Below are 576,716 nucleotides of genomic sequence, written 5' to 3'. Positions count from 1 at the left end.
TCCCCTTCCTGTGATGTCAGAGACACAGCTTTCTGAGGTGACTTTAGGACAGAACCCTGGAGAGGTCTTCGTTCAATGAAGCCACGTTAAGAATCTGAAAGGATCTATTCAAGGGTTCCTGAATTGCTCCTCACGCCTGCAGCTGAGATTTATGCCTCTGATTTCAGCAGGACCCTGGGTGCCATTTGGTCTTTCTCAGCTCCATGATGTTGAACCTGAGAAGTCACATAGCCTGGCTGGCACTTTTCCAGACCACTTCCTCTGATGAGAAAAGAAAAACAAGGCTTTGTGACACAGAAGAATGCATGCTGCCTGTCCTGGATCTGCAGCCTAGGCAAAACAGTATCCAGGTTCTGCAAAGCCCAATAGGATGATGTGGAGATAACACCGTTGCTTATAGGAATGATCGATTTAAGGGACACAAATGACTGATGCCAGCATCTTTTGTTCTTGTCTCTGGATTAGCTCTATCACAGGTCAAACAGACTTAGAATAGAATTAGTAATCAGCATCATTGCTAATACTTACTGAAAGCACTTACCATACACCCTGCACTGTTTTAAGCTCTTTACATTGATTTATTTTATTCTTACAACTCTATAAAGCAGATACTAATGTCATTTCTGGTGAAAAAATTGGAGCATAAAGCTTTTAAATAGATTGCTCAAGGTCACGCAGTGTGACAGTTTACAGTAGCATGCAAATTTTTTGACACTCCTCTCTTCAAAAAGTGGAGTATAATTTTCCTTCTCCCTTGATTTGAACCAGACTTAGAGACTCAATTCTAATAAAAAGCGTATGGTGGAAGTGAGGGCATATGCTTCTTAGGCTAGGATGTAAGACACTACCCCTTCTACCTGGCATTCTCATGGATTTCTCACTTTCAAGGAAGCCAGGCATCATGTGGTGAAGACTCTCAGGCAGCCTGTGTGGAGGCCCACAAGGGGAGGACCAAAACCAGATCAACATGTCAGCCATGTGGATAAGCCACCCTGGCAGTGGCTCCCCTCCTGCCCCAGTCAAGCCTTCAGATGACAACAACCATGATAGCCCCTGAGGCAAAACTGCCCAACTATGCCACTTCTGAATCTCTGACTTAGAGAAACTGTGAAATAATATTGTTTTAAATAACTAAGTTTGAATAATTTGTTCTGTTTTCACAGATAACTAATACAGCTTCTAAGTGGCAAAGTCAAGATACCAATCCAGGGGGGTCTGAAGGCAGAGTCTACACTTTACTGCTATATCCTCTCCTGATACTAAGGAGATTATCAATAAGCTCACATTCTGGCAATACATGTTCAGTAAATGTTTTATCTAAGCTGCAGCAAATTCTGATGTGTTTTTAGACACTTAGAAATCAATAATGCACATGAGCTACATAGTCACTTCTTTCATTGGTTGTTATGAATTAATGCTGGTCAAGGCCTTTTGCCCTATGCTGCCTTTTCTAGGCTCTAGGCAGACACTACCTTTCCATTACACATTACTTCAGAGAAGCCTGTTACAATTATAATTAGTCAGATTATAGCATCCTTTAGGGTCCTTCCTGTCCTGAGAATACACCATAGTCACTTTACCCAAATTGGATATGTATTAAATCTATCTACCTCAAGTATTAACTATTTTTTATAAACTATTCCTTTTAGGCTGGGAGGAAAATATAAGTAACTCATCTCTTAGACAGGATAACTTCTGCACATAGTTATTTCCTATAATGTGTTGATTAGGACTGCTTAACTCTCAGAAGATTGACTCTTTGCTGCCACCTTGCTGATACCATGAATGTTAATGCCCATGGCACTGGGCTTTGCACAGAGTGGATATTCAGTAAATGGGTAGTTCTTGTTTCTCTCCCACATATGCAGTTAGGAGCACATTAGTCTTCCCAGAAACTGTTAGACTGCTGTCAGTAAGTAACCATTATTTGACATAACCCCACTGGCCGCAGCAAACATACATTCCCTACTACCCTTTTTTCAGTATCAAGGAAATGGAAATAACTACTCAGAGAGTTAGAAGGCACATGATGAGTAATTTCCTAGTCATTTAGAGTCAGACCAGATGGCCTTAAAGATACTCCAACCAAGAAGAGCTAACCTGACTCTGCGATTGCAACACTGGTGATCCCTCACCAGGAAAGATGCCAATCTCTCTGCTGCCCCTCCTGTGTGTTCTTCACATGGCAGCCTTATTTCTGTTCTTAAAATCCAAAGCAAAGTTCAAGTTTTCCACCAGGTAATACAAACCTGGCCGGTTTCTTCTCCTGGCCTACCTCATCTTCCAACAACTCTCACATTTTTCAACCTAATAACATTAAACTTTATGTAGTTTCCCAAGTAGCTATCCTCTCCAGCTCCATACCCCCTTCTAACCTAGTTAACTCTTATTCTTACAGGAATCAGGTTATGGGTCAACTCACCTGGGGTATCTCTCTCCCACGCCACCTGACCTCTGCCCTCGTTCCTTGCTCTTCACTGCTGGAGTGGACACCCCCCTCTGTGCTCCAGGATGACTCTGAAAATAGCCCCACACACTGAATATGCTGTGTTGACACTATCTATTTGAATGCTTATCTCCCCTACTACATTATAAGGCCCTGCCAACAGTGGCAGGGTCATATTTAACCTTGCCTTCTCAGTGTCTGGCAAAAAGAAGGTGCTTAATAAATTAGATAATGTATGCAAAGTAGTTAGCCTAACACTTGATGTAGCAAGTGTTGTTGTTAATTTGGTGATGGAACCAATTGTTACTTCTCACCTATCTACAAGCCAAAAAGCTGTTTTGGTTTCTTCCTGGTAACAACTAAAGAGAGAAAAGCTGAATGAACAAAAAAGAAAGAAATAGAAAAGACATGTAGAAATCAATTAAGCATCTAAAGACACTAAAAATAAGCAATTAAATAAACAAAATCAAATGAGACTAATGAGAAAACTAAACAAAAGCAAGGGGAATTTGACAAACTTTCCTAGCAGCTAGATAGTCCCCACTACGAAAGCAGCTTTGACAGAAGTGGTAAATTCCCTATAACCTGAGTCACTAAAGACCAGACCAGACAAACCGCTTGAAAGAATACAGCAGTAGACATCAGGGTACTGGCTGAATTAGTGGGCTTTTTTCATCTTCAATTTCTCTGATTCATTCATAAAATATTTATAAGAGGGCTGCAGAACATTTGTTACATCTTTTCCCATTTGTTCTCCTTCATTTTCCAAAGGAAAAGTGTACAGTATTAATATTTACTTAGTTAACGTTACCAGGCAAGGGGACTGTGCAAGATCAGAAGGGCTAATATCTAACAATAACAATGGAGAAGACAGAGACAGCTATTTTACTGGAAACTTTTTTGACAAAACCTGATTATTCTGATTAGGTCTATATTGGAAATAAAAAACTTAGGGCAGATTGCTTCTGGGTGTTTGTTGATTTATTCTTTGGATAAAATTGGTCAGAATAAACTTCCTTAAAATAACAACCACACATAGCACACAAGTTGTATCCTCTTGCTCCCCTTCTGCCTACTCCTCCTCCCTCCTCTGCCTCTTTTTTTTCACCTCAGAGTTCCTAGAAACAAAGCCAAACACTGGAAGGAAAGTGCTGATACTACTATTCTTTTGTAGTTGTTTTCTTTATCTTTTAAAATATAGTTACGTTTTTCCAGCTTTTTGCTGATCAGAATTTTGCCTAAAACAAAACTTTCAACCGGGTGCAGTGGCTCACAGCTGTAATCCCAGCACTTTGGGAGACCAAGGCGGGTGGATCACCTGAGGTGGGGAGTTCGAGACCAGACTGACCAACATGGAGAAACCCCATCTCTATTAAAAATATGAAATTAGCCAGGTGTGGTGGCACATGCCTGTAATCCCAGCTACTCGGGAGGCTGAGGTAGGAGAATCACTTGAACCTGGGAGGCAGAGGTCGCAGTGAGCCGAGATCGCACCATTGCACTCCAGCCTAGGCAACAAGAGCAAAACTCCGTCTCAAAAAAAAAAAAATATTTCAGATGTATCTCTGAAAGATTATTGTAGGATATTTCCAGCTTTTACTGTAGCTGGATTCCAGATGCTTTAATTTGTTTCGGTATTGTATTAAAATGTAAAACTACATGAAAAAGAACTACATTATTAGGGCTTTGTGAGCCACTCAAGCAAGGTCACAGGATGTGAGGGGTGAATGGGAGCAGGGAGCCTTCTGTACAACCCCCCTCAGTTTTAGTGATGAGGAAACCAAAACCCAGGATGTATAGTAAGGTCAAAGGCTAGTGAAAGTCAAAGTCAGGACTGGATCCCAGATGTCCTCGTTCTTCATCTAGAACTTTTCCCATTATACCAAGTGGGTAGAGTGTGTGGAGAAAACTGAGCTGTTGTATACTTTTTCTTTTTCTCAAATCTAATCCTAGAAACATAACTATAATGAAAATAAGAAGAGCTAACATCCAGTGAATGCTGATTTTGTGCCCTCCACTGTTCTACACTTTTTACCTGTCTTAACTTATTTGAGTCACAACATCATTAGCCTCATCTGACCAATGAGGAAACTGAGACAAAATAGGTTATGTTACTTTCCCAGAGTAACTTACCTTAGGTAACAGATGACAAACGAAATGGAACCTCCAGGCCAGGCCTGGCTCCCGAGCAGACACACCCACCCATGATGCCTGACGGCCTCCCAGCAAAAGCAGAACTTCCTCCAAGGCTGGGAGAGCAATGAGCAATGGAAATGCCCATTCCCCTGCCTGAGTGTTGATATTTCATTGTCATTTTTGTAGCTTTGCATTTTTATAGCCTCTTTTAATGTAACTATTAATAATAAATTTGCAATCTCTCGGAATTTTCTGAATACAATCACACTGATTTTGCAATGGTGTGAAAATATAAACTTTGAAATTTCTTTCCAGCCAGGCGCGGTGGCTCACACCTGTAATCCCAGCACTTTGGAAGGATGAGGTGGGCAGATCATGAGATCAGGATTTTGAGACCTGCCTGGCCAATATGGTGAAACCCTGTCTCTACTAAAAATACAAAAATTACCTGGGCATGGTGGCATGCACCTGTAATCCTAGCTACTCGGGAGGCTGAGGCAGAAGAATCGCTTGAACCCGGGAGGTGGAGGTTGCAGTGAGCTGAGATGGCACCACTGCACTCCAGCCTGCGTGACAGAGCGAGACTCTGTCTCAAAAAAAAAAAAGAAAAAAGAAATTTTTTTCCAACTTTGTGAACTTCCTAGATGTAGAAATATTTAAAATTCTGCTCCAAACCACTGATAAAAGTAAATTATAAACAAAAAGACTTACAAAAGAACCAGCATAAAAGTCTACAGAAGTGAAAAGAAATTTTTAAATATCCAACACCACCAAAGAGTTTTTGAGCATCAGTTGTAACAAATACTAAATATAGTTCTCAAATTTGTTTTTTAAAACAATGTTTAATAAATATCTTATATTCTTCTGTAAATACCAGAAACAACTGGCCTAACAATTAGGGGAAAAATGATTTTTCACTGGCAAAAAGAAGACTTCAAAATGTGTATTACCTTCATAAAGTTTTAAAATGATATGTGGTTTGGGAAAGAATAATGTGGAAGACTTTGAAAGTCAAGACTAAGGTTTCCTTTGGCAGCTATGAACTTGGAGCTTATTGATGAGCATCCTATAAATAGCATGCTCTCATTTGCCCTTTAAACATAGTCAGGGAAGCAGTCAGCCGGTCATTTCCTGCAATTTGACCATCCTGATCTGTGACTGTGGGGCAGTTTCGAAGCCTGTACAGTCAGCCCACACCACATACTCCTATGGATTTCTAACCAAACGTCTGCCAACCTTCACATTCCCTTGTATGATTAATTTCTAGGTTTATTTTGGTCAGTATTTAGACATGATTGGGTAAAAAAAAAAAAGCAAAAATGTCAATAGGTTTGTAATTTCCATTTCCATCTGGACCAATTAGAGTACACCATGATAGGTTTTACATGTGCTATCCAAAGCATTTCTTATTCTAAGGAATGCATTGACTTTTAAGCAATAAGTAGCTGATTATGAGGTGGATAGAACTTAAGTCATAAAAAATAATTAACCTATTTCCTCAAAACTACTAGCTTTAAAAGAATCCTGATTGGAGTCAGGCTGGAACAGAGTTTCTACATTCCAGTGATTATTCTCTCTAAATAGAGTAACTCCTAAGTGATAGTGGCCCAGCTCTTTTATTAAATGGGTGCCGCCAATCTAAAATCATTCACTCTTCAGTTCAGGGCTTTTGTTTTCCTCTTGTTCTAATTGAAGCAGAGGTAAAACATACGCAGCTTCTAATAATTGAGAATTATGGTGTCCCTGCCTGTTTGGCTGTTAGTGGAAAAATGTAAAAATGGCATAAATTATCTTTCTCTTTGTCAGGAGTCTCAGAAATAGACAATCTCCAGTGCTTAAGATCATGTAAAGATCTTTCCCCTCACACTACCAAGGAAGTTGATTTGGAAAGTGCCTATTGTGGCTTCCATTTAGGCCTAAGCCTCTTCCTAAGAAATAAGTGTTTGTAAATATCCCAAATGACCTGCACCCTTGGAAGTCATCTCCTCCCTCTGGCTGCCTTGAAGACAGACAGGCTATTTTTCCCCTTCCTGGCATTAGGATGGAGGGAAGGTGGAGAGGTAAGAGGAGTGGGGGTGGATAGAAATGGCTTTGATCTTGCTGTGCCACTGGGGCAAGTCCCTCCATCTCTAAAGCCCTTCCGATTCTCGACTAATAAACAGAGACCCAGGTCTACCTTGTCAGTTTGATGTTAGGAGGAGACATAAAATATACAAAGCTCCTGGCCCCAAATTGGTGATCCAAAATGGCAAATGTTCCGAAAGAAGATAGTCCCCAGAGACAGTGGCAGGACGGCAGGTCTTCACCAGCTAGCAACTGCTTTGCAACTAGAGCCTCTGGCTGGAACATTTGGAGGCTCTGTAAAAGCCTTCAGTTCCTCAATGGGGGCAGGAGAGCCCAAGGTAATTGGAAGAAGGATGTCTGTTTCCTAAAGAGACCATAAGGAAAATCAAGTACTTGGCTACCTGGACCATCCTTAAGAGGTCAAGAACTGAGTTCTCAGGCCAGCACAGTGAGTCTGAGAAGAGCCCCTAGGCCAGGAAACAGATGATACGTGATGTGACTCCATGGTGCCAGGGAACTTTAGGAAAGCCTATGTCAGGTGTTTATTGACAGCTCCTCTAACTTTAAAAGACCAGTTCAACTGATGTTCAGAGGCTGGCGTCCTATAAAGAACACAAAGATGAGAAAGATCCAAACCTCAACCCTCAAACAATAGAGAGCTGAAGAAATAAAGACTACAAGCTCCCTGAGGGCAGGAATCATGTCTGTTTGGCTTAAAATAGAATGCTTAGTGCTGAGCCAAATGCCTGACACATGATAGGACTCAAGAGATGTTTATTGAATAAAATATGCAAAGAATTATGATGTGAAGCAGGTACAATATATTCTGGAGGCTCAGAGGTAGGAGAGTCATCAGTGGGTCAGGAGAGGAAATCAGGAAAAGTTTGACAACTACTGTAAGAGGTTAAGCAAAACTAGAGCAAGGGAAGACATTTCAGGAAACAATGTGAGCAGAGATGAAACACAAGATGTGTTCAGAGAACACATATCTTCCGATACATGCTCTGGGTTCTAATCACACCAAGCTTGCTGTGAGGACCAGCACCAGAACTGGACCAGCAGGACAGGGCCTTGCTGGGGAAGACCTGGAAAGGAGGCCGAGGCCTTTGTACTTAATTTGGGAGGAAGTTTTTGAATGAGACAGCGGTAGTTTTATTTCTACTCTGTGCCAGGCTTCAGCCTTCTCACCCCTACCTTGCACCCTTGGAAGGTATGTATCTTGCTCAGTGCTTTTTCCCCCAGCACCAAGTATAGCGCCAGGAACCTGGCAAGCATTAGAAAAAGGTGTTGAATGGATAAATGAAAAAGTGAATCAGGCAGGGGGATGAGATGAGAAGGGCCTGTGGCCATTTTTAATAACCATAAGATCATATGTGCTTTTCAGTTACTTTATATGATTAAGCTTTCAAGTCATTACTTTCAGGGATGCTCAAAACAATTTGGTGAGGTGGGTAGACTATATATTTGTATTATCTTCCTCAGGCAAGTAAGAAAAGGCCAGTGGAGTTAAATGTACTTTGCCAAGGCAGCAGCCCAAATGAGAGATGGAACCAAGACTGTCCTCCTGCAGAGGACCATCCTTCTGTGCCAATGCACTTCCTTGACTCTGACTCCAGGGCCCAGTCACAAAGCTTACTGTGAAGACCAAGTGGCAGGACTGAGCAGCAGGGCCGGGTCTCCCTGGGGAGCCCTGGGCAGCGGGTGAGCCACCAGTTACCCCTCACTATAACTCCATCCAGGTGTCTCTGGGACACACACCTGGCTATTCTTGTCCAGTGTGGAGACGATGGACGAAGAAGTGCTTGGAAATCTTACAGGCGGGAAACAAGCCAGAAAGATGGTTGGATCTGTTACCTGCTGAGTGATACACAGAGGACAGGCCCTAAGTTGTTGGGAATTGGTGGCCCTGCCCATCAACCTTGTATGGAATGACCCTAAGCAGTGGCAGGCTTTCTTCCTGCTGATGTGGGAGGGGGTGGCAGTGCTCAGCAGTGCCACACGTGTCTGCATGGACCTGATCTGCAGCTACTTATATGACATGAGGAGCAGCTAATGAGGAGCAGCTAATGCTTGAGCCCCAGAGAATGTAGGATTTTCTTTAATGAAAGTGAACTAAAAAGACAATTAATGTTATCAAGTGAGGTCTTGTAGAAACAAGAAGAGAAGGCAATGAGGCGGTGGAAGTCCTTTTGAAAAAACCTCTTGGCAATAAAGAGTGCGGTAACTACACGCTTCAGCTGTTACTAAACTTTTCAGTAATTAAAACTTGATTGGGAGAAATGAAAGCCCGTGATCTTAGGCCTTTTTCATTTCAAATAAGCCTTTCACAATTAATTCTTGCACCATTCCTCTTTAAGCAAATTTGACAGTGAACTTTGTTCAGTATTCTGACTAATGGCTATAGCCACCTCTGGAGACACAAATGGATTTCTTTCTCTTTTTAATCAAATGGATTAAATTAAATAGCACTGAAAGGAAAAATGAATAAACACGATAAACACGTACTATGGAGCATAATACAGGGGGCAGGGTGAGGCAGTGGAAAAAAATACTGGATCCAGTGACAGAAGACCTGGGCTTCAGTCAAGCTTCTGTCATATAAGACAAATCACTTAATTGTCTCTTACTGTTGCTGCTTTATCTGTAAAAATTGAATGAGAAATAACATGTAACTTTGAGGACCTCAGTGAGGAGGCTAATGAGAGGCCATACATGAATGTGCTTTGTGAAAGCCCTGTGGAAATGTTGGCTGCTCTTAGCATCCCTGTTAGCTGTCTCTAAGGACACCTCTGTCAATGTGAGGGAGTCTTTGTGTGGCATGTGTTGTCTTCTGGAGTGCTGAGGTCAGTGGCATTCCACTGCAGCCCAAAAAGAAAACCCAACTAATATGTGTAAGACAATAGCAGTAGTCGTGGGTGTTAATTAGATAAATTACCAAACTGCCTACCACTTGCAATATGAACTGGAGAATATTTTTACTTCCCGATATTGATTTCTAATTTTCTTTGCAGGACAGATTTAAATTGTGTGTGGTACTATAAGGTAAAGAGTTCAACAGCATGACTGCTAGATGTTAGCTACTTGTTTTAGTTAGTTCAGGCTGCTTAACAAAATACCTTCGACTGGGTAATTTATAAACAGAAATGTATTGCTCACAGTTCTAGGAGCTGGGAAGTCCAAGATCAAAGGCATCAGCAGATTCAGAGTCTGGTGAGGGCTTGTTCTCTGCTTCAAAGATGGGACCTTCCACATGGTGGAAGAGGCAAACAAGCTCTCTCATGCCTATTTTATAAGGGCACAAAACCCTTTCATGAGGGATCCAGCCACGTGACCTAATCACCAACCGAAGGCCCCGCTCTCTTAATACCATTACCTTGGGGGTTAGGTTTCAACATATGAATTTCAGGGGAGACAGAAACTTTCAGACTATAGCAGTACTGTATTCGACTATTTCCCTCTACTCTTAACTTCAGTTTTAACATAAAATAATAATTTCTAATAATTGTTGGACACTATTGTGTATCTAGCTCTGTACTAGATTACCTGGCTTTGCACAGATTATTTTAGTTCTCACAATAAACCTATACCTTAATGCAATTTATAATTCCTACTTTGCAGATGAGAAAACAGGCTTAGAGAGAGCAAGTAATCTTTCCAAGGTCCCACGGCCAACAGCTGGAATTCATTTCTAAATGTACTCTTAATATCACATGGGACACAGAACATGGTAATCTGGAATACTGCAACTGCCTGGCTGGAGAAAGTATAAGTTGGTTCAACCACTCTGAAAAACAATTTGGCACTCTCTTATAATCTTGAACATTCTCATATTCTGTAACCTAGAAATTTCACTCCAAGGTAGGGAAATTCTCATGCATAACACTAGTATGTGTACATAGGAGTGTTATGGAAGCATTGTTCACAATGCTAAAGTAACAAAAGACTTTAGAAAAGCTCAGACATTCTGTTGACAGGAGGGTGACTAACTTGTCACAGTGGATTATACAGCAATGAAGATAAATGAACTACAACTCCACAGAGGTGCAGAGATGAATCTTAACATTATGTTAAGTGGGGAAAAAACATTACAGAAGGCTACCTACAGAATAATTTTACCTTAATATGCAAAACTAAAAAATAATGAATAGGGATACATACATATGTGATAAAACCTTAAAAAAATCAAGTGAAAGGTCAGGGCAAAATTCAAGCAAATGCTTCCCTCTGATGGTAGGCAGGGGGTGGGATACATATGCACAGGTAGATGCAAGAGTATTTGAAACATTCCAGTTATTAAGTTGAGTAGTGAAGTCTATAGGTGCCTGCATATTATATATATTATGATATAGAATAGTATCATATATTATTTTAAATGAAGCAGATATCACGTAATTACAACTTTCTTATTAAAAGTTACCACTGAGCCTTGACTGCAAAGGTAGTATGAAGATAAGTGTATTAGGAGTCTCTGCTTCTGACTCCCACCCCCAGGAACCTAGAGCCTAGATGACTAAAAAGAAAAAACATCAGATTAAGGGCATGGCTATGATTATCCAGGTTTGTTTTTCTGGCCCCTCCAAGCTAGAGGACTACCTGGGGCTCTGAGCCCTGGATAAACAATCCTGCTGGTACAGCAAAGCAGATGAGAAAGATCTAGGCCACCCACACAGCAATCAAGAGCTCCACTGGGTGGGCCAGGAAATTGCAATTGTCCCGCCCTGTGGCAGTGCTAAGCCACCTGTGGAGTGGCAGTAGGGGCCAGGAGGAGTGGCAGTGTTCCGGGTTCAGCTGCCCAGCTGGTCCCCAGGGACCAGCAAGTAAGTGCCAGTGAGATATCAACACCAGGGCACTCCAGCTGAGGCAATTTAAAAGAGTGCATAATTGCACATAATAGAGTTAAAATATAATTGCCTCATTAAAATGGGTTACTAAATCTCATTGTGTGTGAGTGTGAAAGAGATAGACATGTGTGTTAAACTGCAAGAAAGAGAAGTTACATAAATGAATGTGAGCGGCTAAGATCTGAGAGTGCCTGGCAGTGCCACCTAGATAGAAGAGACCCTGGTTCCTAATGGACAGCATGTGGAAACCCCCGGCTTGTGGCTGCTCTTGTGCAATGACAGCTCAGAGTTAGGACTGACTAAATGTAACCAAGTCTCATCTTTTGCCAGCAGGTCTCCATTTTTAAAATCAAAGCTCCAGTTTAGCAATGCTTTTCTATCCCTTTGCTGTCTCTAGCTCACCTTGGCATGGCTACCAGAGCGAGCTGTAAAATTGGGACTTTTCATGTCTAGTTGCCTTCATGGCAGATTCAGAGCTGGAGTTGAGGCTGTTGGCCTGAGTGACAGGAACATGACTGCAGGGGTGAAATACTTCCAAGCAGCCACACAAGTCTTTATCATCCTGTAAGGGAGCCCATAAAAGTAACATCTTCTGCTCCTTCCCTGAAAGTCTGTACACAATCAGGCTTTGGTTAGATTTAGTAAATGCTCCCACCACTAACACACACAGAGAGAACGCCCTTCTTTGCTAACATGTGGTACATAAACTACAATGTTTCCTGCCATTGCCACCTCCACTTCCACTCCGAAAATCATCAATGCCCCCAGTAAGAACTCCTGAAGGGGGAAAAATGTCACCTACTCACCTCCTTTAAAATATTTTCAAGAAAAAATCCGTAATTTCTGACAATAACCTAAAACTCTCATTATCCCAAGAGCCTCAAGTGGTCATGCTTCACTTTGTTCTCAATTTCCTAACATGAGTACAATCTGGCAATTAGCACAACTTAGTCCGGAAGGAGCAAAATTATTTTTTGTCTCAAAACCCTCACACATTAAAATGTCAAGACTAATGAGTTATTTTCTTTTCTGTTGTAGAAAGCAGATAAACGTTAACAATCTGGTGTCAGTAAGTGTCACTAAGAAGACCCAAAATATGCAGAGTGCTTATTGTAGGCACTTTTTAGGCAAGGAGATGAAGGAAACAAATAGAGAAGGAAGGGGGTAGAGTTCCATACCCCAGCCCTAACCTGTACACAAAACACTGATCATACCCCATCACCCTTTAAAACAAGAAATGTCAAGTCAACATTAGAGAGCTTAACTTCACCCTAACCAGCTTACGTGACTCATCTCTGCTGGTAAGCACCTGCCTTTAAATGCAGATTTTCACTTATATGCACAGATTTGTTTCTATGCATGATTAAATACTCTGTTGATTCTTCAGATAAGTTCAGAAGTGCAAAAAAGTAGGAGGATAAGCTTTTTAATTACAAGCAATTCAGCCTGGCAAATAGAACTCTCAACCTGTCCAAGTCCTGGACTTCCAAACCTTGCCAAGATCCCCATCTGCTTCTTCTGTGGGAGCTTGGGGAGGGGGTGCTGATTCAAGTTCCCACAGAAAGAATTAGAAAATCTTGGACCAAATGCTTAGTTCTAACAAATAAAGAGCCTCAGTTCTGGATAAAAGTCAAATTGTTAAGATATTCCACTGCTCTGGTTTTGGGATGGGGTTAGGAGGGAGTATGGGATGGGGTTAGGAGGGAGTATGGGATGGGGTAGGATGGGGAAATGACAGAACCAGATTTCAGCTCATCTTGATGAAATTTGGAGTTACAAAGGCTACTCTTGTTCCCCCAGGTTTTTTTGGGAATGGGCCAGGGGTGACTGGATGCCCAGAATCCTCTGAGTGGCTCTCCCTACTCCACCTCCATGCCCAGTTTCCTTGAGTGCCAGGATACTCCAGAAGCCTCTGAATGGAAGCCCCTGAAATGTTATGAAACAGAAATTGGCAACCCTTTCCTTTCAAGTTGCCAAGTGGGAGAAGTATTGGTAGGTGGTGGAGGAACAGGGAAGGTGAATGCAATGTGTTAGCTGGGAGTCATGACTCAACATGTAAGGTGTCCCCAGCTGTGTAGCCACTGCTCAACTGACAGGCAGATGGAGGGGCAGATGGGCGAGAAGGGTGGAGACAGAGGCAGTACTGGGGAGAGGGTCCAGAAGCCAGAAGTGGCTGGGTGGCAGCTGCTGAGTCTCAGCCAGGCTGGCACAGTTATCAGGAAGCCTGGAGTGCCACCCTCTGGTAAGTGAGCCAAGGGTTGGTTGCTAAATCCTGTAACAGAACCCTCCCTACAGGCACTTGGCATTTGAGCCTTAATGGTTTTGGCACTTGGCCTAATTGCTCAGAATATGTGCTCGGTTAGAGAGTAATTCCTTCATTACACTCAGTAAGTATCTGCACACAGCACAGAAGCTGTGATATTTTTATTCCAGTAATTCCTTTGCCGACCACCAAAATTCTATGAAACCTTAGGCTATTGGATATAAACCAAACTCAGAGTTTTACATTAAGTTTAGGCTCCAGATTATGAATAATTTTTAAAGCAGGATGTCTACCCAGTAAGAAAACTGCTTTATTTTGTTCAAGAAACCACCTAGAAGGAAAGTTGCAACATACAGTTAAAAAAAGGATTCACATTTTATCTTAAAACACCAAAAGCTGGAAATCAATCTGACATACTTGCTTAAACTTGTTAATGTGATTGAGTACCATAACACATTTTGGGATTAAGGTCATTTCAGTGAGTGAAATAAGATTATTTCTAGTATATGAGATATCTAGATCTCTCAGAGATTAAAGTCATATGCTAGTATTCAAAAATCAGCTAGAACCAACAGAATCCCACTCACCCAATCCAGGGTTTGGGAGAGAAGGATAAGTGAACAATATGAATAGGGCCTCAATATGCTGTGAGGATTTGCTTAATTTACCATGGGATCAAAGCAAATGGAACTGCCAGTAATTCATATATCCGTGATTGGCTTAATTGGTAAGTCTACAGTTAATTTTTATAAACTGTGGAATAGGAGACAGAAAGAGAGAGATATCAGAGGGCATGGCAGAAGGAAGTCTCTTAGCGACTCTTTTTTAAGGAACAAATTTGATTGCCTTATTTCCTTGCTAAAAACTTTAATAGCAAAAATGCAAATAACATACTTCTAAGTAACACATAGTTCAAAGAAGAAATCATAATAGATAGAATTTATATATCTAGAAATAGCGTAAAAACATATAAAGCAAAAACTGACAAAACTAAAAATACAGAAAAATCCACAATCATAGTTATTTAACAAGTATCTCTCAGTAGCTGATACACTATGCAGATTAAAAATCAGAAAGGCTATAGATGATTTAAACAAAGATTAACAAAATTTATCCTTTTACCATATGCAGAGCACTGCACCCAATACTACAGAAAACATTTCTAAATCTAGAAAGAACAATTTACTAAAACAAATCATATGTTGGACCATAAAGTACGTATGAATAAATATCAAAAGGTTGATACTAGGAATATATTTTCTGGTTATAGTGGAATTAAGCTTGAAATCAGTAATATAAAAATAACCAGAAAACATTCATATGTTTGAAAATATATTTCTAAGTAATCTATGAGTCAAACAATAAATCACAATGGAAATTAGCAAATACTTCTGAAGTAAAAGGTAATGAAAATATGACATATAAAAGCTTATGGATATAGCTAAACCTGTGCTTAGATGGAAACACAGATGAACACATTAAATATATTTAAATGAATACATTACAACAGAAAAAGGTCTGAAAATCAATAATATAAGCTTCCATTTCAAGAAAAGAAAAAGAGGAGAAAATAAAATACCAAGAAAGTAAAAGGAAGGAAAAATATAGAGCAAAAATAAATGAAATAGAAAACAAATATATAATAAAAAAAAAATCAACCAAGTAAAAAATAGGTTCTTTGAAAGGATAAATAAAATCCATAATTCTTCCAAGACTAACCAAGGAAAAAAAGAAAGAAAACACAAATTACCAATATTAGGTCTACAGACCTTAAAAAACTAAAACGATAGAACATTATGACAAAAACGGTTAGTTGAAATGGACATATACCTTGCAAAATAAAATTTACCAAAACTGACACAAGAAGAAATAGAACAACCAAACAGTTTTACATCTATTTAGAAAATGGGATTTTTAATTAAAAACCTTCCCACAAAGGCATCTCCAGGTTTAGTTGGCTCTACTTGAAACTCTTCTAAACATTTAAGAAAGAAGTAATAACAATCTTACATTCTTCCAGATAACAGAGAGAATATGTACCAATTTGCTTTATGAGGCCAGTATTATCCTGTTATCAAAACCTGACAAAGACCTTTAAACAAAGGAAAATTACAGGGCAATCTTTCTCATGAACAAAGATGTAAAAATCCTAAATGAAGTGTTATCATATAAAATAAAAAGATATATAAAAAGGATAGTACATTATGACCACTGGGTTTATTTCAGAAATGCAAGGCTGATGTTTGAAATTCTCCATATTAAGTAAGTAAAAGGGGGGAGGCACAGATATCAATTCTCCCCAAACTGATACTTAGAGTCAAAGTAATCCCAACCATATTCCCAACAGTTGTTGAAGAAATATAAGTGGATTCTCTATTATTTTTCTGTATTGATCTCTAAATAGATACAGAAAAAAATTTGATAAAATTCAATACTTATTTGTTATTTAAAATAATCATGACACACCAGGAACAGAAAGGAACTTTCTTAATTTGATAAAGCTTATCTACAAAATACCTATCTAACAATTGAAAGCTTCCTCTCCTTCCCCACATTTTGGAAAAAGACAAGGGTGACCGCAATTACCATTTCTATTCAACTTTGTAACATTGTAAATGGTTAAACATTATGTAGTGCCACATAGCAAGAAACGATAAAAAGGTAGAAAGAAAACTGTCACTAATTATATAGATTGTGTGCTTGCCAATTTAGAAAATACAAAATAATACACAAATAATGCTTACAATTAATAAGTAAATTTAGCAAGGTCGCTACTAAATATACAAAAACATACAAAACTAAATCCAGTGATTTATACAGAAAGGGAAAATAATATGATCAACTTAGGCTTATTTTGGGAATGCAAGAGTGATTTAATGCCAGGAAAATTATAAATATAATTCATCACATTAACAAATAAAGGAGAAAAGCCAAATGATCATCTCAATAGATTCTGAAAGTCACTTAAAATTCAACGTCCATTCATAATTAATAACAGCATGTGAGAATACAAAATAACTTCCTCTCTGATAAAGATTATCTGCTGAAAACTTAGAGCAAGTATAATTCTTTATGGTGAGATACTGAAATCTGAATTAAGAAAAGTAACCATTATCATTGCTATTAGTTAACATTCTGCTGGAGGTTCTAGCCAGCATAAAAGAAAAGAAAAAGAAATAAAGGGTACATAGGCTTCAAAGAAAAAAAAAAACAAAACTCTTATTTTGTCTCAAATAGATCTATATAGAGAAAACTCAAAGAAAAATCATGGAAAATAATATTATGAAGGTGCCTCGATCTATTATAATCAACATATAAAATCAATTCCACTTATTTTTTAATTGTACATATTTATGGGGTACAGTGTGATATTTTGATACATGTATCCATGTGTAATGATCTAACAGGGTAATCAGCATGTCCATCACCTCAAATGTTTATCATTTCTGTAAGACACATTCAAAATCTTCTAGCTATTTGAAAACATACAATAGATTGTTGTTAATTATAGTCACCCTACAGTGCTATAGAACACTAGAACTTATTTCTACTATTTAGCTGTACTTTTGTATCCATTAACCAACCTCTGACTATCCCCACTCCCATCTCCTTACATGTCCCTGCCTCTAATATCAATTATTCTACTTTCTACTTCTATGAGATCAATGTTTTTATCTTCCACCTGAGTGAGAACATGCAGTATTTATATTTCTGTGCCTGGCTTATTTCACTAAATATACAATGTCCTCCAAGTTATCCATGTTGGCACAAATGAGATAATTTTGTTATTTTTTATGGCTAAATAGTATTCCACTGCATATATATGCCACATTTTCTTTATCTACTCATCTGTTAAAGGACACAAGTTGATTCCATATCTTGGCTATTGTGAATAGTGCTGCAATAAACATCGGAGTAAAAATAAAATAACTCTTCAACATATCCATAATTCCCTTTAGATATATACCCAGTAGTGAGATTGCTGGATCATATGGTAGTTCTATTTTTAGTTTTTAGAGGAATCTCTATACTGTTTTCCATAGTGGCTGGACTAATTTACAACAGCATATGCATTCCCATTTCTGTGCATTCTTGTCAACATTTGTTATTTTTTCTCTTTTTGATAATAGCCAAAATGAGATAATATCTCATTGTGGTATTGGTTTACATTTCCCTGATGATTAGCGGTGTTCAGCATTTTTTTTTTCATATACCTGTTGGCCACTTGCGTCTGGTTTTCAGAGATGTTTATTTGGCTCTTTCGCCCATTTTTAAAATTGGATATTTTTGTTGTTGTTGCTCAGTTGTTTGAGGTCCTTGTATGTTCTAAATATTAATCCCTTGTCAGATGAATAGTTTGCAAATATCTTCTGAAGGTTGTCTCTTCACTCTATTGATTATTTCTTTTACTGTGCTGAATCTTTTTAGTTTGATATAATCCTATTTGTCCATTTTTGCTTTTGTTGCCTATGCTTTTGAGGTTTTCTCCATAAAATCTTCACCCAGGCCAGGGTACTGAAGTGTTTCCCATATGTTTTCTTCTAGTAGTTTCAAACTTTCAGGTCTTACATTTAAGTCTTTTATCCATTAGGGGTCTAGTTTCACTTTCTGCATATGAATATCAGTTTGCAACTGCTGTACATAGAAGTCAATTCCATTTCTATATACAGCAACAAATAAGTTTAACTTAAGAATAGATATCATTTACACTCTTAACAAGAACTATAAGTTTCTTAGGAATAAACACCAAAGTTTTCTTAGATCTATATGAAGAAAATTACAGTGTTTTTGAAGGACATTAAAACTACCCTAATAAGGAAATTTTGACATGCTGTGATTTGGATTAATCTTATAAAGATATCAATTCTTCTCAAATTGATACATAGAGTTGAAGTAATCCCAACCATATTCCCAATAGCTGTTGAAGAAATATAAGTGGATTCTCTATTATACTGACAAATTTACATTGCTATTTGTGGAACGGCAGAAAGCCAAGAATGGCTAAGGCACTCTAGATGAAAAAAAGAAAATGAAGCACTGTGCCATATATTGAGACTTTCTATAAAGTTATAATAATGACATACGTTGTTGGTGCAGGAATGAATAAACCTATAAAAAGAGTGCAGTAAAAATACATAAATTTATTCACATATGGGAATTTGATGTATGACAGAGATGGTACTAGCCTTCCCCCACCATTATCACACACAGAAAGAAGGAAGCAATACTAATTCTGCACCATTCCCCAAAGACCTGAAGTTACAAAGAGCAACACTAGAGCTAATGATTTACCACTTGCAGAGAGTCTTTTGGTAAATCATAGTAGTGTGTTTGCACATTTTTTGGTTAATGCAAGTTCTATTATGGTTTGTTATTATATGATTCATTATATTAACCTATTAATACTCAGTTCAGTGAAGAAATTATTTTCTTTTTTGTAAGATTTAGAATAAAGGCAGGGTACATTGAGATGTTCTTTCTGTTTTTGTGGTTTATTTTCTTTTTTAGCAGCACCTTTTTGGCTTTTTAATGCTTGGCTTGCTTATATCTTTGTCTGTAAAAGAATCTAATAGTTTAAAGCAAGAAAAATTCCTAGTCTGCAATTAAATACGTATGGCAACTATGTGGAATACTAGTCAAATCTTTGGTGTCCTTTCTAAGGTAAATTCATTTTTCTACCTCAGTTCAATCTTCATTATCATTTTACATTCCACTGGAGGCCCAGCTAGCACAACAATGGCCAGCTCTTGCCTGCATCCCGAAAATTAGACTTATATAAATGATACCCCCAGAAAGACTCAGGGCAATCTCAAAACAGGAGACCAACTTTTAATGCTGACTTGCATTCTTGCTTCTTGTCATTTTGCTTTTAGTAGGCCAAAGCTAATATTTCTCCAGTGGAATTTCAGATGTTGACATTGATGGAAACAAAGAACATATTTAAGTAAATTAATTTCCTGGTAGTAAAGTTATAAACTTTGAAATCCTAGACTGGCTTAAACTTTCACTGTTAAATTCACAATAATGTAACACTTTGCCAAAAGATGCTATATACCCTCAAAGCAAGCAAGTAAAACATATTAATACTTGTGGCCTTATCAACAATTTCCCCAATTCAGCTAATTTTTGTAAGCTTAGTATCATTTATTTTTACTTATTAAATTGTCAGTGCTAAGAAAGTTTTACTTTTAACATTCACTGGCATTAAGGGTAGTTGGATTTGATAGACTAATATGCTGTTATTAATCTGATTATTACTATTACATTCATTTCTCAGCTAGTTTATAGAAATTTCATATTTGGACCTGCAAAAATACATAATTATATTATCTATCTTCCAAAGCACATTCTCTCAGAGGTGAAGTAAGTATGCAAATTCAAGATGATAGGTAATTGTGCTTAATATAATTATAGCCCCAAAGTAACCATATGTAGGCCTATTTATTATTCTAAATAGCATATTTAACTAAATTAGGAAAGATTAACTGACCTGCAAGTATTCAATATTATTATATGACTCTGCATTTTACTTACATATTTATTTTAAAGTCCATAGTGTATAAAAAAACTGGTAAATATTCCAAGACTGGACAATTATATATCAGTACTATCACCAGGTTCAAGGAAAATATTCCTCAATTTTTGGTTTTCAAAAGAGGCCATCAGATCACAAAACCACAAAAGATCACAATTAAGACATGAGAACAGGCCTGTTTTAATTCCATTATATTTGCAATTTACTTTAAGAAAAAATTCATATAACATAAAATTTACCATTTTAAAAAGGGCACAATCCAGTGGCTTTTAGTATATTCAATGCTGTGCAATCATCATCACTGTGTAATTCCAGGACATTTCTATCACTCCAAAAAGTACCTGTTAGCTGTCTCTTCCTGATCAGTTCCTCTCCCTGTCCCCTGGAAACTGCTAATCTACTTATACGTCTCTGTGGATTTGCCTATTCTGGAGATTTCATTAAAATAGAATCAAATTATATATAGCCTTTTGTGCTTGGCTTCTAATTAGAATAATGTTTTCAAGATTCATCCATGTTGTAGCATGTTTCAGTAGTCCATTCCTTTTTATAAATGAATAATATTTCATTGTATGGATATACCACATTTTGTTTATCCATTCATTAGCTGATGGATATTTCAGTTGTTTCTAATTTTCAGTTATTATAAATGCTGCCATGAATATTCATGTAAAAGTCTTGGTAGACATAAATTTTCAATTATCTTGGGTAAAAGCCTAGGCATAGAATTGCTAGGTCATATCATAACTCTTTTGAGGAACTGTTTGTTAAACTGTTTTCCACATCAGCTGTACCACTTTATATCCCCACCAGCAACATATGGGAGTTCCAATTTCTCCACATCATACCAGCTTCTAAAATTACTAACATTATAGCCACCTTAGTATGTGCAAAGTAGAATCTCATTGTGATTCTGACTTGCATTTCCCTAATGACTAATGATGCTGATCATTTTTTCATGTTAGGGTTAGGGTTAGCTATCTGTGCATCTTCTTTACCTATTCAAATACTTGGCACACTTTAAAATTTAGTTGTCTTTTGTTTTGTTTTTCAAGGAAGAACTTGATGCCCCAAAATTATTATTTTGTAGAGATGGGGTCTTGCTATGTTTCTCAGGCTGCTCTTGAATTCCTGGCCTCCAGCAATCTTCTCACCTAGTGCTGGGATCACAGGCATGAGCCACCGCGTCCAGCTCATCTTTTTTTTTTTTTTTTTTTTGAGAAGGCATCTCGCTCTGTCGCCAGGCCGAAGTGCAGTGGCACAATCTCGACTCACCGAAACCTTCACCTCCCAGGTTCAAGTGATTCTCCTGCCTCAGCCTCCCGAGTAGCTGGGACTACAGGCATCCGCCACCATGCCTAGCTAATTTTTGTATTTTTAGTAGAGACGGGGTTTCACCATGTTGGACAGGATGGTCTCGATCTCTTGACTTCATGATCTGCCTGCCTCGGTCTCCCAAAGTGCTGGGATTACAGGCATGAGCCACTGTGCCAGCCCTCGGTTGTCTTTTTATTGTTGAATTGCAAGAGTTTATTTTGGATACACAGCCGATCCTTGAGCAATACGGGTTTGAACTGTGTGGGTCCACTTATACATGGATGTGAAACCACCAGTGAATTCACCAGGGAAGCAATTCACTGGGCTTTGTTCTTGTTGGGAGTTTTTTGATTACTGACTCCATCTTGTTGCCATAGGTCTATTCAGATTTTATATTTCTTCTTGAGTTGATTTTGGTACTTTGTGTTTTTCATTTGTCCACTTCCACTGGTTTGCATATAATTATTAATAGAATTCTGTTATCCTTATTTCTGTAAGTTCAGTAATGTCCCGTTTCATACTTTAGTAATTTGAGTCTTTTTTTTTTTATTGTTCAGTCAGCTAAAGATTAGTCAATGTTTCTATCCTTTCAGAGAATTAACTTTTGGTTTTATTAATCTTCTATATCATTTTTCTAGTCTCTATTTTCTTTGTCTCTGTTATAATCTTTATTATTTCCTTTTTTCTTGCATTAGGTTTAGTTTGCTCTTCTTTTATGTTTCTTAAGGTTATTGATTAGGTTAATTTATTTCTTTCTCTTTAAGGTAGGCTATAAATTTCTCTCAGAACTATTTTTGCTGCATTTCATAAGATTTGGTATGGTGTTTCATTACAAACTTTCATCTCAGAGTATTTTCTAGTTTCCTTTGTGATTTCTTCCTTGGTCCACTGGGTTAAGAGCATCTTGTTTAATTTCCACATTAGTATATTTTAAAAATTTCCTTTTGTTATTAATTTACAATGTCATTGTGGTTGAAAACATACTTTGTATAATTTCAATCTTTTAAAATTTATTGAGACTTGTATTGTGGCCTAACATATGGTCTATCTTGGAAAGTGTTCCCTGTGTATTTGAGAGGAATGTGTATTCTGTTGTTGTTGGGTGGATTGTTCCACTGATGTCTATGGGATTTAGGTGATTTAGAATAGTTACTGAGTGTTCGATTTCCTTGTTATTCTTTAAGTCTTTTGTTGATTTTTTTGTCTAGCGTCCTTTCACTTCAGCTCCAAGTACTCCGCTGAGCAATCACTTAGGGCAGGTTGGCCAACAATGAATTCTCAGTTTTTGTTCATCTGGGAATGTCTTAATTTCTCCTATGTTTTCACAGTTTTGCCAGATACAAATATGTTCCCCCGCCACTGCCGCCCCCCGCCCCGCCCAGAGCTCTTTGAATATACCAGCTAATGCCTTTTGGTTTCTACAGTTTCTGATGAGAAATTAGGATATTCATCTTATGGAGGATCACTTGTACATGATGAATTACCTCTCTCTTGGTGTTTTCAAGATTCCCTCTTAGCCTTTGGCTTATAACAGTTTGATTGTGATGTGTCCCAGTGTACATATTTTTAGTTCATCCGACTTGGAGCTCAGTGAACTTCTTGGATGTGTAATGTTTTACACCAAATTTCTAGTATCCTGACAATATTTCTTCAAATATTCTTTCAGACTCTTTCTCTTTTTCTCTGAGACTCCTATTGTCTGTGTATTGTTGATGGTGCTCCACAGGCCTCTGAGGCTATTTTCTTTCATTCATTTTTTTTTCTTCCTTTTCCTCAAACTGGAACATCTCAATTGACCCACCTTTAAGTTTTCTGAGTTTTTTCTCCTGCCTGCTCAAAATTGCTTTTATCCCCTATAATGTATTATTTATTCTGTGTACTAATTCTCATGTCCAAATAAGTTTTTCATAATTTTTATAAAGTGTAACTTTAAATTATAACTTTTAAAATTATAAATTTATTAAAAACTTCCTTTTTATAATTGTATCTCTTTATTATATTCTGTATTTGGTGAGACACTCTTCTCATACTTTAGTTCTTCAGACTTGGTTTCCTTAAATCCTTGAACATATTTAAAATAGTTAAAATCTTTGTCTAATAAGTTCAATATCTGGGCTATCTGTTGGAAATCAGATTAGATTCTCTTGCCCCACCCCGTTTGTTGTTGCTGCCTTTTATAGCTGTGATTATATTTTAGTGACTTTCATGAACTCATTCTGTAAAATCTATATTCTTTGTCCTGTGTGACCACTTATGTGTCCGATTCATTAGCTTAACTGTCAACTAATGATTAGATGAAGAGTTCCTTGAATGCCTAAACCAAAAAATTGCTCAGTCTTTGCTGAAGGACTCTGTGTGTCTGTTGGGACATGTCTTGGACACTCAGCTAGGAGGCTTCTAACTTTCCTTCTGCCTTCATTCCCTGCTTGCTCAGATCCTCAAGGTCAGGCAGAGGTGAGAGATTACGGTCTCTCTGTTCATTCGTGAACATGCACACAGTCCTAAACATGCACAGAGCCTTCTAGATTCCCAGAAATATGTAAGAGCTTTTCAAAGTCCTTATGAACATCTCATTCCCAACCTTTCTTCCAAAGCTTTCTGGTTAGTTTATTGTTTGCTCCAACTTTTACCCATTGCTTCATGTAGCAATGACAGGTAAATGTTTTCAATAAATTCCCCACCCCCACCCCAGTAGAGGGTGAGTTCCATAACAGGCAAGATAAAGGCCAGTTTTTTAAATAGGTTTTCCTGGGAGCTATCAGACAGATCAAATAAGGATAATCTGCAAATAAGGTCCATTCTGCTCTTTCCCATACCATGAATGTGGCGTGTTCTTTTCAACACTACTGCTGAACTAGGGAGCAAGGTATGGAAATGGCATAAGTTAAAGCACCAAAATGCTTGCTGTTATTACTAACATTTGGCTTTTTTTTCTCTTTTTTTAAGTAACTCAGGTTACTGTGATCTTTTGATTAGTTTCTCGAGTCCTGAAAAAGTTGACTTTGATCATTTTTTGAAGGCCAGTTTTATTGCTACCTTTATGAAGGGACAAAATTTTAAAATTCCTTAATCCACCATTTTTCCTCTCACCACACTATTACATAATTTTACATCTTAACCAAATAGTTAATAGAACCTAGTCATTATGATAATCTCAGACTGAACAATGTACAGTTGTGGTTTGAAACTTTGTTTTCTGTGCTCTCAACCTCTTATACCAAGGACATCCGGCTGAATTATAAAGGATGATATTAGTTCATTTTTTCTTCTTGCCAACATGCACAAGCACTCTACCAAATTTCATTATGTTTATTTACAATACATGTAACTATCATTGTGCAAGACAGGGAATTCCTCAACGGGAAACACATAATTTGGTTATATTTTTAAATGCTTATCACAAAGCCTACTACCTAGTAGGTACTTAAGAAATGCGTTTAATGATAAGACTAATGAAAAAAAATAGCTCTCATATATTGAGTTCTAACTTTAGCCCAGGCCCTATGCCAAGCAAATTTCTAAACTATTTTTTAAAATTGTAAAATATATGAACAGAAGTTTATGTAACATATATGAAAAATTTTAAAGAATATTTAAGAGTACTAACAACCTAGCATAAGAATAAAACATTATCAGTAAATGAAAAATTTTAAAGAATATTTAAGAGTACTAACAACCTAGCATAAGAATAAAACATTATCAGTAACTTCAACACATCCTGTGTTTCCCTCTCCATAATCTTAAATTGTATTAATCATTTCCTATATTTTCCTTACACCTTTACATGTATCCACATTCAATAAAATGAGTATTATATTATTCTCTTTCTCAACATTATGTACTTGAAAACCATTCATTTTCTCACTGCTGTACTCCATCATATGGATATATCTAAAGACATTTAAGCTAACATTATTCTGGATAGAAAAGGTTGAAGTAACAAATCCCTAAAGGAAGGATTAAAAAAAAAAAGTATCCAGGATCAAGCCCTAGAGTATGCCAACGTTTAGAAATCATATAGAGGCAAAAGAGCCAGGGAAGAAGGTCAAAAGGGGGTTGGGCTAATGAAATGGGAGGAAAATTAGGAGAAAGTGGTGCCACGGAAGACTGGAAAGGATAGAATTTCAAACAGAAATGTGTAGAATGATACTGAGAGTTCAACAAATAGAGATACAGAAGAATCTGCTAGATCTGACAACATATAGCACTGATGAAAAGCTTATCAGGTTAGTTTCGGTGTAGTAGTGAGAGACTGAAACTATATTGGGATACTTTAAAGACAGAATGAGAAATAAGGAAGTAGATGACAGCATGTCTAAACCAGGAAAGGAAGCAGAGAAATGGAGGTGTTAGGATCTGAGTATAGAGTTTTTAAAAATACTATGAACATTACAACATTATTTATGACATTGAGAATAATCCTACAGAGAGGCCAGTTGTTGCTGAAGCAAAATGAAGGGATAACCCAGAGACAGAAGGATCTAATAAGAAGATGAGAGATGTGAGCCAGAGCATAATGGAGGGAATATCCTGTCATAGAAAGAGAGATAACATCTCAAGTGCAAAACAAGGAAGGAGAGGAGATGGGTGTGATGTTTGAGAATAGGAAAATGAGGAAGAATAATCTAATAGTTTCTATTCTTGGTGAATTATGAAGGATATTAACTGAGAATGTGGGTGTAAAAGTCCTCTGGAAACATGGCAAGTTAAGAGTAGAATTACAAAGCAATATTGAATGTCTGTCTTAGTTCATTTAGACTGCTGTACCAAAATACCATAAACTAGCTGGCTTATAAAAACAACAGACATTTATTTCTCCCAGTTCTGGAGGCTGTGAAGCCCAAAATCAAGGCACCAAAAGATTTGGTGTCTAGTGAGGGCCCACTTCCTCATTGATGGCTGTCTTCTCACTGTAACGTCACATGGTAGAAGGGACAAGGATCTCTTGAGCCTCTTGAGTAAGGGTACTAATTTCATTAATGAGGACTTCATCCTGACAACCTAATCACCTCTCAAAGGACCCACCTCCTAATACCATCCTCTGAGGGGTGAGGATTTCAACATGAATTTGGGGAAACATAAACATTCCAACTACAGCAGTGCCCATTTGAACACTGTAATCATGAATTTCGAGTAAAGTCAATTAATCCATTTGTGTCATCTTTTTCCTCAGGTAATATCCACCTGCTCAAATGAAGGCACAGAGAAAGAAATGGAAAAGTTCAACCACATAAGGGTTTTGCCATTCAAACAACTTTCCTCTCTGAAAGAAGGGCAGACATGCCTTTTCCAGGTTATACTTATGCCAAATGAAAATAGTTCAAAATGCAAACTATGGAGTAATAGCAAATTTAGGTGTTATATTAATAGATTATTACTTACAATGTTTTATTTTGCCTTAGCTCTCAAGATCATATATACCACATTTTGCCTGTGAGTCTTTCACTGATTACCTCAGTTTTGCCCTATGTTGTATTTCCTTTTCCATTAGTGCATTTTCTAAAAACACATCAATAGGATATATATCTACAGGACAGCTGCAATAATTGCTGCTCTAGAAATATTTTAATATTTTATTTGAAAAAACCAGGTAAAAAGCACAATAAATTTTCCCTATAAAACAAAGGAATTCACTCATAGCAAGGTATCAATCTTCTTTCTCTGTAGAAATAAATTATATAAAATTTAAGCTCTTGATTTATACTTTATTTTCTGTCTTTATATGTAACACATACTAATCAAAGGGAAAAAACTAAAAATACAGATTTATACCCAAATGGATAACGATTATATAATCATTCTTACTCCAAAAAGAACTGTATTAGGTATAAACAATTATAAACTTCAGATAAATAGGTCATATTCTATAAATACTAATTTGTTATATACAACACATAACCTTCTACAAATACTAGTTTTATGTTATTACTTTTCAAAATATTTCAAACTAGTTATTTTTTTCCTTGTGCTTCAATTTTCTCATTTGTAATTTAGGGACTTACCCGTTTTTATAGATTTACTAGAAATTAAGTTTTTTTTTGCTGACAAGAATGTCAAATCAGGCACACTGGGATTTATTCCTTTAAAAATACAGTCATTTTTAATCTTCCTAATAGGTAATGGTCTAAAGTCAGAGTCCAGTTACAACATGGAGATAAGATACACTGCCAATTGGCAACTCCTCCTCTGGCAGTTTTTTTCTCCAATGTTTGAGTAGATCATTGTTTCTTTGGTTTGAACACCAGATAAAATGTGTAGTTGGTTGGATTTAGGACCCATATTGTATGACAAATACCCATCTTTAAACACCAGACTTAGACACAGCTCAGGCTATCTACATGCTTAGAGCTCATTGGAAAGGCTGAGCTCCACCTTGAGTTCCATCGAAGGCTCCCACAGAGTGGAATCCACCCTGTTTAAATCACTTTTCTCTCTCCTTTTTTTCTAATTATTGCTGAGTGTATACTTAAAATTGCATAAAAATGTACACAGTCAAATATATATAGTATGCTAAAGTAGAACAGAAAGGAGATTCACTGCCGTATACACCAGGAGCACATTCACTGTTATTTTTCTCTCTGCTAACAACTCTTTAAGGGCAGCTATTTTGGGGACAGAGACATAGGCTAGGTTCAGAAAAGCTACTAAGTATGCCTACTCATATTAAAAGAAAGCAAATGAATCTTTAGGTAAGGAGACATTTATTAGGTCATATCCTTATACTAATTATTAAATTTAGACAAATTTTTTATAAGCTGTTAATTTAGAACTAGTCTTGTAAAAAAAAATTCTTCAAACCTTTCATACTACTTTATGCTTCCTGAATACAGTGAAAACTGCAGAGCTGGAGAGATGGCTAGCAAAAAAATAGATCATCTCATTTAGAGTAGATACACAGCAATACTAGCTCAGGTCAACATGTTACTTACTTCCCTGTTACTGAGACCAAAAAAAAAAAAAATTATCGGGACTTACAATCTTATGATACAAAGAAAACTGTAACTATCAAATTATAAAGTAAAAATTCAAAGAATAAAAAATAACCTTCAGTGTTTTAGGGAGGTCATATTTTGCTAACACAATGAAATAAGATAATCAGGAAAGAAGCGTCTGCACTTGCTGCGGCGATCGGTGAAGAATGTTCTCTGGATCTTTGTATTCATTGATTGGATTCATCACGGCTGCATACACTTCACCATAGGCTCTGCAGACTAATTCTGTAGATTGTTTTACGATCTGCTCTCTATTGATAAGCAAACAAAATGTAAACACATCATTTGAAAAAAATATATTTACTAAGAATTGTAAGACAGCTTGACACTTCAATCAATACATTTCATTTTCATTATCATCACACATACACTATTTAAGAATCACTATATGGCTACACAGTTAATCCTGATTTTGGGATAAAATATAATTTTGTATTTATTATTTATTAAATCTTTCTCCATTACTATATAGGTTGCAGAGGGCATGGACTGTGTTTTGTTCCTTATATTGGACTGCTGTATATTTGTGCCTGATATACAGGACTGCTAAATAAGAAACAAAAACTGTGACCCAATGTCAATGTATTGATTTTGCAAAAGTGGTAACACATTAAAGAAAGATGCTTACAATTGTTCCAATTTATCAACACTTTTATCTCTCAGAAAACTTAAAGTAAACTGCTCTTTCACCTTATAGCTTTTACACTAACAACCACATCTCCTAGCTTTCTCTTCATCTCTCTATATCACCCCAAGCTAAAATGTGACACTTGCCTGCAGCAAATCACAGCTTTCTCACAAATATACATTTCTACAAAAGCACATAAAGAATGAGTCCTGCAAATGTTTACAAAATTATCCAGCTAGAAAAAACAGTATTGGTTCATTAAATGTGCAACAACTCTCTGCATAGTTCCATGACATTAACTTCCTGTCATCCCTAGCTACTCATACTATTCATGTATCACCATGAGAAGATGGTACTAACGGTACTCATGGTTCTCATGGTACTGGCCATGAGAACACTGGTACTAATTTTCTGATTTTTACAAAAACTAAAATAAAAATGTGTGTCTAAAGCTTTGCTTCCAAACCTCCTTTTCTTGTAGTTTCCTACTTCTGTTAATGGCATAACAATGTTGTATCACTTCAGCTCAGGTTCTAAAATGACCTCTTGCCTGGAGTACACACAAACTCCTATCTATCCTTCCCTCTTTCAGTCTCTTCAATATTCAATCCATCCTAGGCACTGTTGTTAGATCAATCTTGCTGAGGCATACTTTCTATCACATCTCTCTCTTACCTGGGGCTTTCAAAGAGCTTCAATGGCCTCTTTTGGTTTCAGAGAAGCCCAAATTCCTTCTACCATTCAAAAATTATCTAACACTTTCCCTATCACTATTCTAATTCCAGTGCAACCCTTGACTGTTCTCTGGGCTCTGGTTTGCTGATCTCAGTTCCTTTGCTCCTACTTCATTTTCCTAGAGTGCCTCTTTCACCACTTTTAAATGCTCTTAATGTTCAACAAAAATGTTCTCTCTTATCCATGAAGTCTTGTCTGATCTTTAGAGCTAGAAATAATTACTTCCTTTGTGGAATGTCCATTGCACTTTTTCTGTTCCTTTCATATAGCTTTTACCACTCCTAACTTACAATAAAGCTTCTACATTTTCTTGATGTTCAGATCCCAACAGCTTTGTATTAGGAAGGGGTTAGTTCTGCATCAAATGGATATGACTGCAATATAACCCAATTTCCAAAATGTACTTAAAAAATTGTTTAGGATTACAGAAATACATGTTGTTCATGTCTTACCTGTCCTACAAAATTTCAACTAACTTGACACTGTTTATGTTCACATGTCCCTTAAAACCCAGTATATTTTGAATATGATGGATGCTCAATAAATACGTGTTCACTGAATGCTTGATGGAGAAAAAGAACTTTTTCCTTATTTACAGAGTCCTATTCTGGGCTCTTGAGCCACCACTGTTTTCCATAAATGCTGAATCAGTGGCTATTTCAGGAAAACTGTTTCTTCACATAGTCAAGAGTACATGATTGTGACTAGCTAGATTAACGTAATAGTTATAGCAGTAATAGTAATACTGTGTTAAGTTGTCACACAGGTCAATGTCATGAAGTCATCATCAACAGAACACATTCTTTGTTTTTCTAGGAATTATGTTCTTTTTTGATAATAATGGATAGAATAATACATTTTTAAGACTATCTGTGGAAATATATGCATCTGTGGTCTAGAAAAGAAAATAGTTGGATGGAATAAGGAAAGAAGTCCACTTAAGATCTTGGAACATCTGTACACTGTTCTAATGGGGTCCAAACTCTTGATGAGTTGGAGTAACTTGACATTTTCCAAAAATTGCTAAAGCTTCCAAAATGACAGTGAGTAGAAGAAAGACATGCTGAGTAAATTTTCTGAGCAGAGTAGACTGGTGCTACTGGTTGTACTACCTTTCTGCTGAAAGGGAAGGGATGATGGTAGAAACTGGTTTAGAAAACTGCTTAACTAAATGAGGCTTGGGGATTTTTTTTTTTTTCTTTTTCGAGACAGTCTCACTTCTTTGTCACCCAGGCTGGAGTGCAGTGGCATGATCTTGGCTCACTGCAACTCCTGCCTTCCCGGTTCAAGTGATTCTCCTGCCTCAGCCTCCCGAGTAGCTGGGATTACAGGCATGCACCACCATGCCTGACTAATTTTTGTATTTTTAGTAGAGACGGGGTTTCATCATGTTGACCAGGCTGGTCTCAAAATCCTGACCTCAGGTGATCTGCCCACTGTGGCCTCCCAAAGTGCTGGGATTACAGGCATGAGCCACTGTGCCCAGCCTGGAGATATTTTTTGATCTATTGATTAGTGGTCTTTCCTGTAATTAAATTTGCTTGACAATGAATGTAACAAAATAATGCAAAAATTATTTTTCATTAAAAACTACTAGAAACTAGTATTTTAAAACTTTGTTAGATATAACATACATTTGATATCCACTTTTGCAACAAGTCAGATACTGGATTTTAGAAACAGTGTTCTTAGTTCTTTTCTAAGCGCAATAACATAGATTTCTGAGAAGTGTGTAAAGCATTCATTACTCATGTCTCATACTCAAGTCTATACTCAATCTCAATACAGCATATATTTGATCGTATATACGGAGTACACAAAAATAAGGCTATTCCTTCTCATAAAAAGTATAAAATAAGAATAATGTACAATTATAAATATTGAATATGATTTTTAAAAGTTCAGAGTAACTTGTAAATGTAGTATTTAACTTGTAAATGTAGTATTGTTGAAACTTCTAAAGTAGTGAAATTTAAATTTCATTTTCAAGTAACAGTGAAAAAATTTAAAATTTACTGAAATTTAGTTGTAACTTGACACATTTGTTTCTAAGCTATATAAATTAGCTCACGAATGTCTGTAACTAACAATACAGCTGAAAATCCACTGTAAGTCTGCAATAGATAAAATAAAGCAGTACCACATAAACACAGATAATTAAATAAAATCAAGCCAGTTAAAACTAAACGAGTGTTTAAAATTCATTTTAAATTTTGGTGTTAGATGGTATAGTATGTCTTCAATCTCCGCCTCAGCTTAAAAAGCCACTGAGATATGGAAGGGGTTAAAAAAAGAATATGCATATGGTGGAGAAGATGAAGAAAGCAAAGCCGGTGGATAAAAAGAAATCTTCATGTATTACATGAATGAAGGGGGAAGGAAAAAAAGCAAAGAATAAGGAACTGCTCCTCCTGGCCTGCTAACTGCCTGCTAAAGCCAACAGGATAGAAATAAAATGAAATAAAATAAAAAGAAAAGGGAGATTCTCTAAAGTGAGTCTGAGTCCAACTTAAATTATAAAGACCAAGAACTCTGGCTGACAGTGTGATTCCACATTTCTGAACAAATATGAGTTCATTTATCACTACCAAAGCAACAGGTTCCTACACTCACTTTTATTAAGTATTTTCTAATCAGTTCTATATGGTACAGTACAGATAAAATGGTATAGAGGAGTAAATTACTGTTAGAAGGCTTACATTCTAGTTGAAGCTCTGCCACTTATTGTTGCCTTGAACAAGTAATTTAACCTCTCTAAGACTGCTTTCTCCACTATAAACCAAATATTGAACTAGTTAATCTTTATAAGGTAATTTAAGCTTTTAAGCTATATTATTCCACTGAGAGTTAAGAGTATTTTAATGAGTTATTGTTTTAAAAAAACTACCTACATGAATAAATACATCACATATACATACACATACATTATTTTAGAGAACTAAGTTTCCCAAAATATGATTTATAAAAGCATATCAGTTATTTGTATATAAATGAATGTTTCTATAGTGCTAAAACCATTTTATTCTCTTGCCAGTTTACTATATTTTTATTTACAGTAATAATTACTATGTAAATTCATCCTTTATCTTAAAAAGTATATTAAGTATCTGTCTATCAATCAACTGATCTATCTGTCTATATTGTCTGCCTGGTCTTAGCCCAAATTATTCACTAATTACTAATATCACATATGAAATACACAGTCTCAAACAATAATGAATCATTATAGTAACAAGTAATCAATGTCCAAAATGTAAAAGTTTCAAGGATTCTATGACTAAATCCAAAATGACCAACAAATCATCTCAGTTCAGTCATATGCTTCTGAAAGTTGGGAATGTCCTTATCAACTAAACACCCTATGTACAGGCAGTGAAAACAGTGAATTTTTTTGTTGTTGTTGTTAGCAGTGCATGCTGAACACTGGTTCTAGCATGGGCATGCACTTAATTTTACTTACTTACTATTTTGATCAATCACAGCCTAGCCCATAGCTGACGGGAAGTACTTTCAGGACTGTTTCTGTCCTCTTGCTTTTCACAACACCAAAAGATATGCAAAAAGACCAGTTGAAAGGGGGAAGTAACTTTTTTTTTTTTTTAATGATACTTTAAGTTCTAGGGTACATGTGCACAACATGCCAGTTCGTTACATAGGTATACACGTGCCATGTTGGTTTGCTGCACCCCATTTACTCATCATTTACATTAGGTAGTTCTCCTAATGCTATCCCTCCCCTGCCCCCCACCCCATGACAGGCCCCAGGGTGTGATGTTCCCCGCCCTGTGTTCAAGTGTTCTCATTGTTCAGTTCCCACCTATGAGTGAGAACACGTGGTGTTTGGTTTTCTGTCCTTGGGACAGTGTGTTTAGAATGATGGTTTCCAGCTGTATCCATGTCCCTACAAAGGACATGAACTCATCCTTTTTTATGGCTGCATAGTATTCTATGGTGTATATGTGCCACATTTTCTTAATCCAGTCTATCATTGATGGACATTTGGGTTGGTTCCAAGTCTTTGCTATTGTGAATAGTGCCTCAATAAACATACGTGTGCATGTGTCTTTATAGTAGCGTGATTTATAATCCTTTGGGTATATACCCAGTAATGGATTCACTGGGTCAAAAAACTAGTTCTAGATCCTTGAGGATTTGCCACACTGTCTTCCACAATGGTTGAACTAGTTTACACTCCCACCAACAGTGTAAAAGCATTCCCATTTCTCCACATCCTCTCCAGCATCCGTTGTTTCCTGACTTTTTAATGATCACTATTCTAACTGGCGTGAGATGGTATCTCATTGTGGTTTTGATTTGCATTTCTCTGATGACCAGTGAGTGATGATGAGCATTTTTTCATGTGTCTGTTGGCTGCATAAATGTCTTCTTTTGAGAAGTATCTGTTCATATCCTTTGCCCACTTTTTGATGGTTTTTTTTTTCTTGTAAATTTGTTTAAGTTCTTTGTAGATTCTGGATATTAGCCCTTTGTCAGATGGATAGATTGCAAACATTTTTTCCCATTCTGTAGGTTGCCTGTTCACTCTGATGGTAGTTTCTTTTGCTGTGCAGAAGCTCTTTAGTTTAATTAGATCCCATTTTCCTACTTTGGCTTTTGTTGCCATTGCTTTTGGTGTTTTTGTCATGAAGTCCTTGCCCATGCCTATGCCCTGAATGGTATTGGCTAGGTTTTCTTCTAGGGTTTTTATGGTTTTACGTCTAACGTTTAAGTCTTTAATCCGTCTTGAATTAATTTTTGTATAAGGTGTAAGGAAGGGATCCAGGTTCAGCTTTCTACATTTGGCTAGCCAGTTTTCCCAGTACCATTTATTAAATAGGGAATCCTTACCCCTTGTCAGGTTTGTCAAAGATCAGATGGTTGTAGATGTGTGGTGTTATTTCTGAGGGCTCTGTTCTGTTCCATTGGTCTATATCTCTGTTTTGATACCAGTACCATGATATTTTGGTTACTGTAGCCTTGTAGTATAGTTTGAAGTCAGGTAGCGTGATGCCTCCAGCTTTGTTCTTTTGGCTTAGGATTGTCTTGGCAATGTGGGCTCTTTTTTGGTTCCATATGAACTTTAAAGTAGTTTTTTCCAATTCGAAAGTCATTGGTACCTTGATGGGGATGGCACTGAATCTCCAAATTATCTTGGGCAGTATGGCCATTTTCACAATATTGATTCTTCCTATCTATAAGCATGAAATGTTCTTCCATTTGTTTGTGTCCTCTTTTATTTTGTTGAGCAGTGGTTTGTAGTTCTCCTTGAAGAGGTCCTTCACATCCCTTGTAAGTTGGATTCCTAGGTTATTTTATTCTCTTTGTAGCAATTGTGAATGGGAGTTCACTCATGATTTGGCTCTCTGTTTGTCTGTTATTGGTGTATAGGAATGCTTGTGATTTTTGCACATTGATTTTGTATCCTGAGACTTTGCTGAAGTTGCTTGTCAGCGTAAGGAGATTTGGGGCTGAGACAATGGGGTTTTCTAAATATGCAATCATGTCATCTGCAAACAGGGATGATTTGACTTCCACTTTTCCTAATTAAATATCCTTTATTTCTCTCTCTTGCCTGATTGCCCTGGCCAGAACTTCCAACACTATGTTGAATAGGAGTGGTGAGAGAGGGCATCCCTGTCTTGTGCCAGTTTTCAAAGGGAATGCTTCCAGTTTTTGCCCATTCAGTATGATATTGGCTGTGGGTTTGTCATAAATAGCTCTTATTATTTTAAGATACATTCCATCAATACCTAGTTTATTGAGAGTTTTTAGCATGAAGGGCTGTGGAATTTTGTCGAAGGCCCTTTCTGCATTTATTGAGATAATCATGTGGTTTTTGTCATTGGTTCTGTTTATGTGATAGGTTATGTTTATTGATTTGCGTAGGTTGAACCAGCCTTGCATCCCAGGGATGAAGCCAACTTGATCTTGGTGGGTAAGTTTTTTGATGTGCTGCTGGATTCGGTTTGCCAGTATTTTATTGAGGATTTTTGCATCGATGTTCATCAGGGATATTGGTCTAAAATTCTCTTTTTTTGTTGTGTCTCTGCCAGGCTTTGGTATCAGGATGATGCTGGCCTCATAAAATGAGTTAGGGAGGATTCCCTCTTTTTCTATTGATTGGAAGTTTCAGAAAGGATGGTACCAGCTCCTCTTTGTACCTCTGGTAGAATTCACCTGTGAATCCATCTGGTCCTGGACTTTTTTTTGGTTGGTAACCTATTAATTATTGCCTCAATTTCAGAGCCTCTTATTGGTCTATTCAGAGATTCAACTTCTTCTTGGTTTAGTCTTGGGAGGGTGTATGTGTCAAGGAATTTATTCATTTCTTCTAGGTTTTCTAGATTATTTGCATAGAGGTGTTTCTAGTATTCTCTGATGGTAGTTTGTATTTCTGTGGGATCAGTGGTGATATTCCCTTTATCATTTTTTATTGCATCTATTTGATTCTTCTCTCTTTTCTTCTTTATTAGTCTTGCTAGCTGTCTATCAATTTTGTTGATCTTTTCAAAAAACCAGCTCCTGGATTCATTGATTTTTTTAAGGGTTTTTTGGGTCTCTATGTCCTTCAGTTCTGCTCTGATCTTAGTTATTTCTTGCCTTCTGCTAGCTTTTCAATTTGTTTGCTCTTGCTTCTCTAGTTCTTTTAATTGTGATGTTAGGGTGTCAATTTTAGATCTTTCCTGCTTTCTCTTGTGGGCATTTAGTGCTATAAATTTCCCTCACACACTGCTTTAAATGTGTCCCAGAGATTCTGGTATGTTGTGTCTTTGTTCTCATTAGTTTCAGAGAACATCTTTATTTCTGCCTTGATTTCGTTATGTACCCAGTAGTCATTCAGGAGCAGGTTGTTCAGTTTCCATGTAGTTGTGCAGTTTTGAGTGAGTTTCTTAATCCTGAGTTCTAGTTTGATTGCACTGTGGTCTGAGAGACAGTTTGTTGTGATTTCTGTTCTTTTATATTTGCTGAGGAGTGCTTTACTTCCAACTATGTGGTCAATTTTGGAATAAGTGCGATGTGGTGCTGAGAAGAATGTGTATTCTGTTGATTTGGGGTGGAGAGTTCTGTAGATGTCTATTAGGTCTGCTTGCTGCAGAGGTGAGTTCAAGTCCTGGATATCCTTGTTAACTTTCTGTCTCGTTGATCTGTCTAATGTTGACAGTGGGGTGTTAAAATCTCCCATTATTATTGTGTGGGAGTCTAAGTCTCTTTGTAGGTCTCTAAGGACTTGCTTTATGAATCTGGGTGCTCCTGTATTGGGTGCATATATATTTAGGATAGTTAGCTCTTCTTGTTGAATTGATCCCTTTACCATTATGTAATGGCCTTCTTTGTCTCTTTTGATCTTTGTTGGTTTAAAGTCTGTTTTATCAGAGACTAGGATTGCAACCCCTGCCTTTTTTTGTTTTCCATTTGCTTGGTAGATCTTCCTCCATCCCTTTATTTTGAGCCTATGTGTGTCTCTGCATGTGAGATGGGTCTCCTGAATACAGCACACTGATGTGTCTTGACTCTTTATCCAATTTGCCAGTCTGTGTCTTTTAATTGGGGCATTTAGCCCATTTACATTTAAGGTTAATATTGTTATGTGTGAATCTGATCCTGTCATTATGATGTTAGCTGGTTATTTTGCCCGTTAGTTGATGCCGTTTCTTCCCAGCATCAATGGCGTTTACAGTTCGGCATGTTTTTGCAGTGGCTGGTACCGGCTGTTCCTTTCCATGTTTAGTGCTTCCTTCAGGAGCTCTTATAAGGCAGGCCTGGTAGTAACAAAATCTCTCAGCATTTGCTTGTCTGTAAAGGATTTTATTTCTCCTTCACTTACGAAGCTTAGTTTGTCTGGATATGAAATTCTAGGTTGAAAATTCTTTTCTTTAAGAATGTTGAATATTGACCCCACTCTCTTCTGGCTTGTAGAGTTTCTGCTGACAGATATGCGGTTAGTCTGATGGGCTTCCCTTTGTGGGTAACCCAACCTTTCTCTCTGGCTGCTCTTAACATTTTTTCCTTCATTTCAACCTTGGTGAATCTGACAATTATATGTCTTGGGGTTGCTTTTCTCGAGGAGTATCTTGGTGGTGTTCTTTGCATTTCCTGAATTTGAATGTTGGCCTGCCTTGCTAGGTTGGGGAAGTTCTCCTGGATAACATCCTGAAGAGTGTTTTCCAACTTGGTTCCACTCTCCCTGTCACTTTCAGGTACACCAATCAAACGTAGATTTGGTCTTTTCACATAGTCCCATATTTCTTGGAGGCTTTGTTTGTTTCTTTTTACTCTTTTTTCTCTAAACTTCTCTTCTTGATTTCATTAATTTGATCTTCAATCACTGATACCCTTTCTTCCACTTGATCAAATCGACTATTGAAGCTTGTGCATGCGTCACATAGTTCTCGTGCCATGGTTTTCAGCTCCATCAGGTCATTTAAGGTCTTCTCTACACTGTTAATTCTAGTTAGACATTCATCTAATCTTTTTTCAAGGTTTTTAGCTTCCTTGCAATGGGTTTGAACATCCTCCTTTAGCTCAGAGAAGTTTGTTATTATCGACTTTCTGAAGCCTACTTCTGTCAGCTTGTCAAAGTCATTCTCTATCCAGCTTTGTTCCATTGCTGGCGAGGAGCTGTGATCCTTTGAAGAAGAGAATCTCTAGATATGTAACTAAATGGAGATATTATTCTCATTTTAAAATATGTTCAAAGAAATTTACTGTATTCTAAATAATTATTTAAAACTGAACTGAGATAAGAAATGAACTGCTTACTTCCAAAAATCAGTGAGCTTGTCATTAATCTGTACTTTAGGATTTTGGTTGCCATAACAACATGATACAACTTTCATTATTACCATAAACCCAGCATTTCCAGAAATAGACTATTTCAACATCAGATTCTGTGATCACTAAAATTGAGTTTTATTTTAGCACCGCAGTTAAGAGTGCAATCAAATGTGCCACAGGAGAAAAAAAGGCGTTAAGCCTATAAGCCCAAGAAGAAAAGACGATAATATCCTTATGAAAAACAGATTAGTTAAAATTTTGATTTTTCTTCATTACCATATAAATATAAGAAATGTCACAATGGGTCAAGACAATTTTTCATCCTAGGTCAGCTATGTGTCTATAAATGAAATTAAAGCATATTTTTTATGAGGCCAAGCTACATATTTCAGATAAGTGTCATCTATCATCATATATGCCAGACGTCTATAAGCATTCTTTAAAAATAATAAAATAATCTCAACACAGAAAGAGCTAATAAAATACAGTATAGTCTAGTGTTGAAGAGAATAGGGTCTAGAATCAGAAATGTTGGATTAAAATCATGGCTCTACTTCTTACAAATTTTTTGACCTTGATTCAATTACTTAATCTTTCTAAACAATATCCTCTTTTAAATTCATCGAAAGAATTGAACTAAGTAATCTATTAAAGGATCACTCTGAGTGTTCAGTTTAGGCTGCAGGGCTTGGGTGGATGGTGGTGGAGAGGGCAAGTGTGAAAATGGAAAAGTTCAGAGGTTAATGTGATAAACCAGGCACAGATGATGCCACCTTGGGCCAGAGTGCTAATTGTGGAGATGTTCAGAAGTATGAGTCCTCTCTCATATACTTCTTAGATAATTATTTAATGAAATGATTCCATGAGAATTTTGATTAAAGTTGGAGTTATTTACAGATTAACCTGTTACACTAGTAAATTTTTCAGTCTATGAACAGAGTATGCCTATTTAGTCAGATCTTTTAGAATTTTCAATAAATTTTTATAAGTTTCATTATATAATTTTCCACGTATATTATCAAATTTATTTCTAGGAAACAATCCTGTGACTATTATAATAAAGTCTTTTACTTTTCATTGTTATAATTAGATATTGCTGGTATACAGAAGAGGTACTAATTTTAGTATGTTAATTTTGAATCTGGCCAAGTAACAACTCTATTTTAGTTCTATTCGTTTGTTAATTGCTTGCCTTTTTTGTTTTTGGTACAGACATTTAAAATTAATAAGTTTTATTAATTCTTTTCAATATTTATGACTCAATTCATTACAATGGCTAGAAGCTCCAAGGTAAACAGATGTGACAGTAACTATGCATATCTTGTTTTGAACTTTAATGAAAAGGTTTCTAATGTTTCATCATTAAGTATTATGTTTGCTGTAGATTTTCAATATTCCAACATAGTGTCATGGTACTCTTCTCTAACTGGTTTATGTAGTAAATTCAAGTAAGATTTTTCTTTGTATGCTTTGGCTATAGTGTTTCCTCTCTTGATGCAACAGAATGTTTGATTTTTTTAAATGATTTTTTATATCTTTCAGGCTTTTTACCTAAGACCTACTTAAGCATGACTTTTATCAATATAAAACATTTCCCTTTGACCTTTTATTGACTTACACCCTGAATTCAATTTTGCCTGTTAATATTGCAACTCTTTCTTTCTTTGTATGCCACTTTGTTGTAAATGGTCTCTTGTAAAGGGCATATAGGTGAACTGTGGTTTGTTTTTTTTTTTAAATCTAAACTGACACTCTTGTATGTTAAAATAGGGTAACTTAAGTTATCCACATTCATTGTAAAAACTGATTTAGCTTGGAATTTATAAAGAAAAACTTGCTATGACTTTTCTAGTTCTTGCTATGAACTTTCTAGAACTAGAAATATCTAGTTTGAGTTCTTACGTTCATCTACTTAGGATTTCTTATTTCCTTTTTTGCTCATTCTTACATTAGTTTCATGAATGTTTTATCCGTACTTAAAAACAATGTGTATTTTCTATAGTTTGTGTGTAGTATTTTAAATATTTCTATTAGGTAAAGATTGGTAGTACTGTTCAACTATGAAGCATCATGTTAATTTCCTATTTTTTTGTATCAATTACTGAGAGGAGTATGTAGAAATATCTAACTGTATTTCTTGATATAGCTATTCCTCATCAATCCTGTAAGCTTATATTTCATGTTATTTGCAGCTCTGCTATTAAATGCACAGATATACTACTATATTTTCTTCATGTATTAATCCTATTATAAAATGTCACGTTTTATCTCTGGTATTATTATCTGTCTGTAGTCTAATTTTTCTTATAGTAATATAGCTACTCCAGCTTTAGGATTAGTGCTTGCATGGTATATCTTTTGTCATCCTTTTAAACTATCTCCACCTTTATATTTAAAATGGACTTTTTTATAGATAGCAGATAGTTGTACCATGCTTTTTCATCCAGTCTAACAATTTTGTCTTTTAGTTCAAATGTGTAGTACTTTCACATTTAGTACAGTTACTTATTAGGCTGCAATTAAGTCTATCTTCCTGCTACTTGTTTCATACTTGTCTCATTTGTTCTTTTACCCTCCTTTTTCACCTTCTTTTGATACAATTACTTTTTAAAAATTCTATTTGTTCTTATCTATTGGTATGCTAAATAACTTTATTTGTTTCAATGGTTGTGGGAAGGTTTACAATCTACCTCCAATCAATATTATATATTTCATGGATAACTTAATATCCTTACAATATTAAAACACCAAACTTCCACTTCCCTCCCACTGCATCTTTTGCACTTTTGTTGTCATATGTTTTATGTGTTTAAAATTCCACAATTAGAAGATGAGCAAATAGAAGCCTCCAGAGATCGTCCCCCAAGCAGGAATGCCAAATCTATCCACACAAAAAATCACCTTCCTAAGAACCAAAAATCAGGTGAGCAATCATAGTACTTGGTTTTAACATCATATTAAGGAAAGAGGCACTAAAGAGGATAAGAAAGATAGTCTTGAATTGCCTACACCATCCTTCCCCTAATCCCTGGCACTGGCAGCATGGCGCGGAGAGAGAATTTATGTGCTTGTGGAAGGGAGAAAAAAGAGTGATTGTGGAACGTAGCACTGGAATTTAGTGCTGCCCTGTCACAGCAGAAAGCAACACCAGGCAGAACTCAGCCAGCATCCACAGAGGGAGCATTTAGACCAGCACTAGTCAGAAGGGAAGCCTCCATCCCAGCGGTCAGAACCAGAGTTCTGGCAAGCCCCACCACCATGGGATAAGGTGCTCTGGGATCTGAAATAAACTGAAGGGCAAGTTTTGGGCCATAAGGGCTCTAATTCCTGGGCAAGCTTCTGTGCTGTGCTGGGCTTAGAGCCAGTGGACTTGGGGTGCACGTGATCTAGTGAGACACCAGCTAGGGCAGCCACGGGAGTACTTGCATCACTCCTCCCACAACCCCAGGTGATGCAGCTTGTAGCTCTGGGTAAGACTCCTTCCTTCTGCTTGAGACAGAAGCATGGGAAGGACTTTGTTTTGTATCTTGGATGCCAGCTCAGCCACCTCAGAACAGAACACCACATATAATAGATTCCTAAGGTTCCTGACTCCAGGTCCTGCATCCCAGACAACTTCTCTGGACCCACTCGGAGACAAGGGAAACTCACTGCCCTGAAGGGAAGGACACAAGCCTCACTGATTCATCACTTGCGGACTGCAGAGCCCTTGGACCTTGAGGGAACATAGGCAGTAGTCATGCAGTGATCCCTGTGGGCCTTGGGCAAGACCCAGTGCTATACTTGCTTTGGATCTCACCCAGCGCAGTACCAGTGGTGGTGCCACAAAGAGGCATGTATCACCACTCCCCCAGCTCCGAGGCAGCTCAGTACAGAGAGGGAGACTCTATTTGCTTGGGGGAAAGTAAGGGAAGAGAACAAGAGTCTACACCTGGTAATCCAGGAAGTTCTCCTGGATCTCACCCAAGACCACCAATGTAGTACCCTCATTGAGTCTGCAAGAGCCACAGGGCTTGAGGTGTTCCCTAATGTAGATATGGCTGCAGTGACCAAAGACTTAATTCACAAGTCCCCTTGAATACTTGGAAAGCCTTCATAAGAAGGACAGGTACAAGGCCCAGACTATGAAGACTATAACACCCACCTCTTCAATGCCCAGACACTGATGAACATCTAGAAGCATCAAGACCATCCAGGAAAACATGACTTCCCCAAACAAATTAAACAAGGCACCAGTGACCAACCCTAGAGTGACAGACATATGTGACCTTTCAGACAGAGAAATCAAAATAGTTGTGCCGAGGAAGTGCAAAGAAATTCAAGATAACACAAAGAAGAAATTCAGAATCTTGTTTTTTGTTTTTTTGAAATGGAGTTTTGCTCTTCTTGCCCAAGCTGGAGTACAATGGCATGATCTCAGCTCACCGTAACCTCCGCCTCCCAGGTTCAAGCGATTCTCCTGCCTCAGTCTCCTGAGTAGCTGGGATTACAGGCATGCACCACTACGCCTGGCTAATTTTGTATTTTTATAGAGACAGGGTTTCTCCATGTTGGTTAGGCTGGTCTTGAACTCCTGACCTCAGGTGATCCAAGTGTCTCGGCCTCCCAAAGTGTTGGGATTACAGGCGTGAGACACTGCGCCTGGCCAAAATTCAGAACCTTATCAGATAACTTTAACAAAGAGCTTGAAATAATCAAAAGGAATCAAGCAGAAAGTCCGAAGCTGAAAAATACAAGTGACATGCTAAAGAATGCATCAGAGTCTCTTAGCTGCAGAACTAATCAAACAGAAGAAAGAACTACTGAGCTTGAAGACAGGATATTTGAAAATACACAGTAAGAGGAGACAAAAGAAAAAGGAATAAAAAAAAAATGAAGCACACATACAAGATCTAGAAAATAGCCTCCAAGGAGCAAATCCAAGAGTTGTTGGCCTTAAAGAGGAGGCAGAGAGAGATTAGTGTAGAAAGTTTATTTGACAGGATAACAGAGAACTTTCCGAACCTAGAGAAAGATATCAATATTCAAGTAGAAGAAGGTTACAGACCACTAAGCAGATGTAATCCAAATAAGGCTACCTCAAGACCTTTAATAATCAAACTCCCAAAGGCCAAAGAAAAAGAACGTAAAAGCAGCAAGAGAAAAGAAACAACCTACAAAGGAGCTCCAATAATTCTGGCAGCAGACTTTTCAGTGGAAACCTTACAGGACAGGAGAGAGTGGCATGACACATTTAAAGTGCTGAAGGAAAAAAAAACTTTTATCCTAGAATACCATATCCAGTGAAAAGATCTTATAAACATGAAGGACAAATAAAGGCTTTCCCAGACCAAAAAAAAAAAAAAAAAAAAAGGACTTCATCAACACCACATCTGTCCTACAAGAAATGCTAAAGAGAGTTCTTCAATCTGAAAGAAAAGGACATTAATGAGCAATAAGAAATCATCTGAAGGAACTAAACACACTGGTAATACTAGGTATACAGAAAAACACAGAATGTTGTAAACTGTAACCATGGTGTGTAAACTACTCATATCTTGAGTAGACAGAATAAAAAGATGAACCTAGCAAAAATAACTACAGTAACATTTCAAGTGACAGACAATATAATAAGATATAAGTAGAAAAAACAAATATTAGAAAGCAGGGCAATGAAGTTAAAGGGTAAAGAGTTTTTATTAGTTTTCTCTTGGCTTGTTTGTTTACACAATCAATGTTAAGTTGTTGTCAGTTTAAAATAATGCAGCATAAGATATTATTTGGAAGCTTCATGGTAACCTCAAGTCAAAAAACATACAACAGATATACAAAAAATAAAAAGAAATTTAAAATATACCACCAGAGAAAATCACCTTCACTAAAAAAGAGACAAGAAGGAAGGAAAGAAGGAAGTGAAAATCACAGAACAACAAGAAAGCAAGTTTTTAAATGGCAGAGTAAGTCCTTATCAGTAATAACACAATGTAAATGGACTATGGTCTCCAATAAAAAGTCACAGAGTGGTTGAATGGATTAAAAAAACAAGACCCAAAGATCTGTTGCCTACAAAAAAAATACTTCATCTACAAAAGCAGACATAGACTGAAAAAAAGAGAGATAGAAAAAGATACTCCATGCCAGTGGAAACAAACAAAAAAATAGGAGTAGCTATACTTATTTATATCAGAAAAAATAGATTCGAAGGCAAACATAAAAAGAGACAAACAAGTTCAGTATATAATGATAAAGGGGTAAATTCAGCAAGAGGATATAACAATTGTAAATATATATGCACCCAACATTGGAGCACCCAGATATACAAAGCAAGCATTATTAGAGATAATGAGAGAGACAGACTCCAAAACAATAATAGCTGGAGGCTTCAACCCTCTACTTTGAGCACTGGACAGACTTCCCAGAGAGAAAATTAAAAAAGAAATATTGGACTTAATCTGCACTACAGACCAAATGCACCTAATCAATATTTGTAGAGTATTTCATCCAATGGCTGCAGAATAAACATTTTCTCTTCAGCACATAGATCATTCTCAAGGACAGACCATATGTTAGGACACAATAAAAGTCCATAAAATTTTTTTAAAAATGAAATTATATCAAGTATCTTCTCTGACCACAATGGAATAAAACTAAAAATCAATAACAATAATAATTTTGGAAAGTATACAAACACATGGAAATTTAACAATATGTTCCTGAATAACCAGTGGGCCAATGAAGAAATTAAGAAGGAAATTAAAAAATTTATTGAAACAACTGAAAATGGAAACAACATACCAAAACCAATGGGATACAGCAAAAGCAGTACTAAAAGGAAAGTTTGTAGCTGTAAGTGCCTACAAAAAAAAGTAGAAAAGCTTCAAATAAACAACCTAATGATACATTTTAAAGAACTAGAAAAGCAAGAAGAAACCAAACCCAAAATTAGTAGAATAAAATAAAGATCAGAGCAGAAATATATGAAATTGAAACAAAAGTACAAAAGAGTGATGAAACAAAAGGTGATTTTTTGAAAAGATAGACAAAATTGACAAACCTTTAGCTAGACTAAGAACCAGAAGATCCAAATAAATAAAATCAGAGATGAAAAAGGAGACATCACAGCCAATACCCCAGAAATTCAAAGGCTCATTATAGGCTACTATGAGCAACTATAAGCTTAGAAGAAATGAATAAATTCCTAGACACATGCAATCTGCCAAGACTGAACCATGAAGAAATTCAAAACCTGAAGAGACCAATAACAAGTAATGAGATCAAAGCCATAATAAAAAGTCTCTCAGCAAAGAAAAAGCCAGGAACTGATGGCTTCACTTCTGAATTTTACCAAATAATTAAGGAAGAACTAATGCTAATTCTACTCAAACTATTCCAAGAAATAGATGAGAAGGGAATACTTCCACGTTCATTCTATGAGGCCAGTATTTAACCCTGATATCAAAACCAAAGACAGATTAAGAAAAAAAAAAAAAAGTACAACAAAAATACAGGCCAATATCCCTGATGAGCAATGATGTAAAAATTCTCAAAATAATAGAGAAAAGCATAGAAAATGATTTTAAAGAATTCTTCCTTTTTGGCCGGGCACAGTGGCTCACACCTGTAATCCCAGCACTTTGGGAGGACGAGGTGGGCAGATCACAAGGTCAGGAGTTTGAGATCAGCCGGGCCAACATGGTGAAACCCCGTCTCTACTAAAACTACAAAAATTAGCCGGGCACATTGGCAGGTGTCCATATTCCCACCTACTCAGGAGGCCGAGGCAGAAGAGTTGCTTGAACCCAGGACGCAGAGGTTGCAGTGAGCCAAGATCGCGCCACTCCACTCCAGCCTGGGTGACACAGCAAGACTCCGTCTCCAAAAAAAAAAAAAAAAAAAAATTCTTTCTTTTTGTACCCATTTCTTACAGTGCATTATGCTGGGGATAAACCTTCTCTACTTTCGTTTATTTCAAAACATTTATTTCACTTTCAGTTTGAAAGACACTTTTTTTTTTGATCGATCATTTAAAGTTGACGTTTTTATACTTAGCTTTTCAAAGGTGATGATATTCTACTGTGTTCTGGTCTGCGCTGTTTCTGACAGGAAGTCAGTAATGCCACTGTTCCCTGCAAATGTCTTTAAAAATTTTTCTCTTTATCACTGGTTTTCAATAATTTGATTATGGTATACTTTGGCATTTAATTTCTTGGGTCTGAGGGTTCCTATTTGCCATAACATTTAGAAAAAATTCCCCTTTTATTCAAATTTTTCTGCTTCAATTACACTATGATATCTAATTATACAGGTTAGACTGCTTAGTATTATCTCACAATTCTCTAAGACTCCATCTATTTTCCAGCCTTTTAATTTTTTTTCTATCTGTGCTTCAGTTTCTATTGTCCTCTCTTCAAGTTAACTGATCTTTCCCTCTGGAGTGTTCAACTGGCCTATAAGACAATCCAGTGAATTTTTCATTTTATATACTGCATCTCTGAATTCTAAAATTCTAATTTTGTAAAATCCCCTATTCTCTCAGGGTCATGTTTTCCTTTACATTCTTGAACATATTTTTAACAGCTTTTTAAAACACCTTATCTGCTAATTCTGTAAACTTTACCATTTGTAAGTATGTTTTTACTGACTGATTTTTTCTCTAGGTTTGGCTCATATTTTCCTGCTTCCTCACTGCAATAGCATTTTATCACATGCTTAGCATTATAGATGTTACACTGTTGATTGTCTGTAACTGTCATCTTTAAGTATGTATGTTTTGTTCCGGAAGGCAGTTAATTTAATTACAGATCAAGTTGATAATTTAGAGGCTTGATTTTAAGCTTAATTAGTATGAATCTAAATTAGCTCTGATAGTTAATCTTAAGGGTTAACTTGACTGGATAAGGGATACCTAGTTAGTTGATAAAGCATAATTTCCGGGTGTGTCTGTGAGGGTGTTTCCACAGGAGATTGGCATGTAAGTTGGAAGACTGAGTGAAGAAGATTCACCGTCAATGGGGCGGGCTCCATCCAATCAGCTGAAGGCCTGAATGGAACAAAAAGGCAGAGGAACAGCAAATTGCTCTTTTTCTCTCCTGCAGCTAAGATACTCATTCTTTTCCTTCCTTTGACATAAGAATTCCAGGTTCTCCAGCCTTTGGAGATTAATCCTGCTTTTAAGGTTTGGACTTTCTGAGGTCTCTAAAGCATTCAGTTCACAGCTATCCAGTAGTTCTCTTCCTGGTAGTATTTTTTTTTAATTTTACCCCAAACTTGCTTTATTTTTGTCTATATGGATATTCCTGATAGTACAAGTGAATAAAAGAAGGTACTTAAAAGAAAAAAAAATGTTCAATTTCTCTCAAAAAAATTACTCCATTATAGGTACATGCTTTATTTCTAGCATATTATTTCTATAATGGAGGAAAAACCTTGAATAAAAGAGTTATCAAAACTTACCCATTTTCCCATATGCTCACTTTAGGAAGCATCTGCATTCTCTTTATTTCTTAAGTTATTATGGAAGTAACTGTGACTCAATAAGCAAAGATTCATTGAGAACATTTTATATATGCACAACTGTGGTTTCTGTAGTCCAAACTCTATTTTTGTATTGCTATAAGGTGAATATTGGAGATTTTGCATTGAAAATAGAACAAGAAGCTTCAAATTCACTCCAAAGGGAAGAATTCTTTAAAACCATTTTCTTTCTCTATTCTTTTCCCTATTTCCTATACCACCTTGTTTCCTAGCTACTTAAATGTATTCAATAGCTTATTCCAAGGCTGAAGTGCTAAATCAAAATCTCCTTTGAAAGTCAGTCAAACTAAGACAAGACAAGAAAAAGGGAGACACAGGTTATAGGTGTCCCAAAGGTATTGCAACTATGAAGATAAACAAAGTTCAGGAGAAGAGAACAGGAAAAAACCAAAAACAGATAGTAGGAGCGCAATTTAAAAATTTGCTTTAGGCCGGGAGTGCTATCAAGACTGTCACCCCAGCACTTTGGAAGGTCAAGGCAGGTGTATAATTTGAGGTCAGGAGTTCGAGACCAGCCTGGCCAACATGGTGAGGCCCCATCTCTACTAAAAATACAAAAATCAGCCAGGCGTGGTGGCATGCACCTGTAGTCCCAACTACTCAGGAAGCTAAGGCAGGAGAATCACTTGAATCCAGGAGATGGAGGCTGTAGTGAGCTGAGATCATGCCACTGCACTCCAGCCTGGGTGACAATGCCAGACTCTGTCTCAAAAAAATAAAAATAAGAAAATCTCCTTTAATGTTAAATCTTTTTTTTTTTTTTGAGATGGAGTCTTGCTCTGTTGCCCAGGCTGGAGTGCAGTGGTGCGACTGCGGCTCACTGCAACCTCCACCTCCCGGGTTCAAGCGATTCTCCTTCCTCAGCCTCCTAAGTAGCTGGGACTACAGGCACGCACCACCACACCAAGCTAATTTTTGTATTTTCAGTAGAGACAGGGTTTCACCATATTGGTAAGGCTGGTCTTGAACTCCTGACCTCATGATCTGCCTGCCTCGACCTCCCAAAGTGCTGGGATTACAGGCATTCAGTGAACCACCACGCCCGGCCTGACGTTAAATCTTAAATGTGTAAAATGCCCTATATTTTCAAAGCAATCCTGATTTGAAAATAAGTAGCTAAATTTATACCATAATTTCTGTTCATCTATACAAATATTGAAAATTATGTTGCAGATCACATTTAATTTTCCAATACTTTGCATATAACATTTAAAAATATTTCTGAATGAAAACAGAGGTAAATAGGTACTAAGAAATTTCAAATTCTTGTTTGTAGTATTAATACTTATATAAATAATATGCATATCTCAATTTTAAATGCCATTATAAATAGTAAGAATTCATAATAGGATGTTAGGCACATATCATAAAATAATTTTAAAAACTAAATTAAAAATTCACATTTAAAAAAAAGTATCAAAACTTGTTCATTTGTCTGATAATAAAATAACAAAGTTTACATTGTTACCGTTAGACAACAGGACAATAAAAGTAAAGGAGAAACTAAAATATTGTCTTCAATAATGGAAGACAAACATTTAATTTCAAAAATGATTTAAGCTTAGGAAATCTGACAAGTTTCTGAGGCAAAGGACTCAAATAGATCCATACACAATACTCAATCCCACTGCTGGTTCAACAGTTTTTTTAAACTATTACCAAGACTAAGAAAGAAAAATAAAATTTTAGAAGAGCCTAAGAATGTATAATTTTGAAATTTTGTGGAATGTTGCCAAACTGCTCTTTGAAAAGATTGTACTAATTTATACTCTCATTCAAAAAAGTGTGAAAATGCCCACTTTCTCAGACCTCTTCCATTAGTATGTAATAAATGTTTTATTGTCAGCAGTCTGATAGACAAAAGTTCTCGTTGTTTCAGTTTGCATTTTTTGATAATTACTATTTCCTCATATATTTACTTGCCATTTCCATTACTTCTGTGAGTTGTTCAAATATTCAGTGCCTGTTTTTCTACAATTTGTATGAATTTATAGGATCTTACTATATATTAAGGATAATGTATTAACAATAATTTATCTGTTACATATTTTGCAAACATTTTTCCATATTATTGTTTATATTTCAACTTAGTTTATATTATCTTTTTCTGTAAAAACCTTAAAATGTTACAGAGCCAAATCTGTCCATCTGTTTCCTTTACAGCAGCAGTTCCCAGTGTTTTTGGCAGCAGGGACTGGTTTTGTGGAAGACAATTTTTCCGTGGACAAGAAGTTGGGGGATGGTTTTGGGATGAAACTGTTCCATCTCATAAGGAGCACACAACCTAGATCCTTCCAGGCGCAGTTCACAGTAGGGTTCGTGCTCCCAACAGGCCACAGACCGGGGTCCCTGGCCCAGGATTGGGGACCCCTGCTTCACAGCATCTGAGCTACATGTCATCTTTTAAAGTACATTAAAATCTCTCTTCAATCATTATATTATGAAAAGAATAACAGTATATTTCACATGTAGTGACATGGCTAACAACATTCTAATATTACGTACTGAGACACAGTTAAGTTAAAAATAATTACAGGTATTCAGTTAAAAATTTAATAATTTAAGAAGCACATTGGCCGGGCGCAGTGGCTCACACCTGTAATCCCAGCACTTTGGGAGGCCGAGGCAGGTGGATCACAAGGTCAGGAGTTCAAGAACAGCCTGGCCAATATGGTGACACCCCATCTCTACTAAAAATACAAAAATTAGCCAGGTGTGGAGGTGGGCGCCTGTACTCCCAGTTACTCAGGAGGCTGAGGCAGGAGAATCGCTTGAACCTGGGAGGCAGAGATTGCACTAAGCCAAGATCACTGCACTCTAGCCTGGGAGAAAGAGCAAGACACCGTCTCAAAAAAAAAAAAAAGAAGTACCTACAAACAACCTGAGTCACAGCATAACAGTTTCTTTGGTAATCTCTTAAGTCTTTAGAATTCTGGTTATGTAAATAGTATAATATCTTTTAGAATAATACAATATAAAGGTCACAAAAAAAATTAAATTCATTTACTCTAGTCACTCACCTAAAATGGAACTTTCCTAACTCTGTGTCTGAGAAAAAAAAAAAAGTGGTCCATCGATTTCCAGCCAATTCTAATTGATACCAAATTCTGCATGGTGAGTTAAAAAGCTGCTTCTTTGCTCTATTTTCTGCTGTAGTTCTATACTCAAGAACAGAAAATAAGTATATCACCTCTATAACATTACATTCTTTTAGATATCTGAAATGTTTTGTTCAATAGTTCTTTCCTTACTGTACATTTCAATGTAAATATTTGTTCGCATGTTTAACTGACCTATTAGGTTATAAGCTCCGTGAAAACAGTGCAAATGTCTTTTAAGCCTTAACTCCTAGTGCCTGTTATGTAGAAAACACTTACTGCACTGCTGTTTGAATAGAAAGAAAAAAAAATGTGTAGATAATGTTGCCTAATTTCTTACCTATAGACAATTTTGCCAATATTTTTCTTAAAATCAAGAAAGATCATATAATCTCTCCGCTTCTTCTAATTGTTATAGTCTAATATTTTAATGTATGATTTGGTGTCCTGAATACATTCCTGATAAATGATATTGAGTAATTTTATATCTACAGAACACTACCTTAGATTCAAAAGAGTCTATAAATCAGTTCATCTGCATTGCATAATGAATATATTATTGATTTTCCATAACATATTCAACATTATTCTGACATGTTTGTTAACATAAGGGAATTTGGTATTACAGCTATATAGCTTCAATTATATTCAAAGTAATTTTAACAATCATGTACTAATTAGAGATTTTGGAGTGACATATAGACATGGAATAAGTACAGACATGTTCAGATCTCATCCTTTGGCATGCCAAGGCAGAAGAAAGGTTGAGAACTATAGATTTTCAATGGTAAATCATTTATTCTTGAAAATAAATTTTTTTCCAAAAAAATGTACTTGATATTTAAAAATATGTGAATCTTTACCAACTACTTGGGACCAAAAATACTTACTTCACTGTGGCACTTAGAAGAAAGTTCAGCTGTGGTATCAATAGGTTGTCTGGGGCTGACAGATAACGATCAAACTGAACCTAAATGAAACAGAGAAATACAAAATATAAAGTACATACATGTGCTAACAAACGTCTCAAATATAAACATCTCTTTTAAGAATTAAATACTTGAGAAAAATTCCATACTCTAAATAACTAGATTGTTGTGTTCAAATTGTGTATTTTCTAAACATTCTAACTAAAACTCCCTAAAACTGTCAAATCTGTAATATAGTCAATATTAGCAATACTTACTTTCAAAATCCTGAATCCAAACCATTCATTTTAGTCTTCCTCACAAAGCTTTTAAGTAATAATATTAACAAGAAGTCAAGTCATCAGGTTTCAGGTCTACCTGTTTCTTGATTTTACTATATTTGTTCATTTGTTCATTAATGCATTCATTAGTTCAACTAATACCTACCATTGAAAAGGTACTATATTAAGTAATGGAAGTATAAAAATGAGCAAAAAAAGGATAGTCCCTAGCTTCACAGAGCTTATGGCCTAGCAAGAGAGGTGTTAAACAGATAATAATATAAATAAATATATAATTACAAACTTTGTTAAATGCTATTAAGGAATAAAACAAGGTACTATAAAGCATAAATCAAGGACCTAGTCTGTGGATTTGGCAAAAGCATCTCTCAGGAAAGGACATTTGAAGTGAAACGTTAAAGATGAATATACATTAAGTAAGTGGATTGATGGGTGGGGAGGTTCAGGGAGAGGAGACAGCATGAAGACTTGAGGTGGGAAGGAAAACATATAAGTAGAGATCATGTAGGACTGGCATGCTTATTTAAGGATTTTAATTATTTCAAAAGCATTAGTAAACCATTGAATTTAAGTAAGGGAGAAATCTGATTTAAGTTTTAAGAAGCTAAATCTGGCCATAGGAAGACAGAATGGAAGATTGCAATAATAGATACAAAGACACCAGTTAGGTACCTTAGGTACCTACTGCAGCATTTTTAGACTATAGGGGCAATCAAGGTGAAAGACGTAAAGATATTTGAGGACCATCAGGACTTGGTTACTGATAGAATGAAGGGATGGACTCCCAGATTTTGGATATGTATAAATTAATTCACCATATTATCATAACACATAACTGTACTCTTCATTCATTTATTTGTGTAGTAGCTGCATCCCTTACTAGATCATATCTGTTTTCATCCCAATTCTTAGCATGATGCCTAGAAAATAGCAGAAACTCGGTTAATAACTATTTAAATGATAAATGGATAGAAGGTCTTACAATTTTCTGAGTTAATAATGCCTGGAAGAGGACTTAGGTTTAGGCTGGAATGCGCAGAGTTAGTTTTGGACATGCTGAATTGAAGTGCCTTAGAAACCCCCAAATGGAGACAACAAATGGTTGTATATAATCACGTATTAAATAGAAAACTCAAGCAAGATTTGTTTCTTTAGAGACATCGTATATTCATATTCACCTTAATTGCTCTGAAAATTAACACCAGGAACATGAAGAATTTTTAATGGCATTTCAAATATTTTATGAGTTGTATTACAGACTGGATATGTGTCAAGAGAGAAGGAGAAACAGAGGAAGGGAACATATATTTGGTACTAACTAATGTTACAGATCTAAGTGTGAGCATAGATCTTCATTTTTGGGGGGTAAATATCTTGAAGTGGAATTGTACTGGACAGTATGGTAAGTGTATATATAACTTTCTAAAAACATATCTTTTAATGAATCTAAAATTCATTTTCATCTATTTTTATTTAAACTTTTTAATATCGAATTTTTTTTGCATTTCTAATTTTTGCTACTATGTTTTTGTTTTATATATAGAAGTTATAACTGTTGCTTCTATATAGTGTCTTTTATCATGACATAATGTTTCTTATTTGTCTCATTTAGTCTTTTTAAATTCTACTTTATCTAATAATCATATAGATAGCTCTACCTTCTTCTTTGCATTTGTTAGGTATCTTATGAGCCTATCCTTTTGTTTTCAGTTAAACTGAGTTCTGGAAGATAATATATAGGAAAGCCTTGGCATCAAAAATTGTTGGAAAATTTAAAAACCTTCCTACAAGACTATCTATGAAAGTCAGGCCATTGTGGCAGTGAGTATACGTGAGTATTTTAAATACTTAGGATCACTAGTTTAGTACAGTAGTTAAACCCACAAGCTCTGTAGGCCAACTTCCTGGATTGAATGGGGTTGTCATGAGGATTAAAGAGTTAATACACGGAAAACACTTGCTATGCTAATGTTAATGGCTGTTGTTCTTCCATATTATTATTACTATTACTAGTAGTACTATCATAAAACTTCCAAAAGGGATCATTCCTATGAGGGATAGAGCTATATGACTTAAATATCATACAATGAATGGTTATGCATATGAACACTATGCATATGAGGAAAGTATATACATTTAAGACACAGAAACACACTACAAAAAGTAGTGATCATGCAAAAAGGAAGGTACAAGATCTTCACCTGAAAAGAAGGAAGGTAATAAAGTGGAAATTCAGTGAGTCTCAAACTAAAGAGTAACATACTGTTTTAAGAGTGGAATCTAATTTCGATTTTCACGTCAGGAACTTTAAACGAAGGATCAAGGTAGTAACAAGTTTATAATGATATACAGCCTAATTTCTTCATATCTGTCATTCCTGTTTCTCACTTAAATTAGGAACAAAACTCTAAAAATAAAGAGTAAACAGTAATCCTAAACAGTAATGATGAGACTATCAGAGCATAGTGGAACACTACTATGAATGTAAGACTTGGCCAGAACTGTTCAATTAAAGTAATACAGGCTCAGTCATTATTATTGGACCCAACGTTCATACAGCACATCAAGAGATAAAAAGTGTCACCCAGAATGAAATTATCACACAGCAAAAAATGAAGACTATCGATCCATAAGGAAATCTAAATTAAAATGTTTTATTATACACTTACCATTGCAGCCTTCAGTGTCACAGAATCTAGGTTGGGCATATTAGCTAAAGAGCCCTATTTTAAAAAAAAAAAAAAAGCAGATCCAAGATGTAAAAAAGGAGATATACATTTCATTTCACTTACTGAATATAGTTCATTAGTGCACTGCCCAAATTTGGAAAATCATTTAGCTTATTTCCAAAGAACTCAAGTGTAATTTCTTCAACCTCAATAAGATCAGGGACTATGATTTGTTGGAGGGAGCAAGAGGTGCTCAAGTTTATTAACAACAGAAATATCATGATACTTCAAGTTTACGCATACCCAAGAAAATGAAGGCAATGAAGCACTGGAAGATGCCAGTGACACATGGAGGCTTGAACAGTTTCACTTTGATACTTTTAGAAAGTACAGAAAGGCAGTAAAATTGGTTCCTACTGGTAGAAATTTGCTTACCACTTCAGCAAAGAAAGAATTGAAAAGTTGTGTTTTAAGAGCTTCATTTAAGAGTTTCTGGGCCATAACATAGTCTTCATGTTAATGCTGTTTGAATGAGTTCTTTGCTTTCTTAAGAAAGATGGCTTACATGGTTTTCTAAGGTTCCCACCACTCCTTTATTTCTACTAGGGTTCTATAATTTAACAAGATCATATGCTGGCCCCAGAAGTGACTACCTTCTCAAAGTAATGGGCAACAATTTGCTAAATTAAAAAGAAGATGACTGCTATTTATACAGTAATCTATGCATTCAATTAACTAATAGTGATATAGGAATCTGAAAAACTTACCAGTATGAATATTCTTTAGACATTTTATAATACTAATTTTTGTATATTTTCATTACTTTTAACAAAAACTATTTTTAATAAAAAGGATTGTTAATACTGTGGGGCACTCTACCATATTTTAGGAAGTCATCTAAGAACTATGCATGTATTATGTCTTAAGAACAACCCTATGACACAGATACTATTATTACCCCCAATCCACAGGTAAGGAAACAGATACAGAAAAATAAGTCACTTTCCCAGGAAAACACAGCTAATATGTGGTAGAGCCAAGAATCCAGAGTGCAGCTCTAGAAGCCATACTCTAAACTGGCATGTTCTTAGAATTAGGAAGGAACATCTATGCACTTACCTGTTCAGGTTTATGTTGCTGTACAGTGTTATAGATGTAACTCAAGCCTACCCTAGTTAAAACATAAGAGGCTTGCTCATTTATAAGTGTGTCCAAATGTGCTTCGATCTAAAATAAAACACAAAGAAAACATTTTAAAAGAAGAATGACACTGATGAGAGTAGATGCAGTGCCTTGCATTGGCACTGATGATGAGGCACAGGGATCACCTCTGTAACAAAGCCTCTTTCTTCCCCCAAACAGTAAGTCTTTCTATGAAAGGGGGAAAAAGTCTTACTTTAAAAATTATAAACAAGGAGGATTCTAGGACTATCCTCCAGTCACAAAATTTGGGTTGCTTCTCAGCCCTTTTAAAAGCTGGTAATAAACAAAACACAAACAAAAAACACTAGTAAACAACAACAGTATAAAATAAAATATTTAGGAAGAATTCCAAGATAAGGGCCTGATGTTCCTGACCTCCTGTCCTCCTCATGCTCCCAACTTTCTAGACTGACTTAACAAATCAAATATACCATCTGGAGAAGCCTAGAGGAAATCCCACTACAGCTCAGGTAGTAAATTCTCCTGAGGATAAGGCAGGTCTGTGACAAGTAGGGAAGAGCTGAGGGCCCAGTAGAAACTTGACTAAAGATTTCAGGTTCAGGAACTGCCTAAGAAGATGCAGCTAACAGATGTGAGTAGTATGGGCTCCCCAGCTTTGTGCTATTTTGGGGGATTCCAACTAATGCTAATGGAGATAAAAACCACAGAAGAGAACTACCTTGATGGGTTGAAACATTCCCTGGTGAGAAAAAATCTTGTTCTTTTTTTTTTTTTTTTGTGCCAGTACAATCCTGAGTCTAGAGGTCTTCCTTCTATTCCTCACCAGAATGTTCCCCCAGATTTTACCAGTTTCCTTGCTAATGACACAGTACACTGTCAACTATGGTATCTGTTACCATCTAAATGATTGCCATTTTCCAAGCAACTCCAATAGCTCTGCTCGTCCCCCTAAAAAACTTAGAACTGATTTAAAAGAGGTGAGGAAGCTAAAAGAAAGCCCTTGTGAATAATCAGAACAAGTATGGTTTCTTTCCTGAGGCAACACTACTGAAAGACATAAAGTACTTTCATTTTTTTTTTTTAAATAAATGCCCAAGGAAGTACAATTAGAGCCCTTACTTGCTGGATTTACTAGAAACCAAAGAAAAACAAAGTGCGCAAAGGTAAACACTCAATGAAGGTGAAAAAGAGTTACTGCGAAGCATCAAATCAGCGATCTGAAAGAAAAATGGAAGGAAAGTAATATAGAGCAAATATCAAAGAAATAGATTAAAGTGAAGAGATTTAAAAAGAAATTAGATGGCAGATCCGTGAGATAAAACCAACCAAGGACAGGGGCTTCAAAATATAAAAAGTAACACATAGAAAAGTGATGATTAAAGAAATAGAACTCTTTACTAAGCAAAAGAAAGGTTTGAATCTTTACATTGAAATGGTTCTCTGAAGTCCAAGATGCAAATAATTTTTAAAAAGAGACATACCAAAAATATCCTGGGAAAACATATAAACTCAAAGGAAAATCCCTGTAAGTTTCCAGATGAAGGGACTAGATTACTAAAAACAAGAGAATCTGACTAGCCTGGACTTCTTGCTTGAAACACTGGAAGAAGCTATATAAGAGTGGGAAAAAAATAATAGGTTATTGGTAGTAAAGGTCCTAAAATCAAGACTCCTTTACCCAACAAGGTAAATTGTTACTTTGGAGAAACGTGATAAACCACACCTTCACATATCCACACCTTTGTATTGTCCTCTATCACACTGAATCCAGGCTGTTCTATGTGGCCAGTCTTGGCTGACAGCACACTGACAAGCATAATGCAAGAACAGGCCAATAAGCACTTCCACACTGTGATTTGTCCACTTGGAATACCCACTCAAGAGACTGCCAGTGGGGTCTGAAAGGGCACTGGGAAAATTGCTACTGGAGTCTGGAGAAAGGGGAGCCTGAATTATCTGCTGACAGAACAATTACTGAAAATGCTGCCAGGACTAATAAAGATCTGGCTCAAGAGATCTCTGGAGAATGTTGAAACACATGTAAAAGTCCAGTTGACACATCCAATGGTGGCAAAAATAAGCAAGGACATAGATAACTTGAATAAACTAATAAGCTTAATTTAGCACATAGACCAAGAAGAATTTTTACCATGCATAAAATAGCTATGGAACACATAAGAAACATAGATAATTGGTGATAAAGCAAATTGATAAACACCTGACATATCTTAACATCTTAAGATTTAGATAAATGGCAGGGATTTGGGCTTGAATTAGTGACAAATACAGAAAAAAGTGACATTTCTTAAATAAAAATGTTATTAATTCCACAGAAAATGAAGAAGTTATCCAAGAAAGGTAAATTAACCATTCTTCATTACATGGCTCAGTCACCAATAATGTTTACATAGTAATAATAATTCAGCAAAACATTGATCTAACCAAAATTTATAATATAGCTACATTGGGAGGATGGGAAAACTCTTAAGTATGACCATATTCTTATCCAGGGGGGTTGGGGGAGTGGCAGTAGATAACTAAATTTTCATTGTTCATTTCATTTCACAATGTATTAGAACATTTCACAATATTCATTTCATTTCACATAAATGTATCTAATTTAATACATTAGATAAAAAACTAAAAAAAATCTATACGTGGCAATACATGTAAGTGTTTAGAATTACAAATATAAATAGCAAAAGAAGCAACTATAAAAACTGAAAGAAATTGTGCTTTTGAGGGAGAAATGAGAAAGAGATGTTGGGGGTGGAGAGGATGGTACACTGGTGGCTTTTCATAAGAAGTTCTGTAGAATTATTTGACTTTAAACCACAAATATGGAAAATTCTGATACATTTATTTTAAAAGAAAAAATTAAAAATTAGAAAATATGAATTTAGATATATCAAAACTCATTCCTATACCCACTGTCAAACTGTTGATATATGTGTGATAGCACAGAACATTCAGAGTTGTTTTTTTAAAAAACAGTATATTTACCAATAATCACTGCTTAAAATTGGAATCCAACTATCTACTAAATTTTACAACTGGCTTTGTTTTAGTCATCATATACTCTCTTAAGTGATAACCATTTGCTTTATAGGACTCAAGAACTCAAGTGATTGGTATAGCAATTTGTAATGTTTTGCCTAACACTGGTTTACACATAGATAAAAATATATCTGTCCTCTGTAACACATTTTGCATTAACTATGCAGCTTGAAAAATATAGCATATTATTCACAGTTCAGAAACTAAAATCCACATACAGACTAACTGTTCAAATTAATCAGAAAGCTTCAATCTACTATCACATATTATGGTATGAATCAAGTATTTTAAACATTACACATTCTGGTTCCTCTAAAGTTGAAAACTGAAATACTGAATTTGTGTGTGTGTGTGTGTGTGTGTGTGTGTGTTGTGTATGTGCGTGTGTTGTGTATGTGCATGTGTGTCCTTTCATCAGATGATATCAAGGGATCTATAGGAATTAGGTCATTAAAATTAGTTAAGCCAATAACTTAAAGCTATCACATAGAGAAAAAGATTCAATCATAGTCAATAGTCATTTTATAGAAAAATTTACCTGAAACTGTAGCATTTCCAGACGTCTGTCAGTGAATTCAAATAGAGCTAATGTTGTCTTCATCATATATAGTGAATTGACCATGAAAGTGGCCATGTCAGCTGTGCCTAAATTGCTGGCTGATACAGTACACATCTGTAGGAGAGGATCCAAGACACATGATAAAACCTACAAATGAAAAATAAAATGAATTCTTTATTTCTCAATCACTGATATGGTCTTGGGTTAATGATATTTAATGCCAAACTAATTGGAAGGAAGCCAATTTATAGAAGCACGTAGGAAAAGATTAAACATAAATCAATGCTTTTTAAGTTATGATAACTGGTTTAATATTTGATGGAAAATCAACAGTAAGAAAGAGACTGTCAAAGTATATGAATTACAAAATTCCAGAATTGAAACACAGTGTACAATAGAAGAGCAAAAAACAATCATTAAAAATGAATTTATAACATACCTGCACAAAATCAGCTTGACGAGCATCTAATGGTACAACTGAAGAATCGTGAGATGCTAAAACTTCACGCAGCAACATGAGTGTCTGATTTAGTGCAGAACTTGGTCCAAGATCAGGTGGTGGGAGTTCAACCTAAAACAAGAGATGATTTACCCACTCCTTATATTTTTTCCACTAAATTTTAATGTATAAATGTAAGTTCATAGTAAAAAAATGTAAAAGTTATAAAGCACAGACTCACACATTAGAAACCTATAATTTATCAATAGCTTACTTTGAACTATATTAACAGCACACAAAGTGAGAGAAAAGTTCTTTGTCAGATTATCTCAGAATATGTCACCTTGTACTCTAAAATTCAAAAAATTAATTTGAAAAGTTAGTGTTCAATTGAATTGTAGAATTACATTTTAATATGGATTTAAAATGGCCTACTGTTTTATTTTTTAGCCCAAATCATAAGAAAAAAGCAGTCTATAGACCAGCACTATCCCAACTATAATATAATTGAGAAACGTCACCTACTCTCAGGCCCAAATTTCAGAGATTTTAGTTCAATATGTATAGGTTAGGGGTTCAGGAATTGACAGTTCAACAAGCACCCCAGGAGTCTCTCAAGAAGGTAACCCATGGGTCCCACATTTTGAAAATCACTTCACAGAAACAGTATAACATTACCATTAATATCTTGGGCTCTAGAGTTAAACACATTAAGTTCAAATCTTGGATCTATCACTTACTAGTTGTGTAATCTTCAGCAAGTTACTTAAGTTTTCAGAGCTTCAGAGGGACTCTGTAAATATTAAATGAGATTGTTGCATGGCTGAGTAACATGCCTTGCACTTACTAAGTAGAAGGTATGCCAAGTTCACTATCCTTATTTGGTGGCACCATGATACATAAAAAGAAGTGCCTATGAATTTCTTTAAAAATATTTTCAGAATACTTACAATGTTAATAAAGTAACATTTTGTAAATTTTTTAAAAATAGCACTTAGAAGACAAAGTAAGAGACTACATCTTAGTGGCAGGTAGGCAGAAAGGTGTAAGAATTTTCAAATATCGGCATTTATTATAAGATTGTTTCATGTAGAAAGTTAATACATAAGTGACATCACCAGGAATAGCAAAGTAAGCATGTCCAAAAATACTCTCTCCTTCATAAAAACAAGAACAAAAAAATCATAAAACATGCAAACAAACAAGAAAATACAGTCCATGCACAGCATGCACAGAAAAACACCTCAACAGAAACATTCTCTGAAGTCCAGATGTTAGATTTACTAGACAAAGACTTTAAACAAGCTATTTTAGATATGTTCAAAGACTGAAGAAAATCATGTCTGAAGAACTAAAGTATGAAAACAATGTCTCACCAAATAGAGAATATCAATAAAGAGACAGGAATAATAAAATACAACCAAAGAGAAATTCTGGAGTCAAAAAGTACACAACTGAAATGAAAAATTAACTATAGGGTTTTGTTTTTGTTTTTGTTTTTTGTTTTTGACAGGGTCTTTCTCTGTCACTCAGGATAAAGTGCAGTGGTGCAATCACAGCTCACTGCATGCTCGAGTGATCATCCCACCTCAGTTTCCCAAGTATTAACAGCTAGGACTACAGGCACATGCCACCAAGCCTCGCTAATTTTCTTTTTTGTAGAGATGGTAGTCTTGCTATGTTGCCCAGGCTGGTCTCAAACTCCTGGGCTCAAGTGATCCTCCTGCCTTAGCCTCCCAAAATGCTATCATTACAGGTGTGAACTGCTGTGCTTGGCCTTATAGCAGATTTGAGCAGGTGGAATAAATAATCAGTGAACTTAAAGACAGGAACTTAAAGATTATTGAGTCTGAGAAATAGAAAGAAAAAGAATTTGAAAAAATGAACAGAACATCAGAGATAAGACACCATTTAACAGTATAAGTATAAAGGGGAAGCCCAGAAGGAAAGAACAAAGAAAAAAAGGCAGTGAAGAAACAATGACAGAAAGATTACCAATTTTGATTTTAAAAAACATTAATCAACATCCAAGAAGCTAAATGACCCCCAAGAAGGATAAACTCAAGAGACCTACAGTAACACACATCATAATCAAACTGTCAAAAGACAGATAATCCTGAAAGCAACTAAAAAGAAATAACTCACTATGAACAAGGATTTTTGACAAGATCAATAGCTGATTTCTTACCAGAAAACATGCAGGCCAGAAGTCTGCATATTGGATGACATATTCACAGGCTGAAATAAACTGTCAACCAAGTATTTCAAATTCAGCAAAACTATTCTTCAAGAATAAGGGGGAAATTAAGACACTCCAAATAAAGGCAAAAATTCTTCACTAGCATACCTGCCCTACAAGACATACTAAGGAAAACTGGACACTAGAAAGTAACTCGATCCACATAAAGAAATAGAGCACTGGTCAAGGCTCCAACAAAGATAACTATAAACAACAGTTTTAATGTATTTTTTGTTCATAACTCTAATTTAAAAGAAAACTGCATGAGGCAATAATTATAAGTCTATGTTGATGGGCATACAATGTAATAAGATTTAACTGTATTAATAACGGCATAAAGGAAGAGGAGAATGGAGCTATGTAGGAGCAAAGTTTTTGTATACTATTCAAAGTATGTTGTTATAAATTAAGATGCTAATTGTAATTCCCAGGGCACCACTCAGGAAATATAACTAACCCTATACCCACATACATATATGTTTAAATAAGGGAATTAAATTAGTAGACTAGAAAGTATCTACTCAGTGTAAAAGAAGTAACAGGGACACAGAGAAAAAAAAAATCATTTAAGACATACAGAAAACAAAAGGGCAAATTGCAGACATAAATCCTACTCTACCCTCAATTAAATTAAGTGTAAATGGATTAAACATGACAATCAAAAAGCAGAGACTAGCAGATTAATTTGAAAAACCACACCATGTACCAACTATATGCCAACTTCAAGAGACACACTTTTAAGACAAAAATAAATTAGATGTACAAGGATATAAAAAGATATACCTTGCACACAATAACTGAAAGAAAGCTAGATTAAATTAGCTACACTAATATACTAATATCAGACAAAACAGACTTTAAAACAAAATTACTAGAAATAAAAGATTCTGATAATGATAAAAGGGTCAATCCATCAAGAAAATAAAATAATTATAAACATATATGCACCCAACAAAAAAGCCCCAAAACACATAAAGCCAAAACTTACAAAATTGAAGGAAAATATTTCTTGGGTGAAGAGATACATATTTCAAGTTCCACAGTTTCTTCAGTTTTGTCTCCTTTTCTTTCATTAGATTCAAATAAATGTGAACTTTAAAAAACCTCCAGAATATGATCTTTTCTTCACAAAAGTATTCTATTTATCATTCCTACTTCAAATGATATCCAGACTGTTGTTAAACTGATTATAATAAAGTTAACTAATGTTATTTCCAAGAAGAGGGTTTTTAAAAATTTTTCATCTTTGTGCTCTTCTCCATGGTTTAAATTATGCATAAATATATGCATATCAGTTTTACAAAATTAATAGAGTGATCTCTGCCCCCTAAAAGAAACAACCAACTACCAAGCAGTTAATAACAGTCAATTCAGGGTGACAGGATGTAGATGAGTGTTATTTTCTTGTGTTTCCATTTGTTTTTAAAAATAAATATACATTTAATAGAAATCAACATACTCATAATTCCAAAAATTTAAATATAAAGCTATTCCATATATGTGCATGCATATACATAAGAAATATAAACTGAAGATACTCAAATTTTTTTCAGTGGAATCTTTAGCTTAGAACAAATCAGAAAGATCTGCTAGCATTCTAATAGCTATAATATAGAAATAGACAGCTATAGAAACCAGAGCAAACACGTTATGTGTCAGTTCCCAATACCTTTCATAAACAGAAAAAAAAATCTAATAAATCCTCCAGGGAAGCTAGATGAGGAGTACAGCTCTAGTAGAACTACAAACCTTGTATGATTAAGAACCTAAATGTTTAATGTGTAATTTTCTCTTCTAAGTTATAAACTATAATATATAGTGTGTGTGTGTGTGTGTGTGTGTGTGTGTGTGTGTACAGAGAGAGAGAGAGAGAGAGAAGAGTATATAGTGTCTTTTGGAAGCAATAAATCTTAAAAAAAATTTTTTTAAATTTTAATAGCTTTTGGTGTACAAGTGGTTTCTAGTTACATGGATGATTGTACTGTGGCGAAGTCTGAGATTTTAGTGCACCCATCATCCAAGTAGTGTATATCGTGCCCAATATGTAATTTTTCATCCCTCACTCCTCATCCTCTCCCCCTTCTGAGTCTCCATAGTACATTATATCACTCTGTGTGCCTTTGTGTACCCATAGCTTAGCTCCCACTTATAAGTAAGAACATACAGTTTTTGGTTTCCTATTCCTGAGTTGCTTCACTTAGAATAATGGCCTCCTGCTCCATTCAAGTTGTTGCAATTTCTTTATCGACTGATTAGTTGATGGGCACTTAGGCTGGTTCCATATCTTTACAACTGCAACCGTGCTGCAATAAACACATGTGTGCAAGTGTCTTTTTGATACAATGACTTCTATTCCTTTGGGTAGATACCCAGTAGTGGGATTGCTGGATTGAATGGTAGATCTTTTAGTTCTTTAAGAAATCTTCCTACTGTTTTCCATAGAGGTTGTACTAATTTACATTCCCACCAGCAGTATATAAGCATTCCCTTTCACCATATCCACATCAACATGTTTTTTTTTTTTTCACTTTTTAATAATGGCCATTCTTACAAGAGTAAGGTGGTGTCTCACTGTGGTTTTAATTTGCATTTCCTTGATTAGTGATGTTGAGCATTTTTCATATGTTTGTTAGCCATCTGTATATCTTCTTTTGAGAAATGGCTGTTCATCTCATTTGCCCACTTTTTGATGGGATTATTTGTTTTTTTCTTGCTGATTTGTTTGTGTTCCTTCTATTCTGGATATCAGTCCTTTTTCAGATACGTAGTTTGCAAATATTTTCTCTGTGGGTTGTGTGTTTCCTCTGATGGTTATTTCTTTGGCTATACAGAAGCATTTTAGTTTAATTAGGTCCCATTTATTTATTTTTATTTTTGTTGCACTTGGAAGCAATAAATCTTAAAAAAAAAACTTTCAAAAATTAACACAAGAGATTTTTAATTGCCAAACAAAACAGAAGACCAATGATGTAAAACTTACACACAGATGGGAGAAAGTTGAAAGGAAATTTTTTTCTCCCTTGAAATAAGGTCTTTAAGGAGTTTAAATTTAAGGCTAAAGTCACACTTTGCCACAGTTAGAGTTGATGGTAAATCATTGCAAGCGAGTGCTACTTGAACTCAAGTCATTCAACAAACTGCCATTCTATGAGGTGTTTTTACACACATCCATTAGATCGGCAACAAGGTAAGAACCACACTTCTAAAGCTAAGTGAAAATTATGGCAGTTTTTCAGATAAACAAACTTTGTGACTATAAAATCCTGTAGCAGAATAACAGAAAGAAAATCTAAGGAGGAGAAATAGCTCACTTTTGTCACTTTAGTTTCATTTTGTAAAATTCATTTCTAATGGTTAAACTTTGTAAGAGACAAGTCTATATTTCTTTTTCTTTTTTTTTTGAGACGGAGTCTCACTCTGTTGCCTAGGCTGGAGTGCAGTGGCATGATCTCGGCTCACTGCAAGCTCCACCTCCCAGGTTCATGCCATTCTCCTGCCTCGGCCTCTCGAGTAGCTGGGACTACAGGCGCCTGCCACCACGCCCGGCTAATTTTTTTGTATTTTTAGTAGAGACGGGGTTTCACCTTGTTAGCCAGGATGGTTTTGATCTCTTGACCTCGTGATCCACCCGCCTTGACCTCCCAAAGTGCTGGGATTACAGGCGTGAGCCACCGCACCTGGCCAAGTCTATATTTCTTTTGAAGTCCCTCCAATGCATTCTTGCACTTACTTTATACTAACCATAATCTCCCTTAGGGAAGAGACCCTCTTTACTATGTCTTTCATATCTCCATATAAGGCTGTGGAGGCCAAATACTAGAATTAAGTGGGCTTTTTAATTTAGAGAGCCTAAAACAAGTAGTAGCAACCATTAGAAACAAACAATTTATGAACTTCATGTAAAACAATAATCATAATACAGAAATTCCTATAAGCTTTAAGCTGTGTAGAAAATCCAAGTTTATTCACACTCCACTTCCTTGGAAACCAGTCAGCACCAGTAAGTGAGTGGCAGATGCATCCTCAGAATGATGTGACTGGGAGAAAGAGGTGTTAATATTATCACTGCTACTTATGCCAGGACTTGAGCTATTCATAGAAATCTTACATACTGACAGAAAGTTGAAGAAAATGTGAACTTTTGCCTTACAAATAAAGATTTCCCTCTTTCTTATTCTGTATGTTTGACTTTTCCCTCTATTTTTGTCATGATCTTAAACTCTCAAAAATCTTAAGTAGAGTTGTAACCTGACGTTGGCCACATGACACTTCGCTGAATATCTACAGCAGGCATGCAAGTACTTGCTCAGGCAGGTAAGCTTTGTTGCAAACACGGCCACATTACTTCCAAATACCTATATCATGGATATGTACCACTAACCTAAGTATGTTCACGTGAATGAATGGATACAAAATAACTGGTTATATTCAAAGCATACTCCCTTAGGGACAATAAGCAAACATCTTTGCTTGTTTTTAAATCCAAAGTACAAGGCTACTAAAATGACATGTGAGAACGTCTACTTCAAATAGATTAGACTCCTTATTTCAGGCACATATCTTCTTAACTGCTCTATCTTTCACAATGTTTTAAGCATAATGGATATCAATAAAAACTGTTGACTATGGTCACTTACATTCAATTTATGTTCCTGCAGAATAGTTACAACATAAAACATATACATATACCACTATATATTTAATCAATTGTTTTGAAATACCAAGGGACTAAACAGTAAGTCATTTCTTAATAAGCCTCTGGACAATAGACATGTTCCAACAGTACTATGAGGGAATATTTTGGCATTATAAATGCTATTTAATAGGGAAAATGAACCAAAATAATTCATCTAAAACTGGCTTCTACGTGGAAGAATGGGATCCATAAGTACAGTATTAAAGATGTTTCCAAAAAAAAGAATTAAGATTTTATTAAGCCCCAATAATATGTTAAATGAAAAATGCAAGATACACATCAGGGCTGGGCATGGTGACTCACGCCTGTAGTCTCAGCACTGGGAGGCCGAGGCGGGCAGATCGCCTGAGGTCAGGAGTTCGAGACCAACCTGGCCAATATGGCGAAACCCCGTCTCTACTAAAAATACAAAAATTAGCTGGGCATGGTGGCGCATACCTGTAATCGTAGCCACTCGGGAGGCTGAGGCTGGAGAATCGCTTGAACCCAGGAGGTGGAGGTTGTAGTGAGGTGAGATTGCACCACTGTATTCCAGCCTGGGCCACAGAGCGAGACTCGATCTCAAAAACAAAAACAAAGACAAAACTGTATGCACATCATGTGTACAGGTGTGTGTACACTCATATTTTTAAAAGACTGAAATATTAAAAATGCTGAATGTTACCTATAGTCATGTTTAAACTTTCTTTATATTTCTATCTTCAAAATGAGTATTTTGTAATGCGAAAAAATAATCTAAAAACTGTACCATGTACTTTACATGTGATCTTCATTTAATCCTAATGAGCCTAAGGTATATATCATTCCCATTTTACAGAAGATGAGTAAGACTGATGAGAAGGAGGAGGAAGGAATAATATCAAATTTTATATATGAGGAAACTAAAGTAGGGACAGATTAAATAACCTTCCAAAGGTCCCACTGTTCTTAGAAGGGGCAGAGCTTAGACTCTCACCCAAGCATTGACTCCAAAGGTCACGCTTATAACCACTACACCAAAGTGTTAATTTTGATTTTCATAGGTGATATTTTTACTTGAATTCTATAAAGTTAATTTTTTCAGAGAGGATGCTGTAGATCTTAGATTCTTCTGTAGGGAATCTATGATAAGGTGCTATTAACAGCTGTTTCTTAAGATCATGACCACATTGAAGTCTATGAGCACTAATGGCCCCAGTATCTTACAACCTATTTGAGGCCTTCTTCAAGTTTACATAAAGCATCCTTTCTTCCTAAATGTTTTGCTACATTGAAATTTTGCTAGCTAATTTTATATCCTTGTGACTCATATGCTTTAAACTTTTCAAACCGGTGATTCTTACATGTTACAGGTGGAGGAGGAAGGCAGACATCTTTAAGAATATCATTGAGTTTACCATTTGTTTCTCAAAAAAAAAAGATAAACATGGAAAATTACAGAAACAATTATAGATTAATAGAAGCCCACTCATGGGCTCCAATGTAATCTTAAACAAAAGTAAAATTAGATATACTGTTTTATAAGTTAATATTTTTTAAAAGACAGAAATTAGCATTATATGGTAAAGTTAAAATTTTTCTTTCATCAAAAACAAAAGCTAATGTCAAAAAAAAAAAAGAAAAGAAAGAACCAGCTAATGTCTTCACTGCCCTATTTAAAAAAGAAAAATCTTCTAAAGAACTTAGAGTTTGTATGAAATACAAAAGGGAGTAGGAACAATAGTTATCACTTTTTGTTTTACAAACATTAAATGGGGGTATTTAAGCATTAATGATATCCAGTTAATCAGATCAACAACTGAAAAGTATTTGTTGATTTTTTTCTTTTCTTCATTTCCCTCATTTAATTTACTGAATTATCTCTAAACCATTAAAATATATTCCAAATGCAAATGCTCCAAATCATCCTATGCTACTACTCTATAGTAGGCCACTTTTGCCAGGTTTACTTACTCTAAGAGTCTCCTAAGTGGTCTCCTTTCTTCCAAATTTGCTCCTCCATACCCACTTTCCATTCTCCATACAGCAGTCCCAATGATATTTTTTAAATGCTTTCAAAAATGAAGATGTGAGACCAAATCTTCAATGGCTTACTCTTGCACTCAAAAACAAACTGCCTTAAAGGTATGTGGAAACAGAATCAACGATCAAAATCAACTCTATACTAGAAATACATATGTGTAAAATAAAATTTAAAAAGAAAAATAAGTTTCAAAAGCATCAAAAAAACCACTCAATATCTGGGAATAAATCTAACAAAAGATGTGCAAGGCCTGAACACTATAAAAGGTTAGTGAGAGAAACTAAAGACCTAAGTAAATGGAGAGATATATGATATTCATAAATTGGAAATCTTGGTATCATTAAGATATTAATTTCTCCTCAACTGATCTATAGATTTAATCAAAGCCTCAGAAAGCTTTTTTATTTTAAAAATGCACAAGTTGATTCTAAATAAAATGAAATCAATGGAATAAATAAATAATCTAAAATAAATCAATGGAATACACAATTACCAAACAAATCCACATACATGGTCATGTAATTTATGACCATTTCCACTTCACTGCAGTGAGAATGGATGGCCTTTACAATAAATGGTGCTGGATCAAGTGTATATCCATATGAAAATATGCACAATAGCGAAGATACGGAATCAACCTAAGTGCCCATCAACAGATGACTGGATAAAGAAAATGTGGTGTGTGTGTACATATAACACATATATATTTGTGGACACACACATATATGTGTTACATATCACATATACACACACACCACACATATACACACACACATATATATACACATACATACACATACACTCACACCATGGAATACTATTCAGCCATGAAAAAGAATGAAATCATTTCTTTTGCAACAACATGAGTGGAACTTCAGGCCATAATCTTAGGTGAAATAAACAAAGTCAAATATTGCATGTTCTTATAAGTGGGAGCTAAATAATGTGTACACATGGACACAGAGTAGAATAATAGACACTGGAGACTCAGACAGGTTGGGAGGGTGGGAGGGGAATGGGGGATGAGAAATTACCTACTGGGTGCAATATACAGTACTCAGGTGATGATTACACTAAAAGCCCAGACTTCACCATTACATAATATATAAATGTAACATGACTGCATTAGTATCTCATAAATTTATAAAAATTAAAAATAAATAAAAGGAAAATGTTAAAAGGAACTATTATATATGGAACATCTACCAGGAAGTAGGCACAGGCTTAGCAATTAGGCAGACCTGGATATATATTCACCCTTAGTGACTATGCGACCTAGGGCAGGTTAATCTACGTTGACTGTGCCGTAATTCTTTGTTTTACATTTAGTAAAAACTCAATTACATAGTGACAACTTATTGAAAGTCATAATGATTGGAAAAGTTAGAATTTGAGTACAGCTCTATCAGACTCCAAAGCCCAGGATTTCTCCTTGAGCCATATATTGCCTTTCTAATGCGGAGCCCCATCAATTGCTCACCCGAGATAAGTATCCCCAACAAACTCAGACTGAATCTTTAATTTAAGAAAGGCTATACCTGCATCGCAGCACAAAAACCACCTGCAACTACACTACTGGTACTAAGACAACCAATTATTAAATATCAACTTAACTGGAAAAAAACATAAAAGTCTCAGGTAACCTAAGAAATACATATGTAGCTAAGGACAAAGATGACTGAGAAGATTAGCTTCTAAGGCTCTTCTAGTTTTTCAATCTATCAAACATCTGTTGAAGACCTACTATGAGAACATGGTATTAGGTATCGTTATATTTTACCAGACATTACAACACGGATCAAGGCCAAAGGCAAGAAAAATTGAAAGCAAGGAAAATAAAGTAATTTAAACAAGACACACACACACACCAATTAAACTTGACCCCTACCTTCATACCATACTCAAAAATTTGAGATGGATTGAAGGCCTAAATGTGGAAGCTAAAATAATCAAGCTTCTTAGAGAAAAATACAGAAGAATGTCCTCATGACCTTGAGATAGCCAAAGATTTCTTAAACAGGACACAAAAGGAACTAATCATGAAATAAAAGCTTGTTATACAAGACTGAATTAAAAATTGAGAATTTCTGTTAATCTAATACATGACTAAGAGAGTGAAAAGACAGTTCAAAAAGTGATAGAAAATATCTGTGATGCTTATTATTCCATAAAGGACTTGTATCCAAACACATGTTTGAAAACTCTTATAAGTCAATAAGAAAAAGGTAACAACCCAGTAAGGACTCTCTGCAACAGTCTTTAAAAGACATCTTCAAAAGAAAGTACATCCAGCAGCCAATAAACATGAAAAATTGTTCATCACCATTAATCTTGAGAAAAATGCAAACTACAAGCAAATGAAATACCACCACACACTTTCTACAATGCCTAAAATTAAAAAGACTAACAACATCACGTACTGGAGAGAATGTGGAACAACTGAAACTCCCACATTTCTGGTGAAGTGATCTAGGACAATTACTTTGGAAAAATACTTAGCAATATCTAGTAAAGCTAATCAATCTTATAATCCAGATATTCCATTTCTAGGCCTACATACAAGAGAAATAAAAACTTATGTCCACCAATACATGTATAAGACTATTAATAATAGCTTTAGTTACAATATCCAAGAACTAGAAACATCCCAAATGTCCATCAGTAACAGAATGAGTAAATTGTGGTGAATATATATAATGAAATTAATACACAACAATTAAAAAATGAACTACTGAACATGCAAAATATATGAATCTTACAGATATGTTAAGTCAGGGCCAAAAAAGTATACACTGTATGAATCTATTTACATGAAGTTAATAGCAGGCAAAACAAGAGACAGTAGTCAGACAGCAGTTTACACCAGGGTTAGATATTGACTGGGAAGGGGAAAGAGGATGCCTTCTGAGGGGCTAGAAATGTTTTATATCTTATCTAGGTGATAGCTAATGAGCATATGCAAATACAAACATTCAACTAACTGTATACTTTAGACTTGGGTACTATATCTGCAGTTAAAAATAAAGCTTGGCTGGGTGCAGTGGCTCATGCCTGTAATCCCAGCACTTTGGAAGGCTGAGGCGGGCGGATCACGAGGTCAAGAGATAGAGACCATCCTGGCCAACATGGTGAAACCCCGTCTCTACTAAAAATACAAAAATTAGCTGGGTGTGGTGGTGCATGCCTGTAGTCCCAGCTACTCAGGAGGCTGAGGCAGGAGAATCACTTGAACCCAGGAGGCAGAAGCTGCAGTGAGCAGAGAGATTGTGCATTACACTCCAGCCTGGTGACAGAGCGAGACTCTGTCTCAAAAAAAAAAAAAAAAGTGAGCTCATTTGTTCTTCTTCTTCTTTATATTATTGTACATACTAAACATCAAGTCATTATTATTAAATACTTATTTCAAAATTTGAATATTTTCTAAGTGACAAAGTTGAAGTATACAGAAAAATTTCACATTTAAAAGCATTTAAAGGCCGGGCATGGTGGCTCATGCCTGTAATATCAGCACTTTGGGAGGCTGAGGTGGGTGGATTGCTTGAGACCAGGAAATCAAGGCCAGTCTGGCCAACATGGTGAAACCCTGTCTCTACTAAAAATACAAAAATTAGTTGGAGATGGTGGCGGATGCCTGTAACCCCAGCTACTCGGGAGGCTGAGGCAGGAGAATCGCTTGAACCCAGGAGGAGGAGGTTGCAGTGAGCCGAGATCACACCACTGAACTCCAGCCTGGACGACAGAGACAGACTCTGACTCAATCAATTAATCAATCAATACATTTTTTAAAAAAAGCATTTAAGCTATTGAAAACTTCATATTCCATATATTAGAACCTCTCTTTTTTTAAATGTGTAGAGCTGTACACAAAAGTCCTCATTGTTCTTGTGACTATTTACTTTTTATCCCTTCTGTAGTTTAGGTGCTCTGACTTTTACTAGAGAAAAATAAAAAGGTTGCACCATAAAAATTCCAAAAGCTGTTCCTACAACTTCATCCCACTACCAACTTTAGTTTTATTCTTTCAGCTATCTTCCATTTAAGGTCCTATAATTTTCTGCTGTGTAGCTTCTTAGAAGGCCCTTCGCCCATTTGCTTTCAAAAAATAAAGACTAGCCAACCAAACACAAAGTCCTCATATTTTTAAACTAATTTCCTCATTCTCTCTCTCTATATATTTAAATATATATATATACACATATATAAAGGAGTATATATATAAAAGAAGTGTGTGTGTGTATACATATATATAAATATATACATTCCTTTTGCTCTAAATACATACATTCTAGTAATTGACAATATGTGGAATTTAAGTTTTTAAGTCAATAAAATTGTCCAAGATAAATTTAGGACTACAAACTAACATGTTTGAAATAATTTCAAATTACAACTTATTTTACACACTTTTATTTTTTTAAATATTAAAGCATTTCAGATAAAAAAAATTTGGTTTTTTGTTTGTTTTTCCTGGCAGAATCATCTGTAAGGAATAATGTAAAACTCAAACTATTCAACCAGAACAGCACCTCTCAAACTATAATGAGCACATGAACCTCCTGGGAATCTTATTAAAATGCATAATTCAATTCAGTAGGTCTGGAGCAGGACCTGAGATATCTGCATGTCTAGTAAGTTCCCATATAATGCCCAAGCTGCTAATCCACATACTATGCTATGAGTAGTAAAAAGAGATTCAAAGCAGTAACCATATCCTAGAATTTAAATGACAATTTATTTAAAGAATCATTTGGGGTTTGTTTTTTTTTTCTCCAGAGGACTGGGCAAATCAATCCTGACTACTATTAACTTGATATGGGTTTCATTTAAGACAGGCTATATCCTTGCAATTAGAACTGCACTATTACTATAGTGAGAAATAATTTTAGAAAATGTCAGTCTAGCCTAAATTGACACAACACTGTGTCTTTTGCAGTATAGATACATATTCTCTTTAAACTTCACTAGATTTGTAGTTATGAATATTTCAGGAGAGCTTGATAAGGAAGGGAGTATGCCTACTTGAATACTCAAGTGCTTCAAACTGCTTTGTTAGGGAAAAGGTACATCTTTCAATAAAATTATGTCCTTGAATTTCCTTTTTCTCATGCTAGATAAAGAATTAGCTCCCAAGTATGTCTTTTTAAAAGCACAAAAGCAATCATATTTTTAAAAATTCCTCTCTGGCTATACCTTTATTTTAAAAGCTATTCTTTCTAACAATTATACTATTCACTTAAAATTCTATTAACAAAAATTTCCACTTGGGTGCTTTGCTAATGAAGAACATTCTACAATAAATATTGTTTTCTTCATAAAGCTACAGTGTTTTTAGAGGAAGTGAAATCATTTACAAGAAGCAGAATAAGTAAAAGATATAACTAATATAAAATTATGGAACATTAAAATTTGATGAAAGGAAGATATTCTTGCAAAAAACCTGAAATGGTTGTAGATACAAGCAACATATGAGTTGTAAAGAGAATCATAATACAGTCGCAATCTAATGTAAAAATAACTCTAAATACGGCTCAGTTCATATCTGAGAAAAACATCCAGGGTTCAATTAGTAATAATGACAACAAAAACAACAACAATAATGATCAGAGCCCATTCACTGCTATAAACTCATATAAGCTGCAATATTGATTGGTAATTAATAAATTCAGATTACAATTACTTTCTTTCCTCATTTTCATCCCATTCTGTTCAAAGTTTTAATTGGAAGATGTCATCCTTCAGTTGCCTTTTACTATCCATTACAGATGACCCTTAAACAACACATGTTTAAACCACAAAGGTCCACATTTACATAGATTGTCTTCTCCCTCTGCTACTCTCTGAGACAGCAAGACCAGTCTCTCTTCTTCCTCCTCCTCAGCCTACTCAATGTGAAGACAATGAGGATAAAGACCTTTATGATGATTCACTTCCATTTAATGAATAGTAGATATATTTTCTCTCCCTTATGATTTTCTTAATAACATTTTCCTTTCACTAGCTTACTTTATTGTAAGAATACAGTATATAATACATACAACAAAAAATGTGTTGACTGCTTATGTTATTAGCAAGGCTTCCAGTCAATAGCTAATTAGCAGTTAGATTTTGAGAGTCGAAAGTCACACGCAGATTTTTTCAACTTCACAGGGGTCAGCATCATAACTCCCATGTTGTTCAGGAGTCAACTGTATGTTTTCCTGTTTTGTTGCAACTTTCATTTTAACTTTTACATGACTAATAAAATATATAGAAATTTACTATTAGGGGAATAAAATAAATGGATAACCACTTGGGAAAGAATAAGATACTAACTTCTCAGTCTGAACAATAATAAACTTCAGTAGATTAAAAATTTGTTGCAAAAGTGAAACCAAGACTAGGGCCAGGTGTGATGGCTCACACCTGTAATTCCTGCACTTTGGGAGGCTGAGGCAGGAGGATCACCTGAGGCCAGTAGTTTGAGACAAGCCTGGGCAACATAGTGAGACCATGTCTCTACAAAAAAAAAAAAAAAAAAATTTAAATTAGCTGGGCATGATGGCATGCACCTATAGTCCCAGCTACTTGGAAGGCTGAGGCAGAAGGATGGCTTGAGCTTCAAGGCTGCAGTGAGCTACGATCCTGGGCAACAACAGTAAGACCCTGTTGCTTAAAAAAATAAATAAAGTGAAAACATAGAAACACCTAAGAAAATACATCTAAATAAATGTATTAAACAATCTATCATTTCCCCACTAATAGATGCTAACTTTAATATATATTAAATTCTAAATGTTTTTTCTTGTGGGAATACTTTCAAGCATGGAATGCTCCCAAGGGAAAAAAACTATAAAAAAAGTTCTATTGAACTATAAAAAAATTAAAAGTTGATGTGTCAGAAAATACTACAGGCAAATTTTAAAGGCAAATGATAACGTGGAGAAAATGTCTGTAATATATATGATGGAGTTAATATTCTTAACGCATAAAGAATATCAGAAATGAACAAGACAACCCAATAGGAAAATGGCAAAGGACTTGAACAAGCAATTCACAAACAGCCAAAAACATATCTTAAAATGTTCATTCTCACTAGAATCACAGAAATCCAAATGAGAAAAACAACAAAATGTTGCTTTTGCTTGTCATGTTGGTAAAGATTTTTTTTTAATGTCCATTATCCAGTTTTAGCAAGAGTTGGCACTTTTTCAGTAGGAGGTAGTATGGTAGATTTGAGGAAATGGGTGAAAATAAGTGAGGTAAATGTGAGTGGCTGCCAAAGGACAATCAGTATTTGCTGGACCTCCTGGAGGGCTTTCCTGATGTTGGAGACAATTTTTAGTGATTCCTGTCTGTATGATGTAATTTTCTTTAGCAGAGCTCAGGAAAAATTGAAAAATTGAATTAACTCAAGGTGGTTTTGCAAAGTGAATGTGGTAAAATGGCAAGGGTGCAAGAGATTTAAAGCTAATGGCAAGATAGTGATGGAATATAGGCCAGCAGAAAATGAACTGAACCATTCATGTTACCAGTATTTATTGAGCACCTCATGAGCTGGTATATAAGAAAATTAATTACATTTGTATATTGATCTTTTCACCAACGACTTCACTGGAATTCATTTTCTGGTTGTATAGCTTTTTAGTTGATTCTCCTAGGTCTTCAAAATAGACTATCATAACATCCATAAATAATCTAATGTCTCCTCCTTTAAAATATTTACAATTCATTTCTTTATCTCATCTTTCTACCGTGGTTACTATTTAAAAGTATTGGCAAGCATTCTTGTTCTTCACTTAAATAGAAGAACCACTAGTGTGTCAATATTAATTATGATGTTGGCTGTTAGTTTTATCTCTCTTTATATGGTTAAGGAAGTATTCATCAATGACTTGTTTTAATATTAAGATTTTCCCCAACGTGATCAAATATGAGAATATAAAATTTATTTTATATACTCATTTAGTATATTTCCTAACACTGAAACATTCTTATATTCATGTAATAAACCATTCTTGGTTTTAATATATAAATGCTGAATTTTGAAGTTTTAAAACTTAAAAAGTGACTAATCTATGGTTTCCACTACTGACTATCTTTAAAAGGTTTTATGTTGGTGTTATACTACCTAAAACAAACTGGGAAGCTTTCCATATTTTTTCATGTTCTGGAGAATTATCTGTTCCTCCTAAGGATGAATGAAGTTCTCTATATAATCTGAACTAGGCTAGGCTAGGCTAGGCCTGGCAACACGTTCTTTAATAACTTTTCTTCCTTCCTTAGGTATATTCACACTTTCCACTTCCTTTTGACTCACATTTTACCAATTTATGTCACCTTAAAAAGCATTCATCTTATTCTGATTTTCAGATGATTAGCACAAAACTGCACATGGTACTCTCTACGTTTTAATTCTCATCTGTGGATTGTCTCTAATTTCTAAAAACTTCTAATTTTCTTTTTTTCTTGATTAGACTTGCTAGAAGTTTGTCAATTTTGTTTATCTTTTCAACAAATAATTCTGCTTTTGTTTTCTAATTTGTCACGGAAATTTAATTCCATCCTTTCCATATATCTTTATTTTATTGCTCTGTTTCAAATTTCTTAGTACAAACGCCTAATGCATCTATTTTCAGTCTTGAGGCCCATATGTTTTCTAATTGGTAAAGCTTTGGGTAATATGCTTACCCATGAACTTTTCTAAGTACTACAATCTGGCTCCTATCTCCACCACAGGACTAAAATTGCCCATTTAGGTCACCTATCACATATATATTGCCAAAGATAACAAGCCTCCTACTTGAACTCTTTAAAAGCATCTGTCATTATTAACCATGCCCTCCTTCTAGTAACTGTCTTCTCTTGGCTTTTCTGATAAAACCTTATCCTAATTTTTGTCCTGCCTCTCTGGCCATCCTCTCTCAGCATCATATTGTTGATGTTTTTCCTTCTCTTAAACGTCAGTGTTTCCCAAGACTGTGTCCTGGTAGCTCTACTCATAAAAAAGAATTATTCCTAGTGACTTCATCCAAACCCATGAATTCAACTATCTCTTATATGTAAAACTCTCTAAATCCAAATGTATCACTCCCTTTTAGATTAGACCAATTCCAGAGGGATCTCTCATAGGCACCTCAAACTCAACTTATCTAACTTAGATGATACCATCTTTATCTCCCAAATTGTACCCTCTTTCTGCATTCTAGATATTCGTGATTAGCCTAGGAATTATTCTAGATGACTCCCTCTCACTAACCCACATTCAGTCATCAAGTTTTGAAGATTTTACCTTTACCCTTCACGAATCTGTCCCCTCTTGCCTATTCCCAGAGTCTTTCCCTTAGATCATGTATGAATAAAAACAGTTTCAATACTCCTTTAATTTTCCTATTTCCAACCTAGCCTCCCCACTTATATATATAAAACACATCACTTTACAAGTGATATTTTTTAATAAATGAAAAAATTTTTTATAGGTAACTCATACTCATGTTCTAGCATATTCTATTTCTTTCTTCTATTTAAGATGACCTCTATGCACTCCTTTCCTCACCTATCTAAAGCCTACCTGTCCTTCAAAGTTCAACTCTATTACATCTCTCTATGGAAAGCTTCCTCTCTGTAAAGGAGTACAGATAGTTTGCTAAATATACTCCTCCTTTGCTGCTAGCATATACCCTAGGCACATGTCTTTCATAAATCATAGAATTCTATAATAACCAGACTTATTTGGTCATTTTCCACTAAAGGAAAAGCAACCTTAATGAGGCCAACAGATGTTGAGTGTTCATCCTTGTACTCTCAACAGCTAGCACATATTTGTTCATGTTTAATGTTTGTGTATCATGTATAAATTATTTTAGAAGAGTTCTGTCTAAATAAGAACTCATAATAACAAATATAACCAGAAATGATTGTTAGTAAACTGTTGATACAAACAAAAATACACAAGGCAAGAAAAATTAAGGTAGATATTCCAGCTCCACAAATTCATGTTGCTTTTCCAAATGAATCTGAGTCATGCATGTGGGTCAGGAAGTAGACTCCTATTAAGGCTTAGGAAAGTGAAGACTGAACTTAGGAAAGTGAAGATTGACCAGGTATTCTGGACTAAATTGCTACTGACTATTTTATACCATATTACAAAATCTGGGCCTAATATAGCTAGCCTATTAGATAGAGTAGTACAATTAAAAAGCCAGCATGGTGATTGTGACACATCCTTGAAAAACTCATGTTCTCAATAATGAAACAAAAATAAAGAAGGATTTGATCATTGTAAGTCTATTCCTTAAGGTCCTGCCAAAATACCCTGCTCAATTTAAGATATTAGATCTTACAGGACTCTTTGAGGATTTTGTTGTTTGTTTTTTTTGTGGGATGTTTTCCCTTGTTTGTTTTCATAAATAATTATATAACTCAGAGGAGCATACATTTCATAAGGACAAAACTGTAACATCAGGGGTAAAAATATAAGCTGTTTGGAAAAAATATTTTGTAAGAGTTCTGGTTTTCCAATCTGTATGTCATCTTAGCCCCCAGCTAAATACAGTAAGTTTGCTTTAATTATACAACTTCTGTGATAGAAAAAAATGGTAGTAAAATTGGAGCCTGAGATGCCATCTCCAATTATAACTCAATGTTATACTGTTTCAGGAACAAAGACTATCAACTTAGGTCCAGTAAGCCATCTCAAAATGAAAGTTGTTGGTGACAGGAAGAACTCAAAAGAACAAAGAATGTAATGGGAAAAGTTATCAATCAATACAAAAATCATTAAAACATCTTTAATGTGAAATATTCACATAATTTAATAATTACATTTTTCAAACATACCTTGTCCATTAATTTACTTGCATGAAGACTCAAGCTATTGAAGAATATTTTTTTGCTTAGCAAATGCATTTCTTCAATGGTAGTCAATAATGCAGTTGCACTATTTCCAACAATACCACTAAAAGCAAAGAATATTTCAGGTTGCAAAACAGAAACTGAAATAAAACAGTTCCTTAACTGAGTAGAATGCTTTAAAAGGATCTAGATTTAAATAAAAGTTTTTATGTAAAATATAACCTGTGAATTAAAAATACTCTAGTTTCATATTTTAAAAATCAGGATTTTTGTTTTTCTTTTGAGTTAGGTGATGAAAAAATAAAAACAAACTACTATGTTTTCAATATTTCACAATCTCTTTTAGCAAAACCGTGGGTCAGAACAGATATTTGTGATATACAAAACCCTATCTCTATTTTTCCTCTATTAGAGTAAATATATGTCTCAATTATCTAAGACAGTTAATTTTAATTTTAAGAAGAGCACTGAATCAACAGCTCTATTGATAAAATATTTAAATTGTATAAATACTGAGTTATTCTTTTAATTAAAACTGTTATACTATATCAACAACACACCTATAAATCAGTTTCTCAATTTTTATACAGCTGCCTACAGAGCAGTATATTTAGACTAATTGAAAAGTCTGATAGCATTTTGAAATGGCTAATTACATTAGTACATTCCATAATCCTCAATTTGCTATTGTATAAGGCTATTTCTTAGACCCATTCAAGGAGGTTTCCCATTTTTGCCAAGATCTAAGACAAGTATGTATATAAAACAATTCCCATTTTTTTCCTCCTAATTCACATACTAAAAGTGATTTTAACAACCTTCTAGGGGAAAAGTTTCATGTGGTTATGAAAATATGCTGTAATCCAGTAGGGAATTATAATTTCTAAAGGCATAACAACATCTTCCATGCCTAAAAAATTTTAGATTGTTAAAGATGAATATAATGGCATTAAATACTACTAAACAGTAAGCTAAAACACAGCAAATTTACTGATAAATCATATACCACATGTATTATAAAAGCAAATACTAATATTTGCAAATGTAATATTTCAGTACAATTCCGAAACCAAAATAAATTAGGTAAATTCTTACATAGTTCATGAAAACAATGTAAATTATTAGTAAAGTGCATATATATAGCAAACAGCAAAATACTAGCAAATTACTAAACCAGTAGCCATAATACTTATATTTTAAAGAAACAATAAGTATTTCAGTTAAAAATATTGTAAGCCAAATACTAAAATAAACTGGATAGAATTCCCACACATGCCTGCACATGCAATAAAAACAAGTATTTCTCCGAATAAAAGTGTACATCAAGCAACAGAGGAAGCAAATTAAATGAAAACAAATGGAAATAATTTAATGAAAAATTTGGAGAGAACTCAACATACATTTACATTCATTTTTTTTTAATTTGGAGTTATCAGCTGTACTTTGCAGTTATTCAGATCTAGAATTTACTGTTTATTGAACACTCATTATGTTCCAGTAACTGGTACAGATAATTGTAGATGTTTCTTCTGACATTTCATTCCATATTTCTATCCAACATGCTTATACTCCCATTACTTGATTTTTCAGTTTTAGGTATTATCTACAAATTCCCTGATGTAGAAGATGAGAGTTAAACTCTCTTATACAATTCTCCTCCTCCACCACAACACACCCAAACTTCACCTTCCCCAGGCTTCCTAATATAGCCAAGGGCACAGAGTTCTGGTAAATAACTATTCAATATTTACATCATTACACTCATGTAAATACTATTCAGAGCTGACCAAAGAATCAGGGATACCCAAAACAAGCCAGTGAACAGGCTAGTGAAGAAGATAAATCCCAGTGTGACAGCCAAGCAGCTTGCAGTAGGCCTAAAGGGCAACACATCTAGACTGGAGGGGAATGAGGGCTCCAAGAAGGGTATCAGACAGGGGCAGGAGAGAGGCGGATTACTTGTTGGACTACATGGTGAGACAATGCAATGTTGAGTTCTCTTAAATAGCTTGGATCCAAAATAGTGATAAGGGCATAGGAAAGTAAACAAGTACAAAAGCCAAGTGTTTATTAATTCCAGGGAGAAAAGTTTTACAGGAAAGGATATATAATCCAAGCATGCTCGAGTCCCTGTTTCCTGGATTCTATATCTTCCTTTTGTTAGGAGTTTTAATGTATGAGAGGTAAATTTTTTGAGATCTTGCATGCTTCCTGCTTCTTCCCCAACTTCACCGCTATTCCTTCCCAGTTTTCTTTGTCATTTCTCCTCTTCTTGACCTCAAAATATTGGAGTTTCCCAGGACTCAGTCCTTAGCAACCATTCTTTATCTATACTCATTTCTTAAGTGATCTTACCTACTCCCATGGCATCGTGTCATCTATTTTCTGAAAACTAAGACATTTTTAGCTTCAGCCCTGATTTCTCTCTGTATTATTTGATCACTCAAAATCTCCTGTATATTCACAGATACATCAAATCTGACAAGGCCAAAACTGAACGGAACTCTTCATTACCCACCACTCCCATCAACCAGTTCCTTTCCAGCATTACCCATCTCAGCAAACAATACCATTCACCCAGCTGTTCAAACCAAAAGCCAAAAATTCATCCTTGACTCCTCATACCTCACCTATCTAGTATGTATACATGTCCTATTGGCTGTGACATAAATTATCTCCAAAATCAACTACTGTTTACCATTTCTAAGACCATCACCCTAGTCTAAACATCATCATCTCTTCTCAGGAGCACAAACTGCTTTCTAAATATCTTCCTTATTTTCCCTTTTGTCTCACTACACTACATGATTCACAGAATATACAGAGTAACCTTATAACACAAATCTGCTCAGGTCACTCAAAACCCTCACATTTTCCCCAATCTTATCCACTCAGTATAAAATCGAAATATCCACTATCGCCTTCAAAATCCTGTGTGAGCTGGCCTCTCTCTACCTTTCTGATTTCATCTCCCCCTACTCCTTCCAATTCACTACACTCCAATTCCTGGTCTTCTTTCTAGTCCTCCAAAATGCAAGCTTTTCCTAGCTTCAGCACCAGAGTGTATTTTTGTCCTGGACACTCTTCTCCATGATCTTTTCATGCCCAACTCCTTCATATTATTCACATCCATATTCAAATATCACCTCTATCGAATGGCCTCAAAAACAGTCACACACACATGTATCTTCTCATGTATGATCACTGCCTATACTTTCTACTTCCTTTTTCCTGCTTTTTCTTCAGTACCCTTATCACTACCTAAAATTATTATTTTGTACTTGCTTGTCTCCCCTACTAGAATGTAAGTTTAAGCTCTGTTTTGTTAATTACTGTTTCCTTACCACCTAGAAGAATGACAAGTATACAGTCAACTGTTTAATTGACTAAATGAGGAAATGTGTGAACAAGTAGACAAAGTACATGCAAACAATCAATAAAAAAAATTTTAATTGTCATCTTCAGTATCATCTTCAAAGATAGAAAAATTATAATTCTCAGAGCCTAAAAAAACCTATTGTCATCTTCAGAATCTGAATTATTTTATTTCCAGCATTTTCTACATTAGAAACTAAGATATCAATATCTTTAAATAATAAATTTCATGTAGTCCCATCACAGACATTATTAAATAAACAATTTTAAAAATTATTTTACCAGCATCTTTTTATAACACAGCATTTGCTATGCCTAGCTTTCAGCTGCCCTTGTGTTTTCTAAGTATTTATCATTCTCTTATTACAGGATGCTATAATATTACAACTGAAACTAATTCATTGCTTTTGAATTATGGGAATGATGACAACAAGTTTATATCTAAAATATTAAGGGACTAATCCAAATCCTATCTCTGATCATTTTTGTAGACTATGACTTGTTAGTTTTGTTTGAAAATCTACTAGTAAGATGTGAAATCCATTCCCTAGCTGTTAAGTTCTGGGTGGCTACTCTCTGTCACTAAGGGGTAGGTGATAACCTTACCACAGCTTTTTGGTACTCTGTAAACTAGTGCTCCCTGAACCTTTCCTGGTAATGTTAGTTACATCCTTCTTAGATTTTTAACAGTTGGCCTACTATTCCTGATACTGGCATACTGCATAACAAATAACTTTTAAATAATTATTTAATGGAAAAATATAAAAACTATCAAAAATATGGCTTGGAAAGACATTGTTTTAACATAACTACATATATAACAGTCTTACAGTGACAGTTATAATAAAACTCAAGGGTATACCACCAAAACACGTAAGTAAAGCAAAAATGAATGCATATTTTGGAGTCAAAGATCACATTTTATATAAGACAAGTGGTTCCTAATCAGATAAAGTTGCTGTTATGTAGAGAAGATAAAGCTATGGCTCTATTTTATCACTTATAGTAAACTAAATGCTAAAGAATTTAGGTTATTTACATCCAGAATAGAACATTTCATTCACTATGCCCTATTGTGAGTATATGGTAGGTTATTTACATCCAGAATAGAACATTTCGTTCACTATGCTCTATTGTGAGTATAAGGTATAGTTGCTTTAGTTGCCTTGGATGTCTTTTACCAATGCAGGAAGACTCAATAAAGACTTACATTATAGACTTATATTGCTATATAAGGGGTGTGTGTGTGTGTGTGTGTGTGTGTGTGTGTGTGTGTGTAGTTAAGCTTGGAGAAAAAAGGAGAAAGGAAATAATAGACCTTAAGGCATAGCATGTATAATATGCATATAATGATTTACATGGTGTGGAAGTCCTACTAGTTACGCTTAGTCTATACTTAGTGTATAATTACTATACACAATATAAAAAAAAATCTTATACTGTGCTCTAACTGAAAGAAATATCACACTGGATTTAGCAAGCACATTTTGCCATTCTACTTACCTGATTGTATGGTGATAAAATTTGAGGAGATTAGAAATTTTATATAATAAAACTGCCCCAGGTTCAGCAACTATTACTTGCTCAATTCGAACCTATTAAAATATGTGAGAGGAAAGTAAACATTGCTTAAAAGTATAACTTTTCTTCATTAATAACATATGGTATGAATAGCATAACAAAGATAAAATTTTATTACTGCAGAGATCACAAAATGCCTCCTAATTTCTGAGTAGTAAGTCATAGAAGATGGTAAAGTAACAAACATTTTAACAGAGATATACTCTACAAAAAAACTGACCCATTATTTGCAGAATTTGGTTCAAGGCAGTTGTTACCAGGAATGTCAATACATTGAGATCATTTGAGATTTATCACCAGTATATAATGGAATTTGGTTCAATACGAAATTGCAAAGGCAACTGTTACATCCCTAAAACAGATTATCAATGAAAACATAATGCTTTATTGCTAAATATTCAAGAAAAAAATAAAATAAATTCCAGTCTATAAATTATTATATCAAGTTTGTCTATTAATCAAAGAATAGAAAACTAGGCAAATCTTGAATTAGCACCAACATATTTGCCAAATTATAAGACTACCAGGGAAAAATCAGATCTAGTTCAAGATTAACTTGATCTGCCTCAAGATTTAGGAAATATGAATCTTTTCTAATTAAATTCCATCCCTCACTGATCCTTCTTTTACATTCTCTCATTAATGAATACAATCTAAACTACACTGATAAACGTTTACTTAAATATTGTATCTGTCCTTAAGCTACTGCTTACATTCTATCTTCTTGCTTTCCTAACTAGTTTCTAATACAAATACAGTATAGACATTATGTCTTCTGCCTATTTTACATCTCTGTAGCATCTGGTAGAACAGTATACACACAACAGATGTTTAATATATGCTTTTAAAAATTGAACTTTCTCTGTATTTAGATTTTGGCATATGTCATAAAACAAATGTGATTTGCTAAAATGAGATTTTATATCTGCATACGAAAACCTCTTAGATTACAGAAATCAATTTACCTTTACATTAATATGTTTATGAAATTGATCTGTTGGTATAGGTGATAGACTATCTAATTAACACAATATCATGGATCATGAATGGCATTTGAACTTAAAAAATATATTTTTCCATGATTTATTTTTAAATCAAGGCCTTAACAGTGACTTAAATTATACATTACATCAATAAAAGTGATATTTTCTTAATTTTAATATAATTATTACAGCAAAATATAAAAAATGTTAGTTGTAGGCAAACAGCTCTTTACTAGCAGATTTTAAACAACATCTCAGCTATCCGGCCAGCTGCCTTCCAGAATTTTGAGGCATCAAGAAAATATTCTTAGTTCTGACTCCCTTAAGAAAGAGAGAAAAGAGGGGAGAGAAAGAAAGAAAGGAAAAGCAAAGAGGGAAAGGAGGGAGAAAGGAAGAAAAAACAAAAACAATTTCCAACTCTCTCCATGAATATAAAGGTTTTGAGGGAAAGTGGCAATAAAGAATACAACAGCTACAATACAAAATACAACAGAGAAAGGCTGGAAAATCAGGAGACTGACAAATAATACACCAAGAATGCTTTGTTTGCCACACAGAAATAAACACTCTGTCTTATGAGAGCTATATAAGAGGGTAACCATTTTCAGCAAAACCCAACAGTCACAGGAGAAACAACAAAGGACAAGAGAAACGAAAAGTAAAAAGTAAAAAAAGGTCAAAGAGACTTAAAGGAGTGGTGGTAGCAGCAACTGACTGGAAATTATCACTGTGATGACAGTGGAGGGAAAAATCATTAGCAGAGCTGGAAAGCAGCAACGGGAATAATGGCTCAGATATAAAGTATGTTGGAACAGACCCTGGCACATCATAAGCACTCAATAAATCCTAACTGCATTACGAGAAGCAGCATCAACCATAAAGGCAGATATTAAAAGTAGCAAAATGAGCTTCAGGCACCCTGACAGCAGAGAAGGTAGGGAAGAGCTGAAAGACAGAACAGTGGCTCTCCTCTCCAAGGCCAGAGAGAAAGCTAGAGCAAAAGCGAGAGCAAGAGAAAGAGAGTGGGTTTGTGTTCATGAAGAGGACACGGGAAGAAGGGAGGACTAAAAAAGATGATGACAAACCTACTTTACCTTAATATCACAGACAGCTGCTCAGGGTAGACATCTGTTCCTATGTATACCTCAATCTGAGGGTCCAATGACTATATTGTGTACAATATTCAGCTTTATTTTCCATGTCATTGATCTTTTACATATACCTGCTTTCATAGAACCCACCATAATCTAAGGTCTGTAGCATACACTACACTAAAGTTTTTATTAAAAGAGAAAATTCAAATGATAGCTGGTAATCTCTCAGCAATCTAAAACATTCACATAAAAGAAGGATTTTATACCCATGGGCTTGAAAAAAAAATTTAATATATTAGTTCTGGTCTTTCTAGCTACAGTTTTGGAATAAAGACATGTACAAAGTAATAAGGTTGATGCTGATGAGCCACGGTACCCCCTACACAACATATGCAATCTTAAACTTAGAGCACAGATTCTTTAAACTGGCAATAGGTTTACAGATCTTATCTTAATGCATACATTTACAAATATTTAATCTACTACCTATGATGTTTCACTTTACTAAGACGAAGATTAAACAAGGTAGAATAAATCAAATATATAGTTTCTCAAGGATTATCTCCCATTACCACTATAACCTTTTATGTTTCTAAAAATCAAAATCTCTTATTCTAAAAAAAATTCATATCTACAAAGAATAATGATGGACAGAAAAGTAGCCATAACATCCAATATCATATGTCATTAGAAAAAGTTTAGTTGCTTATCAATTAGGAAGAAGAAATTTTGTATGAGTGGGATTACAAGAGCAGATTGATCACTAGAAAAAATCAGAATTATAATTGCAAAAGAAAATAATTAAAGTTGAAATTTTTTTCCTCAACTAACAACTATCTCACTGAAAACATAAGATACTCAAATAAGGTCATACAGAAAAAAAATTCTTAAAATACTGTAACACTGTCTATCAGTATATAAGGAAGGGAAGGTATGAGAGTTGCTGGATTACATATCACTATCAAGCTAATTTGATATGTAACTATTGTGAACACCTGCTAAATATTCTCTGGATGCAATACATATTATCATCATATGGAAAGATTTGAAGTTTCTGCCATTTCAGAAAAGGAATTTTTCTTCATTTTACAACAAAAAGATGCTTGTCTGCTTACTAGTGTCTTCTTTACCTTTGGCAACTTACATTTAAATTTGCCAGCAGATCACAATAATGTCCTACAATTGCCATAAAGATCTTTCTGGGTATGTACATTAAAGGAAGATGAAGTGAGAATTTCTAAGTACATTTTAAAACAAAGGCAGACTTCAGTATATAAAGTCTTTATACAAGTGGCTGGTATTAGTTTAAACATTTTTAATATAATAATTCTTACTCAAACCAGGACAGGAAACTGAAAAGTCCATTATAATGCTTAGATTCTAAAATTACAGTATTTATAAAATTACTTTTTAAAAAGAAAAGGAAAAGCATACACCTACTATGTACCCACAAAAATCAGAAAAGTTGTAAAAAGAAACATAATTACATAAGCAAGGAAGGGGGGAAGGTAAGGCAGATAAAGTAAAATTTACTTATCAAAGTGACTAGGAGTTTAATTTAACTATATGAAGTTATAAAAAGGTATAAAAGCATAGCAAAATAAATTTCATTTTATTCCTCCTCTTCTTCTACCTTTCCAGTAACTGCCAGTATACAAAATAAACAACATTTATATAAGTTATATATGTCTACATCAAACTATGACAAGTAAATATTTCATTTGGGAGAAATAAGTAAAATAATTTCAAGATACTTTGCCATTTATTTACTGAATATACAGTTAGGTCCTATGAGATCAAGTTAGAGTAACAGTTAAATTTGTCAATATAATCAATTGTCACAAAGTGTGTCATCTGAGATTTCCTTGCCTGAAGCATATACCAAAAAAACAAAAACCTTAGAAATAAAATAAAATTAATTTTAAAGTTCATTTCTTGAAAAATTAATTATTAAACTTCTGGATTTCAATTTCTATGTATGAAATTAAAGTCAATCAAGGAAGTTGGTTTACAAGGAAAAGTAAACCAACATTGGCCAAGTATTCTCTAAATATTAATAAAGGAAAATAAAGGTATTTACCATCTGCTAAATACTTAGTATCATAAACTATGTACTTCATCTACACAGTCATCCTCACAACAACCCTGGATGATAGGTGTTTTAATATACAGGTCCCACCGGAGCATATTTCAGGTGCAGAAGAGTTAAGCGGATGCAATAAGTAAACACAATTAAGTGGCAATATGGGAATTCTAACTCAAATTTGATTCCAAATTCTGTTCCTTGCACTATAAACAGTATTGATGATAATACCAACACATATTATTTTATCCTTGGATTAATCATTATTTATTGCTACGACAAGCAAAAACTCTTCTATGCTTGAAGCAATCAAGTAAACAAAATATTCTTAGTAAATCTCTCTGTTAAGAGTTCATAGATTCGCTGTTTAAATTTAATAGATTTTTTTCTCAATTGAATAAGAAAAATTACTACAGGAAATATAATCTGTAAAAAATAGGTCAATATATGCAAACTACAAATATTTCCAATTTTCTTTCTCAGAGAGAAAACTGGCAATTATTATTTTAAAATGTTTCTTATTAGTCTACATTAGTGTGCTAATTTGAAAAAATTATAGATTGTATTTGAGCTGGTATCAGTTTCTTAAGTTTCTATAAATAAGGTAATAATTTAAGCAGGTACCATATAGCATATGTAAAAACAAAATATTTTACCTTTAGAGGCCTGCACACACCTTCAGTGATATGCCCAACAACTTCTTGAATATTTTCTTCAACACCTAAAATTAATTACTACATAATTAATATTTGTTTCCATATTATACCTTGCTTCATATAAGTTCAAAAAACTAACAAATAATATATAATACATATAATTAATGGCACTAATGACTTTTAAAATAACCATAACAATATTTTAGTAAGTTTGATATCTCTTGGGACATTACTAATTGTGTTAACATATTAATTGAGATAATACCTAATGTGTCTAGAAAGCCTTGTTAATTCATCTGACTTTGAGTTAATAAAATGAGTATTTCTTTGTGAAAAAGATTAAAGTTATAAGACAGAGGAAAAAAAGAGTGTGAAATGTATTAATTGAATGAAGTGATGCCAAGATGTATTAGCATTTGTTTTACAAACATCTTGTTCCAGGCAGCGCTGCTTAGCACATACACTGAGGGTATAAAGATGAAAAATATACCTTGAAATCTTATAGAAAACCTGGTATTTTCAAAACACCAACTATTTATCAAACTCTGTACTGGGTATTTGACATTTACTGCTTGTAATCACCTTCATTTTCACAGATGGAAAAACTGAGGCCCAGAAGATTGAAGTCATTCATGTAGAATAACCTACTTCAACTAACTACAATCTATTTACTTCCTTAATACTGCCTTATACTTTTCTAAAACATCTTTAAGGAAACACATTTATTTAAACTGGGTAAGGAGAATAATAACAGAAAGAGAACCTAACGATGCACACTTTGTGCCAATCTAACATATATGCTGAGTCTAATCTTGATACTGAAGAGTTAGAAGCTATAAAGTTAGTATTACCACCAATTTGTAACACTGACTCATCTTGCAGATAATGTGAACCACAGAGATGTGTGGCTGAGCTATGTAAAATAGTCAAGTGATACCAAGCCACAGTGTCTCTCTTAACTTCCTACCAAAAATAGAACATTTTAAAATCATACACTAAACCCTCAAACTCTAAAACAGGCCTCTTTAGGTAATCACAACTAAGAAGATTTGGAATTCTGTAAACAAGACATCAGCAACTCTCAACTACAGTTATTTTTCTTCCTTGACATCAAGACAAAAATTTTAAGTACATTTAGTACATATGGTGATGTAGTTTGGATGTTTGTCCCCTCTAAATTCAAGTTGAAATGTAATCCCCAATGTCGGAGATGGGGGCCTGTGGGAGATGTTCGGGCTATGGGAGTGCATCTCTCATGAATGGCTTGGTGTTGTCCTGACAATAGTCAGCATTGCTTAAAAGTGTGTGGCACCTCCCCATCTCTCTGTCTTGCTCCCTCAATCACCATGTGACATGCTGGCTCTTCCCCTTTTGCCTTCCACCATGAATCTATGCTTCCTGAGGCCTTCACCAGAAGCAGATGTTGGCATCATGCTTCCTCTACTGCCTGCAGAACCGTGAGTCAAATTAAACCTCTTTATAGGTTACCAATCTTCAGGTGTTCCTTTATAGCAATGCAGAAACATACTAACAGATAGGATAATTGTCTTAAAATTTTAAAACAGTGCCATGAGAATGAAAAAAGAGGCTGGGTAGCAGAAATGAAAGAATTAGTAGCTTAAAGACCTAAAACAAGTCACTCAGCCTGTTTACACACAGATAAAATTAAGATAATATCACCTTGTACCTTTAAAGTGTCATGCAGAGGATTTGAGAAAATGTATGCTAAATATTCCAGAAATTTCTTAAAAGTGCCACAGAGGAGTCTAGGTTTGATATGAAAGGTCACTAGGTTTCACTATAAAACTGAACAGTTGAGTGACAGGACAAAGGTGATGGAAGAGAAAGTCTATTAGCAGAATGAGGGAGAATCTAGAGAAGAGAAAGAGTAATCAGGATGCTTATTGTACCATCAAGGTGTTTATCTAAGTGAAGAAGATGGCAACAAGAACAGAAACAGAGATGCTTGTGTTATTTTCTATATTTAAGCATTAGCAATACAATCGGTGGACCCACCTTGTGTAGTTACATGCTTTAAGAGAGCTTCAAGGTGTTCCTTTTCAGAAGCAGTAGCTTGATGGAGCCAAGCCAACATATCTCCTACATACCTAATGAAAACTAAATGTTAATGAAGATTTCCTTTGGAAAAACATCAACTCCTCTTCTGCTGTCTGATTACTATACCTCAAAGGGTCATGAGAATGCATTTCAATTGGTCTAGGTGTACCTCCGGGGCCCCCTCTTGTGAGCGCATCAATAAATCCACGAACAACTGTACTTCTTCTGGCTGTTCCAAATTCATCTAAGGTATATCTAGAAGAAACAAGTTATATAAAAAATGGTTGGGGTTGTTTCTAGTGGCTGTATCAGACTATTCACGCAATTTCTGAGACAACCAAGTACTTAAAAAGCACTTAAAGCTCCTTTAGACATTCGGTCACGCAACATTGCTTTCAAACAAGAAAAAAATATTTAAGAGATAACTTCAGCTCATTGAAAATTCAATCAAAAAGTAAAAACTTTTACCCCTCCTAAGAAACAATGCTGGGATTTGGGACTAAAGCAGAGGCAGCAGTAATAAGGGATAAAGCAATGGACTTAGTAAAAGTAGGAAAATCAAGCCAAGGTGGGAAGACTTAACTTTTTAGGTTTCAGTATATTCACTATACTAGGTTTCGGTATATTTCAGTATACATATTTGCAGTCTAAAACATGATGCTCTACTGTTTTACATAAAGCCATAACAGTTCTCAAAAACTGATTATAATTAGAACTCTGCAATCCAAGGCTGGGTGCGGTGGTTCACACCTGCAATCCTAGCACTTTGGGAGGCCGAGGAAGGTGGTCACTGGAGCCCAGGAGTTTGAGACCAGCCTGAGCAAAATAATGAAACCCTTTCTCATTATTAAAAAAAAAAAATAGCCAGGCATGGTGGTGCATGCCTATAGACCCAGCTACTCAGAAGGCTGAGGTAGGGGGATCACTTGAGCCCGTGAGGTTCAGGCTGCAGTTAGCAGTGACTGCTCCACTATACTCCAGCCTGAGCCACAGAGCAAGACCCTGTCTCAGAAAAAATAAAAGAATTCTGCAATCCCAAAATTGACATTTTTCTCTTCTACATTAAAAAAGTCTTCTTTACACATACTATCACAATCTATCACCAAAATTTGCTCCAAAAATTGCTATCCATTTTTAAAAGCTTATCTTGACTCCAATATTAGACATAACAGACGTTCCTTAAATTTACTGACCAAACACATATACAAGCAAATACCTTTTTAAAAAACATGTATTAAGAAGTCACCTATTATAATTGAAAAGGCATGGAAAGGCTTTCTAAGGTGAAGGAACTGGTAGGGAAGGAAAGCTTTTAACTGGGGAATAGGACAATTTGGGATTCAATTTATAAAAATGGCCTGGAGCTCTCTGGAGTGCCCATTTCTTTGACTTGACTCAGCCTTGTTTTCCATTATCACCACCATTCCTGACATCCATCCCTCAATTGAAAGTTCTTTCCATTTTAAAAGTATAAAGAAAAACAAAATACATTTTAGCAGTCTTGATGTCAGCAGATTCTAGACTAACTTTTAAATCTCTAAACAGTATTCTACCATACTAAATTTTAAGAATTATGTCAATAACCTCTATATAAACAAAAATTACCAAAACTTCCCAAGATACCCAAAATAATTAATATCTTAGGCTACATAGCTTTCTTTCATATGCTGTTAATTGGATGAAAAATCCACATTTTGGTAAACATGTGAAAGACGGTTTATTTCCAAATCAAAGAGAAAGTCTGTAGAACTGGCAAATAGCTATAAATATTTAGGAATATGAACCTTTTTTGAGGACTGTTTACTATTAACTAGACTATGGTTCTTTGTGGGTTTGTTTTCCGTTAAAAAGAAATGGTTTTGAGATTCCCTGTGGTGACATACTAGTACAGAAAAGGGAAAGTGCAATATCCAGCTAAGTTTTGCTAAATTGCATAATTGCCTTGCATTTACTTTCTATTTTTTAAACAAATTAGAACCAAAATGCTCATTGCTATTTTTTCCCTCATGCTCTTAAATTATTAATCCATTTAGTGTGAAGAATGCCTTCTTTTAAATGATCACCTGATTCTCTGAAATAATGAACTTATGACTGCTTATCACAGCATAAAATTCACAAACGTTTAACTTTTTAAGTATATATAGCTAATCCTCATTCCCAAGACCCTACTAACTATATTAAAAATAAACAGCATAATTTGTTTCTAGGACTGTCCACTGGGACGACAGTTGTAACAGAATCCAGTGAATCTTAAAATCCAGTGTATTTTAAATAGGGGGTAAATTACCAAGCCTGGCAAACACTGGAATTTCATCTGTTCAATACTATAAAATATCAATAAACATTAATATTAATGTCAATCCTCCTATAGAACAAATATAATTTAAAGCAAAAACAGCATAAGCCACGTGAACCTTCAATATCTTTAGACATGAAACATCCTTTCCAGAGACAGAAGAAAAAGTCTTTGACCAAAATCAGACATTCTTCCAACAATAATCAAAAATCAAAATGGAGCTTTTTCAGAGTGAATGTTCAAATTATGTAAATATTCTCAAATACCTCAAGTTAAAATTAAAAGTCTCATTTTAAAAATTGTGTTTAGCTACAGTTAAAGAAATTCTGGTCAAAAAGCAAATTAAAAGAAGAAAAATTTTTATCAAAAAGTAAATTAAAAGATAATAGGAAAGAAGTGCCTCTTTGAAACACAACAAATACATAAAGAAGGAAGAAAAATCAGCATTGTATGTATTACTACATTTTAAAATAACTTATATTCTAAAGGCTTACCAAAGAAAATAAATTATCAAATTTTTTCATTTCATTTATAATTGTACATGATTTATTATTAAAAGTCAATAATGCATTAGCATTCCAGTTATATACCACATAAGAAACACTGAGTATGGCAACTTTCCCCACGGATTTCAATAATTGACATTTTTCTTGTATATAATACTTACATTATTTGAGACACAATAATGGACAGTGAAACTTTTATACATTACTTATTAAGTTCATATAGTGCCATCTGGTGGTTAACATGATACATTATTAAGTTTTCCCTAAATGTAAGGAAACTACCACTTTGAAAATAATTACTTAATGAAAGGCCAATTTTCTCTTTTTTAGCATTCATCTTGTTCTAATCATCTGGTCTTAAAAACTTACTTTCCTACTCAACTTCTAAATATGTCTTAAAATCTTCCAAATTGCCATTACTGCCCCCTGCTTCTTAGCATATGCCCTTCACAGATAAACCTTCTTTGCCTATTATAGTTCCATTCTTTATCTTTCAAGCTTTTTCCCAGATTGCCATGTAGCCCTCAAATACATCCCTCCTTAGTTGAAAACTTTCTAGTCATCTCCTCTCAAAATAAAAATAATATCTAAAATTTAATGATGTACCAAGCATTACACTAAGTGCCTTAAGTGAACAATCTAACTTAATCTTCACATCAACCCTGTAAAATAGGCACTATTATTATCCTCATTTTACAGCTAAGGAAACTGAAGCTTATAAAGGTACAAGGACTTCTCAAAGAAATTTGACTCAAGAACCCACCTTATAGCCATTTAATATTGCTCCTTTCCAAGTTTTGATAAAGAACTATAACTCAGTGAAAATTTATTTGCATGGCAGAAGTCAGCTGTTGAAAACAAACAAAGGTGCCCAAAACACAGAAAGGCTTTTTTTTTTAAAAATACATAAAAGATTAACCTTGTGAATAAATATTAATCTGTAGACAATGCAACAGCTGTTAAAATCAAACGCCAAATGTTGTAAGTGCTAAAAGACTCATAATTAGTGTCAATATGTTAAAGTGAAAAAGTTGGGAAAGAAATTTTAAAGCAGGAATAAACTGTTAAGCTGCTGATCAATGGTAAATATTAACTTATCTTATGTATATGCACAACATTCAGGGCTATTATGATCAGCTGTTGCTCCTAATTCAATAGCCAGTGCAAGCTTTTACAATTAATTTCCCAAAGGTGCATTATCTCTCAATGTATATCTTTGCATTACTGTTCCCTCAACCTGCAAACTGTTCTTCCTTTACTTCTAGGAAAATGCCTATTCAGCCTTCAGAACTCACTTTATACCTAATTCCTTAGGAAACTTTCACTGATGCTCATCTCTTTCCCCTACACCAGAATACTTGAGCCACACAGCATCTGGCACATGACTTCTAGACTATCAATTAGTGTATTCAATTAAAATGCATTTGTTTATCTCTGGTTCCATAAAATAAAGCAGTTTGAGGGCAGTGCTTTACTGACGTTATGTTTCTAGAATTTAAAATGGTGCTTAACACATAGTACTCAGTAAGTAACACTGGGGTGTTATTGTTTTACACAGCTGTTCAGCATTTGTGTTCTGTGACCTGATGATAGGATAAGTAGTGTTCCAATCAGAAAGTAATGGGGAGGTCCTCTAAAAATAGTATAAACAGATTCTGAAAGGGATGATTCAAAGCAGGATGCACTACCTTGGTAAGAGTCCCCTCGTTTCCTGTTTTCAGAATTATTAATATCATCAACCCCTACATCTACCTAAAGCTTATGCTAATACTACTCCAGGCATTAAAGAAAGTATTTACCTTTTATTTTATAAAAATTAAGAGAATAAAATTAAAATATAAAATAATAAAAAACATATCAACAAATACAAAATGCATTACATTCTTATCTAAAACATTACCACATAGCTCTTGTTTGGCATCAATTACAGGATCAAAGACCTGGGCCCTCTCCTCCTAAATCCTATTAACAGAACCTTGATATTAAATATTCTTTTTTTCATCTCTGCATAACCATATTTCTCAGTACTGATATGACTTCAGTCTCTGTAGTGAAGTATTCATACAGGAGTTTTAGTTACTTACAATTCTAAGGGAGTTAATGAGATGACAGGGGAAAAGTCACTGAACCTCTATATAAGTAAGAGGTAGTCTACATACAGAGACACTTTGGTTTCTCTTTCCATATTGTATTCTATAGTATGTAAAATTCAAATAAGCTGATACCCCATGAAACAAATTCAAGTTAAGGTGAACAGTATTGTTGTAAATTATTATAAATATTACTCAAACTATTATATACGCTTTTGATAATACTAAAATTTAAAGTAAGTTATCAAAAGAAAAGTAGGCTTTCATTTTTAATTAAGAAAAAGTCACCAACTTATATAAGACAGGTCTGTCCTGCAGGGCTTCCATTGCCTGTGTCAATACTGGAGATACATCACATGATTCTTGTGTCAATGTTCTGCATTCACCTGAAAAATAATTAACGTTATAACTTTTGTTAAATTCAGCTTAGATGTTTATTATGTCTGTTGCATTCCAGGAGTCTAAATTCTATGGCAAACACCCCATAAAAAAAATCCTCAGAAAAACCTAGAGAATACACCAATCAAAAATCAATTTATGCTGTCAACCAAACTAAAAAGTTAAGCTTAAGTAGTTATATAACTTTAAATGACCACATATGCTATCAGGTATGCCCCAAAGCTGTATTTTATTATTATAAAACACTATAGAGTCCTGAAGAAACCAACCAGTGAACAAGTATTTCCTAATAACTGCCATATACATGACAGTATTAGGGAGGCAGGGAGGAGTACTAAAAAGATATTATCAGTTCCTTCGCTGGGAAGCAATCTTTAAACAGTTTGCTAAAATTGTTAATGTGGTTAACTAATATATAGTGATATAATTTCAAAAGAGTTTGAATTTTAAACTCTTAAAAATTTCTACACCAACTTTTCTTTATTATTCTAATTTTATCTATAAAATGCTCACAAGTGCCTAGTACATTCAAAGAATTTAGAACTTCTCAGAAATTCCCAACCTTTGGTACACAAGGACTTCACACTAGCAGTATACTTTCTAGCATGCACTGACTGAAAACAAAATATGCATAGAGAATTGAAGACACCTTAAAATGACTTCATAGTCTCCACAAGACAGAGCCCACAGTAGGGAACCACTATGTAAGATGTTGCGGGAGCACAAAAAAATTTGAGTCAATGTCCATGCCTTTGAGGAAGTAGAAAACTAGTGAGATAAGACATACATGAAAAAAATACAATGAGATGCAATGAGAGAAAGGCAGACAACACTCCAGATGGAAGCAAACAATGTAAAGAAGGAGAGAGGTAGAAAAACAAACAGGTTTTAGAGATAAAGACTTAACCAACCAGATCAGAGAATTCCATTTGCGCAGCATAGTACAGGAGTAGCTGGTTAACCAAATTTAATTCCAACCCCTTCCAACAGTCAGTTGGTAACACCTATTAAAATATGTGCTCCTGTTCCATGCTTGCTTGTTTTAAATATCTTCTCTGGTTTTAACAGGCTATTTTGCAAAAAATCTATTGAAACATTTTCAAACATAACTAAAGCAAATAAAGCATTCCTGGTAGGCAAAATAATGGCCCTCCAAAGATGTCCGCATCCTAATCCCTGGAATCTGTGAATATGTTACCTTACATGGCAAAAGGGACTTTGTAAATGAAATTAAGGCAGTAGACCTTAAAATGGAGAGATTTTCTCAGATTACCCAAGTGGGTCCAAGGTAATCACACAGGCCTCACAATGGAAGTGGCTGGCAGAAAAGTTAGAGATATGAGATAGAAGATGAGGCAGGGTAGAATCAACATGAGAAAATGACCTGACATTGCTGGCTTGGAAGATGGAGGAAGGGGCCGCAAGTCAAAGAATGCAGGCGCCTCTAGAAACTGGGAAAAACCCTCAGTGACAGCCAGCAAGGAAACACAGACCTCAGTGCTGCAAACACAAGGAACTGAATTCTGCCAACTAACTGAATGAGCAAGGAAACATTATCCCTTAAAGCCTACAGAAACAAATGCAGGTCTACCAACATTTAGATTTTAGCATAGTGAGAACCACATCTGATTTCTGACCTACAGAAGTGTAAGGCAACAAATATGTGTTGTTTTAAGCCACTCAGTTTGTAATAATTTGTTACAGCAACAGCAGAAAATCAGTTTACCACTTACAACTTTACAGTTATGTAAACAACAAGAGATACCTAATCTGCTTTAAAATAATCTAGGGCAGAAACTGTCTTCATTGTTTTATTCTCACACTTAATCAAGCATACTGCTTGGCTGATAGCTGGTGCTCATGATACAAACACAAAAAACAGTGTGCTCAAATGTGAAGTTTGTTTTTCTTTTTTAAAATATTTTTGATTACTAAATCAAAATGCATCAAAGACCAAGTAAAAATTTAAAAACCAAATACAAATACTATTTTTATTTTTAAAAAATGTTTGATTACTAAAATCAAAATATATCAAATAAAGACCAAGTAAAATTTTAAAAAACAACTACAAATGTTCATGAATCTAGACAACATAAAAGAAATCACTTACTTTGAGCCCATCGGTAAAGTCTTTCATAAGCCGTTTCTTGAAGTAAGGCCATCTGTTCCATAATTTCTAAACTAAAAAAAAATTAATGATTATAATTTAAACTTTAGTCAACAGATACATCTAAGCACCTAATTATTTTGTTTGCATATTACATATTACAGCATATTAACTTTTTATCATTTTATGGGATGATTTTTCAATAATTTTCTACAATTAAATAAATGTCACATTTTAACCATCACTTATTTATCAACTGCTGTTTTAGCCTAAACCTGTCAGAGTATAACTTCACCATTCTCTAAAGATAAATAAAGATTAAACTTCTATTTCACAAAATGCTATATAGTTCACAAACAATCTAGAATATCTTTAAAATTTTGGAAACATAAGCAGCAATGCAATTAGTTCAGTGAGCAGTTACTCACCCTGCCGTTTGTTGATTTGTACGCAAGAGAACTTTGACATCATTATGAATCTGTTTTACTCTTCCCAGTGCCTTGAAAAAATCCTTTAAAATTAAGAATGTGACTTTATGTCCATGCTTCAGGCAAAATTACATTATTTAAAACTGAAAGGTCACTACCAAGGGCAAACAAACTCTTTCACCTATTTTAGGGAAGCCTTCCTATACTGATCTCAACTTTCTCTAAGTTTTCATAGACGGTGTAACTGGTATTTATTCACATTTTAAGACATATTAATATATTAATTCAGTTTCTACTATGTGCCAAATAGTGTTGACAGTTGCCAGGAAAGTAAAATTTATAAAGACAATAATCCCTGTCCTCAAGAAGTGTACGTAGTCTAGTGAGAAATGCAAAACTAAAAATTACTACATGAAAAAAACGTATTGTGTATTACACACCTTATTACTTAAGCCTGGCATTCTTATTGCTGAAGATGATGTTTTATGTATCTGTTGTATACTCATTATTGCTCCCTCATCCAAGAGTAGAATGCAAAGTTAAATATATAGGAGGTGACAGATGCCAAACTGTTGATTGATATTTAAATGTACTGGAGGCTTAGGTTTCAGAGTGCCACAAATAGTGTTCCACCCATGAAAAATAATGGATGTGTTATTTTTCTTTGATGAATAAAACTTAAAATAATAATAATAATAATAATAACCTTCATTTTCTAATTTCTACCAAGGGGAGAAAAAATGATATGTCAAATATTTCATATGTGCAAAGTTCCTCAAAACATGAGGGCAGTACATACTAATACATAATATCTCTATTAATTCTCTCACCTATTTACCTCTCTACACCCAAATGACTGGTTCCATTTTAGCCAAGCCAGTAAAAGTGATACCTACTCAGAGACACTCAGTGAGAACCCTTCCCCACCTCAAGAACCCTTCTTGCCCTCTGATCCCACAATGATGACGATAGGCTTAAGTTTACAGTTCTTCCCAGATAGAAGACCAAAAGATTCCTTTCTGGAAAAATTGAATGTCTTCAAGGAAAAAAAAAGAAATGAAACTTTTTCTTGTTATTTAACATTTTGAGAGGTTATATAATTCTGTCAGCCAGTTTGGAAAAAATGGAATAGCTTAAAAAATTAATTAGATGAAAAAACAAGTGATTTCTAACCCAAGGAAAGACACAAAGTTATAAAAGAGAGAAAATGCAATCACTGTAATGTCACTGTAATGAAAATGAAAAATGTGTGGGTAGGTACTATGGCTCAGACCTGTAGTCCCAGCACTTTGGGAGGCCGAGGTAGGCACATCGCTTGAGCTCAGGAGTTTAAGACCAGCCTGGGCAACACAGTGAGATCCTATCTCTACTAAAAATTAAAATTAAAAAATCAGCCAGGAGTGGTGGTGCATGCCTGGATACCCTAGCTTCCTGGGAGGCTGAGATGAGAGGATCACTTGAGCCTGGGAGGTTGAGGCTGCAGTGAGCTGTGTTCGTGCTACTGCACTCCAGCCAGGTTGACAGAGCGAGACCCTGTCTCAAAAAAAAAGGAAAAGAAAATAGAAAATGTGGTCTAACTGTACTATGATGTATGAAGGAGATAAAGAGAACATATGTGTGTACTATCTGTGTTGGGGGAGGAGACAGAGTGGGTAGAAGGCTAAATCCTCACATTTCACAATAGAGAATCAATAGAAAATAGTTAACATAGATAATCAAAGCATATTCTTTTTAACTATAGATCTAGAATATAGAATTTACAAAAGAAGCAATTAATAACATTGAAAATGGTTGACAAAAGACCTAGAGGTGAGGAAGAGTAAAATAGGTGACATAGATTTTCTTTTTATAACTTTGACTCTTTTTAAAAAGTACATGTATTACTTTGAAAAATATAATTAAAATACACATCTTAAATTTCCAAATATAAAAATATTCTCAGATGAAACTTTTTTTAATGGGAAAATAAAGCTTCAAAAAAGCAATTTCTCTCTAATATCTGTAACTACTAAACTTTAAATGATTATAACACAAAGCCAGGATACCTCAGTAATGGGTCCTTCTCTTGTACCTCGGAGAAGACTCATTTCATCAGAAGTCAGTTGGAACTTGGATAAGAAGGCATCTGCAACTTGAGCTCTTATCTCTAATTTTTGGCTGTAATTTTCAAAATAAGCAATAAAAATCAAGCATCTTACACAGTTGCATAGCTTTAAAACAAATTCTATCTCAGACATAATAAATTTTTAAAACAAAGGTATGAAAAGTTCTCAATATTTTCAAAAGTCTTGTTTCTGCCTCAAATATTAGAATTTTATCAGACATGTAGGTGATAAAATTAGCTAATATTGTTCTATTTCAGATACTTGCACACAATAAATGGAGTTGATCATTATGCAAAAGAACAAATAAGTCCATGCATGGTCCCTGCATTACAAATTTGCAGCCACTTACAAGTACTTAAATAGTTCACCTTGCAGTTTGCTAGATGCTTTTATAAGAGAGAAATATGTACCTGTTTTCAACCAATTTCTTTTCAGTCACTAAAACAATTCCTAAGCCTTTTAAGTTTTCACATGACGTACATATCAAAAATCAAATTTATTAGTTTATTTTATGTTATAGAAGAACTCCTTTATTAATTCTCCATAAATTGCTAGTCACTTATCCACTTTGGTCTTCCCCACTTTTTCTACAAAATATAGTAATAAAAACAACCTTTTAAATTATATGAGTGCAACCTATCTAAACTAGCTGACGGAAAAAGGCACACTCAAGGACCTATGGGACTGAGAAGAATCAATACCCACAGGCAAGTTAGGATCGCAAACTACTTGAACAGAAACTCAACATTCCTGGTTTCTGTATCTCAGAACTGAAAATATATAAATAAAGTTATAAAAGTATTTCACTAGCAATATTCAGAGAATAGTAATATTCCACAATTAAACAAAATTCAAATAAGAATGAACAAAGATAAACATAAACACTATTTGTATAGATGGTACAATGCATCTGCCATCTCTGTTTTATTTGCACCTTTGGGATGGAGGTTTTAAATTCAAAGTTGAATGCTAATGCTCCTACTGAATAAAGAAATTTACAAGCAAAAATCCTCCAGGTGGCAGCAAAGATCTGTTTATTTCAAATGATAAATCACCTAATTGAGTATACACAGATTTAAATGTCATGTTCTTAAACATCTTATTATTGATATCTAAAAGTTATCTTAATATTTATCTTATTTTTGCTTTGTTGCCTGTGCTTTTGAGGTCTTATTCAAAAAATTCTTGCCCAGTCCAATTTCATGAAACAATTCTCCTATTTTTTTTTCTGGTAGTTATACAACTTGGGGTCGTATAGTTTACTCTTTAATCCATTTAGCGTTTATTTTTATGTATGGTGAGAGATCATGGTTATCAGAGGTTGGGGAAGATAGTGGGGAGAAGGGGACAGGAAGAGATTGGTCAACGAGTACAAAGTTACAGTTAGGAAGAGTAAGTTCTACTGTTCTATTACAAACTAGGGTGACTACAGCAAATAACAATGCAGTGGTATTTCAAGATAGCGAAGAGTTTGAATATTGTCACCACAAAGAAATGATAAATGTTTAAAGTGATAGATATGGTAATTACCTTGAAACATTACATTGTACCCCATAAATATATATAATCATGATATGTCAATTATAAATTAAAAATGAATTTTTAAAAGCTTAAAGAGTTACCTTAACAGGTTTTGTTTTATATTTTTAAAAGTTCCAGTCATTATCATTAAGAATTTAAAGTAATTATAAAATTTCATCAAATTCCTTGAGACTATGCAAATTAACCATGTGAAATAAAATGTTTTTGGGAGCTTTTTTGGATCTATCTTTAGAATCAATTTATTAGGCACAAAGGAAAATTTGTCTCTTTAGTTTATAGTTTCATTTTGTTGTAACCAAAACAAATGCTACCCACCTTGATCATACCCCTTAATCATTACAATTCATTCCAAATAATGTGGATCTAAAAATCAATCATGAGATAAAGACTGAAACACAGGCTCTATATATAGCTACAAAAGAGATGGTGCAAAAATATTTTTATAATGGGCACAGTACTAAAACAAGAGTTTAATATATCAAGATGGTAACTTTAAAAGTAGTGACAATAAATTCTAATATATTTTTTATTATCATATTACTCTAGTTTTACCACATGTATTCTTTCCAGGTAAATTTTCACAACCATTCTGATAGGAAGTTATTGTTAGATGGTCCAGTGATTTGGTTTGGGAATATTCACTCATTCAAATAACATTATTGGAGACTTACAATGTATAAGGCCTATGCCAGAGACGAGTGTGATAAAAGGCACTTATGACACAGACCTTGTCCTTACTTTACATCAACATATGAAACTTTTAGAGGGCTTTCAATATCTAAGTAAAAAGTATAGGAATAAATATTAACATAACATATAAATTATAACTTCTAGTGTATTTAAGATTATGTTTGTGCAATCACTGTATATTATATAAATAAATAATATGTGAAATATACACTATGGAAAAATACGTAATAGATCAAACTGAGGTAGATCTATATGTACTAACAAAATGATCCATAAGGCATTTTATAGGTATAAAAAGTTGCGAGAAAGTATGTATAGGAATCCCCACTTATTTTTAAGAAGTAATTACAATGGTCCCCCCTTATCCTCGGGGGATATAGTCCAAGACCTTCCAGTGGATGCCTGAAACTGCTGACAGTACCAAATCCTACATGTACTGTTTTTCAATCTGATAACTGAGACGGCTACTAAGTGACTACTGAGTGGTGGTGTATATAGCATCACACATTAGAAAAAGGGATGACTGATGTCCCACCAAAGTGGGAGCCAACCACTGGAGATTTCATCATGCTACTCAAAATGGTACATAATTTAAAGCTTACAAATTGCTTATTTCTGAAATTTTCCATTTATTACTTTCAGACTGCAGTTGACCATAAGTAATGGAAACCACACAAAGCAAAACCATAGACAAGGTTGGGAATTACTGTATATAAACACATGTACATCAATTTTCAGTATGTCCAGTCATATACTGCCTAAGTATTTCAAATAAACGGACTACTTAATTTTCATGATTCCTTCAAATCAGCCCAGAACATGATTTATGAATCCTGTGGTACTTTTCTTTTTCTTGAAAACTTATCTCTGTCATATCTTAATTCTACCTCTAGGTTCACCTACACCAAATAATTTCGAAATAATTTTTTAAATGGACATAAGATATAAACCAAAACAAAAAAAGTAAAGAAATATAAATGGCAAAACAAAATGAGAAACATGTCGATTCATCACTATTCGATGATATGTAAATTAAATGGTGTGATACCGGGGCCTGTCGTGGGGTAGGGGGAGGGGGGAGGGATAGCATTTGGAGATATACCTAATGTAAATGACGAGTTAATGGGTGCAGCACACCAATATGGCACGTGTATACATATGTAACAAACCTGCACGTTGTACACATGTACCCTAGAACTTAAAGTATAATTTTAAAAAAATTAAAAATAAAAATAAAAAATAAAATGGTGTGATAATATTTTTCATCTACATTGGCAAAGTTTTTAAAGATGATATCTAATGCTGATAAGGGTTTAATAAAATAGACAGAATGGAAGTAGAAATTGTGATAATCTTTTTTGAGAAAAATTTAGGCATTATATTTCAGGACACTTCCAAAAATGATCCTCTTGATATAAAAAATCATAGGAAAATGAACATAAAATATTAAGCGAAAAAAGTAAAATATTAACAATACACACACATACTCACTCTGGAAGGAAATATACCAAAATATTAATTGTGGTTCTATCTGAGTGGTAGAGTTATATATGATTTTAGTTTTCCTTAAATTTTATACAATAGATTTATATTAACATTATGTCAAAAAAATTTAAGAAAGAAAAGGCAGTTTTTTACACTTAAAAGATTCCTTTTACCTAATTCATATGATGGAAAGATAAGTGAAATAACCTGTTTGACAGGATCTTAAAGAATCTGCTTATCAATTACAATCCTTAAGAAAAAGCATTTCTATAATTTTTTTTGGTTCTAAAATAGAAAAAAAGAAGAAACTTTTCATTTTAAGTTTTTATAAAGTATCAAACTGAAAGTTAAACGTTTTTGAAAGACTGGTTAAAACTCAATAGAGATAAAATCCTGTAATGAGGTTGTTTTCTTGTCAGCATTTCCAGTATCATGCCATGATTTTAAAACCTGATAAATTTCTAAATTTTTATCTTAGTATTTTAAAACAAATAGATAAAATAACTTCAATACAAAAATATATTGAAAAATAAAGCACATACAAATGACAAAAAAGATAAAGCGAGCTACATCAAAATTTAAAATGTGCTATAAATGATATCACGAATGTGAAGATAACCCAAAAAATGGGAGAAAATGGCTGCAAATAATGTATCTGTTAACAAACCTATATCCAGAACATATAAAGAACTTTTACAACCAATAAATAAAAACACAAATAACCTAAATTAAAAAATGGGTAAAGGACGTAAATAGACATTTCTCCAAAGAAAATATACAAATACCAATAAGCAAAAAAAAGATGCTTGACATCATTAGTCATTAGGAAAATGCAAATCTAAACCACAATGAGTAGTACTTCACACCCAGTAGCATGGCTATCATCAAAATGACAGATTAAAAACAAAGATGTACAGAAACTGGAATCCTCATATGCTGCTTTTGGAAATGTAATACTGTGCAGCTTCTTTGGAAAACAGTGTGGCAGTTCCTCAAACACTTAAAGAGTTATCATATATGATTCAGCAATTCTACCCCTAAATATATACCTAAGAGGAATAAAACATGCCCACACAAAAACTTGTAAACAAATATTTACAGCCAGCATTATTTGCAATAGTCAAATAGTGGAAATAACCCAAATGTCTATCAACAAGTGAGCGGGTGAACAAAATGTGGTGTTGCTATACAATGGAATACTATTCAGCCATAAAAAAGGTTAAAGTAACATGGATGAATCTTAAAAGTATTTATCTATGTGGAAAAAGCTAGTCAAACAGGGCCACATATTGTATGATCTTATTTGCATGAAAGATTCAGAATAGGCAAATTTAGAGAGGCAGAAAGTAGGTTAATGGTTCACTAAGGCTGGATAACTACTAATGGTCAGGAGTTTTCTTTCTGGGATGGTGAAAATGTTGTAATTCAGATCATAATGATGATTGTACAACTCTGAATATACTAAAACCAATAAACTATATACTTTAATTTTATGATATGTGAATATCTCAACAAAGATGTTTTTATAATAAACAAAAAAGGATCTACCTTTTGAATTACAATTACATGTATTATTATAACTGTACAAAATACAGCTTAAAAGGCATCTAATACATTCTTCCAGCTTGATACTTTCCACTCTTTAATAACATTTAGTTAAGTATATATGCACACTTGCTATTACTCTTATAAAGTAAGAGTCTCAAATATTAACAGGCAATGTCAGCTGTAACTATTTAAAATGTTAAAGTAACCATGTAGACATATTCAGTTGAAAAGTTTTCTGTGTAGAAAGGAGTGGGTACAAAGAGCATTAATACACTGCCTTTGCTATCCAGTTAAAATAGTCAAAGACCATAACGTCCAGCACTGTTGAGAAATCATAGGGCAGAAAATAAGTGCTAGAAGAATAATGTGTTGTGGGAGTACAAAGAAGGAACTAATTAATTTTTTTTCTGGTGACTGAGTAAAGGTTCCTGGCTGAACATGGAAAATATATAATAAAACTGTAAAGTACAAAGGTGAAATAAATTTCCTATAAGCTGAAGTATTTTTTAAAGTAAGCAAGACTTTCTTTGAAACATATATATGTACATACATATATACATTCTCAAGGAACATGTACATGCATGTGTGACACAAACATACACATACATGATAGCCTAAAATTCTTAAGTTTTGTAAAATATTTTGAAATATATGATGGGCATAAACAACAGGGAACCTCAAAGGACAAATGAGTTTTCAACAAATTAATTTTGGGAAATGGAATTCCAGGTAGAATGAATAAGAATATAGAAAAACTCTACCTGGTTGATAAATGTAGTTAAATCAGGAAATAAACAGCAATAGCCACTTTAAATGAAGCGTGCCCACAAAAAAAAAAGGAAGGAAAAAAAAAGCTCTTTTGTATTGGTGGGGAAAAAATGTTAGGCAAAAAAAAGCTCTTTTTCATTGGTGGGGAAAATTTGATCAGACAAAATTTTCATTTAAAAAAATCCATATCATCTCCAAACCCAACTTTTAAAATACTTAAACCAAAGATTATTTCTAAATTTTTCCTCATACTATTTCCCTTACAGCATGATCATAATCACAAGAAATGGATAAGCCATACTGTGCCTTACCCCCAAATTTTCATTTCCAGTCCAATATGTGTGACTGAAATAAAGTTGTTATAGCTTATCTCAGTCAGGCTCCTGCATGTCACTGGCAATATTTCCTTTTGGATAGCTGCTACTATGTACAAATGAGACAGGAAGAAAGAAGAAAGGAGATGTGATGCTCCCCTGTTTTCCCCTAACCTTTTATTAGGTAATGAAAGAAAATGTGCCACATACGCTTCTGTAATATACTTTTACATGCAATATAAAACCATTTATGCAAGATAAAGTTTTATATTTTTATGCTACCAATTTCAAAACCTGAGTTAAAGTAGTTTACAATGCAATAAAAATAAATTAAAACTATTAAAAACTAAAATAGTAAGAAATAAAGGGAAAGGCTGAGAAAGTAAATCATACATCTGAGGAAAGCTATTGCAATTAAGCACAAAATAGCTCTAAGCTTCCTAGATGACAGAGCAAAAATAGAAATAAGATGAGTGACATAGATTTCTTTGTCCAATAAAACGGGAGGACTAGGGAGGGGCAACAGTCTTTAATGTATGCCATGCAGTGTGTTCAGCAACTTACGTAAATAATTTAGTTATCTCAAAAACCCCATGACATAGATATTTTCCCCTTCCTTCTTTCAGACATAGAAACTTAGGTTAAGGGAGGTTAAGAAATAACTGTACAAAATCAAAAATCTAATAATCTCTTACCCAAGGTTTCGATTAAGATTCAGGTTTTTGTCTTAAGTCCTATATTCTTTCCATTTTAACATACTGAACTTAAAAAAATACACACACATAAACATTCTCCAGAGATTATTTTTCTGAGTCCAGAGAGAATTCTGGCCTTTATAAGAGATAATAAAAATATAATAGTGATTTTAGTGGTATTTAAAAAATACAAAGGTATGTTCATGTACATATAGTCTTTCCTGATTATCAGTGAAGCCCATCGTCTGACTACCAATGAACTATTAAGGGGAAATGCTAACCTGCAGTCCTGTGAATAAAATTCTACATTAAGCTTTATCTATTAGAGCATCTCAGCTGTCCTGACGACTGACTTCCTTCTCACTCAGTTGGAAAAATATTCATATCATTCATACATTTGTCTGAATAAAAGTATCGTATTATTCAAATAATCCCATATAGAAATAGATTTCTATTTCTAAAGCTAACTGCTTGTTTAACAAAGTTTCTTGTTAAAAAGATATTTTAAAATGAAAAAACAACTCCCTGCCAGCCCCCAGAGACCTGTTATCATAATTTCTGCCTTGCAATTTTCCTAAAATACATTCACACAAACGTTCACTTGGCACATCATATCTATAGCTCTTGGGATACCAGAATGTCATAAATTTTCACTTCCCAAAAGCATATCAGGCCAAAACACTTCCACAGGCTTACTAAAATAATAAACATAAACCTTGCTTAAATAGTTTTGAGAATACATGAACAGAAGCACAATGTTCTAATATTGTCTCCTATATACATTATTTAGAGCCCCATATTACAAGCTCCAATACAATGCTTATTTTTCAGTTTTATGTTCCTTTCCTAACATTATAGTTGCTTTCCATATTCATTTACTCAAAAATTATTTATTGAATCTGTGAAATAGCAGGCACTGCAAATACAAAAAGGAGAATAAGAAATTGTCATTTTTCTCAAGGAGCTCACAGTTTAGGAGAAACAGAGACAATCAAATCAACGATTAGTTGCAAACAACTGTAATACCTATTACACTAAAAATTAAAACAAAAAGATTTAACTGAGAACAGGAAAAGTTTAAAAAGGCTTTGCATACAGGATTATTGATCTGTTATCCTCTTAGTTTTAATCACAATTTTCAATTAAAGTAATGCTTGTTTTTGTGTTCAGCATTAACTTAGAGAAAAATTAATGTCAAGGTCTCTAACAGGGAATGTGTTTTTCTAGGAAACTTTTCTTTCAAAAGAACTGTTATAAAATGCAATCTAATTTTATGGTGAAGGCACAGGCTTAATTCTGATAAAGAAATTTAACACTGCCTTTCCTCACAGAGCTGGCTGCTTTGCAGAGTCAACCATCTCCCACATGGGCTTAGTCTGCAACTTTTCTCACGCTGTCCACCCACCAACAGGACACTATTTGTGGTGATGGAACTGTACTATATCGTGACTATGGTGGCGCATTCAGAAATCTACAAATGATAAAATGTATAAAAATAAATACACCAATGAGTAAAACTGCAAAATCTGAATAAGACAGGTAGATAGTATCAAGGTCATTATCCTAGTTGTGGTACCATACTATAGTTCTGTAAAATGTTACCTTTGGCAGAAACAAGGTAAAGGTTACCTTGGATCTCTGTATTGTTTCTTTCCTTTTCTTTTTTTTTTTTTTTTTTTTTGAGACGGAGTCTCGCTCTGTCGCCCAGGCTGGAGTGCAGTGGCGCGATCTCAGCTCACTGCAAGCTCTGCCTCCCTGGTTCATGCCATTCTCCTGCCTCAGCCTCCCGAGTAGCTGGGACTACAGGTGCCCGCCACCACGCCCGGCTAATTTTTTGTATTTTTAATAGAGATGGGGTTTCACCGCATTAGCCAGGATGGTCTCGATCTCCTGACCTCGTGATCCGCCCACCTCGGCCTCCCAAAGTGCTGGGATTACAGGTGTGAGCTACGGCGCCTGGCCTTGTTTCTTACAACTGCATGTGAATCTATAATTATCTCAAAATATACAGTTTAACATTTAAAAAGTTAAAATGTTTTTTCAAAGTTTACCAGTTAGGAGATGAGAGAATTAAGGTAGGGGAGAGGGACATTCCACAAAAAATTAAAAATATGAGTAATATTTTGTCTAAGGCCAGGTGTTTCAAATTATAGTCTCTGGACCACTGCATAAAAATACCTGGGATATTGTTAAAAGGGCCGAATCCTGAGCCCAAATCAAGATTTACTGAGTCATTAATCAAAAAAACACAGTTGCTTACTTTTTTCAGTCAGATTCTCTGAGGATGGAGGCCAAAACTTGCCATTTTATCAAGCTCCTTGGTGGCTCTTATGTTTACTGTGATAAGGTGTGGATACATGAATCGTAATGTAAAAGACCAGAAAGGAAAACTGAAATAAAAGATGGCTCCAATGACACCTAACATAAGACTAAATATTTCCAGTGATTTTTAAAAAAAAGCTTTGAAGAACTAATTGTTCAAATTGTAAGGGATAGAAAATTCTTGCTTATCGTTAAGTCAAAATTTGCCTAAATTTCTCCTTTAAAACTCAGTTCCAAACTCAGCAGCAATATATAATAAAATTTAGCCTTTTTTAAAACAGGAAAGATCATCAAATATTTGAAGACAGCCATCATGTCCCTCTTAGTCCTATACTTCTAAATAAACAATTCTGTTTTTTTCAACCCTACATCATTTTTGAGACCCTTTATCATCCTATTCACCTATTGCCCAGCCCCACTTTTTCTTAAAAGCTTGATTCTGTTGATACCTTACACTTAACATTCCATACTTTGTGTCATTCACAATTTTCCAAGTAAGTTGTCTATATGTACACTAAAGTCTTTGATTAAATGTTAAACACAAAAGGATTGGATTGAAGGTGCTCTGAAAAGTACTAGAAAACTGACTTATAGGTCAACATCAAGTAATTAACCACCAATGTGGGGGATATGATCATTTATCCAGCTATAAAATAGAGAATGACAATATCAACAAGATAAAAGGGAATTTAAGGCCAGACTTCCTAAATTTAATTTCTATCCAGGCAATTTGCAATTCTATAAATCTGAGGACAACATCAACTTGCTCTCATTTTGGCTTGTAGAAAACACACAATGGGTAAAAGTGGATTTTTAGTGAAAGAGAAGGTAGTTAGTAAACAAAAAGGGGATTAAATGCATGAAATTATGATTAAGCTTTTATAAAGCTTTGATACTTAGTTGTTTTTAAAGATTTTTCTCTGGCATGAGGAATAAAATCAAAAGACTATTTTATTTGGTATTCTACCTTTCAACTAGTCTTAAAATTGTGCAATATTTTTATATTTTCCTGCTGTCAAACTCTTTTTTCAAACAAAATCTTACATGGAATCCTAATATATTAAACAAGTAAAAGTGAAACTGCTCTCACTAAAATTAGGGTGAGAGAATCTGACCTCCAAAACTCCATTATCCTTCTACATCTTGCAAAGAAACCCTGAGGTTCAATGAACTATGGTTTGAAAGCCACAGGTCTAAGATAAGGTACATGTTCCAATATCCAATAATGTACTTCCTATACGTGTAAAGAAAATGTTTTCTTTGTTTTGTGCTATTAAAGATAGTATTTTTTAGATGATATTGGTACATATATTTTATTTTGCTAATTTTGTCACATTTTCTCAATGTTTTTATAAGACAGAAAAGTAAGTTACATTGGTTACCATTTTAACTGCAATGGATCATTCCAGTTGATCTCTGAGTCCTTTGTAGCCCTAAGACCCATGATATCCTTTTACACAAGTAACTTTACACCTCTGCACTCTTTATAATTTCCCATTCATCAATCTTAGTCTGAAGAGAATTGTGTTAAGAAGGATTAAGGGCTCAAAATAAAAGAATGTCGAGATCAGTGGATGTAAAACTAAGGAGTTGGGGGTCATGTACTTGCCATTTTTGGTCTAGGGCAGTGTTTTTCAAACTCTTGATTATGACCCATAATATTAAACCATTTAAAACCATTACCGAAACTGAAAGAAAGGCTTCACAAAATAATATTCACTCCAACTATTTTTACTTATTTATTTTTTAGAGACAGGATCTCCTTCTGTCACCCAGGCTGGAGTGCAGTGGCACTATCATAGCCCACTGCAACCTTGAACTCCTGGGCTCAAATGATCTTCCCACCTCAACCTCCAGAATAGCTGGGACTTCAGGTGTGCACCACCATGCCCAGCTACCCAAACTATTTTCTATTTTATTTTATTCTAATTTATTTTTTAAGGCTAGCTATGATCGATTTAAATAGTAGTAATGATTGATAAATCATAATTTACAACCCATTGATCTTGACCTGAACTACAAAAAAACACTAGTTGGATCAGAAGTCACAGACTTTTTCTGTAAAAATCTTGATAGTACATATTTTAGGCTTTGTAGGCCACATATGGTCTCTGTTGTAACCACACGACTCTACTGCAGTAGGGTAAAAGCAGCCATAGACAGTATGTAAACACAACCATAGCTGTGTTCCAATAAAGCTGCATTTACAAAAGCAGGTGTTGAGCTGGATTTGGCCTGTGGCCATAGTTTGATGACCTGTGGTCTATACTATAGTATACTGACCTACCCCAAAATCAGCAGTTAAAGTGGTAATATCTCCATATTACTGATGAAATACCTAGAATACTAAAAGGTTTAAGTGATGTACCAAACTACTGAGCAGGAGACAAGTATACTGCATCATAATATAATGCTTCTCCCCCTCTATACTACTCCACACATGAGAGATGCAGTTAATGAGTTTTAGCATAATTGCTATGAGTTTTAGCAATACTGAACACAACACATTACACAAATCCAGATTGTACTCACCTTTATTCACTCACTCACTCATTCATTCAATCAATCAACCAATAGTATACCTATTGTATAAACTACAAGGAGAATTTATACAATTAACTCTTAATTATACCAGAGAGGATATATCATAGCTTAAAAATAAAAGACAATGATTGTGAAAAAAAAGTAATAAAACTATTAAAAAGCTGAAAACATTTACATTTTAAAAAGCATCATTTCTGAACTCCACAGCAAACAATAACGATACATCATCACCTCTCTTCCAAAGAAGGAATAATCTCTCAACCTCAATGTCAAGTTTAATGCTCCTAAACTACTGTCTTTATGCTTAAGTTACTATTGGGTAATATAATAGTTTAGGACCTTATGAACCATGTTTTTTATTATTCTGCTTTAATTCTGATTTGGAGTTATATATAATTTTCTTTGACTCCAATCTCCAAATTATTGAAAAGGTGGTTGTATGAAGAAAAACTTACCTTTCAGATTGAAGCTTAGTGGTTTTTACTATTAAATCTTGAGTCTGTTCCTTTGCTGCCTAAAATTATAAACATATCTAATATAAGTAAATTCCAATTTTATTATATTTCAGAAAACAAATACTACCACTTACTGAAATTTAGACTTAAAACAAATGAGATCACTCTATGGAACTCAAAAGCACAATAAAATGAAATACGTAGATGTTTCAAGGCTCATCCACTGGAGGAACACACTCAGTTCTTAATATACACATAATGCTAAGGCTTACAAGAAAGAAAAAGGTATCCAGATACTGATGAAGGAACTTAATAGTTCATGATGCTTTTTAGTGCAACAGAAGCACTGGAAAAACAAGTTAAAAATGAAGAACATGACTTCAGGTATGGACATGTTGAACTGAGATACCATGCAACCTTTACATGGGGTTGTTAACTAAGTCACTGAAATGCTAGTGTGGAGCTCAGTAGAAATGTGTAAGATGGAGGTAAAAGTTTGAAAGTTGTAATATACAAACTACCTGCCATATAAGTTTTTGGTGAGGATCAGAGCTAGCCCCATCTAAAGGACACAAGGCTGTTCCTAATCAACTTTCATTCTAAGCAATTCTCCCTTCCCTAAGCCAGAGTTGAAAGGATCAAAAGTGAAAAGTCAATTAAAAAAGCATCTTATCCAAGATTAGAAAACATTCATGAAGTGGCTTTAAACAAAACACAATGAGATTCTCTCCCAAATATCTGAACTAGGGAATATTTACAAAAATAAGGCAATAAACAATAAGAAGAGAAGCAAGTAGTCATGAGGCACGTAGAGAAATAGGGTCTGTGCCTTGAAGAAATATTAAATGAGCCAGAAAGATGCATAAATTAAGTCATTAGTAAAGCGGAGAAAAACACATAAAATAGAAGGTGAGTCAGTCTGTTAAAGAGAAAATACCAGAGCAAACACCTGAAGACACTGGGTCATTTTCATGTTGGAATACCACAATAAAGAGTCAAGCTTCTGCTACTGCGGTTTCTTTCTAGAGCTGCCTTAGACCTAGACACCTCCAGTTCTGGGTTTTAGAGGCCTAATCCTCTACAAACTCAGTTTTCAGACTGTGAGGGAAATTCTCTGTCTTATTGCTTTCTAGGTATCCTGTCAATAACAGAGCCTGATTGCCACCTCAAATGAAGCTATTTTGAGTGTATGTTCCCAGGAAATAGATTTTTTAAGAAAACGATTTGAACCTAGATAATTTTGCATATCCCTTATCTTTTTTTTTTTTTTTTAAAGAGGCAGGGTCTCACTCTGTCACCCAGCCTGGAGTATGGTAGTGCAATCTTGAGTCACTGCAGCCTTGACCTCCTGGGCCCGAGCAATCCTCCCACCTAAGCCTCTAGAATAGCTGGGACTATAGGCATGTGCCACCATGCCTGGCTAACTTATTAAAAGTTTTTGGTAGAGATGGGGTCTTGCTATGTTGCCCAGGCTGGTCACAAAGGATCATTCTGCCTCAGCCTCCCAAAATGCTGAGATTACAGGTGTGAGCCACCACGCCCAGCCATTTCACTGACTTTTAAGGAATGGAGCTCAACATGATAGCTCCCAAAATATTCTTTTAGAATTATTAGACTGCCAATAAGTTCTTCAAATGCTCATACTTCTTAAACGCTAAAGTTCCATTTCCACCCTTGTACAGTCTTGCCTTGTGCAATTTTTAAAATATAGTATCCCCTCAAGTCAAAGATATGTTTACATTTAATATTTCTGAAAAAAAGAATGCTTCACAAAATCAACATCAAAAAACCTTTACTAGCTTTTTAGGCTAGTCGTTATTGAGGGTGCACCTTACAATCAACACCATTTATTAATCAATGAAATATGATAATTTAGCACAATGTTATATAATAAGAATTTGCAAATATTTTTTGCATATTTCCTGATTTTTTCATTTATAAACTATGGTAAGAATTCCAAAGTAATATTTAATAATATTAATGAAGATTAACCTCAATCTCCATTTATCTTAAATGTCAAAGATGATTATTTTTGAGTTAATAATAAACATATGCATCTAAATGCATGTTTATTATTTAAACATATGCAAGGAAAACCACAAAGGAATAAATATTAACATATATAAAATGACTGATTACATTTTTAAATGTTTTCTAATAATTTCTAAAAGGTACCATAGTCAAAGCATTTCAGAAAATATTAAATAATTAAATGAATCATTATAACAACATTCTATAAGAAAAAGGGAAAGTGAGGATACTCTAAGAAACACTTTTCTTTATGAATAACTTAAAAACATTAGAGTTGATATTATGAATGTATACTATTAGAATTCCAATAGCGCTATATCCAAATAAATTAGCTTTAAGCAAAATTTTAAGGAATAAACAAAACTTTCAAAATCATGGACCTCCTACTATTAGAAATGATATGTGGATCAAAAACAAATGTAAACAATAGGCAGTATCAAATATTTTTAAATATTCAATCAGAAAGCTATGAGGCAATCTTTTATATGTGATAAAAATGTTCTGTATCTTGATTATAGTTGTTGTTTCACAGGCATATAAAAATGTCAAGCCTATCAATTTGAACACTTTGAATGGATGCAGTTTATTACCATTCATAAATTATTCCTCAATAAAGTTGATCTGAATAAAGAAAGAAAATAGGCCCATGCCACTGTAGAAGAAAAAATAGGATGTGAGGTGGGTGCAAAGAAAATATAAAGGACTGGCCGGGCATGGTGGCTCATGTCTGTAATCCCAGCACTTTGGAAGGCCGAGGTAGGTGGATCACTTGAGGTCAGGAGTTCGAGACCACCCTGGACAACCTGGCGAAATCCTGTGTCTACTAAAAACACAAAAATCAGCCAGGCATGGTGTCAGGCACCTGTAATCCTAGCTACTTGGGAGGCTGAGGCAGAATTGTTTGAACTCAGAAGGTGGAAGTTGCTGTGAGCCGAGATCACGCCACTAAGGATACAGCGAGACTCTGTCTCAAAAAAAAAAAAAAAATACAAAGGACAAAACAGAAAGAGACACTTTGGTTGTAATTTAAAATATTTATAAACTGTTTGAAAAATAGCACAAATAAAAATACTATGATCTTTTTATATTTAAATCTCTCTATGATGAAAAGTATAAAAACATAATTAAGGATACAAATTAAAAAATAAGAGATACTATCACTAAAGATCAGAAACTGAGTAGTCTAATATAACAAAGCATAATGTTATTTAAAAAACACAAAAGTACAATATAGAAAACCTTATAAAGTATAATTTGAGAAAAGGCATTACGTCATGGAAGCTAAAAGAGGAGAAAAGGAAATAAAGTTAAAGAAAAAGAAGGGTCAAACAAAATGAACCACTGAGGAATAAAGTAAATATATGCCAAAAATGTGAAATGGCCATTAATAATTAGTATATATTATATAATTATTTAAATATTGTCAAATTAACAAATATCGAAATATTGGACTAAGAGACAATAAACATGCCAATAATATCTGATAGATTAGTAAGAATATCAAAATTTAGACAAGACCAGAAAAGATAAAATTTTAGAGAAACAAGAAATTAACTCGTCCTGCAAACTGACGATGCAAGTAGCCTGTGATTAATCTGTAGAATATGCATTAATGATTCTTCCTAGAATCACTGTTGATGTCAATCGTTCCAAGAGACACTTAGAGATATAAGTTCGCTGTTAAAATGTGAAGGCAGTAGACATAATCATGATTGGCCCTTAGGAGGAAACCGTTCTATGTACTATTCCAAAATTAGATGAATGAGGTTAATTAAGTCAAATGCTGATTCTGCTACCAAACTATAAGTTTAGGATTGCTTTCATTAAAAGACCTAAAAGTATACATATTTTCCCAGAATTTTTTAAGGTTATGCATAAATCAGAATTAAGCTAGGTCTTTATCAGGCACAACTTTAGTGTGAAATTATTCCTAAGGCTTCTTACTAAAAAAAATCATTACTCCTAGATTTCTAGAATATTACGGAATTGAAAGGTTTATCAAAATTCTACGTAGTTAGCTCTGTACTGGCTAGACCAAAATATAAATGCTCTAAAGTTAATTGAACAATATTAATAAATCATTATCCAAAGAAACACAAAGATAGCTACAATTTTTAAAAATAAGGATTATATTTATACCCAAATTTCCTACAGGGCATTATGGATTAGATATCTACACATTTTGTCAATAATAATTTTTGAAAGTTTATAGCAGGAACTATGCCAAAATCTAGCCATTATATAATACCTGTAGGCGACTTGTCATATCTTGACAACAGTTGCTCATTGCTTGAACATCTTCGCTTATGCTTTCAAGTTCCTGAAAAGAAGAAAAGTAACATCAAACATCATATATACAGCAAGAAGAAGATTCTCTTCTGTTAGCTAAATCCTTATTTTAGTTACATAATTTTTTATTTTTTTGGTCAAGGCATGATAAGAGATCCCATATTTAAAATTGGAAATGATTAAAAAGAATAACATCTAGTGTTAGAAAAAATGTAAAGAAAATAGTCCATTCCTTTTAGAGAATATGACCGCAGGAAAACAGCAAATGCTTTATAAAACTGAATATCCCTTTATTGCTAGTGTTATTCAATTGCAGTTACTCTTATTGATGTTCAAATAGTCTTATGTTTGGCCAGTAGAAGAATCCTCTTCACATTAGCTCCAAAGTCCTTTTGACATGTATCCAATAGTCTCAGATAGCATCTTTGCTTTCTGATACTGGTAAGATTGTTCCTTTTAGTAGGAAATGATGTTTAAAAGAGCCAGGCATGGTGGCAGGCACCTGTAGTCCCAGTTACTTGGGAGACTGAGGTGGGAGAATTGCGTGAGCCCAGGAGTTCGATGCTGTAGTGTACTATGATCATACCTGGGAACAGCCACTACACTCCAGCCCAGGCAACATAGCAAGAGTCCATCTCTAATGTAATTTTTTTTAAAAAAATCCTTTCCAAATTATTAGTCTTCAGTCAATAAAAACCTACCAAGGTGTCAAAAACAACCTATTTTTATTGAACACTCATTGAAACCATTTGCAACACTTCCATAACTCACATAGAAATATATTAGTATTACAATGTATTAAAACAGCTAATAAAATATTACATAATAAAGATATAATAACATAAATAAAATTTATTTTCACTCTGTGGTGAGTGGACTACACTCTCAAGTATGATGAATCATTATTAATACATTGAAGTTACTGATCTTAATCTGAAATTTTCATATTTTAGGATATAGTAAAAGTAACTCAATTCTAATTAATCTCCAGTAGAGAAGTTGTTATCCAAGAGAGGTTTATGCAATGAGGGGATATTTCTATTGGAAAGCCATTCAGGGAAATGTTAATTTTTTTGTTAAAAAAGCTAAAATTCCTAAGATAATCTTCTAGAACAATGTTAACTTTCTAAGAATTAATATTTGTGGAAGTCACAGATTCATAAATCACATTAATACAAATAAAGATCTAGATGCAGCAAGAGAAATTAGCTAAGCTTTCTATTTGGGCATAGTATACAAATAGCAAATATATCAACCTAATTCAAAAAAATACTTAGCACAGAGCCAGGCATAATAGTAAGTTCTCAATATATGCTAAATGAAAAGAGTTTACATACCTCCTTCACTTCCTTGAAAATGCTTACAAATTCTTCATTGATGGCTAAACTTTTACGTTCAATATCTCCACGTAAATTTCTTCGAGTCCGCAGACTATTTTCAACAAAAAAGGTTGAAAGTGCCTTGAGAGCTTCTAACATCTCCTATACAATTGGTAACAGAAGACAGTTACTGGAACTAATTTTTAAATGGTTTCAAATCTCAAGACAAAATGTAATGAAATCATTTTCAAATGATTTGTTTTCATTAACCAATCCAAAAAATATTGAATGACCTTCAAATTACTGAAGCATGCTTATTTCCAGAACACAATAAGGGTATACTTACTTGTGTATAGTGTTATATATACAAGATTATTCACTGCAGAATTGTTGGGAATTGCAAAGACTAGAAATAATATAAATGTCCATCTAAAAGGGATTGGTTAAATAAATTATGATATACCCATTTACAAAAAAAAATCTTTATGCACTTACGTAGTATAAGCTTTGAGATATGTTAAGTGAAACATCAAGGCATAGAAACAGTTGTAATACCAACAGTTAAAAACTTAAAAGGAATATATACATGCATACTTACTTGTGTATACCTAGTTGACACATATATAATGTGCACATTAACTATCTCTGGAATGATCTATTTAAGAATAAGTACTGGAATCCTCCAGGCTAGAAACTGAATAACTGGAAGTAGAACTTGGAGAAACTTAAAGGGGAAGGCCTCTCTGAGGTGACTTTGAACTGAGGCCTCAGTGTAGGCAACAGCCAGTCATGGGGACAAAGCCTTCTACAGACAGAGCAAACAATGAGTACAAAGACCCTAAAGTGGTAGAAGGAAGGCCACTATGACTGAAGTTACGAGAAATTATTACGATTTTAGGCAGGGGAGTAATGTAATACGATTTATATCTATAAAAGTTTATTCCAACTTTGTAAGGAAAATGAATGGTAAAGGGGTACAAGAAAGGAGGTAGGTAAGAGAAAAAACTAAAATAATCCAAGTATGGTTTGATAGTGGCTTAGACCAAGATGGCAGTAGTACAAATGAAAAAGAGATATTCCAAAACATGGCACGGTGGCTTACACCTGTAATCCCAGCAGTTTGGGAGGTCAAGTTGGGAGGATAGTTTGATGCCAGTTCAAGACCAGCCTGTATAACATAGTAAGACCCCTATCTCTACAAAAAAATCAAAAAATTAGCCAGGTATGGTGGCATGTGCCTGTAGACCCAGCTACCTGGGAGGCTGTGGCAGGAGGATCGCTTGAGCCAGCAAGATCAAGGCTACAGTAAGGCCATGTTCTCTCCATTGGACTCCAGCCTGGGCGACAGAGTGAGACTTGGTCTCAAAAAAAAAAAAAAGATATTCCAAAAATATTTTTCAAAGTAGAACCTATAAGATATGTTTGTGGATTTGACAGGAGATGTAAAAAAAAAAAAAAAGTGACAAGAATCCAAAATTATTCATATGCTTCTTGTTTGACTGGGTAAATGGTGATGTTCTTTAGTGACAGCGGAAGCAGTTTAGGGAAAAATCAAGAGTTCCGCCCATGTTAAGTTCTATGACGTCAATCAGTATCCAATTGGAGGTATAGTATAGACAACTAATTCTACAAATCTGGAGCTCAGTAGATGTCAGAAACAGAGTTATAAATTTGAGAGTAATCATGCTTTTTGCTACTTAAAACCATGAAAGTACAAGATTTTTCTTACAGAGAGAACATGAATGGAAGAGAGAGCAGAGAACCAAGCCCAGGACATCCCCATAGTACACTAAATTCTGCAGATATACATTTCTACACCTCCACTACTGTATATTCTAGTAGGCTTACCCTTTCATGTTTCTGTTTGTTATTTTGAAATAGTGGCTGGATTGACAAAAACAGTAAAACTATTTATATAAATTCAATTTAATATTTCAGAGGAAGCAAAAATATGTTTACAACTATAAATACTTACTGTACAGAAAAAAAAAACCCATGAAGTGAAGCAGTTTCTTTAGACTATAGCCTTGAAATGTCCTAAGGTCTGGTTCAAAGAAGTAATCAGTAATGTTGAACGAATGAAATCACAGACTCAGATGCAAATTACAGTTCCACCAGTTACTAGTTATATGACAACCTAGCTGCACTCTCTCCATGCTTTATTTTCCTCATGGTAAAAAGAAGGTTATGTGGCCGGGCGCAGTGGTTCACGCCTTGTAATCCCAGCACTTTGGGAGGCTGAGGCGGGCAGATCACCTGAGGTCAGGAGTTCAAGACCAGCCTGACCAACATGGAGAAACCCCATCTCTAATAAAAATACAAAATTAGCCAGGCGTGGTGGCACATGCCTGTAATCCCAGCTACTCGGGAGGCTGAGGCAGGAGAATCGCTTGAACCCGGGAGGCAGAGGTTGCAGTGAGCCGAGACTGCGCCCATTGCACTCCAGCTTGGGCAAAAAGAGCAAAACTCTGTCCAAAAAAGAAGGCCATGTTATCTATATCAGAGCAAGTAGCAGTCTTAAATGATATAATAAATATCAATATGAGACACATTAAACACTTCATAAATTTTATGATAAAATTAATATTTGTTAAGAAAGAGTAAGTGCCAGGGTCTTTGCAAAGGACTTTACCTGGAGTCTCTCACTGAGTCCTCAAATAACAACCATGAGAAACTTAGCAGTATTCCTAATTCCTAAACAGAAGCTGAGATTAGTGAAGGGACTTACTCAAATCATGATGCACACATTTAGTGGTTCTATCTAATAAGTGGTAGCCTCCAGAGCCCTAATTTCTTATTCATTACATTGCAATGTTTTTTTTTTACATATCGGAATCAAATTGTTATCGACAGCTTATTTTCAGTTACCTACATATTCACCTATAAAACTCTCTAACTTTGACATATGTTCTTCTTTATGTTACACTGTCATGACCAATTTACCTAGCGACTCACAGAGACAGAAGAGATGGCTGGGTATGTGAGGAGCTGTAAAGTCCAACTTAAGTTTCAGGAGGTACTTGTGAGAGCATGCTGTCAGTTTATCTTCTAAAGAAATACAGCCTGAGCCCACAAATCATAGCGCTTAGCTCAACAAAAACTAGTAGATATGAGTTCATTTCAGCCACGGGCAAAGGTAGTTCTTTCGCGCTGCAAATTATTGCAATTGTTGTCACTTGTCCGTGGAAATGCACCCTTATCCCTACCACTGCTCTCTTGGTCTCCCGACCCCCATTTGCGCTACCTTATCTTGGAATCTGCTCTTTTGCATCTGTTTCATATCCAGTCTTGTGCTCTCCTCCACTCTCCCAGCTCACACAGCCAAACGCCTCCAGGGGTGTTTGGAGGACACTTCTCGAGGCGCCACCGTTCACCAATCCCATCCAGAGAGCCTTGAAGGCACCTTTTCAGGTGGAGAGAACACCCAGGAAACCCCTTCGCTTTTCCGGAGGTTGCTGGGGCTCCCCCTTCTCACCGCCCCTGGCGCCCGCAGAGCAGCGGAGCCCGCAGGTCTGGGGTCACTCGCGGCCCCTCTGCTGCCGGGACGAGGGAGACCGCGGTGGGTCCCTGACAGACGCCGCCCCTGGCCCGGCTCAGCCCCGCAGGAACCTGTGACTCCGGCCCCGTCAGCCCCGGTTACCTTGTCGTTGTCCAGCCGCGTCTCCAGGATCTTATGCAGCTTGCGCGACAGCGGGTTGCTGGTCGTCGCCGAGGTCCCGCCTGCCCCATTGTTGAGGCCGTTAGCAGCCCCGGTCGCAGACACTGCGACCACTTCCCCGCTGCCCTCTGCCATAGCGCTGCGCGTCCCGCCCCCTGCTGCCACCTCAGCCAGGCAGGGACCACGGAGGCAGCGCGAGTATTGCGCATGTGCAAATCGGCCGCGCATGCGCATCGGCCCCGGAAGTCTTCGCCGGGTAACCCTGCTTGGGCTCCCAGAAGCGTGAGGGGTGGAGAAGATGTGGGGGGCGGGACAAGACCCGCAGGTAGAAGGAGAAAATGTATAGGATTAGAGAGGACTTCGGAATTATGGATCTGCGACCTTCAGAGCTAATTAGATGACAACCAAATGTAATATGTAAAATACACCAAGACTTGTGCCTGGCATATACATTCAATATAAGTTAACTGAAAGTTTAAATTACATTTGCCTTATCTGAATTCATTTTTTTGAAAATTATTTATTGAAGGCATAGTATGTGCCAGGTACTCTGGTAGGCATTGGAGAATCTACATTGTGTGTCTGAAACAGACAAAGCTGTTAATAGATGTTATTAGGTTATGATGAGTGCTCAGGGGATGAAGTAGTACAGTGAAAGAAAATGGAGGGAAAGGCCCACTTCACTCAGGGAGGTTTGGAGAGGAGTTGACACTTAAACTGAGATTTGAAGGAGAATCAGAATGTGAGGAGAAATCATTCCCAGGCAGAAGAAAGTGTGTAAGTGTACAGGCCTGAAAACAAGATGAACTTGGCCCTGACACAAATGGACCAGAGCCCATGTAGCTGTAAAGTAATGGATAAGAAAGTAACAAGTTGAGAAAACTTCCCGGGAAACTCTGGAAAACAAACATCATTGGCTTTTTTTCTTTCTTTTCTCAGTTTTTAAAATTTGGATCAAAATAAAATCGCTGGGCTTCTGTGAATTATTTGTCAGAAACACTATTTGGCTCTTGTCATAAATTTTCCTTGTTTCATATATGTCTATGTACATAGTTATATTGTATATCAGACTTAAGGGAAAATTACCTATTACACAGGTCACATAAAGAAAGCACTGACAAAACCACTCATCTCTACTCTAATGAAGAAGAGAAGGCCCAACTATCCAAAAGAAAAAAATATACAAAAAGCAGCAATATCTAGGTATGAATTCAACAAAAAATACAGAGAACCTAGATGAAGAAAACTTTAAAATGCTACTGGGAGAACATAAAACTTAAATCAATGAAAAAATATATTGTTCTCTTCAACAGGAAGACTCAATATTGTAAGATGTCTTTTCTCTTTCACAGATAAATTTAAGTTCAGTGTAACCAAAATTAAAATATCAAAGGTTTACCTAAGGTGTATATATCCAAATGAATTTGTATATATACAAAGCAATAATATAATGTAGAGCTTGCAAATATGTACAATTAAAAGGAATGACAATGATAACATGCCAAGTCAGGAGCGGTCATGAAAAACCACATATTGTATGACTTCTTTATGTGAAATCTCCCAAATAGGTAAATCAATAGAGATAGAAAGTAGATGAGTGGTTCTGGGAAGAGGAGTGTTGGGAAGAGGGAATGGGGAGTGTCAGTTCATGGTACAGGTTAATTTTTGGGGAGATGAAAATACTCTAAAGCTAAATTGTGGTGATGGTTGCACAACTCTGTAAATATACTAAAAAACACTGAACTGTACACTTTAAATGAATGAATTGAATGGCATGCAAGTTTCATCTCAAATCTGTTTTTTAGGCCAGGTATGGTGGCTCACACCTGTATTCCCAGCACTTTGGGAGGCTTAGGCAGGGGGATCTCGAGTTCAGGAGTTAAAGACCAGCCTGGGCAACATAGCGAGACCCTGTCTCTACAAAAAAAAAAAAAAAATACGAAAACTAGTCGAGTGTGGTGGCATGCCTGTGGTCCCAGCTACTTGGAAGGTTGAGGTGGGAGTATCACTTGAGCTCAAGCCTGCGGTAAGTCATAATCATGCCACTGCCCTCTACTCTAGCCTGGGTGGTGGAGCAAGGCCCTATCTTAAAATTGAAAAAAAAAAAAATAAAGCTGTTTATTTTAAAAAGTAAATTGGAGATAAATAGACAAAATTTTTAAGTAATAAAAAATACAAATTTATATTAATTTTTTAAAACTTTATTTAGATATAATTTACAGGCCATAAACTTCACATATTAAAAGTGTAAAATATGACAGCTTTTAGTTCATTTACAGAGTTGGCAAATATCACCATCATCTAATTTTAAGACATTTTCATTACTTTAAGAAGAAAACTGTACCCACTAGCACTCCCCATTTTCCCCTCTCTACCACCCTAGGAAACCACAAATCTGCTCTCTGTCTCTATAGATATGCCAGTTTGGACATTTCATATAAACAGAATTATACAATATGTAACATTTCATGCCTGACTTCTTTCACTTAGCATAATTTTTCAAGGTTCATCTATTTTGTAGCTTGTATCAGTGTTTCATTCCCTATTATTGCCAAATAATAATCCATTATATGGATCTCCCATATTTTATTCATTCGTCAGATGGCTATTTAGGTAGTTTCAAATTTTTGGCTTTTATGAAAAATGCCTCTGTGAATTTTCATGTGAGAGTTTTTGTGTGGATATATGTTTTCACTTTCCTTAGGAAGATACCTAGGAGTAGATTGTTCTTATGGTTAACTCTATGTTTAATGTTTTGAGAAACTGTCAAATAGTTTTCCAAAGTGACTGCCCCATTTTTCATTCCCACCAGCACTGTATGAGGGGCTTCAGTATTCTTCACATCCTGACTAACACTCATTATGGTCTGTCTTTTTTATCTTATCCATCCTACTCAGTGTGATGTGATACCTCATTGAGATTTGGCTTTCCATTTCCTAGTGACTAGTGATATTGAGTTGTAAGAATTCTTTATATATTCTGGATACTAGTCCTAACAATTTATTGGAAAATATTTTTTCCTACTTTTGCTTGTCTTTTCACTTTCTCAATGGCATCCTTTGAAGCACAATCAATCTTAATTTGATGAGATACAACTTATCAATTTCCTTTTTTATTATTTGTGCTTTTGGTGCCTTATTCAAGAAATTATTACCCAACCTAGATCACAAAAATTTATTCCTGTGTTTTCTTCTATTACATTGGCACAAAAGTAATTGCAGGTTTTGCCATTGAAAGTAATGGCAAAAATCGCAATTACTTTTGCACAGGCCTAATAAAATTTTATAGTTTCAGCACTTATATTAAAGCCTATCTTGTACCTTGAGCTAATTTTTGTGTATGGATGTTAGGTAGGGATCCAGTTTTATTGTCTTAAATGTGGATATTCAGTTGTCTCCCACACCATTTGCTAAAAGGACTATTCTTTCTCCCATGTGAGCTTTTCTATAGATTGAGAAAAAGCAGATGATAAAATCCAATATCCATTCATGATTAAAGAAACAAGTAAACTCTTAGCAATTTGAATAAAAGGGGATTTCCTTAATTGGATTGAGAGTATATACAAAAAAAAAAAACCCTATGACAAACATCACACCTAAGGAAATATTTAAAACTTTCTCCTTGACATCAAGAATAAGACAAAAACTATCCACTAACACTGCTATTCAATATTTCACTAGAAGCTCAAACCAGAATAATAAACTAAGAAAAAAGTCATAAAGATTAGAGAGAATTTTTAAAATTTACACTTTTTGATAGGTGATGCAATGTGTCCCTAGATAATCCAGAAGGATCTATAGAAAAAGTGTTAGAATTAAAATAATAACCTATTTCACATATTGTTTTCCAAAACTCCAAAAAGGACAGGATCTTGGAATTCAACTAGCTTGCAAAAGAAGTTGTGTGACTCTTTAGCACCTCATTGCAAAAATGTGTTTTTATGTTGGTCAGGACTTACTTCATCAATTACCGCTGCCTGTAAAGGTGATTAAAAATCCAAAATTAAAAAAGATATGGAGCCGGGTGTGGTGGCTCATGCCTGTAATCCCAGCTACTCAGGAGGCTGAGGCAGGAGAATCGCTTGAACCTGGGAGGCAGAGGTTGCAGTGAGCCAAGATTGCACCACTGCACTCCAGCCTGGATGGTAGAGCAAGACCCCTTCTTTAAAAAAAAAAGAAGAAGAAGAAGAAAAGAAAAAGATACAGAGGCTGGGCACAGTGGTTTATACCTGTAATCCCAGCACTTTGGGAGATAGAGGCAGGAGGATCACTTGAGCCCAGGAATACGAGACTAGCCTGGGCAACATCAAGAGACCCCACTTCTACAGAAAATTTTAAAAATTAGCCAGTTGTGGTGGTGCATGTTTGTATCCCAGCTACTTGGGAGGCTGAAGTGGGAGGATCACTTGATCTCAGAAGGTTGAGGCTGCAGTGAGCCGTGATTGCACCACTGCACTCCAGCCTGGGTAACAGAGTGAGAATCTGTCACCAAAAAAAAAGAAAAAAGAAAGAGAGGGAGGGCTGGAGGCGGGTGTGGAGAAAAGAAAAGAAAGCAGGAGAGAAAAGAAGAAGGAAAGAAAAGGAGAAGGAAAGAAAGAAAATATTTGGGCTGGGCATGGTGGCTCACACCTCTAATCCTAGTACTTTTGGAGGCTGAGGCAGGCAGATAGCTTGAGCCCAGGAGTTTGAGACCAGCCTAGGCAAGAGGGAGAAACCCTGTCACTTCAAAAATACAAAAATTTCGCCAAGCGTGGTATCGCACACACCTGTAGTCTCAGCTACTCAGGAGGTTGAGGTGGGAGGATTGCTTGAGCCTGGGAGGCGGAGGTTGCAGTGAGCCGAAATCAAGCCACTGCACACCAGCCTGGTCGACAGAGTGAGACCTTATGTTTTAAAAAAAAAAATTGATTCCAATGTTATTTAAATTATTCTAGGATTCAGGATTTCTTAACTTTGGCACCATTGACATTTGGGGCTGCATATTTTGTTGTTGTTGGGAACTATTCTGTTCACTGTAGGATGTTTAGCAGCATTACTGGCCTCTACCTACTAAATGCCAGTAGCATCCTCCCCAGTTGGAACGATCAAAATGTCTCCAGACATTGCCAATGTCCCTGAGGGGCAAAATTGTCCGGGGTTGACAACCACTGTTCCAAGCCGTAAGTATTTTAGTTATCTGATATTGCTTAACATATTTCCCCAAAACTAGTATATTTTGAGGTAAAACATTTTGATTTTCTTCCGTGTTATGCCAGAGTCAGATTATGTCATGATATACAGGGTTAAATCAAACCCATCTGATGAAAATTTATGGTTTCTAGGGCATGTCTCCCCAGAACCCTTAGACAGGAATTTGGGCAAGATAAAAATCAGAGCTTAGTCCTCAGTAGGTACAGATAACTGGGGAAATTGTGCAATAAAAGTTACATACTTTATTGAAGGACTAGTTTTGCCATCTTCCACACCAAGTTTTTGTCCATTTAGTAATCATAAAAAATACTGGCAAACATTGTTTGTGACTGTGACTGTTAATATCCTACCAGAACAAAAATATCATACACACACACACACACACACACTTTTATGGTGCACGAAATATTCAGCATTAGAGTCTCTTCTGAGAGATAATGTGGCAATTAACATTTTAATTAAAGCCAAAGCTTCTGGAAGATGCTTCCACCTACTTTTTTTTAATTTTTATTTTTTGAGACGAAGTCTTGTTCTGTAGCCCGGGCTGGAGTGCAGTGGTGCAATCTTGGCTCACTGCAACCTCTGCCTCCTGGGTTCAAGCAATTCTCCTGCCTCAGCCTCCCAAATAGCTGGGACTACATGCATACCACACCCGGCCCCTTATTTGTTATATCCTCTTATTCCAGTTTTGGAAACACACAGGTATGTTACTGGATTAGGGATGGTGAGAGTGAAAAATAGCATAGAAACTAGAGGTTGCTTAAAAATATGCAAAGATCCATGATGAAGAGGAGGTGGAACATAAGGCACAGAAATGCAAAGTCATCTCTCAGGCCAGCCTTTGTGCAGCACCACTCTTAGCTCCTGATGAGCCTCAGCCCCGGAAGCACATGGCCTGTCAGCAATCAGAACTGGCCTTTAAGAGGATCGCTGGAGATAAAAATGCTCAGAAATAATTGCTCAGTGCCACAAATTGAAACCAGCACTCAGGCAATAGTTTACCCAGCAAGGCAATTTACTTCTGCACAAGGGTGCTGCTCATGTCAATCAGGATTGCAAGAGCACAGGGAACAAGGGAAAGCAGGGGGGTTTTATTCTTAAGGCAATCCCTATCTCTGTGTCACTACCCCATGGGCTGGAGTGGGACCACACAATCTAAACTGACCCAATTGGCTACTTGTAAATATTTTTCTAAATATGGAAGGGAAGGGGGATGTGAGGTACAGTGGTGAAGCCTACGAGACATGCAGTTTCGGGGAAATAATGGGTACAGGTGACTAAGGGAACAGATGTAAGTTATTGATTAGAGCTGATGGGAAGTGGGTAGGCTGTTTACAGTAACTAGAGGCAAGGAGGCATGTAGAACAAGAAAGTTAGGTTTCAGAACAAAGAACAAGTAAGTTAGCAGGCTAAACTTTTGAAGAGCAACTCAGAGAAATTCATTGTATCCTGCAGTATTCTAAACTCTGACGCCTGTAGACACCTAAGGAACCTCACTTGGTATATGAAGGGGAGTTTACGTGCCTAACAACGAATCAAAAAAAAAAAAAAAAATTAGCCGGGCGTGGTGGCGGGCACCTGTAGTCCCAGCTACTTTCGAGGCTGAGGCAGGAGAATGGCGTGAACCCGGGAGGCGGAGCTTGCAGTGAGCCGAGATGGCGCCACTGCAGCTCCAGCCTGGGTGACAGAGTGAGACTCCGTCTCAAAAAAAAAAAAAGAGTCTAAATTAATTCTCCACTTTAATCAATACCTCAATACCTTTATCTTATGCTTACCCACCATGTTTGCCCAATTCTCTTCACCGATTTAATTTTCACCTGTAGAGTGAAAAGGAAAATTAACTAACCCAGAAATCAGCAAAACACAGCATAAGCTCTTAAAAAGTGACTTTTTTTTAAAAGACAGAGTTTCTCTCTGTTGACCAGGATGGAGAGCAGTGGCGTGATCTTGGCTCACTGCAAACTCTGCCTCCCAGGTGCAAGCAGTTCTCCTGCCTCAGCCTCCCGAATAGCTGGGATTACAGGCTCAAGCCACCACGCCAGGCTAATTTTTGTATTTTTAGAGAGACGAGGTTTTGCCATGTTGGCCAGTCTGGTCTTGAACTCCTGACCTCAAGTGATCTGACCACCTCGGCCTCCCAAAGTGCTGGGATTACAGGCCTGAGCCGCCGCACCCAGCCTGATTTTTTAATCTCTGGCACAGATCCACTGAGTCTCATTAGAGTGCAAAGGAGGAAGTTCAGGTTACAAAGGAGAAGGAGGAGGAGGGGGAAGAAAAAGGAAAAAAGAAAATAGTTTAAAAAGAAAAAAAAATGTTCCTTATGTAATATTTTACTGCTGACCAATTTTGAAAGTCTCTAATCTAATGTTTTTGAAGTGTGATCCCTAGAAGGGATATTTTAACAAGTCCTCCAGATGATTTTGACACACACTAAAGTTTGCGTTCTGCTTTGATATAGTGTATGTGGGTTTTTCAGTAAAGGAGTATCCAATTATGACAGACTCCTAAAAGAAGCTTTATCTCTACAATAACTTTGTTTACTCTGTCTCTCTCGGATTCTCACAAGCCTACACAGATTACACATTTATAAAAATAAATGAATAAAAAGCAGAATTTGCATTCTGGTAATTGCATGCATACCTCATCTATTTTCCTAGTTAATAGTAAGATACCTTGAAGTTTAAGAATGCATGTTATTCATCTATACACTCCACAGCAACAATCTGTATAATGGTTTAGGCATTTAATAAATACTTATTAATAGAAAAATTAAATTGTTCTCTTATAGGAAGCAGGTTTTGTGGTTGGAATGTGCAAAAGTATCCAGTTCAAGGTGGTGAATTTTAAATTACTTTTTAAAATTTGTGTAACATTTTCATCTAGTAATAAAAACATGACGTGTGTTAATATCTTAAACACGGAGGAAGTTAATGACTGCAATCAAGAAAAACAATTCAAGTTAAATATCCTACTAATTTCCAATCAACAGCATAATTTCCCCATACTAAGGAAAATCATATTCTTAGGTCAGTCCCAGGTTCTTAAAACATATTGAGTAAATCATGGTTAATGATGATAATATTGATATTAGGGCTCTTAGGTCGTTAGGTAAGAAATCATTGGAAAATTTTATGTCATTCCTGGCAAGTTAAATTTATGCTGATCAGCAAATTAGAAAATATTTGCTAATTAACCAACTAGAAAAAGTACGTATTACCGAAATATGATAAATTTTGAAAATGTTAAGAAAGACCATAAAATCAAACATAGACAGTTAAAAGTAATGTATTTCATGAGCACAGATTTATGCCTCAGTTAATCAATATTTTAATTAGATGTGGGTAGCTCAGTTGTTAAGCCACTTCTCTACAAACTGCAAATTAATATTAATGAGAAATTCAATGGCATTCAGCAGCAGCATTCTGTCACTTGTTAGAGTAATCATTAATTTTAATTTTAAATATTAATGAAATATGATTTTTTTGTCAGCTTTAGGCAATAATTTCAAACAAACAACAAGACCTGAGTCAGGAGAGACCCTATCATAGGCAATTTGAGAGCAAAGCTGTCAACAGTGACTGGTTAGCAAAATTGGAATCACTCTCTAGCAATTAGCAGATGATTGTGAATGATTACTTCCTTTATAATGAATAGCTGACCCCCAGGGTTATTTGGTTTGCAGTTTGTGACCAGTCTGTTTAAAGACCTGCCTGGTGGCAAAGATGGAGCGATTCATTCTGAACAAGTAATTCAATCTTAAGTCCAAGGAACAGAGCCATGAAAACCAGCCGGCACTTTGTACCAGGGGAGAGAAGAGCAGAAAGAAAAGCTTGGGAAAGCAGTGACAATAGGTGAGCCCCCCCACCAACCTTTATGACATCCCAGGATCTTGACATGAGAGGCCTGATAAACACTGGACAGCATGTTATTGAGCCTAGTCCTACTCTTTGGAGCTGATGGAGTGAAGACAGGATATTCTAATCATCCTGAAGTAGAGAAAACTTTTCACCTTTCTCAAGGGGCGGGGAGCAGCTCTTTAATCAAGATGAGAGGATTCCAAAGCCTAATTTACATGTCTCAGAACGTGACAAACAAAAAGTAGCCAGAATTGTCATCCTGGCAGTGCCCCTAAACCAGAGTGTCTCTCTTTCTGGGACCTCTGACCTAGAAAGCATATCAGGTGGATGGCAATATACAAGGAGAAATGCTGTTTTTCTCTTGCATAAGTCCAGGATGGCTCCTCAGAATGCTGTGTCTAAAAACTATTCTCTATTTTTTAGAGTAAAGGATAAGCATCGTTATTGCTGTTATTCGTAATAAAAAGCTTATGAGTCACCTGCCTCTGACAGGAATTGACATCAAAGTAAAAATTACTTAAATTACTTATAAAGTATGCGTCTACATATTTGCCATGTCTGACATAAAGTTATGATAATGAAATTGAAATTTTCTTTCAAAGTCATTGAATTAATGTATCTCATTTCTATTCAACTTTAGGAAGTCTTTTTTTTTTTTTTAGAGACGGAGTCTCGCTGTGTCTGTAGCCCAGGCTAGAGTGCAGTGGTGCAGTCTCGGCTCACTGGAACCTCCACCTCTTGGGTTCTAGCAATTCTCCTGCCTCAGCCTCCCGAGTAGCTGGGATTACAGGTGCATGCCGCCATGCCCAGCTAATTTTTTGTATTTTAGTAGAGACAGGGTTTCACCATGTTGCCCAGGCTGGTCTCAAACTCCTGAGCTCAGGCAATCCACCCGCCTTGGCCTCCCAAAGTGCTGGGATTACAGGTGTGAGCCACCACACCCGGCCTGGCAAAGTCTTTTTTGGTAATCTCTAATGATGCTAATATCGTCTTTTTCTTAAATAAAAAAAAAAATGACATTTTTGATGTATTATAATTTTACATGTTCAGTGACCTTTATTTCTGAAGAAATACATGTCAATTTACAGGGTAACTTTCTTAAAAATAAAAAGCAAAACTTAATTATTTGTTGAAATTATGATATCCTTCAAAAGGTAAGAAATCATTTAAATTAAGTATAATGAAAGAAAGTTAATTGCCAGTAACTTTTTATAAGCAATGACATTAGTTCTTCTCTCCTTCCTCTCCTTCCTCTCTTTCCTCTCCTTCCTCTCTCCTTCCTTCCTTCCTTCCTTCCTTCCTTCTTTCCTGTCTTTCTATGGAGTCTTGCTCTGTTGCCCAGGCTGGAGTGCAGTGGTGCGATCTCGGCTCTCTGCAACCTCTGCCTCCCGGGTTCAAGCGATTCTCCTACCTCAGCCTCCCGAGTAGCTGGGACTACAGGTACGTGCCACCATGCTGAGCTAATTTTTTTGTATTTTTAGTAGAGACGGGGTTTCACCATGTTAGCCATGATGGTCTCGATCTCCTGTCCTCATGATCCACCCACCTTGGCCTCCCAAAGTGTTGGGATTACAGGCGTGAGCCACTGTGCCCTGCCAACATTAATAATTTCATAATGAGGTTTTCCCTGTCAGAAAGAGAAGCATAAAATATAGACATTGCACAGAAAAATAAATACACATTATTGAGCCTAATATTTCCATTTGTTCCCAGTAGGGTGCAAACAATATACCCTGACAATCAAAGCATTAATTTTAATTCAAAGAAAGGACTATTTCCCAAAATGCCTCAGATAATATTTGATTTATCATTAGAAATAGAACTACTCTCTACTATTTTAAAATGCTGTGCTTGCAAAAGCTATGTATATGTTTATAACATTTTTTATTGTCCATACACTATATGGAACTTTGGTTATTCAATGAGTGTAAGAGCTACATTAAATGTATTTTTGGAATAGAACACTGTATAAATATTAAATTAGCAAGTATGGAAATATTAATATAAGCATATTTTATACATTTATATGTAAATGCTTGTTTATATGCATAAATGATATAAACAAGCATTGTTTATATCATGATATATATAAATGATTACATAAACATGAAGAAAAAAACCAGATTGTTCAAGGAATGAGAGAGATCATGTAGGGGAAGGTGAGATTCACAGAATAAAAGACTTCACTAAAACAAAAGCATGTGTTCTTATTTATGTAAAATTAAAAACGTGTGAGTATATTGAGTATAAAATTAGACATAAAAAATAGTTCCAAGAAAGCATATTTTGGGAAGATAGAGGAATAGGAAGGATCAGGAATAGGAAGGATCAGACAAACAATTGTACAGTGTTTGTCTGATGTAACTATTTTGGAACTCTGGAGTCTATTCAAGGCTTGCAAATTCCAGAGGAAGGCTTGGAAGGTAAATTGCAGTTAACTTTGGTAAATTTCAGCTCTTCCTTCAGTAGTGATACCCATCCTTCAACCCCAGGCCTGTGGCAGGCAGCTGTGAGGAGGAGTTTTGGAGCATCTTGTATGCACCCAGTGAGAGGCCAAGGTGGGCAATAAGGACTCTGTCCTCCAAATATCAGGGATTTGTGTTCTAATTGCAGATTGCTGTTTCTGATCATGGAAGTTCAGTATGGAGCGGGGATAGCCACTGTTGCATCCTCCCTTCATTTTTGCAAGCTTCACCCCCTCCAACTGAAGTGACTTCCAAGGGATTTAAAGGGCTGGTGCCCTTTAACCTCCCTCCTCTATTTTTCTCTCCCCCCCCCCCCCACTTTTGGATGTGAGACCTTAAAAACTAGAATATTCAAAGCAAAAAAGTTAGCACACATGCCCAGGAAAAGACGCAGGCTCAAAAAAGACCTGAGTAGACTTTACATCTCAGGCTGATCCTTGGCATAGAGACAGCCTACAGCAATCAAAAACAAAACAAAGCAAAAACAAAAACAACAAGCCCTGGGGAAGAAAGTAGAATATAATATTCAGGGTTGCCACATTATTAGATTCAAATGTCCAGTTTTCAACCGAAAAACTCAAAAATATACTGAGAAACAGAGAAGTATGACTTATCCAAAGGGAAAAAAACCCAGCAGAAACCGTCCCTGAAGAAGACAAGACGCCACATCTATCTTATCTTTAAAGCAACTATCTTAAAGATGGTCAGATAACTAAAAGATGGCATAAAGAAAGGAAATGGTGTATGAACAAAATGGAAATGTCAATAAAGGATGGAAACCTTAAAGGTAATTCAAAAAGAAATTTGAGAGCTGAAAAGTACAATGAATTAAATGAAAAGTTTATTAGAAGTATTCAAAGCTTATTAGAAGTAGGCAGAAAAAAATCAGTGAACATGAAGATGGGACTATTGAAATGGTCAAATCTGAGGAACACAAAGAAAAAATACTGAAGGAAAGTGAAAAGAGACTAAGAAATCTCTGTGGTACTATCAACAGTACCAGTGTGTGCATTATAGGAGTTTTAGAGAGAGTAAAAGAAAGATTATTTGAAAACAAATGGCAAAATACTTCCCAAATTTGATGAAAGATATGAATATAAACATCCAAGAAGCTTAATGGATTCCAGGTAGGATGAACTCAAAGAGACCCACACCAAGGCACATAATAAGACTATTGAAAGACAAAGAACAGCAAGAGAAAAGCAAGTCATCACATAAATGGGATCCTCAATAAGATTAACAGCAGATTTCTTTATCAGAAACTTTGGAGTCTAGAAGGTAGTGAACTGATACATTCAAAATGCTGAAAGAAAAAATAAATCTGTCAACCAAGAATTCTACATCTAGCAAAGCTATCCTTCAAAAGTGAGAAGGAAATTAAGACTTCCCTAGATAAACAAAAATTGAGGGAATTCACTACCACCTGACCAGCCCTGTAAGGGAGTCTTGCAGGTTAAAGTCATATGAAGAAATAAAAATCTCAGGAGAGATAAATACATGGGCAATTATAAAAGGTAGTATTAGTGTAACAACAGTTTGTACATCTACTTTTTGTTTTCTATGTGATCTAAGCGACTAATACATTTTAAAAAATTATTAGCCTAAATTGTAACTTTGTACAATTTTACAACATTGTAACTTTGGTTTGTAACTTCATATATTGTTTACTACACAATTCAAAAGACTAATGCATTAAGAAAACAATTATTTATTTATATTTTTGAGCATACCACATCCAAAGGTGTAATTTTGTGACATCAAAAAATAAAACAGATGGAGACAGAACTGTAATTGAGCAGTTTTTATATATTATTGAATTTAAATTGACATAAATTTAAATTATAGTGTTATAACCTCAGGATGTTAAATGTAACCCCCAGGGCAATCACAAAGAAAATAGTTATAGATATACTAAAAAGGAAATTAACAGGAAATTAAAATGCTTTACTACAAAAAATTAACTAAAAACAGGCAGTGAAATAGAGGACAAAAAGAGACAATGATGGGGGACAAAAAAAGCTATAAGGAATAAAGAAAACAAACAGTGGCCCAGTATGGGGCTCATGCCTGTAATCCTACCACTTTAGGAGGCAGAGGCAGGTGGATCGCTTGAGCCCGGGAGATTAAGATCAACCTGGTCAACATGACAAAACTCTATTTCTATAAAAAATACAAAAATTAGCCAGGCATGGTGGTGTACACCTGTAGTTCCAGCTACTTTGGAGGCTGAGGTAGGAGTATCATTTAAGCTTGGAAGGTCAAGGCTGCAGTAAGCCATGACAATGTCACTGAACTCCAGCCTCAGTGATAGAGTGAGACCCTGTCTCAAAAAAAAAAAAAAAAAAAAAGAAAAAGAAAAAAGAAAAAGGAAAAGAAAACAAATAGCAAAATTGTAGAGGTCATATTAGTAATTACTTTAAAAGTTAGTGAATTAAACTCACTGATCAAAAGACAGAGATTGGCAGAATGGATTTAAACACACACACACACACACACACACACACCACACAAAATGATCTAACTTTATGCTGTCTATAAGAGACTCCCTTTAGATCCAAAGGGGCAAATAAGTTAAAAGTGAAAGAGTGGAAAAAGATATTCCATGGATATAGAAACCCAAAGACAGCAAAGATGGCTATTCTAATATCAGATAAAATAGATTTAAAAAAAAGATTGCAAGATACAATGAAGGGCATTATATATTAATAAAAGTTTTAATACAATAAGAAGATATAATAATTATAAACCTTTACATGCCTCATAACAGACCATAAAAATATATAAAGCAAAAATTGATAGAATTGAAGGAAAAAATAGACATTTCTTTTTTCCTTTTTTATTTCTTTAGATTTTTAAATTTTTTTTTAATTTTTCATTATTATACTTTAAGTTCTATAACAATTATTGGAGACTTCAATATATCTCTGTTAATAATAAATAGAAGGCCGGGCATGGTGGCTCACACCTGTAATCCCAGCACCTTGGGAGGCCAAGATGGGTGGATCGCTTGAGGTCAGGAGTTGGCCTGACCAACATAGTGAAACCCCATCTCTACTAAAAGTGCAAAATGAGCCAGACATGGTGGTGCACACCTGTAATCCCAGCTACTCAGGAGGCTGAGGCAGGAGAATTGCTTGAAACAGGGAGGCAAAGGTTGCAGTGAGCCAAGATCACCCCATTGCACTCCATCCTGGGCAACAAAAGTGAAACTTCATCTCAAAAAGAATAATAATAAATAATAATAATGATGAATAGAACAATGAGATAGAAGATAAGTAAGAAAATGAGGACTTAACACAATAAAACAAGCAGATCTAACAGACATATGCAGGACAGTCTATTCAACAACAGAATACACATTCTTGTTAAGTGCACATGGGACATTTTAGACTATATGTTAAGCTACAACTTAAGTCTCACTAGGCTTTAAAACATGGATGTCATACAAAGTATCTTCTCTGACCAAAACAGAATGAACTTAGAAATCAGAATAGACAACAGAAGAAACATTAGGAAATTCACAAATTCATGCAAATTAAACAACACACTCTTAAAACATCAGTGTATCAGAGAAGAAATCACAGGGAAATTAGAAAATTCTAAGAGATAAATAAAAATGAAAGGACAATGTACCAAAAACCTATGGAACATAGTGAAAGCAGTAGTAAGGAGGAAATTCATAGCCATAAACATTTACATTTTAAAAAACAGGAAAGATCTCAAATCAATAACCTAATTTTACAATTTCAGAACTAGAAAAAGAACAAACAAAGCTCAAAGATAACAGAAGGAAGGAAATAATGAAACTAAGAGAGAAACACGAGAGAATAGAAAAACAATAGAGAAAAATCAATGAAACCAAAAGTTGCTTCTTTGAAACGATCAACAAAATTGACAAACCATTCGCTGTATTGACTAAGAAAAAAGGAGAGAAGATTCAAATAACTAAAATCAGAAAGTTTAAGATATTACTACTGACTCTGCAGAAGTAAAAAGGACTATAAGAGAGCACTCTGAAAATTGTATGCCAAGGAATTAAATAACTTAAAAGAAGTAGACAATAAGCAATCTGGAAAGAAAATTTAAAAAAAAACCTCCATTTACAATAGCATCAAAAAGAATAAAATACTTAGGAATTAACCAAGGAGGTGAAAGATGTGTATAACAAAAACTATAAAAAGTGCTGAAATACATTAGATGCTAATAAAGAAAAGGCACTATTCAATTATTGAAAGGCCTAATATTAAGATGTCAATATTACCCAAAGTGATCTACAGATTCAATGCAAATCCCAATACATTTTTGCAGAAATAGAAAAATACTTCCTAAAATTCATATGAAATCTCAAGGGATCACAAATAGCCAAAACAATCTTAAAGAACAAAGTCGAAGGACTCATACATCCTGATTTCAAAACTTGTTACCAAGCTACACTCATGGCCAGTTATGGTGGCTCATGGCTGTAATCTCGGCATTTTGGGAGGCTGAGGCAGGAGGATTGCTTGAAGCCAGGAGTTCAAGACCAACCTGAGAAACATAGCGAGAGCCCATCTCTATAATTAAAAAAAAAAAAAAAGCTACAGTTATAAGAACAGTGTAGTGCTGCCATAAAGATAGACATTTAAACCAATAGAAAGAAGGAACAAGCCTCCAAATAATGCTTACATATATGGTCAAATTATTTTTGACAAGAGTGCTAAGATCATTCAATGAGGAAAAGAAATCTTTTCAACAAATAGCGCTGGGAAAAGTAGATATCCACATCAAAAGAATGAAGTTGTACCCTTGCCTAACACTATATACAAAAATTAACTCAAAATGGGTCAAAGTCCTAAACATAAGAACGAAAACTATGAAACTCCTAAAAGAAAACAAGGCAAAAGCTTCATGATATTAGGTTTGGCAATAATTTCTTGGCTATGAAACCAAAGGCACTGGCAACCAAAGAAAAAAACGAGACCAACTGGGCTTCTGGAAAATGATAAACTTCCATTTACCAAAAGACAGTACCAACAAAATCAAAAGGTAACCTACTGAATGAGAGAATATATTTGCAAATCATTTATCTGTTAAGGGATTAACATATCCAGAATACATAAAGAACTTCTAAAACTCAACAACTAAAAAACTAATTATCCGATTTGTTAGGATTATGTGCCTTTTTGCCATTCATATGTCATATTTAAGACGATATATGAATGGCAAAAAGGCACATAAAAGATGTTTAATGTCACTAACCATTAGGGAATGCAAATCAAAACTACATTGAGATACCACTTCAGACCCATTAGGATGACTATTATTAAAAAAAGTACGCACACGCAAAACCTAAAAATAACAAATGTTGATGAGGAGGTAGAGAAATTGAAACCCTTGTGCATTTTTGGTAAAATTATATAGCTGCAGTGGAAAACAGTATGATATAGTTCCTTAAAAAATTAAAAATAGAATTACCATATGATCCAGCAATTTCACTTCTGGGCATGTACCCAAAAGAATTGAAAGCAGAATCTTGAAGAAATATTTGTACACCCATGTTCATAGCTTATTTATTTATTTATTTATTTATTTATTTATTTATTTACTGAGACAGAGTATAGCTCTATCGCCCAGGCTGGAGTGCAGTGGCACTGTGCCGGCTCACTGCAACCTCCATTTCCTGGGTTCAAGCAATTCTCCTGCCTCAGCCTCCCGAGTAGCCGGGATTACAGGCACCCACCACAATGCCCAGCTAATTTTTTTTGTATTAAATTTTTTTTTTTTGTATTTTTAGTAGAGCTGGGTGCGGTGGCTCACGCCTGTAATCCCAGCACTTTGGAAGGCTGAGGCAGGCGGTTCACGAAGTCAGGAGTTCAAGACCAGCCTGGCCAACATAGTGAAACCCGTCTCTACTAAAAATACGTAGCACCTTTATTAACAATAGCTAAAGCATGGAAGCAATCAAGTGTGCATGGACAGATGACTAGATATGCAAACTGTTGCATATACATACAGTGAGATTATTCAGCCTTAAAAATGAATGAAATTCTGACACATGCTACAACATAGATGAATTTTGAGGACATTATGCTAAGTGAATTAAATCAAGCAGAAAAAGGCAAATACTGTATGATTCCACTGATATGAGGTACCTAGAGGAGTAAAAATCATAGTAGGAAGTAGAATGGTGGTTTCCAGGGCTGGGAAGATGGCAGAGTGGGAAGTTATCGTTTAATAGGTATAGAGTTTCTGTTTTGCAAGATGAAGGGTTCCAGAGACTGATAGTGGAGGCAGATGTTGGTTTCCTCATAATCAGATTCAGTATGCATTGTTGTTAGGTATATCACTAAAGTTGATGCTGTGTTCTTATTGCATCTTATCAGGTGGTGCAGAATTTCAATTTGTCTGATTACTAATGATATTCACTTTGATAATTTGATTAAGATAGTGTCTGCCAGGATTCTTCACTGTAAACTTATACTTTTCTCATTTTATTTATTTATTTATTTATTTATTTATTTATTTATTTATTGGAGACAAAGTCTCACTCTTTCACTCAGGCTGGAGTGCTGCGGCATGATCTTGGCTCACTGCAACCTCCTCCTCCTAAGTTCAAGCGATTCTCCTGCCTCAGCTTCCTGGGTAGCTGGGATTACAGGTGCACACCACCATGCCCAGGTAATTTTTATACTTTTAGTGGAGACAGTATTTCACCATATTTGCCAGGCTGGTCTCAAACTCCTAACCTGAGATGATCCACCTGCCCCGGCCTCCCAAAGTGCTGGGATTACAGGTGTGAGCCACCTTACCCGGCCTTATTTCTATTTAAGAAGTGTTTCATGGGAAGGTAACTTGTAACTTGGTGATATCCCATTTCTCATCATGGTTTCTTGTTGTATTCGATGAGTCATAACCCATTGCTATATTTATTTCTTTTAATGCTCAAATTGGACTGGACTTCATCAGTAGGAGGCCATCCAAATTGGCTTCTGTGCATTTTTGCTATGTTTCCATCTTTTTTTTTTTTTTGCTTATTTGCTTGCATTCTGTCATAATAAGATAGCCTGGCCTCATCTCATACTTTCCCTTTAAACAGGCCATAAACTTTCCAGTTTGCCTCAATTCACATCACTCTCTATTGCTCCCCCAAATTTCTCCCTGTCTCCATGACTTTGACTACTCTAGGTACCTCATATAATAAGTGGAATCAAATACTGAGGTCAAATGTCAATTGCCATTTATCATCAAGCACCATTTTTCTCTCTCTCTCTCTCTCTCTCTGTGTGTGTGTGTGTGTGTGTGTGTGTGTGTGTGTTTGAGACAGGGTCTCACTCTCGCACCTAGGCTGGAGCACAGTGGTGCGATCATGGCTCCCTGCAGCCTCAACCTCCTATGCCTCAGCAATTCCCCCTACGTCAGCCTCCCAAGTAGCTGAGACCACAGGCATGCACCACCACACCTGGCAAATTTTTTACTTTTTGTGGAGATGGGGTCTCACTATGTTGCCTAGGCTGGTCTTGAAATCCGGAGCTCAAGCAATCCTCCTGCCTTGGCCCCGCCAAAGTGCTGGGATTACAGGCATGAGCCACCAAGCCTGGCTACCATTTCTCTTACAGTAGAAAAAAAAATCAGTTTTTATGAATCTTCCAAAAGTGGGAAAATAAATGATAGGGAAGGCCACTTGACTTTTCCTATACTTGTCCTCCTTTACCCATTCATGCTCCATATCTGGTCTCTGAAGGCATTGGAATTTGAGACTTTTAACTTAAGTAATTTAATAATTACTGCCCAACCACCTTGAGTCATTTTGGCTAGAAGAAATATTTGAGTGTTCAATTTGAATAGAAAAAGAGGTTCTAAGGAAAGGAGAGGTGGGACAGTCAGTCATTTTATATGTAGTAAAAATATAAATGTATAGTTCTAATATTTATGCCCCCTCCACCCCCAACATAAAAAACAAAGGAAACATTGAAAAGTGTTACTCAAATACAGAGGTTATAGAAGTATACTTTCAGTAGGCAGGGGAGAACCAAGAAAGAAGGACTTGCAAAGTAATTCTTGAACTGAGCCTTAAAGGATAAGGATTTTCCTTGGCAGAGAGAAATTTATTACTTCATGATGAAGTCTGGGAATAAATATTAGAACTTTGATTTTATTCTTTCCCACTTCAAAATTTTTCTAATAGCATTCATTACTGTTCTCTCAAAGTGATAGGCCAGGATAATATGGATCCAGTAAATCCAACAGTCTTATATTATAGAGTCAGTCATTCCTAGTAGAATCACTTCTATTAGAATTTTTTGAAAGCATCAAACCTTCTTTATATGTCTTGTTGGACATTTAGTTGTTTTCAATTTTGTTTTTACTAACAATTACGTATATCTTCTTTATATACGTTCATTTTTCTGAGGTCTATGTCTGGGAGTGGAGTTGCTAGGGGAAATAATACACCCATCTTCAAGTTTACTAGCTATTGTAAAAACTATTATGCAAAGTATGGCACCAATTTATTCTAACTAAACAATTAAGAATCCTCATTGTACCACACTATCTCCAATGATTGATATTGTCAGGCTTTCTCATTTTTGAGAGTTTCATAGTTATAAAATGGTATTTCTTTGATATTATAACTAGTACTTCCTTAATTACTAATGAAATACCCATCTTTTCATGTCTACTGGCATTTGGCTTTCTACTTCTGGGAACTGCTTATTCTTTTGCCCATGAGGTTTTGTTTTGTTTTCTTTTCTTTTTCTTTTAGTTTATTTGTACACATTATTTATGTATTCTGGATACAAATTCTTGTTGGTTATATATCTTTTCTCAGCCTGTGGCCCATATTTTTACCCTTTATGGTGAACAAAAAATGTTTATTTGAATTTAACGTAGTTTCTCTCTAGAAATATAAGCTCTTGGACAGAAGGGCTTTTGGTCTCTTTTGTTCAATGATGTATCCTAAGTGCCTAGGGCAGTGTGTGATAAGTGTCAGATGTTCAAAATATTTGTTGAATGAATGAATGGAAGGAAGATTACTCATCTTGTCTCTTACATGATGGCATTTTGATGGGAATTGTATTGAATTTGTAGATTGCTTTTGGCAGTATGGTCATTTTCACAATACTGATCCTACCCATCTATGAGCATAGGATGTGTTTCCATTTGTTTGTGCTATCTCTGATTTCTTTCATCAGCATTTTGCAGTTTTCATTGTAGAGATCTGTCACCTCCTTGGTTAGCTATATTCCTAAGTATTTCATTTTTTTGGCAGCTGTTGCAAAAGGGTTGAGTTCTTGATTTGATTCTCAGCTTGGTCATTGCTGGTGTGTAGCAGTGCTACTGATTTGTGTACATTGATTTTGCATCCTGAAACATTACTAAATTCATTTATCAGATCTAGGAACTTTTTGGAAGAGTCTTTAGGGTTTTCTAGGTATATGATGGTATCACCAGCCAACAGCGACAGTTTGACTTCCTCCTTACCAATTTGGATGTTCTGATTTATTTCTCTTGTCTGATTGCTCTGGCTAGGGCTTCCAGTACAATGTTGAATAGCAGTGGTGAAAGTGAGCATCCTTGTCTCGTTCCAGTTCTCAGAGGGAATGCTTTCAACTTTTCACCACTTAGTATAATGTTGGCTGTGGTTGTGTCATAGATCGCTTTTATTACCTTGAGGCAGGTCCCTTCTATGCTGATTTTGCTGATCACAAAATGATGCTGGCTTTTGTCCAGTGCTTTTTCCGCATCTATTGAGATGATCATAAGATTTTTGTTTTCAATTCTGTTTATGTGGTGTATCACATTTGTGGTCTTCCATGTGTCAAACCATCCCTGCATCCCTGGAATGACACCCACTTGATCATGGTGTATTATCTTTTTGATATGCTGTTGAATTCAGTTAACTAGTATTCTGTTGAGGATTTTTGCATCTGTGTTCATCAGGGATATTGGTCTGTAGTTTTCTTTTTTGGTTATGTCCCTTCCTGGTCTTGTTATTAGGGTGATATTGGCTTCATAGAATGATTTACAGATGATTCCCTCTTTCTCTATCTTTTGGAATAGTTTCAGTAAGGTTGGTACCAATTTTTTGAATGCCTGATAGAACTCATCTGTGAATCCAGATTTTTTTTTTGTCCACAATTTTTAAATTACTGTTTTAGTCTTGCTACTTATTATTGGTCTGTTCAGACTTTCTATTTCTTTCTGATTTAATCAAGGAGGGTTGTATATTTCCAGGAATTTATGCATCTCCTTTAGATTTTCTAGTTTGTGTAGATAAAGGTGTTTATAGTAACCTTGAATGATCTTTTGTTATTTCTGTGGTATCAGTTGTAATATCTCCCATTTTATTCCTAATTGAGCTCACTTGTATCTTGTCTCTTCTTTTCTTGGTTAATATCACTAATAGTCTATCTTTTTTTAATCTTTTCAAAGAACCAGCTTTTAATTTCATTTATTTATTTATTTATTTGCTGTTTCAATTTCATTTAGTTCTGCTCTGATCTTTGTTATCTCTTTGCTTCTGCTGGGTTTGGGTTTGGTTTGTTCTTGTTTCTCTAGTTCCTTGAGGTGTGGCCTTAGAGAGTCTATTTGTGCTCTTTCAGACTTTTTGATGTGGGCATTTAATGCTATGAGCTTTCCTCTTAGCACCACTTTTGCTGTATCCCAGAGGTTTTAATAAGCTATATCACTGTTATCATTCAGTTCAAATAAATTTTTAATTTCAATCTTGAATTCATTGTTGACCCAAAGATAATTCAGGAGCAGATTATTTAATTTCCATATATTTTATAGTTTTGAGGGTTCCTTTTGGAGTAAATTTCCAGTTTTTTTTCTACTGTGATCTGAGAGGGTAGTTGGTATAATTTTGATTTTTAAAAAATTTATTGAAAGTTGTTTTGTGGCCTCTCATACGGTCTATCTTGAAGAATATTCCATGTGCTGATGAAAATAATGTATATTCTGCAGTTGTTGGGTAGAATGTTCTGCATATGTCTGTTTAGTCCATTTGTTCTAGGGTACAGCTTAAGGCCATTGTTTCTTTGTTGTTGTTTCTTCATTGTTTCTTTCTGTCTTGATGACCTGTCTAGTGCTGTCAGTGGAGTACTGAAGTCTCCCACTATTATTATGTTGCTCTCTGTCTTGTTTCTTAGGTCTAGTAATAATTGTTTTATAAATTTGGAAACTCCAGTCTTAGGTGCGTATATATTTAGGATTGTGATACTTTTCTTTCAGACTCATCTTTTTATCACTATATAATGTCCCTCTTTGTCTATTTTAACTGTTGTTGCTTTAAGGTGTGTTTTGTCTGATATAAGAGTAGCTACTCCTGATCATTTTTGGTTTCCATGTGTATGAAATACCTTTTCTACCCCTTTACCTTATGTTTATGTGAGTCCTTATGCATTATGTGAGTCCTTATGCACTAGGTGAGTCTCTTGAAGACAACAGATACTTGGTTGGTGAAGTTTTATACATTCTGCCATTCTGTATCTTTAAGTGGGTAATTTAAGCCATTCACATTCAATGTTAGTATTAAGATGTGAGGCACTCCTTTATTCATTGTGTTAGTTTTTTTTTTAACTGTGTTATTGTTTTATAGGCCTTGTGAGACTTTTGCTTTAAAAAGGTTCTTCTATTTTGGTGTATTTTGAGGTTTTGTTTCAAGATTTAGAACTCCTTTTAGCATTTCTTGTAGTGCTGGCTTGGTAGTGGCGAATTCTCTTAGCATTTGTTTGTCTGAAAAAGACTTTATCTCTCCTTCATTTATTAACCTTAGTTTTGCTGGATACAAAATTTGTGATTGGCAATTATTTTGTTTGAGGACCCCAGTCCTTTCTGGCTTGTAGGGTTTCTGCTGAGAAATCTGCTGTTGACCTTACAGGTTTTCCTTTACAGGTTACCTGATGCTTTTGCCTCACAGTTCTTAAGATTCTTTGCTTAGTCTTGACTTTAGATAACCTGGTGACTATGTACTTAGGTGATGATCTTTTTGCAATGAATTTCCCAGGTGTTCTTTGTGCTTCTTGTATGTGGATGTCTAGATTTCTAGCAAGGCCAGGGAAGTTTTCTTCAGTTATTAACTCAAATAAGTTTTCCAAACTTTTGAATTTCTCTTCTTCAGGAATACCAATTATTCTTAGGTTTGGTTGCTTAAAATAATCCCAAATTTCTTGGAGGCTTTGTTCATTTTTTAAAATTCTTTTTTCTTTGTCTTTGTCTGATTCGGTTATTTTGAAAGTCTTGTCTTTGAGCTCTGAAATTTTTTCTTCTATTTGTTCTAGTCTATTGTTGACACTTTCCAGTGCAGTTTGTATTTCTCTAAGTAAGTGTGTGTTTCATTTCCAGAAGTTATGATTGTTCTTTCTTTATGATATCTACTTCTCTGAATAATTTTTCATCCATATCCTGTATTTTTAAAAAATTTCTTTAAGGCCGGGCGTCATGGCTCACACCTGTAATCCCAGCACTTTGGGAGGCCGAGGCGGGTAGATCACAAGGTCAGGAGTTCAAGACCAGACTGGCCAACATGGTGAAACCCCGGCTCTACTAAAAATACAAAAAATTAGCCGGGCATGGTGGCGGGTGCCTGTAATACCAGCTACTCTGCAGGCTGAGGCAGGAGAATCACTTGAACCCAGAAGGCAGAGGTTGTGGTGAGCCAAGATCATGCCATTGCACTCCAGCCTGGGCAACAAGAGTGAAACTCTGTCAAAAAAAAAAAAATTATTTAAGTTGTTTTTCACCTTTCTCTGGTATCTCCTTAAGTAGCTCAATAATCAACCTGCTGAATTATTCATCTGGCAATTCAGAGATTTCTTCTTGGTTTGGATTCATTGCTGGGAAGCTAGTGTGGTGTTCTGGGGGTGTTCTAGAACCGTGTTTTGTCATATTACCAGAATTACTTTTCTGAGTCCTTCCCATTTGGGTAGACTATTTCAGTGAAAAAATCTAGAACTCAAGCGCTTCTGTTCAGATTCTTTTGTCCTGCAGGGTGATCCCTTGATGTGGTGCACTACCCCTTCCCCTAGGGATGGGGCTTCCTGAGAGCCAGACTGCAGTGATTGTTATTGCTCTTTTGGGTCTAGCCACCCAATGGGCTCCAGGCTGGTCCTGGAGAATTTCTGCAAAAAGTCCTGTGATGTGATCCATCTTCAGATCTCCCAGCTATAGATACTAGCACCAGCACCTGCTTTGGTGGAGGTGGCAGGGGGGTGAAGTAGACTGTGTGAGAGTCCTTGGTTGTAGATACGTTTAATGTGCTGGCTTTCTTGAATGCTGATTATGCTAGCAGAGAAGTTGTCATGTGAAGAGACTCAGGACCTCTGGTTAGCCAGGATGTTGCAGGCAATGGAATTAGCTTCTCCTTCCTTGGAGCAAGGTTATTCTGTCGTGACTTGCTGTGATATCCTGAGTTGGTTGGTCTCCAGCCAGAAGGTGGTGCTTTAAAGAGCACCAGCTGCCATAGTAGAAGGGGGACGTAAGCTTGCCCTAAGTTGGCCAGGATAAGTATTTGGGTTTCTCAGGCAATGGGCAGGGCCATAAAGCTCCCAAGGGTTTATGTCTCTTGTGATTGCCTACCAGGGTGGGTAGAGAAATGCCATCAGGTGGGAACAGTGTTAGGCGGGTCTGAGCTCAGACTATTTTTGGGTGGGTCTTGCTGTGGCCACTGTGGGGGATGGGGGGGGGTGATTCTCAGGCCAATGGGGTTATGTTCTAGAGGGAATTATGGCTGCCTCTTTCACCAGGGAAGTGGGGGAAAGCTGGTAGTAATAGGCCTCACCCAGCTTCCACACAGTTGGTGATGCTGGTCTCACTTTGGGTGTGCCCTGCTAACAGCTCTGAGTTTATCTCCAGGAAGCCTGAGTGCAGGACTCAGACCTTGCCCCAGGCTATAAGCTTCTCTGCTGAAAAAGCAAGCATGGCTTTCAGGCTTTGCCCCTCACCCCTCCCCATCTCCCCACACTGTCGGCTATGTCTTCTGCTCTTCTTTCTGCAGCAGTTCCCATTTACTACCCAGATTCTGCTCAAGACTTTGTGCACAGCCGAAATTATTACAAAGTTCAGTTGGAAGTTTATTTTACCCTGTGACCTCCTCTCAAATTCTGCTGGCTGCCTTCCCTGAGGGCCCCCGTGAGATATAGTCAAGGATGGCTTCTCCGGGCTTGAGTTGGAGGCTGGGAGTTCCTACATGGCTCTTTCCACTACTGCTTCTGCTTTTATATTCATGCTAAATCTGTTTTGGCTCTAGGTAAGGTTAAATCCTTCTCCCACAATCTGGATTTTCAGGTTCCCCAGTGGGGATGTGTGTTTGGAGGCAGGTTTGCCCCTCCTCTCACACTTTGGGAACTCACAGCTTTTCACCTGTCTCATGGAATTTGCAGTGGCCTGCTACTTCTTTCAAAGGATCCGTGAATTGTTTTGGTTTCCCTGGTACTTTCCTGTGGTGGTTCTTGGAGCAAAAGTCCATGGCGTGAGTCTCCACATGTTCTGTCTTTCCAAATGGGAGCTGCACGTTAGCCCTGTCTCCGATCCTCCATCTTCCTCCTCTCTCTTCTTTATTAGAATTTAAAGATAAGAAACTTGTTGTGAGGAGTAGAAAACATTTTGAAGATGATGCCAAGTCCTGTGGGTGAGTTCTGGCTTTGCATTTAACTCCTTGTATGACTTTTAGCAGGATAAAACTTCTCTGAGTTTGTTTTTTCAACTCTAGATGGAAATAATCCCATCTGGCCTGCCTCACATGGCTGTTGTGGAAGTTTACATGAGAAAAAAAATATCTGAAAACACATTCTAATCTGTGCCATGTCCATCAATGTGAGGTGTAGGTGGGCATATTGGCTCATGCCTATAATCCAGCACTTTGGGAGGCTGAGGAGGGAGAATCTCTTCAGGCCAGAAGTTTGAGACCTGGGCAACATAGGGATGCCCAATCTCTATTTAAAAAAAAAAAAAAGTGAGGTGTTATCCACAAGAATGTCCAGCACAGAGAAAGACATAGAGCAAGTTCTTTATATATATATATATTTTTTTAATTGTATCTTGGAATACTTGGAAATTTACGGAAAATTTGCAAAGATAATACGAAGAGTTCCCATACACCCCTCACTCAGTTTTAGTTTCCCCTAATGTTATCATTGTTATACAATGGTAAATTTGTCCAAATGAAAAAAACCAACATTGATACAGAACTATTAACTAAATCCCATACTTTCACCAAACTGATATCCCAGTTTTTCTCCTAATGTCCTTTTTCAGCTCCAGGATCCCATGCAGAATACTGTGCTGCATTTAATCCTCAGGTCTCTGTAGTCTCCTCTGCTCTGCAACAGTTTCTAAGTCATTCCTTGATTTTCATGATTTTGAAAGTTTTGAGGAGTTCTGGTCAGGTATTTTGTAGGACAGCCCCCAATCCGGGTTGGTCTGTTGGAGTCATGGGATTTTGGAAGGAAAACCATGATGCTGAAGTGCCCTTTTTTCATATAATATCAGGTGTAGTTGGTGTCCATATGACATTACTGGCAATGCTCACCTGAGTCACTGGGTTAAGGTAGCACCTGCCAGCCTTCTCCACCGAAAAGTTACTATTTTTCCCTTTCCATACTCAAGTCTTTGTAAGTGAGTCATTCAGTCGAGTCTATCTTCAAGGGTTAGGGTGATAAATTCCACCTGTTTGGTAGAGTGGGAGACGGGGAAATATATACCTATATTATTTGGAATTCTTCTGTAAGGAAACAGCTGTTTTTTTTGTTTTGTTTTGTTTTTTTGAGATAGAGTTTCACTCTTGTGGCCCAGGCTGGAGTGCAATGGCACGATCTTGGCTCACTGCAAACTCCGCCTCCTGGATTCAAGCGATTCTCCTGCTTCAGCTTCCTGAGTAGCTGGGATTACAGGTGCCCACCACCACACCCAGCTAATTTTTGTATTTTTAGTAGAGACGGGGTTTCATCATGTTAGTCAGTCAGGTCTCGAACTCCTGACCTCAGGTGATCCACCCACCTTGGCCTCCCAAAGTGCTGGGATTACGGGCATGAGCCACCATGCCCGGCCAGGAAACAGTATATTTTAAACCATCGAATAACAGGAATAATATTGATTGATATGAGGTTCAGTTTTTATTCTCTGCTTACTTAACTTCTGGTAAGAAAGCTAAGATTAACCTTTCAGCCAATAGGTAGAGTGCAGGTGGGAGAATGAAGAGTCACTAAAGACCTAGAAAACGCACGAATTAGAGAATAAGCCTCTTTATGCCTGAGAGTTGACTGTCATTCCAGCTACCCCATTGCCAAAGAGCAGAGCTTCCTAATATGGGAAACCAAACTCCTGTGATAACAGCAGATGTCGCTATTGAGTAACAGCCGTGTAGCTTCTCCCTCACGGGGTCTTTGCCTAAATACTAAGCTCTTGCTGTAGACTGAAGAAGCAACATTCTATACCTATCATTTAAATTCTTCCCTGGAAGATATTTTAAAATTTAAATAAGAAACATAATATTTATTCAGTTTCTGCAAACTGATCAAAGTAAACACTGTGTGGGGGTTTCTATATCAATTCTAAAGTCTGATATAGACTATTTTAGTGGAAACATGGGTAAGTATTCCATTTAATTTATTGTTTTGTCAGTAGACTTTCTTAAACATTTGATACTCAGATGTATCTCTATTCTTGCAATGATAAATATGGACAACAATATGAAGAATTAGAAGGTCACAGATACTTTTGAGACAGTATGTTTTGTATTCTATCCACAAAACTCATTTTCAAAAATAATTGTTAGTTAGAATTGATATAAATCAGTTAGGGCTATTGATTGCATGTATGAGTTAATGTTATTTAAGAAGGATTTCAAGATTGTACTAATGAACCCAAAGTACTCTGTGGAACCCAAAGTGCTTTCACATCTTAAAGTTACTTAGTAGGACCATCTGGGCCTCAAATTGTTGAGTCCAGTATTTTCTTTGTCTCTGCTAAGGTGGCTACTAAACTGGATTGTCAAGATAGGCTCAGAAATAGGGAGGCAGAAAGAAAACAAAGTTAGAGTTGGACTTGATTAGAGCAAGAAAAATCTCACTTTTGGAGGCTTTTCTCTCAGAATTCTTTTTTATTTTTTATTTTTGAGACAGAGTCTTGCTCTTGTCGCCCAGGCTGGAGTGCAATCACGCGATCTCGGCTCACTGCAACCTCCACCTCCCAGGTTCAGGTGATTCTCCTGCCTCAGCCTCCCAAGTAGCTGGGATTACAGGTGCCTGCCACCATGCCAGGCTAATTTTGTTTGTATTTTTAGTAGAGATGGGGTTTCACCATGTTGGCCAGGCTGGTCCTGAACTCCTGACCTCAGGTGATCCATACACCTCGGCCTCCCAAAGTGCTGGGATTACAGATGTGAGCCACCGTGACCAGCCCTCTCTCAGATTTCTTGAGCTCAGAGTAAACATATATTTCTATCACTTCTCCATTGTTTGATTTTCATTAAAATGTATCAAAGTATCAGACATCATGTCCATTGAGAAGTCTTTATTGGCCACCATTTTGTTCAAGATAGTAAGCTGATCAATACATCAAAATTAGGGTACTGTTTGATGTTTTTATTTCTATGAAAAACTTGGTCAGAATTTGTCTTTTCTTTGAAAATAAGCTGTGGAAAACATAATAGATTGCATGTTGAATAATCATGTTTTTAAAAGAAGGTTCATGTTAGTTTCATATAACAATTTATCTTAAAAGGGTAAGTCAGACATTTATTGTAAGTTTGACTGTGTTGGATTATTTCTTGCTAACTGATCCTAGAATAATAAAAGAGAAAACTTATTATTGACACAATAATAGCCACCATTTATTGAGCAGTTGCTACATGTCAGGCATGGCTTTAAGTATTTTACATATATTATCTTATTTAGTCTTTACAATAACTCTATGGGCAGAGATTATTATCTCTACCTTGCCCATGAGCATATTGAGTTTTAGACACAGGCTAAGTGTATTAGTCCCTTTTCACACTGCTGATAAAGACATACCCGAGACTGGGCAATTTACAAAGAAAGAGGTTTAATTGGACTTATAGTTCCATGTAGCTGGGGAAGCCTCACAAACATGGCGGGAGACAAGGAGGAACAAGTCATGTCTTACATGAATGGCAGCAGGCAAAAAGAGAGCTTGTGCAGGTAAATTCTTGTTTTTAAAGCACCAGGTCTCATGAGACTCATTCACTATCATGAGAACAGCACAGGAAAGACCCACCCCCATAATTCAATCACCTCCCACCAGATTCTTCCTACAACGCGTGGGAATTGTGGGAGTTACAAATCAAGATGAGATTTGGGTGGGGACACAGCCAAACCATATCACTAAGTAACTTACCTGAGATAAGAAAACCAGGGAGTGGCAATGCCCAAATCTGCCTCCTCTAAACTACACCTGGCCTTCCTCTCACAGGAGGTATTTCTATGGCTAAATCAAATTCAGATCAATCCTGTCTTGGTAGCAGCAAATCATTATGCTATTTCTGATGCTTCTACTTAAGTTTATTACATGTCAACACTTGAAGAAAATCTGAAAAAAGCACGTAGACAAAAAAAATCTTTTCTTTTTAATATTAAACAGAAAAAAGCAATTGGAATTATGTTCATTGTACTATGTTATGTTTAGGGTCTTGACCTTAGCATGCTCCTGGCAAACCAATTGTCCCCTATAATTCATCTTAAAAGAGATTGTCAGACATTTACTGTAGATTTGAATGTATTGAACTGTTTTTAACTAAATAACTTCTAAGATGGCAGAATAGAAATTATGAAGAACCTGGGTAGGGAAATAAATGATTTAAAACTGATGGTTTGGATTAATTTAGTACATTTGGATGCCTGACATCAGATTGTTCTATCGTTCTCCAGCACTGATTAGTACTGATTAGTGTAATGGAATTATTATTATGGCTTTAAAAAAATTAAAGAGTATTATTTTATCTAAGTAGTATATGAATAAGAAATGGGAGAAAAGTTAATCAGTGGCACAATGGTGCGTTCATTCACCTATATCCCTGCTGTGGTTTGTTTAATCTTCAAAAAGTTTATCTCACGTAGCTAACATACTACAGCAAGAAATTTTCTGATACCAGCCTGACTGGCTATTGGTAATTACTTTATCAGTCTCATTCCACAAACTTTATGTAAATCATTGCTATAGGCTGAATGTTTGTAACCCTCACAACATTCAAACGTTGAGACCTAACTCCCAATGTGACAGTATTCAGAGGCAGGGCCTTTGGGAGGTGGTCAGGTCATGAGGACAGAGCCCTCATAATGGGATTAGTGCCCTTATAAAAGAGATCCCAGAGAGCTCCCTTGCTCCTTCTGCCATGTGAGGACACCACAAGAGAAGACAGCTGTCTATGAACCAGGAAGCTGGCCCTCACCAGACCCTGAATCTGCCAGTGTCTTGATCTTGGACTTTCCAGCCTTTAGGACTGTAAGAAATATATTTCTGTGTTTAGAAGGCACCTGATTTATGGTATTCTGTTATATTGTGTTAAGTATTCTGTTACATATATTCATGGTATTCTGTTATGGTATTCTGCCTTTAAAAGTAATGGCAAAAACTGCAATTACTTTTGCACCAACCTAACAGCAGCCCTAAGGAACTAAGACAACCATACAGCTTTGTTGGGAGCAGAGAACAGAAGGATGACCAGATTCCTCATTTTATACTGTTACTTGTCCAAAATCAAGCAACAATTTAACAGCTACACCAAACTCAGAAGTGGGTGTTCCTGACTTCTACCTTAGTGTTTAGATGTGGCATTGAGCTTCTTTTTGTGTCTCCCTCTTTTCTGTCTCTTTATATACAAAATTGCAAGTTAGGAGGCATCAATCAAACGCCGGATGTTTATTCTCGGTCTATTTAGCCAGACTCAAAGGCTTCTTTGAATCAAGGAAATCAGGCTTTTCCTCTCTTTGCTGCACCATAATTATTTGTTTTCTAAGTTATATCCAGGTTGAAATAAGACTTGCAATGTTTTCAGACCAAAAGCCGTGTAAGTAAAAACTTAAAACTGTGAAGTAAATACCTCTACATAATTTCTGATTGAGAATCATGACCATGAAAGAAATAATAGCCACATATACGAAAACAAAGGCAAAGGAAGAAATATAATTAAGCGACAGGGAGCTTATAGCAAAGATAGAACGTGGGCTTCTCCTGACTTAATGCCACTTTCAATATACCTATACTAAGCCAAGCCTGTGCCCATGTTAATGTGTTAAGAGTAGAGACATTTGAGATACTAATCAATTAACAGAAAAGTCAGACAAAATTAAGCTGAAATCTAACCTGTATCCCTACACCTAGAAGAGAAATTACTGAAGATTCAATCTCCTTTTTGCTGCATTTCTGCCACTGGGAGGCGCCTGGTATAAAGAAACAAGTACTTAACAGTCAGGAAAATTGCATTACAATCCAAGCACTGTCATTAATTCAAGCTCTACCAATTGCTAATATGAATAAAGGAACTGATTCATGTCATCTAAGGCAAATGATCATATGTAATGGTGAATAATTTTATTAGATAAAGACACTGTTGAGAGTAAATAGGTTATAATAGACGTGATATTTGAGTCGTAATTAGCATGTTGAAGATCCAGTCTCAGAATTTGAACTCAGGTTTCTGACTCCCCATGTAGTGTTCCTTCCGCTCCTGAAGGCAGTGCCTTCTGATTATGATGGTCAGAAGCCCGTTCTGAGTCTTCTTGGAAAAGGTAGATCTCTCTGAAGGCAGCTGAGCAGTGTATTTTTATATGCTTTTCTTTAGACCAGGAGTTATGTGGGATTCTTATTTTAACATTTTGGCTCAATGTATCTCTTTAAGGCAATATAGAATTCATGCTAAATAGATGAAAATGCGTTGTTCTTAAAGAGGTTTCCTTTCTAATAATATACTTTAAATAAGATTATTTTATGTTTTTAAAAAGCAGACTGACATTTGAGCTAGTTAATTTTTTAGAAAGGCACAAATCTAAATTCCCTTAGCAAGATAACTTTGTTCTTTAACTGGGGCAAGGGGTGGGGCTCAGAAAAACTCTTATAGTGCCTTTGGTCATGATCACCCCCAGAGGGTGAACAACAGGGAGACACAGGGTGAATGCTGAAATGCCAAACAATACAGAGAACAGAAGAAAGACTTACCTTTCCAAGCGCAGCCTAAGAGAGAGGTGCTAAGGGGCTCAGAAAAAGTTAGGGGTGCAGGAGAAGTCATTGAAGGAGGGAGAGGGACTGGCCTGGCTGTACAAATTGGCAGTAGGCAGAATTCCCTGAGGAGAGAGCAGCCTGTGAGAAATCCCCCATGGCAGGGGTTCTAGGATTAGGAGGCCCAGTATTCCATTTTGGGTGAATTGCTATGAAGAACCAAACTGCAATCCCCCTCCCTTGTCATCCTGTAAGCCTTTAGGAAAACCGCTACCTGGTATGGTCTTACTTGGGAGATAAAGAAGTCTGTTACCACTTGGGATTTACTAGGATAACTCTAGGATGAGACAGATGTGAGACCCACAGCTCAGAGAGAGGAGACCAGGGTTTCTCCAAGGAATCTGCAGAAGTGCAGGGGCTTCACCGGATAGGGGTGTGAGCTACTGCAGAGTGTTAAGTTGACCCAAAGTTAGGCCTTTGCGACATGTTAGGCTCAAAGTCAAGGTAGCATATGAAATTTTAGTCTTCTCTTTCCCTCTCCTTCTATTCTTCCTTCCCTCTCTCCATCTCTGTCTCCTTTCCCTCTCACTCCCTCCTCTCCAACTCTGCTGTCTAACTGCTGATATGGTTGATATTGTATGCTGCTCTTTACTCTTATTGTATCTTCTGCTTCTTGTCACCTCACCCTTGCTCTTTAGCTTTTTGTCACACAGACATAGATCTCTCAAAGGCAAAAGTAGCCAAATATAATAGCATCTCTTTTCATCCAGTCATTCACTCTAACTGGCAAATCAACCAAATACAGTGTTTAAGATGCAATCTTTGACAATTTAACTCAGTGCCAACTGCTAAAAATTAGTTCCCACTTTTTCTTCTTTTTTTAAAATTATTTTATTTTATTATCTTTTTTTAAGAGGAGTCTCACTCTATCACCTAGGTTGGAGTGCAGTGCAGTGGTGTGATCTTGGCTCACTGCAACCTCTGCCTTCTGGTTTCAAGCGATTCTTCTGCCTCAGCCTCCCGAGTAGCTGGGATTACAGGTGTGTACCACCATACCTGCCTAATTTTTTTTTTTTTTAGTACAGATGGAGTTTCACCATGTTGGCCAGGCTGGTCTTAGCTCCTGACCTCAAGTGATCCACCTGCCTCGCAGTTCCCTCTTTTCCACATGACTCCATAGTACAGCCCTGGTGTAGCTGGCATATTGGTCAATAAACAGTAATATTTCACTGATATTTAAATGAATGTGCTAACATTCACTTTGTGTTAGTTCATCTTGGGGTCTCTGAATGGGGCCAATAAATATTACTCCTCTTCCCCATCTGAAATCTGAGCTAACTGGAGGAAAAAAGTGGCAGATGGAGAACAAAATATCACGTTTCTTCCTGAAAATGGCTAACTTGGGGGCTATAGCTTAGTGAAGGGCAAACAGGTTTGCTAACTGAACCCCAGAGCTCAGCAGATTTGTCCACCTGTCCCAGTCTCAGCAGTGTGAACAAGGAAGGCCTTCTGGGTAGCACACGGGCCCTCCTGCCCCACGCGGGAGATTTGCCCACAAGAGAAGAGCAGAGCAAACCAGGCACGCATGCACCGGATGTTTCTCGCAGATTCTCTAATCGCCCCAGGGGCTCAGAGGAGGGGACAGAGCACAGGTGCATTGAGGGAAAATTCTTCCTGAGGAAAACCAGAGACCTGGGGAAGAGGCATTTTCCCTCTACCATTTTACCATGGCTACAATATGAAATTATTTACTTCACGAAAATTAAATATGAGGGACTTATATTTAATTATATATATTTAATTAATTAAATATAAGAGGGACTTGCTAAGTCCCTCTTAGTATTATAATACCAATTAAGTGTTTCCAATTTTGATTTTCTACTCTATGGATCATTTTATTATGTTAAAATGTATAAAAGTATATTCATTTGGTCCTTGCAATGCATCTTACTTTAAGATTTTAAAATACTGTGGAAATAAATCTTTGTGAATTTTCTTAGAAGTTAAAACTGATTGGTGGCAAATATTACACTTTTTTAATGTATATACCCATAATATTCATCTTTCTACATATTATGGAAAAATAAAAACACAAATCAAAAAGCATAGTCATAATGTTGAAAAAAACAGAGATGATTTTTGACCCTGGAAGAAAAAAAAAAACCTAAAAGCAGCAGAAGCATGACCCTGATACAGTATTAAACATAATTATGTACTGCTTTAAAATGCAAACTGGGTCACGTAGCAAAAGTATATATATTACGTATTATGGACATTTTCAATTTTGATGGTTTAATGTGAAGTATTTGCTATGTTAAATCTGATTTAACGCTTCACTTTTTTCTTATAAATAAGTTATTAATTTAATATTTGTATGCTACTTTAATTCATAAAATAATAATACATAGAAACTCTATGGCACTTCATAGTCCAAAGTAATTTGCAAACTTTAAATGAATAATGCAGACAGCAACCCTGGGAGCAGGTCACAGACGGTATCTACCTCATTTCCATGAAAGCTCCTGGGGAATTCAGTCACACAAATCACTATGTTTAGAAATTGTATGTAACTAGACAAATACAGTTTCTATGGGGTGGGGGGTGTCTTGAGTCTATCAAACACATGAAAGAAAGTTCATCGAAAATGAAATGGGCAACTCCGATTTAATAGGATGTTGAGATAGCTATGGTAAATATATGCATACAAATAGGAGAGTTAGCATTCTAAAAGCAATACACTATCTCACTCATAGACTACTGGAGATGGAGTCCAGGAAATCTGAGAGATCACTTGTCCCCTGAGATTTTTCCCCCATGTATATAATGGACTCAATGCAGTAAAATATCATAGCAATCAATGCCCCTTTAAATTAGTCTTGAGAAGGGATTTGTGAAGGGAAAGGGCAATTTAGAAATGAAGGGAAGTGTAATCCCAGCACTTTGGGGGGCTGAGGCGGGCAGATCACGAAGTCAGGAGATTGAGACCATTCAGGCTAACACAGTGAAACTCCGTCTCTACTAAAAATACAAAAAATTAGCCAGGCATGGTGGCGGGTGCCTGTAGTCCCAGCTACTCGGGAGGCTGATGCAGGAGAACGGTGTGAACCCCGGAGGCAGAACTTGCAGTGAGCCGAGATCGCGCCACTGCACTCCAGCCTGGGCGACAGAGTGAGACTCCTTCTCAAAAAAAGAAAAAAAAAAAAAAAGAAAAGAAAAGAAAAAAGGAATGAAGGGAGGAAGGAAATGGCAGAATGGAGGAACTTACCATGATCTCCAACTATGTTTTTTTAAACCTTGTTCACTGCATCTGTACTGAAAACTGTGATTGTAGGTTTTCAGCTGGTGGAGCATTTCTTGGGATATCTCGCAGCATGTGTCGAGGAACAAATCATGTATTTTTTTATTGACAAAGAAATGATGAGCTCCACATCCAGGAGAAGTTAAGGAAAAAATCTCTCCTCCCTGCCCCTACTTAAAGCCTCTCTTTTGTTATCTACTGGTTCTCATTTGGACCTCCCACCTGTCTGCATCTCTCTCTTGCTGGTTTGTATTTAAGAGGAACCTTTTCGTATCAGGCTATTTTATAATGCTGAGAATTTCTGTCTCTCTGAATTGCTCAAAGTTGAGACTTTAAGAATAAACATTTTATAAGCCATTTTCATAGCTGTTCCTGTTTCTATTGCCACACTTTAAGGAGGGTCCATCTTCTGCAATACACACTGTGGACAATGAATGTCTCCCCAGCCACTGTTTGCTTGAGAAATTCTCCCTCAACACTGTTACGTTCTTTCCTGGTTCTGTTTCATGTCCCCACACTCTGTGCCTTTGTTGTGGTGCTGGCCTCTTGAGTGTAACAGAAGAGTTGGTATGAATAGTGTAGCAGGTAATAACAGTGACTTAACCAGGTGAGGATTCTTGATCTTACCCCAAGAGAAGTCCAACAGCCTAGTGCAGATAGAGAAGAAGCGGACTCTTTTCACCACTTCACTCCATCATGGTTCGTGTGCTGGCTTTCCTCCTCATGCCTGTTGCTTCATGGCTGCACAATGAATGCCAGGCTGCAAAGTGCTATCACAACTGTTCTCTGGGCTGGAAGAAAGAAGAGGTGGAGGTGATGGTACCAGCACCCTTCAATGGCCAGAACTGTCACATGGTGTTTCTGGAATCTCTAACCAGGTTTTTCCTCTGCTTTCACACCAACACAATAACAGTCAACACAGAAGACTTCTGTGACCCCAAGGTATGGGATATTTCCCCACCAGCAAACAAGCAATCACCTCCGCAGCAGATACCAGCTGGGTGTCCTCCAGTTCTGTTCTGACAATATCTACCTGGAGATGGCATCAGATCCCATAGATTGAGGCCTCGGTCCCCAAGACTGCCCCTGTCACCCCACATCAGTCACAAGTCTGAGCCTTCAGAACTTCTGACAAACTGGCTTCAAGTTGGGGTTTGCATGACCCCTTCTTTGGGTTCAATTAATTTCCTGGAGCAGCTCACAGAACTCAGGGAAACACTTATGTTTACCAGTTTATTATAAAAGGATATTACAAAGGAAACAGATGAAGAGATGCACAGGGCGAGGTATGGGGAAAAGGGTGTGGAGCTTCCATGCCTTCCTGGGGCACACCATCCTCCAGGAACTTCCAGTTCTCTTGGTTTTGTTTTGTTTTGTTTTTGAGATGGAGTCTGGCTCTGTAGCCCAGACGGGAGTGCAGTGGTGCGATTTGGCTCACTGCAACCTCCGCCTCTTGGGTTCAAGCTATTCTCCTGCCTTAGCCTCCTGAGTAGCTGGGACTACAGGTGCACACCACCACGCCCAGCTAAGTTTTGTATTTTTAGTGGAGATGGGGTTTCACCATGTTGGCCAGCCTGGTCTTGAACTCCTGACCTCAGGTGATCTGCCCACCTTGGCCTCCCAAAGTGCTGAGATGACAGGTGTGAGCCACCGCGCCAGCCCTCTTGAGTTTTGTTTGTTTGTTTGTTTGTTTTTGAGACAGAGTTTCGCTCTTGTTGCCCAGGCTGGAGTGCAATGCTTGGTCTTGAACTCCTGACCTCAGGTGATCCACCTGCCTCGGCCTCCCAAAGTGCTGGGATTACAGGTGTGAGCCACCATGCCAAGCCTGCCCTCTTGGGTTTTTATGGAAGCTTCATGATGTCACCATTGCTTTCCTCAGGATATGGGGTGGGTCCCTCTCAGGGGAGGGTCCTAAGACCCACAGTCAGAAAGGAGGGGGAAAGATTAGAGTCCTGCCTTGGGGCAGGTGAAAGGAGAGCAGAAGCAGGTTAGAGAGGTTCTGTTTCTTGAGGTCTGCTCCTGAGGCCTAACATACCCAACACTGTAACAAAATACTGTAACAAGGGCTATGGGTGTTGGGAGCTAGGAACTGTAGACAAAAATTAATATATATCATAACACACACATCGCCCCTCAAATTTCAAGGGAGGCTAGTACGTGGAGATTTTAGCTTTCACTGCTTTCGTAGGAGATAACAATGTAAAAGAAGTGAGTTGGAAATGATATCAGCCAAACTGTAGTGTTTGCCACAATTGTGGACAGACTAAATCCCTTTCCAATCTCTCTCTGGTAGTCAGAAGTGATTGATTTCATTATGTTCTTGATATTTCATTATCATGCTCCTTCCCTAATTTCACATAGCATACCATTTGTTTAAAAATTAAATACCCACTCTGTAGGCTGCATTAGAACAAGGATAGTAATCACAATGATATTGATTTGTTCATTAAATCCCACAATTACTGTTTGATTATTGAGTATCTGTCTACATTGCCAAGCACTGAGATACAATGTTTACTGATGTATATTTCCTCTCATTGAAAATGTCTTATCTATACCATGCTTTATCAATTAGGAATGCTTTTAGCTACTAAAAGGAGAAAATTCAACTCATAGTGATTTAAACCATATTAAAAATCTATAATTTACTTTTTAAATAATTCAAATGGAGGTGAGAAGCTCTACAATGTTAGATCACTGGGAGTATGTCTCTGTGACCCCCCACCTGGTTACAAGAAGGCTGCTAGAGCTCTAAACACCTCATCCTTCAAGAATGTGCCCGAAGACAGTCATGATGGTGAGAGAACTATTCTCTCACGTCTCCTTATTTTATCAGAGAATACAATCTTCCCCAGAGGCCTCCTTAGCAAACTCATTGGCTACAGCAGGATCAAGTGGCCATTACTTGCTTTAAGGGATGCTAGAAGAGTATCTGGTGAGAAGGGAGAGGGGATTGTGAATTAATACTGGGTAGCCAACCAAGAGTGTTGTCATAAACACTTTATAGCTTTCCATATACTGTAGCATTCATGATCTCATCTTGTGACTCAATGAGACTACTATCCAAACATACTGGAAACCCAAACCTGGAATAGGTGTTATAAGTGGCATCTGCTATGTGGGAACTTCTGGCTGGGAAGTAATTTAATGGTCCTTTAAAGGTACAAATTTAATGCAAAGGGGCTTAAATAAATTATAATGCATTTTGCTTACAAAGTGTGCATGGAAGAACATAAGGAGTAATTCAGAAGATATTATAGTTTAGTAAGATAATTAGAAAGAGAAATCAAGATATGTGGATTATAGCCTCAGCTTTGGGTAAGACACTGGAAGAATTTTGAGCCTCTGTTTTGTCAGCTGTAAAATTACATACTTGAACAAGATTAGATGATCTCTAAATTCCTTCTCAAAGATAAGAGGACCCACATAACCATGATGCTGGAAGTTGTGAGCTTAAAAAAAATTAAAATAACCTATTCCAATCTCTTTTTAACAATGAGATAACTTAGGGCTTGGAAAGATCACCATTTGTCTGAATTCACTTATTTAAGTTAGAAATTTGAGTCCCAGTATTATACTTTCACAAATAATTGATATTGCATCCCGAAAGATTTTTAAAAATTTGGCCTCTTCTATCATTTTTTTTTCATTTTAGGCAGAATCTCTGTGATAGCATTTACTCTGCTTAAGAGAGTGCAAATAATGAGATTTTTTTTAAAGTCATTTTTTAGCTGTAAATTTTTGGGCAAATTACTTCTTATCCTTGCAGTAAAATAATAATTGTTCCTTCTTCATAATTTTTCTTTTCTTTTTTGAGGACCGGATAAGTAATCTATTAAGAGACCTTAATGTGCTAACACACAGCAAGGAGTCAATCTGTAGTAACCATGATTATCATTAATATGTCTCCAGCCAGCACTTGAGCTTAAGCTTTCTCAAACTTAAGAAAGTGTTTGAGAGCAATTTCCCCCGCAGGTTGTATGGAGGTGACTCTGATTCTCACTATTATTATTTTGTCTTTTATGATCATATCTTCCACCATCATATTATATAGGTATGAAGGCTCTGTGTAATAACTAAGGGTGTGGTACCTAACTGGAAGTCAGACCAATCATTCTTATGCTGTCACTGAAACCAGTAACTGGTGATTTGTAAGAGAAGAGTTAAAACAACTTAAACTCAACAACAACACCAAAAACAAAAACACTTAAATTGGGGATTCTGAATATGGAATTCATGGATGGGCTTTAAGGGAATGGGAAACCACCTGATATTTCATTCAGATGATTGACACTTTGGCCCAGGTAATTTTGGGGACTGTCCTGTGCACTGTATTTAGCAGAATCTCGGGTCTTTACCAACTAGATGCCAGTAATACTCCCCATTCATGGGTTATGATAATCAAAATTATCTTCAGACCTTGCCAAATATCCCTTTCCTTCTTCAGAATCGCTGTGGTAAAGCTTTATATGTCTGTGCATTTTTTTTTCTGGAAGCCTTATGAGTTTCATCGTATTTTTTAAAAGACCTGTGACCTCAAAAGGCTTGGAACCAATCACTTAAGGTCTTTCAAAATAATAATAAAAGAACACATATCTCCAGCTGTCGTTGTGGGAAAAATGTACACCATCACGGCTAATTAAAATGGTGCAGTCTGAAAATCTGCTATGAAATATATACCTACCAATTTATTACTTTCAACTCCTCTAAAAAGACACCTCACAAAAACTATATCTGCGAAACTGTCTACTTCAAAAACTGCTGTTCCCAGATGGCATACTTCTTAAAATACTGTCTTCAGCAAAGACTCCCACAGTCATCTACTGAATCTAGCTCTAAACTTCTAAAGGGGTTAGTGTTAATGACAAGTGGAAGAAGTCCTCAAGTCCAGAGGGGAACTAAAAATCAGTTGTTTCTCAGAAAAGAAATCAAACGATGGAATAAATTGCAAAATTGATCAGGAGGCAGGATGGAGGAGAAGGGAGGGAGGAAGTGAAGGGAAAGGGAGGGAGGGAGGGAGAGAGAGACAGAGAAACAGCAAGAGAGAGAGAGACCTTTGAAAGAGTGTATCTCTTGGGAGAGGCTCGCTAGAGGTCCGTCCCTGCCTTCTCCCTGGCTCGTCTGGAAAGGCAGCTGCCCCCATGCCATACATGAGCCTTGGGCTGTCTGCTGTGCTTTAATTCCCACGTCCACAACCGCCTCATTCACCGCCTTCCAAAGTGACCACTTCTCAAAAGACTCCTCAAATCTCAAAGGGGCCACTTTACCCACTCTTTAAGGCCTTCCTTCCCGTCTACGGCTTCTTTTAACGGCGGCAGGAAAACAGGAGCATAAACCCGAACAGTAAACCCAGAAAAGCCCCAACAGGCAAAATGTGTCATTTTCCGTGGCCCCTCGGGGTCACCCAGGAAGACAAGCAACTTTCTCCCATACTTCTCGGTCTGTCTGCCTTCCCCACTCAGCTTTGAATGAGACGCAGGGAGAGGGGGCGCGAGGGGGCTCGGGGCTAGGGGAGGAGCCGCGAAAGCTGCCCCCGGAGGTGGGCCTGGACCCGCGCGGACAGCGGGGCACCCCCCACTCCCTTCCCGGCGCTCCAGGAACGTCCCCGGTGCGTCCTGGGTCTGTCTGCGCGGAGTTCCCCGGGGCGCGAGGGGAGGGGACTGGAGAAAGAGGAGGGCCGGGCAGCGGAGGGGAGGAGGCGGTGCGTGCTTCGCCTGCCAAAGGGAGATCCGCTCCTCTGCGTGCGATCCCCGGCGCCCGCGCGCGCCCACAGCGCTCCGCCAGAGCCGCCGCCGCGGACTCGCAGGGAGTGGGGGTCTCCGCTGGTGCCAGCCCGCTTCTGGAGACCCTCCGCCTCCTGCCAACCCCTGCTCTTCCAGGTCGGGCCCCGGGGTTCTGCGGCTGTTAGGGACAGAGGCAAAGAAGGGCAGGACGGTCTGGTTTCCCGTGGATGTTCCCGCCCGAGAAAGACAGCAAGTTGTGTGTGCGCCCGGGACGCGGGAGGGAAGGTAGCCGCCGCCCGCCAGCCATGTAAGTAAATCACTCCGCTGCCCCGTGGGCGTGGGCTCCGCTGCTTTCTCCCGGGCTCCCTCTCTGCCCCGGAGCCGGAGTTGGGCTGCTCCCGGGCTCCGGACTTCCTGAGCTCGGCGGATCCGTCGGCTCTGCCTGCCAGCCGCGTCCGCTCTTGGCGTCTGCCTCCGGGGGGTGCTGCCTTCCCATCCTTATCCCCTCCCTTCGTCCAGAGCCGGCTGGAAAATGCCTCTTGCCCCCTTTTAGAATGGAGGGATCATTGTGTGTCTCCATGGGTGGAGTGGCTCGGTGAGGCAATGGCAGGGGGCTAAATATGGGCTTGTCTTGGCGAGGGCGCCTCACCGCAGTTGGAGATGAGGGCCGCCTGCCCGCAGGCCACCCCCTGCTGGTCTTCCCCAGCCTCGTGGCCCAGATAGATCAACTTCAGCCGCTGACTGCAGTTGACAAGATTAGAAAAAAAAGTAGTAGCCGACCTCCCGTTTGAGTGACATCCAGAACTGAAAATGGGCGGTGGTTAGAGAAAAAACGGGTAGGGGCGAGGTGAAGAAAGGCGGAAATTTGCTATGGACCCTGAAAGCTGGAGTTAGGGGTCCTGGGGGTGGAACTCTAGGGTGGATGGGCTCTGTGCTTCTGTATTCATTTCTTTATAGAAAGTGTGAGAAATGGTTAAGGAACTCTTTTTGAAAGGCTGGGGTGGAAGTAAATGCCCCTGGAACCATTTGGATGACTGGGGTTTGATGTAGAATACTGGGAAGTATGGATTGCTGTTCAGATTAGACAATCATTCGGGGGGGAAATGATTGCAATAAAACTGTTGGAATCAATGAATCAAAACTGCATACTCAAAATAAGTCATACACAGGCATTCTTTTACACTAGAAGATGTTAAGACTAAAGAAATTCTGAAATGCTGCTGAATGAGTACAAAGAGTGTCTGGTAATAGTTCTGTACTGTGTGTGCCTCCGCAGACCATAATGCTTGTTAAATTTATGGTACTCTGCAATTGTGAAAAATTATCCTAATTAGTTTGTTTGGCTCATGCAGAGAGTTAATGCACCCTTAAAGGGACACAGAAAAGTTGCAACAAACTATGAGCATGAACTTGCAAGCCAAAAAAAGGAAATCATGGCATGGTTCATTTTATTTTAATTGTTTATTGCCCAGTGAAAATGCTACATTACTTTTAATGTGAGTATATAATATATAGAATGAATTCATTGGCCTGTCAAATAAAAATCAGGCGTTTCTTTAAGTAAATAGCTGTCAGAGTTAATTTGGAAATATTTATAGAAGATAAAGACATGAAAAAGCTTTGAGCTGGTTTGACAAAAATCGAGTTATGGAGAAGTTCATAGAGAGAATTAGTTCTTCCCACTTTTAAAGTGTTGAGGCAAGTCTCAATGTTTATTAATTGAAAATTGTAGACTAGCTGAAACAGTGTTATCACTTCTTTTAATGCCTTTAATTTTTAATGTTTCCTGTTGTTTTACCAGGGACCATCATCTTTAGTGCAGAGGATGGAAAGTTGATCTTCAGTAAGACTGAAGATCCATTCGGCATTACGGAACTGTGGATTATCTGTGGGTCCCTGGTGATTTCACACCTTCATTCACTCCTGCAGTCCCTGAACACTTACTTGGGGTCCTCATTGCCCTATCTGGTGAAAGATGGCATCCAGCCTGACTTGTACTGGAGTAATCTGGGCTTTGCTGTCTTTTCTTTGTGCTGCCACCTCCTGCGTGGGGTTCTTTATGCCTTACTGGCTCTGGGGATCACAGCTGGGCAAGCCTGTGTCCTTCGGTACCTTCCGGAGGTGCTCATATCCTGTGCATGATGAGAGTCGGCAGATGATGGTGATGGTGGAGGAATGTGGGCGCTATGCCTCCTTCCAGGGCATCCCCAGCGCAGAATGGAGGATCTGCACCATAGTGACCGGCCTGGGTTGTGGCCTCCTCCTCCTGGTGGCGCTCACTGCCCTCATGGGTTGCTGTGTTTCCGACCTCATCTCCAGGACAGTGGGAAGAGTGGCTGGAGGAATTCAGTTTCTTGGGGGTAAGTGACTTGCTGAGCTTGAGTTGTTTACTGGAATCCCAAAGCAGTATTAAAAGTTATGTTTCAGTTGTCTACTGAGATTATTATAAATGACACCTGGAATGCATAAGAGAAATAGATTTGGAATGGCTTTGATGATAGGTTGCCAAAGTCAAGATTATTGTCAGAATTGCTTTACAACTTCAAGAGTTCTTAATTTCTGTACGTATACGTCACTGGCCTGCTAAGTGCCACCTATGTGAAACAGTAACATCTAGGTTGTTTGAGGTGTGGTAGGGGCGACAGTTTGGATTTTATAGCTTCTTGTTCTTTATGTTAAACAATAGACAATTAGATTATCTGTCTTCATGGAATCCTCGGGTCTTTAAAGGTAAAGATTTCACAGAAAAGTGGAAAAGGTTTTTGATTAAACATTGTTATCATGAACCTCTAATACACTTTGGTGGATGCAAAATTTACTCTTGCCCAATCTTAAACTCTATTTCTAAATAAATGTTAACTATTTTAAATGAGAGATCAGTTTTATATAACAACTATGAACTTAACTATTCTACAGAGATAGCTATCCACTTAATTACCTTGTTGGGTCTTAACTTTCCTGGGTGATCTTGCTGTGGAAAAAAAGAAAAGGGATATTTAGCAAATGATGTGTGCTTGTCCCAGATGGACTGGATAGTTTCACTAACGCCAGAAAAGGTTTGATTTTTACTTGGATTGCCTCCAGCAAGTATTGCTTCAATATCTTTGGTCATATGGTTTTAATTGTACTTTATGTATTTTCCACTGTGCTTTTCACCTCCATTCTTCAACCTGACTGGCTGAACTTGTCTGATTTACAGTCCACCCTGGTGAAATATGACAACCTCCATAGATAGTGCAGAGTGAAGGGAAATAGGAAGCCTGGAAAACTTATACAATGTATTTGGAACTTCATTACAAAGTAAAGGTCTGTTACTCCCTCATTTGGTGTTTTCTTACAGTCTTTTGTGAAGAATCCAGAAGAAGAAAAATGAACTAAAAATGAGTAGTTGTGAGATAGTCTCCCCATATTAGAGAACCCCAATGGATTATTTCAGAGTATTTAATATAAAACTTTCAAGTAACATTTTCAGTAAAGTTTAATTCTTCTGCTGAAAATGCAAGTGGCAAAGTTTTGTGTTTTGAAATGAGATAGAAAGTTTTGTTTTAAAGTGAGATAGAATTGTCCATTCTTTCCTTACTGATGTAACTTTGTTCTCATTTGGGTTTTTTCCCATTGGTTTTGCACCTTAGTCCCTCCCGGGAGGCAGTGTGGGGGACCTACCTGTCATCTCTTTACAGCTTCAATGTTTAACACTGACAAAAGTCTTGCATGTGATATGTATATTTACACAGGTATGTACTTAAAACTATTAGGAAACCTAAAGAAGTTGTCATTGAAAGTGGAAATGTAAATTCAGAGTTTGAAAACTTGCAAATTTCAAGAATAGAATTAATGCCAAGAGTATTTAAAACTTTTTTCTGTAAGAATAAACTTGGTCTGCTGTTTGTGTTTCACTTGGCTCAGGAAAAATGCTTAGGCAGTTTCATTTTCTCCTCTTATGGTAAATATTACTTTCCATTTTTCCTTCATTTTAGGGCGGGGCCTGCTATTATTTCTGGCAGAACAGGAAAATGCTTACAAAGAGAAATCAGTTTTTATTGATTATCTTTAAACGTGTAATGAAGGAAGGCAACAGGAAGTGAATCTGAGACCCATGAGATTTATGGTTCCTTCCCTAAGCTATGTATAGATTTTTTTTGAATTATATAGAGCTAAATGTTCTACTTTACAGAATACCCAAGGGGACAGACAATTGGGGAAATTATATGTATTTTTAAAGAACCATGTTTTTTTCTTTGTGAGTACTTTTCATGAACTCTGGCTTGGCAAGAGTTACTGACATTAAGCTAAGAGTATAATTTGTTAGTAGCAGCTGGCCGGGTGCGGTGGCTCACGCCTGTAATCCCAGAACTTTGGGAGGCCGAGGCAGGTGGATCACGAGGTCAGGAGATCGAGACCATCCTGGCTAACACGGTGAAACCCGGTCTCCACTAAAAAATACAAAAAAATTAGCCGGGCGTGGTGGCGGGCGCCTGTAGTCCCTGCTACTTAGGAGGCTGAGGCAGGAGAATGGCGTGAACCCAGGAGGTGGAGCTTGCAGTGAGCCGAGATGGGGCCACTACACTCCAGCCTGGGCGACAGAGCGAGACTCCGTCTCAAAATAAATAAATAAATAAAATAAATAAAGATAAATAAAATTTGTTAGTAGCAGCTGATATTCTCTCATTTCTCAAAAATATTTCTTATACTGGCAAAAATAATTCTGGATGTAAAATCTAAGAGGGTTTTACAGAATCTCACCTCTCGAGGGCACAACTAAACATACCCATTACCAAAGATAACAGTAAATTTAGAATTAAAAAATAACTTGAAATATGGAAAAAGTTTTAAAGAATCTGCTGTTTATCACTGTTACTTAATGGAGACCAGATGACCAAAAAAAAAAAAAAAGCTTCGAAAATAATTCCCTAGGTAGCTTGTTCATTTCATAATTGTTTGGGTTTTTATTCACAAAAACTTATGCAGTAAGTAATTTTATTTTAATAAATTTTTCCTATGATGAGTTGGGTTTCATAAAGACTCGGCAGAATGCCAAACCAGTGAGTTCTATGAATCTCATAGACTGCCATGCTTCAGAAATGTAATCAACATACAGGGAACTTTGCTATGAGGCAGATTCTCCTGCTAAAAATGATATGCCCAGGAGGGTTATGTTTAGCTAAAGTTAGGCTGCTCCAAAAACAACAGGAAGCAGGAGAATGGCAAAATACAGAGGCATCCTGCTTAACCCCGCCTGCTGTGTCTAGAGTTTGTACATATGGTATAACATCAGGCAGTAAAACCCCTGCAGTACTTTGGAACAAGTTAAAGGACAAAATGTCAAACTTAATTCTGAATCTTCTTGCTATGGTTGGTTAGAGGTTAAAATGTCAGCTGTCAACTGATAGAGCAATGTAAAATGGGGCTGCCATACATGGATATTTTCTACCTATAGTAGGAATACCTCAAGGAGTCAGTGACTATCACTTTTCCTGTGGTAATCTGTACAGAAACTTTAATTGCCACCATCTCCATTTCATATTATAAGGTATGTTTATGTCTAACTTTAAAGAACCAGTGTGGGTTGAGTTACCCTCAACTGAGTTTTTAAAAGTCATGTAGAAAGGCTGTGGGGGAATACAATGTAAAATAAAAATGTTAACATGTATATAGTGTGGTAAGGATGCTAGGAAAAAATAGAGGCTTTAATGTTTTTGATTGGTGAATATAAAATTGTGTGCTTTCAAATACCGTTTTAGTCATTAAGGACTTTAACAGAATTTTAAAAAATTAATATCAAACTTTTTGGTGCACGTATTAGTAAGATTTACATGCCCGGCAAATGATACACATAAGAACGTTGTAAAGACATATTAAGCATATTTGTAAGTTCTGTCAGGTGGTGCTTGCAAATGTCATAATCTGAATGTGTACATTTCATCTTAAGAAACTGCTGGTGCAGTAATGAGGAAGTACCAAAGAGAGTCCCATATTTATATTATTCCATGTTTAGTTTGATCGTTAGTCATATATACATATGAAATGCGTGTGGAATGCTAATCAGCAGTAAACCATTACCTTTCCTGCTTAGACACTGTTCTGTTCTAAGAAGCCGGAGATCATCTCAACTAATTGATAGTTAAGTGCTGCTGAAGACAGTAATGATGTCAGAATGTTTCTTTGAGCATCCCTTGCACTATGTTATGAAAGCGTCATTGCCTTTTCAGAGTCTCCTTACTGTAGAGTTCCACCTGGGCCTGTCTTTCATGCCTTGAGGGAGACTGCTTGGGACTCTCGTTCCCTTGCTTTACTGTAAACCTGACCTGTCATATGGTATGCCATGTTATGCTTTTCTTTATATCCAAGCTCTCTGCCAAGTGACAGCTGAGTAATAAGCTAAATAATGAGTGTTGGCATATTAATGGGCATAGTGGCTTTCTGTGACAGTGTCTTAACTGAAAACAGTTGCTCTAATTTAAAGAAATGTAGAGACTGCTTCTTAGGTCACTTGGGGAAGCAGGCAGGGCTCTTTTTTTTTTTAATTATGCCTTATAGATTACTATAATAACTACTCTTGTTTTATTTGGCTCACTCTAACCTATGATAGAAGGTCCAGGTGAGTTGTCTTGAGTTTTTAGCCAGCAGTTTTTAAACTCTAGTATGCATCAGAATCACCTGTAGGACCTTTTAAAACACGGATTGCAGAACTTCTGTCAGTAGATTTGGTGGAGTACCTGATAGTTTGCACGTCTAACATGTTTTCAGGTGATGCTGCTGCTGCTGGTTCAGAGACGACACCTTGAAAACCATGTTCTGAGTTAACCATTTCCTATTTAAGAAGATGAGACTTCTGGTAGTTGGCTTACTTTCAGAACTGAGTTAAAGTGTAGTTGTGTCATAATCTGCTATAAACCTCTCTAAAATTGAGCTATAAAGGGGGTCTGCCGCTGTAGTTTGGTATTGATTTAGCACATTCTTGTTCCATTTCTCTTAGTTCTTGTCACAACAAATTGTCTGCAGTTCTCTCTCAGTGCATATTATATATAGATACATATGTATATGTTATAATATATGAATTATATATAACATTTCCTTTTATTTATCATTTTTTATACCAGACACAAGATTTTGGATATGAAGTATTCAAAATAAGACCTTAATACAACTTCTGAAGTTTGCATGCAGTGGATTTTCAGTAAGAAATTGTTAATTGAAAGATACGAAGACCGTACTATAGATCACAGGGATGGTCCTGGACGTCCCTTGGCCAACTCTGTACAGTCATGTACATCTTGGAAACATAGAATGATTAGGCCAGAAGGGCACACTAGGAGCCAGTCCTTCTGAATTTCTCCTGCAAGGTAGAATGGCACTTAAATCAGCTTTGACTGATGAAAAGATCTCCTGGTCTTCAGCACCTTTGGGGAAGAAGATGAGAAACTCTTGCTCAGTGGTCATACTTTCTAGGGCCACAGACCATGCCTTTCATCACAACCACGAACACTGATAATATAAAGGAGCAAGCTTCAGATGGAGGCCTACATGGTGAAACAGTGGGAGTGGGGCTTTGCCAGCCAGGAAGGAATGAAAGGGAGATGCATGCTGGGCGCGGTGGCTCACACCTATAATCCCAGCACTTTGGGAGGCCAAGGCAGGCTGATCACCTGAGGCCAGGAGCTCGAGACCAGCCTGCCCAACATGACGAAACCCTGGCTCCACTAAAAATACAAAAATTAGTCAGATGTGGTGGCATGTGCCTGTAGTTCCAGCTAATCTGGAGGCTGAGGCATGAGAATCACTTGAACCCAGGAGGCCGAGGTTGCAGTGAGCCGAGATTGTGCCACTGCAGCCTGGGTGACAGAGCAAGGCTCTGTCTCAAAAAAAAAGGAAGAAAGGAAGATACACTGCAGGCGGCTGACAGTGAGCACCAGTGAGAGCATGCACTCTAAGCTCAGGATTTATTAAAAGCAAGGATGTTGAGGAATTAATAAATCTTTTATAATATAGAGAACACAAAATTTTATATGTTTGTATCTAATAATGTTTTTATTTTTATTTATTTATTTTATTATACTTTAAGTTTTAGGGTACATGTGCACAATGTGCAGGTTTGTTACATATGTATACATATGCCATGTTGGTGTGCTGCACCCATTAACTCGTCATTTAACATTAGGTGTATCTCCTAATGCTATCCCTCCTCCCTCCACCCACCCCACAATAGGCCCCGGTATGTGATGTTCCCCTTCCTGTGTCCATGTGTTCTCATTGTTCGATTCCCACCTATGAGTGAGAACATGCGGTGTTTGGTTTTTCGTCCTTGCGATAGTTTGCTGAGAATGATGGTTTCCAGCTTCATCCATGTCCCTACAAAGGACAGGAACTCATCATTTTTTATGGCTGCATAGTATTCCATGGTGTATATGTGCCACATTTTCTTAATCCAGTCTATCATTGTTGGACATTTGGGTTGGTTCCAAGTCTTTGCTATTGTGAATAGTGCTGTGATAAACATATGTGTGCATGTGTCTTTATAGCAGCATGTTTTATAATCCTTTGGGTATATACCCAGTAATGGGATGGCTGGGTCAAATGGTATTTCTAGTTCTAGATCCCTGAGGAATTGCCACACCGACGTCCACAATGGTTGAACTAGTTTACAGTCCCACCAACAGTGTAAAAGTGTTCCTATTTCTCCACATCCTCTCCAGCACCTGTTGTTTCCTGACTTTTTAATGATTGCCATTCTAACTGGTATGAGATGATATCTCATTGTGGTTTTGATTTGCATTTCTCTGATGGCCAGTGATGGTAACCATTTTTCCTTGTGTTTTTTGGCTGCATAAATGTCTTCTTTTGAGAAGTATCTGTTCATGTCCTTCGCCCACTTTTTGATGGGGTTGTTTGTTTTTTTCTTGTAAATTTGTTTGAGTTCATTGTAGATTCTGGATATTAGCCCTTTGTCAGATGAGTAGGTTGCGAAAATTTTCTCCCATTTTGTGGATTGCCTGTTCACTCTGATGGTAGTTTCTTTTGCTGTGCAGAAGCTCTTTAGTTTAATTAGATCCCATTTGTCAATTTTGGCTTTTGTTGCCATTGCTTTTGGTGTTTTAGACATGAAGTCCTTGCCCATGCCTATGTCCTGAATGGTAATGCCTAAGTTTTCTTCTAGGGTTTTTATGGTTTTAGGTCTAACGTTTAAGTCTGTAATCCATCTTGAATTGATTTTTGTATAAGGTGTAAGGAAGGGATCCAGTTTCAGCTTTTTACATATGGCTAGCCAGTTTTCCCAGCACCATTTATTAAATAGGGAATCCTTTCCCCATTGCTTGATTTTCTCAGGTTTGTCAAAGATCAGATAGTTGTAGATATGTGGCGTTATTTCTGAGGGCTCTGTTCTGTTCCATTGATCTATATCTCTGTTTTGGTACCAGTACCATGCTGTTTTGGTTACTGTAGCCTTGTAGTATAGTTTGAAGTCAGGTAGTGTGATGCCTCCAGCTTTGTTCTTTTGGCTTAGGATTGACTTGGCAATGTGGGCTCTTTTTTGGTTCCATATGAACTTTAAAGTAGTTTTTTCCAATTCTGTGAAGAAAGCCGTTGGTAGCTTGATGGGGATGGCATTGAATCTATAAATTACCTTGGGCAGTATGGCCATTTTCACGATATTGATTCTTCCTACCCATGAGCATGGAATGTTCTTCCATTTGTTGGTATCCTCTTTTATTTCATTGAGCAGTGGTTTGTAGTTCTCCTTGAAGAGGTCCTTCACGTCCCTTGTGAGTTGGATTCCTAGGTATTTTATTCTCTTTGAAGCAATTGTGAATGGGAGTTCACTCACGATTTGGCTCTCTGTCTGTTATTGGTGTATAAGAATGTGATTTTTGCACATTGATTTTGTATCTTGAGACTTTGCTGAAGTTGCCTATCAGCTTAAGGAGATTTTGGCCTGAGACGATGGGGTTTTCTAGATATACAATCATATCATCTGCAAACAGGGACAATTTGACTTCCTCTTTTCCTAATTGAATACCCTTTGTTTCCTTCTCCTGCCTGATTGCCCTGGCCAGAACTTCCAACACTATGTTGAATAGGAGTGTTAAGAGAGGGCATCCCTGTCTTGTGCCAGTTTTCAAAGGGAATGCTTCCAGTTTTTGCCCATTCAGTATGATATTGGCTGTGGGTTTGTCATAGATAGCTCTTATTATTTTGAGATACGTCCCATCAATACCTAATTTATTGAGAGTTTTTAGCATGAAGGGTTGTTGAATTTTGTCAAAGGCCTTTCCTGCATCTATGGAGATAATCATATGGTTTTTGTCTTTGGTTCTGTTTATATGCTGGATTACGTTTATTGATTTGCATATGTTGAACCAGCCTTGCATCCCAGGGATGAAGCCCACTTGATCATGGTGGATAAGCTTTTTGATGTGCTGCTGGATTCAGCTTGCCAGTATTTTGTTGAGGAATTTTGCATCTATGTTCATCAGGGATATTGGTCTAAAATTCTCTTTTTTTGTCATGTCTCTGCCAGGCTTTGGTATCAGGATGATGCTGGCCTCATAAAATGAGTTAGGGAGGATTCCCTCTTTTTCTATTGATTGGAGTAGTTTCAGAAGGAATGGTACCAGCTCCTCCTTGTACCTCTGGTAGAATTCGGCTGTGCATCCATCTGGTCCTGGACTTTTTTTGGTTGGTAAGCTATTAATTATTGCCTCAATTTCAGAGCCTGTTATTGGTCTATTTAGGGATTCAACTTCTTCCTGGTTTCATCTTGGGAGGGTGTATGTGTTGAGGAATTTATCCATTTCTTCTAGATTTTCTAGTTTATTTGCGTAGAGATGTTTATAGTATTCTCTGATGGTAGTTTGTATTTCTGTGGGATCGGTGGTGATATCTAATAATGTTTTTAAATGATGTTTCCAAATTGTCATGGTCACCAGTTTAGTTTTTTACATACTTTTTTTTCTAAAAAGCTTGTTTTCTAAGCCTTAATGTGAGAAAGATTTTTATTATTTTGATGCTTTCCTGTGAAGTTTCTAAGTTCTCCATATCAGGATTCAATGGAATATTCCTTTTTTTTTTTTGAGACGGAATTTTGCTCTTGTCGTCCAGGCTGGAGTGCAATGGTGTGATCTTGGCTCACTGCAACCTCTGCCTCCTAGGTTCAAGCGATTCTCCTGCCTTGGCCTTCTTAGTAGCTGGGATTACAGGTGCCTGCCATCATGCCTGGCTAATTTTTGTATTTTTAGTAGAGACGGTGTTTCACCTTGTTGGCCAGGCTGGTCTTGAACTCCTGACTTTAGGTAATCCACCCGCCTCAGTCTCCCAAAGTGCTGGGATGACAGGTGTCAGCTACTGCACCCAACCTCAATACAATATTCTTTTAGCTTTCTAGTAGGCTTAAAAATCACCAGAGAGCTTATTCCATGTAAACAGTCCAAGGCCTAGCCCCAGAGAGACTGCTGGGAAGGTCTGGGTGGGGCCCAGGGAGCACTTTGAACAAACTCCCCACGTGTTCTAGACACAGATGGTCCACAGACCATATTTGGAGAAATACAAACCAATTTTATTTGCCTACAACCTCATATTGTACTAGTATTGGCATGTAGACTTACACCACTGTTAAGCTGAGAGTGAATCATTGTTACCTCTGTAGTGGTCATTTTGGGGGTGGTGTGATTTCAGCTGCAGAACATCAGAACTGGTGTAGGAACAGATGCATTTATTGTTGGTTTTGCTTTTATATTGCTTGCTGACCTTAGGTGATGGTTAGCCTCGTATATACACTCATAAAAAAGAATGAAATATTTTCCATGCTATACTTAGATGAGGACCATATTTTGATGTATGACTCCAGCTACAAATTGCAAACCCCACCATCATTCCCAATGCTGTGTTTTTCCTCCTTCGTCCTGCAACAATGTGATGTTGCTGCTACATGTTCTGTTAGAGTGGGCTCAGATCTAGTTTCTTTTTTGCCAAATTTATCAGTTTTTCCCTGTTTTGAGTTACTATTTTTTACTTTTTAACTTTGTATTTTTGAAGTAAAAATAATAATCATAGTAAGTCTTAAATAGTGGGATATAGAGTTTTCCATTATACTTGGACTTATTAGCAGCTATGCAACACTTTTTCGCTAGAATTATTTATTTTTGACCTGGTTCAGTTCTCCATTTACTTTAGGCAGAGTAGAGTCTTTCTAAGAGAGTTGTTTGATTTTTAACTTACTTCCTTTCGTTTCACCAGCAAACACAGCCATAGCCAGTCAGTATGGATTAGTTAACCTCACTAACAGACTGGAATGCAAATTGTTGACCTATCTTGTGAAAACAAATTGTTAGTCACAAAGGAAACCAACTGAGGAATGTAAATTCATAAACATTTCCATAGAAAGAACTCAAAAACCACACTCAAGAGATCTTTACATCATTCTGTGTATCATATCATACTTACATATCAATGATACTTACGTGATTCTATGTAAATATCGTGAGATGCATACAATTTGCACTCCACACAAAGTCATCACTGTTACACACTCTGTATTTGAACTCTCCAGGTTGGCAAGGGTGTCTTATTGTGGGTGTTGGTTATAATCAGAAAGAATAAAAGCAGCAACTCAAAACTTTTATTCTTGGATGTCACAAGAATTGATCTTGTTGCTCCCTTGAAGCATCAGCCTTAAGTGAGTTCTGAGGAACATTAATTCCTGGGTGTACCAATAGGTGCTACCAGGAAAAAGAAAAACAAGTTTTAGGGACAAGTATGTTTGAGAAGCACTTGGTTTTGGAAAGTTAATAGATTCATTGCGGCAGAACTTCACAGAGCTTTTGGTGTGTTGATGCATATTGCCAATCTCCTAGATAAAATGGGGAGGAATATAGGATTCAATATTTTCCTAATTTATTTGGGTCCTGCACCCTGAAGGGACCCTTGATCTGTAGAACATATTCAGTTTTCATTTCACCTCAGTGAAGCAGGTGATTAATTTTTTTTTAACAGCTGAGAACACTGAATTTTAGAGCATGAAAACCAAAGTTATCCCATTAGTTACTGATTAGGCTATGAATACTATCACCATAATATTAAAAGTGTTGATTAAACTTCTACTTTATATTATATTTAGAAATCAGAATTTTTGTTCACCATGAATAAGTCTCAACATAAGGGAATATTCTTATTGTCTCTTTGGCCCTTAGTTTATGCTTCTGGTATGATATAAATATTTGTAATATGATATAGCAACTTTTTGCCAATATTCAAAAATTGTATTACATGTTAATATTAATATTGTAATGTGTAATAGAGAGGCCATTTGGGGAGAATGCCAAAATATCTGACCAAAGCAAGCATACTGTCTTTTAAAAATTATTTAACAGACGATCGTGTGCTGGCTAAATTTTCTAGTGTAGACACCCATTGTTGGAAGCCTTTGTAATAATCCTTTATTAAGGTTAATGATAATATTAATTCCAAAGGACATATTTCTTAAATAACAAAACCAAAGGCTTTGTGTCTGTCTTTAAAAATGAAGGATAATGTCCTACTTTATCAATCTGCATCAATAAAATGTAGAAACAAATGGAAATTTTAGCTATATCATAATAAAAAAAAGTCCAGGAATTTCTCAGAGATTTTTAAATGGTCATTTTTAGAGGTTCGTTGGGTTGGATACAACATTGCTCAGTTCTGGTCATTAATATTGGTTAAGTTATTATTGGGGATCTAGTTTTTAAAAAATTTTCTTTATCTGGGCTGGGTGCGGTGACTCACATCCGTAATTAATCCCAGCACTTTGGGAGGCCGAGGTGGGCAGATCGTGAGGTCAGGAGTTCGAGACCAGCCTGACCAACATGGTGAAACCCCATCTTTACTAAAAATACAAAAATTAGCCAGGTGTGGTGGCATGAGCCTGTAATCTCGGCTACTCAGGAGGCTGAGGCAGGAGAATCGCTTAAACCCGGGAGGCAGAGGCTGCAGTGAACCGAGGTGGCGCCACTGCACTCCAGCCTGGGCAAGATTCTATCTCAAAAAAAAAAAAAAAAAATTTATCTGGTAGATGTCATTCCAGTTAGTGATTTGCTGTTAGAATTCATGAAATTGAAATTGTAAGCTCCGGAGCTGACCTGCTTATCACTTCAGTAAATAATTACCCTCCGTGGGTCTCAGATTTTTAATAATCAAATAGCACCAGGTATCTTGATGTACAAAGCATGTATAAAAATATTGTTGGATAAAAAAGAAAGTTTCATTTTATGGTTCTCTGTTTTTCTTATCTCTTCAAATAGGGTAGGAACGATGACTTATATTTTTATTCTAACGCTGCAGTGACTAGAATAGTAAATGACACTTTATATATCCAATTAATACTTGATGTATTCTTTAGATTTAATTATTTATTAGCAACACTTGTATCTACAAGGTGTGACCTTATTCTTCTGTACCTCATGGGAATATTTCAAAGATAAAAGGAAGTAATGCTACCAATGTGAAGATATTTAAGCAATGTCCCCTGAGAACTGAGGTTCCTGCATAATGTTAGTTCTTTGGAAAAAGTATTTAGTCGTCATGCATGTTGAAACGATGGTGTGTCATACTACAGTTCCCTCTTCAAGCACATTTTAAAAGCTCTGAATAATTCTGCAATAAACAAACCAGCTTAAGTTTATTTAACACTTTGTTTCACAAACTTATTTGGGAATGGCAGGGCCCTATTTACTTGTAATATGCATTAACATCTCTTTGAATTAATGGTCAACAGAACAAACTTTGGGAAATACCAAGTTTAAGTATGTTGTAAATCCAGGAGACTGGTGGTTAAGGGCATTTACTTATCGAGTGCCCACTGTATGTCAAATAATGTGCTACGTGTTGGGATAAAAATTGGGTTCCTGCTTTTGCTGAGCTCACAGTCTTATAGAGGAAACCAACATGCAAGGTATAATTACAGTCCAAGGACTCATGATATGTAACACACACACTTCTGTGTTTTGCTCTGACGGTGATCAGCTGGTGAGGCTCACTTGGCAGCCACGTGAGGGGCTCAGCAGCCTCACACACTGTGTGCCACTCATTTTCCATCCCGCCCTTTCCCTGCTTGGCTGTAAATCACAAGGACTACGTTTCCTGGAAGACAGCATCTGGCACCTGGATATCCAGCCAGTGGGAGGCACTTTTAGAAGACAGAAGGAGACTGGGAGAATCCAGGTTATTTCTCCTTCTCTTGCTTTTCCTTGTGCAGTTTCGTGGGCATGGTTCTCTCCTCCTAGAAAGCCCTGCCCTTCATGGTCCCAGCTCTCATCAGAAAATCACAACCTGACCCTACCCTAGTCAGGAAGCCCAGTCCTCTCATCACTAGTATTGCCATCTTCTGTCAATATCACTCCTGTCTAATGGACAGCAATAGTTTTCTGTTGATGCTACTTTCTGGGTTGCCTCTTTAGCTCCTGTTTGGCCTTTTAGCTCTTCCGTCATCTGTAGAACCAATTTCTTGTACAAAATTCTCTGTGTTTGAAATATCTAGGATGGTTTCGGCTTCCCTGGATGGACCCTGGGTGAAACACAATACATAATTCAAATTCATACTGCTGCCAAGGCAGTATGGAGGATTGTGTCTTGCTATGAACTTATAGGATTTTTGGTGACTAGACCAAAATCACAGATGTTTAATCTAGGAATGTCCAGGGTCCACTGGAGTATGAACAAAATGTTGCAGGTGTGCAGGGCAGGAGTGACATTGTGACTGGGAAGGCGTCACAGCAGAGGTGCTAGTTGACCTGGGTCTGGTGAGCAGACAGCCTCCTCAGCCTTCAGACAGGGGAACATCAAGTCCTCAAAGCCAAGGAATTGTAAAGAGATCTGATGGGAGTTCAGGGAATGGTAATGGATTTACTACAAGGTATGAGGTGAGAGTGATGTGATAGGGACTAACGTGGAGAGGACAGATGGAGTCAGGTTATGAAGGCCCTGATTTATGTTCCGAGCTGAGGATTCTTTTTTTTTTCTGAGACGGAGTTTCACTCTTATTGCCCAGGCTGGAGTGAGGTGGTGCAATCTCGGCTCACTGCAACCTCTGCCACCTGGATTCAAGCAATTCTCCTGCTGCAGCCTCCTGAGTAGCTGGGATTACAGGTGCATGCCACCATGCCTAGCTAATTTTTGTATTTTTAGGAGAGACAGGGTTTCACTATGCTGGCCAGGCTGGTCTTGAACTCCTGACCTCAGGCGATCTACCCACCTCGGCCTCTCAAAGTGCTAGGATTACAGGCGTGAGCCACCATGCCTAGCCCCAAGCTGAGGATTATGTACTTAACTAAACTGAAGCTTTTGAGTGGCTATGGGTGCACCTGACTTAGGAACTATATAGTCTAGTAGCAGTGAGGAGCAGAGACTGGCTTGGGGAACACTAAAAGCAGGAAAGGCAGTTACAGGCCTGTTATAGCAATGTTGGCCAGCGATGGTGAGAATCTCAGTGAAGCTGTGGGAATAGAAAGAAAAGGATTTTGAAGAATTTTCTGAAGTAGAGTCAAGACCTGCTGTCACAATGAATATTTTTAGATGAATAGATGAATGAATGAATATCTCAGTAATTTTATATCTCTGTTTATGTAAGTAGCCAGGATTTTCTTTTTCTCTTTCTAGTTCCTCAAAAGTTAATGAAAAGGGGGAAAGAAAATACAATAAATTACAACTGTTTTGGCTTTCAGTGGGTTATTTTTTAAAGTAGTAAATATCGTCGTTACCATGGTATGTAGATGTGATTTATTATACAGCGTTACAATATGCATATCTCTGATTTTAGAATGATTTGCACATTGGTCTGCATGTAAGCATGTGTTACTAACTGTCCAGCACACCTGGGGGCTTAAAAGGGGAATACTGATGACAACTAAAGCAGCTGACAGTGTCACTGAACTTCACTGCTTCACACAAAAAGACACTCTTTTTTTTCTTTCTAAAAATGCAGGAAATGCTGTGTATGTGTATATATATACACACACAATAATTAGATGTAAGAGTGATTTTATACATCTCATTTTCATAAACAATTTGGCGTTTTCTTTTTTTCCCTCCATGTTTTAATGAATCTATTCTTATTTTATTAGTCTAGAGATCTGATGGGAGTTCAGGGAATGGAAACAGATTTACTACAAGGTATGGGGTGAGGGTGCCCCATATATTTTTTTGAGAAAAATCTAGTAGATTTTAATCATAGCTAAAGTTAAAATGTCCTAAATTTTATTAGGTTAAGCATCCTGCAATAACCATTAATGGCTTCCTTTTTGCCCAAGAAGGATGTCTCATAACACATGATACGTAATACTATGAAAAGAAAAACTTTTGACAAATTGAATTTAATAGCTTATTTGAGCAAAGAATGATTCTCTAATCAGGCAGCCCTCAGAACCAAAGGAGGCTAAGAGAGTCCCATTGGGCAAACAGGTGGGCAGGGAGCATTCATAGACAGAAACGGAAGTGAGGTACAGAAACAGCTTGATCAATAATTTGATATTTTAAATTATACTTATATTTTACTTATAAAGAAATAAATGAATGTTATTTATCAACCTGTTTACCATTGAAAATTGCTGTCAGTCACCTGTAGTGAATTGACCTTTTAGTCTGGAGACCTAATAGATTGCTTTCACAGCTTATGTTATTTGTGTTACAGCTATGTATTAGAGTAAAGCAAATAAACTAGCTATCCCTTGATTGTTGTCTATGAGTTAATGCTCATGGTATGTCCCAAAGCCAATTGCATTGAAGGCCGTGACACACAAAACGTACTCTTGTCAATCTAGTGTAATTTATAGTTCTCATATATTTGCCATATCACATTTTTGGGAAAAGCAATGTACCTGTAAGCTGTAAATGTTATGATTCTGTGATAAAATATAATCCTCATTTGATATTGTGCTCCTTAGCAAGACTCACTATGTATGAGGCATGGATTTCCTAGTTGTTTCTGTATATTCCCTCAAGCTCTGGAAGTTGTGTTAAAGCACATGCCTCTAATGCCATCTTATGATGAGATTATCCTGTTTGCCCTCTCAGTAATCTACTAATGCATCTTCCATATGGGTGTATTGGGGTGCTGTGGGGTGCAATTGGGCACACACATAAAGCAGTGGACTCCTTACAGGACTACGTCATTTCAACATGTGTGTGGCTAGAAAGTGGGAACCTAGGTACATGGTCAGAGTCACCATAGACTTCTCATTCTTGGCAAGATTTGGCTCCCCCTAACAATCCAAGCTCCCTGTGTTATTTCTTCTTCCTGGCTGTGTGTGCACAGTTGTCTTGGGTAAAAGTATGAGGTTTTCCATGTTCTCTTCATGTCCAGAAGGGAACTACAATGGAGTCATTATTTTCTGCAGTTTGGTATATGTTGGAATGTTGTTTTTGTTGTTTTGCCCTTCTTACTTGGGTTTGCATTACCCAATCTAAAGGGAAAATTATAATCCTAGACATTAAGGCTGTTCCTTTATAGACTCTATAGTCAGGTCTATGTAAGAATATTACTACCATAAAATTACTCCAAAAAAGAATATTAACTCTAGTCTTAAAGGAAGTTACCCTGGTACACACTAGATATAAAAACATAAAGAAAAAAATTAATGTTTTTTTTTTTTTTTTTTTGAGACTGAGTTTCACTCTTGTTGCCCAGGCTGGAGTGCAATGGCGCTCTCAGCTCACCGCAACCTCCGCCTCCCAGGTTCAAGTGATTCTCCTGCCTCAGCCTCCTGAGTAGCTGGGATTACAGGCATGTGCCACCACGCCCAGCTAATTTTTGTATTTTTAGTAGAGACGGGGTTTCTCCATGTTCATCAGGCCACCTCAGGTGATCTGCCTGCCTCGGCCTCCCAAAGTGCTGGGATTACAGGTGTGAGCCACCGTGCCTGGCCATTGGTTCTTTGTTTTTGTTCACTTATTCAACAAATGTATTTTAGGTGTCAGGCTCTGCTCTAGGCCTTGGAGATACAGTGCTGCTCAGAAAAGTCTGGATCTTGCCTACTAATAATCTAAATCTAGCAAGAGAGACAAACATTAATCAAATTCTCCCCAAAATGAAAGTAAAATTACAGACATGATGAACATTAGAAAGAGAAAATATGTCACAGGCAGGCATGACCTAGAAGGGTGCCAAGGAAGACATTCCTAAGGAAGTCAGGCTGGAGTCGAGGCCTGACACGGAGGAGGAGGGGAGGGAGCCTCTCAGAGAGGGAACAGCAGGGACAAGACGAGGCGCTTGGGTGTGAGGGAGCAAGTTGCCTTCTAGGCACACTAGACCTGAGGACACGAGGGAGGATGGGTCAGGTGAAGCTGGAGAGGGAGGCAGTGGCCAGAAGGACTTGCATTGAGGATTTGTTCAGGATATTGATGAGATTAAAAGCCAATGAAGAGGTGAAGAGGTATGAACCAGGAGTTGCTGTTTATTCCTATACTTGCTTGCATGAGAAATTTGTTCATTTAGGCAAACCGTGGGAGAGTTAACTTGAGGGTTTGTTGGCTGGAAGGCACCTGGATTCTTTCACTTATGCTAGTCCTTGTGAGGTAGAGGTAACCATTATTGTAATTTGGAAAGAGAAAATGTCATTCTGGAATTTCTCTACGTATTGTTTGAATGTGTAAGTTAACACTGGTGTCTAGGTATTTGATTGGGAGGTACAACTGTTAGAGTTTTGCACCCAGCCGTATGTGGTGGCTCACACCTGTAATCCTAGCACTTTGGAAGGCTGAGGCCAGTGAATTGCTTGAGCCCAGGAGTTCAAGACCAGCCTGGGCAACATGGCAAAACCCTGTTTCTACAAAAAATACATAAAAATTATCCGGACATGGTGGCATGTGCCTGTGGTCCCAGCTACTCAGGGGGCTGAGGTGGGAGGATCACTTGAGCCTGGGAGGCAGAGGTTGCAATGAGCTGAGATTGTGCACTGCACTCCAGCCTGGGTGACAGAGCAGGACCCTGTCTTAAAAAAAAAAAAAAAAAAAAAAGAATTTGGCATCCTGTACATTTTCTTCATAAAATATTGTATGCTTGTGATAACTTAATTTTTGCAATTAGGTGTATAATATCTTTCTTCTCTGATTGTAACTCCCCAAGGTCAGAGGTCTGTTTTAATCACCGCACTATTTCCAGAGCCTACCAAAGTGCCTGACAGAGAATGCAATAATAATTTGCTCTCCGCCTGAGACTTAATATAATATGGCCTCCTTGAAAAGCTGTTGTATATATACTTTTAACCCAGTTCAATTTTGCAGCTTTTGATCCAATTTCTACTTTGCAGAATAGCAGTTGCTAGGCCTTGTGTTGAATAATGACTTAAATATGACGATGTCTGTCTTCAGGAGGCTCAAAATCTGGTGTGTGGAATTGTACAGATGAATGATGCAGTTGCTAAGATGATTGCTGTTTGCTTGATATCCTTAAGATCCTGTAAGATACACATATTGGGTAAGCTATGGAACAAGGTCATCATCTGTCTGCCTTAGCCAAACTCAGCTGCAGACCCTGAATCCTTTCTCCTGAATTTTCAGCATTGCCATTAAAACCACACCCCCACAAAAGGGCCAGGCAAGGGTACATTCAGATCTCTTGAATATTTTGCTACTGATCAAATTCCTGCATTGTGAAATGCCTTCCCATTGGTTGGGGGTTAGCTGTGGTAGCCACATGATCATTACATTTCCATCCTCTCCCCTGATCCTGCTTTATAGGATTGGCAATGGCCTTACCCTCCAAATACCCCAGTTTCATAAAAGTCTCACAGGACTACAATTCACATGGTTGGGTCTTGTTACCCTCTTCTTAGCGATTTGCAGAATGAGACCCTGGACTCTGGGACATGTAAGACAGAAAGAGAGCGAGATGAAAGATGGGATGAGAAATGCAGTCGACGTGACTTGGCAACTGATTGTCATGTGAGATTATGCATCAGTAGCAGCTCTCTATTTTCAAGTCCATGTGCCTCGTAGAATGAGGCCGCTGCTTTTGGAGACTGATGTGTCTACAGGAGGCCTGATTTAGGAAGCAAGGGGATGAGTTGAGTTCTGGACAGCTTTTGGTTCAAGTTCTGCAGGGACTTTAAGGTGGAAGGCCAAATGGACAGTTGGAAACACTGGGCATAGAGCTCATGAGAAAGATCAGGGTAAAATACATAGATTTATAAAAACTGTTTTGAAAACCTTCACGTGAGTAGATACTACTTCATTTACTCTTAAAAACACATGGCTTTTGAATTTTGACATTTTCTTTTACATTTGACTGTACTGGTTGAAAGGCAAGCTTCTAGCTGTGTCTACTTTAATCATAATTTTGAGCCTCCCCTCAGATAGTGCCAGCTGCTTAACAGTTACTACGCCGGTGGACCAGGATGATGGAGAAGTTTGTACTTTATAGGAATAGGACTTTTTTTTGGTTTGTTTTTGGTCTGGAATAGATTGCAATAAAAATCAAAGTAGGAAAACAATTATGATGTTCATTAACAAAAGATATCTTGGGGGAAAGCAGAATCTAGAAGTGACCATGTAGTTAAAAAAAAAAAAAAAGAGAGAGATTGTGAAAGCTGAATATTTTAATTTCTTCTTCTTCTTCTTTTTTTTTTTTTTGTCTCATGCATAAAGATGGTATTCTATTTTGATCGCCTGGTGGAAGAAAGTCAGTTCATTTATCTCATCCACCCACTGGTGGCTATCCTGATTATAGCCTCCTGGTAGGAACCATTTAAAATTCAATTTGGCTGTCTGTGCCCTTGGTGCTCAGTAGGTTTCATTAAATTACACAGCGGTGAGCTCTTCTTCCCTGTGTGGCACCTTTTGATGTACATTTGACTTCAGTGTAATTTCAGACAATTGTACTTTGTGTGGAGTGGTTTTACCATAATAATCTTGCAGTCCAGATGAGGCAGATCTGGAACTCTGAATCTGATGGGATTCTACGATGGTGGAAAATATTGGACCAGGGAAGTATTTTCATTTCTCTATACTTTCCTTATTTAGCTTGTTAGGCTTGTAGGGTTTGGCAGATTGTTTCTGTAGCATTACTTACAGCATGGGATTAGAATAACATTTTCCCCCCATGTGGGATGCTTTAGGATTTTACATGCAGTCAGATTCCAGAAAAAACTGTTTCCTCGAGTCTGTAAGTAAAATGAAGTGTTAGTACTTTTTTCTTGTATTAGCAAGTCTTAAAGTACCACCTTTATTCGTGTGTTCACATTACTCTATGGCCATGTGTTGTCGTGCAAAGCAAATGAACAGAGGATCTGGACAGACAGGGTTAAATTCTGCTGTTCATCAGTTTCCTGGTTCTGGACAAGTTACAGACTCTTGGCCTCAGGTCCTTTGTTTACAGGATGTAATAGTAATATTAGGTCCTCATAGTAATATTAACTCTTTGAATTTTTGTGAAGTTTAAAAACATGTAAGTTACCTAATATCAGGCATGATAAAGTAGATTCCCAATAAATGGTCGCTATTACCAACAGTTGGTTACATAAATATTTATTGAATCCTGCTCTGTGCCAGGCAACATTCTAGATATTGGGGGTAACGTAATGAACAGAAGCAGACTAAGAAAGAACAGTAAAGAATTATAAAGAACTGTAAAGGAAGAACTACAAAGAAAGGACTTTGGTTCTATTTTCATCTACTTTTAGTTTTCTATTGCTTTCCCATTGCATTTCCTTAGCTAGCTGATTTTTGGACTTGTAATATTCTTATTAGTCGGTGACTTCTTATTCAGGACCTGGTAAATATACTGTGTTACTAGATATATTTGACCTCCACAGATCATAATTTGAGATGCCATGCAGATATCCTTATGCATGTTCTCAGTGTCTGGACAAGTTTTTTTTTTTAACACCTGTCACCACATAATGGGTTTTCTTACTTCTGATTGCATTTTAAATATCATCTGTCCCTTCTGTGAGACCCCATCTTTAATTCCCCATCTCTCTTCCCATATGCTTTCATGTGTTTATAGTCTGATTACTACCTGTTCATAAATTTGTATTTTTATCTCTTTTGCATAACCACTGAGACCAATTAAAAGTACAATTAGTTCTTTAGAGTTCTAAGTCAACTAATGCCAGCTGCTTTTAATATGGCACTTCGTAATATACAAGAAATGTTTGTATACATTTTCTCATTTAATCTTAAGATTCTGCTGCAGCTTTGTGCTTGAAACTGTGATAGGTACTATGGGAACAAAGAAGTAAATATACTACAGGGCTGTGACCCTGAGGAGTTTATAAATTCGTTGCTTTGGTCACTAGACTCTTCCTCAGAAAGATGCCATTGTTATTCTACCAACAGCAAGCTTCAGTATCATGTTATATTGCTAGATCGTTATTCTATCCTCACAAAATGAAACTTGCCAGTGATATTTGCAGGTGTATGTTGAAGTGATATTTTCTAAGATTAGGCTCAATTCAGGGGTTTCGGAGCTTTCATTTCTGATCCTCGGGGGAATTGAGCAAAATAAAAAGAAAATAATATCTTCGATGGTTGTATATAATTCTTTAAAAACTGTAACAAGTATATTATTAGAAAAAGATAAAAAGATTTTTGAAATTGATGTCAGAAATGGGACAGAGGAATGTGCTGTAAAACTGAATCATTCTGAAACTAGAAGCTGAATCTGATAGAATGACAAGAAATTTCATTGTCTTGAATTTACTATAAGAGAGTTACTTAATGTAGTATGTACCTCTATGTCATGGAAGCATGCTGTTACAAGAGTCATGGCCTGCTGGGTCATGACCTGCTGGGTGACCATTTAAAAAGCCTTCTGGCATTAAATATTGTTCTCGTTTAGTGTCCTGATGCACTATCACATTTGTTTCAAAATGGCTCAGAAGACTTGTGGTGGGTGGAGAGTATCTGCCCTTGGCCTGGGCTCCCTTCCTGCATGCCTGCCTCACTCCTATGCAGCCTCATGTTGCTGCCAGAGTAATCCTCTCGGGTGTGAGCATGGCCCTTTCATGCTCAAAATACCTTGGCTGCTCCCTGTAAGATGAAGACCTCCTACAGTGTTACCCCAGGCACTACTGGGCATATTACCATCCATTCACCCCGGTCTTGTTTATTCTACTTTAGCCACACTGAATCTTCTGATGTTTCTTGTGCACTAGTTACACGAGAGGTTACATAAGATTAGAATAACATTGTTGTGCCTTTGCTGAACACTGTTCCCTTCACCTTTCTCTCCTCTCTTCACAGACCCCAAACCTATTTGCCTTTTAAGGCCTGGTTTGAGTGTTGACTTATCCATGAAGTCTCCTCTGATTGCCCAGCTGGAGGGAATCCTCTCTTTCCTGAGCTCCTGGGAAACTTTATGAGCAATGTTTTTGGTGGGGATTTGGGAGAGCACCATCTACCACAGATGACTGTCAGCTCCCTGGCCCCCGACTGTGGCCTCTTAGCATAACCTGTACCTGTCACAATTTTTATATGCATTTTGAATGATGACTTGTTGAAACGTATTCTGGAAGCTTTTGAATTCAGGTGTTTACCTGAGCAAGATACTGATTTGGGGTTCATGACTTGCTTGTCCCGTGTCCTCTGTGTTGTGCTGTTAATTTCCTTCCTTCCTTTGGCTAAGTCACTTCTTGTGTCCATCACTCTCACACCTCATGGCACAATGCAGATTCTATGCAGTTTTCTGTCTTGGATGCCAATGACTGAATGCTTAAAATAAAATTCTGTTTAAATGTATATATCTCTGGTCAAGTTAATTTCAAAAGACGATTTTCTTATATCTGTTCCTACTTTAGTCGCACTCATACAGACAGCACAGAAATGCCCAACAGTTGAACATGTTACTGTGAGGTAGTCCGCGGCTGTTGCTTTATGCTGATTTAATCATTTCTGTCAGGGGTCTTTAGTAGGGTGCTTTTGTCCTATCACTCCATGATGATTGATTCACCCATTTACTTTAGACAACAACTAACTTGGTTGCTCTTTTCCTGAAAAGGAAAAGAGAAATTTCCAGTGATATGGGTTGAGACATGCTGCCCGTGTGTATTTTAAAGGTGGTGAATGCACTGAGAACACTTCTCTTCAATTCAGTCTTGGTTGATGGATAACGTGTCTTTTCTGGCAAGCTGCCAGGACATGCTTGTTTGTGTGCTACCAGACATTTCTATTTTAAAATATTATCAAATGTCAGCATTAATATTGAGTTGTTGGGGCTGGGCTCATGGGATTACAGGCTTATGCTTGTAATCCCAGCACTTTGGGTGGCTGAGGTGGGCAGATTGCTAGAGGTCAGGAGTTTGAGACCAGCCTGGCCAACATGGTGAAACTCCGTCTCTACTAAAAAAAAAAAGTACAAAAATTAGCTGGATATGGTGGCATGCACCTGTAGCTAGTCCCATCCTTGGGAGGCTGAAGCAGGAGAATCGCTTGAACCTGGGAGGCGGAGGTTGCAGCGAGCCAAGATAGCGCCACTACATTCTAGCGTGGGCGACAGAGTGAGACTCTGTCTTAAAAAAAAAAAAAAATTGAGTTGTTGGAAAGATACTCATAAGCCACCAATTAATGCAGATACTGTGTTTTTCATTAAGACCATCACACCAGACTGCCTCTCACAGATGATCCAAATACATCTAATGGGATAATAGCTCACTGGGGTGCTTAGAGCTTGATACTTAGAGACAAGTGGAGCTCTTGAGTGTGTGTGCACATTGAGTTTCATTCTTTTAACTTGTACTTGGAAGCACATATGCTCCTTTCTAAAATGCTAACCTTTCCAAATTTGAAAAACAGTTTCCTGAAATGCGTACACTTGGCCCTCAAGTACTTGCTACTTCAACTTTCCTTGGAGGAACACTGCTTTCTCACTTAGGGTGTAGCCTGTTGGAGAGAAGGCGGGGGTGCTCTGGAAGACTAGGAGGAGCAGCAAAATCAGGTATATTTGTTCAATTTAGGAATACTGTAACCTTCTTAACTGCCCAGTGAAATTTTTGTTAAAGTTTTAAAGGTCACATTAGCACTTAAGTATTTTTCTAAGTGTTATCATTTTTCACTGTTTTGTTTTTTCTTTTCATTTTTAACTCCATGAAGATCGTGAGTTTATCTGTCTTATTGGAGCGTTTTGCATCTTTAGCACACAGTAGGTCTCAACAGATTAGGACATTGGGTGAATGAATGAATAAACACATTCTGTTGGTAAGAAGGTAAGGGTAATAGAATAATAATGTTCATATATCTAATGCAGGACTGGTGATATAATTTGGGAGACTGAATACAAAATGAAAATGCAGGGCTCCTTGTTCAAAAATTATTAAGAGCCCAAGCAACGTAATGAGACATTGTCTCTAGAAAAAAAATTTGTTTAAATTAGCTGGGCATGATGGTGTATGCCTGTAGTCCTAGCTACTCAGGAGGCCGAGTTGTGAGGATCACTTGAACCTAGGAAGTCGAGGCTGCAGTGAGCCATGATCACCCACTGCACTCCAGCCTGGGCAATGGAGTGAGACCCTGTCTCAAAAAAAAATTATTAAGAATTTCAAGATGATGACAGCAGAACAAGTGTGACGCTCTGGAGCTGCACGGGTCGGAAATCATGAAGCCACTCTTTTGTAATGCAGAAAAAAGCCAGAGATTTGAATTCCCATTTTTTATTTTTGCTTGTGAAGTAAGCATACTTTATTCTTTGTTTTCCAGTTAATAGTATGAAAGCTGTGCTTCTTTGCTTCCTAGTGAAGTAGGGAGAACAGCTATTTAATACTAGTACCTGTCACACCACAAATTGGAACTAATGCTTAATTTACCATCTTTGATGTCAGCCTCCGCCAGTTTTCTTAGCACAAAATTTAAAGCAGTAAACTCTACCAACCTAAGCAATCTATTCTCATTCATGGCCCCAGTATTTTTACTGACTTTAACTGTGCTGTACTAGTAAATCATTTTGACCCAAATCTAGTCTGTATGAACTCGGTTAAAATGATTTTAAATTACAGCAGTGAAAAATGAGCTTATTTCCTCTACTTTTGGAGACATAGGAACAAGTCCCAAATGGAATTGCCAAAGAGCCACTGGTCCCAGGAAGAGGTAAGCGAAACCTTCACATATAAGAAATCCCCTGGGGTAGGTTTCGTTTACAAGTGAAATTGAATTGTAATAAAGCAGAAGGAAGAGATGCCTCCTTTAGGGCTCCTTGCAAGGTAGATAAACCTGAATAGAAAGTAAATGTTGGCCCCTCTGTGGTCTCCACACATTTGAAAGTAAACTGGTGATTTCTAATCAGACGTGTCAGCACAGATAATCCTTCAGCTGCTGAACGTCAATCTGAAGATCAGGAGCAGGCTAGAGTCTGCACCAGGGCTGTCCTGTGGTTAGAAGTGAGACATAAGGAGAAACCGTGCACACCTGGGCAGAAGCGAACCGGACCCCACAGCGGAAGGAGCTCCCCACTCCACAGCTGTCCCCATGTCCTTCCCACTTCAGAATTCTGAACTTTTTGACCGGCAAATTGCTACCCCAGTTCTTTGCTGCTTCTTTTCCTTTAGTTGACTGCCTGATTCACATTGTTATCACTTGTTACTAAAAGCTAGGGCTTTTAGAATTAAAATGAAGCTAAAAATAAATCTGGCCACTTGGACTTCTTAATTTTGAAACATAGAGGTGTCATAGTAAATTAGCAAGGAGTTGTGACTAAAATGATATCTTATGACTGTTTGTGGATTTTCATGATACTAGTTTTTATTTTTAACACTAATCTTTAATTTTAATATAGATAAAGAAATGCTAGTAGCCTGGAGGAAAATGTATTAAAAATCATTCCTTAACTGTGCGCTAAAGTCTGAAATACAAGTAAGGGTACAAATAGTTTCAGAAATGATTGTCCTGTGGGTATTAGCAGAATCACAAACCAGAATATAACACGTCATCTTTCAGTCTTTACATCTGTGCTCTGCTATTCCCAGGAAAGGTAGTATAGCTCTGGTTACCCGTGTATGTGGTCATCATTGTGTTTTCATTTGATGAGGTATCCTGTAACAAAGACAGAGAGGGACAGGCGGGGAATAGAATGGAAATTTCTTAGACCCACCTGTATTTTTTTTTTTTTTTCTTGAGATGGAGTTTACTCTGTCACGAGGCCGAAGTGCAGTAGCGCTATCTCGGCTCACTGCAACCTCTGCCTCCCAGATTCAAGTGATTCTCATGCCTCAGCCACCTGAGTAGCTGGGATTACAGGCGTGCACCACCACACCCAGCTAATTTTTGCATTTTTAGTAGAGACAGGGTTTCACCATGATGGCCAGACTGGTCTCCAACTCCTGACCTCGGGTAATCCACCCATCTCGGCCTCCCAAAGTGCTAAGATTATAGGCGTGAGCCACCACTCCTGGCCCCACCTGTTTTTTGATGAAGGAATCACACTGCCTCATTCTTGCTGGTACACTTGCCGGTACACTTGCCTTGCACATCCAGCCTCTTGTACATCCATATCAATTTGCAGAAATCTCAGTATGTCATCATCCAGCTAACTATGGATGTGAGACCTTGCTCTGCAGTGCAGCTAGGAGAACAAGATTTTAACACGCAAAAATCGTTGAATAATCAATTAATGAATAATCCAAATAATATGAAATATGACCTATTATTTACACACCATGGGTGGAACATGTTTATTTGTAATCTTTTTTTTTTTTTTTTTTGGAGATGGAGTCTTGCTCTGTCACCCAGGCTGGAGTGCAGTGGCACGATCTCAGCTCACTGCAAGCTCCGCCTCTTGGGGTTCACGCCATTCTCCTGCCTCAGCCTCCCAAGTAGCTGGGACTACAGGTGCCCACCACCACATCTGGCTAATTTTTTGTATTTTTAGTAGAGACGGGGTTTCACCATGTTAGCCAGGATGATCTTGATCTCCTGACCTTGTGATCCGCCCGCCTCGGCCTCCCAAAGTGCTGGGATTACAGGCGTGAGCCACCGCGCCCGGCCTTGTTTGTAATCTTTACTATATCTTTCTAAGATAGTGTGGGCCCTGTTTCACAGATGTGAAAGCCGAGGTTTAGAGAAGTCAGGAGTATGCAGCAGGCTACTGGCTGAGCTGGAATTCAAATATGGATCAGGTGCGTCGAAATCTGTTCCTTCCCATTATAATATGCCCCTTCCCTGTCTCGCACACAGATGAATTATAGTGAAGCTATATACTTTCTGTTGGGAGATACTTCATTTTTCTCTGGAATGATGAGAGAAGGTGCCTTGGACCCGTATGTAAACCTGGCGACATATGGTTTGCAAAAATGATAGAGGAAAAATATTTCAAAAATAATAAACAGAGGAAAAATATTTCAAGCTTCCTTTTTATATTTTATAATTATTTCCTATAAAGTTTCAAAATGATTAACTATTAGCCTACTCATAAATATTAATATTGGAAGGAATTTACTAGATGCAATATTATTTCTTTTTTTTCTTTAGTTATTTTTCCTAGATGCAAGATTATTTCCAGTCCCTTTTGTGTGGGGCAAAGTAGAATAAAGATAACACTGTAATTAAAAAACTTGTGATGTTAAACCCAAAGTATTTTGTAAAAAGTTATACCATGTAAAAGAAGGGCATTTAAAGTTCTAACCTTCAGGCTCAGAAAATTTTCTGTTTACAACTATGGCTGCTTTTCCTTAGATGGAGATATGCATTCATAAATTTTAATCTATTTTGATGATTATTGTTCTATTAAAATAGTTTTCTTTACTCTATATTTTCATTAAGATCTTCCAAGTATTTTTCTGGTCCCAGAACAAACTCCATGTGAACAGTTCTTTTTAAAAACATACATTAAAAAAAGATGCCTTCCTTTCGAAGGCTAAGATCTATTGATATATACTCATTTAAATTGTAAAATCTATTTCAGGAGTTAATTTGTTTCACCTAGTTTTTTTTGCTTAGTAGAAACAGGAGTATTTAGGCAGGAATGAATCTCTATTCCACATTTTCACCTATTTTGATAGGGGAAAATCTCTATCAAATGTGTTTTGTACCTAAAATACTGTTGTATGTGGAGTCCTATACCATACATTTTTACAAATCTTCAAAACACAATAGAAGTTACGGCATTGGCTAGGTTAAAAAACAGTATGCAGTACATTTAGTTTCAATCCTGGTTGTTTCTTCTTTATGTGGAAATAAGCTAGGAAATTTGCCATCATCAGATATTAGATTGCGTGTCTCACCTTTAACCTCAATAACATTATTCATTACTTTCCTATGAATTCTGATCCCCTTGCCCTCAGCCTTGTGACCCAAAGACCATGTGACTGGCTGACTTGGAGGAGAAGCTAATGGTCATTGACTGGTATTTCACAAATCCAGAATCCTTCCACTTAGGAGAAAGATGGCTTTTTCTACCAGTTTTTGATGGCTTGGGTATGCAAACTCAGAAGGTTAAGATCTGGCTATTTGTGCAACAGCTGAGTCTTAAAGTGGAAGGTGACGATTAAAGGAAATAGAGGACAGGAGAGGCAGGCAGCAAGAGTGGAGGAGACACAGAACCGCCAACACATTTTAGTTATGAGCAGAAGGAAGATAGGTGGCCAAGCCTACTTTGCGTAGAAAATTGGACTGTGGTGTGTTTTCCTTTTCAAAAGCTGTAACAATTAGGGATAAAGCTTTTACTTCTTAAAGAGAGGTTTTTGAGTAATAGGAGATGGATGTACTGTATAATACCCTTTATTGAGAATCGGACTGGAACCTCTGAATTATGGCTTTATACATATATTCATAGAAGATCTATGTCTGGGCCCTGCATTTGTGTACATGTATATGTTTCTGGAAAGAGGTCTCAGACTGATTCTCACTGGGGACTGTCACACACACACACACACACACACACACACACAGTTTAAAAAATATACTACCACGGCTCTGAGCCATAGATGACTAACTCTTTAGATTTTTCTATCTTAAATGCTTTATTTTATATTTGATTGTATACAATGTTAGGTGTCTTTATTTTTATGAAAGCTTACTACATTGCTATCTGATTGCTACTTCTGTAGGACACAAGTACAATTCTAGGAGATTCTTGTCCTGTGATATAGTATCCTTGGCCAGTTCATGTCCTTTGCCCCTGATTTAATTGTCACATTTATAACCTTGGACGTATTGATGCAGGATTTTTCTCAGCCACTTCACCAACTCACGGCAGGGGAGCCCCCTCTACTTGGCTCGTCACACTCAGCCCCTTGCAGGAGGCAGCACATGAGCGAGCGAGTGTAGGATCCGGCCAGCCACTCTGGGTGCTGACACAGGAGCAAGTTCCATGCGGGGCCGGTGGCCAGACCAGGCATGTCACCTTGAGGGGAATGTGGTGGCGCCCCTGTGAGGGTGCCCGTGACCCCAAAGCCCCAGAGAGGATGTTACAGTGCTCCTTAAATTCCACTGTCCATGGACAGTGGTATGTTAGCAGCTCAGTTGGCCTCTTGCCTTGTTGTGTGGGGTGGCTGCCCTCCGCTGTCAAGGGCAAAGGGCCGGCGTGACAGCCTTTCTGGATACCCGCAATCAGTGGGTCCCGAGCTCTTGTCCGGCATCCAGGAAGAATGAGGTCACACAGATAGTTGAAGGATGGTGAAGGTGGGTAGTTTTACTGAGTGATGAAAACAGTTCTTAGCTGGAGAGGGGACGAGAAGTACAGGTCATCTTCCCTGATGTCGGGCTGTCACCTCCCTGAAGTCAGGCCGTCTTCTCCTCTACTGACTAAGTCTGGGGTCTTTATAGGCAAAAGGTTAAAGCGAAGACACCACTGAAAGTTGGGTATGACGGTGTAGAAGACAAATTAGGAAAGGGTAGGGATATGTAAAATAGGTGAAGGGTGGGGATCAATTAGAGGAAAGCGCATCAAACAGGAAGACAAGTTCTCAATCTGGTCCGAGGATTTAACCTGTAGCTTGGCTTTCAGGCTTTAAACTGTCTTTGGCTTGGAGGTGGGGTTTCACCAGGGACCTGCCCTATCTGTCTAGGCATTTGGCTGCCTCCTATCGTTATCAATATGTGGTTGCAAACATTTATTGAAATAAAGCCTGATTTGTGGTTTGAGGCATCTTTCAGCATTTCCTAAAAAGAATAAGCTTGCCTAAAATCTGAACTACATGAAGTGGTTAGTTTATTGTTGTTTTTCACACTTTCAATCTAGTAGTGATTAGGTTAGTGGAAATTAAGGATTCTCGCTTACTGAATCTGACTGGATGGGGAGATAAAGAATGTTATCCATGGGTAAAAGAAATCACAGGGTTCTTCTTACTTTGAACATTCATCTTAAGAAATAGCCTCATTTGCTTTAGGCTTTTGCTTTAAATATTTAGGAGAAAAACACACACGTGGCATGCCCATGCACACACACACATTCACTCACACGCACTCACATGCACACACTGTTGCCCCATACTGACCGTTGATAGTGTTAATACTTAAAGTACAACTATTTTATATCTACCAGAGCTATAATCATGATTAAATCATTGTTGCTGCAAATGCTAATTGCATGGCAATCTTCTTACTTAGTTCTTTATCATTCTATATATCATTCTAATATATACATTATATATATTGTATTATATAAGATTATCATTTTATTTTATATTATTATTCTATTATATATTACTCTATTATTTTACTCCCACATCCTCTTTTCTTGCCATGTTTTTAATGAATCCTTCTGGATATTTAAAAATTACATAAATTAGCCAGGCGTGGTGGCTTATGCCTGTAATCTCAGCACTTTGGGACAGCAAGGCTGGAAGATGCTTGAGCCCAGGAGTTCGAGACCAACCTGGCCAACATAGTGAGACCCTGTCTCTACTAAAGATGTAAAGATTTTAAAATTTAAAGTGATGGCTCACTTCTATAGTCCTGGCTATTCAGGAGGCTGAGATGAGAGATTGCCTGAATCCAGGAGTTCCAGTTTACAGTGACTATGGTTGTGCCACTGAACTCCAGCCTGGGTGACAGAGCAAGACCCTGTTTCTAAAAATAAATAAATACAATAAAATAAATTTAAAAAGAGTAAAGAAAGGTTAAGCTTGAAAAGCTAACTTGGAGTCAGAACCTACCCATATGACTTTTCCTTAGGCCGTTGTTTCCCTTGTACGTAGATATTTCATAGACTCTCAGAATTTTGAAGTGAAAAGTATGTAAGAATTTCCTTTTCTTCCACCATTCTAAATCATTCCTTCTGGACAGTCAGAGTCACCATGTGCTTGAACAGGTGCTTAAAGACTCCAGAAGTTGTTTCATCCATTTTAAAACATTTCGAGTTGTTAGCATTTTCATAATTTTCCAAATGAGCTTGTGCCTCCTGCTCATTTCTGCTAGTTCTAGTTGGGCACTCTGTATATGTAAGAAAGTGAAGATATTAATTTATTAATAGCACCCTTTAGTGATAATTTTTCACTAGTTTGAATACACCTTACTGTCCTGTCATCCAAACTTGACTTTTCCATTTTGATCATAAAGAATATTAATTCATCAAATATCTTACAAAAATCAAGACACTTTATACCTGTAGTATTTTCTCGTCAAAACCAAAGTTGAGGTAAATTTAACACCGTTTATTCTTGGTGATATAGTGTTGCTTGCTGGTAATCTACTTTTTCTTGAGTAAGTTTTTTAGGACATCTGGTTAATAATGCCATTTGCAGTTTTTTCAGGTTCTCAACATAAAATTATTGACCTGTATTTCCAAAAACTAACATTTTCTCCTTTTGAAAATGAGACCAGTAGATTGATGGGTTCCAAGACCTGGCTATCTAGCCTATTTATGCTTGCTGAAGTCCTTGTCATCATTAATTGCTAATAGATCCCTTACATTTATGAACTCCAAAACCACTATGTTTCAACTATTCAAATAGGTTTGCAAAGACATTTGCGGATAAGCTCTGTATGGTTTAGAAACCAATAACAATTCTGATGTTTGCAGTTTATATCTGTCCATCAATCCCATCCATCCATCCATCCATCCGTCCATCCGTCCATCCATCCATCCATCCGTGTTTACTAAGCCTCTATTGTGTGCCAGAAACTGAGCTAAGGCCAAAGATACATTGATGAGCAGGGCTGACATGATCGCTGCCCTCATGGGTCTTATTCTGCTAGGATTTTCAATTTCCAAGCAGTAATGCAAACCAATATGGGAAATGGTTTTAAGCACCAATGAAAAGGGTTAACTGCTCAGGTTGGAGGATGGATGATTGAGGAGTGTGGGTGAAAATTCAGTAGAAATCCCTCTGTGTTTGTCGAATCCTGAACTCTAGGGTTGAGGTCACTGGATATGATCAACTCAAATTCTGGTCTGCTGCTGGAAAGCAAAGCAAGAGTCCATCTCTGGAGGTAGCACTGGCCTCCACCTAAACTGGACAGTGTGAACATCAGAGGATGTAGGGGTGAAAGGAGCCAGAGCCTGGAGCTTCTGAGATGGGCAGGAAGGAGTTTTTGAGTTATGCATCATGCAGAGAAAAAGTGAAATATAAATACATATAAAAAACAATTTCACAGTGCTTTCCAAGTTTAATTTCTAGAATGAAATATTCCGCTTACAGAATTGAGAGAAAGCTAATTGAGAAATATGACTTTTGGAAATGATTTTATTTGGGTTAGGTTTTTTTATTTATATAGGCAGATATATATGGTGTTTTGCTCTGTTTACATAGCTTTATACCTTTTTATATACTAAATTGAAATGGATAGGTAGAAGCAATATTTTCAGAACTGGTCATTGTCCTGAATAAAATGAGCCACTGTGTTCTCTCAGGCACCATGCAAGCTCACCCAATATTCATATACCACAAAAGGGTGTTTTTCCTGCTTAAGTTTATATTCTGTATCATATTCTGGTTTTTTTTTCTGGATATTTCCACTTCATATTGTTCTCTTTCAACATTTTGTAAGAAGTAGTATTTCCTATTGTCTGCTGTTACAAAGACTATGAAAATACATGCAACTCATTTAAAGAAACAGATGGATGTCTGGAAGTTTTCTCTACCTAACACTTTCACATATAAAATTTATGATGTTTGGTTTCTATGGTATTTAACATTGGCAAGAAAAAATAACTCCCAATGAAGTAACTAAGACCACTTGTTCTAGTTCTTCCTGTAGTGGAAAGGGATAGAGAAGAGTGATAGTAACAAAGTATTCTCATTACTCTAGAACAGAGATTGGCAAACATTTTTCTGTAAAGGGCCAGATGGTATATACTTTTGGCTTCGTGGGGCATAAGGTCTCTGTTAAAACTGCTCAACTCTGTCTTTGGGATGGGAAAGCAGCAATAGACACTTTGTAAATGAATGGGAATGGCTGTGTTCCGATAAAACTTTATTTACAAAAATAGGCTGTGGGCAGGATTTAGCCTGTGTTCTGTAGTTTGCCCATCCCTTGCTCTGTAAAAAGAGTAGGAAACTATGCCCCAGGGCCAAATCCAGCCTGAAGCCTGTTTTTGTTTGGCCACAGAGCTAGGAATGGTTTATGTGTTTTCAAAGAGTTGTCAAAGGAGGAGAGGGAAGAGGAGAGGAAGGAAAAGGTAGAAGAGGAGAGGAAGGAAAAGGTAGAAGAGGAGAGGAAGGGAGAGAAATAGGGAGAGGAAGAAGAAGAAAACCTTATGTGGCCCACAAAGCCTAAAAGTTGACCATTTGGACCTCTATGGAAAAAGTCTGTTAGATCTTGCTCTGAGAGATTGTTTACTTGTAACTTCCTTGATAATTTCAACGTATGGATTTGATTTTGTGCTCATTTTCTATTTTCCTATGCTTATAGTCTTCGTAATACGGAGCAAGTAAGTTTATTAGTCAGACAAAATACAGAATTTAAAATTTTGGTAATATATTGGCTATCAGAAAAAATACTGATTGCTTTCTATATCACTTTATTCTTTTGAAATTTGAGATTTTATAAGAAATTTTGAAAATGTATATTATTCTCTTGTCTTGAAAATGTCTTTAAGTGGGAATATAAGAAACAAGGATGTATTCCTGCTTAATTCTGTGCCTGAACTTTGGAGTCTTCTGATCTGTGTTTGGGACAGAGAATGCTCTATCTATGCTAAAACCTTTTCAATAATTGTAATGTTGTTTGATGTTAGCAAAAAACAAAACAAAAATGAAAAAAAAAAACCTGGCTAACATTTATTCAGTGCTTAACTATGTGAAAGGCACCATGCTAAATGCTTTTAACATTATTTTCTCACTATTCTGGGAGGCATGTGTGATTATAAACCTGGTTTTAAGGCTGAAGAGATCAAGACACAGAGAAATTAAGTATTATTATTTGTCCAGGATTAACAGCCAGATAGTGGTAGAAATGGGGTTTAACCTAGGTTTTAGACGAGTTCCCCCAAGTAGAGGTCACTTTCAATTTTCATACAATGCCCTTTAAAGCAAACTTTTTTTTTTTTTTTTTTTGTTTAGACAGGGTCTTGCTCTGTTGCCCAGGTTGGAATGCAGTGGTGCAATCTCAGCTCACTGCAGCCTGGACTTTCTGGGCTCAGGTGATCCTCTCACCTCAGCCTCCTGAGTACCTGGGACTACAGGTACACACCACCATGCCCAGCTAATTTTTTGTAGAGACCGCGTCTCCCTATGTTGCCTAGTCTCGTCTCAAACTCCTAGGCTCTAGTGATCCACGTGTCTCAGCCTCCCAAAGTGTTAGGATTACAGGTGAGAGCCACAGCGCCCAGCTGAACTCACCATTTATTACTTCGTCCATCTCAGTAAGCTTTCGTAAGTGATGCTACAATGGACAATGTATACTGAGTCATTCAGACATGGTTTCTGCTTTCCAAGGATTTATTAATATTCCAAAATGATGCTTGATGCCTAGCAAGTAGAAAAATCCAGTTGCCTTATTAGAACTTAACAAAAATGAATGAGTTAGAAAATTAGCAGTCATGTATTCCTCTGTTCTGTACAGCTAAATACAATTTCCAACTTCTTAACGAGGGGCTGAGAGTTCTGTATGAAGACTTCTACCTCCTTTTTCTGTTTTTTTTCCAACAGGATAAAATCATGTGTTTGACATGTTGAACTTGAGAGGCACATACGTGCCATAATAAGTATACACGGTTTTTCAAGTTCCTAAAAGTCCTTTCTTCATTTGTTTGAGTCTGTGTTTCAGATAGATCCTAGGGCATAATAATTTAAAAATCCAGTTAAACCATAAACAAAATGTCCTTACTGTTTTTCTGTTGATTTGGTCTCTTTTTATTTGGCAGCAAAGTTTCTTCCTGTTGCTATTTCTCATGTGACTCCCGTGAACTGGTGGGTCCTGGAATCCCCACGTACAGTGGGTTGGAACCCATTCTGCCTGGGAGCCCCAGTGTAGGTGGCTGAGGCAGTGAGTCAACAGCACTGGAATTTGCTTGCTTCAGAGTGATAATTCTCATGCAAATAGTTCTCAGTTTTTCAAAAGAAGGGCTTGTCAGCCTCATACTTTCAAAGTGACTCTGCCAGGAATTTACAGTTTTACGAGATTATACATAGAATGTTCTGTTATAATAATCAAATGTTCATTCAGAAATAACCCAATTAATGCAGACTGTACAACAGATCGCCACCATTTGCACCAAAATTCCACTCAAACTACAATTCCCTTCTCCACTGTTTCTTTGGTTCTTTCCTCCTCATTCAGCAGCTTGTTTTCTGCTGTCTGATAGTTATGCCAACATTCCGTCTTATTTTAACAACTACACAAATATAAAAACCACAGCACCAAAATTGAAGTTGGAGCTTCATTTTGTACTATTTAAGAACTGTATTGTCGTATGTAATTTGCAGTAAACTTGAACACAAAATGAAATTTAAAAAACCTTTCTTTTTGCCTGTAATGTTTAGAAATGATGTTCTCTTTGAACTGTACTGGATTTTTTTTTTAAGGGTACACTATCATTCTATGATGAAATATACTGTAATTCAACTGCTTTTTCTCTGTTTTATCTTTCTTGGCTTATTGTCCTCCTGGATATAAGATGATATAGATGGCAAGCTTATTTCAGTAGTTTGTTTTTTATTCTAAGCAAATGGTAGTTTTTAAACAACACTGGTCATTTTGATCTTTGGAGATCTGTCTTCCATTCTTAGAGCATTGGAATGTAGAAGAGATGTTTATGCCTTGGGATTGCCACTCATCCAGAGCCACTCCTCTGTGAGAATACAATCTTTGATTTGTTGCCCTTTATATTTACTTTACTTCTTATTGAACGATGCCCACTATACAATAGCAAGATATAATAAGGTATAGAGACAGAGTTTACAGATCCTTGCCCCATTAGCATTTTCAAATTTTGTCACATCAGAGTTAGTATACTGCTCCAATTTTCAGAAGAACATAGCTCATTGGCAGAAGGTGGAAGTAGTGTTCTTAACCCTTTTACATAAAAGGCTACTTAAATAAGCAAACTTATTCTTCCATCAGCTTTTCTATTTTCTTAAGTGCAAACTGACTTTATTTACCCATGGTTAGATGCTTTTGACTTACATATTTCCCAAAGGCAACCAAAATGGTATAATAGCGTAGTGCAATTTTATGGGAGTCTCTTTGGCACCACAGTAATTCTTTTTGATCTACAGTTCACCTCTGGGTATGGTGGCTACGGGTGGTGCATCGCAAGCAGAGTCAAAGGCCATTTTTAGTGCTCTTGGGTTTTGTACTGCATGGGCCATTTTTTGAAGTTTAGAAATATGAAGATGCACATATTTGTTGCTCTGGCCCAGTATTGATATCATAGGCCAGATGGGTTTGAGATAGAGAGCACATACATATTTAATGTTCATTTTTTTTCTTTATTGCCTCTAGTGGAAGGACTCCAAAGAGGTCACCTCATTTAATCTTGGCAATAGATTTTACCATTTTTTAAATCAAATACTCCCCATTAAGCACTCTATATTTATAATTGTGTGTTAGGTGCTATATTCAGAGTGTACTAAACAGACTTTATTCCTGGCCTTGACAATTTGTCTGCGGATTTGGCCAAATCTGTGCTGTATTTCTTTTGAACAAAAAATAAAATGCTCCAGAGGAAAACAGCTCCCACTCTCCTGGATTTAATGACTCTCGATGGTGGGAAGCCTTCCAGTGCAATGATAATAGCAGTCCATGTTTACTGAGTGTTCACCATGGGCTCAACATGATACGGGGAGGCTTACACCATTTTTATCACCTTTGGGGGATATACAACAAGTGTCTATTCTCTCACATAACCGCCCTAGGGGATAGTTTCTATTAGCCTCATTTTCAGGGGAAAAAGCCTAGGCTCTGAGAAGAAAAGGAACGTGCCATACCTCATTCTTAATTTTGTTTTCAATCCCCTGAGTTAGCTGGTACACTTTATGACCTGAAAGCATGAATAGAATCTGTTACCCTGGCAGGAATAATAAAACACAGAGACATGACAATGGATTAATAAAGATCTGATGAGGAGCAAAAACCTCCCAATCACCCTAAGAAATGCTGCTCCCAGGGAAGTAGAAATTATGTTCTGAGTCCCATATTTCCACTTTGCCTGCCTGTTTTATTCTTATTAGCCAAGAAGGCATTAAAATATGCAATGATTCTACTCTTGAGAATGCCTCTATACTGCTGACTTGTGAGCTTTTACCCTCTAAGAATATTTTCGCTCCCTTGTCTCATTATCTAACACCTATTTGATCTGTATAAGTCACTTATCAACCCACCAGACTCATGTATTCTAGTCACTTAGGAATATGCTTGCTTTTTTCCTGTGCACAAGATGTATCTCTGTATTTTGTTTCTGTCATCTGCAGATTTAGTGACTTGGGGCAGCATGGACTGTCACAGAGGGGTTTTCTTATTTGATCCATTCTTCTACTTTTCTGCTTTTATATAATCTATATAATTTAAAGTTATTGGAATTCCAGCTCCCTTTTATTTTTAGTTTAATCCTGGTTTTTATTTTTAATTTAATTAGCTCTATTTTTTTTAAAAAGAAATTTTTAATATTGTTGCTTTGCTGGATAATTCAGAGATGCTGTGTGTGTGTGTGTGTGTGTGTGTGTGTGTGTTTCTAGTATTGCCCCATGACCTTTATGACTCATTTAATGAGGAATTTAAACAAATTACTATTACTCCTACTGTATTCATTATCAACTAGCAGGCATCAGCTTTCTGCATAAAATTTTTTTTTTCTTTGAATACCCTCTATTTCTCCTCTGTGAGGAATTTATTCTCCCCTTGGTGCATGGGGACAGATTATGTTCATAATAGCCATTAATGATAATAGGAAGAGTGTGTAAATCTTTGAAGCATTGAAAACTGAATGGCGCTCTGGTGGGTCTTTTTCTGTGTCTTACCTTACTAGATTTTGTTTTGCAGCAGGTGCTATTGGTAGGGTAAAGTGCCGTTCCTCATGTTTTTCTCTTTATTCTATACACGTAGTGTGTGTATATATATATATATACACACACACACACACACTCAGAACATGGTTCTTCTCACACTGGAAGAGGATTACTCTTTATTTGTTGGTATCTCCATGAGGGCAGGAGCTGATTCTATTCATTTTCCTCTCCATGGTTAGTACTGCACACAATGCACCATTCATGCTGGGTAGATATTCCTACCTAGAGGAATGAAAGGGTACATTCACTTCCTGAACATGAAAGCAGAGTGGCTGCTAATCCTGCCTGGGGCAATATTCTTATGCTAAAATGCATATTGTAGGAGTTATTGCATAAATATTTGTTCTTATTTATAACGCATGGGAAATAGTATAGAGAAATGAAAAGAATACAGAACTTGAAATTAGAAGATTTGGCCCTCATCCTGCTAACTATTGACTATGTATGAGTTTTAGGAAATTTTTTTAAAAGTCTCTAGCTTCAGTTTTCTCATCTATTACATAGAGATAATAGTTTCTAACTCAGAGGATTGTTGTGAGAATCAAGTGAAAGCCCATATTCACTTTGATTCAACAAACATTTACAGAGTAGTCACTCAGTGTTAGGCCCTGGGGTAAGTTCTGAGAATAAATAAGATGCCACTCCTGGCCTGGTGCCATGGTTCACACCTGTAATCGCCAGCACTTTGGGAGGCCTAGGTGGGAGGATCACTTACGGCCAAGAGTTCAAGACCAGCCTGGGCATCATAGCAAGATCCTGTTTTTACCAAACAAACAAAGCAGACATGGCGGCTTGTGCCTATGATTCCAGCTACTTGGGAGGCTGAGGCAGGAGGATCACTTGAGCCCAGGAGTTTGAGGCTGCAAAATTGCACCACTGCACTCCAGCCTGGGTGACAGAACAAGACCCCATCTCTTAAAAATATTCAGAACTAACAAACCAAATGCCACTTCTGTCTTCCCAAAACTCAGACACTGAGAGAGTTTCTCGTCAAAGTCCAAAATGCATGTAAGTTGTGGGGATCTTATTAACAATGACGATTCTGATGCTGTAGGTTTGAAGACGACTCAAGATTCCCTGGAGACATCAATGCTGCTGGTCCATGGGCCACGGCTTGGATAGAAAAGGTTTAGGGAGAGGTTGACAAGTAATAATGCAGGGTGAGTGAGTACTGCTCTACTGGCATTCTAAAAGCAGAGTGAGACAGAGAGGGGTATGGGGAGTGGGAAGGAGGCAGTCAAAGCTTCCTAGAAATGAGTGACTTGGGCCCTGAATAGGTGAGTCAATGTACCAAGCAGAAAAGTAGGAAAGGCCTTTGGTCAGAGGGAGCACCATGGATGTGGACCCCGGCTGGCTCCTGCATAGAGTGAAGAATGCAGAGGAAGGTGATGGGACGATGGCCAGAGAGGAGGCTGGAAAGCTCACCAGGGGCTGGATGGTGAAGGGTCAGCCCTGTTTGCCATGGTAAGACCTAAGACTCCAGTCAGCAGGGAGTCTTGAGGTTTCGTAGAGGTCTGGTTATACTGGACATGACAAACTGCTTTGAAAATAGCCAATACTACATCATGTTAGAGAATTTGCATAACCCAGCAGGGCACGGTGGCTCACGCCTGTAATCCTAGCACTTTGGGAGGCCGAGGCAGGCGGATCATGAGGTCAGGAGATAGAGACCATCCTGGCTAACACGGTGAAACCATCTCCACTAAAAATACAAAAAGAAATTAGCTGGGCGTGGGGGCGGGCGCCTGTAGTTCCAGCTACACGGGAGGCTGAGGCAGGAGAATGGCGTGAACCCGGGAGGCGGGGCTTGCAGTGAGCCGAGATTGCGCCACTGCACTCCAGCCTGGGTGACAGAGGGAGACGCCGTCTCAAAAAAAAAAAAAAAAAAAAAAAAAAAAAAGAGAGTATTTGCATAACCCAAAGGAGATTGTGCTTGAACACTCCCAGGCAGTGAATAATCTGCAAAGGAGTAAGACTGTAGTTGAGAGGCAGGTTTTTAGACTTCCACAGGCTTGGGAGACAAACACAACAGAAATTGATTTCTGGTTCCCTGCTTTCTAGCTATATAACCTCAAGAAAATTAATTAACTTTCTGAATCTTAGTTTTCTCACCTGTAGAAAGGATGCAATAAATCCTGTCTCATCAAAGAATTGTGAAGAGGAAGTCATTCATTTAATTCATTGAAGCACTACATTTTGGCAAAGCATGCAGTTTGTTGATAACAGGAAGTATTTGTTAACTTATTATTAATGTTGATTTGGAGCTCCCATGAATTTTTGCCTAGGAAATGACCTGGTAGATCGGATAGTTACCATGTTAATAGATTGCCAAGTGCCTTTTCTCATGTGTGGGGTTCTGATGCCATCATCAGCTGGAAGCTCAGTTGGTCTTGTGGGTGGCATGCTGCACCAGTTGTCTGATTCAGCAATGCTGTGAGAGAATTGAGAGGGCGTTCATTCAGTAAAGGGTGGGAAGGATTTTCTTAAATGTTTAAAAATAAAAAAAGACAAATAAATGTTTTCTCTTTAGAGGAGGGAAAATGGGGGACTGCCGTAGTACTCCCCAAGGATTTAATTCAATAAAACACATTATTAATGATATAGTTGAGAAGATTTTCCTGACATAACCACATGTAGGTTAGGTGGCCTTCTCTGTGCTACAGCATGCAGTGGCCATTTGCAGCCTGGCACTCCTCACATTTAATATAATCAGTACTTTTCACCCGTTCTTCTAGATTTGAGCTTCTTGAGGCAGACAGTTGTCTTTTTGTCTTTGGTTTCCCACTGCCTGGAGCAGAGGCACATCGTTGGCTTTCGCTAAATGCTTTTATCTGCACACTTATTCTCTGAGCTATGTTATCCTTGGTAGAAAGGAATGGCACTGGAGGAAGTGGGGCTTACGGAGCTCCGTGTCATCACTCTGGGGATCTGCAGTGTCCTCGTTAATTAGTCAATTCTGACTCTGTGCCCTACTTTGGATATTATTTTTGAGATCGAAGTGTCCCTCTTTAACCCTGTCTGCCTCCGCATCATGCTTCCTGTTCATTAGGTCAGTCACATGAGAATAAACACTTTGTCTCCTCTGATCAACTCCCATCCTTTGACACTAGCCGCTGCCTCTGAATCCCAGCCTAAAGAATGGAGCCTGTGAGCCTCTCCCATGTCTGCCGAATGTGGCCTTTGGGTGAGGACATCTCTACCTGTCCCTGGAGGAGAGGCACTGAGTCCTCCCTTGGCCTCAAAACTGGTATCTTCCCTGACTCTTGGCGGTCAGTGAGACTTCCACCAGCTGTCTGCTGTTGTCTCCTTGGATGTTGCCTTTGGTCTGATAGACTGGGCTTATTTCAGTGCCTGCAACAGAACCTGTCTCTCAGCACCTCTCCATTGGGGAGGCTCTAGCCCCTCCTACTCTGCTTTGTTCATTTAAACTTGAATGGGCCAAGACCAAAGGCGTGATTTCATGAAATGAACAAGAATTTCATAGAATGGAATTTTCTAGCGATATTCATCGTTTCCAGTAAGGATTTTAAAAAGGTCAGCTTTGCTTAAATATATGCAAACAGAGTGGTATTTAAAGATTGGAAAGCATTATTTAAGAAAATGATAGATTTCCCTTCCTAAAATAGGGTATCCTGCCTGGTGCTGGGGAGAGAGTAGGCAGGTCAAGGGCTTCTCCTCTCTATAGCATTTCTGCTTCCCAAAGTCATTGTCAGATATCCCTGATTTTATTTTATACGCCAGCATACAACTTAAGCCAAAACTTGTGTCAGAACTGCTTTAATGAATATATTTGTTGTGGCCTTTTAAAAATGATGTCATCATCGTGTCATCTGGTAAGCAGAGGAAGTAAGTGACTTTGAAGCAAGTTCTATTGGTGAAAAAATATTTCATCATTATGAGAGAACATTGAATGATGAGAAATAAAGAAGCGCATTATGCAGTTGAGAGGTAACTTCCAATTATGTGTTGTCAAAATGTCCTATTGAACTTTGCTGGAGATGGTGGAGAAAGGGTAATTAACACCTAATATTTATTTAGTAACTGCTATATTATAGGCATTGCATGTATGTTATCTCATTCAATCTTTATAACCTTATCTGTTCCCTACCACGAGGCAGGAATTATTCCTATTTTTCATGTAATGAATTGGAGGTTAGGTGACCTGTCCAAGGCCCCACAGCTCATCTACAAAGTCTGTTACTATTCTACACTCTGTAAGACTAGTGTAATATTTTAATATTCACAGTAGTACCTTGATAAACTGAACGGTGTGGTAGTGTGTTGGTCTGCTCTTGCATTACATTAAGAAATGCCTAAGGCTGGGTAGTTTATGAAGAGAGGTTTAATTGGCTCATTGTTCTGCAGGCTGTACAGAAAGCATGGTGCCAGCATCTGCTCAGCTTCTGGTGAGGGCCTCAGGAAGCTTCCAATCATGGCAGAAGACAAAGGGGGAGCAGGTGTGTCATGGCCAGAGCAGGAATGAGAGAGCAAAGGCGGAGCTCCAAGACTCTTAAACAACCACATCTTGCATAAACTAACTGAGCAAGAACTCACTCATCATCAAGGGGTTGGTGCTAAGCCGTTCATGAGGGCTTCCAAGCACGCTGAGGAGCAACACCTGCTAGAGAGATTACTATGACTAAAAGGGTACCAAGTGTTACTATCCAACACCTCCCATGAGGCCTCATCTCCAACACTGGGGATCACATTCTCAACATGAGATATGCAGGGGTCAGATATCCAAACCATATCTTTCTGCATGTGGCCCCCACAAATCTCATGTCCTTCTCACGTTGTAAAACACAATCATCCTTTTTTAGTAGTAGATCTGCCACTGTATCTACTGCAGGTGGGACTAGAGGGTGGCAGCCCCCTTGCCACAGCTCCACTAGGAAGTGCCCTGGTGAGGACTGTGTACTGGGGTTCCAACCCCACATTTTCCCTCCACACTGCCCTAGTAGAGGCTGTGCAGCAGGCTTCTGCCTGGATGCTCAGGCTTTCCCATACATCCTCTGAAATCCATGTGGAAGCCACCAAGCCCCCTTCGCTCTTGCATTCCATAGGCCTACAGGCTTAACACCACATGGCAGCCACCAAGGCTGATGGCTCGCCCCCTCTAAAGTGGTGTCCTGAGCCAGAATGTGGGGAGCAGTATCCTAAGGCTGATCAGGGTGGTGGGGCCCTGGGCCTGCCCCCTGAAACTGCTTTCTCCTTCTAGGCTTCTGGGTTTGTGATGGGAGTGGCTGCCTCAAAGATTTCTGAAATGCTTTCTAGGCCTTTTTCTTGTTGTCTTGGATAGTAACAGTTGGCACCCTTTTAGTCATAGTAATCTCTCTAGCAGGTGGTTGCTCCTTAGTGTGCTTGGAATCCTTCTCGACCACAGGGCCAGGCTGCAAGTTTTCCAGACTTTTATGCTCTGCTCCTATTATTTATTTATTATTTATTTAGGGACAGGATCTTGCCCTGTCACTCAGGCTGGACTGCAGTGGTGTGATCATGGCTCACTGCAGCTTCAATCTTCTGGGCTCAAGAGATCCTCCAGCCTCAGCCTCTTGAGTAGCTGGGACTACAGGGATGTGCCACCATGGCTGGCTGATTTTTACTTTTTTGTAGAGATGGAGTGTCACTATGTTGCCAGGTCTGGTCCCAGACTCCTGGGTTCAAACAGTCTTCCCACCTCGGCTTCCCAAATTGGTGGGTTTATAGCATGAGCCACCATGTCCAGTCACTGCTTTCTCTTTAAATATAAATTCCAATTTGAAGTCGTTTCTTTGGTCCCGTTATCTGATTATAAGCTGTTAGAAGCCACTAGGCCACTTCTTGAATGTCTTACTGCTTAGAAATTTCTTCTGCCAGATACCCTAGGTCATCACTCTGAAGTTCAAACTTCCACACATCCCTAGGGCATAAACACAGTACAGCCAAGTTCTTCGCCAGGGTGTAACAGGGGTGACCATTACTCTAGTTCCCAATAACTTCCTTATTTCCATCTGAGATCTCAGTCTGGACTTCACTTTCCATATTTCTATCAGCGTTTTGGTCACAACCATTTAACCAGTCTCTAAGAAGTTCCAAACTTTCCCTCATCTTCCTGTCTTCTTCTTTGACCTCCAAACTCCTCCAACCTCTGGCCATTACCAAGTTCCAAAGCTGCTTTCACATTTTCAGCACCCCACTCCTTAGTACCAATTTTCTGTGTTAGTCTGTTCTTGTATGGCTGTAAAGAAATACCTGCAGCTGGATCATTAATAAAGACGTTTTATTGACTCACGGTTCTGCTGGCTGTACAGGAAATATGGCGCTGACATCTGCTCAGCTTCTGGTGTGGGCTTCAGGAAGCTCCTAATCTTGGTGGAAGGCAAAGGGGGAGCAGGTGTGTCACATGGCAAGGGTGGGAGTGAGAGAGTGAAGGGGGAGGTCCCAGACTCTTTTAAACAACCAGATCTCATGTGAACTAATTGAGTGAGAACTCACTTGCCACCAAGGGAATGGTGCTAAGCCATTCATGAGAGACCTGCCCCCATGATCCAGTACTTTCCACTAGGTCCCACCTGCAACATCTTCAACATGAGATTTGGAGGGGACAAATATCCAAACCATATCATGTATGGATGGAATGTCCTTATTAATTGAAATTTCTTGTTGAAGGCCATGAAAATATTTATCAGTTTTGTTAAAAATCTTTCAAAATTATGTTGGCTTCTTTTGCTATCTTTATAAATGTGTTATATGCTATGCATAATTTAATACTTAAATTTTTGTTACTAAATATCTTGCCTTCACTTATGTTTATTATTGTGAACACCAGTTTCAATAAACTGATGCTTAATAAGCTCACTAAAGTTTAGTGCTAAGTTAGCCTCAGCCATTCATTTTACAGATGAGGAAATAGTGACCCAGCGAAATTGAGAGACTTTGCTCAGAGTCACCGTGTTTGTTGTTAGAGGCACAGTGTGTGTGTGATTACAGAACTTTCATCTGAATGCTATAATATGCGCCTAAAAGAAAGGGCTATCGCATGAGTCCTGGTAGCACCTTATTTTCTTTCTTAATTTCACAGCAGAATGCAAAAAAAAAAAAAAAAAAAGAGCGGGGGGGGGGGGGAGAGCTCTGTTTTTCAAAGTTTTACTGTGTTCAGAAGCCACCTTTCACTTATTTAATTCTGCCCAGTATGTCAGACAGACAAGGATGAGAATACAAAGGGATTGGAGCACTTCTGGGTCCTGATTCTAATTGAATTGAATATAGTCATATTTGTCAGTTTCCGAGTAGGAGTGAAGTAGCTGATGCTGTATTGTAATATTGTTAGAATTTTGAAGGAGCCAAAAGCTTACTTGTCCTTGTTCGTAATCTTTTATTTTTGATAATGGAGCAAGAGTATTTATTTGCACCACATCTGGACTTTACTTCTGGCTAGAAAAGAAAATTTTTTCTGAAGAGTTCCCCCCACTTCTAAGACCCCAGATCCACAACACATTGCATTTAGCCTATCAAGCATTGTACTGTTGTATGAGGGATGCAAAGGTTCGTATGCCATGCTGTCAAAAATTTACAACCTTTAGTACTTGACTAAGTAGAGGTTAAACTTTAATGAAAACTTTACTATAACAATGGAGGCATATTCAAGGTGTTCAGGGAAAAGGACAGATCTACCCAAGGGCAGTAGATGGGGATGTGAATGGCTGGGGGGACACACGCCTATTGGAGAAGACGGTCAGAAAGTTGTCAGTAGTTGAATCAGCTTGTTGGAAGTTCAGTGGGTGGGGAGGAGGGGGAAGATGACAACATTTGAAAACACGGAGATGTGAAAAAGTGTGGTCTGTTTGGACAGTGATTCTGGTGTGATGTGACTGTAGAAGTATGCAGGGATGCAGGGGAAGCAACTAGAAGGAAAAATTGGGATCAGATAATGAAACATCTTGAATTCCATGCTCAACTGTTCAGAACATTCTGTAGGAAACTGGGGGTTATTAAAGTGTCTGACTTGCATTTATGGGATGATATGTCCTGACATGCATTTTAATAAAACAATGATTTTGATTTAGTAAGAAAATTATTCCTCTTTAGCGATTAAAGAGTATATTAAAGAGGCAAAAGAATGAGGAAAGGAGACCTTTTAGAAGACAAATGATGAAGACCTTTACTTGTGGTGTGGCAGAAAAAATGGAGACTAGTAGATAACTTTGAGATCTACATCTGTATAGAAGCTGCCAGATTAAGTGATTGATTATAGGAAGTACAGGAGAGGGAGAAGTCAAAGTAGATTGCTTAATCCAGAGTCATAGGACAAGTAATGGTGATATTGGTAGCTGAGAAAACACAAGGAGAGTTAAAAAGAAAGTTATAGAATGAAATCCAAGGAGCAACTTTGAAAGGTAGATGAGCCTTTCATAAGGTATAACAAGCCACCTCAAAATTTCATAGCTTAAAACGACAACCATATATTAATTAAGCTTGTGAGCTGATGGGTTGGTGGGGTGGTTCATCAGGTCTGGGCTGGCTTAGGTTAGTCTGACCTTTTTTTCACTGATTATCTGCCATCGGCAGGGAAATTGGCAGGTGGCTGGCTGGTTTAGGATGGCCTCAGCTGGAATGATGTTCCACTATCTGTTTCTATTCATCCAGCAGGCTAGGTAAAGTTTGTTTTCATGACAGTGGGTCAGGATTCCAACGTGCACCTGGCCTTTTGTTATTTATTTTATTATTTTTTGAGACAAGGTCTTGCTCTGTCACCCAGGCTGTAGCGCAGTGGCGCAATCGTGGCTCACTGCAGCCTCACACTCCTGGGCTCAAGTGCCACCTCAGCTTCCTGAGTAGCTGGGACTACAGGCACACACCACCATGCTGGCTAATTAAAAAAAATATTTTTTTTTGTAGAGATGAAGTCTCACTATGTTGCTCAGGCTGGTCTTGAACTCCTGAGCTCAAGGGATCCTCATATCTTGGCCTCCCCAAGTATTGTGATAAGAGGTGTGAGCCTGCATGCCTGGCCGTGCCTGAAGTTTTGAAATCCAGTCTCAAGACTGACATAGTATCACTTCCACTGCATTTTCTCTGGCCAAAGGAAGTTTCAAAGCCTGTCCAAATTCATGGGGTGAAGCTGCAAATTTACATTCCAGGGAGTTGGGTATAGGAAAGGTTGAAGAATGGGGTTTTTGCTGTAATTAGTCTACCACAGTGATTCATAATTATTAGATGATTATCAAAATAATTTCTAAATTGTATTCCATTAATTGTATTTCTGTGCTTTCCCATGAAGACTAAAATGAATGATTTTCTAATATTAGCTTAAATGTATTGACATATTTCAATTTTCTCATTTTGTGGGATATTATTCTGGTTGCTCTTTGCAGGGTTCCTGATGCTTTACATTTTTAAGTTTAACTTCATTTAAAAGCATTAATAAAGTTTTTTTCTCTTTTATTCAGAATTACCTCCAGAATAAGTATACAACAAATCCTGCAAGTAAGGTATCCCAAAGCATCATCCTCATTCTTGGTCACCACCTCCAAAAAGGCACCCATTAAATTAAAAAAACTGGCTAAATATGTAACTGTGCCTTCATTGTCTTTGGGTGGAGACCTTCACTTCAGAAGCTTCATGGGCTGTTCTTTCACTGTTGCCGGTGCATTGCAAGATGTTGCCCTTGGCAAGGTGTGCTTGGTCCCTACAGTTCTTCTCTATCATTCTTATTAATGATGTTTTGCTAGTCCCATGCAGAGCCTTTGAATATCATTCCAAGAAAGGACCACCCACAGTGAAAATATTACGCCTGTCCAGTGGTCTTGAATGTGTCCCTTATGAAGTGGAATCTTTATGTAAAATAGACACTTGGGAAGCAATTATTATTAATTACGGACCCTTTCATCACAGCCTTTGATCCCTTGCATGCACCAGTACTCACTCCTGCTGTTCATGACAGTGACAGTGTGTCACTGTCACTGTCCAACAATGGTTTTTGTGCCATTAAGAACAAAGAGACTTTTTGAAAAATAGTCAGTTTACCAATTGCTGTCACAATCGTAGTCTTTGAATATGGTTGTGTGTGTTCTTCTCAGTTAATAGATTCTCCTTATATTAATGCTGACCCCTGCCTCTGTTACAGGCTTCAAGGGTATGTGTTTAAACTGACCTGTTGATACAGGGGTTAGATTATCCATGTATGCAATTTATTTTGAACCTTGTGAATGAGATAATCACATACAATTTCTGATCCATGAAGGGAATGCTATCTGGCACAGAGGGTGCTGATTTGTTAGATTTTATGTTCTCATGATTATTTTCTGATGTTTGAAATAATTACCATTGTTTAATAAAAAAAGCATAGGCCAGCAGTATATAGCTAATTCACTCATAATTAAGGAAGTTAGCCAAGATATTCTGAGTCATTATTCAGTCGAAACTTTTAGATACAGAGGGCTATTAATATGTTAGTAACTGGAAACCTAAAAATATAAAAATATTACTTTTGTCCCTGTTTTAAGCACATTCTTTCAGATGTCAAAACGTGACTTTGAAGAACTGAGTGAGGGATAGGCAGGGGTGAAAAAGAAGATGCCAGAAATAAAAACTAATTTTTTCCTTAGAAAAAAATTAAGTATCTGAATAAGTGGAGATACTGTGTCCTTGCATGGAAGGCGTCAATATTGTTAAAATCAATTCTCCTCTAGTGCATTTATAGATTCAATGCATTCCCAATCAGACTTCAGCTGGACTTCTTGTAGATGTTGACAAGATGACTCAGAAACTTAAAAGGGAAGGCAGTGGAGCTAGGATAGTAAAAACAGTTTTGAAAAAGAAGGACAAAGTTGGAAAACCATACTACCTGATTTCAAAATTGCTGTGTTTTGCATGTGTTCTCCAAAAGTTCATGTGTTGGAAATTTAATCCCCAATGCAACAGTGTTGGGAGGTGGGGCCAAATAAAAGGTAATTGGGTCATGAGAGTAGAGACCTCAGGAATGGATTAATGCCATTACCACAGGAGTGGGTTAGTTAACTCAAGAGTGGGTTGTTATAAAGTGAGTCTGGCCCCTGGTGCTTTGCCCTGTCTCACTCACTTCTGCCACCCACCAGTCCCCCATGGGATGATGCTTATCAGATGCCAGCACCATGCTCTTGGACTTGCCAGCCTCCAGAGCCATGAGCTGAATAGGCACCTGTTCTCTATAAATTACCCACTCTGTGGCATTCTGCTAGAGCAACAGAAAATGGACTAAGACAAAGATTTATGGACTGTTGCATTAATCAGGGTCAGTTGCTATTAGCAAAAGAATAGACAAAGGATAGATCAATGGAACAGACTAGAAAGCACAGAACTAGCCCCATACATATAAAAGAGAGCAAATGACAACATGTGGGTAAAAGGTCAGTGAATCTGGGTAAATGTTATTTAGAAATTCTTTATACTATTCTGATTCTTGCAAACTTTCTGTATTTCACAATTTTTCTGATTTAAAAAAATACAACTTTCCTAGTAGAAAAACCTAACATACTCTTTAAAAGCATTCAAGACTGAAATAATTAAATTTTGGAATGTTTCTCTTTAATTAGGCACATGCTTTTTCAGAATGTAAAGCCCATTGTTAACTTAATAATAAGCATATGTAAACTGAATTTATCTTATTCATAAAGCCAAAATAAATGGATTCAGGTCTAGTTAATAGCTTTATAATTGTGACTGGAAATGTACATGTCTGCATTACCTCTTATGTTTATTCAAAACAATTTAAAAAGTGGAATGGAACTACTTTCATGGTAAAAAATGGAATGACATCATGTATTCAAAGGTATTATGATTGTGCACTAATACAGTATTGGTGGGGGAGGGTTGGTGAATAGTCTTATCACTCCAATATACAAATTAAAACCATAAAGCAAAACACAGTTTTTCCGATGGAAAATGTGTATATAGATATTTAAAAGTCAAGTTCATTGAGGTATTATTTACTTGCAGTAAATTTAATCCTGTTTAGTTAATAGTTGAGTTTTGACAAGCACGTACAAATGTGTAACCCCCACCACAACCAAGATATAACATGGATCCATCACTCCCAGACAGTTCCCTCAAGTTCTTTGTAGTCAACCCTCCCACTTGCCCTGACAATCAGTGACCTGTTTTCTGTGCCTATAGTTTTCCCTTTTCCAGAAAGCCATATAAATGGAATCATGCAATATGTAACTTTTTTATTAAAAGGAGCTTTCTTGAGATAAAATTTATGTATCATACAATTTCCCCTTTAAAATATATAATTCAATGGTTTTTGGTATATTCACAAAATCATGCAGTTTTTTTCACAATTTGAGAACATTTTCATCACTTCAGAAAGAAACTCAACACCCATTTATTGGCATTCTCATTTCCCCATTTTCTCCCAACCTCCCAGCCTCAGGAAGCCACTAATCTACTTTCTGTGTCTAATGTAGCCTTATGAGTCTGGCCTCTTTTACTCAGGATGATGCATTTGAGATTCATCCATGTTGTTGTGTATGACATTATTTTGTTTCCTTTTATTGCTGAGTAGTATACCATTGCATGGCTATATCACATTTTTGGTATCATATGTGTCAGTTGAAGGACATTTGTTCTATTTTCTTTTCAGTTTATAGTGATTATGAATAAAGCTACCATAAACATTTTGTTTGAAAGATTCGGGTGAACATAAGTTTTCATTTCTCCTGGGTAAATGACTAGGATTAAGACTGCTGGGTTATATGGTCTATGTATGCTGAACTTTATAACCCAAACTGTGTTCCAAAGTGGCTGTACCATTTTTTGTTTCTACCAGCAGTATATGAGAATTCTAGTTGCTTGATGTCCTTGCCAACATTTTGTATAGTCTGTCTTTTTAATTTTAGCTATTCTTATCTATGTATAATGGTATTTCATTATGGTTTTTGTGTTGTATCTAGGAAATCGTTATCTAACTCAGGGTCACAAAGATTTCTCGCATACTTTTTTCTAGAAGTTTAATTGCTTTAGATTTTACATATTGGTCTATTTTCTGTATATGCTAGAAGTCAAGGTTGTTTTTTGTCTGTTTTGTTTTGTTTGCATATGGATGTACAATTGTTCCAACATTATTTGTTGTAAAAACTGTCCTTTCACCATAGAACTGCCTTTGCACTTTCATTGAAAATCAGTTGAACATATATGTGATTTCAATTGGTATTTTCCTGATGGTCAGTGAACATTATTTCATATGCCTGTTTGCCATCCATCCATCTTCTTTGATGAAGCATCTCTTCAAAATCTTTTGATCATTTTGTAATAGGGTTGTTTTAATATGATTAAGTTCTGAGAGTTCCTTAAATATCCTGGATATGTTACTTGATAAGACATGCCTTTTGCAAATATTTTCTCAGTCTGTAACTTGTTTTTTCATCTTTTTCTGAACAGTGTCTTTCAAAGAGCAGAAGTTTTGATTTTGATCAAGTCTAAGTTATCAATATTTACCTTTGTGGATTATGCTTTTGATGCTTCCAGAGTGGCTCCTGCATTTCCATGATACAATCCCATCTTTTTATTCAAGTACTTCCTCATTTTCTAGAACAACAAGGTGTTCCAGGCCTCACTTTACACTTTCCCTGCCTTACCCTGGAATCAGCCATTTCTACGGACAAACCCCGGTTTCTTTTACTGAGGCATGGTATTAAGGAGGGAGAATTTTGAAAAACTTTTTCTATCTCTTTTCTGCCTTAACATGCACCATAGACTTATGAGTCATTCTGCATTATGATTTCGGACATGAGTTTGATTCTGAAGGTAGGTAATATGATTTTTTTTTAAAACCAAGAAATAATAAGGGAAAAAGCTCATCATCAGTAACTCTGAGTTGTTTGAAGACAGATCTCCATGTGTCCCATGCCTAGTCTACGGCAGCTGCTGACCATCGGGAGATATGTTGTTGCCCAAATAGTGAGACTACAACAGAAAAGGTTGTAGTCTTTTCTACATTTTACAGACATCCAGGTGGTTCTTTAATTTGAATTAGAATCTATTGTTTTTAAAAGATTTTCTTTCACCTTGCCAGAGTAACAACAACCATAAGGGGACACAGTCTCTGATTCCTAAATTTGCCCACTGGTTTGCCTTTGGGGAGGAATGTCTGCTTTGAATTCCCAATGCATATTCTATTATTAAATCTTTGGAAGGAGGTAATTTCCCAGGTAATGTTTTCATAATATTCTGTTTAACTTAGTTTTATTACATATATGTATTCTTTTGGAAGCAGTCCTTTATAATACTTTGTGAACATCTCCTAGTCTTTCTTATCTTGCCATGGTAATTATTTTGTCTTTGACGTAGAACAATGTGGTCCCACTGAGTTTTACGACCTTTAAATTTTGTTGATTTTCCAGGGAGTGGGATAAGGTACATAAATCCATCGTGTTCCTAAAAGAAAGTGACTGAAGTTTGCATCTAAGGTATAACATTACCTAGCATTCTTCACTTTGGGGCATTTCAGCTCCACTTAACTTACTGATTCTGATCATTTAAATACATAATATATATCAGAATAACACTTCATTCCTTACAATATTATGAAAATTATTATAAGGAAAATCATTCCTTACAATATGAAAAAAAGGAATAAATTTTTTAAAGAGCTTGGAAACATTAAGTATGGTCTTTGATTTGTAAAAAGTATATGATTTAAAATTGGCTGAGCCCTTCTGTCTGAGGTTTAGCAGCATGCAGCACAGAATCCTCAATTCTCAGGAGCTGGTCCAGATCAGATTTGCTGCAATATCTCACTGTTTTGCAAAATGTTCAGAATATAGTGTCTGCATTCTAATTTGGTTAATTTGAGAATAATAATCATGAATGTAAGACCAGTTCCTTGGAAAGACTCACTACACAGAAAATTACCTGGCTGCAGACCACAACCCTGATCTCAGCCAACAACATAGTAAATCTTGTTACTGGTGGATTAAAAGGTTCAGCACATTGATTTTGATTTCTTTCTGTGACAAAGCCCCTTGCTAGGTATTGGGGATACCAGATGAATGGAGCAGTGAGTGGGTGAAATAGACATAAGGAAGCAGGCAACCAGAGATGAGGCAATGTGTTGGAAACCACTGTATGGGCTGTAACTCTATCTTGGGAGAAAGGTAAAAAGGGCTTGGGATTTTTTTCCCCATAAAATAAATAAATAAATTAAAATTAAAACTAGTAAAATTTAGCCAGGGCACTGGAATGGGGAGAGTGGAATGCGGAAGGAAAGGAGCAGCAGGAGCTAAAGTTTGCAGGTGGGAAATAGAATTTGTGGAGGAAAATTCTGAGAGGCTTCATGCTGTTAGGGCAGAAAATTGGAGGCAGGGGGTGGTTATTAGCGAAACCAGCATACTAGGAAGAGGCAGAGGCAGAGTCTGAAAGGACTTATAAGCCATATTAAGGATCTTTAGTCTTCAAAGCAATGGGAATTTGCTGAAGGGTGCTAAGCAGGAGAGTGATAGTGTCAGATTTGCAATTTAGGTGCAGCACGGGATTTGAGAGTGACATGACTGGAAGCAGAGAAATTTGGTAGGAGTCCTTTGTGGCAGTCAAAAAGCAGTGGACAAAGACATGGAACAGAGAAATAGAGGTTGGGATGGAAAGAGGACAAAATAAAATAGACAATACTTGGTGGTTGATTGGCTGCCATAAGTGAGGAATAGAGATGGGGTGGAGTCAAGGGTGACCCTGATTGCTGGTTCTCGTGTCTGGGTCTCTGGCTGTATCTGAATGGGAAGGTACAGATTAGTGCAGTTGTAAAACCCAGCTGGAGGGTTGTAAAACCCAGATGGCTGGTTTATCCTAAAGTTTCTGATTCACTAGGTCAGGTGGACCCAAGAATTTGCATTTCTAACAAGATCTCAAGTGATGCAGATACCAAAACTTGAGAACAACTGGATTATTGGTTCTCAAATTAAAATGTCTATCGGAATCTGCTAGAGTGTTTATTTAAGAAAGTAGATTCTCATGCCCTAAAACTAATTGAGTTCCAATTTGTAGGCATTGCCCAGGAATCTACATTTTTATAAAGGATCAGAAGTGGTTTGTAATGCTGATGAGAACATAGTCCACATTTTAAGCAACATTTAGATTAAGGGTCGGTCTATGGCGTGAGTTAGGTGTGTATTACTAGCTAGGTCATCTGGCCCCAAATTTCTTATATCTAATCTCATCATGAGATTTCATAGTCTAATAGCTATTATTCATTGGGGGCTTACCATGGGTTAGGCATTCTCTAATCATTTTACAATATGCAGTTTTATTTAAAGCTTGCCAAACTTTACAAAAGAGATAGAGTTGGCCCTTCATATCCATAGGTTCCACATCTGTGGATTCAAACAATCTTGGATAGAAAATATTAGGGAAAAGAAAAACAATAAAATATAGCAATACAACAATACAAATAATACAGTTTTAATTTAATTAATTCATTTGTTTGTTTGCAGAGAAGCAGCCTCACTATGTTGATAGGGCAGATCTCAAACTCCTGGCCTCAAGTGATCTTCCTGTCTCAGCCTTCCAAAGTGTTGGGATTACAGGTGTGAGCCACCTTGCCCAGCCTAAAAATACTACAAATTTTTAAAATATAGTATAATAACTATTTAGGTAGCATTTACATTATATTAAATATTATAAGTAATCTAGATATGATTTAAAGTATACAAGAGGATGTATATAGGGTATATGCAAATACTATGCCATTTCATATCAAGGACTTCAACATCCCCAGATTTTGGTATCTACAAGGGTCCTGTAACCAATCCCCCATGGATGGGGAGGGATGACTGTACCACTATTATTATTTCCGTTGTCAAGGTGATGAAACTGAGAGAGGTTAGTAACTTGCCCAAGATCCCAGAGCTAGTAAGTGGGTTCTTATTTATCTGTGATTGCCTTCAGTGGCTTCAGAGCCACTTACTGTCTGTGTAGTGGACAGCGTTCAAGGGTGTAAAAGTGATGCATTTTAGGAATGGACACAATATGGTATGGCTGGAGGGAGGTGGTGAGGGAGCCAATACCAACTAGGATTCCTTCCCTCTGCACTTGTTCTGTTAGATTTCTGACCACTTACCCTTGGTCACTTTTTTTTTTTTTTTTTTTTTTGAGACGGAGTCTCGCTCTGTCGCCCAGGCTGGAGTGCAGTGGTGTGATCTCGGCTCACTGCAAGCTCTGCCTCCTGGGTTCACACCATTCTCCTGCCTCGGCCTCCCGAGTAGCTGGGACTACAGGTGCCTGCCCCCACGCCCGGCTAATTTCTTTTTGTATTTTTATTAGAGACAGGGGTTTCACCGTGTTAGCCAGGATGGTCTCGATCTCCTGACCTCGTGATCTGCCTGCCTCAACCTCCCAAAGTGCTGGGATTACAGGTGTGAGCCACTGTGCCCGGCCCCCTTGGTCACTTTTTATTCCTTTTTAGTAATCTTGGTTTGAAAATTAAGTTGGGTGTTTGCCTATTTGTAGTAAGTTTGGTGTTATTTATTAAATAACCCTTATATAATTAATTCAATGAACAATGCAAAATTAGCCATGAAAGAATACTTGAAACTTTTTGTACTGCAGCAGTTTTTGCCATCCGGTTCATTCCTTAGGACTTTTCCCATTGATAGTTCTATTTTAGTATGTCTACTTTTACCAGATTCTTGTAGGTTTCTTTGTCCTTCGCATGTGAATTATTAATCTTTCTTACTTTGTAAGGAAAGAATCATTCCCATTCAATGTAGTCTGAGAGGGTTTCTGTTCATTTAAGTGGCATTACTTTTGTTGGCAATGATTATCTCGTTGTCATCACCTACTGAGGAGAACAAGTGTACTCTCAGGATTGCCACTTGGAGCTCCTTGGGTTAAGGGAGAGCTTAGTGAAGAAAAGTGGTAGTTGTGTATCATTGGGAGGCTATCTTCTATTCATTAGCCTTTTGATTTTTGTTCCCCACTTTCAGATTTTCTCAGTTCATATCTGTTGCCTGCAAATAGCTGAAATAGCATTGTACGAGCTAGAAAGGTGTCAAATGAGCTAATTTCCTGCTCATGAATTCAGAGAAGTTTCTAGAACTGCAAAAAAATATATAACGGCAAAATCTACTAGCCAAAGCTGACTGCAAAATAAATTCTTCCTCAGTGAATGAGCCCAGACAATTTTCTTTCAAATTGTACTTGTTATCAATTTCCCCCTCTCTTTTTGCCAAAAGAGAGGTAATATCTTCATTCCATTCTTTAAGTTTTTAGACAAAATGAATATTATTTTCCTTCATTTTCTTCTGCTCTTCAATGATAATAGCTAAATAGTCTAGTTCCAATTGGAAATTATACCTTTCTTGCCCATTGAAATAAAAGTCTATGATAGTTTTCCAACTAGTCGAAATATAAAAGAAAGGACACAGCAGAATTGCTAAAGAAGCTGTAGGTAAACTGTTTTCATAATCACAAGACTTTTTAGGAATCTTTTTGGACATTTTCCAGATGTGTCTGAGACATGTCATCAAGATACTGCTTTGTCTGCTTTACGCAAATTGGCATTATGCAATTTTATAACTGAACAGGACCAGTTAACACCTTTATTTTAGGCTACAGTCGTAGATTCCTGAGACCTGAGGAGCTTGTGACTTGGCATAGTTATGTCATAGTAAAGCTGGGACTGAAATTCACATCTCTTGACTCCCAATCCAGCACCATTTGTACTTATAATTTCTTGTAGATACTCTTTTCTCTGGGCTGAGAAGAGGAGTTTGGTAAAAATTTTTGTCTGCGGGGGCCAGATCCATTAGTCTTATGCAGGGAAAATGAATGGCAGGTCAAAAGTAAGGACTATGATGAAGTAAAAGAAACTTCAGAAAGAGACTTCTCAGAAAACCCCAGGGAACGTCCTTCATGCACTAATAAATGACTGTTAATTGGGTGCTTATTATGTGCCAGCACCATGACAGATGGTGGGATAAAAAGTTGGAGAGTCACATGTGTTCCCTGCAAAAACCAAACACAAAGAATGTTGGTGGAAGGTTCTAGGTTTGAGAAAACAGATTCTGGACTAAGGTCTGCAAACTAGTGGGCAAGAACTGGCATGCTTTCCTTTGCTAGACAGTAAATTCCTCCAAAATAGGAAAGAGTGAATGGCTAAAGAAAATGTGATATATACATACAGTGGAATATTTTTCAGCCTTAAAAAGAAATAAAATTCTGATAAGTGCTTCAACATGGATGCACCTTGAAAACATTAAATGAAATAAACCAGACACTGAAGGACAAATATCATATGGTTTTATTTATATGGGGTCCCTAGAATAGGTAAATTCATAGAGACAGAAAGGAGAATGGTGGTTACCAGGGGCTGGAGGAAGAGGGGAACAAGGAGTTCATGTTTAACTGGTACAGAGTTTCCACTTGGGAAGATGAAAAAGTTCTAGAAATGGATAGTGGTGATGGTTGTACACCATCGTGGACATACTTAATGCCACTAAAATTTATACTTAAATGGTTTAAATGGTAAATTTTATGTTACGTATATTTTGCACATACACACAAAAACTTGGAGACACGTCCTGTTCATCATTATGACCCATGTGACTTAGCACATAACAGGCTCGACAAGTATTTGTTGAACTCTGAATTGAACCAAGTGCCAGAGGACAAGGAACTGAAGAGAAAGTTGATTAAATCATGTTGGGGGTTGCAGAGAATTGGGGATTTCAGCTTACTCAGGCAGGGTGGATTCCCACAATGGCAAAAAGATTCTCCCAGAGGTTTGGCATCCTGACAGTGGAGTGGCTTGTTAAACAGTCTTACAAAGTCGGGGTGGAGCCTTCTTAGATGATCTGGGCTTGTGGCAGGTGCAGAAGAGGCACAGTGGAGCGATGAGCCAAATGGGAAAGACATTCTGTGGTGTGTGTGTCTGTGTGTGCATCTGTGCTTATATTGTCATTGTCACTTGAATATTGCATTATCACTAAATGGTGAAGCTGGCATTGTGCTACCTGAAACAACAGTGAGCGTGTGGCCATGTTTCCAGTGTTTATTAGTTTGGGTAATTTCTGTCACTAGTTCATTCTTTCATTTCTTCCACAATTTTTTTCCACAGCTCAACACATTTTAACTATGCAAACACACACATAACTGTTATTCAGGTGAAGATACAGAATATTGTCAGCATCCCAGGAGTCTCCCTAATCCTTCCTTCTGTTCAGCCTCCCTCACATGCCTTTGGTAACCTGTCCCATGCATTTTTATTATTATTATTATTATTATTATTATTATTATTATTATGTTTTTGAGATAGTCTCTATCTGTCGCCAAGGCTGGAGTGCAGTGGCGTGATCTCGGCTCACTGCAAGCTCCGCCTCCCGGGTTCACGCCATTCTCCTGCCTCAGCCTCCCGAGTAGCTGGGGCTACAGGTGCCTGCCACCATGCCCGGCTAATTTTTTTGTATTTTTAGTAGAGACGGGGTTTCACTGTGTTAGCCAGGATGGTCTCGATCTCCTGATCTCGTGATCCACCCACCTCGGCCTCCCAAAGTGCTGGGATTACAGGCGTGAGCCACTGCACCCAGCCAACCTGTCCCATGCATTTTAAATGAGATTCTGCTACGTGTCAGGCAATGTTCTAGGCATTGGATCAGACACAAAAATAAATAAGGTGATCCCTGCTCTGTAGCAGATCATAGCTCAGAGATGGAATAGACACATAGACAAAGAATGGGCTAAATACTCCAACAGATGTGTGTTTAAGGTCAGTGAGAGTGAACAGAGACAATTCTCATGAGCTGGAGTAATTAGTAAAGTCTGTGCACTGGACTTTAGTTGGGTCCTGAAGGATAATAAGATTTACAGAAGCAGAGTTAGAGGATGAGGCCTGCAGGTAGGGAGTGAAGGCTAATGGCAAGAACAATCACGGCACCAGGTTATGGAGGGTACCTGCCTGCATCATCAATGACATAATGTCACACAGCTAGGGGAGGGCCTGTGGAGAGCTTTGAACACTAGGATGGGGCAGTATGTCTGCAGAATTGAGTTTTGCTTATTTTTTTGCCTGAATTTTTTCATAAAGAGCAAACATGGAAAAATGGACTTCATTGGTGTTCGAACTATGTCTTTAAAGCAACCCAAACCAAGCTCTTCTCCTTTGGGGTGTCCATGAGATCCATTTACTCAGTAGTGGCCCAGCTGGAGTGGAGAGATGGAGGATGTTTTCAGGAGCAATACTGGGCTTCCCAGAGGTGGCTTATGTTCCCATGCTGTGTACTCTGATGGTTATCATTAACAAAACACTGGCTACATTTCTGGAGAAATAAACCTTTACTAATCTTGTCAGGCTTACTTCTCTTGTATAGAAAGTATATGTCTAGTATAATTGTTTCTCGGTGACAGTGTACTTGTTAAGTATTAACTATTCTTGTTTCATTTTAAACTTCTCTTCAACACTGAAATGTACATTTTATAGTTTTCTCTCTGTTAACGTGTTCTAAATGTTTGAGAGAAAAAATGTTTCTAAATGCATTTGTTTTTGCTCTTTGGTAAACTGTTCTTTATCCAAGTTAATAAAGAAAGAGGTATTCCCAATTTAGCTAAACAGAGGTTTGGCAACTTAAAATACTTTGAAAGGAGTGTGTTTCTATTATTTTCTCACTAAAATAGTTGTTTCAACTCTTAGGGAAGTATTGTCCAATGGAAGCCTATTTTACAGAAGCATAAAACTATTTTATAATTATAATATTAATTGTTAGCCCCCCAAAACTTACACAGTGGGTTAAATACTTGTTATAGTAAGCAGATTACAGATATTCCTAATATTCCATCAGAAAATCCTTTCTGCTATGTTAGAGGAGAGATAAATTTCCCCTTCTCTTGTCAAATTAGCATACATTTCATGGCACAAACTACTGTAGAAATACAGTAGTATATCTAGTAATATACATATTATGCCCCGAGGTGGATAAGATTCTTAAAAGTAGGTAAAAATAAATAATGTTTCTGTAAACAACTTTCTAACAAGACTTAAAATTAGCAATTTTTTCTTATATCATTTCTGGTCAATTTAAATTAAGAATCCTAACTAATACATAAATAATTAGAAGACTCTAATATGGTATTTTTTCGTGAGTATCCTACTTTACTGCCTAGTTTGAACCATAAAGTATATTATCATGAAAATTGTGGCTCTTTATATAGCTTTATATTCTATTTCAACTGCTTTTATGACCTTGAAACTTGGCAGGAGTTTCACCCCTCCACCCTTACCTTCATTTCCAAAGAATTTATAGGCTATCTTAACACTGTGGGTTTTTAAAAAATCTGAATCATGATTTAGCTTTCTTTTTATTAATAGAGAATCTATATAACATGAATTTTCTCTCAGTTTTTACTTATCATCCGTGTGAAACTCTTTTAAGAACTAAGCCTCTTTGGGTTTCATGATATGCCATACTCTATAAAAGTGTATTACATGCAGTATTAATGGCAGAGCACAAAACTGAATTGATGAAAGCTTTCTATTATAGGTAAACTTTTAATAGGCAGTCTGAACCAAAGGGGCAACTTAATTAATCCTCTAAATATTTAATACTGACTTCTCTATTTCTAATGTCATCTTGAAGAGCAGTCTGGGTTTGTGGGAATCATTCTTAAAGGATTGCTCATTTATGAGCATCCAGACAGACAAACACACATTTTAATTGAATCTGCACCTGCTTGGTAAGAGATACTGACCTCACCTATGCCTTATGCTGATTAATTGAGTTCATTTTCCCCAGTGGCACCTGTGTTTATTCTCCCAGTCACGTGCATGTGCAGCATATTGTTCAGGAAAATACTGATTTGCTGAATAGCCAGTATCCAGAGGACTTGAAAGAATGAGCTGGGTTGCAGTGGTAAAATGAGGTGAAGGGCCCAATCGTCCACTTATCGTCAAAAGCTGTTCAAGTACTAATCAGCTCCAGGACCAGAGATCACTGGTGATTTGGTTCATTGGATGAAAGAGGCTTTGAAGAGTTCCATTTCCTGCTCATATGGTTATTTCATTTTATAAGCATGTTGCTTTTTTTTTTAAATAAAATCTGCAAGTCACATGATAGAGAAAAGACTAGCTGTGCAAGAAAACACTTGGCAGATAATATGAAACCATATGTTCCTGCTTTTCGAAATGCAAAAGAAAAAGAACTAAAAGGCTAAGGTAATGCCATGCTGTTAACTGGGGCCAAGGACTGTATTTGTCATAAGCCCAGCTTCTATTTTTTAATTGAAAGGGCCGATTAGGGGTGGGAAAACTATGGCCTGTGAGTCCCTCTGTGTTTATAAATAAAGCATTACAGAAACACAGCCATGCACATTCATTTCTGTATTGTCTATGGTTGCTTTCATGCCACAATGGTAAAGTTGAGTAATTGCAATGGAATCCATATGGCCCGCGAAGCCTAAAATATTTACTCTTACCCTAAAAATTTGCCATCTGGAGTAGATGAATAACTCCATGGTAGATGAATAAATCACATTTTATATTAAGATATTTTAGTGTAAATTGCAGGTATCCTTACATTTTACTTCTAATTTCTTTATTGAATATCTCAAAAATAATGTTGCTGTATAACCAAATTGAAATCGTTATACTTAATAAAGTAATAGTTTTTCCTTAATGAAATTTGATATCAAGTCATATAAAAATTTCAATTGCCTCCAAAATATTATTTACAACTGGTTTCTCCAAGTCAGGATCTAATTCAGGATTATTCCTTGCATTTGGTGTCTGTGTCACCAAAGTCTCCTTTAATCAAGATATGTACCTTTCATCATGACACTGACTCCTGAAAAGGCCATGCCATTTGTTCCATAGAATATGTCTGAAATATATTTGATTGCTTTTGAGTGGTATCATCTAGTATGTTGCTCTCTGACCCAGATTTACTTAAACTGGAAGTTAGATCTCAATTGAATTCAGGTTAAACATGGTTGGCAAGAAATCGTGCAAAGGGATCCTAAAATCTGCATCAGATCTGAAGATTTGTGTCACTATTAGTGACACTAAATTTGACCATTAGCTTAGTCAACAGACTATTTTAAAGATAAGAAAAATGGGCTGGGCATGGTGGCTCACGTCTGTAATCTCAGCACTTTGGGATGCCAAGGTGGGTAGATCACCTGAGGTCAGGAGTTCGAGACCAGCCTGCCCAACATGGTGAAACCCCGTCTCTACTAAAAATACAAAAATTAGCCAGCTGTGGTGGTGTGCACCTGTTGTCCCATCTACTTGGGGGCTGAGGCAGGAGAATCGCTTGAACCTGGGAGGCGGAGGTTGCAGTGAGCTGAGATCCCGCCACTGCACTCCAGCCTGGGCGACAGAGTAAGACTCCGTCTCAAAAAAAAAAAAAAAAGAAAGAAAGAAAGAAAGAAAAATGGCATTCAGGGTATGAGAAGTAAAGAGCTAGAAGTTGAACTGGCCACCTGACATTGATTTCTTGCTCCCTTTTTTGTTCCAGGGTGCCCTCTAGACTGTGTGGTAACCTGATCTTGACTCTCCATTGCTTTCTCAGTGGTTCTGTGCCTGAAGTATATTCTTACTCCATGAAATTTTGTAGCGGCTTAGCAGAATGGGGGTAGGCCTATTTTCCTGATAATTGTGATTTGTTTGGGTTCTGTGATTGTTGAGGGTTTTGTTTTTGTTGCATTTCTTTCCTTTTAAGTAGAGGAATATCAGCGAAAAGCAACAAAATGATTAAAGATGGTAAAGCTTGATAATGAGACATGAAAGAAATCTGAAGGACTTGTAATTATTGAGACTTAAATAGAAAACCCCACGCTGTAAGTTAACAAGTACATTTAGGTAATTATCACCATTAAAAAATTTGAATGCAGTTTTAAAGCCCTGAAATTTCCTAGTGTGGATGGTTGTAGTCTACTTCCCTGGCATGAAATATTCTGGACCTGTAAGGATAAATCTGCCAGAGGCAGACACATGCTGGGACCTGGGACCTTCTAAAATGGACTTTTGTTGTGTTAGTCTAAGTTTCCTCTTTTGCTTTATACCTATTATTTCCTTGGTCCATAAACTTGTGTTTTATACCCAGGGCTAGGTTTTGATGCGTGGTCCCTAAAGCCACGTGGACTTGTGTGGTGTGCATGCCAGGGACTGTGAACTTAGAGCTGCCAGTGGCCCAACCGGTTCCATTATTTTCAGGCAGGAATGTGTTTAAGGCCTTTGCAAGAGGAGGGCTAGAGTGAAAGGCAGGAAGACACTGCAAACAGAGAACCATGAATGAACTTTAAAAATTCCCACAAGGCTTGAAGGGTTGCCATCAGTAAGAAGACAGTTAATCAAAATGACAGGGGCAGAGGAACAGGCCCCATGGAGGGAACATTCTCAACAGCTTTGTAATACCTCAGGGAAATGTCTGAGCTTCTTTTGGATGTATGTATGTACATCCATACATGTATTATGTATGGATGTATTAGAATAGGTACAGAGAGGAGACAGCTAAGGGTCAGGAGTTGAAAAACAACAAATCATGCTTCATCGTTTTAGGAAAAATGACTGCTTAAAAGGAAACTACCTATTATTTGCCCTTGAGGTCTTAAGTAGATAAGAGGTAAATCAGAACTGGATTAATTACTGACTGATTCACTATTAAACTAGTTCAAGTAGAATTTTAACTGCATTGTGCTGGTTAGATGTGCAAGACATTTGGGTGAGGAGAGGGAAATACTGATGAAAGATAAAGGGGGAAGGATCGGAAAAGATAGGGAGAGCTGCTGGACTGGACAATAGTCTGAGACCTGTGGAAGGAGAGAAGGAAAGAAGAAAGTTGGGCAGGAAGAGCTCCAGACTTCAGTGTGGTTCTGAAAAGATCTCAGCCAGGCCACCGGGAGCCCCTGAGCAGGAGCTGCTCATTAGGAGAGCCATGAGTTGGGCAGGAAGGCTGAATCTAGTGACCTCACAGTGCTCAGTCATTGGCTGGGAGCACCTTGGAAGAGGCACGGCTTTGGTATGAGTGCAGAGAGCCTGGAGATGTAGCAACTGATGCCCACTCTGTTAACTGCTCCCCTCTCGAAGGGAGATCTGAGTGGTACAACTCCATGGCCATCAAAAGCAACTGGTATGACTCCTCCTCCTCTGCATTCTTGTTCCCCTACCTTCATAGCAATCACTTGATGTGTAATTAAATTGAACAAGAGTGTTCGAATGTCAAAGAGTGGTGCCTTGCAATGTACATTTCTTTAAAATTTTAGAACTTGCTCCATAGGAAAAATATTTTGATACTGAAAGCTTACTACTTGCTGCTTGTGAACTTGGAGCTGTGACCTGGCAAACAGATCTTTTACCAACTAGATAATGAAAACACTTTGAATGTATAAAGTGAATGGGGTGAGGTTAGTGTGTCTCATTTTTCCTTTCCTATGTAGTGTCAAATAGAAAGCTGAAGCAGGTAATCAAATAGGCTTCGTGAGTGGTTGATTACATTTATTCTGATCTCTCCTTGCTTGAGTTATTTATTTAGAATGCTAATGGTCTCTGCCAGACCCCATGCTCATTTATGTCCTGAGCTTGATTGTTTATTCACTATAATAACTAGGAACAGGTGATTATGACTCTCAAAAGGAGAGGTAAAATCACAGCAGAAGAATGATGGTTTTGTCTCTAACAAATCTTCAAGTTAATTTCTTATTTGCTTTAATTTAGCTATAAAATGTAATAGCACACATGTCTATGTAGGTCAACTTCAACCAGGTAAAAAATGATAGCTAGTAAAACAGAATGTGTACACTGTCCCTGAATTCATAGAACATCCTGGATCAGTGCCTGAAATTTCTGTTTGGTGATATATGATGACCTTGATTTCCTACAAAAATAGCCACTTTCTGTTCTTTTGAATTTTTATCTAAGTTTCTTCCACCAAAAAATGCATTTTAATTTTTTTTACAATGCCAGCCATTAATCTTTAAAATTGTTATACTTAATAATGTAATAGTTATTCCTTAATGAAATTTGGAATAAGATAAGTGATCATTGGGATCACCCAGCCACTCTGCTGTGTTGAGCTTGGAGCAAAAAGAGGAGACAGAGAAACAAGTTCTATAAAATGTTGTGTGTGATGATGTGGGTTATGTTAGTGTTATAGGTTGAATTGCCTCTCACAAAAACATGTTAAAGTCCTACCTCCAGGTACCTGTGAATTTGACCTTGTTTAGATGTAATCAAGTTAAGATAAAGTCATTAGGGTGGGCCCTTCTCCAATATATGATTGATGTCCTTATAAGAAGAAGGAAATTTGGACAGAGATACGCAGAGAAAATGCTGCATGAAAACAGAAGTAGAGATTGCAGTTATGCTGCTACAAATCAAGAAAGGCCCGGGGGTGTGAGAAGCTAGACAAGGAAAGGAAAGATCATCCTCTAGAGGCTTGGCTGAGAGCATGGCCCTGCCAACATCCTGATTTCAGACTTCTAGCCTCCAAAGCAGTGAGGGAACAAATTTTTGTTGTTTTAAAACACCCAGTTTATGGTACTTCGTTATGGAAGCCCTAGGAAAATAAAATGGGTAGTGAGAGGGTGATGGTTGCACAAGTGGCAATGAGAAGAAAATGCTTATAATTATTAATTTCAATTTATGTAAATTGGTAATGCATAGATATGGTCCACAATTATAAAGGCATAAAAGGGTATATAGTAAAAGCATCTCTGTTACTACATTTTCCCCCACCTCCCCAGGTCTCCACCACTCTTAGCCATTTTCTTGAGTATCACTCAAAAAGTGTGCAATGCATTTATAAGCATTTAATAATTTCCACCTTCCTTTCCCATCTCTCCTTAATAAGTAGCAATGTGCTATTTACACATTTTGGATCTTGACTTTTCACTTACAATATATTTTGAGATTTGGGAATATTAACACTTACACAGCTATTTTGTAATAGGGAAGATTTAAATTTGACCTATATATGAAGCCCAGTAATTGCCTTCTTCTAGTTTCCGTTGTTAGTGTACCACACAATCATACATGGGATGCTTAACACCACTGCATTTTGAAAACTGCCATTGCTAGGTACTATGCAAAATGGCTTACATATTTTATTTAATCTATCTTGGGTGAGGGCAGGAGGATGAACAAGAAAGCTTCAATTTCCTTTGCCTAAAGAACATAAAAAGAAATGTTTGCTATTGGAACACGATCAAGTTCCATTTGTGCTGTAGGCTCCTAAAAAACAAAAAAGTAAATTTATATATGTAGTTCCAAATACTGCCAAATTGCCTCAAGGTTAGTTTCATGTTAAAAAACTTATCTCTTGTTTTTTACTTGTCATCATTGAAAAACATCATTTCTTTGGCGTTATAGATCTAATTTTTCTTTCTACAGAACTTATGCCAGGAAAGCAGAGTCTGTTTTTGATATTTCTGAACATTCCTAACTAGGATGGCAACAACAAGAGTACATATGTATTTTATACTGAGGATGTGAGCCAATCACATGTACAACCCAATGTTCTACCCTAAAATTACTATGACTGTCACCCCCCACCCACCATTCAAATATGGGTTCTTCACTGGCAACTTGACAGCTGGGAATTAGAAATGTGTGGAATGTTGTGTATGGTGGCAAAGGAGTTGGTAAGTATCTGTAGCATTATTGTCTTGCTTCAGACATGGAAATATGGAAGACCACGTGTCTTCCAATCTGCCATAGAAATAGGGTAGATGAGTCCTTCTGAAAGCACACTAGAAGACCTCTGTTCTTGGCATGGACTCCAGTGGTGGGGAGGACTCCCTTCCATTTCACTTGGTTATATGTTTGCCAGAGATGTGGTAGCAGAGATGAGTGGTTTTCCATCAGTATCCAAGCTAGGGAGTTTATATCAGCCTCCTTTGCAGCTAAGTGTAGTAGCTAACCAAGTTCTGGTCAATGAGGTGTGGGTGAAAGCGATGTGGGGCACTTCCCGGCCATACTTTTAGAAGAAAGGTGTGAGTTCCTTTGCTGTTTCCTTTTCTCTATTCAGACATGCATGTGATGGTAGAAACAGGAGCTGCCATCTTGGATTCAAGAGGGAAGCCACATGTTGAAGATAGCTGAGCCATCCTACCACCCTGGAATATTCCTTGAGAGAGAAATAAACTATTGTCTCATTTAAGCCCCTGTATATTGGGGGTATTCTTTGTTTCAGCAGCTTAGATTGTGTCCTAACAAATATACCCACATACCCAGATATGGGTAAGGACTTGGGCCACCCACATGTTTTAACTATCTTCTGGAATCAAATATTGAAGATACAAATGGCTAGTTTTAGAGCAGTCTAGAGTCCAAGGTTGCAATGTATTCTCTTGTTTCCTTTACTTAAGTCTGTGCTTGAGAAATGCCTATGGCTTAAAATGGGACTGGTTAGTGTAAAGTTGGTGATAGCAGTATTTTCCAAAGTGCTTTTCAGAAAACATATATTAATGGGAATTCTTCCAAAAAAGGTGTGGGAGATGATTTGAAGACAGTATGTTTGAAAAATAACAGGTCATATAACTTTAACTAGTTTCTTCAGAGCCTCTAGTGGGAAATGAATACCCTAATCTTCCAGTGGGAGGATACAGCATGCAATGTGGTCCAATATAATTTGGCCATGAATCTCTTTCTTTGGAACACTTAGTAATGTTTTGTGGAATCCTAGTGTTCTTCTAAACAAAAGTTGGAATGACAGCATTATAGGGTTACAATTATATTGTATTTTACTAGTCTAGAAAACATTCTGTCTCTATTAAGGATGACTATATCTCATCCATTTTGATTGATTCAAACTTTAACTCATAGAAGACACCATGTTTACTTTATTTTAAAGGTCTAGAGGAATAAGGCATATTTGGTCCCATGGGATATATACATGGTACAAGTAAAAAGGACTGATATTTTCTTTATGAAAATAAAATGATATAAATTTGAATATATGAAATAACATTCTAATAGGGAACCATTTTTATCTGCTTTGAATTATTTGGACTATGGGTAGGATTTTACTGGAAAAAATAGTGATACAGCCACAAAAATAAGTCAAAAAATAAGTCAAAAAGTTGGTGTTTATCGAGGAGTGGTGGTGGTTGTGAGATGGAAAACATCAGTTGGGGCTGTTTTGTGGAGGGCTGTGAATGTCCACTCAATTTGGTAGGCACTTGGGAACCACTAAGAGTTTTTGAGCAGCAGTTAGGGCAGGAGTAGGATTAGTGTTGTTCTTTCAGAATGAGATTCTGACAGCAGGACAGCAAAGGGTTTAGGGTAGGTGAATGCTGGAGGGAAGCAGGATTATTAGGCAGGAGGTCACTAACACCCAGGGAGAGGAACAAAGGGAAGATGATTCAGGGGTAATTTCCAGACTTTCTGTTTTACATTCCTGCTGTTGGCATTATAGTTTGCATACAGCTGAAATGTGGCTTTTGGAAGCATAAACCAATAACAGAAAATGAAAAATTAGAAGCACATGAACTATACTTGAAAACACGAAAGCCAAACCTGTCTCGTGGCTGCTTTTGACACCCTGAAATGCTTTTCAGGGTGTTGGCATATATCACGTGACCTTTTCCCCATGACTCTCCTTTCTTCAGCTTACTTGTGGCAGAAGGGTTGAGTTATGCAATTATGTTCTGTAATATGATATTTATCCAGCAAAAGGTATTTACTCTTTAGTTGAATTGTCTATGCTCTTAATGTGGTGGTCACACTTCTGTCAGGAGATTTTTACAGCATCTGGCCACCCACATCTAGTGTTCAGGGGCTGATGGGAAGCTGCGGATCTTAGAAGGAATCTACCTGAAGTCTGAGGAGATTTTACAACCTAATGCTCAACCATTGGAATTCCCAGTTTAAATTTGGTACTTCTGTACCCTTTTATTTCCAAGTGTATAGGCTTTGGTGGCCCCAGAATAGTTTGGCTTGTATTGTATGGGATCTCATGAGACCCCCAAAGTACATTTTGTTAATTTAAAATAACCTCTTCCCTTTTATTTAAGCACACCCTAATTTTTTTATTGTCTTTAAAATTTTATGTGTCCAAAGGGTAACAAAATGTAAGCATGGCTATCTACACGGAGACAATGAGGCTCATTAATTCTCATCTGCATAAAAGCCATTTCCACCAGCACAGCTGATTTTTCTGTTACAATGACATGCAATATATTCAGAAAAGGATGTTTCCTAATAGTCATGTCACTAGGGTATGGTCTACATTCAGATTGCTTTTAATACTTACTCTTAAGTTCTGCCAAAAAACTTTTCTCATAGGAACGAATCATTGGAAAAAGCTGTAGTTTGTTTATTAGCTGTAATTCATGACCTTGGCATGAGTTAACTTGCAAATAATTACTCTGTGAAAAGTAGAGCTAGTTAAGTGTATATTGCTTGTATTAGTGTAGACACCTCATGAATGTCACCTTTGTTACAATTCTTAACCGAATATCTCCCCTATCTGTAGCAAGCTGGAGGTAGTGATCTCGGTGGAGTTTCTGCTTGATTCTGTAACCAGCATTGTAGCTTTGACAATGAACTTCTTCTGGGGAATTTTTTTTTGTCCATGATGTTATGTAGTTGGGAGTTTGGAATCTCATGGCTAATTTTAGGTCCTTTTCCATATGCTGCTTCCCCAGGTTCAGTCACGGATATGCAATATCATTCATTTGCCTTATCACAGGTGAAATAAGCAACCACAGCACAATGCAAAAGAAAAAAAGTGATAATGTAAAAGAAATTTTGTACAAAGTGTCAAGAAGGAAAAGGTATTATGAAAGACATAGTTTTATTCTGAGGTTCATCCAATGGTTATTTTATCCAATCCAAGTTTTTAGGACTTACGAGTTGTGCAGTTCCAGGGTGACACTATTCATTTAGAATATAAAGAGGCTGGTGCCCTTTGAATTTGTGCAGTGTGATGACACTAATCTTGTTTACCTGCATTGGAAACTATCCGGTAACAGAACGTCTCCTCATACCCAGTGGAATTAAGTTCAAGCCCTTAAGTAGAGGCAGATATGGTGCTCCAGTTTGCCCCCGCTCATACCTCCAGGCACCTCTCTTCCTACTCCCCTCCGCACTCTGTTTCAGTTCATGGAATGGGATCTGGGCATCTTGGATGTCCCCATGTCTTTACATATGCTACTCTTTTCTTTTTTTTTTTAATACTTTTTTTTTTTTTTTGAAACAAGGTCTCACTTTGTCGCCCAGGCTGGCTCGTCCCTGGGCTCCAGGGATCCTCTTTTTTAAGCCTCCTGAGTAGCTGGAATTACAGGTGTGCACCACTGCACCCAGCTAGTTACTCTCTTCTTTGGTAATCCTTTTCCCACTTTATGTTCACTCAAAGAACCCTACACATTCATCCAATATTCAGCAGTTATTTACTGAGTACCTACTATGCACAATGCATTGAACTAAGCACACAGTGACCATTTATAGTTTTGGATTGGATAAATTAATCATTGGATGAACTTCAGAATAAAATTTTCTCTTTCATAAAACCTTTTTCTTCTTGACACTTCGTGCAAAACTTCTTTTACATTATCACTTTTTTCTTTCGCATTGTATTGTTGTTGATTACTTTATCCGTGTGTTTCCTCCTTTTGGATTATAAATGCAAGTCCAAAACCTTTTTATTTGCTTCCCAACAAACAGCTCAGTAAATTGGAAACAGCAAAAGTGCAAGTAGAATAGACTTTGAAGCATCTCCTCCTACTAGTGGGCAAGTTAATTAATTTTTCTAAATCACAAATTCCATTTGTGTTTTGGAGGTAAGAACATCCAACAAAATCAGCCCAACAAAGTTTATTCTTTGCTCTTACTGTGTCTGTAGACTTTAAATGAGAACATATTTGTATATTCGCAGTACAGTGTCTTACACACTAAGTATGAACCTACTAAGATGTTCATCCATTAGTAGCCTTCTTTATATCCACTGCCTAGGACTTTGAACATAGTAGGAACTCATGAATATCTATTAAATAAATGCACACAAGATCTCTGTCATTAAATATATTTAGATAGAAATAAGGGAATTGGGCCAGGTGTGATGGCTCATGCCTGTAATCCCAGCACTTTGGGAGGCCAAGGTGGGTGGATCACCTGAGATCAGGAGTTCGAGACCAGCCTGGCCACCATGGAGAAACCCTGTCTCTATTAAAAATACAAAAATTAGCCAGGCATGGTGGCGGGTGCCTGTATTCCCAGCTACTCAGAAGACTGAAGCAGGAGAATCACTTGAACCTGGGAGGTGGAGGTTACAGTGAGCCAAGATCATGCCACTGCACTCCAGCCTGGGCAACAGAGTGGGACTCTGCCTCAAGAAGAAGGAAAAAAAAAAGAAATAAGGGAATTGGCATGAATTTTGTACATTATTTTTTGGCAGTGGCATCTCTGCACAGTGGGTCCTGGGAAACAGTAAACTTGCCCTCCAGCTGTCTTAAACAGAAGCTGACTTGCACTGCCTTAACCATCTTTCTGTCTTTTGACAAGATAGAGTAATTCTTCGAAAATCAAGCCATATACATTTTTTTCCTTCAAAAGTGTCTAAGCAACAAAATAAATAAATGTATTATTCATTCTGGGTTGTGTTAATTTTTCCTGCCAGAGGGGAAAATGAATTTACAGGGAATTCCTGGAAGAATATCTTGGGACCTAAAAATAAAAATCATGGTTTTATTTTAAGCTTGTCAACAGGGGTGACAAGTGCAAGAATTGTAGCCCAGATGTGCGGGAAGCAACTCATAAATTCTATTTGCCACTATGTTTTATCTTGCCTGCCACTTTCCCTAAAATGGAAATCATTTTTAGTATCATAGAGCGAGATGGGAAACGTGGAAGTTTATTTGTGAAAGTGGCAATATGGTGAGCAAGCATTCACAGGGACACTGGCCTATTTTAGCAGCTGGCCTCTGGGAGAGAGGGATGCCCTACAGCTTGGCACTGGAGCTCTTCGGGATGCTGCTGAGCTTGTCATTGCTGTTCCTCTTTGGGGTCTCCAGGCTGCTTTTAAATTCTCTAGGAGGTGACCATGGGACCTTATTAGATGAGCTTTAATTTCTCTTTCTAAGTTGGCTTGTGCAAATACAGATATCTAGTTTTTTTTCAGTCAGAGGGGAGAGGAAGGATAGAGTTGAGGAGTGGGCAGTAAGCATCCCCATTCAGAGGCAGATGCAGCCTGGTTTGGGGAGATGGTAGAGGACTAGAACATATTAGTGTGTATGGAGCTGGCCTGGGCGCTGAGATCCAGAGTGAGGAATGTGCCAGAGATTCCATCTGTTTGAGCTGGCATGAATCATAGTGTGAATCAGTAGATCTCTTTTCTTAGCAAAAACCAGCAAAAGCCCTTCTTGTGAGGGTAATATGAAGTGGAAAGAGATGAGATTCTATATTGATTTAGTACTAGTTCATGAGCTACCAAATCTAAAAACTAGGAGTCAGGTCAGATAAAATAGCATATTTCTAGCTTAAAGTTTTATGATCATGAATCTTATAGAAACATAGTTAACTTAGAAATTAAAGATTTAAGATTAAGTTAGAAATAGAAGTTGCTAGAAGTTCTCAAATGTATACTTCTGACAACTTGGTTAAATCCCTGGCATATGCAGAAAAGTTTCTGTGATTAAAAAATAACAGAAGTATGAGAGTTTTTCCTTGTCCAGCCAATTTTGTAGTCTATTTGGGAAGGTTAAAAACAACTGTAAAAGCTAAGTAACAAGGAAACAAAAAAATGATGAGTATATAACCAGAAGGAGCCCAGGTACTATAAAAGCTAAGTAACGAGGAAACAAAAAAATGATGAATATATAACCAGAAGGAACCCTCAATTTGATTCCCATATCAGGAAGTTCTTGGGTTCAGTGCAAGACTTGAAACCTGATGTGGTTTCATTAGATTGTAGAAAACACTTTTTTTTTTTTTTTCTGGACAACAGATGGAACCATGTTGTCGGTTGTTCAAAGATGGACAGAAGACAGAAATCTATCAACCTGAAGTCAGCTCCAACTGCAGCTATCTGTCTGTTCTCCTGAGGACTGTGCTAGTGGTCCACGGAGGTCACCTTGCTTATCACATGATATTTTCTTGACGTTGGTTGAAGCACATCACCTTAGGCGACACATGAGGGCCAAAGGCCTCTTTCTCAGGGATGTATGTGAAAGTGTGGTGGGTTGGGGACCAGCTAAGGAAAAAAAGACATGAAGGAGAATGCAAGCATCTTACAGTCATCATTCAGTAAGAAATCTTTATGATTGGACAAAAGAAAACATAAACGCCTTTTAACCTAGAATGCAAATTTCTAGTGATTTTTACTTTTTTAGTGTATCAGAAGTCACTAAGCAAGGTAAGTACCAGCACTTACAGAGACGGAGTCATAAAGGCTGCTCTCTAAAAGTAGAGGATGTGCAAAACCTGTAGTACCATTTAACAGATTTTTGACCTTGTTAATTATGTCATTTTGAAACTGGAATAAATATGTAATTCAAAGGTTGATTTTTCTGAACAAAAGTAAGTCAAGTCAAAGTTTTCTCAGAGTCTACTGTTTGATTCTTGAGGGTATTCAGAATTCAAGATTGATGTGCATTTCAACATTTCAGTTTCTGCCTAAGTGAAGCGTCACTTAAAGCCTTCGAAATTACAGATGTAAAATGAGGTTGCACGTGATGTCAGTAGCTATAATTCCTATTCTGGAGGTAGCTCGATGTGTCTGAAGGCTGAGTGAGCTGTGGCAGGATGAATGAATCTTTGACTTCGCGAGATGCTGTTCTAGTCTGTAACCTTGTCGTGTGGAATCAGCCCATCTGATGCTGAACACTAACTTGAAATGGCTGGCCGAATGCAGAGTAACACATCAGAGCACTAGACCGGTGGAAAGAACCTAGATTGCAAGTCCAGTGAATTATCTGCATCTTCATTTTGTTAGGCGTAGATTTACTTTTGTTATTGGTTGCAATTGCAATATTTTAAAATCATGATTATGCGTTAACTCCAACTATTTCTAAAACATTGGTATTTGTGTCATTTTTAGTGTAGCTTGATTTTTGTTTTCTTCTTTCTGGTACAAAAACAAGTTTCTCCCTCCAACCCCTGCCATGTATATCTGTATCATGTATATCTGTATCTACATTCCTGTCTACTATCAATACCTACTATTTACAAGGTAGTTCAGTTCATTTCAGATCAACTAGAATTTATTGAGTACCCTGTATGCTAATCCCTGTACCAGGGGCTTGGGATATAACAGTGAATAAGTTCCTGGGGCTTACATCAGTCAATATAGGGTTACTGTCTATTGAACAAGATTATTTTTGGGTTTCTGTCTATTTGGGGATATGATAATGCATGTATTTATTCCTAATCAGCACACAATAATATTATGAAACAATGTTAGTAGGAGGAAGGTGAGAGCCTTCATTTTAACTGGGAGGACTTGGTTCTGTCTAAGATGTTGCTTTTGTTATGGGTTAGTGCCTATTAGATAACATTCTGTTTCTGTGACTGATTATTTCTTTTTGACCTTCTGAGTTTTAGTTTGTCCACTGAGTTTTAGGTAAAAAAGAAAAAAAAAAAGGAAAAATTATCTGTAACCTCAAGACTTTTTATGAGGATTATGATTTTACTGTGTTTGATAATAAATGCCTTTTGCATGCACTGGTTTTCAGCATACAGTTATGAACATTTCCTAGTGGATGAGCTTAAAAAAGGGAAAAGCTCCTTGAATTCGTGATATGGCTTTTGGCCACATTTCTTTGGCTTGGCCATCCTTAGTATTTTTTTTTTATTGTCACTGTTCCTCAAGGTCAAAAATAAGATGCAAGGCTATGCAGGTCCTTAAGTGAATTTACTGGTCACCCTCCATTTCCAGTGGCCTCATGCTATTTACATTAACCCTTTAGCAGTTGATCTTAAATTAGTGAGTGACGTTACATTTATTACCACTCACATGAAGTCTTAAAATAATATTAAATGCAGAGAGATTTATTGCCAAGTTAGATAATACCTTTCCAGTAATACGATATTATCACAAAAGATATTTTTATGAAAATTAGTTATTTCATTATCTCTTCAGTATAAACTTTAAGTCAGAAGGAGAACTATGTCACAATGCTTTTCATTATTGAAGCCTGAGTGTTAAAAAAGACAATAGTCTTTCTCAGGCGGAGACCTCAGAAACAAAACCCGTGATTGGAGTCTGTAATGAAAATGACTCTTAAACGAATCTGAGAGTTAGGAATAGGACTCAGATCTTAAAAATGTAAAAAACAAAACAAAAAAGCAGACCCCTCCAAGGGCTGCATCGAGATTGGAAAGAAAGCAATTGGCAGCACCTCTTGCCACCTTCTGCCCGTGGACTGTGTGTGTCTTCTCTGGTTCCTTTGTATCGAACTCAAACGCCCTGAGCATTTATCATAGGTGGCCCTCAAATACATTTTTCTTTTTCTGCCAGACATGTTCTCTTCCATTTATGTCAGATGAGCTTATTTTCTTGCCATTTTTTCATCAGCAGCATGACAAAGTTGTCACTCCTGGCAGAAAATGGAATAATTCAGTAAGTTTTATTTCCTTTGCTGATTTTATATTCTCATCATCCCTATACCCCAGACTTGGTTAGAACCCTCAGTTATATGCAATTTTAGTGCAATTTTCTATTTCCTCATAACATTTAGCACAAAAGTAGTTAATTATTTCTGTACTTAGTTTTGTTAAAGTCCATCTCCCCTAGTGGCCTGTAAATTCTATAATAGCAGGAGGCCTATTTGTCTCATGTTCCCCTAAGTCCACTGCTACATAGTCGGTTTGGAGCAAAGCAATCAAGCATGGTTGATATTGGTGCCATTCTTTCAAAGTGCTTTCACTAAAAGAAGACAGGGGTTTTATAAATGACCGGATACCTCTTCCCTTTGCACAATATACCTCCTGCAGATCAAAAGATACCTGCAAAATATTATAGAGGGTTGAATCAAGACCTTGTTCCCTTCTCTTTCAGTGAGCCTTTGAGCCATACATTCATACCAGCTTCAAATAGATCTAGTTCCTGCAAGTTATGTGATAGAAATTGTAATTAATCTTGAAAGGTGTATAAATAAATGTGGTTTTTATGGACCCACTTAGAGACAGCTCCGTTTCCCTCATCCTTTTTTTTTTCCCTAGGCCTTACCTGTGAGTGAGTCACTTCTTTCCTAAAAACAAAAACAAAACCCCCAAAACCCTGCTGATTAAACCATGCTTACACTGAGTGTAATCCAGTCTATAGGAAATCAGTATAGACTGGCTTTTTCTCAAAATACATACTAAATTGATATTTGTTGAATGTTTACTTCTTGAGCGCAGTGGCATTCCTACGTCCCTTAGCCCCTTTCTTCCCTTTATCTAGGCTTCTATTTCATAATCTTTATCATCTGTGCTTTCTTTACCTCTTTAAAGTATGACCTATTTGTATTTTAACCATGCTGGCATTGGGCATTGCTTTTCATTATCTTTTATTTGTACTCTGCCATCTTTTCCTATTGCTCCATAATACAAATCTTCATTTTTTTTCTTTTTAATGTTAAGATAATGTTAACTTTCCTTTGAAGCTCACCAGCTTATTTATGGAATCTTTCTTTAGCTCTTAACGTCTATGCAATTAACCTCTTTTCCGTCTTTCTTGTCTTATTTATTCTAATACCAGCCTTGATTCTGGTATTTACTCACTTTTAAATCTTTTGTAAAATAAATGGGTATTGTATTGATATACCTAGTTAGAGAGCAGAGCAGTAGTGGTGGTAGGCAATGATAAAATAGTAAATTCTGTACCTAAGATTTCTCAGGCTGTTACATCTCATTGCAAAGTTCTCTGGAACTGCCAGTGAAGAGTCCAGTTGGATCATTCTTCTTATGACCTGGGTCTTCATATCTGTTGGGCTTAAGCCTACACTACCATTTTTTTTTTTTTTTTTTTGAGACGGAGTCTCGCTGTGATCTCGGCTCACTGCAGGCTCCGCCCCCCGGGTTCACGCCATTCTCCTGCCTCAGCCTCCCGAGTAGCTGGGACTACAGGCGCTCGTCCCCACACCCAGCTAATTTCTTTTTGTATTTTTAGTAGAGACGGGGTTTCACCGTGTTAGCCAGGATGGTCTCGATCTCCTGACCTCGTGATCCGCCCGCCTCGGCCTCCCAAAGTGCTAGGATTACAGGCGTGAGCCACTGCGCCTGGCCTGCACTAACTTTTTAGTAGTTGTGTCACATTGTCGGTGTTTACTGAGTTTTCAGAAATCTAACCCTCTATAATAGGGATAACAATGAGAGTTAACAGAGACCACATGCTTTCTGCATAAACCGGCACATTACATGTATCAGTCGTAAAGCATAATATTATATAAAGGATGAAATAAAGGCCCAAAGTGGTTATGTAAATTGTCTAAGGTCATACAATTAGGGAGAGTTGAGGCAAGTGGTTCTTTTTTTCCTACAAAGACTTTTGAGTAGTATTTCCCTCATCTTACATTTGAATATTGCTGATTTCAGATACCTACTCATATGGTATTCCAACTATGTTAGTTTCAACCCATTCTTTCAGGTTGATTTACCAGCTATGAATCCATCTAATCATGTGCTCATTCTGCTCATATTTCTACACTGTCCATATGAATTTAATGCAACTGAAATCAAGAGTGAGACACTATATTAGATCTTGTGCAGATGACAAGAAGAACAAAACACTTTTTTTGGTGTGGTTTCTTTTTGTGGTTGCCTGTCTGGGAGGAGGGAACAAACAAATATACAGATCATTATGTATAAACCATGATGAATTTTCTCTCCAATATATACAGACCAAGAGAAATTTGAACTGGGAAGAAATAGATCTTGTTTGGGGAAATAGGAAGGCTATATCTTAATGGCAGTGTGCAAGCTGAACCTTAAAAGGGATGTGGAAGGCTGTGCAGGCCATGAGATTGTCAGCTGCGTGCGTGGAGCGGGACTGGTGCAGGCTGTGTGTGTGGAACAGTAAGTTATTGGCTATCACCACAGCATGGATGCTTTGGAGAGTGCAGTACACAATAATATTGGAGAGTTGGGTTTAAAACTTGGACTTGGCCGTGCTAACAACAGTGTACTGGTTAGGAGCATGGACTCTGGAGCCAGACTACCCGAGTTTAAATCCTGCTGTGCCACTTACTAGCTGTGTAATCTTAGGTACCTTAGGTAATTTTCTAAAACCTGTGCCTCAGCTTATCTGTCTGCAAAATGAAGTTAAAATATCAACTGCCTCTTAAGATTTTTGTGAGGGTTTACTGGATTAATATTTGTTAAGCACTTGCACAGTGCCTGGCATATGGTAAGTGCCAAGTGCTTGTTAAGGAGAAGATAGATTTTTGTCTTTGGGAGAGGAAAGTGACGTGACAAAAGTTGGAAATCAAAGCAGTCATGGCAGTGGTAGTGCACATAGTGGATTAGTAAGAGGCTGTGTGTGTACTAGGGGTTTGGGGTGAGGCAAGGGTTGTAGTGAAAGCAATCAGGAAGCCAATGGAATGGGCAGGATGTAAAAGAGAGTAGTGACAGGGCCACTTTCATTCGGGATTCCATTAACTTTCACGTCACTAATTGGTTTTCCTTTTTGGCTGGTCACAAGCTCTCTTTTTGCTCCCTTCTGCCTTTTGAAAAAAGTAATCTGCAGAGCAAGCCAATAATAATCTGCAAAGCAAGCCAAAAAGTAATCTGCAAAGCAAGGATCTTTCAGATGCTGTGCAATAGGCATGGTAAGACATGTTGTTGAATATTTGGATAGATAATGACTCTTTATCATGACTACATTTTACTTCTGTAATCTGAGGAAAGCATATAATTCATTGCTTTCTCTGTAGGTGTGGTTAATAAACACACACACACACACATACACACAACGACAACAACAACAACAAACCCAACCCATTGGATATCTTATCAGCAGCCCTATTGCTATATAAAATTTTGTAACTGCTACTGACCAATCGATACAAACCTGATAATCAAGCCAGAAGTTCTCCAAATATGTTAGAGGAAATCTAATTCTAATCTTAAACCACTAATCTCCCTTTCAGCACATGAAATGTACATGTAATGCACATACAGCAAATGATAGGTTAACAGTAGAACTTGGCTATATATAATAATGGCTATTTCAGGACACTCTGAAGTTCTGCTTGCTAAGATTCAATTCAAGATGAAAGATCACATAGGTATTGTAACATGCAACCCTGGATAGCGAGGTAGTTTAAAAATAGGTAGTCTACTTCAAACTTGGAAGAAGTATTGATTGAAGCTGTGAGGAATGGCCTTTGTCTCCATTTCTGATTTGTCGGAATGATCTGTCTTAAAGGCTGCAGGTACCTTATGCTACCTCAGACCTATGAAGGTAGGACCTATGTTAAAAGAAAGGAAAATAATTGTTGTCCAAGTAGTCATAATTTTAGAATTATGTAGAATTTGACATGGACCTGTGTTTTCAGATCATGCCTGGTGCCAGCATTTCCAGTTGCCTTCTTCCCAGAACTGAGGCTGTCCATGACCTATCAGTAGTCCCTTCCCAGTCCTGTAGTCATTCTCAACCTTGGTTGCACAATGAAATCACCTTGGGCACTGGAAAAATACCAACGTCCAGACCCACACCCAGAGATTCTGATCTAATTAAATGGGGAGGGGATCCAGGCATCAGTGATTCTAATGTGCAGTCAGGGTTGAAAGTCTCTGCTCTAGAGACTGCTTATACCTCAGGCAGGAGAGATTTCAGGAGATTGAGGTGAATGCTCTTCAGCTCAGCGATGCCATCGCTGTTGTTGTCTGGCCGTGACATGGCTCCACTATTTGATAGCTCATTTCTCTACCAGCGTCAAAGACTCAAATCCCACCTTTGACCACAGTTCTGATAACAGGAGTCCTGCTTTCTTTTCCTGTGGCCAATTCCACAACTTGTTAATTTGCCCAGTTCATCACAGTCTGGAAGACTTGGACTCTTTTTTATTTTTTACATATGGGGATTGAAGCCTTGCTTGATGAATTGCTACTAGAATGTCCTGTGCTAACTGAAAGTTCCATACAGCACTCTTCCTGAATGCCTGCTTTCAGTATTCCTCCTCCTAGGACACACTCTTGTTTGGGTTGTTTGGGTTGGGTGTCCCTGATAGGAGGGCTGGTCAGAGCAATCACCGAGGGCCACATTCTCAGGGTAGCTTTGTGCTGGTTGACTTGACCTGCTGCGTTTCTGGCTGGGTCCCGTTCTGTTTTTCCCAGTGTTTGTTCCAGTGTAGAGGCTGGGTGTGGTTCTTGATACAGGCCCTTCATGTCTACATCTGCCCTAACTGTAGGTCACCAAATCTTATACAGCCTTTTACATGACAAAAGGTGTTGATTCAGATGAACCGATTCTGAAGACCAGGCTGCTGGGCACTGGGCTCCCAGATGGAGGGTGGATCAGAACCTTCTGAGGATCCTGAAACATCCCACTTCCTGCTGACATCACTAATGTACACGTCTAGGAAGCCTTTCTTGTGTGGACCAATCCTATGAATCCCTACATCTGGTGGCTCCAGTGGTTAGTGTGTGAACCAGGCGACTATATGTCTGCAAACAGTGGCTTGAATGTTAAAGATTTGCTTTGGGTAGATTTCACCTCATTGCTTTTTTTCCCCCTTTGTTAGTAATACCCAGAGTGTTTCATCTATTACCTCATTTGTCTTCTAGAAATCTGGGAATTAGGATTTGTAGGTGCCCACTCTTTTATTGATATGGAAGGAGAAAGCATGGGGCTTACCTAAAGGTCAGAGAGAGAGAGAAAGAATAGATTGTAACTTTTATTCTCGGCCTGGATTACATATTTCTTGTGTGTCATATTTAGCTTCACAATTTTAGCTGGCTTAAAAGAAAAAGAAAAAAATCTATTAGTGTTCAATGATTGAAGATTTTGTTTGTTGTTAAAACCAGGAAATTAGATCATTTCCCTGGTCTAATTGATCTGAAATAAATTGCAGACTGAGGGAGAGATGAAGAGGGAGACAAACTAATGCGTGTAACGTTTTTAACACTCAGTGATCTGGGACATTAATGCTGACCTGGTCAGCATCAGCATTATTTGAGGAAGATGTCCCTATGAGCTGCCTTGAAAAATTATGTTCAAAAGTCAAATTTAAGTCAAATAAGTGTATTTACTATGGAATTTCTACTGTAAGCAAATTCCTCAAGTGTATTTGTACAAGTTGTATCTCACTTACTTGGCTCTGATTTATTTTTATTTTTATTTTAATTTTTGGAGACAGAGTTTTGCTCTTGTCACCCAGGCTGGAGTGCAGTGGCCTGGTCTCGGCCCGTTGCAGCCTCTACTTCCCGAGTTCAAGCAGTTCTTCTGCCTCAGCCTCCCGAGTAGCTGGGATTACAGGCGCCCACCACCACGCCCTGCTAATTTTTGTATTTTTAGTAGAGACGAGGTTTTGCCATGTTGGCCAGGCTGGTCTCAAACTCCTGACCTCAAGTGATCTACCACCTCAACCTCCCAAAGTTCTGGAATTACAGGTATGAGCCACCATGCCCAGCCCTGGGCTCTGAGTTTTGAAGCAGCTACTTTGCTTAATATCTGGCTTATTAACTCATTCTCACTTTGACGTGTTCCATCGTGGACTGGATGCTACCCATTAATTGTCCAACTTCAGGGAACATCAGCAGACACGTGTTTGAGCCTCATCTCTGGAGTTTTTGATTGATTAAATCATGGCAGGGGGATGGGGGGGGATGGGAGTAGGGGCCTGAGGGTCTGCATTTTTCAGAAGCTTTCCAGGTGGTTCTAGTAGATGCAAAAGCTGAGAAATACTATTGTAGAAGGATACAAATACACAGGTGTGGCCTTTAGAGATGCTTCCAACCCTGAGTTTCCTTATAGGTTGATTCAGTGTGAAGTGTCAAAAAGTTTTGGAAAGATTTAGAAACTTACAAACATATGAAGTTAACAAAGAAAAAATATACATTATAGTAGAATTATTTACCAGTAAGAAGGATTTTCTACTGGGCTATTTCAAATAGAGTCTCTAGCACATTCTACATATAAGTTAATTAAAAAATATAAGGTGTTAAAAAATACAAGATTGACATACAGTTTTTTGAAACACATCTAACTGGGGAAAGTAGCCAGGATGTCTCAGACCTCTTATATTTTGCCAGAAAAGAAGTTGTTTGAGACCTAAAGTGTTGGTACTTTAATATTTTGGGATCTGGGAAAACGAACTCTAAGTTTGCGTTATTATTATTAATAGGGAGGTACCAGTACAGTTGAGTTAGACAAACATTTAATGGGAGATTTATTGGATGAAGTGAAATTATGGAGGTCTTTGAGGTCTTTGAGCGTTGCTATTCGAAAGTGTTTAAACTTTATTCTGAAAGCAGGGGAAGCCATCGAAGCAGGGGGTGACCTGATGAGATTTTCACCTGAGAAAGATCACCCAGCGGGAATGGATGAATTAGAGGAAGGGAAGGGCAGTGTGGAGATTGGAATCCCAGCCAGTAGCTTATTTCAGCAGTCTGAGCTAGAGAAGATGGCACAGGCCCACCCATAGCTGGGGGTGGGTGGAACAGAGAAGGTGGGAGTTGTGGAAATGATCTCCACATAATTTATCTTCTAAATCTGGACTACTGTGAGAGTAAAGGGAAGTACAATTAATAGTAACAGCAGGCTGGACATGTTGGCTCATGCCTATAATCCCAGTGCTATGGGAGGCTGAGGCAAAAGGATCCTTGAGCCCAGGAGTTCAAGACCAGCCTTGGCAACATAGAGAGACCCTATCTCAATTTTTAAAAAATTATAATAATAACCCCAGGACAAAAGGTGTACATGGAAACTGTCTCAGACAAACAGGGACATATAATGGTGCTAAATGTGGAGAGAACAAGGACAACTTCTAGGGATTTTTCAAGGAGTTGAGGAAAGCTGGACAGAAATTTGTATCTGGAGCTCAGGAAAAATGGGCTGAAGACATGTATTTGGGATCTTCAGTATAGACAATAGTGATAAAGGATGATGCCTGGATTAATTACATTCATTTAAGAATTGGGATAAGAAGGAGAGAGCCAAGGATCCTGTACCTATTTGTAAAACCAGAGCAAAAAAGTATTGTTCATCTGATCCTCTTGAAAATCATGAATGCTTAGAACGTGAACAGACAGGGTTTTTCCTTCTTTCTTTTCTCCCATACTATGAAAGTTCACTGGCTTAACGTGTGGTGTCTTCATTTATCCTCTTTGTACTTCATTATTTCTTTTCTTTCCAATCAGCAAATTGCATTTTAAATAGTCTTGGGTACTCAGGAATTAATTGTATAATTCAGAAGTTCTCATTACCCCTCTACGGTCCACAGTATTTTTCTTTCAAACCTTTAGAGATTTGGCAAGCCTTTCCCTTTAGTAGCATGGTGGGTTCCTTTAAAGCAACTTCTAGAAAAGGTATTATTTTTGGGTCATGTGGGGAGATCAGAATTTTTGTTTAACCTCTTCTTCTGAAACTATATAGCACATTCTGCTTCCAACGTGGAAGATTTAATCACCATCATGTGGCGTGCATTAAATTAATAGAATGCTACATGAGCTGATTTAAGAGGCTTTGTATAATAAGTTGATCAGCTGCATTGGTACGACTCCCTCCTCTGTTGGCACTTTGGATGTTTGCTTTGTGTTTTGACTATTGTCTTTGGGACTGTAAATTACTCAGGAAAGCTCATCAGAGTAAATTAAGTTCCACATCTAATTTTCATCAAGATTTTTATTTTATTCAGCTTTACTGTTTGGCTAATTGAGGCTTACAGAGGCCAAGTGCCTTGGCCAAGGTTATCGAGCATGTTAATATCTTAGCTCAGACGAGTTTTCTTTCAGTCCCTGTTGATTCCTGCATTATATATTCATCAGTCTGGTAATTAACATCCAGTCATCCTTGTTGCTCTCCTTATGAACTGGCTGTGTTTAAGGGTCCTCCACACCAGTGGGATTTATGGGAAGTCTGCATGTCCATGCATTATCTTTTATCTGAAGACGAGAAACATATAGAGATCAATTATGATAATCTCCTGCATGGCAGATGCAGCTCTCGAGGGATTTGTTACCCCATGACAGCAAAATCAAGCCAGGGGCTGCTCGGCTCACCACTCGGACGCTTGAGCGGAGTGGAATGATAAGTCATAGACTGGTATTTGAAGCTGGCATGGTAGAAGGCAGGATGGCTTGCAAATAAATTACTTCATTTCAGGGGCATGAAGCCTTTGCCAGGATAGAAATGTTTTGCATTCATTTCCTAGAGGCTACTGGAAGTGTGGCATAGCTGTTAGATTTTTGTTGCTTGAGGGCTTTGTCTGCCCAGATACAGAATGTGAAGCATACAGAAATCCAGCTAGGAGACTATTCCAGAAGGATCAGACAATAGGAACTCGTAATTAGCCTCCACAGTCCTGAGTCTTATAGGATATGCTAGAATGCAAAATACTTTGAAAAATTCCTGGGTTGAAATTTAATTTAAATATATCAAGTTGAGTACCATGAATAAAGAGAAGGGTATACTGTAATTATGTATAACTCTTGAGGTATGAATTCATCTAAAACTACATTCAAGCTATGTTTTTTTCTCCCTGGTGAAACTGTATTTCCATAGTAATTTTCTTTTTTAATGAAAACAAATAGTTTTTATTATTGGCCTCCTCTCTTAGTTAATAATGCTTTTTATTTTAAGCAATTCCTGTAATTTGTGTCTCTTTTCTTCTGTCTCTCATCATCACGCACACATCTGTATGGCAGGGAAGACAATGTTAATGTTAATATAAGGGCAATCAGCGAGGCAGTTAATCACCTACCCCAGCACAGATAGCTGGGAGCTGCTTTGCTGTCGGGCAGAGATAAATTAGAAAGGGAGAATGATGATTTAAAACAATGCCTTAGAATGATTATCAAACAAAGGCAAGCATTTAGCAAGCTGTTAAGCCGAAGAGAAATCCCCAGGAAGGAGAAAGGCGACAGCCTTTATCTAGCAATAAGGGCAAATGGTAAGAATAAAGTGTCAGCCCAGGCACACTTTATGTCAATTCAAGTGACTAAAGGCCAATTTGGTGCAGCGTGTTTGGATCATATGTTGTAAAATGCATGACCTTGTTTCCTGATGCTGATTTATAGCTTGATGTGCTTCAAGCTTTATTTTCTTTCATGAAAAAAATCCTCAACCCTTGATGGGAAAGTGGCAAACCTGAAGTAGCTGCAGAGGTCTGAAGGCGCATTGCTTCTTGAAGGCAGCGCAGCTCATCCCTGGCTTGGATTGCTTTGTGAGTGGAACTAACAGGCAGGGACAGTGTCTTGTCAGAAATACCATAAAGTGTAAAATAGAGTCAGGTTCTTTGCCAGGTGAAGTGGGCATAGCTGTTAGAGGTACAGCCACTCCACTTAAAGGGGATTCAGGTCTCATCAGGATCCAATGAACGCAGTTCAATAGCAGTGGCTCGGATGGTCCTCAAAGGAATGTGTAGGGCTGATTTGGGAGTTATTTATTGAATTGATCTATTCCTGAAAATGCCTAGAAAACTCACATGTTCATCTTACACATTCTTGGAGCTTGTTTTCCAATATGTGGCATTACATGGGGGATAGAGTCCCTGCCTTTAGCACTTCGCTATTTTTCTTCTGGGTTTTGGCTGGCTGGAATTAAAGTTTCTACGTCAATCATGTCCTTGGTTGGCTTCTTCCACTTTGAGAATATTAAACTCTTTCTTTTATATGTAAGTGCAGAAATGCATTCACGTTGAATTCAGTGTTTTGCTGCCCTTTCCCTGTGCCTGTTTTTGGAGCTCTGCTCAGATTGGGGATGTAACCTTGCCCGCCTCTCATCCCCTGGCACTCAGTTAACTTTGGCTGGGTAATAATGCACTGCCCAGGTGGAGTTTGGGGCTCACATTTCTTCAGTGAATTTTGTGTTCATGGGTAGCATGGTGTTCCTGCCTAGATTATTGTGGTGCTCATTCGTGACTGGATCAGAATGATAAGCTGCTTTTCAGAGCAGGTACAAACGCAGTGCCTAGGGACCTGTGTTGATGCCAGAGCACTTTTCCTTTATTGGTGTAAACAGTGAGTACACTAATCCCTCATCATCAAGAGAACAGACTTCCAGTCATTGTGCTGCTGAGCTCTGGATGTGGAGAGGGGTTGGGGCTTTCATTGTGTGCTTTTGGAAGAGACCCTTGGACTTAGAGTTTTGTCACTTGTGACCCCGCCCTTCTCTGCTTGTTAATTCATTCATAACCAGGGAAATAAGAAGGAATTGTAAAATGCTGAAGCTCTAAGAGACTTTAGTCCCTTCTGATTATTTAGTTTACATATGAAGGGAGTGAACCCAGTTACTTTAGTTTGGCCAGTTTAAATGATCAGTAGCTGGGACTAAACCAGAACATGGGTCTCGTGATCCTCAGTTAAAACCTTCTTTGACTCCATCACTCAGGTTCTCCCTGAGATGAGCACAGTGACCAGGAGCAGGGATTAGGAATAATTGTTGGGTTTCCAGAGTCAAGTTGCAGAGTGGGCTGAGGATGGGCTCATCAATTTTTTTGACTGGTTCTCAGAGTTAGAAGGGACTGAATTGTGTGTATTATTTATCTCATAAAATATCCAGTACGGTAGGGATCACACTATACACACTAATAAATAGAAAGACATTATGTGAACTAATGAGGGTCATATACATGTTGTAGGATCATAAAGGCCTGTGTTTGGATCTTGAAAAGATATATAACCTTGGACAATGAAACTTATCCTCTCTGAAGTGTAGCTTCCCAACTGTAAAAAGGAAATAATACCTACTTTATAGACTTATTGTGAGGAATAACTATGGTAACATATAAAAGCTCCTGATATAGTAACTGGAATATAGTAGGTACTCAATAAAATGCAGTTTACTTTTCTTATTTTGACATTTCTCCATGGCTTAGCTTAGTAAGCACCCTCTAGAACATGTAGACTTATTTCTTTACTCTCTGAACTTTCTATCTTTGTATAGTTTTAGCCTTCAAGATTTCCAGAGAATATTTTGGGAAAAAAATTCAAATAAAGGCCACTGGAAGGCATAGGATAGGAAAAGAAGCCAAAAGTAAGACTGAATGTAGAAGATAATACAAACTTGGGAGTATAAGAGATGAAGGCTGAGAAAACTTTATCCCGATGATTAGAACAAAATAATTGTTTTAGGTCAGAATCCCATGTAATTTTATAAGAAGGGTCATGCCCTTCTTATTCAGTTAAGCAGCTCTTTTAACTGTTTTAAAAGAACAACTAAAACAGTTCCTCTAACTAGTTATTTGATTTGCTCTAAAATGATCCCATGTAACTTAGGACAAAACCTCTCACAACAACTGTTTCCAGTTAGTAAAATTTTAAGGTTATTTGCTATTATTCAGAAAATGCCCATTTGATGCTTCCAAAGGACAGGAAATGGGAGTTGGGAAAAGGTACAGATACACAGCTAGCAAATGGAGAGGATGTTCTTCTCTAATAACACCCAGGACAGCGTGGTCATCAGTCATGACAGTGGCCAGTAGCAGAGGAATGAAAGGCAGACAGTGTCGCGCGTGCCTGGGCACGTCTTTCAAGCCTGCCATCTCACCTCTCCAACGGCCAGGAATGGGCCTTAGCACAAAACTGGCAGAGAGAGAGACTCTCTTAATAGATACTTATCTTGTCTTCTCCCAGATTCCAAGCATGCCAGGCCTGGTCAAGCTGTCCTACCTGCTTTTAGAATTGAAGAATTGTCTGAATACATCATGAATATTTTCCAAAACAACTACACAGAGGAACATTTTAAAAAGGGAACAGAACTGGCTAATCATTCTGTAACTGATGGAAGAGAAATTTGGTCTGATTTCTTTTTCTTTTTTTTTTCTTTCTTTTTTTTTTTTGAGACGGAGGCTCGCTCTGTTGCCCAGGTTGGAGTGCAGTGGTGCAATCTCGGCTCACTGCAAGCTCCGCCTCCCAGGTTCATGCCATTCTCCTGCCTCAGCCTCCCGAGTAGCTGGGACTACAGGGGCCCGCCACCATGCCCGGCTACTTTTTTGTATTTTTAGTAGAGGCGGGGTTTCACCGTGTTAGCCGGGATGGTCTCAATCACCTGACCTCGTGATCCGCCCGACTCCGCCTCCCAAAGTGCTGGGATTACAGGCGTGAGCCACTGCACCCGGCCTGGTCTGATTTCTTATATGTTTGACCTGTTTTGAAAATAAGGAAGGAAAGGCATTACTTGGTTTTTAGTCAAGAAAACGTTTCACGTAGAGCTGCAGAATGACGGTGAGATGAGAGAGAACAGGAAATCAGCCTTAAGCAGGAAGAAGAAGGTAAGGCTTGGGAAGCTGTTGAAACAGTAGGCACATGTTTAAGACTTGACATTATCTTTATACCTTAAAAGTCTTTAAATTAAAAATAAAGTATTAAAAACCCATTTTAACCATCCATCCCACTTCAGAACCAGAAAATTCTAGGTGTTAATAGGTCGTCTCATGGATACTTGTGAACTGCCTGTCAGAAAATGTTTCGAGGCATTTACTGGGATGGGTAAGAAATATAACTTTCAGAAGGTGTTGGAAAATCCTGAGTGAATGATGGGAAGCTACAATGGAGGGTGCCTGTGTGAGGATTATTATCAAGAGCATTTCTCAAGGATAGCTCTGTACTTGTTTTTGCTCCACAAAGCAGATACCTAAAAACAGGTGTAATCTTACTGTAGAGCACCAGGTACAGAAAAATACATAGCAGATGTCTTTTCAGGCTAATTCTTGATCGAGAGAAAAGTAGACTTTAAATTGGTGATTGATTCCAAAAAGAAAATTAGTGGCCTGGGGTTATTCATTTTTCATAAAGGAAAACTTCTGTAATTGTTGAATAGTATATTCTAGAATATTCTTTGTTCATAAAATCAAGCTAGTTGGCCTGGAATGCTTAATTTTTACCCCTGACTTTAGTTGAATCCTTTGTTTACTGCTGTTACGTATTCATCAGAGGTGGCGAATGTATCTCTTTTCTGTCTTTTTTTTTTTTTAAGAATTTAAATCAATTGACAGGGCTTAGGATCAATGCTGTGATTGATTACTGATGTCAGCCAAAATGGGAGGAAATATGTTATTTTTTATGCCTTCTAGTTCATCCTCATTTGCAATTTTTTAGCCAAAAATGACTGTATGTATAATATTGTATTACTTCAAGAAATAAACAAATTTGACAAAATGTTAAGATTTGAAAAATTGGAAAGTGGATACAGAAGTAGCCATTACATTAAATACCCATGACTTTTTTTTTGTCCATTTGAAATACTGCGTAAGAAAATATTTTGGCTGGGTGCGGTGGCTCACGCCTGTAATCTCAGCACTTTGGGAGGCTGAGGTGGACGGATCACCTGAGGTCAGGAGTTTGAGACCAGCCTGGCCAACATGGTGAAACTCCGTCTCTACCAAAAATACAAAAATTAGCTGGACGTGGTGGTGGGCACCTGTAATTTCACCTACTCGGGAGGCTGATGCAGGAGAATCGCTTGAACCTGGGAGGGGAGGTTGCAGTGAGCTGAGGTCGTGCCACTGTACTCCAGCCTGGGCAATAAGAGTGAAACTCCCTCTCAAAAGAAAAAAAAAATTTAGAGTAATGATTACAAATACCAGTAATTTAATTTCAGGTTTAAGTTGTATATTTCAAACTGTAGTTTTCCTCTTCAATTATTTTTTGTTTTATTTTGTTTTATATAACTTTTTCACTCAGGAAGCAAAGTTGTCCACTTCTGTAAATTTCTGTAATATTTCCATTTAGCTAATTCTGTGACTCCTGACTTTCTACCTGCTTCTCCATTGTGTGTGTGTGTTTTCTCTTTCTAGAAAGATGTGTTCTGATCTCTTGATTGACATAAGGTTTGTTGAAGAACTGAGGTTATAGATCCAATGATTTCAGACTTATGTAAAACACTATAGTTTCTCAGGCATCTGCTATCCCCACCCCACAATGCTAAAAGTAAAACACCTGCAGCAGCTGGAGAAAATTGGTTCTGGACTTTCAGTTTCTAATGACCTACCCCTGGGGAGAAACAAACAGCTCTCTTGGCAGTTACTACAGACATGGCCACCTCAGTTTGCCCCAGGGCAAAAGTTACACTGCTGGAAAAGTGTCAGGTGAAAACAGGTTTTATAATTAAGGACAAAACAATAAAGGAAACTTGATGAATCTTTCTTATAAACCAGTGCTGCTCAGAATATATAATTTGACAGATTTAACTCTACCTTCAGTGGGTGGTGCTGCAATCTTTAATTAGTTTTTACTCTCAGGTGAAGTGCTTTGATTGTATAGGACTCCAGAGCAATGCATATTTATCATTACGCCTCATTGTTACCATCTGCAGAGCAGTCAGTAGCCATCAGCAGATGGGCAATTGAGCGGGATTCAGTCTTCCTGCAGGATTCTCTTTGAGCACCGTGAGTTTCTGTCTTAGAGCCTATTTTATTTCTTGTAATCTGTAAATTGTTACTTTTATATCGTCTGGTTCATGCCAGTTGTAGTATTTTTATTTTATTTTTTTGAGACCAGGTGTCACTCTGTCACCCAGGCTGGAGTGCAGAGGCACAGTCATGGCTCACTGCAGCCTCACCCTTCCTCTCCGCCTCCCAAGTAGCTGGGACTACAGGCACATGCCACCCTGCCTGGCTAATTTTTTAAATTTTTGTACAGATGAGGTCTTGCTATATTGCTCAGGCTGGTCTCAAATTCCTGGACTCAAGGGATCCTCCCTCCTCAGCCTCCTACAGTGCTGGGATTACAGGCATGAGCCACCGTGCCTGGCCCCATCTTTATTTTAAAGCCCCTTCTTTATTGGTCATTTTGGCATTCCTAAAGAAAAAGCATTGATAATACTGGAATAGAAGAAAGCTTTAAAATAGTCCAAAAATTTTTTAAAAGAAATATAAAATAGCAAAATAAAAAAATCAAATTTAAAAATAGGCATATACAAAAAAAAACTTCAGCGCATACCTTAAACCAACTTCAGCACATACCTTAATCCAGAGTTAATCTGAACCATAGTATGTTCCTAAATCTCAAACCCCAACTATAAAACTTCTAGAAGAAAAGAGAAAAAGGAAATATTTATGACCTCGTGTTAGGCTAAGATTTCTTAGATATGACATTAAAGGTGTGATGGATAAAAGAAAAAAAAAATGAATGACTATTTGCAAATCACATACCCGATAAAGGATTTGTATCCAAATTATTTAAAAATATTCAAAACTTGATAATAAGAAAACAATGCAATTAAAAATGGGCAAAATGTTTGGACAAATATATGGAGGACAAATATATGGATGGCAAATACCCGCATGAGAAGATGTTCACCATCATTTCATGGATGGCAAATAACCACATAAAAAGATGTTCACCATCATTTGTCATTTAGGAAATGCAAATTAAAACCACCGTGAGATACCATTCAGTGCTTACTAGAATGACTAGTTAAAAAGACTAACCATACGAAGCATAAATGAGAATGTGGATCAACTGGGAGTTTCATACACTGCTGGTGGCAATGTAAAATGGTACAATCATTTTAGAAAACAATTTGGCAACTTCTTTAAAAAGTTAAATACATAAATACTGTATTACCCGAGCCAGTCTATTCGTAGGTATCTACTAAAGAGAAATGAGAGCATGTATTCATATAAAGAGTTGTGTATGAGTTTTCATAGTTGCTATATTTCTAGGAATGCTATTAGCCCCAAACTGGAAACAATGAAGATGTCCATCAGTAGGTGAACTGATAAACAATATTGGGATATATCCATACACTGGAATATTATTTACCAGTGAAAAGGAATGAATTTATAATACATGCAACAATGCAGATAAATCTCAAAATAATTATGCTGAGTGAAAGAAGCAAAACAAAAAGAGTATATACTGTATGATTCCATTAATATAAAATTCTTGAAAATTCAAACAGATCAATTGTGAAAGAAAGCAGATGGATGGTTTTCTAGGATGGGGAGTATAGAATGGAATCGGGGAGGAAGAAATTACAAAGTAATATGAGGAAATGTGATCAGGTAATAGATATACTTATTATCTTAATTGTGGGGATGGTTTTGCCATTGTATGTGCATCAAAATTTATCAATTGTGTACTTCAGGTATGTTAATGTAATTATATGTAAATTATGGCCTGGGGCAGTGGCTCATGCCTATAATCCCAGCACTTTGGGAGGCCCAGGCGGGTGGATCAACTGAGGTCAGGAGTTCAAGACCAGCCTGGCCAACATGGTGAAACCCCACCTTTACTAAAAATACAAAAATTAGCCAGGCGTGGTTGTGCACACCTGTAATCCCAGCTACTCGGGAGGCTGAGGCAGGAGAATCACTTGAACCTGGGAGGCGGAAATTGATTGCAGTGAGCCGAGATGGCGCCATTGCACTCTAGCCTGGGCAACAGAGCATGACTCTGCCTCAAAAAAAAAAGTAAATTACAACTTAATAACACTATTAAAAAGAAAAAGAGGGAAAAGAAAGGGGAGGGGAGAAAAAAAGGGAAGGAAGGAAAAGAGAAAGAAATGGGAGGGAGGGAGGGAAGGAAAGAAGGAAGGAAGGAAGGAAGGAAGGAAGGAAGGAAGGAAGGAAGGGAGGGAGGGGAGGGGAGGCAAGATAAAGCCTGGACTTGAAATCAGAGACAAATCTTGGATTTATCATTTACTTGCTGTGTACCTGTGGATAAATTGTATAGCCTCTCTGAACTCAGTTTTTCTTTTCTGTAAAATGAAGTTAATAATATCTACCACATACTCAGATACTGTAGGTAAAACTATTTTTCTATATGCAGATTGCTCAAAAAATATTTGGTATTATTATGAATATTACTGATGGTATTTGACAAGCAGATACAAACTGCAGCAATTTCAATATTTGGCATTATTATGAATATTACTGATGGTATTTGACAAGCAGATACAAACTGCAGCAATTTCAATATTTGGCATTATTATGAATATTACTGATGGTATTTGACAAGCAGATACAAACTGCAGCAATTTGGGGCATTTCCCACATACTTTGAGGAGAAATGCCTGCAGTCCTTTGAGATGGGAGGGGGTGTTAAAGTGGATGTGATGTAGAGAGAAGCAGCAAGAATGTTTATCTTTTTCTGCGAGAGGGAAAACAAAACCCCAAACTTGCTAGACCTCTGACGGCACAGGAAATGCACTGCAGCTTCCCTCCTGTCTGGGGTCTACAGGTCCTAGCATGCAATGGCCTGATTTCATGTGGGCCACAGAGCACTGCTTGTAAGGACGTGTAGCTTCTGTTGGCTACCCATGATGGAGAGGAACTGAAGCAGAAATGGGCAATAAATTCTTAATGCATTGCACACATTACGCGTCATGTTATTTTTAAACAAAAGGCATACCTTGCATTTTCCCAGCAAGCTAGAATGCATTTATGTTTACCAAAAGGTGGCCAACTATTGCTTGGATAGCCCGAACAGCTTTTATAAGCACAAACGTGTTTATACAAACTTGTTTAGAAACATGCATGCACTGTTCAAAAAAATTTGCAGTTTTTCTTTCCATTAAACATCTCCTTCTTGGCTAGCTCAGAGTGTGGAAGTAAACTCAAAGCACGAAGCCATTTAAAATAGAAATCAGAATTTAATAAGGGAATGTCATGTTTCATTTAAAAGCTTATCTTCACCTCCTTTTCTTGTGCTGTCAAGTGAAAGAAAAGCTAGCTTTATAATTACATAGCTGCCTCAGTTTTAGCTTATATGTGAGATCTCACATTATTTTTCCACACCTTCCCCCCCACCTCCCTATCCCACCTCCTTCCTTCTCTGCCACTCAACCCTTTCCCACTCTGACTTGCTTTCTTATGCTTCTTAAGGAGCTGACAGAATGATGGAGCTCTGTTGATTAAGCTGCTGAGTGGCGGTGGCCCTTATTAATTTAGGGGTGACAAGCAAAAAATGAAATAAAATAAAATAAATGACTTTAGTGTGAAATGTTTCTCACTGTGGATCATCATCCTAGCCTGGCTGGATAGAAAATTAGGTGATTTTGGTTTCCACTGCTCAGAAGAGCGTGAAATCCAATGGGACTCAACTTTGACAAATGTTTACTATCTTCTCTGAGGTCCTTTCTCACAGTTGGTCTTCGTATTCATCACTGAACACCATTAGGATCCTCACCCCTTGTTAAGAACTTGGCCAAGGAATTATCAGCGGGACCCTCAGGTGCTCTTTCACATACATTTTTATGGTAGCCTCTTCTTGTTTTCCTAATCACATCTATTAACCGCACTGTTGATCACAGAATATTACGTCCACAGAAGCCAGAGCTGAATATTGGAAATCATATTGTTCCCTAGAAACTGTTATTGTAAGGAAGTAATGTAAAAGATCATAGTGTAGTATAAAACCATATTATTATACTTGGGGCTGTTTTGTCTGTAAAAAGAGATAGTTCTTGCTTGATCACCTGCATGACAAGGTGATCAGTTTTGAATGCAGGCTTTATCTGAGTTGAGTGGTTAGAGGTTAAAAGGAGAGATGTTCCGCAGATCCTTTATAATAAATGATGAGGGCTTAGAAATTATTGATAGCTCCTCTGTGGCAGTAAGATAATGCATCCTTGTTTAGAGGATAATATTTTCATTTGTAATATAGACAAAATGTCATTTAGAAAATGTATAAAAGTGGATAATACCCTTCACTCTATCACTGGAAATCTGTAGTGGGTACAGACCTAATGAAGTTTCTCAGCTTTAGAAGGAACCAAGAGAGTCAGCTATGCTCTGTCTCACCTGTGAATCCCTCCACAGCACCCCCAAACCTTGTTTGACACATTCGGTGAGAAGGAACTTGCTACCTCACTGTTACTGGATAGTTATATCAGAAAATTCATCCTTCTTTTAGCCAAAATCAGCCTCTCAGGAATTGAACTAGTTGATTAAACTCTGCCTTCTGGAGCCTCTGAGGATAAAACAAATCTGTTTCTGCCAGGAAGCCCTTCATGTGTTTTTTTTTTTTTTAGACAGTTCTCGTATCTCCTCTGAAGTTCTCTTTTCCTCCACCAAGTAACATAATCCTCACTTCTTTCAGTAGTTTGTCACTCAACCTCCTCTGGGGTCTTGCGCAATTCCTTATGCATAGTAGGCCTTCAGTGAATGTTTGAGTTGACAGATTCCTGACATCAATTATGTTCTGAGTTCCACTGAGATTCTACTGACAACTGTCTTCTACTCCAATTCCGCTCTCTAGAATGTGGAAATAGCAGTGATTCTGAGGATGTTTTCATGCTGATAACATCTATACCCGATTGATGTTAAACCATCCTCTTGACCTCACGTTTCCTCCTGGAATGGTTGACTGGTCCTCCCTTCCTTTCTCTTTCTCGTTTGCATCAATTCCCAGAGAAGAATGTTTAAGAGAAAAAGGTGTGTTTGTGTAAATGAATCTAAAATGAAAGATCTAGGAAAGAAGCCTAAGCTTTGGGGGAACATACAAGTCCTTTCATCTTTCCTAGTTGATGGAAAAAACTAGAAATTGTAGTTGTAGTTAAATTAATTTTAATTCATTCATTTATGTAATGAGCCAGGTCATTTTTATTTATTTCAGGAAGGTCATGTACATTGAAAATGACATTATACAATTTCCTCTGAGGTTTTGGCAGCATATATGACAGCAGGCAAAGATGTAGGGGAATATGCATATTCCTGAGCATAAGTACTAGAATTAGAAGTGTGGGGTTCCTCCCCAGTTTCATGTGTGACAGCACTAACCTTCAGTACCTCAGAATGTGACTGTATTTGCAGATAGTCTTTAAAAAGTTAATTAAGTTAAAATGAAGTCATTAGAGAGGGCCTTAATCCAATGTAACTGGTGTCCTTAGTAGAAGAGGAGAGTAGGATACAGACAAGTACAGAGGGAAGGACCATCTAGGATGAGCAAGAAGGGGACCACCTGCAATGCCAGCCAAAGAGAGAGGCCTCTGGAGAAACCAAACCTGCCAGCATCTTGATCTTGGACTTCCAGCCTCCAGAACTATGGGAAAAGAATGTTTGTTGTTTAAGCCACCCAGTGTGTGACACTTCATATGTGAGCTCTAGTAAACTAATACAGCGAGGAAATCTTCTAATTTAAATTCTGAAATATGAAGTCGAATTAAGATTAAAGAAAAGATTTAAGATCCCATAAGATATAACTACAAATATTTGGTCATTAATGATAATGTTGGATCTACTAATCTTATTCATCTGGATTTATTAATCTGAAATAATACCAGTCCTTCCCATTTAACAGTTTTGAAAGGAAAATTTATAAAACATTGTGATTAAACTATATGCTTTAAAACATTATTCTGTGCTGCAGATATATTAATATAATTTAAAACATGTTAGTGATCCTTCTGGTGACTCACTGATGCCTTGCCTTACCACAGTCATATATTTATTATTTAGGTTGGTGCAAAAGCAATTTTTGCCATTAAAAGTGATGGCACTATCAAAGCTAACATTTTTGCCAATGGAATGATATACCAAAACTTCTAATTTTACCATGTTATCATCTTTCTTATTTATACATGGTCTGCCAGCATGTTTAATTGTTAGACTCTTCAAGAACTTTTGGAGGAAGCTTTTTGTATTTGACTTGTTAAAAGGCACATTCTGGGAAATTGATCTGGGCCCTAAATAGGCATTCAGCCAGTTATTGGCAAAATAAGTCTGCTTGTCAAACTGTGGGTGACCTACTAGTGAGTTGCAGCCAAGACTTAATAAAGTAAATTTGAATAGAATTGGATAGAGAATATCAGTGTACAGACATAGTAAGGTTACGTATTGTGTAAAATTTCTTTCAATTATATTCATTAATTCAACAAATATTGAGCACCTACTGCATACCAAGCACTGTTCTAGGTGCTTGGGATACATCCTTAGACCGACAAAGATCCTTGGCCTCATGGAGCTTTCTCTGTAGTGGGAAAGATAAATAATAATTAGCACAATAAGTAAATTGTGTGGTATGTTAGAAGCTGATTGTGCTATGGCAAAAAGAAACAAAGTGGCAGGAGGGGATTGGGAGTTATGGTAGTGTGTGGGGGGGATGGTTGCAATTTTAGATATGAATAAAATGGTCAGGTAGGCCTTATTGAGCTGCTGTTTGATCAGAGACAGGAGGCAAGAGAGTTGGCCATGTGGATATCTGGAAGAAAAGTGTTAGAGGCAGAGGGAACAGTCAGTGCAAAGGCACAAAGGTGGGGATTCCTAGAATGTCTGTAGAATGGCTGGGAGGCTAGTGCCTTTGTGAGGAATGAGTGAGGGAGCGATGTGTCCAGTGGTTGAGGGTGCCGGGTCAGGTAGCATTTATAAGTCACCGTAAGCATTCTGGCTGTTCTGAGTGCAGCTTGGAACCACCCAGAGTTCTGGGCATAGGACTCACATACGTATGGATTGTAATTGAAAATGCATTTATTGGCCAGGTATGGTGGCTTGTGGCTGTAATCCCAGCACTTTGGAAGGCCAAGGCGGGAGGACTGCTTGAACCCAGTAGTTTGAGTCTGCCATAAGCTATGATCGCACCACTGCCCTCAAACCTGGGTGACAGAGCCAGACCTTGTCTCTAAAATAAATAAATAAGATACAACAATAATAAATAAAAATTTAAAAAAGAAAATGTATTTATTACTCTGAAAAAGACTAGAAGAGACTATCATGTTAAGGAATCTGTAAAAGTCCTATTAAATGGAGTTTCTGTGTTTAGTATGTTGGGAGTTCCACAAATGGTCTTTTAACTTTTGATACTGGTTTACCAAACCTGAGGGAAAATAGAATCACATGGGGCTTTTTAAAGATCCTGTGTTCCAGCTTCACCCTCACCCTGGACTTACTAGCTCAAAACGTATGTGTGTGTGTGTTTTAGAGACAAGGTCTTGCTCTGACTGGAGTGCAGTGGCTTGATCATGGCTCACTGGAGCCTCAAGCTCCTGAGCTCAAGCGACCCACCCACCTCAGCCTCCTGAGTAGCTGGAACCACAGGCGCGCCACTATGCCTATTTTATTTTTTTCTTAATTTTTTGTAGAGACAGAGTCTCACCATGTTTCCCAGGCTGGTCTCGAACTCCTGGGCTCAAGCAATCCTGCCGCATTGGCCTCTCAAAGTGCTGCGATTACAGGTGTGAGCCATTGTGCCTGGCCAAAATGTGTATTTTTAATATGCTGCTGAGATGACTCTTGTATGATCAGGAGGAGTATTTGCAAATCACTGATTGTTTGAAAGATCTGAGTTCAGTTTCTGCCACTTCCTAGCAGTCAGGCATTGGCCAAGCTACTTAACCTCCAGCCTCAGACCCTTCCTGGCAAGGCCATTTTGAGGTGTTTGTGCACCACCTGTGACACACACAGCAAACACTGTAAATGGGAGCCATGTAGGGCCTGGGGATTTTCCCCAGTGTGGCACTTCAGAATCAGAACAAGTGATAAGGAATCCACAAGAGAGTGATTTACAAGAAAACAGAGTTCTGCCCATGAACAATTAGTTGTACTGCAGACCTCCTGGGCCCTTGGCTCACTGTCCTGCGAGAGTCATGTGGCCTGGTGAAATCTGTGAGCCCAGGTCCCCTTTGATCTGGCTAATTATAGTGAAGCATGGAAAAAATGTTAATTGCTTGACTCTTGGCTCCTCTTTTTCTTAGCCTCATGCTTCTCTGCCCTGGTTCGCTCTGGGCCAGCCTCTTGTCAAGCTTTTGAACACATGGTTGATGTCTCTTTAGAAACTCCATGACCACACTAAGAGCAGGGGTTCCAGCCTGCCCTTTCCATGGCGTAAATGGAGAGAAAACATTTCAACTCATGAATCTTGTTTCTCCATACCTCACCCACCCCCAACCCCTCTTTTTTGCGAAATGCCACAAATAACCATCCTCAACAGTGTCAATAAAGTTGAGAATCCCATAGATAGAGCCTGGGGGAAGCCTCAATATGTTTTGTAGGAAAATTGTAAATAATTGTTAGCGGGGAAGGTAATGGAGCAAGTTTAAGCCCATTGTCTAATTTCTTTTAAAGCACAGACTCTCTAAACATTGAATTTTAATTGAATTAGGGAGGCAGAAGGAAAAAATACATTCTATGATGTAAAAAAAAATTCTGGGCTGTTTAGAGAAAGATAATTTCAAACACTGTAGCGCAAAGTAATAGAATAAGATACGAGAAAGGATAGCGTGAGAGGCTGGCACTATACTGAATGGTGTATCCACATAGGAGGTATTGTGGCAGAGTTCAAAGAACCCTGGACTGGGAATCAGAAGGCCTGCTTACTAGTCCAGCTTTAGACACCGACTTCCTGTTGCTAACAGCAAATATAACAACACCGGGAATAACAGAACTGATCAGGCACCTATGATGTGGGCTTCTGAATCTAGACCTCAAAGGTGCCCACACTTTTCTCAACAACTAAGATAGAGGAAAGGATGAGACTCCAGGGCAGTGGTCCCCAAAGGAGAGCATCAACATCACTTGGGAATGTGTTAGAAATTCACATTGTCATGCCCCACCCCAGACTTACTGAAAAACAAATTGTGGAGGTAGAGCCCAGCAATCTGTGTTTTCCTAAGTTTTCCAGGTGATTCTCATGCTCACTCAAATCTGAAAATCACTGGTCTGAGAGACACAATCCAAATTTCTTGTCCAAGTTTAATTTATGTTTAATACTATGTGAAATACTGGGTTTGCTTTTGGTCAGAATACTTAATTTATTTTTGAAATTAAAAGAGGTGTCAAATTTTTATACTTATCAAGAGGCATAGTATACATTTTAAAAGGTTTGAGAACATTTAATATACAATTCATGGGCCTTTTCTTAAGAAATTTATAATTTAATTGAGGGAATGACATCCTTGTTAATCTATCAGCAGGTGCATAATAAGGAGTACAGGAAATGAGCTAGTGCCGATGGAAGTAGAAAGAAGAATTGAGATGGGGGCTGGGCACGGTGGCTTATGCCTGTAATGCCAGCACTTTGGGAGTCTGGGAGGTGGGAGGATCGCTTGAGCCCAGGAATTTGAGAGCAGCCTGGGCCACATAGAGACACCTCATCTCTACACAAAATAAAAAATTATCCAGGCATGGTGGCATGCACCTATAGTCCCAGACACAAAATAAAAAATTAGCCAGGCATGATGGCATGCACCTATAGTCCCAGCTACTTGGGAGGCTGAAGTGGAAGGATCTTGAGCCCAGGAGGTCGAGGCTGCAGTGAGCTGTGATTGCACCACCACTGCACTCCAGCCTGGGCAACAGAGCAAGACCCTGTCTCAAAATAAAACAAACAAACAAAAAAACAAACAAAAAACTCCAATAAAATTAAAAAAGCAAAATGCAAAGGGCTTCTACCTGGAAAGTGAGATGATGAAGGGTTTGAAGAAACATACCGAGGCAGGACCTTGGGGGTCAAGACAGAGAGAAACTGGCTTATCTGGAGGTAAAAAGGACCCAACTGGTAAGAGAGAGGAGTTTGAAAAAAAAAAAAAAGAGTAGACTCATTTGGATTTTGCAGGAAACTTTCTGGAATCCTGGACAAAATAGCACAACAGAAGGATTCTCAAGTAAGAGTGTCATGTCAACAATGTGTGTGATTGTGTCAGGCATGACCGTTTCAGCTGCGCGTGACAAAAACCCAATTCAAAGTAGTTGGATCAAAAAAGAACTTATTGGCTCAAGTTACTGAAGACCAAAGATAGCCTGGCTTTCAGCCTGCTGGATCCAGGGGCTCTGGCAAAGTCACGATTTATGGGTCTCTTCTTACCATCTCTGTGCCAGCTCCTTTCTCAGGGAGGTGCCTTTCTCCAGCACTAAGCTGACGGCTAGAAGCTCCAGGCCTACATCAAATTCTCAGAAACCCAGGTAGTGTCCTAGAATTGAGCCTCTGGTTTCAGACAGGCTAGACCAGGTTCACGTCTCTCCTGAAAGGGTGGTGTATAGGGCCATCTACACCTGGACCTCGTGGACTGAGAGTGGGCATGGGCTGGTTCCGTTTTAAATAGGAATGTGGTTATCTGAAAAGAGGCACTGAGGATGCCTGGGCCTCAGGTCTGTTCTCTCAAGGGATGGTGAAGGGAGGAGAGGACTGAGGAAGGAAGACCAGCAAGGAGGCTGCTGCCATGATCCAGGTACAAAGTAATGAAGGCCTGGCTTGGAGTCATTTCTGTAAAACCCAAGAGGACAGACTTTGACCATCACTGTAAACAAATAATCACTATGACTTCTAATAGGGTAATGAAAGAAAAACAGCTCATTGCCATGCCTTGAGTGTAGAAAAGAGATTGGTTGGTGCTCTTAATAGTCATCATGAGGTTAAGAAGTTTGGGGAAAAGGCAGGCCGGGTGCGTGGCACACGCCTGTAATCTTAGCACTTTGGGAGGCCTAGGCAGGTGGATCACCTGAGGTCAGGAGTTCAAGACCAGCCTGGTCAACATGGCAAAACCTCGTCTCCACAAAAATACAAAAAAATGTAGCCGGACGTGGTGGTGCGCTCCTGTAATCCCAGCTACCTGGGAGGCTGAGGGAGGAGAATCAGTTGAACCTGGGAAGTGGAGGTTGCAGTGAGCCGAGATCGCGTCACTGCACTCCAGCCTGGATGGCAAAGCAAGGCTTTGTCTCACAAAAGAAAAGAAAAAGAAGTTTGGGGAAAAGGCAAAGCCTCACAATATCACCATGGGAGGTTTTTGTAGTTGCTGGTGGGAGATCCAAGGTGCATAGTTCATCTCTGTGGACAGAGAGGTAGAACTATGGACTTCACTCCTTGCACCCTTTATCCTTGAATTGTTAGCACAGAGAGCTGGCAGTGCCTTTTTGTTACCTTTGTTAAATTAGATATTTGGGGGCTTGTTTATCTCTTCCTAATGTAGCTTTACGCTTTGAGAGCTGGGCTGTGTTTTGGACTTCCCAACCACAGCTACATACTTGAATTATTCAGACTTTCAGTCTCTACTGATCTTTTCTCCCTGATTTTAAACTTTGTATTAAATAAATCTCAACGAGAAAAAGGGGCCAATATGCCTTTTAGAATTAAAAAAGACCCTGATACCCCCTACTGTTCTATGTGTAGATAGAAAACGTGCAAATCATTTGAAGTACTTTAACAAATAGGATGTGATTAGCTTGTGTCAGCCAGGTTTAGCACAACCCTCTACAGAGTAGGTGCTTGGTAAATGCTCTTTACTTTAATGGAGAAGGTGACTAGGAAACGAAAAAGGTTTTCAGTTGATTCTGAGTTGGGTAAGTCCGGTCTTAGGGGAAAGTCACTTGTTCTCTGGAGGTTTAATTAGAAACTGGACCACTTACTTTTTGTGGAGTGGTTTGGGAGTAATCACCAGAAGCAGAGTAAAATATTTGGAAATTAAAGAGATACTAAAACGTTAAATGTGCCATATGGTAATAAAGTTTTAGAGCAAAGTGGAAATGTTCGATGGTTTTTAATCTCGTAACTGATAGGGACTCTAGGTGGGGTTAATTTATCATAGTTCGCTGCAGAGGCTTCAGTTGTAGCTAAGAAGAGCAAAGCTTTACAAGTGTGTACTAGCACTAAAATCAGTGTCTTCATTAGAGTATTAATCGTGTAGAAGTGGGAATTAAACTTGGCAACATGACAGAGAAGCTGACATCAGAGTTATTAAATTAAAAACATTGCTACTGAAATTAAATCAGATAATGCTATTACTGTCATCTCTGGCACTCTCAACAGTATAAAGAGAGAGGAGAAAATAAACCCTAAGTTAAACAGCTGTGTGCTCCTCCCCCCATCTTTGGAATTGCTGTCATAAACCCAGAAGATTAAATATGTAATCAAAGCAGAAAGGCTTATCAGTTATTGACTCCTGTACACATATTACCAGTTCATTAGCTCCAAATTAATTTTGCCCATATCTATACAAAATGAAGAGAGAAAAATCTTACTGCTAGAGAGGAATAAATTATGCTAGTAAATGTTAGCCAAGTGTTTTTAAAAATGCACACTTTGTTCTAAGGAGTGGCATCTTCTTCCAGGTGCCTTTTAGCATGAGGGTAGCACCAGAGATGACACAGAATTCCTACTGGGAATTTGGTAGTCCCTATAAATAGGAGCATTCTCTCTGCATTTCTCTCCCTTAATTATGGCAAAGTTATTAAATTTGAGCTCATGTATTGAGAATAAAATCAGCTCTTTCATGCCTCTCTCACCTTGACCTTTCCCTCATGGTATTCAAAGTCAATGCCAGTAAGTACAGTGCTTGTGGCTTTGTGATAGCCGATTTTTTACTCACTTTTTCTAAGCATTACCATAAAACCTGACATCATGCCTTCAGTCTGCCTGTTGTGGAGATTGTAATAAGTGGGGGTTGGCTTAAAGCCCATTAGTAGATTTTGAGTGTAGTTTACTTGCTCAAGATGATGAGCAAAGTGATCTATCATTGAATCCATACTCCTTACTGAAGGTAATAGTTCAATTTTGTTTTTCTAGCTCCACAATTTACAGCCAGCAGTTAGATCTGGGATAGGCTTCTGCATTTTTGATTGCAGAGTGTTATGATTTTAGTACAGAGGTTTCATGGAGCCACCTGCAGCCTGCACATCAGAGATGTGGCCAATACTGTGGTCATCTCTCCTAGTGACTGAGCTATACCCCTGGGTATCATGGAGAATGATGACAGCACTTCACTCCCAGTTGGTCATTGGAAATGCCTCTGGCACCTGCCACCCCTGGATCCCTGTGGTGGCCAGTAGAGCGAACATTCTCTAAAATGAGATGTAATTAGCCTTTTCACTAATAACAGATTTCCTGCCTTCCTGTGGTGAGTATTTTTGGTCTAGCCATTCATGAAGCTGCATGCTCTTTTATGTCTCTCTACTGATGAATTATCCAGCCTGTTTTCTCCAGAAAGGATGTTTTTCTTTGACACTCAGACATCTGGTCCTTTGCATTTGGGAAGTATAAATGTCATTGCATACCTGCATTTTTGAAGTAAGTGCTGGGTTTTGAAAGAGGCTTCTTTAGGGTCTTGTTACATCACATTTTATAAAACTGGTCTTATGGTCTCAAGGTGCTGTCGTCTGGATGTTTGTGCCCCTCTCCATTCATATATAGAAATCCTACTCTGAAGGTGATGATATTTGGAGATGGGGCCTTTAAGAGGTGATTAAGTCATGAGGGTTGAGCCCTTATGAATGGGATTAGTTCCCTTATAAAAGAGGCCTCCAAGAGCTGCCTTACCCCTTCCACCATGGGAGAACACAAAAAGAAGACAGGCTCTCACCACATACCAAATCCACCTTCATGTTGGACTTCCCAGCCTCTGGAATTGTGCTAAATAAATTTCTGTTGTTTATAAGTTACTCGGGGTATGGTATTTTGTCACAACAGCCCAGGCAAAGATGCAAGGGATCAAGTTGGCTGAGCTGTCTTTTTTCTTTCTTCTTCTCTAATCTCCCTTTTCCATAGAGTTACCATTGACAGAATACCTGCCATGTGCCAGACCCTTTATATCACTATTTTATTTTATCCATATTTCCCTTGACTCTAGACAAACTGAAGCTCAGAGAGGTAGAATGACTGCCTTGGTCACCTAGCTGGCTAGCAGTTGAGCCAGATTTAAGCCCAGGCCCTTGAATTCCTGAAGCCTGAAGTCTTTCTACAACACTGCTGGTCCCAACCCTGGCCATGCAGCAGGATAATCTGGTGAATTACCAAAAAAAAAAAAAAAACCGAAAGATTATTGAGTTACATCCCATCATATCCCCAGCTTCAAAGTTGGTATCTGGCACTTAGTAGGCATATTATACATATAGATTTACTACAACAGTTTCGAGAGATAATAATACAATCTAGGAATCTATAATGTTTCAGTTATTACATGATCATATACTTACAAAAAAAAAAAAAAAAGCCTAGTATGGTCGTTGAAAGGAAAGATATCCAGATGGAGCAACTGAGTTGCTCCATGCGGTATCACAACTTATCTTTTCACTGCTAGCCTCTAAAATGGGCATGATTTCTTTTGATGCCTATAACTGAAATATTGTGAGCACTCAACGAATGATTTGAGAACTACAACGTACAATACAAATGAAAGGTATTATCATAAAATGAATTATAAGAGAAATTCCATACATGATTGACTAGACTCACTGAATCCTATTAAATGAAATCAACCGGTCAGCATGAGAGAGGCTATAAATGGCAAATATAGCCTAATAAAGAGGTTCTGAAAGACCAGTACCCTGAAATCTGAATAGATTCATTAATTTGAGGCATATTTTCATGTTAATAAAATGTGTTACAAGGTCTCAAAGCAATACATAGCGAATGTACTTGGAAAATAGACTTTTCCCTGTTTGGTTCACATCTGTTTTCCTAAGCCTGGAAGTTGATCAAGTTTGCTTCTTTTCCACTTGCTACCTTCTACCTACAGATATGAATGTGGTGAGCACGGAGAAAGTGAGATGGGAGAGTGGGGTGCAGTCATTTCATGTTCTAACTCAAGGCCTGAGGACGGCGTATGCAGTGGTGGGGCAGTATAGGCAGCTCACAGTCACACAGTTAAATGACTTTCCTGCTGCCAGCTCATATGGTCGGTATAATAAGCAATCTGTTAATAAAAATGGAAAATTCTGAACTAATTAATTTGAAAAGGAATGCCCATAATCTCAGTCAGAGAAACATTTATTTTGGCACGGCACTATTCTATTCTCTTGTGACTATGTCAGTACGGTAAGTGTGGCACATTTGATTCCAATTAAATCTTAAATGACTATAGAGCTTAATTCCAGTTAAATACCCTAGTGAAGCTGTAGTTTTGTGAGCTGTAGCTATAGAAAGGGGCTTCTGTGAATTATTTTCCTTTTACTTTGACATGATTAGGATAATTTTGCACATTAGCTAGAAACTGTTTGCATAAAATAAGGATATAAACTCCAACCTGATTTTATAAATAACATTCAGAGCAGAGTTTATGAGCATGGTGGGCTGTATGGGAGTGAGCGGGGTGGCCAGGAGTCAGGCTGTGTACCTAGTCAGGCTGCCAAGGTGGAATCCCATCTCTGATGCTCCTTAAGTGAGGGACCTCAGACCACTTACCTTCTGTATCCTTCAATCTTCCCATTTATGAAATGGGGTTATTAACAAGTCCTTAATGATTATTTCCCTATCTACCACAGGGGAAATGAATGGTAAAAAATGCCACGAACTGCTTAGCACAGTGCCTTCCTTATGGGCAGCGCTAAGAGCTGTGACTAGCAATAGTCCTGCAAATGTAATGATGGCATTTGAGGCCAGTGTGCTTTCACAGTGCTTCCTGCCTTTTCACAGGGGTAATTGCTTCAGCACAATGGTCATGACTATAAATGAACACCACCTGCCCAGGACATTTGAATGGTATTATGGGGTACCCTTGGCAGATTCCCCTACATGAGGCCTGAGACTGACATGGAAATGTAATGTTTTTCTTTCTAGTGGGGAGCTGATGAGATTAACATTCTTTGACTATGGTCTGAGGTTTAAAGCTAGGTCACCTTGCACCTTCTAAGAAGAGGGATGAAAACATGTAGTGTGCAAACTTCTTGTGAAGTGTTTCTTTGCTTAGAAATCATGCTTGTTTGCTTTTCTATATAAAAATAGAGAGAAACTTGTCTCTTGATGTCCTAAACAATAAGAGAGAAGGTCTTAGATATCACCATGAGCCCTGATGTCTTTTCTGAGGACATTGATGATAGGGTCAGAGCACCCTGTGTTCTTAACCAGGACACTCTTGATTCACTAACAGAAAATTGCATCTATTATAGAGCATTTCATATGTGGGAAGGCTGGGGTAGAAGCAGATAAAATTACTTTACAGTTTTTTAGTCAAGGACAACCATTGCTAGTATTTTGCCATTCCCAGGCTTTTGTTCTCTGTCTCTATGCACAGGTTTTGGTTTTGTCTTAAAAAGTGGTGATTATCCTATCTGTGTAAGTTGGTTTTGTGTGTTTTTGTTTTATAAGTATTTCCTATCTCATTTCAATTTTTTCATAAACAACTTTTACAAGTGTTATAAAATTCACGTGACATAATTTATGATTCTTTTATTATTTGATGTTAAAGCCTTTTAGCAGTCTTACTGTATTACGAATAATGCTTTGGTGCCCATTGAGGATTCTTTTCTTTTTTTTCTTTTCTTTTCTTTTTCCCTATTTTTTTTTTTTAGTAGAGATGGGGTTTCATCATGTTGGCCAGGCTGGTCTCAAACTCCTGACTTCAGGTGATCTGCCCACCTTGTCCTCCCAAAGTGCTGGGATTATAGGTGTGAGCCACTGTGCCTGGCCTATTTTCTTATAATATGTTCCTAAAAGTGAGATCCTAGGTCAATGCTATAAGTATTTTAAGTTTCTTAATATAAATCACCAAATGGCATTCTAGAAGATTGGCATGAACCTAAATAACCAACAGCAGGAGTATGGTTATAGAAATTAGGGCATATTCACATGATGGAACATTATACAGCTATTAAAATTGTTTTAGAAGAATATTGAGGCCGGGCGCAGTGGCTCACACCTATAATCCCAGCACTTTGGGAGGCCGAGGTGGGAGGATCACCTGAGGTCGGGAATTCAAGACAAGCCTGACCAGCATAGAGAAACTCCGTCTCTACTAAAAATACAAAATTAGCTGGACGTGGTGGTGCATGCCTGTAATCCCAGCTACTCGGGAGGCTGAGGCAGGAGAATCACTTGAACCCAGGAGGCAGAGGTTGAGGTAAGCGGAGGTTGCAGTGAGCTGAGATCATGTCATTGCACTCCAGCCTGGGCGACAGGAGTGAAACTCCATCTCAAAATAAATAAATAAATAAAAATAAAAAAGAATATTGACATTGCTTATAATATAAAAATTTACCTTTTTTTGGAAAAAATATGTATATTATACACACAGGAAAAAAGGCATAAAGGAAACACAATAACAATGAATGTCTTTGATTTAAAAACTGTAGGTAATTTTTATTTGCTCTTTTATTTGAATACATTCCAAAGTCTCTACAAGAAATATGTATCCCTTTTATAATCAGAAAATTGATTTCTAAAAGCATTTAACTATAAATGTATGTTGATGTTAAGGTTCCAGCATTCATATAAATTCTTTTGGCTATTTTAATGCTCTTGAACAAAAATAACATTACCTATTTTACTAAGAAAGTGAATGCTAATCATTCAGCCTGTTTAGTTCATATGCTCTAGAGTTTTTATTTTGGGGTCACTCAGGGAATGACATTATGGAGACAGCCCACAATTGCTATCTTCACCTACAAACAGATTTCCCTAAATCAGTAATTCTTTAATGGTGAGTTCTAGACTTCATATTCACAATGTACTCATTCAGTAACTCATTCATTTAGTCATTCACAGTATTGAGTACTTATAGCGCTTGGCACTGTACTAGAGATAAGGAGATAGAAAGATGAATGAAAACTGTTCCCATCTGCCAGAAGGTCACAGCTTAATGTATTTTAAGAGGCCCTTGGCTCATGCCAAACATTTTGAGAAACTATCAAAAGTAATGTAAATTTCTGCCATCTCTTGTTTAAACATCTTTAATGTCATTTTGCCTGATTTTCTTGACTTCTTACCTGTACATATTTTTTACTTGAGAACTGTATGTCCAATATAGTAGTAACTAACCACATGTAGCTATTTAAATTAAAATTAATCAAAGTTAAATAAAATTAAAAATTTACTTTCTCTGTTGAACTAGCCATACTTCAAGTGCTTAGTAGCTGCATGTGGCTGGTGGCTCACATTGCAGAAATTTGTACTGGACAGCCCTGCTTTAGGAGAGATTATCTCCTTTCCCCTTGTCCCCGCTCCATGTCCTTACCGAGTCCTTCCGAGGATTTAATTGTGGCTTCCCAAGTGAACTCCAGGTATTTCCCTTGAATTTAATCTTGCACATCCTCATCAGAAAGATAATCTTGAAAGAACCATCGTGAATTTATGGCTTTCTAATTAAAAACTGTTGGTTTATCTCTTGGCTTCCAAATAAAATGTAAACTCTTGAGGCAGGCCTTCAGAGCCCTCTAAAACCTATTTTCCACTCTCTTTCAGGCCTTCTCTCTCTGCTGCTTCAGATAGTTGCAACCATTCCCCATCTTTGAAGCTCCCTCCGCTCTTTCTTGCCTCTGAGTTATCCCTTACGCGAACCCAGCTGTCAGAAATGCTATTTTCCCTCATGGCCCAGACTAGGAATTACTTCACATGTCACTTCTGCCATGAGTCCTTCTTTGATCCCCAATCATAAGTTACCCCTTCCTCCTCCTTGTAAATGGCTCCAAATTTGTAAACCTTATGTGGCATCATTGCTTCACATTTTGCCTTGTACTTCTTGCAAATACGTATCTCGTTTTCTATACTATAAAGTCTTGGAGTAGTGTATATGTGCCATGGTAGACTCACAAATCTTTGTTGTCTAAACTTAGAGGCACTTTGCAGTCACTATCTTTATTTTAATTACACCATTTGAGTGCATTAAATAGCAGAGTGACCCTCATTGCAGTGGAGTTTGAGTTGGTCATCTATTGCAGAGAGCTAATGTTTTGCCCACATGCTTGAAATAATCGGAAGTACTTGGATTTAATACTGCTCATTTCTATAGGACTTCCAGGAAAATCAGGGTTCATTAAATGGGAAGAGAGTGACATTAAGAATAGAAAAATCCCAAAGCCAAATAAGTAGCAATGAGTAAAGAGAAACTGTGTCCTTAGCAGCTGTCCCCTCCAGCTTTACTTTTCAAATTAAATGAATAATTAAAGCTTCCTTTAGACTTTGCGATGTTATTGTTCTAATTGTGGTGTTACCAGTTCACATGTCATAGTGGCAATTCTGTGGCAGATGCTTAGCAGTACAGCTGATTACATGGCCACAGATGTAGCATTAGTAGCTACTGACTTACTGTAGCCCTATCTTTTTCCTAAAGACTCCAGCAAACCTGCATTCATTGCATCCAGCATGATTTTTTCCAGAGTGGAGATGGAGTTAACACAGAGACTGCTGCACCTGAGAGCGAGCCTACCGGTGGCTAAACCAGGACTGTTCTCTTTTGGGTGTCCTCTAAGGCTGATTTATCCGTGCACCCACTTAGAGACCATGATTTTTATCTACCCTGCTTTGTTCCCCTATCAGGCTTTTAGAGACTTATCTCCCTGTTGGTTTGCACTTGTATTGTGGCTCTATTGTCTCTAAGAGAGAGATTCCTGCATAAGAAATTCCTACAATTCCTGCATGTTTTGGAATTCTTGTGTTTCGGAATTCCGTGTTTTAGAATCGAAGCAATTCCTGCGTGTTTTGCACTCAGTGAAGAGGAAGAAGAGAAGCAGAAGTTCTGTATAGGATCTTCTTAATTCTGTGACTTTTCCTGTTTTTTTGTTTGTTTGTTTGTTTGTTTAAATCTGTTATTACTTGTTGTCTCCAGGTTTCCAACTGTAGGCAAAAGAATAGCAGTTTGGATTTGATTTGAATTGGTGCTTGCTTTTAATTTCGTCTGTTACCTTTTCTTGTTTATGGGGACTGTTAGTTTTGTGGATCTTTAAATAGAGGTCTAAACTTTACTCCAGCTCTTTAGAAATTGTGTAGTAAATCCAGAAGTTGTATAGTAAATTCAAATTCCAAAAGCCAGGCCAGGCACGGTGACTCACATCTGTAATCCCAGCACTTTGGGAGGCTGAGGCGGGTGGATCACTTGTGCTCAGGAGTTCAAGACCGGGCTGGGCAACATGGTGAAACCTCGTCTCTACTAAAAATACAAAAATTAGCCGGGCATGGTGGTGCGCGCCTGTAGTCCCAGCTATTTGGAAGGCTGAGGTGAGGATCCCTTGAGCCTGGGAGGTGGAAGTTGCAGTGAGCCGAGATCACGCCCCTGCACTCCAGCCTGGGTAACAGAGCGAGACCCTGTCCCCCGCTCCCCTCCAAAAAAAGCTACAGCATACTTCTCCATTCCTTTGATATACCTTTAACACAAACATGTGTATGAAAAGCCATGGAATCATATTATTTTCTATATATTTTAAGATTAAGAAGGAGCTGAGAGATGATCAAGACTAACCGTTTTGATGAAGCATTGGTGTAGACAACTGATAGACCTTGTCCTAGGAACCACTCCTGATCAGGAACAGTGCTGGGACTGGAACCTGGGCCCCCTGACTTCCAGGTTCGTGCTCCAGCAAAGAGATTCTTTCACTCTAGAGAAAGAAGAAAGTATCAGCTGTGCAAAACAATTCCTCAAGGTTCCTAGACCTCCCAGTACGGTCAGTATTTAGGTTCTCATACCATTGTTCAGTGACTTGCACACCAGTTTTGATGTGGACATCAAACACAACTACTTAATGAGATGCCACAAAACTGTGTGTGTCAAAGAACATGTCAGGACTGAACATTTTGCTGGTAGATCTTATGTAAAAGAGGAGAGATGGGAGTCCTTAAATGATATTGTTCAGATCATTCGTGAGGTGGAGTAAAACAGGAAAGCCAACAGATGAAGGAAAGGAACCACATAAAGCAGACGGTTTTCTATTGGGGCATTTATGTCCACACCCTCTGAGTTCATGATGAAGGAGATAGAATCTAAAGCTGTATCTGCAAAGTCCCATGTGTTGAATCCAAGAGGTGGTTATTGATGTATTGATAACGATTGATTTTTGAAGTCTTATGCTATCTATGATAAATATCTAAAGATGTTTTAAATCTAATTAGCACCATTCATTGGGTGACCATAGAACTGAAGAGCGATGTACTTTGCTTCATGTTTTCAGGAAGGGGAGTCCTGAGCCTGGCCACTAGGCGCTGGTTATAAAATACATTATAATGATTAATAATTATGTATTACATGATCCAATTAAACACAATTATAGCTTCATTTGGTAGTAAGAATTTCTTCACGTGGTGAGGAGAGTGTGTCTAATCAGAACAGTCTGCCTTAGAAGTTGCATTTTTGATAGGAGAGAAGGATGTGATTCAGTGGAGAGTAAGGGAGGAGGCCCTTGTAAAGGACAGGAATGGAAAAGGAACAGACTGCTGGGGTAAAAGGGAGAGTCACCTCACTTCACAAGCTATCCGTCACCTGTTCTCAGAGCTCACATTTAAACTGTCAAGGCCTGACCTTTTACTTAGATACTTTTATAATTCTTACTAAACTAGATGTCTTAGTCCATTTGGATTGCTATAACAAAAATATCTTAAACTGGGTGGCTTATAAACAACAAACATTTACTTCTGACAGTTCTGGAGGCTGGGAAGTCCCAGATCAAGGTGCCAGCAGGTTCTGTGTCTAGTGAAGGTTAGTTCCTTGTAGATGGTGCCTTCTCACTGTGCCCTAACATGCGGGTAATATGCTCCCTGGAGCCTCTTTTATAAGGGCATTAATCCCGTTCATGAAGGTGGGGCCCTTATGACCTAATCATCTCCCAAAGGCCCCACTTCTTAATACCATCTTGTTGGGTGTTAGGTTTCAACATAAAAATTTTGGGGGAACATCAACATTCAGACCATAGCACTGGATGCAATTTTTAAAATTAACTTTCTTGTTCCTCCCTGGGGTAAATAGCAAAAGCAATTAGAGAACCACCATGCCTGGCTAATTTTATATTTTTAGTAGAGATAGGGTTTCTCCATGTTGGTCAGGCTGGTCTGAAACTCCGGACCTCAGGTGCTCCACCCACCTCGGCCTCCCAAAGTGCTGGGATTACAAGCGTGAGCCACCGCACCCGGCCTAGAGAACATATTTCTTTTAATGTCACCTAAAGTCTTGTCCACAAAATAACCTGAATGCACTGTATCGTGCAAAGTCTCTGACGTAATCCTATGGACCATATATAGTACATTAATGTGGGAATTTGCTAACTGTTGTCAAATACTTTTAGAGCATAAAACCACTTTCAAAGCTCAGTATGATTAATTCATAAGAACACTTCAGTGAGGTATATAGATGCTGAGCCTTATTATTTTTGTTGTCATTGTCTTTCTTATTTCACAGTTGGCCACACTAAAATGCAGGAAGGTTAACTGCTTTAGCCAAGGTCACTTAGGAATCCCTTGATGTGGCTAGAGCAGGACAGGAGAGCTGTAGGCTGAAGCACAATCCTTTATCTATTAAAAAGGGAGAGTTTGCTATTTTGTCTACTAAAAATCAAGCCAAAAAGGCACTATAAAATTTTGGGAATTGAAGAATCTCTTTTTTATCTCTATTTGTTTCTTGAATAATATTGGCGGGGTATATAATATTGCCCAAATTGACTGATAGTGCATTTATAATTTTTAATAATTTTTGGAAGAAATTCTTTCTAGAGTAGCTGATTTTGTCTGTTGGATGGTTTCCAAAAGATTTTTAAGATTATATGTGTAGTTTGTGAGAAACAGCTCACATTTCATTTATCAGTGAGTCAAATACATCTTTCTTTGGATAGAAAGGGTAAATTTACATTTCTTTGAGTTCAGTTTTGACCCTCGTGCAAGCTGTGGCTGCCTCAGAAGATAGCAGCATTTGTGCTGAAGTCTCTGTTGTGTGCTGATTAAGTACCATTGAATGGATTAACAGGGATATGCAAACGATTTTTAGTAATTTTTCATAAGCAAAGACACAATTTCAATCCTTTCTTTAGAGCTACTCACTTGTTCTAAATTATTGAGGCAGAGTAATCCAGCAAGGAGCTACACTGTTTTTCTTTTGACTTTAGATATCCTGATAGGTTAGCATTTTCCTTTATTCTAAAAAGAGGCTCAAAGTGACCCCTGCTTTTCAAGCTGGTGGGATTGAACTTCCCTTTGTAATGACAGGTTGCAATGCCTCTTCTACTGGTAAATCTGTCTTTAGAGTGGAAGAAGACACCCTGACCATCGTCATCATATTGGCGGTAATAGTAACCACTTGGGGTGATACAGTTTACACCCCTGTGTCTGCTCCCATTGGTGACCTATAAGTAACCACTATTTGCCTCAAATATTTCAGGTTTGTGGGGCTCCCTGGGATAGGTGTGTATGTATACCACCCATTTGTAAGTGCTAAGACAGGGTTGCAATACATTTTTTTAAATACCGTGTTAGCTGACCCAGCCTATACTGTTGGTAGCAAAAACATTACTATCTCTCCACACAGTAACTGCCTTGCTGCAGCTAGCCCTTCTGTGGAAATAAAAAAATGACATGAAAACAAACAAAAATCTCCTGATACAATGGAGACTCACTAAGTACTCCACTGGAAATCAGTGATGTAGAAATATGGAAATTCCAGGTTTTGTCCCACTAGAAATTCCACTTCCACTCTCCAGTGGATGCTTACAGTCTTACTAAGAAAGAGAGTGAGACCTGCAAATGGTTCTATCAGATGTTGGCAAAACTGTGTGGAGTGGGTTTGGGGTCAGCCAGTCTTAGGTTCGACCCTTACTGGCCCAGCAGACTTTGTGGCCCTGAGCAGGTTATTTACCCTTGAGCCTTGGATTCCTTCTCAGTAAAATGCGAATGATAATACTTATCTTGGAGGTTGCTGAAAGGATTGGAAACCTTGTTTGCAAGGTGCTTTGGATAGTCTAGAACTTAGTAAAAGATCAGTTAATACCCATTACTATTGTTATTACTAACAATAATAATGGCACAAGTCAGTGTGTGGTAAGTGCAAAATTGTTGGTACAAGTATAAATGTTATAGGAGGTCAAAGCAAATTAAATTTCTTTCACTACAATTTCTAGATTTGAAAAATTGGGCTCATTCATCCTTTCCTTTAGTTCCACCCTGATTTCTTTTGTTCCCTGAAAATGTACTTATTTTCATAGCTGCCTTCATATTGGCTGGCTCTTGATTATTCATAGTGGTGGAAGCCAAGAAGCACATAAATAATTGAAATTCCAAGGTAGAACGCTGGGAAACCTTATTTTACTCTGTTTTCGTCTCTAGTCTTGCATTTACCAGAATTCTATCAGGGCTCTAGTAAGCAACAAACTGAACTGTCCTTTATCTTCCTTCTATTTCTTTCCCATTGACCCATAGGGTTGCTAATGACTTGTGAAATGACTTAAAGATGGCTATCAGATAGGAGAAGAAGAGATTTCTCTTGAATCATGTATGAATTACATAATTAATTGTACAATACTTTCAAAATGGCTGAACCCATTTCTCTGAATCTGAGATACAAGTAGAAAGTATTACAATGCCTCTAAGGCATTGTTTTGTTGGAAAATAGTGATGTTGATAATCCAGGCTATGAGATACAGCCCAAAACATTTCTCCTTGTCTTTTGTATGCAGCATGATTTTTCCCGCTGATTTATCTCTCTTTATAGTTTGCTTAATCTGGTACTAAATGTAGTATTTCCTGAGTGGTCACTGACTCATGAGGGCAAAGTGAGCCTGAAATTTATAAAGCATTAGTAGAGACCTTTATAGAATTGAAACTAGACCATAGAAAATCCACAGGATAAATGAGAATTTTCTATAGATGAAAACTGCCCCATTCAGGCATTTGTTTTCATCACTGTAAATAAAAAAAAAGTTTCTTCTGGCTAGTCAAGGAAGGGGGGAAAAGTCCATCAGTCCTTCTGAAGATTAGGAAGATGGTAGGCAGTCACCTACACAAATCTCTGGGGAACTCATCTGCCACACACAGGTTCACACCTCCTCATTTTGCACACATTTCTCACCTCCTCCTCATTCATCCCCCTCCCCAAGTGAGAATCACTGCATATAACAAAAGATATTTCTCAGAGTGGTTTATTACAAATGTAGATGAGGTGAAAGCTTAAACCACCAAGTATTTAAAATTCTCACAACTGACTACAGCCTCCTGCGTAGATGCTTGGTCCTTCCTGAGGGATTTCTCATTAATGGAAAGGATTTCAAAAGAGAAAATAAATTATTCCTGTACATAAAGGAGGGTAGATAAAAAGAAAGGGAGGGGAGCAAAGGAAAGAGAGAGGGAAGGGCTGTCAATTTTCCATCAGTGGATGATTTTTCCCAGGAGAATTCACACTGTTTACAAATCAGGATCATGTTTATTGAAAAAAAGAGTTTCTCTGTTCAGCCAGGGTTTCCTCTCATTAAATTTTCTAACAACAGCAGCAAACTAAAGAGACCTCAAGCGTGACTCCAAAGTTGAGTCAAGCATGACGTCTATCCACTGGAGCAGTGGATAGATGGTGGTGCCTACTCTGATGACTGCTAAGAGAGGAACACATTTTAGGGTGAAAGATCATGGGTATGGGGAATCAAAAGTTCATTCCGGCCACATTTTGTTGGATATGAAGTGCTTTTGTAGGCAGTTGGCTCTGTGAATCTGAAACCGGGTGGAGAAGATAGGATTGGGGAAAAACTTGGAAATGATTGTCACGTGAATGGCACTGAAAGCACAGATCTGGATGGAATCACATAGGAAGTGTAAATAGAGAGTATTTGAGAAGAGCCAATACTTATGTAGATGAGGTGAATTGTCCTCTTCCAACAGAATCTTTTTAAATTAAGAAAAATAACTTATTCAACTAAGAAGAAAAGTAATACTTGTAATCCTGATCAGTAATATCCTTCTCCTTATGGAATGCCAGGTTTTAAACCTTAAACATCTGTCTGGTCTCTTATACATGTTAAAAGCAATATGAGCTCAGTGAGACCAGGCCATTCCCTCCCCATGGAAGGAAGAGGGTGGCAGATAATCACAAGCAAGTGCTGGCTGAATATTTTAGCCTCTTCCTGTTGCTCAGTCAATAAGCTATTTACATTCATGGCCCCATCTTCTTCCTGTCTGCATTGATTTTGGTGCTTCTGTAAACTCCTAAATTGCATCCACTTGGCTTCTGAAACCAATGAAGAAAACTGCCTTAGTATTTCATCAAAAAATGAAAGGAAAAGGAATCTATAGCAAAACACTGTGTGTTTCATGGTATCATTAGAATGCCCTTTGCCTGAGGCAGAATTGGATGAAAAAGAGCAGGAAATGGTTTTGTAAAAAAAAAAAAAAAAAAAAAAAAAAAAAAAAAAAAAAAATTGTAATGAGGAAGACAGGAGTTTGGAATATTCTAGGCCAATTGTTTTTGTATATATGACATTTTTATGTTAGACTTGAGATAGGGGGCAAAGAAAACTTCCATTTTCTGGTTAAGCTCCAAAGTTACAATATTAGTACAGTTTCTCAAGTCCTTGCTCCAAGCACAAGCCTTAGAAAGAAATAGCAAAGGAGGGTACACATTTTGACAGCTAGAAAGCTGGAACAGGGCAGAGACTGTGCCACAAAAAATTTTCCTCTTTTTAATGTAAGTTCAAATAAATCACTTGTATAACATTACTAGTTTTAAAATGTCCACATGTGTTTCCAGTGTGGTTTTAAGTTTCATTCAAAAAGTAGTGTTTTTAAAACTATGATTATAATATATATTCACTGTAGAATTTCCCAAAGTGGGAAATACAAAAAAAGTATTGCAACAGTAAAATAAAATTTACCAACAGCATCTGAGATCACTGTTAAAACTGGGAAGATAAAAGATGAAAGCTCCTTTATCCATCCTTTGCAATGTCTTCCATTTTACCTGCATCTGTACTGTGTACTCTGCCTTACCTTGTGCTACAACAGTGAAGGGCAGCCCCTCCACTTGAGTCCTGTATCTAATTCCTTTTCTTTTAATCATCTTTTGTATCACCCACCTTTAATGAAACTCTACCTTCCCTTCCAACTATTCTTGCTTTGGTAGCTTTCATACAGTTGAGTTTTCTTATTTGCTGTCTGTGCTTCCCTCTTACTCTCTTCCTCCAATGGTATTCCTTCTCATCATTCTCCTAAAACTGCCATTGTTGAAGTTACCTATGACCTCAGTTTTGCCAAATCCAGTAGTTAATTCTCTGTCCACTTTACTATATCTCTCTGCAGCGTTTGACACGATTGATTATTTCTCCTTCCTCAACAATCTTTCTGTTCATCTTCTATGACATTATGCCAGTCAGTTTCTTGATAAATCACAAGCTATTCTTATCTTCCTGTGCTTGACCTATTAATTTGGGTAAGACTGTTCTTCTTAATTTTTTTTTTTTTTTTAAAGATAGGGTCTTGCTCTATAGCCCAGGCTGGAGTACAGTGGCACGCTCTTGGCTCACCGCAACCTCCACCCCTAGGTTCAAATGATTCTCCTGCCTCAGCCTCCTGAGTAGTGGGGATTACAGGCATGTGCCACCATGCCAGGCCAGTTTTTGTATTTTCAGTAGAGATGAGGTTTCGCCATGTTGGCCAGGCTGGTCTCAAACTCCTGACCTCAAATGATCTGCCCGTCTCAGCCTCCCAAAGTGCTGGGATTACAGGCATGAGCCACTGTGCCCGGTGGCTATTTATACTTTTTATATGATTCCATCCAGTGCTTTAAATGACATCCATATGACAATAATTCGCAACTTTTACACCAATCCTATCCTCTTTACCCAGCAGCTTCAGATTCATATAGCCAGTTGCCTACTAAGCACTTTACATCCAACAAAACATGGCCGGAATGAACTTTTGATTCCCCATATCCATGTTCTTTCACCCTATAATCTGTTCCCTCTTAGCAGTCATCAGAGCAGGCACCATCAACTCTCTACTGCTCCAACTCTCAACGTTCAATCCATGCTTGATGTCTCTTCTTCCCTCAAACTTCACTTCTACTCCATCAGCAAGTACTCAGATGATATCACACTCCTGTTGAAAATCTTGCAATGAATTTTTATTAAGTAAAATAAAATGTCAACCCATTACCCTGGCCTTGCATGATCGGATCCTTGCCAGTTCCTGCGGATGCCTCCTGAATCAGTCTCCCGCCCCCTTCCTTTTTGTGTTACAGTCCCAACGAGCTCATTGAATCTAGGAGGTCTCTGTCTTTGTCTTTGCTGTTATTTAAAGTCCTTTATGTCCTTACATCTTCATGTGCTGGGCTTCCTGTGTTATTTAGGCTCCATCCCAGATATCTTTGCTCAAAGAAGCAATCCCTGATTGTACAGTGTCAAGAAGCCCCACCTCACAATGACTTTCCATTACGTATGCCTATCGTATTTTCTTCACAGCACTTAGTAGCATCTGAAAAGGTCTTGCTTCTTTAATTATTTGATCATTATATCTTATTAATTTAGAGTGTAACCTCCAGGAAAGTGGCAACCTTGTCTGTTTTAATTACCACACTGTACTCAGGGAATACAGGTGCTTCGTATGGGTTGAGTGATTACTAAATAAACAGTTTGAAGTATTTTCCTCTAATCCTTGTTTACTGTGAACTAAGTCATTGTATTTCAGTCATATATAGTATTTTATTGCCTGATGTTTTTTCAATTACCATCACAAAATTAAACATTTTCCTGTGTTGTTAAGGCATTTTAAGCAATATTTTTTATTATAAAACTAATACAAGTTAATTGGGCAAACTTTAAAAATACAGGGAGAAAAATAAGGGGGAAAACCAATCCGTGATATTCATTAATAATTTGCCAAAAATCCATCATCTGTAGACTTATAAATATATAACACATTAAGTTTGCATGCTAATGAATATAATTTTAGTAACTTGTGTTTTGTTCTTATGAATATGTCATAATTCACTTAGTATCTTATGATCATTTAGTTAACTCCAGTTTTTCAATATTAAATACTGATGTAGTATGTACCATTTTTTGACCTTAAAATGATTTCAAATTCTATAGATCAAAGATTTGTTCTTTCAATACTGTTAGTAAAAGACAAGCCTGCAGTCACTGTTGTGTCTGTGCCATGGTAAAAATTATGGTATAATAATGTCATAGTTGCCTGATTCTGCCTTGACTTACTACCTCCTTTTCTACACGAGTTTTTCTTGAGTAAAAAAGGGTGGCCTCTTAGACCAAGGAGTCCCCATGAGAGGGAGGGACATGAGCAGCCCACACAAAGATGTTACCATTATGGCATTTTCTCTAAGACCTATTCACAAGCTATGAATCAAGACACATGCTTTTGGGGTAACAGTAAATGGCCTGTATCTCAGGGGGTTCTGCCTTGGTATCTCCTTCATACAATATCAGAAGAGACCTTTTATCTTGGGACAACAGTAAACAAATGACAGGGCCAGTTGAGGAGGAATTTAGTAATAGATGCTCTCTATGAACTATACATATTTGTATTAATATATTCGTATATAGATGCTTCTGTATCAAGATGCTAGTATAAAATTCAAATTCAACTATCTTGTTTTGAGTAATAAGTGCTTTCATTTAAATATACATTAACACTTTTATCCAGGAGGTTAACAGTACCTCCCTCATAGTCCAGGTCTAGGTTCAGATTGTTTACTTCTTGTTCTTTTCTAACACCTTTGTTTTTCTCAGACAAGACCTTCTTCAAACTGGCACATGGAAGAATCCGTGCCAAAATATTAATGGGGGTTATTCATGCTTGTGGTGTTATGGGTGGTATGTTTTCATATATTTTTCTACATTTTCTAGTTTGTTGAATTGTTTGCAGATTTTCCAACAATATGGAAAAATGCCAATTTTATAATGTGGATCGAAAAAAGAAGTCGCGCTATGAAATAGTATGTAAACATGCTCAGACTCAGGTTACTGGTTTCTTGGCTGTTCGGGAGTACACCTGGCCCTGGCACTTGTAAGTAGGAATATGGTCATGTCAGTTGTTGGAGACTGTCAATGTTGATCTGCCTTTAAACTATGTTTTCTGACTCAGCTACACAGAGTTTAGCTAATAGTTTGCTATTAGTATGCAGACTATATAAAAATGCTTGTGTGTTTATATGTCTAGCTCCCTTTCTAGTCCGTGAGTTCTTTCAACTGTTATTTTACTCATTATTATATTTCCAGCATTTAGCACAATGTCTGGCAACCACAAAGACTCAAAAAATGTTTATAGTGCTGATTTCCAAAAGAAAAATCTGGTAAGTATCTATTTAGCTATGATTTCTCTGACATTACTGTTGATGCTTTTCTATTCCCTATTCCTATTTTGTTCTTCTCTTTATTCCTGTCTCTGTGTTTTTGTTTCACATTGTTATCACTCAGTAGCTTTGCGGTGATCCCAAGACCACTCTGGAAAGAACTGCAGGGCCTGCTTACATCATGGTGATGGAGCTCCTCTGTAGAAGGGGTTCAGAGACTGCCTCTGTGAATTTAGAAAAAGTGCTTCTCAGCCAACTTCTGCCTAGAGTTTTCCCAGTACTCAAAAGGTGTTTTTGGAATTGTTATTTCCTGTTACTTACTCTAAAAAGGCATTTGTGCCATCTTGCTGTTACTCTGTTCATGAACATTATAGGTGGGATCCTCTCAAAACCTAGTGTATTAGTCAGAGTGCTCCAAAGAAAGAGAATTGTATATATACAGATAGACAGATAGATAGATAGATAGAGATCAACCTATGTCTGTCTATCTGTCTATCTATCTATCTATCTATCTATCTATCTATCTATCTATATCTATCTATCTCCCATTGGTTCTTCATTATATATAATAAAGAAATCTCATTATATATATATATGTATATATTATATATAGAGACATGTAGATATATTATGGATAAAGAGATTCATTATAAGGAGTTGGCTCATGTGATTATGGAGGCTGAGAAGTCCTGTGATCTGCTCTCTGCAAGCTGGACACCCAGGAAAGCTGATGGTGTAATTTCAGTCCAATTCCTAAGGCCTGAGAACCAAGGGAGTTGATCATGTAAATCCCAGGCAGTTACAGGAAAAGGCCAATATTCCAGCTCATGCAAATAGACCAAAAGCAAGAGGGGTGAATTACTTATTTCTCTGCCTTTTTGCTCTATCCAGGTGCTTATGGATTGGATGATGCCCATCCACCCTGGGAAGGGCCATCTACTTTATTTTACTGAGTTCACTGATTCAAATGCTAATCTCATCCAGAAACAGCCCCATAGATACACCCAGAAATAATGTTTTATCTGCGCACTTCCTGGGGCAGTCAAGTTGACACAAAAAATTAGCCATCACACCTAGATAATGGAGCTAGATTTAAGAGAGACACTATATCCATACAAAGTACATTTAATGTGCTATCAATATGCAAACTATGTAGGAATGCTTGTGTGCTCATATGTCTAGCTTCCTTTCTAGTTTGTGAGTTCTTTCAACTGTTATTTTACTCATTATTATATTTCCAGTATTTAGCACAGTGCCTGGCAACCCACAGAGACTCAAAACATGTTTATAGTGCTGGTTTCCAAAAGGAAAATCTGAAAATATCTATTTAGATATCACTTATCATAGCTTCCATTAATCTCTAGGTGGAATGTGTTAACTCCTTGAAGGCAGGGATCCTCACTTCTTAGAAAATTCTCTGCCCCCTCCTCTCTAGAACAGTGCTGCACACAGTAAGTGCTCAGTAAACACTATTCAAGCTTTAGCTTGATTTTGTAAATGAGAGGACTGTCTTGATTTTGGAACATTTTCTTGATTTAATTCTTCTCAAAACTGGACATTGGTTTCCAGATGGATGCTGTTAAATTAGCAGTAACTTGGCTTGTAACCTTCTAATTGTATCACATTCTTTTTGGATAAGTTTAACCATGATTGTCATTTGTGGAAACTGATATACAGATATTTCATACTCAGTAACACCATCATTATTTATTAGCTATCTGTTGACTCTATGATATGCTTCTAGATGCTTGACATAAACCATAAGAAGAGCTAAAACTAGAACCAAAAATTTATGTGGTATTTTATTCTCCCAAAAGTTACATTCTCTTCTCACTTGACTAGGGGGTAGATACAGGTTATTCACTGGCAAACAAAAGACATCATGTTTTATCTCCTTATGTAGGGAGAAGATACAGGTTATTCACTGGCAAACAAAACGCATTATGTTTTATCGAAGGATGAACTCTCGCATGCTCTAAAAGTGCCCCTTGGTTAACACATAGAACTCTCTTCTCCTTGACATTATCTAAAGGCAGGCACCCAGGGGATTCAGTAACAGGGTCACGTTGCTCTTTACAGATATTCCTGGGACAAAGAATATGTTTGCAGATCAAGTTCTACTGAAAAAAGATTTTAGTGCTTAGCATGATATTCTATAATTCTTGTGGTAGAGATGCAAATAGAATTCTAAAAATACTTGTGAATAAGTCCCTGCTCCCAAGAAACTTACACAGAGATTCAGAAGTGCATAAAGTGCTATCAGCCAAATAGGGTAGCTCTGACTGTATTTGCAGCAGTGGTTTGGGGAAAGGAGAGAACCCGACAAAGATGGAATAGTTAGAAAAGGCTTCAGAGTCACGAAGGAGGAGTCTGGGCATGAAGAGCATCATCAGCTCAGAAACAGAGGTTGCAGCAGAGGGACCTGGGGGAGGTAAAGTCACTAGAGATGGGGGAGGGTTGGATCTGTGGCACAGGGAGAAGACCAGGTTCAGAAATCACAGAATGAGTGCTAGGGAGTGAAGGACAGTGAGTTTGAATTTATAAAATGTCAAAACCTCTGTTTTACTACCCATCTTCAATCTGTTACTATTTGCAAATATTGTCAACAGCTGATCAAACATTCGCTCTATGTAATCACACAAAGACCATGCAGAACATCCCCACTTTGCACTGGAGCAATGGGCCTCCCATTTAATGAGGCCCCAAAAACCCACATATTTTGTTAAACTGGGACACTGTTTTTAAGCTTGTGAGTCTGTTTGCCATCATCTCGAAGGGAGGAGGCTCCTCACAGGTTTTAGATTATTGAGTACATACATTCTTAAATAGTATTGCTGGTGTCCCTTGGTAAATATGGTTTACAGATTCTTCAGACCTGCAATATTTTCTTTTTACCAGACTTATGTTCCAGAGATGTTGTAGTCAATATAAATTATATTAGAAGCTTGAGGAAATGCATTAAGAATGCACTTTGCCCTTAATTCAGTTTTTATTAACATTTTTACTTACCTTCAGCAGAATCTCTTTAGGCTCAGCTACCTTCCCAAATTGTTACTAGATCTTTACTAAAAGAATTTATGCCAAGGACCAAATAATTCTTTGGCACATGTTATATTATTTTAGGTGCCAGCCTTTATTCAAATAGTATCTGTGTAATTTAATTTAGAGTTTAGTTTTCCTTTTAGAGTTCAAATTTTTATTTTAAATTTAATTAACATGTGCTGAAATAAAAATAGATGTTTTCAGGCTGGGCGCGGTTGCTCATGCCTGTAATCCCAGCGCTTTGGGAGGCCAAGGCAGGAGGATCGCTTGAGCCCAGGAGTTTAAGACCAACCTGGGTAACATAGCGAGACACAGTCTCTATTAAAAATAAGTAATACAAATTAAAATTAAACAAATAGATGTTTTCATACAAACTAAAAGAAAAACGGGATATGTGTTTCCTTGGGTTAAGTACAATATTAATCATGTGTTTTTATAGAAATAGTAAATACTCAGTTTATGGAAAAGGTAATTAATTCTTTTAGTTCGCCTGAAATAACAAAAAAATTACTGCTAATATATAGTCAGGACACAGATATATGCACATTCTCATTACCTACATTATTTTTTATTCCCTTCATTGTGGAGCTCTTTCCTTGGGTTGGCTGATCTTCTTGGGGATAGGGAGACACTCCGCCCTTCACTGCCAGCCACAGTGCTACACATCATTGCCTGTGCTTTCTCTACGGTGGGGAGGGATAGAGAGTAGTGATCCTTAGACTTTTTACTGGAACCGATAACTGATGTTTCTTTGGGTGTGCTGTGATCACGGCATCCTGTTACTGCTATTTCTCATGTACACTGGCATCTCCCAGCAGCAGTCTCTCCTGGGCCGCAGAGCTGTGATGACAAAACTGTCATGGTGCTAATGAGAATGTGGGTGCTGTCTGGGAAGCCCCCTTGTGTGTGGCTATGGGTGGTGTCTGCAGTATTTATGGGCCACCTGGCATCGTCTGTTACGAGATGTGCTGCTACCACAGCATCCTTGCAATTTTGGTGGGCATGTTAAATCATTGTATTCTGACATTAGTGCCTGCATTAAAAACAACAACAAAAAGGTGTTTTTTATTTCTTCATGGCTTCCTTCCTTCCAAAAAAAAAAAAAAGATGGAGCAGTTAACCAAATGGAAAGAATTTGTTACCTCAATTTTTTGTTACTAACATTGAAAGTTATTAAGCACATCTGATCTTATTTCTCATTTGTTTTAAATAGTTAAACTGATTAGGATCATGTACAAGCATCTACACATGATAAGCAAGGCCTTCATGATCAGACATCTGCCTGCATGTCTAAGATTGTCACCCTCCAGTTTCTCGATCCTTCTGTGCCTGTGCCCTCTGCCCTACTCCGGTCTCACAGATGGTTCTTCTGCCTGATGTGCCCCTCCCAGCCCCACTACTCAGCTCTGTCTGTCGGCTGTGTGGTTCTCTGAGGGTGGTCCTGGGACCACTTGAATCAAGATCAGATGGAAGCTTATTCAAAACACAGGCTTCTGGGTCACATCTGAGATACGCTGCTTATAATTCTCTGGGAAAGCAGTATTGGACTCTGTGTTTAACAAGTTCAACCTAAAATGTGAAAACCACTGATCTACCAAACAAAATCCTTCTTTGAAGAATCAGTTCCACCACTGTCCACCTAGAAGGCCCTCCCCTACTCCCCATGGGCTGTTAGGGTCTCTCCTCTCTCCTCCCCTTCCTGTTCTTCCAGCCTCGTGTGTTGTGTGAGATGCATCGCTGTCTGTGGTACTTGCCTGCCCCCACCATGGGTCCGTGAGCTCCCTGTGGCCTGGGACATCATCTGACAGCTCCACTTGTCCAGTACTTATCTCAAGGCCTTATTAAAAAAAAAGCAGGGTTTAATAAATGTTTATAATTTGTTCATTGCCAATTCAGAATTAGTGTGTCATGGCATTACATTAACCTAAGAGTATTTTTAAATTAAAGTCATAATGACTTCATAGTTTGACTCTACAAGGGTAAGAAAAAAAGGTGAGGAAACATTTTCTTCTTTTGAAAAAGAGATCCTGTTTAAACAGTTGAAGGGAAAAACAATATCATAATTTTTAAATTATGAACTAAAAGCTAAATATGAATAAAAGTAACTTGTTACCAATTTGTCATGCCAGGTTACTTCTCATGTGAAAAGTGAACATTGACTCAGATCAAAGAAAATGGAAAAATAAAAACAAGTGAAATTCTCTTCGTGAAACTGAAAAATAATTTGTGTTGTTATTTTAAACAAACCCATAAAATAGGAAAGCTGTATTATTACAACAAGTAGACAATTTGTTCCTTTTCTTTCCAAAGTGATATTGCTTAAACATTTTTTATTACATTTTCACAGACCAGAAGCTACAGAATATTTAATACAGGGTCATAAAAAAGGCATACCCATAAAATATGTTAGCAGAGGCGTTGTGTCAGAATTCTTTTGGTGTTGCAATTGCAATTTTATTTAGGAAGATAAACCACCCAGCATTGGCCTCGAATCAATGACCGTATTGAATAGTTACCCTTTCCCCAAACTCTGTCCTAACACATTGAGGACATTTTATGTAATTGGAAATTTACTGGATGGTCATCTATTTCTGGGAGCTTTTTCCTCCTCATTTCTCTTTTTGTTTCTCTAGAGGAGCAGAAGAAGAAATAAATTAGACTTAATGTGTCCTGTAGTCATACAAGAAGAATCCAAAGGAGATTCTGAAGTAGCATTGATGGTTTTATTCAGTCTTAAAGTTGCTCTTTGCCAGCACTTCAAGTGACACATCTAATTATAAATTTGTCTCTGTGAGACCCTGTCATTGGTAACGCAATTGGCCAAGGGTTATTTGTGGCAGATTCAAATAAAGTGACTCAGGTAGGACTTCTGTAGAAACTGAGGGGGACTGTTGTCAATGTATCCGAAAGAAAGAAGATCTGAGTGTGCTCAATTATGTAAAACCTTATAATCTAACAGAATAAGTAAAATTGGACACATTTATATTGGAAGAAATTAAACTAAGTCTGAATAGCACTGTGGAGGAAAAAAAAATGCCACATCCTTCACCTGAACTACCGTTGGCTTTCAGTCTTTCACTCTGGAGTCCCTAAGGTACCCAGTGATTCCCTGCAAATTTTATAAAATATATCTCAGCATGGCATATTGGACTAGTAAACACAAAATGTATTTGTGTTTGTGTGTGTGTGTGTGTGTGTGTGTGATCTAGTATCTTCTGTCCTTATTCTGGAATAAATGGGCATTTCTCTGGAGAACTTTGGTTCTTAAAGCACACCTGTTCAAAGGAGTCAAGTGAGGCGGCATCAAAAGGTGGCTGGTGTAGATAGAGAGGACCTGGCCATCTTTAGAACTCTCACTTAAAAGGAGGCCTCCGTGGAAACCTGTTTCCCACTCTGCATCTCCACCCTCCAACCCCAGCTTGCATAGCTATCACCTGGTGGTTTGAGGGTTCTGTGAGTGCTCCATTATCCGGAGACACATGCCCCACCTTTGCTTCAGCTGCCTGGTTTACTCTGTAATTGCCACTCACAGTGCAAAATTATTGAAGGGCTCATACATTCAAGGGATTTCAGCTGCAGTTTTGGAAAGGACTATACTAGTGAAGGCCTGTTGTTAATAAAGAAGGGGGCCGGGCGCGGTGGCTCACGCCTGTAATCCCAGCAATTTGGGAGGCCAAGGCGGGTGGACCACCTGAGGTCAGGAGTTCGAGACTAGCCTGGCCAACCTGGTGAAACTCCATATCTCTAATAAAAATACAAAAGTTAGCTGGGCGTGGTGTTGGGTGTCTGTAATCCCAGCTACTCCGGAGGCTGGGGCAGGAAAATCACTTGAACCCAGGAGGCGGAGGTTCCAGTGAGCCGAGATTGCATCATTGCACTCCAGCCTGGGCGACAGAGTGAGACTCCATCACACACACACAAAAATTAATTAAAATGATAAAATAAAGAGGGGAAGAAACCTTTCAAATACATTAAGAGGGAAAGTCCCTGCTCTCACAGCTGAACCCGGGCATATTCCCCAGGAAATAAAACAAATAGAAGCTGTATGTTGTTCATCAGACTTCAGAGCACAAGTCCTGTAACAATGAAGACACCAAGAGAATGAGAAAGGACGCAGATTCACTTCTGTGGACCTCACTTGGTGGACTCATTATAGTTGTCTTCCTTGAAAACATCCAAGGAGAAGAGCCTTTAAGAGAGTGAATGGAAGTGCGACTTGTAAGAGTGCTAGTAAGTGAGAAGGGGAAGGCATCTCGGATTGGATGGAAAGGAATCAGTGATTTTTACTTGTTACTGTCTGAGTCCTTTCTCCTGTGCAATGGCCGGGTAGTATATATTTGGGAAATGATATGCACACTCAGCCACAAGGAGAAGGCATGTTTCTAAACTACTACGTCTAGGACCAGAGAGATGAGATGGAAAAAAATGAATGGAGCGCTAGAGGAGGTGAAAGTCTCAGGTTCTGGTCTCTGCTCTGTCACAGTTTCCTGTGTAATTTTGGGAATACCTGTCTGGAGTATTTATTTCCTGTGATAACAGATAGAAAAGAATAAATGCATTCCATGTGTCCTATCCACACCATCTTCTGGAGACAGGATGAGAATCATTTGGTGATTAGTTGTTGAAAAAAATGTTAGGGTGAGTTCCTTTTTCATGAAAAGTAACTTTGGATTTTTCTAGGATAACAATAAATGGGAATGATTATCATGTTTACATGAGGTTAAAGCTTTTTCCTACAAGAATAAATTCAAATGCCATAAAAATGAATTCTAGTGCCTTGGTTAATTTCTCTACAAGGTTGAACATCCTGGTCTCTAATGATACACACGGTACATGTGGTACAATACACGTGTAAGTACCAATGGATAACATAAAGCCAGTTACAATTCAACTTAGCAACACAGCTATATGTATTCTTGGTAAATCAGTATGTAGGGGTTCAGAAATGAGACTGGGAGACAGAGAGGTATGCAGAGATTCCTTGAGGGATTGGGACCTAATGGCAACCACTTTTACAGAATGTCCTGGTTGGGCTGTGTGTGATTAAAGAAGCTGCCTGCCACAGCAAAGGGATCACCCTCTTGTTTCTGCTCTCACTTGGCCTCCGCTTATCATGGTACCTAAAACACTCTAGGAAATTGATTGATTAATATCTTCCAGGAGAAAATACTGAAGGTCTGAAATAAAGCAATGGCAGTGAGGATGGAAAGGAGGGGACAGACTTCAGTGATGTGCTCAGGGTGGAAAGGTGGAAATGATAGAAATTCATGCCTCCTTTGTCTGATGTAGCTTTCTCTCCTCCTCTGGCCAACATTCCTGCATCCTTCAGTCTTTCTATATTCAGTGCAGGCATCTTCTCTTCCAACAAACCTTCCTCGGTCTGCTGGGATGCTGCATTAGCTAGCATCCAGCTTCTATTTCTACCATAACTGCATGATGGTTGTTGATTTTCTTGGCTGTCTCCCTGGCTGGTCTCTAAATCCTTTCAGACAAAACCTGTCTTCCTCAACTATGTAGTTCATGGTTTTCCTCAACTATGTAGTTCATGGTGCCTAGAAGAGAGATTTGTTCACTGTGGATGTCCACTGAATATTGATTGAGCAAATGCCTGTATATCTGAAGTGGAGAGAGGGAGAAGGAGGTAACCACGGTGATGATGGGCCGCTAATGGAAATGTTTAGTATTCTCCATAACATTAGATAAATTGAAAAGCATTATCTAAAACTTGAGTTACTATTAAACTTGTTTTGAAATCAGTGGGTTTTTTTTCACTCAAATTCTTTTAAAAGTTAACTTCCAAATTCAGAAATTTGTTGGACCAAGAATCAGGCTTTTTTCTGTAGTTTTACATGTTTGTCTATGTTATTAACTATTTATTATAAATAACTAATCCATATAGTATGGAAGATTAATTTATGGGAGTACTCATTCCTTTGCTTAGTAAGTTAGAAGCAGTGTGCATAGATGAAATGCAATACATTACATCCCAAAATAAAATAATTTAAGTGATATAAAAGAAATCATCTTGACTTCTTAAATTTTTTTGTCTGTGTTTATAATTTAAAAAGTTCTCTTTTTAATTTAGCTCTTAGTAGCCAGTGTTTAATTACCGTATAAAAACTGGCATATAATAATGATTAGAAAGTTGATAATGTGAAAAAAAAATGAACCAAGAATGAATTGCTAAATGTTATTAAAATAAAACTGAAGCTAATTTTGCTCTAAATTTGGTGAGAGCTTTCTTAACAAATTAAACATATTAGATTTGGGGGTTTTTGCACTTCTTTGAATATATCCAGCACAAAATATTATATTTGATAGAGAAGAAATATTGAAGAAGAGTTCCTCTTGACCATTTAGTTTAGCAAAGGTTTTACCAAAGGAATTTTCCATTTTAGCTAGCCTATTTTGACTTTCTGTGGCTTATATATATATATATATTTTTTTTTAAGTGAGTGGAGAAATGAAATGGTTAGCTGGATTATTCAAGCCTCAAATGCTGTTTCACTCTAAGTTCTGCAGATACATATTGCTTCTTGCAGTACTTTCCTGATGTTCCTTCACATCTTCGTCTTTTCCGAGATGTAAGTAATTACTGGTAATTTCAGCCCTCTAGTGCTTTGCCTGTGTCTCTAGTGTAGTAGCGATGCCATCTCAGTGTGATTGTACCTGTCTGCCTCTGGGACTACAACTGGTTGTAATAGCCTTGTAGAAAGAGACAACATATTGCATTTTCATTTTTTGTTTCCCTAGTGCCTTGTACCCAGCAGATGTTCAGCAAATGCTTTGAGAAATTACTCTAATTATCCTTTGATTTTATGTTTCACATTGTTGAGAAGCTCTATGTAGCTTACTTGGTCAATCAAAACCCACAAACATCTACTACAAGTTTATTCCATGATCCTATCTGGCCTTCTAAAGACAGAGCTTACTGTATGCTCTTGATGACCTTTTTTTCTGATTTATTTTCAGTCCTGAGCACTAACCCATTTGTTTTCCCTCAAGGTGAGCAAGGAAACAGGGCTGTCATAGGGAGGATTTGGGGGTCATGCCCAGGTGTGGGCAGCCTGATGTAAAGCATCCTGGGAGCTGCCTATATTCCACAGTGGATGTGAGTGTAATGCCATGAAGAAAGATATCAGCCACCTTGAAGGAGGAAAGGAACCAGGGCTATTTGAACTACACTGGTAAAGAGGGAAAGTGCGTGGTGGTGGGCGATTTGCCGATGGCAGAGGAGAGGGCGGAGATAGAGCTATGAACTGAATGGCCACAAGAATCCCAATCTCAGAAGCATTTTGAACACGAAGTTGCTGGCAGCACACAGTGCCTGCGTTGCAGGGTTACCCGTGTGCAAGAGAGGTGGGGAGGAAAGGAAAATAACCTACTGGGAGGCCAGGAGATAAAAGTAGAGTGACTTGAAGTACTTTCAGGGCAGCTCTACTGGCAAGAGAGTTAAGAAGTGTCTTGCTTTGGTGACTGGTGGATTTTATAGTTTGGTGACTATTGGATTTTATAGTTAAAATCCTTGTGAATAGGATTATTTTTTCTCCTAAAACAGTTACTGCTATCCTAGGCCTTATACAGTTAGGCTAGCCTGAGGCATACTAACTTAGTTAAAATATTTCTAGCATTAGAAACAATGCTTTGGGGTTTACTTGATACAGTGTTGCAATTCAAACCTGATACAGGTTTTTTTTTTTCTTACATTTGGCATCTTCCAGCTGTATAAGTGGTGAAATGAGGATGCTGACCATAACCTTAATTCCCCTAGGAAATCAAGATTGAGTTTTCGATACATTAAAAACAGTCCAAGACTTGGCTTCTTCTGAGAATTGTAATCATATGCAGAGAAGTCATAAGTGGTTGTTAATGAGAATGTAAAAGGGTGATATTAGATATTTTTGATCAGAAAGGTGTATTCAGACCATTTCCTGGGGATACGAATAATCCTGATGGATTTCAGAGTGCAAATCATGCCATTACTTTTAGGACATGGCCAAGGATGAAGAGATACATCATGGAAGCATTATGCCACTGACAGAAATGTTAAGATATTTCATGGCTCTTGGCCCAGTTCAAAAAATCAGCCAGCATTTTTTTTTTTCAGGAACTGCTCAATACCAAATTGTTCTCCAGCTGATTGGAGCACCAAGGATATCAAAGCACACAGTTCCTGCTGCCCATACCCAGCTTACTCTTTGGGATCAAATGATTAAAGCCAGGAAAAATGCATGATTACTCCAAAACAGCTATAAAGGAAACTGTTTAATGTTCATTTTCTATTATAGAAAAATGAGAGGATAAGTAAGAATAAAGAAGTAATGAATTTTCAGAAAGGAATTAGGAGAAAAAGATTAAAGGAATGTCAAATACATAGGCTTGCACAGATCACAATGGGTTTACATTATGTAAAATAAATGTGAAGACTTGAGTTTATGTAGATTGGTGAAAAAGATAGCAGTGGAGTGGTACCATTGAGAAAGACTTTATTGGCATTGAATGGAAGGAATGTGGAACCAAGAGGAACAAGTATATTAATTTGACAGGCATAGGGGCAAAAGAGGAAGGCTTCCCCTCTGTTTTTTGAAGCTTCCCTGAAAATGATCTTACAATGGGCAGATTAATAGAAAAGCCACACAAACTTATTCAATGTGCACAGGGGAAAAATCACGGGAAAGTGATCACTCAATAACCCAATGGGGTCCAGATGCTTATTTACCCTTCTTCATAGGGAAAGGTGAGATGGGGAGAATATGGCAATTTCAAGAGCAGTAAATAATTTTTAGGGGGAGCGAATGAGCCAAATGTCCAGACAATGATTAGTAAATAATTCTTTTTGTGCATTAAACAGACAATACTTTGGGACAAAGTTCACCAGGGCCCTAGGTGTGGTGTTTAATTTTTAGTCTCTTTCTCTATGATATTAATTTAATCTTCTCTGATTAATGAAATTTTAGGGAGGGGATCAAAGCTAATTGCATTTCTCATTGGTGGATCTAGTTTCCAGGTAGATAAGGGAACTTCAGAGAACAGCTTCATCCAGTGCTTTTGGAGAGAAAGAATCAGCGACAGGAGCAGGGTTGGTTAAAGAGACCTTGAGGCTGCTTCTTTAATTCAGCATGTCAGAGTGCCATATTTCAGGGTATTGTTTGCTGAGCCCCAACACAGGCAAGAGGATTCCTTAACCCTGTGGACTTGCAGACACCTTTCAAAAATTATGAAAGATGAATGTTGAAAATAGTTGGGAGGAGATTGATTCATTCATTCACTCATTCAGCAAATGTGTATGAAATGCTTTCCATATGTCAGGCATGGTACCAAAAACACAAATAAGACGTGGCACCCAGACTCAGGAGACTTAGGATTTAGAAGAAAGATGGGAATCATAGGTGAATAAGGGCAGTTAAGGGGAACAGATGAATAAGGGCAGTTAAGGGGAACAGTAAGATGGGGACACAAAGGAGATGGAAAAGAATAAACTGAGGTTCTCTCTGTGAATTGGAATCATACTTGCTGTAGCTCCTTGTCTAATTTTATCAGAACTTGTCTGTTTTTCTATTCGCGTGGCACACCCATGTGTTTTATCACTTCGTCACTAAGCAACAACGATCAATGTATACAAAATAATGTAAGACTTTATAGAACAAAGCAAATAGATGAATAATGATGGTGTAGAATTTCTATGTTTAGCTCTTATATATTTGACATATACTTACCTGAAGTTACTTAGAAAAACCTACATCAGAAAAACAAATGTAATTTATTCTGCAGTGTCATTTTATGGTAAATGCTTAGGAAATCTGGTTAGAAAAGTGTTTGCCGATGAAGTACAAAGTCTTCTATATTAATATATCCTCATTTATTCCTTGTTGTATATGGGGATGAGAATGAAGAGCAAGGGCTTTAATTTCTTTTGTAAATGCTATAAAATGAGAAGATATTTCAAATTACCTAGAGTCACATAATTTGTCATTGGCTGATTAATAGTTCAGACCTGGCCATCTGATTCTAAAGCCAGGGCCCCAAACTACTAATTGGATCTTTCTAGTCTGTGACCTTTGTAAAGTCAAGACCTGTGTAGTAGCCATACTCTTAAGGTGCTTCAAATCTTCTATATAACATGACAAAGTTTCAATACAGAGACATATTCATCCCTGATTTTCTCACAACATGCAGCAGTCTTTGCATTGCCCAGGGCATAATCAATATTTTTCAACTTGAATTCATGCTGATGTCAAGTGGAGGTGAATCTAAATTGGGAGATATTCCTCTTCCCCTCTTGGCTCATTGTGCCTTAGTGTTCCATTTTTCTCTACCTGGGAGTATCTAGAATTATGTGGCAATATTGAGAGAACCTTAGAAAAATCAATCAAACAAACAAACTCAGATCCAAACATTTAGGCTGAACGTTTTTAAGATTTACTAAATCATGTCCCCAAATCTCTTCTCCTAGTGAAAGATAGCTGAAGAATAGACCGAAGTGGCTGTTCTCCCATGAAGAGGAACTCACTCTACTCCAAAGGCTGGCATTCAAGAAGGGAGTGATTTTCCAAGAGCGCAGGGCTCCAGGGAAGACCATGAACGTTCTACCCAGTAGTGCCACACTTAGGATCCCAGTCACAGTATGGTGGCGGAAGCCGCCACCCATCCTCTCTAGTTCAGTCTTCTGAGTGGTGCAAGGAAATCCTCCAGACATACACCTTGCTAGGTCATTGCTAGCTGCTGCTAGACTCTTTTGCAGTGAAAGGAACTCTCTCTCACCATGCAGCTGCCTCCTTTCGTTTTCTTCATGTTCATTCAAAGCCAGGATCCTTATAATGTGCTACCTCTGTTCTGCGAGGCCACCCTGAAATTCTACCCCTGTAAACCATGTGGAATGGACTTGAGACTTCTTTTTCTACAGATGAACATTTCAAATATTTTCAGACAAGATGATTAAGTCATTTTCCAGTTTGCCTTTTCCAGACAAGCAGCCCTACTTATATGACATGCTCAACTCTGAACGCTTCCCCTTGGAATTGGGTGCCCGGCACTGCGGGTGGCAGTTTGGTGGGATATGATCTGAAGACGGTGGGAGTCTAATTTTTAAACCTAAAATTGCATTAATTGAATAGTCATAATTTGAAATGTCTGAATATATTGGAAAAGTAGTTCCTAAATTAGGAGAATGAGTTATTTGGAGGTCACAGAGACAGGCAAGAGCCTAGAATTTTTTAGCTGTAACTCATATTCTGTCCAGGAGTCACCTTGCTGAATGTCTTGTTAATGATAGGTTGGCATGCCGCTAGCAGTCTCAGTCACTCTAGAAATTAGTATTGGTAAAGCCATTTTAACATTTCAAAAGAAAAGTGATTACAGAATATTATTATTTTAAGACTACAATCGATAAGCTGGTGGGCATTTTCTCTTTGTGGTTTCTGATTTCTCTGAAATCCCATGAGAATAAAGAATCTCTCAGGTGATCAAATCTTCAATTTTTTCTTTATTGCCATAGCAACTAAGTCTGTTTTTACTGCTCAAGTTAGTTAATCAATTGTGGTCTCTGATTTATGCTGTTTGACAGCTGCCATCCCTGAAGATTACTGGCTCTTTGTTCTTCTTTGGCTAATAAGTGCCCCTATTAGAAGACAGTACTCCCAGATATAATATACACTGAATTATCTGAAGGACTTCTTCAGTATGTGAGTCTGAGATTTCATTGCAGTATAATTAACCTGAATAACAGTTAAGGCCATATTTTCCCCCATTGTATGTTATTGATTAAGAAGTGAAACAAGTACACAATTCCCAGTTCTCTGGAATAGGTCATATACTTTATTTCTATAGTAACCAAATATTCAAAATGCAAGTCAAGACATTAGGTCAGACAAAAAAAAAAAAAAAAGACTGTGCTTTTTCCCCCAATAGTTAAATTTATCTACATTGAGTCTTTCAAATGTTATAAAAATAAAAGTATATTTAGCTACACTGTTAGTTAATAGACTTCATGGAATAGAATAAAAGAAGTGCGGATTTGAGCTTCTCTACATTTTTTGTAGTGGACTGGTATTAAAATATGTTTTTTACATGTGTTCTCTCATGGAGAGTTAACTACTGTGGTTCATTCCAAATTCCATCTTAATTGTCTTTAGTAACTATTCATTTTATGGGTTTATCTTCAGTTTCATTTGATTTCCTTCTCTGTTTAGCTGTTTTCACTTTGTTGGTCTAGGTCAAATATGAAATGATTATCCTTTGCTGTTTTATATAGGATCTATTTCCATCAACACCTCAATTTATTGGTTTGCATCAAAATTATCATTGGAAAGATTTAATTGGCCCCCAAATATCACTTCTAGTATTATATAATCCACCCATCCTCATGGAGTTTCTATGCTGTACTGAAGACTTTTTTAACTCATCACTCTTTTGAGTCCTAATTCATGGACTGTTTAATTGCTGAGCTTATGAAAAAGAAATGTAAGTCACAGACCTACTTGAAAACTCACCTTTTTGAGCACCTCCTTAGTTTACAATGCCCTCTGTGCCTTGCATATTTTACTTATGTAGAATGTATGAGTTATGGCTCCAAATTTCAATTCTGGCATAGCCTTGTCAACAGCAACACGAGGGCTACCTCTGTATAATAAGGGCCTTCATTTCTAATCAGCATCAATATGTTAGGTTTGCTCAATTTGCATATCTAGAAACCTGTAGTGAGGTGGGCAGGAATAGCAGACTGTCTGCAGTGTGTCATATTTGCAGTCTACAAATCAGGGCTTGTTAACTTGCGTGCAACCAATTATAGCATGAGTGTGCTGCAACATAATCCTCAGTAAATCAATTACTGCAAGAGAATTCCCCACTATAAAGAATGAAAACAATGAGATTTCATACCTCCCTGCCCTTTTCTCTCCTAACTTGCCTAATTGAAAGTCTGTGGCTGAAATATTCAGACTTTTCTCATCCAACTGTAGAGCCTCTACACCTACAGTGGGACTCATGGACTTTCGGAGGCACCTACCTGGAGATTAAGGTACTATGACCTTCACCCCTACCTCACATAAATCTTTGTATGCAAGATATGCATTAATAGGAAAGTTTGAATAGATCATTTTATATTGGATATTCTTTTGTTATGCTGAATAGTTTTATAATCAATATTATTCTTCTAAGACTACCACTGATCAGTTTTTAATAATTATATAAAAACTAGTAGAATAAACACAATAAGATTCACTATAGATTTTGGCTGTACCTTTCTCCACCTCCGTTTTCACAATGTATAAATTAACAATGAACAAAATGGTTTCCTGATTGGGGAGAAGTTGTAGGGTTGATGGTAGGGGAAATTGAGTCATACAGGGTTGAAATAATTTGACCAGACTCATACCAAACATATAAATGAAGGGAGGGCCATGAGCATTTGCTAGTTGATTCTGTACTCTTGCCATGGCCCGGAATCTTTCCAACTGTCTTTCAATCTGGGCTGGCAATAGCGATGAAGCCCATTTCCTGTCTCTGCCAGAGATCGCCTTATGGGTGAGGTAGAGGAAGACTACAGCCATGCGGTTCCCTCAGGATGCTGGTTTTTCTTAGGGAGCTACTTTTCTTTCCTGAACATGTTCATGGCACCCTTTTTGGAGAACTGGAGAGCATGAGTTTGTATGATTACAGCCTGGTTTGACTAAGCCTTTTCCTTGAAGTTAACCATGCCAGCACCCCCAGCCCCATCCTGAAGAATGAATCCAAGCTTCTCAGGGGCAATTTTCACCTTGTTCCCACAAAACTTAAATTCGTGAGGCTTTTTGAGGGTCACAATAACATAGGAAAGCACATCACTGGAACTTGGAATCACGCAGACTTGAATTTGATTCTTGCCTCTGCCATCTACTGCTTTGGACTTGCCTGGCTTTGTTTTCTTATCTGTAAAACAGAGACAGGAATGTCCACTGCCCACTTCACAGAGTGAGAGGGTAATGAATAGCACATAGCCTGGTCTGTGGCGTTTATTTGTTGCTTAATACAGGTTTGTGTACTTTCCTTAAAAGCCCTTGAATGATATATAACTTTATAGGGATAGGATTACAGAGTTTGGACATATTTGTAGAAGGAAATGACTTTAAACATCTTGACAATTATGTGAGTGAGAGATTATTTGCAGTTTGCTAACATTTCCTAAAGCTGTGGTGTGTGAGATACAGTAACACACACATTTTTTTTTAAAAGCAACCAAAGCAAAGGAATTTTAACTAACTGTAGTCTATCAAGGCAGCATGGTTTTGAAGGAGCAAGGCGTGGCTGTAACAATTATTGTGGTGACATTTTGATAAATAAATCCTTAGGGGGGAGTGTTTCTGAGGGTTGAGCTGCCTCTTCTTCTAAAGGTGGTGTTAGCAGTGTCATCTCCAGCCTTTCTGAAGAGAGACCTAATAAGAGAAAGGGAGTTAGTTGCCAAGTGTCTGCTCTGTCCATAAAGAGTTAGAAAATTTGTAGTTCAGTGAGAGGAGACTGGAACCTGTCGGAGGCAGGAGACCCAGTATAGTCAGCCCCACCTCTGCTAAGCACTGCCCCAAGATGAGAGCTGACTTTGAAACATTCCCAGGTGACAGACTCAGCCACAGGGCATTTTTTTTTTTTAAGTGAATCCTAGTCTACTCTTCTGTCTCTGTTGTGAGAGATTTCTAACCCTAAAGAATTCAGGAATTTAAAAAAATAGTGATAGTTGATGACATGGCAAATGCCTGAAGTAGGCTCATATTTACAGAAGAAGAAATTCCAATGGGATGTACCAATGTATGCTGGGCTGAGACTGTTTAATGCAAATACTTCAGCAGCAGGTTTCTGGGTAGATTTTTATTTTGACTTTCCCAGCTGTCCCTTCACCTTCACCCTTTTTGGTTCCCTTCCCCAGATATAACTAGTTAAAGGTCATGTTTTTTTTTCCTTTTGGGCATAGACTAGCCTTAGCATCTCTGAATATAAATCATCTTTGATAATGTCTCAGCTGTCAGGAGAAACTTGCTTAAGGGGTGATGATTTGTGATGATGTTAAAGTTCTCCGGTTTGTCTGTGGACTGTGGAACTAGATTCCTCCCCTACCTGCCCTTGTGAATGTAGCGGTAAACATTATACAGATAGTGCTTATACATTGCTGGTGGGAATGGAAATTAGTTCAGCCACTGTGGAAAGCAGTTTGGAGATTTCTCAAAGAGCTTGAAAGAGAATTACCATTTGACCCAGCAATCCCATTACTGCGTATATACCCAAAGGAATATAAATCATTCTACTAAAAAGACACATGCACACGTGTGTTCATCACAGTACTATTCGCAATAGCAAAGACATGGAATCAACCTAAATGCCCATCAGTGGTACCCTAGATAAAGAAAGTGTGGTACATATACACCATGGACTCCTATGCAGCCATAAAAATGACAAGATCATGTTCTCTGCAGCAACATGGATGGACCTGGAGGCCATCATCCTAAGCGAATTAATGCAAGAACAGAAAAACCAAATACTGCATGTTCTCCCCTCTAAATGAGAGCTAAACATTGAGTAAACATGGACACAAAGAGGGGAACAATAGACACTTAGGTCTACTTGAGGGTGGAGGGTAGTAGGAGGGTGAGGATTGAAAAACTACCTATCAGGTATTATTCTTATCACCGGGGTCACAAAATAATCTGTATACCAAACTCCCATGACACGTAATTTACCCATGTGACAAACCTGCACATGCACCCCCTGAACCTAAAATAAAAGTTGGAAAGGAAAAAAAGAAAAAATCATGCACAGATGAAAGGATGTGTTGTTTTAAAGCACTGGCAGAAACACAGAGCAAGTCTTTTCTCCCTATTAGTATTTTCAAAGAGCAAATGAAATGTCTGCTCCAAGGGAGCTAGTTAACTCCTACATAGAGCATCTGTTAGGAGTTCAAGTCATTAAGGAGCATGACTCTCAAAATAGCCGACACTGTTTGCATTTGTTTTGTCATCAAATACTGTGTATTAAGTATGCACACATGTTCTGGGTTCTGTACCAAGTAACTTGAAAGAACCCACTATTTCTCTTTAAGAAATCATAATTCAGAATCGCTGAGAAAGGGATGCTGTGAATCCTGGGCCAGCTGCTTGTTTGGGTTGTTTTCTGTTCTCTTATAAGCTTAGACCAATGCCCAGGTTGTGTCAAAAGCACCTTTAATATTTCCACCATAATTAACCATTTCCACCATGGTTCTTGTTGTGTCGCCTCTTGAGACTAAGGAAAGGATTGGAGTTCTTATTGAGTAATTTGATCAGAGCTCTTTTCATTATCTTACTTTAGGTAATAAACCATTGTGTTTTTGAACCTTAACTTGTATTAAGGTGGATGTGAGCTTTGCTCTTTCTTGAGCCTGTCATGTTTTATGGGTTGTATCAAGTAAACTACTAAGCATGGTATGGTGTGAGCTTTTTGGTTGAAACACTTGCTAATTTGCAGAATCAATTAGTCATAGCATGAGAAGAGAAATTTCTATAGATATTCAAGGCATTAATTAAATTTTGTAAGGTAAGTTAAGAAGGGGAGGGATTAAGATACAAAGACATATATCTTTTTTTTAAAGAAAAGATCCTCTTACTCCACATTCTTTGTAATAATTGTGGAAATCTAGAAGAGTTGTAAGGTATGCTAATATGTGAACACCAGTTAGGATATTTTCAAACCTATTTTTAGTGATTTCTTACACATCAAAATCCCTGCTAAAATGAGGCACATTTTTCTGAAGTTGTTTATGTTTCAGGTTGCTGGAGTTTTTGTTGTTGCCACAAATGATTATCCCTAAGTTCACATGATCATGTTTATAGCTTCAACTTTGCGGGACCCTCAGGCTGTCTTGTCAGGCTGAGTTTTAAAATTCCAAACTGAATTGCGAAGACATGACATTAGGGAATGGGGAGATAAATAAGAGTGTATAACCAAGAAAAATGTCATATCCCAAAGGTTTAAATTCCCATAGGAAAGAAAGTCTTGCTTTCAAGGACTAATATTGGAGGATAGAATGGTCAATAGTTGTTTCTCCTTAATGTTAAAGTATTGAAAATTACTGACGAGTCAGCTACCTTCCAGCCAGCCCAGATCCTGAGCAGGTGGAACCGCTTGTGGCTTTGTGTCCCTGGCAGCTGGCACAATGATCAGCCTTGAGCATGTTCTCAGGTTTGTTGGAAGGGAGAAAAAGAAGGGAAGGAGAGAGAAAGGAAAAACCATGAAATAGAATTAAGGAAAGGAAGGAAAACAGGAAAGAGTAAGGAAGAAAGAAAAGGGAGTGAAATAAATGGAACTGGAAAACTGGTTTGTTAACACACATACACAATACACATGAGCACACACACACATACACACACACACACATTAAGGAACTTGTCCAGCTGTTACTGACAGACCTGGAACCAGAACACAGGCAGGTCTTTATAATCTATCTCCCTCTTGTCCCTGTGCTTCATAGTGGGAAGTCATTTCATGGGCATTTTGAAAGCCTTGAAGAGAATTATTAAAATGTATAAATTAAAAGTCCTTGGAAGGGAAACCATGCCTTAAATTGAGGTATTTACATTTAAGAGAGCCAAGTAAGATTTTAAAAGGCCCCAGGAAGGATACAGTTCATAGAAGGAAAAAAAGTGTGTTGAAAACATCTGGAAAGTAATTCTTCAAGTTATTTCTTCGGTATTTCCTTACAATATTTTAATTTTACAACAAAATGATATTGGCACTCTCATGTCTCATGTTCCCATCCAAATATGGGCTTCCTAACCCTCTTTTTCTTTTCTTTCCTCATTTGTAGTTACTTTTTCTCTGTCCACCCATTGTACCTGGTGTCTGACTTGGACTCTGCTTGCCTTTTTTTTTTTTTTTTTTTTTTTTAGGCAGGGTATTGCTGTATTGCCCAGGCTGGAGTGCAGTGGCACAATCACGGCTCACTGCAGCCTCTCATGGCCTCAGGTGATCTTCCCATCTCAGCCTCCTGAGTAGCTGCAACTACACATGCAGGCCACCATGACTGGTTCATTTTTTTGTATTTTTTGTAGAGAAGGAGTTTTGCCATGTAGCCCAGGCTGGTCTCAAACTTCTGACCTCAAGTGATCCACCCACCTCAGCCTCCCAAAGTGCTGGGATTACAGGCATGAGCCACTGCGCCCGGCTTGCTTGCTTTCATTGACCTCAACATTCTTTCTCACATCTCTTGTTTTCCTAGGTGTGTATCCATTTGTATTGCTCAGTTCTTCCCCTGTTTTTCCCATAACCTCTTTTCTTAGCCTGTACTTTTCTACTATTTTGCTTTGTTTTGTTTTGTTTTTTGGTCAGCTGTTCTTTCTCCTGGTTGGCATTCCTCCCTCATTTTCCTCTTTAGCTCTCTTTCTTCCATTCTTTTCCCCTCCCATCCTTTTCTCTCGCCTTCTTCAAGGTTTACTAATGGCAAACTGTCATTGGAAATCTGTTACAGGATGAAACTATTTCTCCATTATGTAATTGAATGTACCCAGAATCAGCTGTTATTACTGTCTTACAGGTAATAACACTTTTCCCAAAAATATAATAAAAGCTCCTGGAGGATATTCATAGTGGTGAAAGGTCGTTTCTTTGGGCTGGACTTGACATTTTAGGATCTGGATTTCTGATCACTCTTTTCTCAAAATCTTAATTTCACTGTGTTACTCTGTGGCCATTTTCTATGTTCTTTTCTATATGAACAGGCAGTGGATAAATAGGAACATTTATGTAATTTTTACTTTTATTTATTATTAAGGTATTATTTTATACAATACAATTCACCTATTTTAAGGGTGTGGCCTGAGGAATTTTGGCTATTCGATTGTTTAGCCACTACCACTATCAAGATATACAACAGTTTCCTCATCTTAAAAAGTCACCAAGTCACCTTCTCCCTTTACCACATACCTGATTTTTGTCATTGTGGTTTTGCCTTTGTGCAAACAGGAGTAGATTGCAGAGTCATATGGTAAATGTACCTTTAATATTATAAGAAACTGCTATACTGCTTTCCCAAGTACCTGTACGATTTTGCATTTTTACCAGCAATGTATGAGAGATCTACTTGCTCCACATCCTTTCCAGCACTTGGTATTGTGAACCTTTCCAACTGTAGCCAATCTAGTAGGTGTGTAGTGATATCTCATTGTGATTTCAATTCACATTTCCCTAATAACTAGTGATGTTGAACTTCTTTTCATGTACTTATTGCCCATTTGTATACCTTCTTTTGTGCAGTGTCTGTTCAAATCTTTTGCTCATTTTTAGATTGTCTTCTTGAATTATAAGAGTTCTTCATATATTGTAGATACAAGCTATTTGTTGGACATATGTATTGCAAAGATTTTCTCCTAGTATGTTGCTTGTATTTTTGTTTACTTAACTGTGTTTTTTCAAATATAAGATTTTTCATTTTGATAAATCCATTTTATCATTCTTTTATAATTTGTGCTTAAGAAATCTTTGTCTAATTTGGCCAAGTGCTGTGGCTCACGTCTGTAATCCCAGCAGTTTTGGAGGCCGAGGCTGGCAGATCACTTGAGGTCAAGAGTTCAAGACCAGCCTGGCCAGCATAGTGAAACCCCACCTCTACTAAAAATACAAAAAAAATTAGCTGGGCGTGGTGGCTCATGCCTGTAGTCCCAGCTACCTGGGAGGCTGAGGCAGGAGAATGGCTTGAACCCGGGAGGCGGAGGTTGCAGTGAGCCGAGATCACGCCATTGCACTCCAGCCTGGGCTACAGAACAAGACTCTGTCTCAAAAAAAAAAAAAAAGAAATCTTTGTCTAATTCAATATCACAAATGTTTTTTCCTGTGTTTTCTTCTAACATTTTAGCTCTTATGTTGAGATTCATAATTCATTTAAACTTAATTTTTGAATGCAGTCTGAGGTTCTTTTGTATTTTTCCATGCAGATATCTAGCTGATCCATCACCATTTGTGGAAAAGTCTATCTCTTCTCTCATTAAATTTCCTTGGCATCTTTGTCAAAAATCTATTAGTATGGTGGATTACATTAATTGCCTTGCATTACTGGGATAAACCCCACTTTGTCATAATATATTGTCCTAATTATATATTGTTGTATTCAATATATTAATATTTTGTGAAGAATTGTTTTTGGTTTAATTTCCTTCAAGCCAGGAAATACATTGATCTCTTGACTTTTCGCAATTTATCAAAAGTGAAAATCTGTATTTCTGCTATCTAATATCAGCCTTTTACAGATTTGGGAGTAAAGTGCTATCTAATATCAGCCTTTTACAGATTTGGGAGTAAAGTCAAATCCTTGAATAGTTATTTTCTAAACAATCCTCTGAAATTTGGAAGAGCATATACATTTATCTCCAAAAGAGTCAATTTTCTGCCACTCTGCAGATTATCCCCAGGAAGATGTGGCCCAGATTGGTTAATAGGCACTTTTAAGAAACTGACACTTGTCTAGATGTGAGTCCAAATAAGTTAGCAATGGCTTTTGCCCTCAGGAAGATTGTGTCCTTCTCTTGCTTGCTACTGGATTGTTTCTATTTCCTTGTTAACCACTCTGAGCAACACATTCCAGGTCTTATCACTTACTTCCAGCCTCTGGCAGTCAAGTCAATACATTTGTGTCCTGTTTTGATGACAATGATATGGATTTCAAGTAAATGTATGTGTTTCCGTATTCATAACATGGTTCATCTGAAATTTAATCAGATTTCTGATTTTTTTTATTTGTTTCTTATGTGTTTTGTTCAGGTAAACAACATAGGCTGTGTGACTTTAATGTGGTTAGAAAAAACAAGTTCCTTTCTCTGCTGTCTCACATGGTAATCTTATTTGCCTCTGATGACTGGAGCAGATGAAGCAATCGCTTCGCAGCGTCTGATAAATACATTACATTAACTGTGAGAAGCAACAAGAGACTCAAAAGCCTTGTTCCCAAGTGAAATAAAATCAGGTTATTGTCCTCATAAGACATTTCTCTTCCTTAGGCTTCTGAGCAGGAGTCATTGGTGCTGTACTAAGCATGTCTGCTCTCTCTAGAACTAATGAAACTCTTGGCAGTTTAGAATAAAGGTCATTATTTTTGACAAAATGGAAGATGGGATTTGGTATTCAAATGATTTAGGTATTTTTATGCTAAAAATATTGATGGTATGTGGAAATAAAACCACACCTTTTCTCCTTTGATGGGAGCAGTGTGTATCTTTATATTCCGTTATTTCAGAGCATGCTGTGAAATTTCAACTTTTTCACTCCCTGTGTTCTTCCATGACTAACCCAGTTTTCAGGTCAGGATGAGGGGTTGCCGCTGGCCCGGCTGTAGCTGCTTTAGGGGGAGTGTTCTGCATGCTCTGGGCGCCCAGAACATTTTGTTAAATGATTTAAACATGAAACAGCTGAAACCACTTGACTTGGTTTTTTTCGAGGGAGTTGGAGGCTTCTAAACAACAAAACTTTATTTCTCACAATTCTGGAGATTGGGAAGCCCATGACCCATGTACAAGCAGATTTAGTGTCTGGTGAGGGCCCATTTTCTGATTGAAAGACAGCTTCTTCTCCCTGTACCCTCACAGGGTGGAAGGGCACTTGACTTTTATTGACAGAATCTCCAAAGTGGAAATAATAAAAGTAAAAAAGTGAAGGACACTCTATAATCTACAATAATATAGTAACATTTATTTTTCCAGATGCGTTTAAAATGTCAGCAATTATATGCATTGTGACCTATTGGATGAAAATATTGTATCTCCACTCCTTAAATGTATCAGTAAGAAGACAAAAATGATGAATATGTATAATAATAGATTCATTCTATCCACAAAAGGCAGCTCTTTAAAGCACTAATGATAATTCAGTGGTGCTAAAATAGAATTACCAAAAGACCTAAGTACCAAAACCAAACCCAGCTCTTACCCAGGCATCCTTTGATTACAACTCTTAAGGAAACATTAGAGAGAAGAAATTGGAGTGTCACCAACTCAGAAGATTAAATGGTGTTGGATTGTATTTTAAAGTATTAACTACAGGTTTTGATCATCTTAGTTTCATTTTTCTGGATTATTAACCTGTCCTATAGAAATAGAATACTTTATAATGAGACAAATTAGAAGATTATACCGGTAGTTTGAGATCTAATATTCCTTAAATTCTCCATTTTTCTTGAGAATCAGAAATCAGCTCTTGATTATCCCCAAGTATGAAGGGAAACTGGGTTGGAACATCCAAAACAATCAATAATTCTGAAATCAATTGCATTTGCCTAGGGGATGCAATAAAAGAACTCAATCGAAGTGTATCTTAGGAAGTCCATGTATACACTCAAAACCCCTGAGCCTGACCTTGACTTTGGCCTTATCCCATTGCTCTCAGGTGGCCGATGGGCTAGAACTGCATTGAAGAGAAAGTTAGATTCTTCTTTTCCTTAACCATATCACACACGACTTGCTTGTTGAATTCTTTCTCCAGTCATGATACACATTGCAGTAATTTGTCTGTCTTGTTCAACTCACACCCATGCTGTTGAGTTAAAGAACAAATGAATGGACTACCTGCCCAGGGAAGGCAAGGGACTCACTTCATATCAGGTAGTTAGTCATGAGATAGAAGTAGAAACACTCCCTTACCAATAGCGTGGCCTGATTTTCACTTAGCTGCTGCTTCTATCAGTCTGGATTCCTTAGCTGGGGTACTAATACTTGCCTTGCCAATGTTGAATATTTTAATGAAATTTAAATGAGATAATCAATATAAGTTTTTACAAATCTCAACATTATAAAAACATGACACAAAGTATTTTATTTGCTTTTTGAGATCAAGGGTTCTCTATTTTTAGGCAAAAGGTACTGCATGAGTTAAATGCCCATCATGATATACTTCAAGGCTACTCACAATAGAAATACTGCATAAGCCTAACATTGATATAGCTTCATTCATCCTCTTAATTTGCCTGATGCTACCTTTCATTTTATTTTTTGCTCTAATGTAAATTCAATGAAATGTTGCTTATTTTATTTGAATAAACTAGGCTTATTTTCAGCCGTAACTGCCATGCCATCACTTAAATGTAGTTTTTCAAGTAAAGCCAGTGAAAATGTATTCTATTAGGTGCAAGAATGACCTCAACTCTCAGGCTAAGGCCAAAAAAAGAACGGCCTTCTGTGTTCTTCTGTCTGGTATATGCAGGTGAGTGAAGTCAGCAGGCTTCTCTCTATCTCAAGTGTTCATAAAAAGCTTTTGAAAGGTCAGGATTCCAGGGAGGCCTCTTTGTTCCTGGCATCTCAGTTTATTCCAGGCTGCCTCTGGCAAAAGTAACAATCTCTATCACTATCTCTGGGGGAAGGAAACTGAGACAGATGGACAAAACCAGAGGATGGTACAGAACTATAGAGAACAGAGCCAGCTAAGCAAGAGGAGAGCATTATAAAGGGAAAAGGACTAGGATGCCCTATTTTTAAATGGAGTGGCTGTCCCAATAATACTATCAATGGATATGTCTGTTTTTCACATCTAAATTTATGCATTGGCCATTATTCTTGCGGCTCTTCCTTTAGCTTGAATTACAGTCTTCAGCATCTTAATTGTGGTGTTTGAATGAGGCAGCAGAAGAGGAATGTGTGTGAGACACCCGGTGTCTGGGTATCATCATAATGAGTCTAGCAGAGCCCTGCACAAAGTCCTCCTGTCACCCCACACTCCATGTGAGACAGCACTGGGATCTGTGAAGAAAGGGAGGAGCATCTCCCTACTGCTCCACTTTACATTTTTAAGGCATTATCGTAACATAGGCAATTGTGGTTTTCCATTTGCTTTCACCAAAATGTATGACCCCCTCCTCCCTTTCTCTTCTCTAAGTTGAAGTCTGTATTTCTGAATTTGGTGATTTGTATCAAAACCTGGGCTAACTGGCTTAGTATGTAAGAGTTTCTCTTTGAAGGGCAAACATTTCAAATATGGAGTCCTCCTAGTACTCCATAATCTGGACCGGCTGAAGATTGTTTTTCAGTGCAATGTGCTGTGTTGATTTTCTTTTTCTGTGAAGCCTTGTCTGGATTAAACCTGTGTCCTGTGGATTGCTTCACTTCCCTCCGCAGCCCAGTGGGGAGTGGGACCAGCTGGTGTAATTCTGTTGACCTCATTTAAACTCTCTGTTGTATCCTTTTTTTTTTTTAACCTTGATGTAGCTGTACATAACAAATTGTCCATAGAAAGTTTTTGTTCCTTTAAAGTGTAAGGTTCCTCTTGGGCCTTGATGAAGATCATATTCATTCAGTTCATGGCCCTGGTCCAAAAATAGTTTTTAAGCTCATCTTATGCACGTGCATGCGCGCACACACACACACACATATTTCCTGTAGTTTTACACTTCTGCTTTCTATAGTTTTATTACTATGCTTAGATAGGATTTTTCTCACAATATTTAACAGGAATTACTTGAATATATACTAGAATCTTTAGATCTTTAGGAATATTAGTAAAGGGTGTAACTTGATAATGCTTTAAAAAAGACCAGGAAAGAGAATCTATTTGGCTCAACCTACTTTATGAGACTTATTAAAAAGAAAATATTAACAGTAGAGACATATGCTGATAGGACATGTAAGGAATTAAACTATCATTATAAGACCCTGCTTTGTTATAAACAGCTTTTATGTACTTTCTAAACATACTACTTTAATCTTCTGAATAACATACATTTGAGTTCAAAACAAGCTCATTTAATAGCCAACAATAGTGCGAGTTTGATTTAGTGGCTTTTTGTGAAACAGTTTTCTTTCTTTGGCTAGGTTATGTAATAGGTTGGCTACAGGCCAACTGTTTCTCTGCAAGGTTAACGATGATTATAAACCCTGATCTTCTGAAATCACAAAGCATATTCCCAGCTTGGAAATAAATTTACTTATAATAAAATCATACTGCCAATTGATGTTTTTCCTTTACCCATTGTTAATCACCCAATATCTTAGTTGGTGCAGAATAAAACAAAAGTTCAGATTTTCTTGTTTTTACCAGAAATATGAACAAACTTAATAGTATCTTCCATTGACTCTGTAAACTATTTTTAATCACACATCTCCCCCTTTCTAAATAAATAAACAAACAAAATGGATCTCATGACTGGGAGAAAAACCTGACAAGTTTCCATTTTAGCTTCAGTGCACATTTCCTGGGCAATCATAAGCCAGCAACTGGTGTTTACAATCCAGCTATCTTCCGGAGAGTAGAAATAAAATATTACCTAGTATTATTGTGAGTTAGAATAAAACTCTTCGTGGTAAATTTGTGGTAATTGAGGGTCCTAATATGTGAACTCTTAAATATCAGGTTTGTTTTATTATTTTGACTTCTATTGTGACATTAATCACATTTTTCTTTTCAGTTCAGGGTCCCTACTGCTCAGTTACTGTATGTTTATAGTCTAATTTAATTTTATAATTCAGCTAAGTAAAATACTGTATGGGAAAATTATACATATCACAAAATGGCCCATAATAACATTAGCTGGAGCCATATGAAATGACTGATATTTGACTGTTTTTGACCTACAGAAACGGAATTCACTTGGTTCAGACCTACCAAAACCCCACTATTTAGTGGTTCAAATCGAGAAGCCACCCACTTAGTACACCTGGGTGTACTAGCAGCACCTACTGAGTGTAGGCAAAATCAGCTTGAAGTTCTTAGAATCTAAGCATGGATAGATAGAGAGAGACACAGATATCTCTTTATATAGCCCTATCTAGCTAGATATCTCACACCCACACATCCACATACACATACATATTGTTTTAAGCCTTTTAAATGGATAGCTTTCTAAAATGAATTAGTACTTTCATAACTCATTAAACTGACTAAACCAAACAAAATAGGAACTTTCTGAATGAATCAGACATCAGAATGAACATCAACTCTTCTACTATGAATGCAGTACCATGATGCCAGCAGGACCTATTGAGTTATATTGGTTCTCACTGCAGTATCCCCAGACTATTGTGCTTTTTAAGCTTTTGTCAGTTTTGACAGATTTTCTATTTTGTCTACTATTGTATCTCTGCTCTCATAGAACCTATAACAAGTACTAACCCCATTTATTTATGGCTTCTAACATTCTTTAGAAATTTAGACTCTTTAGAGATTTAGAAAACAGGTTGCCAAATTTGTAATATTTTTAGGTAAAGCATAAAAGCAAATAATCTGTAAAATTGATGGTGTATGAGTTTCTCCTCCAAGACAGAGCAAAGAGTTTGATGGCTTGACTTTTGTGACTTGGCTAATTGATTCTCAGTTGTGTTCCAAATATATGAGATTGTCAGATGAGTATTTGTGGATAAAGCAGATGTTATAAGAAGAAGCCAGGGAAGGTAAGCCTGATGCAGAGCTGTGAAAATTAGCAAACTATTCAATCTTAGTTTGAAATTCCTTTTTTTTTTTTTTGCTACTTTCAGAATCATTGAACTCTTAACCATTGACCTTGGATGGACTTGGCAACTGAGTCACAGATATTGTGACTTTAAATCTTTAGGTTAATAGCACTCAGTTTTCAGTGTGGGCTCCAGTGGTATCCACAATAATGAAATCTTAATTACTTAGATGATTTGGCTCAATCTGTATATCTTTTGTTCTGTCCTGAAAACAAGTTCCATCATATAAATTAAAGGTAAGGCAGTCTGTTTCATCAGTTTAGGCTTATTTTAAATCCCAGACTTTAAACTGAATGTTAACTATTTCACAGTTACAATATTTTTCAAATGGCAAAATTGTAAATCTACTTCTGTAAATAATATTGTGGGAAAATCATAACAATTGCAATGTTGGAAAATACTTTTCCTATCAATACTACTTTTTCATATTTTCTTATTTCATATCCATTCACACCCTTGACCAGGACAAATGAGGACATTTTTTATTATAACACTAACCTTTTATAACCGTATAAGTAAATATTACTTTATTAATTTGTCAGATTTAGAATCAGGTGTTAATTCTTTGGTTTGCCATTTAAGTACATTTTACACATATGTGTTTAGTGCATATTTCAAGTAACTGTGGTGAAATGTAGTGAGGAATATCACTGGTCATTCAGAACAGAGGGTCAGTTTACAGTTGATGTGGACGTCTGTATCTGTGAGTGCTGGAGGCCCATGCAGCCGAGATGCAGTGGAAAAGCTTCCCTGGCTTGTGAGGCCAGTAGCACCTCCCTTGCCCTATTAAAGCTGCAGACTAGCAATAAGTTTCCATTTGTGCATTGACATGGTTGAGGCAGTTTTAGAAGGTCTGACAGCATTGGGATTAGCTCCCCAGATCAGATGACTTCTAATGCATCTGCTCACATTGTTTTGCCAGCTTTCAGTTGGCCAGTTTCCCCAATAAGTTCCTTTCATTGCAAATCTAATCCCCTTTACAAAGTAGAATATTACTCTTAGTTTTGTCCTGAAATAAGCACATTAAGTAATTCATTATAGCCTTCCAGTAAATGGTTCCTGTTATAGGCATTTTAAATATTTCCAAATGATCTGGTTGGATTAACATCAGTCAATTAAAAGTGTATTTCACCTGTCTGAATTTAGAGTTCTCTCATGAATGATGGTTTGGACTACCAAAAGTTCTGTTAAAAAGAATTGTAGGCATGTGATTTCTGTTAATGAGGCTTTTCCATATTTAAATCTAGAACTACCACCAGACCTGATCATAGCAATTTTGTACGTTAAGTTGTACATTGTTTACAGAAAATGAAAGTAGAGATACAAAAATGATGAATTTCTCTTGTGCCTAAAGTCTGCTCTTTTCATAATTATATAATTTAGCCAATGTGCTAGATTCTTTAGATAACCTTGTTCCCGCCTCTTTAAAGAATCCTTCTCTATTTTGCAAACTTCCCCACTTTCCTACCTGATGAATAAATGTGCAGTACAGACAAAGCTCCTGCATAGAAGCAGGTTGTGTTCCATAATGTATTTGTTGGGACCTCAGAATATTATATTATGATATGTAGGATCTGAGGCCAATAGACAAGAGCATATTTAACACAAAATGTACCCTGAATAACAGTGCTATCAAACTGAGTCATCTTGGAGAACATTATTTCCATGAAAAGTGAGGCTTCCAAAAATTTAAATGCAAGCAACAAATCTGCTCTCACTGAAACTCTGTAGCTTTGAGATCTGTGCCTTCCCACCACCCCTGAGAACTGGGAGGAGACTCCCACAGTTCTGAATGTGTGATTGATTTGGCCTGGTGCCTGGCTACAATGAAGGAGATTAGGATTTGGGAAGAGGGTAGCGCAAATATTCAGGGTCAAGGAATTAGAATGAAGATGGGAGGACTATGTGAAGGGTCTGGATGAGGAAAGAGGAATGGAAGAACATCCCCAGATGAATTCCCTCCTTTTTCCTTATAGTTTCTCCTTATCCTTCCTGTTTCTCACTTTCCAGACTTTTCAAAATTATCAGTAATTTATGAAGGGTGGAGAAGAGCAATGGCCCAAATACTATACTAGGTCGGGGATGGATCTCCGTCTTCTTGCATCCTTCCCTTTTCCTCTCTTGCTGTGTGAGAACTCAACCCTTGAGTGACCTTGGTGCCACTGAGAAGTGGATGGGTAAGGCTGCACCCTCGGTGCAGAATATACTCCATGTGTTGTTGAAGAGGCCTGAAGTCCAGTAGCAACAAAAGGGAATTCCTCTTTCAGGCTCTCTGGGCTTGCAGATCTTATCAGCTAGATATGTGGTATTACTGCTTTTCATTTAGGACACACAGTATCTTTCATGGAGTACTCTCCAACTCAAGAATTCCAGGTCTGATCTTACCTATGGGGTGGATTTTAATGAATCTGATGAAAAATTGGCAGTTCAACCAGGATCCTCTTAAAGACTTGATTCCTAAATTAGATATATCAATTTAAAAAAATATCGTGAAGTATAGGCATTATGAACAGCAAGAGAAAGCTTAAAAAAGATTATAAAAATTTCCCTTATAATTTCATCTATTTGGGGATACTCAAGAGAGTCTGCACTGTACTAAATGGGCACACTCAAATTCAGTGCATATTGATCCTTTTGTGGTTCATAAGCGTGATGATTGGGTTTCACAGTAATGTGTGAGATGTGCCTTCTTCAGCCTTATTAGGATGTTGGCACATTACCCATCTGATATGAAAAAAAATCAGTACATATTTAACTCTGTGTTCCTATACAAGGCCAACTTAGATGTGTGGTTTGAAAGGATTTGGGCTCTAATTTGTTCATTTAATAGTCTGTGGCTAATTAACTGGGTTGGTTAGAATTCAGCTCTAGAGAGCTTAAGGTCGAGGGCTCAATCTCCCTGTGGACCAGTTTATCTTTTCTGTTTCTTGGTCATTGATTACACTCCTTATTCGTATTCAGGTGACTTACAAAGTTGTGTTATTGATTATGAGGGATTGGATATGGACAAATTAAAGCAAAACCTTTACCAGAGCAAATTTATTGCATATAGTTAACAGGTCAAAATGGCATGCCACTTAGTATCGTGAAGTTTGCTATTGGACGGGACCTAAATGAAAATACCGGCTTTGCCACTTAACTAGAGTACTTTGGGCAATATGGTTTACTTTCCTAAATCTGAGTTTCTCTAGCTACAGAATGAAGATGGTATCAGCCTCATAGGGAAGCTATGAGGATCACCGAGATCCTCAGATACAACGTTGATTGTGGTATGCAGTTGGGACATGATCTTTGTTTATCCTGGCCCAGTTCTCTCAGGGTATACTGTCCCATGCTGAATGTCCTAGGGCCTCTGCTTACTCTGTGCTCTGCAGATGGTATCTGTTTAACTTCTGCACCCCCCATAGTTCATCAATAGCTGTCTCCAGCTGTACATCGGGAGAGCTTGAGAGCTTGCCTATGAGGACAGTTTGTTCAATGATTCCTCTTATTTCATAGCACCTTTCAACTAAATGGTTCTGAGTGGTAGGAGTTACAGTGCACAGGAGAGGATGGGAGTCTCATAGATACATACACAAAAGATAAGTAGGCCTACTCTGTTGGAGGAGATTACATAGATGGGCTTCAGGCTGTATCTGAATCTTCATATTTCTTCCACTTTATCAGGGCCTTCCAGTGAGTTATCATCCCAAAGTCATTTTCAAGTTTGTGCTCCTAACTACCCTGATCATTTCCTCATTTGTAAATTTGTTCATCTCCCAGGAGAGAGTTGAAAGTAATAGGTATCATAAAGAAGACTTGGCATACAAATTATAAATAAGATCAATAAAAATATGATGGAATGATGCTTTTTAATTCTCCTTCTAAGATTATTAGCTCTTTTTTGTGGAGCGAAAAATGCAAATGTGATGCTAATTATGAAGATCCATCTGTTATACTTAAAGTACCACAGGAAAAAAAGCCTAAATTTAAAGCTCTTCTGTAGTACTTTGCAACCTTTGAAGACTCATTTTGGAGAGGCTGTTTCCATTTCAAACAAACTTTGATGTCCTCTAAGGTAGGATGTCTACTTGAAAGACTCTGAGTTGCTATTTGAAGAGACCAGTTTATTCTGATGTACCACTGTTTTTTGTTTGTTTTATTCGGCTGTACCAAATATGTAGTTAATGGACAACTGAATAATTATTTGGAAAGAATTGTTAAATAAATTATGAAAAGCAAACATTAGATAACCACCAACCTGAGTACTTACTCAGCTCAGAATTTGTTTCTTTTAATACCCTTCCTGGGCAGGGATTCCAGAGTACTTTACTAAATGTCTATTGAAATCTGCTCTATACTAAGGCTGAGCATTCTCCTGGTAATTTGGGTCAGGTCCAGTTTAGGAGCTGGGTGAGAAATTCATCTGACCTTTCTCATCCTGTGTTTTTTAATTTGTAAAACTGGAAAAGTTATTTTCAGTAAATCTCCACAAAGTCCTGAGTTAAAGAACCTAGTATTGTTAAAGCCCCAAATTCATGTTCTTTCCATTGTGTGATGTGATGTCATATGGCATAGAGATAGAGATTTATAAGTTATCAAGGTAAAGGGACTGAGTCCATTTCATGCTGCTATAATAGAGTACCACAGAATGGGTAATTTATAAACAATAGAAGTTTACTGGGCTGTTCTGGAGGTTGGGAAGTTCAAGATCAAGGGGACGTATCTGGTGAGGACCTTATTGCTGCATCATAATAAGGCTGAAAGCATCACATGGTGACAATGTGCACAAGAGATAGCAAGAGAGGACTGAATTCACTTCTGCGATAATGACAAACTCACTCCTGAGATAATGACATTAACCCAATTAATAAGGGCAGCCCTGCCCCTGTGGCTTTGCTGGGCTCAGTCCACCCAGCAGCTCTCACAAGTTAAAGTCTTGTGCCTGCAGTTTTTCCAGGCTGGAGTTGCACACTGGTGACCCTGTGGTTCATGGTCTCAGGGGCCACACCATTCCCATGTCTCCACTAGGCATTGCTCTAGCAGGGACTGTCTCCAGTGGCTCCACCCCTGTGACAAGTCTTTGCCTGGGCCCCCGACTGTCTGTAACATCCTTTGAAACCTAGATGGAGGCTGCCATGGTCCCACAACTCTTGCATTCTGTGGGCCTTCGGAATTAGCACCATATGGATGTTATCAAGATTTATAGCTTGTACCCTGTGGAGTGGCAGGTGAAGCCACACCTCAGCTCACTTGAACCATGGCCAGAGCAGCTGAGGGGTGCTGTACCAGAATTCCAGGAGTGGAGTCCCAAGGCAGTGTAGGGCAGCGAATGTTGAGGTCTTGTAGGTGCCTCTCTGGAAACCTTGCCCTTGAAGTTCTAGCTTGCCTTGGAGATCTCTGAAATGCCTTCAGGGTCATTGTCCTATAGTCTTGATGAGTAGAACCTGGCTTCCTTCTATCCATATGAATCTCTTTAGCAAACGTCTCTTGGCCACACCCTTAGTATTCTCTGCTGAACAAACTTTTTTATTCTTTACATGGTCAGGCTGATATTTTTCCAAATATTTCCATTCTGCTTTCCTTTTAATTATAAATTCCATTTTTATATCATTTATCTCTTCCTTCATTTTATTGTAAGTATCTAAAAGAAGCTATGCACAGCTTAAACACTTTACTGCTTAGATATTTCTTCTGCCAGATATCGTAGTTCCTCACTCTTGAGTCCCCCGTTCCACAAAGTTCTAGGACATGGACATAATTCCATGAAGTTCTTTACAACTGTAAAACTAGGATAAAGGATGGCCTTTATTCCACTTTCCAATGCTCCTTGACTTATGATGTGATTACATCTTGATAAACCTATTGTATGTTGAAAATACAATAAGTCAAAATCCATTTAACACATCAAACCTACTGAACATCATAGCTTAGGATAGCCTACCATAAACATGCTCAGAATGTTCACATTAGCCTATAGACAAAAGCCTATTGTATAATCTAGTATGGAATATCTCATGTAACTTATTGAATGCTATATTGAAAGTGAAAAACAGGATGGTTGTATGGGTACTGAAAGAACTGTTTCTATTGAATGCATATTACTTTCACACCATCATAAAGTAAAAACATTGTTTAAGTTGGGGACCATCTATATCTTGCTTCTCATGTCTGTCTGATACCATATTGGAATGGCCCTTACACTCCATATTTCTACCAACATTCTGACCATGACCAGTTAAGTAATCCCTAGGAAGATTTAGGTTCTCCTACAGCTCTTGTCTTCTTCTGACCCCTCACCAGAATTGCCCTTACCACTCCATTCACAGCAATCCAGGCTTTTACTAGCCTGCTGCTCCAAATTTTTCCAACCTCTATGCATTACCCAATTCTAAAGCTGCTTCCACTTTTCAGGTATTTGTTACAGTAACAACCCCATTCTCTGTACCATTTTTCTGCCTTAGTCTGTTTTGTGCTGCTATAACACAACACCAGAGATTTTGGAGTTCATAAAGAAATGAAATGTATTCTGCTCATGGTCTGGAGGCTAAGAATTCCAAGACTGAGAGACTGCATCTTGTGAGGGTCTTCTTGCTGTGTCATACCATGACAGAAAGCAGGAGGGCAAAAGAGTGCATATGAGAGACAGAGGAAGAAAAGGGGACAGAACTCATCTTTTTCTCATGAACCAACTCCTGCAATAACTAACCAATGCCCATGTTAATTAGCTCACTCCCATAGTAACATCGTTAATGCATTTATGAGAGTAGAACTCTTGTAACCTAATCACTTTTTAAAGGTCCCACTTCTAGACACCATGCCTTGGGGATTCAGTTTGCAACACATGAACTTTGGAGGATGCATTGAAGCCACAACAGCAGGGACTAATGGAAGACACTAGATATTTTCAACTCTCTGAAAAAGGAGAGAATAAGAGAGAGAGAGAGAGAGAGAGAGAGACAACAAGCTTCAGTTAGCTCAGGAACTGAGCCATGAGGGTCAGCTCTGATTGAGGACAGTAGTATTTGAAATGAGTCCCTGAGTTGTTCTCACCATAAAAGCGAGGGATGGAGTTTTAAGAAGGAGATTGTTCTCAATACTGCCAAATGATGCAGAGAAATCCAAAAGAGGGAGAACAAAGACAAGGCAAAAATTCACAGTGCAAGAAAGAAAAAAAATAGAATTACAGAGCCCACAGAACCTCTGAGATTTTGGTTCATACAATACACATACCAGAAAACTAAGATCAAGAAAGATAGACACTTAGAGCTACATAGCTAATCAGCAGTCGTTCCCAGATTGGTTCTGTCTCCAGATTCCCAGCCTATGCCTTCTTCTTTCATGCCTTCCCTTCCCTTTGTAGCTAGTCAGTGCCCATCAGACCCTTTAGCACTTTCCAAAGTTTTGATTATAGTGATATTTTAAATGTGAACATGAATCTCACCAGAAAGTTTCTCCATACATGGAAACTTATTTGGGGCAATGTAAGTATTAAACATATTTTTCTTAAGGTTTGCTCAAGAGCTTCTTATACTGAAAAACTTACACATCATCTCTTAATAGCTAAAAATATATACCCTGATAAGAAATAAAGGGAATTTGTGATATGACATTTATAACAATTTAACAGAATACTTATTGACATATTCAGATTTTTCAATTACCTAATTTTTTTTTTAAACTCAGTTCTTTCCCATGATCATAGAAGACTATTTGATATGTAGAGACACCTAAAGAAGTTTTAGCCAGCTGGGGGTGGTGGCTTATGCCTGTAATCCCAGCACTATGGGAGGCTGAGGCAGGCAGATCACTTGAGGTCGGGAGTTTGAGACCAGCCTGGCTAACGTGGTGAAACCCTGTCTCTACTAAATATACAAAATTAGCCAGGCATGGTGGTGCATGCCTGTAATCCCAGCTACTTGGGAGGCTGAGGCAGGAGAATCGCTTGAACCCGGGAGGCGGAGGTTGCAATGAGCCGAGGCAGCACCATTGCACTCCAGTCCAGGCGACAAGAGTGAAACTCTGTCTCAAAAAAAAAAAAAAAAAAAAAAAAAGTTTTAACCCAGGTGCAGTGCAGTGGCTTACAGCTTTAATCCCAGCTCTTTGGGAAGCTGAGTCAGGCAGATTGCTTGAGCCCAGGAGTTCAAGACCAGCTGAGACACATGCTGAAATCCTATCTCTACAAAAAATTACAGTAATTAGCTGGGCATGGTGGCATGTGCCTGTAGTCCTAGCTACTTGGGAGGCTGAGGTGGGAGGATCACTTGAGCCCAGGAGGTCAAGGCTGCAGGGGGCCATAATCATGCCTCTGCATGCCAGCCTGGGTGACAAAGTGAGACCCTGTCTCAAAATAATAATAATAATAAAGTATTTTTTTTCAGAAATTCTGAATTTAATTGATGACAAAATTGAAGCAATATATCAGGAAGGCGGTAGACTTTTTCCTCCATTTTCCTCCATGGTGGTCCTACAAATTGCTGCCCCAGCCATATTTTAAATCCCTATGGCTAGGGTAGTTTAGGTGTTTTGTTAGGTATTTTTGACTTCCTCATCAACTAATAGCCTAATAAACAATGCATTTAACAAGGCAGGGGCCAGGTGCAGTGGCTCACACCTATAATACCAACACTTTGGGAGGGAGAGGCAGGAGGATAGTTTGACCCAGGAGATTAAGATCAACCTGAGCAACATAGAGAGAGCCTTTCTCCAAAAAAAAAAAAAAAAAAATTAGTTGGCATGGTGGCACATGCCTGTGGTCCCAGCTACTTGGGAGGCTTGTATTAGTCCATTTTCATGCTGCTGATAAAGACATACCTGAGACTGGTATTTTACAAAAGAAAGAGGTTTATTGGACTTACAGTTTCACATGGCTGGGGAGGCCTCACAATCATGGCAGAAGGTAAAAGGCACATCTAACATGGCGGTAGACAAGAAAAGAGAGTTTGTGCAAAGAAACTCCCATTTTTAAAACCATCAGACCTCGTGAGACTCATTCACTATCATGAGAACAGCACAGGGCAGGAAAGATCCACCCCCGTAATTCAATCATCTCCCACCAGGTTCCTCCCACGACACGTGGGAATTGTGGGAGTTACAATTCAAGATGAGATTAGGGTGGGGGACACAGCCAAACCATATCACGGCTGAAGCAGGAGAATTGCTTGAGCCCAGGAGGTCGAGGCTGCAGTGAGCCATGAGTGCACCACTGCTCTTCAGCCTGAGTGACAGAGCAAGACCCTGTCTCAAAAATGACAGCAATAACAACAAAAACAAGGCACATATTAAGCTCCAAGAAAGGGCCTATCTGTGTAACTGGAGATTATAAAGTCAAAGAAAGGGCCTATGTATTTGCTCTCTGTTTTCTATTTGTTTGAGTTGCATTTTTAAAAATTTTATATAAAGACTTGTGTCTCACTTTGTTGCCCAGGTGGGTCTTGAACTCTCAGCCTCAAGCAGTCCTCCCATCTTGGCCTCCCAGAGGGCTTAAATTACTGGCATAAGCTACCACACCTGACCTGCTCACTGTTTTTTAAACAGAGTGTAGACCACACCAAAGCTCTGGGCTCTGAGCCAACCCAGAGTAAAACTATGGAGTTGACTAAATTTATCTTTAAATTTATACCCACCACCTTCACCTAGTCCTTATAATTAACTCTTCCTTAGGAGATGTGATGTATCATTGCACAATCTCTCCAGATAACTCTCTAAAATATCTTCTGCTCATCTGAGCTACAGTTATGTGATCTCTCTCTCTTTGCCCTTTTAAACCATGATGAGACTTCTTCCTCTAATACATACTTCACCATTCAGGCTCTGTGTATTAACTGATTAAACTTAAAAACAGTTACTTAATGAAGTTGCACTAGAGAAGACAGTAGCCACTGTTACTGTATTAGTTCATTTTCACACTGCTATAAAGAAACACCTAAGACTGGGTAATTTATAAAGAAAAGAGGTTTAGTTGACTCACAGTTCTACAGGCTGTAGAGGAAGCATAGCAGCTTCTGCTTCTGCAGAGGCCTCAGGGAGCTTTTAATCATGGTGGAAAGCAAAGGGGGAGTGAGGGAGGCACTTCACATGCCAGAGAAGGAGGAAGAGAGGGAGTGTGCAGGTGCTACAGACTTTTAAAAAACCAGATCTCATGAGAACTCACTCACTATCATGAGAACAGCACCAACGGGGATGGTGTTAAACCATTCATGAGAAACTGCCCCCATGATCCAATCACCTCCCACCAGGCCCCATCTCCAATATTGGGATTTATAATTTGGCATGATATTTGGGCAGGGACAAAGATCCAAACCATATTATTATATCTCAGACCCCTCCAAATCTTATATCCCCCTCACATTGCAAAATACAATCATGCCTTCCCAAAAGTCCCCCAAAGTCTCAACTCATTCCAGCATTAACTCAAAAATCCAAAGTCTAAAGTCTCATCTGAGACAAGGCTAGTCCGTTCCAACTATTAGCCTGTAAAATCAAAACAAGTTAGTTACTCCCTAGATACAATGAGGATATAGGCATTGGGTAAATACTCCTATTCTAAAAAGGAGAAATTGGTCAAAAGAAGGGGGATAAAGGCAAGTCCAGGACCCAGCAGGGCAATCATTACATCTTAAAGCTCCAAAATAATCTCCTTTGACTGCATGTCTCACATCCAGGGCACACTGGTGCAATGGGTGGGCTCCCAAAGCCTTGGGCCATTCCACCCCTGAGGCTTTGCAGGGTTCAGCCCCCTTGGCTGCTCTCAAGGTTTGCCATTGAGTCCTTGTGGCTTTTCCAGGCACATGGTGCAAGCTGTTGATGGATCTAACATTCTGGGGTCTGGAGGATGGTGGCCCTCTTTTCACAGCTCCACTAGGCAGTGCCCCAGTGGGGACTCTGTGTGGGGGCTCCGACCCCATATTTTGCCTCTGCTCTGCCCTAGTAGAGGTTCTCCATGAGGGCTCCATCCCTGCAGCAGGCTTCTACCTGAACATTTAGGCTTTTCTGTACATCCTCTGAAATCTAGGTAGAGGCCCCCAAACCTCAACTCTTGTACTTTGCATACCTGCAGGTTTAATACCATATGGAAGTTGCCAAGGCTTAAGGCTTTCACCCTCAGAAACTGTGGCCTAAGCTTTACCTGGGCCCCTTTGAACCACAGGTGGAGCTGAAACGGCCGGGATGCAGCAAGCAGGGTTCTGAGTCTGCAGAGGGCAGTGAGGCCCTGGGCCTAGCCCAACAAACCATTCTTCCCTCCTTGGCCTCTGGGCCTGTGATAGGAGGGGCTTCCTTGAAGGTCTCTGAAATGCCTTCAAGGCCTTTATCTCATTGTCTTGGATATTAGCACTTGGCTCCTCTTTACTTATGCAAATTTCTACAGCCTGGTTGAATTCCTCCCCTGAAAATGGGCCTTTCTTTTCTACCATATGGCCAAGACGCAAAGTTTCCAAACTTTTATGCTCTGTTTCCCTTTTAAATATAAGTTCCAGTTTCAGTTCATTTATTTACTTATATGACCATAGGTGGTTAGAAGCAACCAGGTCACATCTTGAATGCTTTGCTGCTTAGAAATTTCTTCCACTGGATACCCTAAATCATCAGTCTCAAGTTCAAAATTCCACAGATCCTTAGAGCAGGGGCACAATGCAGCCAGGCTATGCTAAAGCATAGCAAAAGTGACCTTTACTCCAGTTTCCAATAAGTTCCTGTCCTGATTTCCATCTGAGACCTCCTCAGCCTGGACTTCACTGTCTATATCACTATCAGAATTTTGGTCACAACAATTTAATAAGTCTCTAGGAAATTCCAAACCTTGTTGCATCTTTCTGTCTCCTTTTGGATCTCCCAAATGGTTCTAGCCTCTACCTGTTTCCCAGTTCCACATTTTTAGGTATCTTTATAGCAATGTCCCTCTTCTTGGTACAAATTTTTATATTATTTAATCCTTTTTTTTTTGAGACGGAATCTCGCTCTGTCACCCAGGCTGGAGTGCAGTGGCACGATCCCAGCTCACTGCAAGCTCTGCCTCCTAGGTTCACGCCATTCTCCTGCCTTGGCCTCCCAAGTAGCTGGGACTACAGGCACCCGCCACCACGCCCAGCTAATTTTTTGTATTTTTAGTAGAGATGGGGTTTCACAGTGTTAGCCAGGATGGTTTGATCTCCTGACCTCGTGATCCGCCCTCCTCGGCCTCCCAGAGTGCTGGTATTACAGGCGTGAGCCACGGCGCCTGGCCTATTTAATTCTTGCACTGCTATAAAGAAATACCTGAGACTCAATAATTTATTAAGAAAAAATATTTCATTGGTTCGTGGTTCTTCAGGTTGTGCAGAAAGCATAGAGGTTTCTGCTTCTAGGAAGTCCTCAGGGAGTTTTTAATCCTGGTGAAGGCAAATGGGGAGAAAGGCATTTCCCATAGCCAGAGCAAGAGGAAAAGAGGGAGTGGGGAGGTGCTATATACTTTTAAACAACCAGATCTCATGAGAACTCACTCACTATCACAAGTACAGCACCAAGGGCGATGGTGTTAAACCATTTATAAGAAACTGCCTCCATGATGCAATCACCTTCCACCAGGCCCCAACACCAACATTGGAGATTACAATTTGACATGATATTTGGGCAGGGAGTCAGATCCAAACCATATTCATTACCCATTATAAGGATGTATAAGGAAAGCAGGATTAAATGGAGAGGTAAAATCTAGAATTACACTAATAGCAACAATACTAATAATATGATTATAAAAGCACAGCAGCTTACATGTTTTGAGCACTTACCATCTACCAGAATATGTCAGCCTTTGTATATTATAATAAGTCTGTAAAATTTCTCACCTTTTGAATGAGGAGAGGTCTAGGCAGGTTATAAAATATATCTGGGGATTTAGAGCTGTGGATTTCATCACAGGTCTGTTGAGTTCCAGTGGCTTAACTACTGTGCGATCAAGTGGTTGAGTGGACCCAACGTGTAGGTCACTCTTATGATCCACATACACCTCCCATTGTTGGGGCCATAGCTGTATTTAACAGCTATTGTTAGGCACACACTGGGATGTTGAAAAGCCACACTAACTCAGGAAACACAGTGATCAACGTGATATTGATGTGTAACCTGCAACAGGTGTGACCACACAAACCATAACATTGCTGTGCTTTATAATACATAATTTTAGAGAACAATGATTTAATATTTGTTGATAACCTGCAGATGAGGGGAAAAGTTGTTTTATAAGGTAGTATAGTTTATAAGTATTGGTAGGAACTAGAAGGTTAAAAACTCTTGACAGGGGACAGAGGCTATGGAGAAGAAATATGTATCTCAAGAATTGCCATCAGAGCAGGAAGAAAGGAAGGGATTGAATAAATATGAATAGGGCAATGAAAAAGGAAGAGATGTTTCTCTAGACTAAAGCTGCTGTCATGTATGATATAATTCAGTTATTCATTTGTTTGTTAATTTGTTACTTTTTATTTAAGCAAGCTATGCTCATTTAAAAAATTTTAACAGGACATCAAAAATAAAAATTATATTACTCATAATTTCACAACTTTACTGATATAGTTGACATTGAAGTACATCTTTCTTCAGCTATTTTTCTCTGCATGTTATGTTTTATTTTGGGATCTTTCTGCATGTACTCCTCTAGAATATTCAGTGGCTACACAAAATTTTCTTATATTACTGGTTTTCAAATGATTTGGCCTCAGGACCCCTTTCTTTACATGCTTAACAATTGTTGAGGACTCCAAAGGATTCTGGTTTATACTATTGATATTTACCTTAGTAAAAATTAAAACTGAGAAAAGCTTAACATATTTATATATTGATTAATTTAAAAATAATATTAAACCTAATACATGTTAATATAAATAAATGTATCTTCCAGAACAAAAGAATAGTTAAGAGTGACATTGTTTTCCAGTTTTTTGTGAACATCACTTCTTTAGTGACTGGTTTAATAGAAAATAGTTAATAAGTTCTCATATGTATGCATACGACCTGTTTCAATAGGTTGTTTTGATTGAAAATATGAAGAAAATATGGGTTCATACAAATATGTAGTTATTAAAGTGGTATTTTAATAGCATTTTGAGATAATTTTGAATATTATTCTTTGATGTCACACCAAAACTTGACAGGTAATTGTTTCTAAAGTTTGGTGGAAATGTGGAATCCATGAGTTCTTCGTATTTCGCTGTCTATGTATGTAGTATATACATATGTATGTATTAAATCCACCATCCTGTCTTGCATTTTCAATGGAGAATTTACTCACGCATAATTCTGTAACACTGTACATTAGTCATTTGGAAAATAACATTCTGAATTATGTAGAACTTCTAAATGTTGATACATTTTACTTTAAAACATATAAAATATGATATTTATTAATACCACTAATGACCTCATCTAAAGGTCTTTAAGTATTGAGAAGCTGCCAAGCATACTGTGACAGAAACAAATCTTCCAAAATTCTTATATTTGCTTGAAAGCTCAAATTTTACCATTGGCAACAATGGCAACTGTCAATGTGGGTTCACTTTCCTCTTGGATAAAACGTTAGCCCAATGCTCAAGTCTGGACAACAATACTTTGTCATTTGTTGTTTCAAGTGAAATATTTTCATTAAAAAAAAGGTTAATTTGGCTTGAAACCCAAAAACTCATTACACAAGTGCTGTATCTCAAGATAGCCATCATCTTTCTATGTGCATATTTCTCATTTTGTCACAGAATATGAAAAAGATATGTGCATATGTGCTGAGGTTGATTTACTTCTTTATCAAGGATATTCTTAAGTAACATTGGCGTTTTTTGATTGCAAGTGTGGAGGTGAAGTCTACATGGCCAGGAGTAGTACAGTTTGGTGCTGCAACCTTGACTCATGCTAAAGTCCAGGCAATTTAACCCACCATTTCATTTGGGCCACCAGTGAGGATGTCAGCTTGGTGAAAATGGGTAGTAACATTGCAATGTTACTATGAAAGCAAGTTTAAAAACAATTTAACTTGGCACCAAAATGATTGACATATTTATAACAATTTGACTACTATATAATATGCAAAGGAAAAAATGAAATTAGAATCACTCATGTTGCAAATGCTTGATAGAGAAACAGCATCAGAGCAGAAAACATGGATTCTGGAGTTAGAATTCTGCTGCCTTCTTTGCATGCTTATTAGCTGTATGACTTTGGACAAGTCATTTAATTTCCCATTCTTCATCTGTAAAATGTCAATAATATATTTTCTTACAAAGATGTTGTAAAGGCAAAACAAGACTATGTGGAAAGTGCCTGATACAGTACCCAACATGTAGTAGGTCTTCCTTAACTAGAAGCTATTATATTTTTATTAATGAGAAAAGATCTCCCCAAATCAAGGGCTGGGGCCAAGAGGTCTCTTATCTAGACCCATGCTGCCTCTGAGCATGCAAATCAAAGAATCCATTGGTAGATGTGGTTGCAGGAGGTGGGAAGAAAACTAGGAATCCAAAAGCCTGATACAAGAGTCTGTAAGAGTCATCAAAACAGAAAGAGGGTCACAGATAACAGGCTCTTTGCTATCCTCTCCCAGAGAGCCAGGGAAACAGGAGCAGGAAATCGATGGGTTGAAGGGAGTAGAGGAAATAAATTTCATCCCGAAGGAGGCTCCTGGTGACTGCTGGATTGTTCAAACTTCCTGGCTGAGAGAGCTGGTTTACAGGGCCAGGGTGGGATGGATAGGAATTCTTATACTTTTAGGCTGAATAAGAATTTTCTTGCCAACATGACAGCTTTGAGCAGCAATCAAGGGCTTCAAATTTCCACAACATCTGAGGTCACTCAATTTATACTTAACTTGCCAGTTTTATTATTATTTCCAGCGTCATATTGGATTCTTGGTAATAATTGTTTATCACTGAATATCAGATTGACACTAATTCTTTCTCTGGGGTCTTCTGTACAGATCACTGACTTTGAACAGATGTACATGTCCAGATGTCTGCAACCTTGTCAGGAGTTTCCTCTGGCTTAATCGGTGCTTTTTGATATTTATTAAGCACTCCTCAACATGATGGATCATCAAAGGATTATGTGTATTACATGCTCTTTACTTTATATAAAGTGTATTAAAGATAGAATTGCACATGTGCATCTCTCATATAAGTTATAAAGCTCTCGATCCCTGAAAAATGCCAGTCGCTTCCAGTACTTAGCTTTGTTAGAATTTCTTTTGTTTTATTTTCTAGTTGATTGGTTGACTTGTTCGCTAGAGTTAAATATACATCATGGTGAAAGTTAGGTGCTATTTAGAAAAAAAAGCATTACTCACCAAATTAGTTGTTTCTTAACAACTCACTGATAGATATTTAATTATCAGAGCCTTATAACAATTTAGAGGTAGGAGAGCTTAGCTGGCCAGCTTAGTTCTCCTACCTCTATAAATTGGCATAAGGCTCCAATCTGTTGATTTTAGCATCAGAAGGCAAGATCTAGTGACTGGATAGCTTGAATGGATTTTTGCATATGTATTTCTTAGCCTCATAGGAGGATAACTTGAAAATAATTTATTTTCTGTTTTGGTATTTGTTTTCATATTAACAAGGTATGTATTCTATACTTCAGCCATAAAATTGGGGTATAACAAAAATGTTTAGTCATCAGTTCAGTGATAGATTGATTGACTGATTAATTAATTGATTCAATGACCATGTATTGGCTACTTATTATGTGGCAGGCAGTGTTCTAGGTCCTACAGAAACAGCAATAAATAAAACTGATAAAAATATCTGAATTTGTGGGGCTTAAATTTTGGGAGTGGAGTGGGAGGAGGGAGAAACAATTTTTTTTAAGTAAATCATAAAGCACATTGAAAGATACTAAGTGCAAAGGAAGGAAAAACTTATACAGCCAGGAAAGGAAACAAGAACTGCCTGGGATGGAGGTGGGTTGCAGTTTGAATGGGGCAGTTGAGGAAGACCTAATCGAGAGTGAGATTTGAACAAAGATGACATAGGAGAGGGGGTGGACCCTGCAGAGGAAGGGAGAGAGGTTGAACCCTGCAGAGGAGGGGAGCATTTCAGGCCAAGGGATGAGCCCATGCAGAGGCATTGAGGGGAGACAGCAGGGAAGGTAGCATGTGTAGAATGTGAGGTCAGAGACAGGAGTGAAGAGGGAGGGAATGGACAGAGGGGAAAGCCATTGTAAAGTCTGAGCACAGTGTAAAGTGATCTGCCTTATGTTTTAATAGAATCACTCTTGCCACTGGGTTAAAAAGACTGTATTGGGTGTGTCTTAAATTATTTGTGCTGTTATAACAAAATACCACAGACTGGTAATTTTGAAATAAAAGAAACTCATTTCCTCACAGTTGGAGGCTGGGAAGTCCAAAATCAAGGCACTGGCAGGTTAGGTGTCTGGTACGGACTCATTCATCTAGATGTCCTCACGTGGGGCAAGGGACAGAAGGGTAAAAGGGACCCAAGCTGGGTTCCTTCCAGCCCTTTTATAAGGCACTAATCTATTCATGAAGGTGGAGCCCCCTTAATTTAATCATTTCTCAAAAGGCCCCACGTCTTAATACCACCACAATGGAGATTCAGTTTCAACAGCTGAATTTTGGGGCACACATTCAGACCATAGCAGGGGGTAGGGACAGACACAAGGAAAAAAAATGGGAGGGATTGCAGTTAAGCCAGGTGAGAGATAAGGGTGACTTGGGCTGGAGTGATAGCTGGGTGGTGAGAAATGGTTAAGTATTTTTAAAATAGAACGAACAGGTTTGCTGACAATTTTGATGTGGAATATGAGAGGAAGCCCCCCCCCCCAAATTCTACAGGGCTTTTGGCTTATGTAATAAACAATGAGAGTTTGGAGTTTTCATCAACTTAGATGGAGAAAACAGTGTGTGGGTAGTTTTTTAAGTGAGGGAGTGGTATTGATCAAGTATTGAGTTTCAGATATGTTAAGTTTGAGATTTCCATTAGACATCAAAGTAATAAGAAAAGTTGGAAGGTTGAGAAGAGCAATGGATATTTCAGTCTTGGGATTCAGACAAAAGGTATGTGCTGGAAGTAGGAGTTTGTAGGTGTTGTGTTCAGAATTGGTTCCTTCCAGTGGGTTCTTGGTCTTGCTGACTTCAAGAATGAAGCCGTGGACCCTGGCGGTGAGTGTTACAGTTCTTAAAGATGGTGTGTCCGGAGTTTGTTCCTTCAGATGTTCAGATGTGTCTGGAGTTTCTTCCTTCTGGTAGGTTTGTAGTCTCGCTTACTTCAGGAATGAAGCCGCTGACCTTCACAGTGAGTGTTACAGTTCTTAAAGATGGTGTGCCTGGAGTTTGTTCCTTCAGATGTTCAGGTGTGTCCAGAGTTTCTTCCTTCTGGTGGGTTCGTGGTCTTGCTGACTTCAGGAGTGAAGCAGCAGACCTTCCCAGTGAGTGTTATAGCTCTTAAAGGTGGCGCGTCTGGAGTTGTTTTTTCCTCCCAGTGGGTTCGTGGTCTCTCTGACTTCAGGAGTGAAGCTGCAGACCTTTGCAGTGGGTATTACAGCTCATAAAGGTAGTGCGGACCCAAAGAGTGAGCAGCAGCAAGATTTATTGTGAAGAGTGAAAGAACAAAGCTTGAACAGCGTGGAAGGGGACCTGAGCAGGTTGCCGCTGCTGGCTTGGATAACCAGTTTTTCTTCCCTTATTTGATCCTGCGCATGTCCTGCTGATTGGTCCATTTTACAGAGTGCTGATTGGTCCGTTTTTACAGAGTGCTGATTGGTGCATTTAGAAACCTTTAGCTAGACACAGAGTGCTGATTGGTGCATTTTTACAGAGTGCAGATTGATGTGTTTACAAACCTTTAGCTAGACGCAGAGCGCTGATTGGTGCATTTTTACAGAGTGCTGATTGGTGCGGTTGCAAAACTTTAGCTAGACAGAAAAGTTCTCCAAGTCCCCACTCAACCCAGGAAGTCTAGCTGGCTTCATCTCTCAATGTCAGCATGTAAATGATGTCTCAGATCAGTTTTCCCAGGAAGCAGATACTGAGATGAAGATTTGCACTCAGACATGTATTGGCAAGGACTTTTGAGATTAATAACTGTGAGGAGTAAAGGAAGTAGGAATGGACAGAGGGAAAAGTTGGGCTGCAATAAGATCAGAAGTAAGTCCTTCCACCAATCTCATGGAGAGCTCTAGAGTTGGAAAAACCTCACAGAATTGTCATAATTTATACCCCCTACATCAGTCAGTTACTTGATGCCCAAGCTTGTGACCTTGAGTGAGTCAACTTTTTTCAGCTGATGGCAGTTGCTTGGTGAAGATGGGGAATAAGTTTTGAGAAATCAACCATTAACATTCTCAGCAGTGGGGGTAATGAGTGGTTCAGTCCTAAAGGGCAGGCATTTGAGTGGTACACCCAGCATACACTGCAGTAGTATTTAAATCCACAAGAAGGATGAGATCACTAAAGAAATGAGTGTGCTTAGACAAGATGCCCAAGGGCTGAGCCCTGAGCCCTACGGCATTATTAAGTTATGAAGTTGAAGTAATAAGATGGAGAAAGCAAAGATCTCAGAGAAGGAGTAGTTAGTGTTGCTGATTGATTGCAAGGAGGGTATGGTGCCCTACAAGCCAGGGAAAGAAATATGCTTTAAGGAGACAGTGATCACCTATGTCAAATGTTGCAGGGAGATCAAGTTTAATGAAAATTGAGAATTTACCTTTGGGTTTAGCCAGATAGAGGAAGTCAGTGGCCTTGACAAAGACTTGTTTCAATAGAATAGTAGGAATGAAAACCAGACTGAAACAGGTTCAAAGTAGAATGGGAGAAGAGGATTTGGAGACTATGAGTGTATATAATTCTTTTTAGAGTTTTTTTCATAAAGAGGATTAGAAAAAATAGTAGCAATAATCACATTAAATATAAATGGTCAATATATTGATATTGAAAAATCAATATCAGTAATCACATTAAATAGAAATACAGGCAAAGATTGTCAGATTGTATAAAAATGTAAGACCTAACTATATGTTGCCTATAAGAAATGCACTTTAAATTTAAAGGCACAAATAGGGTAAAAATAGAAGGATGGAAAAAGATATACTATGCTAACACTAATCAAGAGAAGGCTGGAGTGGCTATATTAATAGCAGACAAAATAGATTGTTATCAGGAAGATTTTGTAAAGATAGATGGGTCAGTTCATCAGGATACCTTATAATCCTGAATATGTACCTATTTATAGAGCTTCAAAATACATGAGACAAGAATTAATAAAACTGCAAGGAAAAATAGAGAAATCCACAATTATAGTCAGAGATTTTGATATTCCTCTCTTGAGAATTGATAGAATAATAGAAAAAAAACCAGTAAGGATATGGACGACTTGAACAACACTGTCAACTTGATCTAATTGACATTTGCACAGTAATCTCCCAAACAACAGCAGAATACACATTTTTACAAGTGCAAGAGGAATATATATGATAAAACAAGTCTCAGTAAATTTTAGAAGATTCAAGTCATGTTGTTTGATCACAATGGAATTAACTTAGAAGTAAGTATTATAAAGATATCTGAAAAGTACTGCATTATTTGGAAATGAAATAAGACATTTCTAAATAGTCCGTAAGTCAAAGAAGTCAAAAGGGAAATTAGAAAGTATTTTGAATGGAATGAAAATAAAGAGAAATGCATCAAAATTTGTGAGATGCTGCTAGAGCAATATTTAGAGGGAAATTCAGTCTAAAAGAGTATTGCTCCATTAGAATAGAAGTGTCTCAAATCAACTTGCACTTTAAAAACAAGAAAGAGAAATTCAAAGTAAAGGAAATAAATGTCACAATAGAAATCAATGAAATAGAAACAGGAAAAACAATAGACAAAATTGATGAAACCAAAAGCTTGTGTGTTGAGAAGATTGATAAAAATAATAAAGCTCTATCCAGGTTGATGAAGAAAAAGAAGAGTAGAAAAGATACAAATTATAAATATCAGGAATGAGGAAGGTGATATCACTAAAGATGCTATAGATTACAATGATAATATGGGAAGATTATAAATCACTGCATACCAATACATTTGACAACTTAGATGATGTGGAAAATTCCTTGAAAAACACAAACAACAAAAGGAAACAGAAAATATCAGTAATTCTATATCTATTTTAAAAATCAATTTGTAGTAAAATACCTTCTCTATAAGAAGCTTCATGTCCAGTTGACTTTCCTGATGAATTCTATGAAACTTTTAAGAAAAAGTAATATTAATTCTACAAATCTCTTGCAGAAAATTGAATAGGAGAGAATACTTCTCAATTCACTTTATAAGGCCAGCATTATGTATAAGGCCAGACAAAGACATTCAAGAAATGAAGCTGTATTAGTTCATTCTCATACTGCTAGAAAGAAATACCTGAGACTGGGTAATTTATAAAGAAAAGAGCTTTAATTGGCTTATAGTTCCAATGAGCCAAGTAAACAGTTCCGAAGAGGCTGGACAGGAAGCACAATCCTAGCATCTGCTTTGCTTCTGAGGAGGCCTCAGGAAACTTACAATCATGGCTCAAGGTGAAGCGGGGAGCCAGCACTTCACATGGCTGGAGTAGGAGGAAGAGAGAGCGGGAAGGTGCTACACATTTTTAAACAACCAGTTCTCTTGATAACTCTATCAAATTAACTAAGATGACGGTGCTAACCATTCATGAAGGACCCACCCCTGTGATCCAGTCATCTTCCACCAGGCCCTACCTCCAACACTGGGGATTACAATTCAACACGAGATTTGGGTGGGGACATAGATCTGAAGCATATCCGAAGCCTACAAATCAGTATCACTCATGAACCCCAGTGCCAAATTTTGTTACACTTTTTAGCAAATCATATCCAATAATGTGTAAAAAAATTTTTTTACATGTTGATGATGAGGTGGAATGTATCCCAGTAATGCAGGGCTCATTTAACATTGAAAAAAATCAATTTAAATGACAATGTTTTTAGAAGTTTAAAAATTAAATCATCTGGTCATTTCAATAGATGCAATAAGAACATTTTACAAAATCCAACAGCTATAACTGATAAAACCTCTTAGCAAACTAGGAATAGATGGGAACTTCCACAGCTCAATAAAGGACACATATGAAAAACCTATAGTTAACATGATTTTTATGGTGAAAGACTGAATGTTTTCTCCAATGATCAGGAACAAGGCCAGATGTCCTCTCTATCTTTCATTAAACATTGAACTGGAGATTGTAATCACTGGAATAAAGCAAGGAAAAGAAAGAAGACAAACCCAGATTAGAAAGGCAAACTATTTTTATTCTCAGATGCCATGTTCGTCCGCATAGAAAACAAGAGGGACTCCTTCAGAGAAGCTTCTTGAACTAATAGATGAATTTAGCAAACTTCAGGATACAAAATCACTTCAAATAAAAAGTATTTCTATTTTAATATATTATCAACAAGCACATATAGGGTAAGCTTTTTTTTACAAAGATGCAAAGGCAATTAAGGCAATTCAGTGGAGAAAGAAAATTTTTGAAACAAATAAAGCTAGAACAATTGGATGTTTAAATGCAACAAAATGAAATTTGATCCATATCTCACAGCATATACAAAAATTAACCCAAAATTGGTCAATATCTAAATGTAAAACCTAAAATGATAAAAAATGTATAAGCAAACATGGGAGAAAATCTTTGTGACCTTCAGTTGGTCAAGTATTTCTTAGATACGATACCAAATGCTCAATCAATAAAAGAACAAATGGATAAACTGGAGATAATAAAATTAAAACATTATCTTCGCTAAAATATTTCTAAGGGTAAGCAAACTATTTTATATACGTACAATAGAATATTATTCAGCCATAAAAAAGATTGAAGTTTTAATATGTGGTGCACTGTGGGTGAACCTTGAAAATATTCTAAGTGAAATAAGCCAGAAGCAAAAGGTTAAATACTGTATAATTTCACATACCTGAAATATTTAGAATAGGCAAATTTATAGAAAATAAAGTAAATTAGGCCAGGCGCGATGGCTCACACCTTTAATCCCCGCACTTTGGAAGGCCGAGGTGGGTGGATCACCTGAGGTCGGGAGTTCGAGACCAGCCTGACCAACATGAAGAAACCCCACCTCTACTAAAAGTACAAAATTAGCCAAGAGTGGTGGCGCATGCCTGTAATCCCTGCTACTCGGGAGGCTGAGGCAGGAGAATCGCTTGAACCCAGGAGGTGGAGGTTGTAGTGAGCCGAGATGGTGCCATTGCACTCCAGCCTGGGCAACAAGAGTGAAACTCCATCTCAAAAAAAAAAAAGAAAAAGAAAAAAAGAAAAGAAAGTAAGTTAGAGCTTACCAGGAGCTGGAGGGAATGGAGAATAGGGAGTTATTGCTTGATGGTTACAGAATTTCTGTTTGAGGTGATGAAAAAGTTTTGGAAATAGTGGTAATGGTCACGTAATATTGCACATCTATTTAATGCCCTTCACTTGTACACATAAAAATAGTGAAAATAGCAAATTTTATGATATATATTTTTTACCACCATCTTAAAAAAGACTATTAACAGAATGAAAAGACAGTGGGCCATGGTGGCTTGAACCTAGAATCCCAGCTACTCTGAACACTAAGGCTGAAGGGTCACTTGAGGGCAGGAGTTTGAGACCAGCCTGGGCAACATGGTGAAACCATGTCTCATATTTTTTTTAAAAAGGAGAATGAAAAGACAGGTTACAGATGAGGAGAAAATATTAGCATATTGTATGTTGATAAAGGACTTGTGTCAGAATATATAAAGAACGCTCAAAACTTCATAATAAAATAATCCATTAGCAAAAATGGGAAAAAGATTTGGACACTTCATCAAAAACAATATATGGACAGCAGATAAGCATATAAGATGCTCCATGTCATTAGATATTAGGGAAATGCAAATCAAAAACCACAATACACTACCACTTCACACGTATTAGAATTGCTAAAATTAGAAAGGAAAACCATACAAAATATGGGCAAGGATGAACTGGAGTTCTCATAAACTGCTAATGCAGTTTGGCAGTGACTTCACAAGTTAAACACTTACTATATGGCTCAACCATTCCACTCCTAGGTATTATCCCATAAGAAAAGGAAATATATGTCCATATATACATAGACTTGTATACAAATGTTTATAGCAGCTTTGTTTGCAATAGTCAAGCACTGGAAAGAACACAGACATTATCAACAGGTGAATGGATAAGCAAATTGTGATATACCCATGCAATGGACTGTTACAATAAAGATGAATGAAGTATTGATATATGCTCAATTAGGGTGACTCTCAAAATCATTGTGCTGAGTGAAAGAAGCCAGATGAAGAGTACATATGTATTATTTCATTTATATTCTCTAAACTCTAGAGAATACAAACTAACCTGTTATGACTGAAAGCAATCCATAGTTGCCTGTGGATTGGAGGGAGAAGTGCTGGCAGGAGTGGAAGGGAGGGTTACAAATGGGAACCTTTGGGGAGTGATAGATATGTTCATTATCTTCATTGTGGCCATGGCTTCCTGGGTATACATATGCCTAACCTTATCAGATTGTACCTTTCAAATACGTGGCATTTATTATATGTTGCTTGTACCTAATGAAAATGTCTAAAACAATTTAAGAGTACAAAATAAAACTGTAACTTTACTACTCAAATAATGCTACGATTCTTTGCCCTATTACTTTTAAGACTTCTGGGGAATAGTCTAGAAATGTGCAGTGCCCTCTCTCTAATTTTCACATTAATATATTACAGAAATGAGATATGATAGCCACAGAGATTCCAGATCTCTGAAATTATACCAGTACATTTTCCTCATTTTGAAAAATTGCAGTACCATTTTTTTCACTTTGTAACAATCCCCGTAATATTAAATTGGATGTTATCTTACTACCTGTTTATGTGACTGTGGACTGGCACATAAACAGGTGATAAATTTTTCTGTAGCTCCACTTTGCAATTTCCTTTACTTGGGTGCCCTTCTACTTCACATTCACACAATAGGGATGTTTCCTTCACAGCCCACATTATCATCCATACAAGGCTGAGCTCCTGGCGCAGTTGCTGACAGCTTTATTCAATAGCCTATTCATACCTACCTGGTGTTTCTCATTTTTCACAGTTTTCATTTATTTAAGCTTTCTTACAACTTTATTCCTTTATTGTGTGATTCCTTTATTCCTTTATTGTGTGATTCCTTTATTCCTTTATTGTGTGATTCAGACCGTAAGATGGAAATCTACTTCTAATTTTCATTGACTTTCCAGATCTAAGGTCAAATTATTTTAAAACCTTTTTTATTATTCACTTTCACAGTATTTGGGTTACACTTTCATTTTAATGCATGAGCTACTTTAGGAAAAACGATAATTTTCTATAACTATTTTGTATGTGCTCTTTAAAAATATATAATATGTGTTGTGTATCATATATAATATAAATAATACATATGCTGGCTCATAGGAGTTCAATACAGAGATTTTACCTTCTTCCTTCCCCTTGCCTTTACTGTAGCTCCTGCCACTCCCATCCCTCACCTGCTGTACCATTGCAGTCTCTCAATTGGTTTTCCTGGGTCGAATTTCTCCTACTTCTAATCCAATTCTAACCAGAGTGAGCATGTTAAAATATAAGCATGTCACAGTACTGCAGAGGATCCTTCCCCAATTCCATGTTGCTTTGATAAAAACATCCAGACAACTCCACATGACTTATGTGAGGTCCAGTGTGCCCTGGCACTACTTTATCTCACTTGCTCTGTTTCCTTTCTCATGCTTGACTCTTTCTACATTGAAATTCTTTCAGGTCTTTGTCACAGATATTGATTCCTATGCCTGGGATCACTTTTCCTCACCTCACATGATTCTCATGTATCCTTTGTGTGTCAGCTTTTGCATTATGTTCCCTGAGAAAAATTAGCCAGCCATGGTGGTAGGTGCCTGTAATTCCAGCTACTCAGGAAGGTGAGGCAGGAGAATCGCATGAACCCAAGAGATGGAGGTTGCAGTGAGCCAAGATTGTACCACTGTGTTCCAGCCTGGGCAACAAGAGTGACACTTCATCTCAAAAAATAAAAAAAAAAGAAGCCTTTCTTTCCTCAAGCTGAGTGTGATGCTTTGCCTTTGTGCATTGCGAAACATCCTGTGTTCCTCCTGTCAGATCCTTTAGATTTATTGCATTATGTAGTTGAAAAATATATGCTTCAAATACTCCTGAAGCAAGATTTAACTAAAGCCATTTGGCACATAGAAGTGTTGTTGATATTCTAACCAAGTAAATCTTTGTGTAATGTCTTAGATAATCTGAGTACTACAAGAGATTTGTTGAGAATTATACACAAGTAGCATCCTTTCTTTGATTCTTGGTGATGTGGTTTGGCTGTGTCCCCACCCAAATCTCATCTTGAATTGTAGTTCCCTGTAATCCCCACATGTCATGGGAGGCACCTGGTTGGAGCTATTATAATTTAAACATGGGTCTGTTACCCTCATGCTGTTCTCGTGATAGTGAGTGAGTTCTCATGAGATCTGATGGTTTTTTAAGGGGCTTTTTTCCCTTTTGCTCTGCACTTTTCCTTGCTGCTACCATGTGAAGAAGGACGTGTTTGCTTCCCCTTCCGCCATGATTGTAAGTTTCCTGAGGCCTCCCCAGTCCCATGGAACTGTGAGTTAATTAAACCTCTTACCTTTATATATTATCCAGTCTTAGGTATGTCTTTATTAGCAGCATGAGAATGGACTAATACACTTGTCTTCCTTACAAGCCACACAAATGAGGCTCCTAACCCAAAATAAACTGCTGAAGGAAAGGAGTTGTCATGAGAACTTTCCAGATAAAAGAGTGTATTTTTATAAGGAATTTGTAGCTGTTGCCCATTGTGTTTTCTTCTTCTTCTTCTTCTTTTTTTTTTTTTTTGAGATGGAGTTTCGCTCTTGTTGCCCAGGATGGAATGCAATGGCACCATCTCAGCTCACTGCAACTGCCGCCTCCTAGGTTCAAGCAATTCTCCTGTCTTAGCCTCCTGAGTAGCTGAGATTACAGGCATGTGCCACCATGCCTGGCTAATTTTTTGTATTTTTAGTAGAGATGGGGTTTCTCCATGTTGGTCAGGCTGATCTCAAACTCCTGACATCAGATGATCCGCCAAAGTGCCGGGATTACAGGCGTGAGCCACTGCTCCTGGCCTGTGTTTTCTTCTTGACGTTAACTGCACCAGCATAATTATTTTAGAATTCATTATACCTAACATTAGAACATACCATATAGTCTGCTGCCACTTACATAGAAGATTATGATAGCAGCACAGCTTCTCTCATAACTTGTCATTTCCTGGTACTTGCTCCCAGGTTATTGACCTGTGATTAACAAATAAGGCTAGAACAATTGGATGTTTAAATGCAATACAATGAAATAACAAAATCTGCTAAAAAGGGCATGAGATATGATCATCTCCTGAAGACTTAATCATTAGGAATAATAGTAATGGTAGCAACAATAAAAACCCCAAACCAATTGTTTATGATTGCCTCATTCTTTGTGTTACTGGGCTAGCCAAGTATTAAGACAACTAGTCTACCTGACCATTCTCTATGAGTGTACAGATTCCTCACATTGGTTTTGTAGGTGTGCATTTCTCCAGGTAAAGGAACAGAATTCAAATACGTCATATAAAAAGATTTTTTCATATGGCCAACCTTCAAATTATTAATGTGACAGTCTGAAACCATTTTTCAACCTTTTTGCATCCTCTCCCCAATATCCTTTTATTGGACTGCTTTGGGGAAGTAGAAACAGATGACAGCTGTGAATTTCCAAAATAGTCCCCATTAATTTCTCCACTGTTTACCAGTGGGAATGAACTTGGAACCTTGAACTTGTCCACCCGTTAATGTGGGATCTTGCCATTTGAATATTCAATTGGAAATAATGATAATTTTTATCATGAAACATCTGATTTCATACCTTGTAAACCAAAAAGTGGAACAGTAGACTGTCATCCACCCAGTGAAATCTCCTAAATGACAATGAGAATTTTTTTAAATTTTTTTATTATTTCAATATGCAGGATCAGTCATAATGCTGGAATCTATTTCATCACAGTATGTGTGTGTTTGGTGTGTTATGAACCTAAGACTTCAAGTTGTAGAATTCAACATTTAGTAATATCTCTGAGAAATTTTTCAATTATTAGTTATATTTTATGAAAAGTTTAAAGCAAACATTTTTATCATTGAAGAATTTTAAACCAATAAGCAAATATGATACCTGAGCATCACTTTGGTGAATTTTGGAGTTTTACTTTCAATCTTTTGCCTTTTCTCCATGATGGGAAGGCTTTCTTTTAGGGGATATAACAGGAGAGTAAACAGGCATTCACACTTGTGATTTAGTTTTTTTTTTTGTTGTTATCTGATAGACAGATATTGGATATTGCTACCACTAGGAATAAGAATGCCCTACTGGCAAAACAGAAATGATAAAGCACAACTCCTTTTCAATTCTGTTACCAAACTATTTCCTAGTTTTGAGGGGGGAAAAAACACAGATTCAGAACCTAAAGATATGATATTGCTGTCTATAAGAACGGAACTATATGAAGGAAGTGCTTTCCAGGACACGTAACTTCAGGACTTCTGGTACAAATTGAGAAACTTCTGGGCAAATACAATCTATAGAACTTATAACAGTTTTTATCTTGCTACTGTTGTTGTTTGCGGCAGCATACGATGAGGGTCTTCTTTTCCTGTCTCTCACCAAATTCATATCCCTCAAGTATCTCTTACAAGGAAGGAAAGTGAAAATACAATTATTTACACTTTTCAAATCGCCTCTTGAAAGTTTTCTAACTTTTGACCAAGTTCACCTCCTTCTTCCCTACTGAAAGTCTTGAGATATTAATTTCCCTACTCAAATGTCACAAACCCCACTTCCTTTAGTATCTACAAATCAGTTCTGGAAGGGAGTCTTGGGTTATACTCATGTATTTTTAAAATCTTGTCATTTTGATACATTAAGGAAACCGGTGTGGTTGTTCCCAGTTTCTGGCTGGTAAGCACTCTCCTGTTTGCTTCTTTTAGAACAGTTCTTTTAAGTGCTTGTCTTACTATTTCTCCCCCATGATGCTGGCAACATTCATTGCTACTTACAGAAAGAAGACACAAAGGATGAATGATCCATTAACCAAACCTACCTAAAGAGGTTCAAATTGAGGTATGGATTACATTTTGATGGGCAAAGGCGTACTCTGTAAATTGAGGATTATATAGTAACCCAGACCTTAATCTTCAGACACTCCAAAGTCTTTGGAAAATAAGCCTTATTTCTGAAAGTGTGATGTGCCTCAATTAGGAAAAGAGCTGTGGGAGAAGAGTGAATACAGACTCCAGATAGCCTGATTTGAAGGAGGCTTGCCTGTTAGCGTAAAGGCCAGGGGCAGCTAAGCAGGTGCAAACACAGCTGGTGATCCAGACCTTCTAGGAACACACAGGCTGTTAGGCTGTGCATTTTCTATAAAAGTGCTTTGTGCTTTGTTCACTTTATTGAAAATCATTATTCTCGACATTTTTACTTCTGTAAAAGAAATATGTATCTTATTAAGAGTTATAAAAAGTACTTGGATTTTTAAATATATTTCTAAAAAAAATTTAGTCAATCATAACCTATATTGGTGAGGTTTACCTTAGGGAAAGACTCTCAGGAAAAGATAGAAAAATAACTTATGAACTCTTTGCAAGCAGGAGAATATGATTGTTAAAAATCTATATGGGCCTAATATTTGTACAACTCGAAATGATTAAATTTTTTTAAAAAATTTCTTCACCTGTCCTTCATTTCTGAAATGATTAAAACCTTTAAAAAAATAAGATTTAGAAAGAATCATGAACTTAAACTACTTTGCTCAATTAGGAATATTACAACTTTAGTAAAAGCTAAAACATTTTGATTCATTTCAGAAGACTAATTCAACTCTTATTTCACATATAATGAATGAGACATTTATTGGTTTTAAAGCTTTTCACTTTTTGTTTCCTTACTTATCCAGAGAAGAGGATGGGAATACCAAATATGTTTTGAAACCATTTCATCCAAAGCTGGCTGGAAATGTTTCTCTTTTTCTTTGTTCAATGATAGGTAAAACACTTTAACTTTAGATCACTGTGATCACACTAGTGACATCACCTTAAACTTAGGGACTAGGGAGAGATGAAGGAATTGTAGTTGTATTTCACAAGAAGTCCAGAGTAGAGAAACAACTCATTATTTGCCATTTTTTTCACATCTAAAAGTGTTCTCTTTCATAAGCAAGATTGGGGTCAGGACAAAAGGGAGTGCAGCCTGTTCTGGGTTTTGTTGAAGCTGTCTCCAAAAGCTAAGTAGATGGACTGGTACAGCCCACATTTGAAATGTAGACTGATTCACCTACTTACTAATTGGGAAGCTAAATCCATGCCCTAACCATTTCTTAAAAAATAAATATTATAAAATAAAATAAGGAAAACATTACTGAAACATTTAAGGAAGGTGAATCTGTGGAATCCGTATTCTGATCATTGGGCAGCAATATTTGTGTATCACTAAACATTACACCCATTTCCCACCTTTATCTCCCAGGCAGCTCAGGATGAATGGGATTCTTTACATGCTGTAAAGTCGGCAAGCCTGTTTGGTCACAGCAGAAATTTTATGTTAATGCCAAAGATTACTAGAGTAGAAGATAGGAAAGGCAAAGCTGTTTAATTTCGTCAAAGATAAGACAATATTGTGAGGTTTCTGTGACTGAATCAGATATTGTATTTTATAAATGAAGAAAATGCACAACCGCTATTGGGAGCTTCAAGGAATTCTGCTTTAATGAGGGACCTTGCCGATCTTTATCATTTAAAGTGGATGATAATCTTTAGGGGCTGCACACATTCAAGCTTTTACTTCCCCCAGACGCTACTTGCATTGTTAGGAGATTTCTGGATAAAATGTACATAAGTCTGTTAAAAATAAGGGAGTAAGAGAAAAGTTAGACATGGCCAATTCCTTTTACTCAGATTTTAGTTATATGGCATTCTGGAAAAAAAAAAAAAAAGACCAAAAAAACTTTACCCTTTAAAAAAAAATCTTATTTTAGGAATCAGAGCATACTTCTAGGCAATCATTTTATTTTGAATCTATTATATTCCATTTGTTCTTTAAGTTCATTGAATATTTAAAAATCCCTGCAGCATTTTTTTCAAATCCCATGTAAAGAATTAGCAGCTAATTTGGCATACTACAGTATTCATAAGATAAAATATATAAGTAAGATTGACCATGGTCAAAAAGGACTTACTTGTTTATTTCATGCATTCATTTATTTTACCAGGACAGGGTGGGAGTGGGATGGTGGAGTGGGAAGAGTAGATGTGGGGTTTGTTTGGTTTTGTTTTAATTTGGGCTTATCTTAGAAGATGTGAAATGCCTTCTTTTGATGCAGATCTGTCTGTGGATTGGGTGCTAGGACACAAGACTAACCCTCTTTCTCTCCCCACATAATGCTCTAAATCTTGCAACAATACTGACTCAATGACTTCAAATCCCATGCTCCTTTCTTCCTTTCTTTCGCTTTCTAAACATGTTTGTGTTATGAATCATACTCAGACACAGGGCCCATTTGATGGCTGGGGCTGGGTCTCCTTGTCACCACCCCAGTCAATTGGAATGCAGCCCACAAAGTCGCCCCTGCCCCGGCCCAGGAGCTCCGCCTGGCTGGGTGAGTTCATTGATGTGCTGAATATCACAAAGACTTAATTCTGTGCTGAAAGGTTAAAAAGAAGTGGGGAGGGGAAAGAAGAGAGGAATAAAGATGAGGTCCGTGGAGAATGGTTAATTCAGCTAATGAATTTTTGCAGAATGGCTAACAAGGAAGAATTTTCCTTAAGGAAAATTGGTCCTTGATGTGACTCCTTCCCTCCGTCTCTTTTCCCTTTTGAGCGGGTGGAAAGTTAGAGGAGCTGTTAGTTAAATGACAGAGGGAAATAGAAAGATATATTTTCAAAAGGCAAAACAAAAACTACCACTTTGGCTTCCAATTCATGCTTTGAGGAATGTCAGCTTCTCACAGAGTTGCTCTGGCCGCCCCTGCCCCATTTAATATTATGCAGCTGGTGTGACCTAATTTAGCCTCTGGGGCACCCAAGTCAGAGCAGTTGAGGGCTTCACACAGATTCTTCTGCAACACGTCTGTTAACCAACAGTGCCTTTGGGAAAAAGCTTGGATAGTTAGTCTTTTCGGTAGAGTCCAGTCCTGTCCTGTTTCAAGAGGGATATGAATAAGGCAGGATGATTCCAAAGAAGAGAAAAGACACTGGACACTGGTAAGAAGTGTAATAAAAGCAACTTGGCCTATCCCACCTTTGTTTCTTCCTGGAGTTAAGAGGAGTCTCCCTACACCTTCGGGCTCTTCTAAACTTGGAATAACCTAAATGTATCGGCAGGCTAGAAGAAATCTGCAGATGACATTTTAAAACAAAAACATGTTCACGTTTAAGAAGAAAACCCTTATGTGATTGTACAAGACGTATTCATTATTCAAGTACCTGTGACAAATGTTCATATGCCTATGATAGACAAGAAGATAAAAATAGGTGCTGGGACTAGCAGAACTCAGGTTTTAACAACTTTAGGAGGAAAATTTGATTTGCATGCCATTTACAAATTATTTCTACCACCTCTGACGTCAGAGTTATAAATGTTTAAAAAACTGCACAATGACTTTATAACTTTCCTGTATTTGATTTATGTTCACACAAACTGTAAAAGAGAGAAAGCTAGCACTTTCTCTTTTCTCTTGCAATTACATACTGCATTCACACATTAAGTACATGAAACTGATACCACTGTTCTCCAGCTGCAGACTTTTGACTTTATTGCCCAAATATTCAGAGGTTGTATGGAAAAGGAGCTCAAGGTAGGGGAAGGGAAAAGGCATTTTATTCTCTACCTTTTTGTCCTTTAAACTGTATGATCAAAAGTATCATTGTGTGGCACCACAGTTGGGGAGAACATAGAGTAAATGAACTGGAGAATGAATTGGCCTAATATAATGGAGTTTCATGCCTCCTCTTTTTTTTTAACATATTAAGGTTCATTCATTCAACAAACATGTGCTAAGCATCTGTAATATGTCTGGCATTGTTCTCAACCCTTGGGATACATTAATGAACAAAACAGATAAACATATCAGCCCTCCTTGGGTTTATATTCTAGGGCTTGATCATTGAGTCAATAGAACCTGATTCAAATTGTTCAGATTATTTTTCCCCACATAGTCTTACTACTCTTACTCTCATCAAAGACGTCAGTTCATATTAATTTTCTTTACCATTTCTGTTGCAATTTACATTTGCTCAGTACTCTAACTTCAGTTGTTACCCAAGGAGACTGCATAATCTCATTTCTTGGACATTTCTTCATTTCACATCCATTCTATCTGTCATTATACACTTGCTATGGACAGAGAAATAGGGGTGATGTCTGAAGGGCCTTTCTAGTCCTGATTCTGCAAATATCTAAGCATCAAATGTCTACTCAAGGTAGGTAAGTATTATTTTCTTTCTTTCTTCGTAATGTATTGAACAAAGTTCAAGGAGGCAAACTGGCTGCAAATGAGAAAGGCTTGAAAAGTGTCAAGGTTTAGACTTCTCACTTTGAATTCAGCACTGAGACTATGAAGCTTTGCTGCTTGTTGTATTTATTCTCCCATTCATTTATGCATTCATTAATCCTTCATCCAGTACACCTTCGGTTACTGCAAAACTATGAGCCAGACATTGCCCCAGCTGCCAAGGGGAGCAAAGATATGCCAGAAAGCCACTGCCCCCTGGAGTTCAGTCTGGTGGGGCACCGGGATGCTTCTTTGCAAGCACAGTTCTTAATTTCAAGTCATGAAGGACTTAAGTGTTTCTTCAGCTTGCTTTTGTTTTTTGTTTTTTTTTTTCAGTATTTTTATGGCAAGCTGTCTTTGCCAGCAGAGGAATACACTATTAACATGTTGAATACAGACCTGAGTTCTTCCACATGTGCGTATGCACACACATGCATGTGCATACACATGCACAAAAATTTGTTTTTCCTCAACTTTGCTGAACTACTTTTCCTTCAGTTATCGGCTGAGGCAATATAGTAATATGCAAGCTTTTCAGAAATCCAACGGGATTCATGCCCAGCTGAGTTATTTCACTCTGCGTTCTGTGTCAGTTCCTGGAAATTAACAATAGAGCATTTCACTTTGGTCTTTGATCCCACCAGCTCAGTCATGGTATTTTTCCAGATGTTTCCGTCTTGGGTTGCTATCACAAAAAAGCACAACACAAGTTAAACTAGGACAAGTTGGCCTGTCCTGGGGTCTGAGGAATGTGTTTTCCACCAAATAAACTAGTCATGTGCCACAGAAGGGTTAGAAAGGGAAACTCAGACTTTATAATCAGAGTGATCCTTTTCATTGTGTGTTTAAGAAAAAGTACCATGCCCACCCCCAGTAATTTGACTCAAGACCCTGTAGCTTCTCAAAGACATTGATTTGGCCTGGTTCTAGTAAAAATGATTTATGTTTTGAAATAAGTTACCATGCTATTTTCTCTCAGGTTAATTTATGCTAGCCTGTGTAATACTCTTAGGGGTCTAAATGCCAACAGGCATAGGAAAAAACCTCAGTTGCCAGCAATTATATCATTTAGGTGGTTGGGCAGAGATAAGACAAATAATTGGTGTTATCATGCCTTCTATCCAAGTTTTGTAAGCAAGAATTTCATAGCATGTTTTAACACAAATGGCAAAAAAAAATAAGCCCACAGCAGCTTGAAGCATTATATGTGAAATTTACTAAACTAGAAATAAGAAGAAGTAGTGAAAACAGTACCCCAAGAAAGTCCCAGAAGACTGATAACACCAAATGCAGGGGCCCTTGCTCTACCTCAACTCCAGCCCAAATCCACCATGAAGACTCCCTCAGTTGTCCTGAAACACATGCTCTGAAGCATAATGTGGTATTATAAAATAAATTTCCTGAAAAATGACAAGATAAGCTTCTAATGAACTGTGGCTAAAATCTGATACTGGAAAGAGGAAGATGGAAGATGGAATTAGAAAGATGTTGTGTGAGTGTTGACACATATTCTCACAGCTAATGCTTATTTTATTAAGCATTTCTCATTTGGTTTGTGCTACTGCTAACTCATAACATTATTCACTGAGCTTGATTTCCAAATAGGTAATATCTTTCTAAATGCTTTTATACCCTGTGATCTAGCAATTTCACCCCTCCATATAGTCCATACAAAAATGTATAGATATGTGAATGAAACAGCATATGAGAATGTTCCCAGAATTATTTTTTGGAGCAATCAAACACTGGAAATTGTCCAAATGCCTATGAACAGTAGAGTGGATAAATTGTGGTATATTCACATAATGAAATGCTATGCAGCAATGAAAATAAACCAATTCTAATTATACTCATCACTATGGATGATTCTCGTAAACATAAATTTGAGTCAAAGAAGCCATAGCAAAAGAGTCCGTAATTTATGATTCCATTTATTTAAGTACAAAGAGAGGCAAAACCAATCTATTTTGTCAGGTGGTAGGATAACCCTTGGGAAGGGGTGGTGATTAAAAAGGAACAGAAGGAAGGCTACTAGGGTGCTGGTCGATTCTTTTTAATTTTTGTAAAGGTTACATGGTGTATTCAGCTTATGAAAATTCCTTGAGCTCTGACCTTATATGTACACTTGTCAATATGCATGTTAGAGTTTAATACACTTGTGCAAATGCAAACATATGTTCACTTATTAAAGACAGCAACACAACAGAAAAATTCATTTAAAACATACTTACTTAAAGAAAAAAAAAAAAAACTAGTCGGTTGTGATGACACATGCCTGGAGTCCCAGATACACAGGAGGTTGAGGCAGGAGGATCTATTGAGCAGAGAAGTTGAGGCCAGCCTGGGCAACATAGTGAGACCCACCCCCCTACCCCCAATTCCTAAAAAAAAAAAAAAAAAAAAAAAATCCTGAGTAGTTTTGGGTTTGACATTTAAATAAGAACATAATTTACGAATATTTGAATCTTATTTTCCTACTTTAAAGAGTAGGATAGTTTCCTGAGTGCATATCAATGTGGATACATTTCATAGTTATTATTTGACCACAGGCTCTGAAGAATTGGCATAAAATATTGCATAATACAAGTATGTTAAATTGGATTAAAATGAATAACAAATGCTATTTTTCCTTCGTTAAATATTCCAGATTTCTTTGATTAGATATCATCTCTCCCTCTTTTGAAAGTCCACAATATGTTATATTTCACTTAGTGATGCATATATTGTACTACTTTGTATTATGTCTAATTTTATAAACTCCTTGGGGTAGAGTTAGGGCTCGTTCATCTTTGAATCTACTGTGATATCTGCAGAAGGCAGGCGTAATATAGTGAAGATGTTAAGAGAGTGCCTACTGGTGCTAGACGTGGGTTCAGGTTCCTTTGCTGCCATTTACAATTTTTTTCTTTTTTTTTTTTTTTTTTGAGACGGGAGTATTGCTCTGTTGACCAGGCTGGAGTACAATGGTGCAATCTCGGCTCACTGCAACCTCCGCCTCCAGGGTTCGAGCAGTTCTCTGCCTCAGCCTCCCGAGTAGCTGGGATTACAGGAGCCCGCCACCACACCTGGCTAATTTTTTAATTTTTAGTAGGGACAGGGTTTCACCATCTTGGCCAGGCTGGTCTTGAATTCCTGACCTCGTGATCCACCCGCCTTGGCCTCCCAAAGTGCTGGGATTACAGGCGTGAGCCACTGCACCTGGCCTACAATTTGTATAAATTTGGGGAAGTAGTCTCTCTGTACTTCAGTTTCTTCTTTATAAAATGGGAACAATTGTGGCATCTGCCTCTTAATGTTGTGAAATTAATCAATCACCAGAAAGCTCTGAGGACAGTTCCCAAAACATAGTTAGTGCTCAAGAATTGCTAGCTGCTATTTTTAGGCATGGTAGTATAATTAAGATTCCTGCTGTGATTCCTGAATGAGAAAAAGAAAAGAAAAAAATTAGAAAGACTTAGAAGTAGTGGTCAGTCAAAAGTCATATGTAAAAATCTAAAATTGCTTGGTAAAATTTCTGTCTGCTAATTCCCCAATACAATTTTTTTCTCAAATGTTCTTCAAATAAAGTGCACTGATCATTTATAGTTGAATATTTTCAAAGTGTTCTAAATCAGTCTGGTCATAAACAATTACTAGATTATTTCTTGTAAATATCGATAGTCTTCTGATTCAGTTAGGTAGGTGGGACCATGGTAACAAATAGACCTAAAAATGTATAACGGTTGAAACACGGTAAAAGTTAATTTCTAGCTCACATTACAGCCCAAGTAGATATTACCAGTCAGCTTCCATATGATGATTCAAGAACCCAGGTTCTATTGATAGGTATACCATCCCCTAAGTCTCTTCTAATACTTATGTCCCACAGAAGTGAAAGAGAGTATGGGAAGCTGTATCCATCTACTTCTTAAAAGCCATGATGAGAAACAGCACACATCACTTACTCCCATATTCCTTGGCTAGATTTCACTTAATGGCCACATCCCACTGAAGAGAAACTGGGAAATACAGTTTAAGTATGTGCCTCAGAAGGAGAAATTGAATTTTGTAAATAGCTGGCAGTGCTTGTCATTATTTAGAGGTAGGCAAGGGCTATAGTTCTACTTCCCGACAATTCCATTGCAAATAGAGAAGCATACTCATAACATTCCCACACAGATATGTCATAGCAATCAGGCCCCAGTAATCATAGTGCCTTTTCTGAAGCTCATGAAAGTCCCAGGTCTCTGTCCCTGTAGGTGCTTCAATCACAGCTGATATGAAAGGGTCCTCGTGAGATAAATACAACACTATTATAAGGGCAGGACTTGGTTAAGCTTAGAGAAGGAATAAGGCAACCAAAGTCCTGTGAATCATGCTTGGATATACCACTATTTTGGAATCAAGTTCAGCAACCATTTCAAAAAGCACCTCACTTCCAAAAAGTGGCTCACCTCCTTAGCTCCCTGGATTATTCTAGTGTTACACATAAAAGGGAAGAATGTCTTTAGATTCCATCCAAATCCACATATATTGAGCACCAATAATTTTACTAACAAAAACCCCCACCTCTTATACCCGTTTTGCCAATTAGAAAAACTTCTCAGGTTGGTGTGGACATAAAAATAAGGAAAGCAGATCTGTAGCAGCCACCCTGGAGTGTGGCCTTTTGATGACATATTAGCAACTACAGTTGATGTGCATATTCGTACATAGAGCAACTCACTGCCCCCAGGAATAAACAGGTTATTCACGCATACATATCATACTACCCATGCAGACATATGTTTATTATAGGCAGCAAAATATTATAAAAGGTAAATTTAGCCTTTTATTTAAATATCCCTCTGACAGAGATCGTCACTAAGGAAGGCTCCCCTATAATAAACCGCTTATTTATAATACAATGGTTTAACATGTAATAATTGCTTGAAATATGGAATGTTGTCCGTAAGCCAAGCAGTTGTGTGATCAGGAAGTTGTGGATTTCTCTTTTTCCCTGCAAAGATTGATAGGGGACAATGACTTCTTGATTCAATAACCTTCGGAAAAGGAAGTAGTGAAATGTTAACATTCTTCAAAGACTTGACTTTTGAAAAGCATCCTGAAGCCACTGTGGGCTGATTGATCATCTCAGTGGGGGTGTCCTCTGGGAGGTTTTGTACAAAATACTCCTAGACTGTGCAATAAGGAGCTGCATTTCTCCAGAACATGAGAAATATCTGTTGTGAATGTTATTCATACATTTTTTTTGGATACTCAAAAATTCCTGTTTTTCGTGACTGTCTTTTGTTGGTTTTGTCATTGTTGGGATGGGGAGAAAGAGGATCTGTTTCTCTGAAATGATATTTGAAGTATGTGTTTAGATCCTAGATGGAGAGTTCACTTCTAAGTTGTGTAATAACATTGTTTTCAAGTTTAGTGGTGGTGTTCCATGGGGATACTGGAGACCACCCTACTTGTGCTTGGGGGCTGCTATCTTCATTCATTGTGGTTTTCACCATGGCAATGGGAATAGAATTTTCAGCTCTCTGAGCTCTTCTGCATTCTTAAGTAAGCTTGCATAATACTGCTGAGGACAAAGCAGTTGCCTGCTGAAAGCCAAATGAATGCATAAATTTGGCCTCAAGATTTTTGAACTGTTGTGAAAGAGTTTTTGTGTCTTAGGTTTCTTTTTTTCTTTCAAATCACCACTAGCAAATTTTTTCTTCAGATGATATCTTTGTTATCCAAAATCTGATGTATAATGAAGGTAGGTAGACAATTTTAACACATGATTTACAAATGAGTTTCAGAGGCTAGGTAAGTCTTTTAAGAGTTTTTATATTAAGTGAAAGCTCCCCTTTTAAACATTTGTCTGGGATTTTGTGCTGGGCATGATCCAACAAAAGATCATTGCTTCTGTAACAAAAATGATAAACTCTGTAGAACTTGGCTTAGAGATCTTGCCATATTGTTGAATAGCATTGAATGCTATTGAATTATTCTTTTTCTAGATGACTGAGCTAAAAGGAAGCTATTGTTACAGAACAATTTATTTTGGAATTGTTTCTTTTCCTTTTCTTTCTTCCTTTCCTTTCCTGTCTCACATTATATCTTCCCTAACCAAATGACATTTGTAATTACTGTTACCTGAAGACATTCCGGTAAGTTTTACCCAAATAATTCAATGGTTACTTTAGGAAACATAAAAAGTAAGTGCATATATTGAACTGTCATGTCAAATTTGTGTACTGTGGAAGGCAGGCATTTGAATCAATAAGTACAGCTTGGCCCAGAGACATATAAGTCCCTGAAACCCTTCAGGGATGAGAACACTTTGACAACAAAGAATGCCTTATCAGTGGTGGTCATGCATAGTATCTCAGTACATTTCAAATGTTTTTTTTGTTTTTTTGTTTTTTTTGTTTTTGAGATGGAGTCTCACTCTGTTGCCCAGGCTGGAGTGCAGTGGTGCAATCCCAGCTCACTGCAACCTCTACCTCCCAGGTTCAAGCGATTCTCCTGCCTCAGCCTCCTGAGTAGCTGGGATTACAGGCATGCGTCACCACGCCCAGCTAATCTTTGTATTTTTAGTAGAGACGGGGTTTCACCATGTTGGCCAGGGTAGTCTAGAACTCCTGACCTCAAGTGATCTGCCCACTTCAGCCTCCCAAAGTGCTGGGATTACAGATGTGAGCCACCACGTCTGGCAGTACATTTCAATTTGAGCTAGATCTGATGACTCAGGGAATGTCTTGAAGGAAAAATTCATTTAGAAATATGAAACAAAAGGCATTTGGCGCGTAGATTTAGGTGATGTCAAAGTTACCTGCTTAACGCTACAAATTCCTCATATCTTAAAGTGCACTAAGCTGCTTTCCCACTATCGTGCACAAATGGACCACTACTTTGATTATTGTGATGGCTCTTTACAAAACATTCAGGTGGCTTTGGGTTGGAAAAAGCCAAAAAAGGAGTTTTTACTTTCTTAGATGACCAATATAGTCAGTTAAAGAATAATAATAACAACACAAACCTCTCATTCCTTCTATTACTATTAAAAATTTTGTTCTAAATTACATTTCTGGTCATGCTGCTGGAAGCTCCAAACTGGATCTGCTTTATGTTTTGGATGTTGACAGGCAGAGTGTCATTGTGACAGAGGGCATCGGCTGTTTTTCATGGTCCGCTTATATTTGAACCTGACTTTTATTTTCAATGGCTCAAGCCATAGCAGTTCAAAGATAAGGAATAAGTGTTTGTTTTTTGTTTGATACAAAATATAGGAAAGCACTATAATGAAAATAGAATCGGCCCAAATTGTGGGAGAGTGCATTATTTATTAAGTCATTTTAGTTTCCTGTAATAAAAACTGGGAAGTCTCTGGATATTTATAATTGTCTATATGTAAGCAGTAATCCTGGAAGATCTGTGTAAGGATCAAATGAATTGCACTTAATTAAAGTGATTATACCAGGAACTTTCTAACATTGTTTTCAATTTGAGGATGAAAAGATATCTTCATTACTATGGAATAATTCCCTGGCCTTCTTGTCTGATAATCTGGGGAAAGACTTCTGCCTGCATTAGGGCAGTTAAGTTTAGTCTACAAGTTAGCCAAGATATTTCCATAAATCAAATAGCAATTTCAATTTATGTCTGACTTATTAATAAATTTACATTAAACTCAGCTATTTCTTAGCAAAATTGAGTAACTTATTCAATAGTTTTTGACACTTTGGGGAATGCATATATGTTGTATTTACTTATTTTATTTCCACTGTATTTCAAAAGGGATTTGAGATAGCTGAGTATAAACATCCTGCTTTAGACCATGTCAGGTACAAAGATGAGTAAGTAGTCTCTGGCATCCGTTTGGGTTACGCTGTTATGCAGAAGGAAAGGGAAGCGTTGAACACTGTGTCCCAGACAGCGTCTGCCACCTTCCATTCATTCTCAGAAGGAAAACTCCCCTGTTTCTTTCCAAGATAATCCACTAGTTTATCTGACTCTAAAATTGTTTTTTATATATTTATTGATGGCTAATTAAATGAGTCAACTTTTATAACGTGGTTCTTGAAGAAAAAAGTTGACAGGTCATAAATTCATTGTTAAAAATTATGTGCAAAGGTATATGTTCTGTGTACTTGTATATGAATGGCTCAGTTAGTATTAAAGTGGAATACCCTTTTAAAAAATATTTATTAGGTAGTAGAGCATCACTTTCATAGTTCATTACATTTAACTCCTATTTATGGCTCAGATATTTTTTCCATTACAGGCAGATATCTTCTAAAGCATTTCTAAGTCATTTTCCTTAGCAAATAGCAAGTTTTGATGACATGACCTAATTCTTCCAGTTTTCAATTTCTAAGATGTTTGGCCCATGTCCCATTTGGCACTTACCTGGGAAGGATCAAGAATAGTTAGTGAAGATGTTTGTGGCTAAAAGTCTGGAAAATGGAAAACTTACTTGCTGCAGACAAATGCCTTAGCCTGCATCAAGGTGAACTTCAAACTGCAGTATGGCCAGAAGGTGGGGGTACTCAGAAGGGCTTGGTCTGGAAGAATCAGACTCTGCCCTGGGAGTTCTTTCTCAGGCAGAGTATCTGTAAAAGGATTGGAGAGATTAGGAAAATCATTAATTACTTGGTCAGTACAGAATTTTTTTTAAATGGGGAGGGAACCCTTGGAATCCAATGGAGAAATTAATTATCTATGAAACTCAAATAAATTCAAATTCATACAACTGAAGCAGTGAAGGATATTAGCTCAAAGCTTCATGTGGGTTGCAAAATTCTGCCAATAGAGGAAAATTAAACAAAGATACGGCTTTAATCTAGCCATGTGTGCTGCAAGACCAGGCATGGTCTGTAGACCCATGTTGGTTTAATGACTGCCAAACAGGGTTTCTTTGGTGTGTTGATGATGGTGGTGAGAAAAATTACCTTGGATCTCTTGCAATCTCAGAACTTACCTCTAGGCTAACACCTGCAGTTGATACTCAACCACTCCCAGTGGTTGAACATTTGTTTGTCAGCATGACCACAAAATTGTTTCAGGTGATTCAGTAGTTTCTGTAAGACTTAAAATTAAATGTACAGTGTTTAAGAAAATCACCCCATAATATTAAATGCTTTTGTATTAATAAATCTGGATGTATATGGCATTTTAATGTGTGAGTATTTTCACTGAACACTGTGATTGCATTAAAATGGATAATTGACTATTTTATTCAGAGTTGGGTTTTTAAGTTGAAATTTTAATAAGTTTTATCAAAAATATTGAACAACTTGAGATAACTTAGGATCCACCGTGTTTGTACTTTAATTTGTTATATTTACAAGAACTACTTATGTATGTGGTAGTATTTGTTTTTACTCAAACAATTGAGGCAATTAAGGAAATTGAAAAGAAACTTTATAAATGTAAGTTTAAAATTTTAAGGAATTTGATTAAATACATGAGACCAGACATTGATCAAAGATTCCCTAAAAGCAATTGTTAATATTTCCTAAATTTCAAAAGAGAATTTTAAAATATTTTAAGTTGGATTTAGAAACTTTGAGAATATTTATTTTGAAAAAAATAAATTCTAGGTAATCTTACCTGTGCACAAAAAGCCATACATTGATACTATCCTGACACAATTCTTCCTCAAATGGTGTATTGTATTACATAACAATGTAAATTGTTATGTAAAACACATCTAACACATTATTACGGTCAAGCCCCTATTGGAAAAGAGTTATCAGCCACTTTCTGTGGCACAGGACTGAGCTGGACCAGGGAGCGAAACTGTACTGTGAATCCTTATTCATTTTCTCTTTCATCCCGAACTCTGGTGAGCTCAGCTACAATACAGAATAATAAATTAATGTCAGTCACACCCATGAGGACTCTTTTAATGTTACCCATCGCAAAAATACCTTGGACAAATTCCATCCTTTGCTTTAATAGGATGAGTCCTGTGGTTAACTCAGATTTCATTTGGAAAAAGAGCTGTCTCTGCCCTCGAGGAACTCGGACTAATCTTGTGTGTCCTTCATTAGTACTTTTACCACATGCCTGTTTTCACCCTGGAGCTCCCTAGAATTTATGCGTACTCTGTCTCTGATGTGGCCTGTGAACACTACCTTAATTTGCAGCACCTGCTTTTGTTATTAGGCAAAAGTGCCTGAGAGCTTCTTTTGGTCTGTTTGTTTGTATGACAGCTTTTTGAAATTAGCAAGAACGTTTCTTGTCCCCTGCCCCCAGTCTGGGTTTCTGCTCAGAAGTTGTCTGTTCATGCTGGATGTAGGAATGGTAGTTTGTGGAGACAGCCCAGAAGATGTTTATATCGTCAAGGATTTGGGTGGAAGATAAAAATGGGAAGAGAGTAAATATTTTAGAGCACATAAACCAATCTGTTTCTTTTAGCACAGCTCTTTGATTCATCAGGCTAATCATTTAAATATTATCCCAAATGCTTGATCAAAATTAAGTAAAGATGACAGTTTTCAAAATGGAGCTCTTTCTTTCACATTTTATGAGTGAATCTGGTTTTCTGACTCAGATAAACAAAAGGCTGCTGACTTATGCGAATGTTTCATATAGCTCAGGAAGACTTGCTGGGTAATGAAATTCAAGGCTGAGACAGAAGGCAGAGTTGGGATGGATAGATAGCCTGTACTACGTGATTTATAAATTAGACCGTCCATGCTCAGTTTCACTCATTTAAGTCAAGGAGGACAGATGTCCACATATGTGTATTACTCTTTATCACCTCACACTCAATTTTATTGGTCTTTGTTTTTGTATATTCTGCATTATCCAGCTCTCTTATGTTACATATGCATTAATTAGGCTTGTAAAGAGATTACAAGTTTTTTCTCTGTCACTCCACAGTACCTGTTAGAAAACTGATCACACAGTACTCAAATATTTGGTTAGTTGGCTAGTTTTAATTTGGGGGATTAAGTATCTGTGAAAAGGTAAACATTGAATTTATTGACCATTCATTTTGCACAAATACATATTGTCCTGTCCCAGGTACTGTACCAGATGCTTAGATGCTGTGATGATAAAACAGTCTAGGTCTTGGCTCTCATAGGGTACACCATCTAGGAGGCATAGGGAGGATCAGAACAAAGATGGCATAGCTAAGGATAAAATAAGAAAAAGTACAGAAAGCCATGAGATGGAGCTCGTAAATGGCAGAGAAACCTAAATTAGCTGGAGTGATTGTTGAAGTCTTTGCTGGAAAAGTAACATTGAAACCAGTGGTTCCCAAACTTTGGTGCACAATGAAATCATCTAGGGAATCTTTAAAAACATTGCTTTTTAAAACTGAAGCTCCCACCTCCAGTTGTTATTATTTAATTTGTATAGGCTGTGGCCTGGGCATTGGGATTTTTGAAAGCTGTCTGGGTGATTCTAATATGTAGCAGAGTTTGAGAGCCAGTGATTTAGGCCGAGACCTGAAGAGTGAATCAGAATTGACCAGGTGAAGAATGTTGAGGGAATATAGTGTTCTTGAGTTGGAAGGACTGTACACCCAAAGGACTGAAAGAAGGCTTGCTTGTTGGATCAGGGTGAAAAATGGGGCTGTTGACTACTGACTAAACTAGTTTGGTCATAAACAACACTTAGATTGATTTTATTAGTTAGCAACTAAGAAGTTTAAAGTATTATAGGTGAGAGAAAGCCACTCCCTTATCACCTGGCTACTAGGTTATAAAACATGTAAATTTCAAACAAAATTCCATCACGTGCTTATTTAATAAGCAGCCATTAGCAAAGCAGGCACAAAGCAGTTCACACACTGTGTTCCTTGAGCTCCACAAAGTCTCAGCTCTCTATACGTCCAGGTAAGTTGACCTTGCCTTGTACAAAGGTTTACTTGAGGCAAAAACAACAGCATTTATCAGGCATGATTCCAGGCCTTCTACTTGGCCTCATAAATCAGAAATTCTCCTAAACCAATGCTGGGCACATATCCAACTAGGTATCAAGCCACAGACACCATTTTTCTAAGAGGTACAGGATTCAAGCCTAAGGGATACACGATAACAGGCCTGGCTGGATTCTTACATGTTTATACAATGGTGGGGGTATGTCCAACATATTTCTACCCATGCACATACTTTGAATATCTTAAACATCACCTAATGAAATTTCATTATTACATCTATCATGCTAATTAGTGAACCACTACTTTCACCAATAAAAATCTAATGTTGATGTTTATTGGCTATTGGCAAAGTTTCTGCTCTTGATTGATATAGAGATAATAAAAGGGCTTGTAGTCGCTGCCTCTGGAGTGTGGCTCTTACTGATTGAATGTTACTTTGCCACCCTAGTCTTGCCTCCTTTATAGCACGTTGCCTTGATGACTCCTGAACATGAAAGTGTAAACCAACTGGTATATGCACAATATCACATTGATTATACTGGAGTAATTTAAAGTAGATTACAGACTGTAACAGAAGAGTAATGGCCATCTCAGAGCCTGGAAAGATTGGAAAGGAGGCAATGATAAAATTCTTCTTGGGTGAGAAAGCTGACACTAATTAACTTTCTTTCTTGCCTATTTATAGAACACAAGAGCCTATAGAGAGCAAGGAAATAAGGAGGAAATGGAGAGCTGCTTGGATGTTCCCTTTTATAAACAGGCAAATTGTCTAGCTCTGTGAATGACTTGAATTGCCACTTGACAAAAGCATTGCTTCTCCCATACCTCACACAATGTATTGATCCCTGTTTTTCCCTATTTCCCAATAGATGGGGGTCTAAATATTAATCAGAAAACTTCTGATACAAATATTAAATTATCTTGTTATCTCCCTGGGTCACTGTGTGTCCCGTTGAGGGAATTCCTTCGAGGACCCTTTGGTGCTTTTTCAGTAATTAGGTTCCATCTTTGATCAAGAGAAAATCAAAGTGAGGACTTGAGTACTGTGGGAGTCACAGCCCTAACCTCTAGCAGACTGTGAGAGCTACTTTCCCACAGCCAGTTCAAAAGACAAGGCAGGGATTTTAAAATCTGTGTTTGATTTCTTTTTGATACTGCTAGATTACATAGATTAAGCTGCTGGCTACGCCTTTATGCCATTCTCAATAGCAGAGATATTTATGAAGCCTTCTCCATTTCCAGCTACTCTTCTGCTTTTGTTGCCAGAGGATTCGTTTGCCTTCATAGCAGATCATTTTTAGGGTTGCTTTTCATGAGTCTGCATTTTCTATGCTCTTTTATGTTACAGATGGAGCCTGTGATCCTGGTCTGTATTTGTGTTGTCAATAGAAATATAGTTTGGACTACATATGCCATTTTAAATTTTCTTGGAGCTATATTTCTATATTTAAAAAAGCAAAAAGGGCCAGGCACAGTGGCTCATGCCTATAATCCTACCACTGTGGGAGGCCAGGACTGGAGGATCACTTCAGGCCAGGAGTTCAAGACCAGCTTGACCCACATAGCAAGATCCCTATCTCCACAAAAAAATTGCAAAAATACTAGCCAGGCATAGTGGTGCGTGCCTATAGTCCCAGCTACTCGGTAGGCTGAGGTGGGAGGATTGCTTGGGCCCAGGAGTTCAAGGTTACAGTGAGCCATGATTGTGCCACTGCACTCCAGCCTGGGTGACAGCAAGACCACAACTCAAAAAATAATAATAATAAAATATTAATTAATTAATTTTTAAAAAGCAAAAGAAACATGAAATTAACTTACATTTTATAGAAATCAATATATCAAAAATATTGTTATTCTAACCTGTAATCAGTTCAAAAATATTATGAGGTATTTTACATTCTTTTTTTCATATGGAGTCTTTGTAATTGGTGTGTGTTTTCTACTTTTCCAACACATTTCAAGTTGGACTAGCCACATTTCTGTTGCTCAATATCCACATGTGGTTAGTGGTTACCATATCGGACAGTATACATCTGTCTAAAAGTACTAAGAAACCTGTTATCTAAATAACCCATTGTTCATTTTGTAAAGCACATGCCTGGATCATTCCCTATCTTCCTAGTGGTTGTCGTGACCAAGGCACCTATTGTTGAGATGACAGGGTTAAGGGCATTACTGGAGAGCAGCTAATTGGCTTTTTGAAATTCAAATATGTAAAAGTCTTGAGTCTCATGCCCTAGCCATTTTGGTTAATTGTTCACAGTGATATAAAAATGATAGAAGTAGACTAATTGCTTATGGTAGTGGAGTATTGGCAAGTTAGGAAAGGTGTGAGAATGATTAAGCGGTAGAACTCATGGTACTTTTGTGAAACCTGAATTTTAACAACTCAGAAGGAAAACACTGAGCATATGTATCTCCAAAAAGCTCATAAATACTCATGCTGCTTATCTTTCTGCTTCAGTGCCAGCCTAGTAATGACTACTGGAAAGAACAGACACAAATGGAGGATGCCTCCCTCTCCACACCTTATTGAATCTGACAGCATGAGACAGTGAGGTCATCATTTCCCACTGTTGACTCCAAGTCTCCTTCATCTGTATCATCATGAAACTGATGAATTTCCCCTCTTAAGTGGAAACAGTGAACTCTCAGTTTTAAAGGAGAGAGACAGAGAGGGAGGAACAAACTGTACTTGTTTTCTTCCTGCCTAGCCTCTACTTTCATTGTTATGTAACAGGTTCATGCAAATGACTTTGGTGTCTGTGTGCACATTTCTAAAAATTAAAAAAGACGTTGTAAAATCACCACCCAAAGCCACGTGAAAGGATTTCAGGGGTTATGTAATTGTTGAACTTAGACTACTCAATGTGTCTACTATGAATATTTGTAGTTATGCTCAACATAGTCATGAGACTGGAATTTAATGTCACATAAGCTCTATAAAGGAATAGTTCAAATCACTTTTCTATATGTTAATTATAGGATGGCTTGCTCTATGGTTTCAATTATAATTTTCTATAATACTTCTTTGTTTATTTCTTTGGTGATTAAGCTTGAAAATAGTTGAAACTGGTACTTAGTAGTGAAAAGGAATGATAAAGGTTTAGAATAAACATAGTAGTTGATGCTAACAGGCATTTTGGTGCTGGGAAGATATATAAGAGTATTACTAATATTTGCCATTCTTACAGTAGTCTGAAATATCTGAAAACCATTCTGTCTAACACAGCTCTGTCCAGTGGAACTGTCTGCAAATGATGAAAATGTCTCCCATCTGTGTTGACTAGTATGGAAGCCACCAGCCACATGTGGCTATTGAACATGGAAAATGGGGCTTGTATGGCTGTGAAACCAAACACCTGATTATTTTCTAGAGACTTAGATTTTGATTGAACTCACGTCAATGTTTTTTCCAAGTTAGTATCAACAGCAAATACCAATTTGAAGTGAAGGTATGCTGAGGTGCACATTATTGCCACCCTTCATTTTAAATTTGGCTATTAATAATTTTCACCTTACTTAGGCCTGCTTTCTTGGATCAAATTTGGTTGTATGAATTTTCTTTTCTTTTTTGTTTTTGTTTTGAGACAGAGTTTCGCTCTTGTTGCCCAGGCTGGAGTGCAATGGTGCAATCTTGGCTCACCGCAATCTCCACCTCCTGGGTTCGAGCAATTCTCCTGCCTCAGCCTCCTGAGTAGCTGGGATAACAGGCATGTGCCACCAGGTCTGGCTAACTTTGTGTTTTTAGTAGAGACGGGGTTTCTCCATATTGGTCAGGCTGGCCTCGAACTCCCAACCTCAGGTGATCCACCTGCCTCGGTCTCCCAAAGTGCTGGGATTACAGGCGTGAGCCACTGCACCTGGCCTGGTTTTATGAATTTTCTTATTTAACCCTGGCAGTCGGAGTTTTCTGATCTTGGATCCCCTTCAGCTCCTTTCAGGTGCCGATGATGCCAGAATTTATCTTACCGCAAATGTAAGAGGCAATATTAGTCATAACATTTTGGCTTCTCAGTGAATTTCTTTGCTTTCCACAGCGTGATCTTTATAGGACGCTATCTTTTCAAGTCCCATGCTTCTCCCTCTTCCACTAAAAAGAGTTCATAATTCTTGTCCTGATTTGCCAATTCTGCTATCCTAAATTTCCAATTAAGATACACCTACATAAGTGTTGTCATAGGAGTTTAGAAAGAGCTTGTTCAACTCTTGCTTCCAAGTTTGTCTCTTTCCTACTTATCATTTTCCTCCTCTAATAAATGCTAATTAAAATACTTTTCTTGCTGGTTTAGAGCCTTCTGTTTTAATATTCTTCTGTGTAAAGAGGCTAAATTTAGTTTTCCCTGAATTCTTCAGACCATTTTAAACAGAAATGAATATGTAAAACCACTTTAGACTGTGGTGTCTGTGTTTTCTCAACAAGATAGCTGTAAGTACTATAGAAATATGGTTATATATTTTAATAGAAGCCAGCAGAATAAACCAGATTGACCCTATGCTCTTTTGGCTTACAAACATGTATGTTGAAACTTTGAGAGCCCCTTTTATGGTGTCTGGATAACCATAGGATTTTTAAAACTTGAATTCCTGCACTAATCAGTGGCACTAGGAAGGCACTAGGAAAGACTTGGAGTTGTAGGGTAGGTTGGCCACACTTGTGTCGAATGATTATAAAACATACTCTGCTGTTCTAGAGAAGCAAACCCTGACTTTCTGGCACCAGGGACCTGTTTTGTGGAGACAATTTTTCCATGGACAGGAGGGTGTAGTGAGGATGGTTTGGGGATGAAATTGTTCCATCTCAGATCATTAGGCATTAGATTCTCATAAGGAGTGCACAACATAGATCCTTTGCATGCACAGTTCACAATAGGGTTTGTGCTTCTATGAGAATCTAATGCCACTGGTGATCTGACAGGACGCGGAGCTCAGGCAGTAATGCTCACTTGCCCACCGCTCCCCACCTGCTCTGCGGCCCTGTTCCTAACAGGCCAGGGACTGGTAGCGGTCTGTGGCCCAGGGGATGGGGACCCCTGTTTTAGAGGCTGGTGGCACTTGGTTAAATCCAATAAATTTACAATATCCAAGAAGGCAAACTAGTGCCAACAAAGCTTCCAAGGCTGGTAAAATGTATCACTTCTGCAGAGTCACCTCAAGTTTGGGCTAGTGAAGACTGAAGCAGCTTACCATTGCTCTGCCCTTTGCAGAAAGGCTTTACCCGTTAGGGAGTTGAGAAATACAGGTTTCTGGAAATGCATCTTTCTTACTATTTGGTAAATTAAAGGAAGATCCTCTCAAGTCAGGTCCAGAGAACTCAATGCCAGAATGTTTAATAACTTTGTTCTTCAAAGAGCTCAAAGAAATTTACTGTTCTTTCTTAAATCTTCATATAACATTCAGGAAGTTCCTTAGGAGATTTTACAATTTTTTAAAATTTTGTTTCATTGAGCTTATTCAGAAACTCAGTGGGAAAACAGGCAAAGAGAAGCAGCCCTGGTTGAAATGGAGTTTGCCTCCGAAGTCCTTCCTTCTTCTCTTTCCTTGATGATGTTGTCTCCATGTGTCCCAGCCGTGCAGTCCTCGGAGGAGGGCCCACGGAACACACCCTGAAGACTGGCCAAAAGCGTCACTAAAGATGTGTGTGGTGAACAAAAGTTTGGCTGAGATGCTGCCTCCACCCTAAAACACTATTTATGTCATTCTAATGCTGTTCAGCAGAGTTACTGCTTCTGTCTCTCTCTACACAAATGCACACAAACACACACACACACACACAAAGTCTGACTTTCCTAGATCTCAAAATAATTCATTAGTTACGGCTCTAAATAAATGGTAATTTCAGAATAGATTGGGCCTTTCTGAGTAACCCCCCCTTTCCAACAAAAGGAAGACAACGGAAATTATTTTCTTTCCGTGGCTCCCGGAACAAGTTTCTTTCCAAGGAGCTTCTTTCCAAAGCTCCCAGAAATAGAGTTTATATGGAAATACAAACATTGGCTTCAGAATAACAGTCTGTGCATTTGGAGAGGAGAAACTCCACAATTCTAAAAACAAAAAGTGGAGAACAAGTGGCCAAACCCTGAGATGCCAGAGGAAAGAGGGATATATGACCTTACTTTACCTTCGTCACGGATGACTTACAAGAATTAATTAAGTAAAAGTCGGTAAATTTCTTCAAGCTCTTTGGAGAAAGAAGCTATTTAAATATAAATTATGATCATGCAGCTTGCATCTCACATGTCAGGCATGCATGGTTAACTATGTCTGACGTGTAAGTTATGCTTCCTCCAGGTTATAGCAGTGAGGATCCCGGATCGACCTCCCTTTTTTGACACAGTGGTAAGACAGAGATTGATGGTGTTATGTGTGGCATCTGAGTCTAGGGCATCTGAGCCGTGATGTTGTGCTTGGAGAAACCGGAGCCTCTATCTATGTCTCTTCTTGGGGCCATTTTCTTAAGACATTTGAGGATGGGGTGGGAAACAGAAGTTAGTAAACTAAGAAAATTTACTTTTTTTTTCAATTTACTTTATTAACTTATTGCCTAAGAGGGTAAAACAAATTAAATGAGAGAAGAATATATTTTTAACTAGATGTTTTAGTTTCCTGGGGCTGGTATAAGGAAGGACCACCAACCATGAGGCTTAAAACAACGGAAATCTATTCTCTCTCAGTTCTGAGGCTACAAGTCTGAAATAAAGGTGTTGGCAGGGCCATGCTCCCTCTGAAGGTTCTAGAGAAGTTTCTCCTTGCCTCTTCCTAGCTTCTGGTTCCCCTAGGCATTCCTTGACTTACAGCAGCGCGACTCCAAACTCTGCCCCTGTGTGTGTGTATGTATGTGTGTGTGTGTCTTCACCTGCCTGTCTTCCTGTCTTCTTTTTTTCTTTTTGAGACAGTGTCTCATTCTGTCACCCAGGTTAAAGTGCAGTGGCATGATCACAGTTTACTGCAGCGTTGACTTATCTGGCTCAAGTGATCCTCCCACCACCTCAGCCTCCCAAGTAGCTGGGACCACAGGCGCACACCACCACACTGGCTAATTTTTGTATTTTTTTGTAGAGATGGTGTCTTGCCATGTTGCCCAGGCCGGTCTTGAACTCCTGGGCTCAAGCAATCCTCCTGCCTTGGCTTCCTAAAGTGCTGGGATTACAGGCATGAGCCACTACACCCAGCCTGGCTGTCTTCTTGTAAGGACACCAGTCACATTAGAGTAGGGACCTACCCTACTCCAATATGATCTCAGCTTACCTAATTACATCTGCAACAACCTTATTTCCAAATAAGTTCACATTCTGAGGTACTGGGGGTTAGGACCTCAACATACCTCTTTATTTGAAGATAGGGGGATGCAGTTTAGCCAATAACACCAGGTTAAGATAGTTTTCAAAATTATGGAGGAGCTGAACCTTGCCCTTATATAAAATATCAGGTGCAACCCCATCAGAAAGCAGGTAGAGCAGCCCCGTCCTGGTGGGGGCAGCAGTGGAGGGCAACACCTCTGCTCTGCATCCCCCCCAGCTCACCTCACCCCATCCCACCTGGGCACATGTTCTTTAGATACCACAGAGACACCCCCACACCCTGCAGAACTTCAAGGGTCACAGCAGAAAAAGCTGCAAAACTAGATGTTCCATTGGTTTCCTTTCTCAAGTAAAACCCTATGCCTTTGTAGCAGGCAGCTTTAAGGCGTGCAAATTGTGAAAATAGTCTGTTTATAAGGCTTGTTGGAAAGCAACTGCATTTCCTTTGTTGGTTTTAACGTAAAGGAAATAGAATCTATACTGAAAGCAAACTTCCTCCAGTGTCACCTTTGCATTGCCACCAGCAGCCATTCAGAGTTGGGTGAAAAGCCTACCACAGACTGAGGGCTGATTTTTCCCTTCTAAATGTTAACGTCCATGGAGGATGGTAGCATACAGCTCACCTTCTAGAATGTGACTTCCTCCTTCCATAAAGACTGGGAAAGTGGGAAATTCATTCTTGTAAAGACTGAAACAGAGGGAGTCATAGCCAGTCCTACCTGCTGAGCAGCACAGGGTCCACCCACAAAACCAATGACTCCACAGCAGAAACCCTGACTGAGGTCCACGGCACCTCCCGCCTGGAGTGATGGAACTCTTGGGAATAGTTTGCCCAGGCTCCGGGGAGGAATGCAGACTTCCTTATCAGTCTTTGGGAGGCCGTGATCTCCCTGGCAAGGAGAAAGAATTATATTTTTTAGATAACTAGATCCTGGAAGAGGAGGCTCTGGGAAAGAGTACACAAAGCAGCCCAAAGGGAAAAGTCCTAACGATAACTCCACAAAAAGCGGCTTTAAATGGTCTCAGCTGATCCATATTTTTAGAAAATTGTTTTTACTCAGCCTGCCTGACTGTAATACTATTGCCAGAAACAGCAATGAAAGGGAGATAAACATGATGTTGTGATCTTTCTTTTTATGCCTCCCTCAAAGCCCTGGGTAGTATAAATTGTGCTTGACAACCTTTGATTAGCAGCTGCTCATTCTGCTGAGAAAAGGAGGCATTTATCTGAGACCCTATTCTCCCTTCATAAATACGCTAGGAATTTGCAGCTGATGATAGTTTCCCTGGAGGAAGCTGGTCTGATCCACCTCTTTCACACCTCTGGACACTTCTGTTTGGAGCCCCGTGGGAAGGAGCAGTGGGGAGTCCATGGGGCCAATTGGGGAAGCCGGTGTCTCATGCTTAGGGTAGCGCTGGGTGACCTCAGAACCTTTTTGAATGTGATATAGTCTGTGCCAGGCAGATCAAGTACTTTCTTCTTTTCTGTGTGACAGCGTGGTGCTGCAGAAAATGCTTTGGACCGAGCAACAAAAGATTTCATTCCATTTCTGATTCTTTTACTAACTGTGACTTTGAGCATGCCACCTAATCTCTTTGAGCTGCAGCCTAGATTCATTCTTCTAAAACTGAGCTATCCGTGTACTTAAAGGGAAATGGCTCCAGATATGTGAAGCCACGAGATAAACCCAAAATATCTTCTAAGAGCATCAATTTTACTCCATCATTTTGAGGAAAGCATTTTTATATGAGAAACAAGGCTACCCATGGAGTAGAATGGAGAACTTCACAATAATTTTTCAGTAGGTACAAGGAAAACCTGTTTCAGAGAAGTACTGACTTAAGGTATGAGTTCACTACTCTTTGATTTTAGGAATATTTTCATGGCAAAGTTTGAGAAGCACTAGATTAGATCATCTTGAGGCTGCCTTTCAACTATTACATTTGAGGATTCAACCACAAACCTCTGTTATGGGCTGAGGTTTGAACTTGCCCCCCACAAGTTCAAATGTTGAAGCCCTACTCCCCAGTACCTCAGAATGTGACTATGCAGAAATAGGCCTTGAAGAAGTGATTAAGTTAAAATGAGGCCATTAAGGTGGATCTGATTGGTGTCTTTATCGCAAGAGGAAATTTGGGGCTCGGTGCAGTGGTTCACACCTGTAATCCCAACAATTTAGGAGGCTCCGGCAGGAGGATTGCTTGAGGCCAGGAGTTTGAGACCAGCCTGGGCAACTTAGCAAGACCCCATCTCTACAACACATAAAAAACTAGCTGGGTGTGGTGGCGTATGCCTGTAGTCCCAGCTATATGGGAGGCGAGGCCAGAGGATTGCTTTAGCCCAAGTAGTTCAAGGCTGCAGTGAGCTAGGATCAGGCCACTATACTCCAGCCTGGATGACACAGGGAGACTCCATCTCTATGAAAGAAAAAAAGAAAGGAAATTTGGACTTACAAAGAGACATTAGGGATGTCTGCTTAGAGAGGAAAGACCGTGTGAGGATACCGTGAGAAATGGCTATTTGCAAGCCAAGAAGAGAGGCCTCACAAGAAACCAAACTGCCCACACCTTGATCTAGGCCTTGTAAGTCTCTAGAATGAGAATAAATAAATATATGAATGAATACATGAATGAATGAATGTTTGAGCCACCCAGTCTGTGGTGTTTTGCGATTGCAGTCTTAGCAAACATTACAGGTTCCTTTTGGCTACTACGTAAAGGCCAACTTCCTTGGCCCAGAATTAATGACCTTCTGTGAGCATCATTGACCCCATCCTCACCATTTAGCCACCACTGTCCTCTACTCCCTGAATTCTAACTTGCTCTGTTTTCATTTTGTGCCTCCCCATCTCCCGGCCTGTTCTCTTCACCTGAGATGACCACGTCTACTTCTCAGAATGCACTCATCCCCTAACAGCCTCCTTCCCCTCAGGTCCAGCCTAAAATGAACTGACTTATCTGGTATCTGTTGGTTTTGCTGCTAACATGACACAAGTATAGCCTTGTCTTTGGGTTGTTTCTGCATTATTCTTCCTCTCAGATGCCAGAGTAAAAAGACCACTTCTTCCGTGTTTTGAATGTTTCCACAGTAAGAAGTCCCATGCTTGACACAGAGTCAAAGCCCACCAGCTCAGTGCATGAAACAGACATTAATCAGTACTGTTTTCTCTGCCAAATATATTTTAAAATATACAGTCATTCCTTATTGTCCTTGGGGGATTGGTTCCAGGACCTTTCTTAGATACCAAAATCTGCAGATGTTCAAGTCCCTCATGTAAAATGGCACCGTATTTGCATATAACCTATGCACATTTCCTGTATACATTAAATCACCTCCAGATTACTTGTAATACCTAATATAATATAAATGCAATGTAAGTAGTTGTTATAGTATATTGTTTAGGGAATAATAACAAGGAAAAGAAGTTTGCGTGTTCAGTGTGAACGTAAATTTTTTCAAAATATTTTTGATCCACAGCTGGTTGAATCCATGGATTCAGAACTCATGGATACAGAGGGCCGATTGTATCTTATAAATATATTTTACACATATATCTTTATTATATATTATATATAACTACATAAAAAATACCTTAAAATATATCTTGTGCTTTGATTCCTGGGTATACAACTGGTATTCAGGTTTTTGTTTGTGGAAAATTCATATTGAGATAATTAAAACATCAGGCTGAAAATGAGTATTCCTGATTCTACCTTCTGCTAGTTCTGTAATGTGAAATGCAGCATTTACTCTTTTGTTTTGTTTTGTTTTGTTTTGAGACGGAGTTTAGCTCTTGTTGCCCAGGCTGGAGTGCAGTGGGGCAATCTTGGCTCACTGCAACCTCTGCCTCCCAGGTTCAAGCGATTCTCCTGCCTTAGCCTCCCAAGTAGCTGGGATTACAGGTGCCTGCCACCATACCCTGCTAATTTTGTATTTTTAGTAGAGACAGGGTTTCACCATGTTGGCCAGGCTGGTCTCGAACTCCTGACCTCAGGTGATCCACCTGCCTTGGCCTTCCAAAGTGCTGGGATTGCAGGCATGAGCCACCGCGCCCGGACACTTTTACCGATTTTGGAGTCTTTTTTTATTTTTATTTTACTGTGCTGGTTATGATAATCTATTTGAAAAGATATGAGTCATTGTGACCGCTTGTGGTAGTATTTTAAATACTTCTTCCTTTGTAAAATACTTTATAACCATATTTCAAGGTACGTTTTTATATCTTTTAATATTAAAAAACACTAAAGACAGATGTGATTTAAATTGAGTCAAAGTGGAAAAAAAGTATTGAACTTACTGGAAACAGAATTCTCAAGTACTTTCAAAACTTGTTTGGGACTGATCAGTACATCACAGATGGAAAAGTAAAAAGTTGCAGTTATCCTTGACATTTCAAGAGAGAAAGAAAACAGAAAGGAAAATCATGATAGCTGTCTTGAAAGAAATTGCTTCCATACTGCTGTCTGTCAGCTATTCCAGATGGCTTTACTGTTTTTTTCAGTGGAAGTGATGGTATTTTAAAAAGACCTGAGGAAAATGGATGAGGTTCTTCTTTCCTGATGTCCCAGAAAAAGGATGAAGGGGAAAATATTTTTAAAGAATTGTTTCTTTTAAGTGAGTTGGCCACCTGTACCACCGTATTGATGGTGCATATCAGCAATCTTATGATACGTTCATATTCTCTAAATTTTTAGTGATGAAAAAGTTGCTATATGAGCATAAATAGTGAAAACAATATATATCCTAAGCTGAAAAGTTAGTAGAAGTTAGTAGAAATCTGTTATAAATGGCTTATATATTCTATTAAAAATGAATGATTATATATAAGGTTTGATACACACATATGTATGTGTATGTCTGTATGTTTTATACACACATACACACACACACATAAATCCTTGTAATCCTTACAACAGCTCTATGATATGGATTTTATTCCTTCTTTACTGATGAGGAAACATACTCAAGAGAAAGGCAAGAAAGTTGCCCATGATCACAACGCCAAAGGGGAACATAGCCACACTTTTAAGGCCACCCTTTTCATTACCATACAACATGGCAGTAGTGTTTGTGAAATTCACAGGGTGTTTGGTTTGCTGTGGCATCAAAATCAGTAGTAAAGACCTGGATTCAAGTCTGTCCTCTAGTGTGTCAAGACAAAAATCTACGCAGTTTCATGCTTTAATTTTCTTGTTTGCAAGCTAGGGATAAGTAGTATCTGCCATCAGAGTATCTAGGACTTAAAGAAATGTGCTATATCAAGGCATGATATGCTTATTTTCATTAGTACTTAGGCTTTTCAATTGATACTTTCTGCATTACTGTTTTTGGATTGGATTCTTATTTATTTATTTATTTATTTAGTTTTGAGACAGAGTCTCACTCTGTCTCCCAGGCTGGAGCGCAGTGGCGCGATCTCGGCTCACTGCAACCTCCACCTTCCTGGTTCAAGCAATTCCCCTGCCTCAGCCCTCCCAGAAGCTGGGATTACAGGTGCACACCACCACGCCTGGCTAATTTTTTTTGTATTTTTAGTATAGATGGGGTTTCACCATGTTGGCCAGACTGGTCTCGAACGCCTGAGCTCAAGCAATCCGCCCGTCTTGGCCTCCCAAAGTGCTGGGATTACAGGCGTGAGCCTCTGCACCCGGCCTTGGATTGGATTTTTAAAAAGTTTTTCTTTGTATGGATTTAGGAGTACACGTATAGTTGTGTTCCATGGATATATGGCGTAGTGGGGAAGTCTGGTAGCCATCCCCTAAATAGTGCACATTGTACCTGACAGGTAGTATTTCGTCTCTCACCTGCTTCCCACTCTTTATTACATTGTAAAAGCTTGTTTCCTTTGTTTTTTCTTTTTTAGTTTTAGAGACAGAGTCTCATTCTCTCTCCCAGTCTGGAGTGCAATGGTGCAGTCATAGCTCACTGCAGGCTTGAACCCCTGTGCTTAAGCAATCCTCCTGCCTCAGCCGCCTTAGTAGTTGGGACTACAGGCATGTACCACCACGCGTGGCTAATTTTTTTTTCTTTTTTAAGAGAAGGAGTCTTGCTGTGTTGCCCAGGCTGGTACTTTTCTTATTTATCTGTATAAGAGGCTTCAGTTAGCTCACTGTGGCAGGGCAGACTACACAGAGTCTATATAAATTTGTAGAAAGTCCTTCTTTCACTATCCAGTTCAACAAATGTAGATTTTACTACTTTTTAAAAATATGTCTGACATCCTACTTTACTGTTGGTGTGGGGCTCCTGATTTACTTTAAGACCCTTAGAAATATGTAAGAAGAGGAATTATTTCTTACCCAAACTTTTTTTTAAAAAGTTAAGTAGAAATGAATGAAGGTAGTTGGGAGTCTGTTGGTGCTTGTGCTCTTGATGTGTTGGTTAAGGGCACTCATGGGGAGAGAGGTTTAACTCTTCCTCCTAAATATTGTTATGTTAGAACTGAAACAATTTCTGCAATAGAACTTATACAGGAGAGAAGCTGAAGTAGAAGCCCCAGGGAACTCATCACTGCTTTGGAAGATTTCTCTACCTGAGCTCTGCACTGTCTTGGGTAATTTTATGATATTAGTATATCAAAACTAAGGAGGGAGATAATTTCCCTCAAATAGTTTGCTTTCTCTGCATGTGCTTCTCCTGAGTGATCTCCTATAGCACATCTTCTGTCATCATATGCAAACATAACATGCCACTGTCTGCCACACACCAGGCAATTGGTGTGCGTTGCTCTGATGGTCACACCATCCCCAAGAGGTGCAGGTGGCTTTGTTCACACTGGCCCTGAGAGAAAGGCTGTTTCAAAACAAGGACCTGCCTAGGCCACCACTCACCAGTGCAGAGCCTGGCTCCACACCAATCACTCTCTGGCTCCAAAGCTTATGGCCCTTCCTCTATAGCAGGCTCCTAATTCAGGACCCCATTTAAGTTAAAACTTGGCCATGCCCCTTCTTTATACGTTTTGGCCTTAGGTAATGATTAAAAAATAATGAATTACTATTTCTCCCAGCCATATGAGAAGGTACATTCGCTGGGACCCTTCTCAACCCACAAGCTCACTCTTCCTTTCTTCCAAGGGAATTTGGTTACTCACACCCCACTAGTTCCCCACCCAGTCAGCCCCTCCCCTGAGGTCATGGGATCCAGTGTAGAAGCTGTGTATTAATTAGCATGACAAACAATGTAGTTCCTCATATGATCTGCACAGATTCGGGCAACTTGGTTCCATCGTTGTCTCCATTCAGACAGGATGCAACCCCCAAATCTGCTCCAGTTTTTGCAGGAGATAGTGTATTGCAGGAGTCTCTTCTCCAGCTAACTCTGTATATGCACGGCTTGGCTTTCAATCCCATCACAAATGTCCCTCATATCAGCTCACCCAGAATCCCTGAGAGGCTTGCGCAATGAGTGCAATCGGTAGAAAAGACATGATTTCCGACGGCCAGTGTAAATCGCTCTACAAGCCTGCCGGGAAGGAAACCGTGAGTTAGGGCTCTAACAGGAATCAAAGATCTGTACAGATGTCAGGGGAAGGCTTGGAGGTGGCCGGGGATGGCATTCTACTTCATGATGCCAAGGTGTGTTGCCTGTGAGACTTCAAACACACAGTGTCATCTGCCCTGCAATTCCAGTGGAAGTTTTGCAAATCTCTCCCACAACGCTGTGTATCCTAATGTAATGATGGTCTACTTTGTTTTCATAAAGTCACTGTTACAGAAATAAAAATAAATGTTCAAGGTGTTACCTCCCCCTCCTCATAATTTTCCTCCATTTTACAGATAAGGAAAACTGAGTCCTAAAGAAGTGAAATGGTAGAATTAAGATGCCCTTAACTACTGGGGTTAGAAAGGTGTTGCTTTCAATCAGATGTAATTTCCCAGAAAACTGTCACATAGAAATTGCAAAATCTTCCCCAAATTTTCATTGTTTGAAACAACTTTATTTTTTTTCTCCCAATGATTGCCTAGGACCCCAGGAAGATAAAAAGTGACAAGTCACTCATGACTGAAGTTAGCTTGTGAATTTTTGCTCTGAGCTAAGGAACAAGTATTTTGGTGCATAACACATTGTACATGTCTTTTGTGTTTTCCGTCACATGAATTAAAAAAGAAGAATGAGAATCAAGGCACCATTTTGAAAAACATTTTAAGGAAACCCGAAGTATACTCTCTTCTGAAGGATGTTTTCAGCCAAGAAATAGCCTTATTATAATTTGTTAAAATATTTTTGATAGGTTGTCAAATTATCATATTTCTGTTTTATATTTTAGTGTTTGAATAAGATAAGCTTTCCTTGGCTAAGCTTCTGATAATAACCCATTTCTCATCTTTATACCTCCATGTGCTCTCTTTGGACAGAAGCTTTTTGTGTGCCAGCGCTCACAACTGGGGTTCTCACTCACCGGCCCCCAGGAAAGGGATTTGCAGGGTTTCCAAGAGCCCATCCCTTGTCGTTAGTCACAGGCAGCAGTGGGAGACTTCCCTGTGGCTAAAGCAGTGTCAGTCTTAGACCAATGGTGACTGGAAATCTGGCTTGATCTTCTACCCCATTCCTCCTTCCCATTTACACACAGGGTTCAGTGCGCGTGTGGCTATGGAAAGTAAGCCCAGAGGTGGGACAGTGAACACTTGGGGATTTGGGAGGCATTGGAGAAGAGGGGTCAGGAGCACTGGCTCAGGGCTTAACCTGGATGTTTGTCCCTGGATCTACCACTTGAGGAGATTTATGAGCATAGGCCTGTTTGTGCAAGCTTCGGTTTCCTTCACCTATTAAACAGGGGCAATGATATATTCTTTTTTTTTTTTTTTTTGCGAGACAGTCTCTCACTCTGTCACCCAAGCTGGAGTGCAGTGGTGTGATCTCAGCTCACTGCAACCTCCGCCTCCCGGTTCAAGCGATTCTCCTGCCTCAGCCTCCTTAGTAGCTGAGATTACAGGTGTGCACCACCATGCCCAGCTAATTTTTGTATTTTTAGTAGAGATGGAGTTTCACCATATTGTCCAGGCTGGTTTTGAACTCCTGACCTGGTGATCCACGCACTTCAGCCTCCCAAAGTGCTGGGATTACAGGCGTGAGCCACTGTGCCCGGCTGATATATTCTATGAGTCGATATCTGGACTTCAAAAACATGTGTGTACAAAAATACATTTTTCTGAGGATTTTAAAGTACTAAATAAATAATATTACTATATTTAATATTTAACAAATATTGTGAATGAGTGAGCTGGATGCAAGTAAACATAGAGTGTCTGGCCTTCCAGGACATGTAATACTTACAAATAGCTGCAATGTATGGTCAGCCTCAAGTAAAGGGTAGAGAGTGCATCAAAATAGCAGCTCACAGGAGAGGCAAAACCTATAGCTTGCTGCTGGGATGACCAGGGAAGGCAATGTGTTGAGGCTTCGTAGACCTTAAGTGGTAGTATTTTCTGAGCATTAAGGTAAGCAGTGAGTGTCTCAGTCAAAGAGAAGCGATTTGACTTTCAGAGATGAAAAAGCCCAAAATATATTCAAAGAACCAGTAATAGGTGCAGTAAGTCAGGGATCCCCAGTCAGAAATGCCTTTGAGTCTGGCCAGGGCACGCAGGCAGTTAACAGGATGACCAGGACCTGGCTCCAGCCAGCTACTTGCAGGCTCTGTGTTGACGTACGTTTCAATTATTCAAGAGATACAAGAAATCTGGACTTAGATATACTAAGTCCTACTTAGTAAAACATGATGGTCAAATACAACATGTCTCTGGCTGAACTCAGATTATGGGTGGTGAGTGTGTGACCGTGGAGTGGACTTATGTCCAAGCATTGAGATCATGATAGGTGGAAAAAGAGCCCTGGCCTGGGATCCAGGCCTGGCCCGGGATTAATCTGAGCTCTGTGTCCTTGGACAGGCTTCTTACATTCTCTGTGCCTCAGTTTCCAGAAAGCCCTTTGATAGGAGGTGTGGTTTACTAGAACGCAACCAAGACTTTTTTTTTTTGTAGACTAAAGAATGTATTCCTTGAGTTTCCAGGGTCTGAAGAATTACACTGCTGACCGCTGCTCTTGTTCCTTCCCCACCACTGTATTTGTTTTATTGTTACATTTCTTGTTCTTACATTTTGTAAAGGGGCCATTATCTAGGGATGAAAATGGACAAAACTCGTGTACATCAATTAGCATATGGAGAATTTGAGATGGAAACATGCCAACCTCTTCCAAAGAGAAGTTCAGATAACAGACTGCAAGATTGAGCAGCTTTCATGAGAACAGTAAAGAAAACAATTTCCCTCGGTGCTTACCACAGAAAGGAAGATAAAGGAACTGGAGGATGGATAAAAGTATCCAAAAAACATAAAAGATGAATTGATGGGAAACACTGGTGTGACCACTCAAGGGGCCAAGGGTGGAAAAAGTCATTCCATTAAAAAAATAAAATAAACAGTGGAAAAAGAATGGAGCCATAGTCCTGGAAAAAAGTGAGATCACATTAAAAAAACTTTCAAGATTGGCCTGGAAAAATAAGGCTTTATGAGTTTAACATGAGGACTCTATTCTTACCACCTGTGGAGAGTAATTGGCATTGGCTGACTAGAGGTTTGTTTTGCCTTCTTGGCAGGAGCTGAATTGTTATGTTAATAGTCCGCTGGCTAAGTGTTAAGTACTGTGTTTGAATAGAAAGAGTTTTGCAGAAGGGAAAATTCCCAGCCCCAGGTTCTTATTCTGACCACTGAGCTCTTTACAGACTTCAGACTTCACACACTCAAATTCAAAGAAACAATTAGTATCATGGCTGATATTTCTAGCATTTTGTGAAATCGAAGAGTTTCTACTAGGAACGCTCCTGTAGGTGGTTTACGGCCAGTGTATCCAAGCTCACGTTTGGGCCCAAGGGCCCATTTGGAGCTAAAGAACAGACTTTCATCACAGCAGCATTGCCCACCTTTTTGTAATTGTCTATGCCAGCTCTTTTCCATTCCCACTGGCTTCTCCTTAGAGGTCATTCCACTGACTTGGCTCTTAAAATATTTTAATTGTCCTTGAACAGCGTGAACCCAAAAACCTCAGGGCACTCAGGAGGAAATGGTGTAGTAGTCAATGCATTATTAAAATGAACTTTTTCAAATTTAAGAATTATCAAGTCATCTGTTGGATTATTGCTTTTTCTTTTTTAGGAGGCAGCATCTCTCTACAATCCTAAAACCTCTTTAAAAACAATCTTCCCCATGGCCTTTTGCCTCTAGATTGCTGATTGCAGCAAAGTGCTGGTAGAAACTAAAGATTGAGCTAATTTGCTGTAATTTGTGATTGACTTATGACCCCTTAAAAGTTGCAAATCTTTGGGGGGTTGCAGAAATAGATTGCTTCTTAATTGCAAATGAGCTTGTAGCTGCAAATGATCTCACACCTCTTCCTGCAACCCACCTTGGTTCCCACCTTCCTCAGGTTGCTGGCTTGCTTCACAACATCTTTCCTCACTTCCACTCGTAAGCACAAATTTCCAAAAGGTGTGAAACTGACACCTTTTTTATGTTGTCTTTTATGGCAGTGACAAAGGAATTTGGTTGAAATTAAGCCCATGTGGTAACCACAGGGTTTAGAAATCTAATAAAACCCATGTAAATAATATTAAAGCTTGTGAGCTAGAGATTCTAATTGAGCCGTATACTCCCCAGAAGCAAATTAGGCAACTAGAGCTATTAAAATCTGTCAGGTCACTAAGACATCATTTGGGCAATTACTTCAAATTCCAGAAAATTTTCTGAGCTCTATTTCTGCATACAGTGTAATACCCAAGCGGTATCTAATTCAGGGATTTCTAAACTGTGCTTCCATCAAACATTGATTTCCACAACATGGGCTAAGATTTAACACTGCTGGAAATGAACAATGGCAAATTTCTTCCATTAAAAAGATGTTCTCACTTTTACATTTAATTGCCTCTACTTTACAAAATAGTACTTCAGTATAGACAACAAAATGCTAGTTGACTTCAGTCCTCCCCCAAAAGACAATCAATTAACATTTGAAGTATCCTCTTCAGAAATCTACATTTCAGGGGAGGTTACTTAGCCTGTTACATTTCCTAACGAGAGACCATACCACAGGCATGCTTAAAGGCAAAGCTTTAGAATATTGCTATCTATACTTGCCCCAGAAGTTTAATAATTAGCATAAATTGTGTTTCGAGATAATTTTTACTTAAGGAAGTGGATGATGTTCAAGAAATACGGTGGGGTATTAAGATCAGTATTGGCTCTTCTGCCCTTTTGTGAGTGGGCATGTACCAGTCAGAGTTTGACCAGTAAGAGAAACAACTCCAGATATTTCCAGCAGGAAGGGTTGTAGCCCAGGGATTTAACGTTTTTTGTAGACCTACTAAGAGGTCTGAGAAAGTGAAGGTCAGAGAAGCTGTTTTGAAGAATTCAGGAAATCAGGAAGTGCTGGGATCAAAAGAAGCTACAGCTGATAATCCATCCTTAGCGGGTGATGAGGAGGGGGACACCTGGAAATCACTCCCAAAATGTCACTGTCTACTGTCTGCAGAAAGGCTTGCCCCTGGCTGCAGGTGTGAATGTGGAATACCAGTTTATCCTTTTTATCTTTTATATTCCACGTGAGAGCTTCTTATTGACAGAGTATGACCCAGAACTCCCACTAGTTTATGAAATATAGTTTCCTGACCTCTAGCCCTACCTAAAAGGAAGAACTTTAAAGAGCAGTGATGATTTTGATTCTTAACAAGCACCATCAGGCTTAAGGCCTAAGAACCTGACAAATCCAGCATTCTTTTAAAGTGTGTCTTATATCTAGCACAGCCATCCTCCAGTAGAACTACAGTTATGGAAATGGTCTAATTTACACTGTCCAATATGGTAGCCACTAGTGGCAGGTGGCTGTTGAGCACTTGAAATGTAGCTGGTGCAACTGAGGGATTGAATTTTTGAGTTGTATTTAATCTTAATTAACTTAACATTTAAACTTAAAGGGCTACCTGTGGCTATTGGCTACTGCATGGGGCAGTCCAGGTTAAGATCTCTCTCTTTGGGCCTGTGCTCCCTCTCCACTTCCATTTAATGGAAAATATTGTGGCCTGATCTGACCTAAAGTTTCCCTGAACTGTCTCATATTTGTCCATTGAGTGTTGAAAATTTCAGTGAGGTCCTTGTTACAATGACTATATGATGGAGTTGTGTTGGGCAGGGGGGCAGGTCACTGGATTTCACCGAGCTTACAGAATTGGTCTTCTGACTCTTTTTCGTGCCAGCTTACTAATAAACATTTGTTGCATATTTGGCCAAATTTGGTCTGAAACTCCCTTTTACCATAACATACGGTGGTAGCAAGTTAGTGGGGAGGCCACTGAAATGTTTACCTACATATCCTAATCACTGTGATAGCCAATTAGCCTGATCATACGGTTTGTAACGTACATTTTTCTCCCAGAAATGTTTCTCAAATTTTTGGAGTCTGCAGTTTCTTTCCTGCTAGCAAATACTAGCAGATGACAAAACAAGAGCTACATAAATATTAATATAAAAATTCAGATAAGCTAGTTGCCCTCCACTGAACAACTTTTTAAACATGTGAGCATATGTTCATGGTATGTTTTTAAAATTCATACATGTACCACAAATTTCCTGTGTATAAAATTGTTCCTAATTTATATGGTTGAATCTACGTTTCAAAGTAATGTGGCTGGGCGCAGTGGCTCACACCTGTAATCCCAGCAGTTTGGGAGGCTGAGGCAGGCAGATCACAAGGTCAGGAGTTCAAGACCAACCTGACCAACATGGTGAAACCCCGTCTCCACTAAAAATACAAAAATCAGCTGGGCGTGGGGGTACGCGCCTGTAATCCCAGCTACCCAGGAGGCTGAGGCAGGAGAATCGCTTGAACCCGGGAGTAAGCCAAGATCACGCCACTGCACTCCAGCCTGGGAAACAGCAAGACTCCATCTCAAAAAAACAAAACAAAACAACCAAACAAACAAAAAACAAAGTAATGTAACCTACTCTAGGTTTGGCTGCTTGCCGGTAGAAAGCCAGACAGAACGCAAGAGACAAAGTTTGGTGGGAGGAAAAGCAGGTTTAGTCGGAAAACCAGCAACCTGAGAAGATGGCAATCTAGTGTTCTAAATACCATCTTACATTTTAAAATTTACCATAGGACTTTTAAAGGGAAACTTGGTATAGGAGACATTCCGGAGTAGTGCAGGGTACACAGTCTGTATATCTTGTTCTTGTTAAATTGAACTAAATGTGGCCTGAGAAAACCTCCATACTTCCATACGTAAGTCCTTGAGGATGAACCATAACCTAATTTAGTAGGTAGACAAGTAAGTAGACTTAGTAGAAAACCTAATTTAGGAGTATGCTTCTGTAACAATAGCTGCAATCTCAGCCAATCCCAGCATCCATACTTCAACAACGCATATGCTGCTGACTGTTCAAACTGTGTTCAGATAAGTCAAACACCAAGCTGTAACCAATCCATCTGTTTCTGTACCTCACTTCTGGTTTCTGTATGTCACTTTCCTTTTTTTTTTTTTTTTTTTGTCTATAAATTTGCTCTGACCAGAAGGTATCCCGGGAGTCTCTCTGAATCTGCCATGATTCTGAAGGCTGCCTGATTTGTGAATTTTTTTTAACCCTTACTCAATTAAACTCTGTTAAATTTAATTTGTCTAAAGTTTTATTTTAACATTCTGATGGCCATCTTGGGTAATTGCCTGTCCAGAAGTCTGGTTGGCATTATCTTGACTTCAGTGATGGTGGACTAATGGTGGAACTCTTCCTAAGTGGGAGGATTCTGCCATGGGGTTCCAGCCTGGTTTGTTTCAAGAGCAAGAGCACAATTAGATAAGCATGCGTTGTTGGAGGGGAGTATCTAGAGAGTGAAGGAATGAAAGGGTGAGAGGGGAGAGAAGGAAGAAAAAGAAAGTGGGTGATTGTTAAAACCAAGGTCCCTGGTTACAGTATCACAAAAACAACCCAGAATTCCACAAAAGACTCTGACTGCCAAGTGTTCTGCCCCTTGGAGAGCCCCTGGCCTAAGTGTTCCATATGTAAGCTCCTTTCTATTTAGTGTCCCAAAGTGACTAGCATAAGACTGGGCCAGACTAGGTGTTTTCATGACTTCATGGCACATAGTTTTTACTCGTAATGAACATTAGCAAATAAAACTGTTTTTCATTTACTTGTCAGGTAAAGAGGAAATTACTGATGGCTTAAGTCAGAAATCCCCAACCTTTTTTACACCACGGACCAGTTTCATGGAAGACAATTTTTCCACGGACTGAGTGGAGGAGGGTGGTTTCAGGATGATTCAAGCACATTACATTTAGTGTGGACTTTATTTCTATTATTATTACACTGTGATTATATAATGAAATAAATATACAACTCACCATAATGTAGAATCAGTGAGAGCCCTGGGCCTATTTTCCTGCAACTAGACAGTCCCATCTCAGGGTGATGGGAGACAGTGAGAGATCATCAGGCATTAGATTCTCATAAGGAGCATGCAACCTAGATCCCTTGCATGCATAGTTCACAATAGGGTTCGTGCTCCTACAAGAATCTAATGCTAGGCCGGGCACAGTGGTTCACACCTGTCATCCCAGGACTTTAGGAGGCTGAGGCAGGCGGATCACCTGTGGTCAGGAGTTCTAGATCAGCCTGGTCAACCTGGTGAAACCCCATCTCTACTAAAAATACAAAAATTAGCTGGGTGCAGTGGCAGCCACCTGTAATCCCAGCTACTCAGGAGGCAGAGACGGGGAGGCAGAGGTTGCAGTGAGCTTAGATTGCACCACTGCACTCCAGCCTGGATGACAGTGCGAGACTCTGTCTCAAAAAAAAAAAAAAAAAAAAACTGATGCCACCACTGATCTGACAGGAGGCAGAGCTCACGTGGTAATGTGAGCAATGGGGAGTGGCTGTAAATACAGATGAAACTTTACTTGCTTGCCTGCTGCTCACCTTCTGCTCTGTGGCCCATTTCCTAACAGACCATGGACCCATACTGGTTCATGGCTCGGGGGTTGGGGCCCCCTGGCTTAAATGTTACTATTTTTCATTTTTCTTACACTTAAATACTTCTTGTCCAGATGCCTTTCTGCATTTGTCATCCTTTAAAAAAAATTGTTCACAAGATCTTCTCAGAAAGTGGTGCTACCTATTAATTTAAGAACTGAGTATCGCAGACATGATACCTCATTGTTTATTAAACATTCATGGAATTCATTTTGCACAAAGCTTGGCATCCTCATTAATAATTTCTTTACTTAATGGTGCCCAAAACTAGTTTGGAGTTGTCTTTAGAATGCTGTACATTCTATCCCAAGGGGAAAAGCCTAAGGAAATTGGCCACTAGGACATTTGCCTCGTCAGCAAAAGCTTGTATAACTGCTTTCTAGATTATTCTTCAGCTTCAACATAATTCATATTTATGCAGTTGCATGTAGGACATCCTGAGACTAGTGATTCATAGTTTCAATCATTCTTTCTAGCACTCCCACAAGTAGATGGCCCTCTGCCTTGCATATAGAAGGCCCTTCATGTCAACCAAGGGGCAGACTGGGGAAAGCATTACCAGGGTAGGAAATGTATCAGGATGGGTGTGGGGGTGAGGGAGGCCTTTCCTTAGAGCTCCTCAGGGTAGTTGAGGACAGGGATGGAAAGTAGCTAGCTCTCCTTTAGTTACATGTGAGGAAACAGATTATTTGTATGGATTACTACTGCTCAATTTATCCACCAGGGGTGACAGACTGGGGTAGGGAGGAAAAAGACAAAAGAAGACCCGGAAGGGACTTGGTGCAGAAATATTGAAGATCTCTTTTCCTAGATACATTCCGGGCCCTGCCGTCCGCCTCCACGTTACCATATTAATGGATTTTCCTATTTAGGGGGCTCTGTCATTTAGCACCTGATAAGCCACTTCCCCAACCTTAGACTATGTATCTGTTGGTCCTATGGGTTCAGCACATTTGTGGTACTCACAGATGTTGATAACACCTGTGATTGACACAACAAGATCTTACTTTCAGATTAGCCCACAAATTCAAATAGTGAGTGCTTAAATCTCGTTTAGCTTCTTGTAAAACCATGTTAGGCTTTGATGCAAACTAAAGACTCACCAATTGAAAGCTGTCAGCTCAGAGAGTGCTGCCAGGATAACTTAATCTATATTAAGATAAAACCATCACTTTCTTTAGTTTAGTCATCAAAACTTTTGGTTTTAGCAGCAAGGGGTGCTTAGATTATGACAAATGTCTGTCTTCCTGAGACTTTCTGAGATGCGTGGATGCTCAGTGATTCTCCACATCGCCTAATAATGGGCAGTACAGTTCAGAGGTTTGATGAATGTGCTGAGGCCATTCATGAAACTCTTTATGTTCTTTCTGCCCCTGGGAAAATTTGACAACACTGAATCATTCTATTTTATTCTTAAATAGGAAACAAAAATCTAGTGAATAAGAAATCATAACCTTTTAGGAACTTTTGCTTGCTCTTGAAATACTTGTTTGCATGGATTAATGGTGGAATTGGTTGGCTTTTTGCAAGAATGATTTAAAAAGCTTCTGAATTGTATTTCCTAAACAGGATTTGCAAGGCTTTTAATGCTTTAAAAGGCAAAGTTGGACCCAAACTGAGCTGTCAAGTTTTTTTTTTCTTTTAAGCTGACTTGAAATTGTTGTTGGAGTCAAACTGACCTTAGATTGCTTAAAAGAGTCGTGGCTCGTGCTGTCTAAAAAGCAGACGCTGTGGTCTTGTTATATTGCTAAATATTGATCCCACCACCTTTATCTAGTGATGCAGAGAAGCACTGGTAAAGCCCTCTTGTCTTATCTCTTTGCAGGCTTGTTGATTGGTGCTGGCTGTGCCCTCTATCCCTTGGGCTGGGACAGTGAGGAAGTCCGGCAGACTTGTGGCTACACTTCTGGCCAGTTTGACCTGGGTAAGCTCTCTTCATGGATGGCACTCCTTTTAGAAAAAGAACCTTATCTGATGTTTCATAGAAGCAGAAAGTGGAAAGGGGACAGATAAGAAAAACCTCCCTGGGTATTACAGCCAGTAGTCACGTGTAACAATATAAATGTATCCATTTATTTAGTGAAGAGTTATTGATAATCTACTGTTTGCTCAGTACTATGATGAGTATCGTAGATACAAAGATAAGAAATGGCCCCTGCCCCGAAGAGTTTATACTCATTGATCACTTCATTTTTCAAAATCACGTATTTTTTACCCATTGCATGGGCTAAAAATAATTCTGTAGAATTTGCAGTCTGAGAAGAGGCGACAACAAAATAGTCAAGGAAATGATAATACAAGCTAAGCAATTCAAAGCAATTTCACATCGTTGGTCTAATAAGGCCACTTTGTGAAAGAGGTGAGAATGGAGTTCAGTCTTGAACAAAGTGCTACATACGGATTATCAGGATTAGATGGAAGCACTTTGCAGGTGAGGAATACAGTATAGCAAAGGCACAAGGAAAGAATGGGAAAAGCTCATCAGGAGACCACAGGTATTCCAGCAACAGGAAGAGTCAGGTGCTACTCTGATAAATGTGATGATTGGGTGAGAGTTTGCACATTGATAAAAGGCTCTTAACTCACAAATTTGTTTTTCTGCAGACTAATAAGAAAATTTCAGGTAGTTCTCATTTGTAACCATAGTGTAGTCTACTTACTTATGTTGCAATCTATAAAATATTTTGCAGAATACTCCATGGTTTGCGTCATTTTAATTTGTAATAATTGGGTAATATTTCACTTGCTTGATAAACCTACATTTACTTAACCACTTTCTTATTTCTTTCTAGCTGGGCATTTAGTCTATTCCAGTATCTGTTGTTTTAAGACATGTTATGATGAGTAGTTTAATGAATATAAGTGCTTTTCCTACTGAATATTTTCTTAGAATCTTTTTCTAGAATTGGTGTTACTAGATCAAAGAATATGAACCCATAAAACACTTATCATTGTATGGGAAAAGAAATGTATTTTCTCTTCCCCATTGCTAGATTCAAACCTAAGGCTCCTATAATAAAAGGCAGATTAACAAGAGAAAAGCCTACAAATTCATTTAAAATAAAATTTTCATGACATAGGACCCTTCATAAAGAAATGAAGACTTGGAGAGGCAGGTAAACCTGTATACTTTTTATGCTAGGTTTAATGAAGAAGTGGGATTGTTCTGGAAAAGTATGATTGGACAAAGAGGGTATGATCTAGTGTTAATAAACTGCAGAACTTAGCAAGACCTGTTTGTTCAGACTCCTCTCTGTGTCCTTGTATTGCCGGAGATAAGAATATTCCTTTCTTCTGGGTATGGTGAGAGCGTCTTTCCAGTGATGGCTTTATGATCTGCTTCAGAGGAAGGTCAGATAATCCTTTCTAGGTTTTATGATCTGCTTTAGGAGAGAAGGGCAGCAGGGGAAGGTGAGAGAGACTTTCCTGCTTCTGCTGCTTTCTCAAATGTCAAGGTGCTGCATTTTAGGGTAGCATGTCCTGAAGCCCATCATTGCCAAGTGATAGCAAATATATTTTCCCCTACTATATGGATGGACAGACTGAGATTCTGATAATTAGTACATAGTCAGTTACTAACTTAGACATCTACTTTTTACATTAAATACTTTAAGAAGAAAAATTGTGAGGGAATTGATCTAATGGCAGTATTACTATATTCCAAATATTAATTTTAAATTTTTATGTTAGAACATCTATGAAAAAAAATTCTGTTAGATTCTGAGAAAAAGGGACAGAAAAAAAGTATTAAAGGTCTGTGAATTTGAAAATGAAAAAATGAAGCAATTTTTATTTGACTTCATGGGTGACAACCACCCTACTTCCATCGAATATAATACTGGCTCTTCTAGTAGAGAAGACTGTTCTAAATACCACCTAATTTGCATGGATAAAACAAATAAGAGATTTCCTTTTACCTATTCTTCCCTCTTTGATGACAAGGCTTTCCTAAATCTGGTTTAGTTTGGGTTTGCCATAAATGTAGAGAAGGGGAAAAAATGCTGAAATGCTGGCATGCAAAGCTGACTGCCAGCTTTTTTTTGGAAAGCAAACTGTGTCTAGGGGAGATATTTTAATACAGTGCTTGGCATTTTTCTTTCCCTGGTGTTTGAGGCATTCTTGGCTGTTCGACACAGGCCTCAACTTGATCATGATCCTGTGTATGCTGACCTGTTGTTATTGTGTATTGCTATATTAATTAGCAGATTATAATGAAGTTCAGGTCCTGTTATTGCAATTTTCATTACTGCACCTCAGTATTTTGTATGTCCCCAGCATTGTGGAATAAAACTTTGAATGTCAAACTAAACGTTGAAAAATACTTGCCTCTTTACTAGTGGTAATTGTTTTTTAATGTTATTATGCACTCTAAAACCATTCTGGCAATTTAAAAAACTATAAAGTTGTTTTCATTTCTGATCATGCGTTTCTAAATTTCCTTAGATTGGTTAATGAGAAAAAAAAAACTGGCATCATCCACAGATAAAATGAGTTCTAGGTCCACTGCATAAGTTTTTTGGGGTTTATCAAGGTCTGTTTCTCTAGGTTACTGTTATCTTTGTGGACTCTGTTATCTATTCTTTGAAAAGAAGACCTAAAGAGAAAGTGTGGCATAGAGATATCTCTAGGCCCATCCCACTTCACTTTCCTTTTTTTTTTTTTTGAGACAAAGTCTCACTCTCTCGCCTAGGCTGGAGTGCAGTGGAGAGATTTCAGCTCACTGCAACCTCCGCCTCCCAGGTTAAGCGATTCTCATGCCTCAGCCTCCTAAGTAGCTGAGATTACAGGCACCCGCCACCAGGCCCAGCTAATTTTTATATTTTTGGTAGAGATGGGGTTTCGCCGTGTTGGCCAGGCTAGTCTCGAACCCCTGACCTCAAGTGATCCACCCACCTCAGCCTCCCAAAGTGCTGGGATTATGGGCATGAGCCACCCTGCCTGGCCCATCCCTGTTCACTCTCTATGCTTTCTACCTTTTAGAAATCATTACTGTTCCCCTGAACACTAATGAAAGTTGAGCTTCAGTGACCTAGTGGAGTCACAAATTATGAAGTTAAATAGGGAGGGTACCTGGAACTGTAGCTGGTGGGCTGCAGCATGAGGTCATGAGTGAGCATTCTTGGTTAAGATGGCTCCAGCAAACACGCTGCTTGCCTCTGCCACACCTTGCCTCTCAGATTCTGAGAATCCAAGTTTGTTTCTGCCTCTTCTCAAGGGAGACAGCACGTAGACACATCTTCCTCCCAAAGGTTGTGAAATGTTAATGTTATTAAAGCTCATGCCCTTCTTATTGGAGAATACGTGTCTCTTTGTTGACGTGCTGTTTTTGATATGTTGTTACTCTCTGATCTGGAGCATCCTGAAAGAAATAATTGCTTTTGCTCCTACATAGAAGATTATTTAAGTAGTGCATTTATCTCAATTAGTCAGCCAACAAATATTTATGGAGTGCTTATAATGAGCCAGCCCATGGGCTAGGTGCTGGGGATGTGGCATCAGCAATGAATAAAAAATGACACTATTCACTGCCCTCAGGGAACTTAAATTAGCAAGGGAGGCAGATGTTCAAAAAGATAATATAAATGTGAAGTATGTTAGAAAGGAAAAGTGTTGGGTGCTAGAATGGAAATTGTGGTTGACTTGCTGACATTATTCCACACTAGTTGTTGCATCTAAGCCAGAGGTTGGCAAACACTTCTATAAAGGGTCAGATAATATCTTCAGCTTTGTGAGTTATATGGTCTCTATTGCAGCTACTTAACTCTGCAGAAAAGATAGATGGCCCCAATAGAACTTTATTTTTTTTTTTTATAATTTCAACTTTTATTTTAGATTCAGTGGGTACATGTGCAAGTTTCTTACATGAGTGTATTGCTTGATGCTGAGATTTTGGGTATGATTGATCTAATCACCCAGCTAATGAGCATAATGCCCAAGAGTTAGTTTTCAACCCTTGCCCCCTCCGTCCCTTCCCTCATAGTAGTCCCCAGTGTCTATTGTTGGCCACATATATGTCCATGAGTACTTAGTGTTTAGCTCCCACTTATTAATATACATGAGAACATGCAATATTTGGTTTTCTGTTTTTGTATTTACTCCTTAGGATAATGGCTTCCAGTTGTATCCATGTTGCTGCAAAGGACATTATTTCATTCCTTTTTATGGCTGTGTAGTATTCCATGGTGTGGAGTACTACATTTTCTTTATCCAATCCACCATTGATGGACACCTAGGTTAATTCCATGTCCTTGCTATTGTGAAGAGTACTTTGAAGAACATATGGGGTACATGAATCTTTTTGGTAGAATGATTTATTTTCTTTTGTATATATATCCAGTAATGGGATTGCTGGGTTGAATGGTAGTTCTTTATTAAGTTCTTTGAGAAATCTCCAAACTGCTTTCCACAGTGGCTGAACTAATTTACATTCCCACCAACAGTGTATAAGCATTCATTTTTCTCCATAGCCTCGCCAGCATCTGTTGTTTTCTGACTTTTTAATAATAGCCATTCTGACTGGTGTGAAAGGGTATCTCTCATTGTGGTTTTCCATTTCTTTGATAATTAGTGATGTTGAACATTTTCTCATGTTTGTTAGCTGCTTGCCAATTAAACTTTATTTACAAAAGCAAGCAGTGGAGCCATAGTTTGACAATCCCTGATCTCAAGCAAAGAATACCTCTGGTGTGCCAGAAATGGTTACATTTCAGCTGTGCTCATTTATTGATCCCTGCGGCTCTCAAGGCAGCTGGTCAGGACCCAGGATAGTTGAAGACTGCACTGAGCAGCCCCATCCAATTACCCTTAGTACGCTGTATAAATACTACAATTTTCTTGTTGAGTGGCAGTGGGAAGGAAGGTGGCAAGCACTGTGCCTCAGCCTTTGTCAGCCCACTGCTAACACTGACATAGAATGGGAACGCGTAGGCTCATTTGGACCAGTGAGTCTAGAGGCATCTTGGGGAAGAAGGGATCCTATGCCTAAGGGAGAGGCCACACATTCCTGGCTCACCCCCTCTGACAGCCCCCTCTGACCATGGGGACCTGCAGGAGTAAGCAGCCTGCAGAGGAGTGGGCAGAGAAACCAGTCTGTGGAGCAGTCATCACTGAAGCTGGCCTTCCCTAGGAACATCCAGCCTGTGTTTTATGGAAACAAAAAACACAGTAATTTGTTTCCATATTGGGTGATGTTTGAGGCCTGTTTACTCTCACAAATGAAAGTAGCCTGACTTGTATTTAGTTGCTATCGCATATTTCAAGGGGACCTAACCTCACCTGTGAGCTTCCTCAGGAAGTATTATACAGGCGGAGCTCTCAGCCCTTGTAGGATTTAGGTAGGTAAAGGGTTTGAGTCTGCATGTGGTCTGGGGTGACATGGAGAGATAGGTTGCAGAGAGGGCAGGAGAAAAAGTCAGGAAGGAGGCTACTTTATGTACTGCTTCCCTGTTTGGACAGGTTTTAATTCCAAGTATCAGCCATGGTACAAAATAATACTTGAAGAGCCTCCCAAGGTCAGAACATTTAAACTGAGTTCAAAAATGTAAGTAATAGTTAGGCAAGAAGGATTTCATAAAAACCTCACATTTGTAGTTGTAGTATAATGTGTAGGAATCTGAAAGAACCTACTTTAAAAAATACCTCTTTTCCTTAGAAAGGAGAATTGGAGAGAATTTTTTATATGACTTAAAAACAATCTTATAATCCTATTGATTCTCAAGCGTTTTTATATTTTATTAAGTGCAGGGCTCTGAAGCAATCTTGCAAAAGTATTCACTTTCACAAATCGAAGTCTGTTACTCTGCTTACTTTTGGATCACACTAATTTATGAAGAAGCAAGGAGTAGGTGTGAATCCACACATTTTTTAAAACAGAGAAACAAGAATTCAGACAGGCTGCATAATTCTTTCATTTGCGGTTTAAACAAGTATCCAATGTGATTTAGGTGCAAGTGGTCAGTGAGCATACTTTGAAAAAAATCGCCCTTAGTTGTATAGAAAAGTATTTTTTGTTTTGTACTTGCCTTGCTTAACAAACATTCATTATGTTTTCTATAGACTAGGATGCTTTAGGTTTAGGTTATAAAAGTCTGGCTCAAACAGGCCAAAACAAAGAAGACATGTGAGATCTCTTATTGTAGCAAGGCAGGAGCTAAGGTCAGCTACAGACTTGACTGACTCAGGAGCTCAAAGATGTTTTCCAGGGCCCATATTCAGGAAGAACTGTCTGTAGACTGGCTGTAACCATCCACCATCTGTAGGCTGGCTTCATTTTGATGTTAGTTCTCCCCATGGTTGTAAGAGTGTTTGGCACTTGTGGCTTTAAACATCCTTGTTCATGCCAAAAGGAGAGGACAAGCTTCTCCCCAGAAATGGAATCAGAGTCTCTCTCCTCACTCTAATTGGGCCAACTTTGTCGTGTGTCCACTCAAAGGGATAATGGCTGCCAGGGAATGCCACGTGCTTCGTATGGTTCAGCTTAGATGCACTTAGAGTTTTATAAGATTTGATTTTACTGAGAAGTAGTGGGATTTGTAAGAGGAAGATGAGATAAAAAGGAGAAAAGGCATTTTAGTCTTTTCTTTCTTTTGTCAGACTTCACTGTCTGTGGTCCTACCATCAGTGTAGCCTGTGGTTGTGGACAGAGGGACAGTCGTGGCAGGTGTTAATAATGCTGATTTTTATTTATTGCTTTTTGAGAGAATAAAACAGTATAAATGATAAGAATACATAGCGTCACAGCATCTGGCACATAATAAAAGCCCAGTAATGTTTGCGGTTGGACAGGACCATTTAAATGCATATTTGCTGATCAATCTTTATTCTTCCTTTTACATTCCACAACAGTAAGTTTGGGTTTACCCATTAAGCATAAGGGCTTTATAATCAGGTTATCCAATTGATTTAATTCATGCCTCAGAGATATTCTCATCCACCAAAGACTTTTCTAATTATATCCTTGTGATCAAAAGTAGTGTTTCAATTAATTTGTCTCGCTATTTTGCCAAGTAAATTTGAGTAATTATTGCTTTCATTTTGCTATTTAATTTGATTAAGAAGCCATCATGGTTCCTGTTCTTGAAATTATGCTGGTGGCTTCTTAAGAGCAGTGCCGTAAACTGGAAACTCAGAGCCTCCCAGTGTTGATAAAGATGAGAGTCTGTTTCTTCCAATTTTCAATCAAAGGAAGAAATCTCTTCTACTCTAATCTGAACACTGACTGTCCCACATCTCTTTAGACACATATCCTTTAGCTCTTTGACTCCTGACTCATGCCGTCTTGCCTCTCAAATCTAATCATACTTGAGAAAAATCTGTTTGCAATTTCTGGCTAGGTCAGCTGGGTAAAAATGCAAACAAAAGTATAATTTTTTAAAAAAATTTTGAGCTCTTGGTGTTAGTGGATGCTTCTCAAGCAAGAGAACCTGCTATTGGTCTCTGTGACATTTAATATGACTCGCTTCATTTTGGCCAGAAGTTAGAAGGCTCCTATGACTCCTGTGGACTTTTTGGGTTGCTTCATGCTCAGGCAGGCCAGGCAGCTCTGTGCAGTTTCTGCAGGCATCTGCGTTGTGTGCCAGAGCAGGGTTCTCCTGACTCAAGCAGCAAGTGTTTGCGGAGAGCGGCAGTTAAAGTGTCTGTCACTCAGCTCAGGAAGAGACTCCTAACACTTGATGCACTGGTCATTGCTTAGAGTAAATGGATTATTCCATTTTGAGATTGCTATTTGGGAGGCTGGTTAATAGTAAGGTATTGAACATGCATTGAAATGTAGGCAAATTTAAGGCCGTTAATGCAGCAATGATGTCCTACCTCCCAAATGACTATTAACTGAATATTTTCTAAACTTTTGACACTTAAATCCAAGTCACTGGAAGTCATTTAGAAGGTCCAGCATGAGCCTGGATTTCCTCACCCAGAGCTCTAGCACAGAATCACAGGAAAGCCAAGCAGCTGCTGTGAATTCAACAAAGACCCAAATTGCATAGGAACCCATGGGGGCACTCAGGAACTTGGCTCCAAATGATGCAGGGAAACTTCCGCGGCCAAGGAAGGCCACCCTGGCCAGTGATGACATGACTGAGCAAAGTGTTCAGGCACCCATAAGGCAACAATAATAAGCTTTTCTGGTTACTCAGCCTTTCTTAGGGGCCTCTTTCCATCAGGTGAAGAGTTTTCTGCCTTTACTCTGGAAGTAGGGAGAATGCCACATTTTTTCAGGGACGTTCATTCAACCTGCCCATTCCAGTGGGTTCCACATTATCAAAATCAGAGCAGGAACATTTCTACTTTATAACTTAGTAAACACCTCTTGTCCTGCTTTGGGAAAAAGGACCCCACTCTGTACAATCATAGATTCAATTTGATCTGCTTCCCTAAACACAGCTTTGCAGATCCCAGATGAACCTGTGGGATAGGATTTTTCAACCTCGGTGCCTAGCTTGATGTTTGGTGTTCAATAGATTCACTTACTTCCTCAGCAAATATTTAGTAAGCACATTCTAGGCAACAAAAGTTGTGCCACAAACAAAATTGTGAATAAGATAGACATAATTCTTACTGGCATGCCGTATATCTGCCATCTATTGAATGGTTAAAAAATTGAGAGGGAGAATGAGAGGAAAGGAAAGGGTGAAGGAAGGAAGGGAGGGAGGGAGGAAGTATGAATTTTTGATCACAGAAACAGCAGCTGCCATCATGTTTCTGTATATATTTGGCCACTGATATCCTACCAAGAATCATGGCATCACTCTTTAAGGGACTAATGGCCTAACCACCTCCCAGAAAAATATTTAAAAACCAAGTCAGGGTAATCATTTAAAGAACCGGATACCCTGATAGGTGGAAAAAAAAATTGCTCTACATTCTTTTTTTCTCAAGTCTATTTTGGCTTGGTTATTTCAGTGTGGATCGTTCCTACTCTTTTATTTATGCCTTTGTAAAGCTTCATTCAGTGGCTTGCAGAGATTTATAGCAGGGAAATTCAAGCAATCGCGGGAAAAAGGAAATCTCTTAGAAAACCTGTGGGAAATAAGATTTCTTGAGATATGGTTACAAAACTATTGGGGAGAATATGCTAGTCTCTCTTTTAAAGATTCTTCTTTTTTTTTTTCAATGTTGTCCTTTTATTAGTTTAAAAAAAAAAAGACGTACCTGAGTTTGCCTTTTCAGATGTAAAGTACTTAAGGACATTTAGGAAATTGAGCTGTTTCATTCTAATTATTTTTTGTATTATGTGTTCTCAACCATTATATTCTTTCCCATCATTTCAGCCAGAATATATAAAATATAAAACAGAAAGAAGCCCCTTTTTATCATTAGTGGCTCTGTTGTCAAATAGTCATTCCTGAGAGCTGTGGACATTTATAGAATGCTGTTGCCCTTGTACTAAGAAATCAAGACTGAAATAATTTTTTTGTTCTTTCTGGTTTTGTTGTTGCGTTGCAATTGTTTTATGTCACAGTTATTGATTATTCATTGCAGTCATTAATGATGCCTGTCTCTTTTTATTCTCTCACTTCTAATTTGTGCCCTTTCTAAAGATCATAAATCATTTTAAAATCATACTATGAAGGAACAATCTTCAGTCCTTTTTTCTGAGGATTTTGTGTCTTTTTTGATGTTGTTATTGTTGTTGTTGAGACGGAGTCTCACTCTGTTGCCAGGCTGGAGTGCGGTGGCGTGATCTTGGCTCGCTGCAACCTCCACCTTTCAGGTTCAAGAGATTCTCCTGCCTCAGCCTCCTGAGTTGCTGGGACTACAGGCATGCACCACCAGACCCAGCTAATTTTTGTATTTTTAGTAGAGACAGGGTTTCACCATGGTGGCCAGGATGGTCTTGATCTCTTGACCTCGTTATCTGCCCGCCTCAGCCTCCCAAAGTGCTGAGGTTATAGGCGTGAGCCACCATGCCCAGCCTGTATTTTTTTTTTTCCTCCGTCGCCCACTGCAACTTTTGCCTCCTGGGCTCAAGTGATTTTCCTGCCTCGCCCTGCCAAATAGTTGGGATTACAGGTATGCACAACAATGCCCGGCTAATTTTTGTAATTCTTAGTAGAGACAGGGTTTCACCATGATGGCCAGGCAGGTCTCGAACTCCTGGCCTCAAGTGAGTGACCCACCCGCCTCGGCCTCCCAAAGTGCTGGGGTTACAAGCATGAGCCACCATGCCTTGCTGGATTTTACATCTTTGAAGCATTGATGTTTATATGTTCTGGCTAGTAGTTTTTAACCTCCTGATTTGGGGTCATGTTTTGGATAGGTGGAGATGTTATTAATACTTAATTGATATCTGGCTAAGTAAGCTGCTTTGGGTTAGCAACTGGATGTTTTGATGACACTGGTAGAAGAGTTAAATGTTTTGGTAACCTTTGATCTTCAGACTGATTTTAATTTAAGTTCTCCAGACCGTTTAAGTGGCTCATAGTCCATCAATAGGCTTCAGAGAAATTGAGAATCTACTGAAATGCTTTGCAATTTTCATAGGCTTTTGGACATGTGCTTTTTTCTGGAGAGAATATTCATAGCTTTTGTTATTATTCAAATGGATTCCTGACACCTGAAGACTTAGAACCTATATAGTAAACAACATTTGGAAGTCTTACATGGGAAAGCTTAGAGATCTGAACTCTAGACCTCACCTCCCAACAATCCTCAAACTCCCCCAGAAAGCTAGAACACAGTTGAACCCCTTTGACTTGATTTCATTATCTACGAAAGTATTTGTTAAGGGATTTTATACAGAAACGCACCTCTGCTTACAAGAAGCATTATGCAAATAAATGCTCCCATACAACAGTTCCTTTTTATTTTTATTTTTTAAGACATTTTTGTCTTTTTTATTATTTCAATTTTTATTTTAGATTCAGGGGATACACGTTCAGGATTGTTACATGGATATATTGTGTAACACTGGGGTTTGGGGTACAAATGATACCATCATCCAGATAGGGAACATAGTACCCCATAGGTAGTTTTTCAGCCCTTACCCCTCTCTGTTTTGCCTCACTCTAGTGATCCCCTGTGTCTGTTGTTCCCATGTTTATATCCATGCCATGCACCAGTTCTAATTCAAAATCACATCTGTGAAAATGAGTGTTCAGCCTTCCTAGTGAATTGAATATGCTTCCACTTAGGATCTTAGCCAGTTTCATTAGTGCCGCTGTTGGAGATGGTTCTTCACAGATCTCTTGTGTGTTAGCACAACTTGTCAGCACAGACACTCTATTCTGAACTACCATTTCGAAGATGTTTGTGTAGTAAACAGTCTTGGAAGTAGAGCAGAGGATAGGTGTGTTTAGTGTCCATTATAATAAAAATAATGCCTTTCTCTGGGGTAAATAAAGATTGGGCAGATTTTATTGCAGTCCATTATAAAAGATTCGAGTTCCCTTAGTTTGGGTTCCTCAACTGTGACACAAACCCACTATGTTTGCTGCATTCATCTGGGCTGTTTTGCATCAGCCCCTGTGAGGAGAGGGCAACAAAGGGAGTAGACATAAACATGAAGCTCACGCTGCCTGCTGTGCTGTGAGTAATACAGTCCTTTATCTCTGATCCAGGAGTCTCCTATCTTTTGCCAGCGTCCACAAAATTGTGATAGTATAACTTGTTACATTGCAAATAGAGTAAAATATCAAACCCTTCACAGTTCTTAAGACTACTGTTACAATGCCTATAGTTCCTTGAAAAAATACTTCATCATAGACAGTGATATATGGGTATTATTTAAGGGAAACCACAACTCGAGTGCATATTCCGGACTGGATACTCATGGGTGCTAGTACAAGTGGTTCTGTTATTCATATCTTGACTAACACTGGAAGCTTTACTAATTAGCACAGCAATGATCAAAATGGACTTTTATTGGTAGAATTAGATCTTATTAAATAGCATGATGAATATTAAAAATGGACTTTCATTGGTGAAATTAAAAATACTCAAGATTGTGGATTGGTAGAATCCACATAAGTAGTTAGAGACACTCCCTATTTTTGCTTGCAAGGATTTAAGCATCCATCCAGTCATAGTGTTATCACTCTAAGTCTGAGTGATATTCAAAATATTTAATAATCAATATGTCATAGGCTATGAAAAATGTGAGCTAAAACAAGTACTGGCCACATGCAGAGGCTCCCATGGGGCCCTCCTTTGCCAGGCACTAGCCCTTTGGTTTCTGGGATGTGAGGCAAGGATTCCCTAGGGTTTTCAAGGGAAGAAAGGGTTTTGGGGGAACTTGGGGCAGTGGCTGTTTACCTACAGACAGAGGTACATATTTTAGTATTTTGATACCCAGTACAGCCTTACTGATGCATTCCATCTGTGCCCTCACTGTTCTTAGGAATGGTATCCACAGCTTGATCATCCCTAAAGTGTTCAGTTTCTAGTCTCTGGTTTGGAAGATTTCTGGTTTTTTATTGCCAAAGAGAACAGAATCCTGCCATGGAACCTTGCCGCATTTTCCCTAGCAGTTTATTCAAGAAGTTGGTCGTCCAAATACCTGAAAAGAGAGCTAGGACTTAACTAGCTCCCAGGTCAGTTTGATGTTTTGTGCCTGCTTTTTGATGGCTATTTGTTGAATAACTGTCTGTATGTGTAGGAGGATTTGTTCCGAGACTTGCTTTCATTATAAGTTGGAAATGAGATTGTCGAAGAGTATCTTACCATGTCTTGCACTTTTTCAACAGACTGTAATTTACCAAAAAGAGTCTCAAGGCTATGCTTGCCCAAATTGAATGAGGTTCATTCCCAAGAGCTACTGTACAAGCAAAAAGGGATCATCAAGGAAGACCTTTTAGATTGAGGGCAGCTAACAAACATCAAAGCAGTGCTTGCTGCAGTTCCGTTCCGGTTCTCTAGGTATGTAACCGGATACCTAGAGAGTATATTCAGAGACTGCTTGGTGGCCAGTGGTAGTATGACCGGTACAGACAGGGAGGGCAGATAAATAACATCACGAGGAAATGCAGCACCTCTTCACATGGGTTTTATAGGAAAATGGCTGCAGCCATAGTTCACATGGAGGAGCAGTAATTAGAGACAGACTGGTTCTTTTCACACTCTCTTCTGGGCAGTCCATGAGTCAGAGGAGCTGGATTTCAGGTATTTCCAGCCTTTATAAATAGCAGCTACAGACAGAAACTGAAGGATAATCTTTATCACCATACACTAAATAAAGCCTGATTGGTTATCTTAGCCACCCCCACGTGGAGATCAGATTCTGTGTCAGTTCACAGTGTGAACACAAAGGCCACCACTATACATTGAGCCAACATGTTTGCTTTATCATCTTAACAGTACCTCATCTCTAAGGAAACTTTTAGGATGCATTCAGTGCTAAGAAGCAAGGATTGATAGCAGCTGTGCTAGCAGATACTCAGCTGGCCAGACAAGACAAAGGGTAAACCATTTTTTGTGTGTAAGTGGCACAAATGTGTATGTTAAGAAAACTATTGGGTGGGGGGTTGAAGGGTGCAGCAAACCACCATGGCACATGTATACCTATGCAACAAATCCGCATGTTCTGCACGTGTATCCCAGAACTTTTACAGTTAATTAAAAAAAAAGAAAAGAAAAGAAAGAAAACTATCCACCAGGCCACAGAACAGAGGTCCATTTGATTGGTGTGATCATAAGAATTCAGAAGCTGCTCCACTCGTCCTGCTGAAATGTGGTTATGTTTCTGGAGAAGCCAGAGTATTTCTGTTTCTTTTGCCATTTCTCTGCATTGGGGGAATGCTAAATAGACAGAGCATCTGCCACCCTTTCCATGGCATGTGCTTCCTACTGGGATTTCAGGATGGGGTGACACAGGGCCTTGACTCAGTGGAATTTAGGAGGAAGGACCCTGGATGGATCTGATGGAAGGAAAAATAATTAGGTTTGGTGTGGTATGAAAGGGAAACCCCACAGGACTCTAGATAAGAGGGGAAGTGCAGAGAGTTTGTTCCTGTGCAGCCATACCCAGCAACATCACCTGGACATCTAGTTCGCAGATCTTCCAGGGCCGGTTTCTCTGATTGGCCCATCTCTACTCTCTTCCCTGCCACATAACCCTGCCCCTTTTGTTTTATATCGATCTCATTTCCACAAGTAGTTTACTTATATTGACATGAAGTACAGTCACGCACTACATAATGATGTTTCAAATGATGGATCACATGTGTGATGGTGGACCCACCAGATGAGGATGGAGCTATGTAATGGAGTAGGCTATACCATCTACGTTTGTGTAAGTATGCTCTATGATGTTTGCACAATGACAAAATCACCTAATAATGCATTAGCAGAGTGTATCTCCATTGTTAAGCAATATATGTCCCAATGTGTATCTATATCCCAACGGCCTGGTTTATTGATGAAAAATTTGTTTTTTTCCCATAACTTTATAGCTTTTTGTTCTGGGTGTGTGAAATTAAAAGAGCAGGCAGGTAATTATGTGGTGCAAGTACCCAAAGAGTCAGGACTGCATTTTTAGATTAGAGTAACCCAGCATCACCGGCCTGCTTTAGACTGGGAGCCAGGAAATTATAAATTATAAACAAAGAATAGGATTCAGCTACTGAAGAGAACACATTCAAGAGACATGGGAAAGCCCTGTCGGTGTCCTGGGAGGAGTGTTCTCATTGGGAAAGTACGGGAGATGGCTTACATCAGGGGTTGGCAAACTATGGGCCAAATCTAGTTTGCATGTTTTTGTAAATAAAATTTTATGGGAACACTGCCATGCTCATGTGTTTATTTGGTGACCATGGTTGCTTTTGAACTACAATATTTACTATCTGGCTTCTTTCAGAATAAGGTTGCCAACCCATGACCTAAATGATCCTTCTCCTAGGTCCCTCTGTCTCTAAAATCTGTGATGCTATGATGCTCTGGGTGGCAGAAGTGACAAGGATAAAGTCAAAAGGATGCAGAAACAGAGGGGTGATGCACTGGCTTTTCACAAGGCTTAAATTTAAAAGAGGCTCTGTCCTGTTCAGGTCTAATCCCTTTCCTCTAATCCCTGCCTCCCATCCCTTCTGCCTTCCTGTCTTGCCAGGAGCACTCACAGCTGGAGCTGCCTGGGGATGACTTTGATTGCACAAATAGTCTTTCTCTTTGGAAGACAGACTTCGCTTGTATAAAATCCTTCAAATGTATCAGCTGGAAAAACCCCTTTTTTCAGTGGGAAATATTGTTTCCCACATCGAATATATAACCACTTTACCTTGCCAGGCTGGGGAAATTTTGTGGAGGAAAATGGGCTCTGTGCCCCGATGTGTTTCCCTCGTCCTCTGGGCAGCTCCTGCTGGAGAAGATGGATGACACTCTGTTCCTTCCCCACTGGACACAGGTCCTGCACACTTATTCATCTCCTGAATTGTCTCACGGGAACATTGTATGATTCGTGCTGGGGTGTCATCTTTATTTAATTGATTCAATTTGTAGGTTGTTTGCTCAGTTGGGTATGGTTGGCAGGAATGGGATGAAGTTTTGTGTTAGATGGGATGTGGCCAGAGGGCAGGAACCAACTGAGCTGCCTCACTGTGTGCTGGGCTTAACAGAGCCACATGGAGTGTAAGAGGGTCATTGAGTATTTTCATGAGGAAAATTCCAGAATAAAAATGGCCATTATGCAGGTGTCTCATTTTGCATATCATATGGTCAATATGTTTATTGATTTCTTGCTCCTTAAACTTACAAGAGTAAAAGTCCCCACTGATTTTGTATATACTTATACATATACATACACCCATTGTATTAGTCCGTTCTCACACTGCTATAAAGAACTACCTGAGACTGGGTAATTTTTAAAGAAAAAAGGTTTAATTGGTGCACAGTTCCACAGGCTGTGGAGGAAGCATGGCAGGGGAGGCCTCAGGAAACTTACAGTCATGGCAGAAAGCAAAGGGGAACCAGGCACGTCTTACCTAGCCGGAACAGGAGGAAGAGAGAGAAAGGGGGAGGTGTTACACTCTTTTAAACAACCAGATCTTGTGATAACTCACTCACTATCATAAGAACAGCAAGGGCGAAGCCCACCCCCATGATCCAGTCACCTCCCACCAGGCCCCTCCTCCAACACTGGGGATTATAGTTTGACATGAGATTTGAGCAGGGACAAAAATCCAAACCATGTCACATAGATATTTTCAAATTCTTGTTTATATTTGTGTAATTTTGATTTTGGAGTAATTTTAGATATATAGAAAAGCTACAGAATAATTCAAAGAAGTCCTATATTCCTTTCACCTGGATTCCCTTAATGTTTGATTTCATCACACTGGGTTTATCAATCCCTACCTCCCTCCTGCCCTTTTCCCTCCTTCTGAGACATGCTGCCCTCCCAACCGTAGATACTTAAGTGAGTAATTCCTAACAATAACATTCTCTTATCTGGCAATACAATTACCAAATTAGGAAATTAACATTGATAAAATGCTATTATCTACAGACCATATACTGATATATTTTACATACAGAATTATTAATAAAAGAAATGGAACTCATTCCTTTCTTGTGCTGGGTATTGTTTCCTTGTGCTGGGTATTGTTTGTTATGGACTTTCTTTATGCTTACAGTTTGCGACTTGCAAAATATAACAAATGAAAAGCACACTTAAAATCTTAAGAGGCTCAAGGGCCAGGCGCGGTGGCTCACGCCTGTAATCCCAACACTTTGGGAGGCTGAGGTGGGTGGATCACAAGGTCAAGAGATCGAGACCATCCTGGCCAACATGGTGAAACCCCATCTCTACTAAAAATACAAAAATTAGCCGGGTGTCATGGCATGCGCCTGTAGTCCCAGCTACTTGGGATACTGAGGCAGAAGAATCACATGAACCTGGGAGGCGGAGGTTGCAGTGAGCCAAGATCACGCCACTGCACTCCAGCCTGGCAACAGAGTGAGACTCCGTCTCAAAATAAAAAAATTTAAAAAAAAAATTCTTCAGAGGCTCAAAATTTGAAAGAAAAAAAGTTGCTTTCTTCACTAACTTCATTCTGATGTTAGAAATTGTTAAGATGTCAGAAAAGTATTAATAGTGACGGCATTAGTAATAATAATGATGGCTAGCAATGTCTTCCATCCTCTGCTGTATAATTTGGGCTCAGCACTGCTGACCCTTGTGTCAAGTCCAGCTACTGGTCAGTGTGTCCTGCCCTTTCACAGATTTGAGCAGCTGTGCAAGTATGAGATCTCAGATAGGTATTTTCTGGTAAATTCTTGTGTTGATGATGGCCAGCACCATTTCTTTGGGGGACAATAACTGGTACAAATAAATGGGCACAAACCTGTTATTTTCTTTTGCCCACAGTCTCTTACCTTGAAAGTGGAGCTAAAACATTTGAGGGGGCGGGCAAGAGAGACTCAACAGAGCAAATGAAAACTATGGCTCTTCAGCAAAATTTTTGTGGGAATCCAGAAGGGAAACTTATACCATTGAATATAAAAGAATGCATTTGTAATTCAGAAAGGTTTTTTTTTTTTTGTCCCCTTACAATCTGAGGCCCATCTAACACGTGCTCCTATTTGAGCTTAGCGTTTGAACAGCTGGTCATTGCCCTCTAATGCATGTCTCTGTAGAGCTCTTTCCTTACTCCTCCTACTCCAGCTACAGAATGGATTAACCTACACTGGATAAAATTGACAAGGCTGATATATATTTTCCCATCAAAATTCACCCCTAACATATCTACTTAGACATAGCACTGTTCTGTTATGAGCTCTTTGCCGATACACATCTTATCTTTTCTAGAGCATAAATCTCTGCTCCCTTTGACATGCGTGGTTATGGAGAGCGCTTAATGCCATAGCTTGAGTGTGTCAGTTCTTACTGATGAACACATCTGCGTTTTATCTTCTGGTTAGCTCTGTGGAGAAAGTAGGGCAAACAAAAAAGATGAAGGGAGTCTTTAAAAAATGTCTTGGCTGGGCACAGTGGCTCATGCCTGTAATCCCAGCACTTTGGGAGGCTGAGGCAGGCGGATCACGAGGTCAGGAGATCGAGACCATCCTGGCTAACACAGTGAAACTCTGTCTCTACTAAAAATACAAAAAATTAGCCGGGCGTGGTGGCGGTCTCCTGTAATCCCAGCTACTCTGGAGGCTGAGGCAGGAGATTGGCGTGAACCCGGGAGGCAGAGCTTGCAGTGAGCAGAGATCGTGCCACTGCACTCCAACCTGGGCGACAGAGCGAGACTCTGTCTCAAAAAAAAAAAAACAAAAAAAACCAAAAAACAAAATCCTGCCTCCTCTTTTTGTTGAAGTGGCTCCAATACTCTAAGCTAGAACATCATACATCGAGGCACACTGTGTGCTTTGGGGAAAGGTGTCATCCAACTTTTAAGAGAGTCCAAATCCTACCATGAAGTCCTCTAAATCTGATAATAAATAACAGAACAGGTCAAAAGAGCCTTGTATGTTAGAGTCACATTAGAGAGCAGAGCTGCAGTTTTTTTTTTTTTTCTTTTTCAATGTTTATTTTAGATTCTGGGGGTACATGTGCAGGTTTGTTACAGAGGTATATTGTGTGATGCAGAGGTTTGGAGTATGATTGAATCCGTCACCGAAGAAGTGAGCATAGCACCCAATAGGTAGATTTTCAACCTTTGTCCTACCTCCTTCTCCTTGTATTCCCCAATATCTATTGTTCCCATCTTTATGTACATGTTTATCCAGTATTTTGCCCCCATTTATAAATGAGAACATGTGGTATTTGCTTTTCTGTTTCTGCATTAATTTGCTTAGGAAAACGGCCTTTATGTTGATTTTTTTTTATGGCCACGTAGTATTCCATGGGGTATTTGTATATTTTCTTTACCCAATCCACCATGGATGGGCACGTGCCTTTGCTATTGTGAATAGTGCTGCAGTGATCAATACAGGTGCATGTGTCTTCTTGGTAGAACAATTTATTTTGGGCATATACCTAGCAGTGAGATTGTTGAGTTGAATGGTAGTTCAACTCTTAGTTCTTTGAGAAATCCCTAGACTGCTCTCCACAATGCCTGAACTAATTTACATTCCCGCCAGCAGCGTATAATTTCCCTTTTCTTCACAGTCCTGCCAACACCTATGTTTTTAGGTGTTTTGTTTTGTTTTGGAGACAGAGTCTCACTCTGTTACCAAGGCTGGAGTGCCGTGGTGTGATCTCGGCTCACTGAAACCTCCGCCTCCCGGGTTCAAGTGATCCTCCTGCCTCAGCCTCCCGAGTAGCTGGGATTACAGGCGCCCGCCCTGCTGATTTTGTATTTTTGGTAGAGATGGGGTTTTACCATGTTGGCCAGGCTGTTCTTGAACTCCTGACCTTGTGATCCACCCGCCTCGGCCTCCCAAAGTGCTAGGATTACAGGCGGGAGCCACTGCACCCAGTCTATTTTTTCACTTTTTAACAAAAAATGACTTTTTAACAAAAGTCATTCTGACTGGTGTGAGATGGTATCTTGTGGTTTTGACTTGAATTTTCTGATGATTAGTGATGATGAGCATTTTTTCTTTCATGTTTGTTGGCCGCTTGTATATCTTCTTGTGAGAAGTTTCTGTTCATGTCCTTTGCCCACTTATTAATGTGGTTATTTGGTTTTTCCTTGTTGAATTGTTTAAGTTTCTTACAGATTCTGGATATTAGGCCTTCGTCAGATGCATTGTTTGTGAATATTTTCTCCCATTCTGTAGGTTGTCTGCTTACTCTGTTGATCATTTCTCTTGTTATGCAAAACCTCTTTAGTTTAATAAGGTCCCACTTGTTGTTTTTTTTAATTACAATTGTTTTTGAGGACTTAGCCACAAATTCTTTACCCACACCTATGTTGAAAGGGTGTTCACTGGGTTTTCATCTAGAATTTTTATAGTTTGAGGTCTTACATCTAAATCTTTAATCTTTTGAGTTAATTTTTGCACATGCTATAAGGAAGGTGTCCACTTTTATTCCTCTGCATATGGATAGCCAGTTATACCAGCACCATTTATCGAATAGGGAATCGTTTCCCCATTGCTTACTTTTGTTTACTTTGCCAAAGATCAGATGGTTGTAGGTGTGCAGTTTTATTTCTAGGTTCTCTATTCTGTTCCATTGGTCTCTGTGTCTGTTTTTGTACCAGTACCATGCTGTTTTGGTTTTTGTAAATTTGTTGTATAGTTGAAGTCAGGTAATGTGATGCCTCCAGCTTTATTCTTTTTTCTTAGGATTGCTTTGGTTATTCGGGCTCTTTTTTGGTTCCATACGAATTTTAGAATTTTTTTTCTAATTTTATGAACAATGATGTTAGTAGTTGATAGGTTGCTCTGAGCAGTATCTACCAACCTACAAAGTTGGTAGATTGCTTTGAGCAGCATGGTTATTTTAATGATATTGATATTAATGGTTGGTAGCTTTTTAAGTTTCTGATTTCTTCCAATTTATGAACATGGAATGTTTTTCCATTTGTTTGTGTCATCGATGATTTCTTTCAACAGTATTTTGTAGTTCTTTTTGTAGAAATCTTTCACTTCTTGGTTACATGTATTCCTAGGTATTTTATTTTTTTGTGGCTATTGTAAATGAGATCGCATTCTTGATTTGGCTCTCAACTTGAATATGATTGGTGTATAAAAATGCTACTGATTTTTGTGCATTGATTTTGTATCCTGAACCTTTACTGAAGTAATTGAAGAGTACTAGGAAGCTTTTGACAGAGTCTTAAGGGTTTTCTAGGTATAGAATCATATCACCAGCAAAGAGAGATAGTTTGACTTATACTTTTCCTATTTGGATGCCATTTGTTACTTTCTCTTGGCTGGTTGCTCTGGCTAGGGAGCCCAGTACTATGTTGAATAGGAGTGGTGAAAGTTGGCGTCTTTGTCTTGTTCCAGTTCTCAAGGGGAATGCTTCTAGGTTTTGCCCATTGAGTATGATGTTGGCTGTGGGTTTGTCATAGATGGCTCTTTTTATTTTGAGGTGTGTTCCTTTGATGCCAATTTGTTGAGGGTTTTATCATGCATTAGAATTGGTACAAAACTCTTCTTTGAATGTCTGGTAGAATTTGACTGTACATCCATTTGGTACAAGGCTTTTTTGATTGGTAGCTTTTTACTTTTTTTTGTTTTGTTTTGTTTTATTTATTTTTTGTTTGAGACAGGCTGTGGCTCTGTTGCCCAGGCTGGAGTGCAGTGGCACCATCTCGGCTCACTGCTACCTCCACCTCCCAGGTTCAAGCCATCCTGCCACCTCAGCCTCCCTAGTAGTTGGGACTATAGGTTCATGCAACCACACCCAGATACTTTTTATATTTTTTAATAAAGATGGGGTTTCACCATGTTGCTCAAGGTGGTCTCGAACTTCTGAGCTCAAGTGATCTGCCAGCCTTGGCCTTCCAAAGTGCTGGAATTACAGGTGCAAGCCACCATGCCCAGCCTGATTGGTAGCTTTTTAAGTTTCTGATTCAATTTCAGAACTCATTATTGGTCTGTTCAGGGTTCAATTTCTTCCTTGTTTAATCTTGAGAAGTTGTATGTTTCCAGGAATTTACCTATTTCCTCTAGATTATTGACTTTGTGTGCATGGAGATGTTCATAATAGTTTGTGAGAGTCTTTCGTATTTCTGTGGGATTGGTTATAATGTCATCTTTGTCAATTCTGATTGTGCTGTTTTGGATCCTCTCGCTTTTTCTTTGTTAATCTAGCTAGCAGTCTATCTATCATGTGCATCCTTCCAAAGAACCAAGTTTTGGTTTGATTGAGCTTTTGTATGAATTTTTACATCTCAATTTTGTTTAGTTCTGCTGTGATTTATTTGTTTTCTTATGTTTGCTTTGGTGTTAGTTTTTTCTAGTTTTTCTTTTCCCACAGATATGATGTTAGATTATTAACTTGAGATCTTTCTAACTTCTTGATGTAGGCATTTTGCGTTATAAAGTGTCCTCTCAACACTTCTTTTGCTGCATCTCAGATATTTTGTTATGTTGTGTCTCTGTTTTCATTGATTTAAAAGGATTTTTTAAATTTCTGCCTTAATTTCATTGTTTATGCAAAAGTTATTCAGGAGTAAGTTAATTTTCATGTAATTATGTGGTTTTGAGAGATCTTCATGGTATCAATTTCTATTTTTATTTCAGTATGGTCAGAGAATGTGCTTGGTATGATTTTACTTTTTAAAAATTTATTGAGACGTGCTTTATCGCTGAACATGTGGTCAATCTTAGCATATGTTCCTTGCACAGATGAAAATAATGTGCATTAAGTGGAATATTCTGCAGGTGTCTGTTAGGTCAAATTGGTCATGTTGAGTTTAAATCCAGAATTTCTTTTTTTGGTTTTCTGCCTTAATGATCTGCGTAACACTGTCAGTGGGATCTTGAAACCCCTCACTATTTTTGTGTGACTGTCTAAATCTTTTCATGGGTTTAGAAGTGCTTCTTCTATTAATCTAGGTGCTCTAATGTTGGGTGTTTATACACTGAGGATAGTTAAGTCTTCTTGTTGAATTGAACCCTTTATCATTATGTAATGCCCTTCTTTGTCCTTGTTCACTGTGGTTGGTTTGAAGTCTGTTTTATTGGACATAAGAATAGCAACCCCTGCTCTTTTTTGTTTTCCATTTGCACAATACATCTTTCTTCCTCCCTTTACTTTGAGCCCATGGTTGTTATTACATGTGAGATGGGTCTCTTGAAGACAGCAGATGGCTGGGTCTTATTTGTTTTACCCAACTTGCCACTCTGTACCTTCTAAGTGGGGCATTTGTACCATTTACATTCAAGGTTTATATTGATATGTGAGGTTTTGATCATGTTATCATGTTGTTAGCTGGTTGTTTTATACTTGATTGTGTGATTATTTTATAGGATATGTGTGCTAGGTACTTAAATGTGTTTTTGTGGTATCAGGTACTACTCGTTCATTTCCATGTTTAGAGGAAGGACATCTGGTAAGGCTGGTCTGGTGGTAATGAATTTCTTTAGCATTTGCTTCACTAAGAAGGATTTTATTTCTCCTTTGCTTGTGAAGTTTAGTTTGGCTAGAATGAAATTCTTGGTTGGAATTTGTTTCCTTTAAGGATACTGAAAATAGGCCCCTAATCTCTCCTGGCTTGTAAATTTTCTGCTAAGAAATCTGCTGTTAGCCTGATGAGGCTACCTTTGTAAGTAACCTGACCCTTTTATGTAATGGCCTTTAAGATTTTTTTCTTTCATGTCAACCTTGGAGAGTCTGATCACTATGCATCTAGCATGGTACCTTGGTGGGGTTTTTAGAATTTTTTGAATTTGAATGTTGACTTCCCTAGTGAGATTGTGGAAATTTTCATAGACTATATCCTCAACTGTGTTTTCCAGATTGCTTACTCTCTCTCCTTCTTTCTCAGAAATGCCAGTGAGTCGTAGGTGTGGCCTCTTTCCATAGTCCCATATTTCTCAAAGGTTTTGTTCATTCTTTTTCATCCTTTTTCTTTATTTTTTCCTGAATGAGTTGATTCATCAGACTGGTCCTTGAGCTCTGAGATTCTTTCCTCAGCTTGGTCTATTCTGTTATTAATGCTTCCAACTGTATTATGAAATTCATGCAGTGAATTTTTCAATTTCACAAGTTCAGTTTGGTTCTTTCTTAAAATGGCCGTGTCTTTTTAATCTCTTGGATTATTTTACTGGTTTCCTTGGATTATTTTACTGGTTTCCTCGGGTTGGATTTTAACTTTCTGCTGAATCTTGTTGAACTTCTTTCCCATCCATATTCTGAATTCTATGTCCGTTATTTGAGCCATTTTAATCTGGTTAGCAGCCATTTTAATCTGGTTAGCAACCATTTCCGGAGAGCTAGTACAGTCATTTGGAAGTAAGGAGACCCTCTGACTTTCTGAATTGCCAGAGTTCTTGCCTGATTATTTTTCATCTGAGAGGGCTGGTGTTCTTTTATCTTTTTGAAATTGTTCTTGCTTGGGTGGGGCTTTTTATTTTTTATATTCTTTATTTATCTGAGGGTTTGACTGTGGTGTATGTCATGTACAGTCAATTGGCTTCTTCGGGGTGCTTTCAGAGGCCCAAGGCTCTGTGCAGGATCTTTATTTGTGGCTAGATTCCTGCGCTTCACCAGTGATGTGTGGTGAAAGAATTTTTGTTTGGTGGTGTAATTCAGGCTGCAATCCAGTGGACGGTGCATACATGTAAGGGCTGGCAGATAGGCTCTTACTCAGTGGCACACTTCTTTCATATTTCAGTGCATTCACAGCAGCAGTGGAGAGCTGCAGTTCTTGAGAGGAAATAGTGGTCCCACCCACTGCAGTGCTGCTCTGGTGACTTTGGAAGCATCAAGATGGCCTCCTGGGATATTTTGAAAATAGACTCAATGCATGGGATCCGTGAGATTCTACCATTACACACACCTTCTCACTACCTATTCTTTTGGGGAATACTGTGCAGGGAGCGGTATTCCCATTATATGCATGTGTGCAGCACCTCACCCCCAGGGCACATCCATTAGGAAGCCCATAGAATGCAAAATAAATAGACGCCTTGGAGTTGTGTACAGGACAGCCCTGACAATCAATATGAGTTTATACTTTTTGTAATAAGCAGACATAAAGAAACAGGAGTTATTTTGTTTGTTTGTTTTTTGTTCTGTTGCCCAGGCTGGAGTTCAGTGGCACAATCTCGGCTCACTGCAACCTCCGCCGCCCGGGTTCAAGAGATTCTCCTGCCTCAGCCTCCCTAGTAGCTGGGACTACAGGCGCATGACACCACACCTGGCTAATTTTTTGGGTTTTTTTAGTAGAGACTGGGTTTCACCATGTTAGCCAGGATGGTCTCGATCTCCTGACCTCGTGATCTGCCCGCCTCAGCCTCCCAAAGTGCTGGGATTACAGGCATGAGCCACCACGCCCGGCCACAAAGTAGCTTTTAAAAAGCACCACACCCCACAAACATTCTTCTCTCAGCCATTTTACTTCTACATTTTCTGCCCACCAACCAAGTTTGGTTGGTCTTCTCTTTATAGGCATATGACAAATCATTTTTACTACTTGTCTCATTAAAAGTTTTATTTAGGATCAGGCGTGGTGGCTTACGCCTGTAATCTCAGCACTTTGGGAGGCTGAGGCAGATGGATTATCTGAGGTCAGGAGTTTGAGACCAGCCAGGCCAACATGGTGAAACCCCATCATCTCTACTAAAAATACAAAAATTAGCTGGGCATGGTGGCACACACCTGTAATCCCAGCTACTTGGGAGGCTGAGGCAGGAGAATACCTTGAACCTGGGAGGAAGCAGAGGTTGCAGTGAGTGCCATTGCACTCCAGCCTGGGAGACAGACTGAGACTCTGTCTCAAAAAAAAAAAAAAAATATATATATATATATATATGTGTGTGTGTGTGTGTGTGTGTGTATGTGTATATGTGTGTGTGTGTATATATATATATATATATATATGTTTTCCCTCTGTCTATTGATCCTTCAACCTTCCTGCCTTTGTTATTAATACAGCAACAAGGATACAATCTAATATGTATCCTTTTTTACCCAAACTTTACATTTAAATATTAACATGTTAAAATTTTCAAAATATCACAGACAAAAGATATTCTGCCTGGATGAATGAAGTCAGTCAGCTTATCATATCCTGACTCAGGCACTATGGCTACAAGGCATTATGGGTGCTCAGCAGTGACTTTGTGGGGAAGGAGAAGTAAATGGGGATCCCATGGAGCTCAAGTTCAAGAAAAGGCACTGTAAACATGGAGGTTTTGTGATAAATGGCATGCAGTCAGAGGGCAGGAACTGCCCGAGTTACAGTGTCCTGTGCTGCGCTTTCCAGAGCAATACAGTACACAGTGGAGGGCGCTACCATGGAGTCTCTGGGTGAAAGTTAGGATGGTATGGTGGCACCAGCCAAACTTCTGAGGGTTCATAGGCAGACAGCAGCTCTGGAGTGGAACTAAAGTGTATCCAGGAGCTGAAGCTCTCAATCAGCTAGGGCTCACACAGAGTCAAGGTAGGGTCAAAAACATTCAGTCTGGGACCATATCTAGAGGCAGTTTCTCCTGCAGGTAGCATTAGTTATCTGTTCCTCAAGCAAGCTTATTTTAGACATCACATTTCCACATCCTTAAAGAAGATGCATTGCCAAAGGTGCCAAGTGTGGTTTCATTGGCTCAGGAATTGGGGCTGTCAAGTCTTTGCAAGCTGCAGACCTTTAGCAATTGAAACCATGCTGTTGAACATGGGCATTGTCAAAGAAAAACTTTGGCTGAATTAAATTTAAAGGAGTTTAATTGAGCAATGAACAATTCGCAAATCAGGCAGCCCCCCTGTATCACAACAGATTCAGAGAGACTACTGGGGTGCCTCATGGTCAGTACAAATTTATAGACAAAAAAGGAACGTAACATACAAAAATCAGAAGTGAGGTACGGAAACAACTGGATTGCGTACAGTTTGGTGTTTGCTTTATTTGAATATAGTTTGAACACTCAGCAGTATATGAGTGGTTGAACTATGGCTGCTGGGACTGGCGAAGACTCAGCAATTATTACAGGTGCGTACCCCTAAGTTAGGTTTTCAATCTTGTCTGCCTATTAAGCTAGGTTATAGTTCATCCACAAGGACTCAAATATAGAAGTACAGAGTTATTCCCAGGCCATATTTAGTTCACTTTAACAGCATGTAGTCTTCTAAGAAGACTGGCAAATTGAAGGGGTAAGGTAAAATATGTTTTATTTTTTTCTCGGGCATATAAGTGCCAAGACAAGTACTATTTAACAAATGAGAAAAATGCATTTGATTAAGATCTTTTTTTATACATTATCTGAGCACAGGAAAAAACTCTGGAATCAGTTTGACCGAAGTTCCGAGTTCAAGCTTTGCTATTTATTTGAGATAATGGGTAAGTTACTTATCCTTCAGTTTCTGCATCTTCAAAGTGAGAATAATGTTGGAAAGTATAAACAGATCAAGGATCCTAGACAAAAATGATTAAAGGAGAGACCCCTTCATAACTTGTAGCCCTTCACTTGCTGTCTATATATGACAGCTGTTATATGACGATTAATTTTGTATTTCTATTCTTAGCACAAGTATAACGTCTGATAACCATTCATGCCACAAATGTGTATCGGTTGTTGTGATCAGGTCATCATACTGAGTGCCCGAATAGAACATTGAAATAAGCAGACAGTCACACTTGGTAGGCTCCAAATTGTTAATTGAACAAATTAATGAAAAGGCAGAGGTTAAACTCCAGTGTCCTTAAAAGATGAAACGATCACTGGAATTCCATTGTTATATGTAATAAGACTGGATTCTTTGTACCTCTCTTTCTGTCTCTATCACTTCCAAAAGCTATAGTAAAAACTAATTTGAGCCACCGTAAGAAATCAGCAACATCCCTCCCCACCCCTATCTCTACTCTGGGGCTGCCCTGGAATTCCGCCACAGTCTTTTTCTGTCGACTTGGCAGGTGGCTATGGTATGCTGCTTTCTGTCCCATTAACCTCTATTTTATCTGTCAAGAATAGTATTCCCCATTGTTGAAAGCAGTAATTTGCCAACCAAGCAAGCTTGGAGTCCTGTTTGATGGAGCATTACGGAGAGCAAAAGGGAAAGTTTAAACAGATTTCCTTCTCTAATTTCCTGAAAGGATCACAGACAAAACTTGCCCTCTGGAAAAATGCTTTCTGTTTGCATTATAATAACAAGCATTTATTGCCATGACAGGCGTAGAGGGAGGCCATGGAAGAATGGCCCTGTATTTCCTGGTTTTATTTCGTTTCATTGCTACTTATGAAGAGTATGCAGAAACACTTTTTTTCTATGACTGTAAAACATGGTGCTAATTTCTTGTTATTGAGCACATAGGTTTTAACAATAGGATCATGCTCAGAGAGAAAAATCTATTTTTCCTTTTCCTTTGGAGAAGTTCAAAGTGACAAGCCTGTGCCTGGTAAACCCTTAATCTCTCACAGAATTCTGGATGTTTTGCTTTCACATTTATAGTTTTATGAAAAAATACTGTTGTATCTGGTTTATTTCATTGAACTGAATTTCTACAAAACGTGTAATATACAAGGAATGTTTCAGAATAATACAGCTGATGTGAATGATATGAATTGGAAAGTAAGCTTCATGAGACCAAAGACTGTCTGTATTGTTCCCGGCTGTGTTTCCAGCTTCTATAACATAGCAAAACAGGTAGCAGGAGCTTAAGATTTATTTGTGACTGTTAAATACCTCATATTCCTATCCAACAATACAAATGACAGTTTCAAAGAGGGAATTTTCAGGCTCCAAGCTCTTGAACTCTAGAGGTGGTCATACCCAAACCCATCCCTTGCTTTACACCCAAAATGGGATCCATCTCTTACTTGAGCAATACTTTAGCAAGACCCAAATCTGTCTCCATTTCTCCATTACATTTCCCATCCCCTCACTCCAAGCATACTGTTCCCTGGCCCCCCACATTCATGCTTGGCTCACTCCTGAACATCTGCAGGTCTTGGCTTAGATCTCACTTCTAATTTAAGGCTTTCTTTCACTGACCTGACCGCACTACGTAGATCACTTGCAATATGCTGACTTCGCATCCTGGATTTTTTTCTGCAAAGCACGTATCACAATTATCAGTATAGAAATGTCTCAGTATTGCTTAATGCTTATTTCCTTGACTAGACAATAAGCTTCTTGATAGCAGGAATTATATTATTCCCAACAAAGCTCCCAGTACCCAGTGATTCATTCATAGTTGGAGCTGGCACTCACTGAATGTTTGTTGAATCAATGAATAAATTGAGAGAGGGAGCGAGGAAAGGAAAAAGGAAGGGAAGAAGAAAATCAAGAATCAGGGTTGGATGACAGTATTTTTTCAGATTTGCTTAAATTCTATTGACACACCTTACTCTAACTAGACTGATCTTGACCATTTTTCCTCAAAAGACATGTATGCATATGTACTTTTGTATATTTTTTGAGGCTACTTTGATTGGCTGGCTATATCTCAATATAATTTGTAATACTAGAACAAATTCATATTAAATCACTTTTTGAATTAATAATTATTTTAAAAATTACTTAGTAAATGAAAAAGCCTTCATGTCTTAAATGAAGGACTCTTTTTCTTTTAAATCACATTGAACATTAACAGCTCATTTTGGACCTTAACCAGTTGTTGAATTTTAATCCCAAATTTTGTAAATCATACACACAAACTTGCATATATGTCTGATTGGTGGCCATATTTTCTTATATCCTCAAACATTTTCTGCTATTATGGTACACTCTTTAAAGATCTTTGCTTAATTTTCTGCCAGTTTTCATCTGATAGACATTTAGCCTGATACGTTAACTACCGTTTTATGACATAAACAGGAATGGATCCAGATAACAATGACTAGAAATTACAATTACACCTGAGCAAGACAAGGATTTGCCCTAGGAAGAGGGTAGTGTGGGGAGAGTGGGAGAGAGCTGGTGCCGAAAGCTCTGCTCTGCCTCTCTCAGGGGATAGCAGGGCTTGGGTAGGCGGGTGGGGTGGCTTAGCTTCTGACAATGGTAGAAACTTACAGATCCCTTGACAAAGAAAAGCAAGAAAGTCTTTGTTCATTCACTCCTTAGATCTGGTTCCCCAGAGTGCATCCTGAGATGAGGATTTGAGTTCAAGTGATTGAGGAAATGTGCCAAGGAAAAAACAGTGGGGAAGTGGAAAAGCAAGGTAGGGAAGGAGTAAACACCCAGCAGGGTGCAGTTTGTCATGAGGGTTCAGCCTCAGCCTGAACTCACAGGGCTGGGAACATTCATTATCATTACACTGCAGACTTTGTTCCACCTGGAGGGAAGAAAGCCCGGTGTGCACACTCCAGTACAAGTACATCGTTGGCTGTGGGTCACACCAGGGGACACTTCAGCTGTCAGAGAGCTGGGACAGAGTAATGCCAGTCACTCGTGGGTCCTCTGAAGAGCGTTGCAAATATAAGCTATTGGGAGCAAAGCACGAACAGAAGCTGGAGATTGAGAGTCCAGAACCAGCAAAGGGACAGAGAGGAACTGGCTGGAGAATCTACAGCATCGGCTGTAGCTCCCCTGCCACTTACAAGACCCTGAAGCTTAAACTTCTGCTATTTTATTGACTTCTCTGCCAAAAACAAAAGCAAAACCAATACTATCCTCTCTCTCATTGTCCTCTGATAGCCAACCCTTTACTAGCTTCTTTTTCCATCTTTGTTTAATAAATGTGTCTACTGTCACATACACTGTTTTCAAATAATTAGCCTCAGCAATTTTTTCTTAACTGCCAAATAATTAATAAAGAATTATATACTCTACTTTTCATGTTAGGTCATAGAACTATGTATAGGTCAATACATTATGAATAATGAACAATTGATTGTATTCTGTGTTATGAGCCTAGTGCTAAACAGATGGACCACAAATTTTGCCAACTCTTTGAAATGTTCTACACGATTGGCCATCTCTTCTCTACCTATTAATTAATTCCCCCTCATAGATGTATTTAATCTAGCTAAAGAATAATTCAAAATGGAGATTATTCCCAAGACTCACAACCACATTAGTTCATGGTTGTCAGCAAATCTGACTTGTGAAGGGGGACTCGGTTACCCGTGAAAAATGCTTATTCTATCTGTATTAATGGAGGTCATTGTGCCAGTGAGACCTACCCAGAGGTGGAGAGGTGATCTTTCAGAATCTGTTACCCCGTTAAATTTAACACACTCTCTAGATGAGGCCGGAAATACATACTTGGTTTGGGAAGTTCTCTCCAAAATTTCAGTGCCAAAACAGGACAAGAGTTACTCTTAAAATAAAATGCTAGACTTACTGTTTTTCAGGTATTAGCTGCCTGCCCAGTTTGCTTCCTTTCTGCTTTTCTTTTACCTTGCCTTTCATTCAACAATTATTTATTGGGTGATTACCATAGGCCTGGCATTTCCACGATCTGGAAGTAGAATTTCTGGGTGGAAGGAATCGTAAGTGTGAAGCTCTCATGTCAGCAACAAGGCTGATATGCTCCAGAAAAAGTGGTCAGTGTGGCCAGAGACAAGACACAGGAGAGAGTGGTCATGAAGTGTGAGAGGTCAGCAGGCATTTAAGCCCTCATAGGCTATAGGAAGGACATTGATTTTTGAGAATTCATTAAAGGGGCTTTTTTTTTTTTTTTTTTTTTGGAGACAGAGTTTTATTCTGCCATCCAGGCTGGAGTGCAGTGGTGCAATCTTGGCTCACTGCAACTTCCGCCTCCCGGGTTCAAGTGATTCTTATGTGTGGGCCACTTGCGCTAATTTGCTCTGTGTGCTTGATGTCTGTGTGCTTATGTAATGGCCTAAGAACTTTTAAGATGTGGAGGCTCTTGATCAAATTTGCCCGGCTAATTTTTGTATTTTTAGTAGAGATGGGTTTTCACCATGTTGGCAAGGCCGGTCTTGAACTCCTGACCTCAAGTGATCCAGCCACCTTGGCCTCCCAAAGTGTTGGGTCATTACAGGGTTTTAAGTAAGAGTGTGGCTTGATCTGATTGATTTTTAAAAAGACAGCTGCCTACTTTGCTGTTGGTGATGATATGAGTAGAAGCAGAGAGACAAGAAAGCAATGACAGCAGACGAGACTGCCTGGGGGATGATCGGGCGTTTGAGAAGGGGCAGGACACAGGATAGATATAGGGGAGAGTGGCAGAGGACTTGCTACTTATTAAGGAGAAGTCCTGGAGCAGCTTATTAAACTTTCCCTGGCCTCAGTCTTCCCTTCTGAAAGATGAGAATGATACTCATATACCTACCACATTGTGTTCCTATGAGAATTTAAGTATTAATATTTACTCCATGTAAAGCTCCATGACAATTTTGAGAAAATGGTAATCAATACACATTTGCTTATTTTTTAATTATTCATTGGATGTGGAAAGGGAGAAATCAAGGATGACACCTAGGTTGAGGACTGAACAACATAGCTTGATGTCTGTGTGCTTAGGTAATGGCCTAAGAACTTTTAAGATGTGGAGGCTCTTGATCAAATTTTGCTGCTGTTGACTCATGGTGACCACAAGCCAATAACTCCCTTAGCTCTGTCTTGCCTTGCCTTTTTATCCGCGCCTGGGGCACATGCTAACTACTTCTCCAGTAAATGTCCAGTGAAGATCCAAAGTTTAATTGCACATTATACCTAACAGTCTTGGAAATTTTCAGCAGGGAAGTTATTAATTTTTCACAAATGAACAAGGTAAAAGTGTCTGTGTTCTGCGGTGAGCAGGTCTATGCAAACCCCACCCCACAGGGTGAGAGGCTGAGAAAAGAGGTGAGGAAAGAGGCTGACATGTCCAGTTTCTCAGAAAGAAACATTTGGTAGGGACTTACAAACAGAAGCCATGTCTCTGGCAGCTGTGAGATGGTGGATCTTTGCACCTGCCCTCCAGAAAGCAGCCTTTACATAGCAAGCTTTTAGGGTACAGACAAGTGCAGCTGGTCATGTCTCACACTTTCTTGCCAAAACTTGTGACCTCTAGGGAGATGAGATAAACATCTTTATGAAAGGTTATCTATGCCATAGACATTGTTTCTTTATGGGGGGTTATCTACGCTGTGGGAACACCTCGGTATGCAGGAGTCAAACGCTGGTCGTCATTGAGGTTTCGCTTCAATGTCACTCTTGCCAAGCAACAGGCTGTTTTCCTGCAGACTGACTTGTGAAAAGAAGGGATGTGATTTTCTTTCTTTTTTTTTTTTGAGATGGAGTCTCACTCCCTGACCCAGGCTGGAGTTCAGTGGTGTGATCTCAGCTCACTGCAACCTCCACCTTCTGGGTTCAAGTGATTCTCCTGCCTCAGCCTCCTGAGTAGTTGGGATTACAGGCGCCCACCACCATGCTTGGCTAATTTTTGTATTTTTAGTAGAGACGGGGTTTTGCCATGTTGGTCAGGCTGGTTTCAAACTCCTGACCGCAGGTGATCCGCCCGCCTTGGCCTCCCAAAGTGCTGGGATTACAGGCATGAGCCACTGCTCTCAGCCCCGTGATTTCCAATCTATGGCCTTTATGTTCAGTGACTGTGAAATCCAAATGTCTTGGTGTTTATGTTTGTATCTAATGTAATGCAAAGCAAGAACCAAAAGGAGGAACATGGTTGCTGTTGAAGCATCATCTGATAAGATGGTAAGACCGGCTGAAAAATGAATTAGAATTGAAGCAGAAAGTACAGTGTCCAGTATAAGATATAGAGGCCTTCTTTACTGTGCACACAAAAAGAATAACTTGGATGTCATTAAGAAAGAAAAAGCTAATGAATGCAGAAATCCATTCCATTAACCCATCTGGGGACACCGACCTATTCTTGGGATCTAGAACCCAGATTTGAGTCCTGGCTCACTTTATTCCAAATTATAAGCATATGACTATAGGTAAGTCACCAACTTCTTTAAATGCTGAGAAGCTTTTTTGTCAACCATGTTGAGCTAGTATTCTACCTTATAATGTTGATAAAAGAATTGACAAAGACAATACAGATAAATAAATCTACTTACATATTTTTAATATTTTGGGTTTGTTATGAATATTAAGACTAATCCAACTCTGAGAAATCAGGACCCACTTGGATGCTTGTCATTATATTTTCATTTAAATGACACTTTATCTTCAAGGTGAGTGTTGATCCCAGAAGAATCTGGGAATTTTTGTTTTCTGATTCAGACAGTAGAGAGTAAGTCACTTGACGATTCCACATAAATGGCAGTATTCACCTTAGCATTAGCCATTATCCTTCAAATGGGTTGCCTCCTCAAAGTGGCCCTTTTGCAGAAGGATTGCGTCAACATTTATATTTTTTTCCCTAAAGTACTTTGTTACGCAGGTGAGCTTGGGTGATGTAAGTTACAATTAACTCCTTCATCTCCTATCCTGGTTGCCGCCATTCTTCTCTATTTTTGGCCAGGGTGTGGATATTGGTGGAGGAGACTAGACTTCTCTTAGCCAGTGTGAGAGGTAGACATTGAGATCCTTCTGAAATGCATCCAGCCATTCTTGCTTTCTTCACTGTCAAGATAACTTTCAGCACATTATTATTCCATTTAAGCGAGGATACCATATTCCTAAAGGGTGTTTCAGAACCCACACACTGGAAGCAATAAGAAACCCTGCTGCAAAATCATCCTCATCTGTGACTTTCTTCTTTCCCCTTCCTTTGTCCTTAGGGAAGTGTGAAATCGGCTGGGCCTACTACTGCACGGGAGCAGGTGCCACTGCCGCCATGCTGCTGTGCACGTGGCTGGCTTGCTTTTCGGGCAAGAAACAGAAGCACTACCCATACTGAGATGGAGCCACCAAGAGCAGACAGAGGAGAAGACGGGCCAAAGGGGCTTGGAGAGGTCAAAACATCCACCTACCTTCAAAAGGTGGGATAGTAGTTCTAATCCAATACAATGCTAATAAAATGAAACCCGATAAAATCAGGAACATGATATAGGAAGGAAGGATTGTAGGAGATTTGTGGGGGAAAAAAAAAGGAGAGTATAGAATGATGGAGAAAAATGGACCAAAGGCTAAAAATATTGCAGGGCATTGGGTGTTTCTATTCCACAGAGTATTGTTAATGTACAACACACACACACACACACACACACAACAAATCTACATATACAAACAAGGGTTTGGGTTTTAGTTTTTTTTTTTTTTTTAAGGTGAGGACTCAGAAAATCAAAGGGCTAGTAGAAACAGTGTTATGTTGGGAAGCAGGGTACCCCCAAAGATGTTCCCTGTAGGTCACGGCACTCCCAAAAGCACACAAGCACATACAGACATATGCATCCCCACACACGCCCGTGCACAAACATGTGGATTATCGCACAGACTGTATGGGAGGTTTAGTGGTGCATTTCTCCTCTGTTTTCTTTTTAATATACATTTAAAATACAGTATTATCACTTTATAAAACATACATTAAGCCTAATAAATGGACCAATAAGCCAAACTATCAGTATTTTGTATATCCTGCATAAACTCTAATTTAGTTCCTCAACATATTTTCAGTGTTTATGCAGACCTTTAGAGTTAAGCCTTTGTATTTCCATGTTATTCAACAATATGCAATATTTCTCTGAGTAGCTTCTGCTATGATATTCTTATGAAGAAAAGGGGCAACTTTCTGTCCACTATAGGAGAGAATTCAGCCGAAGATATGAGAGTAATGAGAGACATTTTCCAGTCATTGGATCGTGTTTTCTTTTGTCCATTATTGTACTGTGCTGTACCACATTTATTTCTATATTCATTTTGTAAAAAATTTAAAAGTGCTATTTTGTTTGTATTTGAAAATCTCTGTGAATAAATTCTCTCTTTGATCAATAGCTAGATGAGTCATGGAGTGTTAATTCAGTCATCGGATTTGCTTCTTTAATTTATCCAATGTAGCTCTTCAACTACTATAGTCCTGTAAAATTTCCTTTTCTCTTTTAAGGCCTCTCATTAATTCACTCACTAATCAACCAGGCATTGTTCTAGGCACAAGTGTATTAAAGATGAGTAAGACAGTTTCTGCTTTCAACGTGAATTCTTTGCAACCAGAATTCTAACTTCCTGCTTGTTACATTTCAATCATAACCAAATTCTGAGGAGAGAAGAACTTCAGGTCTGTTTTGTATTAAGTTTGAGAATATGGGTGGTATTCAGATGTGATTTAGGGCAACAAGAGCTAGACTGTGGTTCAGGAGGTGACTGGACTGACAGTCTCCAGCATGGTGACACGACTGTTACAGTTGCCAGTGACTTGCTGTTCCTCCAGCTTCTACAAAGTGCTGGGTTTCTTCTGTACTTCTGTGTCAGGGAAAATTTTATATCACTGCCCTTCAGGGATGCTGGCCATTTGAAAAAGCTTATCTCAACAGCCCTGCCCCTCCAGCAGAAAGTCTTCACCAAAGAGAAAGGTTTGGACCCTCACGTGGCCCCTTAACAGAACTAGCTCTTTCAGGGCTGGGTGTGATGGCTCACACCTGTAATCCCAGCCGAGGTGGGGAAATCACATGAGGCCAGGAGTTTGAGACCAGCCTGGCCAACATGGCAAGACTCCATCTCTACTAAAAATACCAAAAAAAAAAAAAATATTAGCTGGGCATAGTCATGCACTCCTGTAATCCCAACTACTCAGGTTGAGGCACAAGAATTGCTTGAACCCAGGAGGTGGAGGCTGCAGTAAGCCGAGATTGCAACACTGCACTCCAGCCTAGGCAACAGAGCGAGACCCTGTCCCCACCAAAAAAATAAATAAAAAATAACAAATAACAAAAACTAATTCCTTCAGGAGCAAAGATTGCATTCTGAATATTGGATCTAGCCTTTTGTTTAGTAAGCCTGATAAATTGTAGCAAATCCTTAAGAATTCAGTTTCAGTTAGCTTCTAAATTCATTGTACTTTTCAGATTTGGCAGTTGAACATTCTGGCTATTTATACATGTAAGTACATTTTCTATGCTATCTATACACATTTATCAATTTAGTTTGAATATGTGACTATTCCACTTGCTTCTGGTACTTTTAATCACTCCAGGATGAGAAGCCATGCTGCTCTGGAAGAACAATACAGGATCTGACCAATAAAATTCTACACTCTGAGGCTTTGTTGGTGTGGAGAAAGTCATTCCACCCTCAGATGCTTAATTCATAATGTGCTGAATGTGATTTGATTGTGTCTCATTGTCTGCTGAGCAGGGGCTTCTCCACTCTGTGGTTTCCTGCAGAGAAGAAAAGATTGCACTTTGCTTCCTCAATTAGCCCATTATTTTCATGTATAGCTGGTGCTTTTCAAATTTCTTTTAACTGCACCTTCCTGTAGAGTAGTGTTGTGACTTCTTAGCTCCCATTATCAAGTTGGAGTTCTCTAGGGAATTCATTAAGATCTAGTTCCTTGGACAGATTTAATGATGACATTGTCATTTTTATGTAGTTCATGTGATTTTAGACATTAGTGAGCCTCACTGGAATAAAAGATCAGCCACTCTACTGGTAAAGTCAAATGACAAATTCTTATATGGCAATGGCAAATTCTGGCTAGTCATATCATTTTTTTTTTTTTTTTTTGCTCAAGATGTCCCAGCATTTTAATAGGAACATCTAAGTTATTAAGAATTACATATACTGCTTTTGAAATGAAAATCATAATTCATAAGCTAAGAACAATAACAAAGTCAGTGAAAAGTATATATTCACAGCATTCTTACTGATATACACATGAGAGACAATAAAAAGCTCAATTTTCACAACCTTAAAAGCTTTCGTTGCTTGCACATGCCTGTGCAGTAAGTGGGGAGTTTACCTTGTTTTTAGGAAGAGAAAATGACATGCAAAGAAGTGAACTGATGAAATTTAATTGACTCTAGTCATTGAACACCTGCTACTTGGTAGGTATTCTACTAGACATAAAACACTAAATAAAATACAGCCCATGCTCTCAAGTCAGTCATAAGCTCATGGAAAAAAATAACAGGAGCATCAGTGATTACCAAATCATATGTCAACTAATTCTCAAAGACAGGGAGGAAGTTCCTCCCAAGTAAAGAATTCTGCACAGACAAATTAAAAAGGTATAAAGAAAGACGAAAGATGATATATTACAATGTTCTGCTCTTCAAAAATCATCATTAAGAAAATAAAAAGATGTGTCAACGACTGGAAAAAGTTATATATCTGATAAAGAACTTGTATTCTGAGTACATACATGACTCTCTCAAATGAATAATAAAAAGGACAATCCATTTTTAAAGGGTAAAAACATGAATGGGGTATTTCCCAAAAGACGATATACCAGTGGCTGATTACACTGAAAAGGTGTTCAACATCATTAGTTGAGAAGAAAATGAAACTTCCAGAACCACAATGAAATGTTGCTTAACATACACTAGAACAACTAAAACAAAATATTGACAACATCAAATGTTGCTGAGTATGTGGACACATGGCTGGAAAAGCAATAGGTACATTTTTATTAAGTGAACCATGGTAATTCCCTTCCTAGGTATTTGTGCCAAAAAACAAAAAACAAAACTATGTTCACAAAAAGATTGCATAAGAATGTTCATTTCAATTTTGTTCATAATAACCCTAAACTGGGAGCAACTCAAATGTTCACCAGCAGATACATAAATTGTGGTGTATTTAGATAGGGGAATACTACTCAGCAATAAAAGGAATGAACACATGGTATACACATCAACTTGGATGAATCCCACAGACATTCTGTTGAGCAAAAGAAGCACAGAGGAAAATTAATACACGGTCATGGAAATTAGAATAATGGTTACCCTCTTATGTGGGTGGGAGAATTGACTGGTGAGGACGAAACAGGACTTTCTGGGATGATGGAAACGTTCTACATATTGATTGGAGTGGTGTCCACATGGATGTATACACTTGCCAAAAATCCACTGATTACATGCATTTGAAGACTGCACTTTATCGTGTTCTAATGGCGCCTTAATCAAAGAGAAAAGCATGGAGGGCCTTAAAGGTTAATGGAACTGTGGGTCATCTCACATGGCAGCAGTTGGGGTGCATTTGGGCAGGTGGAAGATGAGGTGGGAGAAGGGCAGGTGGAAGATGAGGTGGGAGAAGGGCAGGCAGTGCTTTGGGTACCATGCTAAAAGAACCAAAATTTAAAATGGATATTGGAGGCAGTGGGAGGATCTGACATAGGGGAAGATGTGGCATGAACAACTTATGTTTCTTAACTAGATCCCTGGAGGAAGTATTGTGAGACACTGGGTGGCAGAAGTGGGGAGAGAAATTGTTACAATGTAATCATTCCACCAATAGAAAGCGGAGCATCTACTATGGTCTAAGTGATTGGGAAAAGGAAGTGAACAAATAGGGGGATGTCAAGGTGTGAAATGATAGGGCCAAACTGGGCCAAATTAATAGAGATGGAGAGGCTGGGAAACTATTAGAGAGAACAGGATAAACTCAGTAGGTCCTTGGAATAGAGACAGAGGGAAGGAAGAGAGTTGGGTGGATGAGGGTGCCACAGATAGAGATAAGATATGAAAAGAACATATTCTACAGTGCATACATACATCAAAACATCACATTGTACACAGTAAATATATACAATTATTGTCAATTAAAAAATAACAAAAATAAAGGAATAGACCATCAACCTAAATAAAATTCTATACCCAAGAAAAATCCTTCAAAAACAAAAACAAACTTCAAATAAAAATAAAGGCCTTTTAAGACGCACACAAAAATTGGTGTAATTAAGGACTTGGTATGTGTAAATTACCTGTGAGACATCCAGACACAGATGCTTAGCGGGTAGTTGAAAATTAAGGGCTGAGGCTCAGGAGAAATTTTAGGTATATAATTATGCATTGCTTAATGATGGAGATGTATTCCAAGAAATGCGTTGTTAGGCAGTTTTGTCATTGTGGGAACATCATAGAGTGTACTAACACAAACCTAGATAATGCAGCCTTCTCCACACCTAGGCTGTATGGTATGACCTGTTGCTCCTAGGCTTTAAACCTGTACAGTGTGTTACTGTACTGAATACTGTAGGTGACTGTAACACAATAACAAGTATCTGTGCATCTAAACATATCTAAAATAGAAAGGAACAGTGAAAATATGGTATAAAAAATTAAAAATGGGCCAGGCGCAGTGGCTCACACCTGTAATCCCAGCACTTTGGGAGGCCGAGGCGGGCAGATCATGAGGTCAGGAGATCGAGACCATCCTGGCTAACGTGGTGAAACCCCGTCTCTACTAAAAATACAAAAATTAGCTGGCCATGGTGGCACGTACCTGAAGTCCCAGCCACTCGGGAGGCTGAGGCAGGAGAATCGTTTGAACCTGGGAGGTGGAGGTTGCAGTGACCCAAGATCATGCCGCTGCACTCCAGCCTGGCAACAGAGCGAGACTCAGTCTCAAAAATAAAATAAAATAAAATAAATAAAATAAAATAATTAAAAATGGTGCACCCATATAGGGCACTTACTATTAATGAAGCTTACAGGACTGGAAGTTGCTCTGGGTGAATCAGTGAGTGAGTGGTAAGTGAATGTGAAGGCCTAGGATATTACCATACACTAGTGTAGACTTTATAAACACTGTACATTTAGGCTATTATAAGTTAATAAAAATATTTTTATTTCTTCAACAATAAATTAACTTTAGCTTACTGTAACTTTTTTACTTTATAAACTTTTTAATTTTAAACTTTCTGACGCTTTTGAAATAACACTTAGCTTAAGCTAAGTTTGTTTAAAAACATTGTACAGCTGTACAGAAATCCTTTATATTCTTATTCTGTAGCTTTTTTCTATTGAAGTTTTTTTGTTTTTTGTTTTTTTACTTGTTAATCTTTTAAAAGAACTAAAACACAAACACACACATTAGCCTAGCTTGCACGTGGTGAGGATCATCAACATCACTGTCTTCCACCTCCACATCTTGTCCCACTGAAGGTCTTCAGGAGCATTAACACGCACGGAGCTGTCATCTCCTATGATAACAATGCCTTCTTCTGGATACCTCCTGAAGCAGTCGCTTGAGGCTGTTTTACAGATAACTTTTTCTTTAAGAAGTAGAAGGACTATATTCTAAAATAGCAATAAAAAGTAGAGTATAGTAAATACATATACCGGAAAGAGTCATTTATCATCATCAGGTATTATGTACCGTACATAATTGTGCTATACATTTTTTGTTTTGTTTTTGTCTTTTTGCTTTATTATTATCTTTAATTAGCACACAATCATACATGTTTATGGCGTGCAGAGTAACATTTCAGTAGATGTACACAACGTATGATGATAAAATCTAGATAATTAGCGTATTCATCACCTCAAACATTTATCATTTATTTGTGTTGGGAACATTCAAAAATCTGCTCTTCCAGCTATTTGAAAATATACAATGAAATGTTAAGATAGTCACCCTAGAGTGCTACCATATCTGCTATACTTTTATATAACTGGCAATGCAGTAGATTTGTTTACCCCAGCATCACCACAAACACATGAATAATGCATTGCACTATGATGTTACAATGGCTATGACATCACTAAGTGATAGGAATTTTTTAGCTTCATTATAATCTTATGGGAACCACTGTTGTATGTGTGATCTATTGTTGACTGAAATGTCTTTTTACAGCATATGACCACATAGATAATGGATATAAGTGATACTGGTGAATATGAAGACAACAGGAAGGAATTAATGCAGGAGAAGAAATCTTAGAGAACATCATCATTGAAAGGATAGACCATTAAAAGGATCTTTGTTGAAGGAGCAATCAGAGATGTCAGAGGAAATTTTTAAAAAGGTGTTGTCATAGACACCAATGGAAGAGAAGAGAATTTCAAGAGGAAGAGAGTTCTAAGTAGTGTTTATGGAAAATGTTTCCAGGGAGCCAAGTTGCACTTATTTGATTTGGTAACTAGAGGGTTAATAATGCCCTCAGGAAAGAGTGGTTTTAGTAGAGTGGTGGGATGTTAATGAAATTAGTAAGGGTAAAAGAGTGAATAAGGGATAAAGAAGAACAGAGAATTATAGAATAATCTTTCGAGAACCTTAGCTGTGAAGGGAAGGAAAAAGGTGAAATTCATTCTGCATTTTTGTTAATAGCGAAAATAGTCTCTGAGTAAAAACCACTTTTGCAATCCTTGGTGACCAGAGTGAATTTATCAGATCAACAAATGTTCATACACCCTTCTTTGATTCTCATAAAATGGAGTGGGTAACTCCAGACAGCCTTCATGGAGATAAGACCACTAGATTGTTACCAGGTTCCAGCAAGATCACAGGACCAAGAAGAAACTGCCTTCACCTCAACAGCAATTGTTGAGGAAACTGAATTGGACTATTTCCCCACTGCAAGGCAAGACGATACCATGAACTGGATCACTGCACTAATAGGTCGATAAGAAAATAACTGACTTTTTCCTGGAGAAGTTCATCTCTTGTAAAAGGTGAACAATAGTCTCATAATCCAGATCATCTTTAGTTCTGTATTTTCAGTGCCTATCCTAGTTTCATGTAATCAAGTGGTGGTTAAAATAAATATTTACATGTGAAAATAAATTTTTAGCATAGTGAAAAACAAGATTATTTTTAATATGAACAGGAGCAAGGAGAGAGAGCTTAGTGTTGTGAGGCCATCTGTGACCATGTAAGCTTAATTACTTCCATGAGCAATTGAATCTGGAAATCCTTCTGCTCATATATGCTTCCTCAACAACTTTCAGAATTGCCACTTCTCTGGGAAATGGGGAGGAATGGTTGTTTGTCCTATTCAGAAGCTTATGCTGTACCTTCTACATATGATTGCCTGAGATGTTTAGGTTGGCTCACCTAGAACTCTGTTACATGGCTTCTGATATCCTTGTATTTTTCTTTTAGTTATTTATTTCTTTACAAGTGTTTACTTATCACATTTTATGCATCAAATACTGTGATAGAATCTACCACTGACATATTTTGCCTTTTACTATGGCCCTTAAATGTTTCTACTCATCTAAATTCTTTAAAACAAATACTCTTTGTTACAATTATTTAAGCATATTATAGATCATAATGCCAATAATAATTTTTTAAAATAAATGTTTAACTTATAGCACAACAGAAATAGCCTTCATTACGAGGGACATTTTTGTAAAAGGCTGTTTTTCTGTACTTAATGAATTTTTATTTGCTTGACATGAGTTAAGTCATTAGTTTTCAACCCACTTTACTGACAAACAGCAGGTCTTTAAGGAAACCTTGAAATTAAGGATACAGCTAAGCTAGGGAGATGGATAGTTCAGGGCTAGTTATCAGCAATGAACTTAGTCTGCTGTTTGGCTGAAAGTTTGTGAATACACCAGTGATTAAAAACTTCAGAGTCCCAGTGCCCAAGTTTGAATCTTGATCTTGATTCCATCATGCCCTAGTTGTGTAAACTTGGCCACGTTTCTTTTTCTTTTTTTATTTTTCTTGAGACAGAGTCTTGCTCTGTCAACCAGGCTGCAGTGCAGCGGCATGATCTCTGCTCACCGCAACCTCCACCTCCCAGGTTCAAGCGATTCTCCTGCCTCAGCCTCCCGAGTAGCTGGGATTACAGGTGAGTGCAACCATGCCTGGCTAAGTTTTGTATTTTTAGTAGACACGAGGTTTCACCATGTTGGCCAGGCTGGTCTCGAACTCCTGACCTCAGGTGATCCACCCGCCTCGGCCTTCCAAAGTGCTGGGATTATAGGCGTGAGCCACTGTGCCCAGCTTGGGCACATTTCTTAACCTTAGTTTGTTCATTTGTAAAATCTGAACAATAATTTTTCTTAATAAAGTTTTATGAGGATAAAACAAGATAATCCATGGAGAACGCTTTGTAGTTGTCAGTACATGGGAAGCACTCAACTTAATGATGTTAACTTTTGTTAACATCATTAATTTTTTGGTTCCTTTCACTCTGGGGCCCAGAATTTTGACTAATGGTAGAGGAAGGCTTACACACTCTATGTATACATCTGTAACAACCAAGAGGAGTAAAAGAACTCCAGACTTTTTTTTTTTCTTTTATACTTTAAGTTCTGGGATACATGTGCAGCACGTGCAGGTTTCTTACATAGGTATACATGTGCCATGGTGATTTGCTGCACACATCAACCTGTCATCTAGGTTTTTTTTGTTTTTGTTTTTGTTCTGAGATGGAGTCTTGCTCTGTCACCCAGGCTGGAATGCAGTGGCGTGATCTCGGCTCACTGCAACCTCCACTTCCCGGGTTCAAGCGATGTTCCTGCCTCAGCCACCCGAGTAGCTGGGACTACAGGTGCCCACCACCACGCCCAGCTAATTTTTGTATTTATAGTAGAGACAGGGTTTCACCATATTGGCCAGGCTGGATTCGAACTCCTGACACTGTGATCCACCCTCCTCGGCCTCCCAAAGTGCTGGGATTACAAGCGTGAGCCACTGCACCCGGCCTGTGATCTAGGATTTAAGCCCTGCATGCATTAGGTATTTGTGCTAATGCTCTCCTTTCCCTTGCCCTAACTTCCCTGACAGGCCCTGGTGTGTGATGTTCCCCTCCCTGTGTCCATGTGTTCTCATTGTTCAACTCCCATTTATGAGTGAGAACGTGCGGTGTTTGGTTTTCCTGTATTAGTTTGCTGAGAATGATGGTTTCCAGCTTCATCCATGTCCCTGCAAAGGACATGAGCTCATTCTTTTTTATGGCTTCGTAATATTCCATGGTATATATGTGCCACATTTTCTTTATCCAGTCTATCATTGATGGACACTTGGGTTGGTTCCAAGTCTTTGCTATTGTAAATAGTGCTGCAATAAACATACATGTGCATGTGTCTTTATAGTAGAATGATTTACAACCCTTTGGGTATATACTCAGTAATGGGATTGCTGGGTCAAATGATATTTCTGGTTCTAGATCCTTGAGGAATCGCTGCACTGTCTTCCACAATGGTTGAACTAATTTACACTCCCACCAACAGTGTAAAAGCCTTCCTATTTCTCCATATCCTCTCCAGCATCTGTTGTTTCCTACTTTTTAATGATCACCATTCTGACTGGCGTGAGGTGGTATCTCATTGTGGTTTTGATTTGCATTTCTCTAATGACCAGTGATGATGAGCTTTCTTTCATATGTTTGTTGGCTGCATAAATGTCTTCTTTTGAGAAGTGTCTGTTCATATCCTTTGCCCACTTTTTGATGGGGTTGTTTGTTCTTTTCTTGCAAATGTGTTTAAGTTCCTTGTAGATTCTGGATATTAGACCTTTGTAAGATGGGTAGATTGCAAAAATTTTCTCCCATTCTGTAGGCTGCCTGTTCACTCTGATGGTAGTTTATCTTGCTGTGCAGAAGCTCTTTAGTTTAATTAGATCCCATTTGTCAATTTTGGCTTTTGTTGCCATTGCTTTTGGTGTTTGTCATGAAGTCCTTGCCCATGCCTATGTCCTGAATGATATTGGCTAGGTTTTCTTCTAGGGTTTTCATGGTTTTAGGTTTTATATTTAAGTATTTAATCCATCTTAAGTTAATTTTTGTATAAGGTATAAGGAAGGGGTCTAGTTTCAGTTTTCTGCATATGGCTAGCCAGTTTTCCCAGCACCATTCATTAAATAGGGAATCATTTCCCCATTGCTTGTTTTTGTCAGGTTTTTCAAAGATCAGATGGTTGTAGATGTGTGGTGTTATTTCTGAGGCCTCTGTTCTGTTCCATTGGTCTATATATCTGTTTTGGTACCAGTACCATGCTGTTTTTGTTACTGTAGCCTTGTAGTATAGTTTGAAGTCAGGTAGTGTGATGCCTCCAGCTTTGTAACTTTGCTTAGGGTTGTCTTGGCTATACAGGCTCTTTTTTGGTTCCATACGAAATTTAAAGTAGTTTTTTCCAACTCTGTGAAGAAAGTCAGTGGTAGCTTGATGGGGATAGCATTGCATCTATAAATTACTTTGGGCAGAATGGCCATTTTCACGATATTGATTCTTCCTATCCGTGAGCATGGAATGTTTTTCCATTTGTTTGTGTCCTCTCTTATTTCCTTGAGCAGTGGTTTGTAGTTCTCCTTGAAGAAGTCCTTCACGTCCCTTGTAAGTATTCCTAGGTATTTTATTCTCTTTGTAGCAATTGTGAATGGGAGTTCACTCATGTTTTGGCTCTCTGTTTGTCTATTATTGGTGTATAGGAATGCTTGTGATTTTTGCACATTGAATTTGTATCCTGAGAATTTGCTGAAGTTGCTTGTCAGCTTAAGGAGATTTTGGGCTGAGATGATGGGGTTTTCTAACTATACAATCATGTTATCTGCAAACCGAGACAATTTGACTTTCTGTCTTCCTGTTTGAATACCCTTTATATATTTCTCTTGCCTGATTGACCTGGCCAGAATTTCCAATACTATGTTGAATAGGAGTGGTGAGAGAGGGCATCTTTGTCTTGTGCTGGTTTTCAAAGGGAATGTTTCCAGTTTTTGCCCATTCAGTATGATATTGGCTATGGGTTTGTCATAAACAGCTATTATTATTTTGAGATATGTTCCATCAATATCCAGTTTATTGAATGTTTTTAGCGTGAAGGGGTGTTGAATTTTATTGAAGGCCTTTTCTGCATCTATTGAGATAATCATGTGGTTTTTGTCATTGGTTCCGTGTATGTGAAGGATTACGTTTATTTGTTTGTGTATGTTGAACAAGCCTTGCATTCCTGTGATGAAGCTGACTTGATCGTTGTGGATAAACTTTTTGATGTGCTGCTGGATTTGGTTTGCCAGTATTTTATTGAAGATTTTTACATCAATGTTCATCAGGAATATTGGCCTGAAATTTCCTTTTTTGTTGTGTCTCTGCTAGGTTTTGGTATCAGGATGATGCTGGCCTCATAAATGAGGGAGGATTCCCTCTTTTTCTATTGTTAAGAATAGTTTCAGAAGGAATGATACCAGCTCTTCTTTGTAGCTCTAGTAGAATTCAGCTGAGAATCTGTCCGGTCCTGCACTTTTTTTAGTTTGTAGGGTATTAATTACTACCTCAATTTCAGAACTTGTTATTGGTCTATTCAGGGATTCAACTTCTTCCTGACTTAGTCTTGGGAGGGTGTATGTGTCCAGGAATTTATTCATTTCTTCTAGATTTTCTAGTTTATTTGTGTAGAGGTGTTTATAGTATTCCCTGATAGTAGTTTGTATTTCTGTGGGATCAGTGGTGATATCCCCTTTATCATTTTTTATTGTGTCTATTTGATCCTTCTCTCTTTTCTTATTAGTTTGGCTAGTAGTCTATCTATTTTGTTAATCTTTTCAAAAAACCAGCTCCTGAATTCATTGATTTTTTGAAGGGTTTTTTTGTGTCTCTATCTCCTTCAGTTCTGCTCTGATCTTAGTTATTTCTTGTCTTCTGCTAGCTTTTGAATATGTTTGCTCTTGCTTCTCTAGAAGAACTCCAGACTTTTTATAAAGTATCTAAAAATATTTGTTATAAATACTAAATCAATACTTGATGATAAAAGCTAGACACAAAATACAATTTCTGACCCCTGTCTTCAATTCTTCTGAAGATCTGTTTATCACCCTTTTCCATGGAAGCTAAGGGAATGGTTCCTGCTGGTTTAGTTTATCTTCTCTGTGATCCACATGGCTTTGTCCTGTGAGGTCTGATATGCTTTAGAATGTCTTCTTCCAAAACACAGATCTCTAGTCCTAAGTCTTTATTAGTGTATTTCTCTGCAATGTTTTGCTTTCCTCCAATGGCCCAGAAACATGTGGCTGCAATTTTGCTGCTGCAGCTCGCTGAGATTTCAAGCTGAGCTTTCTGAACCTTTATCTGTGTTCTTCCTGGCACCTGCCTCCTCCCTGTTCTACCCCTTTTCATCATGAGAAGGGAATTTTAAACTATTTTGTCAAGAAGAATAATTTTGGTTTGCACATGCACCAAGTAATTATGGACAAGGTTTTCATTGAGGTATTTTCAACAATAGTGGAAGTCTGGAAGCAACTCAAATGACCATCGATTGGAAATTCCTTAAATAGATTATGGTACATCCATATGTAGAATATGATACAGCCATGTAAAAGGCAGCTTTTCTGTACTGATATGGAAAGCACTTCAGTGCCTATTATGAGAGAAAAGCAAGATGTGGAAGAGTTTATACAGTATGCCAATGCTTCTGATAACATTTTAAAAGACTATACATGTATTTGCTTTCTGCAAATAGCATGTTTCTGGAAAGATAAATAAGAAACAGATGATAATGGTTGCCTCTGGATAAGAGATAGAATGAGAGGGAGACTTATTTTATGTGCCATTTGTATTGTTGAACTTGTGACTATTATTAGCTACTTGAAAATAATACAGAGATAAGGTATAATATATGAAATATATATAACCCAGACATAAGATGATAGATATGCTTATCCTTCAAAATATTTAGTAAATAAGCCCTTCAATTTCACAGCCTATCAGAGTTCAAGGCCAGTCCCCAAATTTCTGCAAATTCCTGGGGTGGGGAGTGCTATTTTCAAAGGCTGTCTCAACCACTGCATTCTTATATATCCATATCCTGCCTTTGTTCTTTATCACTTTGACCCCAACATGAAACTTAGCTTTGTATAGAGCACCCTTGACATAAGTAACTCCACATTAGAAAAAAGACTCCATCTTACATTTCAAAAGGCACTCTACCAACCAGGACCAGATGTTTTGCCTGATCAATAAGGACTGCATCCAACCACATAAGGACACAACCAAGCATGCTCCTCCACCATCAGTCCTCATCAGAGGACCCTGTGGCCATAAAAAGCAGGATTTCAGCAGCTTGAAATAGCCATGTTAACAGACACCATCTTGCTGTCTTGTGATAAACACCGAGCATCTGCTGCTGAAGACTCCGCCCACATCAAAGGCTCTTTCTTACAAGACCAAGGGACCTTTAGGCCCAGATCAGGATATACTTTTTGTTCACATCATTCTTCTTGGACTAGTTTGTTTTCTATCCCCTTTCTCTTGATGTTAAATGTTCTTTTTTGTTGTGGAATGTTTAATTTATATCATTTATGTACTGATGAAATATACTATTATGTATGGTTTGCAATACTGACTGACTTGTGAGATGGCTTGCGCTTATGTGCCTGTGGCTCTGATTACCTAGTGAACAGAAAGTACTAAGGAGTATTACCTCCTTGGGAACTCTGTGGAGCGCATGGCTTTCATGATTGAAATAGCATCAATAAAAGTCTGACATTGTGGAAAAACACAAACATGCATGGACCTGGTTATCTCTGACCTTACGTCGCTCATGATAAGCTTCTTCTCTGGTTTCAAACAAAACAAAGAAATGAAAAATTCAGTTACAATGCAGCATCATGAACAACTGTAAATGGAACGGTAGGCAAACTTTCTTCAGTTGCCCTTCCATTGTCATGTTTTAGTAACCCCACCAGCCTGGCATCTCTCCATCGGGCTGCCTCCTCTGTCCTCTTTTCATATTTAAAAAGCAAAACAAAGGAATTTAATCGGCTGCATAGCCATTCTGTGATGTTATTTCACAGCATAAGTATGCCATTGAGCCTACTTCAGTGCAGTCTATCTCAGTTGGCTTATCGATGCGTTTTCCCAAATAAAGCCAACTTATCTGAAAATAAATTTTGCTATCAGTTCTTAAAATTATGTAAAATGACACATATTTGCTAGAGTTACAACACGAAAATCATTACTGATGTATGTTGCTCTGATATTCACCCTTTAGATGTTGGCATTCTTCAGGGCCTTTTCCCTTCCTCCTACATCATTATCTATTAGACCATCTCATGGTCTCCCGTGGCTTTAGTTATCTCTGCTTACTAAAGCCTCCCACAAGTACTTCTTCAACCCCAGACCTCTTGTATCCAACTACATATGAGTAATATCTTCATTTAGCAAACTCACAAATCTATCAAACCCAATCTGTCCAAAACCAAATTTGTAATCTTTCTCCCAAACCAGCTGTGTCTCCAGTGTTCCTTGTCTCTGTATATTGCACCACCATGTACCAAGTTGCTTATGCTAGAAAACCGACATTCTTGCTTCTGCCCTCTCCCTCAATCCATCCCTTCAGTAGATCCACTTTCCTCCATCTCCACCATTGCTATCTTAATCCAGTTATTGTCAACTAACCTGAGCCAACTTGGCCAATCAATCTCATTTTCAGGTTCATGTTGACAGTATTACTAGCTTAAAACATATGGAGATCGAAGAGAACTGTAGTATCTTCCTCCACAAGCTTGCCGCCAGATGGGATGTTACAATGAAAGCAAGTCTCAGACCAGATGCTGCCACATGGCATTTGCAAGTAAGCACAGAAACTGTCATATAGTCCGTTCCATTTGTTTGTACTTTGGCACTTTACAAAGTACCCAGCATGAGAAGTTCCACTGAGCAGTTGCAATAGTCTAGCAACGGGATGCAGCTCACCTTCTTATGGATCAGAATTCTCTGTGAAGTGGTGGGACATGGAACCAAGTGGTCTCTAGGCCTAGGGTACCACTCCTAAATTAAGAGGCCACTGGGCTTGCCAGATTCTCAGAACACTGTTCATGCAAACGTAGTGGCTGTATAATTCACCAGCATCAATTCATTTATTTTAAATGCTACTCATTGCACTAATGAAATATTCTATCCAGCATTCCTTATACCAATTAACAAATGCTCTGGTGAAGATGTAACAGTGATATTTGAAGTCATTTGTTGTAACTGTCTTGTCTGATGAGGATATATTAAATGTTAAGTAATCTCCTCCAGGGTAGAGATTAAAAAGAATTTACATATATTTGTATGTAATTATATATATAATATTATATGTAATTGTACTCAAAAGGTATATTTTTGAGTACACGTACCTACATATGTATACATATATATATATATACACACATGTATATATATGTGGGTATGTGTAGAATATTATAAATACATATGTTTATAGTATATTATACACATATATACATGTATATATGCATATGTGGGTATGTGTAGAATATACATATATATATGTACGCATGTGGGTATGTGTAGACAGACACATATATGTACATTTATATATCACATTTTAAAATTTCATTAAGGACAATATATTCCTTATCTGCAGACTCCTAATTCGTCATCCTGCATCCTGGCTTTCTGTTCTCTAAACCCGTGTTTCACAGTAGTGAAATAATCAATTTTAAAAATCATAAATCTCATTCCTCTGCCTCAATGATTCTCAATTCTCTTTTTCTGACTGGTCTGTATGTATCTTACCACCCTGTCTCATGACACTCTCCTCCTTATCTATTGGGCCTGATTACATCATTGTCCTCCTTTTTGTTCCTTCAACTTGCCAAGACATCTTGTGTCTTGTAGCGTTTGCACTTCTGTCCTCCCTTGCATAGAACATCATTCTTCGCCTCTCTTGGCCTATGTAATCCTCTGCATAAGTGAGTTCACAGCTTAAGCCCATTCTTCAAGGAAACATTGCTGACTCCTCCCCAGTTCAGAGGAAGTGAGCTTCCTGGTAGACCCACCTAGGACAAAGTTGCAATTAATTAATTACAGAATTGTCTGTTTTCTCACTTAAGTATTGTCATTACAGGGACAAGTTTCATGTCTCTCTTTCTCACTTAGCACTGCCTTTGTCTGGGTGTTTAATAAGTATTTACTGCATGACTGAGTGAATGTAATGGCTATATTGTATCTGAGGAATTTCAGCCACATGCTTACGTTGTGTGTCCTGTTGGAACATGGGTTTGTTGGTAGTTATGTCTGGGAATATCAATTCGTGTTGGTGTTGACTTTTTAATGATATTTTCTGGAAAATGATATGACACATCAATTCCTCAAACTAGATATACAGAGAATACATACATCTGATGTCCTGTGAAATTTAAATCTTAAATCCTTCTTATCTGCTGGCTCCTAGCAGTCTTTCAGAAGGAAAAACAACATTTAGGACAAGAATGAAGACAAACAATCGCGTACCATGTCTGGAAGGAGTTTCTTCATCACTTTTTCTCAGGCCCTTCTTAGGAAAGCAAAGCAGGGGTCAAAGGTGACCACAGGAAGACCTTTAAAATGGGACTCAAAGGAATTTTCCCAGCAAACTAGGTTGAAAACTGTGCCAAGAATTAACTCCATATGGGGAAATCTTACAAAATGCAAAATCCATTTGTCTGCTTTGCTCTGGTAAACACAAATTAGAAGTCGATTTGTTTATATTGCAAAGATTGAGCTTCTTTTATGGTATTGTTTCACAATGTCTTGGAGGCAATACAAGACAATTTATGCATTGAACGATTGCCAATAATCTCTCAGGCATTAAAATGATCATATATTTTCTCCCAACTTGTATGGTTTATTTACAAAGCAGATGCTTGGGCCTAACAGAGATTATTATTCAGGAGACGAAGTGTAGGGCCCAGTATTCAGCACTTAAAAAATAAGTTAAGACATTAAAAGATAGAGAAAGACATCAGGAAAATAGACCAAACACATATTAATCCTCTTCGTTCATAGAGACCTGGGTCACTCTTTTTATCTACTGTGGAAAGTTCCATCCTATGACATCCTCTCCATGGGAGAGATCGGTGATGCTGGAGGGTATTTGTGGATCTCCTGCTGAGGAAATGGGACATCTTGAGTTGTAAGTGGAAGTGAATACTGTTACAAGTGAGGGAATAAAAAACAGGTAGATTTTTGTTCCTCCAAGCAGTGGACTGCATTGTTTTTTCAGTACAATTTACTAGCATAGATGTGCCTTCCTTACTTCTTTATTTTAGAAAAAAAAATCTGAATTTCTTTAACAAATAAGTGATGGGTAATAATTAAAATGGCATTCTCTAACACATTTACTAGATAAATGTACTTACAATATTCTGACTCAAAATTTCTTAGGAACACACCATTTTTCCAAAGAAAGATCCACTTGCAAATCTACTTTCAAATGAAAAGAACAAAATTTTGCTCACTTGGCCATTCTTGAACAGAGCTGCTATTTAAAACATATGACCCATATATTTTGGTATGAAGTCAGGATTTAGAAATGTAATACGTTTTTTGACTTTTTGGTAGAAACCAAGGCTGAGGAGAAGAATGTGAATTGTGACCAGGAGTGGATAGCTTTGAGCTGCCAGACAAATAGGTCTTTATCAATTATCTTTTGGAACCTGTCAGGAGGGAATTCAGATCTCTTAACTCTCAGACTCCCTAGGACCTCATTTTCTTTGGAGGAGTGAGACTTCTCAGAAGAGCAGAACTTTCCAGAGAAATGGGGAGGAGGCTACTAAGAGTCTTTTACAACATAGTTGAATCTGGAGTCTTAGATTGGAACTGAAAAGGAAATTGAAAAATTCCAAAAATTTGACCAAAAACCATTGAGTGGATGCATTTTCAGGGAGAAAAGGCATGCGTGCCTGCACGTGTGTCTGTGTGCCTGCATGTGTGTGTGCACCTGCATGTGTGTGTGCCTGCATATGTATGTGCATGTATGTTTGCGCCTGTATGTGTGTGCCTGCATGAGTGTGTGCCTGCATGTGTGTGCATGTGTGTGTACCTGCATGTCTGTGGGTGCCTGCTTGTGTGTGCTTGCATATGTGTGTGTGCATGTGTGTGTGCCTGAATATGTGTGTGTGCAAGTGTGTGTGCATACGTGTGTGTGCATGAACATGGGTGTGTGCATACATGTGTGTACCTGCATGCGTGTGTGCATGTGTGTGCCTTCATATGCACATGCATACGTGTGTGTGCATGCATGTGTGTGTCTGCATGTGTGTGCATCCGTGTGTGTGTGCATGTGTGTACATGAGTTTGCATGCACGTGTGCCTGCATGTGTGTGCATGCATGTGTGTGGGCATGTATGTGTGCATGCCTGTGTGTGTGCATGCATGTGTGTGTGCATATGCCTGGCCTGCATGTGTGTGTGCAAGTATATGTGTGCACCCACACATGCATAAGTGTAGTGATGGGCATAGGCAGTTTAAGGTTAATAAGAGTCAGTATTTTTCAATATTTCCATATTTTCCTCAGTTTTGACATCCAACAGTGACAGAAAGGAATGACAGAAAACGTTTAATTATAAATAGCTGACTCTTGCAAGGGTGGCAATAAAATATATAATAGAATTCTGAGCCAGGCTTCAGAGACCAGAATGGGTGGTGGGAATAGTACGTATAGATTTGATTAATTTGGATAATAGCCCTGTGTGGACGGAGTGAGGGGTGTCTAGTAATTCCCTCTGGGCTATTGGAAATCTTCATTCTCTCTATAATTGATTTTTCTAGAGGCAAAAGTTAAGCCAGACAAATAGGAGAATACAATTCTGATTTTATTACAACAGTTTGAGTCACAAAGGCAAAATGATTATATAGAGTTCTGAGTGTCTGACATGGGACATTTGTTCTTTCTTCCTAAGCATATGCCAGCTGTTGCCAATGCGTTTTTTCTTCCACGGTTCTGGAGGTGACACCAGAAGAGGCAGGGTACATGCAAGTTTCTCCAGAACATTCATCTTCGACCCACTCCTGCAAGTAGGGCAGGAGTCCCACTTGCTCACTCTCAGGGTCCTGGACAAGATTGCTTTGACCTTTCTTGCTTCATGATTTTGCTTCTTTGGTTCCTTTTTGGATTAAATCATTCTTCCATTGTTGTTTTCTTTTAAACTCTAGCTATGCTTGGAGTTTAAAGCCATAGAACAGTAACAGTATATGTCAGTGTAAAACAGTCTGGATTGGAGACTCATTCCTGCCACTTACTAGCTGGGCAAGTGTTGAAATCGTGAAAACTTTGTTTCTTCACCTTTAACTGGAGGTGAAAAGAGTACTTAATGGGAAACTCACAACCTAGTACCTAGCAAATAGTGAGTGTTCAATAAATGTATTATTTTTTCACTGTTAATATTTTCACATTTTGAAGTGACTAGTGCTCTGTTATGACTTAAGGAGCCTACAAGAATCATCTTTTTAACATAAAGTGAAGAGTCTGCATCTGACTCCGAATTGGAAATTTACTTCTTCATCTTCTCTAGATTTCTCTGGCAATAAGCTTCCTTGGAGAACATTTTAAAGTCTATGAAGTGGTCTCTAATTGTATTATCACACACACTGAAGACCTATTTTGTCAGATCATTACGCGATGAAGGACACTGCACAGCTATTCTGTGGACTGATATTTTTAATAACACCTCACAACACTCATCACATTGGATATGGTGTTTACTTTAAATTACATTTCCCAGTTGGGGATGGAACCCTTCAGACTTACATGTATCCAGTCAGGCTCTGGAGGAGGAGATCTGCCAGCAGGAGGAGTAATGAAAGGACACTACTGTGAACACGATTCACTGTGCAGGCATTAGAGAACTAAGCCTTTCATTACTTCGGGAGATAGTATATATGAAAAGCTACGAGTGTTGTTACACTGCCTGAAGTATTCACAAATGTGAAGAAGAAACATTCAGCACAAAGCAAAGGACCCCAGAGCTGGTGTCTAGGATGAGTTCTTTGTTGTTTCCTGAGCTCGGGATCTTAGAAATTTCTCTAGAGCCCAATCTTCCCTTCCTCTGCCTCTGCAAGTTGTCAGTAGTCATTCTCAGACACTGGGGGCTGCTTGGGGACATGATTAGGCTCTCAAGGAGCCATTCCCATGAGCTTTTGCTAAAAGTGTCAGGTTGCCGAAGCAGACATTTCCAGGCACTTGATTTCATTTTTCTGCTTCTGGCAAGTGGTTTTGAGCTATTCAGTTAGTAAAGAAAATGGTTGGATTGTTTGGGAAGATACGGCACATAAGAAAACATTGTTTTGACCTAGTTAAGCAAGTGAATAGATTGTTGTATTTTAATGATTGGGGCTATCTTTTTTTAGGAAAACTGTAATTGTTAATTATAAATGCTTATTTAAAAAAAGTATTAGGAGCAACATAGCTTTATGAACCATGCTCTATACAATTTCCTTCCTTCTCTCCCTCCTTCTTCCTTTCCTCCTTCTCTCTTCCTTTCTTTCCTTCCTTTTTTCTGTTCTTCCCTTCCTCCTTCCTTCTCTCCCTTCTGCCCTTTATCTTCTCCTCCTTCTCTCCTTTTCTTCCTTCTTTCTTCCATTTGATTTGTAAGTGAGAAAAGCTGTGCTGTATGTGAAAGGCTACACTACAAGCAAAAGGTCTTTGCCCTTAAGAAGCAGTCTAAAGGGAGACAGACATATTAATAAATGGAGCTATAATTACAGAAGTGTGTGCACGGTCCTGGGAGGAACATAGTAGGAAGTGGTCATTTTATTTGGAAAGTGTGGGAATGCTATCTGAAGGAGCTGTCACTTGAGCTTTGTTTCTGTTAAAGAAAAAGCAGCAACTGAATTGAGCACTTTTCAGTCTTTATTACAATCATGTACACACACACACACACACACACACACAGCCAGTAAAGAAATAGACTCCTCTAGAATCTTAGAATAGGATTTTAGGCAGAACAAGAAAAAAAAATTGTTTACCAAAACCCAAGACTGAATGCTTAGCCACCATACTTAACAAATTGCCTCAGTCTTTGTAAAGTTCAGCTCTTTAGGACCCAACTTTGGGGCAGTTAACTACATACATATTCATTACTGTAGTATTTTTCTTGTTGTTGTTGTCATGTTTTTTGGGGGGAAAATTGTTAGACTTGTAAAGATTTGGTACAGATTTTGGTTAACTTACTATTGGTAACATATATAGTAGGTATTACATGCAAATTCTTTCTCAATCAGAAGAAATGGATATTCATCAAATTCTTTCTTAGTAATAAAATATGGATAGATATCTCAGCAGAGTGGTAAAAGAGGGTACTCCAGGAAACAGGGAAAGCATCAGCAAAGGAATAGTCAGTTCTGATGGAGAATTGGAAATGGTTCATTACGGTGGGAGAGTGGGCCCAGAGGGAATGAGGCTATGAGTGGTGCAAGGGCCAAATCTGCCGCTTAACTCCTGATGGCAGGCATGTTTATGAACACAGCTAGGATTGCTTAACTGGTGAGTTGCTTAATTCCTGATCCCTTTTGTTTCTTTCTTCTCTTTGGGCACTTCCACTATATTTATGTTTATGCATGGAATGATGTCCTACATTTCAGTAAGGCTGTTTATTTTATTTAATTTTTTCCCTCTCTTCTAAGTACATAATTTCTACTGATCTTTCTTCAAGTTTGCTGATTCTTTCTTCTGCCAACTCACATATACTGTTCAGCCTCTCAAGTGAATTTTTCATTTTGCTTTTTGTATTTTTGAGCTGCAGATTTTTCCTGTGGTTCTTTTTTTAAATAGTAATTACTACCTGCGTTAGACTGGATTCTTCAGAAAAATAGAACCAATAGGGTATGTATAGGTATATAGAAAGATTTATTATGAGGGATTGGCACACATGATTATGGAGGCTGAGAAGTCTCACAATCTACCCTGTGCAAGCTGAAGACCTTGGAAAGCTTGTGGGGTAGTTCCAGTCCAAACCTGAGGCCTGATAACTGGGTAGGGGCTGGTGGTATAAGTCTCAGTCCTGGTCCAAAGATCTGGGAGCCCAGCTGACATCTGAAAGCAGGAGAAGATGGATTTCCCAAATCTAGCAGAAAGAACAAATTTATCCTTTCTCTAGCTCCTTGTTCTTTTCAGGCCCTCAGTGGATTGGATACTGCCCACTCATATGGTGAGCATGATCTTTACTCGCTCTACTGATTCAAATGCTAACCTCTCCCAGAAGACCACACCCAGAAATAGTGTTTTGCCAGCTGTCTGGGTATCAGCCCAGTGAAAGTAACACATACAATTAAGCATCATATTATCTCTATTAATATTCTCTATATGGTGAATTATTATTGTTATGTCTTCCTTTGATTCTTTAAACATGATTTCCTTTATTTATTAGAACATTTCGATAATAGCTGCTTTGAAATCTTTGTGTGCTAATTCCAAACTGGCTCCTTTTGAAGGCAGTGATTTTTACCTGCCTTTTTTTTTTCCTCATGAATAGGTTATACTTTTCTGTTTCTTTACAGGTCTCCAAATTTTTATTAGAAATTGAGCATCTTAGATAACATATTATTATAGCCATTTTGAATGTTATTCCGCTTCCCATTTCTGAGAACTTAGTATTTTTTCTTTTAGTTTGGTTATTTATTTATCAGGTGGGGCTGGACTAATTCTGTGGAGTCAATTTACCCCACATTGTGCAGCCTCCAATGTCTTGCTCAGATATTTTTTTCCAGGACCTTTTGTCCTGGCTTCCTGGGGGTTCCATATGGGTCTGCATAAATCAGATATTGGTGGAAGATTATGATTAAGCTTGTATCCAGTTATATTCTCATCCTGTTTTCACAAATTACTTAACGTGTGTGGCTTGCAGATTACCCTCACATTTTGGGGAGTTTACCATTTTGCCCATGTTTATCCAGGGGCTACAAGCTTGGAGATATTCTCTCCAGTCCCTCCTTACAGGACATGGTGTTGGACATGTGGACAGACTTCTAGTCCCCCAGGGATGATAATGGTTTCATTTTTAAGCCAAGGCTTCTAGGACATACCCCTGGGTCAGAGTAGCTTATTTTTAGCCAGTATTTGGTCAGAAGTTGTGCTAAGCCCTTTGATCCAGTAAGACTAAAAGAATCTTTGCAGGTAGATTGGTGCATGGCTTGGGAACCCTTCTGAGGCTGCCCCACATCCTGCTTCAATTGTTTCTGAGAGGGTGCAGCGTAGAGCATGCACACAGCCTCCTAGATGCCCAAGGATAACATTGGTCATGGAAGGGCTCTTCTTGGCTGACTTCTTCACTCTTTCTCTCTGTTATTTTTTGGCTGTTCTGCCCTTTTGCTCTTTGCTACTAGTATCTTGGAACTACCAGCCCCCTCTTCATTACTTGTCACCACTACTGCCATTGTTTTTGACAATATCTTTAGGCATGTACTGCTCCATGCTCTGTTCCAAAGTTGTTTGCCTCAGGCAGAGCTGTGGAGTTCTCTATTCTTACAACCTGCTCCTTCCCCTGGGAGAGCCTCAGAGCCATTATACCAGAGCTAGGGATAAAATCCCACTTCTCCCAGAATGGCACCCACTCTAAAGCAGGGCTGAGTGGATGGTTGCCTTTTACTTTCTTGGCTGCTTCACTGGTGTGGAACCTCCTCCCTATGAGCAAGCTGTAGTAGACACAGTCAGTGCTCTCAGCTTGCTGCACCAGGGCCAGAGCTCTCACCCTGTGAATGTGAGCTGGGTGGGAGAAGGGATCCCCATTTCCATTGGCCATGCCTGCTCAAAACAGTGCTTCCACAATGTGAGACTGTGGAGAATGAGAGTTGTTAGTAGCCTATCCCTTCCAGGGTGAAATTATAGTCCTAGAGTAGAAGCTGGGGAGAGAAGGAGACCCCAGCTTTTCGCCTGTGCCCACCTGGAGTAGTTCTTCCACCTCATGGAGCTGGAGTTGGGGTGGGGTGATGGGAACAGCCATCACTCAAATGCCAGAGACTCACATCGTTTGCATCAAGATTTAGTAAAACTTGACTAAATCTTTTTCCATTTGCTGCATACTCCTATGAAAACATCTGGAGTTGTAAAGTGGTTTTTTTGTTTGTTTTCTTTTTCTATCCTTTCACCAGTTAAATGCTTTCTTTGCTGGGAAAAGCATTCACCTATATCCTCACATTGCCATTCATTCCCCATGTCCCTTCTCCTATTAGGCCATTTATAAAGTTTTGAAATTTGGGGCTGTGTTAATTGCCACCCAGCAAGCAGGCTGTCAGTTTTGCAAAAGCGTCAAAGAAATGCCATTGTTATTGTTAATGGAAATGATTTTAAAATGATAAATCCATATCAGTTAAATGGATAACATCTTACCAAGTTATTATATTGAGCGTGATGGTGATAACATCAGCTACAAGTCGGACTCAGCATCTGGTATTTTTTTTTTTTTTTTTTTTCTGAAACGGAGTCTTGCTCTGTCACCCAGGCTGGAGTGCAGTGGCACGATCTTGCCTCACTGCAACCTCCACCTCCCGGGTTCAAGTGATTCTCCTGCCTCAGCCTCCTAAGTAGCTGGGATTACAGGCATGCGCCACCACACCTGGCTAATTTTTGTATTTTCAGTAGAGACGGGGTTTCACCATTTTGGTCAGGCTGGTCTCGAACTCCTGACCTCATGATCCACCCGCCTCGGCCTCCCAAAGTGCTGGGATTACAGGCATGAGCCACTGCGCACAGTCTGTTATGTTTCTTTTCAAAATTCTTTTTTTTTTTTTTTTTTTGCTAAATTAGAAACTTCTAAGTAAAAAAGAATGCAAGTGGTTGCTGGCTCTGTTGAGTAGATTTCAGGGGAAGGCAAGAGCTCAGAATTTCTGGGGAGATTTCTCTCTGAAGATGACTTCTGGCACTCTGTCAGGTGTAAAGCCAGCAGGATTACGAGGGTTTCAGCATGGGATAAAGCAGCTTATGATTTCCTAATCTACTCTCTTATTACATCCTACTCTGGAAAATAATTTTTTCCCATTTTTATTGCCTCATGTGGAGGTGGTTTTAAAATGTAACTGACTAATATGAAGTCTACTAATTCTCTGGTTGAGTGAAGAACTTCACAGACTTTTTGGAGAAAGGAAAACTCTCCGCAATTAGTCTATCATATTTTGACTTTCTTATAGAATCCTGATATTACAGCGTCAGCAGTAACATCTTGAAATTTCACCTCTGAAGTGACAGCTTTAGGCTATCTAGAGTTCATGTTCTATTGTTGAGCTATGACACATGAGCAAGTTTCATTGAATCGTAAAAATGGTTTTTGGCAGCCTTGTAAGTGTCAGAGTGAGCTGATTTTGTAATAACTTTAACTTCAATAGCTGAGGTGAGCATCTTCTTGATGGTCAGAAAACTTCAGAGTGGAAAAGCAGATATATATTGCCAATTTATTTGCAGAATATGCTGAAAATGAATGTATTCTGTTGGTTCAATTTGACTGCATCACAATTGTTCTTCTCACCATACCACTGAATTAAGATGAGGAGTCATTTGTTGACTGCTAACTGTTGCCCATGAGTAGAGTGCTCATGGGATGATGGTGTCAGAGACCCTTCCTTATAGAGCCCTTAGCTCAAGCTTTGTCAGTACTGAAATCAACACATTGTTTTTCAGTCTACACCACCATAAAATCATCCTTAACTTTAAAAAGTTCTTTTTTCAAAAACATGGTTTCAGTGCCAAATAGGTCAAAGCATCCTCCAGTCCATCAATTCCATCCACACAGTGCACAAGTGCCAAGAGCTGACTCATACAGCACAACACTGCAGTTCACTTCTGATGCTAACTACCCAGAGTTAGTGCAGACTGCACGGGTTCAGGACAGATCCCCGACAGGACTGTGCTTGTGTCAGATGCTAGCTGTAAGTTTGGGAATCCTCAGGCTTCCTGCACTTCTGACCAACTGGCTACAAATTTGGGAGTTTCCATAACCCCCTCAAATTTGAAAATTGGCTAGAAAAACTCACAAAACTCAGGAAAATGCCATACTTACAATTACAATTTATTATAAAGAATACAAATTAGGACCAGCCAAAAGAAGAGGCGTAGAGGACAAGATCTGGGATAGTCCTGAATGTGGGGTTTCTCTGTTCTCTTCCCATGGAATTAGGCTGCATAACCCTCCAAGCATATAAACCTGTTCACCAATTGGCAAACTCAACTGAGCTTCAGTGCTTAAAACGAAATGTTACTGGGGTTTCATTACATGGGCATGATTGACTGAATCATTAGTCAGGTGACTGAACTTAATCTCTAGCCCTCCAGCCCTTCCCAGGAGGTAGGTCTGATATCACATGGCTGCTCAAAGCCCCAGCCCTCTCATGGCATAGTTGGCCTTTCCAGCATGGGCTAGCCTCCATTCTGAAACTATCTAAAGGTCCATTATAAATTGCCTTGTTAGCATAACCTCATAAGGGGCCTACTATGAATAGCAAAGGTACTCCTATTACTCAGAAAATTCCAAGTGTTTAGAAGCTCCATCCCAGGAACCTAGGACAAAGATCAGACAAATTCATATACAACATGCAACTTCACCCAGCAGTGTGTGTATTCATCATTGCCTTCCTGCTGGTATGCTGTTTATAATTTGTAGTCTCCATGGCTCCACTTGATAAAAAGCCTTTGCCAATATCTTACTAAGCTATTTCTCTGAGCCCAAGATTATTATCATTTAAAAACATAGAGGAAATCTTCTTGATACTGGTCTAGGCAAAGATTTTTTTTTAATATGACCTCAAAAGCACTTGACAACAAAAGTAAAAATAAACTAATGGGATTGCATTAAGCTAAAGAACTTATGCACAGCAAAGGAAATAACCAACAAAGTGAAGAGACAACCTATGGAATGGAAGGAAATGAACCATTATCTAGTAAGGGATTAATATGTAAAATATAAGAAACACAACTCAATAGCGAGAAAACACATTACCTGATTAAAAAATGGGCAAAGGACCCGAATAGACATTTCTCAAAATAAGACATACAATCGGCCAACAGCTTTATGAAAAAATACAACATCGCTAATAATCAGGGAAGTGCAAATTAGTGAGATGTCATCTCATACCTGTTGGGCTGCCTATAATCAAAGCAAAAAATAAAAAAATGTTGGTGAGGATATGGAGAAAAGAGAACCCTTATACATTGTTAGTGAGAATGCCAATTAGTACAGTCACAAAACAGTATGGAAGTTCCTCAAAAAATTAAAAATAGAACTATGATCCAGCAATTCTATTTTGGGTGTATATTTAAAGGAAATGAAATCAGTGTGGTGAAGTACCTGCACTTCCACATTCACTCGAGCACTATTTACAATAGCCAAGATCTGGAATCAATCTAAGTGTTCATTAACAGATGATTGGATTAAGAAGATATGATATATATATATATATATACACATCTGATATATATATATACATCTGATATATATATATATCACCAGATATATATCTGATAAAATACTATTCAGCCTTAAAAACAGGGTAAATCCTGTAATTTGCGATGACATGGATGAGCATGGAGGACATTATGCTATATAAAATAAGCCAGACAAATACTATATGATCTCACTTATATGTGGAATCTAAAAAAGTCAACCTCACAGAAGAAGAGAGTAGAATGGTAAATACCAGCACCTAGCGGGGCAGGGGTTGAGAGTGATGTCAGTCAAAGAATACAAAATTTCAGTTACATAGAAGGAATAAGTTCAAGAGTTCTATTGTATGACATGGTGACTATAGTTAATAACAATGTGCTGTATACTGAAAAATTGCTAAGATAATAATTCTTTTTCTCACTACAAAAAAGTTAAGTACACGAGGTAAAACATAAGTAAATTAGTTTGATTTTGTCATTGCATAATGCGCACATATAGCAAAACATGCTTTACATAATAAATATATATGTAGTTTTTGTCAACCAAAAAAAGGAAAATATCTTTAAATAATTGTTTCATTCCTCCTTTCATATTACTTTGAATTCAATAAACTATTGTGCTGAAAAGAAATTTTAAAAAATCCTTTGTACCTGTGTATGCCCAAAAATGCGACTCCAAGGTTGGCTTCTCTGAATTTGGACTCTTCTTTATTTTTAATAATTGCTAATACTTATTGAGTATTTATTATTTCCCAGGCATTCATTTCAGCACTTTACATGCATTTTACCCTCATAACAACTCTGTAAGATCAGACACTTAATAGTACCCCTGGACACAAAAGGTAAGTGGGGCAAAGATACATTATATCCAAAGTAACTTAAAGTGACAAAGCTGGTAAGGGACAGAGCTCAGATGTACACATAGGATGTTCAGTTTCAAAGCCTGTGCCCTAACCTATCAGACCATGCCACTTGTAGCAACAAAAGCATCAGTTTTGCACTGAAAAGTTCTGGAGAAACTCAGTTGGTTCACCATAAAAGCAACTGTTCTTTGTTTGAAAAATGATGCAAAAACATCAATGATTGTAATGCCCTAATATGACATTAAAAAAAAAAACACATCAAGGATTCAGGTCAATCCAATAAAATCAAATTTTCCAATATTTGTCATTCATTGGATTCTTGTGAAAAATCTTCTCTTGTAAATTCACTATCCTAACACGTGCAGAGACAAACTCTTTATTTACATTGGAGAACCTCTTCACTATTTATTATGAAGTTAGTCTAAATCACACGACTGTTTCTATTTTCATGACTATTTTTACACCTTAATAAAGGATTTTTATTTTTATTTTTTTTGAGATGGAGTCTTGTTCTGTTGCCCAGGCTGGAGTGCAGTGGTGCAATCTTGGCTCACTGCAGTCTCCGTCTCCTGGGTTCAAGCAATTCTCCTGCCTCAGCCTCCCAAGTAGCTGGGACTACAGGCATGCACCATCACACCTGGCTAATTTTTGAATTTTTTGTATAGACAGGGTTTCGCCATGTTGGCCAGGCTGGTCTTGAACTCCTGGCCTCAGGTCATCCACCTGCCTCGGCCTCCCAAAGTGCTGGGATTACAGGCGTGAGCCACTGTGCCTGGCCAATAAAGGACTTCTGAATCACTGACACATTAAAAAAATTATAATTGTAGCAATAAAAGTTCAAGTTTAAGAACATTGAGAAAACGTTTAAATGATGTAAAAATACATTAATCAATAAATCATCTCCTGTCTGTGAAATGGGGTAGTAACCTAAGTGGACTGTGTTAGTCCTCTGCAGTACTAATCTATGTAAAGTGCCTGAGTGAATGGAACAGAACCCCAGAGACACACGGAGCTGGAATCTTCATTGCCGGTGGGCAGGTACTGACAGGCCTGCTGGAACGCTTTGATTAGACTCCTTCATTCTTGCTGTAATCATTTCTTACTCTGAAAAAGTTGTGTTTCTCTTGTGGCAGGGATTTTTACTTCAGTTTTTGCAGCTACCAGGAGGAGAAATGTCAGTCTGCCTAGTCTGACAAGGAAGAGTGAAGTTTTTGCGTAGAGATCTCATTAACGGAGAACAGACAGGATACAACATCAAGAGCGAAAGGGCAAAGTAATGAGAGAGTACTGTGTACTTTTTCCTGTTTTTATCATATATGACACTGATACAACCTATTTTATTTATACTCATTTATTGTCCTAAAACTTGGCATGTCTTTGAAAAGTGATGAGGTGTTCTTTATTCACATATTTTATAAACCTATCCTACAATTATGAAAGGAGGTAGAAGAGATATTTAAATTAATTTGGTCGCTATTCTTTATTACTTTTAATTTCTCCTAAAACTCAGCAAGCTGACTTTGAAGGGACCTTAGTGAAAAACATTTTTTAATTAAAAAAATTCACATCCAGAACTTTTGTGCTCAGCTGCCTTGATCCTAGCAGTTCTGATAGCTGCAAGTTCTTATTCAGAAATTCAGCCCTACAGATCCCCCAGGGCTACAAGACAACAAGCAAAAACAGACTTCAGCTCTTGAAACTGTGTAATGAAGCCCATTCCAAGGGCTTCTCATAGATTTTCCAAATATATTTAGTTAATGCACAAACATACACACACACACACACCCCCTACTCCTTTGAACTAAAAACATTTAAAGCCAGCAGTTCGCTTATTTCTGAAATGTCAACCTCCTTTTGAATTTGTTTTTGGTCTAGCTCATGATAAGGTACGCTGTGTAATTAACTGAGTGATTTGCTTTAAGATTTGGGTGGGGTTCAGGTGCTGCACAGCAAAGGTTGGGATTTTTATGCAGCCCTCACATGGCCTGGAGCTCTTGGCAACACATTGTCTTTGGCCTCTGACTTGCCCTTCTTCCCTATAAGCTACTTTGTTTTCTATGAGGGTTTCTGCTTCTTTCTTGCTTCCTTCCTGGGTATCTGCAGATATTTCTCCATCTCAGAGAACCAAAGCCCCACCTTCATTTATTCAGCATTCTCCACTTCCCATCACTTGCACAGGATTAGAGATATCGACTCCAGGCCACCACCTACCACCTGTGTTGACTTAAACAAATTACTTAACCTCTCTCCTCCTTCATTTTTTTTGTCTATAAAATGGGAATAATGCTATTCCTCACATATTATAGTTGATTAAATGAGGTAATAAGTGTAAACTTCTCAGCACAAAGTCTAGTACACATTAATGGCTAGTAGCTTTTATTTACAGTACCCAGAAAAGCAAGAGTCCTATTTTTTTTTAAGTGTATGAAGATGTCTCCTGATGCTGCTTAATAGGACGGATGTCAGTAACCCAACTTCAGTCATTTGCTGGGCTTGGGGGCAAGACTACAAATGTGCACCCACTCCTGCTATCTTTCCTCCTTCCACAGAGTCCCTCATTTTAAGGAGCCTCATTCATACGAGTGTGTGATATCCTAGTCTGCACACTGAAGTTGTGTCCAAGCCCACCCCCTTCCTGTTCTGCAGACAGCTGCTCCTTGGCTACACCTTAGTTCTAAAAATGGGCCCTCCAGAGGACACACCCAGGGCAGAGCCTCTTGTGGACCTGGCCATGGCTTGAGCCCTTGCATTGGGAACCCATGATCTCGGGTCCCTGGAGTGTGGTATAGAAGAGGAGAGTGGCCTGGACTTAGTACCTTGGAATTCTTTTTCATGGAGAGTCACGGCAAGTGGGTGGCCAGAGCCGAGTCCATAGGACGGACCTTGAATGTCTGGTGCTAATCATGTTTGCTGGTAGAAAGAACCAAACTTTGGAGAGGGAGGCTTCTCCACGCTCTGTTACTCTAGCCAGCCCGAGGCCCTTGTGTCCTGTTCGGTCACCATGATGCCAAACCTGTGAGTGTAGGAACCTGCTCCTCTCACAGAGGCCCTGACAGCTACCAGGAAGCCAAAGGGCGTCCTTTTTGGATCAACCCCAAGGAATGCAAATTCCTGGAGAGCTCAGTGCTTGATATTACAGTGACTGTGCCCCCTTTCCTCGGCTCCCTCACCAGCTGCAGCACAGACTGTTCTCCTCCTCCCCTTTTCTGTGGTTTCTTTTCCTTGGCATTTGCTGGGTGGACATAGAAGTAATACTGGGAGGAACTCAAATACCAGGGATCTGAGAAGAATCTTAGGTACAGTTGGACAGAAAGGGATGTGTTTGCTGTTAGTAACATCAACTCTAGAAATCCCAGTGAGGAAATCCTTAAGGCCAGCACTGTCCCACTTCCTGCAGAATTGAGTTTATAACCCATCAGCTCCTTTACAATGTATGGTTATGTCTACATTAGCAACTCTCCTTTTATTGCTGAGAGTTGCGGCACCTGTATGTTCTGCATATTGCTGCAAAGGATTTGGGCTGAAGTGTTAACAACTTTAGCTCTTTAAGAAATAGTTTGGTAAGAAAAACAGTTATGAGGAATAATTCAATAGCCAAATATACAATAAAGAGGAAGCATATGTGGTAGATAGTAAATCTTCCCCAGCAAAGGAAATCAGTGCCTTCAAGTACAAGTTGTCATTTGGAATTTGGAATCTGAACAGCAATACCATCCCGTGAGTACAAAGTATTGAGTGCTAGAAATAGAAGCTTTGCTTCCCTCTCTCCTGAGCAGAAATATTTTGCTCTGCTGTCCCCAGTAATCCCCAGATTCCATGTGCACGGCCTAACTGACTGACACAGCCAAAGGCTTCAGAACCGGGTGAGTCTGGTCAAGAATTCTTGTGTACAAGGTTATGCACAGAACAAGAGAAGGGACCTCTTTCGGCGCTTTTGTGTTTTGTTTTTTTTCTAAAAAAGAAAAAAAGATAAATCTGACTGACATTCCAACTAGTGGGCCATAAACATGAGTTTCTTATGATATTAACGGGGATTTCTATGGATTGAATGTTTGTGTCCACCCCCTCAAATTTGTATGTTGAAATTGAATCTGTAATGTAATGGTATTTGGAGATGGGGTCTTTGGGAAATGATTGGTTTATGAGGGTGGAGCCCTCATGAAGGGAATTAATGCCCCTATAAAAGGGAGCCCAGAGAGTTCTCTCATTCTCTTTTCATCATATGGGTCAATGGTGTGCAACCTGTAAGAAAACCCTCACCAGAACCCGACTATGCTGGCACCCTGATCTTGGACTTCCAGCCTCCAGAATCAGGAGAAATCAATTTCTGTTTCTGAGCCACCCACATTATGTTACTTTGTGGTAACAGTCTGAACCAAGAGGCATGATATAAACAGTGCTCTGCAGTTTAAAAGTTTGAGAAATGTTAAACTAAAAATTAATCTAAGAATGTTTGTTTTAACTGCAGGATATCTCAGAGCGTTTATTACACTCGAGTGCTATATTATTTGAAATGAGACTGTAAAATATGTTTTCTCAAAATAGAATGTACTGTAGAAATTACTCATATAGGTCACTTTTTACGCCTTTGTCTTTTTTCCTATCTTCTTTCCAGATAAATATTTTAAATATCTAAGTTTAGAAATGATATTTAAGACATGATAACTTAAAATGTTCCATGGGGGTGGACAAGTTGACTCATAAGCGTTGAATTCCAATATTACCCAAATCGTCCATCTAAGGGGGAAAACAGGAAAATATTCTGCCAAGTTTCTCATGGAAAATCAGATGTAGGGGAGCAATTTCTGGCATTGGAATATTCCTTGGCATCTGTGTGGTTTAGGTACCACATAACTTCACAGTCCCAGCAGGGACCACCCGGAGTTGAAATCTCCAGGCCTCATAGTAAGTCTGCCCCTGACAGCACTCCTTCAATTCTCAGGATCTCCTCTAAGAGACAAGGGGCTGAAATATGGGGGAAATGGCAGTAAAGCATTTAGGAAAACATTCTCGTTCTTCCACAGTACTTATATTATTTATCCTTTTTCTTTTCTTTTCTTTTATTCATTTAGTTCCACAGATGAACCAGTGGCCCCAGAAGCATCAACTAACTTTGTGACATTTGAAGGTTGTTTGCTTTCCTTAATTCAATTGACTTTCAGCCTTACTGAGGTAGTGGGTTTGACTCAAGGGAGAGGAAGCACTGAGAAATAAGCTTTACACTTAAACAAAGACGCTGGGAGCTTCCATGTGCATTTCCTTACATTTAAAAGATGGAAGCTATTTTGGACACATTGTTTAGCTGTAAGGAGAGCATTATCATGAAATCTATAAACATGGTGATCATAGTTTCCAAATCTCAAATTGGGACACATTCCCTGGCTAGAGGATTGTTATTCTTTCCATGAGGTGACTTACTCTTTATGAGGTGTACATTAATCTCATTTAGCTAGTCAGTAATGGAAGTGCCTTGGTTAGAGAAAATTGAATTTCATAAAATCATAAGTGTACCAGAAAATCTAACATAGTGCTCAATGTATGTGATTCAGTTCACACAATGTTTAGCTTGCAAAATCATCCCTAAGAATATTTTTGGTGTCTTTTGTACTGTTTTAAAGGATGAATTCTTTGTATTTCTCTTGTGAACCAAGGCTTAGTCTGCTCTACCACATTTTTTTAAAGGAGGCTTTTATCACTCAATTTACATCAGTGAGTGAAGCTGCAAGATATTTTTCCTCTTTTGGAACTGCGTTTTTCCACCCTGAGATATTACACATAAGCCTCTAGAGTGTGACTATGCCTCAGGGTCGTGGGACTTTCATTGTCAACCCAATCATTCCAAAACTCAAATCTCTGAGTTTCCTGTGTTATTTAATAACATTTTCAATTAGGCTGCATCTATCAAGGTCTGGTTTGCGTTTAGGTAAACAGGTGAGCATAAATGCACACTTCCTGTCTAGGACGGACGGGAGAGTGTACACCATGGAATATTCCCTATCAGGTCCCCATATTTGGGTAAGAGTTGGCTTGGAGTTGAAACACAATAGGGTAGTTGGACCTGAAGAAATATAAGAAAGTTGGCAAAGCAGATCTGTGGGTCACCTCACTCTCCCTCTTCCCCTGGATTCACCTTATCCAGAGTAAAACCTGGGCTATAAATCCCTAAAAATTGTACCACCACAAGAAATTTTCTTTTTCCTTGCTTTTAAAATGACTATGAGCTCACTTCTTTAAGCCTTTCCATTTTTACTTTGCTAAGGGAAGGTGCTGAGTCTGACAATTTGGGAACTTTGAGTTTCTACTATACTTCTTCCTAAACTCATAACAGAATGCTTATCAGAGAATTTCAGCAGGACCAAATTTATCCAAAACATTCTCTTACTGGGAAAGACCAGAGACTCTGATGTCTTATCCAGTGGAGTGCTGGTAAATGTTTAACAATATAGCCACCATGATTGATTTAGTCTCCAGTGTGTCATCACTGGAGAAAGAGTTGGGAAGGAGCTGGCTTCAGCATCACTGAGTTTATGCCCCTAGGACATTGGTCTCCAAATTTTAGTATGAATCACTATTACTATTATTAAAAATAGAAAAGTTGATTCAGAATCTCTGGGGCTGAGGCCAGAGCATTTAGCAAGTTTCCCCAGGTGATCCTGATCCAGTAGTTTGAGTTCTTGTTCCCATGTTTATTCCCATACAAGGCCAGTCTTGAATATACAGCATTGCCATTCCAGATCAAGAACTCTAAATACTTTTTCATACCATGAAATTCACTAGGCTATAATTAAAATAGACTAAATTTACTAAGACATAATTAAAATGGATTCTAATGTTCAAGCTGAATGATCACAGTATTCACTTTTATATAATAGTCTATATTCAGTTCATTACTTTTCATTATCCTGAATGTAAAATGTGCTATGGAAAGTCAAATTCCATATATTTTAGGAATTAGACAAAATCTTTATGGAGCACATAGCTCATCTTAGAGTTGTAAGAAATATTTGTATCCGATTTCTTTTTGTAAAAAAAAAAACAAGATTCACAGGACAGCCTTCTTTGCTTCCCATCAATTGTCTTCCAATAGGTTTGTGCCAAATGTGTTGTGAACTTAATGATTTGTTTATGACAATAAAATTTGATAAATATATACTAATTTCCTCTGAAAAAATATTTGGGTGATTTTTAAAAGGCTTTGTGCAACTAGTTTATTCTTCTTCAGTGTTGAATGTGTTTCATTGGAGATGATTTTACTGCTTCAGACCTAATCTTTTCCCAAGATCTGCATTCACTCCACAAATATCTGCCAAGACATACTCCATATTCAAAGGAGTTTACAATCTAACTGGAGTTTTAAGGATCCCTTCCATTAACAACTGGAGAAGAATACGGGAGGTATTTGACATTATGGCTGGTATCGATTGTTGTATGCGTTTTCCAGGTTGTTTGGTGGGGGAGACAAACGTAAATAATTACCAGAGTGTGACAAATGCTGGGAGACAGTGACTAAAATTTCCCTGATGATTCAGGGCAGCTTCACAAAGGAGGTGACGTGAGCTGAGACCTAAGGATAATTAGGAGTTGGGGAGGTTGAAGCACAGGGGGCTTTTCAGGAAGAGGAATGACACCAGGCACCTGGCTGAAGAAGAGAGATTTTCAAATTGCTCATTTGAATAGCAAATATTCGCCTCTGTACACAGAACTGTGCCTGGCACCTGGGGGAAGGAGAGGGGATGGCACAGCCCCTTAACTCAAGGTATTTATATGCCACTTGGATGCCTCTAAGACTTGCATATATTAGAGAAGGAGAGGGGCAATAGCATAGCCGGATACCGTGGAGCACTACAGATAGTAAGTAATGTGGAATATGGTCAAAAGGTGAGATAGGTGTGGGCTGAAGTGTTTAGGGAAGTCTTTCTGGGCTAAAGGTGTTCAGGCAAGCAAGAGAAGTGGCATTTAAACAGACAGAGGCTGGAGAGGGGGTTTCAATGGAGACAGAAAGAAAATCCCTGTGACCAGAACAGAAAGTGCTGCTGAGTAGTGTGGAGGCTGAGAGGACGGCGCAGCGGACGGCGCAGCGGACAGCGCATACTCAAAGTGCCACCTCACCTCGGGGCTGGACAGAGACTTGTGGGGGAAAGGAAAAACCCTGTCTTTTCAGATGCTCTATTTCTCTAACTATAGAATGGGCAGAGTAAAATTTAACTCACAATCTTGTGAGGATCAGATGAGGCAATTTATGTGAAAGCATTTTATAAACCGCAATATGTTATAATTATGGGTCATTATTAATGAATGTGATTCATTCTTCTTGAAGAGTGGTTCCTTTCTAAGAAGCCAGGACTTCACGCCTGTGTATTTAGGCTCTCATGAATGGCGTCCCTTGGCTTGAGGATATATATTGCATGGCAAATGTAGATATGCCACTGAGAAGAACAACCTCAGAGCCAAAACATCTTTTTATTAAATAAAAGTTTATTTAATAAAATATATAAATAAATATGTCAAGAAATGTTGACTTTTAAAATTTTATTAATTTTTTTATTATACTTTACGTTCTGGGATACATGTGCAGAACTTCCAGGTTTGTTACATAGGTAGGTATACACGTGCCATGGTGTTTTCCTGCACCCATCAATACGTTATCTATATTATGTATTTGTCCTAATGCTATCCCTCTCCTAGTCCCCCACCCCCCAACAGGCCCTGGTGTGTGATGTTCCCCTCCCTGTGTCCATGTGTTCTCATTGTTCAGCTCCCACTTATGAGTGAAAACATGCAGTGTTTGTTTTTCTGTTATTGTGTTAGTTTGTTGAGAATGATGGTTTCCAGCATCATTCACATCCCTGCAAAGGACACGAATTCATCCTTTTTTTATGGCTGCATAATATTCCATGGTGTATAGGTGCCACATTTTCTTTATCCAGTTTATCACTGATAGGCATTTGGGTTGGTTCCAAGTCTTTGCTATTGTGAACAGTGCTGCAGTAAATGTACGTGTGCATGTGTCTTTATAGTAGAATGATTTATAATCCTTTGGGTATATACCCAGTAATGGGATTGCTGGGTCAAATGATATTTCTAGTTCTAGATCCTTGAGGAATCACCACACTGTCTTCCACGATGGTTGAATGAGAAATGTTGATTTTATTTCCAGTTGATTTTATCATATTTTAAATGATAAACTTAACAAATTTAATGGTTTAAATTGTGAAATAACAATATTAAATACTTGTTAATATTGTAGTGTGTTTGATTGTGTGTGTATTTTCTTCAGTGGGTCACACTCCCAAAAGAAAAAATATATATAGAAAGACAAACTTGCCTTATTTAAACAAAAATTGTTAGTTGCTAATCTGATTAATGGATGTTCTTTTAGGAAGCACTGTTTTGAAATGAAAACAGTGCCACTGATCTTAAAGTATCCCTTTAAAGAGCTCGTTTGCCCATCAAGTAAAATATTAGTGGTTAAAATAAATGAGCCTGATTCTAGCCTAGTGTACTACAAGGAGTCTATGGCCATTCTCCCATCCAGCCTCCAAGATATGTCCATTAAAGTGACACAAATACAATAAACACTATTAAAAAGCTCTTTCTTTTGTATATGAGAGTGACATTTTAAAAAGAAAATCATAAATTTTATAAAGACAGTTTTCTATTTGCACAAAAAGAGAATTTCTAAAATAGATTTCAGTTATTTTTCTCATTTACACTATTATACTCTTTCTCACACAAAAACTTCAATCTTTGATCCTCCCTCCCACTCCAATTCTGAAGTTTTCACTGTTTGCAAGGAGCCACAGAAAATGAAGCTGTTAGCTTGTTCCAGAGAGCTCTGCCTCAGCTATGCTCTGGGGCCCTTGTATCTATTTTGGATCTAGCATCTGTGCAGCACATGAGGGCCAATTGCACTTCACTTTTTCAATTTAGTTTCATTGCATTTCTTGGTAGAACTACCCACTTGGATCTGGCAAATGACACATTACACAATTCCTCGGCATCTTGGGCTCACCCCCACCTCCCAACACATCTGCAATAAACATACATTAAAAAATGTAAATACAAATTATATTTCTATATTTGAGGAAAGAAACAGGTTAGTAGATGGCTATCACTTTCCATTTCAAATTGCTCAAAATACTTCTCAAATATAGCTATCATCTTTCATATTTTTAGCAACACTGTACTTATTTCCCTCGGAAGAAGAAAGTGCCTTTTTTTGGTTATTTTATAGGTGTAATTAGAATGGTGGTTTAGCTAATCTGATAGATTCTACAAAATAAAAATGAGGACATTGAAAATTCCAGCCATTTTGGTTGTTCAAATGAATAAGTTGTGTTAAAATACTGCCAAAACAATGTGAAGAAAAGTGGAAAATTAGTGTAATTAATTTTTATACAATTCTCTCTCTCTTTTTTTTTTTTTTTTTTTTTTTTTTTTTTAGACAGTCTCACTCTGTCACCCAGGCTGGAGTGCAGTGGCACAATCTCAGCTCACTGCAACCTCCATTTCCTGGGTTCAAGCGATTCTCCTGCCTCAGCCTCTGGAGTCGGAGTAGCTGGGACCACAGACGTGTGCCACCATGCCTGGGTAATTTTCATATTTTCAGTAGAGGTGGGGCTTTGCCACATTGGCCAGGCTGGTCTTGAACTCCTGACCTCAGGTGATCCGCCCGCCTCAGCCTCCCAAAGTGCTGGGATTACAGGCATGAGCCATCACACTAGCCTTTATTTTTATGCCATCCTAAACCCACCACTTCTTTGGTTGAATCAAATTCCTGTTGCTTTGGTGGTTTGTTTTAGTAAAATTCACTTCTCTATGGCCTGAGGAACTGTCATCCTCCTATTTGAGTTCAGAGCTACTGCTGGTGATAATCTTGGTGTGTATATTTGTTTCTGCTTTTCTCTTGGCGGGGGGGTGGGAGGAAGTGAAGCCAGCTTGCCTCTACACTCTGCCATTTTGAAAATGGGAGTCCCTGATTTTAGTCTAATGTCATGGTAGATTAAGGATGGCTGTAAATTCTCTGTGACTCCTGCCATTGAGAGTTAAGAGTCTGGCCTCGGAGACTTGCTTGATCAATGGAGTGTGGTGGTGGAAGTGACACTATGGGACTCACAAGGCTAGGTCACAACAAGTCTTAGCGCTGCTGCCTTTTCTCCTTGGAACACTCTCTCTGGAGCCCTGAGCTGCTCTAAAATAAGCCCATTTGCCTTGAGATTGACATGCTTGAGAGGCTTCATGTGAGTGTTCCGGTTGATAGTCCTAGCGGAGCCCAGCCTTTTTTTTTTTTTTTTTCTGGTAGAGATGGGGTTTTTCATGTTGCCCAAACTAGTCTCAAATTCCTAAGCACAAGTGATCCACCCACCTAGGCCTCCCAAAGTGCTGGGATTACGGGCATAAGCCACTGCACCTGGCCTGAGCTCAGCCTTTATGGACAACCTATCAAGTCATAGTAGAGTCTAGTTCTCTGGAAACCTCCGGACCAGTCCATTCAGTTGACACCACATGGAACAGTAGACTCACTCAGAGGATCCCTGCCTGAATCCCTTAACCATAAAATTGTGTTATAATAAAATGGTGGTTGTTTTAAGACTGATAAATAATCAAACACATAGAAAGGATGTCCTTTGAGATAGTTGAATTCTTGTCCATTGGTGTTTTTACTTTGCCCTATAAAAGGCATTACAAATAACATCTCTTTCTAATTCTCACAATGATCTTGTACTATGTATATTATTATCCTCATATTACAGATGAGAAAATAGGCACCAAGAGAATAAGCAACTTGGCTAAGTATACAAAACATGGTCAATACAGGATGGAAACCCAAGGCTGTTCAGCTTGAAAGCCTATGCTATTATCTGAGTGAGAATCTTAATTATTGCTGATGTAATCACATAGCTAAGAAAGAAAAGTTTCTCTGGATTTTCAGGCCGTGATTCCATGAGTCTCAATTAGGGGTCAGAAAACATTTTCTTTCAGGGCTAGACAGTAAATACTTTAGGCTGCAGACCATATGGTTTCCATGGTGACTACTGCACTTGCTTCCTACGGTGTAAAAGTAGCCATAGACAACATGCAAGCAGATGATAGTGGGTACGTTCCAAAAATTTCTATTTACAAAATTAGTCAGTGGGTTAGATTTGGCTCCCAGGCCATAGTTAGCTGACCCCTGATTTACAGATCTGAGGTGATCATATTTGGGTCTTTTTGAGTTTTTGGAAAAGAATTTCGTATCTAAATGAACTGTTGATGATACTTTAAGATCCAAATTTTAAACCAAAGCTCAAGGTTTTATAAATTTCTAAGACTCAGCAGAATATGCGTAAGTCAATGGAATGTGTAAATCAATGTAGAGAGTAGCAAAAAAATGTAGATTTAGAAACGTCATTTTTGAGGTTCTTTTTGATCTACTAAGTTACAAATCCTAGAAGAGGATTGATAAGCATAAAAATAAACTAGAAGAGAATGTGGAATGTTCTCCAGATGGGCGTTACATATAAGAGTACCTTTAGTCAGTTGTTATTTTCTGTAACCTTTTGGAGTTGTAAAGTGATGTTCTTGATAGTGATGACACAGTGTTTTCTGAAACATTTTGTACACTATTTATGGAACTTATTCTACCTTCTGTGTCCTTCATGGTCTCTGTCGGCTGAGTTACTGGCTGTTCGACAGCTGCACATCTATGTTATGTGCCAGGTCAGAACAGAATACTCCCATCTAACAGAGATGGTGTCGGCAATTGTGGGCAGCTGATGATGATTGGAGCTGGAACTTTGTTCTTTAAAGAGAATTATTAAGGTCTTGGAAGTCAGAGAGGGCCAAGATTTTAATTACCTTTTTCCTTCTGAAAGATATCTCTACAATCATCTTTTAGTGTTACCTGAGCCACCCTAAGTTATTTCAGTCTGTGCTGCTCATTAATTTTTTTCTTTCTTATTATCTTGGACCCATTTATTCTATTAAGTATGAAGTGGCTTAAGGGCAGGGAATGTTTCTTCTTCTTTGTATTTTCTTCCTATTGCTTGACATATAGTTGTGTTTAATACATTTTTAAAACTGCTTGGCCATTGTCTTTAAGTTTTCTTATGTCAAATACACACACACACACACACACATATGAACATGTACATATGAAGACTTTTAATATTGACTTTTTAGCTATTCAAGAATGCTGTGAGCACAATATATAATATTATCATCACTAGCTCCTGTTGTTATAACATTTCTTTTACAATTTGATTTTGTGAATTAGCTGCCCACAAAATTTCCAATGACTTTGAATTTATCTATTCACTTAGAAGAGGTAATGTATACATATGGTGCACAATTTTTAAAATTATAGAATAATATATAGTCATGAAAATTGGGTTTTCTCCCCATCTTGTTCTATAACCTTGGTTTCTCATCACTGTACCCACTTTATTGAGCATCATGCTATAGACACACTGTGCCTACACCAGACAAGCACATATCCTATCTCCCCTTTAATTTGCACACACACTAGAATATTGCACATGCTTTTCTATATCTTGATTTTTTTCATTCATTATTATATTTTGGAAATTATTCATTTGAGTAGACATAGAAATGACTTCTAAAATTTTCTGTTAGTATTTTACTGTGTACTGTAGTTGACTTATTGATGTACATTTATGTACATTTTGCTATTGCAAGCAGTGCTATAATAAATAGCCTTTGACATGTCTTTGTGCACATGTGAGACACTATGTGTAGAATAAATTCCAAGAAATAAAACTGTTGAATCAAAGCAATATAAATTTTGAATTTTATTAGGTATTTTCAAATTAACCTCTATAAATTTGCACCAATGTACACCCCAAGCAACAATGCACTAGAGTTGTTGCCCATTTCTTCCACATGGAATGTTTCATCAAACTTTGATCTTTGTTCATTTGACAAGCGAAAAAATATTCTCTCCATAGAGTTTTAAGCTGCAGATTTCTGAGTACTACATGGTCAAGACCTTTGCTTGATTTTTATTTTTTTAATTTAATCAATTTTTTTAATTGAGTCAGAGTCTTGCTCTGTCGCCCAAGCTGGAGTAGAGTGGCATGATCTCTGCTCACTACAACCTCTGTCGCCCGGATTCGAGTGATTCTCATGCCTCAGCCTCTCGAGTATTTGGAACTATAGGTGTGCACCACCACGCCCGGCTAATTTTTTTGTATTTTTGGTAGAGACAGGGTTTCGCCATGTTGGCCAGGCTGGTCTGGAAATCCTGACCTCAGGTGATCCACCTGCCTCAGCCTCCCAAAGTCCCGGGATTACAGGCGTGAGCCACCGTGCCAGGCCAAGACCTTTGCTTGATTTTTAATACAATTATTAAATCTTTCTCTTCTTGCTTTATAGTTCTTTGGATATTGAGAAAATTAAAACTTTGTTAGACATATGTTTTGAATGTTTTTCTCAATTTTTGTCTTTTTAATGTAGTCAAAGTTGTGAATCTTCTTTGGCTTAGGAGTCTTTCCCTTGCCAATATTATGTTGAAAAATTCACCCATGTTTTCTTCCAATACTTTTGTAATTTCTTCTATTTTTTATTTTAATATTAGATTTATCTAGAAATTTTGGAGTGAAAGATGAACTTCTTTTTTCCAAAATGTTATCAAGTTATCAACACTTCATTTACTGAAGATTCTATCTTTTCCCGCACTTACATCTAATGCCTCCTTTAACATACTATAAATTCAAGTATATCTTTTTTTGTACATTTCTAGTATCCATTTTTTTCTTCCTTTAGACTGTCTTTTTCTACATACCACATTATTTAAATTATTTTTGTTTTAAAATATTTTAATATCTAGTCTTCATTTTTTTCTAGAATTATTCTAGTTATACATGGATGTTTATTTTTACATGAATTTTAAAATAAGTTTAGTTAAAAATTTTTGCTTATCTTTTTTTGTGTGTGGTGACATTTGACAGTGGGATGAAAATTTATAGATTAATTTATACAGAATTGATATTCTTATAATTATTAAGTCTTCTTACTTAAGAACAGAGTATCCTTTACATTATATTCAAGTCTTCTTTGAAGTATTTAATTTTTTTCTCACAGGTCTAACTCATAACTTTAAGTTTATTCCTATTGCTTGTTTGTTTGTTTGTTTGTGGTTACTTTGTAAGTAGGTTATTTTCTTCCTTTTTTTTCCTAGTTGGTGGTTATTTCTATTTAGTAAGGCTATTCATTTTTATATATTCATTTTGAACCCAGCCACTTTATAGAAATCTCTTACTGTTTACATATTATTAAGTTTATATTCTTGAGTTCTTTAAAATCTAAAAAATAATTTTGCACTTATATAAAATTTTTTATCTTATTGCTTGTCAAAGTTCACAAAATTTCAACTAGATAGGAAGAATAAGTTCAAGAGGTCTATTGTACATCATGATGGCTATACTTAATAGCAATATATTGTCTACTTAAAAATTCCTCAGAGAATAGGTTTTAGTGTTTTCACCACACACAAAAAATGATAGATATGAAGGGTAATACATGTGTTAAATAGCTTGATTTAGTCATTTCACAATGTATACATACCTCAAAACATCATATTGTACGTCACAAATATATATATTTTTACTTAACTAAAAAATAAATTTAAAATTTTATCTCTTAATTTTTTATATTCCTTATGTTAACTCATTTTTGTAAAAGTTAAGTAAGAGTGTTGATAAATAATAGTCATGCTTGGTTTGCTTCTGACCTCAATAAGAATGCTTCTAGCACTTTTAGCATCAAGTATGAGGCTAGCTTGAAATTTATAAGGAAGTATTCAAATGTACAGATTTAAATATGTATTTATTTAAATACACAAAGTTCTCAGGCTAGATATATGTATATACACACACACACACACACACACACCGCACACATGTATTTATTTACTTAAGGGAATTTAAAAAATTTTCAGGTGAATTTGTGTGTATACACAGGAAATGTGTATAAGAAAATGTTTAAATGTGTTCAGATAATTTAATTTCTTTTCTCTGCATTCCTCTTTGTCCTCAGAAAACATGAGCTTCTTCAGCTTTTCGCCTCATGTATCTCATCTTTTAGTCTCTGTAGCAGGTTCATTGACTATGACTAGAAATTGAATCATATGGGCCCCAGAGTTCTTCCTAATTGTATTTTAGGATTATAGAATTCTGTGATGTATTGAATTAACCTCTTGGAAAGAAGCCACAATATTTTTCCTCTACAGTGCATTTCCAGAAGTTTAATTGGATTTTTTGAGCTCCACCTAGTTTATCAAACACCTATAGAAGAAAGATTGCAAAACACAAATATGATGAGACTCAAGGTTGATGAATGATTGCTGACTTGCCTGTGATGGTTACTTTTATGTGTCAACTTGGTTGGGCCACAGTGCCCAGATAAGTGGTCAAACATTATTCTGGGTGTTTTTGTGAGGGTGTTTTTGCATGAGATTTACATTTAAATTGGTGGACGTTGAGTAAAGCAGATTGCCTTCCCTAATGTGAGTGGGCCTCATCAAATTAGATGAAAGCCCAATTAAAACAAAAGACTGACTGCTCCTGAGCAAGAGGGAACTCTGCAGCACTTGGTCTTCAGGCTTGAAATGCAGCACTAACTCTTCCTGGGGCTTCAGCCTTCTGGCCTATTCTGCAGATTTTGGACTTGCCAGCCTCCATGGTCATGTGAGCAAATTCCTTAATGTAAATTTCTCCCTATATACACATGTATATATCCTGTTAGTTCTGTTTCTCAGGAGAAACCTAATATATTGCCTTTCTGCAAGATTGTGACAGGGAACAAGAAATGACTTTCTACATTATTTTGCTTCTTTTAGAACAAGTTCTGAGGAGTGAGATTTACTTTCAGTAGCTAAAGCAAGTTGGGGACAATGAGACCAGGCCCCCTCCCATACTCTGGACATTCCAGATTATGCTAAGAATGAAAGTGGAAATACCAGAAAAAAACATGTGATGATCTGGGCCTGTGGAATTTCTGGTCTGACTGGAGTTCTGGGAGATTTACAAATTTTGCAGTAAATCTCATACTTGGACTTTCTGAGTGCTGTATTTGTTTTAAACTCACACACATCCACATACTGCAGCTAGACTTAGATCCACTGCTGGTTTGTTTTCCTGTTTCAATCACTTCTGTAGTTGTCAAAACCAGTTCCCTGGAGCCCATGTTTTCTCTTTTCTTCTTTGGCAAAAAGTAAGATAAATTTGATCAGTTACATGTTTTTGTACAAACTGTGCTATCTTCCTGAAGTAATTATTTATCCTTTTTTCCTGTATTAGTCTGTTCTCATACTGCTATAAAGATACTACCTGAGCTTGAGTAGTTTATAAACAAAAGAGGTTTAATTGACTCACAGTTCCACATGGCTGGAGAGGCCTCAGGAAACTTACAATCAGGGCAAAAGGCAAAGAGGAAGCAAGACACATCTTACATGGCAGCAGGAGAGAGAGAGAGAGAGAGCAAAGGGCAAAGCGCCACTTTTAAAATCATCAGATCCTGTGAGAACTCACTATCACAAGAACAGCATGGGGGAAACTGTCCTCATGATCCAATCACCTCCTGCCAGGTCCCTCCCTCAACATGTGTGAATTACAATTTGGATGAGATTTGGCACAGAGTAAAACCAAGTCATTCTGCCCCAGCCCCTCCCAAATCTCACATCCTTCTCACATTTCAAAATGCAATCATGCCTTCTCAACAGTGCCCTAGAGTCTTAACTCATTTCAGCATTAACTCAAAGTCCACAGTCCAAAGTCTCATCTGAGTGACAAGCCAGTTGCTTCCACCTATGAGCCTGTAAAATCCAAAACAATTTGGTTACTTCCAAGATACAATGGGGGTACAGGCACTGGGTAAATGTTCCCATTCTAAATAGGAGAAATTGGCCAAAACAAAGGTGTCACAGGCCCCATGCAATTCTGAACCCAGAGGGGCAGTCATTAAATCTTAAAGCTCTGAAATGATCTCCTCTGACTCCATGTCTCACATCCGGGTCATGCTGATGCAAGGGTGGGCTCCCAAGGCCTTTGGCAGCTCCACCCCTGTGGCTTTGCAGGGTACAGTTCCTGTGGCTGCTTTCACGGGCTGGCATTGAGTGCCTGTGGCTTTTCCAGGTGCACAATGCAAGCTGTAGGTGGAGCTACCATTCTGGGGACTGGAGGTTGGTGGACTTCTTCTCACAGCTCACTAGGCAGTGCCCCACTGGGGACTCTGCGTGGGGGCTCCAACCCCATATTTCCCCTCTGCATTGTCCAAGTAGAGGTTCTCCATGAGGGCTGTGTCCCTGCAGCAGACTTCTGCCTGAGCATCCAGGCATTTCCATACATCCTCTGAAATTTAGGTGGAGGCTCCCAAAGCTCAAATCTTGTCTTTTGCATACCTGCAGGCCCAACACCACATGGAAGCCCCAAGGCTTGGGGCTTGCACCCGCTGAAGCAGTGGCCTAAGCTGTACCTTGGCCCTTTTAGCTACCACTGGAGCTGGAGCAGCTGGGACACAGCGCACCAAGTCCAGAGGTTGCAAAGAGCAGCAGGGCTCTGGGCCCAGCCCATGAAACCATTTTCCCCTCCTAGGCCTCTGGGCCTGTGATGGGAGGGGCTGCCTCTGAAGATCTCTGACACGCTCTGGGGACATTTTTCCCATTGTCTTGGCAAATTAACATTCAGCTCCTCATTATTTATGCAAATTTCTGCAGGTAGCTTGAATTTCTCCTCAGAAAATGGGTTTTTGTTTTCTACTGCTTGGTCAGGCTATAAAGTTTCCAAACTTTTATGCTCTGCTTCCCTTTTAAAAATAAGTTCCAATTTCAAATCATCTCTCTCAGGTTCAAACCTCCACAGATCTCTAGGGCAGGGGCAAACTACTGCCAGTCTCTTTGCTAAAGCATAAGAAGAGTGACCTTTGCTCCAGTTCCTAAGAAGTTTCTCATCTCCATCTGAGACCACCTCAACCTGGACTTCATTGTCCATATCACAATCAACATTTTGGTCAAAACCATTCAACAAGTCTTTAGGAAGCTCCAAACTTTCCCACATTTTCCTGTTTTCTTTTTCTTTTTCTTTTTTTCTGAGCCTTCCAAACTGTTCCAACCTCTGCCCATTACCCAGTTCCAAAGTTGCTTCCACAGTTTTAGGTTATCTTTATAGCAGCATCCCACTATCCTGGTACCAATTTTCTGTTTTCACGCTGCTATAAAGATACTACCTGAGAGTGGGTAATTTATAAACAAAAGAGATTTAATTGACTCACAGTTCCACATATCTGGGAAGGCCTCAGGAAACTTACAATTGTGGTGGAAAGTGAAAGGAAAGCCAGGCACATTTTACATGGCAGCAGGAGGTGGGGTGGGAGAGTGCCAGACACTTATCAAACAACCAGATCTTGTGAGAACTCACTCACTGTTATGAGAACAGCATGAGAGAAACCGTCCCCATGTTTCAATCACCTCCCACTTTGTTCCTCCCTCAACTCATGGGGATTACAATTCAGATTACAATTGGAGATGAGATTTGGGTGGGGACACAACCAAACCATATCAGGGAGCTTCACAGTAAACTGGAAAAATATCCCTGCATTCTTAGTGGTAATAAATGGAGTATGTTTGCTTTTCGTTCACCAAAAAGTAAAGATCAATGGCAGTGGCTTGCTGCCACTCTCTATGGCTATGAAACACATATATTGTGGAGGTTTGAAAGTAGGCTGTGGTGGGCAGAATAACAAGCTTCCAAAGATGTCCATGCCCTAATCCCTGGGACCATTGAATATGTTCCCATAGTTGGAAAAAGACTTTGCCTGTGAGGTGAAGTTTGTGATCGCTTGGGCCCTTAGAAGAGGAAGAAGGAAGTGGCAGTCAGAGAGATACGCTAATGGAAGAGAAGGCAGAAGAGGCATGGCAGCCTGAGGAGGACTTGACCTGCACCTGTGGGCTTTGATGATGGAGGAAGGGGACCATGAGCCTTGGAATATTGGCAGGTCTAGTGTCTGAGAATGCCCTGGTCCACAGTCCACAGCCAACAAGAAAATGTGGACGTGGGTCATAGCCCTGCTGCTGCCTTAATTTTGGCCCTGTGAGACTCTGCACAGATGCCCAGTTGAGGCCTGCAGTTCTGGGACTTCTGCCTACAGAAACTGCGATGATAAATTAGTTTTGTTTTAAGCCACTAAACTGTGGTGATTTATTATGGCACCAAAGCAAATGACTACAGAGGGATGTCACAGAGGTGGTTCACCTGGTGCAATCCTTTGATGTTGGGTTATCAGGACTTATTTCAACTTCAAAGTAGGGATTGGGAATCAAAACAGCATATGCCCATCCCCAAAAAACAGTGGTTTGGGGTCACTTTGATTAGAAGGGAGCAGTATAAATGTAGGCTTGTGGGACATCAATGACTCTTTGACGCTGGACAGTTGAGAAGTCTTTCATCATCCTTTTAGGTCTGACATTACTTTCTCTGTGTTCAGCCATTCAGCCACTCAACAAACATATTGAGAGCTGTCAAGCATTGCCTGGCACTTGTGCGTATCTTGTTATAATTGTAATGACTTATTTTCATGCTAGTTTCCATCTCCAACTCCTACTACATTACTGGCACATAGTGGAACTTCATAATTGGCTATAAACAAATGGACTCCAGTAATTAATTTGTCCTAATTAATTACTGACAGTGAATATGATTATTTTGACCCAAAGTAAAATACTGTCATGTCCTTCTTCCCTAAACTATTGTACAAAAGCCTTTCCACTTCTTCTAATTCCGTTATGGCCTCTTACTCTAAAATAAGAGGAACATATTCAAGTTATTAGAGTGGCCAATCATAATTTAAATTTCCCTTGGTTTTCATTTGTGTCATCTCTCTATTATTGTGCCGATAGCCCTCTAATCCTTGTTTGTGTGATTCAATATAAAATATTCAGAGAGTATCACAGAGAAGGCTGCCTCTAATCTTATTTATTAATATAGGCCTAGGCGTGCAATTTAAAACTTGCATGTTCATGTTTCAGCTGTTCTGTCAATAGATTTTTTAAAAATTGTACATTCCTAGGGGAAAGAATAAGTCACAGTTGCCCATCTCTCATGACATGCATGTGTTGCTATTTTAAATCCTAATAAATTTGTCACTTCTGGACAGTGCTGTGCTATCTTGACCTTGCTCAGTCAGGCTTGTTGGTGAAAAGCAAATCATTTGAAAAGGCTGTGCCAATTCATTAGTTGTTGCATTTTCTATTTTTTTTTTGCAACATCAACTCTGAATATTTGATCATTTTTGTAATGAAACACCTTAACATTTTCTTGACTTCCTCATTCTTACTACTTTCATTAGCCCTGGAGTTCTTAAACAAACTATCATACTCCTCCCAGAAGTTACAGTTTCAACATGCTCCTTGTACTGAATTTTACAGTAAGCACAAGTTCAAAGCACATTTCCAAAGAATATTCTTTTGTTAATTTTTTGAACACAGGGCTTGAGAAAATACCCGAAGCTTGAGATACATGTTAAAAACAAATTTTACATAAGCCTATATTTAGATGGCTGGTTATTTCTCATCCAAAGAGTTCCTTTACAGGAGAAAGATTTAAAATTTACAATTTTTTCATGCAGTTTCCTCTGAGCATTTGGATGGGCATCCAAAGGAGCACTGGGCAATTTCTTTTAAAGACTTTAAAACAAAAATGGCATTGAGAGATCCTCTGTGTTGAACAGTGAAAGTGTACACATGCAATTTTCAGCCTTTACAAAACTCACTTTCATGGAAAGAGAGAGAAATCAAGTACTATAATGAAATCAAGTTTATCATAAAACAAAGGCTACTTCTATTCTTACAGATGACAGTATACTTCTACATTTGCCCCACTGTGTGTTCACTCTTCTGGAGTCATCCATTATTATGTCAAGTATGGCCCACTAGTTATGCAACCATTGCATTGCTATTATCTCAATCCACACAAGAACTTGGGAAAAGATGAAAAGGGATCATGATGAAAAAGTATTTGCAGTCTTCTGATGAAAGGCTACAAACCATTATTTCCCACTTACGTCTTTCTAGCCCCCTGGCTTCAATGGAAACCCAGATAATAATAATAATTATTATTGTTATTATTATTTTAACTTTTAGGCTCATGGGTACATGTGCAGGTTTATTATACAAGTAAATTATGTGTCATGGGATGTTGGTGTACAGATTATTTTGTCACCCAGGTAATAAGCATAGGAACTGATAGGTAGTTTTTTGATCCTCTCTTTCCTCCCAGCCTCCACCCTCAAGTAGGCCCTGGTGTCTATTGTTCCCTTCTTCATGTTCTTGTGTACTCAGTGTTTAGCTCCCACTTATAAGTGAGGACATGAAATATTTGGTTTTCTGATCCTACAATAGTTTTCTTAGGATAATGGCCTCCAGCTCCATCCATGTTACTGCAAAGGACATGATCTCACTTTTTTGTGGCTGTGTAGTATTCCATGGTGTATATGTACCACATTTTCTTTATCCAGTCTACCATTGTTGGACATTTAGCTTGATTCCATGTCTTTGCTATTGTGAATAATCATGTGATGAACATACATGTGCATGTGTCTTTTTGGTAGAATGATTTATATTCTTTCAGGTATATGCCCAGTAATGGGATTTCTGGGTCAAATGGTAATCAAGATTATTTTTCCTCATCTGATGAAAAAGGTGTTTTGCAGGATGAGCCAGGTAGCTTGTGACAGAAGTGTGGAGTCCCCAAATGGGCACCAAGGAAAAGTAAAATGCATTCAATTGACTGCACCCTTAGAGCTTTGAAAATTGCTCCATGGCTGCCTGATCTACCAGTGAAACATCTATTTTAGAATACCGGATAGGTTGCACATAAAAACATCTTCCTTTGTTCTTCAAGTCTATGAGGTCTTCCTCATTTATTCTTTTCCAGAAAGCCAGTTCTTCTGCCTTTTAATTTATTGGATCACTCTGCATCATTTCCTTCCATTGCAGGAGAACTTTCAGAGGCGAATCCATGAAAGAACAGATCCCTTTGGTATTGGATTCTGTGGAAATTTTCCTTTTACTGTTAACTTTTTTTTCCCACGAAATGACAAAGAACACTTTGAAATGTTTTTATAAAGGCAAACTCCAACACATTTTTTTTTCTGTTTCAAACCATTTAAGGTGGAGAAACCTATTATGTATATATACAAGAAACACATAATTTGCACATTAGTGTTATGTTAGTGTTTCTCAATCTTTTTGAGTTTTTGGATGGCATGCCTCAATGATTTGTGAAGTTAGGCCAGAATAGTGGTGGCACAACAAAGAAATTTCTCACTGAATGTCTGTTCTCTTTGACTACTCTTTTTTCCTCCATCCAAGGATCTCTTAACTCATTAAATAAATGGGATTTTTTTTTTTTTGAAAAAACAAAACCCCAAACAAACCAACTGGTAAGTAAATTAATATGATTTCATCCAGAGAATCTTAGTAGAACTTTTGCTATAAATAACCATATGGGGCATCTGCATAAATGTGGGGTTAGTCAACCAACTTCTTGCAAGCCATGTAGAGGATAGGCTTTCAATCTGTCTGGAAGAAAACAGAATTGAGTGTTCTCAACCAGATGCATTGTGTTGATGACAATTTGTGAAGTGTAAAGTTTTCTGAAAACACAATGTCTCACTGTAACCCTAATGGGTCTGTTGCTCAAAGTACACAGCAAGTTAATATGCCAGGACACCAGGTTGCAGCAGAGAAAGAGGTTTAATTGTAGGGCTGCCCAACGAGGAGACAGGAGGAAACCTCAAATAAACCTGTCTCCCCGAGGAGTCTGGAGGTAGGGTTTTTAAGGGTTTTGGAGTGGGCTGAAGGGTGAAGACCATTGAGTGGTAGAAGAGCGTAGGGTGAAGTGATGGGACAGGGAGACAAGAAGCTGTATTCTCATGCTGATTCTATTCCTCTGTGGGGGTCTTCCAACTGGTTTGTGTCAACTGTTTTGCTGTAATTTGGGATCTGAAAATCATCTTAAGCAATTCTTAAACAAAAGCCTTATGATTCTTAAGTCCGAAATCTCACCTACAGGAACAATGGGGATGCAAATGGTGAATAGCTAGTGCAATGTGAATTTCAGTTACAAGGAAGTGGATCAAAGTGCAGCCTGATTAATGCTAAATTATAACTATATTTCTGTCCAGAATGCTTGTTAACCCTGTGAGGATTGCTTCATCGCCATTGGCTCATCATTTCAAACTTGGCCATTTGAAAGACTACTGGAATTATTTAAGGTGCATTTCTCACCAATACAATTGGCAATTATTCAGAGATAAATATCTGATAAAAAAGAATCAATTATTTTGTGAGGCAATACTTATTACATTATGCAACCAAATGATCTGTTTCTATACCAGCATGTTGCTGACTTTTAGATGATAAATTATGGGATAACTTTGTAATTGGAGTTGATGGTGAATTTCTCCAAAGTCGTGTCTTGGTGGAAGAAAACAAATTGTTTATAACTGTCCAGTAAAATGAACCCCAAAAAAAGAGCTATTTTACAACACGGCTCAAAATTTAAGAAACATCTTCTTTGTTTTTTAAACCTTTATTTTAGGTTTAGGGATACATGTGCAGGTTTGTTATTTAGGTAAACTCATGTCATGGGGGTTTGTTCTACAGATTATTTCTCCACCCAGGTACTAAGCCTAGTACTCAACAGTTATTTTTTTTTTTTTGGATCATCTTCTTTCTCCTACCCTCTACCTTCAAGTAGGCCCCAGTGACTGTTGTTCTCCTCTTTGTGTCCATGAGTTGTAATCATTTAGCTTCCACTCATAAACGAGAACATGCAGTATTTGATTTTCTGTTCCTGCATTAGTTTGCTAAGGATAATGGCCTCCAGCTCCATCCATGCTTCTGCAAAATACATGATATCATTCTTTTTTATGGGTGTATAGTATTCCATGGTGTATATATACCACATTTTCTCTGTCCAGTCTACCATCGATAGATATTTAGGTTGACTCCGTCTTTGCTATTATGAATAGTGCTCCAATGAACATACATAGGCATGTGTTTTTATGATAAAACAATTTATATCCCTTTGAGTATGTACCCAGTAATAAGATTGCTGGGTCAAATGGTAGTTTAAGTTTTAGCTCTTTGAGGAAATGCCACATGGCTTTTGACAGTGGTTGAAGTAATTTACACTCCCACTGAGAATGAATGAGTTCCCTTTTCTCTGCAACCTTGCCAGCATCTGTTATTTTTTGACTTTTTAATAGTAGCCATTCTGGCCAGTGTGAGATGATATCTCAATGTGGTTTTGATTTACATTTCTCTATTTATCAGTGATATTGAGCTTTTTTTCATAAGCTTGTTGGATGCATGTATGTCTTCTTTTGAAAAGTCTCGTTCATGTCCTGTGCTCACTTTTTAATGGGGTTGTTTGTTTTTTTCTTGTAAATGTGTTTCAGTATAGATGCTGGACATTAGACTTATGTTAGACACTGATGTGGTTAGGCTTTGTTTCCCCATCCAAATCTAATCTTGAATTGTAATCCCCATAACTCCCATAATCCCCACATGTCAAGAAAGAGACCTGGTGGAGGTAATTGAATCATGGGGGCAGCTTACCCCTTGCTTTTCTCATGATAGTGAGTTCTCATGAGATCTGATGGTTTTGTAGGGTGCTCTTCCCCCTTCACTCAGCACTTCTCCTTCCTGCTGCCTTGTGAAGAAGATGCCTTGCTTCCTCTTTGGCTTCCACCATGATTGTAAGTTTCCTGAGGCCTCCCCAGCCATGCTGAACTGTGAGTCAATTAAACCTCTTTCCTTTATAAATTACCCGTCTTGGGCAGTTCTTTATAACAGATGTAGGGTTTGCAAATATTTTCTCCCATTCTGCAGGTTTTCTGTTTACTCTGTCAATATTTGCTTTTGCTGTGTAGAAGCACTTCAATTTAATTAGATCCCTTTGTGAATTTTTTGCTTTTATTGTGACTGCTTTTGGCATCTACATCTTGAAATCCTTGCCCATTCCTATGTTCAGAATTGTATTGCCTAGGTCATCTTCCAGAGTTTTTGTAGTTTTGGGTTTTACACTTAAGTCTTTAATCCATCTTGAGTTGATTTTTCTATATGGTATAAGAAAGTGGTCCACTTTTATCTTCATCTTCATCTTCATCTTCTGCATATGGCTAGCCAGTTATCCCAGCATCATTTATGGAATAGGAAATTCTTTCCTCATTGCTTTTGTCAGCTTTGTCAAAAATCAGATGGTTGTAGGTGTGTGGCCTTATTTCTGGGTTCTCTATTCTGGTCCATTGGTCTGGGTGTGTGTTTTTATATCAGTACAATGCTGTTTTGATTACTATAGCCCCATAGTACAGTTTGAAATCAGGTAATGTTATGCCTCCAGCTTTGTAATTTTTGCTTAGTATCGGCTTGGCTATTTAAGTTCTTTTTAATTCTATACGAATTTTAAAATAGTTTTTTTCTAGTTCTGTGAAGAATTCCATTGGCAATTTGATAGGAATAGCATTGAATCTGTAAATTACTTTGGGTAGTATGACCATTTTAACAATATTGATTCTTCCTATCCATGAGCATGGAATGTTTTTCCATTTGTTTGTGACATCTCTGATTTATCTGAGCAGTGTTTTTAAATTCTCATTGTAGAGATCTTTCAACTCCCTTGTTAGCTGTATTCCTAAGTATTTTATTCTTTCTGTGGCTATTGTAAATGGGATTTCCTTCCTGATTTGGCTCTTAGCTTGGCTACAGTTGGTGTATAGGAATGTTAGTGATTTTTGTGCGTCCATTTTGTGTCCTGAAACTTTGCTGAAGTTGTATACCAAGTGGAGGAGCTTTTGGGCAAAGACTATGGGGTTTTCTAGACATAGAATCAGGTTACTACAAACAGAGAGTTTGACTCTCTTGTTTCTTATTGGGATGCCCTTTATTTATTTCTGTTGCCTGATTGCTCTGGCCAGGACTTCCAACATTATGTTGAATAGGTGTGGGGAGAGAGGGCACTCTTGTCTCATGCTGGTTTTCAAGGGGAATGCTTCCAGTTTTTTCCCATTCAGTACAATATTGGCTGTCTGTTTGCATAGATGGCTCTTATTATTTTGAGGTATATTACTTCAACACCTAATTTATTGAGAGTTTTCAACATGAAGCGATGTTTAATTTTATCAAAAGCTTTTTCTGCATATATTGAGATAGTAAAGTATTTTATGTCTTTAGTTCTGTTTAGGAGATGAATCATGTTTATTGATTTGTGACTGTTGAACCAACCTTGCATTCCAGACATTAAGCCTTTTTTGATCATGGTGGATCAGCTTTTTGATGTGCTGCTGGATTTGGTTTGCTAGCATTTTGTTTCTTGAGGATTTTTGCATTGATATTCATCAAGGGTATTTGCCTGAAGTTTTCTTTTTTTGCTGTTTCTCTGCCAGGTTTTGGCATCAGGATGATACTAGCCCTAAAATGAGTTGGGGAGAATTCCCTTCTCCTCAATTTTTTTAGAATAGTTTCAGTAGGAATGTTACCAGCTCTTCTTTGTACATCTGGTAGAATTTGGCTGAGAATTCATTTGGTCCTGGGCTTTGTTTAGTTGGTAGGCTCTTTACTACTGATTCAATTTCAGTGTTATTGGTGTGTTCAGGGATTCAATTTCTTCCTGGTTCAGTCTTAGGAGGGTGTACGTGTCCAGAAATTCATCTGTTTCTTTTAAATTTTCTAGTTTGTGTGCATAGAGCTATTCACAGTAGTCTCTGATGGTTATTTGTATTTCTGTGGGGACAGTGGCAACATTCCCTTTGTTGTTTCTAATTGCATTTATTTGGATCTTCTTCAGGTGTCTCTCAGGTTCATTTGGTCAAGCATGGAGTTTAGTTCCTGAATATATTTGTTAATTTTCTGCTTTGATGATCTGTCCAGTACTGTCAGTGGGGTGCTGAAGTCTCCTGCTATTATTGTGTGGAAGTCTAAGTCTCTTTGAAGGTCTCTAAAACCTTGCTTTATGAATCTGGGTGCTCCTATGTTGGGTGCCTATATATTTAGGATAGTTATCTCTGCTTGTTGAATTAAACACTTTACCATTATGTAATACCCTTCTTTGCTTTTTTTTTTTTCATCTATCTTGGTTTAAAGTCTTTTTTTGTCTGAAATTAGAATTGCAACCCCTGCTTTTTTATGTTTTCCACTAGTTTTGTAGATTTTAAGAAACAACTTCTAAATTTCCATAGCATATAGCTGAGGACATTTGCCAACAGTGTGACACAGGTACACAGGGAATTCCTGTCTCCTGGTATCTTTTTTTTTTTTTTTGAGACGGAGTCTCGCTCCGTTACCCAGGCTGGAATGTAGTGGCATGATCTCGGCTCACTGCAAGCTCCACCTCCCGGATCTGCGCCGTTTTCCTGCGTCAGCCTCCAGAGTAGCTGCAACTATAGGCGCCCGCCACCACGCCTGGCTAATTTTTTGTATTTTTAGTAGAGACGGGGTTTCACCATGTTAGCCAGGATGGTCTTGATCTCCTGACCTCATGATCTGCCTGCCTCGGCCTCCCAAAGTGCTGGGATTACAGGCGTGAGTCACCGCGCCTGGCGTCTCCCGGTATCTTTGGATCAGCTGAGACATATCTACTTCTGATCATGTAGGGAACAGTTTATATTTATACTCTACCTGAAGATTCAAGGTTTAGATATAAATTTGGCAAGAAGAAGAATGCAAATGTTTATTGGGAAGGAACTCTATTAAAAGCACTTATAACATTAAAATATTTTAACTACTATGATTCATCAATAGGTTACTCAAATAATTCTTCAAGATATCAGAAGTTTAAAATTGGAGAGCCAACCCAAATTCAACTAGGCTAGGCTGTTACACTTTTGTCAGTTAAAATATTTCATTCAGCCATTAACTCATTCATCTATTCATTCATTTATTTTATACAAACACACACACACACACACACACACACACACACACACACATATATATATATATATATATATATATATATATATATATATATATATTTAAGACAGAGTATCACTTTGTTGCCCAGCCTGGAGTGCAGTGGTAAAATCTTGGCTCACTGCAACCTCCGCCTCCTGGGTTCAAGTGATTCTCCTGCCTCAGCCTCCTGAGTACCTGGGATTACAGGGGCTCACCTCCATACCTGGCTACTTTTTGTATTTTTAGAAGAGACGAGATTTTGCCGTGTTGGCCAGGCTCCAACCTCAAGTGATCTGTCCACCTCAGCCTCCCTAGGTGCTGGAATTACAGGTGTGAGCCACTGTGCCTGACCATAATAAATATTTACTAATGGCTTACTAGGGCACTCCAGACCCGTTACATACATTGTATCTAATCCTGTTATCAAAGCTGAGAAGTAGGGATTATTATGTCCATTTTACAAGAGAAAAGAGATTTAGAGAAATTAGATTTCCCAAAGCTACATGGTTAAGCATGTGATAGAACCATCATTTGAAATGAAGTTTTGGTTTAAAATTCTGAGGTTTCCCCTTTACCTCACGCTACCTCCTTACCAATATACTTGGTGCACATATAAAACATTTTCTTAAACCATGCTCCCTGAAACATAAACTGTTAGCAACTGTCACAAAAAGGGGTTCCATACTCAAACAAGTACTCAATATGTCGGTAGATTGTGCTCCTATTCTCAATTATCCACTCCCCACTTCCTTATAAGAGAATTATGCATCCCTGAGGACTGTCATGTGAAGCATAGTGCCTCCTGCAGGAGAGAGAGAGAGAGACCTCCTTTGCCCCATCGCCTTTGAGTTTGGCATGTGACATTCCAATGGAAGGTGAACGCCCAGGCAGAAACTCTAAGATGCCTTGGGACATTTCTACCATTCCTCTTACTCTTATATCTGGCACGTTCTATAACACGGCTATTTTTTCAGCCTGAGACCCGGAAGGAGAAAACATGTGGATCAGAGCCGTGATGACCAGCAGCTGGTAACATGTGTTGTGAGTAAGAAACAGAGCTTTGTTGTGTTATAAGCTGCTGAAATTGAGAGGTTGTTTGTTATGGGGCAATGTTAACTCATATAAAAATACTTCATAGTGTATCTCCCTCTCAGATATCCACAAGGAAACTGAGCATATTTTAGGTTCTGAGAAGTCTTACATTAAAAAAAAAACTTAAAAAAAAACATAGTGGATTAAACAGTCATATATTTACATCTATTCTTTCATGAACTACTGTTAAATGTCAGTTAAAAGGATTTTAAACGAAGAAGGCATAGTACAAAGAAGACAGGAAATAAGTGAAGTGCAGATAAGAGATGGCATCAAAATCTTGGAAGCTGGCTAGGTGCAATGGCTCACATATGTAATTCCAGCACTTTGGGAGGCCAAGGTAAGACGATCACTTGAGGCTAAGAGTTTGAGACCAGCCTAGGCAATGTAGCAAGACACCATCTATAAAAAATAAAAATATTAACAGGACATAGTGGGACACACCTGTAGTCCAAGCTGCTCAGGAGTCTGAAGTGGGAGGATTTCTTAAGCCCAAGAGTTTGAGGCTACAGTGAGCTATGATCACACTATTGCCCTCTGGCCTGGGGAATAGAGCAAGGCCCTGCCTCAAGAAAACAATTTTTATTGGAAGCTGCAAAGCAGAAGAATGTATATCTAAAATTTCTAGACCAAAGAAAGAAATCTAAGCAAACAGTGGGGAGAAGTCTGAAATGCATCAACTTGAACCCTCAGTCTCCCAAAGATTCAAAACTGAAGGCACAAGGTATCTCTGAAGCCAGGGGTATGGTTAAATCTGCAAGTAGTAAGTGGGTTTGACAGCTTAAAATAAGTAGCAGTTAGAGCCAGTGTGTCCTCCTCCTTTACCCCACGCAGCAGAATGACTGTCTTTCCGCCATTGTGTCAGAAGATGGGTGTTTTAGTCTCTGGGAAAACGGAGCCAGAGGGATCTGGTATTGAAAGCTTTATGAGAAGGAGAAGGTAAAACAAAAAGGAAAGGTTTCAGTGAAAGTTGACACTGATGACTGAGGTCCACCTCCACACCCTCTTTCACATTTAGCTGCCAGGATATTGACAGCAGGCCTATACTCCCCAAGCAGGAGATGGGGGTATTCATTTCTGGGGATGCTGACGAGACCATGAGAAACACCTAGAGACAGAGTTTGGGATACTCCAAGGAAATGGCCACCACATCACTTGAGAGTACAGCCCAGTGGACAAGTCCTCTGCCCACCAATGAAACTATGCTCATGAAATGAGAATATACATCGGGAATCAGGATGACAACCCCATAGTACTGATAGGAGCTAGAGAGCAGTGAAGCAATGCCTTCAAAATTCTGGGGTAAAATATTTTTCCACTTAGAGTTTTATAGCCAGAAAAGCTATTAATCAGATGCAAGGTTAGAATGAAGACATTAGTAGACGTTTAAGGTCTCAACATATTTTCACCTAGGCTTGTTCAGGAGATCCTTGAAACATCTGCTCCAGCAAAATAAACAGAATAAAACAAGAAAGAGAGAGAGTTCTAAGCTCCAGGAAGCAGAGAAGCAAAGAGGATTGTGTTGATGACAAGAACGTCCCACGGCTACAGCTGTTCCAGAGAGCAGCAGAACTGCTTGGCACAAGAGGACAGAGGGCTCCAAGGAGTATGCCTTCAAGAAGAAAGCTACACAGTTAGAATATTTAATGTTTGAACTAATTCAAAGGAGAGTTTCAGTTATATTAGAGAGTTCGGTAGTAAATTATTAACTGACATAGAAAACTAAGCAAACATAAAATGTCATTTATAATTCCAGTTGATATAAGAAATTTTAAATAAAGGAAAGGTAGTACTTGTGGCTCAACTGTGACTAATAGTTGTGTAGCCACAGTAAGATAAACTGCTTATATTTATTTAAACCTACCACAGTATAAGTATACTGAGTGAAATGAAGAGTGGGACACACCAAAAGCAGATATAATGTTTTAGTTCATTCGTGTTGCTCTAAGGGAATACTCAAGGGTGGGTAATTTATTAAGACAAGAGGTTTATTTGGCTCATGGTTCTCCAGGTTGTTCAAGCAGCATGGAACCAGCATCTGCTTGGCTTCTGGTGAGGTCTCAGGAAGCTTCTACTGGTGGTGGAAAGAGAAGGGGGGCTGTGTATGCAGAGATCACACGAAGAGAGAGGAAGTAAGATAGAAAGTGGGGAGGTCCCATGCTCTTTTTAACAGTCATCTCTTGCAGGAACTAGAAGAGCGACAACTTACTCATTATCAAGAAGACAGTACCAAGCCATTCATGAGGGATCCATTCCCACGACCCAAACACCTTCAAACAGACCCCACCTCCAACACTGGGGATTAAATTTCAACATGAAGTTTGTGGGACAAACATCCAAAGTATAGCAATATCCTGTTTCACAGACATCAATAGGTAATATCTAAAACTAAAGGATCAAGAAATAGGAGATAAGTGTGTCATATAGATTGCATATGGTAAGTAGCAGAAGAGACAGACAAAGAGTTTAAAGTGTCTGATGTATTAGTTGGAAAAACAAAGAACAAAACTACAGCACAACAATGTGAAGTTTCAGAATTCAGGGAACAAAAAGAAATTCCTAAAAGCTTCCAGAGAGGTTAAAAAATAGTAGATGACAAATCTCCTACGAAGGGGATTGGGTGTGGGGAAGAATGGGATGAAGAGCCTTTTAAATGTAAGCCTGTAGTAGCACCTAATTTAAAAAATTATGTTCTTTTGTTACTTCATAACAAATAAATCTTCAATTTAAAAGCGGAAAAAAAAACCACTGTTAACTAAATGTACCCACTTATTTGACCACAGATCACTTTTTTCCTGGCTCTTGAGGGACAAATGATCTATGAATTTCATTTTTAGCAAAACTGCTCTGACAGGGAGAAAACAACAAAAAAAACTTTGCAAAGGATTACATGTATAACTATGTCCTTGAACTATTTACATATGTGCTTAGTGGAAAAGGAAGGCTTGATAAAGAAAGAACCCAAGTGCACTATCCATGAGGGACTTACAGTTCCTCCTCTTTCCCCTGCTTTCGGTCAGATGAGCAACTTTCTGTGAATTTCACTAAGGGGAATGGGAAGGTCTTTGTAAAACCCTATCTTGCTCTAGCATATCAACAGCTTGTCTTTGGTGATAGTATTCTAGATACACAGGCCATGATCATTCATCAAGCACACTGCCAAATTACATTCCTTTGCTTTGGAATTTCTTTGCCTTTGGAGTTTTCCATTGCTTTGTGAAGACTCTGGCTTCTAAAATTCTGATGACGTACCACATTTCAGTGAGTGTCGTGGGATTACTGAGGGGGTGAAATAAACCTGACATTACAAGTATATCTGACCACTGCCACTGTTTCTTTGTTTGATATGTAATACTTTCTGGAAGCTCCACTGCACTGCTGCCCCATATTGAACTTACTCTCAACTTGGACCTAAAGGGTTTAAGAACTCTTTTCGCACATGCTGCTGTTAAGCCCGATCTCCTCAGTTTTATATTTGGATTCAAGTTCTTGGCTTTACCTGTCATAAATGAAGTATGGCTTGAGAGATCCTTTTGAAACCTGTTCTGTCATTCAAAACATATTTCACCTCTCATAGCTTCATGTCACCCACCTATATTATAAGCACTCTTCTATATATTTATTCAAGTGATTGCTTGAAAGGGTGAATCGGTTGGATCCAAGGAAATTGATCAGCACATTTAGCAACCACTGATTAATCAGTTTTAATTAGTCAAATTGTAATGTCATAATGCCCAAATTTCTCCAGCCTGTCCAATGGATATTATGTCAGATGGCTTAAATTCCAGAATCATTGTATCTATCACTGTCTGTTTGGTGGGCTTAGTTATCCTTTCACAAAGAGAAAATGTAAATAATTTCACATGATGTTTTGAATGAACATCTTCTGGCTTGATTATCACCATTTTTTCTTCTGAAGATTGCCTCACAAACCATTCTAAGACGTTGATTTTAGAAGTTTCTCCAAGATTTCTGTCCAGAGGAAAATAATCTTTCTTTTTTTTAATGAAAAATCAAAACTGTATATTGTCCTATGCTTTTAGCACTTCTTTCTCCATAGTTCTTGAAAGATCATTGACAATGTTTCATGCATCTTTTAAAAAGTGATCTCAGTATTCGGAGACATAAATTGCCCATATCACATGATTTTTTGCTCATCTTAGGCTTCAATTCCTTCTCTTCATTTTTTTCTGAGGACTATTCTCATATATCCTTCATATCAAATCAAAATTAGGTTTGGAGAGCATTCTCAACTGCAAATGTACAGGGGGTTGTAAGGATAGTAAACTCAATGAGAGTAGAAATCTACCTTTAAACCCAAATAGATTGGTAATTACATTAAATTTACGTTGACTAGAGACTCCTTCTATAAAAAACAAAGATGGCCATGCAAATTTTAAAAAATCCAGTTATTTCCTGCTTACAATCTGACATCGAAAACATAAGGTTACAGAAAGACTGATGGTAAAAGTATACAAACAATAAACCATGCAAATACTAACGGAGAAAAAGCTAGTGTATTAATAACAAACAAATAGTCTTTGTGGAGAAGTCATTCTTAAAGAAAAAGAAAGATGTTTTGTGATCAACTCACCAGGAAGATATAACAACCCTAAAGATGTATCCATATAATATATAACCTCAAAATATGTAAAGCAAAATTGCACACATTAAAGGAATAAGTAGATAAATCAAATATTAATGTGTATTAGACTGTTTTTTCATTGCTATAAAGAAATACCTGAGACTGGGTAATTTATGAAGAAAGAGGTTTAATTGGCTCACAGTTCTGCAGGCTGTACAAGAAGCATGTGCCAACACCTGCTTGGCTTCTGGTGAGGGTTCCAGGAGGCTTACAGTCATGGTGGAAAGTGACGAGGGTAGAGTGAAGGAGGCAGCATGTCACATGGCAAGAGTGGGGGTAAAAGAGTGAGAAGAGAAGGCCAGCCTCTTTAAAACAATCAGCCCTCATGTGAACGAACTCATCACCAAGGGGAGGTGCTAAGTCATTCATGAAGGATTGGCCCCCATCCAATCTCCTGCCATTGGCCCCACCTCCAACTTTGGGAATGGCATTTCACCATGATTTTGGAGGGGACAAACATTTAAACCATATCACACAGTGAGACAATTTAATACAACTGCCTCAGTAACTAATAAACAGGGAGTTTTTGACAAAATTATGGTAAGAATACAGAAGATACAAACATTTCAGTTGACAAACTCGACCAAATGGAAACCTCTAAAAGAGTGCACTCGTGATTTTTAAATAAACATTATTTTCAGACACATGTGTAACATTTACAAAACATATGGCAGGCCATAAAGTTAATCATACCAAATTTAAGAGAATTTAATAATACAGAGTGTGTTCCATTTTCTCTAATCACAGTGCAATTAAGATAACAACCAATAGCATAAAGCTAAATGGAATATTTCCATATGTTTGGAAATCAGGATTATACTTCTAAATAACCCATGGGTCAAGAAAGAATGGAAATTAGAAAATATTTTAACTGAATTGTAATGAAAAATACTTAACTCGTTGGGAATATAATGATCGTTGTGCTTAGAAGGAAATTTATTACCTTAAATGCATATGTTAGAAAAAAAGGAAGTCTAAAAATTGATGACCTAAGCATATAAATGAAGAAGTTTGTAAAAGAACAATAGTTAAATCTAAAGAAAGTAGAAGGAAAGAAAAATAGAAGTAGAATTCAGAGGATCAGCAAAGTTTGTCATTTGACATACATAATACAAGTGATAAACTCCTAGTAGAATTTTTCAAGAAAAATGGAAAAAAGTACAAATAACTAGTATCAGTAATGAAAAAATATCTTTTATAAACTCAAAAATTATTACATCTTGTGAACAAATGCATTCCCAAAAGTTTGAAAATTTAGATAAAATGTAAATTCCTGGAAAACATACCTTATCAAAGTAAACACAAGAATTAATAGAATATCTGAAATCTGCATAAATCTGTACCTATTAAAGAAGTTGAATCCATCATTTAGAATTTCCCACAAAGAAAACTCTAGTCACATTTGGCTTCATGTGTGAATCATTTCAAACATTTAAAGAAGAAATTTCACCAATTTTATACAATGTTCTGCAGAAATAAGAAAAAGAATATATTCCAACTTGTTTTATGAGGCTAGCATAATTTTGATTCTAAAACTTGGAATGAACAATAAAAATTGGAAACTTATAGGTTAGCTTTGTTTTTTAACATAGATGCAAAAATTCTACATAAAATATTAACAAAATGAATCCAGCCATATATGAAAGGGGCTCATATCCAAAATACATAAAAGCTTTTACAGATCTGTAACAGACAGACAACCCAGTAGCAAAATGAGCATGAATATTGTACAGATATTTCACAAAAGGAATATTTGAATGGCTAATAAATGTGTGAAGGGATGTGCAACCTCATTAGTAATCAGGGAACTGAAAATTAACGATATAATGAGATATCACAATATATCCACCAAAAGGGCTATATAGTAACTAAGACTTAGTGTAGGACATGGTGTGGAGCCACAGGCAGCCTTTGCTCTGCTGATGAGAGTGTAAATTGGTAACTTCTATGGAATTAGCCACTGAGCGTAAACATATGCATGTTCTATGGCCCAGCATTTCTACCCCATGTCTGTATATGCTCAACAGAAACACATGCAGATATGTACCCAAAGACATGTACAGAAATGTTTGTAGAAGTGTGTTTTATAAAAGCCAAAAAATGAAAAACAAGCCAAATACTTATCAAAAGACAAAGCGGTACATAGTGGTTTATTCAAATAATAGAATACTGTGGAGTAGAATAGAGTAAATTAATGCTATATGCGACAACATGGAAGACTCTCATAAACATATTGTTGGGTGACTAAAACCAGAGACTATATATATGCGTATATGTACACACATACACACACACACACACACACCCCCTGCATGACTTCATTTATATAAAATTCAAAATTGGGCAAATCGATAGTGTCAGAAATCCAGATAGTAATTACCTTTGGGGAGAAGGAAAGGGAGGGTGGTGTTTGGGAAAAGGGACAGGAAAAGGACTTCTGGGGTGGTGATAATTTTCAATTTCTTGCCCCGTGTGGTAGCTACACAGTTAGGTCTATTTTTCATAATTCATGAACTGTTCAGCTATGATTTATATGTTTCTGTATATATTAATGTAGGCTTATAAACATTTTTCTATTACAAAACTTAAAGATATTATGCAATTAACACTCAACTGATTTTCAAAAATTAAAAAAAAATTGACTAACCCATTATTGGTGAGAATATAAACAATAATTCTCATTCTCTGCTGGTGGGAATGTTAATTGATACCAGCATGTACCAATTGGAAACAGATTGGCATTAACTAATAAGACTGAAAAATCATGCTATGATCTAGGAAATCCACTCTAAGTACATACCTGAAGAATATCATGCGAATATGCACTAAAATACCTGTAGCGTTATTTCAAAACTGAAAACCATAAATGTCAACATGATATATAAATTATGATACATCTATACAATTTATATAAAATGTACACAAGTAAACTATCGCTGCAAACATCAACATGGATGAATTTTACACATATGATGCTAAGTTAAAAAGACAAGACACAAAGTCACATATGCAGTATGATCTCACGAGTTCGGAAACATGCAAAACTAAACTCTTACTTTATCAATGTCATTTGCACATGGTAAAACTATAAAAAAAGAGATGTTATTGTCACAAAATTTAGAAGAGTGGTTACATTTTACGGAGTGGGGCAGGTAGTGAGTATAATTTGCAAGGCTATAGGGACTTAGGTTTATGGGGATAGTGCCCAAGTTCTTTCTCATGACCTCCATGGTTTTTCATGAACTTTTACCTTACGTGTATTTGTTAATTTAAAATACATGCTATATCTAGCTTTCCATCTATATGTAATATTTTAAAGTAAGAAAATGCTATAATACTTTCTGAAGAATGTATGTATTATTGAGAGTTACTTTTCCATAATAATTATTTTTATTATGAAATCATGTTTTTATTCCTGAAGTCAGTTGTCACAATATCTTCGTCATAGAGCATTCAGCATATTCAGACCTTACTCATACGAAATCATTTATTAGGATCTATCTATTCATTTGATTCTGATATTGAAAAAAACAGATCAAAGGTTATAAACCCAAATAGTTCTCAGAGTCCAAGAACTAACACAAATGAGTTAAGAGGGCCTGTTACAGGACAAGACTGCTAAGCTTTTATGGCAAACGTATTTAATAACTACTTAAAATATTGCAGAGTCAATGAAACACCCAAATAAAACATACTCTTGAGCCAAATAGAAGAGAGGCAAATATTTTTGATCCTTTCAAAGAATGTGGCATCTGCCAGGCTATTTTGCATAATCCAGTTTAATTCTGGGTTCTCTATTTGTTGTATAGTTGTCATCATATATTTACATTTCTGAAAATGTACCTTTATTCACTCAAAAATTTACCAGAAACTTTATTTAAGCTATCACGATCTTTCCTTATGTTCCCCGCAAAAATGAAGGAAAAAGGTAGTACAGACTGATAAAAAAAAAATGCCCAAACCAGATTGTAGAGAGTTAACTCAATAAATGCCCATCAGGTTTGTCATTGCTCAGAATGTCCCCTAAAGTTCTATGACTCGGATTGGTCCTATTAAGTCTGAACTTTTCTCAATTACATCTATCCAATCTAACTTACGATTTACAAGACAAAAGGAGTTTTCTGGATGTTGCTCTAACTGCTCACACTCTTTGTTCATTTCTACCACAGAAAGTAGTCTTTTCTAGGTTGTATTTACTGGACCAATGTGGACAAATGATCATATGGCTGACCCAAAATAGGCCCAAAGCACAGGCTGCCTTTTACAGCACTATCAAGCTGATCAACTGTGAAGGCACCCTTAGCAGAGACATTTGCTATTGACATTTTAATTTTTTTATCTCATGTAACTGCTGAAGTACAGTTACTAGAAACTAGGGTGATTTAAGGGGAGTTTCTTGCTCTACAAAAGTTATTTGGACAAAAGTACGTAACATTGGGTACGTGGGGCTGCCACAATCCAATGATGCTATTTTGTTCCAGAAGCATGAGTTATCACTTTGGTGGGGTGCTATCCCGGAATAGCTCTGAAGCTTTAAAAACTCTCTCTGAATGCCTATTTAAAAAAACATCTTTTATTTTATGTCTTCTTTTTTATTTTAAAACTTCTGTCTAACACAACAAATCAGTACTACAGAAGTGGCCCTACAGTTTACCCCAGCAATTTATTCATATTTGATGTAATTTTAAAATCTTCTTTTTAAAAGATACGTCTTGCCCTTCTCTCCAAATTAGGAGAGGCCACATCTTCTCTTCGATGGTTTGTAAGGACCGTATTCTAAAGGGGGAGAACAGAAGGATAACACATAGGCAGGAAAACAAATCTTTGTTTCTCTAGTTTTTCTCTTTTTTTGCCAATATGACTGTCTTTCGGCAGGCTGCTGGCCAGCTTCTAGAGCCACTAGGTCATTGCTTCTCCCTTGATTTGACCTTGTCTAGAGCCATCATACTAATCCAGAATTGCTTCCTTTCATTGTGCAACCTTGGCTTGAACTACACTCACCTTAAAACACTGCTGTCCACATTAGGAGCATTTAATTAATGTCCGTGTACCTGATGCAATTGGTGCCTAGGGATTCTATTCACAGGCTGTTGTGGGTGCTGCTGCTAATCCATAAGTCAGCTGTCTCTGGAGGACTGCCCCTGGATGTTGCAGCCTTCTTGTTAGGCGGTGCTTGGATGGTGTGCTCTCCCCAGTATCATTCCTGGGTGGCCGAAAACCAATGACTGTCTGGGGTCGGGGGATAAAAAAGACCCACTCAAACCACTAGTGGGATGAACTCTGAAGTGCAATTTAAACTCTACTTGTCCACCATTAGATTGAGATAAGCGTAGATTCCATCTGAAGCCACTGTCTTGCCCCTTCCCCATTCTGCTTCTCTCCCTCCCCTGCAGTTTTCTCCTGAGAGCACTGTCAAGGGCTGTGAACAGGGGTAGGTTTGCCCTAGTTGCAAGCTAAGTTAGCCTGCCACAGTTTTATCAATGCTGGAAGAAGACAGGAGACTCCTGTGTCAGAAACAAAGAACAATTTTGTACACATAGCAATAGCAGTAGCTAGAGTATCATTATTTTGGCATAGGTTCCCCAAGCCCTTATTTTCAAACAGGGCCAGATGACAACTGCACATGCAGTTCCATTACAAACACCCTGAGCTTCAGGATTCTGAATCTTTTATAACAGGAAGTAAGCAAACCAGCACTTTGTTGTGAAAGGATTTACTCTCTTTGTCTTCCAAAGCTGTTCACTATACAAACACTTCGTAAAAGATAGTCCAGAGCATTGGTAACCAATGCCTCTGCTCCCAGGACATGGAGAAACATGAGAGACCCATAGAGAACTGTCACTCAGCAATTCTCTCATTTCTACAACCTCCTGGTTTCTGGGAGACTTTCCCAGTGTGTATGCCAAAGTTCTAACAAGTCAACTGATTTCTTCCCTTAGTGGTTGTCAATTTTTCTCCTTTCACACTTTAGTGTAGGGGTGAATCTTTATAACTGTTTTCTGTAGAGTGCTGGAAATTTCTGCTGCCCATTTTTATACTAGTTGTGACAGTGGGGTGGACTTGAGGCTGACGGCTAAATTGCTAAGGAAGTCTCACCACGCAGAGGAAAATTAGCAACAACCAAGGCGCCATCTGGCAGCTGTCTTTTAACCTACTTCCCAGGATTTGACCTGCAACCACCTTCCTCATTTTCATTACCAGGCATTAAATTGAGGACTACTCTTTGCCTGGCTGACCACACAACTTGGTCGGGATATTCACTACAGCTTCCCCTGAATGTATTTCACATTCTCTTAATTGGTTCAAGAAGCCTTCATTCTTCCCCTTTCAGAAATCATGTCTTTAGCAGCACCCCATCCTTATTGCTAAAGCGGTCAGGACTTTAAAGGTCTGAGATTGGTTTTTACTTGCAAGCTAATAAGTTAACCTGCCACAGTTTCATGGATGCTAGAAGAAGAAAGGAGACTCTTGTGTCAGAGACAAAGAACAGTTTATGGCAAGTGGCATTATCCACAGGGTGATGCAAAGAGAGCCGGATGACACTTGGATACACAGTAGGTTGCATTACAGAAGAGAAAACTTGAGTTTAGGGAACCTCAATCTTTTATATTGAGAACTAAGCAAACTTGCCTAACCTTTGTCTTGGAAGAAAATGTTATCTTTACTATACTAAACAATAAACACACCTACCTTTTGTTATGGATGAAGACAGTGTCTCTAGCTTCCATGGCTCTGCTATATAAATACGTTGAAAAAACAATTAAGAATAAATGCAGCCAGTGTCTCTATTTATAACATACACAGAAATAGGAGAGACCAGTGAAAAAGTATCCCCCCATAAGCATTCCTTTAATAAATCAATTTCATATGAACTTTGTCTTTAGCTTTGGTTTTTTTGGAACTCAAGACAGGGAAAATAAAAATGAGGAGTTGGAAGGCCAAGTTTGAAAACCACAATAATAATGATTATTATTGGATTATATTATATAATTTTGTACATTATTATTTAAAGTTGAATAACAATGAGAAGGCATTTTTGTGGCCACATGCATTTGGCTCTCTTTCCTAGTACTGTAGTTAATAAATTCTAATGATTAAGAGAGGATGGGTGTTTGCCAAGGGAACAATGTCAGTAGAAACATTTCCAAATGGGAGTGGGCAGATTGAATGTTTAATTCAGCTAGCTTTGCAAACTACATCATTAGCACAAATTACCTTAAAGGCCTCCCTAGATATTCTTTCTGGTCCAGTTCACTGGGCTTTTTTCTTTCCTTCCCTTCCTTCTTTCCTCTCTCTCGCTTTCTTTCTTTTTCTCTCTCTTTTACATTTTTCCCTCCCTCCCTCCATCCCTTCTGCTCTTTCTTTTCTTTTCTCTTTACTTTTCTCTCTCTCTTTCTTTCTTTTTCTTTCTTTCTTCTCTCTTTCTCTCTCTTTCCTTCCCTCCCTTCCTTCCTTCCTTTCTCCCTTCCTCCCTCCGTCCCTCCCTTCCTTCCTTTCTCCCTCCCTCCCTCCCTCCCTCCCTCCCTTCCTTCCCTCCCTCCTTCCTTCCTTTCCATCCTTTATTTCATCACTAAGGCTCACAGACTATTTCTTGGTTACAACATTATTATTTTTCTGTCAAAATAGTCTGCATAACTTGGAAAATGGAGAATTTTGAGTTCTATGATGTGTACAAGGAAATGAAGTACACATGAGTCTTCATAGATATGTATGAAGGCCACAGAGATATGTATGTGTCTGCATGTTTAATACCAGTATACATTATACACGCACATTGAAAGTAAGTTCCATGTTCCATCTGGATTTTTAATGCAGACTTTCCACAGTTGAATGTAAGCAATTACTGTCTTAGAAGTTTAAATGAATCCCATCTGTCACAAAACTCTATTAATCAGTACCATGGCTATCATTGCCCCCTTGGCATCCAGTAAATAGAATGTGCAACATGGTCGGCACAGAAGATCGTAATTGGTCATTAACTTTTTTATTTCACAGAAAAGTAAGTACATGCTACAAATCAGTAACTATCCAAATGACTTAAAAATAACCACCTTTCCAAGACTTCAATGTAGGAACAGGAGAAAAGAAGAATAAAAATATTTGGGGACATAAGCCAGCAGCCTTCCATCTTTTCACATCAGTCTTATAAAAGAGATATTATTATCTATATAATACAGAAAAGGGGAAGGGAGTCTCAGAAAAGTTAATTTCCTTGTCAAAGATACCAACACCCGGGAAGTGGCAGAATGGAATGTAAACCTGGGTCTGACCCCCTTTCATTTTTCTTACCAACCAACCACATTGACTTAAGCTGGGAATAATTACTCCACCTCAACAGACAGAACCTGGCTTCTATATCTATCCAAGAGATTTACCACCCTAAGCCAGGACACTTAAAAAACGCCTTTGCCTCACCCAAGACCCACTGAATTCCCCTTCTGGAGAAAGGAGATGGGCTGCCACCAGTAAAAGTTCTGCGATTGATTCTAATGTGCTTTTAAGTTTGAGAACCTTCAGTCTTGCTCAACACACTCCTTTTCAGGGCCCGTTAGTTGTACCACACCACTTCAGACTCAAAATATATGATCCAGTTATCAGACACACCATCTCCCAAACCTTCCTTTTTTATCTCAATTTCACCAAGAGACTATCATTCTTTTGGGCTTCATCGAGCCTCCAAATTTTAAGGTTTTCTTTTTTTCCTCCAGGACTTTTAAGAAGAAGCTTTTAAGCTGAGCTGGGTGGTACCCACCTGTAGTCCAGCTATCCCTGAGGCTGACGCTGAGGCAGGAGGATTGCTTGAGGCCAGGAGTTGGAGGCAGCAGTGTGCTATGATTGCCCCTGAGAATAGCCACTGCACTCCAGCCTGGGCAAAACAGAGATCCCGTCTCTAAAAAAAAATTTTCTTAATTTAAAATATCCAAGAAGTCATTCTCAATTACTTGCATAGCTGTACTGAAGGGAAGGTAATTCTTTTCTTAGCGGCTTAAGTTTGTTTTGCAAGTGATTACTGCTTCTGGTGCTCTGCAAAGAAGAACTGATCTCTTCACTTCTGGGATGAGAACAGAAAAGGAGATAGGGCATTGATGATATACGTGTTATGTTTCCATGACTGACATTCATTTACTCTGGAAAGAATTTTTTCTCTTTTTGACATTTTAATGACTCTCCAGCAAAAATTCTTTAAAACAATGCCTTGACATGAATATAATCCTAAGTTAAGTAGACTCAAAGAATACTTTATATGCCTGAACATAACGTAATCCTGATAAGATAATTTTCCCAAGGATAATTTTTTGACCAAGTTGAATATATGCATTTTTACAATGCTTAATGTGTTAATTTGTGGTACACATGTTAATTATAAATAAAATAATGTTTAATTAACATGTACAGCCATGCATTGCTTAGCAGTGGGGACATATTTGGAGAAATGTGTCATTAGGTGATTTTGTTGTGGTGCAAACATTACAGAGTATACTTACACAAACCTAAATAGTATAGCCTGCTACACACGTAGGCTATATGATACAGCCTATTGCTTCTAGACTACAAACTATATGGCATGTTACTATACTGAATACTGCAGCAATTGTAATACAATGGTATCTATGTATCAAAACATAGAAATAAACATAGAAGGGGTATGGTAAAAATGTAGCTTTATAATGTCATGGGACCGCCAGAGTGAATGCAGTCTATCATTGACCAAAATGTCATTATGCAGTTCACGTCTGTATTATAAGTACATAGAATATTGCATTGTATATATCATAGTGTTGTTTAATTTAGAAATATTGCTTTTTTATTCTTACATTTTCTGAAAAAATTTATTTGAACCCTTTACATATACGTTTTATAACAATCTCTGTCATTACTAAACACATTTTAGTATCATCAAACACATTTTTCTGGAGTATTTCATCTTTACTTTCATGTCATATTTTGTGAAACAATTCACATATGATACTATTACGGATGGAAAATTATAGCCTGAGCTATAAGTACCCATTTATATGTTCATTCATTTATTTAACAAGTATTGCCGAGTATGTACTGTGGGCTGGGAACAGAGCTTAAGTCCTCTTCTTATGGTGAAGACAGTAATAACCTTTTGAAATAACAGGGTTTTTAAAATAATTTCAGCTTTTATTTTAGATTCAGGGGGTACATGTACAAGGTTATTACATGGGTATATTGTGTGATACTGAGGTTTGAGGTACAAATGATCTTATCACCCAAGTAGTGAACATAGTACCCTATAGGTAGAGTTTTTCAGCTCTTGTTCCCTGTCCCTCTCCCCACTCTAGTAGTACCCAGTATCTACTGTTCCCATCTTTATGTCCATGAGTACCCAATGTTTAGCTCCTACTTACAAGTGAGAACACGTGGTGTTTGGTTTTCTGTTCCTGCATTAATTCACTTAGGATGACCACCTCCGGCTGCACCCATGTTGCTGCAAAGGATATGACTTTGCTCTTCATTATGACTGTATAGTATTCCATGGTGTATATGTACTTACATTTCCTTTATTCAGTCTGTCATTGATAGGCACCTAGATTGATTCCATGTCTTTGCTATTGTGAATAGTGCTGTGATGAATATATGAGTGCATGTGTCTTTTTGTAGAATGATTTATTTTATTTGGGTGTATGCCCAGTAATGGGATTGCGGAGTTGAATAAGTAGTTCTGTTTTTAGTTCTGTGAGAAATCTCTAAACTGCTTTCCACAATGACCAAACTAATTTTCATTCCCACCAACAGTGTACAAGCATTCCCTTTTCTCAATAAACTCACCACCATCTGTTGTTTTTTGACTTTTTAATAATAGCCATTCTGACTGGTGTGGTTTTGACTTGCATTGAAATGTAAGTTCTGATGAAGTTATTCTACTGAAGGAAGACATGTGAAAAATATTTATCAGATACATTCCATGAAGTGCCATAAAGTCAAATAAAAGAGCAGAGGATGGAGACTGGTGGTGGGGAGTGAGATGCTTCCTTAAGGTATAAGGGAATGCCTCTTTGAGGGTTGCCTTAACTGCATCCTTTATTTTCTGTATTCTGATGCTTTCATCCCTGGGGCCTGGCTGATCCTGGAGGGACTGCCTCTCTCAGGGATAGCCAAGTCTTAGAGATAGTAAACAACTCATGGATGTGCTTTCCAAATCCAAACCAAGGAATCCAGATCCCAGACCCTAACCCCCTCCTTTATCGTTTGTCATATTCTAGTCCACTATCCATCTGCTCTCATCACCTCAGCGCCAGACACCAGACAACTAGGGACAACCCCACTGAAATTATTCAAACTAGTCCATCCTAAACTTGCTTCCCTTCCCCTGGACACTGTAATAGAAGCTTTTACCCACAGCTGTCCCCACAACCTTCTGCCTCCTGATTGGCCCTAGTGTTTCCCCGCTGGGTCCACCATGGTGGGTCATGCCCCTGTTCTTGGCAACTGTGAGTAACAAACTGTCCTTTCAGTGGAATTTACCTCCTGGTCTATTGCCCTTACAATACCTCCACATTTCTATTAATACACTGTATTTTAACACAGAGGGGGTGACACTGAAGGAGAGACTTGAATGAAGTAAGGAGACTAAGGATATGTGGAGAACGAACATTGCAGTCAGAGAACTGCATGTGCTCGTGGGCAAGTTTGAGGAGCAGCAGGTTGGCCCTGCGGTCAGAGCTGAGTGGGCAAAGGAGAGAACACTACAGATCCATCAGGAAGGAGGCTGCAGTAGTGGTTAACGTGAGCACAAGTGCTGAGTTTCATTCGAAACTGCCAGTGATTAGACTGTCAATGCGGAGAGGCAAAATCTAGATAATCACTTTTCCAGATAATGAATAACTATTGTCAAAGGCATAAACTAGGGCCAGACATAGGAGCAGATAGTTCACATCTCCTACAAGGTAGCTCTCGACTCCCATGAATGACAGAAGAGAAATTCTGTTTCCACATCATGCTGTCTGACTATAATGGATTATTGTGTTTGTGAAAGAAGCACTATGTTACCTCAAACCAGAGCACTTTCAAAATGACCTGCTGGATCATCCCCACACCTGAGATCTTATTTTGCATTTTGACTAAATGAAGCTTCTTTTCCTCTGAGTTTTTCTAAAGTAGCAAAAAATTTAGGACAAAGGCATTACTAATGAAGTAGGTCATAACAGAGTTGTCTTTAGCCAGGACTTATGCATGTATGATTAAATGCAATATTTATTATGTATGTGGGGGTGGGAACAATATTTAGTATGCATGTGGTGGGCACACATTAATTAGAAACTCTTTCTTGCATATCTTATTACTGTGCTAGGAATGAGAGATGCTCAGAAGTATAAAGTGGTGTTCACCTTAAAGAGTAGTCATCAAGGCAAACACAGATAAAACCCTTGTAATTACAATATTTAATAACAAGCCAAATTTTGTGGTATAGATGATAGCTTTTCTTTGAATTCAAAGCAAAGAGATAAGAAGTGTTGGCATGATAAACGAAAAGATTGATTTTAATTTTAATGTTGACCTTAAAGAAAGCATGTGATTTCAACAGAAGGATGGTAGAGAGACTGCATGAAGGGAGCAAACCGTGAAAGCAGAAGAGAATGTGGAGTGTTTGGGGACAGTAAAAAATTAGCTTGGTTCAAAAGAGGAAAGCATGGAAAAATATATAACTGTTCGAGATCTTGAAAATAAGGCAAACAAGCATTTAGTGATAATGGAGGAAATGGTGTATCATTTGTCATTTTGAACAAAGAAGGGACATCATGTGAATAACTTTTAGGAAATATTTTTCTGTCTGAATTAAGATGAATAGTTCAAAGGTAGAACAGCTAGAGTTAAGGACAATAGACATGAGGTGTATTAGTTTCCTAGAGGTGCCATAGCAAAGTACCACAAACTAGGTGGCTTGAAACAACACAAATTTATTGTCTCATCGTTCTAGAGGCTAGAGGTCTGAAGTCAAGATATCGACTTGATTGCTTCCTCCTGGATGCACTGAGGGAGAGTCTGTTCCATGCCTCTCCAAGCTCTCGCAGTTGCTGGCGCTCCTTGGTGTTCCTTGGCTTGTAGATGAAGCACTCCGGTCTCTGCCTTTGTGGTCACATTGTGCTCTCTCCCTATTTATATTTGCATCTAAATTTCCCTCTTCTTTTAAGGACATTGTTCATGGGATTAGGACCCACCCTAATCTGCTATGACTTCATTGTAACTTGATTACACGTGCAAAGGTCCTATTTCCAAATAAGGTCCTATTCACAGGTACCACAGATTAGGGCTTAAACAAACCTTTTTAGAAGACCCAAACCCACAATATGAAGATTAGGTAGTAATGTAAGTGCTATGGACTGAATTGTGTCACCCCCAGATTCATATATTGAAGGCCTAATCCCCAGTGTGGTGATATTTGGACATGGGGCCTTTGGGAGGTGATGAGATTTAGACAAGGTCAGGAGAGTGGGGCCTGATCATGATGAGGTTAGTGCCCTTATGAGAAGAAATGCTACAGAGCTTACTTCCTCTCTCTCTGTCTCTACCATGTGAGGACACAGCAGGAGGGCTGCAAAAAAGGAGCCCTGACTAGGGAACCAAATCAGCCAGCAGCTTGATCTTGGACTTCCCACCCTCCAGAACTGTGAGAAATAAATTCCTATTGTTTAAGACACTTGGTTGGTTGTATTTGACTATGGCAGCCTGAGGTGACTAATACAGCAGGTATGAGGTGATTTATGTATTCAGTAGTTCTCAGTGAACTGCCATGTGCTAAGCACTAAGCTACAAATTGGATCCCATAGACCAGGGTGTTGTGATTGATTCATTAATGCATTTATGCATCTATGTAGGTGTGTGTATACTTATCCACTACTTTATTCCCAAAAGAACTTTGGCATCTAATGTGATTATAAAAGGGGGAATAGAAAATCAAGTAGAAGTGTGATAATTTGGAAAGATAAGAATTAGAAAATAATATGTAACTCCAGAGTAACAAATTTGAAAAATATAGAATAGAAAACTTCTTGACAAAATATTAAATGCCTAAATTAAATTAACACATAAAAAACATGATTAAATCAATTACCATAGAAGAGAATGAAAAGATGATTGAAGAACTACTTCCATTATAATGATGTCAGAACCAGATGGGCTCAAGGCTGAATTTTATCTAACCATTAAAATAACAGATGATTCTATCATTTGTTAAAACCATTTTCAACTTCAGAAAAAGATGGAAAACCAAGTATTCCTTTCATAAATCCAGCTTAAGTTGAATATCAAATTTTATAATGATAATATACAAAAGAAAGCTATAAGCAATTATTTGTATTAAATGTAGATTAAAAAATTATAAATAAAAAGCCACCAAATAAAATCAACAGTATAGCAAAAGATTAATATACTGTGACCAAGTGGAGTCATATTCCAACAATGCAAGTCTTATTTTATTTTTATTATTGGGAAATCTGTCAACCTAACTCAATTCATATAAATTAAAGGAGAAAGTATATGATTACATGAATAGATGCTGGAAATGTATTTAATGGTCTGCAACAGGTATCCTTAATGTAAAAATTCTAAGTTATATAAGAATAGATAAACACTATTTATGAAAGAAAAACAAGTATTACTCTGAATGGTAAGACACTAAAATTGGAAGCCAAAGATGCCTGCTTTAAACAATGAAGCAATGATGTTTTAGGGCTGTGTGGTAGACTGACTTCTAATATAGTCTCCAGTAATCTCTATCTCCTGGAATTCACACCCTTGTGCAATTCCCTTCTCTTGAGTCTGGGCTGGTCCTAGAGATTTGCTTTGAATTTTATTAAATATATGGCAAAAATGATGGGCTACCACTTCTAAGACTGGGTTACAAAAGATAGTGACTTCTGTCTTACTAGCACTCTTGCTCTCTTTGACTCTTCTTGCTTGCTTGCTGTATCGAAGTCCTCTAGGCTAGGAGTCCCCAACTCCCAGGCCATGGACCAGTAGTTGTTTGTGTCCTGCTAAGAATCAGGCCACATGGCAGGAGGTGAGAAGCGGACGAGGCAGTGAAACTTCATCTGTATTTACAGCTGCTCCCCATCACTCGCATTGCCACCTGAGCTCTGCCTCCTGTCAGATCAGCAGTGGCATTAGATTCTCACAGGAGCATGAACCCTATTGTGAACTGCACATGTGAGAGATCTAGGTTGTTTGCTCCTTACGAGAATCTAATGCCTGATGATCTGTCATTGTGTCTCATCACCCCCAGATGGGATCATCTCATTGCAGGAAAACAAGCTCAGGGCTCCTACTGATTCCACATTATGGTGAGTTGTATAATCATTTCATTATGTATTACAATGTAATAATAGTAGAAATAAAGTGCACAATTAATGTAACATGCTTAAATCATCCCAAAACCATGCCCCACAATCCCGGTCCATGGAAAAATCGTCTTCCATGAAACCAGTCCCTGGTGCTAAAAAGGTCAGAGAGTGCTGCTCTAGGCAACAGCCAGGGAGGAACAAACAGCCTACAGAGATCTGTTTCTTTCCAGCAACAACTTGAGTGAGCTTGAAAGTAGGTCCTTCCTGGCTGGGCACAGTGGCTCAGGCCTGTAATCCCAGCACTTTGGAAGGCCGAGGCCGGCGGATCACAAGGTCAGGAGATCCAGACCATCTTTGCTAACACGGTGAAACCCCGTCTCTAAAAACACAAAAAAAATTAGCCGGGCGTGGTGGCGGGTGCCTGTAGTCCCAGCTACTCGGGAGGCTGAGGCAGGAGAATGGCGTGAGCCTGGGAGACGGAGCTTGCAGTGAGCCGAGATCGCACCACTGCACTCCAGCCTGGGTGACAGAGCGAGACTCCGTCTCAAAAAAAAAAAAAAAGAAAGTAGGTCCTTCCTCACTTGAGCCTTGAGATGGAGTAGCCCAGGCCAACACCACGATTGTAACCTGTGACAATTCATGAAGCTGGAGACCCAGTTAAACTGTGCCTGAGTTTCTGACCAACAGAAACTGGGAAATAACTTATTTCTTGCAAGAATATCAAGGAACATACATTTGCTACCCATGGATAGCAGAAGCATTATTAACAAAATGAAGAAAATATTTTAGAAAAGGAAAAATCAGAACGATTAGAAGGATACACACATCGAAAGGTCGATAAGTTTGATCATCTTAGGAAGACCTGTAATGGCACATGGGAACAGCAGTGATGACCTTTGCCCGTATATAGTGTTGTATTATATTGTTTTACTTGTTGCAAGTAGCATGAATTACCACTGGAATTTGAGAAAAAATGAAATATATAAAATTTCTAAATAAATACAGTATTAAAATAGTGTGGTGGGGGCACTTTTTTCCCTAGTATTTGCTGTTTTCTTTCTGTGAAGGAAGCTGATATAATTTCTAGACTCTCCCTGCCCCTTTGCTCACCCCAAGGCAAGATGAAAGGTAGGATTAGAAGATGTACTAATTGATCGACCTGGGGAGACTGACTTTGCAGACACTGCCCGATTCGGCTCCTCTTCCCCTTGGAAATAAAATGCCATCAGGGAGCAGGCATTCTGCTCCATTTCTTCCAGGACAGGATTTCTCCCTGCAGGATTGGCACTGGCTGGGCAAGGAACTGTGCCCACTTCTGGAGTTCATCTGGCAAGCCCATTTGACTTGATCACTAAGCTACCTCTATGTTGATCTTCCATCTGCCTTACTATTTGTTTCTTTCTCAATTTACTCAGAATTGGGGCAGAAAAGAGAAATGTAATTTGTTGATATTCTTTAAAAAGCAACAGTTTTAGTTGCGGAAAAAAATTTAGAATACAAACACAAAAGTGGTTTGTAGTGTATATAAATTTTATCTAAACACACTGTAAATAAATATGAACTCTAGTCAGTTGGAGGAACAATGGTTTTATTGAGGAAATGGCCTCAAGATGGGAACAAAAATATCCTGAAGGATTGTTGGTCCCTTTCCCATGGGGGATTGAGAGTTAAGCCCAAGGGGTCAAGAGATCAAAAAGAGAATTGATACGAGGGATGTTTCCTCAACTACTTTTGATGTTTCCTTCCTATGCTGGGAACACAGTTAAATGACTCTGACTCTGTCCTAGATTGTGGGACAAAATATGCTCACTCCTGGTCTCTGTCTGCCATTTACTCATTTCACCCCAAGGTGGCAGTGGTGTGGTGATTTGTTCTATTGGTTAATTATGGATAACTACATTGAGCATACATAGCCCAGTTTTACCCTTCTCTTGAAAGCAAGCCATTTACAGGAAACATGCATTCTGCTCTGCTCCTCCTGGGACACGCTCTGCCCATGAAGGGTGAAAGGGCAAAAGATCTGCCTCAGTGCTCTTTTGATTGGGTGGGTAAGTGTTTCTAATTAGTGGGTTCAGCCAGCAGCTATATCAGGCTCTCCCACTAAACTATGATCTCCCAATTTCACTTCTAGTTATAAAGATGAAGTTTTGATTTCCCATCTGCCTTACTTTTTATTACTTAATTTGTTCAGAAGAGGATATGCAGGAAAAATCTCCCCTCAAAGATGCCGATGTGATTCTATGTGACGTTTTTCATTCTAAAGAGTTTTTTGAAAGCGGGGGTTTCTGTTATTCTCGGACACTTGGATGGATTGATAATGTTCCCAGTGTTTTCCCACACTCTAGGACAGAGTCAGTGACTGATGTTCCCGCTTTGATTATAGGCTAAATTGTAGTTAGGGAGGACCCAACTTTTATAACATAATGTATTTAACTTATTAAGTATTCTGCTCAATACCAGGTCCAACTTAATGTTCATGAAAAAAAATCCTTAATGTGGATAAGGATATTCACCATATTATGTGTGACTCAATGAGTTTATATGAATTACAAAAGGTTACAAAGATAATCAATACCAATCAACCAAGCCTAGTTCTGGTTCTAACTTCAGGAATCTTTTTGCCATATGATGCAGTTGATTTGCAAAATCCATTAACTCTGCTGCTTGATGAGGAGTCAGAAAAATAGTGAGCTCTGAATAGACATGATGTTCAATGGCATTTGTGTTTAAAGTATAAAATAAAATTTAAGGGAATATAGGAATTGTGATATTACCTAAAGCAGTATAGGATCCGTGGGGTCCTCCTGTTGGAGTCCAATCTCACTTTGTCTGGTTCTGAGGCAAATGAGCATCATTATCTTCCCAGCAATATTTTAGAGTTAGCAACTGCTACATCATTTTTAAATGAGAAAATACTCTGATCTCTCCTGAACTGTTCTTCTCTCCAGAATCAGAGAGGAAACTGCAGCTCTTAGAAGCTCCTCACACAATTTCTGGTTTGTAGTATCTTGAAAGTTGAGTATTGATGGTTTGCCTTTGCATCTTTTAAATTTTTTTTTCTCTTTTTCCCATCTTCGTCTTTTGTCTGTTACAGCTGATAATGAGTACGGATCAGCAGAGAAACTACTAAAACCCAGTTTCTTCCCTGCAAGCCTGGCCCTAGCAAATATTAATGGAAATAGATTTCTCCTCATCTGGGGGCTGCTTCCTCGGATTGGCCTTCATGTTTCTTTCCATTCCCATCCCATCATCAAGAAATCAGCATCTTAACTGTGGAGGATAACGTCTCCTAGGGTGTTAGTGAGAGAGGAGGGCCCAAAGGCCTTGGTCAGATGGTATTTACACATTTTAGACTGGAGCTTTTCTATGTAGTCATAGTTAATGTAACAGTACAGATGTCTGCCCAGTAAACTTTCTGGATAAGATCAGTTTTCCCAGGCAGGGCTATTTACAGTTCTCATATCATAGTGTGAAGGGAGCTTTTGTATTTCCCTTGTAGGACTAAGCCTGCTCCCAGGAAATAGGTAAAATAAAACAAGGTAAAAATGAAATGTGCTATCTCGGGGACCCCAAATAAGTGGTAATTTCACTGTAGCACTCTGTAGGTGAAATTGTTTAGTGTTGTGACACATAAAGTCCTTATCATTCAAAGCCCTAAATTTAGAAGGTGATAAAAGTCTTCTGTCCTCTTGGTTTCTTTAGCTTTCTATTATTAAACCTTGAATCAGCCAAAGGTGAATAAAGAAACCTCTTGTGTCAGGAATTGATATCTTCATTTGAGATGATGTATTCATCCATTTTTATAAATTATTATTAATGAAACATAAACCAATAATATATTATCAGCCCAGCATATTTTAATCACATTTCTTACTATTTTATTAATAATTAAATAGTATTTTAACTAAAATATAACTAAATATTATGATCTGTGGTAATCAACTTTCACTAAGAGAGGAGGCCAGACACTTCGGTGGTTTTAAATCCTTTTTTTAAATTTCAACATCTTGTCATTGTCAAGAAGTTTCTACTGACCCCTCCCTTCTCTCAAGTCACATCACTGAGCCTGCACTTGCATTAAGCCATTCCCTTCAGATCAGCTCTCCCAGCAAAGCGTGGACAGAAAGTCACACATTCCAAGGTGCATAGCTCCAAATATATGGATATATTCTTAGATGGAGTCAGAATCCTTGAGACAATCTGTTTCAAAGGGTAAATGTGGATGGTTTTGCAAAGATACATATAGTTTTACCCTCACTGGCTAGCTGAAATAAGTTCCTTGTGAAAAAGAGCAAATACCAATCAATTTCATCAACTCAGTATATGTTGCATATAATCAGCCCAGAAAACTGTTTTATACAACATCCAAAGCAGGCAATGAATGAAAAAAAGTGCATTTCTAACAGAGTTCCATTGACATATATACATTCATCTAATACATATTCATGACTGGCACTTTATTGCAAAAAGTTTCAATTAATATTAACAATACTAAGGGAAGCAGAAGATTTTAACAAAGTGCTCTCCAGATGCCTTGATAAACAATAGCAATATGTAGAAATCTGGTGATTCATATTTTCTAAGAAGTTTAAAATGTATCTTAAATAGAAAATATTTTCAGAATCTGAGGTAACCACTTCATCTCTGCTAGTACTTTTCTCAGTATTATAGAGTTTTAAGAGTTTCCTCTTTAATGTCTGCTGGAAGGTGGCATTCAGCTAAGAATTAAGTCCTGAAATGAATGTGTCTTTCCTTAATTAGGAATTTCAATCAAATACCAAGAATTGACATCTTGAAGCTAAGGATTGTCGATGAAAAGAGTCAAACTCTGATAATATTTGAAGAGATTTATTCTGAGCCAAATGTGAGTGTGACCATGGCCCGTGACACAGCCCTCAGGAGGTCCTGAGAACATGTGCCCAAGGTGGCTGGGGTGCAGCTTGGTTTTATATATTTTAGGGAGGCATGAGACATCAATCAAATACATTTAAGAAGTACATTGGTTTGGTTCAGAAAGGTGGGACAACTCAAAGCAGGGGCTTCCAGGCTATAGGGAAATTTAAACATTTTCTGTTTGATAATTGGTTGAGTTTATCTGAAGACCTGGGATTAATGGAAAGGAATGTTCAGGTTAAGATAAAGGATTGTGGAGACCAAGTTTTATTGTGTGGAGGAATCTCTCAGATAGCAGACTTTAGAGACAGAGAGAGCAGGTTGTAAAATGTTTCTTATTCAACCTAAAAGGGTGACTGGCTCTTATTTGATTATCTCCTGGATCTGCAAAGAAAGGAAGGAAGGAAAACAAAAGGGAAAGTGTATTCTCTATAGGATGTGGATTTTTTTCCCCACAAGAGACTTTGCAGGGCAATTTCAAGGAATGTCAAGGAAATATATTTTGGGTTTAAATATTTTTTCCTTGTCTCGTAATGTTATGCCAGAGTCAGATTGAAAAGTAAGTCATGATACATACGGTCAAAAAAAACCCATCTCATGAGAATTTATGGTTTGTAGTGCATGACTCCCTACACCACTTAGGTAGGAATTTGGGCAAGATAAAAAATCAGAGCTTACTCCTCAGGATTATCAAAATTACAAGCTTGGAGCTAATTAATTAGCCTCCACCTTTTGGAATCTCTCTGGAGAGTCCAAATGATCTAAATAGAAGTATATCAAAAAGTGCTCTAATTTTAAAGCTTAAAGAAAAATTACACTGGTAATTACACAACAGTAGTAAACCATTCTGTAAAGATTACAATTCTTCCATGTAACACATTTTAAAGGCAGTTGACAAATAGGTTGCAGTTGAGATTACTATTCTGAATAGTAAGCCCAGAGTTTCAAAGCCCTTACCCAGTAAAGAGTGCATTCTAAAATGCCTCCCAGTCATACCAGAAAGTTGACTGGGGGAGGTCCCTGGGTTAATAAGACATCCAGGTTCTTTTTTATTTTTTTGAGGGGGAGTCTTCCTGTGTCACCCAGGCTGCAGTACAATGGCATGATGTCTGGTCACTGCAACTTCTGCCTCCTGGGTTCAAGCGATTCTTCTGCCTCAGACTCCTGAGTAGCTGAAATTACAGGCTCATGCCACTACACCCGGCTAATTTGTAATATTTTTAGTAGAGACGGGGTTTTACCATGTTGGCCGGGCTGGTCTGGAACTCCTGACCTCAGGTGATCCGCCCACCTAGGCTTCCCAAAGTGCTGGGATTACAGGTGTGAGCCACTGCGTCTGGCCGAGAAATCCAGGTTCTTACACAGATTCAGTTAAGAACTTTCTGATTATAATGTATTGTATTAGCTTATTTATGTGACTGTTGTCTTCACTAGACAACACGTTCTTTGAAGAGCAGGGAATCCCTTCTGTGCTGTCATAGCACAAGCATTTTGGTAATAACTGGTAAAAAGAAAAAACTCTGTTTTTCTATACTTTCTCAAACTTCTGACACCCAATATGTGGTTTTATTTCCACACCAATCAATTCCACAAGTCTTGGCGACCCTGACTGGATGTCCTGGTGTTTAACTCAATTCTAACTCTAACTGCCCAGAGTTAGCCCAGACTTCACAGGTTAAGGGCTCAGTGCCACAAGACTGCCCCCCACTTCAGATGTCAATTGCAAGTAGCGAGTCCCCACGTTGCCACAAACTTCTGTCTGACATGGCTACAAATCAGAGGTTCCCACAACCTCCTCCTCATGTTTGATAATTTGCCAGAATAGTTCACAGAATCCAAGGAAAGTTTACATACCATTACTCACTTATTAAACAGGAAATTTTACAGAACACAAATGAACAGCCAGATGAAGAGATACACAGGGTGAGGCCCAAAAGGGTCCTGAGCACAGGAGCTTCTGTCCCTGTGGAATTTGGGAGTGTCACCCTCTTCACAAATAGATGCATTCTAGTTCATCAACCTTGAAGCTCTCTGAACCTCTTTGGTTAGCATTTTTATGGAGGATCTATCACATAGTCATGATTGATTAAATCATTGGCCATTGGTGATCAGCTCAGCCTTCAACACCTCTCCCTCCCCCCAGGGTTCAGGGGATGTCACCGAAATTTCCAACCCTTTAATCATGGTTGATTCCCCTGGCAACCACCCCCTCCTCACTGCCTCATGCTTAGGGGCTTTCCAGATGTTGCCTGATGAACAGAACCTCAGATGTGGTTGAAAGGAGCTTGTTAGAACAACAGAGGCTGTTCCTTTCACCTTTATCTCCCCAGAGCTGTTTCAGAAATTGGAGGCAAAAAAACCCCAAAACAAAACAAATAATATAATAAAAGATATTCCTATCACTCTTATCACTTAGGAAGTTACAAGGGTTTTAGGAGTTCAGGCCAGGAGCTGGGGACCAAAACCAAAATACATACAAACATGTCTATTTTTTCTTATTTTATTTTTAAAATTAATTTTATTTCATATATATGAGGGCTACAACATGTTATGGGAGACATATAGATAGTAAAGTGGTTACTATAGTGAAGCAGATTAACATATTATCTCCTATAGTTACTTTTATGTGTATGGCAAGAACACACAAAACAGCTAAAATCTACTTATTTAACAAAATGACAAGAACAGCTAAAATTTACTTATTTAACGAAAGTCCCAGCAATCTCTCTTCTGCATATATGCCGAAAGGAGATAAAATCACCACCTTGTAAAGATACCTGCACTCCTATGTTCCTTGCAGCATTATTCACAATCGCCAAAATGTGGAAATAACCTAAATGTCCATTGATGGAAGAATGAATAAAGAAAATGTCACATACATTACACACAACCTAATATTATGCAGCTTTTACAAAGAAAGAGAGCCTTCCATTTGCACAATGTGGGTGGACCTGGGGGACATTACGCTAAAAGAAATAAGCCAGACAGAGAAAGAAAAACATCGCATGATCTCACTTATAGGTGAAATATATTTCTTATATCACAGTATCATACTTGACAAAGAGCACACACTAAATAATATTTTGAATAAATGAGTGATGATTTAAAAACCTCTTGGGAGACCAATTTCCTTATTTATAAAATAAAGATGTGTAATTAGATGTTCTATAAAGTACCTTTGAGCTCAAAGAAACTTCTAAAATATCACAATTTCCTTTTTTGAAAAAATTCAATTAATTTCTCTGATTATTTATGTTAACTTAGTGAAAATTATTCTTTAGAAGATATTTGGCTGGCATGGAAGCTAAGAACTCCATGTCCTCGGAAAGGAGATTGCAATGGAGAGACTCTGTATGTGGTAGCTGGATCTGAACACAAGCTCTCAGCCTGTCCAACAGCCCTTCACTGACCACCAGATTCCACTGGCAACTTTACTCATTATAGTGTAGAAGGAGGTGTTACTGGGGCTCCTCCCTGCTTCAGGAGATACCAAGGCATCACAGGATAGATATCAAGATGTCAAAGTCAGAATACAACAGGCCTCCACCATATATATTCAGATGCCCAAAGCAAATGGTTTTAAGACCCCTTTCTACAACTCAACTCTTGACTGCCTCAGCCAGACCAGAGATAGAAGTCCCAGGGAGAACTTTGAGATGAGACTCATAGACAGACTTCTTTGAAGAAAGCTAAAGCCTTTCTGTGCTGTGCAATGGGTGCTGTGGTTCAGCTCCAAGCCTAGGGAGGAGAGTTTTAGGAAAGCCACTTGGAGAGCTTTGAAATGTGTTCTCCTCAGTAGCAACCTCAGGAGGCCCAATTCTTGCCTGAGAAAACTAAAGCTGACTGTGGACCGATTGAGATTCACTGCACCCTTGAGTGTGAGAGAGCACTGCCCGGTCAGGGACAGACCCTTGGGAGCAGGGAAGAGATGACGTGGGATAAATGTAGAGCTGGTTCCTGAAGCTATGAGGAGACTTTGGGAAGGGTTAGGGAGTGACAAAAATAAATCTGTGTTTTGACCTTAATGCATGAGTAGTGGCTTGTACAACACTGTAGTTACACCACGCTTGCTGCAGGTTTGCTGTTTTTCTGGTGCTCCCCTGAATTGGATGTGTTGTGTTTGAAAATTTCCAAGATTGCATGTTGTTTCTCAGTAGCAGAGAAGAAGAGGCCTTGCATGAGAGCCACCTGTTTGGGATATTGCATTACCAGTGAGCAGTACTGGGATCTGATCTGCTAAATCATGAGAAAAGTTTCATGGGATCACTTGTTTAGCAGGACCTGCCTCTGGTCTTTTGTGGACACTGTGATACATGGCCTATGTGGACACCGTGATACACGGCCTAGATCCCACTTCAAGGACTTGTTCCCCCACCTGTTGGGCATGCTGTCAGCTGACAGGCTTCCCCTGTTAGGCTTTTCTGGGATTGCCTCAGTTGGCTGCAGACAACTCCCTCACTCAAGGTCAAATCCCTTTTCCGGGTGGTCTGTATCCAATGACTGACCAAGGCAGAGGGATAAACATTGGCTATTTTGACTCAACTCAAAAGTAACGCTGATGGGTTATTTGACCTTCATAGCTTCCAGTGAGGTCATCTGGAGCTCATTTGGCCTGCATTACAACTCACTTCTCCCTCTGCCTGCCTCTATCCCCACCCTTCCACAGGTGTGGCTACTAAGGGCTCTCCCTAAGAAACATCATGCTCACTAAGTTCCCAGGAAGCCTTCCCTGCAACAGAAGCCCTCTAATTGCACCTCGTGAGTAGTTTGTATCCTTGAAATACTACTTAGTTTCAAATTTGCAAGTACACATATTCACAGTGCTGTAAAGGTATGAGCTTAGAACAACTCAAATAATGCATGTTTGCATAGAAATGTGTACATTTAATTTGCAACATTATAATTTGTGAAATATGTCATTTGTAAAATTTTAATCATAAGGTACAATTTCCTTGAGGCTTCTTCACAATGAACATTGAGCCCATGGTGATATCCCCAGTCTTCTTGCCCTAGAGGCAGCCACATATGCTTATGCAGAAATCAGTTTCCTGAACATTTCCATGTAGTCTGTCCTAAACAGAAGTTTCTGTTTAGTTAAAAAAAATAGAGCATTAATAATTTTATCACTCTCTAAAGAGTAAAGCAAGAGTGACAAAACAAGTGTTACAAATTCTGTTGCTTTTCCAGGAAGAGTTGATCAAGCAATGCAATCCCAGGCTTTCAACTCCACTTCATTTTGAAACAGTGTGTGCACACTTTCATTTCAGAGACACGGTCAAATCTTCTGCTTAATGAGTCTTTAAAATGAACTGTGCTCTTGCTTAGCCCATACACATTTATTATTAACTCATTATGAAATTATATTTTCCATTATGTCACAAGGCTGCACATAAGGCACTGCCTTTCCACTTGGCCCCATTAAAAACTTGATAAACACATTTATTAAAACTAACTGGTAGGGTTGAATTGTTCTTTACAGTAATTTGTTCTGATGCCAATTCTGTTTCAAATCATTGCTTCTTTAGGGCAGAGAGTGATTGTAAACCTCCGCATTTGCTCACAGGAATGTTTAAAACAGGGCCTTGCATGCAGCACACGACTTAATATCACATAATTGAATTCAACAAAACTGGTTCAATGGCACATTATTTAGCAAACATACCTGTTTTGAGAAGTAATTTTATTATAAACTTCCTTCACCATGACTTTATTATTGCCTATGCACTGGGAAGTCGAGGTTGATGGAGAGCAAACTTATTTGTATGTCCTCTACTCCTAATTTCACTTTCATTACAAGCACATGCCAAGCCCAAGCAAAGAAATTCTGAATTAGCTTCTGGTTCCAGCATTTCTAGTCATACCATGGAGTGTCAAAGAAGTGACAAAAAGAAGGCCCCAAGCAGGCCCCAATTCCTTTTCTCTTAGAGAATCTTTGAATTATCGATGTTTTTATTCTCATTCCTGGCCCAGTACAACTTCAAATGGGCATGTAGGCTCACACATGTCTACAGACACACACACACACCGTTTTCATGTATTCTGAGAGGCTGCAGTAATGTGCAGAGTTCTGCATTCCTATGAGGGTATTTTGTCTTTGTACAATTTGTGGCTGTCTGACTTTACGTGTTTATATGTGTGATTGTTTCACTGATGTCTAGTCTTCTCCTGGACTTCCCTTGAGCGAAGGCATTATTACTTTCCCCATGCACCTAGCACAATGCCCAGCACGCAGTAGACTTTAGTAAATGTTGTGGCCTAGCCCTGGACTTTAGAGTCCTCTATGCGGGCACAGTTGAGATTTTTCCATTTCTCTTTTCTCTTTGAAAAATGCTTGGAGTGCCTTTACAAGATTCATCATTCAAGAATGGAGCTGCCAGAGTTGTGACATTAAATAAAGTTTTTGGTGACATTGCCTTGACACTTAAATTGTTGAGTGAGTCCTAAGAGGTACTAAAGACATAAACTGGGTAGATGATATCCAAGAAAAGTGGAAAGTCATACTTTCATACTTGTGCAGGACACACACACATGCGTGTGCACACACACACTTTACACTTATCATGGAAGCCATTGTTATCTTCTGCAGAGTTCCTGGATTCCCATGGAGAAAGGAAGATCAGTTCCACCTCCCACTCCTAGGGACCTAAAAAGAGAGAGCTGCCTAAATCTAGACTGCAGTTTCGGCTAGAAGGAATTTGAGCCAGGAAAAGCCAGGAATGTTAGGCAGGAACTGTAGATTCATTAAATGTGTTTTAGCATCCAAAAGACCTAGCAGCAGAAATCAATAGTTTAGAATATAAAATTGAGAACAAAAGCAAAGGCATTAGGGTAACAGAGATGAAAAAACAGCAGTAAGAGGGAATCAGCACGAGGAAAACGCCCCTTGAGGTGCATTTCCTTGTGTACGTGCTGCCCAGGACAGATCCCATCTTAGATTACAAAGGGGTTAGATGTCACGGGCAGAGACAGGCAAACACCTTGGCTGTCAGCCCAACAGTTTAGTCTTTGTATGGGAAGCAGTCTGCGCAACTTCTGAACACTTATTTATTGACACTCCTTTACTGTTGTCTTTTAAAATAGTAATAATGAATTGTGAAATTTAATGCTGTGCTTAATAGGATGTCATGGGATGTTTTGACTGAGTAAATTGGGCTCTTTAGTTCTCTAACTCTTTAATAACCAGAAAATCTTCAAACTTGTACCTGATTCAAATACATCGGTCAATGCCATTTAAACTATCAAAGTAATAATGTTCTGGCCACCAGGTGATGAAAAGTCTCACTGATTTGCATTCAAAGTTAGCGAGTGGCTTAGAACCTATGAGGCTCAGACTATACACGTCCTCTGATGGAGGAGTGCTATTCAGTATCCTGTGTTCCCTCGGAGATCTACTTACAGTTCCCTGCAGAGAACATGCCCTTTTATGTTCTGTTATTTTGTACAGTGTTTCTTCCAGTGGGAACCCCTTTGTTCTTTTCCATGCTTATGTAAATTCTACTCAATCCAGAGTTTAGAGCTGAAGCAGGAGGTGCATAATTAGTCAAACAGATAAATAATATCACATCTTGTACTTCATTTATTGATGTGTAGTAGTCAGCCTCTAAGAAAGCCCCAGTGATCCCTGCCTCCCAGTATTCATGCTTTTGTGTAATCATGTAATCTCCTCCTATTGAATGTAGGCTGGACTTAGTGGCATGCTTTTAATAAATAGAAAAAAGCAGAAATAGTGGTATGCACATAACTCAGAGATTAAATCATAAAACAGTGTGCTCTCTTTCTCCTCTCATAACTTTCTCTTGGCAAAGTCAGCTGCCTCATCACAAATAACCCTATGGAGAGGCCCACGTGGTTAGGAACCGAAGCCTTGGTCAACAGCTGCATAAGTGAATTTGGAAGTACTTCCTCCAGCCCCAGTCAATCTTCAGATAACTGCAGCCCCAAGATACCCTGGGGCTTCACGAGACAACCGGAACCGGAACAACCCAGCTAAGCTGTCCTTGGATTTTTGACCCATAGAAATGATGAGATCATAAATGTTTGTGTTTTCATATGCTAAACTTTGGGGTAATTTGTTCACAGAAATAGATAACTAATACATCACGTAACCTATATTTACCAAGTTCCTACTGTGTGCTAAGGGATGTCAGGGAATACACCGTGACGATCAAAACCAGACAAATACTTCATCCTCATGAAAAAAAAAACTATTATTAAGTTTTAAATATCCATATTTATTAATATTAACCTGAATGCACAAACAAGGTTTTCTGGAGCTAAGAATATTATTATTATTTACTCATGGCATATAATTTTAGGGTTCCCTTGTGCCTCAATTCTTACATCTAGTGTGACAAAATGAGAGCCAAATGCATCCTATACATAAAGGGGATTGTAGGTGAGGAACCCTGAAAGAAAATAATCCTAATTTTTATTATAGGAAAGGCAGCTGTTTCCCCTCTCCCGAAAGTCTCTTTGGTAAGGATCCTGGGTTCTTACTCTAATTTTATGGAATGAAAATAAATGTCCCCAGGGGAAAGATAAGCTCAGATGTCTCCATAGTCCTGAGTCTTACCCTGCATTGAAATGTATATTTATAACTTCCACTGCTTGCTTTTAGTGGAGGTCCCAAGTTTTTCCCCAGGAACCTCTAACTTTGCAGCTCCACAACTGTAACATCTTCATCATAATATTAATCAGAAAATAAAAATTCTGAACGAAGTTGAATGTTTTACAATAATGGAAATGGTAAAATAAGTAATGAAAGAGAAACTAACAATCCTGTGCATGTGACGTTAGAAAATATCAGCTATCTAGACTCAATCTAACTAAAGATGTGGAAGGTGTGCAAGATATGGAAAGCTACAAAATATTACTGAGAAAAAAATCAATAAAACAGTAACAAATGCAGGGAATATATACCATAATCAGTGATGGAAAGTCTCAATATTGTTAGGTGTCTATTCTTCCCAAATTGATTTATAGATTTAAGGCAATGCCAAGGAAAATACCAACAGGCTCTTTTGTAGAAATTGACAAGCTCATTCTCAAATTTTCGTAGCCTAACAAGGGATCCAGAATAGCCAATGCAATATTTTAAAAAATAAAACAAACGTCAAAATCAAGAGTTATTATAAATCTACCTGCTACAAATCATATACTTTATTATCGACTCTAAATTAACACCTGTGATACTGGCTTAAAGATAAATAAATAGACTAGTGTAACAGAGAGAAGCGTCCATACAGGTATATACAAGCGCCTGATTTATTACTAATGCTTTATTGTAATTCAGTGGGGAAAATTACAATATCTTTAATAAAAGGTGCTGAATCAACAGGATGTCCATATAGAAAGAAAGAAATACTGACACCACCTCACACCATACACAAAACTTAATTCAACCTGGGTCATAAGAAGAGTTAAATGAATCAAGCTTCTAGAAGACAACAAAGAAGAACATCCTCATGAATTTGGAGCACACAAGCATTTCCTAAATAGAACACAAAAAAGCATTAATCATAAAAGAAAATATAGGAAAATTAGATTTTATTCACATTAAGAACTTCTGTTTGTTGAAGAACATTAAGAGAATGGATCCACTAAGACAATGGACAGACAAGCTGTAAACTGGGAGGAGGTTTTTGGAACACATATATCTCTCAAAGGACTCTTATCCTGAAATATAGACTCCTACAAATCAGTCAGAGAAAGAAAGACAACCCATCCTATGCACAACCTATTGCTATTGTAAGGTTTAGAGGAGACAAGGCTCATAAACAGTACTTTAAAATTTTTGCAAATAGTTAATACTATCATTATTGCCACTCAAAGGACTAAGAGCTGTTGGCCCAACAGTTTAGTCTCTGTATGGGAAGCCCTCTGCACAACTTCAGAGCACTTATTTATTGATGCTGTTTTGCTGTTGTTTTTTAAAAGAGGAATAATAAATTCTGAAATTTAATGCGGTGCTTAATAGGATGGCTTGGGATGTTTTGACTGAATAAGTTGGGCTCTTTTGTTCTTTAACTCTTCAATAACCATAAACTCTTTAAACTTGTACCTGATTCAAATACATTGGTCAACGCCATTTAAACTGTAAAAGTGGTAATGTTCTGGTTATCGGGTGATGAAAAGTCTCATTGATTTGCATTCAAAGGTGGTGAGGCACTTAGAACCTATGAGGCTCAGACTACACATGTCCTCTGATGGTGGGCACAGACATTGCGACACATCTTCATCTGTTCTTTGGTACAGTTGTAATTTGCAAGTCTGATTATGTCATGATTTCAGAATGTAATAAATCATTAAAATTTTTTACTGAGTCAGGAAATTATGAGCTAGAGAAAACCTTGGTCCTGCTGACTCAAACCGGAAGAGAAAGACCGTAAGCATTGGAGGAGCTGTAGAGTATGCATGGCATGGATCTCCCATAAATATCAATTTTACTCTGTTATGTAGAAGGAAAATGGCAAATAATTTAATGATGCTAGTTTAATAGTAACCAATTTGAAACATTTTTATATTAAAAATATTGATATATACTATGAAAAGTATATAAACTGCACAAATTTTCAAATAAAACCTAAGAATTCCCAGACTTTATCCACTTGCTGAGGTTCCCTTAGGCAACAAAGTCCTAGGACCCTGGGAATAAATGTTCATGTTCCTCTTAGGGAGTGAGGTTTGTGAAGCTCTCATAGTGCATCTAAACTAACCCTCTTATTTTACAGTTGAAGACTCTGAGGTCCAAATAGGCGAAGTTAGTGGCAGAGCCAGGGCCACAGCCTAGGAGTTCTGCCACCCCATCCTGAAGGTTTTCTGTTTTGTTTCCAGAATATGACTGGTGACGTTGCATGAACCATTGACAATATGCCTGAAGTTGAAGCTGTGTTCAGTGGTTTACCAATACCTCTTAGGAAAAGACCTTGAAAGACTCTCATGTGTTTTTTGTTTTGTTTCATTTTTTTTTTTTTTTGCCAAGTTGACCTGAATTCATAGATGGATTAGTCTCCACCGATTACATGACAGATATTTAGTAATTAGCCCGTAGGGTTAAATAGTGTTCTGCCAAACTCACTCAAATGGAACACAAATGCCCTGATTGAGATTCCAGTTTTCACAAGCAGTGTGCCTAAGGGCGAGCTAGAGGGTAAAGGACAACACTGTGATGTATTTGCAGTGACAACCCCTCACTATCTTGGCTTAAAAATAGCCCTGAAAAGAAGTGGCCATTAATGATCCAACATTCATGCAGGGACATATGGTTCTACTCTAATCAGAGTTATAATTTTTGGAGCATTTCTAAGGCACTGTTGTTTTTCTTTTTAAATTTTCCTTTTAAAGTTACAGAAATGGGGAAAGCAGGGATATATCAAATCTCTGCCAATCAGAATGAAATATTTTATCTAATTTTATATAATTAAATATTTTATGAGAATGTTAGTATTTTCTAAGTTTTTCTCTGAGAATAATGGGGAGAATTTGAGTGGATAAACAACTTTTAAAAAAGTGCAAATCCGGGCTCTTTGGATTTTGCCAAATGCTCCGTGGTGATGGAAATGATCTGTCATCTGCTGCCTTGGAGGTCTGGAAAGGTCCTGGAGCCATCGAGAAGCTGCAGACATCATGCATTCGGCAGGGGGGTGATCTGCTTCCTTTTCCTCTGCCATGTGCGTTTATGTCATACGACATTTGATTTTGGTTTTCAAGGCCGTGTGTGTGCATGTTGCATTCAGCGCGTATCCTTCCTCTTGCCAGCCATGAGACTCCATAATTTCTACTCCTGCTTGTCTGAAACAATCACCCCGACCCCCATTTCATTTTCTTACTTGAAAAAAATATATAAGTAACTGGTGATTTTTATCTGACACCGAATATGGCACCAGAAGAAATATACATATATTTTTTGGATAAAATTTTTGTGTTAGAACAGTTTTAGATTGACAGAAAAATTATAGTACAGAGAGCTCCCGTAAATGCCACAGTTTCCCCTATTATCCATACTGCATTAATATGGTACATGTGTCACAATTAGTAAGCCAATATTAATAGATTATTATTAACTAAGGTCCATACTTTATTCAGATTTCCTTAGTTTTTACCTAATGTCCTTTTTCTGTTCCAGGAAACATCTAGGATGCCACATCACAGTTAGTAATTGTGTCTCCTTAAGTTCTTTTTGGCTGTGACAGTTTGTCAGACTTTCCTTAGAAGTTTTGAGGAGTGCTAGTTATACATTTTGTAGAATGCCCCTCAAGTGGTATTTGCCTAACGTGTTTCTCCTGATTAAACAGGTTGTAAATTTTGGGGAAGAAGACCACAAAAGAAAAGTGCCATCCACGTTACATCCTATCAAGGGTACGTGCCATCAACGTGACTGATGTAATAGTGTTAACCTCGATCGCTTGACTGAGGTAGAGTTTGTGGAGTTTCTCTTTTTTTTTTTTTTTTTGTTTTTTGAGATGGGATCTCACCGTGGCCCAGGCTGAAGTGCAGTGGTGCAGTCACAGCTCACTGTAGCTTCGATCTCCTGGACTCAAGTGATCCTCCCACCTCAGCCTCCTGAGTAGCTGGGATTACAGGCACGCACCAACACAGGCTAATTTTTCTTTTTTCTTTGCTTTCTTTCCTTTTTTTTCTTTCTTTTGGTAGAGATGGAGTCTCACTTTATTGCCCACGCAGGTCTTGAACTCCTAGGCACAAGCGATCCTCCCTTCTTGGCCTTCCAAAGTGCTGAGATTAAAGGCATGAGCCACTGCGTCCGGCCTGGAGTTTCTCAACTGTTCAGTTGTTTGTTCTCCTTTCCAGAGTGTACTCCTGTGAAGAAAGTCACTATGTGCAATGCACACTTAAGGAGAAGGAAAGCAATTACATACATTATTTGGAATTATTCTATATGAGAGATGTGTCTTTTCTTTGCCATTTATTTCTTTATTCAATCATTTACTTACACCAGTATGGATTCATGGACATTTATTTTAGAGTTTGAGTTATAATCCAATAATACTTTATTTCGTTGGTCAAATTATTCCAGCTTTGGCCTTTGGGACATCTTTTAGTTGGCTCTTGTGTCCTTGTGTTAAACTCCGATTAGTGTGTGGCTTTTTGTCTGGTTAGTTTTTTCTTTGCTTTAGCTTTTCTGTCATTACAAGATGCTCTAGGATCATCGTATGTATTTCCTGCCCAGATCCTAGACATTTCTTCAAAGAACCCTGGTTTCTTTTATTACAGAATGGCATTAGAAACAAAGATCTGTGTGGTAGGTTTGTTTGTTGATATTGGGGTATGGCTGCTTCTAGGCCCTGTGCCTATGTGTGTCTATATATATATATATATATATATATATATACACACACACACACACACACACATATATACGTGTATATATATATGATGTATAGATATATGTCATTCTAATATCTCAGTCCTAAGCCATCAGCAGAGATCATTCTAGCCATTTCCCCTTGCTTCACACTCCAACAGTGAGAAACATGGCTCCCACCATCTGCCATCCATTTGATTAATTGTTAATTTTCAGTAAACATGTATAGTATATCACAATTATTGGCCACTCTCCTTTCAGTGAGGTTGTTCCAAACATTTGCAATAAAGTTAGACTATTTTAGCACATTCTGTGCTCCATCCTGGGATTTCTGGCCTCCTAAATAATTTTTTAAAACGTTTTCACACATTAAAATTCGCTATCTTGGTGCAAAATTCTATGGGTGTTTACAAATGCATAATGTCATATATCCACCATTATAGTATTATACAAGATAATTTCACCACCTAAAACATCCTGTACTTCACCCATTCAGCCCTTCTTCCTTCTCTGACAATCACTGACCATTTTACTATTTCTATAGTGTAGCCTTTTCCAGAATGTTATATATTTGGAATCATATAGTATGCAGCCTTTTCAGATGGGATTCTTTCACTCGGTAATATGCATTTAAGGTTCATCTGTATATGTTTGTGGTTTGGTAGTTCATATATTTGTTGCTGAATAATATTACATTGTATGGATGTACCAGTTTGTCCATTCATCTATTGAAGAATTTGTTTCTTCCAGGTTTTGGCAATTATTAATAAAGCTGCTATCAACATTTTTGTTTAGTTTTGTGTACATGCAAGATTGTGTAGACATAAGATTTAAAATCAATTGGATAAATACCTAAGAATATGATTGCTGGATCATATGGTAAGACTATGTTTAGCTCTATCGTAAACTGCCAAACTCTCAAAGTGGCTGTACTATCTGCATTCTCACCAATGATGAATGAGAGTTACTATTGCTCTGCAACCTTGCCAGCAATTGGTATTGTCAAACTTTTGGACATTAGCCATTCTAATAGGTGTTTAGTGGCATTTTGTTTTTTATTACATACTTTTTCACTCAGATATTAAAGTCTATTAGTTGTTTTGAAAGTCTTGGTGGCCTGTTAGTCACTTCTCATCACTAAGTATGCTGTATTCATAATGTAGGAATTGAGGTTAATTTTCTAGATCATACAAAGTATTCAATTACTGTGCTTGCAATCGAGTTATTTTATAAGTGGAATGGTTAGTTTCTTATATTTTTTCCTGGGAGCAGAAGGGCTGCTGTAGACATTTTATATCCAAAGTAAAATTTATTGGCACATTTTTTCCCATTACACTCCATGCACTTTACACCTATTCACTCTTTAGTCACCTTACTTCACAAGGTAGGAAGGATAGGATAGTGCAACCCATTTAACAGATGAGTCAATTCAGGCCTAGATACAGTGGGTGATAAATAAAATAATCATTCGGTAGCCACTGATAGAAACACCTCATAGGTAGGGACTGTCTTTTCTTTTTTGTTTATTCCTAACCTCAATCTAGTAGAGAAGTATTTGGAAATTTTGACTAACTAGACCTGTAAGAATACCTGGGTTTTCAGATTTCCTGACCAGAACTCTATGCATTACCTCTGGCCACTGATTCAGTTTACCTCTCTGAATTATGCCTGAATTATTCCTAAGTTTACAGAATAAGCCTTGATCTTCGACCACAGGTAGCTTATCAGACCTAGTGGCCTGGGCAGTAGTGCTGGTGGTAAAGACAGACCCCAGAAGGTCAGCTCTATTTCAAAATGGGGATGGAAGCTGTAGGTCAGCTTGGTGTGGGGCTGGTCTGGGGGATCCTTTCACACCTGATTGTCCTGTTCTTCGCGTGGACACCTGCATGAGGATGCCTAATATGTTTCCAGGAAGATGGGAATAGCTATATTTTATGCTCACATGTGAACTCACATGTGTGAGCTCCGTATTTGCCCAAAAAATTTTCCCTTTGTCTTCATGCACTGCATTTACATGCTTTTGGTAATGTCTCGCACTAGAAAATAAACTTACGTTTCCTACTTTACTATCGCATAGTCACAATGTGTGGCTAATTTACAGCTGTGTTAGGAACTTCTTCAGAAACACACAATTTCATATTCAAAATGTACAGGTTGAAAAGAAGAGATAAGAATAAGATGAAAAGACTCAGAAGATGAAAGCCGTAAATGAAGACAGGTAAAAGTGGCTTAATTCATCTTTTATTCTGAAGCACACTAGGTGAACACAAAACTCAGTTTCAAAGCTATGTCATACATGCTATTATGTGTGTATAGAGAAAACTGACACTCATCCACTCGACTATGTCTAACATTAATTACTTCTGGGGAAGAAATTGTGTATGATAGCTATTGCCCTAGAACCTCTCAGTGCTTTTTTCCAAATTTATCAATGCTATAATTAATGATGATGAAACCATAACTAGCTAAATATTTTCCTTACTGTTTTACCCAGGATCCTTGAGTGAGGACTTAAACTGGCTATGTGCTGTGAAATCAGGCATGTACAGGCAGGTCTGTGCCAACCAGCTGAAAGATTGACAGGGGCTCCCATTATGTAAGGACAAATGAGTCTCATGGGAGAGGCAGTTATTGGATTCGTTGATGAGTTGTCCACAGGGTTAAGGTTTTCAAGTAAAAATAGCACAAGGGGCTGCCATTTAACTTCTCAGGCAGCAAACTTTTATGGAAGCAAAATTCACCCTCAGGGGAGCAAGAGGTCATTGTCCTCGCCAGGTCCAGGAAACCAGAATGTGAGTGAGGCATGTGGATTTAAATGAAGTAACACATGGAGCCCAGCACCCATGGAAGGTTCATCAAAGTCCTGGAGAAAAAGGTTTGAATAAACTGAGTCAAATGAGCAGGCTATACTTCATGTGGTAGTCCCGTTGCTGAGATGGAAGGAAAAGGTTTTGAACACTGGTGAGACTCAGCATATTTCCAAGTCTGTGCAGTAAAAGATGGCAGAAAGATTGATTAAGACAAAATCAACACCAATGACATAACGAAAAACTGTTGGATGCAGAGCCAGGCCCAGAAGATGTACATTACAAAGCGCTCAGCCCTGGTACACATCAGGGCAGAGGGGAGGCAAGTGCCATTAAAAGGAGGAGAAGAGGTAAATAGTAAAGTTTACCCAGTGGCACCCGTGACTCATTCTGGGGACCCCTATAAAGACTGGGACCTGGGAGGCTGAAGTTTCAGTGATTTCACCAATAGAGGGATATAAACCAAAGGCTGCTTGTTGGGGCCCGTATTCCATTAGCAACCTGTCTTCAGGAGCCTCCTATTTGACTTTTTAGGTGCTGCACATTACAAATGTGAGTGAGATACAATCTTTGCTCACGAGGCAGTCACATCTGCAAGAGAGAGAGAATGAGAGACAGAGAGAGAGAGATAAATAGAGAGAAATAAATCAGTAATGACATCATAGTGCCCTATGAGCTAGATTAAATTTATGCATGGAGCAGGGTGCCTGATTAGAAATGAGGGAGATTCGAGAGTCTTTGAAGAGCTAATATCTCAGCTGAGTTTTAAAGGACCAGGAGAGGAAGTGTATTCTAAGCAGTTATTCATTGATTTTTTCAACAAATATTTGTTGAGCTCCTGTGGTGTGCAAGGCCCTGTGTTAGGGATTGGGATATCGTGGTAAGCCAGACAAACATCATTATCATCAGAGATGCACGGAAGGAAAACCACAGAGAGCAGCGCCTGCTAAAGAAACCGTGAGCCATTTAGCAGTTCTGAGACATAGGTGTTTACAGAGAGTAAAAGGAGATGATGTTGGGAAGGTTGGCAGAGGCCAGGTCATTGTGGGCCAAGAATATTATAACACGCCAAGGATTGATGTTCTCCTCCTCCTGGTGTCCGCTGCTGGTTATGCTTATTTATTGGAAGTGGAGTAAATAAGAAGGTGTGAAGGCACTCAGTAACTTTTAAAGTACTATATACTTTTAAGGAATTATCATCATGTGATCATGTGATCGTGACATCACAGTTAAGAAGAGGTCAATTGTATCTCTGTATGAATTAAACCTGTTTGACAGAATCGGCAGTGCAAATAATTTCAGTTTTGCCAGAATTAACAGGCCAACCATATTTAATGCCAGCAATCAATGTAAATCATAAAAAGGCAAAGTCGGGCAGCTTGTCCTGCGATGACTGCTCCAAATATCTTCTCTCCTGGGCTCTGAGAAAGGAAATTTGAATGTCTCCTCAATTCAGACATGCACTCTGTGGCATGTGAGGTTTTAGATTCCTCCATGGAAGTAAGGATTTGCTCACACAAATCGCCTCAATAGTCCCACTTGTAATCCATTCAAATGCATTTTTTAAAACAGGACACAATAAATGTGCTTTGTTGTCTATTTTGATTTTGAGAGTGCTAAGAATGATCTTTAGACTTATGTATTTTATTTTTGTTGCATCCTTCACTTACGCTGGTGGTGTTAGCTGCTGTGTCCTTTGAATATGCTCCTTAAGGAAATGAAGGAGGCTTTAATAGCATAAAGCCATTTTCCATCTCAAGTTTGTGGGAATTATCTTCTCCTACACTTCTCAAAAGTACAGGGGAAATTTTCTCTCATTTGACGAATGTCATACTGTATCTGGAAAAGCCTTAACTAACTTTCCACCAAAGATTTTCTAATTACAGTGCACAGCTGTAACATTATAAACAAGTGCATGCCAGACATTGCCCAGCTCCTGCATCTACTTTGAAACATTTTTTAAGGCCAGGCACGGTGGCTCACCTGTAATCCCAGCACTTTGAGAGGCTGAGGCGAGCAGATTACCTGAGGTCAGGAGTTCAAGACTAGCCTGGCCAACATGGTGAAACCTCATCTCTACTAAAAATACAAAATTATCCGGGCATGGTGGTGCACGCCTGTAATCCCAGCTACTGGGTAGGCTGAGGCAGGAGAATCACTTGAACCTGGGAGGCGGAGACTGCAGTGAGCCGAGATGGTGCCATTGCACTCCAGCCCGGGCAACAAGAGTGAAACTCCATCTCAAATTAAAACAAAAATAATAAACATTTTAAAAATGCAAGCAGCTGTTATTTCTCATCCTTGGACCAAGTATCAGTAACACAAGGACAAGGTTACTTGTTAACCCTGCGCTCCTTCAATTTTGCCTGGAAAAAATCCTGTTTGGCTATCTCCTTTGTCAAATCATTAAATAACATTAGAGCCTGAAATGATTCCATTTCTAGAAATGACATAAATTACATTAATAATGGGTCTTTAGAATATATTTCACTTTTGGCCAAGGATTCAAATGAATTAACAAAATAATGCTTAAAATTCACTGGTGTTTCAAAGTTCTGCTTGTTTCACACATGAATTCCAATCACCATTTACTTATTCATTCGGTTTAAATTTTGTGATATTATTCATTGAATTTAAATTCTGTGATGCTAATTGTTGAAATATGGGATCTGTTCTTTTAGTAAAGGTAACGTCAGATCAGAGTCTGATTCTTCAAAGAACTGAGTGAGTGCAAGTTAGATTTGCAACAAGCCACCTAGATTCACTCCCAGTGAATCTTCTAATAAACTATATTAAAATTTAAAAAAATTATTCTAAAGAGACATCAGATGACCTGAGTAGAACAAAGGTGCCTGATTTAGGATTCATTATTGGCAAGAGAATGTTCTAACTAATAAAAGAGAATGTTACTGTAGTTACTACTTAAGGGTCTTCAAGTCTACCACAGGATATATCCTGAGAGCTTGATGCCAGTATAAACAATAATAAAATGAGCAATTAAATAAATAAGTAAATAAATGACAGTGTTATCATCTGAAATTATTTATAAATGTGTTGTTGATGAAACTGGGAGTTTCTGAAATCATCAATTGCAAAAAAGGGTGTGTGGAGGGGTGAGGCTGATATCTGTCTGCATGGACTATAAAAAAATAAAATGTCATAGGAAGGAATTTTTAGTATTTATCCATCTCCAGTGAAGAGATATGCTATATGGAAGATTTGACATTTCAGTCATTAAAAAAGTGAATAAGTGATATTTTCTTGGATTTTGCAACAGTTGAGGTAAATTATAAGATTACAAGGTTCTCTTTACTCTTTCCCCTGCTTAGATACTACAACATGTTGAATTGTTCTTTGTAGTAGAATTGGAGGAGAGCTAAATGGGGGATGGAGATAGGAAGGAATGGGGGCAGGAAGGAAGAGGTAGAGAAAGGAAGCCTGAATTCAGGTTTAATTAGGAATATATTTATCAAAACTCATCCAACAGTATGCCACAGACATGTGCATTTCACTCTCTACAAATTTTACCTTCATAATACAAAAACTCCCGTTTTTAAAATAAATAACCCCAATTATGAATGAATACATTTATATTTAGATTTATGTCTATAAGACACATGAATTTGCATAAATCCCTTGGAATTTAGTTTCTCCTAGAGAAATGAATAAAGTTAAGTTTCTGAACGTGTAAAGCTGAGGGTGTGACCATGGTCTATGATTATCCTAACTTCATCTACTTGACCAGCCCACTCCCAGTTTCAGTCTCCTAAATTACAAATTTGTCTCATGGTAAGAGGGATAATATGTATTGTAACCTCATATTTACATCATGCTTATCCCTTTCATGGAGACGAGGGTGTAATAGATGACTTGAGTACTGGTTGGTAGCCTTGTGCTATCCATTCTGCCTACAAATTTTATTGAACTACTTAATTGCTCACCCATAGCATGATTTCTTTTATGACAGGTCTAATGCTGTACAGACTCCAGGGTAATTTGCATGTGCTTCCGATTTATCACATAATCATGTAAACCACTTAGGAGCTAAATTTACTTATCTTATATGCATTCTAGGGGGAATAAAGCAGATCACCTCTGCATGGTGTTTCAAAAGCAGAATGTTTACAAAAACAACATCTGAAATGAACAGGAATAGAAATATATCCCATGGAGTAGCAGTTTCCAAAAGGTGTTCCCTGAAATACTAGTGCCATGGGTGTTAAAAGTTGTTGATGACTAAAGGGTCCCATGGTCAAATATGTATGGGTTAGTGTGGAGTCAAACAAAATTAAACTGATTTCTTTACTGTGAGAAATATCGGTTTTTCATATGCTAATAATTTATGAATCTCTTAGAAGAAGCTATAATATACAGCAACCTCATCTGACCTTGAGAGTGGGTGCACTGTGGAAGGTAGTGCTCTGTTGAATACATTGGAAACATCTCTACAGACAGCAGCATGGTACCCTCTAGGAGAAATCCTGGCAGGCATCTGAGTATCTGATAACACCTTGAGAATGACTAGATAACAAAACTAGGTGTAGGTATAATTTAGCCCTAAATGTAGAGGCAGGAAATAAGTAAACAGTAATATATTTGAGCTGTTGTCATTAGAGCATATTTAATGTGTTATCAGGAGGTATCATGGAGCTGTATAAGAGAATCCATTGTCAGTGGATCTAAGCCTAAAATATCCTTCAAAATAGGTTTGAAAACCTTCTTGCAGCTCCACCTTGCAATAAATTCTGATCTTAGTAGAAAGGGCAATGGTTCCATCCTCAGGTGGCAGAGGGAGCCAGTATTCTACAGAGCATGCTAGAGAGAAGAAATGGCAATTCATAAAGACTCAGTGAACAGTGTCTACTTGGAACATCTGCAATATAAAGAATAGGCAATTCCTGAAGTGAATGATAAGACCTCTGATCAAGAAGCAGGTGTCTCCGAACAGATGATTCAGGGGACAAAGAGAATGGGGTACCCAGGGGGTCATACCAGAGACTATTGTCTCTTGGTCACTTAAGGGTTATCACCAGATTTATTACTAATAAGGAGCTGGAAATTGGTTTCACAATCCTTTATATATCCTTTTGCATTTCATGCATATAGTAATCTTGTTGAGTACTATGTGTTAGGTATTATTTCATCAAAATTTCACAATAACTCTATACAAGTTGTGGAGGATTTGCTGGCAAAATGGCCGAATAGGAACAGCTCTGGTCTGCAGCTCCCAGCAAGGTCAACATAGAAGGTGGGTGATTTCTGCATTTCCAGCTGAGCCTCCGCTGGTGATACCCAGGCAAACAGGGTCTGGAGTGGACCTCCAGCAAACTCCAGCAGACCTGCAGCAGAGGGGCCTGACCGTTAGAAGGAAAACTAACAAACAGAAAGGGATAGCATCAATATCAACAAAAAGGACATCCACTCAGAGACCCCATCTGAAGGTCACCAACATCAAAGACCAAAGGTAGATAAATCCACAAAGATGGGGAAAAACCAGCATAAAAAGGCCGAAAATTCCAAAAACCAGAACACCTCGTCTCCAAAGGATCACACCTCCTCGCCAGCAAGGGAACAAAACTGGACAGAGAATGAGTTTGACAAATTGACAGAAGTAGGCTTCAGAAGGTGGGTAATAACAAACTCCTCCCAGCTAAAGGAGTATGTTCTAACCCAGTGCAAGGAAGCTAAGACCCTGACAAAAGGTTAGATGAATTGCTAATTAGAATAGCCAGTTTAGAGAAGAATATAAATGACCTGATGGAGCTGGAAAACACAGTGTGAGAAGTTCGCGAAGCACACACAAGTATCAATAGCCGAATCAATCAAGCAGAAGAAAGGCTATCAGAGATTGAAGATCAACTTAATGAAATAAAGCAACAAGACAAGATTAGAGAAAAAAGAATGAAAAGGAATGAACAAGGCCTCCAAGAAATATGGGACTATGTGAAAAGACCAAATCTACATTTACTTGATGTACCTGAAAGTGACGGGGAGAATGGAACCAAGTTGGAAAAAAACTCTTCAGGATATTATCCAGGAGAACTTCCCCAACCTAGCAAGACAGGCCAACATTCAAATTCAGAAAATACAGAGAACACCACAAAGATACTCCTTGAAAAGAGCAACCCCAAGACATATAATTGTCAGATTCGCCAAGGTGGAAATAAAGGAAAAAATGTTAAGGGCAGCCAGAGACAAAGGTTGGGTTACCTAAAAGGGAAGCCCGTCAGACTAACAGCGGATCTTTTGGCAGAAACCCTACAAGCCAGAAGACAGTGGGGGCCAATATTCAACATTCTTAAAGAACCCAGAATTTCATATCCAGTCAAACTAAGTTTTATAAGTGAAGGAGAAGTAAAATCCTTTACAGACAAGCAAATGCTGAGAGATTTTGTCGCCACCAGGCCTGCCTTACAAGAGCTCCTGAAGGAAGCACTAAACAGAAAGGAACAACGGGTACCAGCCACCGCAAAAACATACCAAATTTTAAAGATCATCGACACTATGAAGAAACTGCATCAACCAACAGACAAAACAACCAGCTAGCATCATAATGACAGGATCAAATTCACACATAACAATATGAACCTTAAATGTAAATGGGCTAAATGCCCCAATTAAAAGACACAGACTGGCAAATTGGATATAGAGTCAAGACCCATTGGTGTGGTGTATTCAGGAGACCCATCTCATGTGCAAACATACACACAGGCTCAAAATAGAGGGATGAAGGAAGATTTACCAAGCAAATGGAAAGCAAAAAAAAAAAGCAGGGGTTGCAATCCTAGTCTCTGATAAAACAGACTTTAAACCAACAAAGATCAAAAGAGACAAAGAAGGCCATTACATAATGGTAAAGGGATCAATGCAACAAGAACAGCTAACTATCCTAAATATATATGCACCCAATACAGGAGCACCCAGATTCATAAAGCAAGTTCTTAGAGACCTACAAAGAGACTTAAACTCCCACACAATAATAGAGGGAGACTTTAATAACCCACTGTCAATATTAGATCAATGAGATAGAAAATTAAAAAGGATATTCAGGACTTGAACTCAGCTCTGGACCGAGCAGACCTAACAGACATCTACGGAACTCTCCACCCCAAATCAACAAAATATACATTCTTCTCTGCACCTCATCGCACTTATTCTAAAATTAACCACATAATTGGAAGTAAAGTGCTCTTCAGCAAATGCAAAAGAATGGAAATTATAACAAACAGTCTCTCAGACCACAGTGCAATCAAATTAGAAGTGAGGATAAAGAAATTCACTCAAAAACTGCACAACTACGTGGAAACTGAACAACCTGCTACTGAATGACTACTGGGTAAAAATGAAAATAAGGCAGAAATAAAGATGTTCTTTGAAACCAATGAGAACAAAGACATAATGTACCAGAATCTCTGGGACACATTTAAAGCAGTGTTTAGAGGGAAATTTATACACCAAATGCCCACTAGAGAAAGCAGGAAAGATCGAAAATCAACACCCTAACATCACAATTAAAAGACCTAGATAAGCAAGAGCAAACAAATTCAAAAGCTAGCAGAAGACAAGAAATAACTAAGATCAGAGCAGAAGTGAAGGAGATAGAGACACAAGAAACCCTTCAAAAAATCAATGAATCCAGGAGCTGTTTTTTTGAAAAGATCAACAAAATAGATAGAAAACTAGCCAGACTAATAAAGAAGAGAAAAGAATCAAAAAGACACAATAAAAAGTGATAAAGGGGATATCACCACTGATCCCACAGAAATTGAAACTACCATCAGAGAATACTATAAACATCTCTATGCAAATAAACTAGAAAATCTAGAAGAAATGGATAAATTGCTGGACACATACACCCTCCCAAGACTAAACCAGGAAGAAGCTGAATTCCTGAATAGACCAATAACAAGTTCTGAAATTGACGCAGTAATTAATAGCCTACCAACCAGTAAAAACCCAGGACTAGACGGATTCACAGCCAAATTCTACCAGAGGTACAAAGAGTTGCTGGTACCATTCCTTCTGAAACTATTCCAAACGATAGAAAAAGAGGGAATCCTCCCCAACTCATTTTATGAGACCAGCATCATCTTGATACTAAAACCTGGCAGGCACAACAAAAAAATTAAATGTCAGGCCAATATAGCTGATTAACATTGATGCAAAAATCCTCAATAAAATACTGGCAAACCGAATCCAGCAGCATATCAAAAAGCTTATCCACCGCAATCAAGTCGGCTTCATCCCTGGGATGCAAGACTGGTTCAACATATGCAAATCAATAAGCGTAATCCGTCACATAAACAGAACCAATGACAAAAACCACATGATTATCTCAATAGATGCAGAAAAGGCCTTTGACAAAATTCAACACCCCTTTCATGCTAAAAACTCTGAATAAACTAGTTATTGATGGAACGTATCTCAAATAATAAGAGCTATTTATGACAAACCTAAAGCCTATATCATTCTGAGTGGGCAAAAACTGGAAGCTTTCCATTTGGAAACTGGCACAAGACAAGGATGCCCTCTCTCACCGCTCCTATTCAACATAGTATTGGAAGTTCTGGCTAGAGTAATCAGGCAAGAGAAGGAAATAAAGCGTATTCAAATAGGAAGAGAGGAAGTCAAATTGTCTGTTTGCAGATGACATGATTGTATATTTAGAAAACCCCATCGTCTCAGCCCCAAATCTCCTTGAGCTGATAAGCAACTTCAGCAAAGTCTCAGGATACAAAATCAGTGTGCAAAAATCACAAGCATTCCTGTATACCAATAACAGACAAACAGAGAACCAAATCATGAGCGAACTCCCATTCACAACTGCTACAAAGAAAATAAAATACCTAGGAATACAACTTACAAAGTATGTGAAGGACCTCTTCAAGGAAAAGTACAAACCACTGCTCAAGGAAATAAGAGAGGACACAAATAAATGGAAAAACATTCCGTGCTCATGGACAGGAAGAATCAATATCGTGAGAATGGCCATACTGGCAAAAGTAATTTATAGATTCTATGCTATCCTCATCAAGCTCCCATTGACTTTCTTCACAGAATTGGAAAAAACTATTTTAAATTTCATATGGAACCAAAAAGAGTTTGCATAGCCAAGACAATCCTAAGCAAAAAGAACAAAGCTGGAGGCATCATGCTACCTGACTTCGAACTATACTACAAAGCTACAGTAACCAAAACAGGATGGTACTGGTACCAAAACAGATATATAGACCAGTGGAACAGAATAGAGGCCTCAGAAATAACACCACACATCTATAACCATCTGATATTATACAAACCTGACAAAAACAAGCAATGGAAAAAAGAGTCCCTTATTAATAAATGGTTTTGAGAAAACTGGCTAGCCATATACAGAAAACTGAAACTGGACCCCTTCTTTACACCTTATACAAAAATTAACTCAAGATGGATTAAAGCCTTAAACATAAGACATAAAAGCATAAAAACTCTAGAAGAAAACCTAGGCAATACCATTCAGGACATAGGCACGGGCAAATACTTCATGACTAAAACACCAAAAGCAAGGCCAAAAAAGCCAAAATTGACAAATGGGATCTATTTAAACAAAAGAGCTTCTGCACAGCAAAATAAACTATCATCAGAGTGAACAGGCAACTTACAGAATGGGAGAAAATTTTTGCAATCTATCCATCTGACAAATGGCTAATATCCAGAATCACAAAGAACTTAAATATATCTACAAGAAAAAAAAACCTCATCAAAAAGTGGGTGGAGGATATGAACAGACACTTCTGAAAAAAAGACATTTATGCAGCCAACAAACATATGAAAGAAAGCTCATCATCACTGGTCATTAGAGAAATGCAAATCAAAACCACAATGAGATACGATCTCATGCCAGTTAGAATGGCGATCATTAAAAAGTCAGGAAACAACAGATGCTGGAGAGGATGTGGAGAAACAGGAATGCTTTTACACTGTTGGTGGGAGTGTAAATTAGTTCAACCATTGTGGAAGACAGTGTGGTGATTTTTCAAGGCTCTAGAACCAGAAATACCATTTGACCCAGCAATCTCATTAGTGGTTACATACCCAAAGGATTATAAATCATTCTACTATAAAGACGCATGCACACTTATGTTTATTGTGGCACTATTTACAATAGCAAAGACTTGGAACTAACCCAAATGCCCATAAATGATAGACTGGATAAAGAAAATGTGGCACATATACACCATGGAATACTATGCAGCCATAAAAAAGGATGAGTTCATGTCATTTGCAGGGACATGGATGAAGCTGGAAACCATCATTCTCAGAAAACTATCACAAAGACAGGAAACCAAACACCGGATGTTCTTACTCATAAGTGGGAGTTGAACAATGAGAACACATGGACACAGGGAAGGAAACATCATACACTAGGGCCTGTTGGGGGTGGGGGGCTAGGGGAGGGATAGCATTAGGAGAAATACCTAATGTAGACAATGGGTTGATGGGTGCAGCAAACCACCATGGCACATGTATACCTATGTAACAAAACTGCACATTCTGTACCTGTATCCCAGAACTTACAGTATGATGGGAAAAAAAAGTCTGTACGAGTCACTAAAGAGGAAACGGAGGCAAAGGATGGTAATGCGATGTGTCCCTGGTGTGTGCTGAGCTGCACACTAAGCTCCAGTGCCAGAGCCTGTTCTCTTCTCCACAGTGAGCCATGTGGACTCATATAATCCACAGTGGAAATTCTTTATTCTTCCAGTCATTAGCAACCAATCCTTTCTCAGCTTTTGTAATTCTCAAGTACACCTCCAGGTATCATGCCCAAGAACCTGGACTGTTGCCATCTTCCTAACTATTGAGGTAAAAAGAACCACATTTTGTCTTAATGGGATTAATTCTATCTGGATATACTGAGGGTAATGTGATGCTAAGTTTTTCCAGAACAGTCCTGATTTATGCATTTTAAATAATGATTCCCTATTTTACCCTCAAAATTATCCTGTGAGAATTATCCTGGGTTAGATCATAAGTTATACAGTCACACTAGATAACTAATTTCACATTTAAAAATTATTATTTGCCAAGAAATGCAAATAATATACCTATAAGTGGAAAATAGAATATTCTATAAGGAAAAAATAAGGCAAGAGGAGACCAATTTGGGCCTTTGATTTGAGTCCACTAGGCAAATGTGAATGGTTAAAATATGGACAGTCAAAGAAAGAGTACCCATATTTACCAGATATACTCTCAGGTAATCTTTGCTTTTTGATCAAAACGCACAAATATTCCATCTCAATATAATGTGTGATACAGTTTCAGATATACCAGATCATTTTAAAGGGATCATTTTGTAACATCAGTTTTCTGGTTAAATTTATGTGTAATATCTTATGTTTATTAGAATTAACCTTTATGAAGGAGTATAAAATAGAACAAACAATTCAAAAGGAAAAAAACGACTAAAGAAAATTCTGGCTTGTTTTCACTTATGGAAAGTATACATTGAAAACTACATTTATATTATTTCATTTTTGTACTTTTATTTAATAGTATTTATATGCTTTCCTTTTTGTTCTAAGTTCAAGATCCTTTAGATAGCCTGCAGGTCACCCTGTGGTTTGGCTCCTCTTAATCTCTCTAGGCTCAGCTTGCTCCATGTTGCTGCTCATTTTCTGAGCTCTGGCCCCACTCATATTTTCTGTATCTCCAACCCACCATGCTCCTTCTCACTACAGAGCATTTAGTCAAAAGTGTTCCCTCTCTGTCTGACTTAGTTCCTACTCAAATTTTCCACTATATATTCTCCATGAACCATTGTGGTAGGTCGGATTATTGTTCAGAAATATACCCCTCCACATTTCCAAGGGAGGAATATAGCTCCCCATCCATTGATGTTGGACTTAGTATTGACTTCCCTCGGCCAGTGTCATGAAAGCATATATAACATAGAAGAATTTTGGAAAGTGCTTGCACAATTAGTTTTGTCTTCTTTTTGCCTCTTCCCTTGCCATGAGAAGAGCACTCCTAGGCTGCCTACTGGTTCCAGGAGGAAGATAAAAAGCATGAGAGCAGAGCCACCGCAACAAAGCCCTTCCTGATAAGCCAACCCTAGCTGTCCTACAGAACTAAAGAAATGGCTATTATTCCTTGCTGCTGAGAATTTGTATTTTGTTATTTGCTATTAGCAATAACTGATACCACCATATATTTCTCTTTTGCAGTATTTGCAAAAGTTGTAATTTTAGATTTAGTTGGGTTATTATGTGATTAAAAATATCTTTTCACCACTAAAACCTACATGTGGTAACCAAGAAGGTGCTGCATCACCAGCACCCAGCACAGAATCTGACATAGAGCAGGCACCCAATAAATACTTCTTAAAAACATAAATAAATTAAGGATCTCTCCAAAAGCTGACAGATGAATAACAGAAGAAAGAAAACAGGAAGATTAAATTTTCTAATTTGTATTGGTCAAATAGTAACCAAAGAGACTTTTGTGATCATTTTCAGAAAGGCTTTCTGGGAATTGTCATTTGGGTTTTCCTGTCACCTGCATGCCAAAATCAAGAACGAAAGCTTGAAACAATTGCATGTGTTTACAACATAAATCAGTGCTACTGATGAAAAAAAAGTCTACTCTCAAATTAAGCAAGGGAGAGACTGATTTTCTCTTACATTAATCACTAACAAAAATCTATTTCTTCTTCCTACATTTCTCTTTCTTCTACCCCAAGCGGGAAGAATAGAAAGAAAAGGAAGAAAGAATGTGTTTCACAAGAGTCTGGCTAAACACAACACCAGGCAGGCTAAATGTGATTAATGAGGAAAAACTGCTAAGGACCAGCGCTGCGTTTGTGAAGACAATAAAAAAACGGTTTTTAGGGCAACATTATTCAACACTGCAATTGTATATCACACAATGGCAATTCTTTCCAGTAATTTGCTTAAAAGAAGATGCTTCTAAGATTCTGCGATATAGTAAGAAATATATATTTGGCCTTTCCCGTGGCTCCTGGCACACAGCTCCTAAAACTTTTGGAATTTCTGGAGTGGTAAGAGTGTCTTTTGTATGATAATGAGATGACTGGTGGTTGGGGCCCCTAGGTGGCTTCATGTTATGAGCTGGTGGCCAGAAAGACTAAGGAAAGATTAGGGGGTTTCAACTTTCAGTCCCATCCCTGACCTCCAGGCAGGAGAGATGGGCTGGATATTGAGTTGATCACCAAAAGGCAATGATTTAATCCATTATGCCTACCTAATGAAATATCTTTAAAACTCCTAAGTCATGGGGTTTGAAGAGCCTCTGGGTTGGTAAACACATTGAGGTGTTGGGAGCCTGACTTTCTTGGAGAGAGCATGAACGCTCTGAGCCCCTTTCATTCAAGCCTTGCCCTATGCATCTCTTCCATTTGGCTGCTTCTGAGTTATAATCTCTTTACAATGAATTGGTAAGTGTAAGTAAAGTGTTTTCTTGAGTTCTGTGGACTGTTCTAGCAAATTATCAATCCTGAAAAGGGAGTCATAGGAACCTCCGATTTATAGCCAGTCGGTCACAAGCACAGGTGATAATCTGAGACTTGCAACTGGCATCTGACATGTGAGAGGGGGCAGTCTTGTGGGACTGAGCCATTAACCTGTGAGGACTGTGTTGACTCCCGGTAGTTAGTGACAGAATTGAATTGCTGGACACCCACTTGGTGCTGGAGAGTTGGAGAATTGATTGGCGTAGTAAAAAAAATCTCCATACATTTGGTGTCAGAAGCATTGTAAGTAAAAACAGTTTAGGTGCTATAGAATGTTTCCTCAAATAAAGACCCAAATCCTGATTTTGGTCTCTCTCAATTTAAGCTTATTAAAAAGCCTTATGTAAATTGATTTCTCATGGGACTCTATAGATGGTATTAATTACAACTCATGCCCTACCTGGTGTGCATACTGCTCTAAGCTCCATGTGTCATGACATCTAACTCCTTGTACCATGCTCTCAGTATCTCTTATGAGTCACAGGTAATGTTGAAAGTTCCAGGGCAAAGTCACCTGCAAACTAGAGGTGCACACAAAATTCAGGTCTCTGGATGTACTCTTCTTGGCTACGGAACATGTGTAATAAATGCAGCATTTGCAAACACTTCTCAAAGGGAGCAGAGAAGTAAGTGGAGGTGTGACAACTTTATGGACCGGGCCGGGGTGTTAGACCACATGCCTCCTTCTTTCATTCCTCATTTGCTCATTTATTCCACAATATGTATTGAGGGCCTACTATGTACCACGCACTGTCCTGGGCACTAGGGATAGAAAGATACTACAGTCTTTGTGGAGAAGACAGAGAAAAAGAAAAGAAATGTTCATGCACTGGCAAGGGCCAGATAAGGCATGAGGCAGATAAGGCAGGATGCTGAGGGATCATACAGGAGATGAAACTGTGTCAGTTTAAGAGTTGTCAGGGAATGCTTCCTAGATGAGGAGACATTTAACCTGATACTTGAAAGATGACTGGTACTTATCTCAAGTGATCAAGTGGTAAGGAAGGCTACTGTAGGCATTGAGGTCTAAGGTGCAAGGCTTGGCTGTGGTGTTGTGAGGTTGTAGCACAGGTTGGGGTTGGGATGAGGAAAGGGGAGTACAAGATGATAATGGAGTGGTTAGCAGGGGCCAGTGCATTGCAGGCTGCCTAGGGAGTTTGCAATTTAACCTTTGGGAAATGGGAGCCACAAAGGATCTTAAATAGGGATTGACATGATTATGAAAGTTAAGAAGCAGCAGTATGTTGCCTTTCCTGGGTTTTTCTGATGTGTCTTAAAGCTCTGAACATATAGAGTTAGTTGAATGACTGCCTTGAAATTGGTCCCTCTGCCCATAAAAGACCAGGCATGATTATGAATTGCTCAGCAAAAATACATAATGCCATTCAAAGGTCACCTCCAAACACACAACCCCCGCATATAGCAGGTTTGTTGAAGAGCTAGAAAAACAATGGGAGCAATAATAAATACTTACACAAAATGATAGCATAAAAAAGAACTCTGAAATAGAATTCAGGAAAGTCACATATGCACTCCAGCTCGGCCCTTAACCAAAATTTCTTTTTGCTGCACTTTTCTTATCTGTAAAATGAGGGAAGTTGGCTAAGAGATAAAAATTTACAGGAACATTAAAAGGCATGGATATTTTGAAATGTACGCAATGCTTACTTTGTTTTTACTAATCTTTGGAAATCAAAAAAGTCATTTTTATTACTTTAGAAATGTAAAAATGAATTATATAAAAGTTGTTTTGCCTTTAAAATAAGATTGACTTCTTAGGATATGAAGCATTAGAAAAAGTTCAAACCTCTGGAGAAAACTTTCCTCTGAAATATCAGAAAACTCATTAAAAAAAGTATTGAAGTGGAAAATATGCGTCTATCATAACTTTAATTAAATTAGATGATCACTAGTTGCTTTGAAACTCTAAAATTTAAATCTTTTTTCATGGACTAGAGATATTATAGAATTTCAACCTTTTAAAAGTATTTTCATGTATATTATATAATTTAACCTTAATCATCATTCTTGGCAAATTATTATTTTGAACTTTGAACTGAAAGACCTACAGCCCACACTGCCCAAATAAACAAATGCTTTAATGTCTCCCCACATCAGAACATTTCTCAACCTTGTACCAATATTTAATCCATTTTTTAAAAATGTTGTCTTCTTCCAAAATTAAATAACAGTTTAAAATACTTCCCCAGGAGACTAGAAGTAATCATTCATACAGAATGAGTGAAGGTGGAGAAAATCCTGACAGATTTCTTCACATACTAGTGCCATTAGCCAAGGGGAGTAATGAGTTCTCTGTGGTATCTTCAGCAGGGATCTTAGAAAGAAAACAAGTCAAGATCACATATTCAGGAACATTTGAGAAAAGGTGCTAGGAGTAGTCTTCTTGAACTGGCTGGGGAGATTCTCTCAGAAAAGGGTGTGATAGACAGAATAACAGCCCCCACAGAGGTCTACCATCTGTCATATGTTATGTTATACAACAAGAGTGAATTAAGGTTGCAATGAAATTGTTTGCTAACCAGCTGACCTTGAAATAGGGAGATTATTCTAGATAATCTGGGTGAGCTTGATTCAGTCAGTTGAATGAATTTAGAAGCAAAGTTGAGATTTCCCTGAGAAAGAAGCAATTCTGCCAGTGGACAGCAGCTCCTCCAGGCCTGAGATTTGCAGCCTGCCCTTGCCACCTGCCTGCAGATTTCAGACTGTCTAGCTCTCAACTGCAAGTGCGCAAGCCAATTCCTTGCAATAAATCTCTTAATATGTAAGACCTAATGGTTCTGCTTCTCTGGATAAACCCTGAATGATACAAGGGATTAGGTAGTTATTTGGTAGCAACACATTGACTATTTTTCTATAAGAGTATCCTTGTCTTATAAACCAGAATAATAAAAAGTCAATTTGAAACCCTGTATAACAAATGATCCTAATATTGTTTGAGTGTCTATAAGACCATAAGCTGTTTTCTCTGAGCATAACTGCTGAAGATCTCCAGTCCATTATATTTCTCCTGCTGAGTAGCACATGCAAATGAAAAGTTCCTGCAGAGTAAAGAAATTCTTTTTTAAGAAACAAAATAAACTTGAAATAATATCATCTGCTATCAGTGTTAGAAGCTGGCATTTAGGGAAAATATGTATGTATCTGTGATGGGTAATACTGAGTGTCAACTTGATTGGATTGAAGGATACAAAGTATTGATCCTGGGTGTGTCTGTGAGGGTGTTGCCAAAGGGGATTAACATTTCAGTCAGTGGGCTGGGAAAGGTAGACTCACTGTTAATCTGGGTGGGCACAGTCTAATCAGCTGCCAGCATAGCTAGAAAATAAGCAGGCAGAAAAACATGAAAAGAGAGACTGGCCTAGCCTCCCAGCCTACATCTTTCTCCCAGGCTGGATGCTTCCTGCCCTCAAACATAGAACTCCCAAGTTCTTCAGTTTTGGAACTCAGACTGGCTCTCCTTGGTCCTCAGCCCGCAGATGGCCTATTGTGGGACCTCGTGATCATATGAGTTAATGCTTAATGAACTCTGCTCTCTCTCTCTCTCTCTATATATATATATTCCATTAGTTCTGTCCCTCTTGAGAACCCTGACTAATACAGTATCTAAACATGTAGCCCTCATTACTCATATACTGGTGCCATTAGCCAAGGGGAGTAGAGATCTCTGTGGTACATGTTTACATGTAGCAAGGCTGGGCTGCATGCTATCATGTGCATGTGTACAGTGTAGACAAGCTAAAATCTGTGTGTGTGGATTATTGTTTGTGAGTGAGCTCAGATTTAAGGTTTGCAGAGCACATCTGGGACCAGCGCTATAGACCAGGAGAAATGGTGAGTTTCTGTTTCATTCTCATTGTTTCTTCTCTGTGGGAATACAATCTTTTCTCTCTATTTCTGGTGAAGTTCAAGCAATCACACTGTGTATCGTGAGCGCCGGCAGGTCTGTAGATCACACAGAAGTTTGATCAAGGAAAAAGATTGCTCTCTGGAGGTAAACCTTATAATCCAGGCTGCCGGCTGCTTCAAGATTTGAGATAAATTGACTTGCTGATTAGGACTTAGCAGCTATCAGTCACTCTGACATCCTTGGAGTAATGAGGAGAGAAAACTACTTCTCTAAGGAAAATAATATTTTCATATTTCATCCCTAGTCCAAGTTTGCTGAATTGGGCTAAGAGGGTACTTTCACAGGTGGTCTCCCGGGAGAGGGGTGCTGATGGAAGATCATCGCATAAAGGACTATAATGGACTTGCTTCAGAAATTTATTATAGATCGTCTCTGGGATGGGTAGCAGTCTACAGTTCTGAGGTTGGGGAAAGCTAGCTTTGCAAGAGGTTAGCAGGACTCACAAATGCTATATCTACCTAAGCAACCAACTGAATAGGGAAAATCTTTGCTTATGCCAATGGGCTGGTTTTCAACAGTTTCTACTTAAGTTGAGATGTCACTATATTGTAATAATGAGGAAATTGCTTAGTGGGGGTGGACTCTTGCTCTTCACAGCCCCTTCTTCTGCATTGCTTGAATTATAGAATAATTTGATCTCTGGTTTGGTGCTGTGAAATGTGTATGGATTGCTGTTTGTGAAAATCTTTAAATGGGACGGATTTGTATTCATCAAAATATATATATATGGCTTAAATTCACCTATGTAAACTGCTTACTCTAATGAAAGGGAAGGATTTTAGTGAAAAATTTTAGTTATAATTTGGAGCTGAGATGGTTTCTAGAGAAAATTACAGAAAGTGTTCTATCAGGAAAGAGGGAGCCCAGAATCCTGAGAAGATGGTAAAGAGGGTCTGTAGAAAGATAAGGATTAAAGGACCCCCAACATGGCCAGAGGTCTGGGAGGGAGGACTGCCAGTCCAGGCAACCAGGCAACAGAATGGACCACTTCACTCTTCATGATGTTGCCTGGTGCAGTGTATAACATTCAGCACAATCCACCTCAAGATGAGGCCACAGCATGGTCCCTTTCCTGCCTCACAACTCTTTAAGATGACCCCTGAAGTCCTCTTACCACCCAGAGCCCAGAAAACTGCTTGGTGTGCTCCCTCACTCATAAAGAAGGCTGGCTGGGGTTCAGAGATGGAGGGTTCCCATTCCTCCATCAGGGCTGAGAGGCAAGAGCCAGCAGGGAATTTGAAAGCCCCTCCCCTTTTTAGCTTCATTTTGTTCTCTGTGTAGAGGTGAAAAAAGAGCAAAACAATAATTAAAAAGAAAAAAAGAATGAAAGGAAACCATGAGCGACAGACAGCCAACAGCATTTTCATTCTGCTCATCTGTTCCTATATTGGGGACTGTATTAGTCAGGATTTTCCAGAGAAGCAGAACTAATAGGGTGTGTGTGTGTGTGTGTGTGTGTGTGTAGAAGGAATTAACTTATTTTAGGGAATTGGCTCATGTGGTTTTTGTGAATGGCAAGTCTCAAAAATGTAAGGCAAACCAACAGGCTGGAAATTTCAGCAAGAGTTGATTTACAGTCTTAAGTCTGAAGACTCTCTGGAGGCAGAATTCCCTTCTCCTTCATGGGCCTTAGTTTTTTCTTAAAGGCTTCAACTGATTGGATGAGACTTACCCGGTGAAGAGTAATCTGCTTTACTCAAAGTCTACTATTTAAATGTTAATCACATCTAAAGAAGAATGACTTCACAGCAACATCTAGATGCTGTTGGACCAGACAACCGGGCACCATAGCCTAGCCAATTTGATGAATAACATTAACCATGGCAAGAACAAAATGTCTCTAGGAAAAAAATTAAATTAGAGTGTTAAAAATGAATTGGGCGTTTTAAAATGCAAATCTTAAGTATTTGCAGGATGGAGGAAACAATTTTAGTCTGATAAGTAGATAATGCATGTTTAGTACCATTTTAGTAACTCTCTGGCTATGTGACTTCATGCAGGTCCTTGACATTCTAAGCATTATCTCTGCCCCCACCCTTCAAAATGAGTAGACTGGACTATATGCGTCAGTTTGTTTTTTTAAAGATTGAATCAACAAAACCATAATGAATCTGTAAGATAGGATCACCTGGGACTATGTTAGATATCACAAATTCCCTGGAGGTCTACATTATGGAGACAGTTCTGTGAATTTCGTTGGACCTTTGAACAACATGAGTCTTGTTCTGAACTGCTTGGGTCCACTTATATGTGGATTTTTTTTCGATAAATAAATTGGAAAATGTTTTGGAGATTTGTAACAATTTGAAAAAACCTGAAGACAAACCAGGTAGCCTGCAAATGTCAAAAAAATTAAGAAAAACTTAAGTATGTCACAGATGCATAAAATATGCAGATACTAGGCTGGGTGCTATGGCTCATGCCTATAAGCCCAGCACTTTGGGAGGCCAAGGCGGAGAATGGTTTGAGCCCAGGAGTTCAAGACCAGCCTGGGCAACATGGTGAGACCCTATCTCTACAAAAAATGCAAAAATTAGCCGAGCATGGTGACATACTCCTATAGTCCTAGCTACTTGGGAGGCCGAGCTAGGAAGATCACCTGAGCTGGGGAGGTTGAAGCTGCAGCTGGGGAAGTAGAAAATGCAAATATGAGTCTATTTTATCATCTCCTACCATAAAGTAAACACAAATCTTATATAAAAAGCTAAAATTTATCAAAACTTACACACACCCTTATAGACTGTACAGGGCTCTATTCACAGTCAAGAGAAATGTAAACATGAAGAAGCAGTATTAAACGAAAACGGCATAAAATTAACTGTAGTCCATGTTGTACTACTAAGAATTTTATAGCTACCTCCTGTTGCTATTGCAGTGAGCTCAAGTGTTGTAAGTGATGTGCACGTGTGGTCCTAGCTACTTGGGAGGAGGATCACTTCAACCCAGGAGGGCAAGGCTGCAGTGAGCAATGTTTATACCACTGCACCCTAGCCTGGGTGACAGAGCAAGACTCTGTCACCAAAACAAAAACAAAACCAAGAACAAACAAACAAAAGTGATCTTTTGTGGTTCTCACATATTTTTCATATTTTACACCTTGAATGACAACATGGGACCTATACAAAGTGCCACTAGTTATGCTTGCAGTGCTCTAAAGAAGCAGAGAAAAGTCATGACATTACAAGAAAAAGTTTAATTGCTTGATATGTATTGATCTGCAACTGTAGTTGCCACCATTTCAGATAGATAATTCATTCATCTTGTCGTCAACATAAACTTATGGTATCAATAAATACAGTACAATACTGTAAACATATGTTCTTTTCTTTAAGATTTTGTTAATAATTTTTTTCTCTTGCTTATTTTATAATAAGAACACAGCATGTGACACCTGTAACATACACAATACGTATTTTTTCGAGACGGAGTCTCGCTGTCGCCCAGGCTGGAGTGTAGTGGCGTGATCTCGTTTCACAATATGTATTAATTGACAATTTATGTTACAGGTAAGGCTTCCAGTAAGCAGTAAGCTATTAGTAGTTATTTGGGGAGTCAAAAGGTAAACTCAGATTTTGATTGTGCAGGGGTTTGTGCCTCTAACCCGTGTGTTGTTCCAGGTCAACTGTATTACAAAGATTAAAGATTTTGAAAAGTAGCAGCAACAGTTTCACAGCTAGTTCTGATTTTTCTCTCAGCATTCCATTTTCCTTCCAGTGTAAGGCAGCTTGCATCCCAAGACCTTTCTACATGAAGAGCTAGAGGCTAGGATTTAAAATATTGATTTTTGCTAAGTATAGCTCTTGCTTGAATGTGATAGGTTCTTTGGTTAATGTCTAATTAATGGCAAAGCACAGCTATATGGTTTAATGAAAAATATGTTTAAAATAATAAAAATGTAAGTGACTTCCTGACCTTCAGATATTGCTCTCAGAAATGAAAGCTATTTTATATCAATTTAAAACCACAGCAAAAGGTACTTAAATAGACATTTTTAATATACTGCATCAACAATGTATTGCATTATATTTCAATACATTAAATATATTTTCCAAAAGAATCATTGATATTAGATGATCACCATTCTAGACACTTCTCTATGCATATATTCAGAGAGGATAGAGGCATAGATTCTTTTTTATTAAGCACTTACTGTATCCCAGCCACTATACTGAGCCCTGAGGACACAGATGATCAAGACTAAGTTCCTTCCTTCGTGAAGCTTATCCTGGAGCGGGAGATAGACGAAAGTACAATTTTTAAAATTAGGTAATTTCAGATAGGAAAAGTGATCTGAAGAAAATGCAAATGGATACAAGAATAGTTACGGTAGGAAAAATTTTTTATTCATCACCAAAAGCTTCTCTGTGGGATCCCTTTCTCTTTTTTTAAAATTTTTTATTTTACTTTAAGTTCTGGGATACATGTGCAGAACGTGCAGGTTTGTTGCACAGGTATACATGTGCCATGGTGGTTTGCCGCACCCATCAACCCGTCATTTAGGTTTTAAGCCCTGCATGCATTAGGTATTTGTCCTAATACTCTCCCTCCCCTTGCCCCCTACTCCCTGACAGGCCCCGGTGTGTGATGTCCCACTCCCTGTGCCCGTGATACATGCACACGCATGTTTATTGCAGCACTATTTACAATAGTAAAGACTGGGATCCTTTTCTTTTGGGCAAATACCTGAGTGAAGTAAGAGAGGGATCCATGAGAACACATAGAGGCAGAGCATTCCAGGCAGAGGGAGGAGCACGTGGGAGGGCTCTGCCGTGAGAATGAGCTTGGGCTATTTGAGGCACCTCACATGTTCCTGTCTGCCTGGACAGCACTACTTTCCCCCACCCCAGGGAGTTCCTACTCTTTTTTTTAACACTAGCATTGGACAGATTGTTACAGTATCACAAATTAGTTTTAAAATGCTTCAGTTTATCAAAGTGATATTATGTATGTGCCAGTTAGTTTATGCTTCCACTGTGGAATGGGGAGCTAACATGTCACCCAAACGCCCAGGCTAAGGGTGGTCAGTAGCTCTCCCTCCCTGGGGAAACTACTGCAAGCCTGCTGTGGACTATCTCGATCCATAAGTGATACTGCTTTACCATGATGAGTGTCAAGAAAAGCTGGTGACTTATTACCATGATGACTGTTAGAAATGAGCTCTCATTGACAAAATTAACACTATTAATTGTAAGTGGATTCACTAAAAGAGTTGAGCTCCACTCTCTGCACTAGCCTGAACAGGCTCTAAGTAAACAGCACATTTGTAACCTGTATTCTTAGGCATGGTGCCCTGCGTACTCTCCAGTGGCCTTCTATCCAGCATTGGTTTAGGATGTGTTTTGACTGAACGGTGCAGAGAAAAAGCAATGGAATCCTGCTCTAGGAAGATTTTCCTGTCTTCCTGGAATGAAACTTTCAGAACTTCACCGACTTACAGGACATTTGTATGGATGTTTTGTGCCTGCGTTGCTCAAGGGTGTTGTGTCTAATAAATTGTGGTTGAATTTGTTCTGAGGCTTTCTGAGCTGGTAGCAAGGGTGAGGGAGGGTGGCTAACCCTTCCCATCTCAGACTTTTTGGGTAGCTACATATATCTACCAAAAAGTACCTAAGAGTTGTACATGACTAAACTGACTTGGTTCAGTTTGCAACAAACAACTCAGGTTTTACTGCCTCGAAAAAGCGCTCCCCAGCAACTCTTTACATTTCTGTCTGTATCTTGGATGCTCCATTTCTGTGTTCTTATAATCCCTGTGGGTGTTTCTATCAATACAATGATCAGTTTTTCTACTGTATTGTGAGTTCGTTGAGGACAGGTACTATTCATGATTTATCTTTGTATCCTCAGCACAGAGGACTATAAATATTACTGAAAGAGACACTGTTTATCAGCTTTATACTATGTGCCAGGTACTGTAATGCGCTCTGGAGATAAAATAAACACATGGACATAATTGCTGTTCTCCTGGAGCCACAGTCTAGTGACAAGAACGAAATCCAAAATTTACTCAAACATTTTTTAAAATTAATAAAGTGCTAGGAAGCAGATATGCAGATTGCCAAGAGCATATATAACAAGAGGGTGACTGAATCAAGGAATAAAAAAGAAAATTTCCTTGTAAAACATAAACTAAAATGCAGTTATTTATCATGATGTTTACTATCTAAGACTTTTAGTTTCTGGAAAAATAGGCTAAAATACTGAGCATCTTGTTGAAAATCCGAGATAAAGATCTCAGGAGCCTTACCTTTTTAGTCATTCAAATGTATCCCTTCTTAATCCCTCAACAAAAAGTTTACAAAGTGACAAATTCAGGCCGTGCATATATGAAGCCAAAACAAACAGACATGAAATGCTTCTAACCAGGTGTCTGGCATTGTGGAAAAGGATTCCATCCATCAAATGCATGTTTAGTCTGAAAATGCCAGGGAACTGATTTGGCTAGGACATAAGTTGACTTTTCTATGGCAAAGTTACCGATAGATGAGGAGACAGAATAATGGAATGTCATAATTGGAAGGGGTTTTAAGAATATGAATGACTTGGCCAGCTTTGAACTTGTACTTTTCTGAGACACCAAAGAAGGCCTTGGATTTCCTGATTAGCCTTCTCATCCTGTAGTTACCACTCAATATCACATTGGCAGTCATAGTCATTAGGTGGAGGAGGTACAATACAGCTGAGGGTGTAAGGAAGAAGAGCACAAATGAAGGGGTCTTGAAAATGGTCACTGCCATCTTGGGCAAAGGATCAAAGCTGTAGCTACACTGATCTATGATCATGGAACTAAAAATAATTTTTTCTTTATCTGTTTTAGAAAGCAGATCTACCAAGTTTTCTGTAATGAGAATATCATAGTGATAACAGCTAATATTTATTAAGATTCCATAGTGGACCAAAATTATGCTATTCATTTAATCATCAAAACAGGCGTATAGGCCAGGCATGGTGGCTCATGCCTGTATCCTATAATTTGGGAGGCCAAGGCAGGAGAATCACTTGAGGTCAGGAGTTTGAGACCAGCCTGGGCAACATAGTGGGACCCCATTTTTTTTGTTTGTTTGTTTTCAACTTTAATTTTAATTTCATGGGTACATGTGCAGGATGCGCAAGTTTGTTACATAGGTAAATGTGTGCCATGGTGGTTTGCTGCACAGATCATCCTATCATGTAAGTATTAAGTCCAGCATCCATTAGCTATTCTTTCTGATGCTCTCCCTCCCCCTGCCCCCTCGACAGGCTCCAGTGTGTGTTGTTCCCCGCCATCTGTCCATGTGTTCTCATCATTCACTACCACTTATAAGTGAGAACATGCGATGTTTCCTGTTGCTGTGTTAGTTTGCTGAGGATAATGGCTTCCAACTTCATCCATGTCCCTGCAAAGGCCATGATCTCATGCCTTTTATGGCTGCATAGTATTCCACGATGTATATGAACCACATTTTCTTTATCCAGTCTATCATTGATGGGTATCTAGGTTCATTCTACATCTTTGCTATTGTGAATAGTGCTATAGTGAACATATAGAATGATTTATATTACTTTGGGTATATACCCAGTAATAGGATTGCTGGGTCAGGTGGTATTTCTGCCTCTAGGTCATTGAGGGATTGCCACACTGTCTTCCACAATGGTTGAACTAATTACATTCCCATCAACAGTGTAAAAGCACTCCCTTTTCTCTGCAACCTTGCCAGCATCTGTTGTTTTTTGACTTTTTTAATGTAATAGTCATTCTGACTGGCATAAGATGGTATTTCATTGTGATTTCAATTTGCATTTTTCTAATGATCAGTGATGTTGAGTTTTCTTCATGTTTGTTGGCCACACGTATGTTTTCTTTTGAGAACTGTCTTTTCAACCACTTTTTGTTTTTTTCCTGTAAATTTGTTTAAGTTCCTTGTATACTCTCGATATTAGACCTTTGTCAGATGGATAGATTGCAAAAATTTTCTCCCATTCTGTAGGTTGTCTATTGACTCTGATGATAGTTTTTTTTGTTGTACAGAAGCTGTTTAATTAGATCATATTTGTCAATTTTTGCTTTTGTTGTGATTGCTTTCGGCATTTTTTGTCATGAAATCTTTGTGCCTATGTTCTGAATGATATCGCCTAGATTTTCTTCCAGGGATTTTATAGTTTGGGGTTATACATTTAAATTTTAATCCATCATGAGTTAATTTTTGTATATGGTGTAAGGAAGGGCTCCAATTTCAATTTTCTGCATATGACTAGCCAGTTCTCTGGGCACCACTTATTAAATAGGGAATCCTTTCCCCATTGCTTGTTTTTGTCAGGTTTGTCAAAGATCAGATGGTTGTAGGTGTGGTCTTGTTTTTGAATTCTCTATTCTGTTCCATTGGTCTATGTGTCTGTTCTTGTACCAGTACCATGCTGTTTTGGTTACTGTAGGCTTGTAGTATAGTTTGAAGTTGGGTAGCATGATGCCTCCAGCTTTGTTCTTTTTGCTTAGGATTGTCTTGGTTATTCAGGCTCTGTTTTGGTTCCATATGAGTTTTAAAATAGGGTTTTTTTCTAATTATGTGAATAATGTCAATGGTAGTTTAATGGTAATAGCATTGAATCTATAAATTACTTTGGGCAGTATGGCCATTTTCACAATACTGATTTTTCCTATCCATGAGCATGGAATGTTTTTCCATTTGTTTGTATCCTCTCTGATTTCTTTGAGCAGTGGTTTGTAGTTGTCCTTGAAGAGGTCCTGTCCTTCATTTTCCTTGTTAGCTATATTCCTTGGTATTTTATTCTTTGTAGCAATTGTGAATGGGAGTTCATTCATGATTTGGCTCTCTGTTTGCCTGTTGTTGATGTATAGGAATGCTAGCAATTTTTGCACATTGATTTTGTATTCTGTGACTTTGCTGCAGTTGCTTATCAGCTTAAGAAGGTTTTGGGTGAGAAAATGGAGCTTTCTAGATATAAGATCATGTCATCTGCAAACAGAGATAATTTGACTTCCTATTTGAATACCCTTTATATCTTTCTCTTGCTGATTGCTCTGGCCAGAATTTCCAAAACTATGTTGAATAGGAGTGTTGAGAGAGGGCATCCTTGTCTAGTGCCAGTTTTCAAGGGAGTGCTTCCAGCTTTTGCCCATTTAGTATATTGGCTGTGGGTTTGTCATATATGGCTCTTACATATTTTGAGGTATATCCCTTCAATACCTAGTTTATGGAAAGTCTTTAACATGCAGGAATGTTGAATTTTATCAAAGGCCTTTTCTGTATCTATTGAGATAATCATGTGGTTTTTATCTTGAGCTCTGTTTAAGTAATAAATCACATTTATTGATTTTTTGTCTTTAGTTCTGTTTAAGTAATGAATCACATTTATTGATCACAATGAGGTTGTGTTGAACCAGCCTTGCATCTCAGGTATGAAACCAACTTGATTGAGGTGAATAAGCTTTTTGATGTGCTGCTGGATTTAGTTTGCCGGTATTTTATTGAGGATTTTTGTACCTATGTACATCAAAGATATTGGCTTGAAGTTTTCTTTTTTTGTTGTACCTTGGTCAGGTTTTGGTATCAGGATGATGCTGGCTTCATAGAATGAGTTAGGCAAGAGTGCCTCCTTTTCAATTTTTTGGAATAGTTTCAGTATCAACAATACCAGCCCTACTTTGTCACCTCTTGTAGAATTCAGCTGAAAATCTGTCCTGGGACACCATTTCTTAGGAAAAAAAAAAAGAAAAGAAAGAAAGAAAAGAAAAGAAAAGAAAAATTAGCCAGGCGTGGTCATCCACACCTGTTGTCTCAGCTACTTGGGAAGCCTAGGTGAGAGGATCGCTTGAGGCCAGACTGGGCAACATTGTGAGACCTCATTTCTACAAAAAAAAAAAAAAAAAAAAAAGCCAGGCATATTGGTGTGCACCTTTGGTCCCAGCTACTCAGGAGGTTGATGTAGGAGGATTGCTAGAGCTCATGAGAGTTTGAGGCTGCAGTGAGCCATGATCACACCACTGCATTCCGGCACAGGTGACAGAGGGAGCCCATGTCTCTCTCTCTCTCTATGTAAATGTAAAAATATTTACATATTTGCATATATGTAAATATAAATATAAATATATTTACATATATAAATATCTATAAATATAAATATATTTACATATATAAATATCTATAAATAAAATTTAAAAGTTATATAAAATAAAATGATGTTATTATCCTAATTTAATAGATGAATCTTGGTTAAAGCTGAGAAAAAAGAAAGCCCCAAGCTATATAATTCTCAAATAATAGAACTTGGATCTGAATCCATTTCTGTAGTTAAGCTTAGGTCACAACCACTATATACTGTTCTAAAAAGTCAAAGTAACTTAGTTTAAAAAATACTTTGCATTATAAGTTTTGACAAAACTTACTTTAAGCAAAAGCATTTATGACGTAAATTTGTTCTCATTTGGTAGAGTGGCATCTTAAGTTGTCACCACAGTTATGGAAACACTTGGAGCTGTCCAAATTTATTTGTTTATCTCTTAAAGACAGAAGGGTTGTATTGTCCCCAAAATGTAGGAAAAATGTACAATGTAGGAGAAAATGTAAAATCTCATCTGGCTCAAAATTCTTTATCATGCTGATAGAAAACACATATGCATCTTAGGAGCCTATCAAATTCAAAGCTCTTTAGATTTTGACAGAAAATACCTGTACATTTTTTCAGAACCAAGGACATGTAAAATTGAATCAAGTAATCTGAGTAAGAGTCACAGAGTTGACTGAGAATAGCTACTGTGAGCAACAAAACTTATACTCTTTCCAGATCTGAAGCCATGACATGATAACTACAAAAGGCAGCTCCATAAACTTTCCCAGTCTAAAAAGACCTATGTATTTTATCTTTACTCAGTTCACAAAATAATTTTACCAGCAGTGCAGAAACCTCCCATATCCTTTTCCAATCACTTCCCTATCATTATTAGTTTTGTCTGTTTTTATACTTTGTGTAAATAGCATCTGATATGGTTTGGCTTTGTCCCCACCCAAATCTCATCTTGAACTGTAGTCCCATAATTCCCATGTGTTGTGGGAGGGACCTGGTGGGAGATAACTGAATCATGAGGGCAGTTTCCCCCATACTGTTCTCATGGTAGTGAATAAGTCTCATGAGATCTGATGGTTTTATAAGGGGAAACCCTTTTCATTTGGTTTTTATTCTCTCTTGTCTGCCACCATGTAAGATGTGCCTTTTGCCTTCCACCATGATTGTGAGGCCTCCTCAGCCATGTGGAACTGTGAGTCCATTAAAACTATTTTTCATTATAAATCACCTAGTCTCAGGTATGTATTCATCAGCAGCATGAAAATAGACTAATATAGCATCATACAGTATACTACTTGGAGAATAGCTTCTTTCAATCAAACTTACATTTGTAAGATTCGTCCATGTGGTGGGTGACTGTTTATTTTTATTGCTGAATTCCAAAATTTATCTATCTATTCTATGGTTGAGGACACTGGAGCAGTATTGGCCTGAGCATTCCAGCACTTGTATCTCAGTGAGTTTATATGTGCATTTCTATTGACTATATATTACAGTAGTGGACTTACTAAGTCATGGAATGTGCATGCAGTCATCTTTAATAGAAACTACCAAACACATCTGCAAGGTCATTCTACCAACATACAATCCTATTAGCAGTGTGTGAGAGTTACAGTTATTCTACATAGATTTTTGATACTTTCCATCTTTCTCATTTTAACTATGCTGGTGAGTGTGTTGTGGCACCTTGTTACATTTTATGTATCTGTTTCTGAAGTCTACAGTCAGGAGCATTTTTTATTTATTAATCATTTGGATATACTTTTTTAAGAGATGGAGGTCTCATGATGTTACCCAGCCTGGAGCGCAGTGGCTACTCACAGGCGGGAATCCCAAGATGGCCTCCAACTCCTGGACTCATGCTAACCCACCTTAGCTTCCTGAGTAGCTGAGACTACAGGCACACACCACCATGTCCAGCTTCAATATCCTTTTATGTAAGGTAGCTGCTCAAGTCTTTTGCCCATTTTAACATTTTATACTGTTTGACTTTTTCTTACTGATTATCTTCTATGTATTCTGGGGTATATTCTCGACATATTCTTTTTTTGGATATGTATTGCAAAATATACTTTCCCACGCTGTAGATTCCATTCTTTATTCACTATTACATTTTTTATAAGTGCAAATTCTTAGTTTTAATGTTTTTCAATATATCAATTTTTTTTCATATTCTGTTCAGTGTGTTTTGTTCTGTATCCTGTTTAAGAAATCTTTACTTACTCCAAATTTGACAAGATATCTTAACTAGTTTTGCAAATGTTTTAAATTATAAAACAAAAACTCTTCATTATAGAAAATGTGTATGATTTAGAAAAGTCCAAAGAAGAAATAGAAAAGTCCAAAGAAGAAAATAAAAATCAATAGCACTCTCACCACCAGGAAGGCAGTCACCATTATCCTTTTTTTTTTTTTTTTTTTTTTTTTTGAGATGGAGTTTTGCTCTTGTTATCCAGGCTGAAGTGCAATGGCGTAATCTCGGTTCACTGCAACCTCTACCTTCTGGGTTCAAGTGATTCTCCTGCCTCAGCCTCCCAAGTAGCTGGGATTACAGGCACCTGCCACCATGCCCAGCTAATTTTTTGTATTTTTAGTAGAGACAGTGTTTCTCCATGTTGGCCAGGCTGGTCTCAAACTCTTGACCTCAGATAGTCCACCCTCCTCGGCCTCCCAGAGTGCTGGGATTACAGGCGTGAGCCACCGTGCCCAACCAATTATCATTTGAGTTTTAGTCTTTGGTGCGTGTGTGTGTATGTGTGTGTTACATAATGGGGACCATGTACATACTCACTTTTGTATCAAGCTCTTTTTTTTTAACCATTCACCTATATTATTTAAAACTCTTCAAAGGCCTCTTATTTTTAGTGATTATGTATTCTGTTAAGATTTCAGAACATATAAAGAGGCCATTATAAATACTGTATATATGATGTGTAATTCTTTATTATTCTAAATCGTGAGATGAATATTTATGTACATATATTTTGAACTACGCCTACCAAATATCTATTAAAAATTAATAAATCTGAGATCTAAATATTTGGTTCCTTGATGTCTATTGTAAAATGCCTTTGGAAAAGTTTTATCAATTTGCCAGTCCATCAATATTTAATGAGAGTACCCAATTCATTGTGCTCTTGTCAGCATAATGAAATACACAGCAAAACGGTATAACCAGACCTGTGGAAATTTGATGCCAAAAATGAAAAGATTTTAATTTACATTTATTTGATTTTAAAAGGTTGTATATTTTTCAAATGTTTATTGACCATCTGTATTTCTTATTTTGTAACTTATGTCTCTATGCTTTCTTCATTAACTTTTTAGAGTTACAACTTGGTATTTAGGATTCCAACTAATATATAATAACAACATACATTTCCTTGCATATAGATTTATAAGTTTAGATACATAAGAAATATGAGAAGCTACTGAAATTACAGGAGTGAGTGGCTAAGGAGATTTTCAATCTTACATGAAATATTTTAATTGTCTATGTATTTAACTAATTAAAAATTGATTGTTCAAAAGAATATTCTATTTCATTGTATGACTTCAGCTGCTAGTTTGGCTTCTGTAAGTTATGAATGGCTCTTTGTTCTTTAGTAGCAATAACTGCAGAGTTCAGCAACCTTCCCCCCATCTGACTAAAACATTGTAGCTCAAGGAGGTCTGCGAGGTTTCATCTCGTGGGCCATCTCCAGCTGATTTTTCATGCCTACCTGTAGAAGAGCATTGACTATAATTTTGGAACTGATTTATCTGTGTTGATTGTCATGGAGATGGGGGTTGGGAGAGCAGAGGGACAGCATAAATGCCAACCAGTGACCATTTCTGCTTTAGATATTTAGACTTTATAATTGTGTTACACTATTTTAAATGATCCCAGGGCCAGGGAGAAGAGGTTGATAGTTTAGCACCTAAGACTAATTTTTAAATAAGAAACCTATTTTATACTGTCAAAAACAAAACTGGAAATATTTGCTATTAAGCTATTAAATGATATGTGTATGTAATAATCAGTTGATTGTCTGCGTTGTCTAGTTTTGACATACTCTCCCTTAGTAAGTCAGTCTCTCCCTGAAACCCAGGATGTCATTATTTTGTTATATGGTGACCGTTGCTAAATTGTTTCTATCAGGTAATATGTGTGTCATTAGCTGAGCTATTTCACAAAGTTATTCTTTCTAAGATGAAGAGGGCGTATTTTACCTAGGGATATTCATTTTAAGGACTTCAAGGCTATGGTCTCTACTGAACCATGTAGGTAAAAGGAGACATCTGAAGACACAGGACCCAAGCCCTGATAATTTGGAGTTGCTTTTGAACTTCTTTATGCGTCTTAAAATGCTGCCAGGGGACACTGACTTTGAAGAGTCAGCTAAATGGTGAACAATAATCTTTGAAGTCCTAAAAGGGCAGGGAGAAGAGGATAAGACACAGCAGATGATTTAGCAGAAAGGGCAAATTGTCCTAGGCTTTAACAGCAGCAAATGCTGTCTGGCCAGTTTTGAATAATTATTACCAAGACCACCCCAGACTCCAGAGCTCTGCTGTATTAATTCTTGATTTAAGTCCCTGTTGCAACTGTTGACTGGCCAAACTTTACCTCAGGCTCTCAGCTACATCATCAAAATCATTGTTATCCAAGTCATAGTTGTAATTTCATTGAACACTTCATAAGAGCTCAAAAATCTTAGATGCTATAATTATTCTTAAGTTTCAGGCTCTGTGCTAATCAATTTAAATGTATCATATCATTTATTAACATGGTGCCCTCCAACTTTACAGATGATGGAACTGAGCTCATTGATGTGAGGTGACTTGTTGAATGTCATGCGGCTGCAAATCATGAGGCTGGCATCTGACCTCGGTTCTGAGTGCAGGGACCACATGCTCTGTCTATACGTTACACTCTCCAACCGCAACTCCAACCTGCCACCCACTCCTGATGAGCCTCTCCGTCTGCATGACCATGTGCCCTGCTGTGGTAGGCAGAATAACAAACACCCACAGGCACCCACGTCCTAATCCCCAGAACCTGTGAATATGTTATGTTACATGGCAACAGGGAATTCAGGTGGCAGGTGGAAATATGCTTGCGAACCAGTTGACTGTGAGATAGGGGCATTATCCTGCGTTATCAGGGTGGGTCCAGGGTGATCACAGGAAGAAGGAGGCAGAGGACAGAGTCAGAAAATGTATGATGACAGAAGCAGTGATTTTATGTGAGAAAGACTCAACTTGCCATGCTGGCTTTGAAGAATGAGGAAGGAGCCACGAGCCAAGGAATGCCGGCAAATTCTAGGAACTGGAAAAGGTAAGAAAACAGATTCTCTCTGTGAGGGTTAATTTTGTGTGTCAACATGATTGAGGCCATGAGGTGCACAGATTAAATATTATTTCCAGGCATGTCTGTGAGGGTGTTTCCAGATGAGATCAGCATTTATTTAAATCGGTGGACTCAGTAAAGTAGATGGCCCTCCTCAGTGTCAGTGGCCCTCATCCAATCCTTTGAGGGCCTGAGAAGAACAAAAATCAGAGGAAGGAAGGATTTGCTGGCTCTGCTTTGCTGCTTGAGCAGACATGCAGTCTTCCACCCTTGGAATGAGATTTACAACATTGGCACCCTGGCTCTCAGGTCTCTGCACTTGGTCTGGAATCACATCATTGGCTTTCCTGGGTCTCCAGCTTGCATACAGCAGATTGTGAGACTCTTCAGCCTCCATACTTGTGTGAGCCAATTTTTCACTACATATATATTTCCTCTTGGTTCTGTTTTTCTGGAAAACCTTGACTAATACACTCTACTGCAGCATCCAAAAAAGAAATGTAGCCTTTTTGATATCTTGATTTTAACATAATGAGACTCATTTTGATATCTGACCTCCAGAACTGAAAGATAGTAAATTTGTATTGCTTAAGCAACTAAGTTTGTGGCAATTTGCTATAGCAGCCATAGAAATTTATTACACCTGCTATGGCAGAAGGAAGACCTGAGTTAGTAGTGGCCCTGGACCAAACCAGGGAACACTGGCAAGAGCAGCCAAGCAAGACCCTTTGCAAACAGACAAAGCATGCAGCCAAACACAGGTGTAAAACAAGAGATCAGTTATTTCCTCTCATATGCCAAGCACTGTGGGGCAGGAGGTGGAGAAACATGTTACAAGTACAAAACTAAGCAGGAACATGGCAACGGGTGAGACAGCCTGGTACATAGGACATCTGCCATGTCAAATAATAACTGCCATTTTGTCTAAATTATAAAAATGTTGAATGATTTCTTACACTTAACTGACTTTTAAATATTTATTCTATTTAACTCAAAATTAAATAAGTTTTGACAATTAGATAAAGACATAGGGATGTTCATTTGTTTGCTGTTATTACTAATTCATTCATCTTCAAAAACAATCTAAACCAAATGTTATCTAATTCCAATTATATTCAAGGACTTTCAAAATTTATAAGGAAGGATGACGATGCATATTCAGATATAGAGTGATGAGACCACTCTGTATGGATTTGGGTTTTTAAGACTAGGTCATCATAGAGATTTAAGTATGAATTCTCATTTTGCTCCTTAATATTTAAATGAGCCAAGATGAGTTACTTCTCCTCGATGACGCTCAATTACTTTTGGCTATAAAATAAAAATAACAATATCTGCCCTAGAGAATTGTTGTAAAGATTAAATTGGACAGTGTGTGTGTGTGTGTGTGTGTGTGTGTGTATTTGAAGCACAGATGATTGTATTATATAAAATGGAGATACTAAAATCTACTTTGCAGTGTTGTTAAAAAAGTTAGAGTTATTGTCTTAGAAATGCCTGACATTAGAAAAAAGAGCTTTTGTACCCTGTTGGTGGGAATGTAAATTAGTACAGCCATGATGGAAAACAGTGTGAAGGTTCCTTGGAAAATTAAAAATAGAGCTATCATATGATCCAGCAATCCCACTGTTAAATATATATATATATCCAAAAGAAATGAAATCAGTGTGTTAAGGAGTTAATCTCCACTTCCATGTTCATTGAAGCATTTTTCACAATAGCCAAGATACAGAATCAACACAGGTCTCCCTTAGCAGATAAATGGATTAAGAAAATGTGATGTATATATACACAATGGAATACTATTCACCCTTTAAAAAGAAGAAAATCCTGTCATTTGTGACAACATAGATGAGACCGGAGGACAATATGTTAAGTGATATAAAACAGGCACAGAAAGATAAATACTGCCTGATCTCACCTTTATGTGCAATCTAAACAAGTTGAGCCCATAGAAACAGAAAGTAAAATGGCAGTTACCAGAGGCTGGGAGAGGAGGGAATTGGGGAGATGTTGGTCAAAAGACATAAAATTTCAGTTAGACAGGAGGAAAAAGTTTGAGAGATCTATTGTACATCATGGTGGCTACAGGTAATAACAATACATTGACTACCTGAAAATTACTAAAAGAGTAGAGTTTAAGTATTTTCACCACAAAGAAAGATAAGCATGTGAGGTAATGCCTATGCTAGTTAGCTTGATTTAGCCATTCCACAACACATAAATACTTGAAAACATCATATTTTGCACCATAAAATTATACAATTTTTACTTGTCAATTAAAAAAAAGAAATTTGAAAGAGGAAATGCTTGACATTATACCTTGCATATAACTGAGTCTCAACAGGTAGTTATCACCACTAGGGCCACCGCCACTTTCATTACTATCCAACTCTGGTGGTCACCGAGGGGCAAAGAGAATCATAAAGAAAACTCTAACCCCACCCTTGTGGGGTTAGAGTTTTTGAGAAAGGAGCTGAAGACTCGGGTTTTTTCTACTCCTTCAAGATCTTGTTTGTGTCCTGATTTTGGGGTATAAAATTGGATTGAATTTACTTTCTGTTTAAAAGATGATCTTGACCTTGGAGGACTGAAGTTTTAGGAGAAACAAAGCAAACATAAAGCTGGTTGCTTAAGCTTGGTTTTTAGAAAAACTAAAGGGAGATCTTTGGGTTCACCAGAATTAGAAACAGAAATAGTACATTTTCATATTGACTTTCCTTCCTAAGCAATGTACCTGAGATGTGATGCTCCAACAGGTTATAGTGACGCCTGGGCTATTGGCCTTATGATCAAAGGTAGTTTTCACAAAGAAGCAATTAACTCAACACTAGCTATATATGATTTCCCAATCATACAAAATATAACTTTTAAAACCACAGCATAGCAATAAATTAGAGTTGACAAAACTATTTAAGGGGATAAAAAATTTAAGATGAAGATGAGTAGTAATCTTAATCTAAAACATCTTTCTCTGATCTGATTTTCAGTAAAACAAGTCTCTCCATCCCAACACTTGATTTGGGGAGAATAGTCTCTCTCACTGAGGCCTTGAGGCAGTTCCATCACCCCTTTTTCTGTTGCAGGATTTAATCAAGATCCTTGGTTACTAATGGGTTTCCTTGGTTTGAAGACTAGTGCAGTGTCATTACAGTCTCATTCCACACGATTTGTCTGAAGAGAGAAGTTATCAGCGTAGTCAGTTTCCTTTCATCCTGAAGAAGTTATATTAATCACCAGCAGGCATTCTGCTATTGTTTGCTAATCCATCACTAGCATCTATATAAAATTTATCTTTTTACTAAAAGTGCTAAAAGAAATCCCAGTTTATTCTCAAAACTGTTTTTAATATTTTTTAAAGTTTCTTTATGTGACATATTTCATTTCTTTATACCTGCCTTCTTCCACAGAGGACTTAAGCTGAAGAGTTTCTGTGGCTCCCCTATTATTTCTCTGACTATTCTTTCTCAATTTTTTTTCAATGCTGATGTTTCCCAAAAGCAAATTTCTTCTCTGTGCTCAAGGAGCTCACAGCTGCTGGACAAGATGTGTGGCAGTGTCATACTGATACCATATTAGGATGAACGCAAGATGATGCAGGCAGAGAGTAAACACAGAGTGAACAGCAATGAGCACCGCCTGGAGGGGTCTCAGAAGGCTTCACAAGGACCTAACACTTGAATTGGGTCTTGAAATTGGAGTGAGAGTTTGGTGGACGAGGGTTTCAGAAAAGGCACTCCAGGTCGAAGAAGAACACAAACGAGGCTCTGCATCCAGGAAGGGTCAGATGAGTGCAGACATATTTTGAGGCTGGGGAGTCAGGACAGTGACAATGAATGATGAGACAAAACTGGAAACAAGAAGAGCCAGATTTTTTTTTTTTTCTTTAGACAGAGTCTTGCTCTGTTGCTCAGGCTGGAGTGCAATGGTGTGATCTCAGCTCACTGCAACCTCCGTCTCCTGGGTTCAAGCAATTCTCCTGTCTCAGCCTTCCGAGTAACCGGGACTACAGGCACATGCCACCACGCCCGGCTAATTTTTGTATTTTAGTAGAGACAGGGTTTCTCCATGTTGGTCAGGCTGGTCTCGAACTCCTGACCTCAGGTGACCTGCCCACCTCAGCCTCCCAAAGTGGTGGGATTACAGGTGTGAGCCACCACACCAAGTCAGGAAGAGCTAGATTTTAAAGGACTCTATATTATCTGAGAAATTTTTGGATTTTAATCCTGTAAATACTTTGAGGAAATGAAAATGTACTATGGGACCCAGTTGAACCTAAGAGATAACAAGGTATGCGAAGCCCTTGATGGAAGTCCTCTTAAGACTTACTTGATTTGATTAAAATTCATGGGAGCTAAGGAAACTTCTGAGAAAATATCTCAAATAATGACAACTATTGGGTTCTAGACATCTACAGGAATGCCTAACACACTGGAGGCAACCAATGGAAGCTAACCACAGAAGGTACAGGGATGCCTGACAGAGAATCCACCCCAAGAGAAGAAAGATTTGGTTCTCTGAGTCCAACTAGTAACAGAATGAGAGAATGGGAGAGAAGTGGTTCCAGGTACATGATAAATGTATCCCTGACCTGGCCACCCTAAAGGGGTGCACAGGCCCTCTAGAGGTAGAAAATAGAGTACAAACACTGTGTGAAAAGCCAACAAAATGTTAAAACATCAGAAAACAAGCATAGGACCCTATGACAGAGCCTAACATTCATCACAGGAATTCACTTTCCAATACATATCACAGCAAAGAAATGTATGAGTAATTCTGAGCCAATGATGGCAGACCAGGCATTATGGGTGGTGGCCCAAGTGGAATGATGAGACAGTACCCGGACAGTGGTCTGGGAGCAGTTGTGCCTGGGGCAATAGAGGTGTGTTGGTTGTGAAAAGTCTGGTGTTGTAGGCAGTAGCCCAAAAGATGAACCACATGATGCACATGTGTAATGTAACATTTCCATGCACTCACGGAAAACAAGAAGAGAAAGAGCCTTTTTAAGCTTGCAATATTTGGGTGTATATTATTAATGCAACTTCACTAGCTCAATGGATTGCTAAGGTTACAGGTAGACTATACCTCTTTATAAGAAGGTGAGTGACATGCTGTGGTTTACATTTTAGAAGTGTCATTCCAGGAGGTGGAATAAAAGATGCTTCAGAGAGGACAGGAATAGTAGAAAATTAATTAGGATATTTATAGTATGTCCACATTGAAGATAATAAGGGATTGATCAAAGGCAGCAAAAGTTAACAGAAAAGGAATGGAGTTTGAGAGAGATTTTGGAAGTAGGATTCATTGGAGTTGGTGACACAGGAGAGGAGGGAAGAGAGAGAAGTTAAAGAACTACCCAGATGGCTGGAAATCCATTATCTGGTGATAGGGAATTCAGGAGAGGCAGCAGATTTCCAGGGAGACCTTGTCTTCCAAGAGAATGTGAGCTATGAATGTGTAGGGACATCAGGCCACATTTGAAGAGACCAGAGCCTGGCACTGCTGACTTCAGCACTGACCCCATTCTCTCCATTGCCTTAATGGCTTAAGGGTACAGAGAGTACTTGAGCATTTTGGGATCTCTTTCAACATGGAACATTGAGACATTCTCTTAACTTCTTGTTTTGTTTTTTTCATCTTTGATATAATAATAATGTTCTTGGATGAAAATTTGTGAGCTAATGCTTACCAATCCCTTTGAGAACTTTGGCTGAAGGCCCAGTATAAATGACTTTATGAAGTATTCATGAATACTTCCAGCTTGCATGTTTAGCCTGAAAAGATAAAAAAGAACTACCTTTCTTTGAAAAGATATCTTCCTCATATGATTGTTTTTTACTGATTGACAGGTAAGAAAATTGTGAGAGGAGGAAGAAAGGAAGCAAGAGGGAATGAATAACACTGGAAATACTACTAGGATAAGTATTTCTTCAGGCATGGGCTTCAGAAATCTGGGGATTAAAATCATGCAAAGACATCATCTGGGCTTGTTCCAGGGAGGCAGGATTCCATTCCTCACTATCAACATAATTCATGGTTTCTGTGGGCTCTTGCCCATGGAGGAGAGGATCAGGCCTAAGCTTTGAGTACATATAGAGGCTGACAATGCTCCGACAGGGACAGAATACTGGGTAGTAACCAGAGCCCACCCCTAACTTTCAGGAGGCAGAAATGGACAGCCTTGGGCCCCTGAAAGTGACAGGCAACAGGGCTGCCTGGTGCTGAGCACTTTTAAAAATAAGAAGTGGCTCAATTAATCGATAAAAAATGGTACACATAAGCCATGAAAACAGGGACCCACAAGCCAAAGACTGGAACATCTACACGAGCTGCTTAAACTTGTAATGGGGCTGAGAAGGTCATATCCCCAAAATGTGGTGGTTTGACATGTGAAACTGAAGAAGAAACATCAAGGTCTCTCTCACCTCCCCACTTCTTGCCTCTCAATCCTTTCTCTCTCCTAAAGTGCAGCATAAAGTTGTTCCCTGAAGTTCCCTCATCTGCCTAAAGTCCAGACCCATCAAAGATGAAAACAATGATCTCTGGTTCCTTCCCTGGGTTTTCATTAACTAAACTCCTCTTACAGGAAGAAAGACTAAAGTCTGTGAACACACCCAGACAAACTTTTGTCACAAACCATCATCTGCTCAATGGGCCCAACAGATCATTGTCCCAGATCATTGTATGTTTTTTAAGCCCATTGAATTGCCCTAAACGTTATTTACTACCATGCTGAAATAATCCACAATTTCCCATTTCCATTTTCTCTAAGGAGAAGTGTATAGAAGCATCTGTACCCCATTGTGAGATGGGGTAATCACTGTGGTTCACCCTGTGGATGTTAATAAATTTGTGTGCGCTTTCTACTATTAATCTGCTTTTTGTCAGTTGATTTTCAGCAAACCTTCAGAGGGTGAAGGGGACATTTTCCCTTGGCCCCTACACCTGCATGTTGTTTGAGCTTCATTTCTCCATTATCGTTCATTTTAATAGGAGAAACAGAGAATGGGGCCTGAGTTTTGTCCTTCTCTTTGATCTGCTTGTGCATTTCTCCCTTCAGTTATTTTTGGTCTTTGTCTAACATTCTGACCTCTCAGACTTTGTTTAAAGGCAGCCTTCTGTGTTCATCTCGCTGGGAGCTGCAGACTGAAACTGGCAGAGACACAACAAAACGAGAAAATTTCAGGCCAATATCCCGGATGAACATTGATGTGAAAATCCTCAATAAAATACTGGCAAACTGAATCCAGCAGCACATCAAAAAGCTTATCCCCCACGATCAAGTTGGCTTCCTCCCTGGGATGCAAGACTGGTTCAACATATGCAAATCAATAAACGTAATCCATCACATAAACAGAATCAATGACAAAAACCACATGATTATCTCAATAGATGCAGAAAAGGCCTTCAATAAAATTCAACACCCTTTCATGCTAAAAACTCTCAATAAACTAGGTATTGATGGAACATATCTCAAAATAATAAGAGCTATTTATGACAAACCCACAGCCAATATCATACTGAATGGGCAAAAGCTGGAAGCATTCCCTTTGAAAACCAGCACAAGACAAGATGCCCTCTCTCACCACTCCTATTCAACATAGTATTGGAAGTTCTGGCCAGGGAAATCAGGCAAGAGAAAGAAATAAAGTGTATTCAAATAGGAAGAGAGGAAGTCAAACTGTCCCTGTTTGCAGACGACATGATTGTATATCTAGAAAACCCCATCATCTCAGCCAAAAATCTCCTTGAGCTGATAAGAAACTTCAGCAAAGTCTCAGGATACAAAATCAATGTGCAAAAATCACAAGCATTCCTACACACCAATAACAGACAAACAGAGAGCCAAATCATGAGTGAACTCCCATTCACAATTGCTACAAAGAGAATAAAATGCCTAGGAATACAACTTACAAGGGATGTTAAGGACCTCTTGAAGCAGAACTACAAACCACTGCTCAAGGAAATAAGAGATGGCACAAACAAATGGAAAAAACATTCCATGCTCATGAATAGGAAGAATCAATATTGTGAAAATGGCCATACTGGCAAAAGTGATTTATAGATTCAATGCTATCCCCATCAAACTACCACTGACTTTCTTCATATAATTAGAAAATACTACTTTAAATTTCCTGTGGAGCCAAAAACAAGCCCGTATACCCAAGACAATCCTAAGCAAAAAGAAGAAAGCAGGAGGCATCACACTACCTGACTTCAAACTATACTACAAGGCTACAGTAACCAACACAGCATGGTACTGGTACCAAAACAGACATATAGACCAATGGAACAGAACAGAGGCCTCAGAAATAACGCCACACATCTACAACCATCTGATCTTTTACAAACCTGACAAAAACAAGCAATGGGGAAAGGATTCCCTATTTAATAAATGGTGTTGGGAAAACTGGGTAGCCATATGTAGAAAGCTGAAACTGGACCCTTTCCTTATGCCTTATACAAAAATTTACTCAAGATGAATTACAGACTTAAATGTGAGACCTAAAACCATAAAAACCCTAGAAGAAAATCTAGGCAATACCATTCAGGACATGGGCATGGGCAAGGACTTCATGACTAAAACACCAAAAGCAATTGCAACAAAAGCCAAAATTGACAAATGGGATCTAATTAAACTAAAGAGTTTCTGCACAGCAAAAGAAACTATCATCAGAGTGAACAGGCAACCTACAGAATGGGAAAAAATTTTTGCAATCTATCCATCTGACAAAGGGCTAATATCTAGAATCTACAAACAACTTAAACAAATTTACAAGAAAAAAACAATCCCATCAAAAAGTGGGAGACAGATATGAACAGACGCTTTTCAAAAGAAGACATTTATGTGGCCAACAAACATGAAAAAAGCTCATCATCACTGGTCATTAGAGAAATGCAAATCAAAACCACAATGAGATACTATCTCACGCCAGTTAGAATGGTGATCATTAAAATGTCAGGAAACAACAGATGCTGGAGAGGATGTGGAGAAATAGCAACGCTTTTACACTGTTGGTGGGAGTGTAAATTAGTTCAACCATTGTGGAAGACAGTGTGGTGATTCCTCAAGGATCTAGAACCAGAAATACTATTTGACCCAGCAATCCCATTACTGGGTATATACTCAAAGGATTATAAATTATTCTACCATAAAGACGCATGCAGACATATGTTTATTGAAGCACTGTTCACAATAGCAAAAACTTAGAACCAACCCAAATGCCCATCAATGATAGACTGAATAAGGAAAATGTGGCACATATACATATACACCATGGAATACTATGCAGCCACAAAAAAAGATAAGTTCGTGTCCTTTGCAGGGACATGGATGAAGCTGGAAACCATCATTCCCAGCAAACTAATACAGGAACAGAAAACCAAACACCACATGTTCTCACTCATAAGTGGAAGTTGAACAATGAGAACACATGGACACAGGGAGGGGAACATCACAAACCAGGGCCTGTCGGGGGTGGGAGGCTAGGGGAGGGGTAGCATTAGGAGAAATACCTAACGTAGATGACCAGTTGATGAGTGCCGCAAACCACCATGGCATGTTTATACCTATGTAACAAACCTGGATGTTCTGCACATGTATCCCAGAACTTAAAGTATAATAATAATAATAATAATAATCATAAAAGAACTTTAAAAAAAGCAGTCTTCTGTCATACAATGTTAGCACTAAGAAGACTCCTAAAAGACCTACCTTTTCATTTTAGACAGAAGGAAATTGAGGCCCCCCAGAGGTGCTGTGGTGCTCTCTGAAGTTGTCCAGCTAATTAGTGTGAGAGGCAATCTATCAGCAGCCTCTCATCTGCGCATGTTGCCCATTTCTCACTTGCACACAGAACTTCCTATTTTATCCAGACCTGCTGTGCCATGAGTTTGCAAACAGTGGCCCACCTTACCAGCCCAAAGTGAGTTGTCATCAGCAGGGGATTGACAACCACAAGCTCAAAGTAAAAGTCTAATGAGACACTCTGAGCACTCCAAGAAGGTACAGAGAAGACACAAAGAAACAGGTAATCAGAAAGTAAAAAGGAGTCACCAAGCAATGACTCCTGTTTGGTGTGTTGGTAAGGCCCATGGGGAAGGAGAGGATGCAGGGAGTGATGTTGGCCTACACAGTGCAGCTCAGGGAACAGCTCCGGGACAGCAGCAAGGGTACACATTCAGGTAGGATGCTCTTGTTGTTCTTCCCAGGATGTTTCATATTTCTTGGTTCTGTTTATGTGCCCCTTCAACTTACAGATGTTTACTCTTCTCTTCAAGAAGCTATGCTTGTATTTTATAGAAAGTTGATTGCAATTAGATGAATGTGTTCCAAGTAATAAAGCTCCAAAATAGTCACAGAGCCTGTGATGCCAACTACCTAACTCCCCATTGCTTCTGTAACACTTCTCATTGCTTACAAGTCAGGAATTTGGTCTTTTTTTTTTTTTAAGTAGTAAAAATGTTACTGATAAGATTTGCTTCTATTTGGGGGTCATAGCCACTGCTTTCCAAGACTGTAGAAATTGGCTGGCCTTTTAATTATTTTATTTATTTATTTAAAAATTTATACAAAAATTAGCCGGGTGTGGTGGCATGTGCCTTTGGTCCCAGATTCTTGGGAGCCTGAGATGGGAGAATTGCTTGAGCCCGGGAGTTCAAAGCTGCAGTGAACTGTGATCATGCCACTGCACTCCAGCTCTAGGTGACAGAGAAAAATCCTTTCTTAGAAAAAAAAATTTTTTTTTCTGCTGTTGCCCATCCAGGGTGTAGCCATCCAGCAGCAACATGCAATTTGTAAATTTAATCCTGGCTTCAGCAATGGAATCACCATTTGAGCAGTTGGAATTTGAGAGGTAGCATAAACTGCCATGTTGACAATTGCTTTAGAGAGAAAGTGAACTTGTGAACAATCATCTTTCTGGTCCCATGTCTGCACTGATTAAGCCTCCAAAAGTTTGCAGGCAGGTCAGTCAAAACAGTTAGACATGAACCTCTAAGATTCTCCTATCAGGGGTAAAATGGTATCACCTAGCAGTCCCAGAGTGTAATGATACAATAAAGTAAAAACATAGGCACTCACCAATTTATTCCTCGTTTACCCCATCTAGGTAGATGCCTGGAGTTCTGGTCCTATCTAAATCTACCCAGGTTTCTGAATCCCTATGGCAATACTAAACTATTCCTCATACTCTTGGTGTTCAGTGGTCCTGATGCTCCAAATGGAGTTGATTGAAGCATTGCTGTTACTGCCAGTGAGTGCCAACATTGATGCCTGTGGGACTCTCCTTTTTCTAGTTGCTTCTGTCCATTCCAACAATTCCAGAAGTGGTATCAAAGGAGAAAACCATTAGGACTAAACTCTGGGTTGTCACAAGTTTTCTTGATTTCCATGATAAATTTTAGTGAGTAGTAGAGACTACTCTCAGTTATGTGTCCTCTCATTTAGGTTTCTGTCATCTTCCCTAATGAATCAGGCTGTTCCTCTGTCTGCAGCTGGCCTTCAGGCGATACTTTCAGGAGTTTTCACCTCGACCAATCTCACACCCCCTGAGTCTCTCTCCCATCTCTTTTCCATCTAAGTTCCTTCCCTATTTGGTAGATTGAAGGCTAGGAGAGAGGGCATGGAAAAATAGGAGGATGGTTCTTGATTTTTGTTTGTTTGTTTTTGAGATGGAGTCTCGTTCTGTCACCAGGCTGGAGTGCAGTGGTGCGATCTTGGCTCACTGCAACCTCCATTTCCCAGGTTCAAGCGATTCTCCTGCCTCAGCCTCCCGAGTAACTGGGATTACAGGTACGCGGCACTATGCCCAGCTAATTTTTGTATTTTTAGTAGAGACAGGGTTTCACCACGTTGGCCAGGATGGTCTTGATCTCTTGACCTCATGATCCACCTGCCTCGGCCTCCCAAAGTGCTGGGATTACAGGCGTGGGCCACTGTGCCTGGCTGGTTCTTGTTTTTAAAAGAGCTATGGCCTCTTAATCTTAAGCTGACAGTCGACTTCTTGGTGCTCACTCATATTTCTTTCCTCCCAATTTCTGTTTCTTCTTTAAATATACCCTGGTGGGGTAACTCAGCCAACCCTTCAGATACAATAAAATATTCTGAATGGGATAAAGATATATTATCTAGAGCCATGTGCTGAGATTCATGTTTTGTCTTCTTGAGGCTTTGACATCACTAAAACGATCCTGAGTTTTGAGTAATGTCTTCAATGGGATTCTCAGGGAACCAGACTCTGAGTTGAAGATCGGATTGCTGGAGTTATTGGGGGTGCTCTTGGGAATATTTGTAAGAAAGCAAGGTGGCAAGATAGGGAAGAATGCAAGGGGAAAACTGCAAGGTGGTTGCAACAGAGACTACAGCCAATTCCATGGGGAATTCTGAAGCTGGGATGGTCTTTCAGATTTGTCCAGAATTGAGGCAAGGAGGTCAGACTTTTGTATAACTGAATCTACCAGTCATTGCGTGTGGACTGCCAGTCACACCCCCGGAAAGGGTAGGACCTTGGGCAAGGCAGCTGCCTTCACTGGAGGGCAATTCCCAAAGAGGAAGTCTCTAGTTAATACTCCTGGCCACTGGGGGAATAATTGCCTTGATCCAGAAGGTGGGACTTGTATGGCCCACTCCTGCATCCACTCCAAGTGGCAAGCATTTTTGTTGAGTTTTTTTTCTCCTCCACTCTGGCCATACTGAAGACTTTTGTACTATGTAATGCTTGAAAACCAGGGATAGATATAAAGATATAACAAAAAAATTTCACATTTTTAATTAAAGAGAACTTCTTCTATAGTTTTGTCACTGTCATTTTGTTTAATTTTTCTTTGTATTTATTTGTCATTACAACGTAACACTATAATATTACCAGAAGAATACTGATGCTTTTATTATATATTTTTTTTCTACAAATACTAGAAGGGCAAGTTTTTGCCTTTTTCATTCCATGACTCCTTTCAGCCCACATGTGATGAGAAAAGCAGGCAAGGTGATGCAAATGTGTAATCACATGATCTATTGCCAGCAGTGCATTGCCCAAAGTCATTGACAGATAAAACCTGTTGGCCGGGCATGGTGGCTTATACCTGTAATCCCAGCACTTTGGGAGGCCAAGGCAGGCGGATCACGAGGTCAGGAGATCGAGGTTGTCTTGGCCAACATGGTGAAACCCCGTCTCTACTAAAATACAAAAAATTAGCTGGGTGTGGTGGCACGTGCTTGTAATCCCAGCTATTTGGGAGGCTGAGGCAGGGGAATTGCTTGAACCCAGGAGGCAGAGGTTGCAGTGAGCTGAGATGGCACCACTGCACTCCAGCCTGGCGACAGAGCAAGACTCCCTCTCAAAAATTAAAAAAAAAAAAAAAAAAAACCTGTTAGCTGCACCCAAATGCCGTCTCCACAAGGTGTGTCTGACTGGTACTGTAACATTTACTACTAGCTCAACAAATCCTTTTTAAAATTCTAGTTGGAGCTTTACCTCCTATAAAATAATCATCCCCCTATTTGATAATTCTCACTCAATATTCCCCCACCCTACTTATATCTCTTTATTTTTCCTATTTTTAATTAAGGACAATTTTAAGTGTGGTTTTGTTACTGTCATTTTAATTTTTCTTTAATGTATTTGTTATTAAAACACTATAACACTACCAGAATAATAATATTCCTTTTACTTATATAATTTTTCCTACAAAAATCAGGCAAAATATTAAAAGCTCTAATTATATTAAATGATTTGACTTCTCCCATTCAGATGTACCTGTGCATGATTCAAATTGGAAACCAAGTCAAATGAAGAGAAAAAGGCGTACAAGCACCTGTGTTTCTGAGGTAGTCTGGGAGGTTAGGTGTCATTCTGGAGCTAACAGTTTTGGAGTTGGGTCCTTGCTTCCTAGATTGTGGCTGAGACATGATGGTCTTGTGGTCATCAGTTGCTCTTGCAACTTCCTGACTCCCACCCTCCCTGATGGTGCTAGAGGTAGTTCTTATCCCAGAGGAGCAGCTCTGTGGTATTATTCTTGGAGTTAATCCTCCATACTCAGCCTTTAAGGGTTCTGTAAGCATCTAATTCCTTTAATTAAATTTCTTTAGATTTGTTCACTAAGGCTAAATCCTGATACATAAAAACCAGTAATTATTTGAAAATTTGCATCCACTTCTTTAGAAGCATTGAGAAACTATTTTTTGACGGCCAATTTTGTCCTAATATGTGTTGTTTCATTGTCCTAAATGTTACGATTCCCCTGTTGAGTGGTCCCAACATTTCTGCCTACCGAGAGATTTTGTCACTTCCCACTGAGGACAGGATCTGTTGTGAAGTGCCAGACCTTTTCCAAGTCAGTTCTTTTATCTTCCTTAGTCTTATCTTTCTCTTGGCTCTTTGAGTTTAAAGAATGCCCAGAAGGCGTGAAACAGAACCTAGGTAATCGCTCAGGAGCCCTAATCTCTAAGCATGCAAACTCTTTCTAGCAGATATAACTTGGCCTTCCCTGACAAACGCAATTTTTCACCCTTGAGTCTGAGGTCAGTTGCATGTGGCAGTGGCTGTGATCTGCAAATGAGGAGTTATTTCCTGCTCTATCCCCTAGTGATCACAGTTCCCATAACATTAGCAGTTACCATCCCTATTTGGTGACAAACCAACATGAGAAAGTCTATTTGCTTCCTGTCTTCCCAAGCTTTTTTGCAAGCCTGGCATAGCTCCAATGCCAGCCAGAAAAGACTAGCTAGGGATCTTACTTGGGTATTCTCATTTTCCCATTGTTTTGACCTTTACCCTGACCATATCAAAAAGAAGAGCCTTCTTATCTTAAGACTCCTGCTTCTAAGTTATTTTCCTCCTCTGGTCCATACGTTGGGTCAAACTCTTTGGAAGAGTCCACTCGTCCTGGTGAATCAGCTTTCAAAACTTTCATCTTCCTGGCTGCCTCTGTGGCTAACCTCTGCAGCAGGTTCCCTTTTTCCTGGTCCCCTGGCTTTTCAACCTCCCCACCCCCACCCCCATCTAGTGATAGCTCCTTGCATTCTACAACTAGGAACACCCCCATAACACCACTGTCAAGTTTCTTGAAGGTTATAAAATAGTTCCCTCTCTCCAAAACTTGAAAATGGATAAATCAAATTTATACCAACCGGATTTAGTGTCCTTGTAAGAAATTTCATAGTATGAGATCATGCCAGGCATGTCCCTCTCAGCCCTAGTGTGTCTTCATTGAGACCAGTTTAAGCACACACTGCTCACTCTGCCGTGTCTATAACAGACCCAGCCCTTATAGCCATGGTCAAGTGTGAACAGCAATCAAAGGGTGCAGCAGGCTGCCAAGGTTGCTCCAAATACAGGTCAGTTTTTATGGGGCACCCAGACAGTAGTTTTTGCCTTTTCCAGCATATAATTCTTTCCAGCAGTGCTGATATGTTTAGCAGGTAAGACAATGTGGATGTGTGACTTTGTGATTTATTGCTGTATTAAAGGCCAGAGTCGGTAAAATATTGAATAAGTCAGCAGTAACCAACAGCCCTCTACACAAGGTCTGACTGACCTGTACAGTTTCTCCCAGGAAGTGATGACATAATTCCACTTATTTCTATAGACAGCCCTTAAATATCTTTCCCTCTTTCTGTCAATGATCTTACAAAACGAAGCCACCAGATTTCAGGGGTGCTGGAAGAAATTTTTTTTTTTTTTTTTGAGACGGAGTCTCGCTCTGTCGCCCAGGCTGGAGTGCAGTGGCGCGATCTCGGCTCACTGCAAGCTCCGCCTCCCGGGTTCACGCCATTCTCCTGCCTCAGCCTCCCGAGTAGCTGGGACTACAGGCGCCCGCTACCACGCCCGGCTAATTTTTTGTATTTTTAGTAGAGACGGGGTTTCACCGTGTTAGCCAGGATGGTCTCGATCTCCTGACCTCGTGATCCGCCCGCCTCGGCCTCCCAAAGTGCTGGGATTACAGGCTTGAGCCACCGCGCCCGGCTGGAAGAAATTTTTAACACATACATTTATTTTTAGCCAATTGTTTTAAACTTCCTTTTACAGAACTTTTATAAAGTACATTATATATAATATTATATATATATTATCACACATCACTTAACGAGAAGGATACATTTTGAGAAATGCATTAGGTGATTTTGTCATTATGTGAACATCAGAGTATACTTACACTCTATGATGTATACTTACACACTAGATGGTACAGCCTACTAAACACCTAGTGTTAAACACCATTGCTCCTAGGCTACAAAACTGTACAGCATTTTACTGTACTGAATACTGTAGGCAATTATTACACAATGGTAAATATTTGTGTCTCTAAACATATCTAAACATAGAAAAGGTACAGTAAAAATACAGTATTATAATTTTTGGGGCCACTGTCTTATAGTGGTTCTTCATTGATTGAAATGTTATTATGTGGCACATCACCATTTATCTAAACATAGAAAAGGTGTAGTGAAGACAGTGTAAAATATTTACAATGGTAAACCTATATTGGATACTTATAATAAACGGAGCTTGCAGGACTGGTGGTTGCTCTCGGGTGAGTCAGTGAGTGAGTGGTGAAGGCCTAGGACATTACTGTTCACTACTAAAGACTTTATAAACCCTGTATACTTAGGCTACATGAAATTTATAAAAATATTTTTTCTTCAATAATAAATTAACCTTAGCTTACTGTAACTTTTTTACTTTATAAACTTTTAATTAATTAATTAATTAATTAATTAATTTTATTTATTTTTTTTGAGACAGAGTCTCACTCTGTCGCCCAGGCTGGAGTGCAGTGGTGCGATCTCGGCTCACTGCAAGCTCCGCCTCTCCGGTTCACCCCCTTCTCCTGCCTCAGCCTCCCGAGTAGCTGGGACTACAGGCGCCCGCCACCACGCCCAGCTAATTTTTTTGTATCTTTTAAGTAGAGACTGGGTTTCACCGTGTTAGCCAGGATGGTCTCTATCTCCTGACCTCGTGATCCACCCACCTCGGCCTCCCAAAGTGCTGGGATTACAGGCGTGAAACACCGCACCTGGCCTTACTTTTTTACTCTTTTGTAATAGTAGGTTAAAACACAATTACATTGTACAGCTGTATAAAAATATTTTTAATATCCTTATTCTAGGAGCTTTTTTCCATTCTTATTTTTTTACTTTATAAACTTGTGTGTGAAAAACTAAGACACAAACACACACATTAGCCTAGGCCTACACAGGGTCAGCATCATTAATATCACTGTCTTCCACCTCCACATCTTGTCCCACTGGAAGGTCTGCAGGGGCTATAACACGCATGGGGCTGTCATCTCCTATTATAATAACAAGGCCTTCTTCTGGATACCTCCTGCAGGACCTGCCTGAGGCTGTGTTAGAGTTAACTTTTTAAAGTATATAAAAGTAGAAGGAGTACACTCTAAAATAATGATAAACAATCTAATAGATACATAAACCAGTAACACGGTTGTTTATTATCAAGTATTATGTACTGTACATAATTGTGTGTGCTATACTCTTATGTGACTGGCAGTGCACTAGGCTTGTTTACACCAGCACCACCACAAACATGTGAGTTATGTGTTATACTACAATGTTATGACGGCTATGGCATCCTTAGGCAATAAGAGTTTTTCTACTCCACTGAAATCATATAGGATCACCATCATATGTGCTGTTGTTGTCCAAAATATTATTGGCTGTGTGTATATATGTGTGTGTATATACAACATGTATGTGTATATATTATATAATATATGTATAGCAGTGCATGTATGTTGTCTATTAATATACATATATTAAGTTGTATGAGCTCAGTTTTTTAAAAAACTGTTAGTGCTGTGTGATCAAAACCTGAAAAAAATACTGCTATAATCAATCAACTCAACATGTAGTACTGTACTAATTTCTAAATATTTGGATCATCAGAATTGATGACATAATAATAATGTTCCTTCTACCTATTGTTTGAAAAAATAGAATATTATGAATTCAGTAATTGTTGAAAATGGCAATGTATTTTATCGCTGTGGCCTAAGCACATTGGAAAAATAGTAGTGTATATCTATGAGCAAAATACATACTTCGCCTATGTTACATTTGTAGATATTTTGCAATTAATTTATGAACTCCCCAGGGAGTTCAACAACGGCATAGCAACAGTTGAGAAGAATGTTTCTTTCTGTGCGCCTTATAAAGTCTTAGGTTCCCAGCCTTAAATATATCTGGCAACTTATTTGTCTAAAAAGAAGGAGATTAACTGTCTAAAGTGAGGTATGAGGAATGGTAAGACTGAATCCCACTAGAGAGCTCATATACATTTCAGAAAGTTCTCTTTAGTAAACCATTCCTTAACCAGGAAATACCCCTATGGCTTAGCAGAGTTACTCCTCTCTCAGGAAGTGAACAGTGTGCGGGACAGTAAAGTCTATTGAGGTTTTCAGGGGATGAGGAAGTGTCTTTTAAATACCATACACTGAAAATATTACTTGCATTAGCTTTGTGCTGCTTTTCTTTTATAAATGTTAGCACTGATCTCTGTAATTTAACTTTTAAATTGAAGATATGTGACATCTATAATTAGGGTCATGTCCTTCCTAAAGAGGATGCTTTAGCTGGTGCTAAGAAAACTACGTCATCCTCAGAGTACTCCAGAGGCAATGATGAACCAGAATGAAGCTGACAACCAAAGGTTTTCATTTCATTTCCTTAGTCAAAATAAGAAATGGAAATGAACACACAAATGAATCATGAGACCTTTCTGGTAGTGATGATTTGAAAGTGAATACCTGTGTGGCTCACTAGTAATATATGAGGAAAAGAAATAGTTATATTTAAATTTTTTATCATCATGATTGGTTTTCTGTTTTTCCTGAAGCCAATGGATTTTGCTTTTGTAACACAGTGTGCACTAAGGAGTTTGTGCATTCTTTGTGTCTGAAGCAGGTCACTTAGTCTTATTTTGTCACCTCCTTCTTCAGAATCTAATTTAAGATACTGTCAAAAGGAAAACATTTACTGTAAGTGAGTCACCCTTTGCTGAAATCATTTTGGCAAATACAACCCTAACAGAAATAAATTCACTGTAATTGTTTCATATCTCCTGAGGTCCCCTAAGTACCCATCTGTCTCTTGTGCTCTAGGTGAGGGCACAGAGGGGGTAAAGAAAGCTTGTTTGCACCATGCAGCATTCAAAGGTTCTATTTCTTCTGCCTGGAAATCCCTCCCACCCCTGTCCATCTCCAACTAAAATCTACTACCACTTAAAACGTTTGCTTAAATGACACTTCCTTGGGGCCTTCTGATCCATTTAAATTAGGCTGTCTTGTTATAATCCCTCATTGCACACTATATTTTCCCTTCATGTTGCAATTTGTTGTAATTTTCCTATATATTGTAGCAATTTATACCATGCTTATTTGTATTATTATTTGTTTCATGTAATATGCACAAGAACAGGGTTTGCATCTATCATATCCCCACCTGTATCTCAGAATGTTCTGTGGCTCATTAGATGAAGCTCAAGGTATGTTTATTAAATAAATAGACTTTTTTTCTACATAATTTTAATATCTTCTATTTTAAGGCATTAGAATTTAGGTAGATAAGAACACCCTTGGTAGTTTTTCATAAAGTTGTCACTCACTGTTATTCTCAAAGAGAAACAAAACACTCTCAATTACTTCTAGGTACTGGGATTGTTGACATACCTCTTTCAAGAACAAAGTAATTTTGTAAATGATGGTTTGATTTGCTGAGTAGGTACCAATTTATTTTCAGGGTTTGTGACTCATAAATCAAAATTTCCACTTAAAATGTTAATATACGTGAAGAAAAATGGGGGTTCACATTCTCGGCTTGGGAAAGAAAACACTTTGGTATTGAATGCCTTAAGATTTGCAATTAAAAATGCAATGAAAAGTAAGGCTCAAGTGGTTGCAGTATACTAGTAGTCTTTTCCCCAAGATTCTATTAAGAAATAATGAGTCCAAAAGTTGTTTTCAATATTGTTTAAAAAGAAAGAAGCATCATACACTCTCCCTCAGTAAGATTTCACAGAATAACTGAAATGTCTTATTCCTTTGATTTTTATTGGAATTCGATTAATCAAACATGATTGTGCATGGTGATCAGTTAATTTTTAAGGCTAAGAGCAGATATTACATCAAATTAATAAAAAATAGAAGTCTATTTTTTTACTTTATAAATATGATTTGTTTGCTAGACAGCATCTTTCAAATACCTAAGGGCTAATGAAAAACATATTCTAAAAGGCATCCCTGGTGGTAAACAGTTTAGGAACTTCCATATCCAACAGTTTCAAGGAGAGGGATGAATGTCTTCTTTGCTAAATAACATGACAATTTTCTTTCTGGAGAGCAGCATAAATTAGGAAATAAATAATGAAAATCAGCACTTACAGTTGGCCTATTAAAAAGCCTTAATTAGTGATGGTTCCTGGGAGGTCCTAAGGGTATGACATATGTTCTATGGAAATATAAATTAAGAAATTCCAGGCAACCCAGGAAATTAATCATTTTCCTTAATTCCCAGCAAATGTTCTTGACTCCCACTTTACAGAAAAATAAGGTATCATCAAATGGGAATTTCATTAGCTTCCCTGACCGTATCTGGCTTGCATTTACCTGGAGGGGATGTAGTGCCCCTCCTTTGTCTAAGACTGTTGCCTCCTCTGTTCTTTGAACTCTATTCCCTCCACCGTCTTAGGACTATACTATTGAAGGACTATCCTTTTCCTTGTTCTGATCTTCAATCTTCATTTTCTATCTCTCGCATGGTCTGAGCTCACTGGCTCTGTCCCATCAGCGCTTAAACAGTCAAATGTCCCAGATCTTAAAAATCATACAAATAAAAATGTCTCTCAACACACAATACCTTCCAGGCATTGCTATTTCCCTCCTTCTTTCTATGGAAATAATTGCCTATACTTTCCACCTTCACTTCAGCGCTATTCATCACCCCTCAACACACCTG

The 576,716-nt window shown here is 38.2% G+C and overlaps 2 protein-coding genes and 1 non-coding gene across 7 annotated transcripts; 2 read left to right on the top strand and 1 right to left on the bottom strand.

Annotated features, from left to right (window-relative positions):
* Positions 1-27,286: 27,286 nt before the first annotated feature.
* Positions 27,287-123,877, bottom strand: COG6 (component of oligomeric golgi complex 6). 4 transcript variants are annotated; one of them, XM_024348531.3, is made up of 20 exons: positions 123,612-123,855; positions 119,990-120,133; positions 118,612-118,683; positions 114,333-114,391; positions 101,910-102,021; positions 99,865-99,947; positions 99,440-99,510; positions 97,223-97,316; positions 92,165-92,293; positions 91,997-92,088; positions 89,981-90,045; positions 85,087-85,178; positions 80,194-80,311; positions 60,442-60,573; positions 59,982-60,149; positions 56,342-56,449; positions 55,223-55,276; positions 52,234-52,313; positions 47,617-47,751; positions 27,287-28,845 (listed from the first exon to the last, which is right to left on the bottom strand). In XM_024348531.3, the coding sequence occupies exons 1-20, from the start codon at positions 123,762-123,764 to the stop codon at positions 28,698-28,700; spliced, it is 2,109 nt and encodes a 702-aa protein (XP_024204299.2). In that variant the 5' UTR covers positions 123,765-123,855; the 3' UTR covers positions 27,287-28,697. The 4 variants fall into 4 exon arrangements, with proteins under 4 accessions (XP_024204299.2, XP_509639.5, XP_016780709.3 ...); XM_509639.8 differs by lacking the exon at positions 47,617-47,751 and having other exon boundaries at positions 123,612-123,877; XM_016925220.4 differs by lacking the exons at positions 80,194-80,311; positions 85,087-85,178.
* Positions 123,878-165,164: 41,287 nt separating this feature from the next.
* On the top strand, positions 165,165-424,012 carry LHFPL6 (LHFPL tetraspan subfamily member 6). 2 transcript variants are annotated; one of them, XM_001147653.8, is made up of 4 exons: positions 165,165-165,618; positions 167,113-167,671; positions 388,557-388,655; positions 422,861-424,012. In XM_001147653.8, the coding sequence occupies exons 2-4, from the start codon at positions 167,287-167,289 to the stop codon at positions 422,977-422,979; spliced, it is 603 nt and encodes a 200-aa protein (XP_001147653.1). In that variant the 5' UTR covers positions 165,165-165,618; positions 167,113-167,286; the 3' UTR covers positions 422,980-424,012. The 2 variants fall into 2 exon arrangements, with proteins under 2 accessions (XP_001147653.1, XP_016780705.1); XM_016925216.4 differs by lacking the exon at positions 165,165-165,618 and adding an exon at positions 165,968-166,147.
* On the top strand, positions 320,586-320,687 carry LOC112205293 (small nucleolar RNA U13). Its single transcript, XR_002939194.1, has one exon. It is a non-coding gene; the product is annotated as a small nucleolar RNA U13 (small nucleolar RNA).
* Positions 424,013-576,716: the final 152,704 nt, after the last annotated feature.

The sequence above is a fragment of the Pan troglodytes genome, chromosome 14 (genome assembly GCF_028858775.2).
Source record: "Pan troglodytes isolate AG18354 chromosome 14, NHGRI_mPanTro3-v2.0_pri, whole genome shotgun sequence".
In the NCBI taxonomy this organism is placed as follows: Eukaryota; Metazoa; Chordata; class Mammalia; order Primates; family Hominidae; genus Pan; species Pan troglodytes.
Note: the sequence above shows the minus strand (reverse complement) of the source record. Positions and strands in the feature narration are given on the sequence as shown.

Bases quoted from the DNA above. Each gene is read 5' to 3' on its own strand.
- LHFPL6 (XM_001147653.8), top strand. From the start codon at position 167,287: ATGGCATCCAGCCTGACTTGTACTGGAGTAATCTGGGCTTTGCTGTCT. The intron at 167,672-388,556 runs GTAAGTGACTTG...ATCTCTTTGCAG, and splicing joins AGGAATTCAGTTTCTTGGGG to GCTTGTTGATTGGTGCTGGC. The intron at 388,656-422,860 runs GTAAGCTCTCTT...CTTTGTCCTTAG, and splicing joins TTCTGGCCAGTTTGACCTGG to GGAAGTGTGAAATCGGCTGG.
- COG6 (XM_024348531.3), bottom strand. From the start codon at position 123,764: ATGGCAGAGGGCAGCGGGGAAGTGGTCGCAGTGTCTGCGACCGGGGCT. The intron at 99,511-99,864 runs GTGAGTAACTGC...ATTTTTTTTTAG, and splicing joins ACAAATCAACAAACGGCAGG to TTTAGAAATTATGGAACAGA. The intron at 60,574-80,193 runs GTATGTTTGAAA...CTCTTGTTTTAG, and splicing joins CAAGTAAATTAATGGACAAG to GTTGAACTCCCACCACCTGA.